The sequence below is a fragment of the Drosophila grimshawi genome, unplaced genomic scaffold (genome assembly GCF_018153295.1).
Source record: "Drosophila grimshawi isolate 15287-2541.00 unplaced genomic scaffold, ASM1815329v1 contig_1369, whole genome shotgun sequence".
Taxonomy (NCBI): domain Eukaryota; kingdom Metazoa; phylum Arthropoda; class Insecta; order Diptera; family Drosophilidae; genus Drosophila; species Drosophila grimshawi.
Window position 1 is genome coordinate 5,233,990 of NW_025062891.1, and position 566,148 is coordinate 5,800,137.

General features: G+C 39.8%; 57 protein-coding genes and 3 long non-coding RNA genes across 91 annotated transcripts; 28 read left to right on the forward strand and 32 right to left on the reverse strand.

Annotated features, from left to right (window-relative positions):
- Nucleotides 1–5,218: 5,218 nt before the first annotated feature.
- On the reverse strand, nt 5,219–43,159 carry LOC6561153 (myosin-9). 6 transcript variants are annotated; one of them, XM_043216470.1, is made up of 22 exons: nt 42,964–43,159; nt 40,466–40,582; nt 40,202–40,375; nt 39,557–39,813; nt 39,230–39,476; nt 39,116–39,171; nt 18,185–18,274; nt 17,869–18,114; nt 17,264–17,752; nt 16,838–16,870; nt 15,984–16,022; nt 15,078–15,194; nt 14,022–14,042; nt 11,994–12,176; nt 11,545–11,865; nt 10,477–10,665; nt 8,427–10,175; nt 8,102–8,341; nt 6,655–7,097; nt 6,260–6,394; nt 6,132–6,195; nt 5,219–6,062 (listed from the first exon to the last, which is right to left on the reverse strand). In XM_043216470.1, exons 1-22 carry the CDS (start codon nt 43,094–43,096, stop codon nt 6,027–6,029), a joined length of 5,379 nt encoding a protein of 1,792 aa, XP_043072405.1. In that variant the 5' UTR covers nt 43,097–43,159; the 3' UTR covers nt 5,219–6,026. The 6 variants fall into 6 exon arrangements, with proteins under 6 accessions (XP_043072405.1, XP_032590497.1, XP_032590499.1 ...); XM_032734606.1 differs by lacking the exons at nt 14,022–14,042; nt 16,838–16,870 and adding an exon at nt 22,197–23,672; XM_032734608.1 differs by lacking the exons at nt 14,022–14,042; nt 15,984–16,022 and having other exon boundaries at nt 17,869–18,105.
- A 23-nt stretch (nt 43,160–43,182) lies between these two features.
- LOC116805010 lies at nt 43,183–49,032 on the reverse strand. The gene is made up of 3 exons (XR_004364978.1): nt 49,011–49,032; nt 47,000–47,521; nt 43,183–43,414 (listed from the first exon to the last, which is right to left on the reverse strand). It is a non-coding gene; the product is annotated as an uncharacterized LOC116805010 (long non-coding RNA).
- Nucleotides 49,033–50,436: 1,404 nt separating this feature from the next.
- Nucleotides 50,437–61,946, reverse strand: LOC6560865 (protein Wnt-2). Of its 3 annotated transcripts, none has more exons than XM_001987478.3 (5): nt 60,621–61,946; nt 51,627–51,844; nt 51,305–51,570; nt 50,973–51,160; nt 50,437–50,876 (listed from the first exon to the last, which is right to left on the reverse strand). In XM_001987478.3, exons 1-5 carry the CDS (start codon nt 60,674–60,676, stop codon nt 50,567–50,569), a joined length of 1,038 nt encoding a protein of 345 aa, XP_001987514.1. In that variant the 5' UTR covers nt 60,677–61,946; the 3' UTR covers nt 50,437–50,566. The 3 variants fall into 3 exon arrangements, with proteins under 3 accessions (XP_001987514.1, XP_032591108.1, XP_043070261.1); XM_032735217.2 differs by having other exon boundaries at nt 51,627–51,839; nt 60,621–60,682; XM_043214326.1 differs by lacking the exon at nt 60,621–61,946 and adding an exon at nt 59,219–59,235 and having other exon boundaries at nt 51,627–51,839.
- Nucleotides 61,947–66,151: 4,205 nt separating this feature from the next.
- On the reverse strand, nt 66,152–118,279 carry LOC6560866 (calmodulin-binding transcription activator 1). The gene is made up of 22 exons (XM_043216409.1): nt 117,948–118,279; nt 114,100–114,767; nt 113,217–113,718; nt 82,621–82,712; nt 78,539–78,606; nt 78,264–78,399; nt 76,753–76,824; nt 76,523–76,667; nt 76,407–76,462; nt 75,964–76,206; nt 74,733–75,905; nt 74,296–74,632; nt 73,535–74,232; nt 72,807–73,399; nt 72,383–72,496; nt 72,207–72,316; nt 71,974–72,093; nt 70,815–70,882; nt 69,961–70,742; nt 69,811–69,885; nt 69,405–69,521; nt 66,152–69,338 (listed from the first exon to the last, which is right to left on the reverse strand). Exons 1-22 carry the CDS (start codon nt 117,979–117,981, stop codon nt 69,287–69,289), a joined length of 6,255 nt encoding a protein of 2,084 aa, XP_043072344.1. The 5' UTR covers nt 117,982–118,279; the 3' UTR covers nt 66,152–69,286.
- A 3,847-nt stretch (nt 118,280–122,126) lies between these two features.
- LOC6561093 (PTB domain-containing adapter protein ced-6) lies at nt 122,127–129,060 on the forward strand. 2 transcript variants are annotated; one of them, XM_043214300.1, is made up of 7 exons: nt 122,127–122,430; nt 126,321–126,717; nt 126,804–127,252; nt 127,344–127,570; nt 127,650–128,102; nt 128,173–128,300; nt 128,371–129,011. In XM_043214300.1, exons 2-7 carry the CDS (start codon nt 126,427–126,429, stop codon nt 128,425–128,427), a joined length of 1,605 nt encoding a protein of 534 aa, XP_043070235.1. In that variant the 5' UTR covers nt 122,127–122,430; nt 126,321–126,426; the 3' UTR covers nt 128,428–129,011. The 2 variants fall into 2 exon arrangements, with proteins under 2 accessions (XP_043070235.1, XP_043070234.1); XM_043214299.1 differs by lacking the exon at nt 122,127–122,430 and adding an exon at nt 123,149–123,319 and having other exon boundaries at nt 128,371–129,060.
- Nucleotides 129,061–129,085: 25 nt separating this feature from the next.
- On the reverse strand, nt 129,086–138,518 carry LOC6561094 (pyruvate dehydrogenase (acetyl-transferring) kinase, mitochondrial). 2 transcript variants are annotated; one of them, XM_032734676.1, is made up of 6 exons: nt 137,599–138,518; nt 132,294–132,501; nt 132,026–132,216; nt 131,112–131,683; nt 130,948–131,046; nt 129,086–129,459 (listed from the first exon to the last, which is right to left on the reverse strand). In XM_032734676.1, the coding sequence occupies exons 1-6, from the start codon at nt 137,720–137,722 to the stop codon at nt 129,394–129,396; spliced, it is 1,260 nt and encodes a 419-aa protein (XP_032590567.1). In that variant the 5' UTR covers nt 137,723–138,518; the 3' UTR covers nt 129,086–129,393. The 2 variants fall into 2 exon arrangements, with proteins under 2 accessions (XP_032590567.1, XP_001987522.2); XM_001987486.2 differs by lacking the exon at nt 129,086–129,459 and adding an exon at nt 129,712–129,864 and having other exon boundaries at nt 137,599–138,517.
- LOC116805020 lies at nt 133,494–134,517 on the forward strand. The gene is made up of 3 exons (XR_004364981.2): nt 133,494–133,922; nt 134,117–134,234; nt 134,292–134,517. It is a non-coding gene; the product is annotated as an uncharacterized LOC116805020 (long non-coding RNA).
- Nucleotides 138,519–139,849: 1,331 nt separating the features above from the next.
- Nucleotides 139,850–143,420, reverse strand: LOC6561095 (ubiquitin carboxyl-terminal hydrolase 38). Its single transcript, XM_001987487.3, has 4 exons — nt 141,884–143,420; nt 141,485–141,792; nt 140,585–141,416; nt 139,850–140,527 (listed from the first exon to the last, which is right to left on the reverse strand). The coding sequence occupies exons 1-4, from the start codon at nt 142,700–142,702 to the stop codon at nt 139,973–139,975; spliced, it is 2,514 nt and encodes an 837-aa protein (XP_001987523.1). The 5' UTR covers nt 142,703–143,420; the 3' UTR covers nt 139,850–139,972.
- Nucleotides 143,421–143,671: 251 nt separating this feature from the next.
- LOC6559328 (transmembrane protein 18) lies at nt 143,672–144,544 on the forward strand. The gene is made up of 4 exons (XM_001987488.2): nt 143,672–143,788; nt 143,842–143,959; nt 144,024–144,172; nt 144,240–144,544. The coding sequence occupies exons 1-4, from the start codon at nt 143,729–143,731 to the stop codon at nt 144,369–144,371; spliced, it is 459 nt and encodes a 152-aa protein (XP_001987524.1). The 5' UTR covers nt 143,672–143,728; the 3' UTR covers nt 144,372–144,544.
- Nucleotides 144,545–144,724: 180 nt separating this feature from the next.
- LOC6559329 (dystrobrevin beta) lies at nt 144,725–165,634 on the forward strand. 7 transcript variants are annotated; one of them, XM_001987489.3, is made up of 10 exons: nt 144,725–145,313; nt 159,103–159,469; nt 159,532–159,617; nt 159,679–160,475; nt 160,749–161,430; nt 162,409–162,516; nt 163,030–163,080; nt 163,423–163,728; nt 164,923–164,966; nt 165,328–165,634. In XM_001987489.3, the coding sequence occupies exons 2-10, from the start codon at nt 159,132–159,134 to the stop codon at nt 165,391–165,393; spliced, it is 2,478 nt and encodes an 825-aa protein (XP_001987525.3). In that variant the 5' UTR covers nt 144,725–145,313; nt 159,103–159,131; the 3' UTR covers nt 165,394–165,634. The 7 variants fall into 7 exon arrangements, 6 of the variants coding, with proteins under 6 accessions (XP_001987525.3, XP_032590048.2, XP_032590050.2 ...); XM_032734157.2 differs by having other exon boundaries at nt 144,725–144,936; XR_004364956.2 differs by lacking the exon at nt 165,328–165,634 and having other exon boundaries at nt 163,423–163,846.
- A 1,113-nt stretch (nt 165,635–166,747) lies between these two features.
- Nucleotides 166,748–183,403, forward strand: LOC6559330 (lachesin). Its single transcript, XM_032734409.2, has 2 exons — nt 166,748–167,750; nt 182,065–183,403. The coding sequence occupies exons 1-2, from the start codon at nt 167,210–167,212 to the stop codon at nt 182,610–182,612; spliced, it is 1,089 nt and encodes a 362-aa protein (XP_032590300.1). The 5' UTR covers nt 166,748–167,209; the 3' UTR covers nt 182,613–183,403.
- Nucleotides 183,404–183,482: 79 nt separating this feature from the next.
- Nucleotides 183,483–186,005, reverse strand: LOC6561181 (augmin complex subunit dgt5). 2 transcript variants are annotated; one of them, XM_001987492.2, is made up of 5 exons: nt 185,813–186,005; nt 185,459–185,736; nt 184,151–185,393; nt 183,900–184,087; nt 183,483–183,835 (listed from the first exon to the last, which is right to left on the reverse strand). In XM_001987492.2, the coding sequence occupies exons 1-5, from the start codon at nt 185,905–185,907 to the stop codon at nt 183,573–183,575; spliced, it is 2,067 nt and encodes a 688-aa protein (XP_001987528.1). In that variant the 5' UTR covers nt 185,908–186,005; the 3' UTR covers nt 183,483–183,572. The 2 variants fall into 2 exon arrangements, with proteins under 2 accessions (XP_001987528.1, XP_032590299.1); XM_032734408.1 differs by having other exon boundaries at nt 183,900–185,393; nt 185,813–186,002.
- A 153-nt stretch (nt 186,006–186,158) lies between these two features.
- On the reverse strand, nt 186,159–186,859 carry LOC6561182. The gene is made up of 3 exons (XM_001987493.1): nt 186,755–186,859; nt 186,571–186,693; nt 186,159–186,503 (listed from the first exon to the last, which is right to left on the reverse strand). The coding sequence occupies exons 1-3, from the start codon at nt 186,857–186,859 to the stop codon at nt 186,159–186,161; spliced, it is 573 nt and encodes a 190-aa protein (XP_001987529.1).
- Nucleotides 186,860–187,393: 534 nt separating this feature from the next.
- Nucleotides 187,394–189,761, forward strand: LOC6561183 (CWF19-like protein 1 homolog). Its single transcript, XM_001987494.3, has 8 exons — nt 187,394–187,510; nt 187,572–187,738; nt 187,797–188,119; nt 188,189–188,506; nt 188,565–188,673; nt 188,734–189,062; nt 189,124–189,281; nt 189,338–189,761. The coding sequence occupies exons 1-8, from the start codon at nt 187,491–187,493 to the stop codon at nt 189,480–189,482; spliced, it is 1,569 nt and encodes a 522-aa protein (XP_001987530.1). The 5' UTR covers nt 187,394–187,490; the 3' UTR covers nt 189,483–189,761.
- On the reverse strand, nt 189,501–191,635 carry LOC6559968 (farnesyl pyrophosphate synthase). The gene is made up of 6 exons (XM_001987495.2): nt 191,211–191,635; nt 190,893–190,987; nt 190,579–190,790; nt 190,155–190,516; nt 189,864–190,090; nt 189,501–189,795 (listed from the first exon to the last, which is right to left on the reverse strand). Exons 1-6 carry the CDS (start codon nt 191,372–191,374, stop codon nt 189,614–189,616), a joined length of 1,242 nt encoding a protein of 413 aa, XP_001987531.1. The 5' UTR covers nt 191,375–191,635; the 3' UTR covers nt 189,501–189,613.
- Nucleotides 191,612–193,793, forward strand: LOC6559969 (probable serine/threonine-protein kinase dyrk1). Its single transcript, XM_001987496.2, has 2 exons — nt 191,612–191,989; nt 192,049–193,793. Exons 1-2 carry the CDS (start codon nt 191,830–191,832, stop codon nt 193,425–193,427), a joined length of 1,539 nt encoding a protein of 512 aa, XP_001987532.2. The 5' UTR covers nt 191,612–191,829; the 3' UTR covers nt 193,428–193,793.
- LOC6559970 (mucin-5AC) lies at nt 193,748–199,543 on the reverse strand. Its single transcript, XM_043214281.1, is given in 11 exon segments — nt 193,748–194,011; nt 194,086–196,289; nt 196,419–196,551; nt 196,705–196,959; nt 196,962–197,145; nt 197,194–197,759; nt 197,924–197,952; nt 197,985–198,440; nt 198,502–198,872; nt 198,929–199,042; nt 199,111–199,543. Coding segments are annotated over 11 exon segments (4,713 nt in total). The 5' UTR covers nt 199,378–199,543; the 3' UTR covers nt 193,748–193,877.
- Nucleotides 199,544–200,789: 1,246 nt separating this feature from the next.
- Nucleotides 200,790–209,836, reverse strand: LOC6560477. Its single transcript, XM_043216469.1, has 22 exons — nt 209,788–209,836; nt 209,385–209,732; nt 209,229–209,323; nt 208,611–208,797; nt 208,404–208,536; nt 208,204–208,346; nt 207,673–207,859; nt 207,125–207,237; nt 206,740–207,021; nt 206,497–206,679; nt 205,700–206,380; nt 204,598–205,069; nt 204,297–204,490; nt 204,044–204,222; nt 203,831–203,970; nt 203,515–203,751; nt 203,057–203,456; nt 202,654–202,823; nt 202,348–202,590; nt 202,095–202,220; nt 202,002–202,033; nt 200,790–201,138 (listed from the first exon to the last, which is right to left on the reverse strand). The coding sequence occupies exons 1-22, from the start codon at nt 209,825–209,827 to the stop codon at nt 201,122–201,124; spliced, it is 4,602 nt and encodes a 1,533-aa protein (XP_043072404.1). The 5' UTR covers nt 209,828–209,836; the 3' UTR covers nt 200,790–201,121.
- On the forward strand, nt 201,356–201,708 carry LOC116805018. The gene is made up of 2 exons (XM_032734673.1): nt 201,356–201,434; nt 201,505–201,708. The coding sequence occupies exons 1-2, from the start codon at nt 201,380–201,382 to the stop codon at nt 201,636–201,638; spliced, it is 189 nt and encodes a 62-aa protein (XP_032590564.1). The 5' UTR covers nt 201,356–201,379; the 3' UTR covers nt 201,639–201,708.
- Nucleotides 209,837–212,953: 3,117 nt separating the features above from the next.
- On the reverse strand, nt 212,954–214,670 carry LOC6560478 (odorant receptor 47b). Its single transcript, XM_001987499.1, has 6 exons — nt 214,543–214,670; nt 214,309–214,477; nt 213,541–214,082; nt 213,285–213,489; nt 213,073–213,231; nt 212,954–213,004 (listed from the first exon to the last, which is right to left on the reverse strand). Exons 1-6 carry the CDS (start codon nt 214,668–214,670, stop codon nt 212,954–212,956), a joined length of 1,254 nt encoding a protein of 417 aa, XP_001987535.1.
- A 9,107-nt stretch (nt 214,671–223,777) lies between these two features.
- Nucleotides 223,778–231,097, forward strand: LOC6559757. The gene is given in 10 exon segments (XM_032734720.2): nt 223,778–224,105; nt 224,367–224,453; nt 224,531–224,734; nt 225,845–225,955; nt 226,020–226,256; nt 226,318–226,398; nt 226,628–227,115; nt 227,180–227,440; nt 227,649–230,588; nt 230,591–231,097. Coding segments are annotated over 10 exon segments (5,058 nt in total). The 3' UTR covers nt 230,912–231,097.
- Nucleotides 231,098–232,236: 1,139 nt separating this feature from the next.
- On the forward strand, nt 232,237–233,207 carry LOC6560401. Its single transcript, XM_001987502.2, has 2 exons — nt 232,237–232,998; nt 233,058–233,207. The coding sequence occupies exons 1-2, from the start codon at nt 232,351–232,353 to the stop codon at nt 233,172–233,174; spliced, it is 765 nt and encodes a 254-aa protein (XP_001987538.2). The 5' UTR covers nt 232,237–232,350; the 3' UTR covers nt 233,175–233,207.
- A 4,982-nt stretch (nt 233,208–238,189) lies between these two features.
- On the forward strand, nt 238,190–241,534 carry LOC6560402 (transient receptor potential cation channel protein painless). Its single transcript, XM_001987503.3, has 3 exons — nt 238,190–238,435; nt 238,499–240,502; nt 240,706–241,534. The coding sequence occupies exons 1-3, from the start codon at nt 238,217–238,219 to the stop codon at nt 241,246–241,248; spliced, it is 2,766 nt and encodes a 921-aa protein (XP_001987539.1). The 5' UTR covers nt 238,190–238,216; the 3' UTR covers nt 241,249–241,534.
- Nucleotides 241,535–242,594: 1,060 nt separating this feature from the next.
- Nucleotides 242,595–277,788, reverse strand: LOC6560404 (sodium channel protein 60E). 2 transcript variants are annotated; one of them, XM_032734080.1, is made up of 27 exons: nt 275,084–275,705; nt 264,323–264,531; nt 261,104–261,312; nt 260,628–261,038; nt 260,353–260,572; nt 260,153–260,287; nt 259,333–260,086; nt 259,050–259,264; nt 258,810–258,980; nt 258,548–258,741; nt 258,379–258,481; nt 258,174–258,302; nt 256,685–256,909; nt 254,398–256,622; nt 253,790–254,117; nt 253,620–253,720; nt 252,816–252,990; nt 252,414–252,710; nt 251,951–252,105; nt 251,010–251,143; nt 250,043–250,712; nt 249,592–249,951; nt 249,389–249,497; nt 249,143–249,324; nt 248,759–248,859; nt 246,454–246,678; nt 242,595–246,377 (listed from the first exon to the last, which is right to left on the reverse strand). In XM_032734080.1, exons 1-27 carry the CDS (start codon nt 275,124–275,126, stop codon nt 245,812–245,814), a joined length of 8,646 nt encoding a protein of 2,881 aa, XP_032589971.1. In that variant the 5' UTR covers nt 275,127–275,705; the 3' UTR covers nt 242,595–245,811. The 2 variants fall into 2 exon arrangements, with proteins under 2 accessions (XP_032589971.1, XP_032589970.1); XM_032734079.1 differs by lacking the exons at nt 242,595–246,377; nt 246,454–246,678; nt 248,759–248,859; ... (16 more) ...; nt 259,050–259,264; nt 259,333–260,086 and adding an exon at nt 277,774–277,788 and having other exon boundaries at nt 260,106–260,287.
- LOC6560078 (mitochondrial thiamine pyrophosphate carrier) lies at nt 261,577–265,944 on the forward strand. The gene is made up of 4 exons (XM_001987506.2): nt 261,577–261,655; nt 261,767–261,858; nt 261,944–262,474; nt 264,830–265,944. The coding sequence occupies exon 4, from the start codon at nt 264,830–264,832 to the stop codon at nt 265,820–265,822; it is 993 nt and encodes a 330-aa protein (XP_001987542.1). The 5' UTR covers nt 261,577–261,655; nt 261,767–261,858; nt 261,944–262,474; the 3' UTR covers nt 265,823–265,944.
- LOC6560079 (glycine-rich cell wall structural protein) lies at nt 266,843–268,294 on the reverse strand (the record flags this gene model as incomplete). The annotated part of the gene is given in 2 exon segments (XM_043214258.1): nt 266,843–267,777; nt 267,883–268,294. Coding segments are annotated over 2 exon segments (1,347 nt in total), but the record flags the coding sequence as incomplete, so codon positions are not given.
- A 2,510-nt stretch (nt 277,789–280,298) lies between the features above and the next one.
- LOC6559713 (angiotensin-converting enzyme) lies at nt 280,299–283,164 on the forward strand. Its single transcript, XM_001987509.2, has 6 exons — nt 280,299–281,180; nt 281,389–281,680; nt 281,742–282,308; nt 282,394–282,534; nt 282,594–282,766; nt 282,840–283,164. Exons 1-6 carry the CDS (start codon nt 280,469–280,471, stop codon nt 282,854–282,856), a joined length of 1,902 nt encoding a protein of 633 aa, XP_001987545.1. The 5' UTR covers nt 280,299–280,468; the 3' UTR covers nt 282,857–283,164.
- On the reverse strand, nt 283,146–291,641 carry LOC6559715 (sodium/potassium-transporting ATPase subunit beta-1-interacting protein). Of its 4 annotated transcripts, none has more exons than XM_032734086.2 (7): nt 290,265–290,765; nt 289,992–290,129; nt 289,819–289,899; nt 289,403–289,594; nt 289,251–289,311; nt 288,507–288,561; nt 284,697–284,783 (listed from the first exon to the last, which is right to left on the reverse strand). In XM_032734086.2, the coding sequence occupies exons 1-7, from the start codon at nt 290,322–290,324 to the stop codon at nt 284,771–284,773; spliced, it is 600 nt and encodes a 199-aa protein (XP_032589977.1). In that variant the 5' UTR covers nt 290,325–290,765; the 3' UTR covers nt 284,697–284,770. The 4 variants fall into 4 exon arrangements, with proteins under 4 accessions (XP_032589974.1, XP_032589975.1, XP_032589977.1 ...); XM_032734082.1 differs by lacking the exon at nt 284,697–284,783 and adding an exon at nt 291,463–291,641 and having other exon boundaries at nt 285,773–288,561; XM_032734083.2 differs by lacking the exon at nt 288,507–288,561 and having other exon boundaries at nt 283,146–284,783.
- Nucleotides 291,642–291,726: 85 nt separating this feature from the next.
- LOC6560683 (inhibitor of Bruton tyrosine kinase) lies at nt 291,727–297,001 on the forward strand. Its single transcript, XM_032734081.2, has 8 exons — nt 291,727–292,301; nt 292,442–293,015; nt 293,075–293,202; nt 293,261–293,404; nt 293,463–294,061; nt 294,116–294,239; nt 294,298–294,979; nt 295,198–297,001. The coding sequence occupies exons 1-8, from the start codon at nt 291,871–291,873 to the stop codon at nt 296,107–296,109; spliced, it is 3,594 nt and encodes a 1,197-aa protein (XP_032589972.1). The 5' UTR covers nt 291,727–291,870; the 3' UTR covers nt 296,110–297,001.
- On the reverse strand, nt 296,839–304,427 carry LOC6560684 (NADPH oxidase 5). Its single transcript, XM_001987513.3, has 14 exons — nt 303,584–304,427; nt 302,658–302,752; nt 301,494–301,608; nt 301,336–301,433; nt 301,020–301,140; nt 300,804–300,954; nt 300,539–300,749; nt 300,251–300,477; nt 298,627–299,899; nt 298,139–298,499; nt 297,875–298,045; nt 297,475–297,791; nt 297,318–297,414; nt 296,839–297,256 (listed from the first exon to the last, which is right to left on the reverse strand). Exons 1-14 carry the CDS (start codon nt 304,190–304,192, stop codon nt 297,059–297,061), a joined length of 4,044 nt encoding a protein of 1,347 aa, XP_001987549.2. The 5' UTR covers nt 304,193–304,427; the 3' UTR covers nt 296,839–297,058.
- Nucleotides 304,428–321,653: 17,226 nt separating this feature from the next.
- LOC6560170 (autophagy-related protein 9A) lies at nt 321,654–325,417 on the reverse strand. Its single transcript, XM_001987516.2, has 2 exons — nt 323,573–325,417; nt 321,654–322,897 (listed from the first exon to the last, which is right to left on the reverse strand). The coding sequence occupies exons 1-2, from the start codon at nt 325,245–325,247 to the stop codon at nt 321,900–321,902; spliced, it is 2,673 nt and encodes an 890-aa protein (XP_001987552.1). The 5' UTR covers nt 325,248–325,417; the 3' UTR covers nt 321,654–321,899.
- Nucleotides 325,418–325,692: 275 nt separating this feature from the next.
- LOC6560171 (heterogeneous nuclear ribonucleoprotein K) lies at nt 325,693–348,765 on the forward strand. Of its 4 annotated transcripts, none has more exons than XM_001987517.2 (9): nt 325,693–325,905; nt 335,835–335,938; nt 336,352–336,408; nt 338,114–338,157; nt 339,207–339,279; nt 339,376–339,471; nt 346,365–347,339; nt 347,415–347,584; nt 348,347–348,765. In XM_001987517.2, the coding sequence occupies exons 2-9, from the start codon at nt 335,840–335,842 to the stop codon at nt 348,375–348,377; spliced, it is 1,545 nt and encodes a 514-aa protein (XP_001987553.2). In that variant the 5' UTR covers nt 325,693–325,905; nt 335,835–335,839; the 3' UTR covers nt 348,378–348,765. The 4 variants fall into 4 exon arrangements, with proteins under 4 accessions (XP_001987553.2, XP_032590184.1, XP_032590183.1 ...); XM_032734293.2 differs by having other exon boundaries at nt 325,776–325,905; nt 347,415–347,608; nt 348,347–348,669; XM_032734292.1 differs by lacking the exon at nt 325,693–325,905 and adding an exon at nt 333,102–333,161.
- Nucleotides 348,766–352,159: 3,394 nt separating this feature from the next.
- On the reverse strand, nt 352,160–365,919 carry LOC6560229 (hillarin). The gene is made up of 9 exons (XM_001987520.3): nt 365,861–365,919; nt 360,160–360,650; nt 358,701–358,842; nt 358,419–358,615; nt 353,857–354,851; nt 353,259–353,745; nt 353,086–353,199; nt 352,867–353,030; nt 352,160–352,790 (listed from the first exon to the last, which is right to left on the reverse strand). Exons 2-9 carry the CDS (start codon nt 360,346–360,348, stop codon nt 352,613–352,615), a joined length of 2,466 nt encoding a protein of 821 aa, XP_001987556.1. The 5' UTR covers nt 360,349–360,650; nt 365,861–365,919; the 3' UTR covers nt 352,160–352,612.
- Nucleotides 365,920–366,175: 256 nt separating this feature from the next.
- Nucleotides 366,176–368,619, forward strand: LOC6560230 (DDB1- and CUL4-associated factor 11). Its single transcript, XM_001987521.3, has 7 exons — nt 366,176–366,504; nt 366,570–366,837; nt 367,092–367,238; nt 367,295–367,834; nt 368,000–368,155; nt 368,215–368,321; nt 368,391–368,619. Exons 1-7 carry the CDS (start codon nt 366,325–366,327, stop codon nt 368,529–368,531), a joined length of 1,539 nt encoding a protein of 512 aa, XP_001987557.1. The 5' UTR covers nt 366,176–366,324; the 3' UTR covers nt 368,532–368,619.
- Nucleotides 368,620–368,971: 352 nt separating this feature from the next.
- On the reverse strand, nt 368,972–371,049 carry LOC6560493 (PIN2/TERF1-interacting telomerase inhibitor 1). Of its 2 annotated transcripts, XM_032734356.2 has the most exons (3): nt 370,827–371,049; nt 369,458–370,761; nt 368,972–369,303 (listed from the first exon to the last, which is right to left on the reverse strand). In XM_032734356.2, the coding sequence occupies exons 1-3, from the start codon at nt 370,897–370,899 to the stop codon at nt 369,286–369,288; spliced, it is 1,395 nt and encodes a 464-aa protein (XP_032590247.1). In that variant the 5' UTR covers nt 370,900–371,049; the 3' UTR covers nt 368,972–369,285. The 2 variants fall into 2 exon arrangements, with proteins under 2 accessions (XP_032590247.1, XP_001987558.1); XM_001987522.3 differs by having other exon boundaries at nt 368,972–370,761.
- Nucleotides 371,050–371,339: 290 nt separating this feature from the next.
- LOC6560494 (WASH complex subunit 2) lies at nt 371,340–376,474 on the forward strand. Its single transcript, XM_032734472.2, has 4 exons — nt 371,340–371,484; nt 371,558–371,752; nt 371,812–371,954; nt 372,009–376,474. Exons 1-4 carry the CDS (start codon nt 371,383–371,385, stop codon nt 376,363–376,365), a joined length of 4,797 nt encoding a protein of 1,598 aa, XP_032590363.1. The 5' UTR covers nt 371,340–371,382; the 3' UTR covers nt 376,366–376,474.
- Nucleotides 376,475–376,627: 153 nt separating this feature from the next.
- On the reverse strand, nt 376,628–384,106 carry LOC6560495. Of its 2 annotated transcripts, none has more exons than XM_001987524.2 (5): nt 383,964–384,106; nt 383,184–383,237; nt 379,514–379,678; nt 378,326–378,565; nt 376,628–378,269 (listed from the first exon to the last, which is right to left on the reverse strand). In XM_001987524.2, exons 3-5 carry the CDS (start codon nt 379,574–379,576, stop codon nt 377,175–377,177), a joined length of 1,398 nt encoding a protein of 465 aa, XP_001987560.2. In that variant the 5' UTR covers nt 379,577–379,678; nt 383,184–383,237; nt 383,964–384,106; the 3' UTR covers nt 376,628–377,174. The 2 variants fall into 2 exon arrangements, with proteins under 2 accessions (XP_001987560.2, XP_032590364.1); XM_032734473.1 differs by having other exon boundaries at nt 376,670–378,269; nt 379,514–379,964.
- Nucleotides 384,107–385,200: 1,094 nt separating this feature from the next.
- Nucleotides 385,201–392,359, reverse strand: LOC6559226 (protein rigor mortis). Its single transcript, XM_001987525.3, has 9 exons — nt 390,806–392,359; nt 390,432–390,747; nt 390,122–390,284; nt 389,899–390,052; nt 386,685–387,604; nt 386,454–386,619; nt 386,242–386,392; nt 385,926–386,183; nt 385,201–385,864 (listed from the first exon to the last, which is right to left on the reverse strand). Exons 1-9 carry the CDS (start codon nt 392,259–392,261, stop codon nt 385,669–385,671), a joined length of 3,780 nt encoding a protein of 1,259 aa, XP_001987561.2. The 5' UTR covers nt 392,262–392,359; the 3' UTR covers nt 385,201–385,668.
- LOC6559227 (cilia- and flagella-associated protein 206) lies at nt 387,924–389,952 on the forward strand. The gene is given in 4 exon segments (XM_001987526.3): nt 387,924–388,658; nt 388,726–389,075; nt 389,137–389,664; nt 389,666–389,952. Coding segments are annotated over 4 exon segments (1,737 nt in total). The 5' UTR covers nt 387,924–388,015; the 3' UTR covers nt 389,882–389,952.
- A 125-nt stretch (nt 392,360–392,484) lies between the features above and the next one.
- Nucleotides 392,485–393,196, forward strand: LOC6559228 (transcription factor MafG). Its single transcript, XM_001987527.3, has 2 exons — nt 392,485–392,627; nt 392,695–393,196. The coding sequence occupies exons 1-2, from the start codon at nt 392,595–392,597 to the stop codon at nt 393,058–393,060; spliced, it is 399 nt and encodes a 132-aa protein (XP_001987563.1). The 5' UTR covers nt 392,485–392,594; the 3' UTR covers nt 393,061–393,196.
- A 112-nt stretch (nt 393,197–393,308) lies between these two features.
- LOC6560266 (mitochondrial inner membrane protease subunit 2) lies at nt 393,309–394,435 on the forward strand. Its single transcript, XM_001987528.3, has 2 exons — nt 393,309–393,542; nt 393,606–394,435. The coding sequence occupies exons 1-2, from the start codon at nt 393,449–393,451 to the stop codon at nt 394,019–394,021; spliced, it is 510 nt and encodes a 169-aa protein (XP_001987564.1). The 5' UTR covers nt 393,309–393,448; the 3' UTR covers nt 394,022–394,435.
- A 111-nt stretch (nt 394,436–394,546) lies between these two features.
- LOC6560267 (yrdC domain-containing protein, mitochondrial) lies at nt 394,547–395,299 on the reverse strand. The gene has a single exon (XM_043216449.1). It carries the CDS (start codon nt 395,297–395,299, stop codon nt 394,547–394,549), a length of 753 nt encoding a protein of 250 aa, XP_043072384.1.
- A 4-nt stretch (nt 395,300–395,303) lies between these two features.
- On the reverse strand, nt 395,304–395,743 carry LOC6560268 (DNA-directed RNA polymerase III subunit RPC10). The gene is made up of 2 exons (XM_001987530.3): nt 395,577–395,743; nt 395,304–395,489 (listed from the first exon to the last, which is right to left on the reverse strand). Exons 1-2 carry the CDS (start codon nt 395,715–395,717, stop codon nt 395,304–395,306), a joined length of 327 nt encoding a protein of 108 aa, XP_001987566.1. The 5' UTR covers nt 395,718–395,743.
- An 86-nt stretch (nt 395,744–395,829) lies between these two features.
- Nucleotides 395,830–397,739, forward strand: LOC6560269 (DNA methyltransferase 1-associated protein 1). The gene is made up of 4 exons (XM_001987531.2): nt 395,830–396,025; nt 396,088–396,477; nt 396,674–397,275; nt 397,336–397,739. Exons 1-4 carry the CDS (start codon nt 395,925–395,927, stop codon nt 397,554–397,556), a joined length of 1,314 nt encoding a protein of 437 aa, XP_001987567.1. The 5' UTR covers nt 395,830–395,924; the 3' UTR covers nt 397,557–397,739.
- Nucleotides 397,740–398,254: 515 nt separating this feature from the next.
- On the forward strand, nt 398,255–423,088 carry LOC6560608 (leucine-rich repeat transmembrane protein FLRT2). Its single transcript, XM_032734623.2, has 6 exons — nt 398,255–399,239; nt 418,834–419,242; nt 419,987–421,177; nt 421,241–421,387; nt 421,450–421,535; nt 421,597–423,088. The coding sequence occupies exons 1-6, from the start codon at nt 399,223–399,225 to the stop codon at nt 422,198–422,200; spliced, it is 2,454 nt and encodes an 817-aa protein (XP_032590514.1). The 5' UTR covers nt 398,255–399,222; the 3' UTR covers nt 422,201–423,088.
- On the reverse strand, nt 412,573–415,923 carry LOC6560606 (lysozyme). Its single transcript, XM_001987532.3, has 4 exons — nt 415,584–415,923; nt 413,840–414,007; nt 413,625–413,777; nt 412,573–413,568 (listed from the first exon to the last, which is right to left on the reverse strand). The coding sequence occupies exons 2-4, from the start codon at nt 414,003–414,005 to the stop codon at nt 413,378–413,380; spliced, it is 510 nt and encodes a 169-aa protein (XP_001987568.1). The 5' UTR covers nt 414,006–414,007; nt 415,584–415,923; the 3' UTR covers nt 412,573–413,377.
- LOC116805013 lies at nt 416,177–416,629 on the forward strand. Of its 2 annotated transcripts, none has more exons than XR_006246925.1 (3): nt 416,177–416,266; nt 416,332–416,396; nt 416,456–416,629. It is a non-coding gene; the product is annotated as an uncharacterized LOC116805013 (long non-coding RNA). The 2 variants fall into 2 exon arrangements; XR_004364979.1 differs by having other exon boundaries at nt 416,350–416,396.
- Nucleotides 416,584–417,520, reverse strand: LOC6560607 (lysozyme). The gene is made up of 4 exons (XM_001987533.2): nt 417,262–417,520; nt 417,109–417,197; nt 416,977–417,040; nt 416,584–416,916 (listed from the first exon to the last, which is right to left on the reverse strand). Exons 1-4 carry the CDS (start codon nt 417,428–417,430, stop codon nt 416,783–416,785), a joined length of 456 nt encoding a protein of 151 aa, XP_001987569.2. The 5' UTR covers nt 417,431–417,520; the 3' UTR covers nt 416,584–416,782.
- Nucleotides 423,089–424,044: 956 nt separating the features above from the next.
- On the forward strand, nt 424,045–424,796 carry LOC6560543. The gene is made up of 2 exons (XM_001987535.3): nt 424,045–424,529; nt 424,582–424,796. The coding sequence occupies exons 1-2, from the start codon at nt 424,181–424,183 to the stop codon at nt 424,674–424,676; spliced, it is 444 nt and encodes a 147-aa protein (XP_001987571.1). The 5' UTR covers nt 424,045–424,180; the 3' UTR covers nt 424,677–424,796.
- Nucleotides 424,797–424,812: 16 nt separating this feature from the next.
- On the reverse strand, nt 424,813–430,376 carry LOC6560544 (protein fem-1 homolog B). The gene is made up of 6 exons (XM_032734476.2): nt 429,962–430,376; nt 427,202–427,484; nt 426,403–427,145; nt 425,928–426,343; nt 425,640–425,866; nt 424,813–425,572 (listed from the first exon to the last, which is right to left on the reverse strand). The coding sequence occupies exons 1-6, from the start codon at nt 430,223–430,225 to the stop codon at nt 425,409–425,411; spliced, it is 2,097 nt and encodes a 698-aa protein (XP_032590367.1). The 5' UTR covers nt 430,226–430,376; the 3' UTR covers nt 424,813–425,408.
- On the reverse strand, nt 428,191–429,012 carry LOC116804995 (protein fem-1 homolog B-like). The gene is made up of 2 exons (XM_032734477.1): nt 428,535–429,012; nt 428,191–428,458 (listed from the first exon to the last, which is right to left on the reverse strand). Exons 1-2 carry the CDS (start codon nt 428,552–428,554, stop codon nt 428,281–428,283), a joined length of 198 nt encoding a protein of 65 aa, XP_032590368.1. The 5' UTR covers nt 428,555–429,012; the 3' UTR covers nt 428,191–428,280.
- A 164-nt stretch (nt 430,377–430,540) lies between the features above and the next one.
- On the reverse strand, nt 430,541–434,159 carry LOC6560545 (maternal protein exuperantia). Of its 3 annotated transcripts, none has more exons than XM_032734591.2 (4): nt 434,069–434,150; nt 433,197–433,355; nt 432,959–433,111; nt 430,541–432,874 (listed from the first exon to the last, which is right to left on the reverse strand). In XM_032734591.2, the coding sequence occupies exons 2-4, from the start codon at nt 433,338–433,340 to the stop codon at nt 431,747–431,749; spliced, it is 1,425 nt and encodes a 474-aa protein (XP_032590482.2). In that variant the 5' UTR covers nt 433,341–433,355; nt 434,069–434,150; the 3' UTR covers nt 430,541–431,746. The 3 variants fall into 3 exon arrangements, with proteins under 3 accessions (XP_032590482.2, XP_032590481.2, XP_001987573.2); XM_032734590.2 differs by having other exon boundaries at nt 431,501–432,874; nt 433,688–434,159; XM_001987537.3 differs by lacking the exon at nt 434,069–434,150 and adding an exon at nt 433,444–433,629 and having other exon boundaries at nt 431,580–432,874.
- A 416-nt stretch (nt 434,160–434,575) lies between these two features.
- Nucleotides 434,576–435,930, forward strand: LOC6561087 (MIP18 family protein galla-1). The gene is made up of 4 exons (XM_001987538.2): nt 434,576–435,187; nt 435,260–435,372; nt 435,431–435,581; nt 435,648–435,930. The coding sequence occupies exons 1-4, from the start codon at nt 434,980–434,982 to the stop codon at nt 435,743–435,745; spliced, it is 570 nt and encodes a 189-aa protein (XP_001987574.1). The 5' UTR covers nt 434,576–434,979; the 3' UTR covers nt 435,746–435,930.
- Nucleotides 435,931–452,374: 16,444 nt separating this feature from the next.
- LOC6561088 (putative gustatory receptor 57a) lies at nt 452,375–453,804 on the reverse strand. The gene is made up of 2 exons (XM_001987539.1): nt 452,641–453,804; nt 452,375–452,491 (listed from the first exon to the last, which is right to left on the reverse strand). Exons 1-2 carry the CDS (start codon nt 453,802–453,804, stop codon nt 452,375–452,377), a joined length of 1,281 nt encoding a protein of 426 aa, XP_001987575.1.
- A 7,346-nt stretch (nt 453,805–461,150) lies between these two features.
- On the reverse strand, nt 461,151–462,349 carry LOC122322375. The gene is made up of 3 exons (XM_043214282.1): nt 462,019–462,349; nt 461,500–461,949; nt 461,151–461,410 (listed from the first exon to the last, which is right to left on the reverse strand). The coding sequence occupies exons 1-3, from the start codon at nt 462,347–462,349 to the stop codon at nt 461,151–461,153; spliced, it is 1,041 nt and encodes a 346-aa protein (XP_043070217.1).
- Nucleotides 462,350–472,218: 9,869 nt separating this feature from the next.
- LOC6571641 lies at nt 472,219–475,662 on the reverse strand. The gene is made up of 4 exons (XM_043214283.1): nt 475,585–475,662; nt 472,711–472,884; nt 472,477–472,650; nt 472,219–472,419 (listed from the first exon to the last, which is right to left on the reverse strand). Exons 1-4 carry the CDS (start codon nt 475,660–475,662, stop codon nt 472,219–472,221), a joined length of 627 nt encoding a protein of 208 aa, XP_043070218.1.
- A 6,160-nt stretch (nt 475,663–481,822) lies between these two features.
- Nucleotides 481,823–540,455, reverse strand: LOC6560104 (E3 ubiquitin-protein ligase MARCHF4). 3 transcript variants are annotated; one of them, XM_043214325.1, is made up of 6 exons: nt 539,762–540,455; nt 539,008–539,142; nt 538,078–538,297; nt 537,959–538,020; nt 537,432–537,901; nt 481,823–481,841 (listed from the first exon to the last, which is right to left on the reverse strand). In XM_043214325.1, exons 1-5 carry the CDS (start codon nt 540,310–540,312, stop codon nt 537,439–537,441), a joined length of 1,431 nt encoding a protein of 476 aa, XP_043070260.1. In that variant the 5' UTR covers nt 540,313–540,455; the 3' UTR covers nt 481,823–481,841; nt 537,432–537,438. The 3 variants fall into 3 exon arrangements, with proteins under 3 accessions (XP_043070260.1, XP_032591078.1, XP_032591077.1); XM_032735187.1 differs by lacking the exon at nt 481,823–481,841 and adding an exon at nt 536,348–536,870; XM_032735186.2 differs by lacking the exon at nt 481,823–481,841 and having other exon boundaries at nt 537,303–537,901.
- LOC6560102 (zwei Ig domain protein zig-8) lies at nt 494,836–557,909 on the forward strand. Of its 2 annotated transcripts, none has more exons than XM_032735189.2 (8): nt 494,836–495,193; nt 535,757–535,923; nt 545,172–545,249; nt 545,330–545,462; nt 554,866–554,988; nt 555,132–555,228; nt 556,216–556,313; nt 557,391–557,909. In XM_032735189.2, exons 1-8 carry the CDS (start codon nt 495,031–495,033, stop codon nt 557,705–557,707), a joined length of 1,176 nt encoding a protein of 391 aa, XP_032591080.1. In that variant the 5' UTR covers nt 494,836–495,030; the 3' UTR covers nt 557,708–557,909. The 2 variants fall into 2 exon arrangements, with proteins under 2 accessions (XP_032591080.1, XP_001987578.2); XM_001987542.3 differs by having other exon boundaries at nt 554,869–554,988.
- Nucleotides 557,910–560,975: 3,066 nt separating this feature from the next.
- On the forward strand, nt 560,976–561,999 carry LOC6560105. The gene is made up of 2 exons (XM_001987545.3): nt 560,976–561,045; nt 561,107–561,999. The coding sequence occupies exons 1-2, from the start codon at nt 560,976–560,978 to the stop codon at nt 561,997–561,999; spliced, it is 963 nt and encodes a 320-aa protein (XP_001987581.3).
- A 1,134-nt stretch (nt 562,000–563,133) lies between these two features.
- On the forward strand, nt 563,134–563,976 carry LOC122322376. Its single transcript, XM_043214286.1, has 2 exons — nt 563,134–563,191; nt 563,252–563,976. The coding sequence occupies exons 1-2, from the start codon at nt 563,134–563,136 to the stop codon at nt 563,974–563,976; spliced, it is 783 nt and encodes a 260-aa protein (XP_043070221.1).
- Nucleotides 563,977–566,148: the final 2,172 nt, after the last annotated feature.

Here is a 566,148-nt window from a genome sequence, read left to right on the forward strand (position 1 = left end):
GATGGCGACGACGATGGCGACAGCAGCACATGCGCCTAGCGAAGAGGAGCTTTTGCTGCTTTTGCTGGCGAAGCTTGCTGCAAAGCTGGGGAGGTAATCCAATTGTAGCTGTCAAGTAATAACTAACTGTATATACACATATACGTATGTACGCAGTCAGCAGTATGTTATATACATATGTTTTTGTACATACATATGTGTTAACAGTAAATGCTACATGTGACCCCTGCAAAGACATACAAATGTATATGTATGATTACATCATTTTATATACAATATATATAAATATATATATATACATATGTGTGTGTGTATGTGGGTGGATGACTTTTAATATTTTATGGGGCAGCTGGCACTGCGATTCCATTTCCATTTGCCATGACTACCGCTGCTGCTATCTCTTCTTCTTTCTTCGTTCAATTTGTTGGCTCATTAAAGATAGGATTCTGGTTGGTATTCAGCTGAAAAATATATGCCAGACGCGTAATGAATGTTTGCTTTATTTATCTGATTCGAGTTAAGCTGATTGCATTTCCATTTCATTTTGGCATTTGTGCAAGTTCATTTTTGGTAGGTCTGTTTTGTTATTATTTGCTTATATATTCTGTTTATTCTGGCGCTTGATTGGAAATTAAAGAGGCACTGCTTGTTACTGTTATAACAGAAACTGCTTGTAAACTGCAAGCAGTTGCTCTGCACAGCGCGTTATGTTAACGCACTTTCACTTAACAGCAGTAGTAGCTATCGCGTTGCGTGAAGCTGGCTGCGATTTCGAGTTACATCCTAACAGCTACTGTTAAAATTCAAGTTGCCAGTCTTTTTGTTGTTGTGGTAAATCCCCCAATTGTAAAAACACGCAATTGCATATTATTTGAAATATATTTTATTGGTAGGCAGTTTTGAAGAACATTTGTAATGACATTTATATATAATGAACATGTTTCAAATAATCGTTTCATTTCATACCATTTCATTTCTCGATTTTAATATTCTTCTATGTATGTATATAATAAATTTATTTATTTTGTTATTCTTTATCTTGTCTTTTTTTGTATCAATTTTTATTTTTAATATTTTTTGTTTTTGTTTTTAGTTTGCTGCGGTTGCGTTCTTGTTGCTCTTGTTGTTGTTGTTGTTTTTGTTTGTTTAATGCATATACCTTGTAAACTTATTTAGTTCATGTATGTATATATTATATATGTGTATATATATTGTATATACATATATATATATATATATATATATATATATATATGTATATATATATATATGTATGTATGCGTGTGTATATATAATGGCTTAACTATATATATATATATATATATATATGTATAAGTATTTTATTTTATACTTTATTTATCAATAATCAATATCGTAGATCACCAAACTTGTTAAAAAAATGTTTACACGAATTTTTTATTTTTCCTCTGATTTTGGTTTTTCTTTTTTGTATTTTTTCTCATAGTATTTTTTGCTGCTTTCTCTTGACGCTTCTCTCTAAGTAAGTTTGAATGCTGTTCTTGTTGTTGTTGTTTCTGTTGTTGTTTTTGCTGCTCTTTAATCGCTTTTCGCATTTTCGTATTTTCTCGGCCTACGTTTTTCTGATTCTGACTCGATTTTCAAATGTTTTTTCTTTCTTGTTAATTTGCGCTTTTTTCTATACGTGTTTTAGTTTTGAATACATATCTAGGCTTGGATGTATATCGTGTATGTATGTATGTATATTCATCTATCGTATGTATATGTTTAGGTATATGTATTTGCTATGAATAGTCTACATATGTACATTAAAGTACACACGATGCGGTTATTATGATTTATATTTCCGTTCTCGGCACCAATAAAAATCAAAATCAAAAATAAATCGAAATAAATCAAATTTGTTTTTCTATATTAAATTCATTATGGATCTTAATGTAAAAACTACATTAATCAATTTTGTTAGTGTGTGTGTGTGTGCCTATAATATTGAGTTTACAATTTGCTAATTACATATTAGAATTGCTAGTTTTTTTGTTGTTTTTTTTCTTTCTTTTTTTCTTTTTTGTTGTATAGAAAAATTTGAAGCAGCTTTTTGTTATTATTTTGTATTAATTGTACGAGTTTTACGATTTAGTTTGTAATTTGGGTACACGACGGCGGGGATAATATGATTAAAGTGTTTTTATTTATTTATTTATTAATTTATTTATTATATATATTTACTTTTAAGTTAAGTTTACATCATATACGTATATGTGTGTGTATATAGACAATGTATCGTTAGTTGTTGTTGTTGTTGTTTTTGTTGTTTAGTTCAAACTATCTAGGCTAATAATAAGTTGATCATACTTTAAAGGCAAGTGTTTTTGTTGTTTACGTTTTTCATATCTATAACTCGGAGAGAGTGAATCGAATCTTGAATACCTGTCCACAGAAAGAGAAAGATACAGTTACAGATATATAATTATAGATATAGTTATAGATATATAGGTATAGAGAATAGATGTAATCTGTTATCTTTCATTTACATATGATATATATACATATATCATTTAGTTTGGTGCTATATCATTTGCTAAACCCGATATGTTGGCTTTCAACAAATCTTATTGTTAAGTTTACTATTTCAATATATATATATATATATATATTTGAATGTGGGTGTGGTGTTGTTGTTTGTTTGTTTGTTTTTGGTTTTGTTTTTCTCAGTGTAGCTTGTGTGAGTGTCTCTGTGTGGGTGTCTGTCAAATATTGTCAAAGTTGTGTATACGCAGTTTGAGAGCGACTGTGATGTGTCCCAACGATTTTTTGTTTGTTTTTGATTTGTCGTTAATTGCTTGATCTTAAACTTTGTTGCTGTTTGTTGTTTGTGTTCATAAATATTAATGCAAGTATCGATGATAAGTATATATATATATATATGTATATATAGTGAGTATATTAATGTTTCATATATAATACAGCTTCTGTTATATGCTTACTTTTAACTTTAGATGTAATTGTAAAACTATTATGTGACTTTCAACTATTTACACTTCCAGCTGGAGCTGTTTTTGGGTGCTGCCAACCTGTTGCAATGTTGAAAAATGTATTTACTTGACTTGTAACTCATATATATGTATATATATATATATATTTAAAGTACTTATACATTTAAATAGCCTTGTGAGGCTCTTATAATTAAGTACGTGCTTGCCAATGAATACATTGCAGTCTGGCGCTGTTTTGGGGCTGCCAACCTGTTGCAATGTTGAAAAATGTATTTACTTTACTTTGAACTCAAATACTTTTAACGCAATATCTATTTTATATATATATATATGTGTGTGTGTGTGTATGTGTGTATGTACACATTGCTGGCTTGAAACAGCTCTGGGGCTGCCAGCCTGGGGCAATGTTGCCGTTTTCCAATTTGTACACTTGACATGCAACTCAAATTTTCTGCGCTTTTTACCCGTCGTTCCTGGTTTAGGAACTTTTTGGGGGCCCTTAGTTATGTACACAAGGCGATCGCTTATCGAATGCGTCAATTCGATAGCGCTGCCAATCTATCGATATATTTATGCTTGTAACTAGATTTAAGTAACGTAACGTGAGTATTATGATCATTTAAGTACTTCTGCTCGTTATCTAACTTGACTGACTGGCGGAGACTATTTGAGTATTTCGCTAGGTAAATTTATCGATAACGATAACGACGAAAACTATTGTTGGTTGATGGAATAAATCAATTGTGTTAGCTTTGCTTTTAAAACTAAGATTTTACAAAATATGTTATCGACTTATCGATATCGTGTTTGTTTGTTGTATGCGTTATCACATAAAAATCTATTATTCTTGGTTTTATCGACTTGCCGAATGTGTGTTATCGAATCGAATATCAATACGAATTCTCGTCATGTCAGTGATATATTTTTAGTTGTATGATATGATTGTTTGTTAATTCTGAATGTCATGAGCTTGTGAAACAGAACAACAACAGGGGTATTCCATTATGGATCAAGGATCAAAACTAACTCGCTAATTGCAGTAGCAGCAGTAAACAAAGCGGAACTATCTCAAATGTTATCGTATTAATTCCAATTGAAGGCAATATATATATATATAGACATAATTTAATTACTTGTAATTGTTTTTATTGGTTTTCTCGCATAATAATAAATGAACATAGTTAGTTAGTTTGCAACTTTCACTATTCTTGGAAACATTGGCAGTGATGATAATTTGTTAGTTGTTTTAGTTGATCAACGAAGGTTGTGACAAAAAACAATTTGAATTTGTTTAAACAAAGCTAAATAAATTAATTCGCTAGACCTTCTATATATGCTATAAATATGCTATTAATATTAATGTAAATATATATATATATATATATATATTTATATGCTAGTATGGATGTATGTATGTATGTATTTATGTATATGTGTACGATAACAATAACACCATTTGTAAACAAAGCAAAAATGTTGACAGTGAACACTATATATATATATAAATATATATATATAGGGGCTAAAGTACGATCTCGAGTCTCACCTCAAAGCTCATTCACAGCAAGAGAGTTAAGCAAAAGAAGAGTTTAGAGTGTGTTTCAGTATAAATTTATCTAGGTTTGTTGTTGTTGTGGTTAGGGAATATGCTTGGTAGATGCAATATATTTATGTATATTTAACTAATTAAAATAGAGCTCCAATTTGCGTATTTATTTATGAATTCGAATTATATTTTTTTGTAGTATATTTTGTTCATTTATAGTTATTTGTTGTTGTGTTTATTCTTTGGTACACGGCTAAAGGCTACGCAATATGGAATTTACTCGTAATGCTCATACAATATAGCTACAATATACATATACATATATATATATATATATTCTGATTTATACTTTATGTCTGCTGTATGTCAATGGGATATATAAATTATTGCTCTACTTGGTTATTTGTATCTCGTATTCATATCGTACGACTACGATAAATAGATGCTTCAATGCTCTATGTACAGTGTGTGTTGGTGTGTGTGAATTATGTGATTCAATTTTGGATGTTTGTATGTGTGTGATTTTGCATTTGTTCAGTTTTAATTAACTATAACAGAGGCTAGCATATCGATAACTACATATATATATGTATAAGTACTATATATATATATATATATAAATATACGTTGCGCCTAACAATTTATATGTCGTATTTATGTATATTTAATAATAATTATTATTATTTATTTATTTGTTCATTTTGCTTTTGTTTCCTTCTTATTTTGTTTTGTTTTGGTTTTGTGAATCACATTCGCGCCTTATGCAAAACTAATGATTTGGGTTTATCTTTGCAGACATCTGTGCCGAGAGAAACTTCAACTCAATCTGGGTTCACACACACACAAATGCCCGACTCTCAACTTTAAAGAATTTGAATAATTATAAAAGTATTTAATTACATGTGATACTTGACAAAAGGTGTTTGTGTGTGTGAGCTCAGTTTGAGTACAAATCAGAGGGCTGTGCTGGGTAGAAAGCTTAGTCTACTTTCAGGTCGAAAATTGACAAAAAGATCAAGTTCAACAGACAGCGAGACAGCAAATAGATAGATAGAGAGAAAGGTTGAGAAAAAGAAAGTGTGTGAGAGGGTTAGAAATCGAGACAGAGATTATTTGTGGGCTGTTAAAGGTCTACATTGAGTTAAGTTTAATTTTATGTTCGAGTTTGAAAGAGAGAGAGAGAGTTACAAAGTACGCGTTACGATCTGACTGACATTTACATAAATGCATCCATAATTTGAGTATAGCGGCAACCTAATTACAATACAATAAATATCAAATAATTTGCTTGCATTTTACATATGTCATTTACAAATGTGTGTGTGTGTGAGTGTGTCTGTGTGGTACATAGTAGTAGAAGAAATACTGCATAGTCGGTATCGGTATCGGTAATCGGTAGTATACAAAATAGTAGACAGTGCTGTTCTTTGTTGTTATTTGTTGTGTTAGGTTTGTGAATACTTGTTGTACTAACAAGTATTTGTACACACAATTCAGTGGCTCTCTGTTTAGAAAAAGCTCTTCAAGAAGCCAGCGGGCCCAGCCTGCAAAATAAAGTTCCGATTAATTTGCATCGATAACACAAAATTGAGACTGTTAAAAACTGCACTTACGTCCTGCTGCTGCTGTTGTTGTGTTTGTGCTTGTTTGACTTTGGCTTGAGCGATCTTTAAGGCTCTGCGAAGCGTAGAAAATGCAATTAGTAATCGTATATTTAATTAGTTAAGCTATTGTCACTCACTGTTGCAAATCCATAATGGTCTTTTCTTTGGCGTTCTGCTCCTCCTGTGACATTTGTACCAATTGCAGCAGTCGCTCCGTTTCAGTTGCCGCCTTCTTGTGCTCCTCTTTTGTGTTTTGCAGTTCCTTCACACAGCTGCAAATAGAATTGACACATGTTAACAGTAAGTTAGAAACAGAGAGAAAGAGAGCTTTTATTTACATTACACTAACATATTGTGTTATGTTAATATGACATATCGTTGATTGATATATTATACTCATTACACAGTGTTATGTGCATGTTAATTTTAACAACAGCAGTTGTGTTCTTGTTAAATTTTTATCAAAAAACATTTGTTTTATGTGCAGTTTAGCTACAGGAGCCGTTTCTTTCTTGAAATCAGTTCAACTTACGCTTCGAGCTGCCGTTGCGTGTCCATCAGCTTCTTGTTTAGCTCGCCGGCGGCCGCCGCACCGCCCCCTTGTGTTTGCAATGACTTTTCCAATTGATCCATTTGCTCCTTACGCTTGCGCAGCTGCACATCGAATTCGGACATTTTCTTCTCCTTGTCCTCGATGTCCTTGCGCTTCGCTTCGATCTGCTTGCGCTGCTCATCGATGATCTTGCGTTCGCTTTCAGTGGCCTTCGCCTGGTTATCGATCTGCTTGCGCACCTCCTCCAGCTGCTTCTGCTGCTGCTCCAGCTGCTGGCGCTGCACATCTGTTGCCGCCGCCCCCGCGCTGCCCGCCTGCTGCAGCTGTTGCATTTGCTGCTGCAGCGTTTGGATTTGCTGTTGCAGCTGTTGCACTTGCTGCTGCGCTGTCTGCAATTGCTTCGCCTGCTCCTGATTGGACATCTGCAAAATGATGATATTAATTAATATAAGTGTTAAGAGTATCAATTTTAGATAACTTTGATTAGCTTTTGGTTGAAAATTAGTAAATAGAATATAATGGTTTTGCGTAATTGTTTCTAACAGGCAGAAGGAAGCATCTCCTACCAAATAAAGTATATATATTCTTCGAATTTGGAGAATGCCTCGCGCAGATCAAGTTTGTTTTACTTTATCGATAACTGCCCGGTTCTGGAATATCGATACATTTCGTTTTCCAGTATCAAAAAAGCATGATCTTTAAAGGCAGAGGCATCGAATATATAATATGCTTATGTATATTATTGATCAGTTAAACAAATTTCATCAAGATCAAATAAGAAATACCCAAGTTATTGATCTCATTTCTATCAGCAGGCGCAAGTATTTCCTGTATACGTATGTGCGAGCGTAAGAGACGGCGTGAGAAAGAGATGGCATGGTTACCAAATCAGCGCGAACACAAATATGTTTGTGTGTATTCTGTAGAGACCCGTTACCTACAATTTTGTATACGTATTATGTACACATGTGTGATGTATGTTGTGTGTATTTTAGCAGTCTACTAGTGACTGTAAAATAACAGCTGTAACTTAATTGTGCTTAACATATAATATCGATGTCGATCGATATCATTTGTGTAATCACCAGCTTGAAGCAGAACAGCTCGATCGTTATGATTAAAGGAAAGTGGGACATCTAGATTAAGACAGCATTCAAATTGAACAAGTTAGAATGCTCTAGTGGAGACAGAGCAACCGCAATATATTCTGAATTCAGGCTTGCAGTAGTTTGCAAAATATGAAAATACAAATGTTTTGAATTGATATAGTTTCTGAGATAGACCCGGTTATTAATGCTGATCAAAATTAAATGTACTTGATGTATTCGGATATATGTACTTCCTTCTGCCTGTTATAGACATTTGCACAACTTAATTACACGCTTTTTCCCATCGGACTGTCTGAGACTGGTTTGCTTTTGCTTACCTGACTCTTCTCCAGCTCCTGGACGAGGAGCTCTAGCTGCTGCTGGAAGCGATCACGTTCCGTGCAGGCCGCTTGCAGCTCAACCTTGACCTTTTCAAGCTCCTTGGCGTCGACGCCGCTGGTGGCGCTGGCAGCTGCCGTCTGTTGCTGTTGTTGCGCCGCCTGCTGCTGCTGCTGTGTCATCTGCTGCTGCATTTTCTGCATCTGGGCATGCTGATCCTTGATGTGTTGGTCCATCAGCTGAAGCAGACAGAGAGAGAGAGAGAGAGAGACGGTAGCTTTTAAGTTTGCAGTTCGAAATGGATTTTTGGTTTGCTTGACTAACCTGTATGCGTTTGTGCATCTCCTGGGCGGCCTTGTCGGCCATGTCGGCGCGATTCTTCTCTTGCTCGATGACCTTGCGCCACTGTTCGATCTCCTCGCGCGTGGCGCCCGCGGCGCCTGCTGCAGCGGCTGCCTGCTGTTGCTGTGGTCCTGCTGCCGCCAGAGCGCGCTCCGACTCCTGCAGCTTCTGTTGCAGCACCTGGATCTCCTTCTGCATGGCCTGCAGTTCGGCGGGTGCGGCGGGCGCAACGGGCTGGCCGTTGCGCAGCTTGCGATTCTCCTCGCGTGTCTTTTGCAATTCCTGTTCGGCATTCTGCAGCTCCTTCTGGAAGTTCATGAGTATCTCCTGACTCTTCTCCAGTTGAAGCACCAGCTGCTCGCGCTCCATGGCCAGCTGTTTGACATCGCTCTCCAGTTTTTGGACGTGCTTCTCCAGCTGCGGATGGGCGCCGCCCGCGGCGCCACTGCGTCCGGCTTGCGTTCGCAGCGATTCCTTCTCCGACTCGGACTTCTCGAGACGATCGTGCAGACGGCCCAGCTCGGCGCCCATGCGCTCGAATTCGATGCGCGCAGACTCGGTGTTCTCCTGCTGTTTGGCCAAATGCATTTGTGCCTTCTCCAGTTCCTTGGCCAAGCGACCGGCCTCCAGTTCGGTAGCATCGCGCGACTGCAGCGCCTTCTCGAGGCGATCACGCAGCCGATCGATCTCCTGTCGCTCGCCCGCCGAGATCGACATCGAGGCGGACGAGCGCACCGGTTCGCCGGGGCTCACCGAGGACTGTTGCAGGCGCAAACGATCGACCTCCTTCAGCAGTTTCTCGTGCTTGTCGCGCGCCTTCTCCCGCTCGATGTGGGCACGCTCCAGTTCGCTCCGTTGCTTGTCCTGATTGGCCAGCAGTTTGGCCACCTCGCCCTTCGACAGCTCCAGCTGTAGACTCGTCTCGTGCAGCTTCGACTCCATGTTCTGTATCTCGTTCTCGATCTTCTCGTATTTATCCTTGTACTTCTCAAACGATTCCGACTCGTACTGCGACTTGCCGCGTATCGTCTCCAGCTCCATCAGTGTCTTGTCCAGCTTCTCACGCAGCCGTTCGTTCTCCTCCTTCAATCGGCGCGTCTCACGCCCGAACGTATCCGTATCCTGCAGCTTGCGCAGCTCCACTTGGTTCTTTTCGTAACGCTCGCGCATCTTCTCCAGCTCGACGGCATAGTGGGCGGCCTCGTCCTTCGCAGCCTCCACACTGGCGGCTGCCTTCGTTTGTGCCGCATGTGCACGCTCCAGTTCGTAGGTGACGCGCTCCAGCTCCGACTGGAGGTGCTCCTTCTCACCCTGGGAGCGACGGATGTCCGTCTGTATCTTATCGAAGCGATCCCGATTGTGCTCCAGTTCACTGCGCGCATTATCCTCGCACTCCTTGGCTCGACTGAGCTGCAGGGCAGCCCGATCGCAGGCCTCCTGCAGCCGTGTGCTCTCATCCTGCAGCTTGCGCAGATCTTCACGCGCCTTCGTGGCGGCCAAGCCGGAACGTTCCGCCTCCACCTCGAGACGGGCCCGATCCGCTTCAGCAGTATCGCAACGGCATTGCAAGCGATAGATCTCGTTTTGGGCACGATCGTACTTCTCCAGCATCTTCTCGAACTCCTTGTTGGAGGTGTCCTTCTCATCGATCAGCTTCTGACTGGCATACAGTGCCTTGTCCAGCTTCTCCTTGAGTATCTCCACCTCGGTAACGGCATCATCGCGCTCCATCTGCAAGTAGAGCAAAAGCAAGCGACTAAGTATAGCAGTGGGTTCTAATCGGATCTGATGGGATTCTTAATAAGGGCCAAGCAGTGTTTTTTTTTTAAATGAAGCTACAAATTTACAAACAGCCAATTTCACTGGTAGTTTTCAGTTTCACATGCTATGTTTTTGTTTTTTTTTTTTTTTTGGATTAGACGATTAGTATATGTATGCCTTATAATAGAAGTATATGGTTTTATTGCCAATTGAGTATGTGTGTGTTGAAATACCTCTCTTTTAGTGGTTCTCAGTTGGGTTGGGAAATTACCTGCAGTTTCTGCTGTATGGCATGCGATTTCTCGTAACGCTCCTTGAGCACTTCCAGATCGGTTTGCATCGCCTCCCGATCTCGTGCGGCCTTCATTAGGAGCGTCTGTGAGGATTCCGATCGCTCCTTGAGCGTTTCCAGTTCATCGGAGAACTGATCCCTCTCCTTCTGTATGCGCGCTAGCTGCGTCTGTTTGTTGTGAATGTATTCGCGAGTGTATTCATATATATCACATATAGCACATAGTTGAAAGATAGATACGTATATAGATGCGAATATGGGGTATGCATAGGAAGTATGTGTACGATATTTATATATATATGGATATATATATGTTGTTATATTGGTATATGCATGTTTATATATGATATGAGACACAGCAATCGGCTTAAGTATATAGAATAGTATTGAGTATTGAGAGTGGTCGCTCTGAACCCGATTGAAATTTGTGGTTCGGTTTAATAATGGGAAAAGGTAGCGACAATAGATTCGATCATTATCTTGTTAAAAATAAAAAGTCACAACAATTGCGCAAAAATAGCCAATCATTTGTCGAAAATAGAAAGAAGCACAAAAATTCAAATAATTTGACTATTGTTTTTGAAATTCAATATTTTAAAGTGTTTTTTTGAAAACATAAATATTCATTCATAGAAAATTGGTATTATAATTTCTTTTCCAAAAATAAAGAATGAAATTTAAAAAGCTTTTCGATTAGAGGCCAAAAATGATAGATAGAAAATAAAGAATTGATCTTTGGGATATTTTGAGTTTCAGAGCAACCACTGATAGTAAGTGGCACGTGTGTGTGTGTGTGTGTGTAGTTATGTACAGTTGAGAAAGGCTTTGTTTTAGGTTAGTGTTTGGGGTTGGGGGTTAGTCACAACACATTACAGTTACATTGCACAGACATCGATTGGGGTACAGGTTGCACAAGGCTCTACGCGTGTTGCATGGCTCGGCGTGTGTTTCTATGCATGTGTGTCTGTGTCTGTGTGTGTTTGTCTGTGTGTTTGTCTGTGTGTGATGGCACCTTGAATGTGTTGAGTGGCAACGATTACCGCATACCTGCGTCTTCTCGAGCTTTTCGCGTATGCGATCCGTGTCCAGGGTGAGAGTTTCACGCTCCTTCTGCATGCGCGCCGCCTGGCCGAGGGCCTTGTCCAGCTGCGATTGCAGATTATCGTAGTCGTAGGTGAGCTTCTCCTTTTCGAGGACGAGTCGTCGGTTCTCGGTGCCGGCCTTGTCTAGTTTATCCTGCAGATGATCGACCTCGTTCTGCGCCTTATCCAGCGAATTTTGCAGCTTCTCGTGCTGCAGCTGCGCCTTGCCCAACGTTGCCTGGGTGCGCTCCATCTCCTCCTTGATCTTCTCCACCTCGGAGAATGCCTGCGGCACAGATACCAACCGGGTGTGAGTGAATTGGAAGGATGGTTGTGGGGTATAGAGGGGGGAGGGAGGTGCTAGTGGGTAGTGCGCAGGGGTTGGGGAGGAATAACAGATTTTGTTGTGCCTACCCGATCGCGATCGGCGTGTATGCGCGAGACGCCGCTCTGGGCCTTCTCCAGCTCCTGGCGCAGACTCTCCTGCTCACCCTGGGCGTTCTCCAGCTTCGCCTTCAGTCGATACACTTCGCCCTGGCTCTTTTCCAGCTTCTCCTGCAGGGCGGCGCCCTCTTCGCGTGCCCTTTCCGCGTCCGACTGCGGTTTTTCGGTTTTGGCGTTATCGTTATCGAGTTGTTAATTGTTGTTGTTGTTGTAGTTGTTAGGGGGGGTAAATTGGATGTGGATACGGATATTATTTACAGGCACGCATGATGTGGATGGTCTCTTAAATGAATGACTGACTGAATGGCTGGCTGACTGACTGACTGATTGACTGATTGACTGACTGATTGTCAGACACAATACATAAATAGGTAAAACAACAAGTACGAGTACTTATAATAATAATTACGATAACGATAACGATTGCGATAACGATTGCGATAACGATTACGATAAACAACTTCTAGAGCGAGCGATATTTATGCTGCGAATGTTGAGCACAAAGCGAATTGACAATGGACTGTGGGTGACACTTGATAAACGACAAGGACAAAGAGACAAAGACAAAGGCAGAGAAAGAGAGATAGAGAGAGAGAGAGAGAGAGAGAGAGCGAAAGAGCAGGCAATGAGGCTGAGCAAACTGACAGCGATAGGTGGCGCTCGGGTGCAAAATGAGACAAAGACAAAGTATGTGTGAAGGAATAAGGCTACGAGTATTAAGGCAAACGTAAGACAGACTTTAAGGCAAACGTAAGTGTGTTTGTGTGTGTGAGTGCGTGTATGTGTGTGCGAGCACGTGGGTATATGGGTGTGTGAGTGTATGGGTTGAAGAAATTAACAGCTTAAGTAAATCAAGCGCAAGTCTTGCAACTTTCCAGCAGAGTTCTCTGAAAACAGTTGCCAAAGTCACGTTGCAAAATTGGCTTCACGTCTTGCCTGAGTTGTTGTGTACGTGTTTGTGTGTGTCTGTGTGTGTGTGTGTGTGTGTGTGTGTGTGTCTGTGTGTGTGTGTGTGTGTGGGCGTGTGTGGGAGAGGCTGTGTGTGGTCCCCTAGGAAAAAGTTTTTGAGTAATTCCTTGTGTACTTTGTACTTAAAACTGTCTTTTATTCACACTGGATTTGGAAATGTAAAGTTTTGAGCTCTTAAATGGCTTGGTGATAAGGTAAGGTTTTTTTAGACAACATTATTCCCTTTTACACATATATTTATAAAGTAAATATTAAGTTTCGATTGGCTGCTTGTGTCTACACGTAAAGAAAGAGCTACTTCAATGCTGTTGAATTCATCCACTTTGATAGTTTATGTCTTGAGTTCGTCACTTCTTTATGAGGAGAGTAGAGAAACTTTTGTTGTCCTTGGAATATTGCGAGAAGCACACTTAATTTAAGTCGCCCTTTGTGGGATTGCTCATCAATTATTGTTCAATTATATACAAGAAGACCTAATCCCAAAACGTCCTATTAAATGTTGTTGTTGTCGTTGATAAAAAACGGCTGCTTCTTCGTCAAAGTTAATTTGTTTGGTTATGTGTGGCTTTCGGATGGTAATTTTGTTCATTTTGTTCATTTTGGGCCTCGACAACACACACAAAACTCATGCAGGAGTCACACATAGATGTTCGGAATCCACACGATGATTGATGGATTTAGATGGACTCAAAGCAATTCTGTACAAGGACAATGGTTGAACAAATGCTTAAATATATATATTTATATATGTATGTATGTATGTATATGTATGTATTATGTATATAAGTTTATGTAGGTTAGTTAGTATGTTAGGCAATGCAAGTTACGAATAGTATTATTGTACAGTAAGTAAAACACATGACATTTATGTAGTAGATGGCAGCTAATTTGATTTGTTTTTGTTTTGTATGGAATGTTTCCAATGTTGTTGTTTTTCATTTTGGTTCCAAAAATGTTTTAGTTGCTGTATCTTGTTACTAAAAACTTGTACGAGTATCATTTGTTTTTTGTTTATAAGCATTTACTCACAAAACGTTCTTTAGTTTCGCCCTATAGAAAATGAATGTAAGCACAACGATTTAGATAGAGTTTAGGTTTTAGTATACACAAAATATTTATAGGTAGTTTAGTAATTGTTTTTTTTTTTTGTTTTTACTTTTACGTTACAGCTAAGAGTTATGTGAAAAAAAGCAGTAAAACCTTTTAGCGCAAGTCAACAGTTTTTTATAATTTTAGAACAGGCGATAAGAAGTTGTTCTAGCTTTTTCACCAATTTGAAATGAGTAAATAACCCAAAAGCAGTTTGGAATTTTTAAACTAAATTTCTGAATTTTACATTAATAAGTAAATTACTTCTTTTTGTTATACATTAGTTTCCATCTTTTAATAATAATATTTATTTAGTTGAGGTCTGATATTAAAAGTGCAAAAGAAGGAGTTTAAAGTAAGATCTTTAATTAATAATTTATTTGTTAATTTTGGCGAATACTCGTTGTAATTTATATACGCTTAAAAGTGATTTGATTTGCAGGTGCAAAATGTTTGGCTGTGTGTGTGTCTGTGTGTGTGTGTCTGTGTGTGTTGGTTGTTGCTCTTGATGTTGAGATGCCATTAAGAAGACAGCTGAATGTGTTTCATACAGAAATGTACAGATTAGAATGTGTTCTGTTGTTGTTGTGGAAAGTATATAGAGTACAGAAAGAGTATTCATTCATGGATTGAGACCAATGCGTAGTAGTTGTAGTAGTTAGAACGAGTTGTTGTTGTTGTTATTGTTGTTGTTGTTGTTGTTGTAGCACACGCACACAGAGATAGATATGAAATTTGACTTGCATATTTTGCGAGAGCGATTTGAGATTTGATTTACGCATAGATTACTAATTAATAGAGCACACAGAGAGATACACGAGTCACGAGAGAGATGCTCGTATGCATAGATACATAATATGTATAGGTTATATGCACAGAATACGAATATGTAATTTATATATATATAGTATTGTATATTTTATAATTATATATTTATATATATATAATATATGTATGCATCGAATATGGGCTTAATGATGATTGTAATAACTGTACCTGTGTCACTCGCAGCTCAGCCTGTGTGCGCCTCAACTCGGCAGCGGCCTTATCGGCTCGCTCCTGGGCCCGATCCAGCTCCTGGGACGTGGTCATTGTGGTGCGTCCAAACGTTGTCTTTGATGGGTGCGAGACGCAAAACGAATCAATTAGTATTTAGTTATAATGGCATACAGATAATATTTATGTTAGAAACGGTTAGAAACAGCTACAGAGTTAGAAACAATTAAGCATAGCATAAACATTTCAAACAATTTCAAAACATTGGCAAATATGGTCCAGCAGGAAAGCAATCGAATGGCATACGATGCGTATACGTATTGTGTGTAAGCCATACATATATGGCTTATATTCAATTTATACTTAATATGTAGCAGTGTAGCATTGTGTTTCGATAATGAACATGAGTTTTGACTTGGGATTTCGTATCAAGCTTCAAGTTTATGTAGGAATTGATAGTCGGTGCATTTAACGCTTTAAACATTTGTTTTGTGTTCACCATTGTATCTGCTCTATAAACATGTGTGTGTGTGTGTGTGTGTGTTTCTGTGTGTAAGTGTGTATTAAGCAAAACTAACAAATGCAATTCTTATAATTCAAGGCCTTATAAAATTACATTCTTCTACTCAACGCAGCACTTATAAACTGTGCAGTATTCAAGTGTTGCAAAATTAACGCAATTTTTAATAATATTATTATTATTATTATTATTATGAGCCTGATTTAAAGCCTAACCAAGCGTTAGATAAGTGAATTTATAGACTTTTTAAATCGAGCATTGGCTTTAACGTTTCGATTAATATTGGACTATTGGTGTGCTATCGATTATCTTTTTATTTTTTTTTGTTTTGAGCACTAGTTCTACATTGTGGCCTTGTGGCCAGCCAAGGCTTGTGGCCAACTTACCGATATTTTGCCCGTTTCGAACATTAACTTTTGTACGTTCTGTAAAGTACGATACGATATGCATGTTCAGCAACAATTAAACAATTCAGACATAGACATTTGCATGAGGCAGGCATACTTAATTAACGGCGATGATAATTGTAACCGCTTCAATTATTATGCATATCAATTTGTAAACGTATGTAAGTGGACAAGATTAAATCAAAACCTCGACTACTTGCTAATTTCACAAATCGTGTATTTATGCACAGGTTGTCAGGATGTGTGTGTCTGTGTGTGCGAGAGAGAGTGTGTGTGTGCTGACCAGACTAAGAATGTGTGTGCACAGTGCTAGCGGGGAGCTGGTGTTGGTGGCAACAGTGGCTGACTAATGTGTTATGCAAATGGGCAAATGGGCCCCAAAAGTTTCTGTTGTTTCCGTTATTAAACAATTGAAGTGTTAACATGCTAGCATATAAATATTTAACGAGTGTTGAGTATTCATTCACTATTCCAATTGCAGGAATACTTGTGGCATTAAATACTTTGTGAGTAGTAAAAAATGATTTGTAAAATGATTTTTAAATTTCTCACATTTAAACTGATTTTCAAAATCAATAAATAATATTATCTGGCTCTTCAGAAACTTTTAGGTTTGCGCCTTGCATAGATTTGATCTTTCAACTGAAACTTAAACAAATGAAACCTGCTGGCTCTAGATGCAAAATGCTTACAGGTAACTAAAGTGTGCTTTGCTACAGGATGTGTTTACAAATGGGTACTACGAGAAACGAGCACAACTTAGGCACTACGAGTAGGTACTTAGAGGTAGTTAGGTTTATAGGTATTTAGGTAGGTTTTGGCGGTAGGCTTACTTTGTGTAGTGTGGTCTGTTCTTCTAGCTGCATCTAGTTGTTGGTTAATGTATCGATTATTTATATATAGTAGAGTGATAAAGTTGTTGTTGTTGTTGTTGGGATGCGAGATGTTGTTGTTACATAGTAGTAGTAGTAGTAGTAGTAGTAGTTGTTGTAGTTGTAAGTGTACATGTAAATATATATAGCACACATAGAGGCATATATGTAGTAATTGTTATAATACTGGGTTAAATTATCGCTATCGTTATCGATAACCAATATGTTTGAATAATAATTTGGTTTCATAAATATATATATATATATATATGTACACTGCACACAGAGGAACACGATTTAACATATATGATATAGTATGTAATGGTTTATGGTTTGTGGATAATAGCGCTAGGCTGATCCGGGGAACCGGTTCTAATGCACGAGTACCTGCGAACGTTCCAGATCGTGTTTCAGCCGCTCATTCTCCAGCTCGAGGCGTGCGATGCGCTGCTTCGTGGACTCCCAGTCGGCGCTGCTGCGGCCCATCTCGCAGGTGGCCTTCTCCAGCTCCGCCTTCGATTTGCCCAGTTCGCTCTGCGATGCCTCCAGCTTGATTTCGAGTCGCTCGCGCTCATTCACCGCCCGCTCCAGGCGCGTCTGCAGCTTCTCAATATCGCTCTCGGCGGCACGCAGTTTCATTTTATAGTCGGCCACCTCTCGCTCGTGCAGATCGCGCTCCTCCTGCTTCTCGTGCTCGGCTCGATCGCGTTGCTCGCGCAACTGCGCCATTTGCTTCTCCTTGTCGCCGATGGCCTCCTCGAGGCTGGTGAGAGCACCCTCTGAGCTGCTGTGATGGGCCTGCATGGCGGAGAGTCTGGCCCTGGCCATGTCCACCTGGTTGTCTTTCTCCTTCAGCAGGTCCTCGAGGTTCTCAATCTGTGAAGTTGTTGTTTGTTGTTTGTTGTGTATGGTGTGTGGTGTGTGTATTTGTTTATGTATATTTTATGAGTATGATTTAATTCTTTCATTTATCATCTCATCTGCTCTCTGACCTTGCGCTGCAGCACACTAATTTTGCGATCCTTGATGTCCATGTGATCCTTGAGCTCGGTGAGTTCGCTGGTCAGCCGATTGCGCTCCTGCACCGTGTGTAGTGTGCCCTGGGTCTTCTTCTCGATGAGGCGATTCTTCTCCTCGAGGCGGGCGCGCATCTCCTCGACATCCGTCTGCAGCATATTGTAGTGCTCCTCTTTGGCACATAGCGACTCCTTGAGCACCGCTATGTGCCGCTGATAGTCCTAACGAAAGTTATATTTTACTGTGCATGGGGACAATTGAACAATTTGGATTCGCAACTGCGCCAATTACCTGATGCTGCTCCTCTAGCGTTTTCATTTTGGCCGCCATCGCCAATATCTCTTGATCCCTTCTTTGTATTTCAAGACGGAATTCGTCCAACTGGATTTGGTCGTTTCGTTGGTGGAGTATTTATTCGTTTCGGTTTTTGTTTTTTTTTTTTTTTTTGTGGGGTAAAGGATAAGATACAAGACATACCATGATTTTAAAATTGCATCACAACTGCAAAGCAAACACAGCTGCCTTGCCTACAATTAAGTTCTTTCTTATTTTTTTTTGGTTTTTTTCTTTGCTTTTTTTTTTGTATTTTTTAGTAGTTTCTTTTTTTTAAGTGTGTAATAGTTTCTCTTGGTGCAAAATTGCGGCGCAATTGTGTACAAATGTGGGTGGTTGTGGGTGGCTTACATGTCGTATATGTATGTATGAGCGAGAGTTGTGGGGGGGCGTTGTGGGCATGTGGGCGTGGCGAGCAAATATGAGAGATAGAGAGTATGTAGAATATATATATATAGTATGTAACTGCAAAAGTCGTTGCCCCCTTTGCAGAACCGAGGGTCAACTGTGTGTTAAAAGTAGTGTTTGCTGTGTGTGTGTGCGTGTGTGTGTGTGTGCGTGTGTGTGTGTGAGTGTGTGAGTGTTTCTTAAAGGGTTAGAGAGGGTGGAGGGGCGCTTATGAGCTGTTAACACTGTTAAAACTGTTAACCTGATGCTAGACGTTGGGCATAGCTTATCCATTCGGTTGTCGCATGTTAAAGTTTTTATTGTTTGCTTTCGAAAATTTCATTTATAATGCTTAAGATTTAGGTTAAGTTTAACAGAATTCGATTCGAGTTCGATCTCAAGAATTAGTTTTGAATTAAGTCTGAGAAGTAATCTTAATTAAGTTTACAAATACAAATCAGTGTATAAATATATGTATATATATACACATTTATACATATACATATATATATATATATATATGTGTATATTATATATCGCTGGAGTAGTAATTAATTAGGTATATCATAATATAAGTACAATATAATTATATTGTTTATGCATGTATACGTATAATAAGTATAAATATTTCAAGTATTCAAGATCATCATGACTCATCATTTTTATATAATAATAAGTATAATATAAGTATAAGTATAAGTATAACTGTATAAGTAAATGCCTTCTTATTGATGTACTCACTGCTCATAAAGAAGAAACAAGAACCCAAGTCGAAAGTCGAAAGTCGAAGTCAGGGAAAGTGAAAGTGAAAGTGAAAGTAGGGTGAACTATCTATCTATATAGATAAGTATAGCTAAGTATCTGTTGTAACATGATTCTCTACGTATATGCGAATGTTTGTTTGTATGTTGTTGGATGTATGTAAGTATGTCCTTTACACAGACAGCAACTGCTGCACATAAATGCTTTCAATTGGCTAGTGTTAAGCTTATTATCCATTCTTATGACTAGAGAGAGACCGATACGATAATATACGAAATCAAAATACAAAAATCTTTTATCGAAAAATCAAGTTAGGATCATTTAAAGTTTCCTATTGAACACAACGCAAGTTTTATTGCTCATGCGGGGCCATAAAAAACGTATTGTATACGATTGCCCCTCACCTAAGCACACACGCACACACCCCCATCGAACTAGTTCCAGTGTGTGTGTGTGTGTGTGTGTGCACAACTACAATTGGTATGCTATACTAAATAGTTTACTATATATGACAAATTAGAGTAACTCCATGTTTTTGATTTCACTACGTACTAAGCTATAACAAACTGGGGGTTTTCTTTTCTTTTACTTTCTTTGAGAAAAACGATGTATTCGAAAAAGGTCGAAAAAGTAGTTAATGTGTTTCTTTTCTTTTTTGTTTTTTTTGTTTTCTTTTTTTGTAACGCAATTTTAAGCCGAACAATTTGCACACTACAATAAAGGTAACCATTTTTGGTTGAAGACGAATCAAGTTTGTAATAAAAAGCACCAAGATACATGTATGTATGTATGTATTGGTAAATATATATGTATATATATATATTTATATTAAGTATATAGATGTATAAGTAAATATAAACGTTCAGTTGGAACACTAAGTAGTAGGTATGAATATAAGAACTTTAGTACATGGTACAATACATAATACATTTTTGTATAATATTCGCATAGACACATTTTGAATGCTTCTTCGTTTCTGTTTCTGTTTCTGTTTCTGTTTCGATTTTTTGCTTTTCGATTCCAAATACAATTTAAAACTGCAACCAAACTGTTGTGTTAGACACATTGCCAGATGTTATATATATAGTATGTATATATATATAGTCCAGTTTTCAAGACATTTCCATTTTACACTTTCAATTTCCGCTACTGTTTCGTTTTACTTTTGCTACCCGTCTCTGGATTTAGCATATATATAAATTTCATCTTCACATATAATTGACCTTCATTGCTAATCACACGCTATTACTTAGTGGGCTATACGAGTACATATATATGTATTTAGCTGGAAGAGTCCGTAGACCGCCAAACCAAGTACAAAAATGAACCGAATCAAGATGGCGACTGCTCTTGTGATTAAAGTAATTGAAACACAATCTATTATGCAAATGCTTAGATGGTTAGTAAGTAGTAGTTTGGAGTCTAGGTTAGTTAGGTAATTTGCTAGTTAGGTAAGGTAGTTAGTAGGTTGGGTATAGAGGTCCTTGCTTAGGCTTGGCTAAATTGGAATTAGGGGACGAGGGTATTGTAGGGTCTCACTATGCAAAGTATTCGCTTATACATACTTTACTGATAAGTAGGTAATGCATTACAGTACATGTATTTAGGTAGTTTAAGTATTTTCTGTTCTTCAAATAGAGAGTTGCACTAACAATTTGTTTTTTTGTTTTTGTTTTTGGTTTTTTGTTCTTTTGCTTTTGTTCTATATAAGTATAAGACTAAGTATGAATACGAGTACGAGTACTTTATAGGTTTTGATTTAATAATAACTTTAAGCTTCATTCTCATTTTCGTTTATCATTGTTGTACCTCTCGCATAACTTAACATTTACGAGTCTTGGGTGTAACAAATAAAGTAAAGTAAATTTTCTCATTTTCATTACATTTTTATCTCCTCATCTTGTTGTTTTTTGTTTTATTTATTTTATTTTTTTTGTATAACTATATTGTATAAATGGTTTACATTTATGAGTAAATATCATTTAGTTTCACTTGTTTTCTTGTTGTTATTTACAGTCTTTTACTTTTGAGAGTCAAGAGCAAAGTGGTTCAAATTTCAAACGAATACTTTTTCATTTCTATACAGTTCTTTTACAATTTCTTTCTCTGAAAAGTTGCCCTGAGTGGTATGCAAAATAACCACAAAATATATACTTAGAATAGAAAGAAAATACCAACAAGCAAAAATGATAACTAAATACAAAACTTGTACAGCTCTTGAAATTTGTATGTATTATTTTAAATCCTTGTTCTCGCTACTTTAAAATGGCACATTAAACAATAGTTCTTCTTCTTCTTCTTCTTTTTGTTCTTGATTTTTCCTTATATACTTTGACTTAAGCTACTTCTAATGCATATATCCCATATATTAATTAAAAACTATAATATATGGTATATCGGTTGTGTAATACTTGGTGTTTGTTTTTCATTATTTCTGTTATTTCGAGAACCGCACACTGCAAATGTCGTTGGCTTATTTGATTTGACCTAGACAAAGTTTGTTTGGTATGATTAGGGATATTGGGAGAGGGTTAAAAGCGTAAAATGCATCAATTGGGGCTATGCGATTTTGAGTACATTCGCGTATTTAATTGATTTGGATCATTTGGCTATCAAATGATTGAATTGAAAAGTTTCAGATTCGATTTTGATGGGCATGTTTATAGTTTATAGTTGGTTGTTTTTGCTGAATGTGGCTGTTGTATCGAGTAGTATCGAGTATTAGTTTCGAGTAGTAGTATCGAGTAGTAGTATCGAGTAGTAGTAGTAGTAGTATCTAGGAATCTAGGGATAGCGTGTCTACGTCAAATTTAAAACTTACTTGTCGCTTATGCTCTTGCGGCAGTTTCGGATAATCTAAGTCTAGTTTCGAGTATGGCAAATGGTGGTGATGGTGTTGTTGTAGTTGTTGTTGTAGTTGTTGTTGTTGTTGCTGCTGCTGCTGATGATGCGTTAGCGAGTGCGTGTGCGGATATGATGAGGCATGCAGGCCGCCCGGCAGATGATGATGATGCGTATTGGAATGCGAATGCGAATGATGCAACGCTGGATGCGTTGAGTGATGATGATGATGATGATGCAGCGGATCGTAACCAACGCCGACATCACGAGCGCTGCTCGCCAGCGTCCCCCCAAATGGGCCGCTCGTATTTGCCAACGCTGCAAGCGGATGGGTTTGCAGATGGTTCTGGTGCTGATGCACATGATATTGATACTGCGGGTTCATCTGCTGCTGCACCGAGGCCTGTATATGCGAATGGGGATGCTGTTGCTGCTGCTGTTGCTGTTGCGTACCGGCGAACTGTTGATGCAGATTGTACGCCAGCGCCGAGCTGGCCGGCGGTGGCAGCGAATGCTGCTGATAGTACTGCGAAATGGCGGGATTGGAGGCATGCAGTGAGTGTGACATGAGCTGACGCTGCTGCGCCGCCGGCAGACCCAAGCCCAAGCCCAGACCGGACCCCAAACTGGGACCGATGCCCAGGCCGAGGCCCAGGCCATAGCCGGCGGCGTTGGCAGTGGTTAGATCGCTTTGATAGGGATTCGCGTAGCCCGTCGCGCCGTACTTGCAGCTGGCTGGATAGCCGGCAGCGAGGTTCGTTACGGAGTAGGCGGGGCGCAGACGCGCAGCCGCCGCAGCGGCACTTTGGGCGGCCGTCAGCTGCGTCGGCTGCGGCTGGAAGTACATATTGGGCTGGGATGAGAAGCTCGTCGACATTTGCAGCAGGTTATCGTTCAAATATGGTGGCGATGTATCGCCACCGTGCAGCGTCGGATAACTGGAGACCACGCGGCCGGACAGCGGTGTCGTCACTGTCTGCGTCTGCATCAGCGGCTGGCCCAGCTGCCTGGCCTGGTGACTCAGATTGAGTATCTGCGATGAGCGCGATATCGATTTGTGCGCCTCGTTCAACAGATTCACAATGTTCGTGGAGCTCGTCTGCTGCAGCGGCGGCGCCGGATAACCGTATACATCATTGTACATTGTCGCCGATGGCAGTCCGGCAATGCTGTATCGCCTACGCCGTATGGGCGATGTCTGTCCGTAGATCTGTGCTGCCGCAGCGGCGGCGGCGGCGGCGGCGGCACTCGACGTCGGATCGTATAAATACCCTGTCGAACTTGAGGGGCCGTATAGCTCATAGGCCTGGCCATAGCCCAAACCGGTGCAGCTAAGTGGTGCACCGTATCCGCCAATTCCTCCACCGATTCCACCTCCGATTCCGGGGCCGTAATATTGTCCAATGATATCTGGCAGTGGTGGGCTTCCGCTGGCACCCGTGAAGTTATTGTACATCTGAAATGGGCGATTTCAAATTGGTTGTTGTTTGTTGTTGTGGTTTGTTTCTAACTGTAACTGTAACTTTTTTTGTGTTTCTTTTTTTTTATGTTGTTCTTTCGAGTTATTTAGATATGTTTTCTGTTGTTGTTGTTGTTGTTTTTATATATATTTATATTTATTTTGTATTATTATTTAGATTTATACTCATTTTTTTGTTGTTGCTGTTTTCTTTTTGGTGTGAATTTTTTGGGTATTGTTTTTGTAAATTGTTACGTGGATTTGTTTCTGCGTTGTCCTTCTTACACACAAGTTGTATTAAATCATAAGTTGGCTACAATTTAGGCACGTTTTATATATAGTATATCTAAGTTTATTATACTTATATGATTTTTGTTTTTGTATATTATGTTAACAACAAGTTATTCTTCTGCACATTTTGTATATTTTTCAACAATTAACCAAAGCGATTTTTGCCCGAACACTTACGGACTATTTTGGCCCCATATTTGTACGTAAAAATTTGTTTTCATTTCATTTCATTTTTCTGACTTTTGTTGTTTTTCTACAAGTTTTGTTTGCTCAATTTTGTTACTTAATTCAAAAAATGTTCAACACTTTTGTTTCTTTGCGCTTAATTTACAATAAGGTTTTGTAATAAAATTAATTTCTCTTTTTCTTTTTTCTTTTTCAGTTTCAGTTTGTCTTCTTTTGTTTTTTTTTTAATAAATTGTGAACTCTCTTTAATTGTAGTTTAGCTTTGCTTAATTTCTTAAGAAATTTTTTCTTTCGTTAGTTAATATTTATTATTATGTTTTTTCTTTTTTCTTTTTTTGGCAAGCTGCACCTAAAAGTTCAACAAGGGGTGTATTGAAAGAGAGGGAGAGACAGACAGAGAGAGAGAGAGAGAGAGAGAGAGAGAAAGAGAGAGAGCGAGGGAGAGAGAGAGCGTGTGGAGGTCGGGCAGTGTTGTTGGGCAGGCGGTGGACGGGCGGTTTTGCAACATGAAATGTGTGTCACTTTAAGAGAGCCATGCGGCTGGGGTCACTTCAGTATGTGTGGGTGTGTGGGTGTGTGTGTGTGTGTGTGGTTGTGTGGATGTGTGTGGGTAGGTGTAGGTGTGTGTAGCACGCTCACGTGCATTACGCCCATTACTTCGGGCTAGTGGGCATGTGTGTTTGTGTGTGTGTGTGTGTGTGAATTCCTTAATGTGTGTGTGAGTCTTGTGGTCGCTGTTGATTTGATTTTGGGTTAGTTAGTTAGTGGATATTGCGTATACGACATGTGTGGCGAGGCATACAAATGCACTTGGATTCTGATTTCGTTTTGTATCGGTATTTTGGTACTTATGTATTTTTGGTATATCGTTGTATTTGGTATTTGGTATTTGGTATTTGCTTGTACGCAGGAAAGAAACATAAATTACTTATAACAATATATAGTTCAGATGCATTACAGAAATAACGTGCAAAAGTATATTGTAAACAATTAATTGTTTCTGTATATTTTTGGTATTTTTGTGTCTTATGTTTTTTTATGTGAAAACAAACAAAATATATATATATATATATGTATATATATATCATATATTATTGAGTAATTGAGTAGAGTTTTTAGACAGACAGTGAGTGTAACAAAGACAGACAGAGTTAGAGAGAGAGAGAGAGAGAGAGAGATAGAGATATAGAGATATATATAGAAGATAGACAGCAATAGATAGTGGCAGGTAGAGAGTATGTGAAAGAGAGGGAGATTGAGAGAGTTTAGTATTTTGATTGAATTTGAGCGCAAGTTGGTTTATTGCGGCTGACTTTCAAATGGAATGCCGGAACTTGTATTTGTTGGTGTTGTTGTGGTTGGCTATGTATGCGTGTGGTTGTGTGAGTGTGCTACAACCCAACGAGTGGTGTACTTTTGTGGGTGTGATGTGTGTGGGTTTTGTTTTGTGTGTGTGACTTGTTGTTTGCTTGGTCTGCGTTAGTTTTAAATTTCAAAATTCAATTTGGAGTTCAATTTGGATTGCAATGCAGTTGATATTCGCGTTCTTGAACAGTTATTTACAAAACCAAAAAGTAATATATTTTAACGTAAGTAGCTGCAACAGGCGGCCAGTCAGTATTTTGGTGGGTGGGGGTAGTAGTTATCACAATGGATAAACAATTGTTTATTGTTTTGAGGGTAGTTAAAATTTAGATGGTTCGTCTGTTGTTGTTGTTGATGATGTAGCTGTAGTTGTAGTTGTAGTTATAGTTGTTGTTGTGCTCGTGTTGGGGCACAGTTTTGGTAAGCAAAGTAACTCAATAAAAACAACATATTTTGGATAGATGTTATACATAAATATATATACATATATATATATTTAAATATATATATGCTGGTTACATATATAGTAATAGAGCGACAGAGAGATAGAGAGAATTGTATATATTAATATATATGTATATATTTTTAATATATATATATAGATAGATAGGTACGTATTGTAAGTATATACACGTCATAATTGTTTTATCATTTTATCGTCAATGAGATTTGTCAGTAGTTTCCTTGCCTACATTTTGTTTTTTTTTTCTGTTTCTGTTTTTGATTTAACTTTTTCTTTCTTTTTCTTTTTTAGAGCCCGTCTAGCTTTTGACTTTTTTGTTTTGATATTTTTGCAGTACTCAGATTTTGGTTTTTTTCTTTTTTATTGGTGCGAAAATATTACAAAAGCATATTGTAAATAGTTGCATACGGTTTAAATTTTTTTGGTTGGTTTTAAAATTTGTTTGGTTTATAACCTTTTTGGTCATTTGCATATTCTATTGTTTTGCTTCGTTTTGTGTTTGCTTTTAGAACAACAACAAAATATGATTTATAGATGTTATGTAATTGAAAATGATCAATTCTGGAAACAAATACAAGTATCTCGCTTTTAAAATCGTTTGCATTTAAACGTTTAAAGTGTTCTTATTGTTTTTTTTTTAGTATTTCTTTTTTTGTTGTATTCGGTTTCTTTTACTTTTGCATATAAAAAAGCCAATTATTGGAGCCATTACAATCGATAAGTTTCGTGAAAAAATCTGCATCTTTTGGCAATAAAATGACAAAAGAATTATTCTTGTATGCTAAAATAAATCACAGTTCACTAATAGTTTATTAATTGCTTTAAATAATTTTAAAATTTTTGTTTTAGTTTATCTTTTTTTAATATATTTTTTTGTTCTTGTTTTGTTTTGGTTGTCATTGTTTAGATTGCTTTGTGTTTGTGTTTAAAGTTTAAGTATATATATATTACTTTTTGATTATGTAACGGCAAGAATAAAATGTTAAATTCAAACAGCGTTCCGTACAATGCTAATAAAAAATTCAAAAGATTTAAAAAGTGTAAGAACAAAATATAGCACTAAGTAATAGTAATTGAATTCAGGTGAAAGAAAAGGTGCTAGGAGTAAACTAAAAACAGCAACAGATCTCTTAAGCGATTGACAAGGAAACTAATTTACGAAAACTTTTCACCTAACTAGCAAATTCAATTTGTTGTCTGGTTTTTTAACAATGAAATTAAGATTTAGTACACTGAAACCTCTATCCTGTCCATCAAGATATGGTTGAAGAATTTGAGTTTGAAATATAATCATCGTAGTCAGATATGCTTTTGATATAACCCAAAACTTTCTATAGTTAACACTCTTCTAAATATATTGTAATTAAAAACTCAAGTTAAGGAAGATATTCTAAAATGTTGTTGACTAAGACAGTCAGATTGTTATTAAATTGGAAAGCTTGTGATTTACGTCTACATAGTATCATTAATACTATAATATAAAGAGATGGACTTTGAATTTGAATGATTCTTAACTAGTTTCTTATCAAGACGAAAGTACTGCAAAAAAGTATGCTTTTTATTATGTGTTTTGAAAATTTATGTTTGGAAATAGATAATAATAAATATCAAAAATGAATAGAGAAAGTTTGAAACTTTGGGACTTACTTTAAATTGAAATCGAAATCGAAATACAAAGTCTATAATTAAAGTAAAAAATAGTAGCTTGAAACGTGGAATATCAAATTGCTTCAGTTGAAAATATAAAGAACTGCTGCTTTTCAGTTATTTGTGACATATAAAAGGAATTATTTTAGGAAAATAACATACGAAAAAGGTATGAAAAACATTTAATTTAAAACGCACGACAATAAACACCAACATTTAAGAAAAATCTTGATAAGATATATATAGTTGTAATAAAAGCACGTTTAAAGTATAAATTTAGAAATTATGCCAACCCACATATAGCAAAAGAGTCAGCGAAAGGCAGATAGAGAGAGCAAACGCAATAGAGTAAGAGAGAGGGAGAGACAGAGAGAGAGAGAGAGAGAGGGAGAGAGAGACAGAGGGAGAGGGAGAGAGAAATACAGATAACTAGGAGAGAGAGAGAAAGAGAGTAGGTGAGCACGTAAAGTGACTCGCAGTACTCTTCAAATAATGCCAAGAACTTTGGCCCAAACACAAACTCACACACACAAACACACACACACACACACATACCCAGAGCGAAATAAAAAAACGGCTCACACATACACACACACACTCTCATGCTCGCAGAGAGAAATGTGGCCCGAAATAACAACATTTTGGTTACAAGGTTATTACGTATTCGCCATGTGTGTGTGTGTGTCTGTGTGTGTGTGTGTGTGCTTAACTGTTAGTGTTTTCTTGTGGGTGTTTGTGCGTGTGTATATGTGTGTGTGAGAACACAATAACGACGACTTTTTGTTGGGGGATGTTGGATGGGGAGGCAGGAGATGCGATACACTCTGCGGCGAGACAAGGGGGCGGCTGCAGAACACAAATGAAATGAAACACAAAGACAAAGAAACCAAAATGAGAAAAAAAAACGTAAAAGAAAAAGGAAAAGGCAAATCTTAAAGTTAAAGAACAAGAAAAAAGAAAACACGAATAGCAGAAGCCGAAGGCAGCGGTAAACAGAATAAGAAAATGTGCCCAACAATAAGTGTGTTAAGTGCAAAAGTACACATGTAGCACAGTGTATATGTCTATCAGTGTGTGTGTGTGTGTGTGTGTGTGTATCTGTGTGTGTTCCGTTTGCTATTTTCGTTGGCTGCGTGTTTCGCTGAAATCATAAAATTAAAAATAAACAAATAAAAAGCTATTGTAAAACACGCAGTCAAACCAAGGCACAAAGCACAAGCAGAGCTTCAAGCTCATGAGGCTGTTTCTTTTATGACTTGAATGGAACGTTGACTGGCAGGCTACCCCACCTCCCCACCTCCCCACCTCCGTCCTCGTATCAACACGGTTTGCTAGGGGGGCGGCGTTACCACGCCCACATCATATTGGCAAGTGAAATGTGGATTTTAGATTAGAGTTGTGGGCCTTTTGTTCACCCTCTCTCCCACATCCCCTTTTATGTTGGCCTGCTGGCAGTTGCATTTCTGCGTTCCTTTGAATTATGACAAATCATCAAGTTTCGAGTGTGTGGGTACAAGGCTAGACTGACAGATCTGGCCCTTCACTCCCTCCTACTTGTCACTCCTCACTTGTCATCATTGCATTTCCGTCGCACTAGTCTCATTTCATGCACGTGCAGTTGCAGCTATATCTATCTCTCTCTCTCTCTCTCTCTCTCTCTCTCTCTCCCTCCCTCTCTATCTGGTGGGACAAAAATGTATTTCAAGTGACGTTCATGAAGTGCAGAGCAGTTCGGTGCGTTGGCATTCACCCCCACTTTTCGCTTTTGATATACCCTGTAATTTACTTTTGCTAAAATTGTGAATAAGCTCTCTTTCAGTTTGACTATGGTTTCGGTCTTTGTAAATAATAAATAGGGGGAAAAGTCTATGTACGAAATTACACTTTAATTTCTAGAATTAATTATATTTAATTGGCAACATGTTAGACTTGAAGATTTACTTTTAATACATTTTATTTAAGCATCAAGTTGTATTTTTAATTAAGAAATTCCTCGCAAATTGGACAGCTTTTTTATGAGCCTGAGTACAGAGATTATCCCTCATTAGAAGCAAACGAAGTATCTGTGTGTGTGGCATACTCATTTGGAGCTCATTTGATATACACACACACACATGCACACACGCACACACATTGTGATACTTTCAGTTTTGTATCTGTCTGCATTTAGAACAATTGCGGCACGCGTTGGGGGCTTTTCTGCTAATGAGCGGACGGATGGACGGATGGATACGTCACGGACACGAACAGAACACGAACAAACTTGCATTGTGCACTGTGCGCTGTGCATGTCTGCACGTTTCTCATTTTGAATAGACTGTCCCTCAGTGAGTGTGTGTGTGTGTGTGTATTAATTTGTTTTGTATGTGTGTGTGCCTGCTGAGCTTGCACTTGAGCTCATTCGCTTATACGTTCTTCATTCGTTCATTCTTTCAGCCCTGATGCCAAATTTCACTAATTACGCATGGTGACCTTTAAAAAGCACACACTTCGACACCCACACAACTACACATATACCATATATACCCACCCAACCACCCAACCACCCACATACCCACAAATGTAATCTACCACTCGATTAGCATAAAAGTATGCTATGCTATTTTTGTTTGTTCCCGCAAATTGAAATCCAATTTACCCCTAAAAGAAAATGCTCAGACATTTATGTGTGTGTTTGTTGGGCGTGTTTGTGTTTTTTATGTGTCGTCTGGCCAAGACATTAACTTTATTGCACATGCAACGTGCGAACTGCGCTGAGCTGCACCCTTAAAACTATAATTTAGCTGCAGCTGCAACTGATTTTCTGTTTTATTTGTTGTATACTGCTTCTGTACTCCATTACGAAAGGGTTGCAAAGAGATTTAATGAAATAGTTCAGCGTTGCGATGGTGATTTTATACCAAGCTGGAAGCCCTATAAAATACTGATAAAATATATAACTCGCAAGGTTCCTTGTTCAGGAAGAATCAGAGTTGAATTTTGAAACTGCCCTCAAGAGTCATATATAAGTTCTTGATCCAAATTTTGCTGTATATATCAAATGAATGTTATGCACTTTAGGACTGTCTAAAGGGTATCTTTTAGTCAAACACATTTTTTTAGAATAATGGTAATTCCCAGCCCATTCGTCTTCTCTTTCTTTCTCTGTCTCTCACTCGGTCTCTCCTCCGTTCTTTTGAATATATTATGCAGGCGTCGCTGCTCCTTTTTTTGATTGAGGGGCAATTTGCAAAGGCAAAAGAGTTAGGGTTGTGGTATGTATATGTAAATGGGGTATATGGGGCCAAGTTGTAGTTGTTGTTGTTGTGTTTGTTTGTCTGTCTGAGACATTTGTAGTTGCCATTGTTGATTGACTATTAAATGTGTGCAGCGATTGCGATTGCGAGTGCGTTTGACATTTGATTTGAAGTTTTTTAAATTGATGAAATGACAATCCAACTTGATGATGATGCGCTCGATGTGTGTATAATTGTGTGTGTGACATTTTGTTGTTAGTTGCTGTTTGTTGATGATGAGTTGGTTTGATGGATTTGATGGCTGATTGAGTGACTGAAGTGATTGTTGCCAGCTTGCTGCTGTTGCTGTTGATCTTGCTTAGTTGTTGCTTGCTTGTTGTTGTTGTTGTTGTTTTTGCTGCTGCCATTTACAGTACCTTATAGTAGACATAGGCATTGTCCATAGGTTTGTGACTGTGCTCTGTGCCGCTGCTAAATGCCTGAAGTTGCTGTTGTTGTTTTTGTTGCTGCTGCCGTTGCTGCGATTGCTGCTGTTGCTGCTGTTGCTGCTGCTGCTGCTGCTGCTGCTATGCAAATTTGCTGCAGCTGCAGTTCGTTGTACTGAGGTCGGCCTTTCCGCTTTCAGCGGCTGTGGGGCCTTATTGCTATTTATGTAATTTGAGTTGGGCTCTAAGTTGTGCTGCGCAGGTGTGAGTCTAGCTGCACGTGCGTCTGTGTGTGTGTGTGTGTGTGTGTATGTCTGCCCGTAGCTGTCTGTCTGTCTGTCTGTCTGTCTGTCTCTCTCTGTGTGTGTTTGTCGCTTTATAATGTAATACAATAATAAACCGCTGGCAGCGACTTTGTTTCCTGCTTCTTAGCGCTCGTCTGCTTAATGTGAAGCACACGCACACAAGCGCATACAGCTAGCGAATACCAACACCCGCACACACACACACTGGAGTGCTTTGTGTGCTGTGTATGTATATGTATGTGTATAGATATTATAAAAACACAGCCCAAGACGCTGAAAAAATTCTGCTGCTTCTGCGGCTGTCTTGCTTATTGTTGTTGTTGTTGTTGTTGTTAATTCGTTTGTTCGTTGTTTTGTTATTGTTATTGTTGTTGTTGCTGTTGCTGTTGCTAGTTAATGCTGCTCCTGCTGCTGTCGCAGATTTTTGGTTGCCGCTGCTGCTGCTGCTGCTGCTGCTGCTGCTGCTTAAACAAAATTATTGATTTTTGCTACGACTGCTGCTGGTGCGCTCCTGCAGGGTTTAGCTTTTTTTTTATATATTGTGAAGTGCAATTCTTTTGCACCACTTTCATTCAACTTATTTTGAAATATATATGAGAATATATTTCTTTTGGCTTTAATTTGTTGTTTAGTTCACTCACACTCACACCAAACCACTGAATATACAGGCTAAAGGCACAAATTGAAATGCTTTATATCCTTTTGAAGGATTTTCTTGCTTTCTTTTTCTTTTTTTTTTTTTTTTTTGCTCAATGATTTTGTGGCACACACGCGTTCGCGCCACGTTCCGCTGGCATTTGCTGCAGCTTCGATCGTTAACTAACTAAATATCTCTTGCACTTATTTACAATACATATTTATTTGAAATACTTAATGTATATTATTTTGCTCATTTAATTGGCAGATTTTGGTGTATTTTTTTTTTGTTTTTTTTTTGTGAGACAGTTTTTTTTTTGCCACAGATTGAGTTCTCGTTGCGTACGCGTCGCGCTTTTTGGGGGCACTCGGTCCGTGGCTCGTGTCTCGTTAGCTGAAACGTTGCGTATACAACTGTTTGCGCCAGCAAAGCTTTTGCGCCCACGAGGCCAGACCATTGAGACAGTTTGGCAGCAGCAGCCGACACTCCACGCCACGCGACCCTCTCCGTCTCGCTACGCTTGAGCGCAAAGCCTCGGCTCAGCTTCGGTTTAGCTCAAAAAGCGTCATGTGGTTTCCGACAGGCGGTGCATTCAGCAATCGGCACACTCGGCATTTTATCATTCGGCTCTCGGCTCTCGGCACTCAGTTCTCGGCTCACTTTGCCATTTGGCAGCTGCACGCGAAAGCTTTACAACTTTGGCTCGGTTTCTAAGTAGCGCAGGCCCAAAAGCTTTTACGTTTTACGCTCAAAAGCTTCGACTCGTTTTGCGTTTGCTTTTGCGTTTATTGATTGGCGCCTTTGCTCGTGAGCTAACTTCGTGAGTATTGCGTCTCGTGTCTTCCGCTAGCTGCGTGTTTGGCCACGAATTAGCTAAACACCGAAAGAATAGAAAACTTTTGAGATTTACTCGTTGTCCCTGCAGTGGCTGCTGCTTATGTTTGCTCTGCTGTGCATTTGATGTGCGCAGCGCTTGCGTCTGACATGAATACAGCTTTTGCAGCACCAGCAGCAGCAGCAGCTGTTTTGTGCAACTGACGCCTCAAAGTTTCTGTTGCCGTTGCAAATGAAAGTGCAAGTGATTCTGCCTTTCTTCTCCTTTGTACCTATTAGTCCTTGCAAACACGTACCACATCGAATATTTTCTATGGGGTTTGTGTCGCTCTAAAGTAGGTAATTCTATTTATACTGCAGCAAAGTGCAGGTCATTTCATTTTTAATAAGTTTGACAGTAATATGGGACATACAAAGATGAACTGAGATATTCTTAATTTGAAACCGCATAAGAAATTCAGCAAGGATTGTACCAAATACGAAACCTAAAGATTTTAATTAATGCCTAACTATTTAATTTATGATGTTCTTTTACAAATGTGTTGCTCATTTGTATTTTCTATTCACAAGGCTGATTTTTAAGATTCTTATATACTTATATATAAAATATGTATGATGTATAAAATGAATATTCCTTAAAGCTCCCTAGCAACTATTTGATATTATCATTATCATTATCATTATATGAATGTCTCTAGTTTTATAATTAAATTATCTTGTTTAAAGTGAACATTTTAGTCAAGAAAGTCAGCTGATATTCGATAGTAGTTGTCATAATGTTCCTAATGTTAAAGTGCTCAAACAAACGTTCACTTTATCTTCCTCGTTCCAGTTTAGGATATTAGCTTAGTGTGCATGTGTGTTTGTTTGTTTGTTTGTTTGTGTGTGTGTGAGAGTGTGTTTGCGTTAGGCAAAGCGATGGCACAGAAAACATAACCGCAATCAGTAGGACAACATCAGGACGACTGCAGAGAAAGCCGCGCAGTTGTAGGCTGAATGGGGGCGAATGTTTGTGTTTGTTCATATAAAATTGAAATGCAATTGCATTGAAATCGATAAATCAATTCAAGCTGACATTTCAAGAGAGAGAAAATGACCGCTGAAGTGGGATACAGGATGCAGGATAGGATGGTTATGGCTGCTGTTTCCTGTTCTTGTTATTGTCCTTCTCGCCATTTCTCTCTCTCTGCCTCTCGCTCGCTCGCTCTCTCTCTCTCTCTGTCTGGCAACAGTCCTTGTCTTTCTCCTTCCATCTCGCTAGCTCTGTGTGTTCCTATCTGTATAATTTTGTGTGGCACTGTGCCAGCTTGTGAGCTGCTGCTGCATTGCTAAAAGAGGGCTCCAGTTCTGAGTTCTGAGTTCAGAGTTCAGTGCTTACTGCGCATTTCCTTTTCCGGCTTAATTGTTTTCATTTCATTTCATTTCTATGCTAATTAAACGCTTTTAAAAGAGCAAGCGCACTTTCTAATTGCATTTCGCCCGCGACACGGTTTTATAAACTTGTTCACTTGTTCTGTACTCAAAGAAAAATGGGTGGCTTGCATTGTACACAGTTTATTACATATTTATAAATAAATAAGCTATATCTAGAATTGTCGATTCGAGTCTTCAGAAATGTATTTCTTAAATTTAAAATTTATTATTGCAACCATTTTTGGTTTCAGAGCGATTTTCAAAATTCAAGGGCATAATTTTTTTTAAGTGTGTTTTTTTGACAGCAACATGAATTTTGCGGCAAGCCGCGTAATTATTTTATGCCCTCGGCCAAATACAAAATGAACACCCGCCGCCCACGAGCCCGCCCCCTAGGACACTGCCACAATATATCAAGAGTTGAGCCTGGCTAGTATTTCATGTATAATAACGAGCAGCAGCCGCAGTAACATCCTACACACACACACACACACACACTCACACACACACACACATGCCCCACCTATACACACACTCCCCGCACACCCATGCCCATTATTATTTATGCGTATGCATGGGCTTATCCTTGTGCTCTTCACACAAACTCACACACACACACACACACACGCTTACCCACTCCGGCGGGCGTTTGCTTTTACATGCTAATTAAAATTCAGGCATTGGCGCCGTTTTGCATAGCTTGGTAATTTGCTTGGCCAGGGCCAAAACAGCATGAATATTTGAATGTAACTGCCATTCATCGACAGTTCAAGCCAACGTGCAACTATGCCAAATGAATGGTCGGGTGGCTCAGGTGGTTTCGATGGCCTAAAAGCACTGGCTTTGGCTAATGTTTCAGTGTAGTTGGCTAGTGTTCAGCTAAAGGGGGTTAAGGCGCAAACTACTTTGGCTAGCTGAGAAACTGGCAAGAAAAGTGTGCGACAAAACTCACCCTCACCCCCTGCTCCTCCTGAGCGTATTTCTTGATTTCACGCTCCAAATCAAGCTGTTGGTAAGAAAGTGAAAAAATGTTCAGATGTTTTGTCAACCAGACGAGTCTCTTATGTGATGCCCAACACCCAATGCCAGAGGGCAAATGTATGCCACAGACGAGGCGGCGCCAGATAAATGCCCATAAATGATGTTAATATAAAATGTAGAAGCGCCAACACATACACAGAGAAGACAAGATATGCGTAAGCAAAAGTTATATAAGGCCTGGCAAATGGAACCAGCCTTGGCCACAAGTCTAGCCCTGGTAGCTACTACATACATATGAGCAAGATGACTCAATAGATGTGATATGGAGACAAAAAGATGTCATGTATACTAAAGTTAAGCAATTGAACTAGAAAACTTTGAAGAACAGCATACGATTGAGCAAATACATACAGGCAAATATACGACTAAATGGGAATATTAAATCTGGGCTGCGCTTAAAAGTATGCAATGCATTTTTATTTTGATTTAATATGACGAATAATTGGATTTAAGCACAAGCTATTAAATTAATGGGAGAATAATGATTTTAAATATAGTTTAAAAACAAGGTAAATTAAAGACAAGTCTGAATTGATATTCATTTTTGATGTACATTATGGCAAAATATAAAAATAACTCGCCGTATTAAATGAAATGCATTTGTGGATGATTGGTATGAATGAGCTGCTTTTCCATTACCGAAGCTGAATCGATAGAAAGTCATTAAGCAGCACCTGTTCTAGTTTACTTAGCTTTTCAAGTTGTTCACACTTGATCAAATGGAAAACAATGCCATTTTCATTAAAGTCCTGACAACCTTGATTAACTTTTAGGGGCAAGTTTTAACAAAGGCAACAACAACAATGACTATTGAGCTGTGTGCATTGTATACGGACTATAAATTACAGTGACAAAGGTTTTTGCAGCGTGAAAAGGCCAAAAACAACATGCGCACTTATAGGAAATGCAATTGGAATCGAAACAAGAACTGACCTCGACCCAGCAAAATTGCGAGCCGCTGATTGTTCGCCTTTTCAAGCCTATTCGCCGAACGCGGCGTATACGCAATGCGATGGCGAACTTTTTAATTGCTCGCCCACTCTCGCAAAAATCCGTAAAATCTGTTTTTTATTTTCTCTTTAGTTACTCTGTTATTGCTATGAGTATGAGTATATATATGAGCATATATAGCACGTATTTTTTGCTATAACTAACACAGTATTACTTATGAGATTCACTTTTAAAGAAGGCCAACATTTAAAGCTAAATTTACCAAATTTGATATAAGCTGAGGACTAATATATTTCTTTGTGAATGTGACCTGTATTGTTAATTTATCGGCAAAATCTGTATAACTGCTACAATACTACAGGAGAATAAATTTATTTTCTTTCATTCAACTAGCAGGGTATTTTACTGTCAGACTTTTCGAATTCTTACAATATTCCTGCCATTTGCTGTTGCTTTTACTTGCCACATTTTGAAATGACGATTTTTAATTACTGCTGTTTGTGTTTATGCCGCTTGTTTGTATTGTCTCACAGCACGAGTGACAAATTCATTACTTACAAACCCAAACGCCTCCCCAAGGCGTGGCCGACATTCAATAGCTCTTGGCATCAGCAGTATATTGTGTGCAAAAATATCCAATTGCGACAGTCGAACACTATTCAGTAAGTCAAGCATTCAAGCATTCAGTTGATGCGTGAATAAAATGTGAATAAATTGCCAAGTGGGCAGCTGTCCAAAAGCTGAATGGAAAGGATCAGTCGGAAGCTAAAAATGGAGTTGCCTTAAATAAGTAGCCTATCGTGGTATCAAGGTTATTTATGTCCAGAAATCCCACAGCGCCCAGCACATAGCGCCTGTCCCTCTCCTCCTCCTCCGGTCTCTCTCTCTCTCTCTCTGTTTCTCTGGTTCTCAGCGTGTTGTGTGACTTTTTTTTCTACACTTGCAGAAAGTATTTTAATTTGATCATGAAATGAGTAACGCCATAAAGTATAAATATTCTTTATCCGGAATTATAGCTCACATTATCAGGAGAAATTATAAATTTTGGGGTACTAAATCAGATAGCTGTATTTAAATAGATGGATTTAAATATGTTCAGGGTAATTCTGGTGTGCAAGGGTATATAATATTCGGCGTGTCAAGGATAGCTGTTATATCTGTTTTCCTTTTTGTTTTTGTGTTTTTGTTTTTTTGTTTTGCTGTTCGGTCCGACGCCTTTGTTGACATGCTAGAGCCTGTTGGTTGGCCTGGGGTCGCAGCAACTGGGCTTAACACATGATATTATGTATACGCATTTTATCTATGGGCTGTCATACGAATAATTATAGAGTATAGTTACATAGTATATGTAAATATGTATGTGTATGTGTGTGTGTGTGTATTAGTAATAAGCAGCTGCCCTCTTTGCTGTCCTTGGGGATAGATGAGTCAGTGCTTTGTCAACTCCCTGGCAATTTTTAGTAGATTTCCCCCGGGGGGTGCCAACAGCTTGTGCTTTTTTGTTTTTTTTTTGTTTTTTTGTTTATGTGTGTGTATGTGTGTCAATAAGTATGAATTATGATGCAAATAGAATGCATTTTCCTTGTTGTATAAGAGCTAGCAATAAAGCACTACAAAGATAGACATGAAACAGGGTCAACGGGTTGGGGGCTCAAAACAATGCCGAACTGTCTACAAAATGTACGAAATGGATGCAACAAATTGAATTTTATTGCTTGCCCCATATCGAGAGAGATTGCAACTGATGAAATGACTAACAATAAGTGACTGTAACAATGACTGTCTGTGTCTGTGTGTGTGTGTGTGTGTGTGTGTATCTGTATGTGTTTAAAGAGCTCTTATAGCTGACTCATTTGCAATACGTTCACATATATATATATATATATTGTTTTTATTTGGGGGCGAACACAATGAAAAACGTTTCAAATTAATTAAACAACAACAAGTACAACAAGCAAAACATATCAAGCGTGTCTGTGAGTGTATATTTGTTTGTGTGTGTGTGTGTGTGTGTGTGTGTGTATATAGAACTTAAAATCGAACACTACGAACCAACTGCAAACGCTAGATCTTAAGTTGAAAGTTGAAATTTGTAGTTAACGTTCTTAACTGGCAGTTAGTTCAAAGCAAAACGAAGCAAATTTATGCGAATTTTTGGATGCTAGGCACTACATTCGAGTATTTTTACGAGTATTATTGGATGTATGTATGTGTGTTTAGTATTTGTTGAATATTACTGGTAGTATATGTGAAACAACAAAAAAATTCAACGTTAAGCACTTTGCACTTTGCGTTTTGCAGTCGCAAAAGTTGTTAAAAAGAAATGAGAATTCAAAAATAAATAGTTTACAGAGTAGTCATTTTTTTCTTTTCTTTCTTTTTTTTTTTTTTTTTGGTAGTTAACGTTCTTGTTGGTTTTTGTTTTTGAGTTTGGGGCAGAGAGGCATTTATTGTTGTTATTCCGCCTCTCTGCCCGTGTACGAAATCATTGTCACTAGAGCATTGTTTGCCGCAAAAATAACAAAAAAAAGTAGACAGAGAGTCGTCTTCTTTTTTTTTTTTGCAGGGGGCCGCCTGTTTTTTATATTTTTATCTTTTTTTTTTTTTGTAGCGGCACAAGGATATATTGTGGGGAAAAGGACTTACCTGTTTTTGTGCCATCGCCTGCATTTGCTGGAACATTTGGCGCTCCTCCTCTTTGCCTGTAACAAATCGCAATTTGATGCCACTGGAAGAGATAGCAACTATTGGAGAACTTACCCATGCCCTTGGCCTGGAGCATCTCCAGCAGCTTCTTGATGCTCTCGTCGCGTGCGATAAGCGTCTGCTTTTGGGTCTCGACGCGACACTCGAGATCCTTTATGGTCTCACGCAAAATGCTTATCTCGCGCTGCAGATGATCGTTCTCCGCATAGATCGCCTCCATTTGCTGCTGCATCTCCAGGTTCGGCTGCCGCATGCGGAGACGCAGCTCTTCTTCCAGCTGGCGCACGAGCATTGCTTGTTTCTAAATTAAAGAAAAAATGAGATGAAAAAATAACAATTATCAATTGTAGTGGTACAAAGAGTTAACACTTTTCTGCTTACCTGATTTTCGGTGCTGAGCAACTTGAGTTGATCATTGATCAGACTGTATTTGGCGCTCTCCTCTTTGCGCAGCGCTCGCTCCTTCTTCAGCTCCGGCGACCAGAACGTCTTGATGCTGTGCATCGAGCTGCCCAACTTTTGATTCGTCAGCTCCAATTCCCGCTTCAGATTGCCGAGCTCACGCTGCAAATCCGTATTCTGATGCTGCAAATCACCAAGATAGGCACGGTCCGACGTAGGCATGCCCGTATTGTAACCTAAAAGTAATTTTACAAAATTATTATTCAACTCTGCTTGATCTATACAATGTTAACTATTTTATTTATTTATTTTTATTTATATTTACTTTAATTTATAGATCTATCTTTAATACAAATATTTTATTTGCTAGCAGAACCCATTTCTTAAATTATATTTTTATGTCTATTATCCCTGCAGCAAATATCTAGAATTCAACTAGAAAATTTCAGAAACTAAACACAATAGTTTATTCTATCATAATTTTGCTTAATGTTTATATTAATATTTAAATTAAAAGGTTTTTTTTTAAATATATAGGCTTTGTTAAAGTGCTTCAGATCTATACATTTGAACTTTAGGTAATATCGAGTTAATAATTATTTGAAAGTAGGGACATTTATTTACCTCCTAGCGCATTGGGACTTTGTCGCGCTGAACGGCCGTAAAGTTCATCCTCTAGGTAAAGGCCTCTCTCCAGGGATCTGTCCCGGGAGCGATCACGTGGCTCTCGTATGGGAATAAATTCGCGATCATGCGGATCCACCAATCCACCGCGATCGAGCGACTGATAGCGGGTTCCTGCGAAAATTTGATTATAAAAAATGAAGAACCACATTAAATGCAGGCAGAATATTGTGTAGAGTGTATAGCTGAATTGCTGATTATTACTTGGATAGTCCATGGCATGTGACATCGGTGGTCTGCTGGCGCTGCGGCTGCGATGGTGTCCCGCACCGGCGGGACTTGTTGGCTCATCCATGTCGCGGTAGTATGGACTGCCCATTGCTGAAATTCACATAGAATTCATGACGATGATCAAATGAGGATGACGGGTTTTGGTTTCGGTTTCGAGTGTGTGTATGTGTGTGTGTGTGTGTGTATGTGTGTGTGTGTATATGTGTGAGAATGTGAGTATGTATGTGGTCAAATAATCAAATAAAAATATTGAAATCAAGAACTGGAACTAGTTTTGGGTTGAAGGTGGAAACTAGTGCAGTGAAAGGATTTAGATCGTTGTAATCACTTTCTTATTGCGCTAATGCTAGTTTGTGGCTTCATACTGAATTATGCAGTTACTAGTTATACATAATATATATAATGATTAACGGAACGCTTGGGTTAGTAGAAAACGAACGCAAAAACTCAACAGCAACGTAAAATGTTTGTCGTGTTTCCTTTACAAGTAGCTCGCAGCTCGCAGTTCGCAGCTCATAAAAAATGGCTCATAAAATAGCTTCATTGTTAACTCCCCCATCTATGCCCCCTGCTGCAGGGGATGCCGCCTTCTCGCTGCAGTAGCAGCAGTAGCGTTGTGTGATTTGTGCATCGGACGTGTGCCATAAACTATACTCAAATTTTGACAGCACGAGCATATTTTCACGTATCCCGCCGAGCCACACGAAACCTAATTTGTAGCTCTTTGGCGGTTCCATATCCTTCGGCATCAGTTCTGCCAATTTTGGCTGTTTTTTTATTCCTGTATAAGCTGATAATAGAGTGAATTCTAAGGCTTCTTTGCGTGTATACTTAGATGAAGTCTAATTTTTATTTTAGACACTACTCTTCAAAATTTGATGAAACAGGTTTCAACTACTTCATTAAGTCTTCGTTGCAAATAATTAATAATTTTGCTTTAAATCAACTTTTTGGCTTGTGTTTGCAAATTGGTTGTTACTATTAATGTACACCAGCAGTATCTGAAGATATATACATTTTATACATTTCTTTTCATTAATAAAAGTATTTTTTAACATTTTTTTCTTCTACAACTTACAAACTTTACTATTAGTATTTTCTTTTAATTTTGTTGTCGTTTCAGGACTTCTTTTACAAACTCACTTTATCTGCACTAATAGTTTAAGTTAGGGAGCTACACAAGTTCACTTTAAGGAGCTGTATATTTGCCAACTCTATGGTTATTCTTGAACTGTATCAAAATGCCTGGGTCCAACTGTGAGGGTAATAATAAACGCAATTTTTGCAGCTGAATAACGTGGGCAGCTAATTAGATGGGTGCGAGTTAAATACATTTTCTAGTTGCTCAAATTATGGTCAGTTTGCGTATGTGCTCAGTTAAGCACTTGTTTTCATTTAATTTATGGCCTGGACAAAGTTCTTGGATGAATGGGAATTGGATAAAGTGAATGTTTGCTAACCATAATTGTAATCCAGTTTGAGGCTTTGATTTTCTGTTACGCTTCAGCAGGAACTAAATTGGTTTTGCTGCAACAACTCAAGGCGGTTGCTGGCTGCGAATTCAACTACAAGCCATTCTCCCTAGCCAAGTTAATGCAATTTACAAGTTATATGTTGCTGCTGCTGCTGCCGGTTTATTTCATAAATAATTCGATTGAAAAGTTTGCAAAGTTCAGTATGCATATGCGATTTGATTTTAATAATGCATTTAAAAGCGCATCGATTTACATTTTATGCGGCCGTGTCAAAATGTTTAGGTTTGTATTAGTGTATGTGATTTGTTGTTGTTGTTGTTGTTTCGTTAAAAGAAAATGAAAATTTTTACAGATTTTGCAGATGAGTTAAGCCAAACGAAAAATGTACCATGCGCATGCGTGTGATGTTAGACAGAAATTATAGATTTTAGTATAAAATTTTGCATTAGTTTTAATTCAACTACAATAGCACAACTAAAAGCATTTCATGAAATTTAATTTTACAAATTAAAAGTATTCAATTTTGGAGCAATTCACAAATCAAGATAAAACTGTACAAGTTCTTGTCGAAATATCTTAAGCCAATATCCGTGCGATGCATACATAAATCAGTTTTTATGCATGCAGCAGGGTTTTTAAGTGGAAATTTTGATAACAGTTAAAATAGTAGGAAATTTTTCTAAACTTGCCAATTGTAAAAAGTTAATTAATAATCGAAAAATAGAGATTATTTTTTTTTTTTTTTATTATTTTTTGCACAAACGTGAGCAGCGGTGAATTTTAGTTTTGTTGTTATTACTTTTTGTTGCGTATCTTTTGAATACGCAACATTTTGGAATTTTGTGCTCTCGGCTACGTTTGTGCTTGGATATAGCTTGCTTCGTTCCTTTTCGAAAGCTGTTTTAGTTAAAGCAACTAACTGTAAACAGTAACTACATTTTTTTAAAATTTTTATTAATTTTTTTTTGTTTTTTTTTTTTGGTATTTTTTGTTCACCTAGTGGACTTCCGCGTGCGCCGTAATCCCGTGATGGTGAGCGATCGACTTGTGGCAATTCCTGGAGTCGACGCACGCGACCAGGACTGCGCACACCAGAGCTATTCACTGGATTATAATCGTCACGTGACATAATCCGCGGCTGATCCGCGGCATGCACCCACGAGCTCTAGTTGTTGCTGTTGTTGGTTGGAGTTGCTTGTTGTTGTTGTTGTTGCTGCAGTTGTTGTTATTGCTGTTGCTGTTGTTGTTGTTGTTGTTTGCTCTTTGTCCTATTTAAATGCGACGTTTGATAGGTTTATCTTTGGTTTATGCTCTATATAAGTGATATGCTCGGTTTTGATTGGCTTTATTATTTGTGTTTGGTTCTAGTAGTATTATTCGAGTTAAATTCTTTTTTCAATTGCTTTCTTTTAGACACGTGGCATGTGAGCTCGCTGCATCTATGTATCTGCAAGTGTAAGAAGTGAGAAGAGAACAGACATGGTACAAAATAAACAAAACACACACAAAACAGACGTAAATCTTACGATTATACCAAACATACATATTAACATATTACGCATACGCCCCTCTTGGCACAGACTCGACTGCCTTTAAGCAGAGCATTTAACCGTTTTGCATTTAAATTAGACTACGTCAACCAGCATATCCTTAACCTTTTTACCTAGATCTCTGCTCAGCCATAAGCGCATAAGCAAATACTAAGCGGTAGGTTGAGAGAAAAAATGACGAGAGCATTGCATTATGGCAGCTCTCGCTCTCTATGCAAATTTCCTTCCTATTTAGACAAAGCAAATCGCATGCAAATTGCCACTCCAGCAAGTCGCTGCCAAGAGAAGTCGCACTCAGTTGAATACACTCACACACACACAAGCGGGAAGATATTCTCATGAATATCAACGAGGGTGGTATCAGTAGCCAGACAGACAACGATTGGCTTATTGAAATCAAAATAACAATATTTAGCAGACAGGAAATGGCTTATTGAAATCAATATAATATTATGCATTTTTAAATTATGCTGTCTCTTTATACCAGCCAATTGAGGTTGCGTGAATAAAGTTTTGGGTTATGCAGAAAAATCAATAGTGGATAAACTATAAAATCAAAGAAGCACAGAGATAATGAACTCCATAACTAATGCAGATTAAGTTAAGCAGCGTGATATAATTACAACTCTAATAACTAAAAATAATAATAATCAATTCTACCTGTGGACAACTATATAACTAGACTTTTATATAGTCAAATTTTATATTTTATTGTAGAAATAACTTATTCTCTTTATACTAAGTGACGAGTAAATAAGGGAAAAGTCAAGCATTAGTTATAATATACATATTTAAATTGATGTAAAAAAGTTATTAAATTAAGTATTATAAAACCAATTGTATAGCGAAGTAGGTAAAACTAATCAAGAGTCAATGCAATAATTGACAACGATTTAATCAAACATACACAAAGCTAAAGCTGATTGTGTTTTGGAGCAGCTATAACCTTTTGCGTATGACGTAAAAGCAAAGAGATCCTATCCTTAAATTAGTCATGATTAGAAGCGGTTTCTACATTAGTTTAGTTTTAGTTTACTACTTACTCAATAACAATCCCGACTATTTCTAAATTCAATCCAACTTTAATTCCTTAAAACTACCCTCGTTTGCCATAGCCAATTTCTATCACGTGAAGTTAAGACAAGTCTCACGCTTTTCTATTTTTTTCTAACCAGGTAGGCAGCCACGGAGGGGCTTAAAAGTAAAGCAGGAAAACTGAATGCACCGATTTATGAATGGATAAGGCCAGATCTGAAAGGAAAGCGTCAGAGCAGAAGAATAACGAAAGGGCATAGACGGGTGTGGGCACAACAGAAGCAAAGGGCTGACAGGCGGCTAAATAAAACCTAAACGAATCAGCAGACCGGAAGACCATTCAAATGTTTACTGCATGCCTGAGCAAGTGCAGTGTTTGTGTGAGTTTGTGTGTGCTCATGTGTGTGTGTGTGTGTGTATGTGTCACTTGAGTGCCTATTTACGTGACAGCAACAACAAACGGGGCTTGCAGTACATATTGGTCAAATTTGCAGCAGCCACAAGAGACAGATGCAATCAAGATGAGGTCAGGAGTGCATCAGGCTTTGGTCGTAAGCAATCTCACTGGCCAGGATTCGATTACATCGCCAGATCAAGAAAAAAAAAAACACTTAAGGTTCAGCACTTTACTATGCAAACAAAGCAGGCACACACATACACGCACACACACAGAAAATACTCCTCGAAACTACTTATCTATGCAGGCAGCTCACTTTTTATCTTCTTTTTTTCACTGCATATTTTCAGGCGAGCTTCCGGTTTGACACTTTTGCAACGACATTTGATGACGAAATCGTGTACAATTGTTGTCTGCGTTTAGTGCTCGCGGCTAACTGCCCGCCACTCGTTTGCCGTTATCAGCACTATGGGTTATCTCACAAGCGCCCTAGCCCCGCTGCCACCCTCTCCCTGCAGTCCGCTGTCAAATAAACATGTTGAATTGTGGGTGGCGCCCATCTGCTGCTCGTTCGCCAATTCACCACACGCAGTTTGCGCAGCTGCGGCGCTCAGCAAAAGAGACACACACACTCACACACACGCTCGCACACACGCTCGCACACACTCTCAGACACTCTCTCTAATACACACATACTAATGTGACGATTCAACAATAGCGTCATCGTAAAGCGTTTGCCGCATTTTGTTTTTGCTGTTGGGCGTTGGGACGCTTTGGCGGCGTTTCATTTTTTTTTTTTCTTCTTTTCTTGCGGTCTTGCATATAGCCAGAGACCTATGCTGCGAGACATACTCGCACACACACCAGCACGCATACACACGCAAGGCGAGCGTGTAAAATAAGGTTAAAATTTGAAATCAATAAAAATTATTCCACTCGTCTAAAATTAGAACAAGACTGAGACACGTCAAATGTCGTCAAGAAACTGAAAATGAAACTGGCTATGAAAACTGAACTGTAACTGAAGCTAAAACCAAAGCAATGCCGGCACAATCCTTTCCAAAAATCCCCCCTTTCCCTCCAAAGCCCCCTCTTCCATCAGAATAAAAACAAACACCGCTGCATGGCACGCAAAGGGGTGATGGGAGTGAAGGGTAAGGAAAGGGTAAGAAAAGGGGTTAGGGGGCGTTGTGGCAGAAATACTTGTTATATTCACTGATCCACTGTCAATGCGCTGTCTGTATGTATACCCGCATGACAAATCATGCGAGCTGCCTATTTGACAGGGGGCGTATTTCTGCTCAAATAGAAGTACGATTTTTTGGGGGCTCTGTGCAATTGGCAGAGCATTTCGTGTGCAGCCCAGTTTAATTATAAACTTTTAAAAGCCATTTAAACGTGAAAGACATGTCTGAAAAGCAATTTAATTTGAAAGACAAGTCGATGGTCTGGCTATAATTATATATCGACTTAAAATAAGTGCATACCTCGCTTCTGATATATGAGAATTTGCGAGAGTTCAAATCAAGCATGAAACACAACATAAGACCTATTCGAACTAATGGGGCGTATGGGTAATAAATAATATAACTATGGTCTATATATTTACTTAACTCTATATTGATTACTTAAGCTAATCACAACATTGTTTTTTTTTTTGTATTTATTTTTAGCTCAAACCAAAATTGAATCGAAATTAATGCTAAAAATTGGCATATAAAAGAGAGAGGAAGAATAAGTAGTATTAATAAATGCACAATACACATACATACATACATACGAGTTAGTCATACAAGCATAAATAGTTGAATACTTAGTTGGTTTTTGTTTGTCGAGGGGTTTATTTTAGGATTACTCAAGATATACGCAGGAAATCAATATAGCTTACAATGCATATAAATTTGTGTGTGCATGTGTGTGCGTGCGTATAGCTCCTTTGGAGTGTGTGTGTGTGTGTGTGTGTGTCTTGTGAAAACTGCATTAGCCTCAGTAGATAGTATAAGCATATAAAGAGTATATAGTATATAGGATAGATTGTAGATGTGCTCACCCGCTTTGCTTAGACGATGAATTTTGAATGGGTTTTATGTTGAGCGCTGCGTATGAAATTTGTATTCTATATGTTTGTGATATATGCAGATGCCCTGGCTCCAGTTCCAGCTCCAGCTGCAGCTCCCAATTCCAGCAGTTGCAGCACCTTCTGCAGTTGCCTAGCTCAACAATTTGTTGCAATCACAAAATTTTGATTGCTCTTCTTCTACACACAGACACACAACACGGCGGCTACATTGCCTGGCATGAATGTAATTGTGTGTGTGTGTGCATTTGTGGGTGTGTGTGAGTTGGGGGCGTGTGAATATCTGCTGTTATAGTTCCTCTTCTTCGTCTTGTTGTTGTAGTTGTTGCTTTTAGGTGGCTCTACGTGCATTTCCGTTGCCGTTGCCGCTGCTGCTTTTCAATTTGTTATTTTTTTTTTGTAACTTTCTGTTTCTTAACTTTTTTTTGTTGACCAATTGCTTTTTATTGGTAGCCGCTAGCTAGTTTAATGCTTTTTTTTTATGTATGTACATGGCTGTAAAGCGAATCAATGAAAACACAAAAACACCGCACATTAGTTAAACTGTTGAACTGTTTTTTCTTTTTTAGCTTGTCTCAAGTTAATTAAGGCACATTCTCATTTTTTTTTTATCATCTTTTTGTTGTTGCTCGAGTGCTGCGTGCTCAACGAGTGATTTATAAGGGCTGTGTGGGCGGCGAGAGAGTTCGAAGTTTGAGTAGGTAGCACTCTTCCCGAACTCGCTCATTTTATCGCCTGCTCCAGTGCTTTTACGAGAAGCCACTGACACACATTTCGACGCACGAAGCGACATACACACGCACACACACACACACACACACAGAGAAAAGCAAAGCTAAGAGAGTGGGAAAGAGAGAGAGTGGCGGCGTGAAGTCAGCGCTTCAACGTTGGAGTTGCCGGAGTGGGAGCTACGTACAACGTAATCGAAACGTAACGGACTCAACGACAGAGCGAACCGAACCGAACCGAAACGAGACGAGACGAGAGTAGAACCGAAGCGAACTACGACCGAGCGAACCACTAACGAAGCTAACGACATAAGGGCTGCCCCCAAACCCAAACCCAAACCCCAGCTCCAACCCAACACCTCCCACTACACCCCACATACAACATTATGTTACACCCCCGAGCCCTAACCCTAACCATGCCTTCTAAGCGTCTCCAGGCTGCACTACATGTGTGAGTGAGTGTGTGTGTGTGTGTGTGTGTCTCTCTACTGTTATACAGCTTATAGCTTTTCGAAACTTAATGTATGCGTGCTTCTATCTCTGTGTGTGTTCGTGTGTATCTCACACGCTTTTATATGTAGGTTGAAGCAATTTATAATAATTTTTTCATCAATCGATATGCTGCGTTTAGTTTGCGCCCGCTTCTGACTACTTTAGTTCCAGTTACTCATACGTTATTCATGATTAATCATTTGATTCATTTCAACACTCATAAACTGTCATTCCTATTCAGTTTTTCCTTTGCCATTCTTCTGTCGTTTTTTCCTCTTTTCTTTTTTTTAGCAAGAGGCGCGAGCACATTTTGCAGGAAATCACTTTTCTGTATCCAGGGAGCAGTCGCGGCCTAAGGCACAATTGCTGCTACACACGCATACACTCACACACACACTTCACATACACACACATTATTTTTCCAACTTTTTTGCACTGCTTTTTTGATTCTGACTTGTTTGCAACTTTTAATTTATTTTATTAAACACATTTTGCACACACAGAACATCACTCAGGTATTAGCCCAGCACTTGTATTTAGCCTTTTTTTTTCCACTGCCAGGCAATTGAGTTGGCCTTTTTATTTGTGCTACGTCTCGGTCGCTGCTGCTGTTTTAGTTACTGAAACAGCAGTAGCAGTTAAAAGACTCTTTTACGGATACATATACTCAGTGTGCGTATGCATATGACTCTTTGTGGATGTGTATGTGTGTGTGTGTGCGTGTGTGTATGAATCTGTGTGTGTTTGTGTGTGTATAATCTAACCCAAAAAATTGTTGTGCGGCAGCTGTGGGGCCCGTTTTTGGCAACGCCGTTGTCCAACTAACTACCCTCAAAGAACTGAGCGCCGTTCGTCTGTGCCAGTCGCTGTTATAGTCGCCATAGCTATTGTCAAAATCATAGTCGTAGTCCGTACTCCCCAAAAAACGCTGTGTGGTGAACTTCGTACCACTCAGAACAGAACAGAACAGAACAGAATAGAACTATAGTGAAGAGCGCGCACTCGGCGCTTCCTGATTGCAATCAATGAATTTTCATCGCGCTCGCGCAGTTTTGCTTGCCATCTCTCATTCCTCCATATTCTCTCTCTCTCTCTCTCTCTCTCTCGCTCCCATTCTTTCTCTGGCTCTGAAATTGTATTTGGCTTTGCGTTTTGTATTGTGCGGCTAAATACAAATTCCAATAGCAAAATATGAAATATGCGCAGACATTCCTTTACAACTAGTGCCCGCCACAATTCGCCAGCCACACGTAACGTTTTAGCTGCTTACGTTACGTAGTTTGTATACGTTTGGTTTATTTCTTTGCTTTCGCCTGTCAATGCCGCTTTGATTTCTTTGCCCGCCCTAAAAGTATGCTATAGTTTATTTTAGTTCGTTGGAACCATGTCTTTCAAAGAAGTAATGATTTACCATTAGTTAAAAATAATTAGTTAAGCATAGAGCTATCTGTCTGTTTTTTAATCAATATTACTTCAGTTGTTATCTGTCTCGAATAGATTCATAATTTATTTATAACAGCTCTCTATTTATTTTATTTTATAAGTTCATTCAACCGATTTCGCACATGGCAGTAAGTTTGTCAAGCCATTTGAAAATGTTTCAACGATTTATTGGTTTTAAATGTAAAACTTGGCGAAGTAGGCATCCAACACAATTCAAATATTCGTTATGTTTAGCAGAATACAATTTACGAATACGAAGGAATTTTATCATTAATATAATAAAATTAAAAGATTTGAATGATGCGTTTTACTCGTGCGAGATATAAAAAACATTTTTGAGTTAACAAGGACTATCAATTGCCAGTCAGTAGCCTTGAATACCGCATGAAATGTTGCAAGATTTTGTGATTTTGACTCGATTTCTCTTGCCCAACTTTCGGTTCTTAGATGACCCCATAATTCTTGAATGCTGTTCTATAGAGTTAGCTGTTGCGATTCGAACGCACCATTTTCTTCGAAAATCGAAAAGTACTTGCCCTGGGAAGAGGCAGTTTTCCCCATCAATTCAGGCTCCAAAAAGTATGCCACATTTTTGACATGGTGCAAGTTAACCAATGCAGCAACCCGACGAGTGCCGCTGGTGCGTGCACTTGATATCTTAAACAGCAACCTGACAAGAAGACGTTCGGTAAAAGAAAAGAAAAGTAGTTTTTGGTACACGAAGTGTTTGTATATTTGTAACTCGATTTGTGTTTTCTTATACAACTTGTGTGAGTGTGTGTATGTAATACATTAAATTTCGCCAAATACTAGGATAACTAGGAGCTAAATTAAGTAATACTAGCAACATTCATAGCATGGTCGGGCTGTGATCCAGCTATTTACAGGTAAACTCCTCGTAGCTCTCGTCACACATCTCGCACTCCACCTGGCAGCACCAGTGGAATTGGCAGCGGCACTGCCGACTGCGTCTTATGTGCTGTGTGTTGTGTCCACGTCCACAGCACAGCAGATCACAGCTCTGGGGGCCGTGGCCGCTGCGACTGCAGGGACGACCCCCGGTGCCCAAAGTTCCTGTCTGAATACTGCGCTCACAATAGTTGGGCGATGCCTCCAGAAAGACCAGCTCCAGCCGCTTGGGCCACACCAGCGCCGGTTTCTGCGCAGCAGCCATAATATGCTTCTTTCTGCAATGATAGCAACAAAATTAATAATTTTAGAGCTTCATTTTGGGAAGGAGAGAGATAGAGAAAGTGACAGAAAAAGAGAAAGAGAGAACTCACCTGCTTAATACTAATCTCAGTCCACGTTTGCCTCTAACGGCTTGAACAGTTTTGGCTTTGTGATATTTCTGCATCAGCTTTTCACCGACCAGCCGAAATGGTGGCAGGCTCTTCCAGCACGTCTTCATCACACACGAACCGCTCACCCCGTGACATTTGCAGTCCGTGCGGAGCAGCTTCTTCACCAACTATAAAATAAGAAATAAACTCAAAATTAGCTTGTCGTAGTTTATATTAATACAATGATTTGCCCTGACTGTCATATGGTTTTTTATTTGAAGTTATTGATTATTATTATTGTTCTGATCTGTAGACTTATTACCCATACGTACCGTTCGCCCCACGCGATTATTGTGCAGATTCATGAGCGTACGCGAGTCCCGCTCCAGCTCCCGCGCATCCATGAACTTTCTCGTATATCGCATGCCGAACTCCACATCCGCCGAGCAGCCGCCCCACTTCCAGGGCTCCGGCGGCGAAGTCTTGTGTCGCACATCGCAGCCGCACATCGAGATGTTGCCACGTGCACAGGCAGCGGTCACCGCATAGGCAGCTCCAGCACTGGCTATTGCATAGGTGTAAGCGGCCTCCCTAGAAGCTGAACAAGGCGTGAATGATTATTGCTGCTTCTACTCCTCAACTCCTCCTTCTTACCTATGGGTATGACATGGGCAAATACATTGCGTTGCCACACCTCGGAGCAGTTCCAGCGATGCCCCCGAAACTGATGCTGACACTCGTGTGCACCCAGTTGTTGACCCTCACCCAAAGCGATCAATGCATCGGGCATCTCGCTGCAGAGTTGCCGCTGCGCCTGCGTTAGACCTGGGATTCGGCCACAGAGCATGGCGGACGTAAAGCTGGATACTAATCTGACGAGAAATCAGATCGTTAATTCTCATATAAATATCATAATGTATACTAATGTCAAATAAATGTGTTTTAAGTGAATTTAAATAACGTTAATGGTTAGGCTTAACGGGCTTTGCAATTCTTTCAGTCAACTAAGATTGAAACTATTATTTGCTTGACGATTCAGTAAAATGCATTTGATGCATAAAATTTGGGGACTTTCATATCTTCTCTATCTTTTGAGGACTCTATATCTATTTTATTCCCAAACTCTGTTGGCCTATATTAAAAGATACTAACGTGGATATCCTGCTCAATATACGAGTAAACTAGAACTTTCTTAAAATTAGTAAATGTATTTCAAAACAAAAATGCTAGTTTCAAAAGGAGAATCGGGAATTCCTTTCGAATATAGCAAATATTTTTGATCACAAAAACTTGACATTTTCATTAAATTTTCACCTCTTACTTTGTTTGTCATACAAACACTAAACGCTGACCACCAGCGATAGTGCAACAGCAAGAGCGACGACTGCAGCAGCAACAACTCCATCGCATTGGGTAAACAATAAATTAAATATGGCAAGAAATATGCATAAGCAAATGTGGATCGATCGATGGCTGAGAAATCGTGCTCGGTGCTCAATAAAATGCCGCCAGCGATCAATTCATTTCCATTTCATTTGCCGCCTTTGCCATTGCCATGGAAAAACAGGCAACAACAACAACAACAATAACAACAGCATCAACATGAACAAATAAACAAACAGCCAACCAAGCACCGAACAACTGGCCACGAGTCAGCATTTAGCGGCTAACAGTTCCAGCCGGCCAGCCAATGAATGGACCGATGGAAAAGCAAAATGTGCCGCATTCAAGCCAAGATTAATGCGTTCAGCGTTCAGCGTTCAACTCAATTCAAGCTGATTGTTGTTGTTGCGCGATTGGGGCAGGTGAGTGAGTGGCGGGCATTTGGGGGGCGTAGACAGTTTTACTGTCAGCTTTAGTCAAAATAATGCCGCAAGCTGTATTATTAGCCATAATTATATGCATCTCACCGCCTAATAATGGAGAAGCTTAGCTCAGCTTGGAATGTCTAATCAAGGCTTTAAATTTGTGAGCCCCTTTGCCAGTTGGGCTCAAAAGATGCTGACTTAATTGACGAAGTGCACGCTAATGCCATATAGCAAACTAGTTAACAGCTAATAACTAACAGCTTAAGTCAAATTGGATTAATCGAGTCATGAAAATTACTTGCAAATTGCCGGCTATGCAAAAAATTGGAAACTCTGAAATACCTTTCACAAACCAAAACAAACACAACTTGTAATTTTTAGCTGTTAAGCGATTTTTTAGCTGTGGGATTATTTTGTATTTATGACATGTACTTTTAATTACATTTTTATATTGGCAACGTTACCAATTCTGTTGGCTACATCGCTTTCAATGGCTACTGCAATATTGTCTCGACTTTGTATGAAGTCATTTTCGAGCATATTAAGTATTTATATTGTGTTAATAACAATATTGTTGAAACAGTTTTAATACAATGTTATTATTCAGAGACAATAATTGGTTTTATTATTGCATTTTCTTGATCCGAAGTTTGCATAACTATTTCATTGGATTCTTTTGACTTTATTTTCTCAAATTAAGCAAGTCACAAACGGTAATCACTCAAAAATCGTAGGAAGACTATTGTAAATGGAATTTGTAGCTCGTGTAGCCACGTCCCACACACACACACACACACACATCTATTTAGAAAATAACATTCCAGTGGATGCAATAACGAGCAATTGTCTACCTGTCGATTGGCACCAACAACAAAACCAATCAAACAGCTGCGCAGGCGCCAAAAAAAAAGAAGAAAGAAAAAAAAGAGATATGAAACATGACCAACATGGTCAGCTCCATATTGAAGCTGGAGAGGTCTGAGACATACAGCTGTGCTACATCCTCGGGCCAAATGCCGATTGTTAATTCCATGCCAACTGGTTGTCAATAGCTGCACTGCAATCGTTTTGGCCCCGTTGCTTTCGCCGTATGTTTTTCTCTCTCTTGTCTGCTGTGCGAGTTCGCTTACAACGCATTTTTAATTGGGCCAATTAAATCAATTTACAAAAATTACACTGCTTACAGAAGGCAGGAACACACGCGAGGGGAGGAGAGAGAGAGAGAGACTCTGTGATCATGTCCTCGGGCGGCTGCACAAATTAACCCTTCAACTGGACAACAACAGCAACTGGAAACGACCATCGACAACCGACGATCGTTTTCATTTCAACAATCTTTGTTATTGTTGCTGTTGCTGTTCATGACTTGTCGTACATGCTGTTAACATGCTGCCGAGCCCCAAGTCCAAAATTGGTAGTAAACTAATAATTAGGCTCGTTTAACAGGCACGACCACGCCAGGATGCGATCGAAGCAGCAGCAGCAGCAGCAGCAGCAAAAACAATGGCCATTGGCTTGCAATGCTTCAGCAACCACCAGCCAGCAACCACCAAACCACCAGCCAACCTTCAACTTTAACTTTGTTAAACTCCGTTGATCGATCTGTCAGCAGCGCATCCGTTCAGTCCGTTTGTCAGTCAGTCAGTCAATAGCTTTTCGTGCGTTCGCATACCGTGACCGTCATGCCCACCTCAATAACAACAACAACAACTTGAACAACAACAAAGGGCAGCAATCTCTCTCTTTTCATCGCGGCCTTTTGTTTTTTAAAGCTTTAGTTGCTGCCTCAGTTTTGTTCAACAAAATGGCTATACCCTGGCAAAAGGGTATTATAATTTTGTCATGAAATGTATATCCCGATCCATTGAATTTTCATTCCTGATCAGCACCACTGGCCGTGTCGATATGTCATGGCTTTAAAACTTCTGCTAGCTTTAAGACTTCTGCTAGTTAGTTTTAAAGCTATATTTTTATATATATCCTATAGCTATATTATTTCCTGCAGGCAATAAATATGTCGGAACTTTTATATAAACCTGGCATGACTGTCGGACAAAGGATAAATACTTCTCATGTAGTGATGAGTGAAAGCTATTCACAATCTGAAATTTGATCAAAACTAAACGGATTTCTATGTAGTTATCCTGACCTGTCTTACTAGAGGTTCGAGAATATTCAAATATTCTTTGAGCAGCCGTTCTCCTGTCTGCAAGTGTATATAATCTTCGGCGTGTGAATCAAACTTTTTATTTTCTTGCTTTTTATTCGTGCTTTATTTAATTTGTCGCTGCCACTTAGAGTGCGCTGTTGCCCCATTGCCTGTTGCATGTCAACGTCGACAATTTCATCATCAACTCATCCCATTGCAAAACCATCCCATGGCATATCCATTCTCAGCACCACTTCATACGCAGCGTCAACAGTCCAAGTCACGTGTACTTGATTTGTGCTTTGTTCCTGCTCCGCTTTTTAGAGATGCCATACCCTCTGTCCCCCGTTCGTTCTCATTCCGCTGTTGTTCCTGCAGGCCAAGCTCTTTAATCTGTAGCTCTAGATCAAAGCGTAGGGTTTGCGTTTGGGTCTCGCCTTCATTTCGTGACCCTTTCTTGTTTTGTTTTGCTGCAACCGCGGCTTAGATTCTGATTCCCAGCTAAACGTGTGATGCGTGAGAGAGCAAGGACCTGTCATGAACTGGATATCACTGATTTTCGCCAGGGTTGCCAACATAATTAAAAATATATTTCCGCTCCAATAGATATGCGACTGTTTGGAAATCAGCAACTCAATTAAAGACTTACAATGCCAACAGATCGTATGTATTGATAATGTTTAGAAATCCAACAACTGCCAAAATCGCATTTATTAATATTCAAAATGCTGCTAAAATTAGCTCTGACATTTTTATTAAATACTATAAATCACCGAATGATGTCAATTCTGTTTGCCTCACGAGTTTTTGGCAAATAACTTGTTTGAAATATTTGCAAACAAATAAATAAATCTTCAATCATGCCAAATATACAAAGTAAAACTACAAAATTTCTATTACATATGCGTTATAGTTATCAAGAAAATGTAACTAGATCAGATCCTGTTTTCCCGTAAATTATTTCCGCCTCTGCAAAAACGATCATTTTTATTGTTTTTTTTTTTTTTTTTTTAATTTTATTTGTTCATTGATGGCATTTAACTGATCGAAACTAGTTTTGCTGACAATTTTATGTTGTGGTCTGTCCATTTTGGACAGTCGAACAAATTGCGTCTGCCATCGATGGGCATATTGGCTAATCATTGAAATGGGGCGCAAATCAAAAATGTGATTTGCTGCCTTCAGCTAACCGAATTGGCGGCCGACTATCATTAAAAATGGATTAGGCCAGTCGCATAATTTAACCGCATGCGCAGGCAACGCCAATTAGCAACACGCGGCAGGCAGCAACAAGAACAACAACAACAACAACAACAAGACCAACTGATGCTGGAGCTGTAGCTGAAGCTGACTCGGGAGCCTGACCACTTATATCTCGTCCAAAGCATAAACATAAATGCTTAAGCGCACTGCGAGTCAATAATAACCCAAAAACAGCAGCAGCAGCAACAGCAGCAGCAGCAGCAACTATAACAACCAACACTCTTAATGCGCACTTCGGAGGCTCATAAAAATATGACTTTAATATTTTCACGCGCAGGCGTTGCAGACCAGACAAAACTTGAGCCAATGCGCAAACGCGTAACTGGGCCCAAGTCGAGCTATGCTCAGACCTGGGGCCAAGTCCAGACTGATCCCAAAAGGGCAGTCATAAATACACTTCGAGAAATTAAACAATAGCAAACTAACTTGAGACTTCAATAAAAACTAGTCTCAAGGACAATTGCTTAAAAATAAATTAATTAAATTTATCTGAAGCAGCTATTTTATTTATTTTAATTCTAAAGTAACACATAATATCAAGAAATATTATTATTATCAATTATTATTATTATATTAAGCAATCGCTAAAACTGAGTCAGCTTTTGTGTTAAATGAAAGTCATATTTACAAATGTGTATAATCATTAATCAAATGCGTTAGTCAACCAAAAAATAACAAAGAAAGTTAAGCTTAGAATCTGCTTTCGAGAATTAATAATAAAATATTCCACATTTCACGAATACTCTGAATCAATTCCTTTATGTATCTTGTATCTTGATAGCCTAATTTCTTATTAATTTTTATTTTATTTTTTTCTAGTATCTTGCAAACTTTTGATAGCCTATTTGTTTTTTTAGCATGTACATATTTAGTATCTAGGCCCAAGCGACCCACCGCTGTGCCAATTACCTTGGAATGAAGGCGGCGGCATTGGGCTTTAAGCCTTTTGTCTCTCGTAGCTACTTGCTGGACTTCGGCTCAAAGCTTCAAAGGGGGACTTCAAAATATGGGTGCAGTGAGGAGCTGTGTAACTGGCTGCATCTAGATCTCTAGCAATATCTGTATCTGTAGCTGCTGCTGCTGCTGTTGCTGCTGCTGTTGGTAATTACATGGCTCGCTGACATGTTCATGGCGCTCTGCCTGCCGGCTGCAAATTTACGAGTGTGGAGCCAAAATAAAGCGCCAATTGGAGGCGGAAGCCACAGAGTCACATTAATCCAAACAATGCAACTGAGCTGGCTGTGTAGCTCGCTGGATTTGTCTTTGGCTCAGTTTGAAAGTTTTTTGTGGCCAAGCTGCATTGTCCAGCTGCATGTAAAGTGGGCGGCGCCGGAGGAGCCGCCACGCACCATACGAATGCCCAGTCCGGAGTACAAAATACCCAAAACACAAAACTGAAAACCCATAAAAGCTGTTCAACATGCCATCAATAAAACAAGAAAGAATCCCCCAAGTGCAAATGCACGACTGCAAGTTACCCTATTCTTAGTCAACTGATTCTCTAATAAATTGCTTGTTTATTAACCGATTTATAATTGGCTTGAGGGCTGTAAGGCAATGCTATTTTCTAAATGTTGTAATTGGGAGAAGTATTCGAAATAAATAAATATTGTTGATGTCCCTATTTTCTAATGAACTCAAACATATTACAGACAGAAATCTATATTTCTATCGCGTATCAACATTTCAAATTTCAGCTCGAAAGCTCCTATAATCTGTGAGTTTATTAAACTAGGACATAGACTCGACTACAACTGATTTTCCTGATTCAAATATATATATTTTATGGGGTCTGCTTCTTATATGCTTTTGCATACTTTCAATATGCCCTATCTACCTATCTAAATGTTAGTGAGTATTAGTACGTAAGGAAGAAAACAACAGCCACAGAATACCAGAGAGCCTGGCACTCTGGCAATGGCCAAGAAAAATGTCGCTGCCACGCGACAGACAAATGGCGAGGCAATCACAACAGCAACAACAAATACAACAATAAAGCGCGCTGCTCGGCCAAAATCGCGGCAACAAAACGGACGTCGTAATTGAGCCGCGAAAGACGTATGCCTGTAGCCAGTCCTAGGCTGGCCAACTAACTGGTAACAGGTAAAAGCCCAAACGGATCGTTCGTCATGGGCAATTGGCAATTGCAGGCAGAGTCAGTGTCAGAGCCACAACAACTGGCCAAGAGTCATTTGGCCAGCTGGCTTGCCAGACAAACAGATCAAGCGCAGATTGTTTTGTTTGTGCTCGAGTCGATCACTCATCCAAAGTACAAAACCAACCGCCAAGCACCACCACCACCACCAACCACCACCAACCATCGCCGCCAACGGCTCCCGCACAGCATTGGCTTTAACTGTGTTTGTAGTTGAGCTTGTGACTGTTGGCTTTGACTTCGACTTTGGCTGGCAACAGGAACCACTCTAAAGGCCATTTTTGGGCTTGTAACTGCAGCGACTTACGACGATCTTGATCACAATTTAAGCGTTTGTCTGCACGTTGCAAGCTCATGAGTTGCAATTGTTCCAATGCATGTAACGAGCAAGTTTCCACCACTCTCTATATCTCATTGTATCTCTGCCTCTGCTGCACTCTAAAAAAAAATCCTATGTGCCCCTCAAAAGCGCAATGCAATTGTTGCAACTGAGTTTCGTTTGTCGACAAAATACATATTTCTTAGCTTTAAAAACAATGTATTTCAGGGATTTTCACGAAGAACTTTTTATCTTGAAGATTTATTTTGAGTTTAGGAATTAAATATAAAATGTTGGCTTTCAAAAATATATATTATTTGCAAAAGCTAAAGCAAAACACATAATTTGCCGATTTAGAAAATATTTCTGTATGCCAGGACATCTTTCTAAATTTTTTTCTTAGTGTGCAATAACAAGATGCCATTTGAGGTGCTTTAAAATTGCAGTAACCCCAATTACAAGCGTTGTAGCTGCGTTTCTGGGTTAAGACCCTTTTTTGGGCACAGATGTGTGAGAAGCAACCTGTGAAGTGGTCAAAAGCCTGCTTCATACCTGTTGTTGTTGTGGCTGTTGTTGTTGTTGTTAGAGTTGTTGTGTTGCTCTTGATGCGCATTGTTGTTAATCTGGCCGCCATGGCGGCGGCGTAGCTGCCCACAAGACCAGCCCACTGAAGCAGCAGCAGGCAGCGCGTATCTTGAAGATACTTGCAACTGACTGCGCCAAGGCAATTAGATAGCAGCCGAAACACACACAGCTAGCCAGGCACGTTGATGAGTTTATGGCAAAAATTGATTTCCAGTTGTCGTTCGTGGTTGCTGTTGTTGTTGTTGCTGCTGCTGCTCCCGTTGCTCCTTTAGCCAGCTTTGATTGGCAAACTGTGTTTTGACTTGGAAAATGGCATTCGTTATGTGGCAGTCAACTGCAGCATCGTTCGTCTCTCAGTCTCTCTGTCTCTCTGTCTGTCTGTCTGTCTGTCTGTCATTCTGCTAGTCTGTCTGTCTGTCAGTTGGTTTTACTTGCTGCTGCCGTCATTTAATTGCCCATTTTAATGAGATTTCTTTTTTTTTTTTTTAGCGTTTTTCCCGCTCTCGGTTTATTTGTGTGTGTGTGTGTGTGTGTGTGTGTGTGTGTACGTGCTATTTTTTTTTTCCTTTTTTGCGACGCCTGCTCTCAACTAGAATCGACGATCTCAGCTACGATTTGGGCGTATTGTGTTTGGGCGTCTGCTGATAACTATTTACATACAACTCATTTTCACAGTTGCCGCGATGAAAATCAGCGATTGTGGCGATCTTAACTGTTGAGACAACACTGAGAGGAAACAGTTGTCAACTTGTGCGAGATCTTGTATTGATAAAACACAACGAGAAAGCTATTTATCTGTGCATGTATCTTACAACGAAATGATTTATACACTGCACTATTTGACGAGTATTGCAGGTGTCTTTGTATATCATTTATAGTTTATTTAGATAGCAAACATGCTGCTTCTACTAAATCAGTGAAATAAAATACAAAACTTAAATTATGTTTTTGAATTATTCAAATTCAATTCAATTAAATAATAATTAAATATGACATGATATAAATACAAAATGGTAATTAAGACTTGCCCAAATCTTGATATTCAACTTGAAGTATAGTTTATAAATAAATATAAAATAAAATAATAAATAATATAAAATATAATATAATAATTCAACACCATCTACTGTGTCTGTACAACTTTTCGCCACTTGTCCACCGTTGAACCATGTTTAGAAAAAGTTGTCACGTCATTAAGAACCAAATCTAAGCAATATTTGAATAGAACGTTTCTATTTAGCATTCGGACAAAACGATTGATCTTATATTATTCATACAAGCATATTAGGTAGTTCGGCCAAGATTAATTTGAATAATGAAGAGAAGAATAAGGTGATTTGTGGATGACCTTTTTTGTCTGGTACTTTACCTTATTTCCATAATCCAGAGTAAATATATTAAGAGTTTATTGTGTATTTTCCACATGACTACGTCGTAAGAGAAAACGCAAGGCACTCACAACACACAAACACTAAGGCAAACACAAATGCGAACAGTTCGACGAGTATCATCATATTCTCTTCACACTAAATGTGCGCATTCGAAACTTCACAACTGCCCATAGGAAATTTGTCGAGCTTTGCACAATTACAGCATGCATTTTGTTATTATTGTTGTTTCTCTTGTTTTGTTAAGATTGTGGAGTTATGAGCCTGGACGCGTTTTTTTTATTATTATTTTTGTTTATATGCACAGATATTTAGTGACAAATCGCTGCCATTTGATACTGCAGCTTATTTTGATTATTAATGAGCCAAACGCGCAGACGATAGCATTAAATAGAAACCCGACTGAGATGTGAATGGAGATCGCGACAGAGTCCAAATAAGAAATGTGTTGCCGAAATACTTTATGTGTATTGGTTCATATGCTAATTAACACCTTCTGGCAGTAGTTTTAAATTAAGTCATCGCTAGCGAGCGCGAAGATGGAATCGAGCTCGGGGCTAACACTGTTAAGACATGCCAGCTCGTTCATCACTGGTTGCGTTTCATTCATGCAAATAACTCAGCCTCAACGTCAGCTTGACTCCGACTTCAACAGCATCATTCATCAGCCACTAAATCGCCGCACCACACGCACCACACTGACCGCGAATCACGCAAAGAAGCAGCCACACGACTGCCTTCCACACGGGTCCGCCGATCTGCTGTCCGACTGTCCGGCTGTCCGACTACACGACTTTTTAATTTATGATAAAGCGCCTCCGACTGTCACAACGAAATTGCGGCAATAACCATAAACGGCACAGCAGGTGAAAACTACCAAAAAAAAAAAAAAAAGCAAGAAGAGAAGAAATACTCAGCTGAATGCCGAGTCTGTGAATCCCATTGTGAGTCTTGCGAGTGTTTGAATGTTGTATGTTAATTCACAGCGCGATAAAGATGCGTTCGCTGTGCAGGAAGCATCCGTCGGCATCCAACATACGATCGCCTGAAAGCTTAGACGACAACCGCTTATGCTGCTGCTGCTGCTGCTGCTGCTGCTGCCCGGGTGCCAAGATTAACATAAATGCGGCTCATTAGTGACACAATTAAAGACCCGAGCCGCCAAATGCAAAGGTTTCCGCGGCACGACACGACACGAAACTTCACGACACGAAGGCGATGTTTTTGTTCTTTTGGTTCGGGTTTTAGTTTGGACTCGGTTTGTTATTGTGGACCCGGGTCAACCGCTTGACGCGAATGTCGTATAAGAACTGGCAAACTGCCAGTTGAACGAAATTCAAACAAACTATTCAATCAGCTGGTGCAGCGAACATGTTTGAGCTAAGTTCGAGGAAGCTGAGGGTGAACAAGGGTTACACAAAGAGTTGCTTAATAGCCAGTGAATAGCCATATTATATGAGGAGTGGGAACATTTTTAACTACTTCTCAGTTTGGCCTTTCTGAAAAACTGAGCATTTTATAACAATCTTGTTTGGTTAATAATATTATTAAAATTAAAATCTGTTGAACATGGCGAATATTAAGAAAATCGATTAAAATTCACTATTGAAAATAGGTCATTCTGAAGGAACTATGTATATTCATTTAAAACTGTCAAATTGTGTTTACAAACAAGTCAATTTATTCCACAAATACTTTTATTTCTTGCCTTAAATCTTTTTAAATAAATATGTATATATTCCAATAGCAATTTATTCATATACATTTATTAAATTTTCATCAGATAGTCTAGTATTATCCTTAAAGTATATTTAATGACATTGTAAAATGCAAAACACATTCACTGAAAACATTCGAATCTCGCTATTATTAATGCTTTATACCACATCGTAACCTACAAACCAGTTTTACTACCATTTAGCCATAACATTTCGCCCTGCCCTCGTTATGTTCGCTGGTTGGCTTGCAACATGTTGGAGGCGCTCGCTGATCAACGGCTATGCAAAGATCCTTGCACGTGACTGCGGCAACTGGAATGAATACAACAAGAGTGGCGTCTGGGGTCGTCATTCAAGCCATTAAAGCCCATTATTGCGGATGATAATGGCTTGGGAAAGCTTTCCTCAAATTGTGACGGCAATCAAATCAATTATTTATCGATGCGGGTAAAAGTCGTGTTAACGGCCCCTCATCGCCAGTGGGTTAATGTCAAGAATTCGTTAGCTGGACTCCTTAGCATTTATCAAATAAGCAACAGGTGATTTGTCAGCGCAGCTCAAAATACAGAAACACACACACACACACACACACACACACGCACAAATCATGTTCATCACTGTGTATTTACAAGTGTTTTTTCACGCTGCTGTTTTTTTCTTTTATCTTTTTCATTTTTTTCTCACAAATTTACAACTTGTTTAAGTTTGCAACAACAACTGCGATTTGCAGCTTACTATTTTACAAATAATTTTTGTATTTTTCGATGATGTTGTTATTGCTGTTTTGTTTTTTTTTAGCAGTTTGTTTAAAGTGATTTATTGTCGGTTATTTACAGCCTGTTGGCCAGTTGTGAAATTTGTTTCAACTGGCTAACTTTGCGCTTCTGCCACGCCACCGCCATTTGTGGTAGTCGCTCAGCCAGTCACAAAACAGCTTGACACATGCTGCCAGAGGGGTGGCAAGGTGATACAGATGGGAGTGGGTGGTAGGGGTATGCAGTATGTTCGATCCGGTGCAGTTTCAGCTGTCTCCTGTGGGCCAACTCTAATGCATTTCTTGGATACGTGTCGCTTTAATTGATTTACTATTTATGCAAATTTTTGTGCAGCACACATGCAGCAGCGTTGTTTATTTCAATGTTCAAGTTTAGCATGGCTTTAGTCCCAAACACAGAGACTTAAGTTATTTACGAGTATTGATGATGTTTTAAGTAACGTAAGTAACCAACGTTGCAATGGCTTATTAAATGCAATTACGTTAATTTACAACAATTTTGTTGAAGCGTTGACAGACAATAACACAGTTCATAACTCAGCAAATCAGCAAATCACAAGCAACAACTACAACAACATGCACAGGTGTTTGTCATGCCATTAAATGCCCATTGTTTGGCATCGAGTGCTATACTTAGTTTTGATTGTGAGCACCTCTCGATTTTAGATTGGCAAACGTGACTCATCTCTGACGTTAACTGCAATTTGGTTCCGAGAAAGATGAGCCCGTCGACAATAGTTATTGGTACCGACGGTACCTTGCCCCGGCTTATGGCTAAGTTGTAAAGCTCTCTATCAAATGGCCAATAATTGTTGCCATTCTTTGAGTATTACCAAGATTTACGGCTCATTGTCGTGACAGCTGTGCCGTTTTTGCGAGTTTTGATATACACTGCGTGAAAAAAGAGTGATAAAGTTGTAAGCAAATTTTACTTAACAGATTTAAGGAGAAATCTAAATTATAAAAAAATATATATATAAATAAATATATATATAATGGTGTTATTTCTCTGTCAATCTATGGATGGTTCGAAGATTCATAAATACACAATGTTTCCATATTCAATTTAATATTTTAAATCTCTTAAAAGAAGCTAAAAATAAAAGAAGCATTGAATAAAAATAAATGAATTTAAGGTATTTATATACACATAATTACTTGTGGCTTAAACATATACAGGGTATATTCTAGCAGAAGACGAGTATAGAACATTGCTGGCTTGGCCCCCTATTGAGCTAGACTTCCAATCAAAGTTGATCTTATGACCCACATACCAGAGGTGTCTATAAAGTACTGACCATAGACTTTATTATTTGCTAAGATTGTCAAAGTAAAGACATTTAATTGCTTAATCACAATTTCATGCAATGGCGTCAGACTTTATGACAGCCAATCGATTCTAGATTACTAACACCAACTTATAGCTATGAAATTGCGACAATAACTTTTTTACTGCTAAAATTCAGCTGAATTGGTATAACTCAATATCCAAATTAAACAAATATATGCATTGCTTAACTAAATATTAAATTGATCAGAAAATGATCACTCTGAATGTCTTCTTAGTTGTAGCTTAACTCTTTTGATTAACGAATAGCATTAAATCACTCCAAATACATAGTGAAAAATGTATAGAACCAGCAGGTGGAACCATTTAATTAATAGTGTGCACACAGCACAGAAGGTTAACTACGGTAAGAGTGCCACTTGCAACTTGGCCAGACGCATAAAAACCAAAACCGTGAAACAAAATGAAAATTACTCAAAATTTCCAGCTAATAAACCAATCTGTCAAGAGCCAAACAAAAACCAAAATAAGTAGTGGGCGTAATTAAATCTATTTACTTTGTTTATATATTTTGAAGTATTATTATTATTGTTGGGGCTGCTGTTGTTATTTTTTAGCGGGAACAGTAACGGGAATCAGAATAGCAACGCTTGGTTTCACATTTCCCCACGGCGCTTCCGTTGCGCCACTGAAGCGGTCCAACCTGAGTCTGCCGCTGGGCCGGATTGCCCACGTAACGATGACAGATCACATCACTTTAGGATTAGAGTTGAGCGCAAGTCGTGCCTACAGTCGTGACACGAACTGGCAACAGATAATGAGAAGTGATCACCTTAAAAGAAACATGATTTCTTGCATCAGACAGTTACGTATCTGATTCGCTCATTATGAATTAAATAACTATTTTCACAACGGTGGAAATGCATATTTGAATTCGTGCCTTCATTCAAATTGTGCTCGAATACCCATCTCTAAAACAGAATGACTGCATCAAATCGCATTTGTCATAGAAGGCATTTGATACGTTATTTGCTTTGGGAATTTGGGCTAAACTGCGATTGCCCATACAACAGGTGTAAACTGATCTGGCAAAACAGACAGGAAGGCTTTGGGCCATTAATAATAACAACAACAGCATCCAATTACATTTGCAAAGGTCGGCAATATATTAACAAGGCATTGCAAATGGCATTTTGCATTGAGTTCGTAATTAGGAAAAAATGCATCCAACAGATACAAAAACTCGAACGAAACAGGCTAATCGACAGACAATGCTCAAGTGTTAATTGAGTCCAAAACAAAAAAAAAAAAAAAAAAAAATATAAAAAAAAACAGAAGAGGGAAAGGAAAATGTTTGCAGCTGCAACGCAGGTAAAATACATATTATTACAGGGCGTTCGCTCTTATCAGCGCCACATGTTGCATCTTAGGCGCTGACTTTCTCCCAGAGATAGAAGTAAAGCAGAGAGAAAAGAGAAATAGGGTTAAGTAAAGGTTATAGCTTAATTGATAATTGATGGCGCCAGCTCTTTGTCGGCTGCAGACAAATTGATTACTCCTAATTAGTTTGTTAAGTTCTCAACGCAACAGAGTATCTCGGGTCGGCTCTCAAGGGTACTGTTGTAGGTGTGACAGGATGCAACTTATCACACATGACGTTGTTAATGGAGGATAGTTAATGGTTACGTCTCACTGGAGGAGTCATTGAAGTAGACAATGCGTTCAGTTCAACTAAAGTGTTGAATTAAACTTTATTGAATGTAATTACAATTTTACATAAACTGGAAAGTCGTTTTACAATATGTATATTAGCATATAGTACATATGCATATAGCGTTTATATATAATACGTTTTATCATTGTTAATAACGTTAATCATCCTTTACTTGTTGTATAATTATAAATTTAGATTTATGTATGTTCATGTTGAATAATTCATAATAAGGTAGGTATGTATGTATATATTATTTAAAAAGTTTTTACGCTATATGTGACATAAAAGTTGAGTTAACAGTTTCATCTTGTTCTTCTTCTTACATTTTCAAAAATTTGCATTGCATTCTACAAAGTCGGGTGCAAAATTCATACAATTAAACAACATAATTAGTTGGTGTTTCAATTAGAAATTTGTTTTCCTTTTAGATCTGGGACTTATGAGAGTTGTTATAACACTTTCGGATTTGCGAATAGCACTCTGAAAGTTCTTAGGACATAGTCTATCTATATAAATGGGGGATTCTCCAATTATAAAACAGATATGTGAATACCAATTATCAGCATGTCGTACATTAGCTAGAATAGATTGTAAGTATCAAATTTTATCGAATATCAACAATTGGTGTTGTTTTTAGTTTTATAGAGTGTTTATAGTCATACTTAAAACATTTGGAAAAAGTGGATTCTATAAAACTAGCAAGGGCATTAATGTAATATCCATCCCATTAATGGATAAGTTTTAAATATTTTGCGTTTACTTACAAACATTTCTATGTACGTTAGTTATTTTTCATTTATGATAGCATAATAGTCTGGTTTTTTAATTAAAAATTAAATGGTTTATTAGATTTAAGTTTTAGTGCCAATTGGCTTAAGGTACTTTAAGTTTTTCCTTGCCTTTTGGCATTTTTTTGTTGTTTTTTTCTTTTTGTTAGATTTATTTATTTTGTTAGCTCGAGCTTAAACACACTCAGGTTTGTTGACTCCCTAGCCACGCCCACTTTTTGTGTGATATTGCCAAAGACTGTAGTTTAGTGTAGAGTGTGTGTGAGTGTGTCTGTGTGTAGTAGTTGTAATATTATTAAGTATATATGTGCAAATATTGCAAATCTTTTTACATTCCGGCGACGTAACAAGTAACAAAAGAGCTTTGCATAAATGGTTTACGCGTTGCTCTCAAATTGATTGCAATCTTTATAAGTCATTAAGTAGAGAAATCTTTTTAGTCTTCATTTCAGATTAGTTTCGATTTATACATAAGTACATAAGTAGTTAAGTTATATCCAAAGAAATGCAATTGAAGTTAAGAGTAGGTGCAAATGAAGTTTAGACATAGTTAAATAGTTAACAATTTTTTCATAGATCTAGAAATGGCTTTCGTTAGCCCACAACAACTGTGCCTATGCCCAATTTAGGGTTCATTCGAACTCATACATATTCCGTACATAGTATATAGATTAACTCACAGCCCAATGCAACGAGTTATTTGCATATGCCTAACAATAGCAAGAAATTGAAATACATTTAATTTCAGTGTATTTGTATTTGTTTTTAGTGTCTGTAAGTTTTTGTGTACGTATCAATTCTTATGTATTTGTATAGATATAAATGACAAGAATTATTCCATTTTGGTGTCTGAGGCATGCTGGAGGTATGTCTATATAAATTGTATGTACTTGTATGCCAAGGTTCCAATATTTCTATAAGTATATTTGGGGCATTATTCATTCACTCAAGTAGTTCTGTTTATACAATATCTGCCAGTTGTTGTCTACTTAAACTTCAACGCTTCGTTTAAAATGTGGCTTATTATTTGGTATAAATTGTATATATAATTTTATTTTTAGTATATTTATTTCTTTTATGTTATGAAAGCTAACAATGTGGACGGACAAAAATAATTTACAAAAATTCTTGTATTGTTACATTTAGTTGGAAAATCGAAAATATCGTTTTCTGCTCTTGCTTAATCTTAGCTTCTACAATATATATATATTTATTTATTTTTTATTTTTGGGTCAGTTGAAAGTTGAACAATTGTTAAATATAGTTAGATTTATAGATTCATTTTTTTTTTGTTTTTCAATTTTTGCTGCAGTAACATGGCGAGCATAATGTTTTCATTTTTGTTATAATCATTAACTATGTTTGTTGCTAGACTAAACAGTCACATCAATTTTAAGACTTGGCTTTAAGTACCCGCGTTAAGCAAATCAGCATAGAATTTTAGTACATGCTTAAAGAGTATACATAAAAAAATCAACTAGAAATGTTTTTAACATGATATACATATGTATTATTCGCTGCTGCGGCTTGCTCCGATTTTAGAAATCAATAACAACATTGGACTTTCGAGCTGAGCTTTGAGTAAAGCGCAGACAATATATAATACTACAACTATGATAAAATCGAGAATTAATGCTTTAGATTTTACAGGCTGTCGGGGGCTGTTTTATAAACAAGCTTAGTACGCAGAGCTGAATCAAAAAACGTGGCATTTTAATATAATACAGTAAAATAGACTAGTTTCTGGAGTTTAGAATTAGAGCTAATTATATACAAATGTAACTACTATTTACTATATAGGGCATACACTTATGCATAATATTGATTTATATTAGATATACATTAGTATTTATCATACACTACATTTTTCACTACACTTGGAGTTAAAAAGTTTTCGAAGGCTTCGTTAATAAGTTCTTTTGAGTTTACAAATGGAAAAGTAGAGCTCTCTCTCGCGAAGATATACATACATACATATATTATATTATATGTATTTAAAAACGCACTAAACCTAAAATGCGCTTCGTTTACAAAGTTTGCCGCATTTCAAAATTAATTTTGTTTCGTAGATAGTACGTACATAAATATAAGTACTACACATTTGTTAAAATTCGTTATGCAAATGAATAAAAGTGCAGATCTTGCTACTACATATTTGTATACATATATATAAGTATATATAATATTAGGAGTAAGAAACGAAAGTTCGACTACAAGAGGTGCTGCGTGTCTTAATAAACAATTATGAAAGTAGAAAGTTTCACTCAGTTGTTAAAGCTATTAATAAATTCTTATTGAACATAGTTTTTTCTTTCTTCTTGTGATATTCTTATGATTAAAATTCACTCAGTTTGCAAGTTGCGCTCATTGATTGGGTTGCATGTGTTGCAGATTGTTGTTATTGTTGTTGTTGTTGCTGCAATGGGTAACAATTAATATATTAGTAATACTTTTATATATGGGTATAGTCAGACATATGCACCTATTCTCACTATGGCATATTGACATTTCCTGCTGCCCTTGAAACTGCAAGTTTTGAAGGTATTCCGCCCTGCGTTGGTGCACCAGCTTCTCTTTTTCGGCTCGCTCTCTCTGTAGTCTGTGTGATGAAGAGTGAAAAGCACGAATTAGTATTTGATTTTGGTTAACTATCCAACAGAGAAACTCTGTTTAAGTTGAACTATAACTAGCTAAAACTATACCATCGTTAAATGTAAATCAGAGATATTTATGCAAATCAACAATACTCCGATGTGATCTTACCAAAGTCGTCAAGTTGCTATCCCAAATGCTAGCGTGCAAAATCAGTTGACAGTTACAATTTGAAGTTCAGATATGACTATACAATCTAATGACTAAAACTAAGTATTTTGAATGCTAGCACTTACTTGATGCGTGATTGTCTCATGAACTGTTGTATTTTTCTGGCAGCCTGATTTTGTGTCGACTGAGAATATGTACGCCTGTGAATAGAAATGTGTATAATATTTAATATGAGTTATACATGAAAATGTATATAAATCCATTTCTGTACTTACTTTAAGGGACCCGAGGGACTCGTCTCCTTGGGCGTGCTAGGCTGTGAGCTGAGCTCCTGCTGTTGCTGCTGATCCTGCTTGTAGTGATCGTAGAAACTTGAGAGGCACTGCGAATTGCTGCTAACGCTGCCATGCTCGCTACCCGTGCCCATGCCACTGTTAGTGTGCTGGGACTTCTTGAAGCGCTTGTTGCGCCGATACGATCGATAGCCATGCTGGATAACCAGCGCCGCATTGGTCATCTGTCTGTAATAGGCGTACTGTTTGTAACGACGATAGTAGTTCTGTATAACAATTGCTGCGGTGCGCTCCTTGTTCTGTTCCTCCATCTTCTGGCGACCTTTGTAGGAGCGATATGCTTTCTGTATGCACTTGGCTGCCTCGTACAGCTCCCGCTGCTCCGTATCCGTAAGCGTTAGTTTGGAGAAATCCGCCTCGAAGGGATATTGCGATATGCTGGAGGCATGCAGAAACTCCGTCAGCTGTTTGGTTGACGGCGGCGGACTGGGTGAGCTAACCGATGGATCTGTGCCCAGTATGGAATAGCTAGCTGGCGACTGCAATGGTCCGGAACTGGCCGGACTTAGACTGGAGCAAGGTGTGCTGACATCGTGATAGCGATAGCTATGATCGTGAAAATCAAAACTGAAATCACTGTCGAAATGCGTATTCGGCAGCGAATCGAGTAGCGGATCCATAAAGCTATCAGTCAGTGCCGAAGACTCCGAGGTCAGCGGTTCCGTCAGTGGACTGCCAAGCACCATCATCTCATCCGCTTCATTCTGTGGGCAAAAAAAATAATTAGAAAATAAATAAGTTGAGCATTATAATGAGATATTTGTATTAGCCATCACCTTGATGCGTTCCGGCATCGCTGCTATAATGTGTTCCGCTAGTGTTAGGACCTTTGCATCTGAATCCCCTGAAATAAGACCACACAAATGAAAGTTGCTAAACAAAATTGATGCGTTCATTTACAGATCAAAAATCTACAAATTTTTTATCTGTGCTTTTTTATTATTATTATTTTTAATTATATATAATACACATCGACAAGCACTTCAGTTTGTTAATTTTATGAGGGCAGCCCAGTAAGTAGTCAATGCAAATGTTATTTGTAAAGAGTTATTTAAAACACCACAGATGCAGTGTAACGAATTAATTACATAGAAATAATTAATTAATTAATATAATTATTTGTAGCAATATGATTAAGATATCTAAAATTGAAGCACCTTATTCTGTTAATAAAAAAAAAAGCGAAAACTTTTGACCATATTTTGATGGCTGATACTTTTCTCTGTGAAATAGTAAGCTCTTTACTTATTCAAGCTGCCCCCGATTTTGAATGGTGTTAGTTAGTTGTTATGTTAGTTTCGTGGACCGAAAAACTTTATATTTACAGAATGAGCACATTTTGAACATATTTACATTGTAGTTAGTGACTTTTAGTGTGTGTGTGTGTGTGTGTACATCGATAAAAACTCACATTTATGGTTAGTTCTAATCAAACATATAGATATTCTGAACAAGTATACAGTTATATATATATGTGTGGCACACATATTTAAACCAGACCATAACCTTGTTCACATGAATATGAATACACTAGGTATATTCATAATTATGCTCATACGCACACATTCATAGCAAACAGCAATCAACATCAAAAATGAACATTTACATAGATTATTTTTAGATATTATGACGTTTACAACAGTCGAGCGGAGCCTGAAACCCCAGATACGTGAGTTGTGTGTAGATAACATTATAGTACAAGTACAAGTATATATATATATATATATATATAGTATATATATGCAACAACAAAATTAGCAACAGCAACGAACAACATTGAGAGACAGAGAGATAGAGAGCCATAGTTGATATATGGTAGCTATACACAAATGCATATTAAATTTGATGTCACCCGTTTTAGCGGGTTACGAATACGATTACGAGATTACGATAATAGGTTAGCATAGATTTTTTGGTTTGATAGGCCTCACTGACCTACGACGGCATCGTTGAGCTCATTGTTTAGGGTTGCGTCGGTCACGCTCGTCGAATTCTCATCATCGCAATCGATGTCTTTGTCGTGTATGGGACTCGACTCGCCCGTGGATACCTCGCCTGGTGTGTACAACAATTTAGCGAGAGGTCGTTTGTTTTAGCATATGTATATCGCACACAATAATTGATATGGCTAAAAAAAACAATTAGCGCATGCATTATCCAACACTTACACAATGCAAAATCCATCTTGCGCAGCGGCGACAACAATCCCGAGCAGTTGGTCAACGAGTCCAGTGGAGAGTCCACACCCAGAGCATAGTTGTCATGCGGCTCAAAGTTGCTGCAACCCAAGTGAGATAAGATTGGCTCAGATGTGTGCATATCGCGGAGTGATTGCAAAACTTACCCATGCAGTCGTGCCAGCGGTTTGCCAGATTTGCTCCGCATGTCCATGTTAATGCCACTGTCAATAGAGGAACGCTTCGAGTAGCGGCTGCTGTTATTGGGCGGACTTTGATTGCTGCATTTATAACGAGAAATACGATAGGTTAATAGTTGTTCGAATATGTAGTGAATGTCCAATAAAACAAGATAAATTTTATGGAAGAAGTAAAACACGGTTTATACGACATTCTCTTAAAAACACTGCAGTTGATTTTTTTGTCCGAATTTTAACAATATATTATTTAAATATTAAGTTGCTCTTGTTGTAATATAAACAGACGAATGCATATGTATTTCTATAAATTCGAGCACATTCTGCAATTTTATAATAAGTGTAGAACAACTCCACTCAAATATATACAAATGCTATATTCTCATTAACACACCTATGCATTGCCACGGGTCGCAGAAAGACTCCATCATGCCTGCGCTGCAGCTCCAGTTCGTAGACGCTGTAGGCGGACTCCTCTGTTGTTGACTCAATGCCCAGATTCATGGAGAGATTAGTTAGACCGCCACGCGGCTGGGGCTTGCGACAGCGCTCCTTCTCCAAGCGGCACAGCTGCTGAAGCAGCAGCTTGTGTCCCTTCAAGCTGGCCAGATCGAGGGGCGTGTGCTGTGCCTGCGTCTTGATCTTCAGAGCATTGTGATTCCACTTGTACAGCAGTAATGTGCATTCCAAGTGGCCACGCACACAGGCCCAGGCGAGCGGCGTAAAGCCGTGCACATCCTGACTGAGCGCATCCAGCTCCGTTTCGAGTATGATATGTGGATTCTCGGCGCGCCAATTGAGCATTGCGCCCACCAGCTTCGCATAGCCCAAAGCGGCGGCCAAATGCAAGAGTGTCATGCCACGCAAACCAACACTCCAATTGGCCGCAGTACTGGGTGTGCTCCAGGCGTGCTTCATTAACCGGTGGCAGTAAACCACCAACTTCTCCTCAAAGTTCGGCTCCAGATACAACGATGTGTGATCGGCCTGCAAAAGAAAAAGGTCATTCGAGTTTGCAATTGAGCCAAGAAAACCGAATTTACAGTGCATCATTTGAGATCTCTCAACTTGAGATCTGTTGACTGATGTCTTGGCTACATTATGTCTCAAAATCAAACTTACCGTTAGCTCATTCTCCACTTTGAGCTGCAGTTTCTCATCGATGGTGGAGAGTCGATTGAGCAGTGTGAACTTGTACAGGCAGTCATTGGAGCTGCTGGCATCGAAGGGTGCATCCGCGAGCAGCGATAGCTTGTACTCGAACATGGCCGAGTTGGAGACCAAAAAACCGCCACAGGCCACCTGCAATGTTACCAGACCCGCCTCATGGGCGGGACAATAGCATCGCAATACGCCCTCCTGCACCAGAACCGTGGGCACGGGCTGTGCATCAAAGAGCACCGTATAGCAACCACCATCACTGGTCCAGGGACCCGCGACAAGCACCTTAACACCGCCCTCGGTATACGACCACTCCGGACTGAAGTCACAGATGTTGAGCAGCTTGCGCTGCGTCTGCGTCTGCGACTGTTGCAGCTGCGATTGCGCGGCTGCTCCTAGATAAGAGGAACTGTGTACCAGATTTTGCTCCTGCTGCAGCGCTGTGTTGTTCAGCGCCTGTTTATCATCTAGATCAAGTTCTGGAAACTCCACCAGCATATCAAAGGCATCCAAATTGGCAAAGACATCAGCTGTATCCTCATCTTCACCCTCTGTCTCCTCCACACTATGCGGTTGCTGTTGGTGCGTGACAATTGTTTCGTTGTTGTTGCTGATGTTAACTGCTGTTGTTGGTGCTGTCGTTGTTACTACTGTTGTTGCTGTTGCCACTACATTGTTATTGTTATTGTTGCTGTTGTTGTTGTTGTTGTTGTTGTTGTTGCTGTTGTTGAACGGCATGTTTGCTATAAGCGTGCGTTGTATATCCTCGTGTGAGAGATCGAGCGTCTCATTGAAGAAGCTCATGGATTCAGCTTGGGGTTGTTCATCGTCGTTGTTGCTGCTGCTGCTGCTAATGGGATTGTTGTTGTTGGCGCCAAAGCTGCTACTCTCGTCGCTGGCGCTAATTTGGCTACTGTTATCACTGGAAGCACTGTAGTTTGCACAACCATTGAGAATTTGGGCCTTATCCGTGCCCTGATTGTTGACGCTGTTGTTGTTGTTGTAGTTGCTTGACGCCTGCTGCTGCTGCTGTTGCTCGCTGCTGCTGCCCAACTCCAGCTGTAAAATAGAAATTTAATCAACATAAATAGCATAAGTGCAGCCGACTTGCGGTTGAACCGCAAAAGTCATAAACACCAACTCCAAACTCAAAACTTACCTCAGCAAGCGAATTGGCGCTCATTAAATTATCACAAGTTGCTGCTGCTGCTGCTGCTGTTGTTGTTGTTGTTGCTGTTGTCGTTGTAATTTGTTGCTGCTGATTGCCATCGATAATCGACTGTAAGGAACTCGAGGTGGATGATGTTGCCGACATGGAAGGAGTGTTGCCAGCGGAAGACGTTGCTGTTGCCGATGTGAGCTGATTGCTGTTGTTGTTGTTGTTATTTTTACTGCCCCCGCTGCTGTGATGCTCAGGTGACATGCACATGGCCTCAACTGGGGGTTGGCTGCTGCTGCTGTTGCTGCTGCTGCCGGGGGTAGCTGTCTGTTGCAATTTATAATAATGTTGTTGTTGTTGTTGTTGTTGCTGCTGACTGTTGCTGCTTGTATTCGAATGCTGCTGTTGATTGTATATAAAGTTATTGCTGTTGCTGTTGCTGTTGTTGTTGTGCACATTATTATTAACGACATTTAATTCGTTGTTTGTGTGAGCGCCAACGACTGCTGCTGTTGTTGTTGTTACTGCTGCTGTTAATGGCTTATTGCTGCTGTTGTGGCTTATTTTGTTGCCATTTGTGGTCAACTGCTGCTGTTGCTGCTGGCTTTGATTTTCAATTAGTTCCGTATCCATGATATTTGAGGCAGTTGCTGCTGCTACTACTGCTGCTGTTGTTGCCGCCTCCCTAGTTGTTGCTGTAATTGTTGTATTTGCAATTTGAAGTCGATGATTTAAATGTGCTGGATTGTTGCTGCTGTTGTTGTTGTTACTATGTGGATTATGACTCTGATTGCTCTGATTGTGACTGGCCACAAAACGCTGCAAATTCAAGTGCTGTTGCTGTTGCTGCTGTTGATATTGTTGTTGTTGCTGCTGCTGCTGCTGTTGCTGCTGTTGTTGTTGTTGCTGCTGCTGCTGCTGTTGCTGTATTATTAGATTACTTCTTGTGGCCAGCATTTGGTTGGCACCACGATATTGCTGCTGATAGTTGCCATCACTGTGATTGGCCTGCTGTTGTTGTTGTTGTTGTTGCTGCTGCTGCGGAATGATTTGAAATTTGATCGCCGACTCCTGCGGCAACTGCTGCGTGGCATTGTGAAACTGCGCATGCGGATTGTCCAAATGCAAAGTAGCCTCACGCTGCCTGTGACGCTCCGACCACCGCGAATAAAGCTGCAAGTGGAAGCTGATTGACTACGGCTTCAATCAATCGAATCGTGTCTAAACTCACCTTGCTGGCCACGACCACATTGGGCGTACCATTGGCGGTGCTGTATGCATCATTGGGCCGCTTCTCCGACACGGATTTGAGTATGCCGCCCGTGCGTCGCATGACGGGATGCGTGCAGGTTTTGCCATCGGCACACGTTACATCTCCGCAGCCACAATCGAGCTGCTTGACTAGAGCCGCCTGACGCGACAGACGCTGCTTCTCCATCAGCTGGCAAACAATCGACTCCACTGTCTCGGCTGTCTGCAGGGTACAAATTTAAAGTACATTTGTAATTGCTAAAAAAGTTATCCTAACTGGTAGAAGTAGCTTTGGTCGCTCCAAGATTTACTTATCTACTAAGCTGTTAGCTGTTATAATCTTTGATTTTATGCTGTATCTGAAGCTGCTACTGTCAGCTTGCACTTGTTCTTTAATTTATATATTAGAAATGTTATACTCACTGATATTTCTATGTCATTGCCCGAGTCGGAATCCTCATCCGAATTAACCGTGGATACTGCGCCCAATAGAAACAATTATTTATAGACATACTCATAAAAGATGTATTAATACTCACGCATAGGTTTCAGTTGGCTAACCAGCTCCTCCTTGGTCCACTCCTTCTTATCGCCCCAGAGCGTTATGCTGGGCGCTATGACGGCCATTTTATTATCATCCGGATAAGGCACATTCAAATAATGCACCAAAACAATGTCCGGATTCTGTTATTTTTTTTTTTTTTTGGGGTAAAGTGTTTGTAACTAAATAGCTGAAAGCGTAACTCCCCCCTTCGAACCCCACACATACCTGCAGTAGCCAGTAGCATCTGCGATGAAATGTGGGCAATATGGCCGAGTGTACATAACAACCATAGATGCACTGTGGAGCAATTCGAGAATCAATTTAGCAAAAAAAAAAAAAGAGAAAAAAAAGAATCACACAAACAAGAGCATAAAAAATATATTGTTCTAGTTTTAGCTATATCAGGCTACACGCAGCGCCTTCATTTAATCGGAAGGCATAAAAACGACGCAGCTCAAATTAAATTACCAATCGCCCACGCTAGGGGGCGCCAGCACTGTAGAGTAGGGGGCACAACAAACAAACAAAAAGCAAACAAAAAATAAAAAATAAAAACTAAAGACAAAACTTGTCCCGAAGGGCAAGTGCCAAAAATCGAACCCTTTTTCCCCACTTGTGAGTTATACAACAGCTTCTTCTTTGACTTATGCTTCTATTTTAGCTGTTTTTATTGTTGTTGTTTTTTTGCTGCGCATTTCTTTCGCTGGTGGCGCTGATAAATTTTGTTGGCCGCCGTCTTTGGGCGATATGCCGCTGACTTTTTCAACGTTGAAGTGTTCAGCGTTTATAAATATTAGTTATCGTGTAAGGAGAGACATACGGCCAGAGGGACAGAGATACGAACAGACGGAAAGGAAACCCCTGCTGTGTGTTTGCCAAGTGCATAAATCTCGGAGTAGCTACTTGTCTTCTGAAAAATACTCGTAAACGACAAAAAAAAATAAAAGGGAATGCAAGCAGCGGTATTAAAATAAAAATTAAAACAAAAATGCACAAGCGGAAAGCACAAAAAAAATTGGCGTGAAATTGCCAACTGCTTTTGTGTTTCTTTTTTTTTTTTTTTTAGTATGCCTCAGGAACAGCCAAGAAAGGGAGAATGCGGAGAGGCTACTGTACTTACACACACTTCAGTCAGACATTATAAATACGTTTAACCCTTGGCAGAGCTTATTTCATTAGCAGACAAACAAACACCCAACGCAGACAAAAAAAAATAAAAAATTTAGCTACTGTATATTTCCGGCGGAAAATCATAACTCACAATACCCTAAAAAAAAAAAAACAAAATAAAATAAGTGTGCTTAGCAACCCCCAACAAAAAGGCAGTTAAACTTAAGCTTCGACTTCCGTGTATTTGTTTTTATCTTGTTCTCCTCCAACTGGCCTTTGGTCAGAAGGCCAGCTAAGGCAGTCGCCTAATTGACTAATTGCCCAGCAGGCGTCAACGAAAATACAACATGTTTTCACTCGAAAGTCTTTGAAGTTTATAAATATTCTTTCTTGGCTGCAAGCTTGGTCAAAGTTTGGTAAATTTAATATGGCTTACCATTTTGGACGATCTTTTTACTCTAGATTCATTTTGCATTTTGCAATTGGCAATATTAATTATTTGGTATTTGAACAGTTTATAATTATTTACAGTTATTTAATTATTTTAAAACTCTCAAACTTTAATTTTGAAACGCAGAACTATCCTTTGCCCTTACCTTAAAGAAATACCCGGCCTAAAAGCTTACCTCAGTGCCTTGTACTTTAAGTTTCATGTGATCCTCACGGGTCGTCTTCCCATCCTTGCGCTTCTTCCAGCAGTAGCCATCGCGTCGATAGCGTACCTTCTTGCGTGAGTAGAGCAGCAGGGAGCCGCTCTTCGGTCTGATAGGAGAGCGGAGAGAGTTGGTCGGATAAGAGAGAGAGAGAGAGAGAGAGTGAGAGTGAGAATTGTGGTTAGAATATTATGGTTATTGCGTTGCATGCAAATGTGGTGCTCCAGACAGTCGGTCGAGTGACTCACCTTGTTTTGACTTCTTTTGATTGCCATTCACTATGCTTATCAAAGCTGATAAGAATCGCAGCGATTTCCTGAAATTTCAGAAGAAAAAAAAACCATACAAATATTTGATTAAAACTAAATGAAATATGTGTAGCCACAATATTTATATGTACTCAAAGAAAGGGTATTAAAATATTGTAACAGCTTAATGATTAGGTACATTTATGAGTATATTATATTAAATGTCAATTGTAGTTGAATTCGATAAATATATATATTGTCGCAATTCTTGACTATCGTTTAATGAATAATGTTTTCCTTTTGTGCTTATTCTGCTGCAAGCTGCTCTCTAATTTAATCATTCTTTTTGAAGCTACTTTGTAACCCTCTTTATAAACGATTCATAGGCCTCTTCTTTGATCGATTAACCATTTTTAATCAGCAGCTGTTATCAGTAGCTGTACTCAGTTGCTGTAATTTTTAATCAGTAGTAAATACACACTATTTAGAAGCGACAGCTGTTTATTTTGCTAGAGTATTAAGCAATCGTATTTTTTTAGACAATACACGAGAAGCATCTCTTATTTGTGATTCAACTGTTTAATCTGCGAGCGTCCTTCAGTTTGTCTAATCAGCAAGTCACGTGTGTTTACTAATTTTCAAGAAACAATAGCTGCCACAATAACAACAGCCGTTAACCAAGTCAACTGAACGTGCTAACAATTTCCGAGTTGCTGGCAAATTTGCTGGCCAAGGCACTCGCGGCATTTCCTGCACTGGACCCACCGGGTTCCAGTAAAACTTTTCTGCTGCTACTTTTTTTTTGCGCATAAAACAAAGGAAAACATTTTAGAAATTTCATTTGACCGCAGCAGCGGTAGCAGGAAGCGCCAGGAAGTGCCTGGAAGCAGCTGGGCACAGGAGTTTGACCACAATTTACAGGTGTCGCCAGTTGACACCTGGTCAGAAGAACAGTGTGTGTGTGTGTATGTGTGTGTGGCGGTGTGCAAGTCTGCAGTATGTGAGCATACTTGAATTGCGTATGCTTGATAAACAGTCAAAAAGGCGAGTTAATATGAATGTAGATATGAGTGAGAAGAGAGGAAGAGAAAACGACAGAGATAGAGAACATCTGTGCGTGGAGACACTACTGGTAGATAGGGAATATGGGAAGCTTTCTATGAATATAGTCAGCATTCAAATGCATATCACACACAACCAAGCTAAGCTAAGAGGGAAGAACACTGCTGGGTGCCCATTTGGCATTTCATTGCATGTTTTGCCGATAAAGTTATCAATTTGTTTTGCCAGCCTTGACGTTGCATGAATAATGTAAAGTGAGCGAAAACAACATCACACACACTCACACACACACACACACATCGAACACAACATTCATTCACATTCATTCTCAAACTACGTATGGGACAGGACCAACCAACAACCATTCATCTGTGCCGTCAACAACTGGCAGCGGAGCAGCACAGCTGGCGACGCCCAAAGGGCCAACAAAGTCCACAGTCGATGTATATATACATATATATATATATATATAGACCATAGCCCAATTGACGATGTGCAGCAACAATTTCATATGTCAGAAATCGCAACATTTGCGAGTGTCATAAAAATTGTATGCACACACACAGATATTCTGGAGATAGAGTTTGAAGGATGTTCAAACTGAAGTCTGAAGTGGGCTGAAATCAGAGGCGCGTGTTTGTCAAGTGGCAAACGTTTGCATTTTTTGTTGTTGCCCAAATTGCCTTTGACTTTGGCATTTGCCTTGGGTTTGGCTTTTGCTTTGCTTATTTATGCATGCCCCCCAAGCAGTCTCTCTTATTCTTCTTTCTTTTTTCATATGATGAATTCTAGGCACATACGTAGTTCGAGTAGCTGCGCGAATGGTGCATTAAATATTTATGCGCAGCTCAGCGCATTTGGCCATCCAGTGCCCCTGCTCTTGCAACACTTTCTCTCGGCTATGATTTATGCGTGTGGCACACAAAACAATTAGAGTTGCACAAGCGAAGCGACAATTTACAAGTTTTATTAGCAACAATGGGGCCCGGCCCACAACTGCTGCGGCTCATTATCAATTTAACCTTTTGATTTTTAAGCTGCAACGTTTTTAACCACACTTTCGCCATACAATATATATGTGTATGTATTTGGCCAGGACTTGCTGCTTGAATTATTTTGCCATTGCTTTATGGGATTTTGTGTGTGTGTGTTTTTTTTTTTTTGGGCATCCAGTCTCGGCGACTGCCGCCAAATTAAAACTGTGTGGTTAAAGCCAAGCGGCCATTTAACGGTCAGCAACGGTTACTGAACAATCCCTCCCTCCAATCTCCTCACCCCTCTTATTTTACTGTCATCCTGTAAGCAGACTAAAATAAGCGTGCGTAATTTTATTTATGCCCCGTACACGGTTACATTTTGTAATTTTTGCATGCTGATGCAGTGTCCGTTCAGTGGAGTTTGGTGGTTGGGTGGTTTTGGCTATAGCAGCCATTGGCCGTAACCTCTCCCCCCTCCCCCCACCCGTTTCCCTCTCACGGTTTTTACTTGCGAAACTTTATATTAATAAACTGTGGCACGGGTTGCTTTATACTCTGATTACATGCCAGCAGATGCTTATATAATGAGAACAAGAGGCATACTACTTATATACCCTCTAGCTGGACCATATGCCTCACGGAACTTTTCGAGTTTTATTAAAAATGATTTAGTATTGAATATTAAATATTCATTGTTATTGTCGTTGGCATCCTTTTAATATCTATAATTCAATTCTTCATATTTTGAAATGCAATTGGAAAGTAAAGTAATATTATATATTTTATCAAATCACAAAAAAATAAACGCCTGGCAAGTAAACTAAATTTTATGAATTCTACTTTACTCTTGCGACAAATGTTGGCAATTCTTTCATGTTAAGAAGTTGAAATAATTTCTAAATATTATTTTTTTAAGTAATATTATTTTTTTTATCAATTCATACAAATTCAAAGCAGCAAAATTCAAATTCTTTATTATCCTCCTCATGTCAAATAACTTATATATTTTATCGAAAATATGTATTTTAAAAAAGTATCTAAAAGTATTTATTTTAATGAAATGTTTTAGTAGTATATTTTTTGATAATTTAAGCGATATTCAGAATGTTCATATGCATTTGAAAAAGTTGATCAGAAAACGTTTTCAATTTATTATAAACAATAAGAAGAGTTGTAAGTGCATTTCAGCTTCGCTCATAGCTTCCTCTGGTATTCACTGTAAATTTTTTGCTTGCTTTTAATTTAGTCAGCTTGTCGGGCGAGTGTGTAAAATGCCGCTTACAGAATGCTGCTTCCCTTCCATTCCCACCACCCCCTCCCCATTCACTCACTCACTTACCCTCTTATTGCCCCAGCTTCTGTTGCAAAAAACTTTACAACTGTCCAAATGAATATTTGCGGTTGCGTTTAATTCACAAGTAAAACAGCAGCAACAAACAGTCGCGTTTGGCCCAAAAGGCATTTGCCATGTTGTTGCTTTTGTTGTTATTGTTGTTATTGTTGTCGTTTGCTTTTTTAAGCGCAAAAGTTTTATTGTAAACACAAAGCTGAACTTTGGCTTTGTCGCGTACGTGCGCCGGCCATGTCCTTTAACCCCGCGAATCCTGGCAAGACTACAATTTCTATTTGTATTTGTATTTGAATTTGTATTATAGTTTTGTGTCGCATAAAAAAAGCCGTCGGACGAGTCGCGACCATCCCTAATAAACCAAGCAGCTATCTGGTTGGCAGCCCGCCGTCTTATTAATCTGTATAAAAAAAAAAGTTAAAAGAGTAGAAGGAAGTGACTCCTTGAAGCTGTCAAAGTGTCCAGCCCACGACTGGCAGGCTCATCCGCCTGTCAAGCGTAAATCGCTGTCGCTAACCCCTGACCTATGACCCGATCGCCCCTTTTTAAGTTACATTTCTTTCTAGCTTTCATTTTCGACATTTTTATGTGCAATCAAATGCAAATCGAGACAGCAAACGGCAAACAACACATAAATATCTATCTATATATATATATATGTATTTAGGTTGGTTATATGTATATGTAAAACTGACCTCATTTGTATTCCAACGATGGCGTTGCGATGGGAAACTGTCGGCTCTTGGCAGGCTCTCCAAATTGTCGGGCAGTTTGATAGGTTCGCCATCTGGAAAAAAGAAACGCAAAATGCAACGAAAGTGTAAGTACAAGAGTGGATCGCAATCCTGTTGCATAATGTAAATTGCACATTTATTTTGCATACAGCCCAAGTTCTAAGACCGAGCTCGAGCACCCCCTTTTAAGCTGCCGCTGGCCAACAGGTGCGGCTAAATGCGACAAAAATGTAAATCGGCGCTGAGGCATGATTTATAGAATTTAAATGTCATCTTAATAACGCTTCAGGACTCAGCGCAAGTCAACTCAACTCGACTCGACTCGACTCGAGTCGGCAATCATTTATCACTCGACAACTTTTGGCATATGTCTTCGTCCGCTGTTGCTATTGCCACGAAAAAATGCATTCCGGCCAAATGCGTGTTGTCCGTGGAGAATCCCCATTCTCAAGCCCAGTCCTAAACTTTGCTAGTCATTGAATAATTACGCGCACTTAATGACGCTTGCAACTTGAACGACAACAAAGAAAACCATCGAACTTTTGCATTTGGCTTATTAAAATGCCACGCAACTATAAAAATAACATGTTAATATGCTAAAGTTGAAACTGATGAACTAAAAGTACCCTCTGCTTACTTAGATAAATATAAATGGTTAATTTGTATTATTGTATTATTTGTATTATTGTCTTATTATGCATAAAGCATGATAACAAAATCTTTTGAAATCAATTGGTATTTATTTTTGATCCAACTCTGCACTTAATCAACTAGAATTTACTCTATAAAATTATGTCAATCGAATTTTACTCCCTTTGGCGTATTTTTATTTCCCTATATACAATTTACTCACACGATTTCAATCGCAGTCTAGTTTCAACCTGTATAAAAACCGTGCTAAAAGTTGCACGTTCCATTCTACTTATCTATATCGTGGATTACAGGGTATATTCGGCATAAAGAACAACTGTTTTGTTGTTACTCTTACAAATGGGCTATTCGAAATAAACTAGCGGCCCAAGTGTAATTTAGCAAAAATGTATAATAAAGCGTCACACAAGGCAGAAGCAGAGAGGGAGAGACAGATCTGTCGCCGCGACAGGCACTCGTAGAACTAAACGAATATATCAAAAGCCGATATATAGCTGGTAAGTACAAAATAGTAGCACATACATATAGAATGCACTCTCAAGGGCCATAAAAAAACGTATTGTACAATTTATATAAAGTGCTCAACGGTTTGCCCACAGCCGCGTAACCGAAAAGTGTTGCCAAATTGCAAATGGCACAAGAGACGGGGTAGCGAGTAAGGGGGTAGAGGGGTTATGGCGTTGCACACAAACAGACAGTGCGTGGGGCCCTTAAATTGAGGTGGCTGCCACCGCCTCATGTTGTTGTTGTTGTTGTTGTTGTTGTTGTTGATGATGATGATGATGATGATGTAGTTTGCCCCAGGCGAATGTGTCGTCAATGTAGTCCTAGACGTAGTTCAAGTTGTTGTCGTTCGCGTTCTTTATGGCCTTTTTATATATATGTGTGTATGTGTAAGCCGCACGTTGGCAGCACACACAATAACAGTCAACACACACACACACACACACACACGCAAATAGACACACCAATTGGTATATAGTTTGTAATTGATGGCGATATTTTTAGTTTGATAGCACACTCAAGTTTTATTGCTCAACTAATTTGTCATGGCAGTCGCCTTGAGTTTGGCTTTAAAATCCCCCAAAAGCGATAATTGTCGACAATAAGTATATATCACAGTGATCACTCGAAAATGAAAGCCTCTGAAAATGCATTAGATACTTTGAATATAATATTTTTTTCTATTTTTTTAAGCATTCCTGTAATCTATACCCATTAGATGCCGTCCAACATTTTTTAATTATATGTCAGTTATTTGCAAATTGGAATAAATTGCAATCTTAAAGATTGAACGTTATCATTTCCGAGTTAACACTGTATAGATGTGTACATATCTATGTATGCATAGTAAGGTGTATATATATATATATATATATATATATATATATATAAATGACGAAACAATCAAGGGCCCGTCTCTGGCAATTTTATTATGCAGTCGACTGCCATTGTTGTGGGAAAAATGTCAAAAAATGTGTGCAGCAACAAGAAAAACAACAACGAGAGCAGAGTCGAGAAGAAAAACTCTGTTTGATTAATACAAATAAAAAGTTTTTAACTGCGCTTTGCATATTTCATGGCACACGCTCAAAAACTGACGGCGACAGCGACAGCGACGTCACATAATAGACTGCCCAGGGGCGCTCAGGTCTAGGAAGGGGTCGAGTCTGTGTCGAATCAGTGCCAAAAAAAAAGTAGATTCATATATATATATATATATGTATATATGCGAGAGAGGTTCAGTTAAACTCAGGTGCCATCGGTTGTATGAGGTGGTCCCAGGCACGTCATGTCGACGTCGACGTCAACGTAAGGACTCACCGCTGCTCACCGAGTCCTGCAAGTATACGAGTATATTTTTTTTGGTAGTATTTCACGCCGTGCAGTTCTCATAATTTTCGAGACCTTTTGCTTAATTGTGACAAATGCGCTTTGGCACAAAAATTTGCACAAGACTCGCATAATTTGTGCGCTTTAAGAGAGTTGGCCCCCAGGGCAAGGGTGAGAGCTGTTGACCAGGTAAACGGAGGAAGTGAGGGCAAGTGGGTGGGTTTGTGGTAGCATTGACAGGGCAAATAGCACAAAAGAGTTGACATAAATAATAAATTTTCGTTTTACGATTTCGCGTTACGCGACGCAGGTTGAGCTGCCAATTTGTGGCTGCCAAATTGTGGCTAATAAATATCTGACAGGCAGGCCTAAAAAAAAAGCAAGCAATGTAGGGGAGACGGCAGTGGGTAGCTGTGGGCGCGAGGTCAGGGTTTTCGAGTTGCACAAAGAAAAATTGTTTGCACTTTGTGGCGACGCGGCCCAAAAGTCAGCGAGTGTGAAATTACTTTTGTTTAGGCCCTGTCACAGGACGCTTTCTCCAGCAGCACTTGCACAATTAAAAGCCATTAAAAGCCAACAAACTGTCTGCGAAACAGTCAAATAACAAAAGCTGTGACTGTGTTGCACTTATATATATATATATATATCTGTTAACAAACTGTCTGAGGGAGACAATAGAAAATGGTTGGAAAACTTCAAAATCAACAACCAACCGTAGAAATAACTATATTTATACATGTATTAACTTCTCAACAAGCAATACAATCTAAGCACGCACCTCTGTCAGCCTCAAAACAGTTTAGTTTATGACGTCTTGGCCACATGCTTTCAACTAACTAAGCCAACAAAAAAGTAAAAACAGCTCATGGACTAGACTGTCCGAATTTTGAGGGGATTTTGAGATAGAATGCATGACGTCGCGAATGTAGCGAAAGCAAAGCGCCAATAAATAAATAAAAAATGATAAGTAAAAGACGTCATGGTTTTTTTTATTTAACGATAACGAAGAAATGAGGAGCAGTGATAATTTTAGGGGGGGATTTTGTAATATTACTTTCTGATGAGCAACAGTTGCTCAAATAAAGTTAATTATTATTTATTTAACCACTTTAAAAATAGAATAGATAAAACAAAAAAGAAACCAAGTAATGATACTTTTCTAAAAAAAAATATTATTGTGTCTCGTTTGAGATAATCTCAACTGTGGTAATCAGCAAAACTTTTGCAATAATATCGCTTAAAAATAGAAGCAAGAATGCTCTACTTAATTGTGCTAGAGCGAAAGACTGTACACATATAGATTATCAAAAAATTTGAATGATTTTCAATCGATCGCTATGGAATTAGATAACGAGATGAGCCTGAAAATTGAAAATTGCCTGAATTGAACTGCTCTTTTTGATTATAAAATCTGTTTTGCCTCATATACACAAAATACTATATTTATGAAAATATTCGGCAGCTTTTCTACCAGGGTATACGTATATATATAGAATATTCTTCCGCACCAGCACAGCACGAGTCGCAAAAAAAGCACGCATCGCACTTTGGGTTATCTTGAGCAGTACAAAGTAAACTTCTCTATAAATTTATTACAACTACTTATGACAGATGTACGGCGCATGATTTATATAATGCAAACACACGCACACACACAGCCAGACACACTCACACACACACACATAAGTTTATATAGAAATGGAAAGAGACGCCGCGTTGCGGCTGATAAAAATCATGTAGCGTTTATGTCAGTTGTGATTTGGCTGTTAGTTTTTGGCCAAAACGAGAAGTAAAGTTGGTCGACAGCAGATTGTTTTTGATTGCATTACAAGGAACCATTTCTCAGCTGGGAGTTTTGCATATTGTGGGGCAGAAACAGCAATTAAAAGACACATAACAACAAATAAGCGTGTCAGCAACTAAGCGAAACAATAATTAGTAATAGCAACCACAACAGCAACAACAACAATCACAGAGGATATGCTATGCAATTTTGTAAAAATATTGTGCAACGCCATTTGGCCAGAAGGGCAGTGGAATGGAATGCAAGGAACAGCACGAGTCACACCAAAGGGCAGGCCAACAGCGACGATTAACATAAAAATGTGCAACAAAACAAGAAAGTCGACTCCGTCTCGGAACGTCTCGAAAAGTCATAAAAGTGCTATTAATGAATTTCTAACCGAAATGCCATAGAACAAAAGCAATGGGCCAAAACAAAAGCCGCTCAAATGTAATAAATTATTCACATTTATGACGACTAACGGGGCCGCCTCAACGAGCAGCAGCAGCGGCAGCAGCAGCAGCATTGTCAACGCGGCGTATGAGCAACGTGCAACGTGCAAGACACAGCCCCCACGTAGGACCCATTCTAGTCAAAAGTCCCCCGCTCGTCTTCTCCAACTTCTTGTCTACGGAGCCCAATGCAATTACGTGCGCATTTCATTTGTTTTTCGCTTTCCTTTTTGACATCCTTTGCGTTGTAAATCAGTGCAAAAATTCACATTTGCTAAATGATTTTCGAAAAAGAAAAAAGGAACAGTTCTCTTTGATAAAGGGGTTGAATAATATATACCCTGCAACATATATGTGCCGTAAGTCTCCTTGTTTGAGAGTTTCCAAAATATAGAAATTACTGAATCGACAATGATCACAACCAAACTGAAAGATTTATTATTAACAATTAAAGTGTCGAAAATTAATCAAATTTGAATTCTTGTTGAAACTGGTTACAAAAATACAAATGGTAACATTTTTATTTCGCAGATGTCTATTTTACTGTAATATATATAGCCGTCTTATAGAAACTTGTACTGGGTATAATAAATACAAATAAAAATTCATCTAGCCCAAAACTCTTGGCATATGCTATAAAAATTGTAATGCACTTTGCAAACTTTTGCTACACTTTTGCTCCTTAGTCAGACAGTCAGTCTTGTCAGCTCACATATGCTTTCTCTGCTACGGGTTTGGGGGTTTTTGCTTTCTGGATACGGTCAGTTGGGTGGGGAAGGGGTTGGGTGTGTGGCCTGCAAATTATATTAATATGCAGTCGCTGAATTTCAGAGGCGTGCCGTTCCCTCTATGCCACACACAAACATGCCATTTTTTCTGTTTTATATTTGTTACCCATTTATTCTTCTTCTTTTTTGGGCACCTTTGCACGTGAATTTGTCTTTTTTTTTCTACCGGCCGCAGGCTGCCTTTGTATTTATTTAAAATACATATTTTTTTCATAGTTTTTCCATATATCTCTTTTTTTTTTATTAATATTTTTTTTTGTGTGCCTGGCGGTTTAGCTGTGAAAGCAGTAATTTATTTTAATGCTAGTATTTATCAAGTACTCATAAATATGTAGCGAATATTTGCCCGGCAGGCACATACAAATAACGCCTGCTTATTTGCGTTTTTACATAAATTGTAAATTAAACATTTAAAGTGCCATGAAATTAGCGCACCGAAAAACACATGGAACTAACCTGCCGAAACGGTTCTCTATTAAAAATACATAAAAACCCAAATTGCGCTGCACGAAAGCAAATTAATCTAAATGCCCGAAAACTAATAAGTATAAAAAGAGCCTCATTGTAACCGACTGTGAAATATCCGTGTTATTCGATAACCGGCAATCTTATATTGGCTAATAAATATTATTTATTATTAAAAACTTATGCACAGAATTGTTAACAGCCAAGAACAATTCTGATGAAGTATGTACCTATTTTACATTTTTTGAATGATTTCATAAACCTGACATTTAAAGACTTTTTTATTCTCATTCATGGCACACAATGAAGTTCTTTTTTCGACACGATATAGCAATCATAATCTAGAAATAAATAAATATCTACTAAATATAAAATATATCAAAATCTTTATTAACTTTTCAAAGCTTGAATGACAAAGTATAACCCATAACAATGATATACCCCTTTCAGGCATATTGACTACGGGTATTAAAACTAATATTTATCTAACAAAATTAATATGGTTGTAAGCTAATAAAGACAGGGACAGAATTTGGAAACGAGGCTGAGAATGGGATGTGGATATTGGGAAGCTGGATTGCCAATGGGACGGGGATAACATACTAAAAATTGTTCGTCTAACCGACAAGCGACAAATGTAGCACAATTTTCGGTCCATAGCAGGGCCGATAAGCCAAATAAATAACGCAGCAGGCAGCCGGAGGCGTATACTGGCCATGCAACAAAAATGATGGCCAATACTCTTGCATATATATGTGTGTGTGTGTGTGTGTGTGTGGTTGCAATGTGACCAACGTTTAGAAGCGCATTGTTCAATAAATCTATTTGCGTGCGAGCTAATCGAAACACCTGGCCCAAACGTAGCCCAATCCGTGCACAGATCTGGGGGGCCTGTTTCCTGTTTGCTGGCAACAAATTGCCTATAGACAACAACATATTAATCCAAATTAGCATCAAAGTGATTTAATTGCTTGGAATTTTGCGTCGGCAAACACTTTTCGACTTTTGCAGCAGCAAAGCGTTGCAAGCAAAAGGACACACGGAAGGACATGTGTCCTGTGGACTTTTTGGCTGCCTCTATCTGGCAGCTTGCATGCCATAGGTTGGCTTGTAAACATGCCAGGCCTAGGCCTTGCATTTTGTCACCATTTGCCCATCGATCAGGCTAAACAACAACAGGCAGGCAGGCAGGCAGGCAGGCAAGTAGGCAGTGAGGCGCAAGCTCAACTCCAGCGCCTGCTTTAAGGACTTTAAAACTTTGCTGAAAACACTTTGGCTATAAATTGCCAACGCTTAAAGCCCCTCACGATTTATGTAGCTTTTAGTAATATGAGCAAATATATTACGTGCCACGTAAACAACAGGCAACAGAGAGAGAGAGAGAGAGAGAGAGAGAGAGAGAGAGGATGTCAGCGCACCGGATCAGTCAGGACATAAACCGGATAGGCAACATATTTGTGCCGCTTGAACTAATTGAATTGCCGCTGGCGATTGGAAATTAATAGGTGCACATCAAAAACCAACCGCCCACAGCTGTCCCCAGGCAATAACTGAGCCGAAATTAAAGGCTAAAACACACACACTCATATGGATATATATAAGCACTCACAGTTACTCATAAAAAAAAGCAAGGGTAAGCTGTAAACCCAAACTCGAGTCCAATTCAAAGTGTAGCCAACTGTGTGGCGCTCATGGGCAATATTTATTGAGTACGTGATCTTTGACAAATCCGGTTCGTATGTGGAGCGTTTTGAATTTTTTATTGCACACGTTGGTCAGCCTCTCTTTCTACACCAACCCTCCTCCCGTTCCCTTAACTCTCGCGAGTCCTTCTGGCAGCTGGCAACCGACTCGTTGGCATGCAAAAGGCGGCCAGCAAAGTGCCTTATTAAAATTTTGTCAACTTGCGACTTTTGCAGCACACTTTCTTTCACTTCTTTTACTTCTTTTGATTTTTTTATTACTTTTTCACACTTTGCGTGGACTTGAGATTTGGAGTTTTGGCCAGCAGAGTTTGGTCCCCTGACATTGTGGCTTATACATTTATAAAATGATACAGTTTCTAGAAAATATCCTTTGCATACACATCTCCATTAGTATCGAGAACTGAGTGCCCAGTGAGACATGTTTAACGCGCTCAAATCGTATTGTAGCTTTAAGAACAAAATTTATTTAAAAGAACACCAGAAAAATTGTGTGGTTTTTAGAAATAATTACTATAAAATTAGTAATGATTGTTTCCATTTTTCAGAAATATATAGTTCTTAATAATAGAAACTATTTTCAGAAATGTAAACACATATTTTTTGAAAATTTCCTAAAATAGTCATGATATTAATTCTCTTCACTGCAATGGTCAAGTTTAGAGTTTATAATATAACTAATATTTTCGCATATATGAAATCTAAAAAAAAACAAATGCTTTAATTATGACAAACAAAAAGCTAATATTAAATTTCGACGTCCACAAATAAAAAAATATCCTTGAAATGAGAAATATTTTTTATAAATTTCAGAAAAAATACCCTGGAATTGTAGAAAGAAAGACTGGGATTTTTAGAAAGACACAAACTTCTATTAGAAATTTACATTGTCAATAATAAGGAGAGTTACCCTTGGAGCATTTGATATTCCTATTTTTATTATTATAAAAGGTGTATACTACTTTGTTCCACACATATTCCAACCTAGTCAAAAGACTTGTCTTGGTGCTTAGCACAAAAAGTTTATTGTATACATATAATAATCATATTCCAACAAATTAAGTTCCTTAAACAGGCAAATAGTTAATGCTTTACACGTTGGAGATGGCTTATCAAGTCTGTTGTGGCTGAAAATGTTTTACACGCTTTTGTGGCCTTTCGAGTGCGAGTAGCGAATGACAGCATTGAGGTCGTAACGGGCCCAGAGAGCGAGGAAAAGGGGCCGGGGTGGGATGTAGAGAAGAAGGCCTTGCGGGCAGTAGTAGTCACAACAATGGCATGCCAAAGACAATAAAATTGACTGGCACAACAAACAGCAACAGTGGCAACCAAAGACAACTAAACATTCACACACACATTGCACACTTGTTGGTTTTTCATTGACGCACTTTGGTTGCAAAATTTTAGCGTGCCCAAGTGACAAAGCGTCGATTGGCGAAGTGGTTGGGGGAGACAAGATTCAAGGGGCGTGGTGTGCAAAGTAGTATTAAAAGGGGTTGTGTGAGGATATAGGGTGGGTTGGGGCTGGCAAAAAAAGTATGCTACAAAACGCGCATAATGAAGCTGCTCATAAACGAGAAATGACTTTGTTATGGCTGCTGCTATTGTTGTTGTTGCTTTTATATGCCCTTAAGGAGGGTATTATAATTTTGTGATGATATGTGTAACGCCTTGTGTACTCATAGGGAATACATATTCTTTATTATCATCAAAATTCGAGAGAAGATACACTAAATAACGTTCGAAAGATATAACCCAACCAAAATAACCAGACTTAGAATTAGAAACAGCAAACAATAATTTGATATAGTTCCGATTGAAACAATCAGTCAGTTTTTTAAAGTCTACAAATTTGATGTTGGCAAACTGAACCCAAGATCTATAAGTGTATGTAAACTTCGGTGTTATTATTGCCGTTACTATTTGCAGTTGCTGTTGTTGTTGTTGTCGTCGTAAGCGTTGCTCAGCCGCATGAAATGTTAACTTACACCTACACAGGCAAACAGAGTCAAGTATTGTCATTGTCATTGTTGCATAATAAAAAACACTTAAAATGCCGTTAAGTTAAAATAATAAAGTTAAGCCACCTTCTACTCTAACACAGGAGGCAACAACGAAATCTAAATGTGACAATGGCCGCAATGGGAGCTTCTCGTTGCTCGTTGCTGGTGGCAGGGGTACGGGGCACGCAAAAAACCATTGCACAATTGCTGACATATTTAAATGTGCAACACAAAAGACAAGGAAGGCATAAATGAGACGGGGGCGTACAGTGGGCATGGCACGGCACACACACACACACACAAACTAAACGTAACAGTGAAACAAATGGCGTACGTAATGTGTCCTAAAATAAAAAAGAAGCAAAAAAAACGAAGCAAATGTTGGGCATATTTTGCATTGTTAGTGACATAAAATCGCGCACAACAGCAACAACAACAACAACACAAACACACACGCACTCTATAACACACACATGGACACATGGACACATCTACAAACACCTGAGCCTTTGGTTTTTGTGTCTTTGGAGCCCTTTTGTTTTCAATTGTTTGGTAGTTTAGGTTTTAGGCTCGCACTCGTTAAAGGATACTCTGGGGTGTACATATGTATGTGTGTGTGAATGCATGTCCTTTTGTCTACAAAACAACAATAAGCGCACAAACTGGCGACGCTCCGCACGCGTTTTGTGGAATGGCGTGCGAATTATTGCACCAGGAAGATATGAAATAAAATTTAATGAAATGTTTATAAAATGAAAATGAGTTGCATACAACACACGACAACACAACTGAGGAGGGCGGAAAGAAGAGACCCAGTATAAAGTTAAAGCTTTAATACACCTTAAATGTATCGGTTCGATAAAGTAAAATTTAGTTTGTTTAGTTTTTTCCACTTAACATTCTTTCAGTTTACACTTAAAAGTTGAAATAAGTTTGGATTTTGTGGTAATTTTAATTGGTGTATGTTTCTGTGCAAAATACACAGATTGCAACTGGTAGAAAACCAAAATGATACTTTTCACAACACTTTTAGTAAATCAAATGATTTATACAATACAAAAAATAAGCAGTTGCTTGCTTTTCTCATATCGATAGATATTTAACTATCAGTCAAGTGAAGTGAGGCAAATGGACATTTTAAAAATGGAATTGTACTCAAATAAACAGACAACATCGAAACATACATCGAAACGGTTAAAAACAGCTATTAAACATAGACAAACATGCGAATTGGTTAAATGCAAATGCTGAGTACAAACTTTATTGGTGTAGTTGGCCGCCCATAAAAACAGCCACGCCCATGCATACTTACTGACACTAAGCGGCAAGAGAGCGCTCTGCAGATGACTAAAGATCTGCCGATGATGATGATGGCTGTGATGGCCCAAGCCATTGAAGTACAGGTGGTTCTGGTGCAGCGACAGCTGCTGGTGGTGATGATGATGATGGTGGTGGTGGTGCAGCGCGGGCGTTAAACCTAAATGTTGTTGCTGCTGCTGCTGCTGTTGTTGATGCTGTTGGTGTTGGTGTTGGTGTTGCTGTAGATGATGTGGCAGCAATTGCTGCTGCTGCTGATGATGCTGCTGCTGTTGATGTTGCTGTTGCTGATGCTGATGCTGTGCGTGTTGCTGATGCAACAAATGCTGTTGTTGCTGTTGATGTTGCTGGTGTGTGGTTTGCAGCTGCAACTGTTGCTGCTGCTGTTGCATATGTTGCTGTCCATACGCAGCTGTTGTTGCTACCGTCGGCTGCACCACTCCACCTGCTGCTGCTGCTGCTGCTGCTGCAGTTGCTGGCGTTGGTAGTGCAACTGCAACTGCAGCTGTTGCTGCTGCCGCTGCTGCTGTTGCTGCGGTTGCGGCTGCTGCTGTTGCCGTGGCCGTTGCCGTGGCTAGAATGTGATGATGCGTGGTTGATGAGCGATGCTGGCTTTGTACTGTATTTAAGCTGTGTATTGAGGCGTGCACCGCCGACTGATAGATAATACCATTATTCGACATCGCCGTCATTGACTGATGATGAGCATATGCTGCCATTGTTGCAGCCGGATGCCCACTGCTGCTGCTGCTGCTGCTGCTGATGCTGCTGGGCTGCACGGCGGCAGCTGTTGTTGCCGACACGGGCGCCAGCGGCAGCGCACGATAACCGGCCATATGTTTATATAGATATAAATCTATATATATTTAGATCACTCGATTTAAGATATTTCTAAGTTCTTCACTTTCTGGGTTCACTTTTATTGTTTTCAGCGTCGGGCGCGTCTTAACGGCTTGCAGTTTGTGCTTTAACTAAGGTCCGCGCTTGCTTAGCTAGTAATTGCTACAAGTTCAAATCTTTGGCGACAATAACGAATTTAAATATATATTTTCTCATATTTTAAGTGGTATAGCATCGTAGATTTTAGGCTTAGTCGGACAGTTGATAATGTCACTCCACGCCCGCTGATAAGGCCTTATCCGTGTGTTATCTTGACGCACGAGTCAAAATTTGAAATTTCTTTGCAGCAACTGTTTTCACAACAAGTCTAGATATTTTGCTGTAGGAACTCTTTGCTTGCTGCTCGATTTACACACTTAATTTCAACATTTATGAACTGGGAAACTGAGCAGGCGTTTTGGCCTTATCTAAATTTATAAATATTTGCCTTACATGAATGCTTGACAAATTGAATTCGGCCTTGAACTGTAGTTCAATTCACAATTCGTTGCATGAGTTTTTGAGTTGAAATTCGTCTCAAACTGTAACTATTTACACATCTGTAAGACTGTCAACTGGCATGTGATAAAAGTGCCTGAAGATTAAGTCTAATCTTGAAGGATCTCTTAATTTACACCGAATATAGTTGTAAGAACTTTTTAACTTTATATTGTAGACTTTAAGCGTACAATGTAAAATTAAAAGTTAACAGACATTTGAATTGAGATTTGTACAAATTTCAATGTGATTAAAATAAGTATATTGCAAATTAACAATTTCTTTTAAAAATAAACAGCAAATATTTGAATTCAAATCTCGTTCAGGTATAATTTTTATCACATTTTACACGAATCATTTTTATCACATTTTGCAGGTATCACTTTTATCACATCCTATTATTATCCCCTGAACAGTTGACTTAAATTAAACTCAATTAAGAGCACTTATTCTGAAAACATTAAATAATTTTGGGATTGAAAAGTTCGTAGCACATAAATATTAAACATCCGTAATTATCTGTCGAAAACATTGATCACACTTCACTTTACACAGTAATTTGTGAAGTAATGTTCGTAATTATTAATTTTATAAATCTACTTAATTAGTGGCTGATTAGCTGATTTAACAATTTCTGATTCGCAATAGTGGATATAAATCTAAATTTGATTGGCTTGTTTACAGTAAACGCTTAAACATTGTTTTAAAAACGAACATCAATATAAACATTTATATTTTAAGCATGAACAAAACACATAGAAATCGATACCAAACATTTCAGACATTTAGAATGAGTAAACATGAGATAAGAAAAACCAATTTTCTCAATTCTTAGTTGAGAACTCAAATATTACTAGACACTTAAACACAGTAAATGTTAAATAGATAGTTCAGTTTTATATGATTTAAAGTCTATATTAAACACCGATAACAACACCAATATATATGTATATAAATAAACAAGATTACGAATGACAACAGCAATTTGATTATATCTAATAAAAGGAACAACATGAAGTTTGGAAACGGAGTGTGATTTAAGAAAATAGGCAGAAAACACCAATTACAGTGGACAATATTGACACAACATTGACATTTATTTGAAATAAGAGGTGGAATGTTAAATGTAAATAATAAACAGCGCAGTTAACACACAAGGTAAACAAATTACATAAACAAACGAGAAATGGCAAGTGAAGGAACCTTGTTGCTGCGAATGAGGAACAAGCCGTTGCCAGAGGCGGAGCCTGAGCCTGAGCCAAAAATGGAGACGGCAACGGAAACGAGGACCGCTGTACAACGGTTAAAGTTGCGCAAGCAGCTGTCGATGCTCTTGTTGTTATTGACAATAATAAATATTGGCATATTGCTGGCAGTTGTTGACAGGCGCTCGTAAGCGCCACGTAAAACAACACGTAAGACGTAACGTAAAACGGCAATAACGACGACACTCTCGACTACGTCCGACACGTTTGCCCAAGGTCTGAAAACTGAAGCACAGACAACACAGCAGGCAGGCAGCGTCCTTGTCGTCCTTGTCGGCTTTCAAATTAACTTCGGCACGAGACACGAGCTCGCGCTCGGTTTGACGCTGTGTGCATTCAGCCAGGATTCGTCGGTTTAGCTGGCAACAGCGAGCAGCGTGTGCGAGCGAGAAGCTGCCGGGCAACGAGTGCAGCATGAGGTGGCAGAGATGATGAATGTAGTCGTGTGTGCGTGTGTGTGTGTGTGTGTGAATGTGTAAGTGTTTCACAGTAAGTTCTGGCATTAGGCAGTCAACGGCTCGTATACGTTATGCTTCTGGCTTTGGCGCCTGCCACAATTAGCCTAATTCCGTCTTAATGCCCGGGCACTGTGTGTGGGTTGGTCGACAGCACCTACACACACACACACGCACACACACATACTCACCACCCACCCACACTTACACACGCTTGAAGCAAAACATTTCTATTGCACAACAAAAACTGTGACAGCAGTTAGGGGTTGTTCCGGCCGTTAGAGGAACCGTAGTCAAAGGACCTGCGCACTCAGAGCCGTACAAAACGGACGCGCGCCTAGAAGAGTGGATCCTACCCCAAAAAAATAAAATGTTGAAGGAAAAACAACAACGAATGCAACGCTATGTGGCGCACGTGGCACAGTGCACAGCTATGCGCGGCATTTAACCAACAGGCCAACTAATGGAGGTGCAGGTTCAAGTGCCTGCTGCCACCTTGTGGACACTTCTGAACGGACCACTCAGCAGTTTACCCAGCTGGAATTTTTAATCAAATGCACGCGAGCGACGCCAACGCGCAAATATGTGAACGCACATATTGTCAATAGATAATTACATATATATATATATATATATATATATATATATATGATGCAGTTTAACACACATTTTAATAAAATACATATATAATATATAATAACTAATAGCAGAATATTTTGGTCTAGTGCATTGCAAAAGTAATCTTTGGTCCGCAATTGCGTTGTGTGAGCTACTTTCAGCCTAAACAAATTGAAAATTGGCCAACGATTATACAACTATTGACATAATGACCCAATAACAAATTATATAAATATTATAGCATATACTGGGAAAAGAAACAAAGAAAAATCAAACCTTTATAAATAATATAGTCTATAATAATAATTATAAATAATGATGATGAAAAATTATGTTTTCAATATGTATATTTTCGGTTTTGACGGAGAGATCGAAAAGTTTCATTTTCAATTTCGTTACCAGCACAGTCAATTTTAGTTTATATAATTGCATGCAGTGAAAAACAAGTTAATGACCCATTATATTTACCATGCTCAGTAGCAAGTTTTTAAATTGATCATTAGTACTATGTAATATTTAACATTTTCAGTCGTATTCACAACACCCTTAGTCGCAGGCGCAAATTCCAAAACTTTTTTACACTCAAAATATAAATAAAGTTTCTTTTAGCTATGATCGTATCTAAATGATGTTCAAATACAGATATGAAAAACATGTATTAATCTCATCTGCATATATCCACTATAGTATGTCTGGAATAATCAACAAGATATGCATATCTTATGTTTAAATGTATATACCCTTTACTAAATGTGCTATGGTCATAGGCGAGTAAGCATATACTAATTGAAATTAGTTCATACATCAATGAACAGGTTATTATTTAATACATAAATGGAAAATAATTATATTAAATTAGCTTTTGTACAGCTACATAAGAATGATCAATTTGTAAAGCGCACACAGTTTAGTTAAAGAAGCGAACAGTGGCATTTAAAAAAAAATGCTTAAGTTGATGTTGTGGACGAGTGTCCTGATTTGCCTGGTAAGCGCCGGACTTGAAAAATCTAAAGAAAACTGACTTAAATCTTTGACAGGTGGCAGGGAAATTCAAAAGCCTGAATTGCCACAGTTACGATCAACAGTTAACCAACTTTAGCAAGTGCAAAATCAAGGCCATAAGTCGTACCAGAAATTCTATGGATATTACACTGGATATCCTAAGGACTATTACACCTTATCCAATTGTAATTATTTTTAGCAAAAAAAATAATATTCGCCATTTAAGATTAAATTCTTTCAAGGTAAAAATAGCATTCTTCAAGCGTGCTAACGGATGGCGACCCTTTCTTTATGACTTCAGCATAGACTTCTGTAAATTCTTGGAGAACCCTCACCATATCATTGCAAGACTTGCATTCCAGTTTTTAAAGCCCTACACCAATGTAAATCATAGTTGTCCTTATGATGTAAGGCAAATGGTATACTTCCATAAAAGTAACAATATATACTTTTGATTCAAATTTTCAGGCCGGCACCTCGATAATTGTGAAGAATTTCGAGTTAAATGTGGATGCATTCCGCTCTCGTTTTCCCATTGAGAATGGCGAATATGCGATCAGCGTGTCCTTTTTCGTTAAGAACAAGGTAAAGATATCGATAAATGGCTCTATTAATCATTTTAACTACAAAGAGACGTAAGCAAAAATTCTAAAAAAAAATCTGCCTATAGACAGCCCGCGAAATTCGATTAAAGGCACTTGATGTTTTCATTATAAAATTGAAAATAAAGTTTAAAAAATTTGTTTTTGTCCAGAAAAGCTACCTGTTTTAAATACACGTCAAATAAAAAAGGAATTAAATTTGTAGCATTAACATAACATTTTTTATTATTTTTTTTTGTTTAAAGTGAGGTTAAGGTGCTAATAAAATTAATATAATATGTATAATTGACATGGAAATATCAACTTAATAATAGAAATGTATTTATAACTAACAAAAAATCGATTTCACATCGATTCAACAACTTTTTAGAGCTCAGATAATGAGATTTTTGACTGTTCCTTAACGGGAGCCTTCGTAGCTGTCTCAAACTGTCGAGTACCAACATAAACTCGACGGAACAGGTGTCGCCATATGTTCTATGTGGCCCCTCTAAATGCAGCCCAGATCATGAGTGAAGCACTTCTTTAAATAATGCCAGTAATACTTTAAGCCATTTAAACCGTCGAAATTAAATTGTGGTATTAAAAAATACTACATTTTGCCACTGCTGGGTCCAGGACATGTATTCTCTTGCAAAATTTAATCTGCCTTTGGGGTGCGCCTTCGTTAATACAGGCTTTGACCACATTTTCTTCCAAACCAATCGATCATTACCTGATCAAATTTGTCAGCCGTAAGATTGCAGATTTTTGCCTATGGGATAATTTTTCGATGTTGGTTTATTAGCATTGTTTATTGTACTTTCCTTTTAATTTTAATACATTATCAATTGCTGATGCAGATCTACGTAATTTAATTGATTTTTGCCGGTTGCTCATTCCAGTATTCTTGTAAGCCAGAATCTTGGTTATTTCGTCAGGTGAGAAAAGTTTGTTGCGTAAAACATTAAATAAATATGTATACTTTATTATCCTATTCACATCTATTATCCTATTCCATATAACGCACTACTTTCTTTTCCAAAAGCTTTAAAGTGACTGCCTTTATTCGAATTTCGCACCCAAACTAGCCATAAAAATGGAAAACCCAAAAATCTTCGAAACAATTAACGGAACTTGCATTCCAATGCATCATTGCTACAGTTCTTAGCACCACAAACACAAGTGCCTTAATCGAATTTCGCGGAGTGTACATATGGCTGTTGTTTACATTTTGATATTCGTAAAGTAGATTATATATCAAATATAATCAAAGAGCAATTCTAAATCAATTGTGACTTTTTAGTAACTCTTAAGAGCTATAATAATAATAATTATCAAATTCGCAGACTTAACAATTGAGTCGTGCAGTTTCATTTTTATACCCTTGTATTATCATTTTGTAGTGAACTTTGTAACGCTTTTAAGATTTCAGTGTCAAAATAGTTCCAAAAACTGTTTTACACTTAAATTTAAATACATTTACATTTAACAGTGTATAATCTCATATGCGTTTATTGAAATAGCATGTTTGGAATATTCAACTCGACGATTGCAAGCTAACAGAAGAAAACATTGTCAACTATAAAATTACGCCACTTCAACGAATATTCGAATGGTTGTAGTCGAATCGAATGAATGACTTAAAGTTTTATACAATTTAGTTGTAGAAGCAAACAATAACGCTGGCTGTGGATAAATATTCTGTTTGCGTGCTGTAAAAAAACTAGCGAAAATACTTGACAATTGTTGAAAATATGTAAAAGATCAATACAACATTCCGATTACTAATGTTAATAACAGAAAATATCGATACTCCGCTCGATACCTTAACTTAAGAATACATTGAATAAAAGTTCTGCTTAGTCTAACCACCAAACCTAGTGCATCACTTTTTGCCGCTTTAAAAACCCAACACTAATTCTGTTGAAATAATTATACATTTTTCAATAAACTAAAATTACTCGTAATTTAGCTCATACGAGCTGCTACAATAATAATAGCAATTATAGTGTTATAATAAAGATACAGTTTTTAATTCAAAATTCAGTTAAAATAGATTCAGTTTAAATATCATAATGCAAACGACACTAAAATAGTTCAGCTCACTTTATTAAATTGCACAGGAATTAGGCCAATCCATTATAAACTCAATACATCAAAGACATTAATTAGTTAAAATGTTGTAATAATCTCTTCTTCGATTATTGAGTAATTAATATACAATTGCAAAGAGTTTTAAGACATTTTCTGTATCTGATAGCTATCTGATAATCTTTGTAAATGCCTAATTTTTTAATGAGTTCATGCATCAACCTACCGATTATTATTTAATATACAAATTCAAAATAATGATGTTAAATTGACATCTATATAAGACTGTTCCATTAGTAAAACATATACTCGAACAGTTTTATTGCAAAAAAATGTTTTGGCTGATTTTGGGGATAAGTTTCCCGTTTTTACTGGCAAGTGCCTGATGTGAATAAAACTGGATAAAACTAACTTACATCCTTGACATATGGCAAGGAAATCCAAAATCCTGAATTGCCAGAGTTTCGATCAACAGAAAAGCAAGTGCAAAATCAAGGCTTTAAGACAAACAAGAAACTCAGTCGATGTTACCCTGGATTTATATTTATATTTACAGATATTGAAATGAAATATTTTTTGAACCAAAAACAAAATTGGTAGTCTCCATTTATTATAACATTATTTGCAGATGAGCGTGTCATTCTTAAGGCGTGCCTGGATGGTTGCCCTTTCCCTATGACTTCATCGTTGACTTCTGTAAATTCATGTAAATACCTTTCCATGTCGTTGGAAAAATCGTGCTCGAATAAATAAGACCCTAGTCCAATCTAAACCTCTCGTGTCCCTATATAATATAATATAATATAAGGTATCTTAACATGAATGTCCATATTTAATTTTAATGCAAAATTTCAGGCCTTCATTTTCAAAAATTTGGATTTATTGTTAATGAATTTTGCTCTCGGTTTCCAATTGAGAATGGCGAATATTTAATAAGCGGTGCTTTTCTTTTCAAAAACAAGCTAAAGTTTTCTATGAATTCATTCATTTATTATTTCAGCTATAAGGAGAATTAATCCAAAATATTTTAAAGTTGTTGTTTTTGTACTTATTTCTGTAAAATAAATTATATATTCACTTTTGCAAATAATCCCTTAAAAAATACAAAATATGCATATCTTGTGTTTTAATGTTTATACCCTTTACTAAATGCGCTATGGTCATAGGCGAGTAAGCATATACTAATTGAAATTAGTTCATACATCAATGAACAGATTATTATTTAATATATAAATGGAAAATAATTATATTAAATTAGCTTTTGTACAGCTACATAAGAATGATCAATTTGTAAAGCGCACACAGTTTAGTTAAAGAAGCGAACAGTGGCATTTTAAAAAAAAATGCTTAAGTTGATGTTGTGGACGAGTGTCCTGTTTTGCCTGGTAAGCGCCGGACTTGAAAAATCTAAAGAAAACTGACTTAAATCTTTGACAGGTGGCAGGGAAATTCAAAAGCCTGAATTGCCACAGTTACGATCAACAGTTAACCAACTTTAGCAAGTGCAAAATCAAGGCCATAAGTCGTACCAGAAATTCTATGGATATTACACTGGATATCCTAAGGACTATTACACCTTATCCAATTGTAATTATTTTTAGCAAAAAATTAACATTCGCCATTTAAGATTAAATTCTTTCAAGGCAAAAATGGCATTTTTCAAGCGTGCTAACGGATGGCGACCCTTTCTTTATGACTTCAGCGTAGACATCTGTAAATTCTTGGAGAACCCTCAACATATCATTGCAAGACTTGCATTCGAGATTATAAAGCCCTACACCAATGTAAATCATAGTTGTCCCTATCATGTAAGACAAATGGTATACTTCCATAAAAGTAACAATATATACTTTTGATTCAAATTTTCAGGCCGGCACCTCGATAATTGTGAAGAATTTCGAGTTTAATGTGGATGCATTCCGCTCTCGTTTTCCCATTGAGAATGGCGAATATGCGATCAGCGTGTCCTTTTTCGTTAAGAACAAGCTAAAGGTTTCGGTAAATGGCTCTATTAATCATTTTAACTACAAAGAGACGTAAGCCATAATTCGATTAAAGGCACTTGATGTTTTCATTATAAAATTAAAAATAAAGTTAAAAAAATTTGTTTTTGTCCAGAAAAGCTACCTGTTTTAAATACACGTCAAATAAAAAAGGAATTAAATTTGTAGCATTAACATAACATTTTTTATTAATTTTTTTTTGTTTAAAGTGAGGTTAAGGTGCTAATAAAATTAATATAATATGTAGAATTGACATGGAAATATCAACTTAATAATAGAAATGTATTTATAACTAACAAAAAATCGATTTCACATCGATTCAACAACTTTTTAGAGCTCAGATAATGAGATTTTTGACTGTTCCTTAACGGGAGCCTTCGTAGCTGTCTCAAACTGTCGAGTACCAACATAAACTCGACGGAACAGGTGTCGCCATATGTTCTATGTGGCCCCTCTAAATGCAGCCCAGATCAGGAGTGAAGCACTTATTTAAATCATGCCAGTAATACTTTAAGCCATTTAAACCGTCGAAATTAAATTGTGGTATTAAAAAATACTACATTTTGCCACTGCTGGGTCCAGGACATGTATTCTCTTGCAAAATTTAATCTGCCTTTGGGGTGCGTCTTCGTTAATACAGGCTTTGACCACATTTTCTTCCAAACCAATCGATCATTACCTGATCAAATTTGTCAGCCGTAAGATTGCAGATTTTTGCCTATGGGATAATTTTTCGATGTTGGTTTATTAGCATTGTTTATTGTACTTTCCTTTTAATTTTAATACATTATCAATTGCTGATGCAGATCTACGTAATTTAATTGATTTTTGCCGGTTGCTCATTCCAGTATTCTTGTAAGCCAGAATCTTGGTTATTTCGTCAGGTGAGAAAAGTTTGTTGCGTAAAACATTAAATAAATATGTATACTTTATTATCCTATTCACATCTATTATCCTATTCCATATAACGCACTACTTTCTTTTCCAAAAGCTTTAAAGTGACTGCCTTTATTCGAATTTCGCACCCAAACTAGCCATAAAAATGGAAAACCCAAAAATCTTCGAAACAATTAACGGAACTTGCATTCCAATGCATCATTGCTACAGTTCTTAGCACCACAAACACAAGTGCCTTTAATCGAATTTCGCGGAGTGTACATATGGCTGTTGTTTACATTTTGATATTCGTAAAGTAGATTATATATGAAATATAATCAAAGAGCAATTCTAAATCAATTGTGACTTTTTAGTAACTCTTAAGAGCTATAATAATAATAATTATCAAATTCGCAGACTTAACAATTGAGTCGTGCAGTTTCATTTTTATACCCTTGTATTATCATTTTGTAGTGAACTTTGTAACGCTTTTAAGATTTCAGTGTCAAAATAGTTCCAAAAACTGTTTTACACTTAAATTTAAATACATTTACATTTAACAGTGTATAATCTCATATGCGTTTATGGAAAGTAGCATGTTTGGAATATTCAACTCGACGATTGCAAGCTAACAGAAGAAAACATTGTCAACTATAAAATTACGCCACTTCAACGAATATTCGAATGGTTGTAGTCGAATCGAATGAATGACTTAAAGTTTCATACAATTTAGTTGTAGAAGCAAACAATAACGCTGGCTGTGGATAAATATTCTGTTTGCGTGCTGTAAAAAAACTAGCGAAAATACTTGACAATTGTTGAAAATATGTAAAAGATCAATACAACATTCCGATTACTAATGTTAATAACAGAAAATATCGATACTGCGCTCGATACCTTAACTTAAGAATACATTGAATAAAAGTTCTGCTTAGTCTAACCACCAAACCTAGTGCATCACTTTTTGCCGCTTTAAAAACCCAACACTAATTCTGTTGAAATAATTATACATTTTTCAATAAACTAAAATTACTCGTAATTTAGCTCATACGAGCTGCTACAATAATAATAGCAATTATAGTGTTATAATAAAGATACAGTTTTTAATTCAAAATTCAGTTAAAATAGATTCAGTTTAAATATCATAATGCAAACGACACTAAAATAGTTCAGCTCACTTTATTAAATTGCACAGGAATTAGGCCAATCCATTATAAACTCAATACATCAAAGACATTAATTAGTTAAAATGTTGTAATAATCTCTTCTTCGATTATTGAGTAATTAATATACAATTGCAAAGAGTTTTAAGACATTTTCTGTATCTGATAGCTATCTGATAATCTTTGTAAATGCCTAATTTTTTAATGAGTTCATGCATCAACCTACCGATTATTATTTAATATACAAATTCAAAATAATGATGTTAAATTGACATCTATATAAGACTGTTCCATTAGTAAAACATATACTCGAACAGTTTTATTGCAAAAAAATGTTTTGGCTGATTTTGGGGATAAGTTTCCCGTTTTTACTGGCAAGTGCCTGATGTGAATAAAACTGGATAAAACTAACTTACATCCTTGACATATGGCAAGGAAATCCAAAATCCTGAATTGCCAGAGTTTCGATCAACAGAAAAGGCAAGTGCAAAATCAAGGCTTTAAGTCGTACAAGAAACTCAGTCGATGTTACCCTGGATTTATATTTATATTTACAGATCTTGAAATGAAATATTTTTTGAACCAAAAACAAAATTGGTAGTCTCCATTTATTATAACATTATTTGCAGATGAGCGTGTCATTCTTAAGGCGTGCCTGGATGGTTGCCCTTTCCCTATGACTTCATCGTTGACTTCTGTAAATTCATGTAAATACCTTTCCATGTCGTTGGAAAAATCGTGCTCGAATAAATAAGACCCTAGTCCAATCTAAACCTCTCGTGTCCCTACAATATAAGGTATCTTAACATGAATGTCCATATTTAATTTTAATGCAAAATTTCAGGCCTTCATTTTAAAAAATTTGGATTTATTGTTAATGAATTTTGCTCTCGGTTTCCAATTGAGAATGGCGAATATTTAATAAGCGGTGCTTTTCTTTTCAAAAACAAGCTAAAGTTTTCTATGAATTCAACTATAAGGAGAATTAATCCAAAATATTTTAAAGTTGTTGTTTTTGTACTTATTTCTGTAAAATAAATTATATATTCACTTTTGCAAATAATCCCTTAAAAAATACAAAATATGCATATCTTGTGTTTTAATGTTTATACCCTTTACTAAATGCGCTATGGTCATAGGCGAGTAAGCATATACTAATTGAAATTAGTTCATACATCAATGAACAGATTATTATTTAATATATAAATGGAAAATAATTATATTAAATTAGCTTTTGTACAGCTACATAAGAATGATCAATTTGTAAAGCGCACACAGTTTAGTTAAAGAAGCGAACAGTGGCATTTAAAAAAAAAATGCTTAAGTTGATGTTGTGGACGAGTGTCCTGTTTTGCCTGGTAAGCGCCGGACTTGAAAAATCTAAAGAAAACTGACTTAAATCTTTGACAGGTGGCAGGGAAATTCAAAAGCCTGAATTGCCACAGTTACGATCAACAGTTAACCAACTTTAGCAAGTGCAAAATCAAGGCCATAAGTCGTACCAGAAATTCTATCGATATTACACTGGATATCCTAAGGACTATTACACCTTATCCAATTGTAATTATTTTTAGCAAAAAATTAACATTCGCCATTTAAGATTAAATTCTTTCAAGGCAAAAATGGCATTTTTCAAGCGTGCTAACGGATGGCGACCCTTTCTTTATGACTTCAGCGTAGACATCTGTAAATTCTTGGAGAACCCTCAACATATCATTGCAAGACTTGCATTCGAGATTGTAAAGCCCTACACCAATGTAAATCATAGTTGTCCCTATCATGTAAGACAAATGGTATACTTCCATAAAAGTAACAATATATACTTTTGATTCAAATTTTCAGGCCGGCACCTCGATAATTGTGAAGAATTTCGAGTTTAATGTGGATGCATTCCGCTCTCGTTTTCCCATTGAGAATGGCGAATATGCGGTCAGCGTTTCCTTTGTCGTTCAGAACAAGGTAAAGATATCGATAAATGGCTCTATTAATCATTTTAACTACAAAGAGACGTAAGCAAAAATTCTAAAAATCTGCCTATAGACAGCCAGCGAAATTCGATTAAAGGCACTTGATGTTTTCATTATAAAATTGAAAATAAAGTTAAAAAAATTTGTTTTTGTCCAGAAAAGCTACCTGTTTTAAATACACGTCAAATAAAAAAGGAATTAAATTTGTAGCATTAACATAACATTTTTTATTATTTGTTTTTGTTTAAAGTGAGGTTAAGGTGCTAATAAAATTAATATAATATGTATAATTGACATGGAAATATCAACTTAATAATAGAAATGTATTTATAACTAACAAAAAATCGATTTGACATCGATTCAACAACTTTTTAGAACTCAGATAATTAGATTTTTGACTGTTCCTTAACGGGAGCCTTCGTAGATGTCTCAAACTGTCGAGTACCAACTTAAACTCGACGGAACAGGTGTCGCCATATGTTCTATGTGGAATTCAGCTCGGGTGATCTTCCTGGCCTCTATAAAAGCTTAAAATTCTTATCCCGAAACCACCCACGACAGACTCACGGCATATCTATTCTTGCTGGAATAAGGCATTTGGGTCTGTTTGATGCTCCATAAAGTTCACTAAAACTTCGTCTAACAGGTTTATATAACCTTCCGAGCTTATACGGCCTGAAATTTTACAAATCGGGGTCCTCTTTTGATGACTGAATGCAGCCCAGATCAGGAGTGAAGCACTTCTTTATATCATGCCAGTAATACTTTAAGCCATTTAAACCATCCAAATTAAATTGTTTCTCATTAAAACAATCAATTGATTTAAATTCTCAGGTAGGCACCTCAGTAATTGTGAAGAATATGGAGTTAAATGGTGAATAATTCTGCACTACTTTTCCCACTGAGAAAGGCACTTATTAGTTATTAATAACCAGCTAATGTTTTCGTTAAATGGATCCATTTGTAATTACAACTATAAAGAGACTTGGGGAAATGGGTAAATGGGTTACTAATTCTGTTGAAATAATTATACATTTTTCAATAAACTAAAATTACTCTTAATTTCGCTCATACGAGCTGCTATAATAATAATAGCAATTATAGTGCTATAATAACGATACAGTTCATTTAATTATAAATGGCTATTTCAGCCATTAATTTAAGGTTCTAAATAAGTATTTGTAATGATGAATGAATTGAAAAAATAAATACCATTACTTAACCAAATTTGCCTGTTTAGATTAATGAGTTTGTAAGTATTTTCTCATAAATTCGCAGAAGAAAAAACATTGCAATAAATAGTGATAAAATGGTAGAATATATAAATGAATTTTGAACAAAATGTTTATTAAATTGCATAGGAATTAGGCCAATCCATTATAAACTCAATCCGTCAAAGACATTAATTAGTTAAAATGTTGTAATAATCTCTTCTTCGACAATTGCAAACAGTTTTAAGACATTTTCTGTAGCTATCTGATAATCTTTGTAAATGCCTAATTTTTGAATGAGTTCATGCATCAACCTACCGATTATTCTTTAATATATAAATGCAAAATAATGATGTTAAATTGACATCTATATAAGACTGTTCCATTAGTAAAACATATACTCGAACAGTTTTATTGCAAAAAAATGTTTTGGCTGATTTTGGGGATAAGTTTCCCGTTTTTACTGGCAAGTGCCTGATGTGAATAAAACTGGATAAAACTAACTTACATCCTTGACATATGGCAAGGAAATCCAAAATCCTGAATTGCCAGAGTTTCGATCAAGAGAAGAGGCAATTGCAAAATCAAGGCTTTAAGACGAACAAGAAACTCAGTCGATGTTACCCTGTATTTATATTTATATTTATATTTACAGATCTTTAAATGTAATATTTTTTAAACCAAAAACAAAATTGGTAGTCTCCATGGTATCCAACTTAACGCCAAAAGAAAATCATCAGATTCATTAATTTGTTAGTTTGGCGCATTTTTTGCATATCGTTTGTTTCACATAGAATCGCTTTGTGTGAAAACTCATTTGTTCTAAATTACGTTGTGCAACATTTTGAGTGGGAGAGGGGCGTGGAGCGAGGGGCGGTGGAGTAAATACAAATCAGGGCACTGCAAATATGGCCACACGTAAAAGTATGCAACAAAAAGTTGCAAATTCTAATTAAAACAAAGAACTTTGCGACACAATATTACCAAAAATGATGTGCAGCAAAAAGAAGCAGTGCAAATAGATCAACGATAGGCAGTGGGCAGTGGGTGTGTGGGCGTGTGGGCGACAGTGAGTCAATTAGGTACAGTGTTATCTAATTAGACGCCTACAACAGGGCAATCTACTAGCTCTTTGTGAAGTTATCTATGTGTGAGCGCGACTATCTCTGTGTGCATGCGTGTGTGTGTGTGAGTGTGTGTGTTCTAGTGTGTGTGTGAGTGTGTGTGTGAAGTGGTGCCAGGCGCCAGCCCATCATATTTTGCAATTCAACTCGCAAAAAAACAGAACAGAGCAAACTAACAAGAGATAGAAGCTTCTTGTTTGCCATTTTCTTTTTGCCTTTTGCAACACTGGGCGCGCGCTCAAGTTTCAGAACAACAACGGAAATGCAAAAGTTTTCTTTTCTTTTTTTTATTATTGCACAACGGCCGAAAAACAAAGCGCAAAAGTTTTCTCCAGTTGTTGTTTTTTCATTTTTATTTCTCATGGCAATTATGTGCTCGAAAAAAGCACACCAAAATAATGATAATGAAGGCAGCCAAAAGGATTTGTGAAGAAAAGTAAAATAAAAAAAATAATACCCAACTGCTAAAAAAAAAGTTTAGCAATTTTTTTGCAAACTCACATGACGGCGCATGCATGCGAATTGCAAAAGTATCTCACAGATACTCTCTGGTCGACTCCAACTCGACGTCGTGTTGTCGAGCTTGTGGGGGTCGTGTTGGTTCCTGTGCCTATGCCTTTGCCCTTGTTTGTTGGTAATTTGTTTAATTTGCTTACCTTCAACTAAAAACAATAAAAAAAACATTGAATGCCCGAAATGCTGCTGTTGAATTCTCACTACGAAGTACCCTGCTAATCTTTGCTAATTATAATAAATAACCTTAGGCATAAAATGTGAAATCACTTTGTTCGCGTTAAGGGTTAATAATTCAGCGGTTATCGACATTATTTAACTAGTACATTAATAGCAAATTATACAAATTAATAATTCTAATAATTAAGTTAATAATTCTATTGTCACTAATTAAATCACTGAACAAAAAATATATATAAAAAATACAAGGTCTATTTTTGGAAGAAAATCAATCTAAATGAACGTAAAAAATCAGTAAAAATAAATATATTCTTGTGTGTGTATCTATTATTGTAATAAAGTCAATCTAAATTTCACTAGTTGCAGTAGATCATTGAAAAAAAAGCTAATTCTATAATTCAAGCATATACCCGTTTTTGGATAGCTTTTTAGTGCAGGTATCAAAAGAAATAGAAATACAAGACCGATGAATATTTGGGTGCTTTTTGAAGGTTGACGAGCACCCGGCACCTTTTAGCTAATGGCTGTGCTGGCTATGATAAAGCGGCCAGAAAAAGAGAAGGAAAACAGACAACAACAAACTTGGCATAAACTAAACTACAACTAAATTAAAATATTTATAATTTTAGCCAAAGTTTTATCAATAAAATGCAAGCATGCACAGACGCCTTGTGGGGCAGGTGTGTGCATTTGTTAGCTGCAAGTCAGATAAGTATCTTTCGGATGTCTGCATTAAAAAGCTCAGATACATGCTGTTTGCATTTGTGTGTCTGTGTGAGAGTGTAGGTGAGAGCGACTCAATAAGTAGCCGCCAGCAATTGAAACATCAGCAATACTCGAGTTGGCAATATGAGGCGACAGCTCGCTCGACAATTTTGGCCACTTGACGCCCACACAGAGAGGACAAAGCAATCGTTTTGGCCATAACTTAAATCTGGCTTAAAAATCACTTAACACCAACTCTTGCTGGAACACTCAGAAAAATAATCGCCTTTCATTTTAGAATATCACTCATTCTTTTGGCGGCAAGAGTAACTCAACTTATTATTTAGAAATTATATTTTTTCCTTGCTTAATTTCAGTGTATTTTTTTTTTAAATTTGATGTATGCTTAATTTCCAGTGTGTGTTTTATATGTGCTCTTAGAAAAGCTTTTTGGTTACTCAAATTATTAATAAACATTAGTATTTTGAGATTTCAGATACACAAACATTTTAAATAGCTTATCCAAAATTCACTTAAAATATTTAGAAACGTTAGAAACTATTTCTAAAAACCAGAAACATTTTCAAGGTTTTTTCGGTTTTTCTGTGTGTACTATTCCCCCAAAAGGTTTCGGCCTGTCAGCACTAAAAGAAAAAAAAAAGAGCAAAAAACAAAGGCGCAAAAGGAAGACGCTGCTGCCTCTGTGTATCAAGTGCAATAATCAACATCTCAGACAACCAGACAGGCAGACTGACAGACGTGTCGTATACACACACACACACATAACTCTAGCTAGAATTGTCGCACATTTTATCTACAACAAGAACAACAATAATAATTCAAACATTTTCTGTAGACATCAGCAAATTCTCATGAGCTGACTGCTGCCTCGAGGCGTTCTCTGGAAACGTGCGATTTATTTTAACTCAAGCTGCCACTTGGCTAATCGAAGCGACAATCTTCAATCTCGCAAAAATCTTAAATATTGGTTTTTAAGGAAGATAAGCAGTGGAAGACTAGACTAACAGTAATACTGATAAATGTAGTTCAGTAAATATGGAATAATGCAATGCAAAAATAATAATAATCAAGTGATCATGTGGCAAGTTCAAATCGTAGACGAGATAAACAAATAAATAAATACCCAAAAGAATGAGGAGTAAAAGGAGCTATCCAATGTATTTATATTAAACATTGCACAGGAGAACCGTGTTCATATTGATTCCTATAATTTCAATAAACAATTTATTTTAAATATCAATTTTTATTACTCAAATAAATTGGCAGCCGACAAAGAAACATTTCAACAAATTTCAATACTTGTGTTAAAACTTAAAAAGAGTGAGAGAGAGTGGGAGAGAGAGAGAGAGTGAGAGAGAGCGAGCACTTAAAAAACTTTACTTGAACCATTCAATTGGATCAAATATGATGTTGAGAATCTTAAGCACTTAACGCCTAGCTGAACTAATTTGCTCTCGTTACAGGTTGCCCACAATCATTGGAATGGATTGGCTGAGGAATTCAGGCGCTGGGCGGATAACTTGTAACTTGCAACAGCGCTCACTAATGAACACTGAGAGCAGTAGACAACAAAAAGAGAAAAAGAAGCAAACCAAACCATTTTTCCTTTGTTTGCAACAAGCAACTCAAAAACAAAACAAGGAGCTGTCCAATTGAGCCACAACTTTGACCCCAGAGACCCCCGCAACAATAGCAGAAGAAAAGCACAAAATGAATAAAATTGATGAAATAAGAGGTTCCCTAGACATTCCTATAGCTTACACACTGTTGGCATAAAATGTGGACTTTTTGCAGTCATTGAAACAGCAAATAATATTTTAGATCAAAATTTTTTGGATAACAAGTGATCCTTTGATGTATCTGAAATACATATTATTAAATGAATCCAAATGAATTGAAGTGTATGTAAATGCTTAAAAGTATATGCCCACTGTCTGCTCTTGCGTACAGGGTATATAACAAATGCTGGCTAGTGTGAAAATCAATGAGCCTCCACGTTCACAGCTGGACAAATGCCGCCAGCTAGAGACTCCGGAGAGAAAGAGAGATAGAGATATAGAGAGACAGAGAGAGAGAGAGAGAGGAGCGAAAGGAAGAGCCAACAGCGCCTGGGGCCAAGTTTATTCGCATTTAATTGAATAATTGTTAGGCGGATCACGTACGAAGATGAGCTCGCCAAAAAGCAGAGCAAATCAGCACGCTTTAAAATAAGCATGCCACAAAGTAGGCAACAATTGTTAACTGTGAACAAAATTGAACAGTTTGCCAAGGCTAAAACAATGAAACAGCGTTCGGAGACTGCGTCAGTTGTAGAAGACCTGTAGAAACCTGTTCAGGTTGCAGATTTATGCGATGCATCTCAAATGCAAACCTGACAACGTATTCCATTGTGCAAGTTCAAACTTACCGTTCCCCAGTGGCACATTCGTCGCTTGCGGCTGCTCGATGGACAGTTTATTTGTTGCTGCTACAGCTGCTGATGCTGCTGCTGCTGCTGCTGTTGTTGTTGCTGCTGTCACCTGCTTGTTGACGCTCTTGCTCAGTCTCAAAATAGTTGTGGCAGCGGCTGCTGTTGTCGTTGTTGTTGCTGCCGCAGCTGCGACTGTTGCCGCGGGCGCCTTTAGCTTTTGCAGAGCGGCTGCCACCGCCTTGGGCGCCTTTGAGCTGCGCGTTACGCTCAAAACATGCGGCTGCTGAGCAACCACATTGCTCTTATTGTTGCTGCTGCTGCTATTATTGTTATTATTGCTGCTGCTGGCTGCAGTTGTTGTAGCTGCCGCAGCAGCTGTTGCTGTAGTCGAGTTTCGTATGACCAGAATAGATTGCGATTTCTCCAGTCGCTTGAGCGTCTGCAGCACAAATGGCGACTTGCTGTCGCAGTTGCTCTCCGAGCTGAGGCTGCGCGAGGCCTGCAAGCAAAGCGAGAATTGTGAGTAAAGTTGGTAAACAAATCCTAGGTAAGAACAAACATTGAATATCCTTGCAGATCGCCATACGAATCTGATCTTAACTGAATTTTAGTACTAGTTACTATTTCAATTATAATTTAAATCAATTCTTTATTGGACTGTTGCTTAAATCTAATAAGCATAATAAAAGAGGAAGACTGATTAATTGATTTGTTTGTTAGTCTAGCTAAGAGATCCTTTAAAGGTTTTTAATACAACAACTTAGCTTTCCTTTAAGATGGCTACTATACGATATAAATTTGATTAATTTTGATCATTCTTACAAATCTCATCTCTGTCGCTCTGCAAGGAATATGCGATCATAAATATATTAATTCTTACATGCTTTAGCATAAAAGGACGCTCGACAAGCTTGGCATTGTTGTTGGTGCTATTGTTGTTGTTGCTGCTGCTATTAACCTGAGCCTTGAGGACGCTTTCCAGCTGTGTGGCATTGATGGGCGTTTGCAGCAGAATCGTATTCGAATCCTTGCCACTGCTGGAGACTATGGAGATGCTGCCACCAGAGTTACCACTGCTGCTGATGCTATTATTGCTGCTGTTGTTGTTATTAGTTGTTGTTGTTGTTGTTTGGACTATTGTCTTGCGTGCCACAGTTGTTGTTGTGGGCAGCTGATTGAGCGTTAGGGCCGTCGCCTTATTCTGCTGCTGCTCGCTGAGCAGGCTGAGAATGTCCTGTTTGTTCTGTATGATGATCTGGCCATTCTCGTTGCGTGTGCCCCGCAGCAATATAATGCTGTTGCTGTTGCTGCTACTGTTATTATTATTATTGTTGTTGCTGATGGTGTTAAGGAGCTTATGTTGTTGTTGTTGTTGTTGCATGGCCTCGATCTTAAGTTTGGCAGCACGTAAACTGGTTGTTGTTGCTTGTGTTGTCGTTGCTTTAGTTGCTGTTGTTGCTGACGTATCGGCCTCATTGCAATGGCTAAGCTTGCCGCTGCTCTGCGCTTTGACCAGGCTAATACGGCTCAGGCCATTCTTTGTATGGTCTGCAAACAGAATAGAGTGGAACAGAATAGAAGGGGGGTTAGTATTATTACTAGTATCATCATCAAAGCTGTTTGCCAAGTTTCGCATAACTCAACGCCCCAAAATGGAAGCTCTTTTGTGTATGCAAAAGATGCAAAAGATACGACAGATGCCAAGCTAAACAGCATCAGATTTATGGCTAAAAGAGGAACTGGTCCAGCAAGCTGGAGCTGGGTGCTGCCAGCTGAACAGTGTTGCTCATTTGGCGGGAAAAACTTATAAGTTGTCTGAATCAAAAATAATAAATATAAAATGCCATTCATGCGAAAAGTGCACTTCTCTATTTATGAATTTAATGTATTTAAAAGCAGAGAGAATCAAGGATTATAAAATTTAAATTAAAGCCAACACTTCAAGCATAAATTACTTGGTTACAGTTTTTATAAATTTAAAAGTAATTATATATTTAAAAATCAATTTAATGCTGATTCCCAAACAATTTAATTTAAGACCTCCATAAACTGATCAACTTAATAATCAATTTAATTTTTAAATCAAGACTTTAGCTTTTTAACAGCATTCTAGAATATCTGGGAGACATATAGTGCTATAGATTTATAGATTTAAAAACAAAATTTATGTTTCATATATATATATGATATATCTAGAAACTGACTTACTAAAACTCGATTACATTTTAATTAACTGATCAACATAAGCGTTTCTATTTTGAAAAGCCGTCGAGTGTTTTAGCTGTAAAAAGTGGACAGCACTGTTGCTGTTAGCTGCAACATACTGTTGTATTAGATATTGATAGCGTTTGGGGCGCAACAAATATGACAAGCTGATGGGGCGACCCATTGTTGTGTGTTGGTTGTGTTCATATTGCAAGATGATCAGTTGAGCGTCACATTACGTATACGCGATGTGTGGCGTGGTCATTGGCTTAGACGGCCATTTTACTGGCCAAAACAACCAAAGGGGAAAGGGAGAAGGCAGCGAGAGAGAGAGAGAGGAAAGAGAGGGGCAGGCAGTGAGGCATTCAGGCTGTCCAGCCGCTAAATCAAGCGAAAGACGACATGTTTATGGCTCACACACACAGACGCGTACACAGGACTACTTAGCGGCTGGACACACACTGAAAGAACGCAATAAAAGTGCAACAAACAAACAGAGCGACGACAGCAGCAGCGTGGAATGGGTTAAGGTTTAAGGGTTTCAGCAAGGGGGAAGCCTCTACTCTAAAGTGTCAGGCTTGCATGCGTTGCCAAATATAGACTCCAAGGCTGAAGGCGACACGAAACAAAAATGAGCGCCGGAAACATTTAAACGTAGCTAAACACTTGTACACCACTATGAACATATACCCCTTTCTCTGCACCCCCCCCCCCCCCCCAGCCAATGCCCTGCCCCCCTGCCTTAAGTTGTCTTCTGCCGCTGCTGCCCAACCAACTTGGACGCCCTCAAGCCAGCTGTGTTTTTGTGCACTGTGTGTTTGTTTTGAAAACGTGCGGGTCATAATTAGCTGCTGGCCCCGTCTGTGTGACCATGCATGGATACACACACACACACACACACATGTATGTGTGTGTAAGTGTGTGTAGGAAAAGGTCGCCAAGCAAAAGAATCGGACAGCGGGCCTGGAGAGCCAGAGTCAGAGTCAGAGTCAGATCCAGAGAGCTGAGCCAGCGACCATTCATTCGGGGCGCACATACTTCATTGTAATGTATGGCAGGACACAGGACCTAACGCAGGACTCAGGCCTAGCACAACAACAGCAAGAGCTAAGTAACAACAACCACAACAACAACAACAACAATAGTGTGCTTGCAATGTTCGCGTAACACATAAAACACTTTTGCAAGAAAGGGCTTGTGGGGGTTTGAGGGGAGGAGGCCGGTTGTTGGGGCAACGGTTGCTGAAGCTTCGCATATTTTTGCGCTCGTCGCGGCTTTTGATGTGTGCACAGTGGGACGAGAGTCGGTTGGCAGCGTGCGAAAAATCAAGTCAGACAGACAAAAAGGCATTTAACAAATAATAATAAAATACTCAAATTCAAAGCATATTTTCACTTTCTGCATGGAAACTGTGCTTATTTCATATGAAAGTATAAATATATAATATTTATATAAACTTGCAAGGATAGCCATAATAATAAAAATTAGCTTGAATTGCATCTTTTAATTCTTTTTGTGGAATTTACTATAATGGAACTTAGTACGATAAAAATGTTCCATATTAGTGAAGTTTTTTATAATATATTTTATAGCATGTATAAAATGTACTACAAGAAATGTTCTATTTTAGTAAAATGTACCTAAATCTTTGCTGAATAATTTTACAACGCTCAAAATAATAAATATTAAAGATGCAAAAAATAAGAAAGCTTCATTTTCATAATATAACAAAGTCGATAGTCTAAGGCTTTAAATATAGTCACAAAAACACAAAGGAATAAACGAATATTCCATTTAAAATTTAGTAGAACTTTTCATTTTTAATTTGAAAAATAATTTGAATAAAATTTGCTTTATATGCATAATTTCAGAAAAGTTTTAGAAATTTAAATTAGAAGTAAGTTTCAGTGTCCATTTAAGTTTTCCATTAGCAAATGTAGCATGTAAAATTGCAATTGTATTTGACGCCTGGTTTCAGCTAGTTGCAACCACTGTGCGTGCAAACGCACGTGGCATGAAGCATGACAGGGTGAAAGAGACACGGGGTAAGAGGAGGTTAGAGGGTAGAGGGCAGAGGCAGGCAACACAGCTATGCAACACGACAAATTGCAAGTCTATTGAAATTTTATTAGAAACATAAATCAAAAGCAGGCCAAAAGAGAAGAGTTCTTCTTTTGTTTCATTTATAAGCCATGACACTTAATAAATATGCAACAACGAATGGAGCAAATAGATGAGAGCGCACAGATAATGCCAAAATAAATCGCAGCATGCTCCAAAAGAAACCGCATCGCAAATGTGTCCTTGAGTTGAGGTAAAACAAAACAAAACAGAAACAGAGAAACACAAACAAAAGCAACAGAAACAGAAACAAGTGGAAAAGAAAAAGTCTAATTGGAAAAACCAATAAGACAACGCTAATCGAAGAAGTGCACTTATCACAACAGATAACAGCAAAACTCATCGATAATTATGTTATGTACACACACACACACACGCACACACATATGGAGTTTTACTTACTTTGGTGTGGATTTCGATTCAGATTCAGATTCATGACCAGCGACAGCAACAACTACGGCTACTTCTACGATGAGCGGGAGCGGGAAAAGCAATTTGTTTGGCCCGTTTTCCATGCCCCCTAAAAACCCCCCTTCTCAGCAGCGAACGAACTTTTCTTTTGTTGTTGTTGTTGGTTGTTGGTTGTAGGTGTTGTTGTTGCTGTTGCTGCTGTTGTTGTTGGCTACTCTTAAAATAAACACCTGGTGGGCAGCGCACCTGCAGTCGACTGCATCTGCATCGTTGCGCATTAACTTAACTGTTCTCTGTTAAATGCCATTTTCACACACAAATAGCACAACATCTATATGTATGTGTGTATTTTTGTATGTATTTGCACACACACACTCATATATGTATATATATATATATCGCTATTTACATATGTATGTACATATGTTGGCAGCACAAGCAGCAGCAGCAGCAGCAAAATTCTCGATATCCAGCAGCACAGGAAAAAAGGTAAACAAAAAAACTAATTTGCACAGCGCCCGTTTGCGTCTGACGCGCATCCGTTACGCACTCGATTTGTTGTAGTTTCGCGTAGGCGTTAAATGCTATACAAAATTCCGTGTAAATATAAATAATTTCAATTATAAATATTTTTAAGACGGTCGACAGAATGCGGTGGCCGGGCGATATGTGCACAACTGTCTATCGAAATGTTGAAGTGTCGATTGTGGTCCAACAACAGTGATGCTCCTCACTGCTGTTGAAGGCTCAACAGCTGTTGAGCGGAGACTATAACCACTATAGAGTAGCCACATTGCTAAAAAAATAACATGTCAAACGCCAATTTTTGGTCAATGTTGCCACTACACTATAGAACGCGCGCAAATTTGGATTTGAAAAGCTATAGTTTCATTTACAATGTTTTCAATGACCTTGTCCCAGACTGTTATTTTGCAAGCGCTGCAATTCATGAGACCATAAAGAAAACCGATCTGCTTATCGTGACACCAAAAACAACAAAAACCTTCAATAAATATTTTTTCCTTTTAAACAAAACTTTCGCTGTTTCCCCTTGCCACCCCCTTCCTCTTTCTCCTCTCTCTCTCTCTCTCTCTGTCTCTCTCTCTCTCTTTCTCGCTCTCTCTCTCTGCCTCTCGACGGGAAGTCTCACACTATCTCAGCCAACGGCCGACGAAGCGAATACAGAATAATTGCCTCGCTGCTGTGCCAGTCGGTGCCATAGCGCCAACAACTACAACTACAATTATAGCGACAACAACAATAACAACAATATGACAAAACACTTATCTGTGTTGTCGCTACTACAACTGTTGATTGTTGTTGCTGCTGCTGTTGTTGTTGTTGTTGCTGCTGTTGTTAGGCTTGTTATTTTATTGTCGCGTTTGTTGCACATTGAAAATAATATACAAAATAATTGAATTACTCAAACTCTCTGTTGTGTGTGTGTGTGTGTGTGTTTGGGGGCGTTCAGTGCTGATAAGCGTCAAAGTCAGAATAAAGCCAGATCATTTAGTTAACCCGATAAGCAGCTAAGCTTCATTTCATTTGCATTAATTCTAAATATTGCTTAGCACAGCTCTCTAAACAGGGTGTTCCCAGTTTACGGCGATAAGCAGCACTCAAAGCCGTCAATCAAAGAAGCGTGAAATGAAAACGTGACTTGAGCTGCGCTTTAACATCGTCACGTATGTAAATTATGCTGTTAGCGTCGCCGTCGCTGCCGACGTCTCTGTCGCTGTCGGCAGCGTCCCGCACCCAGGCTTAAATAAAAATTGAAAAAAAAATGTGTTTTTTTTAGCGAAGATTGTGCTCAACTCACAAAATACCAGCACGTTTTCGAAAAAGCCAGTTTTTTTTGCGTTCAGTCTGCCATTTGATAAGTGCACAAAAATGCATTTAAAATAACATTTTGTTCGACGACGATGATGACATTTAATGCATGCAACAGAAAACAAACCGCCCATTTATTTATTTGTTTTTGTTTTCGGTTAATTGGGCCTTTGAACTCGAGCAGAAAACGATGATAATAAAATCAGGCACGACGACATCAACGCAATAACAACAAAAACTTGATTTAAAACAAGGCCCCCCTTGGCAGCAGTCAACGCCCCCAAATAAGGCGGCGACGGCGACCATATCGATAACAGGCAATAAAAAAGCGTAAATCATGTGCAATAACAAAATTAAAAGCCAATATTCTTTATAATTTGCATGTACTGCGAAAAAAGGTCCCGCTTCTATGCATCACAGATTGGTTGGGGGAGGGGGTGTATGATATGACAACAGCACGCCAATAAAAACTAAAAACGCCCCAGCAATTGCCTGAGTTGCCCTATGAACGAAGCGATCGAGCGCAAAACCCTCAATGAAAACCAAAAGCGCAGAGAAAAAAATTAGCTCCAAATATAGTTGTTGTTGTGGTTGGCAAAGAAAATGGCAAAGGCAGCAACGAAGCCTCTAACTGTAAATGGTCAATATTGCAGTTGTTGTTGGTTGCTGAGCGGGAGAGTAATGCATGCAGAGAGAGAGAGAGTGTGAGAGAGAGAGAGCGCGTAAAAATCACAGGTAGCTGCAATACCGGGATAACAGTGCAAGCCTTGGACACTCACACACACACATACAGACGCATACAGGTACATGTTTAGCCGGTTTCGGGGAGCATCAACACACTTGGCCTGTCGATGCAATGCTGCAAAACAGCAGTAGTCAAAATGTGGCAAAAATTAAAGGAAAATACTCAACAAAAATGTGCGCATTGCATTTAACTTGAGCACTACCAACAACAACAGCAAATAACAAAGACAAAGACAACATGGCTAACGTTCAACAATAATTAAATCTTCGTATGTACACACTTACATATGTATGTATATACAATCATACAAACACATACACACATACATATGCATTAGTATGTACATTGTACATTATACGCCTGACTTAGGAAACCAGTTTTATTGCAATTCAACCAACCAAACACAAAAACCCAAGAAATTACGTATCACAAATCTACATACATACATACATTTGTACATACATATGTAAGGCTATTTGTACATATGTTGCATGTATTTTTCGCCGCTATTGCTTTGCTCTTCTGCCCTCTCCACAACAACAGCGACAACAACAACAATTTTGTCTTTGAGTCGGGTCTTTGTTTTTACACAAGCAAAGCTTACCAACACAAACACGCTTACACACACATATATATATAAATATATATATGTATGTATAAGTCTGCATACAAAGGTATTTTTTATGTTTGCCAACTCTAGTTGCAAAAGTTGAACGAATCTTGGTTATTAGTTGATTCTGTATGCAATGGTAAACAGTCTAACAAATTGTGCACAAAACAATTCCAGTCGAAATGTAAAACAATTGAAAAGCAACAGGTAAAACTTAAATACATACACACACGCACACAGGCACAGAATTGAGCGCTTACTCATTCCAATGTTTGCTTGCTTCAACCACAAAAGAGAAAACTACGCTTAATCTCCTATATCTGATACGGTCGGGCATTTTGTTATATTGTGACTTGTGCACAACGATATAGTAAACGTTTTTCAATGAACCCACATATTTTCATAATATTAATTGACAATAAATAACCTTAAATATAATAAATGAAAAAATAATCTACTTGTTAAAAATCAAGCTTACTTCCCACTCAAAGCAATATCATCTCAGTTGCAGCGCACACCGAGTGTCTGCTAAGTCGAGTGCACAATTCCTAAACGAACAATAACTAGTTTTACGTCTGTATCATACGAACCAGGGACGTTGTAAAATATTTTTCGCTCATTAGCTTTTCCGCCTGCTTGGCACAGAGTTGCTCTCATGGAAATTGGCCACTCTCAAAATGCTCACAAAATGCAGTGAGAGATTTAAGCAGAGAGCAGAGTGTGCATCCCTGGCAGGTGCAAAATGAAACGGCCTCATAACTTTTTGGTCAACGCAACGGCAGCTCGAGCGTCAGTCTCTTGCGCGTGATCGGTAAAAACAATTCGGCGGACCGTGAAGGTGGTGAGGATATTCCATCGTCAGTGTCGATGTGATTGTTGTTGTTGCTGCTGCGGCTGCTGTTATCTTGCTTGTTGTAAATTTGCGCAGTACATTTAAAAAAAAACGCCACACAAACAAACCAAAAAAAAAGTCCGCATAATACAGAAAGAGAGCGATAGAGAGCCAGACAGGAGGAGATAGAGATAGAGAGAGCGCGCGCGAAAAGAAAAAAATAATAAAGTAAACGGTTGTTGTTTTTGTGTTTTTGTATTTTGTACCAGCCGCAGCATCCCGCCATTGTTGCTGATTTTGTTATAGTTGTTGTTACTGTTGTTGTTGTATTTGCATCGCGTGTAACTGTAAAACTGTGCCGCCATCGTCGTCGTCGTCGTAGTCTCCAGCTGTGCACCCTCGCCCGCATCGCGTCGCATCGCATCAATTGCACTAATTTCTTCAATCAGCGCACAAGGCAAGATTCACTCACATTTTTAACGAGTAAAACTAGCGAAAATTGTTTAACAAGTGAATAGTATGTGTGTGTATTAGTATTAAGTAAATATGTATGTAAATTTGGCCCATTGTCCAAATTTAGATTCTAAATCCGGAATTGACTCGAAATAAATCGCTTGACGAGATTGCTCCTTGTGAGCGGTTGTTTTTTTTTCCCTCTTGCTATTTATTTTTCTTTTTTTGCGCCTTCATCATCTGCAAGAAGAGCAAGTCATGTGGGCGATGATCGTTAAGAGAGAGTAAGATTAATAATGAAAAGTAATTGGTCGCTTAGCAAGAAAGAGAGAGAGGTGGAGAGAGAGCAGTCACGCGTGTTTAATTTGATATTAATGTGAGGTTTGACAAAGCTTTTCGCAGCAAACTAAAGTTTAATTACAACATGTGCATGTACATATGTATGTGTATGTGTGAGTATGTATGTATGTTTGAGCTGAGTGCTCTCGCACTTGCCAGAAGCGGCGGCGTCGTTGTCGCTGCTATTTGCTCTAATCTCGATTATCTCAGCGGCAGCGAGCGCGGCAATCTTAACAATTGTTTATTGTTTTCTCTCCTCCTCCACGCTCTCTCTATCTGTCTCTCTCTCTCTCTCGACTTTGCATGTGTGTGTAGAGCTGAACTGCAAGTGAATTAAACGAAACGACTTGAAAAAGTTGAAGCTTTGCTTTTTTGTTTAGTACGCAGCTGTCTCCCGACGTGTACGTTACGTATTGGCGCCGTGGCGCCGTAAAATAAAAAACAATAAATTAATACAACAAAATAGCGGTGAAAATCTTGTAACTAACTCTGTGCGGGACTCTGCAAAAAGTTTTGTTATTTGAGCATCGATTTAACGCCTTGATACACAAACGGTATGCGTGTTTTTGTGTGCTGCTCTCTGGAATGAGAGTGTGCAAATGAAAGCAAAAGTGCAAATGTAAAATTACAATATAATGGCCATTAAGTGTGTCAGTGTGTTTAATTATATTTAAATTGCTAGGCTCTCATTTTCTTCTTTTTTGTTGCTTAGCACGCACACACGCAAGCGCAGTACGCAGCAACTGCTAATTATGAAAGTTTTTATTGTTTTTTTGATTCGAATTTTGGGAGCCCTCGGGGCTGCTTATTTTGTTCGTGCGTTTATTTCATCGTTTGCTAGTATTGCACAAGCTTAAGCCTTTAATAAAACGTACATTTGTTTGCCAACAACATCGATTTGTTGTTGTTGTGCAAGCAAACACACCTCTGTGTGGCTCAACGCGCCCATTAGTGTTGTGACCATGATTGTCCCAAAAGAAAGTATGCTGCTCGCTGCACTGCTTATTGCTGAGAAGAAATCATAAATCAACGTTTACCAACACGCTGCTCTATGCATAAATAATAGCATGCCATATGTAAAAAAATAAAATAGGGGCAATACAAAATAGTTCGCAGGCAAATATTTCACAGTCAGTGGACACAGCTCGCTATTGAAGTACCGCAAGTAACTGTCTTCTTCTTCATCATCATCTTTGCTCTCCACATGCATATTCTCGTATTTTACAATTTTTACAACACTGCGTCGTCGTTGTCTAAGCACACGCATTCTGCATGCTAAACTGATCGTTGTTTTGTGGGTTGGTTGGGGCGTGGTGGAAGATAGGGAGGGGGAGGAAGGGAGATTGCGGCGAGCGTCAGTGACTTCCGCGACGTCGAGCTGTCGTCGTCGTCGTCGTCATCATCATTGCGGTTTTAGTCGGTTGACTTTGGCTTGTCGACATTATCGCTTTTGTTCGTCGCTGCTGTCAGCTGAGCTGAGAGCTGCTTATTTTTATTTATTTTATTTTATTTTGAATTTTTTGTTGTTTGATTGCGCAGCAGTGACGGGCGGCAAAATAATTGCGCACAATTGCCAAATACAGGGTGTTTCACTTTTCATTTCGTTTTGCCAAGCTGTGCTCTTTTTCAATTTTTGTCATAGTTGTTGTTGCTGTTACTGCTGTTATTTTCTGTTATTGTTGTTGTTGTCATCGCACGCCGCTTTTGGATAATTTGGCTTTCGCTTTTGTGCCATTATTGTTGTCGCTGCTGCTGCTGTTGCTGTTGCCTAATGCCCCAGCGCCAGCTCTCGTTGCCAGTCCCCAAATCGGTTCCAAAAATGAATCAAACTTATTTTGAGGCTTACAGTGTAAATTCGATATAGTAAACGGAACAGCAACAACAACAACCTGTTGAAGTTAACAAATCAAATAAACCGGTTCCCAGTTGAGTTATTTGCTTGCTTTTTAATTTAACTAAAACCAAATAAACAAATTCCAAATAAATGAGTTCATTCAAACTAAAACTAACAAAAACAAATAAATGGTTTAAATGAAATTTATGAACCAGAACCAAGCGATATCTTTGTGGTAATAAAAAATATATTTCTAGTCATTGCAGCGAGGCTCTACTGTAGTCTGTGTGTGTTCGCGTGAATTTGCACTTTAATAACAAAAGGAAAAAAATAGCACAGCTTCATTTATATTTTGCAAGATCTTTTCTTAATTATGAGACACACACTCAAACACACAGCACGAAATGTGAGAATTGCACGAGAATATCCCACAAAAGGTCCGCAGACTGACAGACAGACAGACAGACAGCCAGCCAAGGTGTGATTTTTATTAAGATCCGACTTGAGAGACTGTTTGTTCTACTTTTGTGTGAGTGCATATATGCATATATATCTATCTATCACATGGGTGTGTGTACTGTTTCTTTTTTCTTTTTTTTTGTGGATTGTTTCTGAGAAACTCGGGCTTATTGTCTTGGCTTTGTCTTTGGAGGTTACACTGTGACGACCAGCTGACTGTTGATTGTATCGTATACATAAATGTATACATGCAGATACAGTGCTCGCTCCTCAAAGATAACACAGGTTTTTCGTTTATAAACCAACTTTGAGTTTATGCAACAAAATAGTAAAGGAAATATGATTTTGTTTTATTTGGAAATTTATAAAAAGCAGCAGATTTGATTAGTATTTATTTATAGCGAGTGACTACTGTGGCGAGTAGATGTTGTTACTGCTTAACGCTTACTATTTACTGCTGGCCACTCGGCCAACTGGTTTGGCTGACACGACTGACGTTTGACGATTGTCGTTTGTCGTCTGTCGTCTGTGTGGATGCAGATGCACTGCACTGATGGGGATTGGCTTACCAGCTGAAAGGAATGCATTCAGATTCATTGCAAGCCGTTGTATAACAACGCTAATTAGCAGTATAATAGCAATACAGCAAAACATTGCCATCGTCTGGGGACAAGCGTCGGAATTTTGCAAATTAAGTTTCAGCTGACAAGGAAAAACCCCAACCAAGCACAGCCCGACATCGACACTATCGCTATTCACCCAGCGGCAAATTCATCATCAAAACAAGACGAATTGAATTGAAATACACAAACAAAAAACAAAAACAGAAATGAAGTAAAAGAAAACACTGCGCAAATAAAACTAGAAGATGCCCTGTAATCAGCGGCGAATTTTCGTAATTTAAATTTGTGTATTATGCTCAATTAAAAGCGTCTGTAAAGCGATATTTATCGATAAGCTGGGGAGTTATCGCGCATAGGATTACCTGTTTAAGATACATTTCAAAATGTAGCTTAGTAGATTTTTATAGTTTATATTCTGTCTTATATATATATTGGTTCAATTTCCGTTTTATTTTTAATGTTCATTTTCAACAAAGTCTCTTAAAATTTCATTCGCAATTCGTACTAGAATTATCGTAAAATAAGTAATATACCCCTCTACATTTAAGGGGTATAAAAACAAGTTGAAACAAAGTTCAATCCGAAAACGACCGAATCTTAAATGTAAAATCTCATATAATAATTTTTTTCAATTTACAGAATCCGCCCCCATCCCCTGCCGCACACACAAACAGACGGCCACCCACACACATACACACAAACACATACACACACACACACAGTTAGATATTGAAAAACTATAAAAATGCCTTATCAGCCAGCGGGCAATAGCAGCGGCGGCAGTAAAACGGCAAAAATGTCGCAGCTAAAGTTCTGGAACAAGCAGAACAACAACAAGCAGCAGGAGAAACAGCTGCAGCAGGACAGCAGCGGGGAGAGCATCATTGATGGCAGCACTGGCGGTGGCAGCAACGGTGGCAGCAACGGCGTCAGCGGAGGCGGTGGCAACTCAAAAAGCGAGTCGAAAAGCGGCAAACGCAACTGGCTGCATACGCCGGAGCAGCTGATCAACGGACACGCCGTCTATCTAGTCAAGGTGAGTTGAGCTCCCTCAGCTGTGACCGGCTGTGCTCAAGATACATTTAACATTTATACATTTAACTAACTTGTTGTTGTTGTTAGTTCTTTGGTAACCTGAGCGTGGACCAGCCCAAGGGCATTGAGGTGGTCAAGGATGCTATACGCAAGCTGCAGTTTGCCCAGCAAATGAAGAAGGCGGAGACGGGCACACAGGAGAAGTTCAAGAAACTGGAGATCACCATTAGCATCAAGGGTGTCGCCATTCAAGAGCCGCGCACACATAAAATCTTGCATCAGTTTCCGCTCTACAACATCTCATACTGTGCGGACGAGAAGGGTGTGAAAAAGTTCTTCAGCTTCATTGCCAAGACGGTCAAGTCCAAAGACAACACAATGGATACTAATGGCTACAGCAACAATAGCAGCAACACTAACGGCAACAATGGCACCTCAAAGCCAGAGGAGACGCACGAGTGTTTTGTATTCATTTCCAATAAGTTGGCCTCCGACATTACGTTGACCATTGGACAGGCTTTCGATTTGGCCTACAGGTGCGTGGTTTCGCATAATAAATATAGACTTATTGATATTTGTAGTTGACCTCGATTACTTATGCTGCCTTGCTTTGATCTTTTGCCACAGAAAATTCATGGACAGCAATGAGAAGACGAATTTAAACAAGGCGCAACAGCAGATTGAGCATCTGCAGCAAACGATTGCTGTCTATAGGGATCGCCTGCGTGAACTGTCCGCCAAATTGCCAAAGGCCGAGCTAGATGCCATGTTGTACAAGCTGGGCATCAAGGATATTGTCGAGGCGCCCATCCAGGAGCTCAATGGCAACGAAACGTTGAGCAACGGCAAGCTAGGTAAGCGTAAGCATAGCATAGCAGCATAAATATATATGTAAATTCCTACGTTCTAAAGCTTCAAATGTGCATTGAACAGATGAGGACAAGCTGCTGATTGATACCAATTCGACGACGGCCTCAACGCATTCGGCGTCGCCTAATTCGTTCTTGCCCATTGTGCCGCCACGGAGCAATCTGTCCAGCCAGATGAGCAGCAGCAGCAGCGGCGGCGGTGGTGGTGGTGGCAGCAAGAGCAATAGCCAGAAAATGGATGAGCTGCTGTTGAATTCGGATTCAGATAGCGATTTTGATCCACGAGCCGATGAGATACAGGATAATCTCAGCAATGGTCGCAATGCCATTAGCAATGATCTGTTTGGCTTTGAGCCATCGAAGAGTTTTGGCCAACAGCTCTTTTTCAACAACAACGATCACAAGCTGCAAAACAACAACAACAGCAGTCTGAGCAATAATAACAACAACAATAATAACAACATGAGCATCAATAGCAGCGGCTTCTCCAGCGAGCTAAACATAACGCCACCATTATGTAGGTTTATATTGTATAATATTGTTAACTTTATTATCATTGTTATCGGGTATTATCTGTACATTTTCAGTGGCGCCACCGCCAAAAATTGGGGCGCCACGTCGTAGCACCTCGGTGACCAACAGTGGCCTCAATGGCAACACGGACCTGTTTGGCTCCGATCCATTTGAAATGAATAATGGACCCAGCGTGTTCAAGGTGAGTGCTCCGATCACACATCCATTTATGTCTCTATATATATAATTTGTATATTCGTATATAATTTCAGAATCAGCTGAACATTGATGATTTCTCGTTGGAGAGCTTGGATCCGTTGCGGAAGTGAGGGCGGAAGGAGAGCTGGTGCTAATTACGCCATTTGCGCAACACGAAGAAGATGAAGAAGAGTTGTGTTACTATATATGAGAGTATACAGTTTGTATCTTAGCTTATTTCCGATATTTGCCTGCTGCTGCTGATGCTGCTAAATTCATGTTAAATTTTTGAGTTGAGTTTTGAGCTTGAATTATAAATATTGTATGTGTATGTGTATTATTGTTTATATAATTTTATATTGCATATTATGTATGATTATTAATTATGATTATTATATATTATATATTATCGAATCCAATGCACTTTGTTTAAACGAATCAATTGTTGCTGTAGTTAAATAGTTTAAATGAATGTCAATTGTCGAGCAAAACGTAAAAGGTAAAAACAAAAAAAAGAAATACGTCAGAAACGTCGTGATAATGTGCAAACGCTAAAAACCTAAATGTGAGAATTTTGTATAAAATAATTGTAAAGCTAAACGAATATTATAAATATATCTATATTCTTATATATACATATATATATATATGTGTATCCTTCTGTCTAAACATGTCTAAACCAAGCACACGCAATTAATTATTGTATAGCTCAGCAAAATGAACAATATTTATTATTATGTAAAATAAAATGTAGTGCCTAAAAATCGTTTCGATGTTGGACTTGTTTTTTTTTCTTATTTTGTATTATTTTCTGTTTCACTTTATTGCACAAAAACACGCTTATAAAATATGCAGGTGATTTTCAACTTGATATATAACAATAGTAAATTTCCTTTGCTTTTAACAACAATTAGAAACTTAACACGTTACTGCCATGAATACAATATCAAATACAAATCGTAGTCGTGTTGCTGCTGTATTTGGGAATGTTTGCCTATAACTAGTGATATATCATTTTTACTCTCTTTAGGTTGCACTTAAAACTATTGTTGCTGTTGTTCCTAGAAATCCTGAGTATCATTTTGAGTGCCGCACAGCTAATCCGAGTCGCTGTACCGCTTTGGCGTAGTTGCATTCAGCTGACGTGCATTCATGTCCGAGCTCTGGAATATGGAGACGTTTCAGTATTCCACAAAAACAAGCAAAGGTATTCGTGATGTGTGCTCTGGTTTTAACCGAAACCAACATGAACAAAATTAGGTTTTACAAAATCCTTTCAGTAGCCAGCCAACGCTTAGCTAAGAATGTGTTTGAGATGATATGATAAGAAACCAAATCACATGTTTCTTGTAATAATATCTTAATATATTATTTAAATAGATTCAAGACAAGCAATATCGGAAAAAATACCATCTTAAATAATATGGAATTAATATCAGCGACTTTGTCCAACTAAAGAATACGAACAGAAACCGACCATGATGGCGAAGATGATTATTTGTGTGATTGGAACAGTCTTATAAGTTCTTTAAAAACCCATAAATATAACGCCAACGATTGGAAAAATTCTGAAAGAAAGCATAAATAAGTCAAGATAATTAAGAGAGTAAAGATAATTAAGTAAATCAAAAACATTGCTTGGGATTTCAAAAGGGAAGGATTGTTTTCGTTTTTTTTTTTGGTTAGCCGTAAAATATGCTATATTTAAGATGGCTTAGTCTGGGGAACCAAGAAGGAATACAAACGTTCCAAGACACGATAACTTGTTATTTTCAAAAACAAGAAATAGTTGAGAGAAGTTTGAGTATAACATGGGGTGCAAATGAAACATTATCTTACTGTGTGCTAAGGGACATATTAGGCTAAATCCGATTAAATCCATTGTTAAATACTTTCAACTTTTTGGGGAACATGGAAAATGAGCAAAATATGAAAACTGTGTGTGTTGTTTTTGTGCGTGTTTGTTTGTATAGAAATTTCAACAGTTTATTTGCTTAAAACTTCAGTTGAACTTAAAAAACATATATGTTTATTTATAGTAGTTATATGTATATGTATCTATGTAAATATTGTGTGCTTGATAATAAACCAATATATAACTTAAAACTAATTCACATTTAATTACGTAACCTAATTTCGCAATTATTTCAAGACTTGTATTTTTTATGTGGGTGCATCATCTATATAGATTAATCGCAATAAATATATGTATATAATTAAGACTTTATCGTGTCTATAACAGCTTAAATTAAATTATGAAAAATAAACCCCAGAGAACAACTCTGACCAAGGCCTACAAAATTCCCATTAATCGCATATGTACAGATTTTTGGAATGTCAACTGATAAATGACAACAAGAATTCAACAAACTGCAAACTATGCCAAATGTGTGGAGAAGCAACAAATGCACAAATAACATACAAATAAAACTGAATAGATATTAAATATTATTAATTAAACGCTTTGGATTCAATGCGGGATCTATGGAGCTGGATCTGGAGTTATCTCTGGCTTGTGGGGTAGACTGGGGTTTCATGAATGGTTGATTGGTTGATCGGTTAGTGAAAGGAAGGGGGTTGCAGGCACACTCAGCCAGGCCAATTTATTGGCTAACAGCGCTCGTCTTCTTCGGCTTCTTGATGTATTTTACCTGATTCGACCAGTCACCCGTAGGCACTGTTGCGCGATAGAACTTTGAGCTCGTCTTGTTGAAGATGGGCAACAGCTCGTTGGCCTCATCCGAAAGCGCCTGCAACACAATGGAGAACCAGTAAGCACAAAATGAATTTGATATTGAAGACATTGAGAGTTTACCTTCAGGTAGACGATGGCATCGGTGCCGAAGCCTTCGCAGGAGAGCAGCACGATATCGCCGTGGAAATAGCGTGCATAGAGCCTTGAGATGGGCAGGCCATAGCCGTAGCCGGCCAGTGGTGCTGTGTGCAGATCCGACTTGGATGGCTGCGGTGCTGTGCTGTACATATACTTGAACAGCTGATCAGACTGAGAGCGTGGAATGCCGCCGCCCTGATCGGAGATCTTCACACAAATATCCTCCTTGCCCCGAGAAATGGCCACCTTCAACGGCGGCAAAGTATCACAGTTGTTACGAGTGTGATGCTCAACAACGGCTCGCATCGAGTTCTTAAATAGCTCAAACAGCATATAGTACAAATGCGACGGCACATAAACGGTGTTTATGGGCAACGGCTCGTCCGTGATGCTGTACTGCTGTATTTCCAGTTCGGGACTCGCCAAATAGTATTGATCACAGAGGAAGCGAGCATTCTCGTACGCATCGCGCACCACATCCGACAGATCACAGCAGGGATCCAAGCAGCCAATGTGCCGGCCCAGCGAATGCGGACTCGAGCCAAACAGCAGCGCTGCGGAAAGTGTTGAAAATACATAATTAATTATATGTTTCAATGAATAAATAACTTATTTCAAAATGGGCATATTTAAAGCTTAAATTCTTTACTTTTTCAAAGAAACAGTTGCACGCTTATTGAATTTTTTTTTTAACCGGATTCAGACTTGAATTTTTGTACAAAAACTGTTAAGCTGTTTAACTGTTTGAACATCAAATATCATTGTTTGTAGTTTTAAAAGTGATAATTACAAATTTCAATAAGCGAAATTTGTTGTTAATAGATGTTTTTAAATTAGTTATTTTGACGACATCTCGCTAAAGCTATGCCACATTTAATTATAAATCAAAAACTCACTATGCTGATTGATTAGCATACGAATGCTGATACGTGACATATAGAGGCGATCGAGAAAATATTGTATGGAACTCTCTGTCGGCGCATCGACATTGCCGCCCTCGTTCTCCTTCATCTCGATGACGCCCTGGGCCATCGTTTGCACAACATCATTGTGACGATTCCTAATGAGATCCAAGTTGTGCACAAATCTGCAAAAAAAAGGATGAGAAACCGATGGTTAGATAAACGTCAGGCATTGAGTGGATATGTCATATTTTGTTCACACTTTTGCAGGTTGTCATGAGTGGGTTCGATCTTCTCGTACTCCAGCACATCCTCGAAGCTCTTCACATACCAGGAGCTCACCTCGCTCACGGAACGCGTGTGCAGCAGATTATCGGGCAGCAATGCGATCTCCTTCATGATATTCGCCAGACGCACGGGCAGCTCCTTTCGCAGAAATATATACGATTTTTTCTCGCATGCATTTTGTCCTGCAATCGCAAAAAAGAGAGAAAGAGAGAGCCGCATTATTAACGTATGATTACATTAGCCAATCAATGACGAGATCTTGTCATATTTACAAAAAGCGACGCAGTTGCGTTGAGCATGCACTCAGTAAATGGGTCAGTTCTATTTGAACAAAAAGTTCATGATTACAAAATGCAAGCAAATGAAATTGAATCTCAATTTATAATTTTGTGAGGTTTGCATGTCAAACTGGCTTTTGTTTTGCTGCTCACATAAGTAATTAAACTTTTGTAAACAAGCTCGGTTCAAGAAACCAACCAGAATGTAATGCGATTTAGTCAACAAATTTGAACAAAGCCTCAAAAACTTTGCTCTTTTCACTTAATTTTTAGTTCGTTTGCTGATTACCAACCATTTCGTAACAAAAACAAAACATTGATGGAAAGCAGAATCGGGCGATTGGAACTGAAAGACTGATAAGCACAACGAACTCGACGGCCAGTCAAAAATTAATTAATCATGTATATACAGACATATATACATATTTACATACTAATTTTTAGCATTGCCCTTGAATTGGACAACGCCATCTGTTGTCAAAGTTCGCAAATAAGAGACACGCCTCTTTTTTTGTTTGTTTGATTGCCTTGGAGGAATTACTGATAAACTGCGAACCAGCGGCTTTGATAACAGACAACGAACAACGAGTGTCAAAAACATTTACAAAAGTTACCCGCAATTTCGACTTCAAGACGAAAACAAACCATAAATGCGTCTGCATAAATGTATAAAAGTTAGTTATAAAACGATAGCTTTGTCGGCCATTTTGCTGATGAGGCAATTGTAACGAATTCCGAAAACAAAACAGAATCAATAAAACGCGCAATAAAAACACAAGCGAGCAGCATAAAGCACAACAAAAGTTGCGCTCAAACAGGTTCCACTCACGAACCAAAATCATAACAAGCGACGACGTCAGCACTAGAATTTGCGAGAAACCGCCGGCTGTTTGTAGGGGGACGGTCACACTACACACATACACACACACATATACACATACCCACGCACGTTTGTGAGAGTGATAAGGGGAGTGAAAGAGCGATCAACAAAAGACACACGCGCGACGTCTTGGCACCGCCCCTCGCCCACCCGCTCATTCTAAAAGAGCCGCCAGCAGCTGACCTCAAAATAGACCTGTATTCACGGTTTGCTGTAGCCTTCCGCTTCTGCTGCTTGTTTACCGATGAGTCTGCACGAGTTTCTGTGTACGCGTTTTTTGTTGCTGTTTGCAATAAATATTTGGTGTGATTTGATCGGACGGTGTCTGGCACTTGTCAAGAACTTTGACGCATTGCTAGTGATAAGATGTGGACTCACTTTCGTTTACCTTGCAAATCGATAATCGTTTCTTAACACAGCAGCATTCAAATATATGGTGTGCACGGTAATTAAATTATTGAATTAGATATTAACAGGTGACAAGTGCGAGCACGTCACGAATTCAATTGAACATTTCTTCTCATTATCACCCACCAATTACTCAATTGTATTTGCTCTCATTATCCGTTTAGTCATTTAGCACTCTATTACTCAATCACTTTGCGGTCAGTGCTGACAAATGCAATCAATTATTTACAGCTGCACGCAATTTCTTAATACGCGGAGACAGCCCACACAAGCCCAAGGTCAGCAATAGTCACTCCTAGTCACTCCAAGTGAGACAGACAACTTAAGGGCGCACAGTGGAAGGAAATGCGTATGTTGTTATTGCAATTACTCGAGCACTATTCTATTTCAATAGCATTTACTTCAGGACAGGGCGTGACGTCACTACAGAAGGGCACACCCCCAGTTGACATCTTGGTCTATTGCATCAGCATTTTAGATATCCAATATTGAGCGACTCTCTCTCTCTCTCTCACAACATCTTTGCCTATACTTGACTCACATTTGCCATTGCCTTTCGTCGCTACCGCCGACAAACGTCAGAGACAAACATACATAAACATATGTATATGTATATACCGAAAGCAAAAGAATCAAACAAAAACAAATAACAACAACTGAATGATGGACTCTGAGTTGCTACTCAAAATAAAAATTTGCATGAAAAATAAAGCAAACGGATCGAATTCGCATATTAAACGAAAAAAAAAACTTAATATTTGACAAAAATAAAATAAAATAAAAAACAAGCTTCTAAGTTATATATGAAAAGCGAGCATAGAATGGTTTTGGTTGAACCATCATCCTAATATACCCAGCAGTCGGCAGGGGCAAAGTCTGCAGCGCGTGTGGCTGTCATTATAATCACGAGAATTGAGAAAACACGGGGGTGTTTTGAATGCTTCTTTTTATCTATTGCTTCGCTGTTTTGTGCTCTCCGTTTTTTGGGTTAAGTTCTGACGGCTTCACTTTGTTTTGTTTGTTTGTTTTTCATATTTTTGGCTGTCTTCAAACGTTGGACGGTTCCAAAGTACATGATTCCCTGGCTATCTATAGATATAATTAAGCATTGCGAATTTCCTCCGATGGTCAATACGCATAAAGCATGGGGTATATGTACTTATTGGAAACGTGAAAAATTTTCCATTTCAAAATACTCGTGTTGCTTGTTCTATATATAAAAATATCAACTTTTTGTCACAGTTATTTTTTAATTTTTGTTCTTGATAAATTTATACTATAAAATATTTTTTTGAGGCCCACGCAGCAATTGGCACATGATCAGCTATGGTTTGGTTTTGGGGTAGAGCAAGGGGAAGGGGGGCCCCTCATAATCAAAATAAACGCATGTGGATTTCAAGATATCATATACACTTAATATTGCACTGACATATTGTTTTTATTCGGGTTGTTCAGCTGATAGGGATAGTGATTAGGGACCACAAACAAAAGTAAATAATATAGTTGAATGTGGCGAAAGTTAAAGGTAATAATTAGCAGCTAGCTGAAGTGGGCCTCTTGTTATTGTAAAAATATGATAACGAAATATTAATTTTTCGCACATAACATACATATGTCTGCCATATAATACAATGGCATTGTGGGTGGTCCGATGTGAATTTTAGCGATGTTCGAGTTTTAGTACAGCTTCGTTGATATGATATATGTACATATATGTATATTTACAGCTGGGGAGGCATTTTCCATGAAAATACTTTCAAACACAACAAAGCCCAAGTACAGTTGGCACCAAAAGCAGCTCAAATCTTATCGCTCGCATCAAAGTTCAACTACTAACAAACATATACAGTATTGAATTTAGTAGAAAAGCCTTTACTAATTCTGTTTGCACATCATAAAGGCCAAAAACCAAAACAACAAAGATAATAAGAACAATGGATATATAAACTGGTAGTACTGAAGTACTATAGTTAAATGGTATAATGATAATAAGGTTGAATATGTTGAAGCCTGTTTCGTAATTTTAATTCTATTAATAAACACAAAACATGGCAGCCCTAGTCCCCGCCTTCCTCGGCTAATAAAACCTTGACTTGCCTCCCTTCGGCGTGTGTCGCTATATATAGCCCTTAATGGCACAGTTGTCTTCTCCTTTTCTAAATTTTGCTGGATCCTAGCCACTTGCTCCTCCCTCCTTCCCCACCACACTCCCTTCCAAGACAGTTGCTATTTGTGACATTGGTGAAGAGAGTTAACAACAGGCCTCTGCTGTTGAAATTGGTTTTATATATATAATCTGACTTAAATGGGGATATTCAATGTATGATTTATGGTTCCCTTATTTTTTTTTAAATCGTATGTAATCAATTCCTATGCAATTTCCTATATTTGTTGGGGATTTTTAATACATTTTTTCTTATTATGTTATCTTATGAATACATTTTCTTTTTTTTCTGTTATTTCTTTTGCACAACTGGGTTATATTAATTACTGATAAACAATATAATGCAATATATATATATATAGTATATGTATATTTTAGTACTGATTTGAAGGGGAATGCTTTTATTCTAGTATACATCATTTTATATCATATTGTTTTGCTTTACCAGAAAAATGTGTGATTGTCACGATAGTTAATTAAAACTGCGCAAATTAACTGCAAGTTATAGGGTATCACGTAGTGCACATTTTACATATTCTTGCGCTTTTGTTTTGGGGCATGTTAAGACGCAGGTTAAAACATTCTTATAAATATTAATGGAGACACACAGGTTTGTCTATATCAATATGTATGTGTATATAAAGCAGTTGTCTATTTAACTGACATTGAAGCGTCCTTGGGCAGCACGTGCCATTTGCCAGTTGCAACTGGTGGGCGGTCTGCGAAGAAGAGTGTGCAACCGGAAGGATGACGACTTGCAGCAAAAGTATAATATTTCATTGTCATTTATTGTTGACGGCCAATGAGAAATATGTTTGTTTGTTTAAACTTCCGGTTTTAATATATCTATGTATGAGTTTAGTTTCTCATTTAAAGCCGCATTGAAGCTTGCAATTGAGTTGGCTATTAAGCTTTTACTCGCTTATTCTCCCTCTCTCTCTCTTTCTCTCCCTCTCACTGTGTCACTCTGCATAATCAACAGTTTTGTGTTTTTTTTTGTTTGGCGGCGGCGACCCGGCTCGGACAGTAAAAATGCTTAATTGACAATTCAATGAAACTAAATTAGGTATGTACATTTTAGATAGCGGTGAATTTGCGCAGTACAGCTACACACACACATACACACACAAACCCATTCATATAAGCATAGAAGCTGCTAAGTCACGTATTAACATTATTGTAATCTCTTTGCTGTAAGCTTAACATACTCATATATTTTACATGTTGGACACATTAATAGATTCTCACACTGTTATCATGTTACGCAACACAAATACAGCAAAATCGTCGAGATCAATTAAATGATTTGCTAGCATTCACGAGTTTACGACACAAAGGCATCAAATGTTCTATGGTTATTGCATTGCGATTAAAACAATAACTAATTGTTCAAATTACGATAGTGACACAATGTTTATATATATATATATAGATATACATATTTTGGAGTACACTTATGGCTTTTGAGTGAGGGTTTTGGGAGGAGGAGGGGGAAGAGAGCGCCACCTATCGGAAACCGGCAAGGACATTTTTATTTTTAAATGCTTACCAAAGTCCATAAATTGTTTTATTGACAGCGGCGACGGATTGAAGCCTGAATAAAAGTCCAGCATTTTGGCCAGGTTCGACATGGACGACGAGATGGCCGAGAGACGCACGGGAAAAATACGCATTTTGAGTGTTTTTATTGTTACTTTGAATGCCGCTTGGGGGGTTTTACTTCAGTTGTTCTCGACCCACTGTGCGGTTAGCTGTTTATTTATCCAATCAGGTATATTTTATACGCTTCGGTTGGCTTAAGAGAGTAATATTTTTTTAGCGGTCGGTAGGCTCAGTGTCCTTCGCTCACCTTCAGCAGCCTAGGACGACGGCGCACATAACCCAACTTATTTTAATTGGGCAGCAGGACGTTGGCCTTTCTCTTTTTCTTGTTTTTAGTGAGCTTTTTATTTGTTCCGAACAGCTGGCAACGTCTGAAAGCAATTGTTGTTGTTGGTGTTGGCTTTTCAGTTCATATGCAGCACAATAAATCAATTGTGCTTTAAAAGGCTTTTAGCATTTAGGGTACAAATGTGTAGCAAAATATTTGTATTTATATAAATCGCAATTAGTTTTGTAGCTTTTGCTTTCTGTTAGCTGCTGCTTCTTGCTTCCTTGTTATTATTGTTCTTGTGGTATTTCTCGGCAGTTTCTGTGGATTTGTGTCGCTGATGCGCCATAAAAGCGTTTTTATTATGCAGTTGCAGGTGAATAACGCCCAATTGGAGTCCGGACTTGCCACACTATGCGACTGATTTGTGCGCCACGCGTTTCATAACAGCGTTAACTGAGCTATTTATTTACTTTCTTTACGTTCTAGATGATGTCGTTTTCGTCGTTGTTATTGCAGCGCTCTGCGTCGACTAACTCAGACGACAGCCCCGTATGGTCTCAATAGTATGCTCACCGAATCGAGAGACTGTTCGAGAGCACGGCGCGTATTGCTCATTTTATAGGCGCGCTCCAAAATTTGTTTGTGTGTGTGTGTATGGGCCTGATGTTCAGCTGGAGGCTTGTGTGGATAAGCTATTAATGTGTGACCATAGTTTGTCAAAGTGAAAAATGCTCTCGTTTCGATAGAAATATACCAACACTCTTGTTATCGGCTGGCCACCTCAATACTTAATTGCCAAATGAGCGTGACTGGCACATACTCTGTATTCATTTACTAAAATTCGTATTTACTAAACGATTAAGTAATAAATGCGTTAATGCGTGTGTTTTCATTTTTATTGATACCCTTATAAATGTAATAGATAAATATTCATAAGTTACAGCATATACAAATGTAATTTGAAATTATTCCAATTGAATTGCAATAATATTCAAGACCTTAACGCTTTTTTTTGATGCACAACGCTCGCTTATAATGCTTACAAGCATGAAGCGTTGCGTGCGAATCATTCCATAAAAAATTCGTATTACATAAAAGTAAATTTTGAAAATTCACAAAACAAATCATAAATCTCTGAATATTCCCATTCTTTACATGCTTTAAATATATATGTATATATACTATATAAACCAACTACAGATATTTAATTTGTTGCTGCTGCTGCTGATGCTCCGTTGCTATAAAGAAGTTTGTTAGACAAATTTACAAGCACACAATTTCAAACTCAAATCGAGCTGTGCGTAAATGATATATGTACTACATATACTACTGTAGATCTGAATATATGGTTCCTTGGAGGCCAGAATTGGAAGTTGGTTAGATGCCTGTTTGCTTTTGTTTTTTTTCTTTTTCTTTTCTTATTTTTGACCTGTTTCTGCCTTGATTTGGTTTTACTTATGTATGCATGTAGGACTAAGGAGTATCGTTAACATTTCTCTCTTTCTGGCTAATTTAAATGTTTTTCGTTTTCGTTTTTGTTTTTTCTTTAAATATGTATATATGTAGTATGATATATATAATATGTATATTTTAAGACTATAACTAAATTTGTGTTAACAAAAAACAATGCATAAAAATTATAACAAATTTGTAAATGGAAATACAATTTTAGTTTCTACTGTATGTATGTGTGTGTGTGTGAGCTGGTTTTTTTTTAAGGAACATGACAACAATATAGTGTAGGTGTGTGTGGGTATGTGTGTGAGTGCGATGTGAAGCTAGCAAAGAAATTGGAAAACGCTGCACAGATTTTACCATAGCATACATATATAAATGTGAATAATCTGTTATATACACACACATATATATATATATATATAACGTAAATATTCCTATTATGCATATATAAAACATATATATAAATATATATTTTTCGCTTAGCACACACATATAGTATAGTAATATACATATATATATATATATATGCATATATATATATGCTGATGTGGCGGTCTACCGATCTTCCAGCCACACACACTTACTCACAGGATCAGTAGACAAAACGATTCATGTTCATGGCCAGATCGGGGCCACCACAGCCGCCAGCTGGCGGCGGCGACTGGTCATCCTCGTCGTCGCCGTCGTAGCCGTTCCTTGTCATCGTCCCATTGCTGCTGACATTGTTGCGCTTGGCGTTGCGCTTGAACCGCTGCATCTTCAGCTCCTCGTTGTAGTCGCGATTATCCTGCTTGACATAGTCGCGCAACGTGCGCGGCAGCTCGTCGAGCGTCAGTGGTGGGATCAGCGGCACCGGCACCATCGGATGCATTGGTCCATCGGGCGCCGTTTCTGTCGATCGGCCGCACATCTGATAGAACAATATGTACGGAGTATTCGGCGAGGTGAGGCTGTGCATCTCCTGTGGCTTCGAGTTGGTCACCAGACTGTCATTGAATTTGAACCAATTCTTCGACTGATCCGCGGCAAACGTGAAATAATGACCTGAATCCATGCTGTAGCCGGCGTGCACCACACCCGCATATAGATCATAGTGCACCGTGCACGTCTCCTGCAGTGAGTCCGTGGAGCACACCTTGACGTTCACCTGGACAAATTTAAAGAGATTTATCAAATAAAATTCAATTGAATTGAATTCACTTACGCTCTCATCGTGGAACACCTTGTGCATGAGCTTGGTGCGAAAATGGTACTTCTGATCGTACTTGAACTGCTTCAGCGTGAGGATGAGATTGCGGGGCGCCTGGGTGATCCCGATGCGCCGCTCGGCATCGCAGAGTTTCTTGCAGCGCGGACAGAAGTACTGATTGTCGCCGTCGAGTTTCTCGGGCGAGCAGTAGTAATCGATTAGGTCTTGCACCGAGTAATTGGCTGCGCCACAGTCGTCCTTGTCATCCGGAAATGAGAGTTGCAGCTCCCGGAAGCTATCCTCGTTGCGACTCTCCCAGCCGCAGTTCAGGCATTTGTACGTCGTCGACAATTTGCCGGCGAACGTTTTATCGATGGTCGACGGCGGCTTCTTCTGCTGTGCATTGGTGGGCGTAGCTGTGGGCGTGGCTGGGCTGATAGCCCCGGGTGCATTTGGCCTCGAATTGTGCACGGCACAGATCTCATGATCGTTGCTATTGTAGGGTATTACGCCAGCGGCCACTATCTCATCCGTTAGGGAGGCAGCCGGTTCGCTGGCATCCTTCAACTCTTTGGCCTGGTGGCCTCCAACAACATCCGTGTCCATGTGCTGCAGATTGTGCGCCCCGCTATTGATCTCATGCTCATGCAACAGATCCAGCAAATAGCCTAGGAACTCCGAGCTGTCCTGCTGCAGTCCGGGCGTAAAGCCCGGCGGACGTGTCGCCTTCAACACACGCGACGGCGTCAGCTCGTAACGCATCGAATGATGCATCAACGCAATCTGCTGCTGCACCTTCAGCAGCAGCAACGAGCCGCTCTCAATCAGTAGAATCTGACGCACAAAACTGCAAATTACAAAATCCGTAGAAAATTAACATTTAATTGGAATTCGTTTGTTAATAGCGAGACTTACTCGCTGGTCATGGCCAGTGCTTGGAGCACACTGTTCATATAGCAGGTGTTGCCCAGATTGACCAGACCGACCCGGGCGTTGCGTGGCAGGGCATTCTCGAAGAGGGCACGGGCAAGGACGACACAGTTCTGCGACGGCTCGTACATTTGGAGGGCGGCCTTGATGGGCGCGTAGAGCTCATCGTTGTCGTAGAAGCGCATCATCAGCGCATTGGTCAGATCGACCATTTTTTGCAAATAGGACGATTCATCCATGCTATTCGATTGATTCTTCAAAGAGTTTATCACCGGCGGTATCTTTGGCAATATCTGAAAAGTTATTTAATATAGAATTTGAAGTGAGATGAATATGAATAGTTGTGGTTTGGAGGGGGTTCAAAGGAATCCTTTGCTCGCTCACCTTGTGGAATATCTCCGGCGCCTGATTGATGGTTGAGAGCATGTGAAAGACAACAGGCGCCACTTTGGGTCGCATTGCGGGTAAGATCATTGGCCAGAACAGCATCTCGATGTTGTCCAATGCAATCTCGTCGAGCAGCAGATATTTCTCCTGTTCGCGCAGTCCCTGCAACAGCGCCATTATCCACAGATTGAGATTCTGGCAAAAGTTGCAGAAACATATCCACTTGCAGAGCAAGCCCACCGTTTTGCGTATGCTGTCATCCTGCACATCCTGATCGAGCAGCGACTGCACCGCCTCAATGATCAGGTCCGGACTGAACAGCTGAAAGACAATCGCAACGGCACAGGAGGGCTCGTAGGCGGTTTCGGTGATCAGTTGGTAGACGATGCGCAGATAGAACATCAGATAGCTCTTCTTGTTGGGCATCGCCAGATAGTTGCCCACCTTGTTGATCTCCTCCTTGAAACGCTTCAGATCCTCGGGCTTGGTGCTCATCGGCATGCGCGCCAACTTGCAGATGACATGATGATAGATCACCAGCGTCGCCTGCTGCTCCTCCGGATTGATGATCTGCATGATCCGCAGCAGTGCCTTAATATCATGCTGTCTATCCGATGAATCGGAGCCGCCTGCTTTTGGCGATGCATCGCTCCCATTGGAGGCATCATTGGAACCGCCGCCTTTGTCTGAGATATTGTTGTTGCTGCCCGGCACGTTTGACGTTGATGTTGCTGTTGCAGGATCCGCTCCTGCTCCTCCTCCTCCGCCCGGTGCACCATCATTTTGCTGTTCGGTGTTGTTTTGCTTGACGGCCATTTCAAAGGCGGCTGCCGCTAATTGTTGCTTCTGTTGGTGTCGGCGTTGAAGTTGTTGTTTCTGTTGCCGCCAGCGACGGAGCAATTGTGATTTGTGCCTCTTGAGTGGGGGATGCGGTGGCTTGGAGTTGGCGCGGGCGCTGCGGCTGTTGCGTGACCTGCGGGAGCACTGGGTGCGCAGTCGCCGCGTGTCCTTGTGCCTGCTGCCGTTGCGAGTCGTCTTTACTGCTTTTGACCAACGCAGCAACTATTTATCTAAACAAACAACAACAACAATAATCAGCAGTAGCAGCAGCAGCAGCCATTCAACAATGCGCCCAGATCCAACCACCCAAATGAGAGGAGGACTCCGCTGGTCTCCACCAAATTGTTGAATTATTTGTTTTTTTTTTTGGTGGCACACACACTTCCCCACACGCACACACGCGAAGAAGCGAAGAAAAATACTGTGCGACGACGCTCGCTTTTGTTTTTAGCTCAATTTCCGTTTGTCACTGCCGACCTTCTTTTTCTCAATTATATATTTTGATTTGCTGTTGTCTCTGCTGTTTTTGACTTGCTCTCGCACACTGGGAGTACAATTAGATAGTTCTTTGTCTATGTTTACTATAATTTTGACTGTGTTTAACAAATTTATTGTGAGTTTTTCAGCTTTTCTGTTAATGTTGAGGCTACTGAGTCAGTGAAAGCAACGTAGACACGTTCAATCTGCATGATAGCGCAGCCAGGGCTGCCACACGAGAATTACACAAGTTAGGTCAGTGTGCCCCAATATGATGAGCATTGTTTACCACTGAAAATAAAAATCGTTGCATCACTCTGTCAATTCATCACAATATATCGCACATCAGCTGTGCTTTGCAAAATAATATCGATACATCGTTGCATCGATACATCGATGCTTTTGCACATTTATTGTTTACCTTTTTTGTGCGTGGCTGTTGTCGTAGTTTTTCACATAGCGGCAGCTTACTTTCCCAAATAAACACGTCAATAAGTATAAATTTTTTTTTTAAAGCGCCGTAAGATGCATCCAGGGCAGATTGATGTCAATGAAATTACGGGCTATTGGTCATTTCTTATGAGCGTAAGTGTGCAAAATGAATTACCATTATAAAATTTGCTGACCCATGTTTTCAGATCGATTGGAAGGATCCGTGGCTTATCGGATTAATATTGCTGCACGTGCTGACGACGAGTACGGCTCTGCTCACCCGTAACAATGCAAATTTCCAAGTTTTTCTCTTTCTCGTGCTCTGTGAGTATATGAAGTCCTTATATATTTGATAGTTACTTATTTGTGTCTCTCTTTTTGTAATCAGTGACTGTAGTTTATTTCTCGGAGAGCATCAATGAATATGCAGCTCTGAATTGGAAAACATTCTCCAAGCAGCAATATTTTGATAGCAACGGCCTGTTTATCTCGACGGTATTCTCCATTCCAATACTGCTCAACTGCATGCTACTGATCGTGAGTAAACAAATTATGGCTGGCGATATGTGTTTGTTAAATGCTTATAATATTTATAATTATGCAGGGTACTTGGCTGTACAACTCAACACAAATGATGGCCACGTTGAAGACAGCCCAGCTGCGGGAGAAGGTGCGCCAGCGCAATAGTGCGACAAGAACGCTCATAAGCACGGATACTCCTCTGAAGGAGGATTAGTCATAGGGAATTACTCAATTATTCAAGCAGGCGAAGCCATGTAGCGTGTATTTTGCATCAGGTGTATATTTGTTTGTATAACATGCCAAGTTCAATATTTTTTTGTCATAAAGTGTTGTCCCGCCCCCTAATTGTACTAATAAAACAGCTAGAGTAGCTATTTAAAATCAAAATTCTATTAATTTTGATAATAGATTTAAATTAAAGCCGTTGCCGGTGAATTGGTATTTTGCCAATTGCCTGGTATTTGGTATTTTTGGCGCATACGGTCTCACTTGCACGCTTGGCTTGCAGATATTTGAGTGCTTGCCATGCGCTGGTTACACTGGCCAGTCGGTGGTTGAAATTAGTCAAGTGCAGCAGCGGGCGACGTGTTTTTTACCGCTGCGTAAACAAAATTTTGTGATAAGATATATATCTAAGCGGACAGCTACCAAACAAAATAAAACGCGACTTAACTGTATGTGTGTATGCGAAACTACTGTACACGAGTGCAAGGCAGATCAACGAGGGCGGATTAAAACTCACACGCACTGCGCCCCAGCTTACGACGAAGCTGTGTTTTGTTAGTATATGTGCCCAAGTGTTTATGTGTGTGTGTGTATGTGTGTGTGTGAGTGAGTGTGCGTGCGTGCTTGCGGTTGTGTGTGTGTGTGTGCGTCTCGGGCAGCAAAACCAAGTCGAAGATAGCCCGAAAACAGAAGTTGTCTGTCTGTCAACATTTTTTACAAGGCCAAAGTCAGCAGTGCAAAAGGGCCGCAAGTGAAACATAAAAAATAAACAGGTGAAAAATATATAGAATACATTTAAGCACAGCTCAAAGAACAAGAAGAAGAAGAGGCGACCAACTTCAGAAGCAAAGGGCAAAATACCAACAGAAAATCTGGTCGCAAGTCGAAAGTGACGCATAAAAACCAGAACCAAATTATAATAATAAAAAAGGTAAACAACAAACACAACTAAACTGAAATCAGCAACAAAAAAAAGAAACCCAACCACAATTTTTGCGTTGATTTCTCGTAGTTTTCTTTAACGCCAAATGTTCATTCATAAAAACGCGACACGAAATGTGGCGACATAGCAGCTGGCACCCTTTACACCCCACACCCCCACCACAAACCCCGCCCAGCCCACAACCCCCTCGCGTCTTGTCTGTGGCACGCTTACACATTTTTGTGGTCGCTTTTTGCTATTTTTCTTCTTCTTTTTTTGTGCTCTTGTAAATCAAACCGAATGCAAATGATTTTAATTATTTACTGCCCCTGCTCCTGCTCCTGCACCTGCCACTGCAGTTGTTATTTATTTTCAAAGACATTCCGTAATTTAATGAGTTGTATTTGTTTCTATTTTGTTTTTGCGGTTTGTTTGGGGTTTAGTTTCGTATGTCATTGATTGTTTTAATTTGCAATTTTTGTTTGCCTTTGCGATCGATGGATTAGATCAGATCGCTCTCTAAATATGGCACAAGTCTCTATAGTATTAGACACACACATGTTTATATATATATATATATATATTTATTTATATATATGTGTGTATTTGTATGTAGTTCCAGTTGTTTTGCGTCTGCGTTTCTACCAATTGGCATGATATCATTGATGACCTTATAAGCAGATGCAATGCTGCTAAATCTTAAATGTATTTTACCGGAATTAACTTTTATTGTTTACCTATTCCAGGTTTTATTTATTTTTATTAAATCTAAAAGGTTCTCTTTAGGCGTTATATTCCAAAATCGAGATAAAATGTATTATTACTTTTATAAATGAATTAATCAAGAATATTATTATATATAATATGTTATTATATCAGAGCCTTAACACATCTATGATTGTGATGGATGGTTCGTTAAGAACATGCTCGAATATCCGAGCGCAATTAAGCCTATCCTAAAACATACTTATTTGTATTCTATATCTTATCTATTATTGAAATCTTGATAACATCCAATTAATGGCCTCAAATTGATGGCCCACTATTGAACTGTGCGCGCATTAAAGTCGCTGAAATGCCAAAAGCAAAGCAAGCCAAAGCAAAGCAAAATAAATAAATAAATACTTATGTGTATATAAAAAACAATCAAAATAACTCGGTGACATCATTTTGACTAATCGCCAATTTTAGCATTTGAAAAACGGCGGCTGCTGCTCACCGACGAACCGTAGGGAGTGTAAGGCGGGGGGGTATATGATGAGCGGAGGCGGGGGCGGGGGCGGGGTCGGGTGCTGCGACTGTGGCTGTGGTTGAACGTCTAATGGTTCTGGGTGCTACGCCCGCTAGTCGACGACACGGCTCGTCTCGTTTCTGGGGAAGCAGGTGCCCGGGGTCCGAAGCAGAAGCAGAAGCGAGCCCAAGCCGAGCTCAGCCGAAGCAGAGTCAAGCTGCCCACAAGCCGAGCTGCCCACGAGCCGAGGCGATCTATCTCTCTCTCTCTCTCTACCTTTCTCTCTCTCTGTCTTCCTCCCTGTTGGGGTCTGTAAGTACTTGAGTAATTGATAATAGAAAATTTCACTTTCAGCACGAAATTGTCTATGAATGATTTGCATTTTCAATGAATTACGACGAGTGCTTTAAGTGAATGACACGTTGATCTTGATTTCCATACAAAGTTTTAGCGTAGTCGATTACAAGTAGATGGATGACAAATCCAGCACCGAAACAATATATCAATGTAATAAGGAATGCTACAAAATTGCATTGAAATTGTGCAGTATTATGCAAAAAGTGAATACATAAATAATTTATATTGTGCTAAACTAAAAAGGTTTCTTGTAATCGAGATCATCTTTGGGGCGGGGCATAAAACAGCTTAAAAATAGCCACTGCGCGGGAGACACGTAAGTGGCCGGGAGGAGGGGGGGAAGGTACAAGCTTTACGCTTCACTAGCTGGCAGCAAACTCGTTAAGCCGCCTGTAATGGATTCGGAACGACGCTATACATGATTGACTCTCAGCATTCATCGTTCAACTTCAGAGCGGGAATCGGGAGGGGGCTGGTGGTTTGCGGTGGTCGGTAAATGCGATTACGGCATAAGCGATAAATTTTATTCCATTTTGCGTGTTGTTGTTGTTGTTGTTGTCTTTAAACTAATTAAAGCCATTCTCAATTGTGGCGCCCTCGCAGCAATGGATGCGACACCTACAGCATTGGAGGGAGCCTGCCGACAGCAACTCAAACACCCCTAACACAAAAGCGACTTCAAAGCAATTGTTGAATTACCCTCGTGGCCCCCAAAAGGGTTAATTGTCTGACCCTTCACCCCACTCTCTCTCTCTCTCACTCTCTCTCTCTCTGCCTCTCTCTTTGCTTTGGCGGCTTCTCTTTCGCTTTGCTTGTGGCTGAGAATGTTTTTCTTTTGATGAGATTTTTCCATTTTTCACCGCATAAATATTCTTTGTCTTGGGCTTCACGGACTCTTTGTTTTTTTGGGCACAATGCTTACAGCCAGCGTTTGTTTATGTTGCTATTGTTGTTGTTATTGCTGTTTCTATTGTTGTTGCCATTGTTGTTGTTATTGTTGTCGTGGGTGCGCTCCCAATTACCAAGTGTTTGTCTATCTCTTTCTGGCTACGGTGTGCGTTTGCTGCTTGTGCTTCAACATTTTCTATGTCACGCCTCATTTAGCTTTCCACAACAACTGAACTGAACTCAACTAACGTTAACTGCCTCCTCTGCCCCGTGCCCCGGGCCCCGTGCCCCTTGCCCCACTACCCCACTCTAAGCCACCGTGTCGCACCCCCTCGACGTGTCACACGAAATTGTATGTGGAGCATGTTCTCTTACCGTTTTGTTTTTTTTTACTTGCCTCTTGGCCAGATTTCAAAATGCACAATTTATTCGCCAGCTGTCACAGAATTAGCTCGGAGAAGAAGAGGTGGTAAGTTTGTGTTTCTGTTTCTGTTTCGGTTTCTGTTTCTGTTTCGGTTTCGGTTTCTGTTTCCGTTTTAGTCGCTTTATGTTGCTAAAGTGTAGTATCTGTGAACTAGATCAAAAGACTTTATTGCGGTCATCATGATTTCGTTCTATTTCGTATCAACTTCAATTAGTCTCAAACATGATGACAGTCGAGGGTGCTGCAACTTGAATGCTGCTGCAGCTGCAGCTGCAACCAAACTTGTCTAAAGATAAGGAAATATTCTAAGGGGGACTTACCCACACAAATTGCTGAAAAATATGCTGATTATAATAATATAATCCAATCATATTTTCATTTCATTTAATATTTACCATAAATATTGAATAATAATAACAAAATAAATTCAAGAATATATTTATTTGATTTTTTCAAATAATATTGCTTCGGCTTAAGCTAAATTAATTTCTGGCAGCAAATTTGTTATTCGCTTTGTGAATTTGATATGTGTGATGGGAAGATTTAAGAATGGATTTCAAATGAAAATCAAAATCGAAATCGAAATCGAACTACTTCAAATGATATTCATATAAAATGTCGATTCCGCAATAAGCACGCAACAACATCTGTTTAATGTGTTACACTGTTTAATGAGTTGATTACGAAGTGGAATTGCTTTGATATTTTCACAGATGTGATTACGTAAATACGCGCTTAAAATGTATATAAATGCGGTTTATTGCTCGCACAATAAACAATGCGTAAATGAGAATGAGAATGCATAAACAATTGGCCATAATCCGTGTTTATATATTGGCTTTGTCCGTTATCTTGTGAGGATGTGCGAAAATCCGTTCCACTTGCCAAACGTGCACGTAATTTAATTAAATGTATCTGAAAGATACAATTTGGGCTGGCGCAGTCAAATAGCCTTGCATTTAATGCATATTGATTTGCTTGACATGGTCAATAATGCCCCACAGACGCTGCTTATTGTTTATATATATGTATATATTATATGTGTATAATGTGTGTGACAGCCGCATTTTAAATCCCATTATGTATTTATGCAAAGCGAGCAGAACAGCAACGAAACGAAAACGAAACCAAACAAACAGACTTTGGTAATCAAATGTGCTGGTATTTTACTATTGGTATTTTTCTTTGGCAAACGTTCTATTTGTCAGCTTCTTCTTCTTCTTCTTCTTCTTCTTGTTCTTGTTCTGCTGCTGGCTGTTCTTTGCCATATTCTTATTGCCACATTGCCCGCTGTCGCAAGGTCTTCGCACCTTCGCAGCTTGCCACCACACCCACTCACACCTTTGCTTGACGCGCATTTCTTTTTCATCTGAAATATGGTCGTAACTCTCTAACAAATAGCGAATTGTATTTTTTGGTTACAAATTTAGGTAACCATAATTGTCAAAGCTGGCTTTATTAAACTTCAAAGCATTCAAAGTCTCTTTTTGCTTATGGCAAATGTGTCTTTGACCATATTGCAAAATCGCTTCAACTTTGTATCTAAGCTTCTCAGCGCTTATGCAATTTTCTTCTTCGTTTGTCTTGCCCAGTTGGCTAACGAAATAAGCTCCTTATCGGCTGCTGCTGCTGCTGCTGCTGCTGCTGCTGCTGCTGCTGCTGCAGATCGTTATCAACGCACCACTGATAATCGCGTTTATGGCACTTGACAAATACGAGCACACAAATTCCAAACTGCTCAACAAAAAAAAAAACCAAAAAAAGAAGAAAAAATATAGAAAAAAGAAAAATATTCTGTCTACTCACGGTTTGTGTTGGGGTGGGTTGGTTAGGTGCTCTGACTCTCCTAATGTATCGTCAAATTGGAAAAACTGCCCACGACCAGTGTCAAAATGTAAGAAAAATATTTGTCTTCCATGACGCAAGACACATTTGGGGTTTTGTGGTCGGGGAGGGGAATATGGGGCGCCGCCACTTGGCAATCCTCATCGCGTGGGCCGATGACGACGATGTGAATGCTGCGATTGCACTTCTCAACTTCATATATGTACTATTAATATATAAAAATACACATGTATGGCATATACGAGTATATATGTATATGCTATAGTTGTGCTTTGAGTTTTTTGCTCCACAAAAGTCAAAAACAATCAGACATTTATTTATATTGCAGCCCATCAAAACACACCATTCATTTTCCTCATTCAGTTGCCTTTATATATTGTTTTTTGTTATTTGTTTGTAGTGTTCATGTTCATGTTAAATGTTTTGGCTAGTTTGCCATATAGCTGTCAAGCGATTTCGACTTGTTTAAACAATTGACTTTCAGTTTACAGCGTTTTAGTTTTTTCCGGTTTTCGTTGTATAGAATTCCTAAATGTTTAAAGCAAAGGTGTTCAACTATTAAGTAAAGTATACCAATTCCTTATTGTTAAATTTAAATTTGAATATTTCTCTGGCTTTTATTTGCTGCATCATTCCTGTGTTGTCATCCAATTATTTCAGGCATTTTAAAAAAGATCTTGAATCATTAATTATGCGCCAAGATTTTTGTGCCCATGACTAATATATGACAAATCATAGATTTCTTGAGATTTTCTAGACGACTGATTGAAATTGTTGTTCTTCATATAATATTTACTAAAACTAATTGATGAAATTTGTAATCTGATGTCAACAACCAACAATCTGTGCGGTTTATCTTTATTATCTTTATTCGAGTATTACAAGACTATAACCTTGCATTGTTTTGATTCGAAAAATAGAAAAACAACACTTGAACTTTGTTTATTTGAAATGTCACGTAACACGCGTGTCAGCATCATGTAATAAATATAGGCGTGACTGAGTCCAAATGTTCAACAACAACAATAATATTTGCTAATTTTCAAAAACCAAATAATAAATTATTCTCAACTGTGCTAATTTTAAAATGCTGATCAATCGCATTGTTCTCGATGACAATTGTTAATCACTTGTTTTCCACGTTGTTGCTTAATAATTTGAAAAGTTGACACACCTTGTACCTCAGCTAGTATATATATTAGTATATTTAATAGTATATATATATATATTTATATATATAGGTTTGCACGTCACTCGTTTGGCATTTTTTGAGTGCATTCATTTGCCGACTTTTGCGCACAATATTTGCATAAGTTGAATAATTTGTAACTGAGCCCAGCTTAATACAATGTGGGCGTCGCACGAGTCGCTTGCAGCAGCAGCAGCAGCTGCAACAGCAGGTGTAAACCGTAAAATCATAACTCATTCGAGGCGACACTTTAACGAGAATCAATCAAATGCCACAACAAACTGTGCTTGTTTAAACACTTAATTTGTTTAAGCTTGTTTATGCCAAGAAGTGAACGGGCTGATATTGAATTTGCTCTATTCAAAATGATTACTTTCACCAATTGATGGCAATCAAGTAAAATTCATGAATAACTTGATAACTGCAAATATAATTAAAATATAAATTGAGTATCTAAATATAGGCAATAGTTTAAGAATGTAAGCTGATTTCTGAATCTATATCAATATTTATATTATTTTATTTAATTTTTTTTAAATGATTACCTTTTCAAAAAGTTATTTCTATATATATAACTATATCTATATCTATATCTATATCTATATCTATATCTATATCTATATCTATATCTATATCTATATCTATATCTATATCTATATCTATATCTATATCTATATCTATATCTATAACTATATCTACATCTATAACTATATCTACATCTATATCTATATCTATAACTATATCTATATCTATAACTATATCTATATATATATCTATATCTATATCTATTTCTATATCTATAACTATATCTATATCTTTATCTTTATCTATATCTATAACTATATCTACATCTATATCTACATCTATATCTATATCTATAGCGATATCCTTCCATAAGATTTATATGTGTATTTTGTCCAACATGTTCTCAGTCATTATTATTATATTCCCAGACTTAATTACTTTCTTATGAAAAGGAATGACAAGAACTGAAGAGAAAACATACCTTAATATTCCACGTTTTTTGCCATGTTTTGTTTTTTTTTTAGTTTTTTCTTTAGTTTGGTTGAAGTGTCAACCGACCCTCTAATGGAATGTGGCTGGTATATTTTATGCGTTGACAGAATTCCTGACACTGTCAAGTGGCGTTGCCTAGAAATACTTTGATATACAATACACATACACTTACATATTTCTTCTTTTTTTATTTTGTTGTTGCCTTTAAGGCCGTCGGTCCACTTCAGAACCACTCCGTTAATCCTTGGGCGCCCGTCTAATGGTGCTTTGTGGTGCAGCTGACGGAATGTGCATTTTCCATTATCCACCGTAGAGTTAACTTGTGCAGTAAGTAGCACGAAGCAACCCCAAGCAACCAAGCAACCAAGACCAACCTCAAACCCGACTGCTGCTCATTGCTGTCCGTCCTGGCGATGTTCCCATTTCTGTGCATAATTTCAACCACCCCGCCCACCTTTCTGTTACATACTCGTACTGCCTGCCGCCTCACGCCTCATGCCACCCACTTTGCACTTGATGACGTTGACGGAGGACGATGACGTGCTTTGGCATCTGTAACTGGCACAGAACTTCCTGCTTCCAGCTTCCCTTTCTTAACTTTTCGCTTTGTGATTACTATTCTGCGCTTGTTGATGTTTTCTGCTGTTGGCAAGTTTCTGCTGTTTCTGCTGCTGCTGCCGTTGTTGCTGTTGTTGTTCATGAACTAATTTCATAGTGGTTTGTCATAATTAAGTAATATAGGTGGCTCAGCCCTGCCCCAAACGTTCTGTTGCCCAATCAATTAGGCCATTTCTCAACCTGACTAGTGGAGCAGAATTTCCAATCTTCCGTACCAATACTAATCTCAACCAGACTCGCTTTTTCTTATGTTTTGTGCAGTTTTCAATTAACTCGTTGGCCATGCAAATGTGTGGCAAATGCAGTTTCCACAGATTTCGCTTTGCATATGAAATGCTATTTTCCTTCACTTTTGGCATAGCAATTTTCTTCTCTCTGTTTGTTTGTAGTTATTCGGACTTCTCTGCTTTCCATTTGCCATTTGTGGAACCAGCAGACCGAGACAAAAGGTTATTGTACCGCCTAGCGATTTTAGATTATCATTATTGCCTGACATGCAATGTTGTTGATTGTTGTTTCACGTTGCTGCTGCTGTTGGTTGCCAATACCCCTTGCATTGGAGCGTGCTGCTGAGCGTGTCCGCTAACAAATATGGCAGCCATATACTTTAAAGAAAGTCAGAGCATTAAGAGTTGTCTTTCTCTCTCTCTCTCCAGTTCCAAGAAACACCCATGTTGATCATACTTTTGCCCTTAGCCTCTACAGTCTGTTGACTTACTTCTTAAACAAGGTTTTCATGATATTAGAAAAAAGTTGAATTGGATAATTTAAATGATCTAGTTTACTGTTTTATTTTCTTGAGTACCATTTATTTATTTCTTTTGTTTTAATGTTGTTCAGTTGAATTAAAACGAAATAATCGAAAGAACTTCGTCTCAACCGACTCGAATCAGATCTGGAATGCAACATTTCTGAATTATGAGGCAGCCATCAGCACGCAAACTGCAGGCGATAGGGATGAACAGGACTTAGGGCTGTGGCAGCTAGTTTCAGTAATGTTGCCACCTTTTATTTTTACCATTTTTTTCCGCTGCGGCAAAAACTTTAACATCTTATGATGAAGGCTGCAAGTCCCAGGATTCCTGTTTGCTATGTGCGGCTCTTAAGGACGCTCTTGTGCCAGTCATTTTTCATCAGTGCGGTTGTAACTTTTTTCACTTACTTTGCTCTTTCTGTTCGCTTTGATGTAAATTGTGCATTAAACTAAAGTTGTGAAAATGGGCTAAAGTTCAGTTCACCTGGGCTTACTTATAAATGTGCGAACTAGTACAGAATAAGTGCGGAAAAGCCTTTCAACTATCTCCAAAACTATGTTGTTTGAAAGTCACGTGTGTCTTTCATTAGGGAATCGTGCCGTAAACTCAATGTACGCATTGCCTTCTGCCAAAGTACTCAACCTCCACTCTCTCTCTTTCTCTCTCTCTCTCTCTCTCTCTCTCTCTTTCTATCTCCATCTCTATCCCTCCCTCGGTGCCGCTGTCTCAGTTTAGTAACCTGACCCCGTTTGGAAAGATTAAATATGCTGTTGGCATTCGCTGATGGGCAAAGTTGAACATTTGGTTTAATCAAAGTTTTGTAACACATCGCGCAAAACTTTTGCGTTGGCCAAGTTTCCGTTTCTCAATGTGCTATATTTAAATATGAGCAAATATCGGAAAACTCGACTCATTTATTTATGATCGCTATAGTTTTTGCAGTGCGGTTGTCAAGCAACAAGCTTTCAACATTTGCTCCACGAATATATCAAGAGCCGAACTGAAACCAAAAGCAGCTGCGGAAACTGGCAAACCCGCTATAAGCGAACATTTCGCCATTGCAATTACAATATATATATATATATATATATATATATATATATATATATCTGTACATATATTTTTATTTTGCGAGCTCTTTTTTGGTGCCAGAAATCTCGGGATGACACAAATGCAAAGGGGCAAACAAGCGGTCAGCCTTGTGGGAGACCCCAAAACCCAATGCAACTCAACAACTTGCAGCAGACATTCAGCAACGAGATTTGCACAGTGGAGCAATGTGGAACCGCAACTGAACCGATTCTCCAAAACTATCCTTATTTTTGATAGTGCTTTAGCAAGTAGATTACATTTTGAAATACGTTTTTCAGTTGAAATTGGTCAATAAGATATATATATTCCTGATCGGAATGACTGGTCGAGTCGATATTGCCGTGATCCAGTTTCGGTTTCTATGCAAACTTGTCTCAGTTAAAGCTATTTTGACTTGACTTGGCCATTTGATGCAGGCAGCACATATATCTGATCCAACCGGATTGCATTACTATATCATAAAGCTGACTTTGGAACGATCGCTGGAAAGATGCGTGCTTGTATAACAAACTGTTTTTATTTTTATTAACAAGTGTTATTATTCTCTTAACATATAGCTTTCATAGGTACAATCGGTCGTTTTTTAGAATATTTACTACAATTTAGCTGACGTCATTTTGACTGCGATCTACAAGCGTATAAAATCTGCTGCGTGTCTTTTTTGTTCTTTATATTTTTGACACTGAAAGAGCCAATATCAACCACAGTCTGAGCTGGCCACTTGAAGTACACACACACACACAGAGAAGTGCTGAATGCCGTCGCTCTGGGCCCAGTTGGCGATGCGACCCCCGCTCGCTGGCTCCCTTTGCGTCTCCCCTCGCCTCGCCCCTCACAGTGTGCACCCTGCTGCAGACAGTGCGCAATGCGTCCTCGTTGCCAAACTCGAATTATTCAGGCAGGTCTCGTTGCATACTTTTGTGCGCAAATGTTTACACAGCCCGTCGCTGCTTTATTCGTCCTTCATTCAGTTTGGAATCCAAGATGCAGGCAGCTCTCTCTCTGTCTCTCTCTCTCTCTCTCTCTCTCCGTCTCTCTCCCTCTCCGTCGCTCCATCTCTTTTTCGCAACGCATGTGTGTGTTATGCTGTTTAGCTGGCCCACATCTGCCCGGTCAATCGGTATGTGCATATTTATTTCAATGTACAATGTGCAGCTACACAAATATATACACATGCTTGTATGTATATCCTGGGGCACGCTTGTCGCTTCAGTTTGTCCAGCAGGAGTAGCTTATGAGTCATAGCACAGCATCGTCATCGTCGTCCTCATCAGCGTTTGTCATTTGGGACTTCGACGTTTCGAAATTGAATTCAACATTGGACAGCCAGATTGGCTGGCTGGCTGGCTGGCTGGCATCGTGTCCCTGTAATGTGCCTATAATATTGTCTTCTGTCCTGTTCTGTCCGCAACTGTCCTGTCCTGGGCGGGGTCCACTGTCATCTCGTTTTGTGTGAGCTTCTGTCTGCTTCTGCCTGCCTCAGCTAAAATAAGTAGTCAGCCAGCATTTAAATGAATCCTGTTTTTAAATGTCCTCCAGTGTTCGTCCGCCTGCCGGATGCCATTTCCGCTGTGCCGCGCTTTTTATGCAGGACTCGGTTCTGTGTCCTGAATGCGTCATCACGTTCACAACGCTCATCTACAGCACATATGATGCTGATGGGCAATGCACTGTGGTGCGGAAACGACTTAAAACATGCCTCACCGAGATGATTTGCTATTTGAAATAACGAAAATATCACAGAAAGAGCAACGGTTGACAAAAATAGAATTTGGTCGATGTTGAGCTGCACTCTACCAAAGAGAAAAAACAGTTTTAGTTTTAGTAGAAATATAAAGAAAGTTGATTTCAGTTCTGATTCGCTTAGCTGTTATAATTCGATACGAGTTTTAAGTCAAGTTAGCCATGTTTGCTAATGGAAAGTAAGTTTCTTGAAACCACTCAAAAAACATTCATATATATATTTAATAGACAGTCAAAAGTCAACGTAAAGCAAAATGTAGCTATGAGCACGAAATAACTGTTATCGTTGGTTATCAAGCTGTCGACATCTAAATCTCGTAATAAATCTAAAAATGATAGGGGCACACATAACTGAAGAGTTTTGGAAAAAAAGTTGTTAAGAAAGAACTGGTCTCTTGACTGATCTATAAAGAATATATATATAAATAATATATGTATATATTTTAAGAAGATTTTAAAATGTTTTTATTTTAAGACGTTGCAAATGTCATGACAAATTTCAAATACTCTTCTAATGCATAAAATAGACTACATTTTTTGCAAGGTGGAATCAGTGTAAAATATGGCTAGGCAGCTGGGAAACATGAGTTATGCTGCACACACTCATTCATTCAGGATAATATCCTGCCACTCGGCCTGTGATGTGTGAATCAGAACAGCAACAAGAGCAAAAAACATTATAAATGGCTGACACTTTTAGCGACAAGGGCCTGCGACAACTGCACAAGTGCAGCTCCCAACAGGGCAGCAAAAGCAAATGAAAATAAGCAAGCAAAGTGTGGCCCGAGAGAATGATAAGGAGAGAAGGATATACAGAGAGAGGGGAAAAGTTTGTAAAGCAGCTCTTCTATACATTGGCCATTTTCCGAAACTCATTGCGATTCCTATTCTCGCATCCGTTTCGATTAATTGGTATTGCAAAGCGGATTACAAATGATTTCGAATTCAAGCGGTTTAATAAAATTGCTTATCAACGCGCATTGTTTTTACTTGCTTGTGTTTGGGTGGTGGCTACGACGGGAGTGGCGCGGGAACTGTTTTGGATTGCTCACTTGCACTTCCGGTGGCGGTGCTCAGGGAGATTGCCACGATTTGCGTCTGGGTTGCTCTGTGACTCTGTGCGTCGCCAGACAGACGCTGCTGGTGCCACTGCTGCCACTGCCACTGCTGCTGCTGCCTCGTGACAATGGAATATGTAATAAAAAACCAGAGAACCCATTGTTGGCGGGATGGCAGCAGACAGCAGCGGAACTAGGGAGCAAAATTGTAAGTCGAGCAAATGTTGGGGGAGTTGAAACCGAGAGCGTGTTCCCACCAGCACCGACAATCGTTGAGAAAATCTGCTGGATTGGTTAGAAGGCAGCTGCTCCTTTTGCCAATCGCTGTGGCTGTGGCTGTGTTTGCGGCTGAATGTTTATGGCAACAGAAAAAAAAAGAAAAAGAGAAGAAAAGCGAATGATGTTGTCGACAATGTCCTCGTTGTTGTCCTCCAGCTGATGACCCAGTTAGCTCTGCAAATGCCACTGCGAAGCAGAGAGCGACAGCGAGCGTGTTCGCTTTGTCATAAGCATTATTATTTATGCGTTAATTAAATATTCCGTATACACATGTTCGTAAGCACCCACAGCATGTTTACAGCGCACATATTAAGTTGTGGCAAGCGGCGTCAAACCTTGGGCCCCATAAAATCCATTACATGTTCGCTGAGTCTTCGCAGCCAGCATGGCCTATGTCGTCCCGCAGGAGTAGTTCATAAAATAATTCAATTTACGACGGCTCGTGGTTGATATTTATGCCTTCGATAATCATCTTTTAGGTCTAATCTATACTGATTAAGAAACGACGCAAATTCAACTGGAAGAAGCTATTAAAAGAACAAATTGACATCATGCAAATATTTGAGGAATTTGTTTATATTTAATCAAGATATACTAGAGAGCAAAAGCGATATGAAACAATATTGAATATAATCAACCAAATTGCCAATTACACTCCTCGCCACTTGAATAGGACAACCTCTGCACTCTTTGCAATTGCTCATAACTCATTTTTGGATGAAGGTATATCTGTTAAATTTGATTATATTATTCAAAATAATCTTAATAAGGTTCGAGGAAAAGCTTTAATTTAGTGGAAATAAGGATAAAAAAAAGCTAACAAGGACTATCTATTGTAGCCCCAAACTATCGAAAAAAGCCTCCATTTAACTATCGAATAAAACAGGAAAGTCTGCTGTTTTTGTTGGTCTTTGCTTATTCAATCTTTGTATCCTGTTAACATCCTTCTAGTTAAATTTACTCATTTACATATACATTAACTGAGGAAAAATTACATTTTTCCTGTACACTTCTGAAAATAGTGAACAAAAGTCATAAAATTTATAAACGATATTTCTTAGTCAAATATTTTGTTGGAAACCAATGCTTGCACTTGTCGAAACCCAATCGAAACGAGAACGTTGCCAGACCAGGCTCGTGTCTGAGGTGTCAATGAGTCACATCGAGATGTGCAATGTGAGCAACAACAAACTATTGTTGCTCTGCTGATTAGAGACATGCTGTGAAATGTGGGGGGGCGTTAACCAGTTGCAATGCTCAAATTATTGGTTGTTAACGTCTATGTTTGTAATCTATTTGCAGAGTTGAACTCGTTTTGCTGAGTATTTGGTATGATGGAGCTGGAGCCGCGTGTGGCCATATTGCAGGATCTGCGTCTACAGACCTTCGACTCGATACGCTTTGCTTCCTATCGCACCGCCTCCAAGTTGCGCTATATACAGAAGTCAACGAACTTGCATCTGGTCGACATTTGGAATGTGATCGAGGCGTTTCGCGAAAACGGCCTCAACACCCTCGAGCCGCAGAGCGATGTGAGCGTTGCTCGCCTGGAGACGCTCGTCTCCTCGCTCTATCACAATCTGAATAAGCGTTTGCCAACGGCCCAACAGGTGCCCGTGGACTCGAAGGCTGGTCTGTTGCTCAATTGGCTGCTGGCTGCTTATACCAGGTGATTTAGTCTTCGGATCAGATACAAATATTATAATAATACTTATCCAATTGAAATTACAGTGACAACTCTGGCAAGATACGCGTATTTTCCATTAAAGTGGCGTTGGCAACCATGTGCTCCGGCAAGCTGGTGGATAAACTCAGATGTGAGTGGAGTTATTCTTCGAGTTGAGTGGTTTTTGATAATAATTCCATGCTCTTTTTCAGATATCTTTTCACAGATTTCGGATGGCGCTGGTCAGCTGGTGGCGTGGAAGTTGGGAGAGTTTTTGCGTGAGGTATTAGCGCTGCCGGCGGCCGTTTATGAGTCGCCTACATTCCATTATAAGGAGGGGCTGGAGGAGGAGATCTTTCCGGCCGAGAATAAGGTCACCGTGAACGATTTCATGGCAACACTTATGTCCGAACCGGGACCATCGTGTCTCGTGTGGCTGCCGCTGTTGCATCGGCTGGCCACCGTTGAGACTATTGTGCATCCGACGATCTGTTCTGTTTGCCATAAGGAAAACTTTACTGGATTTCGTTATCGTTGTCAGCGCTGTCACGCCTACCAGTTGTGCCAGGAGTGCTTTTGGCATGGCAAGACATCGCTGAACCACCAAAACGATCACGAGGTCAAGGAGTACTCGAGCTACAAGTCCCCCAGCAAACAGATTGGTCACTCCTTGCGCAAGAGCTTCCGATGCGTGCCCGAAAAGACGACGCAAGTGTTGCCACGATTCCCCGACCAGCCCGAAAAGACTCTCAATCTGTCGCACATTGTGCCACCCTCGCCGTTGCCCTCGCACAACGGCTTCTCCGATCCGGCGCTGGCCCATCTCCACGGCCCCGGACCCGGGCCAGGTCATAGCGGCATCTTTGATCGCTCCAGCACACTGGATTCGCGTGCCACCGGTCGCAGCCTGGACACCACAATGTCCCGTGTGGCTGCCGCCTCGGCCAACGATGAAGAGCATCGGCTCATTGCCCGCTATGCCGCACGACTCGCCCAGGAGAATCGCGCTGTGAGTGAAATAAATTGAAAATATTCCCAATCAGCTCTTAAAATGAAAATCAAACTAAGAGGAAATATAGATAAAATATCAAAAAATGAATAATATTTATAAAAAAAAGAAGATAAATAGGAAGACATAAAATTGAAAAGTATTCTTTAAAAGTATTATTTTCTTTCGGTTTTATTTTAAGAAATATAATGGCTGCTCAGGTTTATTTATGATTTAAATTTGATGTCCACTAAAAATCTTATATTAATAATTTTGTTTTGCCCTTTTGCGAAGCCCTCCAATATGCCCAACGCGGAGAGCATCACGCCCATTGGCACGGACAATTCGCGGGCGCAGCGGGAGCTGATTGCGCAGCTGGAGTCCAAGAACAAGGAGATTATGCGTGAAATAGCGCGCCTGCGACGCCAGCAGGAGACTGAGCAGATGGCACCGGAGAATCCTGCGCTGATCAACGAGCTGCGCGCACTGCGGCAGCGCAAGGGCGAACTGGAGGGGCATCTGGGTGCGTTGCAGGACTCGCGACGGCAGTTGATGGAGCAGCTGGAGGGCCTGATGCGTATGCTCAAGAATCAGCAGACTGCCTCGCCGCGCTCCACGCCCAATTCCAGTCCACGCTCGGGCAAATCGCCGCCCATGCCAGGTGGAGCTGGTGGTGGTGGGGCTGGTGCTGGATGTGGTCCTGCTGGCGGGGGCGGTGGCGTTTTGGGCACCTCGCCGATGAGCGCACTGCATGCCCAGCAGTTGCAACAGTTGCAGCAGCATCCCATGCTGCGCTCCACACAGCAGCAACTGATGCAGGCACAACAACAACAACAACAACAGCAGCAGCAACAACAGCAGCAGTCTCAATCCTCGCCTGGTCTTGGCCATGGTCCATTTAGCCAGAGCCAGCTGGAGCAGCTCAATCAGATAAGCAGCGATATGCGCAGCGCCTTTGCCGCCAATGGAAGTGCAAGTGAGTATTGCCAGCATTTGGGGGTGTTCCCTCATTGGGGACGGGGCACGGGATCCGGGGTTATGTGAACATGTTGAACTCATTTAGGTTGGCTGCATTCAACACAAATTGGTTGTTAGCTTAGGTCTCTCTCTCTCTCTCTCTCTAATAATGTATTCTCCACTCTAATTATTTGGTGCAGAAGAAGAAAACTTAAAAACATTGTGCTCACTGTTACTCTCTCACTGCCACTGCCACTGCCACTGCCACGCAACCACTTTCACAAACACACCGACACACATATACACTGCAATTGACCACTGTCCACTTACCACTTGACCACCACACACTTCACAACGGAGGTGCTCGCGTGTCACGAACTCTCACTCGTGAGACAACTAAAGTTTACTTTGATACATACTATAACTAAGCCTAAAAGTATTCTAATAATTGTTACACTACACTTGGAAGAAGACTAGTCATTAAATTGCTACTGGCTTCATTTCATATATCAATTACATCAAATTCACAATGAAATGAAATAATGTATTGTATTCTGATGACCAGCACAAATTTGATGACTGGTCCGCATCTAATAATAATGATGTATTATGATGCATTTTAAGTAATTGGTTTATGAAAGTAAGCTAGTCATCAAATTGGTATTGGATTCATTTAATACAAATAATTGTTATTTGTCGTGATTAATTTTGTTGTGTCTTAATCTGATAAGTTTAATTAACAAAATACGAAAGACTAAATGTAAAATGATGAATTACTAGCAGATAAGAGTTCAATCCTTGACGTAATTTTTCCGGCAAGAGAATACTTTTGTGAACTTTTCAGGCTTACCAAATTCAAATCAAATCCAAAATTGTTTGTGCCTTGTGACTCGTGACACGCCTGCATCTGCTGTGCAGTTCACAGTGCGCGGTTCACCTTAAAGAAAACTGTCTCGCTTTATATATATGTATGTATGTATTCCATGTGGCTACACAGCCCCACCGCCCATGTGCAACGCTAATCCGACAGCCGATGCCGAACTGAACGAAACCGCCGACAACATAACGTCGGCCATTTCGACGATGGTCAGCGATCTGAATGCAGGTAAATCGCAGGTTTCTCGCGCAACCCAGCAACCCAGCAACCCCACTGAAACTACTGAACCTGTTCACACACCACCAACCACCCCTCGCTTTCGCTCTCCCCTGCTCTCGCTCGATGGGATGGCTCTGTAAGAGCGCAAACCAGGACAAACTTGTCAACTGATTCTGCTGACTTGTTGCTTGCAATATTACACATACACCGCATAGATATTTAGATGTTGCACCTGCAATTTGCACCTTTGTTTTGTGAAGGCTTTTAGAGCTATTCGTTTTTTATATATTGTTTTCTACTTTCATTTTGTTTTCCACAACTGGCACCCGATTAGTTGCAGATACTACCACGCTTCTAGAGCTAACGGCCACTTCCACTTTTGCACCCATTTATTAAATGGAATGTTTTCTCTCTCACTTTCTCTCTGTGAATATGCTTAACTGTGTTCGCGCTTTCTTTGCGTCTGTCTCTGTCTCTCTCGCTCGCGCTCTCTCTTTTTGCCTTGGGCTTGTGTTTTTGCAGGACAAGCAGCCAGCGGCTCCTTGGCGCAGGCACGTTTCATTATGCCATTGGGTAAGTCAATGTCGTCTCCGGCTCCGACTCCGACTCCGACCACGTCGTGTGCCCCGAAACCACCCCCACCACCACTCCCCGCCCTCAACAAGATATCTCCTTGTGTGTGCTCCACTGTCTTGTTCCTATTTTATTTTTGTATTGTTCACCAGAGAAAAATTTGGTTTTTTGTGTCTTTGTTTGTTTTTTTTTATAGATTATTTCCCAAATAGACGGCATAAGAGCAAATGCTGCAAATATTGAGTTGCTTATAATTTTAATCGTTTTTTGTATGCACCACCATCCAACCACGACCCACAATTAAATCTCAATCTCAATACAATTATGAACACTAAATCAAAGAGTATCGTCACATCGAGGGCCGCGAATCCGATTGCGATTGCGACTGTGATTGCAATTGTGACTGCGATTGCCAGGTGTACGAGGAGATCTTTCGCACCGATGAGGATCTTGAGTGCGAGGGTGGCGCCACTGCCGCTGTTCCCCTCAATGATGATGATTCTATGCTGCTTTCGCCGGTGCAATATGACTATAATTTTGGGCAGACCGACGAGCAGTCTCAGCTGAATCGCATACTCGCCTATCGCTACCATCCCGAACTCTTCATCGATGATGACGAGGCCGGTTTTCCGGCACTGCACGAGATCGGTGAGACAATCGATGAACTGCAGCTGATAATGCACGCTTACATTATGAAATATAGTTTGAATATATAAAAAAACAAATAACAAATACAAATACAGTTGTAGCTTAACGCGTTAATCAGGTAAAATATATATGCATATATATGTACTCTCTATCTCTATATAATTAACATGCCTCTCTTAGATCGTTCATCTCTCGAATGTTGTAGTTGCCAGTCAGTCCCATCATCAGCATTCACTTCAGGTCGATGATTCTCACTGTACACCAACAACTGCAATTAAGTTCTCTGTTTTATTGACATCCATCCCCATTCATGGTGATCCATTATCAAATGCAAATCTTTATCTAGTGGCGTAGCGGGGCATTTTTAATTGGGGTTTCTGGTTAGTAAATATGATATCCCCAAGTGGATCCGATTTGCAACATTTTTATTTTGTCTACATTTGTCAAATCTATAATCATTTTTCTTCTTTAGTCAATAGAAAAATGTGTGTTTTGTCAAATCTATCAGAAAAAAGTATTTATTATATCTTTGTTTATTAAATTAATGTATTCCTTTCGAATTACCAAAATAAAATTGTTTAAGCCACATAATTTTGCTTCTATGGAATATCATATATTTGAAAATTTATAATCAAAAATTTGCTCGTATATTCAAGGAAATTCTGATAACAATTTAAGGGATTTGAAAATTAATGAAATTAATAAATGGATTTTAATATCTCTTAATTGTGCTTATATGGAATATTTGAGAATTAGTTTCTTCAATTAAAGCTTAATCTCTTATATCTTTAAAAATGTATTATTTATATTCGAATTTGTATAATTTATAGTGCTTAGTGCCCATTAAAATGTCTCTCGGCTACGCCGCTGAATATTGCCTTGACTCTAGCCATATTTGATCAGCTTAAGGTGATTAGCTAGAATATTTAAATGAATTGGCTGCCTTTCCTGTTCACTGAATCGTCTCTCGTCTCTGTTCTCATTGATCATGTGGCACATTTCTGGGATAGACCACACTCGTTGTATCTAGTAGATATATGTATATCATCTCTTATAATCGTACCTGAGCATATTTAGACTGTTCATATGTTGGTTGCTCGCTTAAAGACAATAAACAAAAACAAAAGAGGATGTGCATTGTGTGGGATATGTCATAAATATAACTGATGCCTATGCATATTGATACAATTTCAGATTTCGATGAATCTCAATCATATAATCCCGAATGGAATGAAAAGGTAAAGGATTTCACAATGAAATCCTTCTACTTAACTACTTATTGATGTTATTATCGTTGTTGTTGTTTTTTTTCTTTCTACTTTTTGTATTTGTTGTCTCACATGCACACAATTTATAACCCAACGAAATATATAACAATACATACATATATTATGTAGCTTGTGTAGTGGTATCTTGAAATATATTTATATTTGCAATCTGTTTTATTTCCACTCTTTGATGTTGCATGCCACAAAGCGTAGAGTTTGGGTAGCTACTTAAATATGAATAATATTTATACTATATACGTACAAAATATATATATTCATTTTAAGTCGTTTTATACATTTTTTCTATTAATGAAATGACCTTATTTTGCAGGCAAATGCGAATAGCCAATGGCAGGAGCAGTTTGCACAATGGAGTCTTAATTCCCAGAATAACTAAATTGTGGATCTACGATATCTTTATATATATATTTATACATATATATATATATATAGTCTATAAAGATTGGATGAATGTGGATTGCACTCGCTTAGCTTTTTAATCTTAAAACTCATGTTGATTTAGAGCAATTTATTTATTGACTACTTTAGTCTACACTATCTTTAACATTATAATTTATTTCCTTGCGGTGAATACTTTGGCGGGCATAAATATATATATATACATCTATCTATATATATAAACTTATATACGTACATACATTTATTTATATGACAGCAATTGAAATCTATATTAAAAGCAAAAAAAAGAAAGACTTGCATTTGAAGTCGCAAATCTCTTGAATCTCTCATGTTAAAATCGCTCGTTTGAATTTTATTTTAAGATCGACGAATCGTAATTTGCAATTCGATTTCTTTTTGAAAAGCGCTTTATTGCACGATGAAGTTGTGCGACTATTTATTACATTTTTAACAAATTGAAAATCAAACACATAATACAAATACAAATATATATACATTTATGTACTTAGAACTAGCAACTTGTTGAAAACCTAAAATCAAATTCTAAATGCTGATTCCTGTCATTTTTTTCCCAGAGGCAGCAATACAATAAATATTAATACACGTTGATATACGATATTAATTATGAAAAGAAGAGAATGCAAATCTTTAGCCAAGAGCTACGTGAAATTGTGTAATATGAAAAGATGATTAAAACTAGAGAACTTTCCAAAGTTTCCACAATATTTTGGATATTGAACTTTATGTTATACATACAGCTGAGTTTCATTTTAGTATTTACATAAAGTTTTTAAAAAAGTTAGACGAGATCAAGGAATCCAATGTTAAAACTTAACTTGAAATAGTGTCATGCCGATACTATTTGCATAATTATATTATTAATATCAATTTATAATATGCATTCATAATAATGGTATACAATATAATCGTAATGCATACATAAAGCACAGAAAGATGGCGAAACAAAATCAGACATTTATAGAAACTATACATAATTAACCACTGAATAAAGGAGAATATTACAAAAAGAGAAAAGTAAATAAAAATACATTTTAAACAATTCTAAACCTGGAAAGTGTACTTTATTTAATGGCCAAATTTAAAATCAAAGCACGCGCTAAACACGCACTCGTTATCGATATATCGGTGTGGGCAAAGGTGCGTTAACAGTATTTCTAATTTTAGTTAACATTTGCAAGCTGGCAGCGCAGAATTGAGCAACAGCGTTCAGCCAATGATGCAAATTCGGATATATCGCTGCATTCTATCGATTACTGCGCTTAGGTATATCGTTTACGCAAGCGCCTGCTGCCGCGCGCAACATTCGAATCATTCGTGTCGCAACAGTGAGAGCGTGTAGACATCTCAAGTTCGTAACTCTTGTATTCACACATATTTATACCTATTAAACTGGGCTTTCACACACGCAGACACATACAGCAGTGAGAGAGCGCGCGCGCACATACCGAAAGTCAAGAAAACCAGCTTAGAGCGAGCTGACAAGTGTGTGTCTCGCAAACAGCATCCGCGCCGTCTCGTGCAACGGAAAGAGTCAAAGCTACCTGTATATTTGGTGTCTTCTCCGAAAGCAGCGAACGCAGAGCGCAAATAGCTCAGCCGCAGCTTTTCTTCGGCAGTTAAAAGTTTAACACTGAGCATTGCAGTCGCCGTTTCTCACGTCTCAACGTAGCATTTAATAGTAGGGTGTGGTGCCAAAAAATTATTTATTTTATATCTACAAAACACACACAAACGAACTCAAACGCACAAACTAGCAAAGAAGTTCGTTAAGAATGTGGCTAAAGATTAAGATTGATTTGTGGGCAGCGCTGCTGCTGCTGCTTGTTGCACTCGCCACGCACGCAGAGGCGCAACGGACGCCAACAATTTCGTATATAACACAGGAGCAGATCAAGGACATCGGCGGCACCGTTGAGTTCGACTGTTCGGTACAGTATGCCAAGGAGTACAATGTGCTCTTCCTCAAAACAGACTCGGATCCCGTCTTCCTCTCCACGGGCTCAACGCTTGTGATTAAAGACTCACGCTTCTCGCTGCGCTACGATCCCAATTCTTCCACGTACAAGCTACAGATCAAGGACATCCAAGAGACAGACGCGGGCACCTACACCTGCCAGGTGGTCATCTCCACGGTGCACAAAGTTAGCGCCAATGTGAAACTCTCTGTGCGTCGTCCACCCGTAATTTCCGATAATTCCACACAATCGATTGTGGCCAGTGAGGGCAGCGAGGTGCAGATGGAGTGCTATGCCAGCGGTTATCCAACACCGAGCATCACATGGCGTCGCGAAAACAATGCCATTCTGCCAACGGGTGAGTCTCTCTTTCTCTCTCTCTCTGTCTCTATATTCTAATTATTACACTATTCGGTGACCCGCCACGCCAAAGTCAAAGTTTGTGTTTGCTGCCGTTTAACATTAACATTTACATGATATGTCTGCCCGTCTGCTTTGGGGCGCTGTCCTCTCTCTTGCTCTCTTTCATTCTGTCTGTGTGTGTGTGACCGTGACTCACTCATGCGTCACTGTTGGCGTTTGTTTATTTGTTAGTTGTATACCTGTTTTTATTTATTACTTTGTTGCTTTGCGTGTTTTGCATATTCTCACCATTTCCACCTGTTCTTAGCTACCGTTTTGGCTATTTATCTTTTTAAAAAAAATTCTCACAATGAAAGCGCACTTTTGTTTTAAGTACTAAATTGTAGAGCTTTGGGCGTTAAGCTTGGCTCAGCGTGCTTCTACTCTCACCCACACATAGACAGAGACCCACATACACACACACACAAACACACATACACATATGTATGCATGAAGCTCGTTAGCGCAAGCTCTTTGGAGCTTCTTCTTTTCGTTGTGTTCATTTTGGGCGCTGCACTTTGTTGTTGTTGTTGTTGTCGTTGTTCGATTGCTTTCTATGGAAAAGTCCATCAAGTTGTACGTTTATTGCTTTTGTTCTGTGAAATGCTAATAAAAATAATTTGTAACTCAGGTACTGTCTTGCAACAACAAGGTCAATACTAATCCCGTACAGGTGTTTGTATTCTACCTGTTCGAAGCACCTTGCGTGCAATAAACGCGGCTTAGCAGCGAAGCCATAATTGATTTTTAAGTCTAGCCGCGAGTTTAACAAGATTGCACCGTCATTTGCAGCAGCACACATCCAAAAACAATTAGCCTCAGTAATCTGAGTACCGAATACCAGGAAAAATGCATGTGTAAACTATACGGCTATATTAAGTACTCGACAGTTATGTGCAAGTAATTATGATTTTTCGACTTAGGTAAAGATAAGCAGTTGGGTAGAGGCTAATTGCTTGGTGTGTACCGTAGCCTGGTTTATAGTAATACTACATTTTTTGTGGCTTACTATTACTTTAATTGAGCTTACTGTTAAAATGAGACAACCTAGTACAAGTCCTAAAGAATAATTTCTCAGTTTATCTCGATGAAACTTGGTATTAAATCATATTTTTGATGCAAAAAGTATATTGTTACAGTTGCCCCTTCATTTCACTTAATTGTATATTGTATAAAGATCGTTTCAAGATTGACCAACTTTTTATTAGCTCAGGATGTCTTGACGAAGCTCGGAAAAAGTCGTCTAATTAATAATTCTTCGAAATGTTTTGTCAACTGTTTTTTCTTCTACTTATTTATTTCCATTAAGATGACTTTCTTAAGTTTAATTTTTAACTTTTGCACTTTTATCTTAGAATTGAAAAAAGTTGATCTGCTCTGTAAAGAAAATATTTTCTTACTTATTTTAGGAACATTTTCCCTGTTTGGAATTCAAGCTAAAGACACATCTTGTCTAATGCCTTAATTGAAAAGTTCTATCTCAAATCTAAAATGAAAGAAATGTGAAAAATTGTGTTTGTCTTGGACACACCCTGGGCATGAAACCGTCTTTCAATCATTTGTCCGATCAACTTGTGCAATCTTTAATTAGTTTGGCCTTGATTTGCCTTATTTGTGGGCATTCATTGTTGGTGCCAGCAAATGACGCTATCGGCTTGGGTGTGTGCCGGGCCAAGATTGCTCCCTTTGCCGGGTACGGCACTTGAAATTGAAAGCTACTTATGGCCTGGGATTGTGTTTGCGTTGGGGTTTGTGTTTGGGTTTTGGGTCGGGGTTTGGTTCTGGGCATAGCTATAAAATAAAGCACAATAACTTGGACACGCTTGAGGGAGTTACTTCAATGTCAGCCGTGGCTTAACTTTGCTTGCAAAATGTGGTGTGTGTGTTTGTGTACAATATATACAATAAATCAAAGGTAAATCGGTAGAGATTTTCGCTTGGTTTAAACCATGTTTGCTTTCACCTTTGCAACAGCGCCGCCCTTCGTTCTGTGCGGCGTTTCACACGCTTTCGAACGCAATAATTTAAAGCGCTTGGGCAAACAGAAAGATGCTTTGAAATGCGCCAACGAGCCGAGCCGGGCCGCGTCCTGCAGGAGCAGGAGGTGGCAAGGGAGGCTGCACAGGCAGAGAGTCGTGCACTAGAGATGCTTTTATGCAGCCAGAATTCGCATTCGAGGCATTCGAGGCATTCGACAACTTCAGCACGCGCAATTGCTTCCGCAACTTGAAAACGTTCCACGTAACCGTTTGATGGTTCTGCAACAGTGCTAGCACTTCTGATAGGGGTAGGGGTAGTGCTAAGACTAAGGGTATGGGAGGGCAAACTGGCGTATAGCGAGACAAGGAGGCGTTACTGTGTATATCAGACACGGTCAAAGGCTCTTGGGCGCGTACAGTGCATCTAAAACAGAGTAAACAACGAGGAAAACCATAACATATTGCACTGCTTCACATTGACTTTGATATACCCTATGATTATGTCGATGTTCTTATTCAATTATTGTCATAAAACTGTTAATGCATTATTTACAAACCGTTTTTTCGACTCAAAATATATAAAAATACTATATGGCTTTAGCCAAGTCTCCATTTGTTATACCCCACTTTCATACATTCCCAACGGTTACAGGGTATCGAAAACAACAACAACAACAACAACAATAATGCGGCCATGTCGAATGCGCTGATCCCCTGAGTGCATATAATTTGTATTTTGATAGCCGGCAAATACAATAGCATAATATATACAATACAATATACAAAATATATATAAATTACAAGCCAAAAAGGTAAAAAAACATGCCACGAAACAAACAAAAGCACCGCTCTAAGTTCGCTGCCTCCCCTTGCCTATCCGTTGGCGTGTCCTGTTTTGTACAAATGCAAACAAACCCAGAAGGAAAGCAAGCATCCTGCACCGTTTCTAAGCAACCCTAGCCCAGGATTGCGATTGGGCTACGCCTTAGCCGCGAGCGCAAAAAACCAAGCGGAATGAAAAATGAAAAACCAAAAAAAAAAAAAACGAACGAAAAACAAAACAAAACAAAACGGACTCGCACACATAAACAAACACAGTAGGAACCCCTAATCAGGCGCTTCCGTTGCCGGTTTTTAGCCAAGTGAAGAGAAGCGTAGAGGGGAGGAGAGAAGAGGGGAGCAGGAGGGTTGGACTGGGCTGGGCCGGGCTGGGCATGCGTTCGTTTTTGGCTCGATCTTTGACTCGAGCTGTCCAAGGGTCCACATTGTGTGTGTTGCCATGCAAATCAATTGGGTTCGGTTCGAGGCATTCGGTTCTTAATAACGTTTCATTGAGTCCAAGCGTAAACAGCTCAGAATGAAACATGCACCTGGCGTTGTCTGCCGCTCCCTTCTCCCTTCCCGCTTCCCCCTTGACCCCCAAACATCACCTTTGCTTAGCCATGCAAAAATGCATTGGCAAAATGATTTATGCAACAATTGCGTTTGCCATAATAATACTCACCTTGGCCCAACTCGAGAGTCACGTGAGGCCGTCGCCGATTTGCGTATTCTGTGTGGGGCCCTAGTTTTGTTTTGCTTTGTTTTTTTTTGCTTTTGCCAAAATAAAAAACCCAAAACAAGTAAAGTAAACAAACAAACAAACGTTGGCCATTCAATTTGCAACGCGAGCAATTTGGATTTTAATTCTGGCATCATTTCAAACGATGCCAGATGTCGCCAGTGGATTTTGGACACAAGCGAGGGCTGCTCGAGCAGTATTGCTCACAGAATAGTCATAGATTTTTCCACTTCAAGCATTTCATTAACTAATTTAACGAGATCTTCTTTTTAAAATTTATTCAAAACTCAACTAAATCACAACTTTATAAAATCCACTTTTATTTTTATTAAAAATGTTATTAAAAATGGGTGAAAAGTGTATAAAAACATGTGCAAATATGTATAACAGTAAGAAGTATACATGCCGGACCCCATAAGACATATATACATACTTGATCAGGATTAATGAATTTAATTAAACGGATCTCAGAGACTAAAGCGATTTTAAATTTAGAAGATTACTCATATGCAGAGAATATATATGTAAATGAGAATATTGTTTTACGCTTCGGCAGAGTTAGTACAGATATTGAATCCCTATTTTGCCTTTGTTCTCCCCAGTAAAATTTTTCAAATTGCCCTTGGCCTGCCATTTGTTATGATGTCTGAAAGGCAGGAAGCATCTGCGATCTGCGATCTGCAATCAGCGATCAGCGATCTGCAAGCTGTGATCAGCGGCACCATGAAACACACACACACACACACATATATATATATATATATATACAAACATACGCACACATATCTAAATAAATAAGTACGCGTATCGAAAAGAGCGCACAACACATCCGACTGTTTAGATCCTAATCCAGCGATAAGATCAAAACATGCGCTTGAATCAACATTTGTAGCCGTAGCCAATTGACATTAATTGGACAATAATGCACAAATGATCAAGATCTGAATTTGAGATATGTGTAAACTATACATACATATGTATATGTATATGTATGTTTAAGGTCGTATGTCACATAAATCTTAGCCCCTCTTGTTCTTGTAGTTGTTAAACTCGAACAGACCCTTCTTGGGCGTTGATCCCATTAGAAGGCTGCTCCACTTGAGCGTGAAAACGTTTATGCAAATTAGAAGAACTCAAGAGCGTGTCGAGTACTCCAATTGCGTAATCAAATACCAAATATAAATGCAATTTAGTAACATTCAATTGCCAGTTTCGAACTACATAGCTGCCAAGGGTGAAATATGCTAAATTTTGTACATTTTATGAAATTTACGCTTAAACATTTCGATGCGCAATTGATGCGCCACTCGAGATCTCAACGGGACGTGGCCAACCAATTTGATTGTTGTCGCTGTTCCCAAAATATTTAATGAAAAATTGCAAGCTTGCTTCTTAGGCCTGGCACTGCCTACGGCCTCAAAACATCACCCGGGCAATTGGATTTTGCATATTGGGTGGATGGATGGGCCACTCAAAGGACGACTGTCCAAATATTTGCAAGTAATTAAGTTTTTGCACACATGGAATTACACTCAGAGAGTGAAATAGGGAGAGAGGCACTAAGAGGGGAGGAGTGGGAGAGGAAGAGGAAGAGAGTTTTGTATGTTTTATTATTGCAAATGCAAGCATAATTCCTGTAACCCCAACCAACCCCCTCTTTAACCAGAGGAAATAAATACAACAATGTTGCATTGTGTGTGTCTGTGTCTGTGTGTGTGTGTGTGTGTGTTTGCCTTGTGTGTGTGTGTGTGTGTGTGTGTTTTATGCATTATGGCGCGCTGTTCTAGTTGCAGACTTGAAAGAAAAACCAAGAAACAAGTAACAACCACAATAACAAAAACAACAACAAAATGATGACGTACCGCAAAAACTTGTTTATGAATGTTGGTTGCTGGGGCAACGACCACATCACAAAGCGGCCAGCAAACTGCCAACTGCCAACTGGCAACTGCCAACTAGCAACTAGGGATTGGGAACTTGCAACCGGCAGAAGGGTTTGACCGCTCTACCTTCTGTGCTAACTTGTTAGTTAATTGCTTGTGCTTATATATATATAACGTATAAATATTGCCTAGCCTAGTCCCTGTTACATTGCTAATAGGATTTGGGTTGAGCAACCACGAATTTCCTGTGTCCAAGCTGAAACTGGCAACTTTGAGGCATAAATTCATTTTCCGAAAATTAAATAAATAAATAAATAAAATCTTCTTAACTTCAATAAAGCCTCTCAGAAGTTATTATGTATTTTCTCCAAACCTTGTTAAAAAGTTATCCCAAGCGAAAATATATTAAAAGTACAAGACCGTTGATAAGATTTAAATCCATAAAATCAATTGAAAGTAAAAAAATATATTTATTTGTAAAAATAATGTGCATCCAAATCATTGTTTGAAATAACATAACTTAAACAATAATAGAAAGCTGAAGGAGAGAAGTTTAAAGTATCGTTCTTTCATCAACTTTGTAAGGAATAATTCATTAAATAAAATACCTGGTGAGAGTTCCTTTTAAATGAATAATATGCTATTACTATTTAAAGTACGATTTTAGTTACGTCCCTTGAGTTGAGAGTATGTTGCGTGTTAACAAAAATACACTCAAACTTTTCTCAAAATAATAAAGGGTTTTAATGTATCACAAATTTTGGTTAGCACTCACTGATATTTGATATTGGCGCCATTTTGTTTGCCCTGGCGCTGGATTTATGCGTTTTTTTTTGTTTCGGAAACCTTTTGCCGCAGCTAAAGTAAAGTAAACCGTCGGCTTAGAATGCTATAAATGTGATTTTATGTGGATCTGCGGATCGCTCTGTCGGCCTCTGGTGTATTGTGCAATGCGCTTATCACACCAAATTCACGTATTCCCAGCAATTTCATTATTTACTTAGCACTTTCGGCGTCGTGTTGCATGTCACAGACCGGCTTTTTAATCCTTATCACAATGGGCACGGGAACTTTATTTCTATTTGTGTTTATTTTTAGGATTTCAACATATTTGTTTAGGCAAACGCACACACATACACACACACAGACACTCCCTGTCGGCTTTACGAGCGAAGGATATTTTTTGTGTTGGTTGTTGTTGTTTGGTATAATTGCCATTTTAATAGCTGTTACTTGAGATTTTGTTCGCTATTTATTATCGAGTGATACATTACTTTGGTCACTTTCAGGGTACAGTACTATGCCACAGAAAGTGCGGCGACATCGCCATAAATTCAATTAGACGACATTTTCCAAAAAAGATATTTAAAGTACAAAAAAAAAAAAAAAAAGGAGATGAAAAATACAAAACTCAATTGAGCCAGGCCTTTTGTAATGGCTGTGGCTGTGGCTGTTGAAATTCTACTGATTGTGTGCCTGTGTGCATAGTTGAGAGCACAATCCAATAAATGGCATACCAACCGGGTAGCTATAATGTGCTCTACTCGAAGAAATCACTTTTCAAAAGTCAACAACAAAGTCTGTCGCTTCACCAAGCAATCGCAAGTGCGGGTGGAGGCAACAAGAATTCCGACTGTGGCGGTGGTTGCAAGTCTCGCTAGCGTCCGGAGGGTGTCTCGTTGTGGGTTGCGGTTGCCACTACCTCCTCTCCCGTACTGCTGCTGCTGTTGTTGTTGCTGTTGTTGCTGTTGAAGGCTGATGCGTTTGCCACCAAAGTGGGTGCATTCACATGTCTCAAGAGCTTGTTATATGCTCGATATGTGTGTGCAGCAGCAGCAGCAGCAGCAAGATGACTCCTCATAATGTTGATGTTGCCTCATGAGTTTCGGGTGACAAAACAGGAAGAGGCGACAAATTTGCACAGGCATGCAATTTTTAATAAGTACAACAGAGCGAAAGAGATAGAGGATGTTGCTGCAATGAGAAGAACACAGACTTGGCGGCAGCTGCTTGGATGTCATCACTTGTCAGGTGGTTGCCGAGCACAACAAGCCAAATGCTGACTTCTACGAAAGATATACATACGAACACATACACAAGCTGTTCAGCTGGGCAACCTCAAGTAACTTGACTTGCAGAACAGCTGTGCAGCTGAGAATTGGTTCCAATAAGGTTCAAGCACTGCTAAACAAATACAGATGGAAATGAAGTAAATGGCTTCGATGGTCGATCAAGTTGAATAGCTAAAACTTGTTAAAAATAATGATATGCTTCAAATATCCAAAATCAGAAAAGCGCAAACCAAAATCATCTAACTCGATTTCTAGAGAAGTTAGACTTGTAATTGTGAAAACTGTTCAGTACATGGCTTAATTAGACTATAATAAAATCATGCAGCTCTTTAGATTTAAGCTTGGAGTGTTAAAATGGAGTTTCCCAGCCCAAGTAACTCAAATTTTTATAGAGATAGAAACCCGAAGCAGAGGGTAACTATGAAAGAAAGCAAAAGCATATTGCAGAAATTTTGCAGCTCGATTTCTCAAAGGCGCATTTCTAACAAATGAAAATATAGTCCAGCACATTATATATTTGTGAACAAAACTGCCAAAACATCGCGTGAAAAATTCTCAAAAAATCAGTGTATATCAAAAGGGTAGATTGAAAAGTGAAAATTGCATTTGAGGCAAACAGCCTTTGCACAGTTTTTAATTGGATTTTTGCCAGCTCTTTTGGCCACAAGAGTCGGCAAAAAAGAATTAGAATGATACAGAGACCGATACCGATACCGAGAAAGAGACAGAGTTAAAAAAGAGACATGACCTAAGCTGGCTGTGGAATTGGCGCGGGGTTGGGTCCTGGGTTCTGGGTTCTGCGTTCTGGAAGTGTGCAGTGGGCGCAAATAATATGGAACGTCATTAAAAGCGCACCCGTGTTTTGCCAGAGCACGACGACGTTTTGATTATGATGAGTCACACGTGGTTGTTTCAGTTGTTGTTGTTGCTGTTGTCGTGGTGCATTAACATTCATAATTTCCACATGACAACGTTTCATGTCATAGAATCATAGAACCGAATCCCTCCCTGTTTGAATGTGTTGACAGTTGAAGAGTCGGTGGATGCCGTTGCGCTCTTTATTGTGTTTTCATACCCTGTAATAAAAAACGCATGAAAAATGTATTACAAAGAGCAAATTTGTGTATTTTTGAGCTGGAGAACGAAAGAAAAGATTTTCATAAAGGCATTTATAATTAGGTATAGTAAATCCAACTTGGATTCATTTCACGATTTAAATCATTTTATTTAGTTTTTTCTTCTTTTATATATTATATTTGATAAAGGCATTTCTAATTTAGTGTGTAAACTCTCGTTTAGTAAATCCAATTTTACTCTAACTCTTCATCAAAGAAAACAGTTTTTGTTTTTAAAAATCCCTTCATTTTTGGGGTATCCTCAAGTCGAGCACTTTCGACTAGCGCACTCTTTGTTTTCTTGTGCATTTCTTGAGCGCCTCGCCTCGCCTCGCCAACGGTAACGGTAACTTCATTTGGCTTAACGGTTTTGTTTGCACTGCCAAAAAAATAGACTTGCAGGAAATTGAAAGAGAAAAACAAATATGGCTGCAGGCAGCAACTGAGGTGGGGTGGCATTAGTTGATGTGGTGCGAGCTGTGCAGTTTTGGGCACTACAGACAGTCTGTTTTTTTTTTTTGTTTTTTTTTGGCACGTTTTCGCCGTCTGCTGTCTGTCCGCCTGGCCGTCGACGCCGTCAATTTGAATTCCCCGTCGGTTGGCTCTGATTGGTGCGTGTGGCGTTTTGCATGCCATTTAATTTCCATATACGTAACGGCCGTAACGGTGGTTGTTACAGCTCAAAATGGCGGCATCTAATCGCTGTAGTTTCGCATAAAAAACATATTTGTTATTTAAGTGCAACCCTTCAATTTTCCCAGCAACAACTTGTCACAAATTTTCCAAGTCAGCGCGCACACCAAAAAAATAAATAAAAAAAAAAAAACAAATAAAAAAAATGAGCAGACACATTTAAACAAAAATAAACGATAAACAAAAAAAAAAGTGGAAAGTGGTTTTTGGCTTGGCAGGGGTTAGGGGTAGTGTCAGCGGCAGGGGTAGGGGTAGGGGTAGCTCATAAAATATGGCTCAAAAAACTCAACAGCTTGAACTGACTGAACGCTGGCTGTAATTCACTCAAGCGTCTGCGTAGCGATGCGCTGCACCAGGTGAACCCGGCGTGAACCTGCCTGAAAAATGAAAAAGAAACCGTTGACGGCTTTTCAGTTTCAGTTATAACCTTTACACGCTCCGCTCCCCCCTCAACTACACTGCGATTGCAGTGTATGCATTTCCTCTGAGTCGGCATGTTTTTGTGAGTGCTACAAAAGAGGCCTTGTTACATTTCGCATCCTTTTTTTGTTTTTTTGAGATCCAGGTATTACCTGCTGCTCTTGCACTTGCTGCTTTTACCTGCGATAAGGTCTCTTGTCTTGGTTTCTGCTGCTTTTCCTTCTTCTTCTTCTTCTTCTTCTTCTTTTTACTTCTCACCTTGCCCTTGCACTTTGCACAATTTTCCATTTCTACGCTCGACGTCTTCGCTGCTGCTGCCGCTGCTGCCTTTAACTGACAATTTATCTCCGACTGTTTGCCTAAGGGAGGTCGTCTTTGTTGCTGTTGTTGCTGTTGTTGTTGTTGTTGGCACAGACAGGTTCTTTAGCTTGGCTTAAACAAATGCTCGGCTGTCGGATTTTTCATTACCAACACCAAGTCTACCTTTCTGTTTTCCTTTCATTAGTTGGCTGCCGTTGCAATCCACATACACACATCCAAACACAGACAAAAACACACACACACACACATAAGCAAACAACCATATTGAGTGTGTTTCAGATTGTCATGCTCCTCCCTGGAGCAAAGTGTTTTTAATTCTCTCATTAGTAACTGAAATTACAACGCACCATTTAGACCATTGGCTGAGAAGAGACTCTGCCCGAGAGTGAATGCATCATTTCCGGCTCTGGCCTTTGCAGTTGCACACACACACACACATATATATATATATATATAAATAAATATATATTTGAAAATATATGTAGCTCTATTTGTATCTTTACTCTCTGGCTGTATCATTTCCATAGCCCGCTGCATGCGGGCACTCAACATTTACTCGTTAATTGATGTTGGCTTGGTGTCGGCTCGGTTTCAACGCATCAACAGCAGCAGCATTTTCTCAATTTGTCATATTAAAAACGTGTTATTAGAGCAATCAGTCGGAAGACTGTAGAGTCTATATTGAAAGAATAACAGGTAGTTCCTTACATACTGATTACTAAGAGTGTCAAAATGAGAGAGGAATTTATTTAAACATACTGTATGAACTGGATGTGCCTTGCTTATAGTCTACTCTCAAGTGATCTTCAAAGTATTTCCGCTTTTTCAGTCTTTAATCTGGTTTTGGGTTTGATAAACTATCTGAAATATAAATTATGATGATCGAAGAGTCAGTATGAGTCAGTATAGGGTTAATTCGTTACTCGAGTTGGGATGATATATGATCTAAATCTTTTCTTGGCATCAAAGAGCTGGAAATAATTAAAGGCTATATTATTCGGTTAGTCAAGGCGCAATCTAAAGCAATACGCAAACTTCTTGAGTTATTTATAAGTACTTCTGCCTTGTTATGTAATTAATTACGATCTTCAGTTCTAATTAGTACAGTCGCAGATTCGATTAGGCTCGCAAGCCAAGGGGTAACTTGAAATTCTTGAAGGGATGAAATATGAACTGCAATTGTAATTAGTACAGTCAAAGAGTCGAAAACATCCTTTTGCCTGCTTTTCCGGATGATTTATGATCTGAAATTGAATGCCGCATTACTCCTAATTAACGTCACTTCACTGTGTTGTGGCAACAACAATGCATTTACATTCGTATCGATCGTATACATGCCACACAGGCACATTCATCCTACATCTACGAGTTGCACTCAGTTGTTGTTCTTGTTCTTGATTTTTTTTCGTACAGTTTCTAACGCTTAATGAATTTAACCCAAAATGTCAAAATGCGAACTCACATCTTATGCATAATGCCCGACTTTAATTACAAACATGCCCCCAAAATGAGTTGAGGCAATAACAATTCAGTAAGCAATTCTTCTACTCCCATCTCTCTCTCTCGCTCCCCTTGTTCTTTGAGACAGAAGAAAGCGATGACTCTTGTGTGTAGATCGCAGACTCGAAACTCGCGTTGCATATGATTTAATAAGCAATTAAACAGTTTTTCTTGGCTTCTTCTTTTTTTGTTTTTGCCAGTCTGCCACGCCCCAATTAAGCAGAAATGAACTTTTTGCAACTTTGACTAGATTACTCAGTGACTTACTGGCAAACCGCTTAACTAACGGTTAAAATGTGTGTTCAACCTGACCTGCATATCATTTCATGCAACAGCAAACAATAAAATTTAACACTTTGCTTTGACTCAACCATTTGTCATCGGGGAATGGAAGTGGCAGTGGAAATGGTTAATAGGGAATGGGCACATTTGTTATGGCAGCTGCGTGTAGTATTTCAACCTGAACCTAAACGTGAGTCGGAGCCTCGACATGTCACGCTGCTGCACTTGGTACGCTTCCAGTGACACGTTCCTCAACGTTATATGCCATTTGGTTTGCTTCTCGTATACCCTATACCCTGTAAGCATTAGAAATGAGTCACAGTTTGCTAAGTAATGGCAAGCAGTCAGAGAGAAGTCCAGTCTATCGAGACATGTCCATCCATCTATTTCTCAATTTTGGTATGCATATATTTCATATCAGTAACCATATTTAAAAAGATGCATATTCGATGTATCCCAAAAACTTACTTAAATTAAGCAGTGAGAGCAAAAATATTTATTGTTGCCTTAGGCAGAAGAAGATGCAGTGTCCAAGGGGTTACGCAGGTGGGAGCAGGGAGACAGGGGGAAAGCTGTTCACGCCCTTGGGAGTATTCCGGGGAAAAATATCTTAAGCTCGGCTCAAGCCGACAATTCTTGAATTCATGCAAGAATCATGATTGATAAAAGAGCTTTAGGCGCAGCAGGGGGCTTAATAGATCTAACTAGGTAGCAGTGCATGAACCACCCAAAATTATCAATAAGGAATGCATACTTGGGTAGCATATGGGTTACATATGTTTACAGGGCATGTGCTAGTTGAGCACTCTTGGGCCTAGGCTTTCTGTGCATGTTTTTACTCATAGTTGGTCAACGTGATTCACTGCTGGCTAATTAAACAAAAGCCGGACAGAAGCGTGAGCTGTTGTTGTTATTGTTATTGTTGCTGTTGTTGATGTTGCTGTTGATTGTCTCAGTTGGATTGCCCAATATTCAAAATGAATTTGTTGCATTTGCCACGCTGCTGCCCGCATCATATCTAAAGTATTTCAATTGAATTTATAGCTGAGCTAAGCAATTCAATTGTTATTTAACCCTCTCCTTTTGCAGCTCATCACTCTGGCTATATCTGTCTCTCTCCTTCTCGCTGCCTGTCAATTCAATTTTAATCAAATGCGTTTCTTCGATTCCCTTGCGCAATTAATTTGAAATGTTTCAGCCGAATGAGCAAAAGTCCATAAACCCTACATGCATTCCCTCCCCTCCCCTGCCATGGCCACCTCCCACTCGCCTTGCTCCCTCGTTCAGTTGAGTTTCGCCCGCATTTTGCATGGCGTCTATAAAGCATATAGCCAAGCATATTCCTGCCAACAAATACATATTTATATGCATTTACGGTCAACGCTCCTCGAGCTCAGCTTTTAGTTGCATAGCTGCTTTTCAACTGTAGTTTGTGTCAATTGTTTAGGCTTGAATTGTTTTTGGCAAATGTTTGAAGAGCCACAGATGCCATGTTGCACACACACACACACACAGACACAGACACACAGCCAGCGAGGCTGGGGATGGGGAGGTGTGGCATTTGTACAGGTATCACGGAGCACATTGCACTCGTTTCAACTTCCGGTTATGAACTGAATGCTTGCCACGGCTGCCGAGAGAGTGCACCTTTTGCATTCACATTCCCATTCGCATTCGTATTCGCATTCCCATTCACGTTTACGCTTCAGTTGCCTGATGCAATACCCCTACCCAACACAACACCCTACCCGGCAGCTTCTGCTTATTTCCCAGTTGAAAAATAAGTAAATCTACTCTAGTCGAGAGTATGCGACATGGGTATACCCTGTAGCCACAATTAACAGCCATTTGTATTTAACCTAAAATAAAACCAAAAAAATGATTGCTTAGATAACTTTGTGTTTATTGTAAGGCCTTAGACCGATATTTAAATGTCATAAATTAGATTCCTGCAAGGTGTGAAAGTAAATATGCGTAGAACACCAGGTTTATGTAGGTCTTCAAGACAATATCAATATTTATCGATGAGAAGTTATAGGTAAAATCAACGAGTTGCTTGTGAAATGGAGGTGATATGCTTCCGTTTGCCTGTTACATGATTTTGATCTTCCACATGCCAACCTGCTTAGCCAATGTTAATGACTACAGGGTATAATTAGTTGCAAAAAAAAAGGTGGCTGTTGTAAATGGTTTGGCTGCTTGTTAGAGGTCATTAACGTGGCCATTGTTATAGAGACGGCACTCGACGCCGCAACTGAAAGGTCACCCACAACCAAAGTGTATAAATGTAAACGGATGTCTCATTAAAATCCGCTTGCGAGTGCACAAGCACAAAAGGCGTAGCGTTTAAATTGCATTGTTGAATTGATACTGGCTGGACGCACTTGAACACCCTTTATTAATGCGCATCTCTTCCCTGTTTGCTTCTCTCATCTATTTTGCAGACAGCGCCACGTATGTGGGAAATATACTGCGCATCAAGTCGGTGAAGAAGGAGGATCGTGGCACGTACTACTGTGTGGCGGACAATGGTGTCAGCAAAGGGGATCGTCGCAACATCAATGTTGAGGTGGAGTTTGCGCCGGTTATAACTGTGCCCCGTCCACGTCTCGGCCAGGCGCTGCAATACGACATGGATCTGGAGTGCCACATTGAGGCATATCCGCCACCAGCGATCGTATGGACCAAGGATGACATCCAGCTGGCCAACAATCAACATTATACCGTATCGCATTTTGCCACCGCCGATGAGTATACCGATTCGACGCTGCGCGTGATTACCATTGAGAAGCGTCAGTATGGCGACTATGTGTGCAAGGCAACCAATCGCTTTGGCGATGCCGAGGCGCGCGTCAATCTCTTCGAGACGATCATACCCGTCTGCCCGCCGGCCTGTGGACAGGCGTACTATGGCGGCGCCGAGCATATTGCTGCCTCGGCATCATCGCTTGCTCTGCTATACATTTTGTTAACGCTACTTTACTCCAGATAAGCCAAAACGAGTAGCCAACCACGCAACCACGCAACCACCACCCACCATGATCCACATCAAATCCATCAGCTCTCGAATATAGTAAACACAACACACACATATACATTTATCAAGTATATAGCTATCGATAAAAGATATCATCTGTAGAGACATTCTCCTTTCGAAATGTGTCGCAAATTCTACATATTCTTCAAGCCAACACAGCATATTTTAATTTTGTTGTATTTACTTTTCCCCTTTCTACTTACTCCTATATACTCCCAAGCTATAAGACGTCCAACCTTATGTATTAAGTTAAGTATACTAAGTTTAAAATGAGCTCACGAACGAATCACAGCGCCTCTTAATCTAATTTAGTACGAGCCTCTAACCCAAATACCGACTCAATTCAAATCCCGTCCGTTATCTATGTTTTTTTCTGTATATTTTTTAAATATCTTTATAAGGTAATGACTCGATATATATATATATATATATTCTCGATATAGAAACACTCACAAACATCACAAAAGAAAAAGAAGCCAACGCAACGCTGTCAAAAATCCATTCCGCTTACATCATGATTATGGGGATATTTTATGTTTATTAAATAAATAATAAAGTATTTTCGTGCTGCAATGTAATTAAGTTGATATATCTGATCAATTCGATTACAATTCGAGATACAATTACAAAGATACAATTACGAACGAATAGAAGCAACAACAACAAATTTCAAACGTTGTGCACATCATTAGCTCTTAAGCTCAATTCGAAATAAACAAAATACTTTTGAATAACAATTGATACCCATTTGTATGTGGGTGTAAATACATAAACGCTGCGACTTTTGTAATAAAAAAAAATTAAGTAAAATAAAGAAAAAATATGTAAAAAGACAAAAAGTTACACTTCATTTTAAAATACAGTTTACAGGAAAACAATGACGTTATTATTATTACTGCTTGTTTAGAACCTATTTTACGCCTTAATCGATCCGCCGGCTGTGGCGATGCGATAATACAGATTAAACTCCGATTCGTAGACGGCAAAGTTGGCATTGTTAAACAATTTTGTGGGCGGCACATATTTGCGAAGCGGATTCTCAGTAATGAAACGAAAGATGCGCTTGAGCCGCTGCAATTGATGTTGCGTCTTGGTGCCCAATGCCTCAATGTTGTGCAGTATCTGAATGATTTCCTCGTGTTGTCGCCGTGCCTTTAGCTTCAAATCGTGCGGATCAACTGTGGGGTGCAGTCGGAAATGAAACAAAAATGTCCACAGGGTCAGAGCCGGCTTTGAGCTTACCAATTAACGGCTCCAAATTCAATTTCAAATCAGTCGTGTGTGCGGCAATTGCCGACGCCCACAAAATTCGTTTACGTACTTCCTGCAGGGCGCCATGGGGTGTTAGCAGATAGCCCGGCGCCAGTTGCATAGTGGATGCCAGCTCCTGCGACTCTACGATAAGCGGATTGGCTGACAGCAAAAAGGCACTAGATACAAACATAACTATAGATACCAGATGCATATAGAAAGCCAAAAAAAAATAGGCATACCATTCACGCGGCATGCAGTAGAACTTTTCGAACGAGACTTCGGCAAATGTGTTCAGCTCCATGAGATGACAGGGATGTGTGTAGCCTGTGCCAGTTGACATCACAGCGGTGGAGTTGAGGCCACTGGGCATTAGTGTTGTATTGTCGAAACTGCGACGCATTACGGTGTCATTGAGGCTGGGATCAATGTCCAGCTTGGTGCTTGAAAGAACGCTGTCATTCGCCGGATTGAAGCTCTCCATTCCCAAAAACGACATATTGCCGACCTTCAGTTTGGTACTGCGCAAATGCGATTTGGCATTCTGATGCTGTGACGTAGCCTGCATTTCGTCCAGCATATTTTTCAGCATATTCTTGGAATAGAGAATTTTCTCTTTGATTTGCGACAACTGTAGCATATCGTGCTGTATGCGATTAACGGACGTGTTTATTTCACTGTACATCTGCTTAATGGAACCCAATAGTAACTCATGTTGTTCGAGGTGCTTGGCACCCGCTTCCTGCTCCACGCGCAGCTGCTCAATCTGTTCGGCGAGAAAATCATTGCGTGCTTGATTAAAATTGTGCTTATTATACTGCATCATGAAGTCGGAGACGATCTCTTCGATATTGTTGCTGTCGTCCGCGTCGGTACAATTATTGTAATTGAAGTTGCCTACACTCTTCAGCAGATCGTCCACAAAGCTGTCATAGATCGAGGCGAAACGCTCTTCTTGCTGCGACACCTCGTCTCGGGCGCTTACATACTTGGACACCAGACCCAATAGATCGCCCCTGGTCTTCAACAGCTTAACTTCGAAGGCACTCATTGGGGGTTTAGAGAGCGCCACACTATTTGTTGCATCCAGCGTAGGTGTTCTTTTATTCAGCTGCATAACATGCTGCAGTTGCTCCTCTTTGGTCTTTAGAATGGCATTGAAGAGCAGCACATTGGGCGTATTGGCAAATGTTTGGCGCATTTGCGACCACAGACGCTGTTTGGCCTCGGCCAGCTGATGGGTGTTGTTGCCTTCTGCATTGCAGATGTTGTAAAAGTTTTCCAGCTCCTTTTGAGCCTGCTCCATGGCCAGTTTCTCGCTGAAATTCTTCCTATTCAGACTGACGGGCTTTGCGGCTAGGATTTGAGCCTTGTTTTCCAGCTCCTGCTCGTACGTTTTGTTAAGGGAGTCCAATTTTAGTTGGAGCACATGGGTTCGTGATTGGTGTAATTGCTTTTTGTGCTTTGCGCTGATTATTTGAATATCTGGGATTTAAAGAGTGGGGCATATTAGATGTTGAACAAATCTGATATGCATTTAGTGCTCTTACTTTTCGACTTTATGGTTGCGGCCAAGTTATCAAACTCCTTCTTGGCCTCGGACAGGCCCAGTTCTGCCTGCTCCTTTTCCTTCTTCAGTTCCAGCATTTTCAAATGGATCTGCATTGGGCGAGGCAGAAAACTGCGTTGACATACAGCCAACACTTTATCCTTGTGCAGCGTCACCTGTGCAATGAGTAGATTCTCGCGCACCTCCTGCACATGCTGGCGCGGATGGAGGCGCGACTGGAGTTGCACAAACAGAGGCAGCTGGCGCGACTTAAATATGCTAAAAAAAAATAACAAATACAATCGAAAGCCGCTTGTGGTTGACATTTGAGGGGAGGCTTTTTGCAGCAACATACGATTTGAGTGCGTCCTCGTTGGGCAGATCGCTGGGCGAGCAACATAGGCCGGTCGCCCAGGCGCGAAATTCGTCTATCTGTCCTCCAAAAGCCATAAATCTGACTTTATTACAACAATTAAGAAGTATTTAAAATGACGCGGCCGCGCACAGTCAAAGTTACGCACGCACACTCATACAAGTCAGCCAATGACAGATAGTGCTGTTGCAGGTCAGGGCTGCACTGCTGTTATCGATAACGCACGTTTCGATTAATAAAATGTAAAAACTTTATTATGTACACACTTAAAACGGTTAGTGCTTTTTGAAAAGTAACTTGTGAACTTAAAACAATTAAACAACAACAGTTAAGCACCCAAACCGCATTGCGTGACATAAGTCTTGGCCAGCTCACACTCGGCACTTTGAGTCCAACGATCCGCTGGACAATTCTTGAAGTATTCCATGAAGGTGCAGCCGAGTACAATAGCCGCAAAAGGACTGCACTTGGGTTGCTGCGGATTTAGTTGCTGAATTGCCGCTAATCTGCGCTGAGACTGCGGCTCACATTTAGCAAACGCAGATGTCATCGCTTCCACATATGCCGAGTCATTCGAGAATTTCATGGCTAAGTCTTTACGTATGACATCCAAGTTGAGAGTTGTCGGGTGCTGTTTGTATTGTGCGGTGGTTAGAATGCACTCAGCCACGCACTGACAATGATATCTTATTAGTAGGGATATATATATGAATAAATAGTAAAGAGTATTAAATACTCACAGTAGCCGCATCTAAGGAAGGTGGTGCAACATTTGGCTGCCCGTTTGCTGTTCTCATTATTCGCTCAGCACATTTCTCAGCGTTTTGATCTCGACCACCATCCCGGCAACAAAGTGAAGGATCCTTTTTTATATTTCAACTTGTAATAGAAAGTTTTTTTTTTAAATGTTAATTGTTTACTTACCACAAGCTGTGGAGGTCTTTGACAGTCAATTGTCTGGCCAATAACAAATGGGCTAAATACAAATCCTAACAGAAGAAAAGCTACTAAATTGTGACTAGTCGCCATGCTGTATGCGTCTTGCTGATGTGGTCCAAGTAAACTGATAATATGGCTTGGACAAACAAACGTTTTTATATGCCCCATTCAGTAGTATATGATTGAAAAGACTAAAAGTCAGCTAGTTAATAGCGCCAGCCACGCAGAACAAATAACTTCGCCAGGTTCATTGTTGCAATCGGATGCTATTTTGGGCCAATGTCAAATCTAATACTATATTTTGGAGCGTTGACATCAAAAAAAATATTATGTTTTATTAAACACATATCTGTTTTCAATTCTAACAGAATTTATCACTTGGTCAATTAAACAGTAATTTATGAGGCACTACAATTACCCCGGTCAAATGGTTTAGTGAATTTTATGAGATTCATGTGGTTCATGTTTTCAAGGTGACAATTGGAAAATACCTGCACATGTTAATGATTTACCCAATTAGCTTAAGCTAAACTCCAAAGAATTAAGTGCCAATTCCTAATCACACACACACTCTGTTTACATCCTGCACTTAACAGAACTCTTTACATTTTCGAATGATGCGCGTTGTTATGGTTCTGTTCGCAGTTAACAGAGTTTGTCGCTGCAAATTAAACAGCTGTTTTCGCCGCGGTCTTCATATCAAAAAGAAGCAGACAATTTAATGGACGCCACTGCGAAAATGTAGATAACTATAAACAAAACGTTTACATTTAATTAATGAGGCGCTTCAATTCAATTGCAGATTGGTTGTGGGTGATGTGCGCGGTCGTTTCAAGCAACTGTTTAGCAGAGTAGAGCAAGTCAACAAGAAAGCGGGACCATTTGAAATTCTGTGCTGTGTCGGCGACTTTTTTGGCGCGGATAAGCAAAACGAAGAACTTATTGCATATAAAAATGGATTCAAGCATAGTAAGCACTAATTAATTTATTTAAGCGTTTCGTTAACATAAATACTTGTGTTACACAGTTACTGTACCCACGTACATACTGGGACCCAACAAGGAGGAGGACAAGAAGTTCTTCGCGAATTTGGTGGAGGGAGAAGTCTGCACAAATCTAACGTATCTGGGCAAGCGTGGTGTTTATACGCTGACCAGCGGTGTCAAAATTGCCTATTTGAGTGGCATAGAAGCAGCTGGAAGTGTTGGCGGGGAGCACGAGTTTACCAAAGCCGATGTGCAGGCCGTGCGCAATTCCTGTCTGGTCTCGAAGAATTGTGCCACAGACTACCGAGGAGTGGATGTGTTGTTAACTTCCCAATGGCCCTACGCTCTGCTGGAGAAAGAGAACGTAAGAGGCCACTATAAATTATAGTTTACTGATTCTTCAAATACTTATTATCATTATTTCTCTATATAGGAAAAAGCTTCCAAATTAATATCGTTCCTTTGCCGCGAGATTAAGCCGCGTTATCATTTCTGTGCCATCAATGGCACCTACTTCGAGTGTCCACCGTTTCGCATACCCAAAGATGAGACCACTCAGTTTGAGCTGTGCACACGATTTATATCGCTGGCAGATGTTGGCAATCTTGAAAAGTCAAAATACATTTATGCGCTTAGTCTGAAGCCAGTGGATAAGGCGCGTCTGCTGGATCTAGTGCAAAAGACAACAAATGAAATACCCTGCCCTTTTATCGGCCTAGATATGGGTGGTACCTTCAGCAAGAATGAGACGGTAAAATGGCTACAAATAACGAATTTTATAATTGATAACAGTCTCCTTTACTTTATAGTCTGAAAGCCGACAGTACTTTTTTGACATGGATTCCAGCGGCAATCGCAAAAGGCGCGGTGACGGCAGAAATCAAGATAAGCGGCCCAGAATAATGCAGATTGATCAGGGTTAGCTTTATAAATGGACTTCTTTGATCTTTGATAAATATTTATGATGTTCTGTTTCAGACGATTGTTGGTTCTGCTTATCGTCGCCTAAGGTGGAAAAGCATCTCATTATCGCGATAGGAGAGCGATTTTATATGGCATTGGCAAAGGGACCCATTAATAGCCACCATGTCCTAATATTATCCACAAAGCACATGCCTTGCACAGCTCAATTGAGTACGGAAGAATGGGAGGAGCTAGACAAATTTAAAGCGGCATTGAAGAAGCTCTTCAAGACACTGGGACAAGTTGTGTGCTTTACCGAGCGTCATTATAAGTCTCCTCACCTTACTATAGATGTTATGGCTTTTGAGGAAGGCTACTCTTGGAAGATAAAACACAGTTTTGAGGTAAGCTTGATGTTTATTTTATGTATATACCATTTTACATTTGCATATCAATTGATTGTAGGACAAAGCCGAAGAGTTTAACTTGGAATTTGAGACGGTTCCCGTTTTAACTTCACCGCAAATGCTGCCAGAAATGGGTCCATACTTTGTAGCCGAGTTGCCCGACGAAAGCACATTAATAACGCGACAAATGAAACATTTTCCGCTGCACTTTGCAAGGTGAGTTGCAGGATTTTCCGATTTGAACTTTTTATAACATTTTATTATGTTTCCAGAGATGTATTTTGTTCCGAAAACTTGTTAAATTGCGATGAGAAAGTAAACTGGAAGGATTGTCTGCTCGAGAGGGACGAAGAAGTTGCCAATGTGGAAGAATTTCGAAAGATTTTTGCACCCTTCGACTTTACAGATGATGATTGATTAAAAGAAAACCAGCGCTTTCAGCACAGTACAAAATTTCTATTATTGTTTTCGAACACACCAAAACATGCACACAATCTGGCTTAGAACTAGTCTACAATATGTTAGTAGTAAATGAAAATTTGTTAAATTTACGAGTCCCGTTGATAGATTTTGTTAAGTATTTGCAAAAAGGTCTGATGTGGCACACCACGAGATGTTTGCTGTATGTGCGTTTTGATCATATTATACGATTCCTCCTCAAAAATGGCATATGTCGAGGGCAGGCTGAGTTCTTTATACAGCTCCTTAACTCGCTCCACTTTAAGCGGATCTATAACAATAATTAACAAATAATAGTATTAAAATCCGTTGTACACCTGAATGAAGGCTGGCACTTACCAGTTTGTCCATAGCAATCTATCATAATTTGCTTTTGCTCAGCATTGGCACGCTGCATGGCAACCACAGCGAGCCAAGAGCACTTGTTGTCCTGTATATCAGTGCCGATTTTGCCAGTTACCTCGGGATTGCCGAAGCAATCGAGGAAGTCGTCTTGAACCTGGAAAAAGTTACCCATTTCAAGCAGTATGGTCTTGGACTGTCTAAATGCCTCGGGATCTTTGTACCTGTAAAAGAATAAAGAGTTTGTATTATTTAACTTTCGAAAGAATTTTAACCACAATTTTTTACCCGGCTAAATGCATTGCAATGGCAAAGGGCAGGTAAAAGGAGTAGTAGGCAGTTTTATTTTCCACAATTGCCTTGTAGTTGTCCATGCTGAACTCCGAAACGCTTTTGTTTGAATTGAGTAAGTCCAGCGACTGCCCACAGGTTGTTATGTATGTTATCTCGTGGAAGAGTTCCATGAGCGCAACATAACAATCCAAATGACTAAAGTGCTGCTTGAGTATGGCGTACATGGCATTCTCAATCATTAGGGCATCATTAATGGCATTCAGGCCCACATTTTCTACCATGTGCCAGCACTTTTGACCGCGTCGTGTAGTGCTGTTGTCCATAACATCGTCCGATATAATAAAGAAACTCTGGAGCTGCAACAAGAGAAAGTCGTAAGCTATTGTTCTCATACAAATGGGATTAGTTTGAATCTCACCATTTCCACACACCAGCCCAAATACTGGGCTAGTTTAATGTTCTCCGGTGTGAGTTGGTCAGCTGGCACCAGATTCTTATAGGTGAGCACCGTTAAGATGCCGCGATTCTTCTTGCCACGCGGAACATTGTATTGCAAGACCTGGGCAAACCATTTAGCGGCATCCCTGCAATTGTATGCTTTTGTTGCGTTTGTCAGGTCGCGCACCACGTCTAAAAATATCGACAATAAATATATATATATGCGTTCAGTTTAGTATTATCATGCTAATTAAAAAAAAAACAAAAACAAAGAAATCACAGGTCGCAGCTCACCAGGAAAAACAGCCATAAAGTCGCGGCTTTCATCTTTTGAAACTGTGACGCGAGCAGCAATTGGCACCGAATGATTTTGTAGTGTAGATAATGTTCTAAAACGAAATAAAAGAAGAAAAAAAAAACAACAAACAATGAAATGAAATGACATGAGAATCTGTGTTGCAGTAGCAACAGCTGTTTGTGTGGCCTACGTGACCGCAGACTTTCTCATCCATTGCCCCACACCAACCCACCCCACCCTTGGAGAGTTAAGCTAAAATAGTAATGTAAACACAAGCAAGTTTTGATATTCGAATAAAACAGGTAATTACAAACCTGGTTGTCTTTTTTAGTTTCTGCTCATTGACTATCTCTGTCGGCAGGCCGCCAATTGTGTCTACAGATTTTACCTCGTCGCTCGTCGAAATCAAGCGACGCACAACGGCGGAACGTTGGAGAACTCGCTGCCGCGGCAGCAATTTCTGTGCTAGCTTGAACATGTTCACCAGCTAAACTAATATTTATTATGTTTATTTATTTTCCGTTATTCAATCAAAAGCAATAATTATCAAAATATCACAATTTCATTTACAAGCTCTCGTTACATTCAGCGCACATTTATTCAGTCATTTCTGGTTACACTTTAAAATTTCATAAAAAAACAGTCTGTTAGTGTCGATTTCTTTTAAAAAATGTTTAGTTATTGCGCACTTGACACCAATAACTTCTTGTCGAAAGTCCAAAGAATTTGGACGACTGGCAGTGTGACCGCCGATTTGGTTATAAATAACCAAAAATTCATTTTTTAAAAATACCAACAAAAATTGCCTAAAAATACAAGCAACGATAGCAGGCGATAGTTGCGATAGTAACTCAACACTGCTCTCACCGCTAATCGCCGAAACTACTGGAGCAAACAACAAGAAGAAAATTCGTGATTTTTTTCACGTAATTTATGTGCAACATGATGGATGAGCAACTAATTGATGAAGTAGCTCAGCATGGCGTGATCTTCAATCGCCAGAAGTATTATCTAAACGGCAGCGCCAGCGGAGGCAAGTACGAAACCAAGGACGAGGCCTGGCAGCTCATTGCGCTCAAGCTGCGCACAGACGGTAAGCTTTCCACTTACTAATTGAGAAGCTGGACAACAATGATGTGCTTTCCTTTACAGTGGAAACGTGTAAGAAGCGCTGGAAATATTTACGCGAGCGCTATGTGTCACAGCGCAAACAGGGTGATCCGCCTGTCTACGAGCACCTCTCCCGTCCGTATTTGGAGAAAATGAAATTCTTGGACCAACATATACAGCCGCGCAAGTCCTACCGCAATGTGCCAAACTTCTTGACCTCGCCGCAGTCGGCAAACAGCTCCAATTACAGCGAGTACAATGTGGACTCCAAGTCGAATAGCTCGCATAAGAATATGTCACATTTCGCTGTTACTGCCCCCAATCATCATTACCATCAGCATCAGCAGCCGCCGGGAGATCAACAGCACACTATGAATGCATTGAGCACCGCTGCTGCCTCAGCGCTGGAGAATGTTAATGGTCAGGTCAAGATTGAGGCAGAGATATTTCAAAATTTCGCTGCGGCAGTGGCGTCGCAGCAGCTCCAGCACATCTCCCAGTCACAAATGCAGCAGCAACAGGCGGCGGCAGTGGCCGCGGTTATAGCCGACTCATCGCAGGGCTACCAGGAACCGTATCGCGACAATCAGGTGGTAAACGGTGCTCAGAATAGTGCCGGCAGCACCGGCGGCCTTACTTCAACGTCTTCCTCAATGAAATCGCCGCTATCATCGCCACTGCCAGGCCTCGGTGCGCCAGAAGAGCTGTCGACGCCAACAACGGGCCAACAGGCACCGACCGTACATTCCTCATCCAGTGTAGCGATGACTGCCAGCAATTTACAGGTGCCGACGCACGCATATAATAATCATAAGAGCAGCGACGATTTACATTCCTCGACGTCAAGCAACTATCACACGAAGAAACCACGTGTCCAACTCAACTCAAATGGCCATGCCCAACATTCAAGCAATGGCGGTAGTTTATCAAATCCAAATGGCCATTTTGGTCAGGATAGCGATGATGACTCTGATGACAATAGCAACGATTTAATGGAGGCACAAACAATGCTACAGCATGATAATCACTTCAATAATTCGATCAATATGCAGCGCAACGCAACAAATGGCAGCATCGCCAATAACAACAGCACTAACAATAACAATAATCAGCAACAGCAGCAGCAGCAACAACAGCAACAGCACCAACAACAACAGCAGCAGCAACAACCACATCCAAACATGTTTCCATCAAATACGGACTTCCTTTTTCAGCTCTATCAGCAGCTGCCGCAACAGGCAGGCACTTCGCATGCTTCCAACTTTGGAAAATTCCAAACGCCACCAAATCCTCCCAGCATACAGCGTTCATCAGAGCATTTACTGGGCGAACTGGTCACCACTGAGCTCCTGAAGATGAACAAGGATCGGCGAAAAAACGTTCAGAAACGAATATTGGAAATACTCTTTTTTGACGATTAGCACGATCGTTTAGTATTACAAGAGTACTTTGTGCATAATTGTATATATACATATTAATTTATAATTATTCATTATATTTAATAACTAGTTTTAAGTTGCGCGCTTTAATCGTGTTTATTTTTTTGTTTGGCTGAAATCCCACCATAGCATTTGTAAAGTTGTTTGTTTCACACTTTCCATATGTGCTAGTCATATACAATATATTGATTAACTTTTTAATTTGATATTAAGTTAAAATATTTTAAAGGGATTTGTGAGTAATGCTAAGGTAATCGTATACCTAGTATGCCTAATGTTTTACAGAGACAAACAACCAGTTGTAATTTATTTATAATGTTTATTAAAGTGTACACGATTACATATATACCTTATACGCACATTGTTAGTGTTTAATGTGTAGTTAATGTTGTATAGCCATGTTAAGAGCCGCTTCGGGCAACTATAATTTACTTATGTTATCGTCTGGAAACCAGCGGTGTCGCTGAGCTGAAGTGGCTTCCACCATAAATCTATACTGTGATGGGTTTTAGGGTTGGGCGTATCACAACCTGTTGTACAATTCGACTTAGAATTATCAGCTGGGTCTGCAAAACGTGTGTTATATATTATGTTGGAGAATTCTGTTTGGTTATCTGATTATATTGTTATATTATCTTACCATATTTGTGATCGTGGTCTTCATTGCAGGATCTTGGACAGAAGACGACCTTCACATCGATGGGCTCATAGACCTTCAGTATGAGCTTAGGCACCTTCTCTGTCGTGTAGTCGACTGTGGTATGCTCTAATAATAATGAACGATTCGCATGAGTCACTGGGGGGGCTTGAATTGGTGCTAGGTGTATGGTTTGTTGTTGTGATTCCAGCAGCCACGTCCTTCTGTTCACCGTGAGGATCTCTTGGCGTATGGCTGCTGGGGTTACCTGTGTTGTTTTTGCTGTTGTTGTTCTTGTTGTTGTCGTTGTTGTTTTTGGTTTAACAGTGCTGTTGTGATGCTGCAGTGGCTTCTGCTTCTGTTGTTCTTTGTTCTGTTTTTCTTTAAGTGTATTTATTGTGCGTATTTGTCTAAGTGTTGTTTTGGTGACTGGCTCGCTTTTTGATTTATGCTTTGATCCCCCGCTAACCTCATTGCCAGATTGGGTGAGAAATTGAGGTATGGGCAGAGCTGGGATGTCAGTCTTTAATGCAAGGCTTTCAATTACTTGATTCATGTTGGTTTCGCTCGTTAACTCATTGCCGACATGGGAGACAAATCTGCTTACATTCGGACTCTTGACTTGGCTTGCCTTCAGTAAAGTTAGGCTTTGTGATGGGTGTGTCGAGTGCCGTTTAGCTGTTGCCCCAACGCCACCTTTCGGTGACCTAAGTGTTTCCTGATTAATAGTCGCTTCTGTGCCTAAGCTCTCCGCATCGTTTACATAGTCGTAATCTTCATCATCATAATATTCCGAATTGTTGCTACCGTCTGCAATTGAACTGGCGGTCGTTGTGGTCTGCGCCGTGCTGCTCACCACTCTTGTAATGGGGGCCAAGGTTGTGCTTCTTGCCATTAGCTCTGTGGCCTTTTTGACCAGCGCCATTCTAGTCAGCTTCTGTCGCAGCAGGTTGATTAATAATCCCCTCGAGTCTTTAGTTTGTGAGCTGGCAATTTCATTAGCAGCAACGGGCACAAATGCGACATCCTTGGAGTTGATTATTAAGTTGGTAGTCGTGGTTTTTGGCGTTGAGGTAGTTGTTGTCCTCAGCTTCTGCTTTAGCAGATTAATTAACTCGTTTTTGTGCTTGCTTAGATCTTTAGCTGTGGTGGTTTCTTCAACAACGTGCTCATTATTCACATTAGCGGAATCTTTGAAGTTACCATTTAAGCTGGGTGTCACTGAAATGGGCGCCAATGTACTGCTTGGCAAGATTAGTTTCTGCTTAAGCAGATTGATAAGCGAGTTTTTCTGCGCACTAATATCCGGAATAGTAATTGACTCTTCATCTGAAGCGGGCTCATCATTGGCATAATCGGAATCCGTATAATTATCGGAGTAATCCGAATCGCTGGTCGTATTTTTGTTGGAGATTGTTGCATTCACTACAGCCGCCACAGGCACGCTGGAGCTGGTCTCTAAAAGATCCTTAAGATTGGCAGTGACATGTTCCACATTTATTGCACTCTGAACTGATCTGATTGTTGTTGTGGAATCATTTAGTGACATTTTTGTTGTTGTGCTAATCGTTGAGTTTTCAACTGATACGCTGGCATTTTTGAGCTTATCATTATTATCATCAATAACATTATCTAGCTCATCGGTATCATACTCGCTATCGTAGTATTCAGATTCTTGAGAGTCTTCAGTAGCATTTTGTGACTTGGAAACTATTTCTTTATCTGTATGCTCAAGCGTATTATTTGATGCCAACTGCCTGATGGACTGACGCAGGGATTCCGCTATAAATGTCTTCGATTTTGCCAGATTGTGCTTGGCCATTTCGGCAAAGGTTACTCTTGGAGCAGGCGCTTCTGTTGTGGATATTACCTTGAATAGCTTTTGTAATATTTGCGTCGCTGCCAACGTGGACATTGTCGAGGGTTTCTGGAGCGGATTAGCTGTTGTCAATTTTACTGTTGAGCTATCGATAAGCGCTTCCTGGTCCGCATCCGGAGCGGGCTCATCGTTCACGTAGTCGAGACTATTCTCGCTGGAAGCTAAACTTTGGGACAGTGGCAAGGATGCTGGATCACTTGTCATTGTCGAGGGTTTCTGGAGCGGATTAGCTGTTGTCAATTTTACTGTTGAGCTATCGATAAGCGCTTCCTGGTGCGCACCCGGAGCGGACTCATCGTTCACGTAGTCGAGACTATTCTCGCTGGAACAGTTTGGGACAGTGGCAGGATCTGGATACTTGTATTGTCAGGGTTTCTGGGTGGATTAGTGTTGTAATTTTACTGTTGAGCTATCGATAAGCGCTTCCTGGTCCCATCCTTAGTCTTTCTCGCTGGAAACTAAACTTTGGGACAGTGGCAAGGATTCTGGATCACTTTCCCTGAACAAATGGTTTCCAATCAATGTGTTTGTGGCAAATTGTGAATCGGGTTCTGTGTGCTTATTGTTGGTGATGCTGTTGAGCTGTTGTTCTTTTGTTGTTGTTGTTGTTGTGGTATGCATGGGACTAGTGTGTTTGTATCTGTAAGGCAGGTGGTTGGGTGTGGTTGAGTGTTAAATATGGTGTAAGCAGTTGGAAAGTACTACAAGTATTTTATATCTATTTTATGATTCAAAGGACTTACCTTCTCTACCGCAAGGTAGTACTTTTGTGGTGTTGTTCTGACCAGGGGCTGTGGTTGTGGTTGCCATTGTTGTTGTTAGCTGGGTCGTACTTCCTGTCGTTGAAGTGGGAGTTGTTGTTGTCGTTGGAGTGGGAGTGGTAGTGGCTACTGAAGTTGTAGTGGGAGTTGTTGGTTTCGGTGTTGTTGTTGTTGTCGGTGCGAAGATTTTTTGAGCTATTGTTGTCGGAGTCTTTGTTGTTGGGGTTGTTGTCTTGCCGTTGATGTTGGAATTGTTGTCGGGGTAGTTGTTGGTGTACTTGTTGGCAGATTAGTTGAAGCTCTTAAAGTTGTTGTCCGAGTAGTCGTTGGTTTTGGAGTTGTTGTTATTATCTGAGTTGTTGTGGGCTCTGATGCTGTGGTTGTAGTCATTGGTCTCGAAGTTGCTGCTGTTGTACTTGTTGTTGTACTCGGTTTACTTGTTGTTGTTGGCTTCGGTGCAGTTGTTGTGACTGTTGTTGTTGTCGGTGTAGTTGTTGGGCCTGGAGTTGTTCTTGTTGTCGTTGTCGTTGGCTTGGAAGTTGGTGTTGACCTGGCTGTAGTTATTGTAGTTGTTGTTGTTGTGGGCGCTGTAGTGATAATTGTTGTCGTTGGTGTTTGCTGTGTAGGTGTTGTCGTTGTTGTTGGCTTGGGAGTTGTTGGCGTCGTTGGCCTGGGCGTTGTGGTCGTTGTGGTTTTTTTTGGCTTTGTAGTTTTTGTTGGCTTGGGAGATGTTTTTGGCTTGGGAGTTGTTGTAGGCTTGGGAGTTGTTGTTGGCTTGGGGGTTGTTGTTGGCTTGGGAGTTGTTGTAGGCTTGGGAGTTGTTGTAGGCTTGGGAGTTGTTGTTGGCTTGGGAGTTGTTGTTGGCTTGGGAGTTGTTGTTGTTGGTGTTCTTGTCCTGGGCGTTGTTGTCGTTGTGGATGATGCTAACTTGGGAATTGTTGTCGGCTTGGGAGTTGTTGTCGTTTTGGTTGTAGTTGGCTTTGGAGTTATTGGTGTTGTTGTCGTGGGCGTCGTTCTCGTAGTAGTACTAGTGGTAGCTGTTCGCTTAGGAGTGGTTGTCTTTGACGATTGTTGTTGTCAGCTTCGTAGTCGTCGTCGTTGCGATTGTCGATCGCTTGGGAGTTGTTGTCGTAGAGGTTGTTGCTGCCTCAGTTGTTTTTGTGACAGGGGGTGGTATTCAACTAATCTTCATTAATCGAACTCCAGAAGAGCTTTCTACTGGTGTAGGATCTTCGGTTCAAATTGTGGTCGAATCGGCGTACTTTAAGTACTTATATTTCTGAGTATAGGGTTCGGTTGTTGGTTTGCCTGTTGTCGGTAAGATGACTATTTTAACAGACGATTCTTGTTCTGGATTTGCTTCAACAAGGCTGCGTGTTGCTGGGTCTTCATTGTTCTGATTGTAATTGTTATAGAGGGGATACGTTGGGTAATATGGATATGATGGATAGCTAGGATATTTGTATGTTGTCGTAAGTGGGGGCGCAACTGTTGTTGCGGGCGTTGTGGGTAGTATTACAATATTGACGCTGCCCTCTGGTTGCTCTTGCTTCTTGTCCACGGTCTCTGTGTCGAACTGTGCTTCGGAGACATATGGATAATACGGAGCCACTGGAGCATAGGTCATACCGGAAATTCGCAAATAAGCACCACAATCAACTTCATGGTGTGGCCGACAGACTTTACGACCCTGATCATAGCTTGTGTTGGCAGGACATCTACAGATGCGCAATATAAACAGTTGAGTTATAGTATGATTTTTCTTTATATACTACTTACTTGAAGCGCGTCTGCAAATAGTTTCCACTGGACTGCAGCTTGCAGGTGTAGTACAAGGTGCAATCATTAGGTGATCTGAAGGACCCTTCATCTGTGCACTCTGGAAACTTAAGCTCACAATTCTCGGGTACGTAGCTGCCGCTGTCGGAGATTTCCGTCGAAGGACATTCATCGCCAGGAATACATTTGCTCTCGATCGGGGAGAATATGGTGCCAGTGGGACAACCGTACAGACAAGGCATCAGATCCTTGTCACACTTATAGTAGATCCTGCAATCGTGGTGGTAGGGAAAGCGGCCTTCCTTATGGCAAATAGGTGGATAATCAGGACGAACGCGTTGCACGCAATGTCCGCTCCTTGGGTTAAATTTCTGTGAATGAATCGTGTAAGTATTCCATATGGAACCAAGCTTTGAATTTTGCTTACTTCCAGATTGGGACACTTGCTAAAGATCACACAGTTCGGCCGACAAACATAATAATATTCCTGCTGATCCGGGTGCGGTTTGATGCCCACGTAATTCCTAGAGCAGCGATTATTCTTTGAAAAGGAAATAACTTATCAAGTTTGAGAACAATTAAATGTTTTTTTTTTTTATATAAACCTACATAGTCCACAGCAACAGGGTCACCACCTCCAGGTAGTGGCCTACGAACGCCATACGAGCTATCGAAGTAACTTCCCGGTGGACTATAGATGAAAGGTCGTTGCTTGTAGCTATATGGTATATAGGGTGCTGGTGCAGGGTAGGGCTGTACGTAGTATGGATTGGGTAGATGAGTTGGGGGAAGACCACCACTATAACCATGTGGCACTTGTAGGGAACGCGCGTTTACCGCCACCATAATGGCCAGCAGCCAGATGCAGTTCGTCATGTTAAAGCCCCACTTAAAAATCACTCAAATAACAAATATATATTGTAATATATGTATATTGAATTTCAACACTGAATTTGATTTGTTTTCACTTTATATAGACGTGCATTGGTCAATCACTATGCTTGGCTATTCCGATGCCCAGTTTGCGGACGTCCTTTTGTTGCGACCGCGCTCGCGTTTCGTTTCTAACTTGTGGCTTGGAGTGGGGCTCGCTGCGCTTAAATGCACTAAGCGATTCAACAATGTTGCATAACTGAAATGCCAATTGTGCTGATGCGTGATTTATGTACGTCTAAGAAATGAAGTAGTTGCCGCAGTCGCACTTGCAGTCGCTACGACGCTGCTAAAATATAAACAAAAACAATAACCGCTGAAAAAATATCTCTGCCAACCACGTGCTCCACAAGACCGGAAGAGAAGCCGTAAGAAGCTACTGCATGATGGCCCAGAGCAAGATGGCAATAAGCGCTCTCAGCCAGCTTCCGTTGCAGCCACACTTGATGACGCTCTCATCGTTTTGATCATGAGTAATTTTTGTTTTAGTTGTGGACGTGATCGATGCGGTTGTTCTGTTGCAGATGCCGGAACAAGAATCGTTCAATGATTAAGCCAAATGCTTCCATGCAGCCAGATAAAAAACCCATATGGACTGATAAAAAAAACTGCATGCCTTGGTAGGTAAAATGCCAGCTGGTAAGGCTGTGCAAGAAATCTATATAATTGATATGGCTATTAGCCAATAAACTTAGTATTATTGATTGGGTAGCAAACTAAAAACCATTCATTTAACTGCATCTTGTAAGTGTCATTGACGATCGCTAAACAGTTCTTAGTAATTGTTTATTTTAGTTTTTAATATTTACACGTAGGCGAGAATTACGCATAGAAATATTTCGAGCTTGATGTGTTTTAACACGTTCACAGTTTTTGGCTAAAAGCGGCACGAATTTTCGGCTAGACGCAGAAAAACCATGTTGATTTTGGTCATAATAACGAATATATATACATATATTATTTAAATCACAAAAAAGGGCTCTTACATAAACCTTTGAGCATAACTTGAAGCAGTCACGTTCCCTTTATTCTGAGTTTCCTCAAGTTACAATCTTTCTTCTACTCTGCAAACGTCAAAATTGCAATACGTTGAATGCCCTAAGCTTTTTAAAATATAAATAAGAAAAATAATAATCTTTTTATTACACAAACAAAAATAGGTTTAAGAACAGAATTGGATTTTAAAAATTTCAGATCTCCCGCAATCATCTAAACATATCAACTTTAAGTCAAAAAAGTGTTGAAGTTTTGTATGGATAAATTTGATTTTTATTGCATTTAACATATATCTTAGTTGTATGGAAATATTTGTGTTTGACATTTTGCATATGTTTTGCTATGTATTTTTGTTTGCTTCATTATGCTGTTAATATTAATAGATTTGTTCGATTTTAAGGCTTACTTCTAATTGATATCAATATAGGTATTGAGCCTCAAACATATTTATGCCAGAGGTAACTGAATGCAGGTGCAGGACCTTAAGCAAATTAACGGGCGCATATTGCTGGCCCTACGTATAAGTATATATCCATATGTTAACCAGATTGTTCCGATGTATCCATCTTTATTGGGCTGGCTTTGTTGAATAGTACGCTTTGGGTATTTACAACTAATCACAAGAAGACGAGCAAATTTCCTTGTGCATATGCTTAGACCTCTTGATTATCTTCGGATTCTGCCACCATGGTCAGACTTCGCAGCGATCTATGTTAAGAGAATAAAAAGAGAAAAACATGCAAGAACATTAATCTAATATACCCAACAATTCGGGGCAATCTAATTTGGATGTATGTAAGTCGGATCATGCTCGTTTCGTGATCAATGAGCGGTCTTATTTAGTGGACTGATAAGCCTTATCAACAACACATGCCACAGCTCACAGCTGGAACGGAACCTGAGACGCTCCTCAGTCTGTGGCTGTCTGTTGAAAGCTGTGCATATCAACATGAAATACTTGCGTATCGCTGTTTTGTTAATCTGGTTAGCACAAGTTTGTGCATGTAAGTCATACAGATTAAGAGTCATACATTAATATTGATTAAATTGTGCTTTCATTTATTTTTGGCTAAGTTGCGGATAAGATCCCGACTTTTGAAGGCGTTTGCCAGCTCGAGGGCGATTGGTGCACAACTAGGTGTCAAATAGCAGGCGGACGTGATGGCATTTGCAATAAAGTGCATCTCTGCACTTGCAGGCCTCTATAATATCAGAATATCAAAGCAAATCTTAAATGTACCATTAAATGTAAAATAAAGTAATGTGCGGAAATCACAATCGGTATATTTTACTGCAGTCTTCTGATGTTCAAAACTTTTGAATATTAAATATAGCACTTATTTATTTGCACTTATTTATAATCATTAAGTTTTTAATTCTTAAAAAAATGTATCTTGTTAAAATGAGTTGTTTTCGAATGAGAAATAAAGTAACCCAAATGTCTTTTGATTTTTACTCGAGTGGTGTATATGTTATTCGTTGCTTTTAAGGCGTCGTTGCTTTTTTAGATGATAATTATAGATATGTTAACACAAATATAGTTCAATTAAAGGAAGTTTCGAAATATTTACAATTGCGAACGATTCTTATGGCCTTGGGATTCCTGGGGATTGCATAACCGAATATAAAGATTATAATTACAATAAAGTAATTAAGCTATTTACCTGGAGCGCTCAAACAAAGATGGATCAGTGTAGATGGGCTCACTTGGATCCTCAAACTGGTGATTGGTGTTGCCGCTCGAGCGAATGGGATTTATGACCGGCAGCTGGCACATGCGTGCCAGATTGCTGCAAAGAGTTAAAAGAAGGGAGAACACGTGAGAGATAGGAACAGAGAGAGAGAGAGAGAGAAATGAAGACAGTCTTTAAATAAGTGGACTGGTTTAGATCAAGTGGGCAACAGATATCTGCTTACCCTGTGGCAAAAGTCTTGTGTAATGAGCCGCCAAACATGGACATGTTGGTGCGAAAAGCGTTTGAGGCGCGATTTGATGTACTCTGATTGGTACCTCCACCACCACCAACAGTTCCATTGGGCATGTGACCGATTTCGGTGAAGCGCTCGTGGGTGCGTATCGAGGAGTGCGAGCGTCCCAACGAATGTATGGGCGAGTTGCGATCGACTAAACGATTCTTCGATATGGACTTCCAGTAGCGTCTACAAAGTGGAATTTCGATTGAGCCACCTTTGATATGCATGCTAATCAGCTCATTAGCTCACCTGTATCCCATTCCGGCAACTAGCGTTATGCTAAAGAGCAAGATCATTAGCAGTATTATAGCTGTGATCAAGCCATGATATTCGGCCGGCGTCATGCAAACTGTTTCCACAGGTGCAACTAGTTTGCGTGGATACGATTCCTTTTCAATTTCCTCTCGCGTCTCAAAAACCTAGAAGAAGTCAATATCTTAGTTAAAATCAAAACATTAAGATATCGGACGCTGCAGCTTAACAATTTAATTTGTTAGCTTAACAATTCTCCATCAACTTATAGCCTTGAGTTATAAGCAGATAGACGTTTTCAATAGGCAGACAGACAACGTTCTCACTTATTGCATTTTGGCCAACTTTAGTCTAACACATATATTATAGTTATAAGCTTAAGTAACTGCTTCTCACGCACCTCAATCATTTCGCGGACTTGCTCTGGCTCTTCAGATTCCTTGGGCTTGTCGATTTCTTCTGTGGCATTGAACTGTGCACCACCCAGTGTAGCACTGACTGTGGTGCTATTCACCACAGTAATCTCCTCAGTGTCCAGTGGATTTACGGTTTCAAGTGCTTGTGGCTCTGGTATTTCGCTTAGATCCAAGCTACGTCGTTTGCGGCCAAAGGAGGGCTCCTGCCGACCTGCAGGACCCGGACAATAGGCTGGCTGGCATCCCTCCCTGCAGGAGCGCACAGTTGCCTCAAACACTAAGAAATTAGACTCAGGTATTTTGAAGGCATTGAAGCGTGCCTCCAAGGTGTCGCCATCGCGTAGCTTGTCTAGCTCTGGGAATACGTAAGGATCGACAGGGCAGCTAAATAGGGACATTAGTCAAGAGAGAGAATTGAGCTGGAATATATAAATATATGTACCCAAAACGATCTATGAGCTGTATGCTGCGTCCAGAGTAGGGATCTCTGGCCACCACATTGGTGGCAAAAATGTCTGTTACATGATTATAGCCATCCTGTGCCTCCAGGCGGAATGTCAACGGATCGCCAACAGCAATTGTAGTTGTGGGTCTGCCCTGATAAAGAATACTCAAGCGCACCTTGGAGCTAAGCGTGTTCTCTGCCGGCAAATACTCGATGGGTATGGGACTGCCCGAGCTATTTAAAAACAAAAACAAAAAGAAATCAAACTTTAGCAATCAGCAGATAACGATGACAATCAATTTAATTCGCTTACCCCGCGCCAATGTAGCCAGAACTGACTACCGCCTCGCCGGGGCCTCGAAAGATGCAAGTGAGATTGTAACGCTTATCGCGACTCGTTTGTACGTTGTCCGAAAACTGCACCACCACAATATTAGTTAGCGTGTCGCCGTACTGTAAGATAAGATCAGATGGTCGACAATGTGATCAATGTGATCGCAGTTGCATTTGCCGTTTAGTTGCTTACGCGCTGTGTGCCACAGTCCGGATAACCCTGGGGTCCGCTTATCCTCAGTACATTGACTGTGCCCCCATTGCCGCGGAAGAAGCAGCGATCGTAGAAGCCATATGTGTAGATGCGTCCGAGAAAGCCCTCAGGTGTGCGAATGGTAAATTCCATGCCTTCCTCATTGCACGTCTGCGTAACTGCAAATTTTTTGCAATTAGTCAACGTCCAATTGAGAACGCCAGAGGCTGTTTGTATTGAGATAAGTGTTTACCATCCATGCACTCGCCATCGCTGCGTCCAATGCTGCGCTCATAGAAGTCATAGTTGGAGGCATCAAATGTGCCCGGATCGTGTATGTCCAACTCTCGCGAATCTCTGTCGCTCAGCTCACAGTTGGGCGACTCACGGTCCCCACGTTCTCGATCACGATCGCGGTCCCGGTCATCGTAGCTGGAGGCGGTATCTCTGCCAAATTGAATGTGCAATTGCAATTTTGTTGTAGCCACACCTGCACCCAGCACTTATCGCTTAGCTTAGCGCATCAGCTTATATTTGCTTATACATATACAAACCTGTAGTTAAAGCTACGGCACACAAAGTCCCGACTCTCGATGCATTCCCGTTCGCACTGTATCAGACTTGGGACAATCAACGCGCGTCTTACGAAATTACGGCGCATTTTGTGTCTGGCTGCAATCTGCTTGAAGTTGTCACTTTCCTCGCAACGTGTGATGGGTGGTCGAGGCGGTCCAGCGCCTGCAACACCAACTCCTATATGAGCACCACCACCACCACCGCCACCGCCACCGTACGGGGTGGGTGGATGTGAATGGCCCAATCCGGGTAGGGGTAACGGACGATCATCTAAGCTGCCACCTCCACCGCCGTAGGGCCGATTAAAGGGCGTGTCATAGCGTCCATATGAGCCACCGGGTCGCCGACTCGGCGGACTATCGTACTCTCGATCGTAATGTCCCGGTGCAAAACGATCGCCATAGCGCTCCTCATAATCATAGTCATAGTAGGACGGCGGACGATCTAATCCTAATTAATGAAAATTATTAATATTCATTTATTTAGTATTAAATGCAATCCTAAAATTATTCTGCTGATCACGTTGCCTCTTAGATCGAGGTACTTAAAGTATGCAACTAATTCAAATATACTGCAGTAAAATATAAAAGCTTTGCTAATGAAAATAATTCACTTTTGAATGCAGAAATAAAAGCTTTCACTGCAGCTTCTGGTAAATATCTGGAAGTGCTCTTTTGAACTTGAACAGCAGCTAATCAGTAAGCTTTACGTATATTATATATCTATACTGATCGAATGCGACTGGTAAGCAATTTGAAATTTGTATAACTTTCCAAAACTGAAATATATTGAAAGTCATAAGAAATAAATTATAGTATTTTTATCATTTATACTCAAGCTCAATTTTCTTTATTAAAACTCTGCAATATTATTAAAAAATAAGGATTTAGCACCTATTAATTGCATATCTTCTTATGTATCTCACATCTGGGGACGATCAGCAATATGAAACCAATGTCCTATATTGCAAAACTTTCTTACGGCAGATGAATCATATTCTTTAGCTGATAATCACATTGAATGGTAGTCGTATTAGACTTTTAGTTGATTATATGGTGTGTGTGTGTGTGTGCTACTTACCGGGGCGTCTGCCAATATCACTGGGACCGAGGCGATTACCGTATTTGTAGATGTCAATGGGATACCGATCACTACCTACCGGAAACCGATTCGGGGTCGAGGCATACTTGGTGGCGCTGCCAGTAGGCGCCAGTGGAGCGGGTGGATATCGTTTGGCCGAATCCGGTTCAGGACGTCTCGCACTGTGTACAATATCATCATAGCGTCCGGGCGGGGCACGTGAGTCGGGTGCATAGGGATAGCGCGGCCCATCCATGGAGGAGGGGCGATAGCGCCTGTCCGGGAATATGCTGTCGGGCGCATCACGGCCAGTATAACCACCCACAGGATCACGGCTAGGAGGATAGCGTGGCGGATAACGACTGTTATAGCGATTGTCACCGTAACGGCCGCCACCGCCATATCCGTAGGGTCTATAGGGCACATCGTCGTCGCTGGGAAAGGGTCGAGTGTGGGGCAGATCGCTGGGCAATGTATTATCATTGATGGCCGGATAAGGCAATGGGCGATAAGGCAACCGATCACGGTCACGATCACGATCTCGGTCACGATCACGGTCACGATCTGGATCCCGTTCCCTATCCGGATAGCGTCTGTCTCCATAACGATCGGGTGGATAGCGTTCGGGGTAGCGCTCACGATCTCGATCTCTCTCACCACCTGCACCCACAGGATACCGATCTAAGAGGTTATCGTGATGCGTTAGGGTTAGTCAATTAGTTGTCAGTATCGAGCAGTGATTTCAAATGGCGGGTGATATTAATTGTTTTTAATGGGGCACGAGATTGTCAACTTACCATAGTCTTCTGGATAGCGATCATAGGGTCGACCATATCCCATGCCATCGCTGCCACCAGGACCAGGGCCAGGATAACGAGAGCCGCCACCAGCATAGCGATCAGGTGGATAACGATCACGATCACGATCACGATCCCTATCACGCTCACGATCACGATCACGATCGCCATTCGGGTAGCGATCTGTTATATATTGAAAATAGTAAAAAAAAATATATAAATGAACTAATCTAAATTAATTACCATATTCGTTGGCAGCAAAGTCCGGATAGCGATCGTATGGCCTATTGTAATCAATACCATCGCCAGGAGGCAACCTATTGCCACTTGTACCACCATGAGCGCCAATGCCAGAGTTGGAACCGCCCATATTAGAACCACCAGTTGACCCCGGACGATCATAGCGATCGTCTTGCTTGTTAGGCTGTCTCCAGTTGCTGCCAGACTGATCACTAGGTCGCTTGCCATCGCTCCCACCATGGCCTCCATGGCTTGTATCGCCATCGGCGCCGCCCACAACGTTTACTGCAAGACAGCAGCCAATGAGCCGAGAAAGACAGTGAGTGTGGAGTAGATGGAAAGACTACCAACTACTTTATTATCACCCGCAGTTATTGCCGCCACTTACACATTAGATTCTCGTAGTAATCATAATCAGCATCGTAGATAATGCGCATGCCATCCTTTTGATTGTACCGACTGAGGCGACAAGTACGAAAGCGATCGCTATAAACCGCAGACCTGCAATTTGTTGCACGATTCGTAAAACACAGCACAATACAAAGCAGAACAGATCAAAACAGATCAGAGTGGGTTGGCACAAAAACGAAACCAAAAAGGAACAGTTACCTTCGGGTTGACGAAGTCTAGATACCCTTGCAGACAGTACAACTAGCCATTTCAAATATTTAAGTTTTCAACCAATTGTTTCTAAGTCAGCTACTAAATATTCTAAGCTTTTTGTAATTGAAGTATTTTTCCAAAGTGATTGAAGCAAAATTAATGCTTTTCCGACTAATGCTAATAAAAAACAATTAAAAGTTTTGACAGGCAGGCAGACAATCACTTTCAAGAATATGCCTACAATTATTGCCCAACTCCTTACAATATTATTGTACTCTCTGCAAGGGTATGGAGACAAACAATAAAAACAAGAAATAAAAGTGTAGAACGCACCTGCACTGGAAGCTCGTCTGGCGCAGGCACTCGTCCAGGCACTCGCTGAGAGAACGTCCCGTGATTTCTGAGTGAAACTCACCGCCTAATCGTGAGTTGCGGTAACGCTGGAATGCTGTATCTGGCCGACGGCCACTTGAAAAGAGGTGCGAGGTAACAGAGTTATCTGGATAATCGTTGGCTCGTTCTGCAACGGGAATACAGCAAACAGAAAATGGCATAACATAGATGTAGTGGAAATGGCAGAAGCAACCGTTGCAAGATGCAAGATGCACGTTGCACTTTGCACACACATTTATAGCAATCTCTATGTCGTTATGTCGAGCAGTCTCAGTCTCAGTCTCAGTCTCACTGTCCTCCTCTTCAGTGGTTGAGTGGTCAGCGTTTAATGGCGCACTTAACGCGCTGTCTGCCTCTGTTGCTTGGCTCATCGAGTCTGTGCTGGTCTAGTCTAGTCCACGTCTGTCCAAGTCTGTCCACGTCTGGATGCACTGCAATTGAGGTAGACGCTAACTTGCAGTAGCCACTTACGATTATCGAGGCATACTAGATCATAAAAATGATGTGTCGGACTCGAGCTGATGCTAATGTCATCCTTCTGCGAAATAGAATCCTCCTCCGAGAGTATGCACTGTTTGCTTTGATCATCAAACTCCACCGAACGGCAAAAGTATCTGTAATGTTTGCGATTAGACCAAAGTACCGATCAAAATATAATCATTGATGTTTACTTTTCGGCACGCAAGCACATCGTCTGGCACTCCTCTAGCGTCATATTATTAAAGATGTCCACTTCAAAGGGGCCGCCCAGGCGCTTGTTCTCCTCCTTGACAAAGACAGCAAGACCATCGCAGCGTCTTTCAGCTGTGGATCGGAGAATAGAGAACATTTTATTAGAGCTGCTAGTCATTTTTGAGCTTGGTTGCTTTATAGCTTGCCGTTTAAGCACGTATTCTCAAGATAATCAGAATTGGGGTCGTCCTCCATGAGTTCTGGATGCGTGCGTCGAGTAAATCGGCTCAGTGTACAGGAGCGCATGGTGGAATCAAAGTTAGCAGATCGGCATACAAATGAGAACTCGTTCAGACATTTGTCCTCACAGTCCGAGCGATTGGCGGCGGTTATCTGAATAGGCAATTAAGCAATTCAAATATTATGAAGTATAGTTATATCTAATTAAGCATCTCTAAAATTGTTTAGTTTTTCAATTATGAGCGCATTAAGGTTTAACCTGTGCATGCTATTTGAAAGCCTTCATATAAAAAATGGTGTTCTCAATCACTTGCAACATCTATGATTGATTTATCAAATTAGTGTCATAAGAATCTGTATACATATACAAACTTGAGAAGATATTAGAAATGAAATTTTTAGAAATCTCTGACTAACTTCAACTACGTTTGTTAACAGCACAGAAATTTCTCCTTCTGCTAGTTAAGTGCTATCGCTCATCTTTATTATACGCACTTGCAACAGAGTAGTGTAATATCTACAAGGCAATCACAGTAGATTCTGAGCATGGGCAATTACTTCTCTATATCCCACACCTCACTCACCTCCTTGATGTCGCTGATGGGCAACTTGAGTTTCTTGCGCGGATGCCTCTCAAATACATAACGTCGACTGGGACACTCCCGCTCCGGGCGGCTAGCTGCAGTTAAAAGAGTAATTTAGGTGGCTGTTCGAGATGGTGTCAACACCCACACACTCACATGTCAGACAGATCTCGTTAAAATGAACGCTATTGGGCACCAGCATCAAACTGCCAATACCCTCAGGTCCGGCCTGCTCCGAGGTCAGATAACACAGTGACTCCTCGTATTCAGAGGTGCCCCCGAACGAGGTGATCCGGCTACCCGGCTGAAAGTCGAAGCTTGTGCAAGTGCGTACTAGATTATTAGTGCCGGTGCGATCGCGCAGGCACAGATCCTGACACTTCTCCAGCACTCGGAATGGTGGTGCCGTATCCCGGACCACATCGTCGTCGTAACCCTGCAATTGCTGATTGGGTAGGCGTTCATAGAGCACGCGTCCCAGTCCATTCTTACAGGTAGTTTGGGCTGCGGAACGCACTTTTAGACGGGTCGGCCAATTTCAGGCAATTTGTGGACTTACCATCACTCTGGCTAAAGCTGAGACTGGCCAACGTGGCCATTAATATTAATGGTATTATGCGCAATTCCATATTGTCGCTCTGATGTTACTCTCTGAAGTGTTTGAAAATTTAGCGCCGCATTATTAGCACCGAATTTGGATTTTTCAATCGCGTGTTCTATAGTTCTGTAGTTTTAACAGGTAATGAGAATGTGTGTGTGATTATCGGACATGATCAAATTAGTTTGTAGGCTAACAAAATTACAAGTACTACAAGTATGAAAAAATGTAAGCGACCTCAATAGTGACAAAATTTCACTACTCCCACACGGCCGGCCCCTTCCATGCTGCACAATTGAAGTGGTGGATAGAAAAACCAAACACATGAATAGTTAAATATTTCTGCGTCCAGCACCACAATGTGCACAATGCGTAACGCCAAATTGGATCATTAAACGAAAAGCCAACAATGCTACGTGTAGCTTTGCTCATATCGATCCACAACTCCGGATGTTGCTTCCGGCTTATTGTCCGACTCGGCTATTTATGCTTAGAATAAGCACAATACAAATCGAGGCTTTTTTTTTGGAAAGGAAAAGCCACTAAGCTGTCGCATTGACCTCAAAGGCTTCGTGTGGCTATACCATGGAATTTTTTCAATGGTGAAATTATATTTCAAATAACATTTATTCTGTAGATTTCTAAAATTATGCGGACCTCCCAATCTTCAAGGACTCATAATTACGATCCGTAATTTATTTAGATTAAATTTGGATACCCAATCCGAAGCCTACAAATTTTAAAATTGTAATAAAGATAAAGTATTAAAATCGATCCAGACTAAACAATGAAACAAACAATTATTAGTTCCTATCTTCGATCCAAAATAATTAGGAAAACTATAAATGGCCTATCTAAGAAGAAGATCAGAGCATCGCTTATGCTTAACATGTTATTTTATGCACTAAAACAAATATTTTTTTTCATTTTCGATACGATTAGAGTCAAGGGCGTATGCAGAGGTGTCTGCCCCACCCTTAGTTTACATAGACGCATACGGTCGGCTTATGAAAAATTACAGTTCGGCCCCCTTAACAAAAAGATGGGTAAGCCCTTGATTAGAGTCCTTGATAACAAATATATATTTAGCGCACATCTCTATACTTTAATATTGGTTTTAATCTGGATCCATATTTTAACATTAATATTCCTGCTATGGTAAATCACGCAAGTCCTTTATTTATTTATAATTTTTTAACGATTTAATGTTCACACAGAAATACCACTGGCTTTTGTTTACCTTGATATAAATAGGTATTTGAAGGATCTTTTAAATGTATTTAAGTATAAAACTGATTGAAAGTTCAACTTTTTATGCAGAATTCATAAAACACTAAGCACTCAATCAGAGGATCGATTAATGTCGCAGACTGTTTAACTCCGGGACCGAAACCCGACCGATCGTTAGAATAATTTGCGACAAACTGAATGCGTTGCTGGCCAGCAGACATCAAAAAACTCTGACACTCTTGACGCTCTGGGCTGTGGCTGCAATTGGATCGGTACATTACCCCATTACGATTACCATTAGCGGGGGCAGCAGTGCCAATCATGGCAGCAAAACTCCATGGCAACAATGGGTCTGAAAGAGGAATTAATTAGATGTGGAGACAACAACAAGCACAACAACAGCAGCAATAACAACATATCAAAGCGAACATAAAGTTCTAAATACGTGAATTTCAATTCAAATGTTAATCAGTGCGGCGGGCAGAGCACAAAACTCCATCAGCCCAAAGTTGACAATAGCTACAACCTCTCTCACACACACGCACACACACACACACACTCATAAAACGCTTGGGTGTGTTAAGCATGGGGGTTGAGAGTTGTGTGTACAGGTGTGAGTGCGTATATGCGACGGTTCTGCCTCGATACGGCCCCCGTTCTGGCCCAATGTGCATGGAACATTGAACGCTAACCATAATGACACCTGTGGGCGTAGCATTCACTCGAATACAGATTCAAATTCATGGACAGTCTGAAAAAATGTATGTATAAATATAGGTTCAACTACTTTTCCCAGCTGTGAAGGGCAACTGCGATAGGTCCATGTCTGCCCAAGAGCTTAAACTAAACGATCGCCGCTCCCGTGCCGCATTGTGTTGCAAATCCATGACAGAAACGCAAATGCAACTGCAACTGAATCTAAATGTGAATGTGAATGTGAATGCGCTTCACGACTGAATAAGTTCGAGGCTGGCTCCAATTCAAAGAATCACCAACTGCGGTCATCAACAATTCCAGAATATATTTTAAATGGTATACTCTTTGCAGCTAGCACCTGTCAGTTGGGTGTGTGATGCGTATGTGGTTGTGGGCGCGGTTGCACTTTAATAAGGTAGGGCGTGGAGCATGGGCTCTCAGCAATAAATTAGTTAATATCAGAGCTGGTAGTTTGAGTTCGGGATTATCATCACTATATTGGGAGCTTTAATTATGAATTGCTTATACTTATACTTAGTACAAAAATATATTCTATAATTGTAGATTATTTATTAAGATGTGAAAAGTTAAGTGGATTTCTTACAGTCATAAAATTCATTATTATTTTCATTTGTTTCAGCATTCTTGGAGATTATAGATCTAAAACTGATTAAAATTGATTATTTATCCTCTCTACTTACCCCAACTTATTTCATATTTGCAGATACCTCAATCAGTTGTCAAAATATTCATAAGCACTTGGCAGCTTTCCTCCTGGCAATAAATCGGTTTCTAGCTTCCTGCACTTTCTTTAATATTCGTAGATACAAAAATCTATTGATTAAAACTTGTTTTCACGTTTTCTCTAGCTCTCTTGGCACAGATAACAAGTTGTTTGACTTGTTTTTTGCTTCTCATTTTAGCTAAAGTGTCTGTCAAGGATTTAATGGAGATGTTCAGCATTTGCCATGATGACTTGACAATGTAACCACCTCGCAATTGTTTGAGTGAATAGCAACTTATACATCTTGCCAGCAGCATAAGAAAACAAAATACAGTTTAATGTTTGGTTAAATTCAATTTATGTTGATTGTAATAAACTTGACTAGGTGCAAGAGGATTATATTAGTATCCACAACTGTTTGGATATTTCTACAAGCTATTTATTATGAATTATAGATTAGTTTATATAATTAAAAACCTACATTGCCTCGCGCAGCACAGCCAGCATTCGATAGCACTGCTGTAGTATCTGTAGAGTAGAACAAAAATTCCTGCCTACTCAAGGGCTTTTCAGATGAAACAGAATTATTGTCTTACGATTGAGTAGGTGGCCATGGTGAATGGGGGAAACGGTTTTGCCGCATAGATGAGTGGTTTTTGGGAACGCATAATCATGAACAGAATGATACGCTGTATACCGATGGACTTTGTGTGCCAGTCGTTGAGTTCAAAAGCAGCCTGAGCTACATTCACGGACTGCAAAATATTATGTCTAAGCAATTGTCAAAATGAAGGGAAGATAACCAAACCTGACTGTAGACCAAGGTACCAACTACACACCAGTAGGAGAGCTGTATAAAGGTGATGAACATTAAGAGCACAAATTTGGCGGCTACCTTGGGGTTGTCAGCGGCAGCCATGGTCTCAAACATGGATATCGATATCAGGGCAAAGCTGGCAATCATCTGGGTAATAAAAGTGCCATGAAAAACGCGACTGTTATTCTGAATAGTGCTGTAAGAACGATTAATACATATTTATTATTAAAGACTTATTGATACTCACTGTATAATATGCTGATGGAACTGAATAATCTTGCAAAGCTGCTCATGAAAATGGGTATCGCTCAGTTGCAATTTTCCCAATTTCTTCATCTCAATGCAGAGTATCTTCAGATTTAGAGCCGTGTGCATAAAGGTGTGACTGCCGAAAAGATCGATGTGACAAATCGCCATCAAATTGAACTGCCCTGTGGCAGTCTGCCAGATATAGGTGAGGGCATGCATATAAGGATGCTGGTCAGGGTGCTGCCAGCCAAAGGGCATCACAGCATGGTACGGTAGCTCCCTATCAGAAATTAAAGGGTGCATGCAGATGGCCACATTGAAGAAGCACAAATAAACCGTAAACTGAATAATCATGACCAACTCAACCAGATAACAGATGCGCTGCCATCGCAGAATCTCCTTATTCTCATCATTATCGGCTTTTCCAAGGCTGTGATCTGCTTTGAAGATCTTCTCATAGTACTGGAAATCCTCAATAACATCATCGATTTCGTTGGCGCGAAAATGGATGTAATAGAGCTTCGTTGTAATGAGGGTTATCTATAGATATATACAGAGCTCAAACCTTTTAAAAAATGTAGCTCCATTTAAATTAATTGAAATAAAAAATAAAATAAATTACATATAAAGATCTACAAAAATTAAAAAAGAAAATCTTATTATAAGACTTACAAATAACAAATAATCAATTTTAGTGCGAAATTCTCCAATGCATTCAAGAACAAAATAATTTTCTAATATGTTTGATATATGTGTTGAAACTAACCCCAATCATGAAAACAATATCATCACCCATATCGATGACATTCGTGGATTTGGGTATTGCACACGTAACCGATAGCAGAAATAGACTTGAGTTGGCTAACACGAATAGGCTGCAGAACTTGTACATTGGATTGGCCAACAGGCAGCGATTTGGATAGAGGCAGATCACACTGAACAGAAACGCTGTGAATTAGTTTTGGCCAAGAATCAGCAACGTTCTATACACCACACATACACCATAAATGCTCGATTGTAAAACAAGCCGAGACGTTGCTGTTGCTTTTTGTGGCGCAGCACCGATCGAAACTCAGCAAAGAAGCCGCGCAGCAGGCGCAGATATGACTGAAAATCGCCGTTGGCCATCGGATAACTGTGTATAACGATAACGACCCACTGGCTGTGAACTCTGTAGCTAGCTCTGATAGCTCGTCCAACGCGCATTGGCCTTATATATGTGCCAATTGATTGGCCATGCAGGATTCCAATTACAATATTTACGATTCAGCTGTAACGTTTAGCAAACTAGACCTATGATTATCATTAGTAAATCGCTAGCAGCTGCTAACATGTGCCGCAAATTGCAATCAGCACTGGCTGCAAGAAATATAATCACAGGGATATTCTAGTGGGGATATATAAAGCTGCAGGTAATTGACTACACCCACCTTAATAATAATATGAAAAGATAATAAGAACGTGGCACTTAAAATTATTCTATTCAGCATAAAGTGAGCCATGAAAAGATTTACTTTATTACACTCTACCTTTAAAAATTGTGTATAATACAAAAAAAAATCATTAACTATTCATTTGAGTAGTGTAAAAATGATTATAAGTTATTTCAGTATTTAAAATGATAATAATTTAGGAAATATGCCCTTGAAATTCAGTATAATTTATTTATTTTCAACTTTGAGAAACACTCAATAAAACAAAACAGAAGACTCTGATTCTCTTTGGGGAACAGAGTGTAATAATGATAATTGCAGCTATCGATTGATTACTCACTAACGGGGCAGTAATATATGTGTAAGTATTTGTATTTCAGGTTACATTCATTATTATATATTTAATAGGAGGTAGTTAGTATTAAAGTAATTTATATATTATATATGATATATTATGTATGATACGATTGTACGCATATTTGTGCCTTTCGTGGCGTGCAATGAACCCGCTGAATGAATAGATTTGCTGGATCGTCATTTTCGCGTGACTCAATGCACCCATTAGATCATCAGCATCATTAACTGACAATGAAAAAATGTCAACGAAATTCATGTTAAATTTTTATTTATTCACAATTTTTGAAGCGTATAGCAAAACATTATCATCTAGTCTGATATTCTGTGGGCAAAAGACCAAAAAGAGTTCAATCAACCTCCAGCTCTTACGAGCGTGTAAACTCGTAAATTTCTTCACTTCCGGTGCGACTATCGAGCTTCTTCATTTTGATTACATAAACAACAAATTGGTTTACTCTTTGCATTATATTAGGCTAACGTCTTAATTTGTTAATCATGAATCCTGAATGGGGGAAAAAACCAGCTTGGTAATTTTTTAATTATGCTTTTCAGGCAATGTGAAGATTGTCGCGTGCCATGTTTTAAATACAGGTTCTTAAACAACTTGCAGGCGTCTAACGGCGCTTAGATACCCAACAAAACAGCCATTATATATTCCGTTCATGTGCTGATGTTACCAAGGTGTTGCCGCTCAAATTCAGCCTTGCTGAATTAGCCATAAATGACGCCCCGTAACACGAGTCACAATCGATGGCTGTTGACTTCTCAGCACCGTGGGGCCTAATAGTTGGTTTTATTTAATATTGAACAAGCCTAACAATATAATGGCTGCATAATGGCGCAAACATTACATCAAATTGATATCAATTTGAACAACAATATATGCACAAGTGCAAAGCACATCGTTAGCCTTGCGGCAACAACAACAGTAAAAATTGTTGCAGCTTTGTTTTGCGTTTTGCGGCTACCCGCAGAGTCAAAGCCGTCGCATTGAACTCTTCACTGAGCTGCAAGCCAGATTCAAACACACACACACACACACTAACACGCACACACAAACGCACAGAAAGACTAGCAAAGAAAAACTAAATACCATCACATAGGTGGATATACTGGCCATGCATCTGTTTCGATGGCCAATAACAGTATAGACCAGTTCCGAGTTGGCAAAGCGCCGTTTGATGCTCTAATTTATACAGCATACTGATGAGTTGACCGCTCTGCCAGCGAATTGTTCTCAGTTTCTCAGTTCTCAGTTATCCAAAGGCGTCTTCTCGGCACTGCCACCACGAAAAAAATGTGGCAACAACAACAAACGGTTGTTTCGAGATCGAGAAGTTTAGCAACGGCTTCGGCTTTAGCTGCCACTTGACCAGATCTCTCGCAATAAACACAGAAATGGAAATATTTGTAGCGGTTAGCGTTTAATTGAAATGCATTTGGCTTGTTTGCTGTCAATCACGTGACATTTGAACAGGCAACAGGCAACAGGCCACAGCAGCAGCAACAGGCAGCAAGGAATCCACCACCATATTCCCAGCTCAGCCCAATGATTGTTGGTAATAAAATCGTTATTTTCGGCAACTCTTGCTCCTGCCACTATAACATGCCGTTATGGTTACACACGTCGGTAGTGGGTTTTTATGGTCGCTTTTTATATCCCAAAGTCCATGGGGTGTCTGGCTACCACCTTCGATGTTTATTGCCCATTCATCAGCGATTTTTATTGTGATCAGATAATTAACTTAGATAACTGCATTAAATTCTTCTGTATTCCTCTTATCGAATTTTCCATTTATTGAAACAAGAAATTGTCATAGAAGAAACTTCTTACAGTTTTAACGATAATAAACAAATTGCTTGTGGTCGAGAATTACGATAATTACTAGAGTTTGCTTTAAAGCAGGAAGCACATTCTGTCGATGGGATGGAAAACGCTACTCATTGCTATAAAGTTTTTATGCAATACACTTAAAATAATGCAAACATTTACTTTAACCCAATTCAATTCCTTTTTTAGTGACAATTACAAATGTATAACTTTCATATCATAATATTTAATTAATTAGATAACCGATTTAAATGTCTAGATGCACTCATTCTAGCCTAGCAACTCCCCCATGACACAATTGTCATGTACTTTCCGCCTAGTACCGTTATATGGACCCCATGCCGATCATCGCAATGCGCAAAGTATAAAGCGGATTTTCATGTTTATTGCAGCGGCACATGGGGCAATTGATAATAAGTACGCGACCGCAAAAGAACATGGTACCAAACAAAAATAAAGCATCAAAAAAATAATACCGAACTAATGCAAACATTTTTCAAGCGTTATTTATGAATACAGCTACAGTTGCAGCAAGATGCGAGTTGTAAGTTGCAAGTTGCAAGTTGCAAGTTGCAACTTTGCTTAGGCACGCCAACAAGCCGCAATAAGACCAATACCAATAAAAGCAACAACAGCAACAAGTGAATCAATAACAAGGCTAGCTGGCTAGCTGGGCGGCTGGTTGGCCGGCTGGCTACAGGGAGCAGACATGAACTGGTTTACGCTGCGACGACATCCACGGATCAGACAGCCACCGCGGCTAGCCGAGACGTGTGTCCAAAAGTTTGCATAAGTTAGCCGGGACTGGGGCCGAGTCGGGACAGGCCTGGCCTGGACCTGAGCTGCTGGTTTTTTTTGTTACTTCATTTTTACCCATTACCATGTGCCCAATTGTAAAATTTGTTTGGGTAGCATAAAGTTGTGCAATTGTTTGCAGTTGGTGACAACTCCTATCCGTATAGGTGTATCTATTTTACATTAGATTTATTAATAAGATAATCATCGATCATAGCTTGTATTAAACTAATGATATTAATACATATTTATAAGTAACAAGAAATAATGCATAAGGTTTTAGTTACAGGGCATCTTCTAGTCGTTCACTCTTGACCAAAAAGTGCTTATTTGTTTTATTTTCTTATTTCGCAGTTCAAGATTTATGGTAGATGTTGGCAGCCAATATGCGAGGGGTAATTGTGTATGTTGTAGTAAGCATGTGATGCAGCAAGAACCCAGGTCTGATGCGCAAACACAAAAATTTATGCCGAATCGATCGATAAGCCAGTTGTGGCAGTTAAAGCCAACCGGGAGGCAACTGCGTTTCGATTAAGTAGATCCGAATCGGGCATCCGTTACAAATACGTTTGTGTACACAGACACAATAAGAAATGCAAATGCAGTTGAAGGCAGCAGCCGTAATAAAACCCAAAAACCGACAATCTGCTCTTACTAGGTCATAAAAATCGAAGACGCCTTTAGAACCGAGTTGGGATCAGAAATGACCACATTATAACTGCAACGGGATGATAGTCGCTACAATAACAAACTTTCTAAATAACACAAAAAAAAAAAGGCAGCCACAAAGAAGAAATAAGAAAAAAATAAGCAAACTGTAAATGCAGCCGTTAATAGTTATAGTATGAATTTATAGCGGTGTCGCCAACTAAAGCATAATTATTGCCTGGCCCCAACTCGGAATGGGAATGGAAACTGAAACACAGATGCGAGCTGTGAGCTGCTAGCTGCGAGTTGCAAGTTGCGAGACGTCGTGCGTTGCAAGATCCAAGATTTGAGGCATTTGAGACTTGCAGTCAAAGGATTTTTTTATTTTTCTACTTAACTGTATTTAATTAAAACCAGTTTGTGTAATTGTTTTTGGTTCGTCGCTGCAAGTGGCACGCTGAACGCCTTATATGCCATAACTCGCTTATGTCAAGCACATTGTGCGTGTAATTTGAACAGGGTACTTTGTAAACTCATAACTCATGATTGAGTATGACTACTGGTACCAGGTTAGGCCTCTTATCAGAGTAGTTGTTGTTTCTTGGTAAAAGTTGTGCACCAAAGCTTTCACTTGTTCTAGTTAATTTCGAAGATACACTCGACTGTGACTAAAATGAGTAAATTGTTAAAAATTATGCTGAACAAATGACAAATGATGCTCTGGCTTTAAGTCAAGCTATCGCTTATCAAATTGGAACAAATCCAACTGGCGGCGGTCTTTTTTTATCTTTGTAGCTCCAGCACAATGAGCTGTAAATTTGCAACTTGTGGCACGTGCAGACTGGCGGAACTCGCTTCTTTCTTCTCCCCTCTCTCTCTCTGTCTCTCTCTCTCTCTGTCTCTCTCTCTCTCTCTGTACATCTCGGAGATCCGTTAGTCGCCAAAACACGCGATGACAATGCCATTACATTTACACCCAGCTAAATCGAACGGGACTGCAGCAACACCTTAATCGTCATCATCAACATCATCATGAGGTTTATTCGGATTGCACGCACACGCTGCGTATGCTTGATGTGACTCTTCTACAGCCGCATTGCATAGACACCAAGTTAATTAGTGCGCTTAAAGAGCTCACATTCACACATAAACATTTCTTATACAATTTGTCAAAACAACAAACTTATACTTTCGAGATATAAGAGCGTAAAGTGAGCACCGAACAAAAAAAAAAAAACAAAAAAAAAAATCAAAACTTAAGCCAGCCAACCAATTGAAAAAAGAAACAAAAAGAAAAACTCGTTTAAGAGCAGCGCGTAGCTGCAAAGTTTTCGCCGACTTCCTCAGCAGCGGCTAGGCAGCGCCTCAGTGGGAGCCGCAGTCGCTTCGTTGACGGCGACCTTGATAGACGTGCCAGCGGCTGCTATCTGGGTAAAATCTAGAAAGAAAAGTGCCAAGGAAAAAAAAAATACAAAAAGTCACTTCACGCAGCTTTCTTTGCAGCGTATCAAATCAAATCATAACTTCGAAAAGTGGATGCAAAAAAATGTTATTGTTTTTGGCGTGTTTGTGTCTGGCACGAAAGTGTTTCAAAAATCTACAAGAAATATGTGGAAAATATGTGTGAATACCAAGTGCAGTCAATAAAACAACCTACTTAGGCACAACAGCTGCTTAAAAGTGTGAGTGTGTATGCAATTCGTCTGTGCAACTAAAAAAGAAAATCCAAAACCAAAACAAAAGTCACAAAAGTCACAAAAAACAAGCGAAATAAAATAAATGCAAAAAATCCAACACTTCAACTAGTTCTACCGTTAACAGCAATTCTTCAGAATTCTCTGCAACTCTCGAGGTGTTAATTTATTCATTGGCCGGAACCCCAACAAGCTGTGAGTAAAATTTGCATCTCCATTGCCCCCAACAAAAGAACAGTTATCATTGAATTGCAGAAGATTGAATACAATAATAAGGTTCTCTGATTTCGTACCACACATAGATGTTAGACGACAGTTTACAATTTTATCTCTAGAATAGCTCAACGAATAGGGAGTCAGTTTACTTTTATAATTTTCTTTTCAATGATTTTCAATAAAATTAATATATTTTAAACAAATATCTTAATTATTTGTTTCGTAGACTCAATCATAAATTTAGGTGCAACTGATACTTTTTTTTTTTATACTTTTAAAAGACTGGACCAAAGAAAGGTTGAAAATTGTTAATCTATATTATTTTCTATTTCCGTTTCCATTTTGTTTTTGTTTTTTTTTGCTTTTTTTTTTGTGAGCTGCCCTTGCTGTGCATTTGAATGAAATTAAGCTTATCAGACCATTGAGTTTAGGTCACTGGGCAGGCACTACGAATAGATCAAAATCTTTTGAGGTGAAAGTAATTTGCCGAAAAAGTGGCAAGACACGAAACAAAAACATACCCAAAGCCCAAACTCAAGCCGAGAGCAACAGCAATGGTCAATGGTGACCAGTCGAGTGGAGCTTGAGCTGGAGCTGAAGTTGTAGCTCGCGTTCAGTGCACTGTCGTAATTTGGTTTTAACAACTATTTGAAAAACCGTTGGCCAGCCCTATCAGGCGCTGGCTTAAGAGCAATAGCAATAGCAATATCAAAAGCATGAGCAGAAGCATAAGTACACATTAAAGCACATTAAGGCGGCGAGCAAATGATGCGCTCCTCTGGCTACACAATGGACCAGCGGCGCCGCAAAAAATGTTGAATAAATTTCAAATTTGTTATTATGTTTGCTCTCAGAAGGGGAGCTGAATCTCTAGAGCTGTAGATCTATAGAGCTCGAGCTACTCCTATAGCTGGCGTGTGTGTTCTAAGTGTTAAAAGTACGCCGAGTGTGACGTCGACTGCTGCATTCGGAAGTGTAGCGACTGCAGTCTATATAGTCAGACAATGGCCAATAGCAATAACAACAACACAAACAACAACAGCAACAGCAACATCAACAGCATGCAGTTGCATCTGAGCTGCATCTGCGTGCTTCTGGCCAGGTTACAATGCGTTGTGGCACATACATACATACATATATGTATATATACAATAAACATAAATTTATGCGCAGACTTAGAACAATGTGCGCATATACTAGCTATCGCCATATCGTGTTGCCTAATAATTAATGAGCGAGCATGCAGCTACGTACGTATGTGCATACATATATACATACATACATACACACATATATATATACAGCATATTGCTGCTGCTCACAGACAATTTATGCAGCTCCATGCTGCTGTCGGTCTATCAGGCGCGCAAAGTTCAATTACCTGTTAATTGAGTTTAGACGAATACAAAAAAGTCAAGACCCAGCAAAGTCAGCAAAACAATTCCCAGCAAACTGTAGCAGTAGCATTAACATCATCAAAATCACATCAGTCAACTTTTTGCCTCATCTTGCAGCTGCAGCTAAAACAAAATGTACAAAAATAAATACATATATCGAAATCAGGTCATTGTTGTCATTAAATTGTTTCAAAATGTACCACATTGGGCCATAGGAGACAGATATACACACAAATCAAATCGTCGACAAATACTTATTGTTAATCTTAAATGCCAGCTAACTGTACAATCAGTTTGGTGAATGCTTAACGTATGCTTGTGTTGACTGCTCAATCAAAATCAAAAGACTGTGGCAACGAACCTTTTTTTTTCGGCTTGGAGAAAAATTTTACTTTCAAATTAGGCCGCAAACTGTTGCTTTTATCGCTTTCTTCTCATTCTCGCGCTGGACATAATGATTGTTTCCACTTAGCTGTTGTTGTTATTCTTTTGAATAGCGACCAAAACTATAAAGCTTAAGTGTAACTAACAGTTATGAGTCCCCAATATGATTCTATGTTTCTGTTGTTTGCGTGAAATATTTATGCAAATTATGGTCAAGCAGCTAAAGTGCAACTGTTTACCGGTAAATACTATGTATGTTTTAAGCTGTGTGTAGCTGTGTGTATCTGTGTGTGGATGTAGATTAAGCAGAGCTTTACTGCAAGCGTATATTGTAACGGTACCAACCCCGTCCATATGCCCACATACTCACACACGCAGTATGTTCCCAGGCGACGCACTTGCTGTACAACTCCACCACCGAACCACCCAAGCACCACGGCAACATTCGCCGCTGGTGCTGCATAATTCTAGTTAGAGCCAAGTGTGTTTATAAATATACATTTGCTGGCAGAACGAGTTTTAATTGCAACATTTGTTTAAATGTTGTCCGTTAGTTGCCGCTGCCAAACGACAACTGCAACTAGAAACAAACAACTGGCATACGGCAACAAAACCAACAACAACAACAACGACAACGCCACCAACAACCACTTTGATGCCGCTCCATTTACAAAAATGGACTCCAGCAATTTTTGCCTCATTACCGCCGCTTAAAGAATGTCACCTAAAGCTGCTTATGTATTCGTATGTGTCTTCTTTTGTTTTTGTTTTTGTTTGTGTTTTTGTTTGTGTTTGTGTAGACAATCACAGTTAGTGGGGAAATCGTTGCGTATTTGTTTCAATACCCTTCACTTATATAGTTTGAGTAAAAATGGGTATTATGAAGTTGTGCAAATTGATGTAAGTAGCATCAACAATCGACTTGATTTAGAATTCGCAGATTTCAGAAATCTTGTGACAGTAAGAGATCTGAATTTTGAATTCAAATGTATGTATTTCAGTCTGTTGATAACTAATTTAGACAGACATTGACAAATATTATTTTGCTAACTCCAAAAACTAATGGCTAAAAGTCTCACACTTAGTTATTGATCACTTTGCACAAGCTTCATTAGTTGTACTAGAATGGTCGAATGTTAGATATAAATAAATAAATAAAAATGCACAGATAAATATGAATTTTTATATATACAGGGTATCTCTCAAAAGTGGACTATTGCATACTGATTTCTTCTTTTTTGCGATTGCTTCTTATTTTCGAGTTGTTGCGTTTTGGATTTGTTTTAATTAGTGGCGCGTTTCTCTTGCCAGCAGAAAATCGCACAACTTACTTATGGCTAAAATGTGCTTGTTTGTTTGTTCGCTTAAACAGAGATTTAACAACAATATCCAGACCAGCAACAATAAAGATAAGACGAAGAGGCAGAAGAGCAGTCGTTGCAGCGACGTTCCATGCATTAGCAATGTGGCGCTTGCTAAGATGTGGCACACCAACGTTGGCTATTCCTTATCCCTGCTGCTACAGCTGTTGCTGCTCGAGTGCTGCTGCTGGAGCTGCAAGACGTCACCTCCATCATCGACGCCCACTGCAGCCGCCCGGGTCATTGGCGCCACCTCCTTGGCAGCCACCCGGGCCGCTGTCTTTGCTGCCACACAGAACAAAATGCGACGCAGCGACAGCAACAATCAGAGAAATCAACTAGACGATTTAATGCCAGCAAATTTACTGTTAGAGGATCTGCAGCAGTCTAACGGACAGCTAATCAATCTGACAAGGCATCACAATGGCGATATCTTCTATACAAACGGTGAGTATCCAATACGGCCAAATCCACAACAAAATCCAAAAGCTTAAGCTGTGTGGCATGTTTACCAGCTCCGATGACAGAAGCATTAAGTGCTCCTATGGCCATCTCATTAGCCCCCAACTCAGGCTAAGTCAGAGTAGCTGGCCAAGCCAGTTTTGTTAGCCTTGGCGCGTTCTATTTTCATGGGCTTACATCAATCAGCTACAGTTCCTTGCTTCCACCTTATTTGATTTTACAGTTTCTCTTTCTATTTGCGCTTAGGTCTTGGCGGCGCTTGCAATGCGGACACCTGCATTGGCCTCTCCAGCGGCACAGCGGCGATGGTGCGTCCGGGAGGGGACTCCAACGGTAAAGACTGCTCGGATAATATGGAAATTTTTGTTTGTCAGTCTCGCACTCAACGTTCATTTATAATCTTTGCTTAGCAGCTGATGGGATGGGTCAGGCCTCGGCCTCAGCCTCAGCCTCTCTGGAGTTACTCACGCGCCGCATGAAGCTGCAACAAAGAGCCAAAGAGCAGGGTCAATCCGTGGGCATGGCTCAAGAGGATGAGGGTTGCAGCTGTCGCTGTTTGCCATATTTGCGCGCCTATCGCGAAGATTTGGGCATATGCGTGGATGACATTCACGGTAAGTTGTATATAGTAAGTAGTAAGTAGTAAATAGTAAATAGTAAGTAATGAGTGGCTGCAGTCGACAGCGGAAGCATTTGCCTACAGTGTCCCGGAATAATTAGTCAGCTTGCGATTCGGTGCAAATTGTGTTTGCTCCATTTCCACATGGCATCTTAGCTCTGGGAACTTTTCCCACATGTGAGAGCCTCTCTGGCATTGTTTTAGCCATGTCTCTGGTGGATCCTATACAAAATCACAATGGTTGCTCAACTATTTTTTTTTTTTTTTATTGCGAAAAGAAATGCTGTAATAATAACAAAATTGTGCAGGGCTGGCGCTCAAATTGCAGAATGAAAACGAAACGTGACGCAAATAATGCGACAACAAAAGAAACAAGATACACCAAACACTCAACACTCGCAAGCCGAAACTTATATGCTCTGCTAATGCGAGAAATTGGCTAAAGTGTATTCTGTGTCGCAGTTGTTTAGTTATTCGATGTATTATTATTGTTGTTATAATTTTTAATCTCTTACAATTACCAGAACCAGCATTAACTTACAATAGTTTTTTATATAAAAAATTCAACAATTGAGGTATATAATTTATATATTCTATACCTTATTGTTTCTTGCCATGTAACAAAGTGCTGTGATATTCGGTGAGGGTATAAATAAACACAAACATAACAACAAACCGTTGTCGCCATAACTTCGGGTAGTATGGCAAAAATGTACTATTATTGAACAAATCATTTGGGTTGCCAGCACTTTTATGAAAGGAAAAATGTCTGGGGCCAACTTTCGCTGCCAGCTGGTATAATAACAACAAATAGCAACAACAATAATAACAATAACAATAAAAATTAAAATCCAGCAGACACAATCAAAACTGAAAGTAAGATCGATTCGAAAAACAATAATAGTTGGAGCACACAAAGGAAGATTTTGATAAATTGATAAGCGCCTCGATCGAATGTCGAATATTGATGTTATCACAGTTGCAACACAAGCACTACTATTGCAAATGGCTATAACTATTTCTAGTTTTTGTTGTTTGAGCATCACACTTTCTCATTGAGGGCAACGCGTGTTGTTTTTTTGGTTTTTGTTTTTGTGTCTTACAGAATGCTCTCTCTCACCATTTGTCAGTGGCTCATCGTCGGAGAAAATTCCGTTTGTGTTTTTGCCACTGCGCGGCCAAATCATTTACCCCAGCAGAGAAATCAGTTTTCCCAGTAAGTAACTACCCCTCCCCTCATTAGCATACGCGGATATATATCTTACATATGTTTTGTGTAGATATACACACACCAGTGTGTGCGGTTACAGGTGCCCAGTATCTGGGCTCCAACGGCTGGTCGGATCTGCGTAACCCCATTGACACCGACTACCCGTTTCGCATGTTCCGCGACGAGGGGCGCAGCTTTTTGCAGTGGCTCGGCGAAGCTGAGCTGCGCCAGAAGATGCAGGGACGTCTCATTGTGGTGCATCTTGTCTGTCGCGACATGACAGTCGCCCTTAATGCCAGTCGGAAGGGTGAGTCTACACAGAAACATTTAAATGCTGTTTGCCATAATTCACAATATCATTCTAAAAGATCACCTGATGCCGCCCAAAAATGTGCACTCGCCCTGCGTTGCCTTCCGTGTCAATGGCAGCCCCGTGAAATACTCACACAGTAAGTCGAACCTATGGCTGATAACCTCTTTGCACACAATTCATATTATGGTTAATAAATTTCCAATTTCAAAATATTAACCGAATGTCCATCTTTTAATAAATAGTTTTTACACATTTTGTAGAATAGAAATAATCATAATATTTTGTTATGGCATACCCAATGTCAGCAAGAGTATTAAATAGAACTTCTGCCCGGCTGACACTAACACCAATCTCATTTTCTTTAGATGTGCCGGAAGTATATTTTCAGCCGGCCAATTCGACAACTCTCGCCTCCATTTCAGATGGGATGAGTATGCGAGAGTATGTGGTGATTGGCATCTGCAGTCTGCTGCTGGGTCTCATTTATGTGGCCTCCGTGTTCCTTTATCTGTATATGAAGAAGCGCAAAAATCGTGGTCGTCACAATTCACGTCATTCACTGGACAATGTCGGCAATGAGATCAACTATCCGAAAAACGATCAAGTCACTTACGGAGCACCCTTCAGTCGCGTGGGCAGCATCTACTCGGCAAACAGCTTGGGGGGCCTGGGTGGTGGAAATGAGGCTGGGACACGGGCGAGTATGGCCAGTTTAAAGGATGATCTGGGCATTGTGAAGAACAATCCGTTGCTGCAGCATTTTCCACAGTTGGGTGAACGAGAACACATCTCCGGATTTTCCAGCGATATATCCAATTCAAATTCAGAATGCGAGATGGAGGAGAAGATCAAGGTGAGTGGTTGTTCCTATACATACGGGATTTTCTAGACAGCATGATTTGGTTTTACATCTGCAGACATCCGTTTCGGTTCTGGTGCATCCACAGCTGAGCATGGCCAACAAATCACCCAAGCCGGGTCACAGCGCCACCGAGAGCAACTCCCTGGAGTCCGATGATTTTCGCCAAGACAACGAGTGCCTGCCTGCCGAGAATGTCGCTGTCATCGAGGAATTGATGAGCGAGGAGAAACTGGAGAATCTGCGTGCCATGGTTAATAGCAATGTGCGCAAGAAGCTCTACTTTAATCCGGCTTATTTTGAGCCTCATCTGCTGGCGGTAAGTAAATCTTTAAATATACAAAAAAAATAAAAGAAAAAAGCCAGTCCGAGTTTTATTTTGTACTTAAAAGTATTAATATATTTCGTTATTATAGATTACTTACATAGAAACTATAATTTTTTTTTTCCAATATTCATAATATTTTGATTGAATTCTATTCTAAAATGTTACTCACAATTGATGCCATTCTTTTACCAATGCTTAGGAGCCGCCGCAAGCTGCCATTGAGTTCCTGCAAAAGATACGTGAGGTCATTGCCATTGCCAAGTATAAAATGGCCGCCAAGCGCTATCAGCCATCGCTGAACATAATACACGAGGAGGCCAGCTTGGAGTCTAACTCCTCGAGGTTCAATGTGCCGCTGCAGCAGAATCTGCAGGCCAAGAGCATGGGCGACAAGCGCAACAGCATCGAACAGTGGCTCCAAAGCGTACCCAACTCGGAGTCGAGCCAAAAGACAACGGCATCCAAAAAAACTAATAGTTCTCCGACTAAAGGATCACTGCGCAGGGAAATCTCAGCACCCAAAGAACGTCCGCCCCCGCCGCCGCAGCAAAGATCGAACCATGAAGAGGAAACCAAGGAGGAAACGCTGGAGGAACAGCAGCTGCAGCGGACTGGAAAATCAAGTCCGGAGTCTATGATCGTCAAGCCCAGATCTCCTTCCTACGACAGCTACTCGGCCTTCTCTGCCAATATTTATGGGTTTGCAGAGACTGGTGGGGAGATCTACAATAATCCTAAATTTATGCTGGCCGACTCACCGGCCGGCTCCATTCATAGCTCTTCCAGTCGCTGTAAGTCTCTACACAAGCGCGGCGATGTCCTGGATCAGTTTGCAGCTGCCAATTCCACGCCCACCTCCCTCAACTCTTTCGATCGCCAGCATTACAATATGCTGCGAAATATGAAACCAACGGAGATTATCTATGATTCCTTGAAACGCGAGTATGCAGCTCATATACCCACTCCAGACTACGACAGCACCATTGAAAAGAAGATCAAGGAGATTTACAGCAGCACCCAGAGCAGTATTCCCTCAGTGCCCACGCCGGACTACAGCTCATTGAGTCGCAAGTCACTCAAACAGTTTCAGCCCGATTCACCCATCTATAGACGAAAATCTCCACAGTATCTGATTGTGGACTACGAGACGGATAGCTTGGAGCGGTTAGAGCCCAGTAAGCGCAAGAGTTCGCATTCATCCAGTTCGCCATCATCGGATGTGAGCTCACAGCTAAGTCCCAGTCTGAGCACAGCTCTACCACTGGAGGAGGAGATGGAGATTAGTCACACCGTCTATGATCGCTTGAATGGATTTCGCAAGGAAGGCGATCTGAAGAAGCGTCTATCCGGCAAGCACGGACAGGGACAGAGCCAGGCGCAGCGTCACAAGGAGGTCGCTGCAAGGATAAAATACGATACTCCATTCCGCGGTAGCATGACTATCGAAGTGGAGCATGAGCCACCCTCCGATATGGAGCGCACCGATAGTGATCAATTCGAGCCGGACACCCTTGATCGCAAGCCCAAGAAGCAGAGCTTCTGTGACATCAATGCCTGGGATAATCATGGCCGCCAGAGCAGTAGCGAGCAATATGTGGATTCTGATTACAACCAGATGAATTCGTTGCCTGATCTCAGTCGACAGCTGTGTTCCGCGGAGCAGGGTCCTCATGGCAGTAAGCCGCGCACTGCTTCATTTATTCTACGCTCCAGCAACTCCTTTCGGAATCTGCGGGAAATGTATGAATCCCCTCTAGCTATCCAGGAGAACTTTAAGAGTGAGCCGCAGCAGCGCCAGCTCACCAAGGAGGAGGAGGGACGCATTCTTACGCTGGAGGCAAAGCACTCGCGGCGTCAGCGTGGATTGCAAGCATCCCCCACCCTTTCCATGATAGAGCAGGGCAGACCTAGTAGTGCCAGTGCTGTCAACAAAACCACCATTACCATATCCTCACCGAAACCTGCAGACAAGCATCAGCTCAAAACTGGGGAAGCCCATGGGGCCTATGGTCAGAGGAAGCCTTCCTCGCCACAACGCCCCAAAGCAAATCAACACTTCTGTGCTCCACTGGTGCATAATAAACGTCCGTTGCCCCCTCCGCCTCCCTCGCCAGCCACAGTCACGAACCACGATGAGGATGCCTACAGTCTTCATAGTGAGATTACTGAGCTAACGGGCGTTTCCGATACCATAGATAACTCCTGCAACAATACCATGTCCAGCGTTATTTCAACTCTCACAGAGCAGTCGAAGCACATAAGGGAGCAGAAGACGACGCAACTGGATGTTGACTACGAGGGACTCTATGGCAAGAAGATTAACAGTCTGCGCAATGATTACAGCTTGAACAAGTATCTCAATCGGCGCAAGTCGCAGAAACACGAGCGAGATAACAACAATGAGAATGAGCCGGAGCATGAGCTGAAGGATGCCACAGACCTGGAGCACAGCAGCAACAACAACAACAGCAACAACAATAATAACAATGCAAAGAATCTTAAGGATGTGGATCTTAATCAGTTTGACGCGATCTCAATAAGTTCTCGCTCAAATCGGAGCAGCGGCCATCTATCGGAGCGCACCAAGGAGATGTATCGCAATGCAGGTGTTCCCGTTGGGATTGCCTATCCGCAGCGTGCTGCAAACAGTGCGAATCAAACTGGCAACGCCACTCAAGTCAACGTCCAAACCGTTTATCGCTGTGAGATTGAGCCGGCACAGCTGACGGCTGGCATGCAGATCGCAATTGGACTAAAGGATCGGGCCAAGAAGGCCAAGGATCTGAAGAATGCGTGGCGAAAGTTTGTTACGATGGCCGCCAATAAGTTCAGTCCCAGCCAGAGTCCGGCGCCCACCTATGGCTCCAAAACCTCTGCTGGGTTTCTGGAGGACGATGGCATTGCCTCCATCATTGAGGATGCGGCCGCACCGCCTGGCACTGCGGTACAGCCGGGTAATCAGAATTACTACGAGCAGCGCTTTGGGCAGCTGGACAGTGGGTATATGAGCACCGACTCCACGGAGCTCTACAAGCGCAACGTCTACGATCGGTACAACTTCAAGATGATGAGCGGACGTGGCCCAATCATACGTGTGGACACCATCGAGGACAATGAGGAGGAGAACGGAAATTCGAGTCGCTTGAGCTAGACGCCTCTCGCTTTGAGGACCTCGAGCACATGGTATCGCCGGGCAGCAGAGCAGTGGTCAATGCTGGCGAGGATTTGAGTGATGCCGAGTCGGATAAGACGCTAACGCATTCCCAATCCAATGAGCTAAATGGCGTGCGTGGGAGTAGCACCACCATGTCTTCGTACTCATCGGAGGATGAGCAGAGACGTGGACACAGCACCTGCGGCGGCTCATCGGATGAGGAGACGAACGCGGAGGATATGTGGGAATCGGGTGCGGAGAGCATTGAAACACACTCGGTGCTCTATAAAATGATACGCAAAAGTTAGTTATTATAAAGGGTTGTGCAATATTTAAAACAAGACGACGAAAGACTTTCAATTAGCTTAGGTGCCTTCGGGTGCAAACCTGAAGCAACCAGGTGCAATAATATTACTTTTCTTGCCAAACCATAAGGTGCAATTTTTACTTAACCATAAGTATAATCCATAAGAATACATATATGTTTAAGTACATACACTCAATAAGCGAGTGCACATCAGTGCAGTTTTCCCCTAACAATACAATGAATACTCCATAGATAAAACAGCTTTTAGTTTATATATAAATCTAGCTTACATCGTATCACTTAGTTATCAGATGCGAATTGTGATAAATATTATCAGTCCTTGGGCCGGAAATGTGCAATCAATTATGTTTTAGTCTCAGAATAAGTTATGTTTATGGTTATTATTAATAAATAAGTTAATTTTAATGTATAATTAATTCCAAGTTTTAATAAAGAATGTATATATTTTCCATAAAAATCAAGTTAAAAAAGGTGGGAGAAAATGTAAAACAAATGTAGAAATTAACACGACAACGAATATTTATTAATTGCTTTCCTAAGAAATACATAACTGGTTTTATTAATGAGACTGAAAAATTATACTGAACGAAGTAAAGTGTTTCTGCATGTTTTTCAAGGACGGAAAGATGCAGGGTCAACCCTATAAATAAAAGTCTGATTTCGCCGATAATAGTCGACAATCTGTTATTTATATTTCACTTCCGCAATATCTTTCGTTAGCTAAAAAGTTGAATAGCTTGAAATAAGTTAAATGAAAAAGGCAATCAATTTTTTAACTTGCCGTCGATGTATGAAATTTATTTGTATGCCCTGAACCCATTGAGAATGAGTAACAGCGTATAATGGTTTTGTGCAAATCTATGTAACAAGCAAAAGGGAGCATCTCTGACCACATTAAGTATATATGTATATTCTTAATCACGATCAACAGCTGAGTCGATATAGCCATGGCCCTCCGTCTGTATGAAATGGATTAGAAGTTCTGGTATACAATAGGCAGAACAAGTTTGCTTATTTTTGGCGATAGCTGCATCCGCTTCTGTAATATCGATACATTCGATTTCCGATAGCAATACTGGCAACAGTTTAAAAAGCAGTGGTTATTAAATAATATATAATAATATACATATATAAATTTCATCAAAATCGTATAACAAACGCCCCAGTTCAGTCCAAACAGAGCACGCTTTGAAAACAATGCCTTTGGTCAGCATTCTCTCAAACGACTCAACTACAGAAAACTGATAAGCAACAGAGACTACTAATACATACAAGATGTATTAGTATTGAGAGAAATATGTGTATAGACTTTCGTGTCGGAGTGTGAGAATCGCAGACACTCAGCATAATTTATTTCAACTCAGCCGTCAGTCAGTAAGCAGTCAGACGAGCGTGAGAGCGTTTGAAGAAATTGTAGAAATGTCAAAGGTTTTGCTCGTAGTTTGTTTTGCACTGTGCAGCGTTTCGCTTGTGGCAACCAGAAGGATGAGGACGTCAGTAGCTCCTCGGGTCACATATTCACCGGAGCTGTTGCAAGATCTGCGCGAATTTATCAATCTAATACCAAGCATCAAAATCGACGAGCTGATCGCAGAGTATATGATTATTGATTCTGGCTTCCGGAAGGCGATCAAATTTCTACGCAGTTCCGAATTTAAAAGGCTGCAACAACACGCCGAGTCGCTGCCCGAGGTAATTGAGGTTATAAACTTTGTGCATCTGAACGATACGAGTATCAGATCGAGGATGCGATTCGATGTGCGACTCAGACAACAACTAATCACACACACATTCAAAAGCTATGGATATGAGTTTATAGATGTGCCAGCTGGTAATAGTATAAGCGAGGGCATGATCGTAGTGCTGCTACCTCTAGCCCCCCATGAAGTCGAGCCGCCTCTCAATTTGGACAGTTTTATTAGTTTCACCCGGGAGCTGCTGAGCCAACTGCCGCGGGATCGTTTCGTCGAACTGATCAATGAGAAGCGCAAAGGCAGCCGCATCTTTCCCAAATTCTACGAGGCAATTCGCAGTGATGAGTTCAAACCGCTCTTAGATAAGTCGATGGTAAGGCTTCACTAAATTCTCCCTTATTTAGATAACTTTACAAATAATTGCTTTTGCAGAAATCGCCGAATGTACAAAATATTATAAATACGTTGGGTAATCATGCCATCGATGCTCAGAGTCTGAAAGAAATTGCATTAGAAGTCATCTCTTGGGGCCCGACTATACAAAATTGAATAAATATACGAATGAATTGCAAATTGTACTTATTAAATATATTATTCATACTATATATTACAAGTATACGTTTTTTATATATAATTTTACATAATTAATTTTGAACAGATATACAATAAACTTGCATTAAAATTAGCTCAAATTTTCATTACCAAGATTTATGCAATTACTGTGTCCAGAGCCGAACAATATTCTGAAATAGTAAATTGCATGCGATATATTTTCGGATTGGATTTTAATTGCTTGGAATTTCCACTTTTTATAGCAGACTTTTGAGCTCGTTCAGAACAAATCGACATATGCTGAAGTCTAAAGCATACTTTTATATGCCTTGGATTAATATGATGGAAATTCAAAGCTTGTTTTTGGGGCCCAACGGCTGTTGGGTATTGCGACTGCTCGTCGTCTGATCAGTTGGTCTTTGGTTATTTCGGACTGCAGTTGTCTGCCGCGGAAAAATTTAGTGAGTTACGATGTTAAATAAATAAGTGATCGCCATTTTGTTATGCTTGCCTTAAGAGGGTTTTTTTTGCGCTTTTCAAAACTGACTAAATTTTCGAAAATATTACGTATTTAATTAAAAACTATGATTCATAGTATGCAAATTAAGTGATTTATCTTAAAACATCGATGAGTGTTGGCGTGGAGAGATTTAAACGAATGGCAGTTAAAGTGAATCATGCTTGTAATGCAGATATAATGAATATGAGCAAAACCGCAGTTGCAAAGATCAGCACTTACGACCCACACAGCAATGAATACATCAATGAAATATAAAAAACAATAACAAGGAGGGTTGTTATAAAAAAACACGTTTTAAAACGTCAATCGCCAAGGTTGAAAAAAACTGCAGAAAACGGCGCCCCCAGCTAAATGCAAAAATAATAATAATAAAAAAAAACCTCCTTTGTTTTATGACGTTTGCCAAATAATTAAGAAATTAATGACAAATGATTAGAAGAGAATGCGTTTTTTTTTATTTATATAAAATCTGTGCTGGAATTCGTGACATCATCAGCAAAAGTTTTCTAAAATCTACAATTCACTTCAAAATTTGGCTTGGTTAGTGGGCAGACACGACCACTTGTTGCTGCCTTAAAAGGCTGAAAGCCTCTGGCTTCAGATTCAGACAAAAAAAAGACACGAATTTCATTAATTTAATTTAAACAACTTTACCTACATTTATATGTATGTATGTTTGTAATATCTGTGCAGTGCCTGCAGTCATATTTTAGAGTCGATTATCGCTTAGCTATCATTTGCATGAACTTATGGCACAAACATGTGTACATAGAATTTCCGTTAGGGTCAATTATGAGTACATACGTATCCATATTTGCATATGTTTATTACTCTATTAGCTTCACAATCAAATAATATGTTCTTTAGGCAATACCTGGTAATATACTCGTCCCCCGTTTCCCCTCACACAATTTCTACAAATGCCTGAGCTTGCTGCCTCTTTTTACTGACTGTTTATTTGCATTTGTCTTTCGCCTTTTGGCTCCGCCCCGATTAGTTTTATTTCACTATATTCTGCTCAAAACACACAAAGACGTAGGCAGTCGGTCAGGCAGATTGTGGAGAGGGATTATTATTCATATGCTTTTGTCTATCTATAAGCGCGAAGCTTCCTTTGTTTGTCATCGAGACCTCAACTGATTGGCTGCTCTGTTCGTGTAGGAATTTATCTGCTGTATTTGATTGAAACACTCCATATAATTAATTGGGAGCTGACGAGAGAGGAAGAGTTTGCTTAACTCATCGAGAATCTTTCTCTCTGCCTCTCTTTCTGCCAGTGTGTGCTTAATTTAATTATTTCAAATTATTGAATGTGCTGGGCACTGACTCGGTTATTTGTACTACTCGCCCCATTACCCCTACTCACCCCTTGGACAGCTTTAGCCTACACATTCTCTTTTGTTATTGTGTTTGAAAATGTTTTTGTTGTTGCTCTTCATGTAGGCCAGCCAATTGTTTATGAAGTGCACATACCCCCAGTATATAGGCAATGTATCCACTTTAGTAAAACATGTATATATGTAAGTGAGTGTATCTGTATCTGTATCTGTATCTGTATCTATATCTGTATTGTGTTTCCTCATATAAACATTTGTGCTTTTTCTTGTGTTGAAATGATATTTGGCGGATGCCACAAAAAGTCAGTTTGGCATGAAGTCATGCTTAGTCGGCGCAGCCGCAGAGCCATCCACATCCATCTTAATTATGACGTTTTTTATGATGACACTTTCAGAGATGCTAAAAAAAAGGAAAATTAAATGTACGGCAACTGTAATATTTGAGTAATTTGTTTTGTTTATTAACATGAGATGTAGCTAAATGCGTGCTTGTTCAAATTAAGTAGCAAGATCTCGAAGAAATACTGTTTATAATTTCACTGGAATTTTCTAGTTTATAGACTCCTTTGCTTATTGTTCTACATTCTTAATATTAAAAGTAAACAAGAAAGCTTGCAATTGCCGTCAGTGCATTAAAATGACTATAAATTAAGTAAACAAAGAACGCAGTTGCCAATAAACTGGCTGAACACAAACAAATTGGATCGCTTTGCTATCGCGTGTGTGTATATAGTGTGGGTTTATAGCACATATGTATATCGCCCCATCTCCAGCTCCCAGCTCAAATATCCAGCTATCACGATGCCCGAAATTTCTGTCACGCCTCTCAGACAACTCGTCACGTATTCGAAACCCAAACCAAAAAATGCTGACAAACATTAAGTTTTTATGCGATCCGTGCAATAAACTTGTCATGGAACTGAGCTGTGGCAAAGTTGCGCAAAACTTCCTCGAAGTATAGTAATTATTTCTTTTCTTATTTTTTTTTGTTTTTTCTGGCATTGCTTGCAGAGATCTGCAAAGAAAACTCGATGAACGGGTTTGGCAAGCTGTTCCATATGCAATTCCCGTTTCCTCTCAAACTGCGGATATTGCACTTTAAATACTGAGCTAAGATTTGAATGTGAATTCCAAAAAACTTGCAAGACATGCACTTTTCCTTTCTATATCTTGACTTTTTTTTAAAGCTGACCAATTACTTCATTCCACTGTTTGTATGCCAAACAATGAATTCGTTTGTCAACTGACAGCTTTAATAGGCTTTGTAAACACAAGTTAAAGTAAATACTGGTAATGTTTCTGTTGACAAGTAAATACACACAAAGAACCAGTCAACAAAATTCTGTGTACCTTTAGCCAATTAACAAAGGTGATGCTGCAAATTATGCTTATCCATAATCGGAGGGGTCAACGTTTACAATAAATAATTTGTAAAAGCTATCAAATGACGGCAGCTACTTATTAGTTATTCGCTGATTACTTATTGATACGCAAAGTATTTCCCATTTAATTCCCAGCGGACATTCTCGTTTTTGATGGTATTTAAAATATACATAAGATTAAAACACAGCAGCTGGGCGATATTCAAATTAGCCCAAGTCGTTGGCGTGATTAGCCGATTTCTCACACATTTTAAGTATCAAAACAGACAGGCTATATATTCGTCTATACATACATATATTGTCGATCGGAGCCAGACTCTGAGAATACGCACAAAAGAAGCCGCCTTGAAATTTACGAATGCCGCCAAATGAATCTCCAAAGAAAAGCCCCAGGCGCAAAAAATCGCAGCACATTGAAAGCGTAAAGCGTAACAAATTGATTGCTAATTGATATTGATATGTCGATTATTTTATGATTATTCTTTATGATCATTAAATCTGATAGCAAACTCTAAAAGCTGACCAAGTCAGCTGCGAAACTGGACGCGATCACAAGGTTAGGCCACTCCCACTCACACACCACATCACTTCAGTTGAAGCACCACTTGAATGTGACTCAATTGTTATAATTTAATAACTAATTACATGGGGTCGTGTACCACAAAAACCACTTAAGAGCGCTTTCTTTAATTACCACAGCGCAGATTGAACAACCCAATTGTACATTTATATATATAGATGTATATGAATGTATATATAAATATATTCTCTTGTATTTGAATTTGTGTACATACCAATTAGGGAAACCCGTAAGGCAGCTTTCGGCAGAGAGACTGCCCAGCTGTCCGACTGCCAGCTGCTGATTTTGACCAAAACGGTCAACGCATCAACACTTGGCCCATAGCCACTGCCACAGTGCTTGTGAAAATCAACGTACCGTGAAGCGTTTGTCAATTGTCTATGAGTGTGGATCAGAAGGCGAAACTTTGGTTCGTTTCAAGGTTCCGGTCCCTCATCTCTCTCGTACTCAACTAAGCAAATATTATGCTGGACAAAACCAAACCTCTGCTTTATATTACGTCTTAAACTGAATGCGGGCTTCTTCATTGTCATGCCATTCTTTGCGCTTTTCAAACACAATCGTTGTGCATGGCTCTTATATATATTCATTTTATATACTTTAATCTCAAGCTCAGTATGTAGTAAACATTAATAATTGGCAGTTATTTTTAGCTTTAACTTTATCAACTACTTTTTCTTATGTTCATCTTTTGACACCATATCTTTGTGCGCTTTAAATGTATTCTGCAAAAATTCACTATTAGCTGCCGTTCCTTGGCTTCAATTTTCTCACATCTGGATGATCTGATTTTCAAGAGTAATGGTTTGACCTCTATTTTAATACTGCAATTAAATTTGAAAAAATGTTTTTATATACAAATTATACTCCACAAATGTATATTTGAGCATCTGTTCTATGTTCACAGCCATAACTTTGCCTAGCAATATCATAAAATTAGCAGTAGCAGCTTTCCAATTAGAAGACGCCATATGCTTTAAGCGTATTGTTAGCGTAAATGGCTTCGACCCAATCATTTATTTAACATAATCTCTATACTATTAACAAATTTGCATATATATGCATATATAAACAGGTCAGGCAAAGCAGCCAGCTTTACAAATTCAACATCTGCCATAAGTCTGTTAGGGTTTTTGATAGTTCAACTTTATCCTTTTAATCTTATGGCTTAACTTGTTTATTTAACAGTTAACAAATCGTCTGCACAATTAACAGACAAGATGGATTTTAACGGATGCGGCTTTAGTGATCCGCAGGCGCAGCTGAGCGCAGCGCTTGCCAAACGCAACATACGTGAGTTCCAGGAGGCGCTCGAGATGGGTGCACAGCCCAATCTGCAGGACGAGCGACACACGAGCATCTTCGAGAAGGCGCTGTCAACCGCAGGCTGTGCGGACTTTGTGGAGGCCTGCTTGGTGCACGGCTGCAATATTAATCACGTGAGTAGCACTGACTGATCCATCCAGTTTGAAGTTGGCATTTTAATCAACGCTGTCTTGCAGATAAATCCCAAGCATAACAAGGCTGCTATTAGCTACGCTACCGACTCCAGGGATCCCAGCAATCTGGCGGTGCTACTGCGTCGACCAGGCGTCCAGGTGGATCGCAAATATGGGCAGCTGACGCCACTCAACTCGCTGGCCAAAAATGTGACTGCAGATAACGTGGATCAAGTGCGTGCCTGCATGCAGTTATTGTTGGACTACGGTGCCTCCCCCAATGCCATCGATCAGGGAGAGCGGACGCCGCTGCACCATGTGCTGCAGAGCAACAAAATAAAGGCCGCCAAGCAGGAGCTGGTTTTGCTTTTCCTGGCGCATCCACATCTGGACATCGATACTTATCGCAACGGACAGGTGCGACAGCTGCTCCAACAGCAATATCCAGATCTTCAGCTGCCACCGCAGCGGGAGTGCAGCGCAGATGGGGAGATCGACTGCGATCGTCTCCTGCGCCAGCTACGCGATGGCGATGAATCCCAGTTCGAGCAGCTGTTCGCTGAACACCAGCTAAATATAAGCGACAAGGATAACCAGCGCAATGTCAAACAGGAGCAGTATCTGCCACTGCTGCTGGAGTCCATCAAGCGCGGCAAGCATCGCGCTTTTGATGCAATCCTCAGCTCAGGCATCAACATCAACCGGAGCACACCCAGCGAACAAACTGTTCCCGCCGAATTGGCCATCATTTGGGGCAATTGGCGTGCTCTGGAGAAACTGCTGAAGCATCCGGAGCTAAAGCTGACTCCACGCTCTTCGCTACTGAATACAGTGATCAGCAGATTGGAGGAACCGCCGCTGGATGACTTCTGTGATCATCAGCGCTGCTTTGAGCTGCTGCTCGGCAGCGAAATAATTGACATCAACGAGGTGGATGCCAGCGGACAAGTGCCGCTTTACTATGCCGTCAAATATCGCAATACGAAAGCGGTCCAGACGCTCCTACGCCATGGTGCCTACATTGGTAGTCGAAGCCAGTTCGATGAGCTGGCCATACAGGACATGTCGCCAGAACTGCTCGAAAAGCACTTTGACTCCTGCATCACGACCAATGCACAGAAGGCCGGTGTCCAGAACTTTGAGATCATAATCAACTATATGAATTTGATGCGTCAACAGCGACCAGGACAACAATCTGGCAAGATGCGTACGTCCCAGCAGTTGCACGATGAAATGACTCCGATTGCCCATATGGCCAAGACGAAGGAATTGCGACATCTGCTGCAGCATCCACTGATCTCTAGCTTTTTGTTCTTGAAATGGCATCGCCTCTCTGTCATTTTCTACATTAACTTCCTGCTGTACACATTTTTCACCGCCTCCATCATCAGCCACACGCTTCTAAAGTTCCACGAGAGCGAGCACACGGCTCTCACGGCTCTAACTGGACTGTTCACTTGGATTGGCATTGTCTATCTAATCATAAGGGAGAGTATACAGTTTTGCATGGCCCCACTCTCCCACTTCTGGTCGCTCACGAATCTCATGGAGGTAGCACTCATCTTGCTATCCATATTAACTCGGATCGAGTCCAACTATGATAAGGAGACACAACGCATATTGGCCGTGTTTACCATACTGCTGGTAGCCTTGGAGTTCTGCCTGCTTGTTGGCTCCCTGCCGGTCCTTTCAATATCGACGCACATGCTCATGCTGCGCGCTGTCTCCAGCAGCTTCATCAAGAGCTTTGGCCTCTATTCGATCTTTGTGCTCACCTTCAGCTTGTGCTTTTACATACTCTTTGGTAAGCCACAGGATCAGCAACAGCAGGAAGCAAACAGCACGACAACCCAAGAGAAAAAAGAAGAAGATGGAGATGACTTCAATAGCTTCTCAAAGCCCGTGGAGGCTTTGATCAAGACCATCGTGATGCTGACGGGCGAGTTCGACGCCGGTGACATTAAGTTCGACAGCTTCTCCACCTATTTCATCTTTCTGCTCTTTGTCTTCTTCATGACCATTGTGCTCTTCAATCTGCTCAACGGTCTGGCTGTGTCCGATACGCAGGTAAGCTTCAAGCTCCATTTAATAACTATCTTAAGGTATTTTTGAAAAGTAGATTTTAAAATATATCTCGTAAATTTAAAATATTTTCTGTAAACCAGAAAAATATTTTCTTTTTGTCGATTAGATACATTTTCGGTCGTCTTTTTTTTTTAAATATTGTTGAAAATTCCAACTTATATGATGTAATACTCTTTTTCCTGCAGGCTATCAAAGCTCAGGCGGAGCTGAATGGTGCCATCTGCCGCACCAATACTCTGATGAGATACGAGCAGGTCCTTACGGGTCGACATGGACGCACTGGATTTATTGTGAACAGCCAACCATTCCGCACCATTTGCCAGCGCCTGATGAACATCTATCCGAACTACATGTCTGTGCCACAGATATCCATATTGCCCAATGATGGCAACAAGGTGCTTATACCGATGTCCGATGCCTTCGAATTGAAAGACTTAAGCAATGACAAGAACAAGGCCAGCTTTCAGCCATTGGCCACAAATGCAGCACTGGAGCAGCAGAAGAAGCTGCTCGATCCACCGTTAAAGCTGCTGCCCTGCTGCTGCTCCGTACTCACCGGCAAGTGTTCTCAGATCGACAATCGAACTGTCAAACTGGCACTATCCGTTCTCGATCAGAAATCCAATGCGGAGCAGAAGCGTCAACGCGAACAAATCACCGAGAGAAGATTGGAGAATATCGAACAGAAACTGGAACACTTGCTGAACTTGCTACAAGAGCGCAACTAACTAAAATGTGTAGTAGAGAAGTACCAGTATTTATATATTTAGTTAGATCTATGCATTTATTCCTAGCTATTTGTAACGAGTCCTGTTTCGTCCTTATGTTTCCCATGATCGAGACTGATCTACATTATTATTATTTTGTAGTCAGAAATTGTTTTATTAACATACGAATATATAAATATAATTAAGTTTAACAAAAACCCTTAAGAGTTATTAACTGAATGGAAATAATCACTATTATAATAGGTACGATCTTTTCAATATACTATATACAATTGAAACTAAAACTGAAAACAATTTGTTTGCTTTAATTATTAATGTATTCATTTTTCATTTCCATTTATCGCCCAATGTTCAACAAGTTCTCTGGTTCTTAATTTATATACATTTACATATATATATATATGTGTATATATATATATACATATGTATACTATAATATACATCTTTTTTACGCATGTGCACAGTGGTCACTGCTATCCAAAAGTGTTTGCAATACATAATTTCAATGTTCAGTTTAAAATTGGTTTTTGACATCAGTTAATAAATTTTGACTTTTGATAAGTATACGTATAAGTATTTAGTATAAGTATAATGGTTATATAATATTTAGACAGTAAATATTGTATAAACGAATATCATTACTGTACCATTTGTACCCGAGTAAATATTTTTTATTGCAAATGTTAGATTTATGTTTTCTTATTTTTTTCGTTTTGTGTTCCTTTTTCTGTTTGATTTGATATGATTCGGTTCAATATGACACAATATACATATATTTATATATATATATATATTATATATATTATCATCAATGATTTTTAACTGGGAGCTCTGCCAATTGTAGGCCATCTAATACACAAGCTTATATATAATTAGATTGGCTATGAGCGGATCGGATCAAATCAAATCAATTTCATGGCCTAACAACTTGCTGAGAGTTTTAGAAAATGCCTAACGGCTAACAAGGCCAATTAAATCAAACGAGCGATGATCAAAATTAATGTTATACAAAATTGCGATAATAATGTGCTAATAATGAAGTTTCCAAAAGAGAGATCGAAATTAACAAATATTTGTTGATTGTGCCATTGATTTGTCTTTGATCCGTTGCAATTTGAGCGCAGCTATGACTATAATAATATAATTTGAAGCTATGCATCTATTAAGGTAAATATTTGATTATAGTTTAGTTAGGACGACGACTAAAAACGCATTTCTAATATCAAAAAACTGTTCGCTTTACAATTTTTGTAACTGCAAATCAAAATAATTGACATTGTTTTCAGAGCATATTAAACAATTTGTATGCTTTGCCCATTTCTTCTTATTTATTATAATTATAAATATTTGTTTGTCGGTTTCATTTTATATATTTTGTTTTTAATTATGTTTGATATATGAAACGTTAACTTTATTGAACCTCAACGCGTAAATATTCAACAAATAAAATCGTGTATTCTGTAAGGCATACCTAATCAAACCAGCTGTACTGTACAGATCTGTACTATAACTATACATATTTATTTAGGTATTCAATGTATATATTTTGCATTTGCATTTGTATTTGTATTTCTTATTAGACCCGGTTCGGTCCGCTGCACTGCGGTGCTGTGAGCTATGTTAAATGCATAGGACTGTATTATTATATTTGTTCTTTTTCTGTTACATGTGTCAGTTTCTGTTGCATTTTGGTACATCGTTCGATTTGTTTTTTATTTTATTTATTTTCTTCTTTTTTTTGTTGGTACTAGTAGGAAATTTTGCTAGGTTCTGTAGTTAAGCGATCGCATTTTAGTTGGGTGGCCTTTTATGTAGGGGTTTTTTTTATTTCATTTGTTATTATTTGTTGGGTTTTCAAGCTATGGCCCCTGGCACAGGTTGCGTTTATAATTAATATATGCCTCATTCGAATTATTGTCGTTATACTCTATGACTAAATAAAATGTTGTGTTATTTTAATATAGAAGTGATAATAATGCCTTCGTTATGCATCCTAATCAAATAATTTTACATTTCTTTTGCAAGCGATTATTATTAAAGACATAATTAAAAATTAAAGCTTCTTTAAATTTCCTTTACGTTCTTTCGCTTTCGGCTTAGCTCCATTGATGCTTTCTTTTGTTATGATATTGCTATCCGTTCATTATGTACAAATCGAGTATGAGTTCTATTGTAAATCCTACGTTATAGTACAATATATAGTATATGTAAGTATGCATGTATAATAATCCTTGCAAATGTTTTATGCCTATGTACCAATTATAAATATCACTTAATTGACGAGTGTTTGGTTTCTGTCTGCTGTATTCAATATTCATTTGTTTTTCGCTTATTTTTCACTTATTTGTATTACATTTTATTCATTTAGCAAATTGTTAACAATTCTAATTAAAAGTTATGTTCTTAAGATGATCCTTCTTCTTGTTGTTGTTGTTGTTGTGTAAAAATTGCAGTTAAAATCACAAGTGTGTACATTTTGTTGTTTTTGTTTTGGTTTTGGTTTTTGTTTGTTTTGGTTTTTGTTTTTTTGGTTTTTGTTTTTGGATAAAAAGAATTAGTTGGTACCATAATTTCAATTTACTATCAATCGCCTTCTGATTGTCTGTTGTTAAGTTAGAAAGTTGAGTCGAAGTGTGTAAAGTGTAAAAATGTGTGCGTTGCACGGACTGCTGCGGAGGAAGGGGTGTTATCGGTTATATCGGTTAAGTTGTTCGATGTTAAAACTTAATATATGATTGCATGCAGTTAAGTTAACACAATCAATTTTTCACAGAATTATTTCAAATAAGTTTCTTAGAAACTTGGCCAGAGCCTAAAATAGAATACAAATGTAATAAGTATATTTTTAATATCATATAAGTAAGTTTAAGTATATATGTATATCAATGTTTGTGGAAGCTTGTATAGAAGAGCATTGATGCAATTTTGATTTCACATTAGTTAGACTAAATAAAAACATTGTATGCCTATGTCTGGTAAGTATTCGATTTAGCAATAAGTTCGTATAATAAAAGTTCTCACTGGTACACAATGCACATTGCTTAGGTAGGACTTCGGTTCAACTGTCTGTTTGTTGGTACGTAAGTAGGTATTATAGAGTAATTATTAAGAGACAAGTGTTCCTGTTTATATATGTATTTTCTATGTATTGAGTGTGTAAGTATGTAGTATAAATAAATACCCGATTGGGCCTTAGCTATTAAATGATTTAAATTGATATCAATTGCTTATTTTGTTTTTGCTTGGAATGTTTAAATCACTTGACATTTTTGGTTTGGCTTTAATTGTTGAGTTTTTCTTCTTAAATTTGAATCTTGATTTGAGAAATGATGAGAGTAGGAGCAAGTATTGAAATCTACTGTTTAATACGTCTCTTTTGTACTTAATGCACTTGTTCTGTACGGCTATCATATATAATCTAGCATGTAAATGTAATAGTATTTTCGTAATTAAATATATCGAACGTAAAACAAAATTGGGAACACTTCTTTCTCATAAATATTTCAATTAATTTGCTCTAACTAATTTAATATATATTTTGGATGTTGTATGAGTAGGTATGTATGTATGTATATAATTAGCTTTCTTTAGTTTAAAATACTTCCTTTGGCATATGTACAAAATATATAGTTGTCCATATATATTGCATTGAAGAAAACAAACTCTATAATTATCATCTACGTCGCGATTGTTAGTTACAATTATGTAATGCATGTATATATCTATGTTTGTAAGTATGTATGTATCATCGTATTGTATTGTATAATTTAAAACAACCTTCAAAATATCTTCAAAATCGTTCGATATAGCTCTACTTGACTGACTGACTGATTGACTGACTGACTTAGCGTAAAACCAACCGTTTAGTTAGTATCTATTTATACATTACTACATCGTATATATAAATCAATTTAATATTAATTTTATCGGTATTGTTAAAGTTACTGTTAATGTTACTGTTAATGTTAATGTTAATGTTAATGCTAATGTTAGTGTATTCATTCCTTTTGTTTTGATTTGATTTGAGTATTACAACGTGTACGTACTGTACGATTTAATGCACGTTTTGTTAACACAGAGTTTATATTGATTTCGTAAACTAAATTAAACTAAACTAAACTAAACTAGGACTAACACTAACACTAACACTAAGACTAGTCTAGACTTAGCTGGACGCACAGCGCACTGTTGCCAAGACACATATATTTATATGTGTGTCCATATATGTATATAGAATGATGTAAACATTGGATAGTTCCGTTTAAGTATCGTATAAAGCGACTAGTATTTATGTATATATAATTAATCGACTATAATAACAAAGGGGAACCGATCGCCCCATGCCTAGGTCTAAGCAATTACAAGTACTCGTAAAAATGCACATGAAAATTGCTCTCAGACTGGAGATTGTCAACTTGGACGCTGCTTGGCGGCACCAGTTGACTGGCTAGCAGATGAGGTGCTGCTGCTGCTGCTTCTGTTGCTGCATCTACTCGTAGTGCTGCTGCTGCTGCTGCTACTAGTTGAGTGCTGCTCCTCATCTGTTCCCATATTGACTGAAGGTCATCTCTGCTGCTCATCGATTGCAGCAGCAGCAGCAGCGGCAGAAGTAGCTTCTGACAGCGATTGCGGCAGCTCTTCAATTGGGACTATGTCATTTGTATTATCAAGATTAGACTCCTCGGGATTGTAGTCGTAGAACACTTGCGATGTATCGCCCTGCACATTAACATCGATGGGCGCATCCACATCGACGGTCGTCGGTGCATAGGCAGCATTTGGAAAGCCGCTGTCAGTGCTGAAATCGCCTCTTGGCGGCTCCTTTGGGCTATCGACCATTATCTGCACCGTGGGCAAGAGACAGCTGTCCATGGCGATTTCAGATGAGCTCGAACTGATGCGTATTTGAGGTGGTCTCTGCTTATCCATGCCATTGCCGTTTGTCGAACTATGAACGGGCGAAGATGGACTAGACTCGTCCTCATCCTTGTACTCCTCGCTCTCCCGATGCACCAGGACATGCACCAGAGTCGCATTGTCCGGTCGTAGGCCGAGTGCATGTACATGCGGATGCGTTTGCTGATCCGGTGATGGCTTCGTCACAATCACCTCCGGTGCCGGGCCCTCCGCTGCAAGCGTTTAAAAAAGGCAAACATTTTAGGGAATTTGTTCCATGGGAGATGGTTAAATACGATTTACACATACAGACAAAAGCGTTCTTGTTAACTCTTAAAGCGCTTTGTGCTGACAAACCTCTTTCTAGGGGCGGTTTTTTGCGAATAAAACTAGAGGCGCGCTTACGCGTTGGAGTTGGTGCCACCTGTTGTTGGTGTTGCGCTTGCTTGTCACTTTCAACGTTGGTGGCGCTAGCAGAGACGGAGGCAGAGGCGGAGGTGGAGGTTGAGGTTGTTGTGTTGGTGTTCATTGCAGCTGTTAGTGGGTGAAATGCACGCATTAGTGTCAAACGGTCGTGATTAGCTCAAAATTACGAAGGTCGTGTGAAAAAGGTTAAAGATCACAGGTTATAGATAGGGGTAAGAAAGTAGTCTGTAAGTAGTAGTCAATTACCAGTTAGTAAGTAAACTGTCAGTAGTCAGCAAGTAGAGAGTAAACCATAAATAACTAGCAATTAATAAAGTGATAAATAGTAGGTAGTAAGCAATAAGTAAGTAAGTAGTATTAAGTTCGTGGTATGTAGTCAGTAAGTAGCAAGTTAAAAGTAAGTAGTAAGAAATAAGCAAGTATTCAATAAATCCTCACTAAGTCCAGTAATCAGTCAGTTATAGTTAACAGTTAAATATCAGGTAAAGAGTGATTAGTAAATGGTAGTAGTAGTAGTAGTAGGTATTAGTAAAGAGTAGTAGAGTATTAGTAAATAGTAAGTACACAAAGAGTATGTCATGAAGTAAACGATTAATAATAAATTGCGTGTGTCTGTACATCGATGATTATTGATTGGCAAAAGCAACGTTTGATGTGCGATTATTGTATCACAATGATAAAAACTGAGTTAGAGATCGAGAGATTGAGAACGATATATATATATATACATATATATATATATTGAGAGTGAGAGAGAGACAGAGAGTTAAAAGCCACATGAGAATAATGATATATGTACATATACATACATATATTGATATACATATATACTTGGTACTTGTTTTTATGTATGTGAGTATAGAATATATTAATAGATAATTGTTGGTGCGATCTATGGTGGTGTTGGCTATGTACAAGATTATATACATAAACACATACATATTGATATTGATATTGATATTGATTGATAGTGAGATATTGATTGAGTGGATTGAGGCTGTGATTTAGGCACTTGTCAATAATTACTTTTTCTATGTACTGAAGGTGAGGTTAAGCTGTCATCGACAGCATCCTGATGACGCAAAAAGAAATTATAAAAGCTTCGGCGACGACTTGCTCTAGGCGCTTCCACAAATATGCTACCGCTAATGATAGTAATAGAAATAATAATAATCGAAAAAACACATACATAAATTTTTATTGATGTTCATTCGTAATAGAAACTGTAGAATGTTAGATAATTAAGACAGATAATAGATACAGATACTTTTTGTTATCAATTTTCTGTACGGTTAATATTAGCTCTGCAATTTTTTGACGAAATTACGGATTCAAGTTGTCATAGAACTGTACAAAAAAGCTGCAATTTAATAAAGCTGTACATTGTTATAATACAGGTATGTAAGTGTAAGTAGGTACGATTATTGATTATATTATGTAGAGGAGTTCCCCGAGATTTTGCATATTTTTTCTTTTTTTTTCATTTTTGACTTTTGGCAGCGATATTCAAAGAGCTGTACTTTTAAGATCGCTGTTCAGATAGATACCGAATTTCGGGGCTAGGTGTACTTTTGAAGGCATAGGATAGAGTTGTATGGTAATGCTACGGAAACTATAAAAGATATAATGATAATCGTGATAGATCGCAAAGGGCAGGCAGCGGCTAAGCAACTTAGAAGATAATCAACTAAAATTACGCATTCGGTGATTAACGAGTTTTTGTTTCAGAGATAGTCAATGTTTTGATTTTTTGTTATTTTTTTTTTGTTTTTTTCGGATAGAGCACTACTTACAAATGATAATTTCATAATCTCATTTTACTGAATACGTTTTTAGAACTGCAAATAGGTTGTAGTTGTTGTTTAGAGTAGAGTTACAATAGAGCATTTGTAGCAAATGAGACTTTTTTATTTGTAATACTGATTTAGATATTGGTTTGGATTTGCTTTGCTGAATGAGGAGCGATATAGATGTTGAAATTAGTTATAAGTCGACTTGTACGTATATTGGGTAGTTTTAAATATAAATATATTATAAATATATATATATATATTGAGTAAATATGAGTGATCTGGTGGCGGCGAGTTATTGAAGAGAACTAAAAACAAAGTTGAGAGATTGCTATTTGTAACTGTAGTAATTGTTGTTGTTTGGTTGTTTAGCTAACTGGTATGAGCATTGCCTTTACCTAAGTAATTCAAGCCACTAGGCTGGGAGCCACTTCTTAAAACGGCTGTGACCATTTCTGCGAGCAAGGACTCATAGTTTAGGGAGATACAAGAGGATATGCTAAAAATAGGGCTCAAGTTTCATATATTGTGGAACACAAAATACGTTAGATTTTTATCAATGTTGCTGTTTTTGCTGTTTGCTGTTTTGCTGTTTGCTGTTTTACTGTTGCTGTTCATGATTGTGAAAGCCTTTCGTCTAAAAATTGCATTTCGAATCACGTATATGATATATATACATATATATATATATATACACATATACATATAGATATATATGTGTCTGCATGTGTGTTTTTCTGTGTGTGTACGTGTGTCTGAGTGTAAAGCACAAGATTAACTACCGTTTGCCCATTTCGTCGCTCTGCTGCTTGATATCCCTGACCACATCATCGGCGCCAGAGACAAGCATTAGCGGAAGATTTAACCAGGGCCCGGCCAGCTCGCTGAGATCGGAGGCATCGGAGGCGCGTGAAGATTTCCGCGAGGAGGCGCGACTGGAGCAGGCAGTGCCTCGACGGCTCACCTGTGTCGGACAGTACACGTGGAATCAAATGGAATTCTCTGTTTGCTACAATTCTTTTACTCACCTGCAGATGGAAGAAATTGAGTGCGGAGAGTTTCGACTGCCAGCCGCCGGGACTAGAATGCTGCGTTGCACTGTCGCCGGAATTGGAGCGTTCTTTTTCCTGCTTGCGTCTGTGAAATAGCAATGAAATCATTTTAATAAATTAAATTGAATTTAGATTGAGATTGAGATAAAATGTTTTTGATAGGGTGCTGTTGTTAGTACCGCAAATAGTCCTTCCAACCGGTCTGTATGGTCTTGGCCGCCTTTTCCTGGCGCTTCCAGATCCGCGTCGACGAAACAATTTCCAATTCTTTGCGCGTTGGAAACTGTTTCTTGAACTTGACATCCATTTGTTCCTGCAACTGTTTGAAGTTATCGGTCTCCTCGACATGACCTAGCACGTGCTTAACTAGCGCGTGCAAAATGTCAAGACAGTGTATTTTATTGCCCTTAGAGATGGGCAGATTAAATGACACTAACGCGACATTATTGGGCTTCGAGATGCCCAATGGTGGATCGAGAGAGGCAATAAAATCGGACAGTTGCGAGAAGTGTATAAACTGGGTGGCATGTGGATCATATCTGCAACGAAATCAATTAAACATCAAGTTAAACCATTCGCACTATTCAATTCGATTCTCGTTCTTTATCGGGGCTTTCGCTAAGAACCTACTTGGACCAACGTATGTAAAACATTTCCAAATCATCTTCAACAATGCCAATCTCCTCCTCCTGGTGCGCCTGATTAAAGTTCTCCAGGATGATGGCAATGTACATGTTAATCACAATCATATAACTGATTATAATGAAGCTCGTAAAGTAGGTGATCGCCAGCAGCGGATGGCCGCAATCGCCGTTCGCCTGACGATTGAAGAACGGATCACAATCCGGCGGTTGTATCATCAGCGATTCCAGCACATCGTTCCAGCCTGCCGACGTCATCAGACGAAACAGCAGCTGCATACTGCGCCCAAACGTCTGAAAGTTTACCATGTCATCAAGTGCGCCCTGTAGCTTAACATGCCCAAAGAGCGACATGCCCAGTATCGCATAGATGAATGTAATCAGACCGAGCAGGGCGCCAATGTTAAATAGCGCTGGCAGCGAGACGACCAAGGCAAAAAGCAGCTTGCGTATGCCCTTGGCTGCTTTGATGAGCCGCAGGATGCGTCCAATGCGAAAGACACGCACCACACGCAGCAGCGTCGGACTTATGGGCAAATCGATCATTATGTCCTCCATAAGTATGCCAAAGATGGAGGCCAGCACCAGCAGGAAGTCAAAGACATTCCACGGTACCGTGAAGTAATGATAGCGCAGTCCCACAATCTTTACAATGGCCTCTGTGAAAATATATCAAATTAGTAAATGTACTCTAAGATCGAGCAGCTATTCTCGGCAAGCCGAAAATGATATACCCTTGCAGATCGAAACTCAACTGGTCCCAACTCATCTGGTTTGTGTCCAGGAGTTCGGCATATAAACAAACAGACAGGCGGACATGGCTTCATTTACTCATTCATTTCTGTTGAGCAGGAATACATATATTTTTTGGGGTCGCTAATATCTCATTCATTTCAAAGCTAAAATACTTTCTGCATGGGTATTACAAGATTGTGGATAAATTCAAATTTACTTACCGAGTCCAAAGACAGTGGTGAAAAATGCATTGCTTACTTCCAGTATAAAAAATACGGCATGCGGCTGATCGTAGTGCTCAATGCCCATGGTAAGCATATTTAGAAAAATCAGTACAAATATCGCAATTTCGAATCTGCATAGTATGATCGATGGCGATTCGTATACATGGTGGAGTTAATGGCAGACACAAACACCAAAGTATATGAAATTATAAACGGATATTGGTTAAGAAAGGAATAAAGACACTAACTTCGTGCGTGCCGAAGTGCAGATGCTGCTCAAAACTATGGCTACAAATTTATTAATATACTATGTATAATATATATGTATGTATATTTGAGTAGCATACAGTAAAACTAAAGCTAGTTTATATACATGCTTAAAATATATTTAATTAGTTACACAAATATTAATCCACCCCATTTATCTAAACTTAATCTGTAGCTAATTAGTTTTCTTTATAGAGCATGCCCACACTTGGGAAGTGCGTTGGATAATAAGAATTGATATGCATTAGATTTTAGATTAGAAATTTAGATATGTATATATTCATAATGGGTGCTCTAAAACATCTAAGAACATCGGATTGGAAAAGTTGGAAAATTGCATTGCTGACGGCGTTTGTGCAACTTCTTTCCGTTGTTAAAGAAGTAGCCAACAAATCAGCCTTCGAAATATCATCAAATGCAGAGAATGTGAAGTGTTCAAATGAATTTTATCACCAAATCAAAAATGTTACAATAGTAGTGGTAGTAGTAGTAGTAGTAGAGTTAGAGTAGTTAGAGATGTCTGTGTGCCTAACCAGAGAGTATTATAATAGTAGTATGTTAAAGGACTAACAGTAAGTAAGTAAGTATATAATTAAAACTATATATAATTATACATAGAAGTATATAGTTAAGCAATTTGCTGATTTTGCAGAAGCGTTTCGTTTGTTTACCTTCTCGAATTGGATAAATCATAAAACATAGCTAAAAAATGATTTATAGGTCGCTTAATAACTTTCTGTGGTTTCTTTCGTCCCAATTTTTTCATAGCGGTGTAATAATGTTTTTGAGATTCGGTGAGAAACATTTCCAACACTCCTCCTTCATACTATAAAAGTGATGAGAATAGAATGAACATTTATTTATATATACAAATACATACAATACACTTAAGTAGATAATAGGAGGAAAATGAACCAGAACATATAGCACACAATACACACTATGTTTATGTAACATCGATAACAAAATAACAACAACACAATTTGGATAGGGGATATTGCCCTGTACAGTTTTTGGTGAGGTGTCCAATGGGGTTGTTGGGATTAGGTTTTCAGGAGTTGCGTTATATACAAATACGTATTGTGAATTTGAACCTGTATGGTATGGTCTGTCGGCTTAGGCCAACTTTCTTACCTTCTTCTTGAGCATATTGAAATTATCAATGATAACTCCAATGAATAGATTGAGTGTAAAGAACGATCCGCACACAATAAATATAACAAAATAAATATACGCATATAAATTGGCCTCCCGCTGCGGCTGGAGATCAACGCCACGGGCATCCACAGCATCCGCCATCACCTCCATCCAGCCCTCAAAGGTGGCCACTTGGAGCAGCGCCAGATAGCCCATGCCCACATGATCGAAGGTGATCTTCGAGTTGATCCACGTGTAGTTCTGCTCAATGCAATCCCATTTATCGTTTACTTCCTGTAAAATTAACAAAACGTATATTAATTCAAGTCAAATTGAGAGGTTTCTAATAGAGATGCTATTTTTCTTTCTTTTTTTTTATGGTTTTCTTGGCATACTTACAGTAATTGGCAGCAACTCGCCCAATTCATTGATGCATTTGAAAAATTTACCACCAAAGAATTGCACACCCATTATTGAGAAAATCAACCAAAAAACTAAACAAACCAAAAGCACATTGAAAATTGATGGTATTGCATACATGAGAGCATTTACTACAATCCGCATTCCTTGCCACCTGGAATAGAAATGTAACATGAAATGCTAATATTTACGGGATGGGCATTTTGAAAAAATAAAAACTACAAAACGATTAGCCGATTATTATTTGGATTGTGCGAACATTGATTATTGATATATAAGTTTCGTTTCTCGTCTGCTATAATTACTACACTTTTTATATATATACATATATATTTATATAATTGAAGATAACTGCTTATTTACAACGATTAAATGGATAGGTAAGAAGTAAGTAACTATATATGTATATAGAGTACTATGTACACAAGTTGAGGACATGGCGATGCAATATGGACACAAATAGATTTCTATTCGAAATTCATAAAGAAGACGAGATTGTATTAAACACTGCACAGCTCTGGCAACGCAAATGCCAATTTGTTGTTTTTCTTCTTTTTTTTTTGTTTTTGTTGTTGTTGTTTTTTGTTTCATGTTTGTTAAAGAAATAAGATAAATGCATGTAAGAAAGTTGAGACCTACGTAGATAGGGTTTACTTCATTAGTTGAATTAGACACTGCAGTAGTTAAGCATTAGATAGAACTCTCACAAGGCAAGCAGTAGTAGTAGTAGTAGTAGTAGTAGTTGGTGCACCCTAATATACACATCCAGGTCGGCTAACTTACCTAGAGATGGCTCTCAACGGACGCAATGCTCGCAGGGTGCGCAATGAGCGCAAGACCTTCAGATTCTCATTCTCCTCAATAAGCAGCGAGAAAACAGAGACCTAAACGCATCATAAACAAATAAAACACGTATTTATCTGTATCTCTGATAAACGATATGCAGTACTTACAAACACTATGATAAAATCGAGTATGGTCCAAAAGCTGGTGAAATATTTGGAGAAGCCCAACGCCAGCCATTTGAGTACCATTTCAACGACAAAGATCAGGCAGAAGGAGAAGTTGGTCCAGTAGAGCACACGCTTGAGCGTCTTATTGCTATCCAAGTAGATATCCTCGAAACAGAGCGTAATACTCGACGCAAAGATCAGCACTAGCACAAACCACTCAAAGGCTGGAGTATCGACAACCGCCAAGACAGCCGTCCTTACGCGCGTCCAGTGCTTGGCACTCGGCGTGTCCATGCAGGACATGAACCAAGGACATCGAAAATAGAAACTGAAATAATCATGCAAATGTTATGTTTTTAACGCATATTCAACAAGTGTTATTCTTTGCGTTTTAACTAAGTATAATATAATTTAATTTATTTAATTCCAACCTACTTATTCAAATATCGACTTCAGGCTCAAATCAAACAAGTTGTATTTCAAATATATCATTAAAACGTTTCATCGATTTTTTATGAAAATGAGAAAAACTGATAGGTTTGACTTGAATATAATATTTTCACAGAGCAAAGCAGTGATATTTATATATATTTTTCGTAATTACTTACTGCTCGTAGCACTTCTGTGGGAAGCAATCGTCCGGCACTTTTGGCGGCTTTGCCTCGCCGTAGCTCGGAAAAGTCATGGGATCATTGTAGGCACCCTGCGAGTTACGTCTCCCACCGACAGTGAGATCGTCTACGTAGGAAACCAGACAATGCCATGGTTTTTCGGTCAGTCGTGAAAACGCCGACGGCTTTGTTGTTGCATTTGTTGCTGTTGCTGTTGCATTGGCTGTCGGGTCAGTCTTGTCGCTGGCGCGATCATGATGGCCATTGGACAGGGACCGATTGCCGGCATGCCCCAAAGCCAGGACCGAGCTATTATCGGCGACGCCCGAACTGTGCGATTCGGTGCGTGCCGATTGAAAGGAAGCGGCTTTGTCTAGTGTCGATTGTGGATGCTCGGCGCGGCGCTTGGCCGACGCCGCGCCCACAGCCGTTGGGTGCATTGTTTGTTGGGTGGTCTGTATGCTAGTGGCATGATAATGCTGCTGATGCTCCGTTAGGGCAGCCAGCGGCGGTGTTGCCTTTAGCGATGAAATTTGCGCCAGTGTTGGTGGCTCAATGCTCGATTTGAGGGATGTCGGCGGTGTGGCCGGCACACCCATTACCATTGGATGGTGGCCAGCATCGCGGCACAACTGTTTCTGTATGAGCAGATTCTCATACGAATTGGTGCTCTTCAATGAGAGGCTGTCCATGCGCAGCTTGTCATTGTTGAGAAACTTGCGCGGCATCTTCTCTGACTCGATGCGCAGCGTCGATATCGGCTTATCCTCCTCGGGCAGCTCCTCGACGCGCTCGATCAGCGAGAGTCGCTTGAAGCGATCGAATTGCACGCTAAACGGATCGTGTTTGCGACGCATAAACGGTGATTGGTTGCCACCAGTGGCACTGGTGGTCGCTGCAACGGCAAGCGCTTCCATGGCGGCGAAGGGTGCGTGGATTTGATCACAGATTTTGCGTATTTCATTCGATATGCTAAAGTCCTCGTCGATCTTGCGCTGCTTCTCCAAGCTGCGACGCTTCAGCTTGACGGACTGACGCTGGGCGGCGGCGCTGACGGATTGCGAGCGTCGCGGCACACTGGACAGATCGTAGCTATCGTAGGGATTCAGTGGATGCACAACCTCATCGGCCGTTGTGCGCTCCGAGGCGCCTGTAATGATAGCAATGTGATCCATGATAGCTTTGGTCGCCTCATCGGCAGCGGGTGAGGGTTCCGAAAGCGTTGAGATTTTCCGCTCCAGTGAGCTAGTAGAGCGCTTAATCTCCTCCAGCTCCTTTTCGAAACTCTGTATGATATTGTCAAATTCGGAGTGCTCCATCAGGGGCTCGCTCTCCTGCTGCCCAATACCATGGCTGGAGTGGCTGCCGCTGTGCCGCGAATCGAGCGTTTGCATTATGGAATTGGAAATGTAGCTGAGATTCGATTTGATGCTGCTCGTCGTTGGCTTCTTCTCCCGGCGCGCCATGCCCAGCAGCTCCTCGTCCTCTTGCAGAAACTGAAACAGCTCTTTCTGATCGCAATTGAGCAGCTCCTCGCGCAGATTCGCCTGCTGTGATAGCAGCTCATCCTGCTCCAAGGATATGGAGTTCAGTGAAAGCCCGCTCGAATGTCGCCGCATGGCACTCTCCTCGGACTTGAGGCTGCGCGAGGGGAGAAGCGAACGCTGTGACTGTCCACTGGACTGCGACAGGCGATCCAGGGATTTACGATAGCTGGGCGAGCGTGTTAACAAAGACTTTTGGTACTTGAGATATGCCTCGTCGGTGTCCTGCAGCGAATCGCCACGCGCAAAGGACCCACTGCGCTGATCCGGCGCATAAGCATACGGATCCGTATCCGTCGAGTTGTACTGGCCCAGCAGTCGCAGCTCGATCGACTCCGTGTAGGTGGCCTCATCCCGTGAGTCATTCTGCTGAGTGCCCACGCCAGACGAGATCTGATGCTGCAATCGGCTGCTGCGCTCCGTCGGCCCCAAAGGCGACAGATTGTTCTCACAGCCATTGTTCTCTATGCTCGAGGCAGTCAGCATGGCGCACTCGTATGTGGGCGGCAGACAGTCGGACGATGGCTGTTGCTGCTGCATCTGCTGCTGCTGCTGTTGCTCGGATGCCGGCTCTGACGACTCATCGTACTCCAGGCCATCGACTATGGTGTGGAGGCCATCGCTGAGCGGAATTTGAAAGCCGAAATCGGAACCGGAAACTGGGCGGTTCATAGATTCCTGTAAATTATCATCGCATTAAGTTGAGTTGATGGTTGTGTTAAGTTAAGTTAAGCACTCACCTGATAGCTTAATCTATGGAACTTTGTTTCCGCCAGCAAGTTGGGCTTATCCAATTCCCTGGCCGCCACACTGGTCGCATGCGCCTGCTGCGCCTCGAGCACAATTTGCTGAAACTTTTCCGCATATTTGCGCTCCTTCCGATCCTTGCGCTCCTGCCGCTTCTTCCGTATCAAATCACGCACCCTTTCTATGCTGCGTGCCAGCTTTGACTCCTCGCCCACCTCCTACATAAAAAAAGACTTCAAATTAGCGAAACGATTGCAAAGGTTTGGTCTTGAAAAAAACTAAAGAATTTGCTACTAATTATTTTATTCTTCTTTTGTTTTTGGGCTTTTTTTTAAGTTTACACACATATTTAATCGGTTATCCAATGCAATATACAATCTAACAGCAAAAAGCTAAACACTTAGAAACACAAAATATTGCAATATTTTACAGATATAGTGTTAATAATTGGTATACATTTGAGGTATTATATACACAGGGCTTTTTAAATTTTTATTTAGATTAGGTTTTTTTTCGGAAACAAAAATAATAAAGCAAACGATTAGTTAAAACATTTTTAAAGGTTGAGCTTGGAAAAATTACCTTTTTCTTGAAAATCTGTTTAACGGTATTTTTTTGTATTTAAATATTGGTATTTGTCGGGGTTATATTTAGTTTTTTTTTGTTTTTGGTATTTTTAAGTGTATTTTGTTGTGTGTGTTTTAAGTAGTTAAAAGGTTAAACGCATTGTGCAAAGTTGACGAACAGAAGTATTTGGTTAATTCAAGTAGATATAGTGCAAACAGATAGATTATCACATAAATATCAAGACTTAGACACTGAGACTTAAACAGGGTTGTAAGAAATGCATAAAAGACATACGTTAAATAAATACCACAATGAAAATACAAAATTTCGACAGGGCCGAAATTTAGCAACTGGCATAAAACGATCTTTAAATATCTGAGCGCAGTATTTAAAAATAAATTAATTGGTTAACAATTACAATAATAGTTTAGATGTTGTTTTTTTTTTTGTGTATGCAAATTTAGGCAGTTAATTTAATAAATTATGTGTACTTTGTGTATGTTACACCTTTTTTGTAGAAAAGTGCTTTACATTTCTTTTTGTGTATGATTCAATTGTTTTCAATTCTTATGCTGATGTGTTTGTTGTGTGTGTGAGTTCAATATTTAAGGCTAGGAATATATAGATACGCGTTTACACCCAAAAACACGCATACAAGTGCAATGCAAATTCGTCTAAACACCATATAGAGTATATGCTAAATTGTATAAATATGTTGTTCGTAAACAATTTATGATTTGGATTTTTAAGACAAGCAATGCTTGTCCTCGAGGACTTTGAAGTTTTAGTTTGGCTTTGTTTAAGTGGTTTAACATTGATGCTTGCACACACATACACATTTACGGATAGACAAAGATACATTCACGTAACGATTGTGATCAAAATATTTGCAACTGGAAAACGCATCGGACTTGCCTCTTTCTTTGACTTGAGCTCCTCGGAATTGAAACTGTTGAGCAACAGGGCCAAGAACAAGTTTAAAACCATGAAATTTCCCATTACCAAGGTGGGCAGAAATATGGCAAAGCATGTCGATGCGCCTTGCTGCAAAATGAATTAATTAACATATAAGTATTTGGTATTTGGTATTTAGGTGTGATAAATACAAATTGTCATTTACCTCTTCTTCGGCACGCATGCAATCCCAGAGGGGTTCAATCCATTCGCCACACAATATGCGAAAAATCATCATGAATGAGTGAAAGAAATCATTGAAATTCCATCTGCACAAAGAAATTATTATCAATCACAATCACGAATAAACTGATTATATTTAGGAGGTTGCTTGCCTTGGCACTGGATCTGGATCGAACTTTTCGGGCGTGTAGTCCTTGGAGAACAATTGCATGCCGATCACAGCGAATATGTAAATGACTATGACGAGGATCAACGTGAGGTTGCCGAGCGCACCAATTGTCGATATTATGATGCTCAACAGCACCTTCATCGTCGTCCAAGACTGTGCCAGCTTCAAAACACGCAACTACAAATGGCAAGCGAGACAAATGAGAAACTGCATAGCTGATAGCGAAAATAAAGTCAAAGACTGACCAAGCGCAGACCGCGCAGCACGCTAAGGCCATCGACAAGCTCAAAGATGATGTCCAGCAGGCTGGCAGTGACAATAATCAGATCAAATATGTTCCAGCCGCACAGAAAGAAGTCCTTCGACAGCGCCATCAGTTTGACAATGCACTCGAACGTGAAAATGGACGTAAAGACCTAAAATGAGCAAATTATATAAAATAATTGAATAATACATTTCAGCTGTTAATGAAGCTTGTCGCCCACCTTGTTGCCCACATCGAGAGCATTGCGAAAGCTCTCGCTCATGCCGTGATGCTCCATGGCCAGAAACGCAGTGTTCAGCACAATGCACAGCGTTATGGCCAGCTCGAAGAGTGGGTCGCGCACCACCTTATAAAGACAGTTCTGGAACTGCAGCCAGCTCTCATAATCCGCACAGCAGTGCACGCAGCGATCACAATTACGATCGGGCAGATCATCTGCGAATAGAGACATTTATATACGTATACATATGTACAGCAGTTGGTTATTATATGTATGTGTTTACCAATGACGACGACCTCCGAGGAGAACTCCTGATGCAGCGCATAGACATTGTGGTTCTTGATGCGCGCTATATTCCCATTGCATTTGATGAGGCGAACTTCGCGCGGTGACAAGGCCAGCTCCACAGTTGAGACATGGCCCATTTCATTGCCGGTGTCCTGTTCCTCGTGATCATCGACAACGCCCGAATCATCCTGCGAGGACTCACGATTGACGCCGCCACTTGAATTGGAGCTCGTCTGACGGCTGCTCGTTATGAGCTGACCCTTGTAGTCCGAGGGATACAGCATATTGGGATTCTTCACATTACCCTCCTTGAAGCTGATGCGTGTCTTTTGCTGCTGTTCCTGCTGCTGCTGCTCCGACGTAGCCGCCTCCGCCGCCGCTGCCGTTTCGGATTTGATGAGTTGCTTCTGCTGCTGTTGCTGCTCCATTTGCTTCTGCGCTTGCAGGGCCAGCGCCGAGGGACGATCTGTGTTGCTGTGTCGCGGACTTGGATTGGGGCTGGGCGTGCCCGACGGGGATTTAGCGTTATCGTGATCGTTGCCATTGCTGCCATTGGTACTGGTGTTGTCCTTGCCACCTTTGGTCTTTTTTCGTCGTGTCTTCTTCTTGCTGTAGGAGGCGAGGAGCACACCCTTGCGTGAATCAATCTTCTTCTTGTTGTTCTTATTCAGCATTTTCACGTTCAACACGGACGGATCAAAGCTGAACGTGGAATCATCCCGATGATCCAACAGATCCTTTTTACGCTCCTAAAACAACACGTATTGCAGTTAAAAACGAGAACTGCGATTGACCAATTATTGAGTGGTACTCGCCTCATTTGTTATTTCCGCCTCCTCCTCGTAGCTGAGCGCGACGACAGCCAACATTAGGTTAATTAAGTAGAATGAGCCAAAAAACACAACCACAGTAAAAAATGAAACACTCATTGGACCACAAGTAGCGAGCACCTATCAAAATGAAGTAAGATTACTATAATTTGTAAATATAGATATTTAATTGAGTTTAGGCTCACCATATTGTATACGTTCTCCCAGTAGTCGAGCGTAATCAGTTGGAATGTTGTCAGCATGGACCACATGAAGTTGTCGAAGTTCGTGTAGCCATGATTGGGATTCTCGCCAACGCAGATGCACACAAAACCGAACGGACAATGGCGTGCACCAGTCAAATTGCCACAGAGCATTGGCATCTCATCCTCGTCATACAGCCAGTTGTCCGTATCGTTGACCCAACTGAAACATGCGAAAGTTGTACAAACAGAACTATCTATATTCTCTTGTGGCTTACATTTGCCAATCCAGATGCGATATGTTGGTCCAATCGGCGGGCACATTCCGCACGCACTTGTTGCGCAGCTCGCCCATGTAAACCTGCAGCGCGAACAAGGCAAAGACCATCAGGCAGAAGATGGTCAGGGTCATGACCTCGGCCAGTTGGCGAAACGAGTGCAGCAATGCATTGATAATCGTCTTCAGGCCGGGCATAATGGAAACAGTTTTTAATGCGCGCAACACTCGAAATGTGCGCAAGCCGGCCAAATTGCCGACCTCCATGCCAATTGTCGCATATCCACTAGTTATCACCACGAAGTCCAGCCAATTCCACGGATTGCGCAGATACGTGTACTTGTTGAGCAAAAAGCCTTTGGCAATGATTTTTATAACCATTTCGATTGAGTAAATGGCCAGGAAGATATATCTGAAATATAAATAAATACATGCATATACATATAATTAGAAATATGAATATAATTTGAGACTTACTCAGCTTCCTCCACTGTTTCGGTCATGGCTAGGAAAATGCAATTGAATAGAATTGTTGCCATGACGCAGTAATCGAAGAATTGATTCGTTGCAATGTAGACACAAACGCGTCGCCATGGACTCCATGGATGGAAGAGGAAGAGGCTCTGGGTGCCCGTGAAGCGATGTATGTAATTCTTGCGGAATCGCTTTGACACCACACAGAAAGTCTGCAAAATAAGAGTTATCAAACATTTTCAGCTTCTTTGAATCAAATTTTGGCGCCGACTTAGGGTTGATTTCAGTGTAATCGTCGACTTAACAGAATAGCAACAGGTTAACATGAGCATTGATAGCTTAAGAACCAGAGTTGCTTATTAACAGCATTGCTCCCCACTTTGCAGAATTGCTCCGCATTTAACATTGCTACTCGATGCCAAATCGCTGTCTGACTTATCGATACTTTGGAAATGTCAAAACCAGCCACGCGAAGCTGCCAGCTAAACTTCCGTTTGCCCATCGTTCTTTCGTTCTCTGACCGTCTTCGAAAACAGAAGAAAAATGAGAGCTAAGGTAAAAATACTTTCCCACTACCACATCCGTTGCAAAAAAAAATGAAAAGTGTTTTAAATATTTAATAAGCAATTGATTGTAATACGAGTGTATGTTTTTGTGTAATTACAGTGGCGTAAGAAGCGTATGCGTAGGTTGAAGCGTAAGCGCAGGAAGATGCGTGCAAGGTCCAAGTAATCGCATCGCCATTGCCCATTTTCGTGGTAAGTACTCCGCCAGCGGAGCCCCAGCAGCAAACGAGTGCTATCGATCGATACTAATACTGCGTTTTTTCTCTTGCTGCCGCAGGAACCCCTATTGACGTACAAAAATTGAATGCCGACTGGGCAACTCGAAGCCCGAAAGTAATTTGCAAAATGTGTTTTCGAAACCAGAAAATAAATGTGCTTTACAACAAATTCACTTTGAAATTTCCATTTGAAAATACTTAAATAAATTGCTGGTTTACAATTGTTCCACAAAAAAAAACATAAACCTGTGTTAAATTACCAAAACGGACAGTAAAAAGAAAGGAAAAAACGAAAGAAAAAATATTCAAGCGTGCTTTTTCTCAACATAACCCCACTCACTCATGAGTGTGACCCGTGCTTGCTGTTGTGCATGCCTGCGTCTGAGCAGAATCGGAGTTGCCGCAACTGCAAACGGAAGTATTAGTGTGCCCAGGCCACTATGTGTATTTGATTTGATTTATTTAGACAGATTGTCAGCATTTCTGCGGAAGTACTTGTCGTGTTAAGTGGGTATCCACCTCCCCCGCCCGCTCACAGAAACTGCAACTCTTTTTGAGTTTGGAAATAGAATAAGCGGAAAACCACTGCTGTGAGTATATCTATCGATGTGAGAGGTGGTCAGTTAATTAGGCAAATTGTACAATCTGCTGGGAGTTGGACCTATTGATTTGCTGGCAGAGGCGAAGGCGATCCCCAAGTGGCTGGTTGTGGTTCATTAGCACTGTGATTTCTGCAATGCACCCACCCTCGTTAAGCTTGACAAAGGATAAATGACAGCCTGTCCAAACCCCTCTTCGCCCACAAGGTCGTTTGTTACACATAAATGTCGTTCAGCCGAGTAAGCAGAAATTTTAATGTAACAAGCACAAATTACAATTGGGTGGCAGTTTTGGCCATTTCCCTCCCCTCCTTTTCCCCTGCACTCTTTATACGCTGTGTGTGTGTGCTTTGTAAATTTGCATGTGCTTTTGCGGTCCACTATGCATGTGTATTGGTGTGCTTGTGTGTGTTTGAGTTAAACACGAGAGCTTAAGAAAAAGCGAGTGTATTTTAAGTGGGCAAAATGAAAAATTGTGTTAGCTCTTGTAACGATGTAGAAATGGAAATTTCAGTTTTGCATTTAGAGAACATTTTGGCAAACATGCGGCCGTCTTATCTCGAGTCTGTGACAACATGCTGCTGCTGCTGCTGATGTCGTTGTAGTGGTAGTTGTCGCCACAGATGTTTGCACTTCTGGGCCGGCTTAAAGTATGTGCCATTAAATGCCATTAAGCACTTTGATTTTCCGTTGCCAGAGCTTGCTTTGCCCACATTTGTCACACGCACACACACACACACACACAAACGACCGCACACGTACACACAAATTGTATGTTTGATGGCGTTGCCATGCATGCGTGCGTGCAAATGTCTGGCAACATTTCGTTACATTTACGGCAGCCCTGATACTATGGCGTGGCTTGTCCATTTGAATGCACGTTTACCGTTGGCAGCTCGACCCAACTCAAACTCTGACCGAAAGTTAACTGAAAATATTTGGCCACGGCATATAAGCGTATGAGTATTATGAGTGTGAGTGTGTTCTGTATGTATGTATTGTTATTCTGGCCGCCAAGTCTTGAGTAAACTTGCATGTTCGTCTATAATTTGTCCAGCTCTGGCTGCTGCAGCAGCAGCAGCGCCACCCAACGGCGATGGGTGGCAGTAGTTTATTTAAGGCGACCGTCGCTACACGTAAATACTCTTGTCACATTGCTTTGCCTTTTCGGTCCTTTTCCAACGGCAAACGCTGCATGACCCATTTCCCTGCCGCAATGTATTTAATTTGTCCGTATGTGTGTGTGTGTGTGTACATGTACAGTTATACTAGTTGTATTTGTGTTTGTAGTTAGTGTCACTCTTTTTGTGGCTCTGCTAAATTTACTCTCACTTTTCTCTGATATCCGTGCCGCATTTGGCCTGTCAAGTGGTGGACAAAGAGGTCTCTTCTAACTTTTCGCATTTCCATTAACCTCAGCTTTGGCATCAAAAGTGCATTCATTTTCATTAAGTCGTTGCATTTGCACTTGCGACAACAACAACAACAACAGCAGCAACAATCGACGTCAGCGCGAGCAGCGCGTTCCATTTCCGCCTGTGCCACTTGCTGCACACTCTGAATGGGTTTGGTTTTCGGAGTGGGGAGTGACGAGAGTGGGGAGGAGTGGGGCGTGTTTTAAACTGGCACACACAAAACACTCTGTGTGACTTATTAATTAAAACGAATGGAAATGGAAAAATGGCAATGGGCCAAATGCAGCATTTTGCTGCTGTTATTGTTGTTGTTTGTTTGTTTGCTTTTGTCGCTTAAGCTGTGCAATTGAGTTGCCACGCTAATATGCATATGAATGGTAGATGGGTGGCTATTTTTTTGTCTTGGGGTGGTTGCATTGCTTACCTCTTCGTATATAAAGGTGTCAATCTCCTCAAGCGGCTTGCCGTACATGTCCTCCGGAAAAGGCTCAAATTTACGGGGCAAGACGTCGCCATCCTCCACGGAGGCCTTGGTGCGCGGATGAAAGCCATATTCGCGCACCAACTGAATATGCCGATTTTCGTGTTTGACCTGCGACTTTTGCGTGTAGGCAACGACTTGGTGTTTGGCAACTGAAAGCGAGCGACAAAAGGATAATGGTAAAGGTTAACTAACATGTCCAGTACAGGGTTAAAATTAATTGTTGGTTCATTTAGCCTCGAAAATAGTGCTAACTTTAATATATTGCTGACCTACATTTTCTTTTTCCATTTGCTATTTTTAGCAACAATTAGAGACAGCATAGATATTTTTGAGTGAATTCATTTTAAATTGCAATTATAGATCGCTTTCACAGATGTCCACACATAACTCTTCACTAGTTATTTGAGTAAGATAATTTTAAATTGAAATCATAAATCATTTTCATAGATGTCCTCGCATAACTCGCCACTTGTACAAATGCTGCAGGCATTGGGAGGTGGAATTTCTGGGGGAATGACGCGTTTCTTGACGCATCCGTTCGATGTGCTGAAGATACGATTTCAATTGCAGGTGGAGCCGTTAGAAAAGAGATCAATCATTTCCAAATATAGTGGCATGCTGGACGCCTTCTCCGTCATATATCGCGAGGAGGGGCTACGCGGCATTTGGAAGGGTCACATATCCGCTCAGACAATGAGCATCACCTATGCTCTGGTCCAGTTCTGGTCATATGAGCAGTTGCGCCGCGCTGCCTCCCAGTACTCCTTCTTCCAGAGGCATCCGAATTTTAGCTACTTCATGTGCGGCGGAATGGCCGGTTGCATTGGCACCTTGGCGGCTCATCCGTTCGATGTGGTGCGCACCCGGGTGGTGGCCGCCGATCCGGGCAGTGATGCGGGCAAGCTGAGTGCGTTGTCGGGCGTGAAGAACGTGTTTCAGCGTGAGGGTTTGCGTGGCGTCTCGAGCGGCCTGATGCTGACCCTGCTACAGATATATCCGTTGGTGGGGGCCAATTTTGTTTTCTACAAGTTCTTCAATCATATGGAAGGCAAGCTGATCGGCCAATACCACCACGATCCGCATCCGCAGCATTTGATACCGGGCGCCCTGCTCTTCTTCAATGCTGCCGTCTCCGGCGTTCTCGCGAAAATAATCGTCTATCCGCTGGACCTAATCAAAAAGCGCTCGATGCTGAGTCACTTTGAGGCTGACCGTAAAACATTCGGTGTTAATCCCAGTTGCAACACGATAATGTTCTGCATTCGGAATACGATTGAGAGGGAGGGCGTTATGGGTTTATATAAGGGAATGGTGCCCACACTCTACAAGTCTGGCACTATGTCCGCCTTCTACTTCACCATATACGATTACTTCAACCACTATATCACCATACCCATTCATGAGAGAGAAGTGGAACGTGAGAGGAACCGATCGAAATAAGTTTTACTATTTCAAATATTAAATATTAACAGACAAACGGATTTTACAACAGACACAAACATTTTGTAATTGCTTAAACTTCCCATCAGATTAAAGAAAAGAATTTATCGAAAGCGCATTTTTCATACACTGAAGCCAACATATTTCTGGATTTCTGAAATCATTTTATACATCTCGACTTATGGCAAAGTGAATGTTTCCAAAGACTTGTTTACGATTGTAAGAAACATAAGCTTTTTCGCTTTTCTTTAATTTTCTGTCAAGATTAAAGTCTTATATGGAAAGTTGAAATTCCACACGGCTTAATTAATTAACATAAGCACGTCCAAGATTTGAACTTAATAGAAATTGAGAACAGTTTTAGCTAGTTTCTACTAGTTTTAAACTTTCCACATAGTTCCACAATTCCTTTTAGTTTCTAAGATATAAGCTTTTATTAATTATATGCACAACAACATGCCAATCTAAATTTAGCTTTTGATTTCTTTGAAATGTTTTGGAATGTAAAAGTGATTATCGCATAATATGGCATCAGCGACGGTATCTTGATTCGCTCTTGACCGTCATTGCGTCATTGCGTCACTGTGATGAGGCACAGTCAACTCTTACGGCATCTTCGCTGGCCACTCTCCGCTGGCCACTTTCACCCCAAACTGGCTGACATAATACGTGGACCACGAGTTGTGCCCGTATAAAACAAATAACAAATTGCTCTTACAAATTATTACACTATATACTTTATTTTGTACACATGGACGACACATGACATTGGGAAAATTAGCCATTCCCTTTCTTTTGGAGGAGTGGGCGATTATATAAATAAGAAATATACATGTGAAGATGCAGCTGGATGCAGTTGGCGATGATGCTCCGGGTTGCAACTGTGCTTTTGGATGAGGCTGCCAACTGCTCAATGTTGAATGTTGAATGTGAACGAATCATAACTTATATTATATCCAAATGGGACATGAACATGAACGTAGACTAGATGACCAATCGCCAACATGCTGGCTAGTGGTCTTAAGACCAGCTGGAACTAGCGGGCGGTGCGTAACTGTAGCCGCCACCACCACCGCCACCGCCGCTGGAGCCATGGGAGCCACCGCTAACAGCAATGGCCAAACTGGCAGCATCATGTCCACCGCCGCTGCTGTAGCCACCACCGCCGCCGCTACTGTATCCACCACCACCGCTGCTGTAGCTGCCACCACTGCTGTAGCTGCTACCGCTGCTGTAGCTGGAGTAGTCTGAGCTGCCGCCACCGCTCGCAGGTGCAGCATAGCTGCTATAGCCACCACTGCCTGACCCATGCGAGGACGACGAGGTAACCACGGCGGCCAAATGACCATCGTCATGACCACCACCAAAGCCGCCGCCGCCGCCACTGTAACCACCTCCTCCACCACTGCCGCTGTAGCCACCTCCTCCACCACCGCCGCTGTAGCCACCATAGCCGCTGCCGCCGGAGCTAGCTGCAATGGCTGCAATGTGAGCCACACCGGAGTCATGTCCACCACCGCCGCCACCGCTATAGCCACCACCGCCGCCGCTATAACCACCATGTCCACCACCGCCGCTGTAGCCACCATGCGAGGACGAATCTGAACTAGCTGCAATGGCTGCAATGTGAGCCAGACCACCGTCATGTCCACCGCCGCCGCCGCCGCCGTATCCACCTCCTCCACCACCGCCGCTATAACCACCGTGCGAGGAGGAATCTGATGCTGCAATGGCCGCAATATGAGCCAGACCACCGTCATGGCCACCGCCGCCGCCGCCGCCGTATCCACCTCCTCCACCACCGCCGCTATAACCACCGTGCGAGGACGAATCTGAGCTAGCTGCAATTGCTGCAATATGAGCCAGACCACCGTCATGTCCACCGCCGCCGCCGCCGCTGTATCCACCATGTCCACCACCGCCGCCATAACCACCGTGCGAGGAGGAATCTGATGCTGCAATGGCCGCAATATGAGCCAGACCAGCGTCGCCACCACCGTGGCCATGTCCACCGCCATGTCCGCCGCCATATCCACCGCCATGTCCACCGCCATGTCCGCCTCCGGCTGCTGATGCAATCACTGCAATCTGGGCTTCATCGTGACCATGTCCGCCAGCGCTATAGCCGCCTCCATGGCCGCCTCCATGGCCGCCTCCATGGCCGCCACCACCACCGCCGCCGCCTCCATGGCCATGGTGGTCTTCAGTAATGATAGCAAAGGTGCTCACATGTCCACCACCACCGCCGCCGCCTCCATAACCGCCGCCGCCACCATGACCACCTCCATGTATTTCATAGCCGGAGAAGTCACCGCCACCGCCGCCGCCGCCATGGCCATGGCCATGATCGCCACCACCACCACCGCCTTCGGGCAGGTGTATGCGAATGTGTACGTGCTCCCGGCCAAAGGTGGGCTTGCCCCAGATCGGGGTGCTGGCGAGCAGTAGAATGCTCAGCTACACAAAAGGAGAAGAGACCCGTTAAACACTGGAAGCACTGCACCACCGCATCAACCACAGCATCAACCACAAGCACTCACTGTTAAAAACGCCGCCATAACGCTTCGGTGTTGAACTGGAACTCAGCTGTTTAGGGTTCGATACAGGCACTGATCCGTCGTCTGCTGGGACAACGACAAACTGTAAATGATTCGGCAAACTGCGCCACGGCGCGTTTTATACACGAAACCAAATGCGAACCACCGCCATTGAGCCACCGAATTGAGCTTGGCCTCTCGTTATGTAAGTGGTGCGCCGTCGTCTCACAGCAAGTGCAAGAGATTATCTTCCAATGAGCGACGCCACTGGGAGTCTGCAGCAGCCACAGACAACAACGACGACGACGAAGTCAGCAGCCCATTGAAGGCCGACTTGTCTTGCTTTTCGCTTTCGTTACATTTCGTTTTCATTTTCGTTATGAGCGAGCACCTTGCACTTTGGGTATATTGCTTATAGCACATTATATATGACATATAATTTAATACAACCATATAAAGTTCATAGCTTTTAATCAATCTCTCAAGTCGAAACTTTACTTTACGAAACTAGTTCCATGTTTTTTTTTCATTTTATTAAAATTCAAAGGTAAATTTCCTGTTTTAAAAAAGTTGTTCAGTTTCTTTATATATTTAACTAACTATGGGTGTTTCTAAGTTCTACTATACTACAACTATCTATACTTTATATCGTTATAACATACATAATAACAATCTGTTCAAATTGTAGTTATTGTATAAACAACTCTATAGCTTTATAGAGAGCCAATTCCGATCATAAGAATTGAAAAAAAACCCTAACAAAACTCTAGTTATTATGAATATGTATACGACTAATGCTATTGTAATTAATCAGTAATTATCGATAAAAATAAGCGTTTAAAAATTGAGCATTAATAAAAGAAAACAGAAGAGTTTTCAGTAAATTGGAGCAGGCCTGAATGTTTACATATGACACATGTATTATGATAGCAAACTCATTAAAATCCCATATTCTTTAAGTTATATATTTCTGGGCAGAGTGTTTAATCTTCGGAATATTAAAGTCAACATCTTTCTTGTTTTCGTTTTCAGTCGGAGAGTGTTGACCTTTCGCACTAGACGCGACCGTCGAGCGCCCTTTTGCAAAACTTGTCGGAGATCGAGATCGAGATCGAAATAGTTGCAGCTCTTCCGCTCTTTTTGTTTGCTGGTGGTGGTGGTGGTGGTGGTGGCTTTGACTGTGCTCCACTTTCATCGTTTAGAGAAAATCTGGTTGTTGCTGGGCTCGAGGTATAAAATTTGAAATTTGAAATTTCAAATTTTTAAATCGAAAATCAAATTAATATGCATTTTGACCAGTTTGCCTAGGGCCGCACCCGCCAGCTCCCCACACTGGCCGCCAAGCCCTGTCTGCCTGTCTGCCCGTCCGCCCAGTTCCCGTTATTTATTGTTGTTAGTTGCTGCTGACGTTAGCCGTTATTTTGATTGTGTTTACGTTTATGCTTATGGTAATAATGCTGCTGATATGAACTTCCTATTGGCAATTCCTTTTGCCTCTTAATCATTGTTACTGTTGTTGTTGTTGTTGTTGTTGTTGTTACACTTGATGTCGATGTCGATTTTGTTGGTGTTGTTGCTGTTGCGAGCCTTATACAATAACAATATCGACAGCAACATCGTCAACGACTGCTGCTGCTGCTGCTGCTGCTGCTGCTGCCACTTGCATAACGACACAACTTGCTTGTTATATTGGAGAGATGGTATTGCTGTGGGCATATTGGCCAAACCCTTTTGCTTACGGGTTTTTGAGTTTCGGGTTTTTGGCTTACTCGTTGTTAACCCATTAACATCATTATACAAATTGTCTGCTCAAAATTAATTAAGCTGTCAACATTCAGCATTTTCCATGTTGCATATCAAAATTAGTTGAATCGCGCTAATTTCCAATTGGTTTTCAACTGACAGTGACATTATTGTGTGTCAGTATGTTAAAAGATTGAGTCCATATAACAAATATTCCTCACGTTAATAAGCCAATATATAATTAGATGAATATATATCTCAATGGGTATATTTCATTTTATAAATAGAGCTTAGAATATTTTTGCAATTATTTATTGTCAACTGTTTGATTGCCTTTTTTTGTTGCCTTCGCAGTTCTTTTCTTCCTAGCTTATCAAATCTTATGTATAAATTGTATTTGATTGCCAAGTCTTTTATATAGAGAGATAAGAGAGTGTGAAAAAGATAACGAAATTATTAATCTTTCGCTGTTTTGCACATTGGAGTTTTATTTCAGCGCCTTATAGAAAACAATTTTAAGAGAGCAACATTTTGATATTCCTTTTCGCATTTCCAGAAATAAAAATGATAAATGAACAACAAAATAAAAAGGTAATTATATTTGAAATTACCGCCAATCTTATATATATATATATTGGATTGTCATAGTTTAGTTGTATCATCAAGCAAACGACTATTTAAATATGCTGCTATATAACAACTAATTGGTTGTCGTTGGGTTAAGACTTGCCACGGACTGCCGCAGCAGCAACCACTGCTGTGGCAGTAGCAACAACATCATGACCAACAAAAACGACTAAAAAAAATGGGGGAAAAATATCACATCACGCTCTGATGCAGCGTTGGCGAAATTGCTGCGAGTGAGTTTTTGTTGATTTGTCCGCTCATCTGGTCGCATTCTTACATCAGACATCCAAGAGGAGGTCATGGCCAGCGCCCGCATCCATCTTTGGCCACTGAATCCTCTATATAGAGACGAATGTATATAAATAACTGCATATACTTGCTAGCTGTATTTGTGTTTGGTCCTGTCCATTGTTATGCTTTCGCTGCTGATTAGCAGTGGGGCTCTCATTAGCTCACTCACTCATCCATTCACTCACTCACTCACTCACTGTAGGGCGTCAATTTTCATTAACTGTTACCGATTTTTCATTACTCAGTTGGGGGACATGTAACAATGCAAATTAGTTGATCAACATTCCATTGTTACTATTGGCTGGTGTTAGGTGTTGGGCAAGTGTAACTGATCAGATTCCAACATATTGCCAAATTAATTAATATACATCCATTTTTGGCTCACCCAAAAATGTAAACAAAAGACCTATAAAATACCATGACAACATCCAAATCGTATGAAAATCATCATCAAACCACTGCTTATATAAAGACTACTTCAACAGCAGCAGCAGCAGCAGCAGCAACAGCAACTTCAGCAACAACAACACCACCAACAACAATAGAAACAGCAGCAATGAGGGCAGCTGTTACAAATATAATAAGAGTGGAAAGTTTTGAATGCCGCACCGTTGCCATAAGTACCCTGACATAACTTCTATATATATATTTAAATTTGTTATGGAAATATGATAAGTTAAGTCATGTATTACAATGAATATACCAACATATCTTTAAATAGTAAAGTATATTCCAAAAGAGAGAGAGAGAGAGAGATGATTCAAAAGCGAGAAACACAATTCAATACAATTATATAATAATTATTGCTGATATGGGAAAACTATGCAAATATATTTTTTACTACTCTAATTCTGTTTGAAACATATTAGAAAAGAGTAAGAAAAACTGAGCAAACCATTCGCGATTATTTAGGAATTTAAATGGAACATGATCAAATAAAAATAAGGCCAATTTTCTTCATGATTACTGAGAAGCAATACAAAGCAAACAATAATACAAAATGTGTTAGTATTATAATAAATTATTCAGTGAATGAATAAAATATATGTATGCGTATGTGGGTGAGAGGTACTTCCCCGACATGAATTGTAAATGGAATTGAACACACATACACAATATATAACAAAGCGTTTTATTGATGCGTTACAAACACGATTTGAGAGCTGAAATGCCTGAAATTGATGAAGTAAAGCTGGTAACGATGATTAGGTAAAAACAGATACAAAATGTATTTTAAATACAAAATACAATACGCTGTATAAGCAAGTAAATCTTGTGCCTTTTAAAAGTCATTAACTATCAGTGAAAATCAAGTTCGTATGTAACACTTGATGAAGATTAACGGGCAATGCCAGCAAAGAGAGTGGGAGCAATTTGTAGAGAAAGAGAGCCAGCCAGCCTGGCTGCAGAGGGCTACAATGTTGATGATGATGATGAAGATGGGCAACCGGTTGACGGTCGCACATTAACATTAAATGCAACCGACGCACATCTTCCCTGTATTGCATAATATGCCCCAGCAGCAACATCATGTTCAACTCCAACTAAGTTCAGGGGAAACCTGCTTGCAACATCTTCGGCAGATGCGCCAACAAGTTAATGCGGAAGCAACATGATTCTCAAAGCGCCATCAGCAGCAACAAATGAAAAAAGGAAATTACACACAGACACACATACACAGAGCCTCACATATTCGTTGTAAAAAGGAGAGAGACAAAAAAAAAAAAAGGAAAAGGAAAAAACCCATGCCAGCTTGTATTTTCCGAAAGCATGCCAAAAAACCAGTCGGAGTTGCATTCATATTAAAGTTGCTTGCAGCTGCGCAGACCTTTGTTCACAAGTTCAATGGTGACTGGGAACTGTGACTATGACTACAAAGACATAACTAAAATTGTGTATGTGTGTGTGTGTGTGTGTGGTGTGGCATAATTGTTGGGGAGTGCAGCGGCACTTTCTTTCTGTTGAGCCGCTTCCTGGCCAAAGGCAAATTGAATTTGTCGCCAAAAAAAAAGAGAAAAACAGCAAAAGAGTTAAAATTAAATGCATATGAAAAGTGAAACGAAATTAAAATAGAATGCAGTCCAAGGTAAAACTGAAGCTGCAGTTGCCACCGAAACTGAAAAGAAAACCAAAAAAAAAAAGAGGCGAAAAATAAAAAAACACACACACACACACAGACATATAAATACACACAAAGTTTGCTCTACATATTTAATTAGTTTCCGTTTCCGTTCATATTTATAATCCGTTGTCGCAGTCGCGTTGTCTTTTGGCCCACGCGCTGCGCTTTGGGCCTTGTGCATTGTTTCGAGTCACAACTGCACAGAGCTCTCTGTGCAGCGTTAAGGCCAACAATTGGCCCAACTGGCAACCCCCCCAGTCACGCCCTTGCCCCCCTGCGCCTTGTGCCACATACCCTGCATATTGCGTTTGCTCGAACAGTTGCGTAACTTATGGTCTGTGATTAGAAAAGGCAGAGATGGAGACTGAGATATATGCTGAGTTGGCAGCTCGCTCCCAAAGCGATTGCGTTTTTAGTTAATCATTTATTTAAACAGCCTCCAGTCCTGCTGCTCCTTAAGTGTACTCGTTTCGTTACTTTATCTGTGAGTGTGTGTGTGTGTGTGGGTGTGGGAGTGTGTGGCATATTTGATTCAAGTTCGAGTCAAATTTTATTGAGCTGCACACACAAATGAGCAATGGCTATTTAATTATGCTGATGATCCAAGCAGCTCGAGCAACACGCGCCGAAGCCGGAGACGGAGCCGGAGACGGAGCCGGAGCCGGAGCTGAAACAGAAGTCGAAAGAACACGCATACGCAACACCAAAGCTAACCATAAATACTCGCCCACATCATGCAGATGCCTCCCATGTCTGCCTTTTGGCATGCTTTCTGCCCAATACCAATCCCTGCCCAGCTTTTAGCCTTGCGTGTTGTTATACTCTGTGCCCGATGGGATGTGGGGTATATTTAGCTTGGCTTCGTATTTGGCCATGTCAGATAAAGTGTTGAGATTTGTTTGCCACGCCCATCTTTACTATAAGCATTACTACCCATACAAATCACAAAAATATTTGAATATCCAATGGAGTTTATTTTGTTTTGTTTTCAATTCAATTTACTTAAATCTATTTATCCTTTAAAATTAGGTTACACAAAATTATACATTATTCTACTAAATTTTAAATTAGAAGTCTAGCCAAATAATTTGTATTTCACAAAAGCTGTTGTTCATTCCACTTGCAGTCACAATTTTGATTTATCAAATGTGATTTATTGATTGAGAGATTTGTAACAAATTATGTAATTTCAAATTGTTTTTGCTAGGCCTGTTTTCAATCGTCAAACCGCCCAAAATAATATCTCAAGCAGATTTTTAAATTACAAAATATATATTTTGTGCGTTTATTGATGACTTCTCAAGTATTGTGATAAAAATTAATGAAAACCGATTCGCAAATATTTGTAACTGTATTAGTACGTTTTTTAGGGGAACATAATTAATAACGGTAATTTACTACATAGCCATAAATCGCTTGTGCGGCGTATTCTGAGGAGGTTAGTGTTAAGTGAAATACTTAAATTTTGATGGATGCAAATTAGCGTTGGCTAAAATAAAGTGATTGCTTCGCGTTAAGTTGGTGTGAAAGAATGGGCTCGTTTAACTACGGATTGGTTGATTTTGTTTCTTTTTTATTATTTTTCTGAGACAGTGTAGCACAAAGTCGTTAGAATTTTGATTGCAACATTCTTGGCTTGTTTGCCTTTGTGCCACTTGCTGGGTGTCAGAGGCACGCTCTCAGCTTGGGCTTATTTCGTATGTATGGCCCAGACCCAGCGCAGATTTGATGGCACACCAATCCCAATCGCGCTGCCCCCCACTGCCCGCACTCGCACTCCCATTCCGACACTGACATCCACGACCCTCACCCTCAGCACTCCCTCACTCACCAAGCAAGCAATCTGCTCCATACTCGATATTTATGGGTTTTTTGGCCGGCCAAGAAACCTTGGTGGCCTTTAGCCATAGATTGCATAGCTTAGCACCTTTATACACTCACCTTTATCATCATTCTGCGCTGCTAGCGTTTGATCATCACTCATCTTGACTGATTGTCCTCGTTTATCTCCTTGTTGCTTTTGTTGCTCTTGTTGCTCTTGTTGCTGTTGCTGTTGTTGTTGTTGATGTTGTTGTTGCCCTTGTTCGCTCTTATCGCAGCTGCATCTCTTGCTTGCTTTCCCTTTGCTGCCTCTCTATCTCTTTCTCTCTCTATCTCTTTCTCTCTCTGTCTCTCTGTCTGTCTTGATGTGTTGCTCTGTCTCTTTTACACACACTTTTGGCTACTCTTTGTTGTACTCGGCTCACACATTGGGATCGTCGCATTTAGCGTTAATATTGTCGCCATTGTTAACATTTCGCATTGCTCTCGCATTTGTTGTGCTTATCACGTTCGGCATTGGCATGATGCTGCCGTTTTTATCCCGTTGGTTCTAAAGCTATGCAAATCTGACGAGTATGACAGTTTCCAATAATGGGGCATCGCCTCTTTTCTTTCACTGCTTCGGCCCCCCTTCACCAAACTAACAAATCGCTTTTGTTCGCTTGCTTTTTACTGCTTTGTTGCTTTGCGTTGCGTTGATTATTGTTGCCGCCTTACATTTTGTGCTTTGTGTTTGGGTCTTCTGCAAAATTGGGGAAAAAAGACAGCTTATTAGTTTTATGCTCAGTTACGTATATAAATATGTTGGGAAAATTGTATGGAGAATGGATGCATAACAAAACGGACGAAAATTAATTTATCCTCAATACATTCTTTGCAGAATGGTTCGAGAACGTTTAGCAAATTAAGTTTCTCGATTTAATTTATTTTCTTTCATTGTTTGAAATAGTGTAATGAATGTTCAACTTTGCAAAGACAATTTCTCTAAAAATATGAATCGCCTTTATTAATAAATTATGGCCTTTCCACACTGAGCATAAACTTTATTTTTTTGTCCATAAGGCAAATGACATTATTGAGAACATTGATTATTATCTCATTTCCCTAAATCATTAATTAATATTATTAATAGCTTTCTTATAAGCTGTTTCTAATCACTTTTTTAACAGTGAATTTTCATAAGCCATTAAATTGATTGATTAATTCCACATTCATTAATTAATTGCAGAGCTTCACGTTTCTCGCCAATTAAAATTACCACATACACTCGAGTGGCTGCTCTTAAGTAAAGGATTTCAAATGATTTAATGGAGCAAACTAGTTGTTGGCTGGTATATGGATAAGTGTAGAAAATATCAGGCCAATTTAGCAGAGCATGATTTAGGCAGTCATTAAGCGGAAATTGGTAAACGCTAATGCAGTGCTTAAGACACCTACACTTAAACGTGGCTTATGTGGCGGCTTGTACGTAATGCGAGCGCATTAAGTTTACGTAACGTATACGTAATGTGCGTAACGGAAAAGATAAACACACGGCAAGCCGGAAAATGTGCACACACTTTAAGACTTAAAGCTTAACAAAGATAAAGTTAATTAACATTAACGCACACAGACACACACACACGCACAGAAAGTGAGAAAAATACACACACAGACACAAGCAAAAGTAAGTTACAAGAATTGATAAATGGCATAGAGCAAAGAGCAAAGGAAGAGCTGCCGAAGGAGGCGACGCTTGGATGCTGCTCAGTTTGCTGAGCTTTTGTGTTGTGTTTGTTGGTATTTGTATTGGTGTTGTAGTTGTGGTTGTTGTTGTTGTTGTTGCTGTTGCTGTGGGTAAGTTGTGGCAGGCAGGTAGGCCTGCTTCCTGTTGTGTTTTACAAACTTCTTGACACCGCTGACGCTGGCGAAATGGAAAACGTTAGATGAAGTGCCATAAAATATTCAATATCAAGTTTGCCACTGCTCACCTCTCGCATAGTGCAAGGCAGGCAGGCAGGCAGGCAGCCAACTGCCGTGTCGGAAGCCACACACTGTGATTGAAAGGGGGTAGGGGGAGTAAGCAGGTGGAGCGCTGGGCATGGCAGAGTCCATATTCTTGATGAGCAACAATGCAGTCATAAAGGCGGGCCGGCCAAAGAGAGATGTGTATGTGTGTGTGTGTGTGTGTGTGTGTGTGTATGTGTGCTTTGTTATTTGCAATAAGAGAAACGGGCAAAGGGCAGCCGAAAGTGGCCGAAATCAGTAAGCAGAAGAAAACCAGCTTGCGCTAAGCACACAAATCGTCAAAATATTTTTATTACAACAATGAGAGCAGAAGGACATTAACAAAGCGTATTTTTATTATGAATCTGTTGTTGTATTATTATATTTTTTTTTTAACTTTCTTGGGCGTGACCTCAGGGAGTTGGCAAGTTGGGAGTTGGGCGCTTTAAAGCGTAGCGGAAGCTGCTGACTGCGCCTTGAGTTATGCTACACGTTTTATTTTTATTTTTTACTTTCTTCATTTTCTTTCGAATGGCACACGAACGTTGCCTTGTGCGGTGCTCTAGTTAAGTGCACAACATCAAGCGCTAATTTATGGGCCGAAAACCAACGCCGCAAGCCGCAAACCGCAATGGGCAAAACGACCACAAAACCCCTTACCCAACCCAATCCCACCCAAGCCCAACACACCATACCACATGGTTCACATTCAAGCTGTCGTGTCACTAATGAAAACACGAAAACACACACACACATACACATATATATATATACACATACATATAACTACAAAGCGCAACGGATTGAAATGTTCGATGATTTACCTTTATAAATTGCTAATTGCTTTTTATTGTAGTTACTGCTGCTGCTGCTGCTGCGGCTGCTGCGGCTGCTCTTACTGTTACTGTTACTATTTTCTTTATGTAATCGTAACGCACAGGATATGCACACACATACAAACACACACGCGTGCGAATCTATGCTTGTAAGTGTGTGTGTATGTGTGTGTGTGTGTGTGTGTATTTACATTTCAATTTGCCCAATGCACTAGTTTCTATTTATATACGCATTCGCCTGCATTCGATTGTTGCAATTGCAGTTCATTTTGTTTGATTCATTTTCTTTGTCGCTTCCTTCTTTTACTTTGCAGTGAAACTGCGGCGACTTCAATTGCCCGCAGCTGGGCACACTTTTGTTGTTGTTATTATTATGATTATTATTATAATTATTATTACTGCTGTTGCTTTTGTTGCTGCTGTTGTACTTGTTAGTGTTGTTATTCTATTTTGTATATATGTATATATTTAACATTAATTACATTTTTATTTTAGTCGCAATCGCCGTCTCGCGACTCTATGCAACAACGTTGGCAAAACGGAATCAGCAGCGGCGGAGCAGGACCAGGTAAGAGCAACAAAAAAAGCGCTGGCACGCACATTGTTTGACACACATACACACACGCACACACACACGCGAAACAAACGGGCGAAAGCGACGACAGCGACAGCGACAGCGACGACGACGACGACGACAGCGGTGCACGCACACACCTTAAGCTGAGAAGTGTTATTACAATTTACTGTTGATTTCTTTTTGCTTTTGTGCGAGGCAAACGCGCTCGCGGAAACGAGAGAGCACGAGCACAGGCGTCACAGTTGCCAATGTGTATGTGTGTGTGTGTGAGTGAGTGTGTGTGTGTGAGTGAGTGTGCGGGTATGTGCTAGTTGTGTTGGTATTGTACATGTGCGAAAGCGTGCGAAAGAGCGCGAAAATGTAGGTTAGTTTCCGTTTTATCCTGCTTTACAACAACAACAACAACAATATGCACATTTCACTCTATTTTTGGGCGCAGAACACTTTTTCGCTGCTTGCACTTCTAAATCTCTGTTTCTCAGACTGCTAAAACGTGTGCGTGTGTGTGTGTGTGTGGCTCTGTTTCTCAGTCTCAGTGTCCGTCTCTATGTGTGTGTCAGTGAGCTGTCTTTTCTTTTTTTGTTGTGTTTTTGTTGTCTTTTTTGCTTTGTTTTTCTTTTTTTTTTGTACTATTATATTTGTTTTTTTGTATTTGTGTCTTGTTCTACGGACGCGTGCATTTGCATGGCGACTGCTCGGTTCTAAGGTTCGTTGGTGACTGACTCTGGGCAAACGGGTTTTCCTTTCCGTTTGACGTAATCTGCAGAGCAGTCGAGCAGTCGAGCAGAAGCGCACACACAAATCCCTAAATTTCCCCCTATTGCGCACATGCCAGGACGACTCTCGCTCACTCTCTCTCTCACTTTCTCTCTCTCTCGCTTAGGTCCTCTCGTCCATGCTGTGGCGTGGCGTGGCGTGTGCCATGTGCGTGTCGCAACGCAGCGACCCACAGTCTGTTTTGGCCAAAATGTCAAAAGCAACGACCGCAGGCCAATACAAATCGTGGCAAGGACTCTCAACTCTCAGCTCTCGACTAACTCTCGGCGTCGATTTGGCACAGTTTCTCCTGCCGGCATAAACAAATGCGCTGCTGGTCATGACAAATTTCCCGATATTATTTGGACAGTGCTGTCGTTACTGCTGTTGCTGTTGCTGCTGCTGCACCGCAGGCCGCAGGCCGCTGTCTAAAAATGTCAAAATTATTAAGCCCAAATATGGGCCAACTGGCTAACAAAAGAATTGAAGCTGTGTCGCCTTTCGCTGCACTTTTCCCATCCAAATCTAAATCCAAGTTTACTGCCTGCCGTATACGTAATATTAGCAACTAACACTTTCAGCTGCGTCTACCACATGGCGTATGCGTCATATTATTGCCTTCATTGCATACGGCCACGACCTTCAACATTTAGGATCACACCTATGCACCATCAATTAAGTAAAGTAATTCCATTTTTTTCTTTTAAATAATAAAAAATAAATATTATATATATAGTATATTTGTTGGATCGAGTCCGACACTGAGACACTATCAAGGCAAGCGCGATTTACTCTTCCCTCGAGTTTTTTATGCTCAAAAGTGATAAGAACGATTAGTAAATATTTGTTCAAAGATGGGTAGTATAAAAAGTAATTATTAAAATAAACCAAACGATTATACATATAATCAAATATATTTAAAATTAAAGAATAAAAAAAGCTGCTAAATATTGAGAACGTGTTCGTCTTCAATAAATATTCGAGTAATAAAATTTTAAACAATTATATTCAATAAATAAATCTAGATGTAAGTCACAAGTAGACTTTAAAAGAAACCCTTATAGAGTCTATAAGCTTAACCAAGCCAATGTAGGTTTATTAATTGGGTATACTCAATAAACTGCCCACCCAGACCCATAAACAATACTCATATAGGAGATCAAGTCGAATCTGGCGCTCAGTGCGCGGTAAGAGCTCTCCAAGCTCAGAGCTCTGGAGGCAAAGACAAAGTAAAATAATAAAAAATAAATAAAACTACAGCGCACTTGGGATTTAGGCGATAAGCCTCAACTTATCGGCATCAGCAGCACACAACGGAAACCAAGTTGACGCAATTCCCATTTCTTAACCATGCTGATGCGTTCTGTGCTCGTCGTGTTGCTGCTCCTGGCTGCAACGGTGTGCTGTGTGCCGACCTCTGCACCCAGTTCGAATCACTCCGCCAGCTATGAAGAGTCGACGCTGCGTATTCTTGATGTGGCCACGCAGCGGATGCGCACCATTTGGAATATGAGCAAGAGCATCTTTCTGCAGCTCACCTCGAAGGGCAAATCGCCATTGGGTGGCCAGGCGCCCAGCAAGCACGAGGTCGAAATGGAGACTTACAGGCTCGTCTATGAGCTGGCTGCAAATCTGAGCGTGGTGCCTGTGGAGCAACTGCGTGATCCGGTATTACGTCGGCGAGTGCAGCGACTGGCCAAGCTGCAGTTGCAGGGACTTCGACCCGAGGCCTATGAGCAGGCCAAGGATCTGCTGCGTGACATGCAGAATTACATTAGCGGCTCACTTGTGTGCACCAGCGACGACTGCTCCGCCCGCCGTCCGTTGGCCATGTATCCGCAGATCTATCAGCGGAATATGCGCAGCAAGCGCTACGAGGAACTCAAACTCAATTGGTACAGCTGGCGCAGTGCCATCAATGAGAAAAACCATGCCAAGAATACGTTCATCGACTATGTCCGCCTGCTGCGTATCGCAGCCACCTACAATGGCCATGTGACGCCCTCGCGCACCTGGTATCTCAACTACGACACCGAGAACTTCCAGGCGGAGATGGAGGAGGGTAAATATCTGCATAAGAACATATGTTTGTATATATAACTATATGTGCGGCGTGCAGCATTTTTGGGAGTAGTTTTCTTTCATGAAAATCCGCCCAATAAGGAATAAGAGTAGGGACTGAAATATATACCCTTATCTACATTTATTTACATATACATACATTTCTTATCCATATGTATCCTCTATCCTTATCATCTACACACCCTTAGTTATCTGGGAGATAATGCCGCTATATCGGGAGATGCATGCATTTTTAAGGCACTCGGCCATTCTGGCGTATCCCAAGGCGAATTTTAAGGATGATGGCGCCATATCGGCACCCGTTATGGATCAGATGCTGTCGCAGGCGTGGTACCCGCATCAGATCTTTCAGACACCGTATCCCAAGGATCAGTTGCCCTCGGTGCATAATCGACTGGAGCAGGTGTTGGTCACGCCCGTTAAAATCAACAAGAAGGCCGCCGAGTTCTTTGAGTCCCTGGGCTTGAATCACATGTCCGAGTAAGTGCCCGCCCCGAGCTGAAATTACACTTTCGTTTATTATTCCACTTAAAATTGCCAGCAACTTTTATGAGCGCTATTCGCGCCGCATGAACGACGATGAGGGCAGTGCGGATTGTAAGTCGCAGGTGTATTATTTTCCACCGGACGTGGCACTGCGTTATTGTCCCAAGCTGGACTATAAGAAGATGATGCAGATACACGGCATCATGGCGGAGCTGCAGTACAACATCTACAAACGAGAGCTGCCCTTCGGCCTGGACACAGAACCGTGTCCCGGCTTTGGCGCTGCCCTCGGCGAGACAGCTGTCCTGGCCTCCGGCACACCGCGTCACCTACACAAATTGAAAATCCTGATCAATGATAGTCTTACGGAACCGCAGTTGCTCAATCGACTTTTCCGCATGGGCGTCCACACGCTGTTGGCTGTGCCGCAGTATTTCATCAACGACAAGTTCCTCGTGGATGTCATGGACGGACGCATCGGTGTGCAGGACTACAATTGCGCCTTCTGGCGCCTGCAGGACAAGTATGCTGGAGTCCAGCCGCCCATCTGGCGCTCTGCCAAGGACTTTGACGTCGACTATAAATTCTATCGCGGCATGCAACCAGACAAGTCCAATACCAGGTGGGTCATCCAATTGACTAATATCTTTTACTCGTATAATATCCTGCACTAACTAAAAATTCCTGCATATTTTTTTATTTTTCAGAAAATTCATTTCGGAAATTTTGGGCTTTCAATTTTATCGGTCGTTCTGCCTGGCCAGTGGCCAATATAAACCCGGGAATCCCAGCTATCCGCTGCACAACTGCGACTTTCATGACAGCAAGGAGGCGGGCACGCTGCTCCGGTAAGATTACCCCCTCCAGATCCCATGAGTATCGTAATATTTACAAAGTAATCCTCCAGTGATATGATGAAATTGGGCGCCACGAAGCACTGGCGCGATATTATGCAGATAGGAACGGGCGAGCGGAAGCTGAGCGGACGTGGCATCTTGGAATACTTTGCACCGCTCTTCACCTGGCTAAAGGAGCGCAACATGCAACTGGACATCGAGCCCGGCTGGGATGCAGATGATCGTAAGTAGAACTGGCATAGCTCAAAACACTGCTTTTAATGGCATATATCTCTTGATCCCTTTTCTATGCCTAGTGTGTCGCAAGGAATAGCAGCAGGACTAAATTAAATACTATAACTATAACTACTACAATATACTTAAATGTTTATCAATGCTACAACTACAACCATAAACTTTATAATTTTCAATTATTATTAAATCTCTTATATAAAGGGTGTCTCTGCTATATTTATTTACTTTTCGGATTATATACTAACCTATTTTGAGGTAGGAAATTGTGTAAATGATACTCAGTTGGTAAGCTTCTTACCTCTTAAATAAATATAAGCTGAAATCGAATCGGAAATTTGATCAAATTACTTTAGAGTAATGCTGACAAATACATACAAAAGAATCGTTTATTTGTTGTTTATATACAAAGGCACTTTGGTAAAACGACAGAAACTTACAGACTAGTTTAGCTTTACGTTAAATACATATAGATATAAGATATAAGTAAACAGTTATGATATATATGGTTGACGCGATGTTGTTGTGCTTGCTTGTTGCACAAGTCTGCAAATGATATAGTATAGTATAGTATAGTTATATGTATACAGTTATCTATGCATATAAACAAGTTGTATAAATATTGTCAGAGGCGAGAGTGTTTGCTTGATTCGAGAACTGATCGAGATCATAGATGCAATTTGCAATTGATAATTTACGATGGATGTGATACGGTGTGATAAGTACTTATAAGTTATTGGTACGCTGCGGGGCAACCACACTGGTCTTTCACATGGTCGTCTCCGAGTCGGGTGGCGTGTGATAGTTGAGATTGTAGGCGGGCGGCCCGTTATTGAGAAAAGCCATCGAGCGTATGCTCTCCCGTGAGGCGGTGCGCTTTGAGAACGACATATGACCATGCGACTGGGCACTGACATAGCTGGGCGCCGGTTCCGGCACAGGTGGTGGCAGATATTGTTGCTGCTGCTGCTGTTGATGGATGGGATGCTGCTGGTAGAGCGGCGGTGTGCAGGGCGGCTGCGGCGGACTGGCGCTGGCACCGCTCAAGCCCGCAAACACATTCTCCGTGGTGTTGTACGCTGTGGAGAGCGGTCGCGAGCCATGGAAATTTGAGTAGCTGGAACGCACCGAGGGCGGCCGATTGTTGTAGAGCTCATCGCTGGCATGGCCCACATCGTTCAGCTGTGTCGTGGAGTGCTGATAGCTGGGATTGTAGTGGCCACCACCACCGCCGCCAGCAGAATTTTGCAGACCCACAAGCGGCGCTGGCGGTGGCGGCGGCAACGGTGGAGATGCTTGTTCCTCCATATTGCCAGCAGCGAACAGCATTCCCTGCCCATTGGTATTGTAGTAGATGGGATCCAGCGGAATGTTCTTGCGATAGCTGTGATAATAATGACTGTTGCTCTTGCCCAGGCTGCCCAGCTGCCCGGCCACATTGTTGCTGTTGTTGACAATGTCATCGTTTAGCGATTGCAAATTGGTTGCGGTAAGTGGACGCTTCTCCTGGCGATGAAAAGAGCCCAACTGCGGCTGTTGATACTGTTGCTGGTGGAGTTGTTGCTGCTGTTGTTGTTGTTGCTGATGATGCAGTTGCAGCTGTTGCTGCTGATCCAGCAGCTTTGTAACCGGATTCTGGTGATATTTGCGCCGCGAACTGCGTGTACTGCTACGCACATAGCTGCCGCTGCTGCTGTCAGCAGCGTGTCCACCAGCACCGCCATGCTTTGAGCGCAGCGTATTACTGGAGCCGTGATGGGAACGTCGAGTGCTGCTGCTGCCGCCGCTTGATTGCCGCCCATGGGAGCCGCGTGCCATCACCGAGCGCCGCTTGACGCGACGCGGCGTCATCGGTTTGGGACTCAGCTCGCCGCCGTCCTGGTCGTGTGGATCGTGGTCGCCGTAGCCCAGCATGACATCGCCACGGTGTCGAATGGTGTCGCTGCTGGCGCCAAACTCGATGGAGTAGAGCGACTGGCGATGCTTGGACTGCTTGTTAATGTGCTTCACTGCAGAGATTACAGAACAGAGAGCGTGTCAATAAAGAGTGGATAAGACGGGCAGAAAGCTAGCTAAAATACGAACAAAACTAAACAGGTGGCAGCAGTTACCTGGGCGTTGGGTTAGAGATTTGGTGTGTGATACAATATATTTTTGGAAGGCGGTTAAATGCAAAACAGGATTAGCTACAAAAAGACGTTGTTGGTTAGCAGAGGGAGAGGGAGAGAGAGAGAGAGAGAGAGAGATACAGACACATTGCCAAGTTTTGCTACATGAAACCAGTTAACCAGATTTAGGACGATAAGGCAATACGACGCAAGTTAAAGGCCAAACATTTGTGTAAATGAACATTTATTGGGAAACGCTTGAATTTTTGTTGGGTGTTTTTTTTTTCTTCATTTTTTTGTTGCTAAAATTGGCACGCAATCAGCTCGTATGTAAATACATATATGTATCTATGTATATATTTACTCTAGCTAAGTAGTACTCTAGATCGTTTCTGCCTGTGTGTGTGTGCTCGCACATAACTAATTACTAATTAGCGAATTTGTTGTTGTAAAGCTTAACTCTATACTTAACAATTGATATATATTTATAAGTATATATATATATATTTATATATATATATGTGTGTATATATATAACGAATGTCGCAACATTTTTGATAACTACGCGTTTATTTATTTATGGTATGCTATTTAGATATTTTCTTTCTCATTTATCAAAAAAAAAAACAACAAAAGGCAACTATATTCAGTTAGTAGTTCCTTGGAGAAGCTATGGCAGCAGTTGCTCCTTCGCCTTCTTTTACTCCTCCTCCTCCTCCAGTTTCAAAAAGGCATTTTGGTTGCATTGGCGTTTTTTTTTTCTTTCATCGTTTGACCTTGAAACGTTTTCGGCATTTTGTTTGCAGTTTCTACAATTTTGAATTCGCTTTTCTTTTTGATTTTTTTCGATAAAGTTTTGTGACATTTTTATGTGTGTGTGTTTTCTTTCATTTATCGTTATGTAGTATCACAGTTTAACATAAAATTATGAAGGCATTGGACTTTCCGCTTCGCGTAACGCTTCTCTTCTCTTCCTCCACTCATCATTTTGTTTTTCGTTAGTTTTTTTCGTTTCTTTTGTAACATTTTTCTATCACATTTCATGTTTTTAAATTAGCCATTATGGAAAGTCTCACATGTGTGTGTGTATATATGTGTAAATGTATATATGTGTGTGTGTGTGTCACATAATTTATAATTTTGTTAATGGCTTTCAAGGCATCCGAATTAAAGCTTTATCTTAAATCTAGTTTTCACATCAAGAGCAAGCTAACAGAATACAGAGAAATCATATATTTCTCTTACTACATTCAGTTATTTCTGGTTTTCATAAGGAATTCGGAAAATATTGCAAATTTTCAATTAGAAAATGTTTACCCACAGCGGATAATAAAAAATTATATTATAAACAAGTCTGTTTCACTTCTTTTTTGTTTGTAAATTTGCAATATTTTTTGTGTGATTTCTGTCAAATGTTCTTGTCACATTTGTTAATTGTTTCCTTGGTAACTGGAATTCCTACTAGTAAAATTAATTAGTTTCTTTCTCGTGGTTCATTTTTGAGCTTTAAAAGGTTCGCTTGGAATTGGGAACAATTACTATTGCTCACCTTCACCTTGAGACACTTTTCGATTTGTCACGCTCAAAGTGTTCCCATCGCGTTTCCCTAATTTCCATCTCGTTAACCACAACGGAGATGTATTTAACGTTCAATAAAAATATATATATATAAAAAAAACAAACAAACTCTGTTAGCCACAACAAAAACGACAACACATACTAAAATGTGAAATACGATACGTTATACGTTAGTATGGACAACACAAGGGACACAAGCGGCAAAACGCCCAGCACCTGCAGGAGAAATATACATATATAGAGAGAGAGACAGAGAGTAAGAGAGAGAGAGAGAGAGAGAAGTGAGAGATATATAAAGACACTTTATAATATATAGCATGTATATTAGAGGAGCTGGACATACTTGAGTCAGGGAGAGCGAGTGTGGGATAGAGAGACTGGAAGAGCTTCAGCTTCGGCAGCGTCTGTCTGGCAATAAATAAGATCGAAGAGAGAGGTGGAGAGAGTGAGAGAGAGAGAGAGAGAAAGAGGGGCAACAGCAGCTGCCTGCCTATAAGTCTATAAGATTTTGGTCAATAATCAGAGAGGAATGCAGTGATGAGGATCATCTGAGCTTAGGCCTGTGCGCCCACAATCGAGTTGCAGAAGGAGCGTGGACGAGCCTTGCGTCCACTGCGCCGATTGACATGCGGCGCCGACTGTTGCTCCTCCAGCTGATCGTCGCTGTGCGTGCGGACCATATAGCCGGGCGGAGTGTCGCGTATCTGATCGCAGAAGTTGGCCTGCGCCGGATGGGGACGTGGACGACGCTGATTGCGTCGCACCATCGGCGAGCCGGGCACATGCTGTGTGGGCATCGCATATTTCTCGGCAATCTCTGGCGAGAGATCTGGATAGGGCGCTTGGCCCAGTCGGGGCTGGAATATATGTGGACGGGGCGCCGGCGGCGGCGGTGGCGACAACGCCAGCGTCTCCTGCTCCGCCATGCAGCTGTGTATGGGCACAGTGGGAATTGGAATCTGAGTGGGGCGTGGCAGTTGCTTGAAACCGCGCAGCGGCTTGGGCGAATAGCCCGAAATCAATGGAAGTGGCTGAGGCGATGGCTCGTAGGCATAGCGATTATTGTTGTTGGGACTAGACTGGATTTGATCTTGGTAGGAATTGAAGGCAATGTGCGGTATCGGTGGCCCCACATTGTTATTCTCACCGCCCACAAAGAGGCTGTTTGGTGTGGGACTCTGGAATGGCACATAGGTGACACCGGTATCGCCATTGGGCGATAGATTCTGCAGCGAGAAGCAGTCCTCATCCTCCTCGAGATTGCGCGAGAGGCGCGCCAAAGCCACCTGAGTGTACTTAATATCCGGCACAGATTTGGGAGTCTTGGGCTTATGATGGATGCGGGCAAAATGACCGCTGGCTGCACTGCTGGTGTCGCCACCATGGAAAATGCTATAGTTGCTGTTGCTCAACGATGTCGCCAGCTGCGGATTCGAGTTCTGCAGCGAGGCATACGAAAGCGAGGGCGTTGACAGCTGAGCGCTTTGGGGCGACAGAGATGTGGACATGGGACTGACTGAGTTTAGGGCATGTGCCTTGGACTGATAGAGACGTTTGCCCTTCTGGCTGTGGTTGCTCTCAATGTGGTTGGATGGTTGCGTTTGCTGCTGCTGCTGTTGCTGCTGCTTGCGACTCAGCGACTTGAGCCGGCTTAGGCTGCTGCTGCTGCCGCTGTTGCAACTGGCCTGCTGCTGCTCGGTGGCGGCGTTTGTGCCACTTGTGTGGGTTAAATGTGGTTGTTGGTATGCGTTATGGTTATTTGCTGTGTCTGGCTGAGGCTGTGGCTGATGAACATTATTAAGTGTATTATTGTAGCTGTTGCAATTGCTGTTGTTGTTGTTGTGGCTGTTGTAGTTGCTGTTGTTGTTGCTCGTTTTGTGTCGGTGTTGATGATGATAGAATTGCAGTGAGTTTTGTTGTTGTTGCTGTTGCTGCTGATGATGCTGCAGCTGCTGCTGCTGCAGTTGCTGCTGCAGTTGCAGTTGCTTATTAGATTGCATTGTGGCGCTTGCGGATGTTGTTGGTATACTTGTATAGCTCACGTACATTGGATGGACAACGGTGTGCTGTGGACTCTTCGCGTCGCCGTTCATGAAATCGACTGTAAACCAGAAATTGATTAAGATGCTTTAACATTATAATATAGTACATATCGTTATAACAATATTATTATTATTATCAGCGATTAAAACGTTCATTATAAGCATTTACACAATACAATACAATACAATACAATATCTTTCTTTCTTTTTGTTTCTTGCTTGTTGTTGCTGCAGTTGTTGTTATGACATAAATAATAACATGGATTACGTTGACGAGCATATATGTATGTAGTATATGTAATGATATGTGATATATGTGTGTGTGGCATATGGTTGAACACAGTGTTTTATAAACATTTCTTTCGCATTCCGGGCAAGTCGGTGGACATAACAAAGCATCGAAAATCATATTACATGACACTTTTTTTTTTGTGTAACAATAAATAATATAAATTAAAAATATATATATAAACAAGACATTCGTTGCGTTCACAAACATTCGGCACAATTTTGTTGATCTTACTGATTTTAACTTAGGAAACGAATTGAGAATTATTCCAATAAAAATATGTACATATAGATGTTAAGGTTGAGTTTATAAATTATAAGAATTATACGAACTACATGTGTTAAATAGCATTTACCCATTAGTGTTTGGTGATTAGATACATATTTATATATATATATATATGTATGTGTGTATATATGTGTGTGCTATATATTTAGAGAGTGTATTCGAGTAACTTACATCTGTCGTCCTCATCGAGAAATATACAGCTGATCAGAATCGCACCAAGTATGCCCAGCAGCTACATAAATTTGTTCATGCAATAGTAGAGTAAGAGTGAAGCACACAATTTATAACAATTCGGAGCACTTAAAATTGATTAATATGCTCACCGCCAGCGCGCACTGTACGCCCGAGTGGATGACCTCAACGAGCGTATAGTCCAATAGGCAATCCTCCACAAGTTCTGGACGCAGTGGCCGATATGGATCGTCTGAGGTTATGTTATAGGTGGGCTTACAGCCATAACCGTTTGCCTCGAACCACGACACGCTGCCCGTGCCCATGTTAAGCAAATCGCTATCCTGTTGGGCAATAAAAGTGTTAAAATAGTATATTAAAATATATAATAAACAATCTAACCCATTTCCAATTCGAAAATCAAAATTTACCTAATTGAAATTAACAACTTGATTTTCGAACAATCTGTATTTAAGAATGTTTAAATATAAATTTCTGAAAAATCTACGTTTTCGGGAAGTTGTAAATTGTGCATTTGGACTTAAGTGACCCCAATTACGCTGCTTACCCTATCCAGGCTGCCGACATTCAAATAGAAGCATATCAGAAACGCATTCCAGCCAATCCAAACGAAGTTCCATAGTAAATACTGACCAAACAAAGAAAATTTGGGTTATCGTTCAAGCGTTATCGCGGCGGATGGTGTTGTAGTGGAGGGTTTTTTTTTTTTTGGGTACTTACTGTTATGATGTATTTGATTCTAAAATGATATGCGCCATAGAATCCAAATATTATAAACAGTATTTGAAAGAAGTTGACCAATATGGGCGCCCACATGTATCCGAGAAAGTCGAATACCTGGCGTTCGATAATCGTTATCTATATAGCATTGAAATCGAACAGATATCACGCATTGTTTGCATGCATGTATACCAAACAGATAAATAATAAATATAAAAGAGATTAGTGTTTTTGTAAATAGGGTCACAACACCACCACTCACACAATACTCACCATTTGCAGGAAGCATGTTGACAACAAAAAGTGTCGCCGTGTACACGAGCACGAGCCCATCACAACATAATTATTCCATTCAGAAAATTGTGCCAAAGATTATGTGTGTGTGCGTCTGTTTATGTATGTGTGTGCTGCAGCGCAAAAAGCTGCATTGGTTTAGTTCTTCACTCTAGTTTCGTACTTTCTTTATCTCTCTCTCTCTTTTTTTCAAATTGATCGCATTGCGTTTTAGAGGCTTTCTTTATGTATGCGCTTTATCTGGTGTTTCGCTTATCCTACTCGTTTTTCTATTGGTATTTCCGGGGATGCGTTCTCGGGTTCTGTTTCTGTTTCGGCTTCTGCTTCAACTTCAACCTGCTCTGCCACTTGTTCTCTTTCGCACCTTAGAATCGTATGTTAAAAGGGAGACGAAGAAATGTAATGCAATGCAGCTGCAACGAGGACTTCACTTGAGCTGTTTGGCTGGCGTTGCTCGTAGCAAAACCTGATCTGTGTGAACTAAAAGTAAATAAAAAGAAATTAAAACGAAATGAGCAGCAGCGTAGCTACTGAGAGAAACTTCGCTCACACACACACACACATACTGTCAGCATAGTAGCTACATTTGTACGTGTGTATTTGTAGCTATGTAAACAAGTATTACGTGCACTCGAACTCAACGCGAACTATTCGACTGCTCGCTCTCTCGCTCTTTCTAAGTGTCTATGTGGATGTACATGAATTGTTTTAAACAATTCTCGACTTCTCAAGTGCCGTGCCCAGAGGTCAAGTAATTAATTAATTAATAAAGATGAGCAAACTGCACTAGCACACAGCACTAACAGCAGTTGCTTTATGTGTATGTGTGTGTGTATTTTATAATTTGTACTTTTGCATACTAATTCAATTGTGAGTCCGTTAATCAAATTAATGCCTATGACAATATACAATTAATATTTATATATCAACAACAACGGCATGACGCGTTCCTCTTGAGGCTTATGACTCAATATCCATGGATTTCCGCTTGAACCACAATCACCACACACACACACACACATGTGCACACTTATTTCTATCGTCTGTGAATCAGTTATGTTGCACTGCAGCCACTTTCATATTTAGAGTTTATAATTTGTATTGGTACATTTACATTTACATTTACATAATATTTCACTGCTGGTTATTTTATCAATAAATTAACACCCTTTCTTACGTAGCAAGTGCGCGGATCTTCTATACGCGGTGCACGCAACAACTACTACTACAAGTGGAGTGTAGTGTGACCGCATGCGGCATGCTCGAAAATACCAGTAATGCCAGTAACGAGTATGTTTCAGTAGCTTATCACGGCACAGGTTGGATCGCAGTTCTTGCAATTTCGCAATTTTGTGCAAATAAGAATTGCAACTAATGATGGATTATGTTTTCCTTAATATTTAATTTTCTTTAGTTAGAAGCATTGCATAGGGGCAAGCACTTGGTTTATTTTGAAACTAGCTCTGGTTGCATACAAAGTATCGATACTTTGTTGGCGCATCATCACAAAAACAATTGCTGCAATAACAACAATAATCCACGTGAAAAGGACAAACTTCAGGCGATATTTATAAATTATCTCCGCATGTCAGCTCTAAAAAACCAGGATTATGACTGCACCGCCAAGTGCCGTCGTCGCCAGCACGGCAATTGCATTACTGCGGCGCTCACAAAACGTTCTATTGACGATCAACACTTGGCGGCTTTCGTTGCAAAATCGTGTGCCAATTTTAGCAATATTCATGATTATCTGGGTCGCTCCGCCGTCCACATGAGCGCATCTGTCGCCCGCTATAAAATACTCGAATGGCTCTTGAACCACGGCGCCAACGTCAACGAGCGCGACTACGAATCGGGCAGCAGTCCGTTGCACCGGGCTCTGTATTATGGCTGCATTGATTGTGCCGTGCTATTGTTGCGCTATGGCGCCAGCCTGGAGCTGCTGGATGAGGACACCCGCTGTCCGTTGCAGGCCATTTGCAGGAAGTGTGACCTGGATCCCAGCTCTGACTCGCAGTGAGTAACTAATTATAAAAAATGTAATATTGTCGAAATTTCCAAGGGTGAACTTTTTATACAATTTTGTTTTATAATGAGCCGACTACTGTAATCCTCGTTAATAAGTTCCTAATCCCGTTCACCTCTTACTCCTACAGAAATGAGACACTCGTTTGGGGCTCGAATAAGAATTATAATCTGGGCATTGGCAATGAACAGAATACGAATGCACCGCAGGCGGTGGATTTCTTTCGCAAGTCGAATATTTGGATCGAGCACGTTGCCCTGGGCGCCTATCACAGTCTCTTCTGCGACAAGAAGGGCCACCTGTATGCCGTGGGACATGGCAAGGGCGGTCGGCTCGGTATCGGTGTGGAGAACAGTCTGCCGGCACCGAAGCGCGTGAAGGTGCCACTGAAGCAATCTGATGAGCGCATCATCTGCATCAGTGTGTCTCGGCAGCATTCGCTGGTCCTCACCAATCGCTCGCTCGTCTTTGCCTGCGGCGTCAACGACAATCAGCAGCTGGGCGTACGGGATGCGGGCGAGCAGTTGACCACTTTCAAGGAAGTGGTCTCGTTGCGCGACAAGAACGCCACTGGTCTGCTGCGGGTGATTGCCTGCGATCAGCACTCCATTGCCTACAGCTCCAAATGCATTTATGTGTGGGGTGCCAATCAGGGACAGTTTGGCATCAGCGCCAATACCAAGACAATTGTGTCACCCACACAGGCAAGTTAAATTTCCAATCGATAACTTTCCAGTTCGACTAAAGTCGCCATTTGTTACAGATGAAGCTGGCGGAGCGCACACACATCCGCTTTGTGGAGGCCAACAATGCAGCCACCGTGGTCTATACCGAAGAGAAGCTCATACTGCTCTTCTACGCGGACAGGCCCCGAACCATAAAGACGCCCAAGTGAGTTGGGCATAGATCTGTGTGTGTGTAATCCCAAATCAATTTACCTATCGTGCAGCTATGAGGATCTCAAGAGCATTGCGGTGATGGGCGGCAATCTGAAGAACTCTGCAAAAGGCTCGGCAGCTGCTCTCAAACTAATGATGCTAACCGAAACAAATGTGGTATTTCTCTGGTACGAGAATACACAGCAGTTCTACAGGCAAGCAGAAAATTGTTAACTACTAGATTTTGTCACTTATTATTCTCATCTGCTGCAGATGCAACTTTGCGCCCATACGCATGCCGGAGATCAAGCGCATCCTCTACAAATGCAACCAGGTGCTGGTGCTCTCCATGGATGGCTGCGTCTATCGCGGCAAGTGCAATCAGCTGGCGTTGCCAGCTGGAGGTGCGCAGGATAAGCCCAAGGCCAACGTGGACATCTGGCAGAATAACGATCAAAATCGCACCGAAATCTCGCGAGAGCATTACGTACGCATCGATCTGCAGCGTGTGCCCAATATTGATCGAGCCGTGGACATTGTTTGCGATGAGAGCTTCGCTTCGTTTGCCGTGCTCCAGGAGTCGCACATGAAGTACTTTCGTAAGCCAACACTGCCGCGCAGGGAGCACAGTTTTAAGAAACTCTACCACGACACCAGCGACGCGGACGCCGTGCACGATATAATCTTCCATGTGGATGGCGAGATCTTTGCGGCGCACAAGTTTATCATCTTCAATCGGGCAGCCGGACTGCGCGAACTAGTGCGCCTTTATCTAGACAAAGATATCTATCTGAATTTTGAGAATTTGACGGGAAAAATGTTTGAGCTGGTCCTCAAGCACATCTACACCAACTACTGGCCCACAGAGGATGGTAAGTAGTTTCTGAGTTGTACCTTCTATCTCTTCTGTAATCTTCTTCCATCAGATATCGATTGCATGCAGCAAAGTCTCGGTCCCAAGAATCCCCAGAAGCGTAGTCGCGTCTGCGAAATGTTTCACACACACCTGCAAAAGTTTCAGCTGCACGATCTGGCCAAATATGTGCAAAAGTGAGTTCCCATTGGCATTTTATCTAAACTTTATCTATTTAAATAACTCATATTGCAGCTATATCACCGAACAACAGTTGCCACTGCCTGGAAGACAACGATTTAATCGACTGCATCGCTCGGACTATCCTGAACTCTGCGATGTGCGCATCGTTTGCGAGGATGGTGAAGTGCTGGAGGCGCACAAATGCATTTTGGTGGCGCGTCTCGAATACTTTGAGATGATGTTCATGCACTCCTGGGCCGAGCGCACCACCGTCACTTTTGACGGAGTGCCAGCTGAGTATATGGAGCCAGTGCTCGATTATCTGTATAGCCTGGACACGGAGGCATTTTGCAAACAAAACTATACGGAAACGTTCCTGTACAATATGATTACGCTATGCGATCAATATTTTATTGAGTCGCTGCAGAACGTATGTGAATCCTTAATACTGGACAAGATTAGCATACGCAAATGCGGCGAGATGCTCGACTTTGCTGTCATGTACAACTGCAAGCTGTTGCAGCAGGGCTGCCTGGATTTCATTTGCCAGAATCTGGCGCGTGTGCTCAGCTATCGCAGCATCGAGCAGTGTGAAGCGGGCACCTTAAAGCACCTTAATGAGCATTATAGAAAGATGTTTCAATCGGTGTTTGATTACCGACAGATAACGCCCTTCTCCGAGGCCATTGAGGATGAGCTCTTGTTCAGCTTTGTCGACGGCTGCGAAGTCGATTTGGATTATCGCATGGGCGCGGTTGGTTAATCTAATCTATTTCTACTTCTATATATATATGTATATAATTATATAGTGATTGCTCGGCTTAGAACTTTTTTAATGTTTTGAATCTACAATCAATTTTTATACTATTTTCTTATCTATCTAAATGATCCTTTTATCGAGCAATCATCCTAACATTTTTATAAACGTATATTTATATAGCATTTATAATTTATATTTTGTCTTACTTATAGGATGCCAAGCTAAAGGAGGCTGCCAAGCACAAGCAAAAGGAGCTGCACAATAAGCAGGATGCACGGCATTATGAGCAGCAGGCAATATCGAGCATGATGCGTTCGATAAGCATTAGCGAACCATCAGTTGATCCGGCAACTGCTGCTCAGGGCAGTTCGCCAAATGAGGCTAAGAACTGGTCGCGAGTCGTCGATAAAAAGGAGCAGAAGCGCAAGCTAGCCGAGACGGCATTAAAAGTTAACAATGTGCTCAAACAGGAGGAGCAGCCATCCCCAGAGCTAAACGTGCTGTCGCCACGCTCTTTTACAGAGCGTACTCCCATTAAGGAGACAACGCCACCACTGCCACCAACCAGTCCCACCGAGTGCAGCACACCACTAAGCAAAAGCTACAATTTAGATTTAAGCAATCTTGTGCCACAGTCACAGAAGCTCTCGCAGAAGCAGCGCAAACGTCTCTCCTCCGAGTCGCATAGTTGGCGCGCCAATAACTCCGCACCCTTGGAGTTGAACAGCACGCCCCTGGTAGTGCCCAATGCTTGGGGCGTGACAGCCCACAGTTCGCCCACAACATATGCGGAGCCTTTTAGCTCACCGCCTGCCACCGGCAGCATCTCGGACCCCACCTCTTTTGCCAATATGATGCGTGGACAAACGCAGGCACAGGCGACGACAGCCATTAGCGCCGATCAGGCCAACAGTTTCTCCAAGATCCTGGCCGATGAGCGGCGTCAACGCGAGTCCTACGAGCGAATGCGCAACAAGTCGCTGGTGCACACCCAAATCGAGGAGACGGCCATTGCGGAGCTGCGCGAATTCTACAACGTGGACAACATTGACGACGAGACAGTCACCATTGAGCGCAAGTCGAGGCCAAGCAATATGAACTTTAGCACCTGGTTAAAGCATTGAGATTACGTGAAACCAATTCTTGCTATTACATTTATTTATGTCCGTCTGTCTCTGTGTGTGTGTGTGTGTGTGTGTATGTGTGTTTCTGTGTGTGAGAGTGTGTTAGCGTTTGTAACTTATGTCAATATCAAAATAAGGACGTGACGTAGCCAGGCGCTTAGAAATCGCATCAGATGTAAAACTCGGAGCCACCTGCAAAGGTGCATTAAGAATTCAAAATTCATGACTGGAAATAAATAATAATATTGATTGGACGGCACATAAGCGAGAACATAACATCAGCATCCTGTTCTTTGCAGAGGCTAACAGTAATAATAATAATAAGTCGGACTTGCCCGTTCAAGATGCCTATATCAAAAAAATATGCTGCTATATGAAAAACTGTTTCTGAAATAATCTTGATCAAATTCACAGAGGCTTGACAAAATCGGACTACTTTATCATTTAGCTGTTTTATAACCGATCGATTAAAATTCGAGTTTTGCATGAAGAAAACATATATCAAGATATCTTAATATTGGTTGGTAAAAGGTCTACTTTGGTCGACTTTATATTTTACAGCTGCCATAGGATTAAGTTAAAAGTTTTTAGATTTATGTCTGCAAGAACATTTAGAATAAAACACACTAGTTTTTTCTATGCTAAACCTTAGAAAGCATTCAGTTGTCTTTACCCACATCACATCACATGAGGCACATTAATAGCCAGTTGTACGAAACCAGAACCACAGATATAGTAACAATTTTTATTATAATGCATATACGTATTGATATTTACAAGCTTGGCGACACACGCATAGCAGATGAGGCAACAAAACACATGACGAATAAATAGAAATCGAAAACTTAATTAAATAAAAGAAACCCAAAACCTATTTGATTGACATGAATGAGAGGACTTTAGATGGATACAAATATATAGTATGAGAATGAGCATGAGAATGGCTAACTCAAAAGCACTCCTTACGAAAGGCGAATCCATACTGATCGCACTTGACCCGCAGCGTCTTGGCCAGCTGCGGTGGTCCACAATAGAAGACGGTCACCTTGCCCTTCTGCTGTGCCTGCAGCTGCTTGAAGACCTTGTCCCAGTTTGGTCTACCCGCATTGGTGCGGGTCTTCAGGCCAGTGATTAGATCACGTTTGCCCTGTTGGAAACAATGGATATATTCCGCGGATTCTTAACTAGTCTGTGAATGCTTTCATTACCTTCTCGTGCAGCAGATCCAGCGCCAATTGGAGACCCACTGCCTTCATATCGGTGCGCTGCAGTGCGCTTGTAATGTACATGTGCATGTCCAGAAAACTGCATAAGGAGGAAACAGAATCCATTAGTTGGGCTCAGATATTTTGTGCTTCAACTTACCGCTCCATGGCGCCGCCCAGTTCCGCCTGCTCGATCTCGAGCTGTGAAAGCAGATTGACAAACCACTCAAAGGAGCGCTGATCACGATTGATCCAGAAAAAGTCCACCTTGCGCAGATTCATCACAGACTTGGGTATCTCGCTGGACCACTCGAACTGGCACCGCGGGCAGCTGTGCCTTGCCTTCCAATACCGATGCATGATCGACTGCAATATGGAGGCAAAGGGCGTCACCCCAATCCCAGTGCCAATGAGCACCGCATGCTGAGCGCCAAAGATGTGGCTCGATGGTGCACCATATGGACCATCGATGAAGATCTGTACACAAAGATTTCATTAGTCTGGATTGTTAGTTGGGATCGGGAAGGAGAACTTTGTATGTGTGTTGGTGTAACCCTGACCTCCATGACGCCCGCATCGAGTGTGACCTTGCTACTGCTGTTAGTTGTGGAGCTGCCACCGCCACCGCCGCCGCCCGTGCCCCGATTTGTTAGGGATGTGGACAACGTGCGCAGAAATGTGGGACGACGCAATCGTGACTTTCTGCTGCCCGTGCCCGTGTGTGCATTATCCTTGGAGAACAATGTATTAGGAGGATTTGGATTAGACTTAGACTTCAACTTAAGTTAAGTTAAGGTTAGTTCATTAGTTTCTAAGTGCTATACCTCCAGCGGCTTATCATCTGTGGTCACACTGAGACGTGTCAGCTGCAACCGGTCTGCTCCACTCTCCGCGCGGGCCAGACGCCCCTGCTCCACAGCGCTGACTTCATAGGCGCCACCGTTGCTCTCCGACCCCGTCGTCCCCGGCGCCGCCGTCGTCGTCAGCAGTTGCGACTCGCTCAGCTCCAAGCTGGGCGTTTTGAAGGCAATAATGGTTGGCTTGTTGCGCATATAGCGAAAACTCTGCGCCAGCGATTTGTTCTGCGGACTTAGATAGGCCAAGCCAACGCTGCTGTTCCGAGCACGACGCATCCGTTTCTCATCAAAGGCGCGTTCCGACTCGGAGCGACCCAAAGCGCGAAGACTACAAAGAAAACAGAGAATGAATAAAATCTAAATAAATTTGTAATTATCTATTGCTGCTGCTGCTGCTCAATACCAATATTAATATCTGCTTACTTTATCAACTTATTTCACACAGAAATACTTACGCCTTGAGACGACTGCGCTTCTTGCTCTTCATGCTGATGTCCGGCAGCGAGATGCTCTTCTCCAGCGGCCTCTGTGTGGCTCCAAGCCTTAAGATGTCGCGCTCGTTATCCGCCATAAAAGCGCCATTGGCCATGCCCATGGGCTGGCGACTGAGCTTGCTCTTCGGCTCGACGGCCTCCTTGCGGGAGAAGGTGCGCTGCAGCGTTTTCTTAATGCTGCGGATGCGATTCACGCCCGTCGTCGATGTGGGCGCATCCGTGTTGGCAGTCGCCACCAGTTTGCGATGATGTCGCGGAGGTCGTTCCGGTGGCGCCTGTTCGCTTGGGCTGGTCATGTTGCGTGCCAGGAAGTCTGTTTGGGGCGTCGTCTCGACCGTTGGCGGGAGACGGGTCATCTCGGCCAGCGCCGGATTGCGTGCCTCATTCAACAGCATAAAACTGGGCGTTGGAATGGCATGCATGTGCTGATTCACGTCGCCCTTGTGCAGCTTCTGCTGCTCACGCTCAAAGTATCGATATAGTCGATTCGTCCATTCGCCCACGGTGCGTATGTGGAGCCACATGTAATCCTCCTGCTCTGGTGCCGAGCTGATGGTGAATGGATGCCACTCGTAGTTGGCTATCGCTGGTATGTTCACAAAAACATAGTCGCCGGGACGAAAGTTAAAGTTAAAGGGTCGCTTGATCACCAGATGGATGACCTTGGAGGGCAGCAGCAGGCCGGAGCTAATATACGTCTTGCCGTGTTCACCGCGCATCCAAACGAAGCGCAGAACACGCTCCACAATGTACACCAGTCCCGGCAACATGAACCACTTCCAGAAGTTGGGCCCGTGGAACAGTGTGAGTATCCAGAAGGGCACATAGAGCAGATGTGTCCAGTAGAAGACCTCGAAGCTGCCCTTGCGCCGCACAAACGGTTGCGAGCAGATAAACATGACCATCAAAATGGCTAGAAGAGCAACTCCCGTGGGATTCGCACAGCCCGGTATCAGTCCAAACAAACCCGGCCGATCCGTCAGTAGCCACTCTCCAATGGTGAAGTGTCCTGCATTGATCTTCGGATCGTTGATCACAATTATCGAAAAGTTAAAAAGATGCATGATCGTGTGAACCAAACTAAATACGGAAATGGTGATGCCCGTCAGCTTGTGCAGATAGACATGATGATCCAGGGGCAGAAAGGAGGATAAGCCTCTCGAGCGTAAATAAGTCAGTGAGTGACGAAGCATCAACACCAGCACCCATGCACAATTAAAGTTCAGACATTGTCCTGAAATTAGAAAGAAGAAAGGAGAAGTTTTTACAAGATTTTGCATGGATTTTTTTAACTTACTTTTAGATGTTTATTTAAATTTCATTTTTATTTCAATATATTGATTAAAGTTAAGTTAAATGGAAGCTGGATGTAGTAAAAAAATATATTTTTAGGAATATTTTCGAAGCTATTAAAAATATAGTTTTAAGATGATTTGAAATAGTTCGAAAATCTTAAGGAAAACTTGTAATGGACTTATTTGTGGAATTTTTACACACTGCTTGATGATAACAGCAGAATTGTTATTTAAATGTTAATTTAAATTTAAATATTTAAATGTTGCAGAGGCATTCGTTAAGTACTCACCGCAGGCTCTGGCAATAATCACAAAGCCATTGCTGGCGCGATATTGTATGGCACGGGAGATGAAGAGGCACAGATTGACGGCAATGTAGAAGAACAGATATGTGACAAAGACCTGGTTGTTCTTCATGTAGGCCAGCGTCAGCTGGTGAGGTATAGTGTTCCACAGTCTCGACTTTTTGTGGCTTGCCGATGGCTCCTCCGAAATGGGCACCAACCAGCGATCAATGCTGTGTAAGTAAAACTATTAAGGGCATTCCAATATAAAATAACCTTTTAACGATCACCTACGTAATGCTTAAATTCTCGAGCAGACCGCCGTGTTTGTGCAGCTGATTCTTGAGGGCTTCATAGGTGATCTCGCCGCTGTTGTGTGGATCGGCATCCTCGAACATTGCGCTGGTTAGATCCTCAATCTGATCCTCGGAGAACTCCATGCCGTTCTCCTTAATGCAATGATATATCACATCGTGCAGCTCCTTGTGCTGTATAAGACCATCCCCTGGGGAATACGGATTAAATTAGTAAAGGATATTCTGGAGGGATGAGGACGCACCATCAATATCGTAGACCTTGAACAGAAAACGTATCTTATCATCAGCCGATTGTCCTGAGAACTGATGTATGGCATCGATAAACTCCTGCAGCGATATTGAGCCAGAATTATCCTTGTCGAATATTTGAAATACACGCTCCGTAAAGAAAGGCTGCCAAGTGATAAAGAAATTACAAAATATATTTTGTTGGCAATTGAATTGATTAGATGTCCTACATTCTTGGAGGTCACAATTTTTTGGAACTCCTCGCGTCGTATCTCCTGCTCGTTGCCCACAGTGTTGCGGAATAGCTGCTCCAAGCGAGCCAGGGAGCTCTTGTCAAAGCCCGTGCGAGGTCTGCAATTTAAAATAAAGATTATTGTGTAAACTAAGGCTCGAGATTGGAATGTTGTTGCTCTAAAATCTGAAACTTATCAAAGTCGGATGATATTTTGATATACATTTAAAAGGCTCTTGAATTTAAGAACTCTAACTCTTATAACACCTAATATCTGTGCAAATATATAGCGAATAGGAAAAGTTGAAACTTACCTAGAGTTGGTTAGATGCGATATAAATTCCATGACCTGATTCGTTGAGATTAGATTGGTGCCATCGATGTCAATTAAACGATAAAGCTTATCCAAAATCTGCGAATAGCTTGATATATAACTCAATAGCCCCTTAGAAAATTGGGCTTTGTTACTTACGCCTCGCGTATGCCAGATATCGCGGAAATTCTTAAAGCTCACTTGGCTCTTCTCGCCACAGATGACATAGGCCACCGATTCGATTTGCTCGGCAAAATCCATTTGGCGATCGTCGCTGCAGCAAAAATAAAAGGTTGAAGCCAAGAAAAAGAAAAGACCAAGAGCTAAGAGTATTAACATTACGATTGCCATTACCGGTAACAAGCACCACAATGCACCACCAGTCGTGGTAAGCACTGCTCCAGCTTCAGCTTCAGCAACAGTTACAACTACAGCTGCAGCTGCAGCTCCAGCCTCCCGCGCCCGACACGCTATATTTGTATTTGAATGACTTCATTACGACAGGCGGCCAGTGACAGTCGCTGCCAGAGTGTCGGGCCAGCGGGCAGAGGGGCATGCAGACTATGTTAGCTGTTGTATATGTTAACATACAACACAGATAGCATCACCATTTGGCGATGGCATCGCCGTTGGCGTGCAAAGTGCAGCGCTGGCATTCGCTGCTTGGTAGCCGCACAACTGGCGCAGCAGGAATGCCACAGAGCCTGGAACAGGGCACTGCTAACGGGGTGTGCGTGCTTGTGGTGTGTGTGTGTGTGCTGTGAGTGTTTGCTGTGTGTGTGTGAAACAGGGAGAGAGTGCGAACTTGGGATCGGTTTGGAGACTGAGACAGCTTTTTTACTGGCAGCGGGCTAATTGTTTTGGCACCGCTTTAAAAAGGCAAATGAAGAGACGGCAAAAAAAACGAGAGCAAAAAAAAGCTGAAGCTTCATAAATGTACGTGTAAATACAGTGGTTACTCGTTATAAGCAACCCATTTTTTAGAAATATTACAAATAATTAATCAGGAAATGAAAATAAGAATTATGCCTCAAAATATAAATGAAATCATTGTGAAGAAAGAAGAAGAAAAATATTCTTTCAAAATTTAAATTTAAAATAATTGCTTAGTTAAAATAAAGTGTTTTTTGTTCAAGGGAGTTAAAATAATAAAAAAATATGTTTAAAAACTGTTTTTATTTTATTGTAATTGCGAATGTAATAAAAAATGTTTAAAAACAATAAGTAATTAAAAAATTACAAGTAACAAAAATACGATATAACTTTCACCGAGTTCCCATTTTCGAGTGTCTACTGTACATACAATGTCTATCCTTTACTTACGTGAGTCGCCCCTTAAGATGTTCGATCCAGCGATCTTGCAACAAGTATCCATTTCTCTCAAGATCGAAGAGCTGAAAAAGTTTCTGCTGAAATTCCTGTAATTAAATGAACAAGTTTTAAAGAAATACAATTTATATGTGCGCCAATTAATTTATTACTACACTGATCAGTACAACCAGTGTTTATTTAAACATTTGTTTACAATACGCTAAACACAGCTGGGAGATTTATACGCAGCAGTGGGATGAGAGAACAACAACAACAACAACAACAATAACAACATCAACATCAACAAAAACAACAAAATTATCAAAGCTGATTAATTCCCGTTTGGTGTTAGACAATCTGCAATTTTTTTTCATGCATTAATTAAATGCTTATTAATATCTTAATGACATTCAATCTCACGATATTGTCTGCACATAGAAGCATCTATTTGTTGTTTGCCTCTTTATCTTTGTTGTTTGCATTGGTCTCAGTCGACGAACTGGCAGATGGGATCGGACGAGATAGGTACTGCCCAGCCCGATGAAAAATGTGCATATTTAATGGATGAGCATGTTAGCTTGGGCCAGCGACTGGTTGGACAGCTTTCTTGGTGCCCGTAAACAAAAACGATATTCAAAGCTCAACGCAAAACCGATCGAGACAGTGAAAGAGTGAAAGAGAGGGAGAGCACCACAAAAACAACAAACAGTATAAATCAAAAAACCAAAAAATAAAAATAAAAATAAAAAAAACCAGTTTATTATTTTGGCATCAGGTAAAGGACCACAAAATATGTAGCACAAGGTCATATATAGGTTGCGGTCATTGGAGAGTTTCATTCCCGATGACAGTCTCGGTTCACGTTGTATACTTAAGTTCATTTGTTATTTCGTATTTTTGGCAATTAATGCAGCTGCTGCATTGTAATCTTCTCCTACCTCGTCTAGAAATAGCTTGCGAAATGCCTCACGTGTGTGTTTCCCCTCACCGAAGCGGGCACTGCATTCAGATATCAATAGCCAGCGCTGTTTCTCCCGTCGCGCCTCCAGCTCCATGGAGCTGCAGTTTTTATCTAAATTAAGCTTGTATCGCTCCATGTACAAATTCGATTGCGGCGGCTCATATGGCACTTCCTGCTTGCCGTAACCAACGTCACTTGGTTCAGCTATCAGAATGCTCGGTGAGGTGGCGACCGTGCTCAGCGTATGTTGCGACTCCAGCTGCACAAAGGATTCATTATCCAGATCAAGCACAGCGGCAGGTGGCAGCTGCTCGATAATTGGTGCTTCCTCCGTGGCATAGTTGCGTGCACCGTGCAAACGCTCCAGATATTGAACGGCCTGATGGAGCACTTGACTGACGCCGCTCGGCTCCGTTTGGACGACGCTAATGCTGGCGCTGCTGCTGCTTCTGCTGCTGCTGCTGGGTAGCTCGTCGGAGAAGGAAACCTTTTTGGGTGAGCGCGAGGGTGTTACGGGTATTTCCAGTGATTTGCTGGAGGACACAGAGCCACGATGATTGTCTTGCGCATGCGAATCGTTATCCATTTTGATTTTGGCGCCAAGCACTCACAGACTGGCAGACACAGAGACAGGCACAATTATTGACACATTTTCCCAATCGTTGCACTTTATCGACTTATCGATATACGATTTAGCGTTTTACCGTTGGCTTTTGGCGAATGCAACGAACAGAACAGAACAGAACGTTAACCGTTAACAGCAGGGCACACAGAGGAACGACGCGGCGAACAAGCGAACGGCGAACGGCGAACAATCGAACGGCGAACAGCGGACAGCGAACTAAGGCAACACCAATCGGACGCAGCAACGAGCAGCAACTGAAAGCGAAAGCCCGCAACACGAATCGCAGCCCCCCAATGCGACGCGACGTGCGGCGGCCCTCGGCTCGGCTTCGCACTGTTTTTGCTGTTGTTGTTGCTGTTGCTGTGGATGTTGTTGTGGGGATCTGGCTTGGAACGCGTTTTGGCTGAGTTTTCGACGTGCTAAAATCGCTTTAATTTTGAAGAATTTGAATTAGTAGCCAGAATGGAATCTTAAAGGCTGTCATAAATAAATGTACTCAAATACACCAACGGCCATATCATTTTCAGGCATATTTCGATCCGTGGGCAGATCTGGACTTTTTGTGATTCAGCAAGTCACAGTCTGCTCGCTGCTCGATAGATATTCTAATTTGTGTGATTCATGCGTCGCTTTGTGTATTTTATTTGATAAGGTGCAGGTAATTCGAGTCTGTCTGTCTGTCTGTTGTTCTTATTATTGTACTCTTCAGGTGCAGAGCAGCGCTTTCTGTACGTCTTCAATTTTTTAATTTCAATGCCCGTGTTGTGTAATAATTAAACTTGTATTTGTGCCGAACGTGTCTCTTTCCGAATTCTGCTCTGACTGCATTTGTAGCACATTTTCACGAAATGCTTGGATCTCTATCAAATTGTACTTTATTTTTTTGCTACTGCTCTTTGTTTGACTCTTGTCTATGTGGTACAACAGTATTGTACACACATTGGTCTTATGCAGGGCCAATGCCAGCGGGTCGAGACGTTGGCCAGGAAATGACTGGCTGGCTTGCTGACTGGCTGACCGTTGTTATTGCCGTTGTTTTCGGTCTTATCAAACGCACAAAGCTCACTTCAAGCCAATCAATCCACTGACAGCTAACATTAAAATAGTGTTAAATAGTTCATTTGCCCAAGCTTGGGCCAAACTCAATCTCAATCAAGGCCAAAACATCAGATCATACACCTTTATATCAGCTACCATTCACAACTATTTTTGGTTTTTTTTTAGATACTTTTAACAATGTTTCAGCATTGTTTTTTTAATTTTTTGTATCGAGTCATTGAACTTGAATCTCGATTGCAGTGCCTTGAATAAACGTGGAGTAGAAGCCAAAAATGTAGTCTCAGTTTCACTTTTAGCCAAAGGGCAAACAGAAAAAGATTTGTGGACCAATTTATGGTGGCTATACCCAGTTATTGTTTCTCCGCTGCATAGGGTATATAGCATTTCCACGTCAGCCAATTCAACACATATTAAGCACACAGATATTGTATAATGAGAAACAGAAAGATCTTCATCCGAAAACGTAATTAGAATTGTACAATCTTGAAAGCCATAATCAATTATTACTTACTTTGCATGCTCATTTGGATCTTATTGAGGAACTGGGAAAATAATAGGGAACTGATATCATCAAACATCTCTTTGTGGCGCTGTTATCAATTGGAATGTAAATTAAATTTATACAGATAACGGTGTGATTTTACATCTGTTAGCATGTTTAAATTGTTGATAACTGTATCAGGTGTTTAATCAAGACTTGGCTAGGTTCAACAATGAAGAAACTTCACTTGAAAGAAATTAATTTAGGCTTTAATAAGCCATGCTAATTTCATATTTCAGGGAAATATTATAACTTTTGGTTTAATTTTGGAATAAAACAGTTTAAATATTTCTTCAGAATTTAGTGGCAATAAGTAAACAATTTATTTGTTTCATACTACAAATTACGTGGGGCATTGCATAGTTGAGCTGTTTACGTCAATAATGATTATTATTTATTTACCCTAATAATTATACGGTGCCTCTACACAAACAGTGGCCAATATGATATGTTGATTAATGTGAGCCATTGGCCTTTGCCTCGGTCACTGGTCGCCACAATCTGCGAATTGTACTAGTGCATATATATGTATTTATTTGTATATATATATATATATATATATAAATATATATTTATGTAGTAGCTACCGCTTACTTTTTGTAACCGCCACAAAATGGCGGCGTTGGAATTGAGCATGGGCCCAGATTCAAATTCAAGATCGTGTCAGCAGTTAAGCCTGTCCCGAACACCAGTTGCTGTTTGGCGTTTAATAATCCGCTTGCTGAATGTGTAAGCCTCTCTATCTAAAGCTTTTCATCAGCAGCTGCATCCGCTCTCTGTTGTGCTCTCTATTTCTCTCCCCTCTCTCTCTCTCTCTCTCTCTCTGTCTCTTTCCCTCTGTCAGCTTATGCGTTTCACGCATTTATGGCCATTGTTGTTAATTGCTGAAATTGGCATTCCCGCGCACAGCGGGCGCTGCACTGCAGCAAGTCACATTGTCGGCCCCCAGGGGAGCTGTGTCCCAAAGCTGAAGAGCTGCTGCCACTGCTACTGCTGCACTGCTGCACAGCTGCGGCAGACGGCAGGCATCAGGCATCAGGCGGCGTAGGCAGTCTGTAATTGAGCTCCGGCGCTGACGCTGCAATTGACACCGCAGCGACCAATTACAGAGCACCTGGAATTGTTTTGCCAGCTACACACACACACACAAACACACAGGATTATACAGTGTTGGCTCCCTTGAGCGGACTTTATTATTTTTGCTGCCTGAGAAAAATGTTGAAGGAATCAAAAATGATGCTGAACTTTGTCCAAATCTAAAGTCTGAAAGAGTCCTTTTCCCTCTTTTAGTATTTATAATATATATTTTATATTTTTAGAATACATGTATAATTTTTTAAATCGAACAATATATTTGGTCGCTCAAGAAATAATTTTATTTTTGTATTTTGTTCGCTTCGGGTCAAAAGAGCATCCTCTTAATTAACTTAATTTTCTGTGGAAAAGTAAATAATCAAAGTGGTACTATAAAAAATTAATCAACTATAGAAGACTATAATTAACCAAGAATGCTGTGCATTAGTTGTGTTTTCACTGTATATACATAAATACATTATTATTCAAGGTATCTCGGTATCTACCGGGTGGTCCAGTGTCTTGACACAGATAGCACTCGACTCTAACTGCTTTGGCATGCAGATTGATTTGCTCGCCAAGTTAAGAAACGATTTTCCAAATGGCCCGAGCTGAGTGTGCTGAGTGCGCAGTGTCATCAATTTAAATTAAGTTCGAGACTTTATCATCGCCACATGCCTGGCACTGGCAGACTTGCCACAATCGTTGCCGTCATCATTATCCAAAACATGTCATTAGACGGCGGCGGCAACGACGACGACGACGACGACGATGACGATGACGATGACGACGACGTCGACGACGACAACGACGACTATTTTCCAGAATCCTGTTCTGACACTGCTATCAACCAACATTCGCATTCCAAGCGAGCAGCGACGCCGACTGCGACGCTGCGTGCGGCGCAGCGGAAATTGGCTCAAAGGCGCTTAGCCGCGCAGCAACAACGGCAACAAGACTCAGACTCTGCGCAGACGCAGACGCGCTAACATCGCCTTCAACGTTGTCGTTGTCGTTGTCATCATCCAAGTTGTAGTTGTTGTTGTTGTTGTTGTCGTCGTCGCCTAATAAAGCAGCCGCGCGGATTGCAACGCTAATTAAAATAATTGAAATTTCTCACGGGAAACGGCTGGCAACGCAGCTGGCAAGTGTCGCGATAGCGCGCAGGGCATCCACAGGAACCGAACTGAACCAAATCGAACCGAACCGAACCGAATCGAACTGTTCGTTCATCTCATACATCCCATTCGCTAACCATATCCGTTGCGAGTGCGGCTAATTGCAAATTGATCTCAACGCAATGCAGTGCAATGCAGCAGCTAATGCAACAACATGGACATGTCCAACAATCGAATTGACAGCCAGGCTAGTCAGGCCGGGCCAACATTACTTGATGGACATTAACATGGATCATAGCGTCGGCGGCGACGGTGACGGTGATGGTGACGGCGACGGCGACGGCAACGGCATCTCCGCATCTCAGCATTAAGCAAGTTGGCATAAATGCATAAATTTCATTAGCTGCCAGCGGCGGGTATAAATTTTGATACATAGACAGTTCTTGGGCAAAGCGCACTTGGTGCTCTCAGAGTCTGGTCCTGGTGTTGGCACTTAAATTAAATGTCAGCTTTAGTTGGCTGCGTAAATAATTCAATATTTTGTAGGTGCTGCTAAAGTGATGCCATGCTTAAAAGCTGGCCCAAAAAAAAAAAAAAGCCGAAAAACAGAAAAAGACAAGACAGGAAATGTGGCCAACAAAATGTGCGGCTGCAACATGGACGCAGATCTAAGCAACAGATAACGAACCAAAAAAACTAACGGACATTTGTATATGTGTGTCTATGGTCATTCAGAGATTTACTTCAGGCGCATTTATTCACGATATTCACGCACTCGTAAAGTTGTCGAAAATGATTTGCAGATCAAGATTTGTGCGCACAATTTATGTGATAACAAAACTCCAAAAGCTTTGCCCCAACAACGGCAACGGCAACAAAAACAAAAACAACGACAACAACAACAACTGCTTTAAGACCCACTTCTAGGCCCAATTAGTGAGGCGCTTCTATTTGAAATGCAAACAATTATTAGTGCCTCCATGTAGCGCTAATAATGACGCCTTTAAATGTGCAATAACAATTTTTGAGGCGCGCAAAAAGTGCATACTCTAGATCTCTATATACTACAGATCTATATAGATATATATATATATATATATACATATATATATGCTATGTGTGTGTGTGTGGTTGTGTGCGTGTGCAAGTGCCGCCCATTGGCTATCTGGTTAACCAGCTTCAGCTTCAACTGCAACAGCAGCTGCACAAAAAGTCACCTCAATGAGCTACGTGAACTGTTTACAGATTCTGCCTGTTTAGTGGCAGGCGTGTGGATCAGACTTCGCCCAGCTAGAGAGCCTGCTGTAGGAGTATCCAATGTATGTAATTATATTGAACAACAAAAAAGATTTCTCATTGGGCTTACAGAATGCCAAATACCCTTGCAGCCAATTAAAGTTAACGAATTGAGATCAGCCTGATTTTCCCTAATGGTTGTGAGTAGAGCAATGCAAAATATTTATTGATATTCATACTTATATCAAGCTTAAATATATCCACTAGATATGCCAACAATTGAGTTTGTCTTTGTTTGTTTGTTCACCTTCGTCAAGATTAATATAAAGCTTTATGCTATAGTGAAACGATTTATATATTTATTTTGTATGCAAAAACAAAAAACTGGTTCTTAAAAGAAATCTATTTTGCATCGATCGTAAAGACGGATAAATGTTGTGAATAGATTATTTACTCTAGTTGTGTCTAACTAAATTCCTACTTCAAATATAACTAGCATAGAAAAATAGACTGTCTTCTGGTAAGTCGAACAATATGCTTCGTCTCTGTCTTTTCGATTTAGAGTTCTTTGCATCAATTTTCCAAATGGGTTAAGAATATAAAAAAGATAATTGGCTCACCATAGTGATTGCCATATTAAACATACGCACCGTTGACAACAGCCATTAATTCCAAGCCGTGTAGCTATGCGCACTCGTGCTAAGATTATAGCTGCAACAGAAGAGGATTTAGGCAGGGATTGAACTGGCTCAAACTATAATTAAGTAGAATATTTGACGACAGAGCTGGGCGAATGTTCAATTCATGAAGAAGACGAGAAAATATCATGTTAATATAAATGCAAAGACTTACCGATTTGAATTCTAGAAGGCCATTAGCTGATCCAATACACTCTCTACAATTAAACAGCCTTAGTAAGACAGTTATTGCTCATCTCCTGGACTTTCGAGCCACCTATCCAATTGTCCAATGAGCAGTTGCTAGAAATTTGAAGCTTGACTTTTACTCTAATCCTCGGGATGCCTGAACACGAGTTATGCAGAGCAGATGCCGAAAAGAGGTGAACAAAGTGGCACAAAGTGCCAATCATGTCCCAAGTCGTTCAGTGGGAAGGGGTTTCTTCCGCTCTGCCGGCAACCGCCCCAACCTATCCTAACCTTCTCATTCCCACAGTTGGCATTCAACTCCTTTCCAACTGTGGCATACATTTCTTTCATTGTGTTGCTTTCCACTTAGTCCCTTATAGCAAATAGCGACACATCTTTGGGGCATGTGGCAGAATATTAAAAATTGCTTCGTGGGAAGCGCAAGTTGTGGCAATTGAGAAAGTTTCTTTGGACTTCTAGAATTCATAGCTTGGTAATAATGGTGGAAATAACATTTTAGCCTTTAGGCTAATTCCATATTTAGATTTGTTACAAATTTACAAACACTGCATTTAATTACAGAAGAACGGTTTTTATTTAATTACTAATTGTAACCAAGTAATTCACTTTGAAATTGTTGAAAATATGTAAAAGATCAATACAACATTCCGATTACTAATGTTAATAACAGAAGATATCGATACTGCGCTCGATACCTTTACTAAGAATACGTTGACTAAATTCTTCTTAGTCTAACCGCCAAACCTAGTGCATCACTTTTTGCCGCTTTAAAAACCCAACAGAAATGATTCATCATAATTAAACGAAATATATTTTTTCTAAATGAGACATTTGACTTGTTGCAGGCTTAATGCTTAATTTATTCTGTTCTTAAATTTGATTTATTTATAAATTATACAAATATGCGCTTTTAAATAATTTGCAATGCTTGGCACTGTTCTTGAAACCGCCTTCTTTTGAACGTTATTCGAATGATTAATCATTTTGGAGCAGTTGTCGCTGCTGATTAAAAATTGGGTGCACAGCGCGATACTTTGGCCAAATGAAGCCCTTGGGAACGGTAGCAGTAGTAGCAGTTGCCACCATGGAAATCGACCGAATTGAAATGCATGGACATGTACAGGGGACCGCCCAGACGACAGCTGAAACAAAGTGTGTGTCAGTTGGAGTCAGGTGCAGTCATAAAGCTTCGGGACCATGATCGGTGGCTGGCACAGAGGCCTGACGCTGACACCTCGATCAGTCAGCTGAGTGGCAACTGGCAACTGGCAACTGGTAACTGGTGAACGGGCAACGGAAATTTCGGGATTGGGTATGCTGAAGTAGGTGGATTTGTGGGCTGCCCAGCGTCAGCTTAATGAGTTTCTAGCATTAATAAAAAAGGCACCCAAGGAGCAAGGGGCCAGAGTATAGGCATAAAGTAGGAGTCGCAGTTGCCACAGTTTCCACACATACACACACACACGCACACACACACACACACACGCACACGCAGAAAGACGAATAAAAAAATGCAATTGGATTAGATTAGACGTGGCCCAGCTGTCGTGACAGGTTGGAACTGAGCGGCGGGCACGAAGCGAGCGAATGAGAATTTATGGCCAATGCCGTGCAAGCCAGAGGCTGGTTCAGCCTGGTCGGAATTGTTGTTGGCTGATCAACCTGGTGCGTGCATTGGACGCAATATTTTATAATGACTTCATTACAACAACGGCCAAAGCGGCAACAACAACAGCAACAGCAGCAACAACAACAACATTAGCTTGGGGCAAAACTCTCGCAAAATTGCAATAAAAACGCTGAGTTTATTTTGATTTTCTTTTGGCCAAATTTGGCTGCTTTGATTCGTCGCATAATTGCCAATTACCGTTACCAAATGGTAGTGGGCGCGTTTGCAGTGCCTGCTGGGAGTACGACTATATATCTCGCATATAATTGCCAAATGATATTTGTGCCTATGGCACGCAAACCCTGCGGGTTGTCCCCCTCCCAGCCAAAATTTACAAATATTCTGTTTTTTTATTTTTTTTATAGTCTGTTTTGTAACTGGGAATATATATTTGTGTATAGCTGCGTCAATCATTTGATGTATAGTTTCCATCGATTGAGTCAATCAAATCTACTTATATATCATTCAGAGAGAAAAGCAACCTAACTTCAAGATTATATTATATGTATCATATTATTATATATTTCTTCTCATTATCATTCTGGTTTTGATGAATGTCGGAATTTGCTTCTAGAATGGAGATTTGGGAATAGAGATTTGTATTATTTTCGGGCTCCAGATTAGAGCGCACTGCTGAAGTAGCCAACTTTGAATGCAGATTACATGTCACCTGCTCCAAAGGTCGGATATAAATTATACTCATAATTAGCAAAATACCAAACTTTGCAGTCGTAGACTTAAAATCACTAACAACATAATAAAGAAGGCACGTTTCGACTCGTTACTTGACACAGAGTATTACGCAATCGGTTACGTGTGACTTACGAGCTTGTGGTCTACAGTTATGAGAAAGGATTGCTTGCCCAGCTGGGCTTGGAGTGTCTTGATGTGTGCTTTGCCAGCATCCTAATCTTAAGCCACGAATCCAAGGTCTGCGGGGGCAGTTGCACGCATTGGTTGCGGCTTGTGGCATAGCTTTTGGCTTTTGGCTATGGGCATGTCAGCCATTTATTGATTGCTTTAATAGGCGCAGCCGTTCACTTTGCACGCCTCACTCAGCCTTAGCCTCAGCCTAAGTGAATGTGCCCCAAACACACATACACACACACACGCACACAACCAGAGGTTTATGCACACATTCACAGCAGTTTCCTGCACGCACATTTGCATTTTATTTAAATGCTATGTGTATAGTAAAATTAGCGTCTAATTGGAGTTTACACGCTGCATTTTTTATGTGCAAATAAATTGTGGCAATAGAGCCTGTAGGCATGCGGCAACCCCGCCCTCCCCCTAATCTCCTCAGTTGTGTTGTTGGCTACCCCTTTGGCAGGTTTGAGCAGTTTGTAGTTTGCCATTTGCCGAATTTGTCAGCGTTTGTCAAAAACGAGTCTGGCATTTTGTGATTGCGATTACGCGACTTAAACATACAAAATAAAAAGCAAAAATCAAAACTCAAATCAAATACAACAACAAGTGTGCTCGCTCAGCCATTCACTACGCATTCACAAACACACACACACATACACACACACACGTACTGGCACACACACTCGCACACACAGCAGCTTCAATTTAGCTGCCTCACTCACTCGCTTCGGGGGCCAACTTTGCGTATGCGTGATTTTATTTTGATTCTCGTTTTTGGTATTTTTTTTTCTTCCAATTTTATAATTGTACATTACAACCACAACACACACACACACACACGCACAGTGGCATACACACGCACAGGTGTCAGTTGACAGAGTGGGCGTGTTTATTAGAGGCAGTTGCTGTCGCAAAAACCGCTTCAAAATGGCGTCCATATAAAAGCCAAATGCTGCTGCGAAATTAACGACAAGTTGCGCGTTTTTGCGAGCCGATGAAAAACGTTTACGAATGCTGCTCGCAAATAAAATTGTGCGAAGATGGATGTTGATAGATACTCTTAGTTAGAGTAATGATTAGAAGAGTGCCGGCATACAACTGCAAAACAAATTGAGATAGATACATTTGGAAATAGTAAAAAAATCTATTCAACTGGATCTCAAAGATCTCGTTTTTGCTGTGATTATCTCTTTTTATATTTTTGTGTATCGTGTTTGCCAGAAGTATCCGAAATGCACATCCAAAAAAGGCGAAACTCTGCTCAAATGCCAAAGTGAATACTTTTATTTTTTCCGCTTTTCTGTCTTTAAGGTAATAGTTTTTCTGTCCTTCAGCTTGACTTATTGCTTAAGCAAGATTGAAAAGAGACTTATCGGAATAATTATTAATTATCTGTTAAAAACAGTCTTTAGCTAAAACACGGCAGCATCCATTCCTGGGTTTTCACAACCTGATTAAATATTTTGATTTAATCACTCAACGACTATGTCATTTACAAACCTCATCCATCAATGATTGCAATTACCTATTTCAATTGGTATAGATTTTAATAGAATTTTTCTGCTGAGTGTCTCTCGACTCTAAAGCAAAAAAGGCAACAGGTTTTGTATGTCCAAACACAACTCTTTCCATGACTGCAAAACATTTTCTGACAATATAAACTTTCCATAATAATAGCCTATAATTAACTGGCATTCATCAAAAACATAATATTTAAAGAATTTTCCTTTTTAGTGCTTCTCGACGCTGAAATAATCTTCTAACTGTATCTGCAAGTGAGTTGAACAAGTGCTTAGATTTTATGGGATTTGGGATCGGGTTTTCAGTTGCTAGATGTTGCTAGGATGCTGCCAACAGCTGGTGATAATCCCCTAGCTCAAGTTCTCCGCTGCTCAGGTGCGTCGTCAGCATTTGGGATTCTGTTAGATCTCTTGTTGAACATGTGCTTATGGCCGCCTCTGCCTGACTGGTCGACTTGGTGACTTTGGCTGCCACTGGTGGCATCGTATTACCTGCACTGACAAGCGACTGGCTACCAGGCCGAAATCGGATACTGCATTTGCTGCTGGCGCTCTTGTAGAGCAGCTGCTCCACTATATTACACAGTACTCCAGTTGCGGCAGCACTCGAGTTTTGCGGCAGCCCACTTGCATTTTTCTGCCTCATTTATTTTTTTCAATTAATTTCACATTTGCATTTTCATATTTATTTCGTTGATGCTTTTTGCCGCCTGTCACTCGCAGCTATGTAACGTCATCTCCAACATGACAGGCGTTGCTAATCCCCACCTACCCGAGTTGGGGCTGGGGCTTCAAGGAGGAGCAGCTGCAGCTAAGTACCAGTCACTTGCTACCTGCAACAATCTGCACTCTTCAGTCGATTGCTGCCCCTCGTCGCAGCGCAAAATTATTAACGCCATTAACGGCAATAGAAATATTTGTGTTTGCCACACAGCCAAATACATGGCCGCCCCGCGGGCCTCTTAAACAAGTTGCAGTTACCTCTCGACCAACGAGAAGAAAAAAACAAGTAATAAAGAACATTGCAGTTGCCCGTAAACGACTGTGCAATACTCTGTTAGCAGCTTAAAAACGGCACAGTTCTGATCGAAAAGTGTCGTATTTATTATAACATTATGCCTCTAGAACTGTGGCTAGTTGACAAGGAATTTTCGCATGATTTAAGAAAGATTATTAATAATTTCTATTTCTTAAGACTGTGCGCAATTTTGAGTTTATTCTAATTTATAACCGATCTCCTTTTAAATGTTAAAAGTCGATCATTGTAACTAAAATATAAGTATAAGTATATAGGCTGTAAGAAAATAGAATGACCTGATCGGAATGACATGATGAGTATCGGAAAAATCTTGTAAAATTGTCTGAAAAGATACATTTAATTTAATTTTATTTAAATTAATTGCAAGTTTTGAACTTCTCGCTCAAATAGATAATACAAAAGTGGATAATCTTTTCCGTTTTGTGGATGTCAGAGTATAATTACAAGTCATGGCAACAAGCGACTGCGGCAACTGCGGCAACTACGGCAACTGCGACTGTGCCCCACAAATGTGACTAATGGTATTTTTTAAATGCAGCCTCAGCTAGACAGCATCCATATCAGGGGATGGAAAGGGAGGTTGGCAGAAGTGGGGTGGAGGTTGCAGTGGGCAAGTCCTCCTTTGCAGTTCTATAATGCTTTATAGGCAACAATTTTTAACGCCTAACCCAGGCTGGAGCACAGGCACTGGCAGAGGCTCAGGCAGAGGCTCAGACAGAGGCACAGGCAGATCCCCTTTTGCTTATCGACTCCGGCTACAGGTACAACTCCGATGTGCGTGCTGCGTTTCTGCAGCGTCATTAATTTTGCCATGAATTGACAAAAACATCATAAACTACTTGTTGAACAGAAAATCCACTTCAGGCGACAGCGCTGCCCACGCGCCAACCGCTGGCGACGACGTCGACGCAGACGACGATGCGATTGCCGCCCGGCAGGCTCATGTTAACTCTGCTAGAAACCCACTTGCCCACCCTACCTCCCATCCCGTCGCCATCTTACTGACTGCATCTGGTTCTGGGCGCGGCGGCCTCATAAATATGTCTAGCATTTTTACCGTTGCAATCGCACGAGATCACTTGACCTACAGGGCGCATACATTGCGCAAATTGATGGCCATCACTAGATCAGAGTATAGAGTACCCCATATTCAACTGTATGGAGTCATGTCAACTGCCCCTGTCTCTGGCTAGTAAATTCTCCAGTTTATCTGCATATCAATTACAAGCAACATGTTGACAACAACAGCAAAAAAAAAAGCGAGGCTCATTCACATTAAATGCGAGCATCCTGTTCTCAATTACAATCTCAAAGGGAAATTTATTTTCCACTTAAATGGGTGTGGAATAAAATAAAGATTTACATTTTCAACTTATACATTTGCAATCTTAAAAGCTGCAGTGAGTTCCATTTTAGTCAAATGGGAGCAGAGAAAAAAGTAAAGGAATGCAAAGTTTATTTATCTTAAGGAAATAATAAATTGGAATAGAATATTAAATTTAGTTTGTTAGAGAATTTTTGATTGACCTTTATGTTATGATTAATAATGTTAGTTCTACTGAAGAAATACAGAATTCTGATTCAATATGAGGACTTTAATGGGCTTTGCTGGTTTCGTTTCTGAAATATAAAATATTCAACCTTGGCAAGTACTTCATGGAATGTTCCTACAGAAAATATATATGCAAAAAAGAGTGTTAAATATATCTTTAGTGCAATTTGACTGACTGTTAAGAAAACATTACTTTTTTCCAGCAATCGGCAATTTATTGAGAATATTTAAGGGAATATATATCCATATTTAAATGATGATAAGCATATTTTAGAAAGTAATCATGTAGCTCTGTAGAAACTAAAGTAAGTTGCTAACAAGTTGATAATTTGTGAGGGCTCAAAAATCAGAAGAACCTATTTTGTAATATATATAATTCATTGGCTGTATTCTTTTTAATACCTAATAACCATTATTGACATCTGATGCACTTTACTTAAAAGCCTGCACTTTAGTGAAATTCCTTGCTTGCAATCTGGCTCTTAAGAAGTTGACCCAAACGAATCAGTTAAATTGACCCACGCTGCCAATTAAGTTAATGGCCGTGTAAGAGATTTTAAGCAGCAAACATTTACAAACAGGCGACAGCAATTGGATGTTTAATGAATTGACCAGGCCAGCAGCAGCAGACGGGGAAGCATCTTTTGGCTCCGTTGCTCCGTTCTCTGGCTGTCCACTACAAAACGAGTAGCAAAGTTGCTGCCAAAGGTAAATCGAAGCCCGAGATTAATAGCGATAAGCTATTGATTAGCAATGCAGCCACTGCCATTAAGAGAGAGGAAGAGATTGGGAGAGTGGGATAATAGGAGAGATGCAGAGTGGTGGGGTGGTGGAGTGGTGGAGTGGGAGAGTGGGAGAGTGGAACGAGGCAGCAAACAGTTAAGTAAAAAATTGTAGAAGATCCACTCTAGATGTTATCACCCAACAGCCAAGGGGACAGGTGCTGGGAATAGGAATGGGAATGGAAATTTGCTGGTTAGGTGTTACATGCATGCGATCTGAAGATAATTTAAGCGAATCTCTTGCCGGATGCCCGTTGGGGTCTGATGTCTTGGCACTGGGTTTGGGTTTCGGTTTGGAATTGCGATTGTGTTTGTGTTTGAGCCAGTATAAAATCTAGCTCTCTGGCTGGATTGGAAAATTAAGCGCACGCTGGCAATTTGCATAAAAGCAGTTTAATGTTTAAATGTTTTATTGAATCGACGCTCGATTACAACCCGAGTGGTATCAGGGGGAATGGGGAAATGGGGCAATGGGAAAATCGGGTCTAGCTGCCGTTTCTAATTTGCAATGCAAATGCAGCCAGAAACGATCTGAGCGCACTGGGAGCAGGAGGAGATATTCTGGTATCTGCAACGGATCGGGAAGCGGCTCCAATTTGACTAAACTATCTCAACGCATATGAGAGGCCTATTTGTTGCGGCTGTGTGGCAAGAACGGGTTTTTTAATTATAAGAAATATATGACAAACCAAAAAAATAAAAAATATGAACTGCTCCAGTTGTGAGTGAGAGACTAAAATATACCCTGTACACAGACTTCAGATTCGTAGTGATTTTTCACACAAAGAATAATTTTGTGTTTTTTTGTTATGCTTCAAAGAGTTTTGAGGTGCGATTTGACTATTTAAATACTTGAACAATATATTCAGAAAACTATAGCCATTAAATATTATCGGCTAAATCGATTTAGTGCTAATCCAAAAAATATGAAGTCATAAATATTTTCTGCTGCATAATGATATGATCTTCACAACTTAATGATACCCTATGGAATAAATTTGTATGATAATAGGGTATATAAAAATAATCTCTGTCGATAGCTTATCAAGTGGCGTACGTGGCTAAAAGAGGCCAACGGTCTGTGTGCCAAATGAGCCCAGGCAAAAGAGTGACAGTCGGCACGTTGCACGTTTCGCGTTGCAGGTTGCACGTTGCACGTTCGCTGATCAGTTGTCAATCAAATGCGACGCAGATGCTTCACACTCGACAAGGAGACCTGCAGATCTTCGAGCACTGTGTGACTATCATCATTAGTCGCTGCCAGCTGCCTGGCCTCGCCTGGCCTGGCCTGGCCTGGCCTGGACATACAGACACGTTTGAAACGCGCCGATGTGCCCCAACTGAGGATAGCTACTCTAATTGCAGAATGGCAGCTGCTGCCGCTGCAATAGATCTGGATATGGGGCTACTCTATGACTCCTAGTGGCGACTGTCAGCATTGGGTAAAGTGACGCCTGATCTTGAACTGGTTAACCAACCACGCGGTGGGTCCCGGCTGTCAATACGTTCTCTATCTATATATACAGAAGTATATGTATATATATATATATCTATTTGTATATATAGATGTATGCAAGGCGTCCCCTTTCCAATTCTCGACAACTCTTTTGGGCCCTGCTGTGCATATCGATCATATGATCTCTGGGCCATAGCCACATGCAGTGTCATTACTCGTTGTGAATTTGTTTCTTGACTTTTGGCAGCCGGCAGCATTCGGTGTCAGTGTGTCCAATTGCCGCAGGAAATCATAAATTAAAACCGATTGTTTGACAAGGTTCGTGCAAATCGTGGTACAGTCGAACTTCTCCAAGCAGTCACAAACAAAAAAAAAATGCGTAAACAAATGGAAAAAATCGAGCAAATTAACATTATCTACATAGTCGCCGCAGTCGACGGGTTCGGATTACTATGCCAATATACCTGCTAGACTCCAAATCAGAGAACAACTATTATTATTAAATAATTATGCGAAACTGTTTCGTCATAAGTTGGGCTGAATGCAATAATTCATTAAGAACTATTGAGTTAAACTGGAATATAAAATTAAGCTTAATTGGAAATTGGGCATTTATTATAAATTTAATAAGTATTGTAATGATCATTAACAGTAAATTATTTTTATTCAAGAACGAATCGAAAAATGATTTCCTTTGTGAACAACAAATACTTTAACCAAAACCAAAACAAAAAACAAAAAAACACCAAATTCATTCAACGTTGAACGAGCTAAAAATTCGATTTGTGAATTAAGCGAGGCAAATTTTTGGTTTGAGTTATGCAAACAAAATTGCAGAGAATTTTTGAACGCAATACGCAATTACGACTCAATTTGGATTGAATTTGTGTGTGTTGAGAAGTTTGATTTAGAGAAGTTCGACTGTACTATAACCATTTTGGCGACAGACGCGCTTTTCAACTGCATCTGGCATTTATGGCATTTATGGAAGGCAAAAGCCGTTCACATTTGGCCAGAACCAGCAAACGGAGTCTCGACTCTTGAGTCCACAGTGGAGTGTCGTCATGTACCTAGGCCCAATGCCGGATCGGATAACATGACTGGCTACATGAGCGCTACAATTAGTACAACATGCAACTACGCTGGTAACTGGAGTCTGTCTCCCTCTGCTCTGCTCCGCTCTATCATTTTTTTTTTTTGCTGCGTGGCAGATGGCTTTCAGATAGCGCCCCAAAACGGGCATCTCTAACAAATGGCCGCTAGTTAATGTTTAGCAATGGAACCCAAAAGTGGCGTGCAGCGTAAAAATGAGACAACGTGTTCTGTTTCGCCGGGCTCCGTCCTCAGCTCGAACTCCAACTCAATCTCACACGACACGCTCATAATTCATAAGCTAACCATTTCCCATTCCCCATTGAGATTGCATGCGTTTGCTGCACTGCAGCTGGGAGCTAATAACTGGAGATGCATAAATGCACGCACCTGGCACCTGGCCGCCAACCTGGCAACGGGCAACGGGCAACTGGCGACTGGCAACTGTAGCTCGGCTACTTTTTCTGCGGCATCTCAGCAACTCTTGCATATACCATCAACACCCATCGCCAAATGGCGCTCGTGTGTGGCCATTGACACACGAGGCGCTGCCGCACAGCTGGATGTGCCGACTCCAATCACGCCCCCCTCCCCACCCCTCAGGCTGCACCCTCTCTGCCCACTCTTCGAAAACTGGCACAACTTAGTGGTGTGCCTAAAATGCCTGGGAATGGAGGCCTGAAGATTGATGAACAAATAAATCATCCGACACTAAAAAACCTATAAATTTCGTACTTACAAATATTCTTGGTGACTTTTTAAAACAGCTTATAAATGGATCGTCTGCAGCCCGAGTGTTGTATAAATAAATAAATAAATTGGGCAGTAATTGAGAAAAGAAAAAATAAATCATCTAAAACTATAAATACTTTTTACACAGCTTGAAATATTTTGATGCACTTTGATTGCAGTATTCGATGGAAACATGTCTTAAGCTCAGCTGTCGGCAGACAGATGATGATTGATGGAGGATTTATAGGCTCAAATTGAGGAAGAGATCTAACTTGGTTGCACGAAGCCCCCAATATTAACCAATCCTTTTCTGTTTTATAATCATATATAGTAATTCATAATTAGTCCATATAATAATTGATCCTAGATTTTTGCTGAAGGCAGTACATATTTCGGAGATGACCGGATCGGGTCACTATATCAAATAGCTGGCATAGACACAATCGGAAAGAAAGAACAGAAAAATCAAGACTGTCTTAGGCAAATATTCATAATTAAAATAATTTTCAAACTTCCAACCAGAATTCGGTCAACAAGGATATGAAATGGCTAAGAAACATTTTAATTATTGTGTTAATGCTTAGTAATATAATAGAAGATATTTCATTTGTGTTCTCATCATTTCCTCTTACTTTCCTTAGCACTCTTTGTGAACTCCCTTTCTACATCTCTTACTGCTCCTTTCCTTTAATGAGCTGCCATTTATGAAATACTCTTCTGTCTTGAAGATCTTATGGCCATGTGCATTGCTTGGGGCATTACAAACTACACAATGCGAGATGCGAAAAAAGTTGATTCGTTGACGCAGTTGATTTATTGCTTTTCGTATTAGATATAGCTAGATATAACTAGACATCGTCGTCTGATTCACACAAACACACACTTTACAACTTAAAAACTAATAGCAGAGTTGTAGTTAATATGTAAATAATTTGTTGTTTTTCTTCTTCATCATCTACTTGTTTTTCTTCTTCTTGTTGTTGTTGTTTTTGTTTTTGTTGTCCTTAAGCTCTAGGATTATTAGATCCAAACGGGTCGCTGCTATGAACGTATGTTGCCCAGCAGCGGCGTGCTCTCGGCAGCCTTTGAGGTAATCACGGTATGGCGCGACCCAGACATCGATCCAGATCCAGAACCAGTTCCAGATCCAGTTCCAGACCCCATTCTAGATCCAGCGGGGTCATGTGGGCGTGGCGGCCTATTGCTCGGACCGGGCAGCTCCTCGGCCTCATCGATGCGCGACTGGCGCGCCATTCGCTTCTGCTGGCTCAGCTCGTGCAGGTAGAGGGCACTAAGGCACATATCGGCGACGGTGACGCCAATCGGATTCTTGGCGAGACGCGGCTCCACCCCATACAGACTATAGAGCAGTGTGTCCGCTGGCCCCTCAATACGACCCTCGGCCTTGCTGAGGCGCAGTCGGCGCATGCTGTCCGCCGGACCCATGCTGCTGGACATGCGCCGAAAGCTGGTGCTGCTCATCGGCTCGCCCAGATTCTGCTGCAGCATATGCCGGAAATCGCTGCCGACGCCAGCAGCGGCACCAGAGACATCTGGATTGCCGCTACGACTTGCTGCCATCGATTGGGAGAGCTGCAGCTGCTCGGGACTCAGTTCGGCGGCGAGCACCGAATTGGCAATGGAGCAATACTCCTCGCCAATGTTGCCGAATGAGATCAGGCTGTGCGTGAGCGGATTGTCGCGTGCAGCCGCCTGTGGCGCGGTCTTCGCCTTGACCAGCTCATCGATGGCATGCTCTCGTATGCCCTTGATGAACTGTGAAGCCTCCTTTGGCATCTGCCACTCGGGATTATTAAGCGTGAAACGCACCAGCGACATTTCCGTCTTGCCGCCAACCATGCTCTGCTGCGTCTGCTGATATCCTGGCTGCTGCTGCTGCTGCTGCTGAGGCTGTTGCTCGGGTATCAAGCCTGGCACATCCATGAAGCCACTATTGGTGATCTGCCAGTCCGGATTGCCATGTTTGCGCACATCCATTTGGGCAAAGGAGCACACATTGCCAACGCCACGCACAGATACTAAAATAAAACAAATTTTCAATTAATATTTCTCCTTCTGAATTAATTAATTAATTAATTATGATGAAAATGATTAAAATAAATAGGAAAAAATTAATTTATAACTTCATTTTAAAGTCTCTATTATCTTATTACTTTATTTAATGAATTAAACTGACGATTTTAAAATGGTGTTGAATGGATGAAGTGCTTAAAAGCAGAAGAAACAAAAATTAACTTATTTTAAAAACTATTATTTGAATTTCAATAAAGAATTACTTGGATTTCTTGAGTTATGATGAAAGTCTTTAAAAACAGGAGAGAAACTTAAGAAAAATTTAGATTTTATACTAAATTATAAATCAGATGATTTATACTACGAAATACAATAATTTAATTGAAACAAAAGCAAATCTTAAAAACAATTATATTCGATTCAATCAAAAGTGGCTCTAATAATCTGTGAACAATTTTTATGTACAACAATTATTGAAAAGAGGAAACAATTTGAGAAAACTTGACTAAAATCAGAATATCAATTTTATAGAATAATATATAATTTAATACTATAATTTAAGGGAAGCAAAAGGAAATGCTTAAAACAATAATTTTAGATGCAATCTAATAATATGTGAATGATCTTTGATTCTAAGGAAAATGTCAATTCGAGATTATAATTCTAGATTCGTAACTTACCAGTGAAGCTGCGGAAGAACTTGACAATCTCCATGGCCTTGGGCCGGAAGACAAAGATGAGCACAAAGGGTGTGACAAAGGGGCTAAAGATCTCGCTGAGCAAATAGCCCGCCTTGAATTGGAAGAAATTGCCGAACTCGTTGCGGACATGGGCGGTGTGCGCCTGTTGCTTCCACTCTGTCGGCAGATAGTGGACGTGGGCAAGAATGGCGGTCATTAGTTGCTCGGGACACCAAATGAGGTTCTCGTCGGGGATGAGGGTGCGACAGATGACGCCGATAACGGTCAGCACCGCAATGATGGTCAGCACATGCTCCACTTGGAAGACATGCTCGTCATAGATGCCAAATGCCAGGATTAGGAGCAGTACACCACCACTGACGAACAGGAAATTGCGGGCAATTACCGCCGCCAGCGGTGAGGAGAAGGAACTCAGATAGCGATCCGCATACTCGTAGGCACGATTCAGTCGGGCATCTAGCTCGTGGTCGAGCTCATTGAAATGGCGCAAATAGAGACGTCCATAGTTGGACCAGGTGCGCAGCCCCAAGGCACTTGGCTCCTTGCGCAAAATGTTCGCGTAGGAGAAACTAAAGTAGATCAGCTGCCACAGAAAGATGACTGGCGCCAGCAGCAGATTCACCAGTGCCACGCCCAATATCAGCTTGGACAGGCGCTGGGCGAGTTCCGTTTGATTGCTGCGCACGGCGAACTCGTCGCGCAGCTGCCAATTGTTCTGGAACGGTGAGCCCGGTCCCCGAAAGAGTATGAAATCAATGTTGAACAACATGCCACGGCTGAGGGAGACGACCTCGCCAATCAGGGGCAGATGGAAGCGCACTGGGAGCAGCTGTTTGTTCATGAGAGCCACGAGATAGTTCTTGAAGCGGAGCACCCGATGGTAGATGTCCAGTTCGGTGAGCAGCTCCTTGTCAATGCACATATGCTGCTCCGCCTGCACTTTCCTTGTCCGCTGCTGGACATCGTGCCAGGTGATGTTGTCCAGATCGCTGTCCTCGATGCGCAACGCCTGATTGTAGAAGCGCCTAATGTCCGCATACTGTGTAATGTGATAGATCATCTTCAGCAGACGTATGCCCAAATAGATGGCCGCCAAGAAGATGATCAGGTAGGTGAAGATGCCGAAACTTTTGATGCATTCGCCCCGAGGGATAATCACATCGCTGATCGTTGTTTTCGTTCGATTCGAATTGTGCTCCGGCGACACATTGCCAAAGAGCACATCGTGCCGGATGCAGTGCGTCACAAAGGTGAGCAGCCAGACAACAAACCCAAATTCCAGCACCTGAAACACCTCGTCCAAAACGATGACGCGAAATCCATGCTTCTGCTGATAGTTGTACATGCGGGAGAAGAACGAATCGAGATCCTCGATGTGATTCCAGCGATGCGATTCCTTGCCCATCTCCGGCACAATGTGGATCATCATGTCCCGTGGCGTGTCCTCGTTCTCGTGCTCCAGCACCAAGTGCTCCTCGTCATGGCCAACAACATCATCATTTAAATGCGCAGCAGCTGTAAATAATTTTGCGTCGTCCGATTTTGTTATTGTTGTTTTCGCTGCTGTTGTTGTTGTTGCTGGTGTTTGTGCGTCGCGAAATGGATTCGCAGTCTCCTCGGCGAGGGAGCGATAGTTGATATTTGGGCTTGCCATGACGCAGCAGGCCCCAAGGTCAAGTGTTTGCTTATTTTTATATCACTGTGCTGTGCTCCAAGTATATCGAGTATATAGGTATTAATGAATATTTCGTCTTCTTTGTTGTTTAATTTGGCTACTGTTAGAATAACGCGTTTCATATAGAAATGTGCTAAACGACACCTAATCACCATTAATTGGTCACTCTGCGCTCTCAACAGCTGCTCACTCGTTGCTCGTAAAAACACCTGATGCAAGCGAGCAACGCTCAAGTGTTGCATACTTTTGAGCACGCCAAATAATAATCGAGTTTTTGCAGCGCTTGGGAGTATGCAACATTATCTAGGATTTCGTTATATGTGGAGTCGCTTCGTTCAATGTGGAGCAAATATGTTATTGAGCAGTGGCATGCCAACTTGCTAGTTTAGCACTGTTAACGATTTCAGTAATTGGCAGCTTATCGATAGTCGACCACCACCAGTTTGTACAAAAAATGCAAAAATAAGTACTCGAAAGACGTACAGTCATTTTAACTCTCGGTTATTAATTGCTCGTGTTTTGTGTGATTGTATATAGATAATTTGGTGAAATTTATCACCCAGACTATTTGGTAGCTGTTAAGATAGTGTTTGCAAAACGACAGAGCCAAAGCGTCAAACGAGGGAAGCGAGTGAGGGTAAGTTGGAAAGCGACGCGCGATGGATAGAGAAAAAAAGGGAAAGAAAAAAACAATCAACCATAACGAACTTGTGACAAAGAAATTGCAATAACACAATTTTCGCATTACATTTGCAGTGCGTGTGTGTGTGTGTGCGTGTGCGTATTATATTGCCAATATTCGTCGCTGTGTGAATTTTGTATATTGGCTTTTCACTGCGCTCGCTCCAAGTTTCTTTGCAGGCACATTGCCAATTGCAGCCCTTGTGTTGTCTGTTCCCAGTGTTTCTTGCTTCTTGTTGGCTTTCCCATTCAGACACACACACGCATACACTTACAACCACCATGCCAAAAAGTGCTTGGAACAAAAATTCTAAAGCGTCGGTTTTGCTTCGTATTTTTGGTTCCGTTACATGCCCTCTCGCTCGCACTCACGTGTCGCAGCCAATCTGGCGCGCACCGGCTTCTTTCCGCGTTTAGTAATTACTGTTGTTGTTGTTGTTGCTGTTTTTGTTGTCTCTCTGCTCTTTTAGTCTGTTTTGGTTTCTTCTTTCCCCCGCGCCTTTTAGCCGCCCTACAACAACCGCTTCACAGCTAGCGCGTGTGCCGGCACACACACACATGCACGCAGTGAGATGTGAAAAACTTCATTATAGTGTAATTTAGTTTTGTTGATGTCGGCTTTGTTGTTAAAAAATCAAGATAAAATAAAAACAAAATGTTTACCCGAAATAGTAACTCCCACGCTTGGCTAAGCCACAACAACGCCGAGTTCAACGTGCTCCGACAAATATGGCAAAAACGACAAACAACAGTCTAACCTATATTTTATGCATACTATTTGCCGTTATTTGTGCAGCATCAGTAGAAGTGCTGTCAACTACATCACTTAAGAGAATGAAATGAAAAGTAGAAAAGTAGAAAATCATTAAATTTCAATTCCCAACACTTGACTTGCTGTGAACTGTTATCTGAACCTTTGAAAGTATTCCTCTTATGCACCTGCACTTTACATAGAAAACTTGATAGTCAGTAATTAAAGTTTTAATGGTATTCATATGTCAATCATAATAAAATTCAACAAAATTAGTTTCCACAGTAGATTGCATCACATTTTTTCCACAAATAATTCCAATTTACGAAAGTTGTTCTAATTCTCAAATAATTATAATATAGAAAACTCTCTTGACCGTAAATAAAATGATTTAGCATTCTTTAAAAGCAGTCAAGACAAACATCGTCTGAAGCAAAAACAAAAAAAATTTTGGTTGCCTGAGAACTTGTTGGCCTTAAAATGTTTCCAGTTAATAAAAAAGCCCATTGTAATCGCCAGCAAAACCACATTGTGCCGAGTATGATGAATTCCTCACACAGAGCAAACAAGACGAATGAGTTTGACACCTTTTTGAAGACGCTTCGTTGCCATCTTGGCTTATTGGAATTTTGCTTAAAGCTGCCAACCAACCAAGCTACAGCAGAGCTGGTAACGAACTCTTCAACAAAATTGACTTTTGCTTTTGTTCCTGCAAATTCCAGTTTAGCGCTCACTTTTATTTACCAAGTTTGGTGATGTGGAGGGGCGGGGCTTTTTGGGATGCTAAAGCTTCGACATTGCTAATTTGTATAGCGTGTTTAGTTGTTGATTTTCGGCATGTGTATGTGACTGTGTGTGTGAGTGTGTGCGTGTTTGTGTACGTGTGTGTTTGTGTTCCTTTTGCATTTTTTGGCAATGAGGCAATCTACGCCAAGTGCACAAAACACTTAGATGCTCTCTCTCTCTCTCTCTCTCTCTCTCTGTTTTATATACCATATCTCCAAATCTCTATTTGTGGCTCTCTCGTTCATTCTCCCGTGTTCTTTCTGTCTATAGGCCGCTTGCTTTTGTGTGTGTTTGTCGCGTTCATTGACATTGAGCGGAATCTTTTTGTTGCTGTTTTCTTGCTAATCAATTTGTATTTTATTGGCCGAATAGATTTTTTTGTTTGCATGAGAATAATGTGATTCACTTGTAATTTTCTTCTATTATTTGAGATTTTTACTGTTGCTATTCGTTCTTGTTGTTAACACATATAAATTGAAAACATGTCGAAAATGTATTTGTTGTTGTACTTTTCAGTCAACAAGTCGAATAAAAACACGTTTCAAATTCGTTGACCAAAAAATATGTTAAGCAACAAAAAGTTGATTCGATTTTTGATTAAATTGAATTTCTCTTATGGGGGTGTTTGTTTTCGGCCTATTTACTCATAACATACAGCCAGCCTACAACCGAAATGACAAGCCTTTTTATTCTTTCTTGCTTGCTATTTGCTGGTCTTTAGTTGACTTTATACAAAAGTTTGGCTTATTTATTCATGATGTTTGTGCAGGCCATATCATGGAATATTCATGCACTTTTTCCAACTGCTGCAAATGCAATCAGCTTAACTTATTTTGTATTTCTGTTGTGTTTTTGTTATTCTTTTTTTACCATTTGGCAAACTAGCAGCAACAACATTACTCTCAGCTCCCTCTCTGCCTAAATGCCGAGTTTCGTTTCCTGATTTCCCCATAGGCCCAACAACTGCACACTGAATCTGTCAGTGGCTCACATTTGTGTATATCAACTTATGCATAACTATGTGAAAACGAAAATATATAAATATAAACATTTTGAAAATATCATATGTGGCCCGCATTTGCAAGTCTTGAATGCTATGTGTGTTTCAAATGCGGGTCAATTGTTGTGGCAAACAGCCTCACTGGAAAGCTCATCTGCGGAGATTGATTTGCTAATGTGACGTCACGACAACTCTTAACAATCGTTAATTTCCTTTCTCGTTTTGTGTGCTACTTATTATCATCATTCCTCTTTTCGCTTAGCTCTGCTCCGTCAGCCACCCCCTGCAAAACATGTTTCGTTCAAGTATTTTGATAGCTTTTGTCTTATTGAATGGCACCAAGCAAGCAGTATTTATGCTATCGTTGTTGTTGTTGTTGTGGTTGTTGTCGTTATATGCTAATGCTCAAATGTTGAAAACACGTTTCCAGTAGACAGGCGAAGCCTTGAGCTGCCTTGCAGCGTTTCTTGTTTTCCCATGACACCCGTATTGTTGCAAACCTCTATGGAAATATATGTTTGCGTTTATTAAACAACAATCATCGCCAACGTCATCTTCTTCACTTTGTCACTTGCAATGACTCGACACACAAGCAAATTTGTGTGCGAAAATCTTTTTATGAGCAATTGCAATTACACTCGCCCAAAAATATATGTAAACATATTTCTTTAATTAATGGCAGTTTGTCTTGCGGCCTTTTATTTTATGCTGGGAATGTAAAAGATAGTTTACATAACAAAAACAATTTGTAGCCATAATTCATTCACGAGCGTTCCCCGAGAGATGTTAGTTTACCTATTCAATTTGTAAATCCGGTGTGTTGAGTGAAAGTATAAAAAAGGCAAATATTCTGAAAAGCCTCTAGGCACGAACAGAATTTGCAAGTCTGATTAGCCAGTTTTGTAAATAGCGACCTATAAATTCTTTTGTGCCCTCTTTTTGAGCGAAGAGCTCTTCATTGAGTAAAACAAGATGGACACGCGGAAGAGAATTGCGGATTTATGGAATTTATCCATAAATATTACCTATCAATAGATTTCTAGTCTGTTTCAAAATTCTCTTTGAATCTATGTCACACTAAAGAGAACTTTGGTTACATTCAGAAGTTTCATATCTGCTGTGCTTCTTCATAACGAATTTCATCTTCTAAATTTATGTTTTAATAAGTATTTACCTATTATTTATTTAATTTACTGTAGTCAAAAAGGTTTAAAAAAATAATAATTTTAAAGGGAGTAATTAAAATTACAATTGAAATTAAAGAATAATAAAATTAAGGTTTTCAATTGTTAGCTAAGCAGTTTCTGCATCTAAAATTAGGCGCTGGGTTAATGATTTGTCACGATTATGATAAGGATCTGAGGCATTAAATTGCTTCCAATCGTTATTGATTTTTAGTTTAATAATATTTACCAATTATATTATGTTAATAATTAAGAGAATACAGAATTCGACTCGCAAAAATCTTTTCTGAATTAATCCAAAACAAAAAATGGCTTAGCATTTTATGTTAGCTAATTGTTCATTTAGTTTTAATCAGCTTAGTACGCAGCGAGATGCAGTAGCCATCGAATGGATCTAAATTGGATATAAATTTATAGCTGATTTCTAATGCTTGTGTATTGCTTTTTGCTCCTTTGCAGTTAGATGTGGAGGAGTTGCTCGTGGTGGTGGCTGGGGGATGGGGACAACTAGTTTTCAATCGAAGCCTCTTAATAATTCAAATCGAATGCTTAACGGAGCACAGCCAAAACGGACAAACACAGACAAGACACTGGACGAAAGTTTTACTGTACCTCAAACACGGGCGGGGGCAGCACACGCCATAAGGACATTAGTTATTAGCGCAGGGACCTCGCGGTAGGTAGGGTGGGTGGTCAGGGGGTCGTAGGGGTGGTTAGACACGCGATGACCAAACTGGTCGCCACCATTGTGGGTTCGCTAAGCATGCTGACATGTCCATAAGAGCCTTGAAGTGCGAAAGACATAGACATTGAGAGAGAAAGAGAGAGAGAGAGAGAGAGAGAGGGGGAGAATCAGACTAGAGAGGGGCTATCTACTATGGTTTTTATTTTTTCCAACCTTCCCTCCTAAAAGTTGGACGATGAGAATTGTCAATTGTGGGCATTTCCGCCCACCGCACCCCCCTCGTCTCAGCCACAGTCTCTGTCGTATTGTTGTTGCGTGGCGGACGCTTTGAACATGGCGTCCATTAGCTGTTTTTCCGCTAAATTATAGAGTGGCTGGTGAACGCATATGCCCCGCTACAGCCGCAGCAACAGCTATGGACAGCGTCCAATTAAGTTGGCTGGGGGCACACATGTAGGTGAGGAGAGTGGAGGGGACTGACACGGCAACGGTAAAAAAGTTTGCTCCAGCTTTTGTCCTGCATAAAATAAGCATGCTCTGAGCGAGCACATAACCGTTTCCTGCTGAGTCCCATTGCCCGTTGTTCGTTTTGCTCGTCTCGTCTCGCCTGCTGCCCACAGCCACTGGCTCGTACATTTTTTTGGTCAGCATACACACAGACACCTGTGCGTGTGTACATGTGTTTGTGTGTGTGTATGTTGTATGCGGGCACATGAAAAAATGTTGCCAACTTCCCACCCTGCTCTTATGTTAACTTATTTTTCTTTATACCCTGTACTCATTAAAATTGTTATAATAGGTATTACGAAGAGGGACATAATTGGCCCCACATTCTTAATTCAGATCTCGGGAAGTATATTTGAGAAGAGGCCAATTATATTTATTTGTTTCTACAACTCACATTAACAACATCATATCGATTAACATCGATGTTCTAATGGCATTTTATAAAGATGTGAGAAGTATATTGGGTTCATTTGAATTTTGGTGGAATACAGAGAAACTCAGAGTCGGACACTCTACTAAAACACGTTTTTTTTAATGTTTAGTGTGTAAGTGTGTGTGACTTAGGGGTTGTGGGCGTTGTCTTGCTTGTCTTGGTTAGGCGCGTGTGCGATGTCAAAAGCTATTTGAACAGGATGTTGATGCGTGAGTCCTGGTGTGCGTGTGGGTTCGTGTGTATGGGTGTGTGTGTGTGCGACAATCAAATGATTTTCACATAATTGCTACCTGTCATTTATGTCACATTCAGGCCACTTGCTTAGCTCTATCAATTGTTAAACTTCCGCTAACTCCACTCACCCCCATTAAGCCATGCCTAACCGTGGGAAATATTTGATTAAGAAGCTGCGGTTGCTTCAATCAATATGCTACTAAGGGCGGATGGGATGGGGGATGGTGCTGCTGCTACAGTTACTCTGTGGCTTTGCTTTGCGTCAAAGCAATTAACCCTTTTTGAAAGTATCGGGGCCAACGGCTGTTGAAACTCTCAGTGCTTAATTAAAAATGCGGCCACTCCCGCTGGCAAATGTCCTTTAGATTGTTTGTTGCAAGTGGTGCATCAAAAGGCACTTCAAAGTCGTTACTTCAATATCACCCAAATGGGCTACAAATTGCCCTAATTACATGAATAATGCACAAAGTCGCGTCCTTATGACAATTTTCGCAAGGTATATGTCTATATTCGTATATATGATATATCATAATGACTGCTGATGGCCGGCCACGTCAGCCTCCTTCTCTGTAATGATACTTACCACCCAGCAGAATTGCAATTTGTTGCATTTCCCAAGCATTTATCCTCAAATTAAAACTCCTCTTTCTACCCCCACTTCGATATTCAATACTTAAACGTTTGCTGTCTTGGACAGCGCATTTAAAAAATGCATAATGTGAAAATATCAGCTGAAGAGTCACATAGATCTAAAATTCATATAGCTGCAGTTTTTCCCATACCCTCTTAAAAGGTAGTTCAGTTATTAGTCTATATTGCGGTGGCACTTTGGTTTCATTAGGTGGCCCCAAAGCCAATTACTATATAAGAGCCAATATGTAATTTGTCTATATATGCCACATACACATATATATATATATATATATATATAAATATATACATTTATATTTATACATAATATCATAGGGCTGTCCTTATTCAACACCCCCATATACATATGTGTAGGTCTATCAATCATAGATATAGCAATGCACTTTTGACCAACTGCTGTCCTGTACATACCTTCATATATATCTGGTATGCTTTCTCGCTTTTGTCGTAGCTGTCTGTCTGTCTTACTTATCTGTTAGTATAGGGTCGGTTAGTTTCTAGTTTCTAGCTTTAGTGTTATGGCCAGCGCAGTCAGGGACAATTAGTGGCGTTGCTTAGCATCGGGAATCCATAACTGAACAATATTTCCCCTTTTTTTTTAGGTATTGTCATTTGAACATTTGTACGATTTCTATTGGTCAGCGATTTCCGTTTCCGTAGCTATCCATATCCGATCTTTGGTTCTGATTGGTCAGCAGCCTTTTTGGCTGGTGTCGAAGATTTGCCTATAAATAACTCGATTACTGGAAATTATTTTCATTAGTTTTCCAACCGCACTTGCTACAGGACAGCACCTGCTGCTACTTCTCTCAACTGGTCCCCATCCACCGTCTAAATTCTTATCATCAGACGTTATGTAACTAGTGTGGAAAAATTAAAAATCTTAGTGATGAAAAGAATGTGAATACACCAATTGGCTGTAAATTTGTTCAACAATTATTGTGAAATTGCGAAACTGTGATATTGTCTGAAGAGAAAAAGGTAATTTACAAAAGATATATTACTGAAAAACTTTGGAATATTTCTTTAATTTATCATGTGACATAATCAAAATCGTCGAACTTTCTTCTGCTTAATTACAAATTTTATGCAATTGAATATTGGAAATGATTTAGTTAATTTATTTGCCCAAATAAATGTTCCAACACTCTTGCCTTAGAAACAATCTGATAGTTTATGAATATTACATAGCTTAAAATAAAATATAATAGTAAAAGATAACATAGTTATCTCGGCAGAAATTGATCATAATTTAATATAGATTCTCAATAGGTCTCCTTCCACTAAGACGATAGACTCTTGGATACATGGACCCATTCAATATGTTTAATATATTCTAAACACAACTGTACATTTACTTATTAGAATTGTTATAATGGTTATAGTCAAGTTGTCTATATGTGTGTTGAAAGCAGAGGCAGACAGATCTCTGAAACTAGATTAGTTCGACAGCTGAAGCTTAGGGAAATTAGACCAAGTGTATTTATTTATTTCGAGAACACAACTGTACATATACCTTGATAAGCAAATGAAGCCTTTTTTAGCTTATAGCTAGAACAAATAATATTTGTTTTTGAGTTACTACTCGAGTGAGCAGCAGCAGTAAGTGTTGAGAGCTGGGTTTACGGTCTGCTGCGCACACTGCCTGCAGCAGTTAGCCAACTGGTCAATAAGTACACACAAGACCTGTTCAGATAAGACGACAAGAGCGGCTGTTCAAGGTGCTGGGCTGGTAACCCTTTGGTGAGCAAGCTGTGCTGCCCACATGCTAGCACTTGTAATGCGATTGGATATGGAAACGTACATCATATGTACGTATGACTGTAATTGCTGTTTGACTCATTTGTGGAGGAGAGCTTAGCGGCTCAACTGCGAGCAAAGCCCATTTAAGAGACAGCTGCTGTTTACCTTTGTATCGGACATATTTTTGACAACTTAACAGCTCGGACAATTGATGTTTTGACATCTGAGCCGAGAGTTGTGCGCACTTCAGCTAGAAAGGGAAACAAGACCAAAAACCGAAAATAAAAAACGACAACAAACAAAACACAAGCAACACACACCTCATCTGTGGGAATGTGGGCGGCATTCAATAAAGCCTCTCAATTGTTGTTGCACTCGCCAAATGCTCAGATTTTGAGTCAGCTATATAAACGTTACATCTACATCTACATATATACACATTTATTCATATATATATATATAGTTGTGTATGTACTTGCATATAGGGCAGTTATTTGGCAGCATTTCATAAATTATGAAATTGAAAATTGTTATATTTTGTTAATGCATTTGCTTGTGCTCGCTCTGTTGTCTAAATTGCATTAAATTGTGCATACATAATATAGACACTGATATATATGATGTATGTGATACATATGAAATATGTATATCATATATATAGAACATCGTCTGAGCGTTGGCAGACTGGCATTTCCGCTTGAACAGCTTTACGTTGGGCATAGGGCGTTGCAGCTAAATATTAGATATACTCATATAGCTAGCTAGTTAAATATATCGATTGTTACAGTAGATGCATCAAAACACAGTTTCTCAGGTGCCTTGACGAACGCCTTTTGTTAAAACGGTGGCAGCTGCACGATTCCGAAACACCAACACAGTCTTAAAAACAGTCAGTCAGTCAGACAGTCGGCAAATCATTCCAACTTCAATGAATTCGATGTGAGGCAAATTGAATTGTTGTTTAATTGCGCTTGGCAAACTCAAATTCCAACCCACAATGCGCTGCCATTTGGCACATTGTATTTATATAAATCAACAACGCCGAGGGTATAACAGCTAATTCTTCGGGTTTGTCACATGCAAGCTCAGGCTGCAGTGTGACTTGCAAATTGCTACGATACAGTGTTGTTAAACAATAAACAGAATTCTAGAATCTTCTTTTGAAATGTCTAATTCATTTTTAGTATTGACAAACTATATATCGAAAATACATGCCTGCATTTAATATCGACATTTGTAATACCAAATGATTTGCAAATGTATTTTCATTGTACGAAAGTTTGTCGTACAGTTCGTTTCTCTGCTGAGCTAAAAAAAAAAAGTATCAAATAAGTTTTTTTTGTGAAAAAATAAAAATATTTCGAAAGTGTGTTTTCAAAAAATAGAAAATGTAACATTTTTATTCAACCAATTCTTGTTCACGAGCAAAAATAAGTGTACACTGTAAAATAAATATTGAAATATTCAAGAGTAAAAAAAAGTGTTATTTACCTAAATTAATATAAGAAGGCAATTTGAATTCAAGAACAAGATCAAAAGGAAGTGCATGCTCACGTTATGTAAGTGGGAGAAATGTCTGTAAAAGTGCGTTGAAGTCACGTACACTTTAAAGTATGTTCTTGTGCCGTCACAAAGACATTCACATTTACATATGTAGGCAAGTATATTGCAGAGTAAAAGGTAGTTACTCTGTATAATAAAGTCAAAATAGAGCATCAAGCTGTCGGCGACAGCGTAAGCAGTATTTGTACGTTGAACTTTTCAGACTTGTTGATTTAACCAAGCGTCCGTCGGTTCAGTTGATTTTGAACTGGCGCACTCGGCGTATGTGTAATCTGGTGCAAACATATTCCAGTTTCAAGAGTTGACTGATTAAAACGCGTGTCTGCCTTATGCTCTTGCCATTTGCAGAGAGAATGAAAATGAAGCGCGAGAGCAATGACGGCGATGGACCACAGGACCAGAAGCGCAACAGACGGAACGAGGACATGGTCCGTATACTAATACCGAGCAGTGTAAGTATGCCCACAAAATCATCACCCAGCCGACGGGTTCACAGTAAAAATCTAATTAAAATTTTGAGAATCGCACAGAAAGAAGTAATTTCTAAATATGACAAACAAAAATTCCTACAATTTAAAACACTAACCCAAATTTAACAATCCCAAAAAAAAGTTTTTATTATTTAATATTTTTATATTGAAAAAAGTATTTCTAAATAGTATAAATGCAAACGAAGGCATCCGAATCGAGTCGTTGGAAATTTATTCAAATTAAATGTAATTAATCAAATTAAATTAAATTAATATGAAACGGAGTATATATTTTTTTTATATCTAAGTGCGAATTTATTTTTTTTTTGTTGAGTGTACGCAAATTGCAACTAAATCGTGAGCAGAGCTTAATATGATTTTTGTTTCGATTGCAGATTGCTGGCGCTGTCATCGGCAAGGGAGGCCAACACATACAGAAGATGCGCACTCAGGTACTATAAAACCAGATTAACTATTAATTATTTTAAACACTCGACAACAATCATCAAAAAAGAAAGAGTATCGAAAACATTTGAAGCGTCTAGTATTATTTATTAACCATTTATTTCTGTGCTCGCTTGCGCCAAGACAAAAAGCAACCGAAAAGCAAACTCCAAACTTCTGTCTTTATTTTGTGTGTCGCTCCTATTCACTGACTCTTTCACACACTCTCTTATTGGCTTTGTATATATAATATATATATATATATATTTCCAATGCCAACTCCAAATTCAAGTCTCTTATGCCGTTCTGGACCCGCAATTGCAGCTCCCGTCTTTTATTCTCAGCTCCCCTTCAGCGTGTTATTATTACCACCAAGCAATTAATGATCTGTTTAATAACAAGCTCTCAACCTAAACGACACGCTTCTAACTAACTCTCACTCTCTACCTCTATGTGTCTCGCTCTCTCTCTCTCTCTCTCTCTCTCTCGGCTAACAGACACTTTTGCCTCTATCACTTTCTCTCTCGATCTAAACGTCTCTCGCCTCTGACCAATTCTCTAAGTTTTGAAATCAAATATAATATTTAGGCGCTTTATTTACCGACAATGAACAAGAAAATTGCCACTTTTTTTGTTGTATAATATTAAAAAAAAAAAAAACCAACAATTTACACGCTTTTAACCTTTTTAACTAAATGAACAATTTTCTCTCTCTCTCTCTCTCTTCTTCCACTTCTTACGTACGACCCATATGTAACCAAAAAAAAAAAAAAAAAAAAAACGATACGAAACGACACGAAAAACCAAATATATCGAATCTTGTAAACCGACCAAAATAATCAACCAAATCGATCAATCGATTGACCGACCGACCACCTGACCGCCCGCACCACTTGGTCTGGTCTACTCTGGTCTGTCCCGCACACAATGGCGTCTCCTCCCCCTGCCGGGTCTGGGTCTGGGTCTCGCTTCGTCACCTGCCACTGCTCTGAAATCTGAATCTTTGAAACTGGCCCGATGAAACCACTGCCAATTATGAATCGAAATGTGTCGATATCGCAAACGATTCTTTAATCTTACATCTAAATACCAAAATCAAAAACCGATGTCGAACGATGCACCAAAAATCAAACAATCGCCCGCCCGTCTGAACGCCCTCGTGTCGCAAAAAATATGCCATATATATATATATATATATATATATATATATATAATATGCATAAAACCTGTATAATTCTCAACATACATATATGTACATATATATATATATATATATAATGAATTGTATATAATTCCGTGCTGGGCCCACCATCGTGTCCCTCCCATTGTTGTGCGTTGCTGCGCGTGGTTGTGCCTGCTGTGTGTGCGTGCGTGTGTTTTTGTGTGTCTCTCTCTCTCTCTCTCTCTCTCGCTCTCTCTCTTCTTCCTCCCTGCTCAAACAACAACTGCAAACTGCAACAACAACAATGCAAAATAATATAATATATATACATATACATATATACATATACATATATATATATATATATATGTAAAACCAAAAAATAAAAAACATACCTATGGCAAACCAATCAACCAAACGATATCGAAAATCGTCCATGCGCCCAACTGAACAAATCGTACGCCCGCCCGCCCGACCGACCGCCCGCCCGCTCAATCGCCCGCCCGATCCGCCCGTCTGTTGTCCACAACCATCAAATGTGTAACGAGCAGTATAAAGCCACTGTGTCTGTGGACGATTCCCAAGGCCCCGAACGGTAAACCACATCAAAATCTAAAACTATACCAAATATTTCATCTTGTTTAAGCTTACCAAATATCTCTTCTTACAGTGAAACAAACCATATTAGCCTTAGTAGCATATAGCCTTAGTGTTAGGTCTGTTAGTTAACCTTATCATTTATATATTCATTTTTCCATAGTTCCTAGAAATACATACATGTATATTCCTTTCAAAATCAACAAGAACACACACTTGTACCTGCTGGACGCGTGTCTCTCAATCGCTCGCTCGCTCGTTCTCTATCTCTCTCTCTCTCTCTCTCTCTCTCTCTCTCTCTCTTTCGGTATCTCTCTTTTTTTCTCTCGCTCTGTATTTGTTGTTTTTGTATGTGCTAGAGTCCTTACCGAATGTGTTTGTTTGAAGGTGTGACGTCTTATACATGTCTTGTGCATATATATTTAACGAAATCCATTACCTACTCCCAGACAGCGTCTCTTTCGTTTTCGATCTATATTTATTCTACAAATATATATTAATATTTGCTACTAATCGTTGCACCGCCAAAAACCAAACAAAAAACCAATGCACGGCATTAACATCATTCGTACATACTAAAAGCAAAAAATAAAAACCAGCACTGGCTCAAGCTCCATTCCCAAAAAAGGAAAAACTAACCGCAACCAATCCGAAAAGAACCCAATAAATTACATAGGAAATATTTAGATATCTTATTTTGCCCTTAAATATTCTCCTCCTGCCCGCCCGCCCAGCAAGCGTCTTGTGTGTCCTTCAATGTGTGTGGTATGTGGGTTACAACAACAAGTATAACAACAATGAGTCCATGTCGTTAATCTCAGACTATCTCGTAAATCTCTCTCCATAATTTGTGTCCTATCTATCTATATAATGTCTAGTTCTTAACTATATTTTAAAATTCAGGCCTAGCGCTTAAGTTAAACTTATGAATGTATTTTTTGTGTATTATTAATATATTTCTATGCATACATTTCTCCCCTCCTTCTCTCTCTTTCTCTCTGTTCCTTTGTCGCTTTATCTATCGAAAATCTCAATGAACACCAACAGCACCATACAAATATCGGCGGATATCGACTCCACGCTGGAGATCATCACCGAAATGCTAAAATATTTTGAAGAGGTGAGTGTAATTTGAACTTCAATTGAGTTTTTATATTGTATGTAATACATAAATTGTTTATCTTATTTTTATGTGTTTTTTTTTTTTTTTTTGCAGCGCGATGATGAATTCGATGTGCGCTTGTTAATCCATCAGAGCTTGGCCGGTTGTGTCATTGGCAAGGGTGGCCAAAAGATCAAAGAGATACGCGATGTGAGTACAATGTTAATCAACTATCCACATCCATATAATTATGTGGCCGGGGGGGGGGAAACATGTCCTGCACTAGCTAGCCATGCATATCGGCCAATTGTTATGCAACTAATTGCCATAGAGCACTACGGGTGTACAGTTTAATGGCTAATTACAGTCAGTTTGGCTGCGTTTTCGATTGCTGCTTCAGCAGACACGTTAAGTGGCTACTCGCTCGGGCCACAACTCCACAATTCGCAGGCAGGCAGGCAGGCAATCGATAGCCACTACTAGTCATATTATCCATATGTATGTGCGTGTGTGTGGAGTTACAGTTAGTTGTCAACAGCAGCGGCTCTCGGTTGACTACACAGACACACACACTTGAGTGCACAGGATCTGCGTCTGGCTAAAGCGACATTTTTCTGTCAGAACTCTCTCATAACGCAATTGTCGCCATCAACGTCACGTTCAATTGCAGGCAGCCAGGCAACGCTTGGTGTGTCTGAATGTATGTATGTGTCACATGTCAAGCGATTTTCAGTTGCACAATTGTGCTACAGCACACAGACTTATATAAGTTGCGCTTGGTCAGGCAAAGAAATCAATTAGAAGTTTTGCCTCATTTTCTCTACTATCTCTACTATTTTCATTAAATGTGTTTGCCTTGTCTCTCTCATTAATTGATAATGAGTAGTTGCTGTCAAGTGGCTGCATTTTAATTGGAATATCTTTGTTTTGACGTGCTGTCTTCACTCTCTGCCAGCCCCCCGGCAATGTGTGTGTGTGTGTGTGTTTGTGCGCACACAGTTACTACTGACTCACACATCCTTACATATATACATACAAATACAAGTATCCCATCCGTTCCTTTTTCTGTCCCACAAAAGGTGCGCGTGAATTTATTATTGCATACTTTCAAGCGCATGCAAAAAATGTCTGCCAGTCGTATTCGCTTTGTGTGCTGCCTGCTCCCGTTTCCTCAAGCTGCTTATCCGTAGCTATATACCCTGTAAAGTATATTCATCTTTAGCTGGTCTGATGCTAAAGTCTTAGCTGGCCATGCGATTGCAAGAGCGGGCTTTTAGCAGTTGTCGATAGAAACGTTCTCTTTGATACTTGTGTGAAACACTTCTATGCTATATAGAAGAAACCATAATTTTTACATACAAATATATATTTTTTGCTTTTACCTTTAACAATTTTGTTATATTCGGATTCAATACGTTCGCTGAAAATTGTCTTATTTATAAAACATAAAATATCCAAACATAAGTTGCAGCCATTTAGAGAGTAAACCTTCATTTTGCTTCTCGCTGTTTGAGTGCTCCATGGAGGTCAACAAGTCCAAGACAACAAAAGGACACATCCAGCTTTAGCGTACTGCGTCTTGGTCCCTTTGCAGTAACTGAAAACGTTACGTTTACTTATTTATTTTCATTCACATTTTATTATGTCTCTTTTAGCATTTCTTTCCTTGCATTTGCTGCAAATTGTTTGTAGTTGTCGTAGTCATAGTTATAGTTATAGTCCTCACCCGCTTTGCAGCATCCTTCAGCCGGGCTCTGCTTTGTCGCGCATATCTGGCACATCCTGGTGGCATCCTTGCAGCTGCCGTCGCCCATAGTTAACTGTCTGTGTCTCTGTGTCTGTTGTCAGCGCAGATGATCATCACCAGTGGAGGAGCAACAGCAACAGCAGCAGCAGAAGGCATTGTCTCACAGCCACAGCATGTGTTTTATTTCTGTTTGTCGGCACATGAATATATATTGTGTCTCTTGGAATGGGTAGTCTTGTCTCGTCCCTATTTCATTGTCTTCGGCCCAACTGGCCCGGCAAGCAGCTGTTTTCATTCCTTTCAAAAGGTATTTGCGTCTTGCCTCTCTTGTCCTTCTTATCCTTCTGTCTTACCTTGCTCTTACCTTATTTCGCTTGCTTCGCGTTTCTTGTTTTCCTTCTATTTTTTGTGGCTGCCTGTTTGCGTGTTTCTGGTGCTCATTTTGACTTTATGTTTTTGGCTTTCACAGCCGGTTATTCAGTTTTTCGTGTTTTTCGTATGCCCGTGCAAAAAGGTTAAACAGAATTTGCCTTGAAGCGTAAAAGGATACGAGCGCATCTAATATCGCATATGTAGTTTGGACATTGTTGCCACCCAGTTTTCACAAAGCCTTTTATTAGCCTGGCTTAATATAGCAATAAAGATCTTTATGAAATTCTAGAGTAAGAAATTAGCTAATTTGATGTTTGAAGATAAAAGGTTTGAATTTTAACTTGATTTTTAACTACAAATTGTGCTTGGCTAGATTCCAGTTCAGCTCTTTTGAAGTTACGATATTGCAACCTATTTTATATTAGTTTATGAGTATTTTAATGCTCGTTTAGTGAGCAGCATTTGCGAGTTTTCTTGGAACTCATACCTCAATTTTTACGCGTCCTGCTTCACTGCTTGTCACATTTTTGGTTTAGCGCCAAATTTGTCACTTCCAGCCGTCGCATTTGTCTCAACATATCTATGTGTGCCTAAAAATACATACATATATCCAAAGGAATATATCCATTTTGTAGACAGGGGAACAGCGGTCTCGTCATTTCTCCTCAAGCTGTTGCCCATTAAATTTTGTCCTGTGCCACATCTGATGAGTTTTGCTGCTGCTGCTGCAGCGGCGGTGGCGGCGTCGGCGACGTTGGCATCTGCCAGCCGCTAATAATGAGCAGCAGCTGCTGCTGCTCATCTGATCCATCCACTAAATCCTAATGTCTATATGCCCGCAACGAGCATTGCGCATTCTGAATTGAGCAGCGTGCCAATGGCTTTTGTTCGCCTCTCCCCTTGTCCCGGAGGCGGCTGTTTGCCTGCGGCTTACAATTGTTGCTGCGCTTAGGTATCGGTTGTTGTTCCTGTTGCTGTGGCAGCCTGATGGCAGCACTTAATGAATGTCTAACAGGTGCTACAAGCACACACACAACACACACACACATACGCGCACATCGGCAGCTGAGACTTGCACAACAACTTCTTAAGCATTGGCATCTGTTCGTTGGCATTTACTTACAAGCTGCTCAAATTGTTGCTCTACTTCTTGTTACGGGTGTGCAGAGCATATTATAATTATATATTGAAGAGGAACTTTATATATTTAATAACCGATTCAATATACCTAGCAGATAGTCCAGGTATGCGTTTGTTAAAAGTTATGTGACATTTGTCATAAATATATTGGTTAAATCTCTTGCGAAACATTTTTTGTTCACAAAACTTAAAAAGAACTTGCACATTAATAATAGTTACTTAATTATATGTAACGTATGCAATAGTTGGGTTGACAAGCAAACCAGTTTTTTATTGCTTTTTTGTTGTATTCGTTTATGCCAATTCAACTTGATCTCCGCTGTCTCTTTGATCAATTGATTAATATGTTTATGAAACTTATTTTGTGACACACACACATACCAGCTGCCGTTGACAGCTCCCTTACTCATCCTCCGCGTGCTCCTCTTGCTCCTCTTGCTCCTTTTGCTCTAGTTGTCGCGTTTTGCCTCTTCTCAATATCCGGTTTAATGTTCACTTCTCGCTTGTTTGTGGCATCAACTTAAATGTTGTTACGCTGCTTCCGCTTTGTTTCAAGTGTTGCCTGCCAGCCTGCCAGCCAGCCAGCCCAGCCTGACAGCTCATTTCTGCTGCTGTGCTGTGTTGCCTTGGGGCCAAAAGTTTTATAATTGCATATGCTCTTTGATTTTAAGGATGCTCACAGACTGGTGTGTGTGTGCGAGTGTGTGTAAGTGACTGGGTAAAAAAAGTGCTGGTAAAAACTCAATTACAGGCAATCTTCCTTGCATTAAAAGAGTATTATTTGTGCCACAGCCTCTGTGGCACAAGTGATGCTGCAATCTAATGCCGCTGCTTTAAGGATATAAGAGCAGCTCTTCAAGGAGCACCAATAGCAGCAGCAGCAGCAGCTGCCTTTGCATAGTTTTGCATATTGTGCGAGTGTGCGTGTGTGTGTAGAAAAAGCCGCTTAGAATTTTTGCGTAGCAAAGTCAACAACGTAAAGAGGAATCAAAGTAGCTAAAGAACCAGATGCAAGACGGAATGTATAAAAATTAATAATTAGATGGCAGCAATGATTACGTTTCATTTGAAATGGCTACATCTATATCGCGGTGTGTGTGTGTGTGTGTGTGCCTATTTAATTGCTGCAAAGGTCCTGCGCATGCGCTAACACACACACACAACACACAGGGAGAGTAACAAAAAAAAAAAAAGAAAATGTGAGCAAAAGAAGCTGAATAATACACCGGTTTCCTTCAGCAGCTGCGCCTCAACAACAACAGCAGCAGCAGCAGCCTCTGTTGCTGTGTTATCCTCAATGGCTGACTGCCTGCGTATCCTTTCGAGTCGTCTGACTGACTGACGGACTGCCCGACTGCCTACAGTCGCCAACAACAACAAACACAAATAACTACAAGGCAAGGCGCGCACATGCTGACTGCTGCTGCTGCTGCCTCTGCTGCTGTCCTCTGCTCTGCTATCCTCTCTCTGCTCTCAGTTGTTGTTGTTATTTTTTTGTGTTCTCTCTGCTCTCCTCGCTGCTGTCGGCTGGCTGCGTCTTCTCCTTACATGGCAACTGGCATTCGTTGAACCCAATTAGTTCGACATTGGCGCTGGTCGTGAACGGTTATACGTGCTGCGCTCCTGCCGCTTCTGCGTCAGAGTTGCTCCTGTTTTCAGGCGCATAAACAATTTTAAAACCAAACAGTTATTCAAGTGACTCGAAACTGTATGTGTATATATACATATATAAACTGAATATATATATATATATATATATATATATATACATAAGATAAACAAAAAGTGAAAAGGTACAACCAAAAAATAAAAAACGCCATCAACTAACTGAAATGCTAAAAACATTAATATATAGTGTAATTTTTGCTTGTGTGTGCGATGCTTGTTCTGACATGACATACACACACAAATACACACACACACATAAGTATATCACCTCGCACACATACATACAAGTTTTTTTTGCTGCTGGTGCTGCTTCTGCTGCTGCTCGCATTAACAGTTTTGTATTTTATTTGTGCGACCACCAAAAAGAATGCTACACTTTTGTATACAGATATGTAAATGTATATGTGTCACAGTCTCGCGCGCACACCCTCTCACACACACACACACACACACAAACATACACACACAAACTGCTGCGAGCCTTATGCTTGTTGTTGTGCTTTAAATTAAATAATAAATTCAATGAGTGTCCAGTCCACTCGCTGCCTTTTGATGTTTTATATTGTGACATAAAAGCTGAATCCCCCCGTCCACCTCCCCCGCACTCCTCTCTCAGCGGAGACAAGCTATAAGTGTGTATGTGTGTGTGACTCAACATTTTTGCGCCTGCCATTCATAAGGCACAACGTGGGGCGCCCCGAGCACTTCAGCTACAGCAGCTAACATTTTATTTTTTTGGTGTGTCGCCATTGTTGTCTGGGGGTCGCACGCAACGAGTTGTGTGTCGCCAAGGGAGAGAGTGCTTAGCGTGGAGGGAGGGGGCAAGTGGGAGCAGCGGTGCTCGAGTGTTAGCAGCATGACGCAGCCCTTGGTCATTTACAAACACAAACACACACACACGCACACTCACACACACACACACGCTTTCAGTACAGATACAGATACAGTTAAGCGGAGGGTAGCACGCAATTTGCTTGTGGCTGAGCATTTTAGGCTGTTGGAAATGATGCAATCATCAGACCAGTCATTCAGTCAGTCAGTTAGTTAGCCTAGCAGGCATGCCGCAGGACACACACAGAGAAAACGTGCAGCTGTGCGACGAAGGGAGACTCGAGGGGGAAATTTTGTGCAGGAGGTAAACGGAAGCAGGCTCCAATGCACGTAGGCACCAAAATCTGAGTGTTTGTGTTTGTGTCTCCCCTCACTTGAGGCATGCATTCCTAAGTGGCTATCGAATTTCACATTTACACTTCCGCTGCAGACGATGACAACGCATTTAGAGTGAAGACGGCGACGGGGCCCAACTTCCGGTACAGGACTCTGCTTTATATGCACAATTGGGAGCAGCAATAGCAGCAGCTGCTCAAAAACTGTGCCGCCAGGCAGGTAGAGAAGAAGTGCCTGCATCCTGTCAGTGGCAGCGTTTTCAATGCACACAGCGCAGCTGAATAGGATCATCATCATCATCACCATCATGATTATGAAAAGGTTGCTGTCGAGTCTCTTTTGATAGGGTCGTGTCATAAGCCGTCGCTTGCTATGCGTTTGGCTGGGTCAGTGCCATGGCCAAAATTGATTTAAACTGTTGGGATAAAGGATAAAGCAGCAGCTGCTTTTGACCAACCACCGACGGCCTCTGTCAGCCAGCCAGCCAGCCAGCCAGCCTGCCTGCCATTTTAGCTGCTTGAGTAACCATGACAGTTGACTGTGGGCCTTGGCCTGTGGCCTTTGAACTGGTGGTGTTTTGACCGTTTGTGTGCTTTGTGATTCCCAGAAATGTAATAAACAACAAGTGAAGTGCAAAGGAATTCAACCGAAAATAATCGCATATTATTCGCTAGGAAATTATAACGCCTCGTTTCGTGGAATAATTATAATATTCTCTGAAACAGTTGAAAATTTATTAATTGAAATGTGAAATCCTGAAAAGATTTCTATAGAAAATAATAATAATAAAAACAATAATAAAAAACACTTGAAGGCATAACATGGTCTCTGCGCTGTTTAACATAAGTTTTCACATCAGATATTTCGTATTAACTATTTAAAAAACGCTTTAAAGGGTAAAATTTGGGTTTTCTTATAGATTTATTTAACTTTTTCAACGAGTCTTTATTTACAATTTGAATTGCTTGACTTAAATATCTAATCCATAAATATCTCAATTTCTTTGCAGCGCATTGGCTGTCGGTTCTTGAAGGTCTTCTCAAATGTGGCGCCGCAGAGCACAGATCGCGTGGTGCAGACGGTTGGCAAGCAGACGCAGGTCATCGATGCTGTGCGTGAGGTGATTACGCTGACCAGGGACACGCCCATCAAGGGGCCCATACACAACTATGATCCGATGAACTTCGATCGAGTCTATGCGGATGAGTATGGCGGCTATGGCACCGGCACCGGCAGCACCCGTCCCAGCCAGCGTGGCAACAGTCGCGGCAATGGCGGCGGCGGCAGCGGAGGAGGAGGCGGCGGCGGTGGTGCTGGTGGTGGAGGCGGCGGCGGCGGCGGAGGTGGTGGTGGGTTTGGAGGCGGCGGCAATGGTGGTCGTGGCAATGATCGTTTTGGTGGCGGTCGCGGAGGTGGCGGTGGCGCAGGTGGTGGTGCCACCGGCCTCGGTGGCATGGGCGGACCACGCGACAATCCCTTCATTAATCCATGGGCCAATGGCGGTGGTGGCGACGGAGACGGCTTCGGCGTTGGCAATAATGGCGGCGGTTTCGGTGGCAGCAACTTTGGTGGCGGTGGCCCATTCGGTGGTGGCAACTTTGGCAATAATGGCTTCGGCGGTGGCCCCAACGATTTTGGAGGCGGTAACCAGCTTGGCGGTGGCGGCGGCACCAGCAATCTGCCCAGTCTGGGGAACTTTGGACAGAGCCAAGGCAGCAACAGCGGCGGTGCTGGCTTCGGAGCCGGCAACAACAGTTTGGGCAATGGTCTGGGCGCTGGATTTGGTGCCGGCAACAATAGCCTGGGCAACGGTCTCGGCTCAGTGAACAATGGCGGCGTTGGTGGACTAGGTGCTAACAATGGTTCCGGCGGCTTCAATGCCGGTGGCGGCAACAGCGGTTCAAATAATAGCACGAACGCGTCATCCAACATACCCCAGGGTCATGATCCCAACAACAGCACACAAGTCACCATTCCCAAGGATGTGAGTAAAAGCTGAATAGATGATTAGAAGATGGTTATTCATTTGGTTTTCCCCTCTTCTATTCCAATCTTGTAGCTGGCTGGCGCCATCATTGGCAAAGGCGGCGGCCGCATTCGTCGCATTCGAAACGAGTCGAGTGCGTATATAACCATTGATGAGCCTCTGCCCGGTTCGAATGACCGAATCATCACCATCTCGGGCACACCCAAGCAAATACAAATGGCCCAGTATCTGCTGCAACAGAGGTTGGTGTCGCAAACAGACTAAAAGTATGCACAAATCTCCTTTCATATGACTTACAAAAAAAAAACCATCCCTCATTAAACTAAACACACAACTTAACCCAAAAGTGCAAATCGTTTAGCGTATCTGTCGCATGTCAAATCAAATCAAACTTTTCTGCAAATCATCATCAATCAATCAATGCCTGAAACTAACTATCGGTTTAAATGCATTCCGTATGGAAGACTAGTGATTTTGTTGTTTGGTCTTTGTTAATAACAATAAATCCCTTGTCTCCTAACGGCGCGCATTGTGCTCTTCATTATTTCTTAACGGTGGTGCCACTAACAACAATGATAACAACAGCTCTACAACATTGGAAATACTCTTGTACTAAACTCGTGTCTCGGTTCATTCAACATCCCACGTCCTACCACTCTCATTCTCCCAATCCCTCCTCCATCAACGCGTTTATCCATCATTTTAGTTTACTCCCATATTATTGTACAGATTGCATGCTCGGAAATTCAATTTGAGAACTTGTGCATCTAAAGGGATCTTGTCTATAGAAATTCATGAAAATTTAAATACACAAAATTTGTATCTTTAAAAAAAAAAAAAAAAGAACGTACATTTTAATTCCAATATTCGATTCATTTTACGAGCGACTTCTGTATTATGTTTTTATTTTTGATTTATGACTGACTCTCTGCTGCTCAGTGTAGACAACTAAATTAATTATGCCTGTGCATAAACGCTTTTTCCACTTCCCTTCTACTTTGCAGTGTGCACGAGAATGGCAGACGAAACATTTGAGTGGGCAGCAGTGACAACAACAACCACCAACAAATAGATGGAGAAGCTGGAGCAAAAGAAGAGCCATCGATGTGCTAAGCTGCCTTCACAATTAACTTTAAAATTTACTAAACAAGAAAACAAAAAGAAACAACTAAAAAGCAAAAGCAACTGATTATGAGTCCCCCAATATATAGAACGTAATAATATAATATTTCTTGTGTAAGTTTAAGTAAATTCTACCTTTAAAAATGCCCCAGCTACATACATATATATTAAAATTGTGGCCCTTTTCACCCCCACAGCCCCCTCCCCTCCCCCACCAGCCTGTCAAAAAACTACATATATATTTACATGAATAAGGAGCATGAACAAATAAAGTATAAATAAACACGGAATTTATCTCGTTTCCGGTCTGGTCCGAACTATGTGAGATGATTCGGACCGGGGGCCTAGCTGGGGCCACCGGACGGGTCGCAGGTTGCGGATGGCGAACGGCCTGCCCCACCCCCACCAACCCCATCATGTGGGCGCGGGGAAGGTTAGCTGCGCTGCTAAGATGCAGCCCCGGACAGCCAGCGGATAAGGAGGCTGCCTGCCAACCGCCTTATTGACCAGGCGCTTGTGGGGCCGCCTGCAAAAGCATAGTCCCACACACGCACACGCACATCCACCACAACACATATTCCACATCTCACTCCGGGCCGGACTAAGGTGTTATTCGGACCGTGCCGAGAGTCGGCCAGGCTGAAGGCCCGGATCAACAAATAGTTCAGTCGCGAACGGTGAACTCAGGCAAGTGGCGACCGCCTGTTGTAAATAGCCTTACCCGGGCATGGCGGATCTCTGCCCGGGCGGACTTTTATATTTCTCCGCAACTCGTGGGAATCGAAATGAATATCAGAAACTTTAAACCAAACAACATAAACAAATCAAATGAAAACCAAATACCAATGAATGTCCTCGGCAATGCTGGACAATTTAATACAATGAGGAATATGCCCCCAATTAGCAACGATTTTACAGGGCAACCTCCGAATGCGCAAAAGTGGGGCTCAATGCCGCGATTCCCTCAGAAGCAGCGCCAGTTGAAAAACCAACCCATGTTCCTTCGAGATCAGGGTCGAGGCATGCTAAATGGGGCCCCGCGACCATTGCTTCAAACCCCGAATAATTGCTTGCTGATGCCGATTGGAGAGCCGCTCTTTAATCAAGGTCCGTTCAATCGTGGTGGATTGGGAGCAGGACCAACAGCACAGTCGGATGTAGAACCGTTCAAAGGCAGTCCGGATAGAGGATCGAGATTGCAATTGAATCGCAGCCCGGTTAAGGGACCGGGCTTTCAATTCAATTGCAGCCCGAATAGAGAACCGGGCTTTCACTTAAATCACAGCCCGCAGAGAGGTTGGGGATTCCCGTTGAATAACAGCCCGGAGAGAGGTCGAGGATTCCAGTTGAATAATAGCCTGGAGACAACGCCGAACCTCCTGCCAGGTCCGCCGAATCGTAGCCCGAATAGAGGACCGGGCTTGCAGTTCAATCGCAGCCCGGAAATGGGTCGCGAATTCCAGTTAAATCTCAGCCTCGAGAGATCGACGGGCCAACTGCATGGGCCACCGAGTCGCAGCCCTGAACGACCGCTCGACTTCTATCGGTGTCAACTTAGTCGCAGTCCAGAGAGAGGGTCTCGAGGTCGTCGTAGTCGTAGTCGTAGTCGTAGCCGTAGCCCATTGAATCCATCCAGACCGAATATCCTGGGGCGAGACTCGCGTCGAGGCTCACCACCGTACAGGCGAGGTCCAAGCCCTGGACCTCGACCTGGCATTGGCTCATGGCGCCTAAGCGGCTCACGCATGAAGTGGTATACACGCTATAGAAAGAAGGGCTTTTCTCACGATGAAGCCCTCTGCATGGCCAAAGAGCCCACTCAACCAGCTGCTAGTTACAAACTAGCACTAGAAGCACCGATGCGCGAGCCAATGCCATCCAGGGATAATCCCGATGATGATGAATTTATCCAAAACAATGAACCTTTGGCGCCCATGAATGAAGGTGAAAGAATTGGGGATCGAAACGAGCTGACGGTATGCCTTGTGCCAGTAGGATATCCAAATGAGAGCCTCACCCATCAAGATAAATTGGATCTTCAGGAGGCCATTCTCCACGAGGTGGTAATGGCGGGCCCACAGACTGCCGCTCCTTTGCGCTTCTCAAACATCAGTTTCAAGCCGGGTTTCTTGAAGGTGAACTGCGCCAACCAGGTCGCCGCAGACTGGCTACTTCAAACCGGGTCGCGCCTTTACTCATACAATGGGCGACCCGTTGAGGCTAAGTTGGGCAGTGTAAAAGCTCCTGGACAGAAGATTTTTATTAGCATTTTCTTGCCATGCAGCGCTGGCAAATCTGACGAATTTCTTCTCAGCTTGCTTAAGTCTCAGAATCAATATAACACCAACCTGTGGAAGCTGGCCTCGCGCAAAGATCATGGCGGCGGCGCTGTGCTAGTCCTTGGCATTGATAAGGAAAGTGCCGCCGACATAGCCGCTAATGATCATTCAATCTTCTACCGATATGGCACAGTTCCTGTGCGGGGCTTAAGGCGAGATGGCAAAAAGCCACCACCGAAGCCTTTAGCCAATCGTGTGCCAAGGAATCCCATCAGTGTCAATTCATCGTCTCCGATCTCCAAACGTGGCCGAAGGAATAGCCCCAGCGCCAAGCCATCGTCTCCGATTTCCAAACGTGGCCGAAGGAATACCCCCAGTGCCAAGTCATCGTCACCGATGTCCAAACGTGACCGAAGGAATACCCCCAGTGCCAAGTCATCGTCACCGATGTCCAAACGTGGCCCAAAAAATACACCAAGTGCCAAGCCATCAACTTTAATCTCTAAACGTGGCTCAAAACATACCCCGACTGCCAAGCACTCGACTCCAATCGCGTCTCGGAGCCCAGAAAAAACTGCCAGTGCTAAGCGATCGACTCCAATCGCGTCTCGTAGCCCGGAAAAAACTCCTGTTGTTAAACCATCGACTTCTAGGGCGGAAGAAAAACCACAGGCCAGCTTCATACCAAAGATAGAACCTGAAGAAAATCCTCAAGTTTCACCTATCTGCATTGACCTCGCTACAGACGAGGAAGACCATTAATTACCCGAACCCTGAAACTTTTTATGATATTTAAATTGGGTGGATGAATTGCGCGGAATCGACACCTCTTTAGCAGCATTTACGAATAGCAGCATTTACTTTCATCCGATACCCAATGCCTAATAAATTCGTTTCAGAATTCCGATAAAATAATTCTTTTAATTATATTAAATTATAGTAGTTTATCGAAGGTTCTTGAAAAGTAACTAGATTTGATGTGTTACTTTTTGGACGATTTATAAGAACAATAAATGCAACTTCAATGGTAAATTGGGTTAAAACTCATTAATTAGCCAATTAAAAGCCTACTTTTTGGCGGCAAATAAAATCAGTGGTAAGCAGTTCGAAACAACCTTTAAGAATTAAAGCATACTTTTAGGAGGAGAACCTACTATATCAAATGCTTTTTTGCATCATTGTTCAATTGACGAAATCCTGAAAATATATGCAAATCGATAGACCTATCTCTAGTCAACAGGAATGTGTATATCTTGATATCCTCTCTGAAAACTAGAATTAAATTGCATATTTTCAACGAGCACCGTGCGCTAGGCTCGCAAGGAGCACCCTCTTGTTGATTTACGTTACCGTAGTGTTAAATTACAGGTGATTGTCATAAAAAAAAATTGGACACCTAGTCCAAAACTAGATTTAATGTAATATAAGCTTGTGTATTAGAGACATACGTTTCATTCATAATAAATTATTAGGCATTAATAATAAGTACAACACGTATTTAAAATTGGATCTTTCAGGTATTACTAGGCATATTTAAGGACTAATGATTAGAGTCTAGAGTATTTACATGTTTCAATTCGATGCGATAATAGCTGCCAATTTGTTAACATAAGATTATATATGTATATAAAGATATATATATATGATGAAGCCAGAAGCCTGTGTGGATTAACAAATGATTGAGCATGATATATATATATATAGATATATATATATATGTAAGTGGGTGCTTTTCAAGGGCATACCCCTTAGCACCTGCACATATTTATGTATGTTTTAGTATCTGCTTATCATCTAGACTATCAATTAATATTGCATTTTGTTTGCCAACAAATTCATAACACACGCAGATTCAAGTGGCAGCTGAGCTCAATTGCGTTTGGACGAGTTGATTAAATATTTACAGCAGTGCGTCAGCAAATGCTTCTCGCCAGATGATGGGGAGGAATTATTATTGTTATTGTTGTTATTGTGATGATGATGATGCTGCGGCGCACCCAGCTCTCGCGTATATATATCCAAACCATACTGACCCTCCTCCGGAAAACTGCAAAGGGGAAAGAAGATTAAACAATATGCGAAATGCGAGATGCAATATCGGAAGCCATCGCTCGGACACTCACTTAATGATGAACGTGACAATGTCATCTAGTGTGCTGTGTGTAACATATTTGGCGAGCTTCTTCTCCTCGATTCCGTTCTTGTGTAGCGTGGCCATAAAGTCTGTCAACGGTCGCGACATGCGGAACTGTAGATCCAAGCTACGCCCGGCGAATATCAATGGATCCTGCAAGCGGGAGAGAATTAAGAGCTGGAATTGATTTAATCTGAAGCCAACCCACCTGATGTGTTATGGGTATGAGTCCAAACAAACGCGTGGCCTTGGTGGGACCCCATTCACCGCTGGCGCAGTCCGGCAGCGGCACCATTACCGTCTGCAGTTCCTCGCAGCAGATCTAAAAGCAAGTCAAGAGTTAAGAGTGGAATAAAATTGGATTTGAGGTTTGAGGCTCACCTTAAACTTGCAAACGGACTTGAACTTCATGGGCTCGCCCGTGAGATACTCTTGTGGAGTGACCGCATTGGCGAATATGTCCAGAAGGAAGGCACCCGAGCAGGGTGCATGGACGCGGAACGCAACAATATTGCCAATCACCGACTGCATGACGAAGCGTTTTAAGGAGACACCATCGTAAGACAGTTCCTCCTCGCTGTCGTAAAACTTGAGGTTATAGTGGAATATCAGGCAGCTCTGCATGTCCGTTGGCATCGCAATGCGCACCGTCGCAGCGCCCGTATCATCCGTAAAGACCACGGCGCCATAGCCCTCATCCGCAAAGTGGAGTCCATAGCGAAAGAATAGCGAGCGCACAAAGGGCAGATTCTCAAATTCACGCAACGTGATGGGACGCTTCAGCAGCTGCCACTCCTCCTGCAGCGGATAGAACTCGTAGATGAACTCACGCGGATCGGTGAGAAAGTAATGATCATCATACTCATACCTAGAAATATTCATAGGGATTAGGGGCGTTGTAGGTAAATGATAATTGAAATGCTTTCTGAACTACGAATTCATTGATGAGGTTACAAGAAATGCTCTCTGCTGGACTTACCGCAGGCTGTCGTTCTTGCCGCGTCCCTGTTTGGGCGCCTCCTTGGCGTTGACAAGATGACGTGCACCCCAATTGCACTGAACGAAGCGCCAGGCACCTGCCACGTAAACGGCATTCCAGGAGTTGCGGAAACGCGAGTCCTGGAATTTGACGCCCGGCTGGTAGCCGGCGCTCTTCGAATAGCCCTTGATGACGACACAGTGGAGACCTGCATAGCTGCACAGGCGCTTGAAGAGAACGTGATAGCTCTCCGTGCCGTATTTGATGCCACGCAGGAGTCCCATGGGCGTGTCGCCGCGCAGATCATCGTCGAAGTGCATGGCATTCAAATTCTTGACCGTGATCCAGCGGAAAATGGTGCGCGCCTTCTCGATATCGGTGGTACAGCGACCCACCAGCTGGCGCACCAGATCGGTGAAGGTCTTCTGATCCTCCTGCGCCACCGAGATGGCAATGCGATCGACATCCTCGAACTCAATGGGATCCGTGTAGATTTGAAACTTGCTAACCGCCGGCGGTGCAGGCACTGGAGCATTCAATGGATACTCAACGGGCACTGCGCCCTCACTGAACTCATCGTCCAGAAAGATGCTCTCGCTCTGCATGTACTCGGAACGACGGGCGCTGATCAACTCCAGCATCTCGCTGGACTGGCGATCCACAAGTGCAGCCGTCTCGTAGCGTTCGTGCTCGAGCATTTTCCGTGTAATGCTCTCCTTTTTCTTGCTGCGCCGCAGCGTCATGTTCTTCTCGAGGTCCTCCTTCTGCTGCTCGTGGCGCAGCGTGAGGACGTTTGCCTCGTCCCGATTGCGACGCGATGTGGCTAGCTCCTTTTCGAACTTGTGCGTTAACCGCTGCAGTTCGCGCTCCCATTCATCTTGGAACTCGTTCTGTATTTTGCGATCCTCCTCCTCGCGTTTGCGCGCAAACTTCCGATACAGATCATCCTCCTCCTTGCGGTGCTTCATCTCAAGGTGGGCCTGCTCCTCGCGAGCCTGTAACAAGCAGTCAGAAAAAACAATAGATGAAATATAGCAGCAGAAAAGAGAAATCGCTCAAATTTGTATCGGTGTTTTATAGTTGTATTTAACTTTGTTGCAGTTGCATTTTCGTTGCGGCTTTTGCAATGCTTGGCTTGTTAACTTGGCTAATTATAATGCCACGCTTCAGCTGCGATGCTTGGTAAAATATCTGACATTATCTGCAGTCGAAAACCATCCGCACTCCTCTGCTCTATCCCACACCCTAGCCACAGACTCATCCTCAGCCCCAGCCCAAAACCCCTCCCCAAATTATGCTGTGGTCACGCATTGCGTTCGCCTCCCGATAAGTGGAACCGCTAGCCTATGGAACCGGTAGCCTTATGGAATCTTTGCGAATCTTTGAGATGCGCACTGAATTTTCAAGCAGCCGATGCGTTTTTACAAATTATTTGCTAGTGATTTCTATAAGCCAAAAAGATATATCTGTTCAAGAATCGATTTATTCGTCTCATAATCAATGGATTATTTTATAGTAGTTGCTCGCGAAGTGGGACATCCAGATATTGAAATCGTTCTTGAGCAATATATTTTTAAAGAATATTATTAAATCATATTGAAAATGCATAATTTGTATTACTTAATTTTAATTTGTACTTAAAATTCTCATTTTGAATTGTTTATATTTACATTTTTTACTTTAAATTAAAATTTGTATTTTTTAAAGATTACTATTTTTAATCCAAGTAAATAAATAAACATTAACTATTAAAAAAAACTCGCTCTTACTCAAGAATCACCCTTGGATATTTTACATAATTGGCTAGTGTCTCCTCGCAATTAGCCAATTCTGTTGTTGCTTGCTTCAAACCGCATAATATTCAATTAGTTGGCTTTTGTTCATAATTACAGTGGAGTGCAGTTGCATGCTGCATTCCACTTCCATGGCCATATGTCTGGCAAATAATACGGTATTAAACAAATTAGATGTGGTCCGCTTTAATTAATGCTTCCGCATGGGAATTTCGAAGCATTTAGCGCCACACACACACACACACACACGCACGCACGCAATATACATTAATAGCTACGACATATAGACAATAACAATATGCAATTAAAACCAAAATTCAATGTCAAGTTCAAAACAATAACTTTAAAACAAAAACCAACAAATATATATGCGTGAAAAAGAGTAATAACCAGCAGCAGCAGCAGTAGCAACAATAACAATAAATGGTTCATAGCACCGTTGACAATGGACAATGGACACAACAAATTGCGTGAGCGGCTTAGAGCGGCAAAAAATCAAAATTGAGAGCAACAACGGTTATGGCGCCCACGGTGACAAAAGCAACAACAAAAGCAACAAGAATAACAGCAGCGACCGAAAAAATTACCAAAATGAAATCGAAAGTCCAACCAAAAGCGTCGAAATTAATTATTGCGCAAGCTGCTTATACAAAACCAAAAGCCAAACCAAATTGTACAAATACAAATATGTATGAACAATTTCACATGCATATCAACTGTAAATTTGGCCACAGACGCATTCCAACAACAAAAGTGCGCAAAAAGCTCAGAGCTAGGCGGCATGAGGAAGTGTTTGCGATAATATAACAACAATTATATGGTGCGCTTAAAAAGCGCGTGCATTGCATAAGGGCCAATGAAAGAGCCAGACAGACAGAGAGAGAGAGAGAGAGAGAGAGAGCGCGAGAGAGAGAGAGAGAGAGAGAGCGTAAAAGAGAGTGCAAAAGAATGACGCTGCCAACTGCGCTGCGGCCACCGTGTCGCTGTCAGCTGAATGATGAAGCAAATTCGAGGCGTCGCAACGTTGCCGTTACTTTCACTCTGGTGCGCATAATTTGGATTTAGCAAACAGTGCAGCGTCGACGGCGACGGCGACGGCGACTTTGACGTTAACGTTAACGTCGCTATGGTGCAGCCGGAAAAACAAGTGACGGCGACGCACACAGATATCCGTATATGGAAATCTATGCTGCCGAGCACAGACAGATAGCCGCACACTGCTGGCCAAAATATTGAGTGCGCTGTGCTAAACCTGATTCAAATGAACTTGCAGAGTGTCTGTTGTTGGTTTTTTTTTCGCTGGTAATTGTGGCTGCTTGTGGTTGTTTTTATTGTTATTGGTGGGTGTGTGTAAGTGTGTGCGTGGCAGTTGTAAACATGCAAAATTTTTAATGATTGCATGCATGCAATTTTTCACATATTTTCTATTAGACGACGAGACGGCGTTTTTTCTTGTTATGTGTGTGTGTGAGTGTTTTTTGTGGCTTTTGCGGTGTAGCAACAACAATGCTATCAAACACCTGTTCGAAATTTGTTAAATTGAGCGTTGCAGTAATATGCGGCTGCCACTACTGCTGTTAGGAGTTGTTGCTGCTGCTCACTCGCGTGTGGCATTCTCGAAAGTGAAAGAAAAACTGTTTGGTGCCATACAACATACTAGCACCAGCAAGCGAACAGATCAAACACACACACACACGCGCGTAAAAGCCAACAAGAAATGAAAGATAACTTGTGCGATTTTAATTTCGTTTTTTTGAAATCGGATTTTACGTAAAATGCGATTATAATGCTTTCACCGTCATGCAGATTAGCCAGATTTGCAGCGTCAAGAAATTACAAGTGGCAAGTCATGCGGCAGAGATCTGCTACAGATACATAAATACATACATATATGCACATAGATATCCAACTGACTGCTGCCTGCACTCGCCGATAAATGGTGCAGATAGCTATAAATTGTAATCGAGATGCCGCATAACTTGGCGCTAGTTGCTGCATTTAAATGCACTTTGCACAAATAAAATGCATTTTAATATTCGATGGAGAAAACAGAAAAACCAACGGAAAATCGACTACTTAATAGCCGGACTCTCCTGGCCAGTTCAATTTTATATCCGGCAAATCGAATCATTTGTTGTAGATGGTTTCAATATATATGTATTCAGATATTACTAAACCTTTATGCTGCTTTTAATTGCTGTATTTTCTAACTTATTTTTATCTTGGCTATTCTTAGTTGCTCAAGTGGCCCATCAAAACAAAAGACTTAGGCAAGAAACTTGACTGCACAAGTGCAAATAGCACACTAGCCTACATAATCATGACTTTGCCTGCCATTGCATTAATTAAATACCCCCCAACTCAACTAGCTACTCGAATCGGATCAACGCAAGGCGGACATAACAAGCGTAGATGGAGACGGAGACGGAGATGGCGATGGCGATGGAGACGGAGACGAAGAAGGCAAAACGGCGACTGACGGAGCATTGCACAACCGTTTGTTTACAAGACACAACTGGGTAAAGTCTACCACTAGCTGTGCATGCCTCAGTGTGTGTGTGTGTGTGTGAGTGTTTGCCAACCCGCTATAAACGACTGTAACAATGATTGCTGGCCAGCAGCAGCAGCAACAGCGAGCGAGCGAGCAGTTAAATTTCATTAGATGTTCTGCACTAAATAATTTCTTAATTTGCGGCCACTTGTCAGTCAGTTAGAATATAGATGTATATAAGGAGGGGAAGAGGGAGGCTTTTTAAATCGCAGACTTACCAGGTAGAAATCAATTGGCTTCTCGCGCGCCTTATTGTAAGCCTTTTGGATTTCAGTTTGCTTGAGCGCATGTGCAATATGCAAAGCGCTCGCATCGAAGCGTCCATATTTGTAGTTGGAATCGTTTTGGGATGGCGAGCTCACCTCCTCCCGGCCCCCATAGCCATTGGGCGTTGATTGGCGTGAGCCCAAGCCACCTGCAGTGCACATACACACGCTCACATTGTTTAATATTGTTAGCAAGAGATGGATACAGCCAGTTTAGGCATCTGACATACTCACCATCGATCTCGGTGCGGGTGCCGCGTATTTGCTCGTTCACAAATTTGTTGGTCCGCGGCGCGTTCAAGGCCTGACGTATGCCCACCGATGTCTGGTCCAGATGGCCGGGTCCGCTCTTTGGTACATGTGAACTGCAATAGACCTGCAATTGAGCCAGCCACAAACAAACAGACATTACACATCAAAACCTACGATACAATAATCAACAAAGAGAAAAAAGCAAAGCCCAAGCCATTATCATGATGAAATGTTGCCTTTGTCGTAAGACCTGCTTGCAATTAGATTGTATATTGAAGATTGCTTTGGGGCAGCTGATTTGTACAGATAGATTAGCCAGAAATGTTTATTACGCATATTGTTAAATAATCTTTGCGTTAAATCTCGCTTTGGTTACGCATAGGTTTAGAGAAATCTCTATAAAAGGTAGTATTTTATTTTTGTAATGATCTGATGATGTGACCATATAAAGCAATTGGGCTAATGCCCCAAAATGGGCTTAATAATTTAGAGTTCAGGCGTAAAAATTGGGAGCTGAATTCATAAATCAAATTGGGCTTAAATAAATCAGGAAACCAGGGTACTTTTCTTTAAATATCCTAACATTTATTCTGACGTAGTAATATGCATATAAAGACTTTAAATTTATATACGAAATCAAACTGTATAATGTGAGATTTGATTTTGAAAAAGTAACCAAGGACATATTGCTCAAAATGGTCTAAGGGCAGTTCCAATTTCAAGTATCTCAAATCAAATGGGACTCAAATTAAATGAGAAATAATTAGAAAAATGTGTGCTCGAGTTGTAAATCTATGTATGCATATCTATTGATGAAATGAGCATGTTAAAAGCTTGGCAATATTGCCCAAAATGGTCGAACGGCAGATAAAATATCAAGTATTAATTTCGTCATCTGATTTATGGATTCATTTTGTAAATGCCGGTTTGAAAATTATTAATTATTGACTTAAATAGACAAGTCGTATGTGAGGTAATTTTACAAGTAAATCATTGAATTAACACAAATAGCAGCAAGTTTTAAAGTTAATTCTAGATTTGAGTTTTCTTTGGCTCAAAGTCATTTTCTTAATGCAGTCATTGTAATACATTCTTATCATATATTCTTGCGTATCTTAAAACTGTATACTTTATAAACTGTCAGACGAACGTTACGTTTATTGGCCCAGTACGATTTTCAAGCAACCGCTTCACCTACTCACAGCAGGTGGCCGCCTGTCAAGCTGTGTATATAAATATTAAGATATATATTTATATAGCTATAGCTGTGTACGTATGCGACCATGTGATAGACCGCAGTGACACACATTTGGCTAAGTGCAACAACAAAGTTATTTATTATTATGCATGCACGTTGTTGTATGCAAAAAGTGGCAGCTGTGCAAATATTTTATGTTGTTGTTGCACGTTTGTCGCCTAAGTCTTTCGTTGTACACCTCACCTCTTTGTCGTCCTGCTTGTGTTGATTGTTGAAATATGTCTTCAGCGTCAGCTTGGTGCCGCAATGTACGCACTTAAAGCAACCGGAATGAAAGAATGTGAAATCCTTGAGCGGCCCCACGCGATCCACCTGATAGACGGTCTCGCTGCAGCGCAGGCAAGTTGACTCGTAGAAATTTGGGCGATACATAGCTGCTGATCTTGTTGCTTTTGTTGATACTGCTTTTGCGGTTGCCACTGATTTCCGGTTATCGTCGGTTTGTTTTTACTTTTATTTCTAATTTCACTTATCAATTTATATTCTGTTTCGATTGTCTGTCGTTTTTCTGGTGCAGCACGTTTATCGGGTTCTACTTGTTAATGGCGTCGTCGTTGTCGTCGTCGTCGTCGTTGTGGTCGTGACACTTTCGGTTTACTATCTTAATTTATTGGCCAGCCAAATTGTGCGCCATGTTCCACATCAGCTGCTGCTGCGGTCGCTGCTGCCAGAAGCTGCCAAAAAAAATCAAATATAAAATATTTAAAATAAGTCAAAAATGCCAAAGAAAAAGAAAAGAAAAAAGGTTTTAATTTAGTTGGCATAGTTTAATTACACTCTGTTTTCGATGCATGATTTATTTTTAATTAGCTGATTTGCAGCTGATTTTTATTTGGAAGATATATATTTGTGTTTGTGAGTTCCAAAATAGATTCTTTAATGACAACAATATAATACCCTAAGGAAGTGTATAAAAATGCCAAACAAAACAAATAAAATAAACAATACGTGAAGAAGAATCAACAATAGAGCCGATTTGGAAAAGTCGCTTGTGTGGGCATTTGAATTTCCTTTTACTATGCGAGGGTTAACGCATTCTCTAAAATTGGTCATATCAATAGCCAACAGCAACAGCAGCGAACACAAAAAGCTACGACAACTGATCACATCATGTGGCGACCAATACCAAAACTGGCCAAAACAGCCGCGAAAAAGCAAAATCCAAAGTCAAAGTCAAAGCCAAAGCCAAAGTTGCTTTATTTTTAGTTTTGTGTGCAGGCGGCATTGGCTGAAAAACTTTCATTTTTGTTAGCACCACTGTGAAAATATAATTAATGAATTTTAATCAAATGGAGACACACTGGACAACAGACGCAGCAGCATCAGCCGCAACAGCAGCACCAGCAGCACCAGCGGCAGCTCGTAAATGCCGTCCCACTAAATCTGGCTGACTAATGTGAAGGGTCTCTGATGACAACGACTGCGACGGTGGCAGCGACGGCATTGCCATTGACCTCGCCGCAGCAACTTGCCACAAACGTGCAACAATTGAACTTGTTGCTGTTGCTGTTGTTGCAAACGTGCAACTGCAAAATGGCAAAGCGCGCGCCTGGTACCAGTTGCAGAAGGAGGCCGTCGCCATTGAATTTAATTTTTCTTTCCATTTGATTAATTGCTGTGATTGTTGTTGCTGCTTTTTGCACATTTTCCACAATTAAATCAGAGATGGCAACCATAAAACACAGACACACACACACATACATAAAGAGCATGTAATATTAATTGATTGTTGTTGCCGTTGTTGCATTTCTGCTTGCACTTGCCGCATTTGGCCAAAATTAAAACTAATGCGGTTTTGTTGTCGAGCTTTGCTTTCTTTTCAAGTTTAATGAACGTTAAGCAATTGTTAGAAAGGGGGGAACAGCTGTGTCCAGGGGGTATGTGGGGAGGGGTGTTTGCACTATTACTGTTGCCTGTTGTCTTTTTATGATTAGCACGATTGCGGCATCATTGAGCCGCATTGAAGGTTGCTGGCCGCGCTGCGGCTGCCGCCGATTGCATGCCACTTGCCTTGCCTTGCCTCGCATGTTAAATGAAAATGCAGGCAACGTTTTGTAACACCAAATTATTTTGATTGCCTGTAAATTATGTTCAAGTTCCGCTTTGAGGTTTTGCTCTCGATCGAGCGTACCAAATGCGAATGTCTCGAATGGAGGAAGCTGAGCGCAGTTATTCAACTATGATTTGCATTTCAATTGTTTTTCCATTTTACTTTTGGGGTTTCAACAATGAGTCTTGAAGCTATTTTCAAAAACGCCCAAAAATTACGAGTCTGGGAAAATTAATTTTATTTCTTTTGAGTGTTTTAGACAATTAATTGAACAATTTTTGTACAAAACAGCCTTTATTGAATATTTTTTCCATTTGAACTACGCTTTCGAACAAAGAAAAAAAATTCAAGCAATTGAAAACTTAATTGACTCGCTAGACCCTGTTCCCACATTTATATATATATTTTGTTAATGTTTTTCTATACCCCTTATTTGCAGGCAAGCAACTTATATAAAACCAAGATGAAAAAGATTTGTTCATTATCTCTTGATAAACATACATAACACAATCAGGTTCTCTCTTCGAAGATTTACTTGTAATTTGCAACTTTGATCAAAGACTTCCACTAATGAATTCATATTTGACATGGGCTTCTAAACACTGTTTATATTTTCAGATTAGAGTTTCTAGACAACACTTAGCTTGCTTTCACGATTTGTAATCAAATGTGCAATCAAATTGATATATCTAGAGGTATTAATTCTCCACCAGAAACAGCTCAAATTTGTCCTAATGCATTTATTTGCCTTCGGAAAATGTTGATTAAATTCGACTTATCATTTAAAGTGAGCTCCAAAAATGTGTTCAACTTATTAACTGACACCTTTCTGCATTCCAAACAGCTCTCATCACAGCACAGCTAAGTAAATTCTGTCAATGGGCTGTCCATAAAGCGATTGATAGGCTCAAGCTGAGTAAATTGATTTGGCGCCGCTGACGGCCCACACAAACAATCAAACGACATTTGCGAGCCATGAATGAAACGCCCACAAAAGAGCACATCAGCGAACAAACAGACGGAGGTGGGGAGAATATATAAATGCCAGATCTGTGATGCGATCACGCAATGCGAGTGATTGAATGGTCTAATTAGACGCTGCTTTTGACATAATTAGCGTGTAATGATAATTGTAATGACAAAACTTTGACTTGGACAACTGCTTACAAATCATAAGTTTGGTCGCTGCGACAAAACGCCCTGTTGCGATATGTGTTGTGGGGCTTACATCATAGTCACGATTTTCTACAATTGTATCCATGAGCAGCGGAGTGTGACTAAGAAGTGTTTCAGGCGCTCTTCCTATACGTATTCCCTATCGCTATCGCATTGCCATTTCGAAACACACAAAGGAAGTGGTGGGTGGAAAGGGGAGATGGGGACTTTATGTGCTTAGGCAGCGTAGAATTTCGCACATGCCAAGCATAAAAGTTGTCTCATGTGTCACTTGATTTTCTAGCTGTTTTCCATTTCAATGCATTTGAATAATAGTATACGAAAAATGTCTAGCAACAAATTACAAGGCCACTTGGCAATCTACAATTTTTTTTAACTTTATGACACCAATAACTATATTAACTGCGATAACAATATCTTTTCAAAATCTGAAACTTGGGAAAACAAAATATGAATGATTGCTTTATTTATTAGCAAAACATGCATTTTCAATTATTAAGAAGCTTACAATTTGCATAAACATATATTCATTGTTCATTTAGACAATGATAAATTGTAAGCGGAAATTTAGAAAATGTGCCAATTAGATTTTTAAACAAATTTAATATACGAAGGTCATCAAAAACCGGAATATTACAGAAGAAATATATTCAATGGAAATGTATATATTTATTTTTTTAAATATTACGTAATGCCGATACTAAAAGTTCTCAAAGACATGAAAATAAACTCAGTCGTACTATCAAAAAACACTAAATAGTTGAATGGCGAGGTTGGAAATTATGGTATTAATTTCTGAATAATTTCAGGCTCGAAGATGGTGCTACAGAAAATTTCTGTCAGGGCATACAGAAAAGACTTGAATAAAGAAAACGAAAGTCGCTGTATCAAAACAAATTCAAATAGATTAATATAAAAGTGAGACATTTGCATAAAGAGCGTCTTGAGTTTATGGTTTATCAATTTAGCTGCCTGGCAGCTTTGGTGGCAAGTTCGTTGCTTAAGTCTTCTGTTTGCCTATGAAAAACTCTATTGTTGGCCAATAACAAAAAAACAACAATGACATTCAATATTAATAACAGTAAAAGAAGCATTGCAGCAGCGACAACAACGTTAATAAATTGAACAATTTAATGAGCTTGTATTGGCATAATTACCGCTGTTAATCACAATGCAAACAGTCAGGAAAGGGGAGGAGGGGCAACATCACAATAACAAAACAATAGTAAAATAAAACACAGCGTGCTTATATCTATAACTGGTTTCCAGTCATTAGGAATGAAACAATCATACATATTTAAGTAAAATGCAAATGATTGCGTCACTTTCGGCCGCTGCACGGGTAAAGGCAAAAAAGATAAAAACGAAAATAGAAAAAACACATTTAAATTGCGCGCTTACGAAACGAAATGAATAGCATTAAAAATAAAAGGAGAAAAAAGATAACGGTGACTGCCGATTGGGATCTTTTGTGGCAAATGAAATGCGCAAATATGAATGTGGAATGTGGAAAGTGGGCGCCAATCTTGTTAATGGATTCAGCAAATGCCAAATAAGTTTGCCTCTTGAGTACCTTTTTTTAACTAGTGCTAATTGCAAGTGCACTAAATCCAAACTGTTAATTGAAAGTTATCCGCAGAAGGCAACCCACAATGCGGGAGAACTGTCAAAATTGTCTGTGAGTAAAGTAACAAACTAACCAACACTAAAACACAGTGCGCACTAAATTACACAGACAACTCTTATTATTTACGAACAAAACAGACAAAAGGGAAATAAAAACACAAATATGCAGCAGCAGCAATGAGAGCAGGTGCCTTCTAGCTCTACTTCTCTCTCTATCTCTCTCTCACTCGCACTCTTGCTCTGCCTGTGTGTGGTTGTGTGTGTGTGTAGATGCGACGTCAGCAGCGCACGCTTGCAATCTTTCACTTTTTTGTGTGTGTCTCCGTTGGTGCGCTCTACTTTTTGTAAATTATTTCTCGTCTCTTTGCATTACTTTTATTATTATTATTTTTGCCTTGATTATACACAAGCGATATACATACATATGTACTTATATATGTACTTATACATGGCTGGAAAGCAAGTTGCATTCAGTTAGATGATTGTTTTTAGTCGTTATGCACTTTTTGCGGCCCTTCTTTCATCTACTCCACATTTGACATACTTTGTATTTCAGCATTTCAATTGTTTTCTGTTATTCTTGATTTTGGTTTTGTGTTTGGTTTTTTTTTTGCTTCGTGATTCGTGTGTGTGTGTTGTTTTCTACGCAGCTAAACAACTTTCTTCTCATGCGTTTTGAGGGGCGCGCGTTGTGCAAAAGTATTTATGATAAATTTCACATACACATACTCATACGTACACATATGCACACTATACGGCATAAGCATAAGCTGGGTATAGAAACAAAACTCGCCACTAACAAAACTCATACACACACACATACACACAGTTGAGTGAACATAAAAGTTTGCCTCTTAACACAACGCAGATTCTTTATGTTTTATTAAATTTTTGGCATTTTTGTCATATTTTTTACGAATGCGTATGTGCGTGTGAGCGCGTGTATGTGTGTTTGTGTATGCAAACAAACAGCACAACTGGATAACTAACACAAATGTGAGTTATAAACGGGTATGTAACAAATTTCATTACCAAACACACACATACATATACACATAACAAGTGCAATACGAAAGAAACCGACCACTGCGCACGCTATTTCGTTGACGATCGCCGTGAAACTGATTCGAGCTTTGAGACATATGTAAGCTCAAAGCCTCTCATAGAGCTTTGAGTCAAAGCATATCTGTTAACTAACAGACAGGGTGCAAATATCTAAAATAAAATAATCTGAAACATTGTTTAAATGATTTAAACGAAAATTGTCAAAAATATTCCAGCAGAAAGCGAAAAATTAATTTAATTCAAAAAACAACTAATCAGAACGGTCACAATATTTAGTGTTGCAAAAAGCATTTACACCTGCCATAGCCAGTCAGTACTATCGTTAAAAGACCAGCTGACTGCACTTATCGTCGTGCCGCCACAATTTATCGCCAGATCTAACAAACAACAATTGGACTAAATTGCATTTTTAGTTTGGCTTTCACAGTAGAATGGGAAATTCTTTGGGCTTCCTAAGTGACAACGATGACCCATTTGAGTTACCCGTTGATGAATTTGGCTACAATGTTATCAATTTTACGGTCAACGCCATGGACTTGCAATTGCGTCCCCCAAATAACCATCCAAGCAGTCTCCCAGTTTGTGAAAAACCAAATGTAGACCAATTTCAAGTAAGCCCGAAACTAACAAAGCCCCATTTGATTACAGTGATGATTCAGCCAAAACAAATTTTCAGACCACAGATATGTACAAAGAAGTTCAAGCGCGCAGCAGTCTGCTCAGCAAGCCAACAGAAAAGCGCTTCAATCTAATGCACGCGCTGCTGCAGCGCGAAAATGGAATCGCCTCACCTGGCAGCGGTTCCTTCTCCCCGAATCAGCAGCGCTACATCTCAAATATGTATATACCAAATCACAGGTCGATGCGACTGATGTCGCTGGACGCAAAAATCTATGTTACCAAGTTCAACAAGAGTGGGAGCAAACTCTTAACAGCTTGCCAAGGTCAATCTTTGTTTAAAACAATCTTACGACACATGTACAGTGGTCATTTGCTATTTATGATTTCCGGAAATTTTCTAATGTTTTAAAAATCATATTATGTGTGTGTAGAATTTGTCGGAATATCTTTTGAGAGTTCTGTTTTCAGAGTTAATGATAATTAAAATTATATTTTGGTTACTTGCCTTTATTGTTTACGAATGACCACTGTACATGAAGTTGTCTTGAATTTAAGTAATACGTAGTTTGTCTTGCAGATGGCTTTGTACGTATATACGATGGGTCAAAGGGCACCTATCATCTGCTGAACCGCATGAATGCTCGCGACGTTCAGTGGTGCATCATGGACGCTGATTTCAGTCCGAATGGCCAGCATTTTGCCTACTCCACCTGGTCGCGTTCATGTAAGTCAAAATATATGTAATAATATTAAAAATTAAAAAAATTATCCCTTTTACAGTTTATATAATGCCAGTTAATGGTTCTGAGGATGACTGTCAGTGGATTGATGTGAACGAGACATCCAGCAGTCGAGCTGGAATTTTTTCGCTGCGCTTCTCGCCAACAGGTGATAAAATTATTGGTGGCAGCAGCAATGCCAGCGTCATTGTTGGCGATGTCCAGACGCGCGTTACCCAAATCCTGCGCACACATCGCATACCCGTAACGGACGTAAACGCTGTGTGCTATGTGAACCACAATGATCCGAATGTGATAATCGCAGGCTGTGATGATGGCCTGCTGAAGGTGTACGACTTGCGTACATCCTTCCGCGGCCGTAACCCGTCCAAGTCTGTCCTCTCGTTTATTGGACACTTCGATGGCATTACATACATTGATTCGCGCAACGACGGCTACCATGTCCTCACCAATTCCAAGGACCAAAGCATTAAAATCTGGGATATGCGCCAGCCCAGCGGTCAGCGGAACCGTAGCGACCGCCAACATCACTTAACGATGACCAATTGGGATTATCGCTGGGATCGTGTGCCACGTGAATGTAAGCAAAAGTTTATTATATTTGTTGGGCTCTTTATGAACGTCAAGTGGATTGTGACAAATACATTAAAGATACATGGAACGCACACCATATTTATTTCTTATCTTTCTTATCTCTGATTTAAATCCATCGGTGTGAAACTTTTGCTTATTGTTTTGTTTTCAGTTTACAATCCACACAAGGCGCTTGATGGTGATAGCAGCATAATGACTTATCGCGGTCATCGCGTTAGTAAAACGCTTCAGCGAGCCAAATTCTCACCCATGGAGCAGACTGGACAGCGTTTCATTTACACGGGCTGTGCAACGGGGCGAATTATTAGTGAGTTTCTGTCTCTCAGAATTGTTGCATTCTTTAACCAAATATTTGACATATTGCAGTTTATGACGTGCTAACGGGCAAAATTCGAGAGGCTATTGAAGGGCACAAGCAAGTCATTCGCGACTTGGACTGGCATCCAGTGCGCTCAGAAATTGTGTCCAGTTCGGTAAGAGACACAATAAGCAACTGTTTTTAAATGACATGATGATCTGATTAATATATTTATTATTTTTAGTGGGATACGCATGTGCATCTGAACAACTACAATCGGAATTTTGCCACACAGGCGCAGAAGCGTCGTAGAAGCCACACGCAGGACAACAAACCGTTGAGACGCTCGCGTCGATTGGCCAATCGAAATGTGACTCCAGATTAGAGTTTATTTATTTTGGTATAGCGTTGCCGGTTGATATTGCTTACTGTATATAGGTTACGTTAATCTTAACTTTTAAATTTACATATACAATAATATCCAGCTTGTAAGGCTTTGCAAAGTAATCAATATACTAAGTGACACGATATCCACCAACGCTATAAACCAAAACAATACTTGAAACATACATCAGTCCCTCTTGGTTCTTTGAACAAGACTGAAGACATATGGCACAGAACATAGCTGTGGCAGCAGCTCCTAAGATCAAGAATCCAATTAACGTCAACAATCCAACAACAAAGAAAAACACACATAAATCAAATCAACTTTATGTCGGCGCATATAGTATATATATATATAGAGCTGGTTCTTTTTATTGTGTTATTGTTACACATTAAAATGGAAACTATGTACAAAACTAATATAAACTCTACGTTTAAGAAATCAGGTGAATTAAAATTCTGATTGCTTTAATAATTTGAATTTCTTATTGTTTGTGTTATTTTATTTATTTTTTTTTGTTTGGTTCCCTAAATTCCCGCAAAGGCTTTGATTCTTTTTATTTTTTTTATATCCTTGATGTTAAGTCTCCGATGTCTGGTTTTAAAGGATCGCGTGTATTTAGACTGTGCACCTTCCCAAAGATCAGTAATACGCTGCGCATCGTCCTTCGCCTCCACAATATTCAGTTTAATGTTATCGTCGAACGTATATCCAGTTATCTGAGCCAGCGATGAGTTCTTGAAGGCGTTCATGTTTAGTATGTGGAATTTTTCTGCACAAAATGAAGAGATTTTGAATTCATTGAATGAGTCATGTTTCTTAATAAGTTGTTCCATTGTAAAGAATTTGTGTGCTTCTGCGTCCGCTTCTGTTGCTGAATCATTATCATCGCCGGAGCACACAATATCAGCATTGTTGGCACTTACTTCGGACTTGTGCTCCTTCGACTTCTTTTTTTTCTTCTCTTTTGCGATCAGCTGATCGGATTGTTCTCCTTTTGCTGTGGGTTGATCCTCTTGCGCTAGGTCCTCCACATCATTCAATGACTGTTCAACTGTTTTCTTAGATTTCTTTTTCGTTTTGGGCGCAGTTTCCTCTCTTACTTCTGGTTGTATTGTTGGCTCTTCTTTGTCTCCTGTTCTACTTTTTTTATTTTTCTTTTTAGGCGACTCAGTCTCTGCTGTCGTTTCAGGTATTGTCTCCTCTATTTTCTTTGACTTTTTCTTCTTTTTAGGCTCAGCATTCGTTGGGTCTGGTGTCGCTATCAGAACTTCTGCCTTCTCTTGTCTGTCCTTCTTTTTCTTTTTGCGCTTGGGAGGATTGTTTTCGTCTGTTTCGATCGTTCCTTTCTCCAGCTCCGCTTCATCTTCGTCCGCTGCACGTTTTGTTTTCTTATTCTTCGCTTTTCTTGTAACGGTTTCTACGGGTAGCTCACTTTCCGCCTGTTCCTCCTCCTGTTTTTTGTCCTTCTTTTTCTTCTTTTTTTTAGGTGGCTCATCATCTTTGCTTCCGCTTGCAGTCACAGCTTCCGTTTTATCTTCAGCTTCATTTAACAAGGGACTCGTTTCAGTAACTTTAGAGGCTGAACCATTTGAGAGCCTATTTTTCATAGCCTCCATTTTCTGCTTGAAGTAATCATTCACGGAGAGACCAGTGATCACAGTCTGCACTCCGGAAAAGTTCGGGTTCACCGGTTTCTCTTCTTCTTCGGGCTGTTCGGCTGGGATAACTTCAACGGATGCTGCGTTATCCTCGCTTACTTTTTTACCGAATATGTTGGCCAGATCCTTTTCGCTGTATTGCGACAGATCTTTGCCACGCGTAAACTTTTTGTAGTGCACACGAGCTTTACTGTACTTGGACTTCTCCTCCAGCGATACCCCGCTGATCTTCTCCTTAAGCGTTTTTGGTTTGACCTCCTCATCAGCAGCTGCTGACTTGAAGCCAAATCCCATGGGTCGCCTTTCCTCTTCGGATGCGGATGCATCGTCATTCTCCGGATTTGCAATCTCACCATTGGTGTCGCCTCCATTTAGTGCCTTCAGCAGCCCGTTGAAGCCCTCCTCGTGCTCGGTCCATTGATCATCGCGCATTTCGTAGCCCAATCCTTCGGCGTCGTTCTTGAAACGCACACGCACAAATTCCTGCGAGCCATCCTCTTTCGCGCCCAGGCCCCGGCCCTTGGACCAGCCCATCTTCTCGAGCATTTTTGTGCCGAAACGAGTGTCATCTGCAAGTTAAATGCACAAATATATTGAAATAGTTGTTTAATTTTTTTTATTCCTCTTTACACACCTTCGTAGAGCGCCTTGCCGCGCGGACACAAATTGTAGCGTTTGCGACGGCGCGGTTCTGCGAGCATTGCCATTTTTCGTGTAAAATGCTGTAGTTGCCACGGCTTATGCGTTTAAGTTAACTAACTTTTATATATTTAGTAATAAATAAAACAATTATTTTTTTGTTAAATACAAACGCTGCAAACGCCAAACACGTGTAGAATGCCAGAGACCGTGAGGGTGAAGAAAACAGCTGTTACCTGAAGCACGAATGAGTACACGACATTTGTCTATCGGCTGTATCGTGTGTGAGCCATTGGCTTGATGTAACTGAATAGCAGAGATTGTGTTTATTTATTGCTCTTTTAGCAGTTTTTAGTTTAAAATGTCAATTTAATTAATTGAAGTTTATTAATAATTATGAATAATGAGATTAATTCTGTATCGTATGATGTATGGCTGCCGTAACGTGTGTGGGCCCAAATGGTGTTGTGCCTGACAGCTGCTGCAGCGGCAATTCTCTTTTGTTTACAAAGTATTTTTGCAAAATTGAGGCGTTATTAATTGAAGGGAAAATGGATATAAACGCTGAAGTGGCTGACATTGTCGCACAAGCGTCGGAATGGAATTTCGCTGGAGATTGCGCGCTGCTGGAGCTGATGAAACGCATCTCTCAGGTGGGATGTGAAATATGCATGATAATTGAGCAATTTTCACCATACTCATAATGTGTATTTTTTTTTTTTTTAGAATCTGCACGAAAGCGGCGAACGCACCAGCCACAAATTAAAGGAATTCGAAACGAATGTGAGGCGCGTTGATATTGCGTTAGATAATGCGACCAACAGTCTCCGTTCGCTGCAATTTGGGCAGCAGTTCGTCGAGTATCGCGTGGAGGAAGTGGACGACGATGATTTTGTCATGCCCGAGGAACAGAATAAGAAGGTATGAAGAAAGATCCAAATGGTTGGAATTGCATATTCTAATAATACAGAGAATTTCAGCCAGAGCTTCCGGTGAAGAGTTCCCAGGAAATGGCCAACGAATTTCTGCAAAACAATTTGAGGATGTTTAGAAAGAACTTTGAACCGGTGACCATTGAATTACCTGACTCGGATGACGAAGACGATGGTGCTGTGAATACCACGTATGTATTGCAATTGTGATCTGCAAATCATTTTCAAGTTTGGATTACTTGCAGCACTGTTTTTCGGGCTAAGAATCCCTACGATAGCATACCTTTGCCCTACATAATTGGCTCCAAACAGTGGCAGGAGCATAAGTATGCCGGACTCTATGACAGCGCCGAGAACAGCGAGGATGAGCATCCCGAGCAGTTCTCCTCGAGTTCTTCGGATGAGCTGGAAACGGCTACGACTGCAGCAGCTGCTGCTTCTGCTCCAAAGCCTACTCCCAGAAGTCAGCCAGTGGAAATGCAGCAATCGGATTCCTCCTCGTTGGCCTCTCTGCCCCAGGAGCCAATTTCAAGGCCTGCAGCACAGCCTATTGCGGCACCAGCCGCTCGCAGCCAGGCGCAACCGCGTCCAATTATCAGCAGTCAAAGGAATCCACACGAGAGCGATCTCTTTCAGGCACTGCGTGCTTCACCACCCAGCGACGATCCGCCATCCACCTCCTCCTCGCTGAACTCATCGCCAGCCATATCGCACAGGCATCTAACGGCGCATGGTTTACCCCGTGTGGATCACTCGCTCAGTTCGAGCAGCAGCAGCGCCAGCAAACCACATCCTGTGGGCAGACAATCGCCACCAAAACTATTTGATGAACCAATAACAGTAGCTGCGCCAATTGAAGTGCCTATTAGCCAGGAGAGTGAAATAAAACCAGCCGCTGCACCCAGTCAAATTAAACGCAAGCCTGTAAATCTCTTCAATGATGATGAATTCGATTCGTTTATGTCTGAAATTGTGGACAAGGTAAAATCTAAGTCTACCAACAGCCCAGCGACACCAGCCACTGTTGTCCACGCGAAGGAGCCACCTAAAGCAAAACCGGCCCCTGAACAAGTCAAACCTATCGCACCTGCCCAGACGGCACCAAAGGAGACACCATTGCGTAATCATAATCTCTTCGACGAGAGTCCACCGCTGACACCCACCCTAAGAGAACAGCCCAAAGTTGCAGCCATGACTGCTAAAAAGATGCCCACCTCGCTTTTCGATGACAATCTGGATGATGATGTAGATGACTTCCTCAGTGCTTTTACGCCAAAGGCAAAGCCACAGCAGCAAGCTCCTAAAATCTCCCTATTTGATGATGATGATGATGATTTGGATATCGATGATATATTTGCCAAGAAGATGCCGTCAAACCCACTGGCCAGCAAAATGGTTGCAAAGACTTCGCTGTTCGATGATGACGATGATGATAATGCCAATGATATATTCAGTTCAACCTCAAAGCCTACTTCTCAGTCATCTAAGCTGAAACAGGAGCGGGAACAAACGCAGCCACAGCCAGTTGCTGAGCCACCAAATATTCAGCGAAAAAGTCTCTTCGATGATATTGGCGATGATGATTTGTTTGGCACCCCCAAGTCAACCAAGCAGCTATTCGTTGGAGCTATTCAAGAGGAGCGGGACAAAGAGAATAAGCTTAAGCAGCAGGAACAAGATATTTCAGACAGACCAAAGAAAATCGAAGGCGTAATAAAGACAGCTAAGCTCGAGGAACAAAATGTTAAGGATCTGCCCAAATCGTTGGATACTAAGAATCAGGTTTCAAAAGATATGCAAGCAGCAAAAGTAGCAGATTTGAAGACACCCGACCCAAAGTCAAAAGCCGATCTATTTAGTGACGATTTTAGTGATGAGGAAGCCATTAAAGGATTCTCTGAAGATCATCTCAAAACGCTTGAGGCAGCAAAGGATTTGCCTAATCCGGCAAAGGAAATCAAAGTAGCTGAATTGAAGACACCAAAACCAAATCTATTTAGTGACGATTTTAGTGATGAGGAAGCCGTTGAAGGATTCGCTAGAGATCAGCTCAAAAAGCCTAAGATACCAAAGGATTTGAATGATCCGACAAAGGAAATTAAAGGGGCGGAATTGAAGACACCAAAAGCAGATATATTTAGTGACAATTTCAGTGATGAGGAAGCAATTAAAAGCTCCTCGCTCAAAAATGCAGATGAAGCCAAAGTAACAAATAAAATTACAAAACCAATAGTTGATTTAGCTGCGATTAAAACAACTGAGAAGGAGGAGAATGGCAAACTACCTGCTCAGTTGGAGCCAACGAACAAAAAGGAAACTGATGATGCCGAGGATGCAGCAGAGGAAGTGGAGCAGCAGCATGAGAGGGCTTTAATAATGGATGATTTATTCGATAACCTAAAGCACAGCTCAGCAATAGAAGAACATGACGAGGATCCCATCATCAGCCTGGTGGCAGATGTAAGCAATAATAAATCGAAAACAGAAATCGGAACTCCAAAGACACCACCAGCCGAGGACATTGCAGCCGCACAGCAAATCATGCAGAACTACTCGAGCCTTTTCTCGGATGAGCCGCCCGACGATAGCGAGTTCTTTCAGTCTCTTGGCACCAGCAGCCTGAGCAGTTTGAGCGCCTCAAAAATGTTTGATAGCGCTCAGGATTTCTTCGAGCCCAACTTGCCAGACTTGCCGCAAAGTGGCTCAAAGGCAACGCCAGCAGCTGCGACGTCGTTGGAGCAATCCAACAAGGATTATGGTGGCATGCATCTATTTAGCGATGTGCCGCCAGAGGATGATGATGATCAGAATGAAGGATTAGCTACCGCTGTGGCTCCTCTCAGTGTGGAGTCAGTTGGTGCATCCACAAAGCGCATACACACCATCTTCTATGATGACTTCAGTGAGACGGCTCGTGCTGGCGCCAGCCATCAGATCATTGATGAGCCGCCACCTATCGATATTGTGGATAAGAGTGCATCTGAGCCGCTCAAGCTTCCTTCACCCATTAAAAAACTGCAAATGCCCAATATAAATATCAATGTCAAAGCGCTCCTGCCTGGCGGAGGCGCTTTGCCAAAGCTTCCCAAGAAGCAAGCAAATACTCCAGCTTCAGCAGTAGCACCAGCAACAGAACCACCCCCAGCCCACCAAGCTGGCAAGTCCAGCTCGAGCGAGACGGATAGCATTCTTCAGTGTATTAGTAAAACCCGCGTGCGTGGTCCAGCTCATCGGCGTCCCTCGACTCGACGGGCGCGACAGGAGAACTATGCCAAGACACTGTTAAAGGAGCAACCGGATGACGCAGCTCCAATAGCTGCTGCAGCAGACACTTCCAGCATTGCACGCAAGACAGCACAGCTGCCCAGCTTTGAGAGTGATGATAATAATGAAGTTGCTGCAGATGCTGCTTTGGTTAAACCACTCCAGCAAGCAGCTGCTCATTCCGAGGAAACTCACCAATTAACAAACTCAGCCAAGTCCTCATCATTTCTCGACAGCGATTCGGATGATGATGCGCTCTTTGGCAAAGGAGTGCAGAGAAAATCTGCTGCAGTGTCTTCAGGTTTGCCAGCAGCTGTTTCAACTCTATTGCCCACACAGCCACCGGAAGATGACTTAAAGCCCCTTGCCAAGAAGGAACAAACTAGCAGTTCCCTCTTGAAACCAGCTGCAGCTGCTTTGGCCAGCCAACAGATACCAAAGGATGACTTCAAGGTGCCTTCATTTTTGGACAGCGATGAGGATGATCAAAGGAGTTACGGCTTTAGCCCACCAAGTGGATCACCGTCGCCATTAGTGTCCACAACAAGAACAAATACCGGGCCCCCTAAATCGTATGTTTCATTTTTGGATAACAACGGTGACGATGACAACTTCTTATTTAGTTCAGCATCAGTTGCGCCAGCGAAGCCATCAGCAGCTGAACCACAGATCAAGAAAGTTGCATTAAAGCAAGACAAATTGGCGTCTTCATTTTTTAATAGCGATGATGATGATGATGATGCACTCTTTAAGCCGGCACAAAAAGCGAAAGCAGTTTCTAATTTGCCAGTCAAGAAACCTCTCGAAAAGGAAATCAAATCCACAGCTGCTTCCATTTCTTTAAACAAACAGCAACCGGCAGAGCTGGTGACCAAGTCTAAGCCAAAGGCTGTTAAGCCCAACAGCAGCAAATTGTTTGATGACAGCGATGATGATGATGATCTATTTGGCAGCGCCTCTCTTCCCATAACTAAAACCAATCCCAAACATACTCCGATTCCTGCAGCTGATCCTGTTCCAGCTGCTTTCATAAGCCAAACTTCTGTCTTTAGCAGCAGCAGCAGCGAGGAGGAGAAGCTGCCCAAATCCTTGAGCAACAAGTCAAGGCTGCCGACTAAACCAAGTAAAAGTCTCTTCAGCGATGATGACGATGACGATGATCTGTTTGGTGGTGGAGCTGGCGTTAAGCGAGGTGCTGTTGTCAGTAAGGCCAAGATCGTTAAATCGGCTCCACGCAACGTGACCAAAAAGGTGCCCAGCAAGATAACGGCCACGCCCTTGCCGGCAAGTGCAGGGAATGCTTCCGATAATCCGCTGGCTGATCTATTGGATCCGTGAGTGACTTTTAGTTAATATTAAAAATATTTGAATAGAATACTACAAGTATATATGTATTTACAATTATCGATTTGTTAGATATAATTAAACACAACTTTACAGAAATCAATTTCAATATCCGTTAATATCAAATACAGAGTTGTCCTTTTTAATCGCTAATCCAAGGTATTTCAGTACTGAGGCGATTTTACACACATAATTACTTAAGTAATTAGAAAAAACAAGCGATAACTGCTAGAGTAATTAAAAGTTATAGCAAATGTATTTGCAAGTGTTTTATTAATTACAATTGTAATTACTGCACCTGAAATTAATTGTGTAAGGAAATGATTACTTTACAGTTCAGTAATTTTGTTATCTGACCATTAAGTAATTCGAAATTTCAGGCAGTAATTATAAATTTCGGGCAGTAATTACTTAATTATTCAATGAGTACAAGTTTTAATTACATAATATAATTAAATAATAATATATTCTGGTATTACAAAGTGTTTCCTCAGAAGATAATGTTAATTGGAATCGTAAACTAAATCGTTGTCGTTGTGAAAGGGAAGTTCGTAGGCGATATCTAGAATTTTTAACATCTATAACTAAAGCTAATCTACAAGCTGTGCGGCTTCCTCAATTTGTAACTTTACGAACTGAAACTGAGTTAGTTTTGTGGCTCTTTGGTCGTTATTCCGAGGAATGTCAATGTGGTAGTCGAGCGTTCTACAGCTAATGAGTATGTGAATGCATATACATATATATGCACTATATATAGAGTTATGACTGGGCGCTTAATCTAAAGTCGGTGCGAATGATCCGCTCTACAGTGCCACGTCGCGGTACTTGCGATAGTCATCGGACTCATTGCCCAGCGACAACTTACTGTTGGCTGTGATGTAAGGATTGGCATAGTTGGCGTATCCAAATCCGCCGTAGTACTGCATCTGCTGTTGGGAGCCACGTCGCTGCAGCGGTTGCGCCAGCACCGTGCAGCTACCCTGGGAACTGCAGGCGGAGGGACGACGATAGAGATTCGCAACAGCAGCCGCCTGCTGATGCTGGAGGGGGTTGTTGAGGAGCATGGCGAGATAGTATTGCTGCTGTTGCGTATAATTCTGCAGCAGATTGTTGCCATAGGCAGCCAGGTCATTCTGCACCTTATTGACTCCATCCAGATTCTCCAGTGATATGCAGTTGCGCGAGAGCTTCTGCGGCGGCCCGTGCTTGTGTCCACGTTGCAGCTGCTGCTGTTGCTGCTGCTGATGGTGACGCAGCTGGGCGGGTGGTGGAGTTAGCTGCTTGGGCTCAATGGAACAGTAGATCGGATCGTTGCTAGTGCTGCCTATTAGCGATGGCGGCGACGGCCTATGCGAATCCTGCAGATTGTTCTTCAGATCATCAATGGTGATGTTAAAATACTTGGCATTCTTGTCCTCCGTGTCCAACACATGCCTTGGATTATACATGCCCGGCAGCGTGCAGCGCAGATCCATCAGTGACTGGGCGCGATGACCACTCGATCGCTGGCCCGGAGCAACTGAGCTAAACTGTTGCGCCAGTGCCGGAGCAAACATGCTGGCATTGAACTCATTCTGTGAGCCAAACAACTGGCCGCCCGCATTATTGAGTCCATTGCCCAGGGGCATCTTTGTCTCGTCGCACAACTGATAGCCGGCATTCTCGAAGCCATTTAGCCGCTGGCTGGAGCGACGAGAATCTGCTTTCGTCATGGGCACACTGGGTGCAGGAGTTTGCAACGAAAGTCGTGTGGCCAATCCCTGCAGTTGATTAAGCACCTGCCTCTCGCGACGCCACTTGATGCCCGTGGGTATGACACAGATCAACGCCAGGCAGTTAATAATCAGTCGAATCAAGTAGGATGTCAGCTCCGTCAATCCATGTACCGATTGCAAACCCTGCAGAGGCCATAAGGATTAGCCAAGGCTTTACCTAAATCTGTTTTTGTACTTACCCAGTGCTGGGTGGTCATGAGCATTACTAGCACCAGTTCTGGTATGGACAGCAGTCCTATAACAGCCGACCAGGCAAACAGTGGCCAGCACAGACCACTGACCAGGCCATGGATTAAGATGGTGCTGGCCACAAACATCACAAAGTAGAGAGTGCACAGCGTATAGGCAGCAATGGGCAGCTCTCCATGCGCCTCAAGCAACCAAGAGACCTCACACGAGAAAGCGCCCAAATACACTATCTATGTGGACCAGGCGAGAAAATTGAGTGCAAAACAAAAGAAAAAGACATTAATCATGAATCATTGATGGGATATCTTAATTAGTACTAAAAGTTATTCAGAAAAGAAATTTATTATTAAGAGATACTGTTTCAAAAACGACTTTATATTATCATATGGTGATATGAAGCTAAGATGGTTCTTTCAGAAAGTTGAAAATCTGAATAATTCTAAATTAATGGATTTGTCTACATATATTCTATCGATAGTTCCTATTTATTCTAGTCATCTGACACTGAGATTCTTAAGTAAACATAAGAGTTGTATAAGTAAGAATTCAATTTTTAAGTGAGCTATTGTAGCTATGAGACATATTACTCAAACTAATAATAGCTAATAAGTAATAATACTGATTTAGAATGTTGGCATATAATTTGTGCTGTCGCAAATGGTAGATTTACAGCGTTAATTCCCTCTTGAAAACATTAACAAAGTCTCAACAAGCCTATAGAAAGCGAAAGCAGAAATCAAACAAAACGGAAACCGAAATTTAGCTGTTGTTGCTGCAACCGTTGAAGATGCAGTTGGAAATAGAGCTAATGTTGATGTTGAAGATGTTGTTGGAGCAGAGGCTGTGCACAAAAGCAAAGACACTTTAGCTCCGCAGTCATCCATCAATCAATTAATGAGCGCTTGTTGCTGCTGTTCGTGTGTCAGTCAGTCTGTCAAGAGCAACAGCAGCACAAAAAGCTGAAATTTTTATGTTTTGTGCGAAACGATTTCATTTCATTTCATTTTCACTTAAGTGGCGCAAAAAGTGGCCGGGGTGTTATCATAACGGTACACACAACAGCAGAATTATAATGATGGGGTACATGACTAAATATATGTATGTGTGTGTGTGAGTGTGTGTGTGTGTGAGTGTGTGTGTGTGTGAGCAAGTGTAAATCACGATATTGGTTTACTTACCAGCAAGAGGCCCGCCGCCACACAGCAAATAATGAATAGATTCGCCTTTATAAAGCGCTCCATGATGCGTTCGTTCCAAAAGTTTTGTATGCTGTTCCCGTTCCCGTTGCCCGTCGGCCGTTTCGGCTTCTTGAACGAGGACGGTGAATGCGTTTCACTGGCCTTCTGATAATTCATTATTGCGATTTTGTTGTTGGTGGTTTGAACGAAAAGAAAATAAGCGTTAAAGCCGCCGTTTGGTTGGGGTTTTTTTCTTTTTTTTTGGCCAGCCGGCCTTGGCTTGCAACTGGAGCCGGTCAGTGGTGCGAGGCGATGACAAGCTAGTTCTAGTTCTACTTAGTTCTTTGATGCTTCAATGTTTCAATGAGTTTCGAGGCGCTCGAATGCGAAAGCGTTAAGCGGCCTAATTGTTGCTTGTCATGGTTTTGGTTTACTTTAGTTGCCGTTGCCCCTGAAATGGAAATGAAGATGCTATAGCTAAGCCGATGAGTGTGAATGTATGTTAGAATGTGTGAGAGTGTAAGTGTGTGAGTGTGTATGTGTGAGTGCCTAAAAGCCATCTTGACAAAAGACTTAGGCAAAGAACTAGTTTCGCGGCCAGCTAACGGCATGTGCTGAGAGACAGACAGATGCAGAGATTGTGCTATTGACCAGCTGCGGGAGAGATTTTCACTTTTCGATCACACTGATCACTCGATTCGAACTAACGAAAAATTCTTGTTTAGCTATTGTATTTAACCATATAACCAAAATAGGTTTTTCATTTTATTTGCTTTGATTTTAAAATTTATGCATATAATATTTTATGCATTTATTATTATATTAAAAAATGTATCCAATACCAACAACATTTAGAATTAACATTAGCCTTAAAAATCGTATTAAATTTTATTTCAGAAAGACATACGTTTCTATGCAATTTATAATACATTTTTATATAGCACATAAATAATTTTATATTTGATATATTATATTTTACTATTTATAATTGCATTAGATGATAGATTGAACTCATTAGACTGTCGAAAAATCTCTTCTTAATTTCGAAATACAATTAATTGACATATTTCCAAAAACTCAAATGACATTATAAATATTTAATACCTCTTCTAATACCTTAACAATGCGAAATTGTTTAATTTATAATTTATCTCAGCGCCAGTTAGCAAGTTCGTTGCCTAAGTCTTTTGTTCTGCCTCCGCTTGCAGCCAACTAACCAGCTACTGCTCGCAAGTAAACAATTTGCTACTTATATCACGAAGTCGTGTGCAGAAGGTAAATAATTTCATCAATTATAGTCAAGCGCTAAACGTTCAGACAGACAGACAGACGCACACGTCCACACACACACTCACAGATAGACTTAAGCAGTCAATCATATAAGCGAACGCCAACGTCAGTTAGCGGCTTAGTCAGTCATTTGGTAATCTTTGTATAATAGTCAAGCGACTGCCTCTCTTCAGAACTGGAGCCTCACTCAATGCCGTCGACAGGTGCGCCATAAGCGATCTTCGTCATTATCATCAACCTGAGCTTGAAGGTGCGTGCTCCCCGCGTGGGCGACTCCAGCTGGGTGCGTTTTGCCATTGCCATAAGTCGTAAGCCAAAAGCCATAATGTTATTGGCCGGATATGCGCACGCCTAAATGTGGCCAGGTCACCGCCCCTATGCCCCATTGAGATTCCGCTGGCGTTGTATGCCGCTTTTTCAATTTTCCTGTGCCACCGCTTTCTTTGGCTGGCAAAGAATTGCAATCGTTTCTCACTTGAGTGCCTCCCCCTTTCGTTAATTCTGTCTGGCTATGCAAATATTGTGAGCAATTCACCAGTTGTCCGGTTCTGACAGATTTTGGCAGCCATTGAAACTGGTTTAAACGGCGAGTTACTCGCAATATGTCTATTCTTAGCAACAGCTACAGTCACAAGTTGTTATCGTTGAGAGCTTTGCGTATTACTTGAAAATGTGTTAAGTGAACAACATCGAGATATTCAACAAACATTAAATGGATGCCATTATCTCGCTGCACTTTAAATACCGTAACTATTAATTTAATACAATTTGTTGGATGGTAAGTCATTAATTTTGTAAAGTTGGAAGCAAAAGATATTTTTAATAAATATCTACTATTTTTAAAATGTTATGTTTTTCAGCCGAAAATATTTATTAAATACTGAACTTTTAATTCAATTATCCATTTACATAAATATAAATAAACAAATAATAATAATAAATAATAAAACAAATATCTGAATATTTTTTTTAACATTTTTTTTTAAATACTGAACTTTGATTTCAATAATCAATTCCTTATTGTTTGTTGATTGATGAGTTTCGTTGAGATTCTATTTGTAAGTGACAAGACTGACTGGCTAGAATATTTAAGCCAACGCTATATTTAAATTAACAGGTCTTAGCTATAGATTTTAGGCATACCCATTGACAATAAAAATTTAATATTTTATTAATATGCAAAAGTTATAAAATGAAATGGTTTTCCTAAAAATATCAAGTAGAGTTAGTGATAGTATTTTTTATAATATTTAACAGAGATTTCATGCTGGATGGCTTTTGGTAAATTGTGTTTATTTTTTATTCGTTAGATGAAAGCATCCGTAAGCTAAATGTGAATTCAAGCTGCATTCTTACTGATGCGTCAACTAATAGTCACGGCATTTGTGCTGGAATTATAAATAGCTTATGTACATATATTCATTTATTGAATTCACGTAATAATGGTATAATGCACATCACTTATGACGCTTTAATTGATCGATCATTTGACTTATATGACAACTATACTAAGTAAATATCCGGGTCGGTATGTGCAATAGTTCAATATATATTATATTATATATTATATAAATGTATGTATTTGTTGGCACATTCTGTTCAATTGTTTTTGGATTAGAAAGCTTTTCAAAAACCTGCCCAACATTGCAATCCAGTCATAATGACCCCTTTGCAAGACTGAGTATGTAAGCTATAATAAAATTCAAAATCGCGCCCTTGACTGCCGCGCCTTTGCTGCTGCTTTCAGCAGTTTAACTTTTTTGTGTATTATGTTTACGGAGTATCTGTAACACTAGTCGACGTTGGATGGGGATTACAAAATTATGTAGATTCCGCTTAATTTGCTGTGAAAAGCTGCGCTCAACATATTTCGAAACAACAACAATTTGCATTGTATTTTATTCGCCAACTCTGTCTCTGTCGCACTGTGCATGTGTTTATGGAATTATATATTAATTTTATTATTATTATGTATGACGGGCGTGGAGATTGTTATACACACATGCATGTGTATATATAATTGTTAATAGTTGCAGTTGTTTGTGACTGTCGACGAGTCGGAGAGTTCAATAGCATCAACAATAACAAATAAATGTAGCATTAATAATGATACAAATGGCATGATAGGTGCATATGCATGAATAAACAACAATGCAATGCGAGCAGATGTTTAACTATTATGCAAATCTTAATGACTTACATGTCGAAAGCATAGAAAGGAAAAGGAATTCAATTGTGAGTGCGTTGCCGTTAAATGCGTTTCAAAATGCAATAAATATTTGTGTTTGTGTGTGTGTGTGTGTGTCTATGTATGTGTGATTAGTATTGTTGATTTCGATTTGATGTTGTATGCATGCAGTTCGTTTTTTGATGGGCTTACCTTTCACTTTATTGCAGCGCGATGTTAGCATTAATCCGTCGTAAGTTACAGCCGCTAAAGAAATACAAATATGAGGGAGAAACAGAAACACGAATTGTAGAAATTATCGCTCAAGCAAGAAATGATTTCACATGCGCCACAGGCCTCAGCCTCAGATCCACTCCCATCAGCAACGCTGCGGGTACAACTACGCAAAAAGCAACAGCAGCAGCAACAACAACAACAAACAAAAACAGCAATAATAAAAAAAAACATCAGCAACACACAAAAAATTGTTCAGCGTTGAGTCATGCAGTGGGGAGAAGTTGTCGTCGTCGTCGTCGTCGTTGTCTCCACTGTTTGTTTTTGCTATTGGTGTTGCTGTTGTTGTTGCCGCTGCTGCTGTCATATGCAAATGCGTGCTGGCAAAAAATCCAACATCAATATGTGACATATGTGTGCCAGGAAATTGGCAGCGGAAAAACGTAGCAGTTGCAGCTGCAACCAAAAACAAGAACAAACACAGAGCAAAAAGCCGCGCACTTGCTCTAGCACTTTTGCTTTGAGTTAAATAAGTATTTCTTCCTCTTTCTACTCCATTCCATTCTATTCACTTGAGCAAAAGCGAAACGCACTTCAGCATAATTATAATTGAATTGCGGCTTAATTGTACAACGGTCTGAACGCACAGCTCTGGGTCAAGTCTGCGAGTGGATGAGAGACGTGAGAACAGCTTTAACATGCGTAGCGTTGATAATACAGATAGGTATTGTATAAATACGCACACACACACACACTTACACACGCACACTCTCGCAGGGAAACCGTAACGTGCACGGCTAATGGTAACGGTTAAACAAACGCGCGCGCGCTTCCAAACAGTTAAAAGTGAAAATCAAATGACTCTGGCAACGAACGCGACTCCGAAAACACTTTTGTAGCTCTTAACGCGTCAGCTGAGCTCAGCGGCTGCCCAACAACTGAAAAGTGCCTCGGCATTGCCCGTTTGGCTCTGCCTCTGGCTCTGATTGTGGCCGACTCTCAGCTGCGTTGCGGCGCAGCGACGACGTCGAGACGTCGACGTCCGTCGTTGCTTATTGAAATAAATATTTATACTCATTAAAACTGGATTAGCGAGTGGGTGTAATAAAGAATAAATGTTAACTGCAACGGAATACAAATAAAAATAAGATGTGTTGACACTTGCCAATAATTTAAAAAAAAGCAGCGAAAATTAATTTTGTGCTCTGTGCACTAATCATAAACTAAGTGGGAAAGCTGTTAATTATCAATTCTCATATGAAATGAATTTATGGTGTGGAAGGGTATTGTTTAGTCGAGCACTCTGGACTAATGCATGCTCAGTTGTTATACGTTTGTCGAGGATGTTATAATATTATAAATTTTGAGCTTTCTATAATCCATTGAAAATCTGTTTCTGATTACAGTAAAACCATAATTTGCAAAATATTGTTATTCGATTCGTTAGAAATATACGTTGCTGATCTGCAGTAGAAAATGCATCAAGGTTTCTTTAAGTAACACAAAAGTTGTCTTAGACGAAGATTACGATTATCGATTATGATATCTACGACTAGTAAGGGTACAGTTACATGGGTACAGGGTATCTCCTTGCCTAGCTTTCTCGACCAAAACAACTCTTTGTTGTAATTTGTCTGCGTCTCGTTGCGCAGCAAGTTCACTCGCATTGGCCCTGCTGCGACTGCGCGTTGCTGCCTCAGCCGGCATTGCTGCTGCCGCTGTCGCTTCGAACCTTAGTTCAAGCAATTAAATAAACTTAATTTCTGACTGACGTTGACTGTCGGATAGGCCGGCCGCGCTGCATTTGCATAATTTGATTGTCTGACAAAACCAAAACAATACTCGTTAAGCTGTTTTTGTGCTGTGCGGCGTCTCTCTGTCTTTGGCCTCTGGCTAACGGGACCGTATTTGTTTAAAGCAACAAATGGGCCGCGGTGTCTGTAAACTTTTGGTTAAGGTTGAAGTTGTTCTAATTAAAAAACAAAAAAATCTTAAAAAGGTTGTATTTTTTTCATTTAATGTATATGAATGTGTATTCTTCTTTGTGTTTGATTTCTACTAGCTAAATGTGCCTTGGACATTGTATAAATTCATGTAACGTTTTCTTTCCGAAAGTCAAACGGTTTACAAGCGATTGAATATCATAATTGATGAAAAGTTATCTTCAGCATTATTCAATTTAATAGTAACTTAAGCTATTGTGCTCTTGTATGTTTTGTTCTTGTTCTTCTATGTTTTTTTTTAATGACATATTTTTAATGTGATAATTTTCTTAATGTTTTTTTGGTGTAAATCAAGTGTTGAACTTAAAATAAAACTCGTTTTTAATGTTAGGAAGCTGCCCGTTTGGGGTTTTCTACATTCGATCGAGAAGCTCATTTGATTCATGTGTATTTTTTTGTTGATTTCATCTAACTTAATCTATGTTTAAACAGACATCTGTATTTTGGCAGTTGTGAGTATTTTAGGCCGCCGTTTCAGCGTTCTTTTCGCCGCCATTCTCCGCTGCTTCGGCTGTCTCCTGGCATCCGTCATCAAACAGTGGTCCCAGCTGTCCTATGCGCTTGATCTGCTCCATGAGATCTGCAATTTCCGGAGTACAGTTGCGGAATTTGCGCAGATACGTATAACCACGCAACATCTCATTGTCGAGCACACAACTGCAAGGCATTAAAAAATTCGCATTAAACTTGGTTTCTCATTAATTGTAAGCAAAATTACATTAGGGCTGCCGCAGCAAAGTTGCCCGTTTTTTCGAGCTGTTCCAGCCATTTGTTGATAATGGTTTTAATCACCGGATCCGTGGCGGGCAAATGAATACGTGCATTTGCCAATGCCTCCCTGAAATACTCATGCTTCAACAACAAATCGATGGCCTCGGTCTGCATATCAATGGCCGTCAAATAGGTTGCTGCATGCAAAATATATCCTTGCTCTTCCATTTGTTGGGCGTACGCCTTGCAGCACTTCTGCCAGAAACTGCACAGTAGGAGTATAGTTAGCTGATAGTCTTGGACAGCGATTAATCTATACTCACACAAAGGACACTGAGGGCGCCACAGATACATGCCACTCGTTAAGCGTTTTGTTGTCAATGTGCTGCTGCAGTTCGTCGCGCACCTTAAAAGTGGATACAGCCAGGCAGAGTGGCGCAATGTCCTTGTTATTGGAATGCTTGAGATTGGTAACTAAAAATATAAGGCTGTTGATTAAAAACTGTTTATCGAATTGTTAAAGCATAAAACCTACGCTCGGTGGCAATCAAGTCCTTGGCCATAACCTTGGTGCTAAATAGTTTGGACATAAGCACGGCCTTATCTATTTTAGCCGCGTCCTCGGTGAGCACAATGGCCAACTTCTGCAGCGCGCTTTTGTTAAGCTCCTTTTGTGTTAGGCACAAACAAGTGCGGCTATGCTGTAAGCAAGAGTTTAATATTATAAGCATCTAGAGCACGCAGAGCTAAACAGTTTCCCGCTTACAGCCAAAAAGTTGTCGAGCTTTGGCTGCGACTTCAGTTCCTTGCACTTGCTGCACTCCACTGCTGAGTTGATATTGGTGCTCTTTGTCTCCAGGCTGAGCGCGCCTAGCATGGACTCAATGGGTGGCTGTTGCTCGCTCGGCTCAGCTGTATGCTCACTGATACATGCTGGCTGTTCCATGGCAACAGCGGCAGCCGCAGCAGCAACCGCAGTAGCAGCCGCAGTAGCAGCAACTGCTTGGTTTGCCTTGCGTTTGTCACGACGCTGTCGCTTCTTTTGTGCCGCGTTTAGCACTGGCATATGGGGCTGCGTGAGAGACTTGCTGGCCCATTTGACCTTAAGCAGCGCATCCATTTTGGAGCATATATTCTGTTCATTATGCGCCAACGCGTCCTTGATGCTAATCAGTTCGAGGGACAGTGTTTTGCCGCTGCACATAACAATGCTCTCATCGGAGGGCAGAAACAGGCCACACCACATGGGACAGTGATAGGTGATGGTCAATGGCGGTTGCTCCGGCTGTTTGGTGCTCCACAGGCACACCTTGCCCTCGATGTGAAAGCTGAGCAGGAGATGCGACTGTATATTGCTCCACTTCACCGAAGTTATCGATGCCTTCGGATCGCTGGCCGTGAACGTATGCAGCTTGATCCAGCCACGTTGCTGCGCCTGAAACTCCATTACGTGCAGCAGCTTCTCATGGCCCACAACGGCAAACTGATTGGTCTCCAGAGGATTGAATGCAATGTCTGTGATATAACGCGAAATCAGCGCCGTCTGCTTTAAGCTTGTAAAACCCAACGCCTTGCTATCGGTGCGCTCGTACAGCTGCAGGAAGCCATCCTCCGTGCCGACGAAGAGAAAGGTTCCACGCACATACAGATAACTGGGACGTTCGATGTACCGCAGCAGTTGGGCATCTGTCAAGCGGAAGAGCAAGCGAGAGAGATTAAATGGATGAATAAGGCAAATGCAATTATGGTTTGAGACTGGCGATTTCAACATAGATATGGATTGCAAGCTGGCAACAACAGACAGGCGATTTCGATAGTCATTTGATTCTGACCAAGAATCCAAATATATAATTTTCAATTTACGCAAGATATAATTTTTAACAGCGTGTTTGCCTATAGGGTATCTTCTATTAGAGCATATTCTCCTTAAGCATTACCTGACATACCAGTTACCAGTGGCAACTTGTCATTTAAAATAACAAACAATCTCTGTGCGACACACACACTAAACAGTTCAAATTCCGTTCGATTTATGTTTTACTGTGAGTGGCATACAAATTAAACGTTAAACGGATACTCAAATATTGAGAGAAGAACATGTCGCATCCGCAACACAAGTTTCTCGACGAGATTACCCAGCGTATTCTGGCGCAGCTGAAAGAACGCGACATTGACGAGGATGTGAAGTTTATGAAGTTTGTGGTGCATCTGATGGTGCGAGACATGCGACGGGGATTGCTTCAGACAGATCTGAATAAGCCGAGTGCGTGCAACATTGCAGCATTCATCGACGACATTGTGAGCGGGTACCTGGATAAAACTGACACAACGATGGCCAATATGCGCATGTCCTGGATCGTAAAGATGGGCCACGGCATACAGCTGAGTTATGTGCGCGAACAGTACGAGCAGCAGTTCCAGCAACAGCTCAAGCTGCTCATCGCTGACATTCTGCAGTATCCGGAGAGTTGCAGTAAGCTGCAACTAGATCAGCTGTTTGCCAAAATGCAGGTCTTCATTGTGGCCACCAATCATTTAGGCTGTCCCCGGAATCATGTGCTGCTCAAGCTGACCGCCATGGCGCTGAATAGCGTCATCGGGCGCAGTGATCTGCAGAACTATGTGCTCAAGAAGAAATATCATCGACAGGAGTACCTGCAGCGACTGGCTGACACTGTGGCGGGCATTGTCATCTACAACAACGACGGACCCGATGGCGATCGCGAAAATGTGCGCTATGGTAAGCTGGCAATTACTGCTGACCTTGTATTATATATACCCTACCTATATCCAACAACTGCCCGTAGTGATTGGTGATCTGGAAATGGCGCAGAGCAACACAAACGCCGGCTTTAATGCGGCATTGGAGCGACTGAAGAACTTGTGTGACAGATGCCAAACGGCAGTTAGCGATCAATTGCAATTCAATTGCAAGGAGACACAGCTTCTGTATCGCGTGCCGCTGGAGCAGCTGCACCGCATCAATCAGTTTACTGTCACATTCTACATGCTGCAGCGCTGCCTGACCGCGCTGAAGCGCAGCTATGAGCACACGGCATATCTGGTTAGCGTGGAGACGGGTCGCTATGAGTGCGTCGTGGCCAAGATCAACGATACGCTGAGCATGCGCACCTCCATCCAGTCGGAATTGATCTTTGTAAGCACTCGAGAATTGGGCAAAACTGAAAGATTGTAATATTTGTGTTCTCTTCCCGCAGCCGCACTTTGTATACCTTTCCAAGGTGTGGAGCAATCTGAATCACTACTTCAATCACATTGTTGAGTTGAATAAGCTGCGCGAGCAGTTGGAACAGCAGGTCACAAAGGAGATGGCGCATCGTGCCAAGGATACCATAACGCAGATACAAGATTTGGCTAAGCGACGAAAGGATTGGTTCGAGTGCAGCTTCTTTGAGCGCATGGATGCCCTCAAGAAATACCAAACCGATGGCAATTTCTGCAGTCTGGCCAAAGCGGACATCAAAGAATTTTGCGGCCTGACGCTGGCCGTGACAAACGGACTGCTGCTGCCGGCAAAAGTGCAGCGTAAACTGTGCATGAATGTGGACATTAAATTTGGATTTCAGGACGAGACATATGCGCGCATTGGCGAGTTGTGGTTCGAGCGGTTCATAACGGCCCTGAGGCAGGCCATCTTCAACAGTGCCAATCTGGCCTTACTTTTCAAACTGGATGATGCACTGATTGAAAAGGAATTACAGCCGGTGCCCGTGGAGCCGCCAAAGACAAACGACTTTCAATGGACAGACCGAGATGGTGGTTACCAACGATCTCTCACCGTCCAATTGGATTAACGTGACGTGGAATGCTTGGGACTATCATCGGGAGACCATACACCTGGCCGAGATACGCAAGCGTCAAACGCACGATGCCCAGACCAAGGTTACCTATGGCCAGCGGAATGCCCAGAATCAGACCTATAACACAAGACAACACCTGTGAGTGTTGGTGCAACTTGCCTTTCTGGGGCTGCGTCAGGTCGTAGATGGCCAGCACGCGATTCACAATGCAGAAGATGTAGTTCGCCTGCCACATCAGCGAGTAGATCTCCTTTTTCTGCACCGGACGAAACGTAGTCTTCACCCGCATGCGTTCCACATCCAGAACGCCCACCTGCACAAATAAATATGTTTGTAATTCATTCGATTCGATTCTCGTAATAAAATCTCAGTTAAAACCTACAATGCCGTCGTAGGTGCCATAGGCGAGCTGCAGGCAGTCGGGACTCCAGGCCAGCGAGTAAACGACGCTATTCACGTGGATGCTGTCAATGGGTATGCAGCGTGACGACAGCTTGGATATGTCGAACAGCGCCAAGCGTTTGTCCGAGCAACCCAATGCGATTCTGCGGGAATGGATTAATTAATTATATTATTATATATATAAAATAAGCAACATTCTGTAAAAACTTTTGAAACGACTTCAAGTCAATTAGAATGTTTTTAGCGCGGTCAGTCTATCAATAATATGTGTTAACATATTATTTACTCACTTGTTCATATCATCCGGGCATTCGGCAATTGCCCGCACACCAAATGCCAGACAGCCATAGGTGGCGCTTAGCTGGCCGCTTAGCGGATTCAGAATTCCCACCTGTCGATTCCGCATGGTCAGCCATATTTGTGGGAGATCAGCGCATTTGACGGCGCATGTGGCAATCTCCTGACTCGCACTCCTGTGCAGCTGATCCTTTTGAATTTTATACCGATGCGATTTCGAATCGTATTCAAACGACCAGAAGAACAACTGTTGGCGATTCTGGGACACAATGGTCTGATCATTTAGCCAATGCACTTCTCTGGATTTACCTGAAATTGAGAATGCCCTTAAGATTTTTTTAATTACTCAGCCTGGTATTTCACTTGCCTGTTACATTGATTTTGCTATAGTTCTTGGCGCAGTGTTCGCCCGTTAGCGTATTCCAGACCGTGATGACATCGTTGTCATTGATGGACACCAATAGAATGTCAGGTCTTGCGCGCGTCTCAGTGGAAATCAAACTGAGCGCATCCATGCTGGCTTCCTTGGTCAGCTTGGAGCCCGGCTTAGGATTGGGCCTATTCTGAGTTTGTAGCTTTGGCGATTCGGGTGCATCATGCACCTCGGCCTGGTGATAGATGTGATGGAGAACCTCCCGTTTGGGCTTTGGCGGCTCGCCATCCACAAGGACGGCATCATCACTGGAGTAGCTGAACTGTATGACCTCCAGACTGCCCTCACTAGAGCCGCTCACCAGGGTGCCACTGCCTTTCTCCGACTTGTTGCTGCTGTCGCTGCGTGGAGGATGTGTGCCCGTTTTCTGACAGTCCTGCAGAGTGACCTCTACTTGCGGAATGTCGGGCGGAGCCATTAGTTCAGCCTTCATGCGCTCACAGGCCTCCACGTAGTCAATGGCCATATTGTCCGTGGGTCTCTCCAGGCCAACAAAATCACCGCAGTCATCGGAGGATTTGCTGATCAGAGGCGGACGTACGTTCGCAGGCGCACCGAACTCCGACTCCAGATGATCAAAGTTATAGATATCAAAGGGATCATCCGACTCAGCAACTTGGGCGTTTAATGGAGCTTTAGAGGATGCGGGTGCATCAGCTGGACTACGGCGCCACTGTTCAGTTACAGGCTTGGCTGTTTTATCCATGGCTGCATCCTCGCTGCTAAAGGACATCTCGCGCCAGGCCAGGCCGGAAATGCGCACATTCTGGCCATGTGCATTCAACTTGTGCACGATGCACATCTTGCGCAGATCACAAATCAGAACGGCGCCCGCCATTGTCCCCAGCGCGAACAGATGCTCATCGAAGGGCGAGCACCGGAGTACGCTGAGCTGATGGTTTCGTGGCGATAGAAATGTGGGGCGCCGACAGTAGCTGTTGGAGGCGACGCAGTAGATGACCAAATCGCTGGCATCTATCGACAGTATATTGCCATTGGCTACGTAGCCCATGAGCACATTTATCAGTGGATACATGCGCACATCGCGCGCCTCGTGCTGATGCTGATGCGCCTTATGGCCGATGATCGCCTCGCCCAGGGCACAGTCCCAAACCTGAACGCTTAGATCCTCGGCGACGATGGCAAAGTGCCGATTTGATAATGCATCGGTTTTGGCCCATAGTGGGCTAACATCGAGTGCACTTATTGTTATGCGAGTCGACATGGTTTTTACTTCTGCCGCTTCCTGTTCGTTGGCGGGCGGTGCCGATATATAATTGATGCATTTGAAGCCGGTGTAGAGCAGGCCGCCGTCGGGTGTTGCGACTGAAAGCGGCGTTTGAATGCAGCCCGGTGTGGGGACATTGTTGTAAATTACTGGCGTATTCATAGCGCGGTTCAACTTAGTCGGCAGCAGCAGCAAAAGAAAATGGATTCTGATCTGGCATCCGCTGCCGTTGAATTCTTCTTCTCTTGCGCTTATCCTTTACAGCACTTGTTATCAGCGTGACCGAACGCGGTATTTTTAAATCTTTAAGGAGATGCCATACTTTAGTATTTATTTGCAGTATTTTGTGTAATTTATTGTTTGCCAATGTTGGTCACACTGTTTTGTAGTACTTGTTTTCACTGCGAATGGTAATACGCAAAAACATACACAAATTGCGAATTTGTTATTATAAAACTATTTTGTGAACAGTTCAAAGCCTTTATGTAATAAGCTATGGACTCCAAGCGTGAGAGAAAGTCTTCTCTGGTAGGTAGAACTTCAAATTCTACACATACGAGTTATTCGCAATACTTCTATTGTTTTTTTTTGTTAGGCTCCACTTTCGCCATGTCCGATTCCAGATATTACGGACGATGAGCTCGTAACGATTTCCGTGCGGGATCTCAATCGAACGCTGAAGATGCGTGGACTAAACCGGGACGAGATTGTGCGAATGAAGCAGAGGCGTCGAACGCTCAAAAATCGTGGCTATGCAGCCAGTTGTCGAATCAAGCGCATTGAACAGAAAGACGAACTGGAGACGAAAAAATCATATGAATGGACTGAGCTGGAGCAGATGCACGAGGATAACGAGCAAATCCGCCTGGATGTGGGCAACTGGAAGAACAAATACAAGGCACTGCTGCAGTTTGCCATCCAAAACGATATACCCATTCCGAGCGAACTGGAGGGCTGCTGAGAGCACCATGGACACGATCACATTCCAGTTCCAGTTGAAAATGAAATCAAAAACACCTGTAACCATAGTACAATAGCTGGAATTTGATTTGTAATAACTACTCAATTTTACCTTTTAATAAACAATTGTATACGAAGACACCCTGTTTTTGTTTTATTGTTACGTGTGAACGGCAACGCATTCGTGTGAATGTCAAAATGGTTCGAGAACAGCTGTCTAAGTACTTGTGAGTTATTTGTTATGTATTAATTCCAAAAGCTCAACCAAAACCTATTTCATATGTATGTATGCAACTAAATGTGCTAGCTGTGGTGAATTATTTGTAACTAATTCGATAAGGGAAAGGAACTCAAGCATTGCCAGAAAATAGACACTAAGCCATGCCGTCATGGCATTTCGTCGCTTTGGTAAATCCTTGCTCTACGGTTTGCCACTGGGCATCACGTTTCTCGACTGTGTCGGCTATGTGGCCAGAGTTGACGGTAGCTATACTTCTACAACCATACGGAGTAGTATACTGTATTAAGTATGTTTGCGCTCTGCAGGTACTTCGATGCAACCCGCTTTGAATCCAATTGCAGATGAGCGCGACTATGTGTTTCTGTTGCGTTGGGGCTTACACAGCAGCGCCGTTGAACGGGGTGATATTATATCGTTAACTTCGCCCAAGGATCCAGCGCAGAAGATCATCAAGAGGGTTGTTGGCATGCAAGGCGACGTAGTCTCCACGCTCGGTTACAAGCACGAGATTGTCCGCGTCCCCGATGGCCACTGTTGGGTGGAGGGAGATCATACGGGACACTCCTTGGACAGCAACACTTTCGGCCCTGTGGCCCTCGGTCTGATGTCTGCGCGAGCAGTCGCTATAGTTTGGCCACCCGAGCGTTGGAGACTGCTTAAGAATGAGCTGCCACGACGACGTCGACCCGTCCAGGTGGCAAAGACCAGTTACTACAACTAGCCTAAAGACTGAGTCCCGAGTGCGGTTGTTTGATTCCCCCATTGCAGTAGTCATCTCACTGTTTGTACATATATATGTATATATATATATATATTTTTTAATTATCTATATTGTGTTCATGGGTGCGTCGCTACTTTCCCATCAAGCAAAAGTCATATTCAAAATTGAAAATTGACCGTAAAAATAAAATAAAGTGGAAATTGGAATTTGCTTGAATATAAATTTTAAGAACATTTGTAATGGCGCCAAAAGTACCCGCGTCATGTATACGTATGTAGAATATAGTAAAATTATAGTAAAGGAGGTAAATTAGATAATCGGAATAATTTTCGGGTTCTTTCATTTCAGATTTTCATCTTTTGTTTCTTAAATCGTTTGAATATAAATTGTTTGAGAACAATGACTTCAATCAAAAGAAATTATTTAATTTAAAATAAAGTCAATACATTTTTATTTTTGTTTAGACAAATATCAATCCGAATTATTCGTAAATTAGAAAAAGTTCCAATTATTAATGCTGTAAAACTAAATGGGCCCCAACTGGGATTTGGCAACATAACCGAATTCATGCAGTACCGCTAGCGTCTGTTTGAGTGCGACACCGGAACGCACTATGTCATAGCATCCGGGAGTGACCAGATCGATGACCGTGGAGGCAAGACGCCGCTCCTCGCTTAAACCAATGCGGCCGGCATCGAAGACGGCGCCTAGTTGTGGCCAGAGCGCCTGGAATTCGCTGATGTGCAGGCTGCTCGGCGCACTCGAGCGATTGGCGCTGGTCAGCGCCAGGGGCTGCTCATGCCACGTGCCGCACAGATCGCGCATGAATTTGAAGTCGGGTATGCGAATGCCAATGCGGGTGGTGCTGGGATTTAGAAAGCGATTGCTTAGCTGCGGCGTACGCTCGATTACAATGGTCAGTGGCCCCGGAAGCAAGCGAGTTAGCAGCTCGTCACTCAAGTGGCTGGCCTGACCATAGCGACGCAGTGCACCAATGGTGTTCACACAGATCGCGACCGGCTTGTGCGCGTCGCGTCCCTTGATCTCGTAGAGACGCTGTATGGCCTCCTCATTGTTGGCATCGCAGGCCAAGCCATAAACCGTATCTGTGGGCAGGGCAATCACCTTCCCCAGCTGCAGGCATTGCTCAGCCAGCTTCAGAGCGTTCAGCGCATCCACAGCATAGACTGGCGTGGAATGCGACTGCTCCTTCTGGTTTTTCATATTGCGGCAGCTGGACTTAGTGCGTCTCAGTAGCAGTGTTGTTAAATGGCGCATTTGACTAATCGCGCCAAGTGTTTCCGCACTGGTGATTGCAGCACTTGTAGAATGTGGTCATCGGCTCATCCGCTGAGCGTGTTTGGATCTGCATGAAGTAGGCACGCTTGTGTGAGCACGCTGGACACTCGGCGTCCGTTGAGTCCACGTTCTCCCAAGCAGCAATACCGCCGAGAACGTGATCCACCTCCTGCATATGGTTGTGTGAGTCGAGAATAACAATATGAGTAAAAAAATGCATAAGAATTGCATCAGTTTCTGTTTTAACAGGACATACCTTGAGTCGCGGAAAGGTTTTCGTTGTTATCTTGCGCTTGATCTTCGATATGAATGGGCACGTGTGGCACGTGAACCTGTGGCTGGAAGTGTCCTCTTCAATAATTAATATGTTGCCGCACGACGGACAGAAAAACAACATTGCGAAATGCGCGCACGTTTTGAGAACTACTCACTGCTAACTTAACATAACCGCTTCCTTTCATTAACAGAGTCAGCTCTCTGACTTAACAGAGTTATCGATATGACATTGGAAAACGTTATCCAACACTGCAAGAAAACCCTACACCAAAAAAGCGGATTCACGAAATATTTTGTTTTATTGTAAAATTTAAACAATTTAAACAATATGTCGGCAGATGTGCGTGATATTTTGGACATTGATCGTGCCAATACGCCCGAAATCACAAGGGACTCTTTTCTCGCCACAAAGAAACGGAATTTCGAACGGTAAGCATGGCCGGTGCTCCTCCAAATTTTTGGTTACTCTTTGAAGCATAATTTGATTGCAGCACCAAACATGCCTCACGGCGTCCAGAGGGTATGCACCGCGAGGTCTTTGCACTGCTCTACACGGACAAGAAAGATGCACCCCCGCTGCTGCCCACAGATACCGCATTGGGCATTGGCGCGGGCTACAAACAGAACAAAGCACGGCTGGGCATGAAAAAGGTGCGCAAATGGGAATGGGCACCATTTTCTAATCCGGCACGCAACGACGCCGCCGTCTTTCATCACTGGAAACGCATCACGGACGACTCCACGGACTATCCATTTGCCAAATTCAATAAGCAGCTGGAAATACCAAGCTACACAATGACCGAATATAACGCACACCTGCGCAACAACATACAGAACTGGAGCAAGGTGCAAACGGATCATCTTTTTGACCTGGCCAGGCGGTAAGCAGTGGACAATACTTACATATTACTATGTGCAACTTGAGATTTGCGAAAAGTTGTTGATTTTTGAGATGCATACACTTAATTTTTGGCAAATGTTAATTTTTTTTGCCATCTATAGAAATAGTTTGGAAATGTATTGCTGGTAGTAGGGAACTTTTAACTAAGAAACTCTTTCTTAATTATTCGCATACAGCTTTGACCTGCGTTTCATTGTGATGGCGGATCGCTGGAATCGCCAGCAGCATGGCATCAAAACCGTTGAGGAGCTTAAGGAGCGTTATTACGAAGTGATTTCACTGCTGTCCAAGTCAAAGAATCAAAATCAGAATCAGTCCAGCGAGAAGAAAACGTTTGTCTACGACGCCGAGCACGAGCGCCGGCGCAAAGAGCAGCTAGAGAAGCTCTTTAAGCGCACCATCCAACAGGTAGAGGAGGAGCAAATGCTGATCAATGAGATGAAGAAGATTGAGGCGCGTAAAAAGGAGCGTGAACGCAAAACACAAGATCTACAGAAACTAATCTCGCAGGCGGATCAACAGAACGAACACGCCGCCAGTACACCAAGCACACGTAAATACGAGAAGAAACTGCACAAGAAGAAGGTGCATCATCAGCCACGACCCTCAAAGGTGGACTCTGTGGTGAATGCCATCGAAATTGGCAGCAGCGGCATCAAGTTTGCCGATCTGCGCGGCTCTGGTGTATCGTTGCGCTCGCAAAAGATGAAATTGCCGGCGAATATAGGACAGCGCAAGGTGAAAGCGCTCGAGCAGGCCATACAGGAGTTCAAAGTTGGTAAGTAATTCAAGTTCCAAATTAAATTTGGCCACTATTACAATAATTGACTGCTTGCAGATCCCGGCCCACCGCCCACGGAGGACATATGCACATCGTTTAATGAGCTGCGTTCGGATATGGTGTTGCTGTGTGAATTGCGCACAGCTCTGTCCACGTGCATTTATGAGATGGAAAGCTTGAAGCATCAATATGAAGCTGCCTGTCCGGGCAAGACGCTGAACATACCGCCCTCGTTAGTGCCCATCAAGAGCGAGACGCTGGACAATAATGCAATTTAATGCAGTTAAATACGCGTCCGTTTCCATGGAATACAATACGCACGGCGTACTAATCATTGCGCTAACAGCCGTTGCAGTCGCAACCCGTTTTCCAATCTCTCTATATTTGTGCATGTGCGCTACTCCCAGTCTAGTTAGTTGATAGAATAAACGGAAAAAAAGAAAGAGAAAAAACAACAAGAAGAAAATTGTTTTGCGGCACAGATCATATGTGAAAATCAAATAGCCACCGGTCAACATGCAACACCCGTCGTCGAGTGTGAGAACTTTTTCCTCCTGTGACTGTGATTTATTTTTTATATTTATTGTGCACACAGCAGCGAGCGATTCTTGCCAGACGATCTTGGCCTTAGTTTTCAAAGTGAATTTGGGTTAGCTGGCTGGCTGGCCAAATATGGCTGGCATGCAATCGCAATCTTTGCAACGCTTGTGGAATTGTCTGCGCTGAAATGTACAATTCAATGCCTGACGGCTGGACTGCTGCTGTTTGTTGTTGTTGTTGTCTCTGCTGTTGCTGCTGCTGTTGCTGTTGCTGTTGCTGCCCACATAGCCGTTGGTCATTGTAAAGTCGCCTGAGTCAGCGCAGCAGAGACCAGTATTTGTGAATGAAAATGCACGAATCATTTGTGGCTCGGGGCGCGAGCTCGTTTCTTTTTGCCTGAGCGTAGGTTTTCTGTGTGCGTTTTTCGTCTCAGTCGAGTTTTTGTCGTCGGCGCGTTCAGTTGCTGCCAGCTGTTTAGCTCAGCGATCTCTCTCACAGTGCTGTTCTCTCTCTCTCTTTGTTTGTTCGTTTGCTGTGTGCCGCCTGCAACAGTTGTGTGTTATATGTAAATAAATGTGTGCAAAGTTCGTTGCTGCAGTCATTCGTTTCAAATGCAAGAGCCCATCATAAATAAATAAATAAATAAATAAACGTATAATGCATTTTGAAAGCAAATGCGAATGTTAATGTAAATTTTAACAATTCTGTACGAGCCGTCGGCAATTGACGTTAGTAGTGTATGCGCGTGTGTTTGTGTGTGTGTATATGTTAACTGAACGAAGCCATCCCTTAAGCATCCTGCAGGCAGGCAGATAGACACACAAAGGCATAACAAACATCAACAGCGACGTCGCATCCGTTTCCGGCTCATTGTATTGTGTTGTTGTTGCTGTTGCTGATATTCGTATTTGATCATTGTACTTGTGTTGTATTCAACGCTTTTTCTCCTTATGAATGAAATGTGCTGTGTGTGCTGGTGCGTCATGTCCATCTGCAACTCCGTCACCAGCGGTGTCAACTGAGAGCGCACTGCTATTGTTGTTCTTACCAACTAGACCCCGGCCGTGTGGCAGTGCACCGTAAAGATCTTTATCGCATTTTAAATAAGCGCTTACTTACGTTCTGGAGCAGAAACCGTTTCTCAGCTCGCAGGTAGACAAAAAAAAAAAAGAAAAAACACACACACATTCGGCCAAGTTAATGCCGCTTATTGTCTTTGCAACAATCTATAAACGTCGCTCGAGCTAACTGATAAATCGCTCGGGTTGTCGTCGTATATATTCTGCTGTTTAATTTTCGCACGCTGATAATTCGAACTTGAAACAGAGCGCAAATAAAGAGACAGTCATCCAAACAAATATAAATAGTATTTCAACAACACGCGCCCAACCGCACAACAACAGAATGTGGCCCAAACTAAGGTGAGTCTCACTTATTTTTAACGCCACTGAGCTAATTTTATGGCAAAACACTTTTATTTTATTTTTATTAATGTGTTTTTTGAACCGGTTGAATTTTGTGTTTTATTTTTGTTGTGGTACTTAAAACTGCCACATTTATATTTAAGTAGTTGAGAAATGTTGCCAATAAAATTGAAACGTTTCAATGAAAATGTTTATTCAACATTCAACAACATTGTTGTTTGGTATATTACTTATTTATGCATAAAATATTTATACAATGGGTATCAGACAACGCCCACCTGATCTACATGTCAAATGTGGCCATGTAGACTCAGATTGTATATATCAACTTGATCTGTATGGCTTACTTAAACTGATCGTTAGCCACACTGACTACCACGATGGTTAATCTTTGGTCATATACAATCGACACCTGTATGTGAAAAATGTTCTTAATTGCAAATTATTCCTTAATGATGCGTTATTCGATTAAGCCTTAAGGCTTAGAATTATGAGCTAATAGGCGGCTAGCGATCCACTGAAAGAGGCCTTCATAATTGGTGAATTAGTTGAATTTTGATTCAGACTATTGTTCGCTTGGGGCTCGCATATAGATTCTTTGGATATTTAGCTATTTGAATTTTTACAAAGAGCACTGTCTAGACTAATTGAAAAGCTTTAGAGTATAGTCGTGTATTATATATATATTTCTATTATATAATTTAAGCTTGGTCTTTAGCAAGTTGTCTCATTTGAATAAATGCTACTGTGTCCAAATTAATTCTCAGAGTGTCCAATTTAGTCTTCTCTATAGTCCAAGTTTCTATTTATATTGCTTTGATCATGTCAGTATATACTTGACGTTTAGCCAAACGTTATTAAACTACATTAATGAAATGAAATTGAAAAAAAAATTAAAATTATAATTATGTTTTGGTTTATATACTTGTCACACACACTCGAACTATATTTATCTATGTATATGTAAAGTCAAAAAGTGCGTTACGTCATAATGTCGTTGGGTCTCTTGATGCTGGTTGAGCTCATTAAACGTTGCTAACTTCGTTAGACAGCCGCACTTCCGTTGTGCGGCAATTATTGCGACTCCCTGCTGTCATTTAAAATCCAAAATGCGTTAAACTTTTCAAAAATTATGTATGTGTATGCATGTGTGTGCGTGTATATATATATATATTGAAGAAAATGAAAACCTAGACGAAAAAGAGTTAAATGTGATGTGATTGCTGCTGCCGTTGTTGTTATTGTTGCTGTTGACAGCTTGGACGGCTCCAAGCGGGCCCAGACAAGAAGTTTGTTCAACCTACGCAGCTCATTCATACACACACACACTCATACACACACACACACACACACATATACATATAGACTGTGCGGCAGTTATTCAGTTTAAGCGCAATTAGCGCTTTGTCGTTGTTTTCTTTTCTTTTCTTTCTTTCAACGCTTCGGTCTTGCTTTGCTTCGAAACCTCTCTGCTATGTTTTCTAATTTCGTATACATCATTCATAATTTTCACAGCATGCCCCCCGACATATAAACAAAGTTTTTATTTTCATTTCATTCCCAACGCCTACAACGTTTCCTTTTTGGATAACAAATAAAGAGATAGAGAGAGGGATAGAGGGAGGATGAAAAAAATGAAAAAATGTACATAATTAATGTTTATATAATTTTTTACTGCTTTACATGTGCTCATTAGCCGCTTGGTTTGCCTAGTCGTAGTTGTTGTTCTTTTGTGGAGAGCTTTGAGCTCTGAGCTCTGACAACTGGCAGCAAGTTCGTTGCCTAAGTCTTTTGTTTGGCCAGCTGTGGGCGTCATTTATAAGCCGTCATTTGCAGCAGCAACAGCAGCAGCAGCAGGAAAGTCTTCACCACAACTGTGTGTGCTACTTGTCGTGGTTATTGTCGCTGTTGTCAGTGCTGCTCCACAACAAGTTGCCAAATTTGGCAATGGGAGCTCAGCAGCAGCAAAAATAATGCTGCCCACTTGCGATATTGATAAGTGTGTCGCCATTGCGGCTAGTAGGCAATCAAATAAATAAATTGCTGCGAAATGTGCACATTAAGAACAACTAAGCCTCAACTTATTTTAGCACAAGCGTAAATTATTTAGTTTGTCATTTACTTTGCTAATGAAAAAGCATTTCTTGCAGTGGCAGCAGGGAGCACCGAATGCTACAAGCTAGAGCCATTCACTTAGCATACTCCTCCGCAGCAACCAATACTCGTACAGAGACAGGCGAACAACAACAGCAAACAGCATCTACAATTTCTTGACATACAAGTTAAGCGGCTGGCATTTTGTGTGTGGGTTTTTCGGTACTGATGTCGCTACGTGTGGGCTATGACTCTATATGTGTATCTGTACAGATGTATGTGTGTGTGTGGTATGACATGTTAGCCGAATTGTGAAGCAGCTTCATGCACAGTCGTACGACTCATACAATAGTTTTAATTTGTCCCATTTCAAATCTATTTCCGCAAAGTAACTTTATCTCAGCTCTCTCAATGCTAAACTGGACACATGAGGCACAAACACGCCCACATCATTGAATGCCGTTTAGAGCAAATTGATATTAAAATGCATACGAAATGCTCATATCAAGTTGCTTTCTTCAGCATTTTTATTTGATATCTTCGTGCGCTTAAATTTCATTCATGCTGACAGAGCCCAAATGGAAAACATGCTTTAGGCCGGGTAGATGGGAATATGTATACTTAAAGTATGTTTCGATCTTGTGTTGACTTTCGAAATGTCGCAATTAACAGCCGATTTAACATTATGCACGTGCGTTGGCGGCGCAGTCGTCGCGGGCGATGCGTGGGATGTGAACTTGGGTTGGTTTTCAATCAGTAAGCTACTCTACACGATCCCTGGGCTGAGTGATTTTGTCATATGGCTTGCGGTCAACACGAAGACAGTGGACTGAATAATGAAACAAATTACAAACCTATTTCATCCCTTTGAGCATGGATTATATTTATTTGTATCTGTTAAAAATCAAACAATTTATGGATTATATATATTGTTTATCTGCTTATCTGATTAAATTAATATTTTCCCATGTTTAATTATCATATATTGGTAATTATTTGATTTAATTTATATAATTTATTCAATTTTTTATTTAATGTTTTAGTTTAAAATAATTAAATATTATTTTTAAATTTATATCACTTAAATTCATTTTATATTTTGTATTTTTCTGTGTTGTGTTAATTCATATTTATTAAAGTGTATTTAGTTTTGAAAATCACTTGTCAATTCAACTTGTAACTATATCTGACTTTTACACATAATTTCTCCATAGTTCCACTGTGCTTAGTCTATATATTGATCTATATCTGTATGTGTAGCTGTATCTCATTCTGTTTGTGTTGGTATTTGTATTAGTAGCTCCGTCTGCTTTTTTGTTTCTAGTTTTAAATTACAGGTAATATTGTCAAGCGGCTGCAAATTAGTTTACAAACTTGTTTTTCATCTGGTATTAAAATGCGCTAAGCAAAAACGACAACAAAAGCACAACAACAAAATTGGTAAACATTATTTCGAGAGTGGGTTGAGAAACGGAAATGTGTGGGTGTCTTCTTGGTTTCTCATTTGAAGTTGCTGTTGCTAGCTGTTTTTGATTTTCAAGCTGTTTGTTGTTAGGCAAATTACTTTTTAATTGTACACACACATGCATAGACACACTTGTATGTATGTAGGGGGCTGCATATGAAGAAACCGCGGCACTTCAACAATTATAAATGCCTAGTAAGTGACAGCAATTGAAAGTTGAGTTTTTTGTTGGCCGTTGTTATTGTTAGCGCTGTTTGAATTGGCAACCAAATAATGCCATCCAATAATCTCGAACCAAATAAATGTTCAAATCCAAAAATGAATTATTTAAAATACACAAAATGAGATAAGCACAATACAACATATACAATCGAAGTAAATACAACAGCAGTTGGTTAATCCCGAAAGGTAAACAAACCATTTTTGAAATGACTTTAAGCCGGGATTTGTCTTCGGCGTCAACGCGCCCAAATCACTCATTTTATGGACTCTAGAACCTGCCCCGTTTCCGCTCAAGCAACCTCTACAATAACAACAACGGCAACAGTAGCGAGGGCCAGGGAGAGAGACCCAGCTTAGGCCGCTTACCTGCGTTTGGGCCTTGGCTAAAACTGAATTTTATTTAAATTAAATTGGTTGTATTTTTTTTAACTTCGTTCACTGTGGCTCCAATGCTGCAGCATTTTTGGCTTAAATGCATTTCATTTGGTTGTTGTGTATGGCCATTTGCATATGAATGCAGCCTGCGGCATTGGCAGCTACAACTAAAAGTAATTTGGCCTTAAATTTATGGCCACAGTCCGTAGGATACTCAAACTTCATTTAAGTTGCCTGTGGGCCAATTGAGTTGATGTTAACGTGAACGTTCAACTAATTAAAAACTGCACTCGTAAGTGGTGCAGCGTACTAGTTATAGCCGCTGCCCACGCGAGCCACTTGCCTAGAACTGCTCAAGCTTGTTGCTTGAGTCTTTCGTTTTGTCTTTTGCACAACCATTTCCAGCGTTGGCCCCAATTTTTCGTATTTTTTAATAGGCTTAACTTCTGACACATTTCTTAGCTGTTGCGCGTAATTGTTATTTTGACACTTGCTCAATGCCAAGAGAATAACAACCAAGCAAATGCCCAAAGTTCATTTGGTGGTTTGCCTGTTTAGCTACTGTTTGTTAGGGATCTGCGCTTTGTTGATCTTGATCACTGTGTGCGTGTAATTTAAGCGTTCCCTGAGAAAGGCTGACTGGTTGTGTGTGTGTGTGTGTGCTTTTATTTGTTTTACAAGGACAACATCCGCTTCCGTCTTAATACGCAGCCACACAGTGCGTCTGTGATTGCTCAGCGCACTTTTTTTTCACTCATTCACAGGAAAGGCCGTCTGTAAGGATAGGGGGCACAATCAAATCCCTTGACGGTTTCCTGCCCATTCGCAGCAAGCTCACATTCAAAACACCATCAGCAGCAGCAGCAGCTGCTGCTGCGGTGACTTTTGTTTGCTGCACGTTCGTTGTGTGGTTGCAGCTACTTAAACGCAGACATATGTGTGTCTCCCTCTCTCTCTCTCTATCTCTCTCTCTATTTTTCCTTTTATGTGCTTGTGTTTGCATTTGTGATGCGTGACATTTTGACCTTTGGCTGGCTTTGGCTTAGCCGCAACTTTTACTATTTCTTCACGCGCTGTGCAGCAATTTCATTTGCCACACATGCGCAAAACATAATAGAGAAACGCATCACAGTACTCGCAACTGAATTATGCATACGAATTTCAGCAACATACAGTGGCGTGCATCTCAATAGAGGTACCATCTAATATGCTGTTCTGGAAATTAGGAAAATTGAATAAGAGACTTGTGATGGATACAGGATATTATTTATATTAAAATACTAAAAGTTAATTGTATATCAAAAAGTCTTTTTATATAGTAGTATTTCTTCAATTGTTGAATAGTATTAACTTAGTATTCCTAAAAGAAAGGCGTTAAATTAAATATGTTGATATAATAAATGCTTGATCTTGTGTAATAAATTCTTCGGCTCAAAGTTCATCTATGTTTAAGGAAAGTGCCCAAAAAATGTATTCCATTGGTAGGTTATTCTACTATCGATCTTAACACATTAGTCTTGCTTGCAAGTTAAAATATATTTAGCAACTTCACAGTGACAATTTGTTATATATTTATATTAAAGAAGGCAGATGTTTCTATAGATGCGCGCACAGGTGTTGCATCGCCTGAGGTATATTTGTTTCGTTGCGCTTTCGAGCGTATTTCGTGGCTGATTTCGGCACACAACTTAAAAGTTTAGTCATGCGATAACAATGCACCAGCAGCAGCAGTAGCAACAACAAACACAACAACAACAACTACAACGACAATAACAACAACATTAGCATCAGGCGCACCAGCAGGTTGATATTGAGTTTTGACCGAACCAAAAATGGCACAGACCACAACAAAAAAAAATCCAAACAAAATCCACTGAAATGTCCAATTTAGCCTTTGGCCTTTTCAATTTGCGGCAACATGTTGCTGTCAATATTAGCAACATGTTGCCTAATAATTTGCCTGCTGCAGCTCATTTTTTGTACGGTTAGCAATTTGTATTTAGGCAATGTGCAATAAAACCACTGGTAAGCGAAGCTGACTTCTGTCATTCCACAGCAGCTGCAACAATTTGTTGCAAGTGACAAGTAAAAAGTGCCCGCAACTGTCGTTCTTAGTTAATAAAAACTGTGTGACTGACTATAAGCGCATACTCTTAGTTTAAAAAAGTGTTTTTATTTGCATATATTCTTAGCATTAACTATAAAGTGAGTGAAAACTATTCCTTTTTTGTTTACTTGTTTATTTTGATTTTAAATTAATCAGAAAGGTAAACAAAAAAATGCTTCGAAATATTTGCATATATTTTTAGCAATATAAAATTATAAATAAAACCTACAGCTATTTTCATGAATTAATGTTTTTATTTAAATATACATCACATTTTAAATTATTGAAATAAGTTTAAAAAAAATTGTGAAGAAATATTTGCACCTACTTTTGGCAATATTAAATTATTGAAAGGGTATGCATAGTTCGCTGCAATGTAAGTAGTGTACTTTCAATTTATTTCGACTTTGGCTTATTGCCACACCAAAGAAGGCGAGCTAACAAAAAACGCGTTTTTAATTGTTCGGTGGCTTATCGCATGTTTTTGGCCATTTTGGGAGCGCAAATATGTTAAAAAAAGAAACAAAAAACTAAAAAAAAAAAACAAATGTGTATTGTTGTGCCCATGTGTGAGTTTGTGTTTTACTTGCGTGCTGATTTGGCATTAAATTATGTGAAAATCCGTTTGCGAATTCGCGCACTTTTGGCCTGGCTAAGCAGCTGGAGACAGGCCAAAGATTGCAGCGATTATCGTCACCGTTTTTTTCTTCAATTTTCGTCCATTTTTTTGCTCATTGGCCGCCCGCCGAAACGCAGCATGCGGCCAACGCCTTTGTTGCTGCTTATTGCACTGTCAATTGCCAACAGGTTGCCATTTCATATATAGACATACATATATATAATCATCATATATTTATGATCACAGATGCCTCATTATCCAAGCGAAATGAACTCGTATACTATTTACAATGGTCACATCGGTCTGGGCCCAAATCTAAATCAGTTTTCTTAATGATAGCCATCTGAAATTTTGCCTCAAAGTCAGCTGCGCGCTTTGTGTGGTGTCGTACACACACACACACACACATACACACACACACACAGCTGCCATTCAGCATTTCAACATCATTATCATACGTATCTGTATCTGCACATCGCCAGCATCAACAGCACCGCATCAGCCTCAACATCAACAGCAACAGCAACCTCAAGAGCGTGTTTGCAACCAATAACAACAACAACAACAACAGCAGTAGCCTCGTCTTGTTCCACAGAAAGCGCTGCAATGCCGTTACCAACAACACACTTTGAGTCATTTGGCTGTGCGCGCTCGCCAAAAAGAGAAAAAGAGGTTTATTTCCGTTGACGTGCCTTAATTTCATCCAAGTTGTGTGGATTCATTTTTTGGGCTCTGGCTGCGGGCAGCACTGGAGCTGTAGTGCCAGGTCTTTGTGGATGGGTTTCACTCTGCTGCTAAAAGCGGCGCTATGATTGCGCCTACACAAACCGAGCTCTGCGTATGCTCTACGCGTGGAAAGGGTAGTTGGACTAACAGGTTGCTAATATAGAGTTAGTGATTAGTTAATCCTTTCGAGACCAACAATATAGCCACATGATACAACAGCAATTGCTATGTTTACTGTTTGTTTTATTTTACAGATTATATTAATATTAAAGAAATCCTAATTTTTTTTAAAAAGTTTTTAAAAACAAAAATTTAAAATTAAATTGTAAATAAAAAAATTAAAATGTTTCTAAAAAATTGTATGGATAAAATGAATAAGGATTCATCTGATTTCTACAAATAACTTTTAGAGTATATATCTATTATCATTTACCAGAAGAAGATTCATGATTGCTATTAGGCAATTAAGGGCCTTATAAAAAATAGTCTCAAGTATTCGAAATTGTGTGCTAGAAAAGAGTATTAAAAATGCGTTATGAATTGTATATTGTTGCTGACGTATTTAGTGTGTGGGAGACGCTTGTTGCGCAGAAGAATGTTAATGTAGAACTGCCAACGGATTGGTTTTTTTTTTAACTCTTTAGTGCGGATCTCTTGGGTCTGAGTTGCTGTGTTGCTGTTTGTGTTGGCTTTTGGCTTGATTAGCAAGCGAGTGCTAAAAACCAAACTGGTAAGGCTAACAAGTTGGTTGCCAATGCCGTCTAGACGCCTATGGCAAATGGATATGCGATTAGCACATGCCTGATTGGTACTAAGTCAGCAGGCAGGATCAAAAGGCAGAGATCATCAACGTGACTGCTGGCACTGGGGCTAGGTCTAGTCTAAGGTTAGCCTTATGATTTTGGTGTAGACCAAAATCAAATTGTTGTTGTCAATGCATTTTATGCATAATTAGCTAACCAGCGACAGTGACGACGACGACCACAGCAAGCTGACCAACAGCAGCGGAAATTAAACGCACTGAAACGTTTCGAACATTACGTTTTGGCCATGTTGTGTATGCTGTAGTTGTTGTTGTTGGCTGTTATGGCCAGTTAGCGTGACGACCAAAAAAGGGCGGAGCAGGAGACGGCAGCAGACCTGCATTTGAAATGTTTGCTGCCAGAGAGGATGTTGCTGTTGTGCCTTCTGATCAACTACGCAGCAATATCAACACTTTATTGCTGTTGTTGTTTTTGTTGCTGCTTTTTTTTTTGTTGTTGTTATTGTCTGTGATTTATTTTGACCACGTACATATGCAAAACGCATTCTAATGGAACAACAGCAACAGCAACAGCAGCAACAGCAACAGCAACAACAACCACTCTGCCTACGTTTGGCCATTGCGCATTGTAATTTGTAGTTACGCTCTGATTTTTGAGTTTCATTTGTAGATTCACCTGTTGCCGTAGATTGTACATTATAGTTATTGTTATTAATGCTATTGTTGTTGTTGCCGTTGCTATTGTTGTTGCCACTTGCACGCTTCCCTGAAGCCCTACGGCGCTTTGTAGAATGAACCGATTTTCATTGTTTGGCTTTTTGTTTTGCTTGCTGTCTGTTTGCCTGTTTGTCTGTGTGGGGCATCTAAAAACGGAAATGCCGCTTTTGTTGAACGGAAATGCAAATGATATTATGTGTAGACATTACCGGGAATTGTGCGAGAATTGCTTTTGGTTGGTTTTACATTACCCAAGCATACAGCACAGCTAGCCAGAGCCTATCAATTACAAAGTGAAGGCTCGTAAAAGTGACTTAAGGTACTATGGAGTACCTTGCAATTGAAAAGTATCTTTCAGTGTGTTGTTAAAGTAGTACATCCACAGAACCTTGCATTGTTCATTTGGCTCTGCCCATGCAAAGAGCATTTTTCTTACCTACAGCAAACTGAATTTCATTAGGCCAGCAACAAAAAAGCCGTAGGTTTCCCAACGCCCTTGCATCTAACAGGCAGCAATAGTTGACAACAGCAACAGCATGAGGCGTCTAGGAAGTGCAGATGCCCAAGCCCGATGTCGCCAGAGTTACGACTACAAACTCCATTTGCCGAGGCGTTCAGACGTTCAGCAACTAAAGACGCCCACTTGGTGAATATTTTGTTGTCGTTTTCTGGTTAGGCGTAGGAGTGGTGCCGGAGCTAACTGAATACGTGATAGAGTTACTGCTCCTATAAGAGAGCATAAATATGTGGCAAAGCAAGATATTAAACACAATTCGAGGGCGTTTTCTGTTAAGAAAGTGTTTAAATTTGACATTATCAATTATGAATATGCATTTTATGGAGGTATAAATATTTGTATATATGTCATTCTTTTAAAATATTTATATTAAAATATTGATATTTTAGTCAAGTTATCCGGTTTGAGTTGTCCTATGCTCAGTTTGATTAAAATCGCTTTATTTATTTGTTTTCGATAAAGAAATGTAGAACTACAGTACAGTTTCCAATATAATTTGGGGTTAGCTAAACTGCCGTCTGATATGCTACAATATTTGTAACATAAATTTGCACAGTTCAATTTGAACGGTTTCTTTCATTTTAAAAGTCTTTATCGGCTTTACACACAACTTAGTATTCGTGAAGCTCACGGAACTTAATGAATTAAAATACATACGAAAAAAACAATGTTTTTCTTACAAATTCGTAAGTTTAAAAATACTTAAAAGCTTGGAACAGCCTTTAACTTTCGATGTACATTAAATCTACTTTTAAATCGGAAATGTGGTGATGAACATTTTAGAAGTTGCATTTGAGTTTTTTGGCTTTATTTTCTTCTCTAGAACATTTTTTAAACAAAGGCAATATGTCATTTTGGCCGAAGCATTGCATTAACTTAGGTATTCGAAGAAATTTGATGAAATCTAGTGTAAGATAGTTTAGAGCGGAGGTGGAGCAATAAAAGCTTTCGATTCATTTTTCTGCGAATGTGGTCCGCTTCACCTGGGATATAAGAGCATATTTGACGTGGAAGTGAACTAGTTGTCGCATGAAAGTCGAACCGCTCACTTATCTTTCGCATTCAAAAAAGTTAAAAATTGTTCTAATTACCAATTAATTTGTTTATAAAATATAATAATAATAAGCCATCGTAAGTAATTTGAATATTGCCCTTTGACAAAACCTTTGCATGAGCTAAATAATATGTGCTGTTTTTTTAAAATAAAATTTATATTGTATATATATATAGTTGCCACGTTAATGGTTAATGTATTTACTATAAATTAATATAAAGTGATAGTGGTACATATTATTTAAAATTTCTGCAAAATAATACATTATTAATTTGAAAAATAACCCATGAGAACAGAATTAAAAATATAACGCCTCACATTCAATAAACAACTCCATGAGAAATTCAACATTTGGCTAAGAATGTCAACAGAATAGAAGTCTATGTATATTTTTCATGTATGTCTAGCTGGTTCAAAATATTTTGAAGAACACCTGGACACACTTTTAGTCATAACAGGAGAAACTTCTATATGTTGTCTGCCGAAGATTTAATGCCCTTGCCAAATCAAAATTTAGCTCTGTCTATCTACTTGAAAATAAGTTGGAGATATGCCAAATTTATATACCTGTTTATAGAGTATTTTATTATTGTTTAAAGTTTGCAATGCATTGAAGATGACATCTCCGAATGGCAACTCTAACCGATTCAATATAGGCATTTCCGAATGACTGAATTCAATATTTAAATATTGAGTTCACAGTAAAGCGTGAAATTAGAAATCCTATGAATAGAATTTGCTTAAAACTTACAAAAATAAAATAATATTTTAAAATCCGAGCAAAAATGTATGTCACCAGTTTATTATAGAAAGGTGTGTAATCTTCGTCGTGCCTAAGATAACCTCTCTTTCTTGTTTTTAGTAATTAGTAATTACTAACTTCTGAAAACGATAGAAATGAGCAACTATCACTATAGTGCGATCTGCAACCTTCATTCACATACTCCTGAGATGTTCATTCGATATATGTACAAGCATGTTCTTAAGCGTTGCATGTTGCGACAAAAAGTCTGAATACCGTCAATTGATACATACACATTTGGCTATTCAATTTGGTTATTTTATTGGGGTGCATGGCCTATCAAACATATTCGCAAACTGCATAATTTACTCTGTTTTCATGTTCCATTTGTTAGCACAGCAGCGTAAATTTGCATACAAAAAATATTGGCAAATTCAAAATCGCTATATAATGGACCAATGTTTCCACCATACGATATTCAGTCCAATTTACTGGCATCGAGATGAGAATTAAGAACGGCGGTCCTTGACTGTGTCATTGTGGCCGCTTGGCTTATAAGAAACAGTAAAGCCACATGAGCGGAGCTGCAACAAACTCGGCTGACGTAAGTTGCAGAACAACACTGGTGTCAATCGCCGCTCTTGTATCGATTGTACTGGCCGCTATTGTTGCGTCTGTTGTCGCTGATGCCGTTGCACCATGCGCTGTGGCACCACGGCAGCAGCGACGGCAAACGCAACAGCGGCGGCCCCTTCAAGCGATGCAACAGCGGCGACTAGCACTGATGCGGATACAACGCACGATTGTTCGCATGAGGACACGGAGGAGAAGGAGGATGGCCACTAGCCAGCTTATTTTGTTGCACAACTTGCTTATGCGGAGTTGCCTGCTTCTAATAAGTCAAATGGCCAAAATGGCACAGCCAAGGACCGCCCATATTAATTCTCACAAGAGGAGACTTACTGCGTGACGTGCTGCTTCCGCTGCAGGATGACATGTCACAATCACACACGCAGGAACAGGAACCGGCATAAAAGCAGAACCATCCGTGCTGCTAATAGAATAACGAATGGAAGGAACAGATTTTAAGCTTCAGCAATTACCTCCTGAAATAATTAAAATAAATTTGTATATTGCATTCCAAAAACATTATGGATTATCCTTTTTTTTTCTCAACTCAAGCCAAGAACGTTCCAATTAGGCGTGGTTAAGCTAGGGCGGTTTTCTGCATGATGGGAAGAGAAAAACTCACTTGAGACAAGTTTGACTCATTCACAATGAGACTGCATGGACTTCAACTCCTTCTGCTCTTTTCAGCGCAACTCTACGTCACTAAACTCGAAGCACCGTGTTACATCTTAAGTTTACATAGCCTGATGGTTATATCGAAGAGGTGCGATATATTTGCGAAGAAGGGACACCCAATAAATGTTAGTCGTCTCCTGCTTAGGACCGAACAATGACGGAGGACGTCTGCACCAATTTTGTTTCAATTAAAAAATGTACATCTCAGAGCCATTCAATGCTGTTGGGTTAGCTTAACTGCCGTGGAATATGTTACAATATTTAAAAGTTACTTTGCACACCTAAAATCATGCAACAAAATATTTTGAGAAGGCTTTATACATTTGCCCTGAAGTTTGCAACGCATTGAAGGAGACATCTCCGCAGATATATTCCTGATCAGTATCACTATCCGACTCGATATAAATATAAAATATATGTATGACTCTCAGTTCACAGGTTCCTCTGAACAAAACTCCCTCAGTTGTAATACTTTATGCTTTGTATATATCCTTATTTTTAGCTGAGAACCAACCTTATCGAATCATTATATCATATAGCTATCATAGCTGATGTAAATAATTGTTCTCGTATGAAAAAGTATTTTTCTTACCAAGATATACCAAGATACATAAACGCACGAAATAGGCACGAAATGTTATTATATTCGTCACATTTGGTCAAAAATTCATCATCATCGGATTAATATGTCCTATGGCTTTCAGGGGACCAATCGATATACCTCTAGTCATACATGTTATCGTACAAAAGGTAAAAAAAAAAACAAAATAATATACATAATCCGGACTAAAGCTTAGATGTCGGTATGTTAACTTTGATTTACAAGCGTAGGTCATTTTTAGAGTGCCAAAGCTATTCGTTCCTTCTGGTTTTAAATATGAATTCATATTATTAAACATTTCATAATGATATTGTATATTGTATTTTGCATATATATATGTAAATATGTTGCATTAATTAGTATTTTAAAATCGTTTCAAATATTTATATAAATAAAGTGAATATGATTTCTTTTTAATTTGATATTTTTATCAGATGCATAATCATATTTAAATATTGATGTTTGCTTTGGCAATATTGGTGTTGATTTCATTTAAACGTTTTTCAAAAATTTGTACATTTTTAAATGCTGTTTACTTTAATTCTTTCTACTTTGCATTTAGGACAGATGTTTTGATCGCAACCACGAAGCGTTTCCTGGTCACTTAAGCCAGTTGCTGGTCCACAAATGAATTTATATATGTGAATATATGTAACAATTTTCTTGTGGTTTCTTAATTGAAATTCCTAAAAATAATTCCGGAAATGAGGCCATAAGTAATTCTCATTATTGCCAATTAAGTAATATCGAAACTGCTTTTCAAAAGCTAAAGTTTAAGTAATTCCGCTAGGAAACTGTCCAGTCTTTACCAACTGCTTCTTTGTCCTGCTAATAGAAGGAATTGGGACTGGGACTACGAAGAGGCGAAAGCTTGCTGAGTTTGCAGCTGACATCTAAGTTGGGCAGATTCTGAGTATTGCGGCAAAAGCGATTCCAGCCCTTCCAATATTTAAAACCATCGCGTTGTTGTATGGTCTTTGCACAGGCAATATCATCCGAAATATCATCGTTAGACAGATCTAAATAATCACAAATTAATGGAGATCTAATAAGATTGCTTAATTTCTCAACCAACCTTCACACTTTATATTGCACAATCCTCCCCTGCGTCCCTCGGCACAATAGTCCTTGCTGTTGATTTGGAACAATCCATAGTTCTTGCTATTGTTCTCATTTCTAGTCACCTTATTGGTATCCAAAGAACTCTCATGCTCTACAAGGCAGATCCCTAAATTGTTGGGGCATTAGTTATCAACTCGATAAAATTGCATTTATGCATGTAAAACTTACAATTGGACATTAGCGTCTTTTGGAATCTATAGTTCTCCACCAGCACACGGGTCAGCTCGCAACGCATATACTGCTTGGACTCCACAAGTTCTCCACTCATCAATAGGAAGAGAGGCATCAGTAAAGCCAATATCCGAACATTTGGAGTTTTCAACTCAGGCGACATTTCTGACAAGAATCAATTGGTTTGAAATGGCGTATTTAAATATATACATATGCATTATGTACGTATTTGTTTGCATGTATTTAAATGTAGATGAAATTCATTCGTTCCACGAATGGGTGGTTGATAAGCACCGCGCCGAGTGCGACTAATTAAAAATGGGCATTCATTGTGTCTATACACGAATAGACAACAAGTTCAAAAGGGTAGCTAGGTGCATCCATACACACTATCGCAAAGGTTTTCGAGTCGCTTGGATACGAAAAATTCACACCTAACTTAAAATGTATACTTTTTATCTAGCTCTTCTTTCCATCTCCAAGCTATCTAATCTGCACATCTGATAGTACTTTTTTTAAGGCACAAAAATAGGTGTTGATATTGACACGTCTAGAAGAAAGACTTCTATGCCGTGGCTCTGACTAATTCACGTCAGACTCTCCCTTATACAAAATAACAAAAATATATTCTGTATTGTTATTGCTAAGATTATAGCGTATGCAAACATCTCTGTAGCTGAAGACAGGTATTCTTTTATTGTTTTTAATACACCTTTTTTTGGTCTCCAACCGTACAATATTCAGCTGACAGTCTGACAGTTTTAACTGGCATCTTTAAGTGCCTGCTTAATTAGCACTTTGAATACAAATAATAATAATAATTTAAGCCATTTTCAAATATATGTTTTTTGAATTCTATTTAAACTCTTTAGAACTGCTGCTAAGTAAACAATAGTTCAATGAAAGAAGAAACCTGTCAGTAACTTTTTTTGAGCTATTGGTCTTGAAGAGGAATTTTGTTGTGGAATTTTACTTGGAAAGATGTATGCTTGGATGACAACAAGAATATAAAGATCTTGTGAGAGCTCAGTAGGCAAAGGAAGTTTATATATTTCAATTTGTCACCCGATTAAATACACGCTTAAGCTGTTATTAATTCGCAACTATTTGACTTATGTTCTAAAAATAGCGGCTAATATCTGCTATAATTTATGACTATTTTATTAAACGATTGTTGAGTCAAATTGTATATTTTACTTGCCACCGAACTCTGAATTAAGTACTAAGAAATATGAAATAGAATTGTTGCAAAAATCACGTAGTCAAGGCTGTGATGATCACATAAATAGGAATTCAATATCAGTAAATATTCATTCCTGTTTAAAACTAGGCAGTATACGAAGAGCACAATTTCCAGACCTACCCTCATCATTCAAACTATCATTCATCTGATCAATTAATATCGACAGCATATAAATATTTTTTAAACACTGTAATTTACAAGAACACGTGTAAAAATGTAAATCACTATTATTATTCGCAGAACTGAAGGTCTAGTCACAAGTGCTCTTACTTGTGTTATTAATATTATTTGGATATTAATGTATATTAGTTAATATTCATAATGAAATAGTAAGAAAAAATTGTATTAAGCTGCCGGAATGGCTAAACATTCTTTATTTATTATTTCACAACATTTCCCAATTGTTCGCCAATGTTTTGCATACCAAATTTTTGGCAAAAAACGCTTGTATGGCTGTGCGCTGTTTTGACTGGATTACAAAGTAATTACAATGTTTACCTCTGTTAATTAACTGAACGCAATACAGCAGACAAAACGCGATTCGACGCGACAACAAAAACTAGTTTCAACACGATTGCGATACGAATACGAAACGAATACGAAAGCGAAACTGAGTGCGAGTGTGAGTGCGATTGTCTGAGCAGCAGCTGTGTCTTCTTTTGTATTCGAGTTGTGTCTCTGCTTTATTCAAGTAGTTAATTGTTTTCAATTTTTAGCGTGAGCTGGCGCTTCACATGTGCGGCACTGCTGGCCCCCACACTGATACTAAAAAATTCAAATGTTTAAATATTCTTACGTAGCGCTACTGCCCAAAGCAATCGCTCGGACTATAATGAAGCTCTGCTCTCGTCATATATGGGTTTTTATACTGGGAGAGAATAATTTGCGCTCTATCTCTGTACTTTATATATATTATATTTGTTGTTAGTGATTGGATTTAGTGATAAGCTATACCGTAATATTCTCTGTGGCATGCCCATAACGAGACACTCACTGAGCTTACTTGTCTTTGCATACAAAATCCAAATTGCCTTTCACTTATCAGCATGCATGTAAAATGTACTTTATCTGCATGTTTATTATGAATGCATATTTGCAAACAAGTTAACAATCTTTAGTAGGATCGTCTCGATTGCGATATATTCGGTTGCAAGTACGTTGGACAAACCTTCAGAATTTATGTAAGTTTTTTTGCGATGAAAAAATATCATATTTCTTTAAGATAATTAGTTGAATTTACTTAAAGAGATTACTGATGTTGCAGAAATATATTTTGTGTACTCATTCAGAGATGTCAACAGAAGTTTGCATGTAAGAATTCAGAACTTCAGCGTTTAGATTAAAAATATAACTTTTATTGATGTCCTAAGGCGGCAGATGGCTTGGCAACTGACTTGGAACCAAAAACATATGAACCCTACTTAAACGAATGGGAACTGCGCAATTATTTAATATAATATATAAGTTGCATAATTAACAGGTCAATCAAATATGTGTATGTACTTTTAATAGCAAAACTGATAATAAATTCTTGGAAAATGTAATCTGGAATACATTTATTAACAATGTATGTTTGTGTGTATGCATATGCGTAAGATTTACTGAATTGATAATGCGAGCGAGTCTTACAACTAACAGCTAACATATATGCCTAGGACTAAACAGCTAGCACTAAAGCATCAGCTCTGTAAGCCAAGTTAGCAACGCGACACATCGGGCAGCGTGCGCCCGCGACATTTGCTCATCCATCCTGGCCAGGCTTGGAAACCATGGCGATTGAAGATCTGCATGGCGCAGCGAGAGTCATCAGAGATTTCATCGTTCAGGAACTCTAAGGAGAGAGATGTGTTTTAACTATTTATTTGGCTTTACATAAATATATGTTGGCTACCTTCACATTTTATGTTGCATATGCCACCGCGGCGACCCTTGCGACACCAGTTCTTACTGTTAATCTGTTAATTGCCTGATAAGGTAAAGAAAGGGAACACAGCACACGCTTGCTAAGTATCGATGCACATACCTGAAAGAGTCCGTAGCTGACGCTTTGATTGGGCAGCTGCATTGACTTTGATGTACTGCGTCCGCTCTCCGATTCCACCAGACAGACCCCTGCGTGGGGAGGGGGAGCAGTCGTTAAGGCAAGATTCTCGCAAGAGGTAACTACATTACTTACAATTGGATAGATAGCTGCGCGGAAAGTCGTGACGCAACAGCTCCTTGGCCAGCTGGCAGCGTGTCAGCAGCTTGGACTGCGTCTCTGATAGCGATAGCAGCAGGATCAGGCTGAGGACAATCGCACTCGATGCTCTCAACTGCTCAGCCATTTGTTGTACGTGATGCATATGACAGGACTATTGACTGACTGACTGACCGACCGACTGACCGATTGACTGGATGGCTGATTGGTTGCCTGGACCACTTTAATCCTAAAGCGCTTCCGCAGCAACTGCCAAACTACGACTAAACACGCGTAGCTCCTGAATTCGGGGTTTTTAAAGCCTCGCACGCAAATTTCTTGTCTCTTCGCTTGCTAGAAAATCGCTCGTCACGCCACAGACGATTTGACATACATACGCTATATACATTTATATTTATCCGTTATATATATATACTCCGACATAATAATGATTATCTGCAGCATGCTAAAGATTGAATACCCTTGTGGTTAGTGCGACAATTTCGAATGCTGATCTAAAACATCTTGTTCCTGTTGAGCTAAATGTTTATTGAAAATGCAAACAAGGCTTTTTATATAAACAATATATTTAATATGTATTATTGTTATACTGTTAATAAATAATAATAATATGCCAATAAAAATCAGCTTAGTTTGAACAAAGATATGGTTGTAGAGTAGAGAAAATATGTTTTAAATATATACACAAATATATATTTAGACTAATCATATTGTTCAGATCAACAATAGTTGATTTAAATATAAACTATAATCATATTCAACCCAAACTACGATTAATTCGTACATCCAAAAACCTGTTCCAATTGTATTTGATATTAAAGTTATCTTTCTAAAAAGTATATACTTGTAAAAAGTATGTGTAGTCATACCTTAGACACAAGTAAATGCTTCAGAAAAATGCTGGATGTGCGAATAAATAGTGGGTTGGGTTGTATGCACCAATTTTCCTACAAAATTCAAGTACTTTCTGCTAGGGCATAACAAGAACATACATAAGTGACATGCATGCTCGTAGGTTCAATTAGTATGCTGGAGCAACGTCATAAGCAACATCAACAACAACAACAACAACAATAATACGATGTCAGAGAACATTTGTTATGGCGTTGCTTTCGCTTTCAGTTGCTATTGCCGTGGGTGAGCAGTGATGGTGTAAAAATTGGGAAATATCTATTCTGGCAATCGAATAACCTACTTGTCTATTTTTTTTTAGCTCTTTACAGAGTAAAAGATACAAAAGTATCTCACACTATAAATCGCAAGTCGTTGATTGTGTTAAGCGCTTAATTGGCAAATTGTCGTCTTGCACTTCAGTGCGAGTGCATCTGTAAATGTGTATTATACTATCTCTAGTTGTATCTGTATCTGAATCTGAATCTGATGCTATGTACATGTGTGTCAGAGTGTCAACGCTGCTTGACCTAAAAAACGCACAATTCAAATTCACTTGTGCCTTATGCAAATGCAATTCACACAAAAGTTTATCACTAAGCGTTTTATTTTTGTCAAAAAAGTTTCCATGAGTTCAACGTAATTTTTCCATTTCAGCTGCCTGCTGCTGGCTCTTTCACTGGTGGCGGCCAATCAGCTAAAGGACCTACTCGAGGACACCACCCCAAGGAGCACCACAGCGAGCACAACAACAAGCACTACAACAACAACAGCAGCAACCACAATAAGCGCCTATGTGATATCAGCTGCTGCTGTGCCCGCCTACAATGCAGCCACGACCATGTCCAAGCCCAAGTCCAAGTTGTCCAATGGCAAATATTTTAATAAGAGCGCACCCAAGAAGCGCAAGGCCGAGGAGGTCTCCTCCCTGCCCCTGCCCATCGATACGGATGGCCTGCTCGAGTGGAAGTGCCCCAACATTTCGGGTACTCGCAATGCGGAACTTGAATGCGGCTGCGATCTGCCACACACGCTACGTTGCAACATCGATTTGCATGGTCTTTTGGTGAGTTTTGGGTATGGGACTGGCAATGGGACATAGCTTTAAATGTACTTTAAAGGGTTGACATGAAACTGAGTAATCTTTAGTTTAAATATAGTTATTTAAGGATGGAGCACTTATAAACAGTATTTATATGGGTCGAAAATTAAGCAAGTTAAAGGAGACTACAGGGTTTCCTGCCTAAATGTGCAGTTCAGTTCTACAAACTTTTCGTTAAATTGGTTTACATTTTAGAAATTTAAATTCTTCTTTAAGTTGAAGCGTGCTTTAGATTAAGATTTATAAAAAAAAAACAATTCGGGCCTCTTAACAAAATTCGTTCCCCTTTACGAATAATTGTGTTTATTATAATTACCTCAGCTATAATATAATCATTATATTTGCCTTTTCCTAATACAAGCTGATTTACAAAAAATATAACTATTCTTCTGTATATAAATAGTCACTTCTGAGATAATTTCAGACAAATTTCATTCAATTATTTCAACAATCAATCATTTTTATCTTAAAAATAAGTTATTTTGCCTATTATTTTCTCACTAATAGACAGCTTAGATAGTTCCTATAGAATACTTTTAGTGATGTAGCACTTATTAGCACTTATTAGAACTAATCCATAATCAGGTTATTTCCATGAAATTTGAAAAGATTAACTCTTTATCTGCAGTTTAAGCTTATTTAACTTTCAACAACTTTAAGGCTTATTTTCGCTAGTTAAAATAATATTTATTTTTTAATTTTCAACAGTTATTGGCAGACAGATTGCGTAGCTCTCCATACTCCATCTCGCTGCTGGACTGCTCGCTGCGGAATGTCACCTTTCTGAGCGATGCAAAGATTTTTGATGGCATCTCGCTGCACGGCTTGGTCATCTCCTCGGGCGAGATCAAGCGCGTGCACAAGTCCGCTTTTCTGGGCATCAAGGGACCGTTGCAGGCGCTGGGTTTGCCTGGCAATGCGCTGTTGAGTGTGCCCTGGAATGCTCTGTCCACGCTGAGCTCGCTGGAGCGTTTGGATTTGGCGAATAACAAGATCAAGGCGCTGGGCACCTCTGACTTTGTGGCGTTGAATAATCTGGTGTATCTGGAGCTGAGCAACAATCAGATCTCGAGCATATCGCAGCGAACCTTTGGCAGTCTGCGAAAATTGGAGGTGCTCAAGCTGGGTGGTAACCGACTGGGTGACTACGCTCAGGGCCTGAAAGCGCTCAGTCTGTGCTTGAGCCTGCGGCAATTGGATCTTACAGCTAACAATTTGAATGGGCCGCTCAGCGAGCAGACGCTGCCAGGCTTGAGGAATCTTGAGAGCCTGAATCTCAATCGGAATATGATCAAGAGCATACAGAACAAGGCGTTGGCTAATTTCTCCCGGTTGGTGAGTCTCTCCCTGCGTCACAATCAGATCGATGTGCTGCAGGATCATGCCTTTTATGGCCTGGGCGCCCTCGACAGCCTCGATCTCAGCTACAATGGCATTGTGGCCATCTCCAGCGCATCGCTGCAGCATCTAACCCGCCTCACTGTGCTCGATTTGACGCACAACTTCCTGCGCGCCCTCACCTCGGATCTGATAGCACCGCTGCCTTCGTTGCGGGAGCTGCGTCTCGCCGGAAATGATATCTCCATTGTGGCCAGGAATGCCATGGATCGTGCCCAGGAGCTGCAAAGCCTGCAAATGCAGGATAATCCACTGTCCTGCGACTGCAGCATTCGACCCTTTGCCGAGTGGCTGCAGGTGTCCAAGCTGTCGTCCAGCCTGAGCGCATCCTGTGTGACGCCACCACGTCTGGAGGGTGCCCCCCTGCTGCAGGTGCCAGTGGAGACGCTCACCTGCGACATGGACAATGTGGAGAAGGATAATGCAAATATTATGGAGCACCTGGAAACGCTAGCGAAACCCAATCAGACCGCATCCCATGTCAAAGACTTGTCCGAGGAGGTGCGTTGTCCTGGCCAAAAACTAAATTCGATTGCATATTTATTTCATTTACTTTTTGATTAGATTATTCTTCATGAGCTACACTACTCGGCGGATTATGGCCTCATTCTGACCTGGCTGCTTAATCTCAGCAAAAAGGATTACATGTGCGATGCCATATTCGTCTATAAGGAGGAGAACATCAACGAAATACTCATTGATAACTCACCGGTGAGTGAAACTCTTGAAACTTGAAACTTAACTTTACCAAAACTCTTTTGCTTCCCCTACAGATCCATTGCGAGAGCAAGGTGGTCAATGGCCAGAACACTGTGAGTGTCATAGTGCCCGACAGCTCCTCACTGGACATCGGCGAAAGGTGTGTACTGTAACCATGTGTATATATCCAGCAGATACTTATGACTTTGTGCACTCCACAGCTATCGTTTCTGTTTGGTCATGGTGCAGGAGCAGAATCCCAAGGCTGATCTGAATATAGGCTGCTCGAACATAACGCAACTGCAGCTGAGCAGTCCTGGTGCGATGCCCGTGCCGCGGCAATATCAGCGTCGTCCTTACTACACGCCGCATGAGCTGGAGCCGGAACACGATACTGGCGAGGATTACCAGCTGAGCAAGCGACAATTCAGTAGCCAACAGCAGTTGCATCCAAACCAACAGGCGCCACCGAGGCTGCTGCACACCTATAATGTGATTGATTCACTCAATAAGAGCTTTCTGCCTGGCTTAGGTCTGGGCATACTGGTCACCTCGGTGGTTGTGCTGATTTGGGGCGCCACACGAATACGCCAGAATGTTGTCGTCAATAGGGGCGGTGAGGCAAGTCTCAGCAGCAACAGCAGCAGCATGCACCACACCAACATCAACAACAACAACAATAACAATAACAACGGCAGCGGCAACAGCAGGCCGGGTACTCCAACGGCAACCACTTGCTATGCTGCCTCAGATCACATAGCTCGGATGGCGGATGCAGAGAATGGGACGCGTTACCTCAAGCTGCAGGCAACGACGAGCCTGTGAATTAAACACAATCAACCAACCAATCAATTCAAACTTGTGATAGTACAAGCACTTGTACCCATATCTTTAGCTATATATATTTGCTTATAAGTATGAGCAGTAGTTAGGGTTCCTGCACTAATCCAAATACTTGGCCCAACACTAAACAAATTGTGCCATAAACTAACTGACAAAATGAACACTTAAAATTCAAATGGATTTACACAATTCCAAAGGAGCTTTCTTAGATATCCTTACAAGGAAATCCACGGCAGATTGTTTTATATAAATCGATCATTAAATAATATACTATAGATGACTGTTATTAAAGGGATTGCTTTTGTATTTACTCTCTGCTAATTTTATGAACTGAACTTCTGAATTTTAAATCTATATTGAAATATACTTTAAATATCTTTATTAAAAAATCCGTAGGAAATGGTTTATTAGAAATCTATCAATAAATGAAAATACTTAAATGAAAAAACTATTCATGACAATCATTAAGGGGATAACCCGCATTTTATTATAATTACTTAATTAATTCTACCGTCTACAAATGTTATGAACTGAACTTTTGAATATTAAATCAATAATTTTGTATCTATTATCTATTATCCGTTTCAATAGCTATACTACAATCTACTATCTATTCATTTGAATATACTCATTTTATCAGAATTTATAAAACGCCACTCAAAGAATACAATTTGTTAATAAATAGGTTTAATTATTTACGTCTACGTCGCATGTTAGCCCTTTTAGCACTAAGAAATTGTAAGTCATGACCCTAGGAATAAGGCTTTAATAATTTATTAACCATATACCAAGCACAAACAACAAATTGTAAGTAAGCAACAGCAACAAATAAATGTTGAAGCGATAATAAAACATACACAATGCATTCAACTTGAATTGTACTTAAGCTGATGTGGGTGGAGTGCATATTGAAAAAAGAGAAAAAAACCAGAATGTAAATGTATATTCGCCACGCCGAAGAAGAAATACCCTTACCGACCGTAGTCGAGTCGAAATCTAATAATTTACTCAACAATTTTTGAAAGCGAGCGTAATGGAATTTAAAATTTTATTTTTTGACCTTTGAAGTCTTCATTAAAAATGTTTGTTAACTTTAAAACTTGGGTGAATTCAGGTTCAGGTTCAATCGATTTGCCCACTCCCAAGTGGGCGTGGCAGACAAATACTAAGGCCTTGTCTAACTTTTACAGTGCAACGTAAAACTCAAACAAAAAAACCGGTCCCCCACTCACATAGAGTATAGACAATTGAAGCCTTATAGAAGGTCAGCGCGTCCATTTGGTATGCTATTTTTATATAATTTCTAAAGGGACACATAATTTTAAGTGGTCTATTAACATGACCCCTTTGTATGCATGTTATATGACGTCACAACACACGCAACTTTCGGCTAATTTAGACAATCAACTATGCAATGACCTCATAGTTGTGTTCCCAAAGGGTTTGTCGAAGCACGCTGATAAATTAGCATAAGGAAAAAACAGACAGCATAAAAAATAGGGGGAGTTGAGTGGGAATTAAAGACACGCCAGTCATGGTCTGTAGCTCATCCAGAAATCAAAGTTGGCGCTACTCAAATAGTGCAGCATTTCCATTAAACTGTGACCTCTTCTTGCCCGTGTTGTAGTTGCGGTCTATTTGTGTTGTGGTCATCGCTGATATGGCGACGCCATCGCCCTCATTTGCCAATGGCGGCAGGGTGTCCTCGCGCTGAATGTGTTTTATGTCAGTTTGCCGACAACAATGAGCACGACCAGAACGACGCTGGCCACTGGCAGGACGTGCTAGCATTTATCGATTTTCATTACAGACCCACAATTTATCTGTGTGTGCGTGTGTGCGTGTTAGCAAAAACTGCCCCATTTGTTAGCCACAACAGAAGCGTAGTTCTAGTCCGAAAACAGTGCCAGCTTCAGCTGGGCCGGACGTGGCCCGTGGGCCAATCCGCAAAACGGCTTGCAGATGAGCATGCTGGGATTTGTCTATTTGGTGCTCATAGTGGGCTGGATATTGATCGTGCTGTTTCTCAAATGCAAGAAATCGTTGTCAGCGCCATTTCGCTTTGGCGAGAATTACACGGATGCGATTGCGGAGAGGGGCGAGCGTCGTCCTTCGGTGAACGTGATCCAGTTGCAGAACGAGGATATTGAGCAGGAGGATCACTACATGAACAGTTTTCATCGACAGACGGATAATCTGCAGCGCTATTCGCATAGATCGACGCTCGAGGAGCGCACCATTGAGCGAACATATCCCACAGACGCGGTTATCAATCCCGCCTACACCCACGACGAGGACTATGTCATTAACGGTGAGTATTCGGCGCAACAATTAACCATTAATTGAAATTCTATTTTTTGTAGCACCTCCTCCATCGTATGAGGAGGTAATGCGTCAGCCGCAGGTTTATCCGCAGGTGCGGCACAATAACCATAAGATTAGCGATATAAACATCTGAGCTATACGACTGGTTCTAAGATACCATATATACATAATTATTGCCATCTTGTACATATGTAGTTTTGCTTGTCAGCTGTGATTTCTCAGATTTAAATACAACTATCCAGATTCAAATAATATTAACAAATTGGAAATTCAATTGCATATTTCATGTAGAGATTTATTTGTTGGGACAACGGGCAACCAAATCAATTCAATTGATTCCACAGATGCCGCAGCCCGCATTAGCAGTAACATTTAGAATTATACACATATAGAAAATGTACAAAATGATTTTACATATGATTACAAACAAACAATCAGTCAAGGTGTGTGCATGTGTGTGTGTTAAGTTGTAAATAAATAATTGGATGAAAGTGTGTGTGTGTGTGTGTCTGTGTGTAGTAAAAAGTAAACCGAGAAAACATATATAATAAAAAAACAAACAAAATCAGCATACAAATAGTGTATAACATGTGTGCATGTGTTCGTGTGCGCGTACTGTAAAAATATATATATATTTGTATATATATAAATGTTGGCATTTGGCTAAATTAAGTCACTAAATTCGATACACATTTACAATCAATCATATGCAGCAGGACATGTGCCATGGCTCAAAATATACACAGTTTTAATGACTTGAAGTTAAGTTGAGTTCCGTTTTTCTCTTTCTTTTTCTATTGGCCCTAATTATTAATATTAATTGTTTTTGGCCATTTTCTGGGTCACATATATTTATATATATTATTTATGTCAGCACTTTCTGCACGCTGTGCATCTGTATGAACGCCTCTAGCTGCTTGGGTATCAGATCTCTAAAGCTGATCTTGTTTGTGGCTATCGAGCGTGCTGCCAGGCATTTCAAACTGGTGTGCGCATTCTGATGTCCGTGCAGCACGTTGGCCAAGTTAGCTACAAGAAAAGTTCAAAAGTTTTTAAGTACAAATACATATATGTAATGATAATTATAGGAGCTTACCCTGCTTGCAGGCTACAGCTGCCGTTTGACCCGCTGCATTCACCGCATCCAAGTGAGCGCCCGCCTCCACAAATAGCTGCAAAATGCGCGTCATTTCGCCCTGGCGATCCTGTGTGCTATTGATCTTGGTAACCAGTATATGCAGCGGTGTATTCCTTGCAGCATCCACAGCAACAACAGAAGCGCCACAGTGCACCAGCACCAAAGCGGTCGCATAGCAGGGAAATCTAACAAAACACAATTAATTAGAGACGATTCCTTTCAAACTGTTTAAAAACACCGTCTCACTTGCACATTTCGTTTGTGTAGAACTCATCTACAGGCGTCACTCCGTTGACGGCTAGATGTAACAACGTTTGGCCATCCTGGAGGCGGGTATCGTGCTTGATGAACTTGCGCACTGTGAGGAACAGTTGCTGTATCTGCTCCTCATTGATCTCCTGATCCTTTCGGCGACGCGCCAGCTGAGTGACTATTTTAATTAAATACAACGCTGTGATGCAGTTTTGGTTGTTCTGATCTTGCAGCAAACTGGCGCAGGTATTTGGCTTATCATTCATCATTTTGAGCTTGTTATTCTCTATCTCCTGCTGGCACTTCTCCAACACGGGCAAAACATGATCCAACGTTAACCGGTGATTCTCGACGCGTAATATTTGCGCAAAGAGCTGAGCAAAACGTAGCAAATCTCGCTCCACGGACACCTGTGCAAATAGTTTAATCAGGGATTATTGGCAATCAGTTGTTTCTTCAGTTAACTCACATTGTTGCGCATGCGCAGATCGATGGCATAGTTCCACAGCACTTGGCACTGCTCGAACCGACCCTGATCCGCCATGACTGCGCCGCGATAAACTATGGCCTGCGGCAGCTCTGGATTATTTTTGCCCAGTACACGCTCCCGTATGGCCAGCGATTCCATGTGTATGGAGTGATGGTTCAACTTGATGGCATTCAGCTCGGGCAGATTTTCCGTTTCGAACCAGCTGTCGTAGGCGGGCACCGGCTGCTGCACCTTCTTGCGCACCACATGCCTCGCATCGCTGTAGCGCATTTCCATGGCACGCAGCAGATAGCTGTAGGCGCGATTCACATCGTATTTGATCTTATCGTTGGCATACGTGGCGCCCAGCAGCTCCAGTGCGGTGATCTGTTCCTCCTTGCTCATCAGGCCCGGACGCTGAATGAATGCCTCGACGACATCCTCGTGCAACCGTTCGGCAGCCTGCAGTGCCGGCGATATACCCGCCTCATTATTCTGCAACGTTGCGTCATGATCAAGCAGGGCCGTGACTACCTCCAAATGACCACTCTCGGCGGCATAGTGCAGCGCCGTTGCACCACACAGCGCCTGATCATTGGGATGGGAGCCGTTCTGCAGCAGCGTATTCACGACCAGATGATGACCCTTGTACGCGGCGATCATTAACGTGTTATTGTTAAACAAATTGGTTGCATTCACATCAGCGCCATGCTCGATCAGAAACTCCACAATGTCCAAGCGACCTGAAACCGAGATCCAAATTGAAATACAGTTGCGCTATTTACAATACAATACTCACCTTCATAGCAGGCGGCGCGCAGTGGAGATGATTGCGCCTTCGTGTTGTGATTTATCGCAGCGCCTGCCTGCACCAGCATCTTGACAATCTGCAGATGACCCATGCCAGCGGCTACCCACAGCGCTGTCGCCCCATACACGACAAGGCCATCAAAGATGACATTGCACTCCCTTTCCAGATCCACATCGTAGTGCGAGAGCAGCGTCTTCACAAACGTCACATTGCCCGACATTGCGGCCATGGTGAGCGGCGTCAGCGATTGGCCATCGGGCTGATCAAAGTTCTGTGGAAGGAGAGAGGACAATGATTATTGAGAAATAGTTTTCATTTTTTTATTAATTATATACATATGTATATATGTATGTTTATGTGCAGTATTTATTCTGATAGTTATACAGAAAAAATTGACATTGGCTGCAATGGTTGAAAATAATAAGAAGGATTCTAAATCGCTGAAGATTATTATTAAATTAATTCTTTGTATTCAGATTCATTAATTAGTTGATTGTTTCATTGATTGTTTGTTGTTATAATTAAACTTTGAAATATATCAAATATTTTATATAGATCTTATTGGAAATAGTTTCATTTGTTCAACTTTTACGTTTGTATTCAGCCCCTCGATTGCCACTATATTGGTTGTTCACTGTATTTTATTTTGTTTTTCTCGTTGTTTATATGTATGCTTTTGAGGTGCGTGCGCATCTTTTTCATCATTTCACAGTCAAGGCTGGCCGAAAATAGTGCGTTGAGCGCATTTACAGCATAAATTTGTTTTTTCTTTTTTTTGCTTTTGGTTTTTTTTTTTGGGAAAAACGTGCATTGAAAATTTGCCTGAAACTGTTTACACAGAGCCGATTCCCTTTGTTTGTAGTGCATTGGATTTCTTTTGGCACGACATATGTAAATATTACAACAAACTGCAAGCTCTTTGTCTTGTCTAGATATATATAAATATATATATGTTATGTATACGTATACATATGTACAAGAAAAGATCCAGGCGTATCCAAAGTCCAAGGCAAGCAGTAGACACTTTCAGGGGCTGACCCCTTAAACGCAGCTATTGCGTTTTGGCTTTAAATGGCTGCTGGCTGCTCAACAAAAATAGCAAGTGGGTCAAGAAACTGACAGACAGACCATTGTCGGAGACTCACCGCCGGATAGGTTATATAGTTGGTTAGCGGCAATGAGTCGCTAGCGCCGCGCCAGAAGCTCGCTCCTGGCCAGGCGGACTCGTACCAGCGTTTGCGTGTGCTGCAAAAAATGCGAGAAGGATTCCAGATTACTTTTGAAAGGATTCAGTTGTTGACTGAATATGCACGCTTTTTACCGATATAATTCCGCGTGCATTGCTCCTGGCTGGCTAGCAATAATAATAACGATTAACTGGAGCCGTGTGGCAAAGGACGCAGCTGCAGGCTCAATTCCTGCACGGCAGTCCCGAAAAATTCGATAAAACTTCGTGAGCTCAACGAACACACCACAAGTCCTGCGCCCAACCCCATGTTTGCATATGGCTCGCACATCTGGGGGTTGATATGGAAAAAGGACACAGTGTGCAACTCAGGCGAGGGTAACCAGCACAGCTGATGAAAGAGCGAAAGTCGGAGAGAGCAGCTTGCTCTCTCAGAGCGGGGGGTGGGGAGTTTGTTTACACCTTTGCCAGCTGTTCGTTCACATTCCATTCAAATACTCAGAAATTTGCTATTTAATATTGAGTGGGGAATCGATTACAGTGGAAAATAACTGTTACTTTTTTTTCTATTGCAGTGGCTGTTATGCAACATGCATGTTACGTAACCGTTGACATTTCCGAGAATAATAACATACATTATCTGTGGGTATCTCGGTTAATATGCCAACCAGCAATAATCTATAATATTCATTCAAATGTGTGATAAGCCAAATAAATAAAATGTGCAAAATAATAATATTCCTCTCGTCTTGGTCTTAAAATTAACAATAATTTAATATAAGATTCAGACAGATGCAATCAGTTGAAAATATATGTGTTAGCAAGGGTATTTCAACTTCGACAAGGTTATGGTTTGTTAGCAGCTAAGTCTTATTGTCTTTGTGGCATGCCACACTTTTCTACGCGTCTCATAAATAGGCAAATGATTAAACAACGCGCATTTCAGGAACAAAACTGCAAAAACTGAATGCTGGCATTGGGCCAAGTTCGTGTCCAGAAAGAGATCTCGCACATATGTGCGAATGAGTAATTAGTTAAAGATGGTGCTGACTGCGTCTGCAATCTCTAATTTGAGATGACTTGGCATATTTTGACCGTCATTTGAATACATTGAAAACATTGTAGTAAATATTGCCTATATCAAAATCGCCATATCAAAATTAATAGCGAAATTCACAAAGTTTACTGCAGCTGGCCGTATATGTATATAAATAATACGCAGTCATTATGTGTGGGTACAGTGATCACTCGTAAATAACAAATAGGTTGACAATGACAATTGGACAATAACAATTCATATGTTTGGTTGTGTCACTTATCGAGTGCTCACTGTATTATAGAGAGGTTTGCGCTCATTTTGGTCGCCCAGATGAGGCGATAAACAAAGAGCCGACAAGAAGCACAAGCAGCAATAGCAACAACAACTACAACAACAACAACACAATTCGATTTTACATATCAAAACAATACCTAAATATAGGTGGAAATTTCATTAATGACGCAGTTGAGTTAATTTCGTTCATTACGCAAAAAACGAATTACAAACAAACTTAACAACTTACCGTGTTGACCAAATGCGTTTGCACTTTCGTCGAGCTGATCGTGTTTAGGGCCTCAACGAATCTCATCATTTGGCTGCTGCGCGCTGCCAAATAGAGGGTGTTCAACTGGGAATAGGGGACACGGGGTTCGCCGGGGAAACGGGCGCGGAGATCTTCTTCGATCTCGACGAGCATTCCGTGCGCCATGTTGAAGTAGCCAAAATCGAGGGAATCGTCGTAGATCGATGTGTCCGCCGCACGCTCCTCATCCGGATCCACTTCCATATTTTCAAGCAGCAGCGCCAACTGACGCAGCGTGCAAAAGCTAAGTTGGCTGCTTATTTTTCCGAATTTGTTGATCACACGATGAGGAAAAAAGAGCACTTTTCTTATTTTTATTTTTAACACGAGCACACTTGTCCGCAACGAAAATGTTACTGTAAACTGTTATGGTGGATTAACAGCTTAACAGCTTAACATCCAACAGATACAGCTCTGGGTGCATGCACTGAGCAGAGCCTTAACAGAACAGCTGTCGCTTAACACAGATTGCCACCACCCTGTTGTTGCTGGTCAGTGTGACCACATTTTAAATGAAAATACGTTACGATTTCGTGTTTAATTTAATTTTTGAAAAACTTATACAAATATTTTGTGGTTGTGTTTGAAATACAGAATTATTTATGTAAATGGGGTAATGAGTGTACGAGTGTGTTCAGCTATCAGCTATAGTTTCTCCCCATCTCTCTTATTCGTAATTATTTTAAGATATTTGGGTGAATTACAATTGTTATTTTTTGACTTCAGCTAAGCTATAGTTTCTTTTCTTCTGCAAATTTACATGGTTTGTGATTGTTGCATGGTTTTAAGCGAGATTATTCTACATATATTTAACATTGGGTAACCTATATTCTTCTTTTCTGTGTATTTTCCCAAGGTATACCCAATGTTGTTCCAATCGAAGCGTTTTTTGGTTAATATTTTTCCAAGCGTTGTTGCACATGATTTGCTGGAAAACTATACCTGAACGCAACGATATTTTATGGCATATTTAATTACAGTCTTTTTAACGGCCGATTTCTTCCGCGTCGGAATTCCCATACAATATGCAGTTTTGGGTGAACGTGTTTCTTCGGCATTAGTAGTGGTTCAAGCAGTAGTAGCTCCATTAAATATTATTTATCATAATTGCGATTATTTTATCATACTTGATTTGCACAATTTTCTTGCAATTAGTTTTTTTTTTCTAGCGAATCGATTAAATTTCATATAGCCTGTATACATTTAACACGAGATTACTTGAATTTCCAATTGACTAAAATGTGCCATACAAAAAAAAAAAATACTGCAAATTTACGATAAATCTTGAAATTTTGACTATAAAATTTGTTTCAAATCTGTGGCGTTCTTTAAAAGGAAAATAGTTTTTTAAATGTTGTTCGATATTTGTCTGCCTCTTCTTTGCCTTTTTCCTTTTCCTTTTTTTTAAACCAAAGATTTTTTTGATTTGCTTTTTTGTGGCTGCAGAAATGGAAAATACAATTATAACAAATAATCAAGCATGATCTCAATGTTTGTTTTTATAAAAAATTCAATAAAATAATACAAAGCAAAGATTTGCAATTAATAAAAGTAAGCAACATAAATTCATACAAATTCATTCTAGAAAGCGCCAAGTTAAGCTATATATATTATATATATACTACTTTTTCTACTAAGCGGTTGGGGTTAAAATGCAAGTTTAAAAAGCAAATATCAAATGGCAAAATTCATTTACTTGACTGCGCCACCTTCCAGCTCCCCCCTCTAGTTGGTGGCCGCAATGGGTATCTGCTGTTGGGTGCCGGACACCGAAATGCCAGTCGAATCGGACTCGGTGATCTTCACCTCGCTGTTGTTGTTAAGGCTGGCACGCGAGTTGCGCTTGCGCTGTGGCCTACTGCCGTTCCTAAGGGATGATGGCGGTGTCTTTGTGGTTGAGTCGGGCACAGAGGACACACTTTGCGATTTGTCGCCACCGGCGCCGATCTCATCGCCAGCTCCAGACTTGTGTTTCAGCGAGTTGCGCTTATGGCGCCGACGAATGGTGCCCGGCTTGACGATCGGCTTGATCGTCGTCTTGTTGGGATCGAAGAAGCTGTCGAGCAGTCCGACCAGTTCACACTTATCCTCCGCCTTCAGGCTGTCAATGCCCTGGAGTGCGGCATGAAGTCCCTCGCTATGCTTATCGGTCCAAATATCCCTAAACGTGGTCAAATCGAAGCCGTTCTCGGCGAGCACAATGCGAAACTTGACAGCGCGCACGCGATGATAGAGCGTTGTCTTGAAATAGTGCAAGAAGACCGGACGGAACGAGTTCTGTCGCTCCAAATGGACATTCTGGGTGTCCAGCTCATCAACATCGGAGCTGATGGCCTCGGTGTATGGTTTGAGTGCATTAAATAGATTGCCTGAATCATCGGATGATTCGGGCACGCAGCTATCCATTAAATTGCTCAGCTTCAGCGCCACATTGAAGGCGAGCTTGGCACGAACGCTGGCACTGCCATCGAAATCACCTCGATCCCTCTGGAGTCGATTCTTTATAGCGCCATTGCTGCTGCTGCTGCTGATGCAATTACTATCTGGCTTGAGGGCATTCTCTTCCTTGGCTCTGGAGAGGAGCTTCGAGAGGCTGCGTAGACTGTGGTGCTTCGTGTCGGCCATCGAGGACTTGGCCAGCTTGAAGCTGTTCACAAACGACTTGACCGTCTTGCTGAATCTCTCGAGCATGCCATATTTAACCAGCGATTGCAGTATCATATATGGAATGAATTTACGCTCCTCATGATAGAGCAGAACAATGCCATTTGCATTGGGATTCTTTAATTTCAACTGATCCAGCCAGTCGAGGAAGTCCTTGAGCGCAGCAACTTCCGATTTCGATTTAATTATCTGCGAAATTAATTAAAATAAAATGGAAATAGCAAATGCATTCAGCAATTGGTAATTGAGAATTGAACAGTAAGCTGCACTCACCTTGTAGGTCTGCATCGACTTCAGCATACGGAAAAATCCGATCGAAATAACCCGAACTTGATGACGCTGGCGAGCAGCGGGGTTCAGATTCATATACGGCATAATGTACTGCTCAAAATGATCGGTTGGGGTGTAAGCAGCCAATTGAACAATCTGCCCCCATTAAAAAAAAGTGAGGTTAAACTTAGCAGCAAGAGTTCATTAAACCGGAAGAAAAAAACAAAAAGAAAATGCATACCTCATCAATTAGACGGCGCCCAGTTGTGTCAATGTCAACGGCAACCAGGATATAGTCACCTTTGGGTAGCTCATCTTTTATGGCCACGCCCGACACAGCCGTGGACTGATCCGCGGCAGCGAAATCCACTTTATTGGCAACCATTTTGCTATTTTGGACCTAAGAAAATATATTATAATATATTTATTATTTATAATATAATTAAATCAGAATTTATAATAAAAACTAAAACGAACACAAAGCTCACTTCGATTTATACCAGTAAAAAAAAAAAATTAAGAATATCTTCCAGAAGAAATTGTGACCCGCAAGGAACGAATATTGCAACTGAACTGCGAATGGCGGTCAACAATTTATGGGTTAAGCACTAAGCTAACGGAATAATTCCAGGACAGTTTTCGCTCAACGCCATTTTTTTTAACGAAATTTCTTTTGCACACGCGCACACATACACTCACACGAATGAACACATGCAAGTCATTTTCTCTCACCTTTTTTACACTTTCCGTTCGATTTTCGATTCGATGGTATTTTTCGCTTTTTACCAACTTTTTCCTTTCTTTTTCAAAAGGGTAAAAAGACGAGATTTGCCTCCGTGCGACGAGCGTTCACAAATAAGAAACAATTCGTAAGACTAACAAAAACGAAATGAGCCAAACCCTAATTGAATCAGGCTATGAGCAGGAATTTTGAAATCAAAGCCTACTACAAATAATTTTGTTTGCCAAGTACAATGGGATGCGCAGCCTACTTAGTGAACGCTTACTGACTGTGTCCAGACGATAGCTTTTGTCCTCCTTACATTTGTATGTTACTTAACGTTTAAATTGAAATCGATTAACTGAACTGAACTATCCGCAACTTCCACTTACACTTAACTGGTAGTCCACTGTAAAGATAATTGGTCGTGAGGCGAAAGAAACCGGCGCACCGATTACATGTGCAGCTTTCCTAAGCCCAAAGCGCACGAGCGAAGAGTGCGAACACTGATAAGCTCTACAGTGTTGACAAATGTACGACAGTATTGCGAATAATAAATAACACAACGAATGTGATTTGAAATTCTGAAATGTCGAATGAATTTTAGTGCAACTGTTTACTTAAAATACGATCACGAAAACCGTTGCGAAAAGCGATTAGAGCTAAAAGACTTACTCTGCCAGGGCTGCATAAAACTGTGTTGTACCGCATACATAGTAAAATCATCTTAAACATATGAAAAGTTAAATAAAGTAACTTTCAGCCATTTGAGCAATTTAGTTATTTAAACATTTTCATAAAGCGCGAGAGAGACACTTTGTTGTGACGTCACAGACTGACAAGAGAAATAATAGACATGCGCATTGAGTTACCTGGTGAAAGTAATGAAACATGAAAACTGCGTGTGCAGCCCTGCGGATATCAAAACAAAAAACAGCTGTTTATAAATGAACCGTTCATTCTGCTGCGTTGTAAATTTAATGAATATTGAAAAATACTTAATCAAAGCGTAAAATCAAAGTTCAATACAATACAGCAAACCACAGGAATATTATGCTGCATTGCACAAGCATACAAATAGAAAGTAGAACAACAGCAAGAACACCAACGCACCACAGACAAACGAGGAGCACAGTTCGACACAAATCGTAAAAGATAAAAAAAAAACACTGGCGCGATAAGAGCACCCCAATCAAACGTGCCAAACAGTAAACACCCATAAGCACACACACACACACACCCACACACACTCATACATACAGATACGTACGGGAATAATTAGAGCAGCAACAAAAGGCTAAATATGTTGTCTTACATTAAGCGCAAACTCTCTGAATCGGACAGCGGCGCGACAGGCAGCAATAGCAACAATAGCAACACAACAGCCGCTGAGCTGGTGCGGAAAACAAGCGAAATGTCATTGGATAATGGTATAATTGCATACGGGGAGGATGCATTGCTGCACGAGCTGGGCTATCGCAATGCCACCGACCTGCAAGAGACCATTTACGGTGAGAGTGTAATGCGTATTTTATTTAAAATCAATTATATAATTGACATTTATTATATGCTAATGCTGACAGATCTGTTGCGCACCATACGTGATCCGGAGAAGCCCTGCACTTTGGAGGATTTGAATGTCATATATGAGGATGGCATATTTGTAATGCCGCCAACACGCTCAAATGTTTCGGTGGTAAGACAGCAACGTTAATTGAACTCGGCACATAAATTGTAAATGGTCAAACTTTCAGGTGCGCATCGAATTCAATCCCACAGTGCCGCACTGCTCGCTGGCCACACTGATTGGTCTATGCATACGGATTAAGGTGGAGCGCGGCTTGCCTCACAACATCAAGCTGGACATTTACATAAAGAAGGGCGCACACCAAACTGAGGAGGAGAGTGAGTTGACTCTCCTGATGCATAAATGAATACCAATTTAAAAATATAATTTCAACTGTCTTCCAGTCAATAAACAAATTAATGACAAGGAACGCATTGCAGCCGCTATGGAGAACCCAAATCTGTGTGAGCTGGTCGAAAATTGCATTAAGGATGAGGAATAAAAGTCTTGCGCCCCTTCTAGTGTATATAATGGTTTAACTCAGCCTAGTTGTAAGTGTACCAAGTGCGTGTAGTCTCTGATGTACGATGTATCTAGTTAGTATTAAAGTTTTAAGATTTGTTAAATGTCGAATTTGTTAAGTAATACTTGGCAAGAAGAATAAGAATTGTGTAAACGTGGCGAACATCAAAAGTGTTTTTTTTTTTTATTGAGCGAATTATATTAATTAATATATCATACTCAAATACTAAATCAATACACTTGTGTTATTCATACATATGCTAGATTTATAGTGTAATTTTTAGTTGCCTTGATTTTGTGATAGTCTGTTGATAATGCGGCACGTAAAGCTTCACTATCTGTGTTACTAGTACAATGGAAAGAAGCCAAAAGTTGTTAATCAGTTAAGCAGCCTTACGAACCGTGTGCATACCATTATCTCTGTTGAATTTCGTGAATGAATTGGCAGCCATTTTGACACCCACTTCTTGACTATGGCAGCCATAACGTGACTAACAATGAGTTATCAGTGAATTCGATGATGTCGTTTGTTGACATTATATTTTGTTATGGCTTTTGCACTCTTCATATGCGTATTTGCAAATGTCAATTAGTAGCGATTTAAAGTATGTTCTCGTAATATCCAAGACAAGACTTGGCAATTTTCAGTGATAACATAAAAGAAAATGACGCGATTGCTCTTACGTACAATGGCAATGTTCCTTGTCGAGCAATTAAAACCAGATGCTGCTTGAACTTTCTGCAGTGCCAGCAGGAGATGTGGCCAATATTCTAGATATTGCGAGCACGAAAATAACGCAAAGCAGAAGCAGATGGGTAAGAAGGAAAAACAGTTGATAATAAAAGGCAAACGCTGGCAAAAGCATATTGCGAATATTACGCTAATTGGAGCCGGCAATCAAAGTGGACACCGTGTCTCAGGCACGTGTCGTCCCCAAGGGATATAGCACAAAAAAAAAAAAAAAATTTATAAAAAACTGCCGCCAGGAAAATGTCGTTTTGCCATCATCAACGTTGCTTGGGCCAAAGGCTGCGTGATAAAATTGTTAAGCTCCACCCACCAAATTGACCTTCACCTGTGTCCAATATCCGTTGAAAAGTCTCCGAAAGAAGGAACACTAGTTTAAGAATTTTAATTGAATGGTTACCTTGGGCACAAGCGATGCGACTTATGAAGTTATCATATCCCTAACTATATTATATATATATATATATATATATATAGTAAAATCTTTGCTCTGTCAAACGGCTGCAAGTAAGTTTTTTTCCAGAGAAAACTGGCTGCTGGCAGCGGGATAAAAGACGCTGCACTGATTGCGACCACTGCGACTTCCTTCCGATATGTAATGCTGTAAAATTGTGGGCCATTATTATGATTTCCGTGGTTGAATCTGCGCACAAATTGCACATGCACATATAGACACATGCAAAGCCGAAAAGCAGCACCATTGTACATTTACTTAAAAATTAACATTGGATTTCAGTCAGTGCTCATATTTCATTAAGCCACCTTCAGTGTGGTACATACTTTTTCGAGACAGTGTATTAACTACGGTTTACGGTTTGTCACGTTAAATAAATATTTATTTAAATATAAATAAATAGTTTTAATGATGTAATTACTGTACACTGAGCTTTCTGTTTCGAATCCCAGGAATCAAGTATTATTAAAATGGGATTATTTTCTTTCATATAATTTTTCATTATAATAATTTCTTTTCCTTAAAATATTTTAAAATCGAGTCATACTAATCAATATAATCTTGAATTTTTGAACTTTGAGAATATTTATTTATTATTTATTATTTGTGAAACATAACCATGCCTTTGCAGATTTCATTTGATTGTTAAAAGAAATATTTGTTTCTTAAGATATTTTAAATTAAACTCATACTTTTCAATAAAATGAATTATTTTCATATGGGAATATTTATTCAGAGCTTGTTTTCTGTACACGATTTAAAAAATAATCATGTCTTATATGGGATTATTTTAATATTAAATTAATATCTTTTTAAAGGCAATATTTATTTATATATTAGTCTATGCTCGTTTACGCTTTCCAAAGCAACTTCTGCTAATTTCGTGTAGGGTATTCAATAATCATATTATTCAGCTTGCTGTAGATATATCTCTCAACAGTTATTACCGGCCTTTTGCTGTCGCGTAGCTACTTACATGCACAACTCTGGTTGTTGTTTTTGGGTGTGCCCATCTGGCGCTTAAGACCGGAAGTAACACTTGATGGTGTTGTTGCTGACTTGCTTACGCTGCGTATGCGCATTATGCGAAACCAACGGAAAGTGGCGGACTGCAGCTGCTGCTGTCGTGGTGACCAGTGGATGACGGCCCCAAAAACTGTCCACAGCTGCCAAAAGGCAACAACAATAGGGACAACGACAACGACAACTTACGCATCAGCAAAAGTCGTGACCAGGACCAGCACCAGGACCCGAAGCCGAAACAGGAGCAGGAGCAGGAGCAGCCCTTTTATTGTTTGCACTGCACTTAATTTCTGTTGCACTCGGCTTGCCATTTATTTTGCACGTAAAATGTGCCAACGTTATGAAAGCAGACCCCAAGTTGAGTTTGGTTAAGGCAGATGGGCACGGGACAGGGATGGGGCTGGAGCTGGGGCTGGGGCTGAGCTGCCATGCGGAAGTGGTCGCGTGCATCGCATCCTGTCAGCAATTATGGCCCCAGAAGCAGGGCTAGCGGCAGTGGCGGCTACAACAATTACAGTTACAGCTGTTAACGTTGGCTAAGCTGTTGTTGTTGTCGCTGCTGCTGCAGTCAGCGCTGTGTTGTAAGCCATTTTAATTGCTTGTCTCTTTTTAATTTGCAGCTCTTTTGTTACTGTAGCCGTTGCATATACAGATGAATATATATATATATACAGTTTATAGATGTGTGTATGTGCTCCCGTTCTTTATTATTCATGCTCGTGTTTCCTGCACACACACACACACACGTACATTTACATATTTACACATATATACTTATGTAAGCGCACTTATGCAGATATCTGTGTGTTGACTGCGACTTTTCTTAACCTGACTTTTGCCCTGCTGACATTAAATTGGCCCTGCAACGCTGTGAGCAGGTCGGCGCTCTTTGGACCCGGTCTCCGTATCGTACCGGCGTTTAAGTGTTGCTGCCGCCCATTTGGTGCAGCTAACGAACTAATGTCGAATGCACATCAAGTGCCATTTGAGCTTCCGTCGCCAACCCCAACCCCATCCCCGTTAGCACTCATTGACCAGGACAAAACAAGAAGATGTTTGTTAGTGCAATTAACAAAGTAACGTTTGCTCCACAATGGCCTATGCTCTGAGTATGCAGTATGCACCGTGGATGGCAACCGCCTCTCTGTCTGGCTCTGTATGTGTGTGTGTGTGTGTGTGTGTGCATCCTTAGCTGCTAATCGATAATAAAACTGCAGCAAGCATTGCTTGCAAGCAAATAATTAAAACACAAACTTCAATGAAATTGCATACACAAACACATTGAGGATATTTGGGCAGAGTTCAGAGAGAGAACAATGTTGATTCAACATTTAAACGTCATGATCAATTAGGAAGGTCAGCACTTCCACTGAATTTACATTTGTGCTCGATTTAATGAGGACTTCTAAGTTGATTTACCATAACAAATTAAATCGAATAAGATTTTGCCTATGTTGTGAATGTAGTTTCTTTAATCTTGCATCTTTAAGTTACAACTAATAAAAAAGTAAATATTTGTCCTACTCTTGCATATACTAAATTATTTACGAGGTTAATAATCCCCTTATTTAGTATTAATAATTGTTGAAAACAGGCCCTAGTCAAATGAATACGGTAAATTTAACACTCTCTGCCATCATTTAAAATCGCAATTGAAATTCAAGGTGATAATCATTTTGTATCATTTTGACAGTTGCAGCTGCAGATTGACAATAAAATGCAAATATAATCAAAAATTGTACATACATTTAAATATTATATAATGATGGACTAACTTGCTTGCTCGGCTGCTAAATTGTTTAATTTAAATTCATGTAGAGAGAAAGTTGCGGGGAGTGGAGCGGAGACTGTGCTTCTATTTGGTTTTAATAATTGATTGTAGGGAAAGTGCAACCGACTGTTTGTGGGCGGTGTTCCGCAAAATGTGGCATTGTCTAAGTGCCGGCTAAATAAAATTATTTAAATATGCAAAACACTACTAAAACACGCATTATTGCGGCATTCTGGAAATTACTTATGCAACAATTCCGTATTATATAATAAACACAGCGAGAGCTCGACAACTTATTTACTACCCGAGCGAGTCCGGCCAGCGCTCAAAGTTCCGCGCCCAAATTCATTTTGCCTCTGATTTTGAGGGCACTCTGCCTTATATGAATACCCTTGCCAAAAGTTGTCGAACTGCACCATAAGTTTTGCCTTGGTCTTTGGAATATATTCATTGTGTTCTAAATATCAACTAAATTAAACAAATTAATAAATAAATTAAAGTTGTATAAATTTATCGCTCTATTTACTATATAAATAATAATAATGTATATAATATAATTAGAATGTTGTACTTTATGTAGAGTATATAGAGCATAGAATATCCTGCTACGCCATCGAAATAATTGTATTCATGCTATATATGTTTTTTTTTGTATCCACTGACCGCAGTCCAAATAAATTAAATCATGAAATAATAAACAGAATTAGGTGCAAATTGTTGTGTGCGGTTTTATTTTATTTCGTTTTGAGTTTTTCACGGCTGCTGCTGCTGCTATTCGCTGCTAGTGTTAAACCAATTTGTCGAGCTGCTCCCAATTTTGGACGAGCCAACAGAACAAATTTAAATGGCAAACTGTCAGAAACATTTAATTGCTGTTCCAATTGAAAGCAAAATTGTTGCAGAATTTTAATGGGTAATTGGAAACTTTAGTTCGAGTGCTTTTTCTGCATGCCTCGCAGATAATTATAAATTAATAATTAACTGCCAAAAACTATAGTAAAACATCATAAATAACTGACTGAAACAACACACACACACATATACACCCACACAGACAATTAACCAAATAAAGTTTAAAAAAATACAAATTTATAAACATCATGACTGACAAAAAACTAGGCTGTGCAGTAATCTACTTGGAAATGTATCTATGTATCTTTATCTGTATCTGTATCTGTTACACTTTGTGTTTGTGTGACTTGTCGTGCGTGTGACTGTCTATCTCTGTGTTTGTGTGTATGTGGGTGAAATTATTGTGGCATTTGTATGCCGCCATGTATATAAAAAGTATATAAGTTTGAGTAGGAGCAAGTATGTTGTTCAGCACACAAAAACTTTTATAATAATTTGCGCTACAAATTTGAAATTGTAATGCGGACTCATTAGAAAGTTTTTCATTCGAATTTGTTTCTGCTGCGGTTGCTGTGGCAGCTCCATGTGGATTATTTTCTGATTTCATGACTGCTTTATATTTCCTTCTTTTTTTTTTTTACTGTTCTGTTTTTATGCTCATTTCATGTACAATAAATTGCCTACCAAGTAAAAAGCTATCGTGTGCTCGTTGTTTGCTCAGACTCGCTTTTTGAACAGGAGAGGAGGTTTGAGGGGTCGCCTGCACTCTACTGAAAAGTTGGCCAACTTATGTAACATATTCAAATGCTGCGCGTGTATAGAGTATATTGAGACGTACTAGCTCAGGAGACGAGACGACTTTTTATAGCCTGACTTTTGGATTATTGCCATTCGGAGTATACTTATACTATTAGGACTATATATATGTCAAGTATAGCAATGAATTTGTTTGTGGCCTTGGCAAGCTCTCTATTTACTACGCTCATACATACCTTATTTTATTTTATTTTCCTTATCGATGTTGCGCTGTTCTCAAATGACAGGGCGAATACCTAATATGTGATTTTATATATATTATGTTTGTGAACTGACAACTTTTTGTGTCACACGCCTCGATCAAAGTGTGTTCGAAGCAGTCAACTGACAATCAATCATGCTCGGTCTACTCCTATAAATCCTATGAATGCAAATAGAGCAACTGGTTTTCTATCTGCTTTCAGCACATTTATGTTTATTAGTTTGTCTATATGTAATATTTATATTACAGCTAATACAATTTTAATTTGTGGAAATTACAGCACAAGCTTGTTGCACCCACCTTCAATTTACTTTCTGCTTTGGCCTTAGCTCTGGCTTTGTATGTGATTTGTGTGCAGAATGTGTGTGTGGAGTTTCGTGTTTGGACTATGTGAAAATTAATTACAGAGAGGCTCATTAGCATTTTCGTTGCTTGTTTGCTTTGGTTGGCGGCGAGACAAGGCTTCCTCATGTATGCGAAAATGCCGGCAACAAATTCCGTTAAATGCATCTGCAGCTGCAGTTGCAGCCACATCTCCTGTTTTTGTTGTAGCTGCTGCTGCCGTTGTGGCTGGTGTTGCTGTTTCTGCTGCTGATGTTGGTAATGCTGCAGGCAACCAGTGAACTACATCACTAAATCATAGCGGATCAAAGGCAACTTTGATTCGAGCACAAAATCTACTCATTCTGTGGGGTAATTGATATGTATTTGCTGTACTACACTCGAAAAAATGGCATGGGTTTTAAGGATCGCCTTTAAAGCTGTAAGTTTTTTTTCTTCTGATTTATGGAATTAATTTCTAAATATACTGAGAAAAAATTTATTTCAATTAATTTGTTATATTTTTTTTTAACAAAATTTATAAACTATGAATCTATAAACTATGAATTTCTAAACTATCTAAAATATTTGTTCATAAGAACTCTTAAATTCTTATGTTAAGTTCTTGCTACACAAATCCAAAGAAACAATCTGGAAATTATACATATTTTTATACGTTGCAGAAATATGTACCCATGAATTAAGCAAAGAAATTGATTTTTTTGTCACAGCACTTTAAATGGGAATATTTTGAATTGATTTTTATTTAAATTTTGTTTAGTTACTAAATTATTTGATGATATATGTCATCAGCTTTAACTAATCAATTTAAAAATGCAGTGTGTCCATTTGTTAAAACAGAAGTTTAACTTTAAAGCTGACAAGTGTTAGTTTAATATGTAACTTTTGAAAAGTATTCCAGAAATCCTTTAAATGTATTATTGCTATTGTTGCTATTTAATGCATTTTAATTTAACTGATTTTCAAATATAATAGTTTCTTTGCAACATATAAAACATATGATTTTAATATACTTTTATTGTCTGATACTTTTGTTGTTACAGCTAAAAATATAATACATGCAACTCCCCAACCTGCAATATGTTGAATCAACTCGAACTCAATTAGAGTGAGCACACAATTGCATCGGCATTAAAGTGTGGCTCAAATAAACAAATTGTTGCAAGTGCAGTGCAGTAAAAAAAATATAACAAAAATACAGCTCAAGAGCAAACATACAGCATTAAGTGGAAAACCAGACGGAGTATGAGTTTGTTGTGTGTGTGTGAGGGTACTTAAAAAGTGCGCATACTGCAGTTGTGATGAAAAATTAACAACTTTGTGTTGCGCCAGTTGTGTGGCATAAAAGTTGCCCTGCGAGGCGGCCACGGCGGAGTTTTAATATGAATTTGCTTGTGAGATTAAAGCAGGGCTCGAAAAGGACTCAGAAGTAAATGCAGAAGCTGCAGCAAACCAAATTGAGTTCTTGAACTTGTGCTCGTCGTTGTTGCTGTTTACAGACTGTTGTTGTTATGCAATTGAGTCGCTAAAATAGCACACATATACAAACAACACAAACACACGCACACACACACATACACACACACACACACACAAACACAGGCAACACACGTGCTACAGTCTCATGAATAATGCAATTAATGCACAAGGTTCAAGCAGGTGGAGCAGCTGAAGCAGCAGCTGCTTAATTACATCTGGCTGCTTGCTCCTTGCCTTTCACATTCTTGACACCTGAGAGCATTAAATAAAAATAGAGAGACCATATGCCACATCTGCATGCTGTATATATAAATAGTGTGGAAATAGTAGGGGGCTTGCACTTGCATGACAAATAACAAATGACAAATATATCTACAAATATTCGTCGCTTGTTGTTGGCTGTGATATTTGTCATGCTGCTAAACGGCAAAATATAAAACGAAAGCTGCCAACACACAGAGCACGCACAGCATCCGGCCGTAGCTGGGGCGGGTTTCGGCCCTGCACTGTTGCAACAGTAGCGGCAACAAGCGAACAAAAGGAAATGCCTGGAAAATTGCATTTTGAGTGTAAATATTAATTTCAGCAAGCATACAAGAGACAGCAAGGAGGCTCCAGCAGGCAGTCGACGGGCCTCTTTTTGTTGCACAATTGCTATTTGTGTCATGTAATTCAAACGTGCGGCAAACATTTGCTAAAATGCATTCCACAGTGACAAATGCATTCCATATCCTGCAGGAGGCCGCTCCAGCTCAACGGCACTTAACGTAATGGTCCACAGCACTGAACCTTGAGCTAGCTCCAACTTTCAACATGGTGCAGGGCTCTTCGTACCACCTCCGGCATCTGTCCAGTTCCTTTGGGCACTGCGCCCGCACACTTTTAGTGTGTAAATGAATTAAAATAAAAGCAACAATGTTGAGCAAGTCAAATGCAAAGCTTGACCAAATGTGCGGACATCCCTCACTCAACCACTCACTCACACTTACACACTTTCAATGGTGATAAAATAAAACAAACAGTACGAAATGAAATAATATAAAAATAGCTCAAGGCCTTGCTTAATGCAGCGCAGTTAAGCGATTTTCCCTCTGACCTACTGAAGATAAATATAGTACATGCACCTAAGCGAAAAACTATACAGTTTCTCTTACCCTTGTAGAGGGTATTTTAATTTAGTTGTTGACTTTGGAACACATTGAAGTAGACCTCCAACTACATAAAATATATAGATTCGCGATCATCATCACTAACTAACTTCATATAGCCATACTCAAATCCATACTAGTCAAAAGGTACGTTTTTTATGAAAAGATTTTTCATTTATCGAGATAACTTATCCGAGTTTAGATATTAAGTGTATTAATTTGCAAATAAGAAATAAATACAAAGCGTGTCTCTAATAAAATAAGTAATATACTATGTGCTAAATTTAACACACTTCATTTCTTTAGTATTTATATTTTTTATTTATTAATGATAACTAACAATATGAGGTTTATGTAGATGAAAAATTCTTGGTCCAAATATTCCAGCAAATATTTTATGAATAATATCGAAGTCTTAATTGATTTCAGTTGTTAAGTTTAATCAGCAACTAGAAAAATTAATTGATATTTAAAGTTACATGTCTAAAACTGTAAATGTCAAACTAACTAAATGAAATTATCATTATATTCGTAAGATTTCAATCTTAAGGAATAAATTTAGAAGTTTGCAATTTTTGTTGACTTGCCGGCTTAATTCAATTAAATTTGGCTTAAGACCGCACACAAGAATTACATGCATACAAGTACACAAGTACTTGTTACAATCTGTAGCTGTGAATGGGGCAAGTTCCATGTGCAACACAGATGTTGTACAAAACACTTTGCACATATTCACTTTCCAGCATTTTGGGCGCTATGTTGCGCATACGCAATGTATGCCAGCCGTTGTAGCATTAGCAAGGCACAATAACGGCAATAGCAACAACGACAACAACAACTGCAGCAACAAAAGCGTTGCACTCGTTAGATGCTGACGCAGAATGTTAGTTCACTTCAATTAAATGGATGCACACGCCGCGGGTCGACGACCATTATATGAACTTTGTATAAGTGGATTTCAGGGCGGAGAGCGCTCTGTCTATTAGTTTGTATGTGTGTATGTGTGTGTGTGTGTGTGTGTGTGTGTGTGTGTGTGTGTGTGCGTGTGTGTTAACGTTTGTTTCGTCACTCAATTTATCAAATGCTGGAACCGCGAAAGTTTCTTAGCGTGCTGCGTCTGCAGCTTGTTTCCCTTCATTTGGGCCACATTGCCAAATGCTGTACAAAAATTTAGCTGAGGTTCTTGTTGCTGTCTAGCAGCTCACAGTTTCCGTTTGTAATTCTATAACCGGGCCTGAGTTGGAAGCAGTGGCAGCGCTTTTGAAAGCGCTTGCAATTTCCGCATTGCCAAATTGTTTGCCAGAATCAAATTCAAATTACAAAGCAATTTCTGTTCGAAAATAGCTAAGCACACACACACACACACACACGCACACTTACATATATATCTGTTGCTGCTCCACTCCCACTCACTTCTTCTTCGTCTGCAGTCAGTCACCTAATTGGCGCAGACATCCTCCGGAAGTTAGCAGCAAGCTTAAAACATTGTCAAAATGTTTGCTTTAAATATGCTGTGCTCCTCGAAGTATGCAACGTTTTTTTATATTTGCATTTGTATGCCATTTATTACGCATACGCAATGTGGGTGGGTGGGCGGTAGCAGCAAAATGTACAACTGTTGGCGTCACGCCAATCGAATTAGCGTCATTGACTTGTCGTTCTCGCAGATCTCGCATCGCATTTAGTCCAAACTACGCGTGACAGACTGCAATTACAATCTGGTGTGTCCAGTTCGGACGCGACTTAATCCGTGAATTTGTGTGTGTCCATATACGTTGTTGTTCTTGTTGTTGTTATTGTTGTTGTTGTCGTTGCGTGCATTGCTGCTGAACGGGTTTGGTTTGGCTTCTGTTTCGACTCTGCATTTGGATTGTGGTCAAAATGCAAATATACTGTGTGCTGTTGAAAATGCAGTCAGCATGAAATAGATGAAAATCGCGTAATATATCAACGCTTTCAGCTGATGTAGCAGATTAGTAAAGTGCAGTGAAGTGTCGTAGTGAATAATATCCTGCGGATTGTCTTATATTTATTGTGCAAGGTTTGAAGAAGTATTGTCCACTTAATCAAAGGTTTTGTATATGATCGATAGACTTTAGAAAAATACAATCTAAAAGAATTGAAACAAATTCCGTAAAATACAATACAATACAATACATTTAACAAAATGCAAACAAATAATTAAGAAATATAATAATTTTCAATATTTAATTTGTAAATTTTGTCTTATAATTTAATTTATTGTAATTTAATTTTCAAATTCTTATAGAAATATGTGAATTTCTGTATATATTGGAAATGCCACTAAAACACATACTTTGAAGTGCCTACTGTGTTCATATACATATATATATATATATATATATGTATATGCTCTTTCGATATTGATTCATATGTTGTGTTTTCTACTAGGAGTACTACAATAAATATATGCCTTCAGCTTATTTTATGGGTTTGCCAAATAAGCCAAATGAATGCATTGCATTAGGATATTTATTTGGCTCCACAACTTTTGATTTAATGGGTGCGTTATGCATTCAAATGACACACGCAAAAAGTAACTTAAGCACACAGACACACACACACACACACGCATATACACAAAAATACTATATATAATCACAAGGCAGGCAAAGCTCTTGGCCAGAAGTTACCTTCACCTTTGCACTTTAGCCGTGCTCTTGATGCGTTCGTTTATTTTGCTTAAGCAGCTTGCACAAAATGCTTGTAATTTGCTTGTTTCTTTGCACTTGAATTAGATGAGCGCTCGCAAGCACACACACAGAGCATACACAGACATAATCACACACAGGTAAACAAGCATTTCGGTATACGTTGTGTTATTTTTGAGTTTTACCTTTGCACATTCGTGTCCTTGCAGCTGTGGCACTTGTCAAGTCGTTTGCTTGGACCGTGTAAACAATATGCGTATGAAAGAGACAGCCTAATAGCGAAAGAGAGAGAGAGAGAGAGAGAGAGAGAGAGAAAGAGAGAGAGTGCAGCAGCGGAGGCAGCAGGCAAGGCCCGGCCAACTAGTAAATGCATTAATGCCAAGACCCAGCTGCAGGTGCAACCTCAGCCTTATGCTCAGCCTGAGCTTAGCGCATCGTGTCAAAAGCGCTCAACTCGCAAATTTGCGCCCCATTACAAATACACATGCGTCTCGGTGTGTGTGTGTTTGTGTGTGCTTGTGTTTGTGTCGAGTGAAGTGAGGCTACAATGTTTACGCTATGACATGGCTAGAATGCTCAGCTTGGCGCCTGAAGTGTTTTTTGCTGCCGTTTTGATTGCACTACGCCTCAAGATCAGCACATTTTCCCAATTCTGCTCGGCACCTAACGTAAACCCCTCGGCTCGTTAAGTGTCATCAGGCAGACAGTGGGGGCTGCTTATGGCATTTGATGCTATTTTAAATGCATAAGCCACGTCTTTATTTTCCCTTGCATTTAAATAAATAAAGGACACGTTTGAGTGCCATTGCGACGCGAAGCAAAATGCGACATGTTGATTTTTAAACTGGCCATAAAAATGTTTATTGCACGGCCAACTGCGACGCTTTAGTGCAAAGTGCGTTGAGTGTCCTTTTCGGGCGTCTTGCCTCATTAGCAATTGAAGTTAAGTTTGGCCCTCTGGCATCAGTTTGGGCTCGTATCATGCAATTTTCATTTGCCAAATGCGTCGTTACGCATAAGCCCAGAGCGTCGGTTGTTGTATTGTGTTGCAGCTGAGAAACAACACAAATGTTGCTCGTCTATGGGTTAATGCATTTTTAATGCATCCAACACACTCTGAAGGCGTAAAATTGCATTGGAATTGCTTTAATTAAGTGGATTTGCATTCGAAATTGACACAAAATTTCCCAGCAGGCAACAACAATAGGAACACTTCACTGCCCAAAATGAAGGAGCCTGTTTGTGGAGTGAGTTTTAATTGATTGCTTCATAAATTATTCACATCAAAATGAGGCACACATGTGGTATCCTTAATTTCGAAAGTAACTCTAGCAGTAGCTAAAATAGGGACAACAAATAAAAAAACAGGAGCTTCTTCATATTTAAAGAGATTGAAAATCAAATATTTTACATACTTATTGCAATTATTTATTATTTACATTTACTGTCGATTCATTAAGCAATAAAGTAGTTATGCCGAAACCAGCTGGAATACATTTTATATTGTGCTAACATTTATTTATTATAACTGCAAATATGAAATCGTTGACAAAACACACAATAAAAATTTAGTTTTGATCAAGACAAGTGGTAAATATTTGCATAGAAATTTGTTTAAATATTTGCTTAATAATATGACATGCCAGTAATTTATATTCGTTTATTTGCATCTGAATTGGCTTTGTGCTTTGATAAACTTGCTCTCCAAAAGTCAAAAAGGACATGCACAAAAATATATATTACACCAGAGAGAATGGTTCATATGTAAATATGTGCTTTTTGTATAAGAGACTTGATAATTTGCAAGTGTCGTTGACAATCAGAAATGTTTCCTGTGTGCGCGTGTGTGCATCCTTGACACTTTAAGTGAAATATGCAAATAAAAGATGTGGAAATGTTACTGCTCTGATTGACTTGTCAATAAGCTAATTTAAATATTTGCGCAACTTGAAATGCTTGATGTGAATACATTGAACTAATTAGCTTAGTCATTTCATGATGATTTATGCTCAAAACCACTTGGATTTATAGACCTCAAAGTTGGCAATTAGCTGGCATATACGTTTGTATGTAAAATAATACACGACTCGCTCAGTCGCATAATTATAATGAAGCGTTTTGTCCGCTTCTGCTGATGCTTAACTTAACCTTAATTCCATGTTAGCTCGAGCTTTTTATTGCAGCGCTTAAACATTTCATTGTGCTCGCATTCCTTGTGCAGGTGCGACAAAAACTGCTTGCATCACGCATAAAAAATGCGCCGTCTGCTAATTAAGTTGCTACCAAAAATAAAAAAGAAGATATAGAATAGAATAGAATGGCGTATATGAAAGAAAATGGAGAGGAGCAAAGGAAAACTGAGTATAGACTGTGTGCAAACGCATTGTGTTGCAGTAACTTTTGTGCATAAAATACATAGAACAGATGCCGCTTCTCCTAGGATGCGGGCAGCATGTGTTGCTTACTGCTGCTATTGCTGGTCGCGAGTAGAGCTGGCAGCCCTGACCACATTTTAATTGGGCTAAGCACACGATCCACTCGCTGGGTTGCATGTGTGACATGCTATTAGTGAAACTTTTAAATGAGTTAGCTAAGTAAAGCGGGTAATGCTGTTATGAGTTTTTGGTTAGCCATTACAAAAGCTTGCCAGCTTTTACAGTTAGCACAGATTGTCACGTATATACACTACATGCACAGTTAATGGAATAATTCACAGAAATCCTTGATGTGTAGAAATAGCTCACAGGCGGATTAAGTCAAAGTGCTTGTGCCAACTTTTTTGTATTTGTCAACAAACTGTGCTTTGCCTAACATATGTAAGCAATCTTTAGTAGTGAACTTTCACTGGTGATATCAAAACAACTAAATTAAATTAAAATATATAAAACGACTGGCAATAACCTCGTTGGAGGCAAAAGAAAAAGTCCTCGAAGACTTCCTACAAACACTTCTTATTGTTTAATTGCAAGCACAAATCAAAGCAGTTTGTAGTTAATTTGATGGGTTAAGATATCAGTTCGATTTAATTTATTTTCAATGCCGTATAACTAACAATTTAATTAAGTATCGATTGGTTAATTAGTCGACTTAAAATGTTTTATATTTAAAGTACTTAACTGAAAGGATTAACCAAAGTATTATGTAGTCAATTTGTAAGGCCGGATGGGATAAGATTTCTGCTTGATTTTGAATACATTTAAATTTAATGCAATTTAACTAGCAACTTAAATAAATGAACCTAATTAATTTGTTGCCAATTTGCAAGGTCTAAGGGAAAAGATTTCCTGGATTTCCTAACAATTTAATTAAGTGCCTACAATTAGTCGATATAAAAGGTTCTGCCCATAACTGTTAAATAACTGACTCACTAGTAGTTTGACTATTTAGTAGTACATGTATCAAAATTATCGTCTAATTGATATGCTTTAAATTCGGCTATAAAATTGCAATTATCCTAACGCGATATTTAGTTTGTAAGCCCGTCGAAACTTTCTATTAATTGCGACATTTTATTTGTGTGTGTGGTAATTAAGGCATAAGTGCACGCAATTAACTTGCAATTAGGCTCATGCAATAATTTTTGATTATTTCTTGCGCTCTTTCTGTCTTTAAATGCCACAAAAACGCCTCAACACTGTAACGTGGCATGCAGCAATTATCGCAAATTATATTGCCCATATATGGTTGCATTATGCGTAGGCATCGACTGCCATACCGAATATAATGGAAAAACTCTGCATGACAGCGAAACAAAAGAATGCCAGGAACGAAAAAAATATTATTCAATTACGACAATGGCCATTGTGAATGTTGCAATGAGGCAGGATAGGCGTCTCTCTTATGCCAACGATGAGCATAAAATATGAGTTGCAATAAATACTTGAGGCTTATTTTGCTCCAGCTCATTCCCAATAAATAAATGCAATACAATAACAATCACAATCCAGCAGTCTGGTCTCATTTACAATATTCATTCAGAGTTGGCCAGCGGACCAATAATATTCATTTTTGAAGAGATCCCAATAATTGCGCACAGCGCATAACAAAACTCATTGAATCGCGACGGCTTTTGTCATTGGGATTTATACCACGCATCATAAATGAATGGTAGCTCCAATTATTAGGCTTATTCCATGAACAAATGTAAAATAATAATAGCAAGAGGATATTTCTATTAACAAAAACTGAAGCAATTGTCTCATTGATCAACATGTGTTTGGTATATGTTTTGCTCTTGGGATTGATTCAGATTTTTAAATCATTATGCGAACAACTATTTTTATTCTTCATTTAATATTTGATAAAATCTTTAATTTAGCCAACATTTTTAACCACATGTAATACTTATTATTATTATTGTTTTAATAATCAAAAATATTTATGAAATTTATATTTTCAAGCTTTAAGGTTTTCTGCTGCTGTAAACTTTATTGTAACAACAATCGAAAAGGCGTCCAGGAGCACTTGTTCCACAAATTGTATTTGCATTTTTTAAATTCCTCAATAAATATGTATATATTGCTTTGAACATTATGTTATAAGATTGCAACAGTTGAAGGAACTATATAAGAATCATATTCAATTGCACTTTGTTGCGAAAATTGTATAATATTTCTGAATAAAATCTTGTGAAAAGGAATACTTAAAAGTCAAGTACAATTTGAGAAAAGTGCAGTGGTCAGTAGTCGGTCGTGGGTGAGTGGGATGGTGACTTAGTGTGTGGTTGCCAGAATGCAAAATAAGTTGAGTATTATGAAGAACCCACTAAAGTCAGGACTGGCCGCATTGATAAAGCCTGATGTCGGGCTGCCTTCGCTCGTGGTTCGCTTAATTTGCATAAAATTCAAATAAAATAAACGACAAACATTATAATCATTAGCCCGTGACCGCCCCCTGGGTGCAGTCCTCAGTCTCAGCGAGCCAAGCAGCCAGGGTGGAGTAAGTTGTTGCCGTTGCCTGATTGCAATGGAGGGTGGCATCGTCCGCTGGGGCCGTTGACATATTTATGGAGTTTCTATGTTAACGAGCCGTAAATTAATTTAGCTAATGATATATGCAACAAAGCGGCCAGCACCCCAGCATCCCCACCAACCCGCTGTCCATTAAAAGCCTATCCAATCCTGCAATGCGACTTTCTGCTGCTCCACCTGCTCGCCCAACTTCTGTGTCATCGCAAACGAGATGAGCACCAGCAAATAATTACACACAATCGACGTATACTGAAAGTAAATAGAGATTTAATAGTTATATCAGAGATAATACAATCAAGATTGCTCTTACAAAAGCATAGCCTGATAAACGGATAGACGAATAGACATCCTTGTCGATTTTGTGATTATATACTGACCAAAAACGACTCTATGCTTACCAGAGTGATTATAGTTTTATTAAGCACAGTGCCCGTCCCGCTCGTAAATTCGATTTTAAACTGCAAACGCCAACGCATCATAGATTCCACCAGCTGCTTCATAGCTGGGCGTCCTGGAAACCAGTTGTCTAACTGCTCCAACAGCTGCAGACATTTGCGTCCCTCCTCCACGCTCTTGTTGCAGTAGACGGGACCGATGAGCATCTTGTAGAATGGCACCAGCATGCAGACGGACAGAGAAGCGAGTAACATGAAGCCCAAGTTGTCTTCACTATCGTTGCTGCTGCTGTTGTTGGTGTTGGTGCTAATGTTACTATTGCCAACGGATCGACCAAATATGATAAATAGCTCACAGGTGCTTAGGGTAAAGTCGTGTGCCATGGCAGACCATAAGCTGAGACTGTATACTTCATTGATCTTCTGGATGATGTAGTACAGCTCCTTGACCATATTCACCAAGGTACGCATTCGTCGCTCCATTAGCTGATCCTGGCCAAACTGCCTGTAGAGTAGCCGTGGCTTGAGAATCTTCTGCACTAATCGAAATCGTATGCTGAGCAGTTCAGCAAGTATCATGTGAGCATAACCCGTTAAGTGTGGTCCACCGGTGATGACCGTGTAGCACAGTGCTGCGGACACCATAAGCCCAAAATTATGACCCTTGGCGAGACATACCATCACCGTATTCACAGAAGCCAAATACAGAATGCTGACACTTGTGAGCACTATGATATTTTTTCGCATAAGCTTGGCATATCTGAGATTGACACCAAAATCGTCAATCAGCGACCTATCAATCGCCGCGAGCCGCTTGTAGATGCTTAAATGATTATGTGCACAGGCCTGAAGCGAGATCACTGTGATAATAAACACTAGCGTCGATATCACCACTTCTAGTCCTATTATACTCAGGACCAGTTTGTCCACTCGAAGCACTCGCTTTCGCAGCAGCTCATTCTGCAGCAGGGCATAGATGGCGCCGGATAGCCCAAGCACAGCCAGACAGGCACAGAACAGGGAGTAGATTCGAGTCCACTTGTTGATAAAGAAACGGCCACCATGCTCAAAGAAGCCATTACAGCAGACGATCGACAGCAGTCGGAATTTCAAACCAACGCACTCATACAGAGTTTCCGGCTCGGGAAAGTAATATAGAACAGCCATTATTTTTACGGACTGTTTGAAATCATCGTTGGTCACGCACTTTCAGTGCCTGAATACACATTGAAATCGAAAATTGTGGTAGTAAAACGGTTTGGCAACGATGACCAATATATAATCATGTAATTAACAACTAGTAAATGAGATATCTGGCAGATACACACCATGCTTCATTAGAAACAGCTCAAATATAATTTACTAGAAACCATTACCCGTCCATAGCCGGAGTCTTAATTAATCTATATATTCTGATGAAGAAGATATTATCGAATGTTCGTTTCGTGTAATGTCCAGCGTGTCCGTTTGTCTGCCCATCTACAAATTGTACATTATCTGAACTTACACATCTGAAACGTATATACGGACAGATGTTTCAGATCCAGCATTTAAATTATCAATGTGATTGATTGAGTAGCGGGTTTTGAATACACCCATAAATATATTTAGGCAATTATAAACACATCAGCACTGAGTGAACATTTTAATAGCTATGCCCACAATAGACGGGCCCAGAACCATTGCTGGATCCTAAACTCACTTTAAACATTATATATATATATATATATATATATATATATATATATATATATATATATATATATATATATATTGCATTCCGAAATAAATTTGTATCAACATTCGGCAAGCCGAAGGATTTATCGATAAAATAAAATTAATTTGATCTTGATCAACGCACAGACTGACATCGACACGGCTGTTGTTGCCGATTATGTGTATGTTGTTTCAGGATAATTGAATTGCAATATTTTTCTTGTTATAACAATGTTACTTAATATTTATTTATTTAATTATATGCTGAACATACGTTTAAGAAAACTGAAATAATTAGACTACAAATATTAAGTAATTTTTTTATCCGACTTTATTTGCTGGAATGATAATCTTTGTTAATAAGGAATTATAATCTTTGCTAATTGGAATTTCTGCAGTGATTATATTTAATTTATTTTTTTTGAAACAACAGGTTCCATAGCTTGAAAATAAAACTTGACCGTGCCAATGTGATCATTTGTGTTATTGATGTGTTCCCTAAATATGTTGGACCATAGATAGAAACCCAATGGGAACGGAGGTATAAGATGTGCATCAATATATAGGTTGCGGGCTAATAAGTGACCATCAACAGGGCAACTGTGATTAACGTTTGTAAATTGTTTTAAAATTGTATTAAATATAACGCCATATGCCATGAAATTTCGTTTTGAAATTGCATCGCATACGTTAAAGTTAACATCTATAAGAAACGGTTGATATTGATTGCTGTAGTCCTTCTTAGAGACTGTTATTCGCACCTGGAATAACTTTTTGATAAATACATATTATGCAGAGTTAATTCAACTTACTGATACATTACGTAGTGGTATTTTCAAATCGGTGTCAAGTTGAGCCACAGCCTTATTCCAATTAATTGCCTTAATATAGCAGGATGTGTTTACTAAATACTTCGGATTTGTCACGCATTCAATATTTGTCGTTTTGTATACTAAACTAAAACTGCAATTCTAAAAGACATCTGACTTAGTGTTTTTACTTATTGTGTTGAGAAAGAGGGAATTTTACCAGATGCGGGAGCAGCCAAAGGCAATGAAATACGAGTAATTTGAAGATCATGTTCAGAACTGAGCGACACTGAATACAAAGCTTTATAAATATGATATTCATTGGCTACAGCCAAAATGGTTAGTAACTATAATTAATTGCACCGACTGGACCATAACTGATGCTTCAAAAAACCTTTGACTATGTACAATATTGTAAATATGTTGGATAAAAATGGTAAAAATATTATTGATAATAAATTTTGATAATCTTGTTAATAATGAAGCCAATTATAAAGAGGAATTTGAACGCTCTGATTCCGAAGGTAGAAGAGTATATTTGTTTTGTGAAATGTCCGTCTGGTCGTTAATATGAATGGACACCCTTATAGCTAGACACTTGAAACTAGGAACAGATATCCGCAGCCACCTAAAATTCGTAAATAACTAAATCATCCGCAGTTTTTGAGCTAGAATCTTAAAAAATTTCGAGCCACTAACTCCGTTCAAAGATCGATAAACTTATCTTCACGGTCAATCCTGCAAATAAAACCATTATAGTGTATGTCGACACATTTTAAAAGCTAGAATTATAAAATATCAATCGTAAATTAATGGAAATATTATTTTTGGGCCACCCCTAAACGAGCCCCCAAATGATGCAAGAATCTATATCTACAGCAATTTTAGGGCTAGAAATTTAAAAATATTTCATGGGAAATTTGTCAATAAAATGATAATAATATATTTAACAGCAGATCTATGGGTATATCGTAGTAGAGTTTTAAAGACTGTAGCATACCTTCTTTCTTTTATAGTGCGCTTGCCCAAGTTAATGAAATTGTATGCCTATGATCATGCTTTGGTTTTTTTTTAATACCAAACCGAGCTTTTGCCGACGCCCTCTATGAGATATAGTACAATGTCGAACCCTTTTTGGTAAGTTGATTAGAAATTTTTCTGATCGCGGGCTCTTGAGTTTTTGTCTGCCGAAAAGTGTGGCCGTGCGAGTCCCATCGACGTTGTTTTTTTTTTTGGCTCGTGGATATAGAAAAGTTCCACGTGTAACGCGATGAACATCGTCCCTAACCCGGAATTTGTTTTCAATTGGACAAATAACATAAATTATTTCGTGGGGAAAATATATTCCAAACTGTTTCATCGGCATTAACCATTAGTGAAATCAGCTACAATGATTTTCCCGTTAAACGAAAAAAAAACTATGAACTTAAATAGCTGTAATAAATATATTATTTCTAAAATATTAAGTATAAGAATAAGACGTGACCAATTTAACTGCTGGAGAAAAAAATATATATGTTTTTGTCACGGAAGTGATCGGCTGATCAGCCGATTGCACAGCCAAGTGGAGTTTTCCATCGCCAACCGCCATCCTCTCGGGATCAAGCGATCCGGCATGTATGCATACAATCTGCACAACCTTAATCCATTTTTAATAGTGTGTTGAATTTTTTTTTATTATTATTTGTAATATAAAACAAAAACAAAATTTAATAATAACTAATTAAAAATTAAATTCATTAATTATTACAATTATCAAAGTCCATATAAAGTGAAATCAAAATATGAACCATATTGAATCTAATTGGTGCGAACAAATTATATTAAACCAAAAAAAAAAATAAGTGAAGAAACAAAAAATATTACAACACTCGCCGACATTAAAGTTGTTCTTTTAAATTTAATCCTAATCAATTTACCTCTCAAGCCTATCAGATGCCCCGCCTACAAAAGATCTTTTGGATATGGAGGATGTTCAAGTAAGTGCATCTGATCCCTAACTTTACTTTTCGTTTAAATTTTATTGTTGGTAAGCAGCAATAATACTTCGATGTTAAAGTGTGTTAAAATGTGAAAAAGTGTAAAATTACAAGTGCAAAACTCTCTCAATTTGGTGATGAGAAAGACATAATAAAGAAAAAAATAACTCATCTTTGATCGCCCTTACAATGGCGAAAGAATTTTGAGCGGGCTTTTTTGTTGTCAATCAAAATTAAACCACATCCCAAAAGTATGCTAACGCTTTAATATCGAAGTCGCTGCCGAAATATATGAATGAATAAACACAGAAATAGAAATGAAACATTCGAATACAAAAAAAATAAATATAAATAAATATATAAGGGAAATAAATATAAATAAATAAAATATAAATAATATAATAAATATATATTATTATTAATATTATGAAAAAAATAAAATAAAAATAATCATAATATTGAAGTAGTATATATATATAAGTAGATAAATAATAAATGAAATAAGAAAATAATTTACTAAATTAAATAAATGAATCATTTGGTTTTGCCCTAATACTCCTTATGTTCCGAGATATTTTTTTTTTTATTTCATTTTAATCTTTTTATTTTTCGATTTAAGTAAAAATTCAAATAAATTAAATTCGTAAATAAAATAAACTTGAATATGGGTTTGCAAGAAAGAAAAAAATTAAAATAGTGAGGACAAAAATGAATCGAAATTATATACCTACATTTTATTTCGTTCTGACCAAAAATAAATAAAGTTAAAAGGTCTAATTAGCTAAATATTATTGATAATAAGTTGGTAAAAATAATTCATATTAAAATCTATTGCACTTATTTTGTATTATAATAAACTAAATAATTTCTTTCATATTATTGTAATTTTTTGTGTTAAGTGCAACAAGCTCATTTAAAGTTATAATTTTCAAATAATGTACAATATAAAAATATTAGATGTTATAAAATGAAGATTAATCACCCGTAGACTAAAATTAAAATAAATGAATATCTGTTATTAGAATATGCTTAAAATGAATAATTAATTTTTTTTTTTGGGAGTCATGCAACGCACACTGAACAGAGGATGAAATAAGTAGTCGTTGCTTTAGGGATCATCAAATATTATTATGTTTAGGTGCCTGATGATCTAGGTAGGGTGGGCATCTGCTGTGGCAATTACATCAGCCCAGCTCAAACGACGAAAACCCAGGAGTGTCGCCTCCATATTATATTTATGAGATCGTTCCTATTCCCTTTTTCTCTCTTCCTCCTTCCCAGTAATTTGTTCGAAATATAACCGCATTTTAATTAGTATTATATACAGCGAGCAGTACCCGGACTAACTACCAATCATACAGCCGGAACAAGCGGGTGCATCACTCCTTGTAGGCTACATTAAAATCTGCTCGTCAAATACCAGGTTATATGCTGTTCCTTTAGCAAAGTCTCAAAATCCCAATGTAAATATTAACACAACGAAATTCCAGAAAAGTTTGTTACATAATATTTTATAACAATTTTCGTAAAGCTTATAATCTTTTCCCGTTAACAATAAGCACACAATACACTCAATTAACATGAGAGGGTAATGCATTATGCGTACTGTGAAATATGTAATTGCTTTTAAATTATGTTTTGATTATACAGAATAATCAGCGTAATGGTTGAATGAGCACTGTCAGTATTTGTTCATAAATTCTTGAAAAATGTAAACAACCACAATTATTTATATTTGTGAGCTTATTACATTGAACTCAGTAGTTGTACTAAAAATAGATTTACACAATAAAAGAGGTGCAAGTTATGTGTGCCAATCTCTTTTATATATAATGCTTGTAGGGTACATTGAATCTAAAAAATATATGTGGAACTTATAACACTTTCTGTTTTTCCTTGCTTCCTTAAAGTTCCTAAATTTCCTTAACTTGAAAATAATATTTTATGACTCCAGCCAATTTTGTTGGTCGATCGACGTAATTCTCAGTAACATTTACGACAAATAGATAGAAGCCTAACGGAAATGTTGGCAGCAAGTTCTCATCAAGGGAAATGTTGCGAGCAGATAGATGACCCTGTGAAATGTAAATATTTATTATGACGTCTTAAAAAATGTATACATGTTACCGTGACAGGGCAACTATGATTGAAATTTAATATTTTTAGTATTTTAAAAATTGTCACACATATTTACAGTGACATTGATCAGGAATGGGTGATATCGATTGGTATAGCTCTTCTTAAGGAGCTCAAGTCGAACCTGAAAAATCACTTGGATCATTCTACATAAATAGAATACGCATTGATTGTGCTTGCTTACCGATGTATTTGATAATGGGAAAATGAGATCACAGTCCATTTGGGCAACTGCTTTGTTCCAATTAACGGCCTTTAAGAAACAAGTCGCATTTTCAACATATGACGGATCGGGCAAACATTCAATGTTTGTTGTTTTATATACAACCATGGGATCACAGAACTGCAAAGGCAATATCTAATTACAAATAGTTATTTATAATAAAGTTGTATTTTACCACTTTCAAAATGTGCGAGAAGCACAAAACGACCACTAACTTTAAATTCATTGTTAAAACTGTGAATGTTTTGAGATATGCTTTAATATAAAAGATAGTTTTGTCTGTATTCTCCAGAAAATATCACTGCAGAAAATATCACTTATTTTAATAATAACCTGATTATTAATGTTGTAAAAATTTGACAAGTTTTTTCATCCAACTGTGCCGATTATTGATTGCCAACCTCAAAGTTAAAAATGAAATGTTCAACAAGAACAATTCGACAATAATTAATTTTAATAAAAATATTCACCTTATCGTATGCATCAGTTATATTTATGGGTATCACAATAGTTAATCCTTAAATATGTTTTAAATACGACTTCATATAGTCGTAATTATGTGAGGTGGTTTCAAGGTGCCTCTGCGAGGTACCAATTAGGACAGCTGTTGTTCGATGGTGCGGATTCGTTGATACGAACTAGGTATATATATTTTTTAAAGTAATTATATTTTATTTTAGTTTGTTTCCAACATTCTACAAGAAAGAACGTTGCAGTCGCATGTAGCCGACTGCGAACTACTCAGATATACTACCTGATAACAGGTGCCACAGAACAAGGTGGGTGTAGCCGAGAAATACCGACCTTTGAAGGAGGTTCCTAGACATCCATCATCCAAGATGGCAGCAAAGAAATGTTGGATGAGTTTCCTAGTAATGTTCCTACCAAGTTTGGTATTTTTGGGGACAGGAGTGTGCGGTAACTGTAGCTCTTAAATTGCGGTAGATATTGGCTTTTATTATTTTTGGAAGTGAGTGCGGGCGTGGTCCAAAATGTTTTTCAGTATTTTTAGAAGGTGTTACTAGCAATATATTTCTCAAATTTGGTGACCATATTTTTCAAATTGTGTGAGATATATGGTTTTATCGATTTACGCAATCAAGTGTATCCATATGGCGAGACGGGGTGGGCGTGGCCATCCAATTTTGTACTGATCTCTTAGGGGAGTTACCAGTAACAGTGTTTTCAAAATTTGATGACCCTAGCTTACAAATTGTGGACGATATGCGCATTTCAGGTTTATAGGGCCAAAGTTCCTGGTGGCGGTGGGTGTGGTCTAAAAATACATATGCCGATCTTTGAAGGAGGTGCATCCCCTGCGAAGTACGCAGACACAATAGCCATAGAGACCGCGCTGCCTTTGGTGTACACCAGTATGGGAACGCAGTCTCTAGTCAAGAATTCTGAAAGGATATTAAAGTTACTCGTTTTCCTTACCATGATGCAAACTCTGGGTGCTGGATCTCTCTGATCCCAGATTACCTTTGAGTCGGCTGTGAACAGGCTTTTAATGCCATTATTCACCCACGGCTCCTGTACCAGGGCCAGCCCAAGGTGTTTGTTGGTAAGCGTCCTTGCTGAGACCGCCGAGGCCCCCTTAGCTCGGTGGATGTTTACCTGAGCCAGCCCTGTGTTGATGCCCTCAGACATCTACTGCTGGAGGGGCTCCAGCTGACACGGTGATTGGGGCCTGGAGTTGCCGCCGTCACCGCTGCTCGTCATAACGACGTCAGCTACTGCTGCACCCTGCAGCTCCTCCTCTAGCTCTTGCGAGAACATGGGAATCCCCCCCTCCCCCAGCATCTCTTCTTTGCAGAGCGTAACGACCGCCAACTTCTCGTCATCTGCGAGGTCCTCCGATGAGTCGGTGGGCTGCGCAGTTCGACTACTCTGCTCTGGGGCGGGAGTATCTGCTGTGGTGTTGTTGCCCACATTGTGTCACTCTGCTTGCCCATTGGAGCAGGCTGGGGCTTAGCTCTAATCTTCTTTTTCAATCCACTTACGGGGATGGTCCTGTAACGGAAGAAAGCTTGGTGCCCCTTCTCGACAATGATATTTTTGGACAACTCATCTATCCCAATCACAAGGAGGGCGCCTCCACCCTCGCTCCTCCTGGAGATTACCTTCCAGGTGTCAGTCTCGATCCTGTTCTGGTTCCTCAGCAGAACCAACAGGGATTCGGTTGACCTATCCACACTCCTGGGGCAGAACAGCGTGATGCAGTGGGGCGCTGCGGTATTCAGCCAAACGGCTGAGGTCTCATCGGAGCACTCAATGACCAGGAATCCAACCGTGAAATGAATGCCCGCGAATGAGACCGCGACATCTCCACCAGACGCGTTGGCTTCGTCTATGATGGCCTCCTCCAACACAGATAAGTCTCTGAGATTGAGCATGGCCCATGGAAAATCCAAGGGCAACACGGCCACCTTAACCTTTTTTGCCATATCTGCATATGAGCTGGGCTTCGTGAAGTGCTTGGACGGAGGTCCAGACTTCCTGCCCCATTAGTGGTCACCTTTGCCGCTACTGAGCCGCGGGCATACCCTCTTGGGGGTGGCCACCGATGGTGTGAGATTGCTGCTGCGTCTCTTTGGAGGAGGCGCAGGTGCTGACACCTCTTCCCTGGGTTCTGTGGCCTTTTTCAGGGCTGCTTCCGGGGTGAGACCTTGCTGGCGGTACCGAAGATACCATTTGACCCTCGAACCGCAGGGATTCCTCCGGTTTGGGTCATCCAGCCCACCGGGTTGACCCCTCGGAGGCAGGAACTCTCCCTTCCTCTTGGGGGCTGAGCGCCTTGCCTCGCGGCGTTCGGTGCTGGGCCGTGGTGGTCTGAGTGTTCCAGCCATCGCTCTCCCATGCCTCAAAGCCGGAGTCTCTTGTGCCTGCGGCACTCTCTGCTGGTGCTGGAGCAGCACGGTGTGGAGGGTGGTCTACCACACGAGAAGGTCTTCCCCCGTCTAGGGCTTGACCCTTTAAATGTCTTGCGACAAACTCCGCAGGGAGATCCTGCGGCACTTTTGTAATCTTGGAATTTTTCATGTATTCCCACGAGCTGCGGAGAAGTATGTGTCCGCCCGGGCCGAGATCCGCATTACCCTGGTAAGGCTAAATTAGAACACGTGATCGCCATTTGCCTGAGCCCACCGTTCACGACAGGGCTAGTTTTTCGTCCGGGCCCCCAGCCAAGCTGACTCTCGGCACGGATCGAATAACGCCTTAGTCCGGCCCGGAGTGAGATGTGGGTATAGGATGGGGTAGGTAGAAATGTGGGGAGATAAGGGTTGTGTGAGGCTACTTTAGAAGGCGGCAACACAAGCGCCTTGTCGGTACGATTGACATTATCGCACCCGCTGTTTGTCCGGGACTGCTTATTTACGAAGAATCTCGTATAATTCGCAGCTAACCCAACCGGGGGTAGGCCATTCGCTATCTGCAACCCGCGACCCGCCTGGTGGCCTCAGCTCAGCCTCATCCGAACCATTCCACAAGTTCTTTAGATCAGAACATGCTTTTGAGAAAACTGAAATAATTAGACTACAAATATTAGGTAATTTTTTTTCCGACTTTATTTGCTGGAATGATAATCTTTGTTAATAAGGATTGTTATTGGAATTTCTGCAGTGATTATATTTAATTTCTTTTTTTTTTTGAAACAACAGGTTCCATAGCTTGAAAATAAAACTTGACCGTGCCAATGTGTTCAATTGTGTTATTGATGTGTTCCCTAAATATGTTGGACCATAGATAGAAACCCAATGGGAACGGAGGTATAAGATGTGCATCAATATATACGTTGCGGGCTAATAAGTGACCATCAACAGGGCAACTGTGATTAACGTTTGTAAATTGTTTTAAAATTGTATTAAATATAACGCCATATGCCATGAAATTTCGTTTTGAAATTGCATCGCATACGTTAAAGTTAACATCTATAAGAAACGGTTGATATTGATTGCTGTAGTCCTTCTTAAAGGCTGTTGTTCGCAACTGGAATAACTTTTTGATAAATACATATTATGCTGAGTTAATTCAACTTACTGATACATTACGTAGTGGTCTTTTCAAATCGGTGTCAAGTTGAGCCACAGCCTTATTCCAATTAATTGCCTTAATATAGCAGGATGTGTTTACTAAATACTTCGGATTTGTCACGCATTCAATATTTGTCGTTTTGTATACTAAACTAAAACTGCAATTCTAAAAGACATCTGACTTAGTGTTTTTACTTATTGTGTTGAGAAAGAGGGAATTTTACCAGATGCGGGAGCAGCCAAAGGCAATGAAATACGAGTAATTTGAAGATCATGTTCAGAACTGAGCGACACTGAATACAAAGCTTTATAAATATGATATTCATTGGCTACAGCCAAAATAGTTAGTAACTATAATTAATTGCACCGACTGGACCATAACTGATGCTTCAAAAAACCTTTGACTATGTACAATATTGTAAATATGTTGAATAAAAATGGTAAAAATATTATTGATAATAAATGTTGATAATCTTGTTAATAATGAAGCCAATTATAAAGTGGAATTTGAACGCTCTGATTCCGAAGGTAGAAGAGTATACTTGTTTTGTGAAATGTCCGTCTGGTCGTTAATATGAATGGACACCCTTATAGCTAGACACTTGAAACTAGGAACAGATATCCGCAGCCGCCTAAAATTCGTAAATAACTAAATCATCCACAGTTTTTGAGCTAGAATCTTAAAAAATTTCGAGCCACTAACTCTGTTCAAAGATCGATAAACTTATCGTCAAGGTCAATCCTGCAAATAAAACCATTATAGTGTATGTCGACACATTTTAAAAGCTAGAATTATAAAATATCAATCGTAAATTAATGGAAATATTATTTTTGGGCCACCCCTAAACGAGCCCCCAAATGATGCAAGAATCTATATCTACAGCAATTTCCGAGCTAGACATATAAACATTTTTAGGGCGAAATTTGTCAATAAAATGATAACAGTATATTTAACAGCAGAGCTATGGGTATATCGTAGTAGAGCTCTAAAGACTGTGGCATACCTTCTTTCTTTTTTTTTTTTATTTAAGAAGAGAAGTTGGCCAAACAAATCTATCATATCTGTATGGCTATACTATTCTTTTATTATAATGGTATCTCGAATATCATACATATTTATAGCGTTTAATTTATATTTTTGTTTTAGTGTTCTTTTATCCATAGCTTGAAGAAGTTTGAAGGTTTTCGCTGGATCCTTCAGCAAAGTTCTCAAAATCCCAATGCAAATATTACCACAACGAAATTCAAGTTTATTTGAGTAATTGCTTCATATAACAACTCTGTAAAGATTATTCCATAATATTTTATAACAATTCTCGTAAAGATTATAATCTTTTCCCGTTAACAATAAGCACACAATACACTCAAGTACCAAGAGAGTGTAATGCATTATGCGTACTGTGAAATATGAGCTGAGCTATCATTTATGTTAAGCATCCCGTATTGTAATTGCTTTTAAACTAGGTTTCGATTATACTGAATAATCAGCGTAATGGTTGAATGAGCACTGTCAGTATTTGTTCATAGTTGTACTAAAAATAGATTTACACAATAAAAGAGGTGCAAGTTATGTGTTCCAATCTCTTTTATATATAATGCTTGTAGGGTACATTGAATCTAAAAAATATATGTGGAACTTATAGCACTTTGGGGCGTCAGCTGTATTTAGGCAGTGGATCCCTTTTCTTTCTTGCTTCCATTTCCTTAACTTGAAAATAATATTTTATGACTCCAGCCAATTTTGTTGGTCGATCGACGTAATTCTCAGTAACATTTACGACAAATAGATAGAAGCCTAACGGAAATATTGGGAACAAGTTCTCATCAAGGGAAATGTTGCGAGCAGATAGATGACCCTGTGAAATGTAAATATTTATTATGACGTCTTAAAAAATGTATACATGTTACCGTGACAGGGCAACTATGATTGAAATTTGAGTATTTCTTGAGTATTTTCCCAAAAATCGTTCCGTAGGTTATGAAATTTCTCTTCGCTATCAAGTCACACATATTTACAGTGACATTGATCAGGAATGGGTGATATCGATTGGTATAGCTCTTCTTAAGGAGCTCAAGTCGAACCTGGAAGATCACTTGGATGATTCTACTTAAATAGGGTACGCATTGATTGTGCTAGCTTACCGATGTATTTGATAATGGGAAAATGAGATCACAGTCCATTTGGGCAACTGCTTTGTTCCAATTAACGGCCTTTACGAAACAAGTCGCATTTTCAACATATGACGGATCGGGCAAACATTCAATGTTTGTTGTTTTATATACAACCATGGGATCACAGAACTGCAAAGACAATATCTAATAACAAATAGTTATCTATAATAAAGTTCTTATTTTACCACTTTCAAAATGTGCGAGAAGCACAAAACGACCACTAACTTTAAATTCATTGTTAAAACTGTGAATGTTTTTAGATTTGCTTTAATATAAATGATAGTTTTGTCTGTATTCTGCAGAAAATATCAGTTAATTGTAATTTAATGAGGTTTTAATAATAACCTGATTATTAATGTTGTAAAACTTTGACGAGTTTTTGAATCCAACTGTTCCGATTATTGATTGCCAACATTAACGTTCAACATGAAATGTTCAACAAGAACAATTCGACAATAATTAATTTTAATAAAAATGTTTACCTTATCGTATGCATCAGTTATATCTATGGGTATCACAATAGTTAATCCTTAAATATGATCTAAATACGACTTCATTTAGTCGTAATTATACGAGGTGGTTTCAAGGTGCCTCTGCGAGGTACCAATTAGGACAGCTGTTGTTCGATGGTGGGGATTCGTTGATACGAACTAGGTATATATATATTTTTTAAAGTAATTATATTTTATTTTAGTTTGTTTCCACTCTTCTACAAGAAAGAACGTTGCAGTCGCACGTAACCTTTGAAGGAGGTTGCTAGAAATCTGTCCTCCAAGTTGCAAGCAAAGAAATGTTGGAGGAGTTTCCTATTAATCTTCCTACCAAATTAAGTATTTTTGGGGACAGGAAAGTTCTTTGAAGGAGGTACAATCTTTCTTCCAAGTTTGGTAACTGTAGCTCTTAAAATTGCAGGAGATATTGGCCTTTTTTATTATTGTTTACTTGGGGAAGCGTCCGTGGGCGAGGCACTCCAATTTGAACATTGTTTTTACCAGTATATTTTAGAAGGTTCAAGTTACTAGCAATATGGGTGGTGTACAAAGTTGTGTTCGTACAGGTGGATAGACAGCATGATGGGCTTTGCACAAAACCAATATATTATGATACCTTCGATATCAGAGAACAAATTAGAAGCGATTTATATTAAAAACTGATATTATTTGTCTCAAAACATCATAATGGTATACGAGAGCTCATACTCCAAATTTGAAGTCCTATCTATTATAGTCTCTTAATTCTTATCAAAAATATATACCTAATGGGGTCTGAGATGATTCCTTCCGACTTACATACCTTTTTTTTTTTTTTTTTTTTTTTGTTAAATTTATATTTTTAACATTTTTATATGTTTTATTTTTTTTTTTAAATTTTTTTTTTTAAAAAAAAAAAAAAAAATACCTTATGCTACAGCTTCTGAATATTACCACAACTAAATCGTTAAATACTTAATGTGAGTTCTGAAAAGTTTATAATGTTTTTTTTTTCCAAAAAAAAAAAAAAAAAAAAAAAAAAAAAAAAAAAGCGGAAGGAGTATTGTGCAATATTAGAATTGACTGGTGTCGATATACCCAATTCTAATTTTCAAAATCTATTTTAAATGAATAATGGTAATAGTTTTTTTTTAGACGTAACTGTATGTTACTATGAAATGGAAACACTTAACCACATTATTTTTTGTGAGCTCATGCACATCAAAAATCGGATACAAATGGACTTATAGGCCTTATTATATTTAACTCAAAAGTTATACTAAAATTGATTGATTGATGATGTTGGTATTTATGATATATAATGCATATAACAAAATTTATATCTAAGTTCCAACCCTTTGGTGTTTGTTGGGGTTCTTTTTTCTTTGCTTCCATTTCCTTAACTTGAAAATAATATTTGATGGCTCCAGCCATTTTTGTTGGTCGATCGACGTAATTCTCAATAACACTTATGATAATTAAATAGAAACCCAACGGAAATGTTGGCAACAAGTTTTCATCAATGTAAATGTTGCGCGCAAATATGTGACCCTAAACGAAAAATTTAAATATTTATTCTGACATCTTTAAAATATATAAAAATTTTACCGTAAATGGACAACTATGATTCACATTTGTGTACTTCTTGAGTATTTTCCAAAAAATGGTTCCGTAGGGTATGAAATTTCTCTTCGCTATCACGTCACACATATTTACAGTGACATTGATCAGGAATGGATTATATCGATTGGTATAGCTCTTCTTAAGGAGCTCAATCCGAACCTGGAAGATCACTTGGATGATTCTACATAAATAGGGTACGCATTGATTGTGCTTGCTTACCGATGTATTTGATAATGGGAAAATGAGATCACAGTCCATTTGGGCAACTGCTTTGTTCCAATTAACGGCCTTTAAGAAACAAGTCGCATTTTCAACATATGACGGATCGGGCAAACATTCAATGTTTGTTGTTTTATATACAACCATGGGATCACAGAACTGCAAAGGCAATATCTAATAACAAATAGTTATTTATAATAAAGTTGTCATTTTACCACTTTCAAAATGTGCGAGAAGCACAAAACGACCACTAACTTTAAATTCATTGTTAAAACTGTGAATGTTTTGAGATATGCTTTAATATAAATGATAGTTTGGTCTGTATTCTGCAGAAAATATCAGTTAATTGTAATTTAATGAGGTTTTAATAATAACCAGATTATTAATGTTGTAAAACTTTGACGAGTTTTTGAATCCAATTGTTCCGATTATTGATTGCCAACATCAACGTTCAACAAGAACAATTCGACAATAATTAATTTTAATAAAAATGTTTACCTTATCGTATGCATCAGTTATATTTATGGGTATCACAATAGTTAATCCTTAAATATGATCTAAATACGACTTCATTTAGTCGTAATTATACGAGGTGGTTTCAAGGTGCCTCTGCGAGGTACCAATTAGGACAGCTGTTGTTCGATGGTGGGGATTCGTTGATACGAACTAGGTATATATATATTTTTTAAAGTAATTATATTTTATTTTAGTTTGTTTCCACTCTTCTACAAGAAAGAACGTTGCAGTCGCACGTAACCTTTGAAGGAGGTTGCTAGAAATCTGTCCTCCAAGTTGCAAGCAAAGAAATGTTGGAGGAGTTTTCTAGTAATCTTCCTATCAAATTTAGTATTTTTGGGGACAGGTTCTTGGTAATCTTTCATCCAAGTTTGGTAACTGTAGCTCTTAAATTGCGGGAGATATTGGCTTTTATTGTTTTTGGGGAAGGGTGCGGGCGTGGTCCAAAATGTTTTTCAGTATTTTTAGAAGGTGTTACTAGCAATATGGGTGTCATATTTGGAAGCAAACTTAACTTGTGGGCATTGCACAAAACCAATATATTATGATACCTTCGGTATCAGAGAATACAAATGTTTTCCTGCGTAATTTGGAAAGTTTCCATCACGGACAGTAGATCAAATTAGAATAGATTTATATTCAAAACTGATATTATTTATCTCAAAACTTCATAATGGGATACGAGAGCTCATACTCCAAATTTGAAGTCCTATCTATTATAGTCTCTTAATTCTTATCAAAAATATATACCTAATGGGGTCTGAGATGATTCCTTCCGACTGTAACATACCTTTGCACAGCTTCATTATACTCTTTTTTTTTTATTTTAACTGAGTTCAGTGTATAGCGAGATTGGCTATTTTTGTTAACCCATAAATTTCAATATCTATTTAAAAAAACGACTGTATGTTATATGTGTTATATTTGTCCGATGTTGATCATTTTCTGCTGAAATGCTAGAATGTTTTTTGCCACCTATGTCAGCTGGTATTTTATTTAGAAATTATTTCTAAAAACAAGAAAGCTTTGTATATATTGTGGTAATTTACAAAAATTAGAGTAGATGGAGCCCAATGGAAATATTACCCCAACGAAATCAAAGTTCAAAACACTTAATGTGAATTCTCGAAAAGTTTATAATGTTTTTTCATTACTGTTGGAAATGGCGTGGATAAAAATGAAGAGTTAAACGCAGTTTCTAATTATGGATTATCTTTATTATGCGCGAGTGCGTCTTTATTTATTGAAGAATTGAGAGCAACTTTTTGAACTGAACTTAGGAAAAATACAACGCAGAAGGAAAGAAAGACAATTCATGTGTGATCAGATCTTCGATACTAATCGATATAGCGATACTTAAGTATTAATCGTTGCTGCGATATTCAAACATATTTCAACAATTACCAATAAACAGTACACAACACACTCAACAACCATGAGAGGGGAAGGAGTATTGTGCAATATTAGAATTGACTGGTGTCGATCATACCTAATTCTAATTGTTTTTAAATTAGTATTGGATTATACTGAATAATCGGCATAATAGTTGACCGAGCATTGTCGGTCATTCCTCGTCAGCGTAAGTGGATTTACTCTTGGAAAATGGAAACACTTAACCACATTATATTTTTGTGAGCTCATGCACATCAAAAATCGGATACAAATGAACTTATAGGCTTTATTATATTTAACTCAAAAGTTATACTAAAATTGATTGACTGATTGGTAGATGCAAATTAAGAGTTCCAACCCTTTTTTTTTTTCCTTCCATTTCCTTAACTTGAACATAATATTTGATGGTTCCAGCCATTTTTGTTGGTCGATCGACGTAATTCTCAATAACACTTATGATAATTAAATAGAAACCTAACGGAAATGTTGGCAACAAGTTCTCATCAATGTAAATGTTGCGCGCAAATATGTGACCCTAAACAAAAAATTTAAATATTTATTCTGACATCTTTAAAATATATAAAAATATTACCGTAAATGGACAACTATGATTCACATTTGTGTACTTCTTGAGTATTTTCCAAAAAATGGTTCCGTAGGGTATGAAATTTCTCTTCGCTATCACGTCACACATATTTACAGTGACATTGATCAGGAATGGATTATATCGATTGGTATAGCTCTTCTTAAGGAGCTCAAACCGAACCTGGAAGATCACTTGGATGATTCTACATAAATAGGGTACGCATTGATTGTGCTTGCTTACCGATGTATTTGATAATGGGAAAATGAGATCACAGTCCATTTGGGCAACTGCTTTGTTCCAATTAACGGCCTTTAAGAAACAAGTCGCATTTTCAACATATGACGGATCGGGCAAACATTCAATGTTTGTTGTTTTATATACAATCTTGGGATCACAGTACTGCAAAGGCAATATCTAATAACAAATAGTTATTTATAATAAAGTTATCATTTTACCACTTTCAAAATGTGCGAGAAGCACAAAACGACCACTAACTTTAAATTCATTGTTAAAACTGTGAAATGTTTTGAGATACGCTTTAATACAAAAGATAGTTTTGTCTGTATTCTGCACATAATCTCACTTAATTGTAATTTAATGAGGTTTTAATAATAACCTGGTTATTAGTGTTGCAAAAATCTTACCAGTTTATTAATCCAACTGTTCCGATTGTTGACTGCCAACATCAATGTTCAACATGAACAATTCGACAATAATTAATTTTAATAAAAATATTTACCTTATCGAATGCATCAGTTATATTTATGGGTATCCCAATAGTTAATCCTTAAATATGTTCTAAATACGACTTCATTTAGTCGTAATTATACGAGGTGGTTTCAAGGTGCCTCTGCGAGGTACCAATTAGGACAGCTGTTGTTCGATGGTGGGGATTCGTTGATACGAACTAGGTATATATATTTTTTAAAGTAAATATATTTTATTTTAGTTTGTATTTTAACTGGGTTCAGTGTATAGCGACTTTGGAAATTTTTGTTAAGCCATACATTTCAATATCTATTTAAAAAAACGACTGTGTGTTATATGTGTTATATTTGTCCGATGTTGATCATTTTCTGCAGAAATGCTAGAATGTTTTTGCCACCTATGTCAGCTGGTATTTTATTTAGAAATTATTTCTAAAAACGAGAAAGTTTGTATATATTGTGGTAATTTACAAAAATTAGAGTAGATTTTTTTCTGAGTGTATTATGCTAATGCCCAATGGAAATATTACCACAACGAAATCAAAGTTCAAAATACTTAATGTGAGTTCTCGAAAAGTTTATAATGTTTTTTCATTACCAATAAACAGTACACAACACACTCAACAACCATGAGAGGGGAAGGAGTATTGTGCAATATTAGAATTGACTGGTGTCGATCATACCTAATTCTAATTGTTTTTAAATTAGTATTGGATTATACTGAATAATCGGCATAATAGTTGACCGAGCATTGTCGGTCATTCCTCGTCAGCGTAAGTGGATTTACTCTTGGAAAATGGAAACACTTAACCACATTATATTTTTGTGAGCTCATGCACATCAAAAATGGGATACAAATGAACTTATAGGCCTTCTTATATTTAACTCAAAAGTTATACTAAAATTGATTGATTGATAGATGCAAATTAAGCGTTCCAATCTTTATGATATATAATGCATATAACAAAATTTATATCTAATTTATAACACTTTGGTGCTTCAGTTGTACCGAGGCAGTGGCTTCCTTCTTTTTTTTGCTTCCATTTCCTTTACTTGAAAATAATATTTGATGGCTCCAGCCAATTTTGGTGGTCGATCGACGTAATTCTCAAAAACACTTATGATCATTAAATAGAAGCCTAACGGAAATGTTGGGAACAAGTTCTCATCAAGGAAAAAGTTGCGTGCAAATATGTGACCCTAAACAAAAAATGTAAATATTTATTCTGACATCTTTAAAATATATAAAAATATTACCGTAAATGGACAACTATGATTCACATTTGTATAATTCTTGAGTATTTTCCAAAAAATGGTTCCGTAGGGTATGAAATTTCTCTTCGCTATCACGTCACACATATTTACAGTGACATTGATCAGGAATGGGTGATATCGATTGGTATAGCTCTTCTTAAGGAGCTCAACCCGAACCTGGAAGATCACTTGGATGATTCTACATAAATAGGGTACGCATTGATTGTGCTTGCTTACCGATATATTTGATAATGGCAAAATGAGATCACAGTCCATTTGGGCAACTGCTTTGTTCCAATTAACGGCCTTTACGAAACAAGTCGCATTTTCAGCATATGACGGATCGGGCAAACATTCAATGTTTGTTGTTTTATATACAATCTTGGGATCACAGTACTGCAAAGGCAATATCTAATAACAAATAGTTATTTATAATAAAGTTCTTATTTTACCACTTTCAAAATATGCGAGTAGCACAAAGCGACCACTAACTTAAAATGCATTTTTTAAACTGTGAATATGATGAGATATACTGTAATATAACACATAATATGACAATCATATTTTAATGAGGTTTTAATAACAAACTGATTATTAGTGTTTTGAATAAAACTGTTCCGATTGTTGATTGTCAACATCAAATTTTAAACAATATAAGGAAGATTGGTGTAGTCGAGTGAGCTCGACTACGATGCGCCCTGTTTAATATAAACTGATATGCTTCCTTCTTCGTTACATAAATTTGCACAGCATTAAACCCCTTTAATCTTTCAATTGGTTTTCAATTGGTTCAGGGTTCTAAGTACTTATAATAATTGAAGCAAGTGTGTATAAAGAAAAAAATAGTGCTAAAAAAGCATTAAAGTATGCATTATATTCGTACACTAACACAAAACAATAAAAATAAAAAAATACACCACCAGTTTATGAGAAGGTCTTTATCGGACTTATTTTGGGTGGGTGATTGTGCTGTTTGTCCCAGTTTGTCAAGAGTGAGAGAATGGGCGAATCTTATCTTGGTTGAAAAGAGACCTTGCATAAAGCGAATAAAATTTGCGTTTATTTTGAGCATTCATTTTTATGGTCATGGGTTCGTAAATAAAAAGAACTAATTGAACACCATATAAATCATACCGACGTTGTAAATATCGAATCGTCCTTGGTTTCCCCATCTCTTTTCCCTTTATCTAGTTTAATGCCCTTCCGTTTCCTATCAGTTTTATTTTAATTCCTGTAACGATTACCGATAGGCTGTCAATATTCCTGTGAATGAAAAAATAATACATACTTCCCAAAAACCTTTGCCCAATTTTCCCTAGCATTTTGATTAAACAATTAACGCGTCTGCTACAAGTGCCGGTCAACGTAATATTATATATATTTTATTATTAAATTTCATATTATTACAGATCTAAGCGAGAAATATATTATGCCGTTTTCAAGAATTGCGCGAAGCACACTATTGGAACTTGTCTTTCTAATATATTTATATTTATATTTTAAGCCTCATTGATGACGATTGTAGAGTAATGTATTTTAAATTATGATGAAATGATAATATACCACTTTGTTATTAAATATATATAATAATATATATAATTTATAATAATGATCTCACTTTTTTGCCAGAAATAAAAAGAACAAGTTTAACTATTTTAAATATATATGGTCTATATTTATACTTTAATAATAAGAAAATAAAGTTTACAAAATTAACCTCTGCACTCAATTTGCAATTATTTCACAAGAATAGTGAAATAAGTTTGTAAATACATCCGTACAGTGTCTCAGACCTTATTTCGACTAGTGTCTAGCAAAAATTTGTTGGATTTGTTAGATCCGATAGCACAGTTTCACAGCGTTTATAAATAAGATAACGATATTCTACAGGAATCAGAGTTTTTATTTGTGTAACGACGCGACTTATTCAGCAGTCTAAAACGGAGTCTATTGCTATTGTGAAATTCATATTTGAGTACGTACGAATGAAGGAACAATGTAAAACTTAAGATAAACTAAATATTAGTTGCCAGATTGTTAGATCAATATTGCATATAATAGGGTCACATTTGCAACACTAATTATACATTATTTTACAAAAATTCCAAAGACCGATGGCAGGTGCATATATTCACCACAAAAATAAATATATGACCCCAATAAAATGGGGGTTCGCCACCTGCTAGGTCGGGCTATGTAAAAAAGTACCTTAATTTATGGTCAAAGCTTATTTCGAACAGTTGCATTATGGACATATGGGTGTATATGTTTTCGAGCACAAATGAAACTCCTGAAACTTTCTTCGGAAGCGTCTTTTGGTTTATTGTCATTTGGTTGAGTTCTGATTTTAGACTGACAGACTGTTCGATTGTGTTTTTAAATAAAGAAGGAGAGAAGCCACACAATGCTAACACTAGGCGTCTCAATGATTTGACCTCTGGAAGAGTGTCAAATTGGAAGACCACCAAAATATAGCCCGCTAAACGACGGCGGTCTGCTTATATATTTGAAAATTATTCTGAGTGCGACTACATTCTACAATTATTACCATAGCCTAAATTAAAAACGTGTCATCAAAACTTTTTTGGACTATTTTAAAAAATAAATCTTAAGTAATAAATAAAAAATTTTAAATTTTAATTAAGCCTCAATATTTAAATGCCATTATAATTATATCACAATATACTTACAGAGAATTCTCAATTTTGTAGTAGTAATTTGTAATTTGTAGTAATTATATTCAATTTTTTGTGAATTGTTTGGCCATTTTCAGAAATATATATTGCATAAAATTGCGTTTTGTTAACAAATCGCAAAACATTGAGGCTGACATCCACAAGGAACGGTTGATATTGGTTGCTGTAGTCTTTCTTGAATATCTGTAATCGAAACTGAAATATTTATTTATATTATATGCAAATATAATTTTTTGGGGTTTTATTGCAACAGTTAATAATATTATGAATATAATTATAATATAATGTAATTATTAATTTAACATCGTTTTATTGTGTTTCGCGTCAGCGTATTTATCTTTTTTTGAAAACAGCTCTCACCACCTATTCCGTCAAAGACCGAACTCTCTCTTCTTCCGAACTGAGACTACCTTACTCGCGTCTCTCGTTCTTCGCCGATCGTCTTCTTTAAGCAGATTCGCCGGATTGCAAATTCGCTCTCGTCGTTGTTCATTTTCTCGTCGTTGTTTATTTTCTAGTCGATATTTATCTTCTCGTTGTTATTATTTAGCGATCGTCGTTATCGTTGTTTACGTTCGTCGTAGTTGTTGGGATTGGTCTCAGAAGTCAAAAACCAACACTGATATATAAATATATATATAATATAAGAATATATGTATATAATGATTTACCAATAATATGATTTTAATGTTCTACTGGTTATAATTGCAATAGGCATAGTGCGAGATTGATTACTGGATTTTATCAATGTTCTGAAAAATTGAGTCGAGATAGTATTAAGTAAATAAATATTTCGACAACTCAAGTGATATCTTCCTTATACTGAGAGACGTGCTTTGCATCTTGTCTTTCTTCACTTATGTACCTCCTTCGGTTCACAGCTCTGAAATTATTTAACATTTATTCATACTAGCTAGCGAATTGTATGATTAACGTTTTTCCATTTTCTAGTTAAGCTATTAAAGGCACAGTATTAAATTTAGCTCTATGGTGCATGATTTATATATGGAGGGTAAATAGTTAGTCTGAGCCATGGCAGCAATAAGAAATATATATTTATCATTAAGCTATTGCGGATGCTTGAACTGAATATCTTTTATAATTCTGAGATGGAATGTTTTAAAATAAATTCATGCATTTTTAATTATTCACAATTTATACATTACAAAACATTTCAAAAACTAATAATTATTCTTGGAGTGCTTTCCAGAAATAGGATAAATCAATGATTATGAACTTTGAGCGCAAAAGACAAGAGCTGTTGTTTTTTTTTTGTTATTGTTGGCTTGTGGCTTAAATTAAACAGCGTAATCCGAGGGATTATAGCCACTGTCATCGGAGCTGGCGTTGTTCCAAGAATCGCTGATGATGCCCGAACGTTGACAAAGCCAAAGCGATGCCGACACGTGCCAACAGTGCCACTGCTACTGCCACGCCAATGCCGTAACGGTAAGTGTTTCCGTTAGCAGTAGGCAGAAAGTATTGTATAATTTACGGCTGGCCAAAAGCGGAAATATTGACATGGATACGCCAGTATGGCGTTGTCATTTTGTCAGTCTCTGGCGCCCACTCGCAGCATTGTTGTCTGCTTTAATTAATTAAACTTGATTAACGAAAATTTTATGATTGTCCACTGGCAACAGGAGGCAATCAATCAAAGCCTCGGCCGAGGAGCAAGGGGCGTGCCAGCCCCTGCCCCTTCGCGTTGGTGTGTTAATTATTTTGCATTAAATATTTATGAGTTTGGGCCCAATATAGCTGAATAAGAAAAAATAAATTGTTTGGAAAATTAATTAGGCATGCGATAAATGAACGTATGACAACAGCAGCAGTAGCAACAGCAACAATTGCGAAAAGAGTGGTTAATAAATTGCCGTTGCACATTTGGGTTCAACAGTTGACTGCACACAACATATTTTTTAAACAAACAACTGTTGACTTAATGGCTCGCTAACTCTCTAGATAAGCAGCGGAAACGATAGTAGTCATTCGTGCTCCAATCGAGAATGCCAGTCATGGATATACCCTGTAACACATCTGCAAATGAGAAAGAGTCAACAAACCACTCTAAATTAAAACCTTAACCCTGAGTAATGCTAGAATTTATAAAAACCCCTTTGAAGAAACTTTTTCCTTTCATTAGTGATAGGATTAATCTAATCTCTTGCGACTTCTACATATTGAGTCATTTTGTCGCTCAAGACTATTTATATAATTTATATTTATAAATTTATATTATTTGTCATTGCTTGTTGTACTCTTTTACATGACACAGGGTATAACAAATACAATCTCTGTTCTTTTCTGTTTATTTTTTCAGTCAAATTAAAAAAATGTGTTAATCCATTTGTACATTGTTTTATTTTTCAATTTCGTACATAGTTTTGTTTTATTTAAGTTTTTGTTATTTTTAGCTATATCATGAAAAAAATTACATGTAACATATGCACAATAATTGCAGACAAAATAACGCTAATTAAATACAATTATCAGGAAGTTTGTCACATTCATCAGAAAAAAAAATTCAATTTATTTTCAGCTGAGAGATACTGAAATCTGTTTGCAAGAAAACTATAAACATATGTTGCTGTAAAAGTTTTAAATAAACGGCATTCAAAACTTAATCGCATTTCAAATCATGCGAAAACCAATTATTATACAAAATTGCAATATTTGGTAATTGAAATGTAGATATAACCAGATTGATAACAAGCCGCTTTAGTCATATACGATATGGTATACAGGTAACAAAATAAAAATTACGACACGGAAAAACAGCATATTTGATAACGAATGGCTAATAGCTATAGCTCATAACTAAATGCTTTAAGTCGCATATATATTTAGTATAATTTGAGTTCTCGCTGCCTGTTGTCAAATAACTCAATGTCCAATTGTCAAGTGCTTCAACTTATTTGGAAGTGCTAATTCATTGGCTTTTGCCATGCCGAAACTAATTTAACAAATTTGCACATGTGACAGCTAACTAACTGGCTAACTGACAGGCTGACAATGAGACAGGCCGATGTACAGGCTGAGCTGACAGCGGAAACATTTTTTTCTCCTTGATTCAATTAGCGATAATTTAAAATGCCAGTATGAGAGCAAAAAGTAAAATAAAGTAAAGTAAAGGAAAAGAGGAAAATGCAACCCCAATTTTCTACATGACCCCCATCAAAAATAAAGCTGCTGCTGCTGTTGTTTTTGTTGTTGTTGTCGTGGCTTGAAGACAAGTGTTGATTTGACCTGATTTGGGTCTCAACTGCTGCTTGTTGTTGTTGCTTAGCTGTCACGTTAGCAAGCGTTTACTGATCCACGCGTGTCTAGAAACAAAAAGTCATTCCATGTCTATCGGGCGCCAAATCGAATCAAACTGTGCATTTGTTAGTGTGAACGACGCATAGCCAAAATTAACTTAATTTTTTTCATATATATAAACATATTTACCTAATATTATGAACTAACCAGGCAAATTTCGATGTTGATTTTAAATTTTACGTAGCGAAAGGACTATCAAATGAGGGCAGCCGCAGCTGGATTGTTTCTGCAGGTGACGTGATTTCCCGTTCGACGAATTTCTGAAAGTTGCGTACAAATTTGTCAATTTATCTTCAACCCACACTTCGACTGCTGCTTGCTGCTGCTGTTGGCATTGCCAATGTTAGACAGGTGCTGCTGCCTTCCGTTGGACAGATGTTTCTGCAGCTGACACTTCTGCTGAGGCTGCTCTAAAAGTCAACCCATGACTAAAACGCCTTACTTTTGAAAATTGGATCAGTTTTGACAAAGTTATGGGCACTGGAAAGCTTGGACCCATGTCCATTTAGTATTATTTGGCCTAGGATTTTCACTTGATTTTCAAATTCAAATCATGCTTCCAGATTTAAGTGCAGTCTTAATCTATAAGTCAATCATTATTTAAAACTAACCGGGCAATTTCACTTTCACTTTCAATTTCACTAAGAAGTTATGCAAAATAGTTGTGCACCATTTTCCCTCGCCCGGAAACTCAAATATTCAAATGCGCCCTCTTACTAATCACCCAAGTTCACTTGGAGAGCCTAGATTTAAATCATAAATCAGGCAGTTAGTCGGTTATTTGTATTGAAGATATATGTTGACAGAGGTATTTATTTTAGATTTCAGTTTAAGTGACAGCAACAATAACAAAGCAAATACATACGTAAGTTGTCGGCTCTCAGCTCATGTACTTTTTATTGAAGTTAAACTCTTGACTGCTGCTGGGAACTTAACGCTACAAATGAGATTATAATGCGTATTCGCACAGTAGGCACAGCGGGTTTGTCCGCATATTTTATCATCATCATCATCCCAAGCTTGCGCTCATAAGTGGCACACATACACATTTACACATAAGTACACAAACATACACAGAAAGATATATGCCTAAATGCACATTGACAAATGCTTGAGTTGCTTGCCAAACATGAAAACACATTTGTCTAGCCGCAGGCGGGCCCCTACTTAGTATGTCTTTGTGTGTGTGTGTGTGTGCGTGTGTGTGTGCGTGTGTGTTGCAAAGTGCAAGTGCGTTGCGTGTATTTTAAAGGCAACGGCGTCTGTGGCAGTATCAGTGACTGCTAATAGGGCAAACATTTGTACGCAATTGCCAACTGACTGCGTCTTAATGCCACACACGCAATTAAATTAAATAACACTATAATTAATTACAGTGCAGAAAGATGAGGCGCAAGGGGCAAAAAACAAAAAAAAAGCAACTAAATGAAGAAACATTTCGTTGGCTCCAGTCTCTCGGCTTGATTTGTTAGCAACATTCGGTGGCACGCACTTGGTGCGGCTCTAAGGTAGGTGTTAATGCTCGCCGTTGCCAACACCATTCATTATTAAAGGTTATATGTGTGTGTGTGTGTGTGTGTAGGTGTGTGGGTGTATGCCTGCGTGTGTATGTGCGAGCTTGTGGCAGTGCCACTGACCTGTTTGAAATAAAGAATGATTTATGTTGAAAAAGCTGGCCGCGCATGTTCGTTCCCACAATTAAACTTTGACCCCACAGTTGCTTGGTTTTCGTCTGCGTTTTCGATAACTGTTTCCTTTTTGGCAGTGCTTTTTATTTGCTATCTCAGCGCTACCCAAATAAAATGCTATTTATATACTAATGCTAAAAATATTTAAAACTATAAGACACAGTTAAGAAATTTAAGACCAATGAGAATGATATACTATAATATTCTATCTCTAGATTGACTTTCTGTATTCCATATTCCATGTTCTATATACTATATTCTTTATTATATTTGATTTCTATATTCTACATTCTATATTCTATATTATGTATTATATATTTTATATATTCTATATTCTATATTCTCTGTTGTGTTTTCTATATTCTATATTTTATATTCTGTATTCAATATTCTATATTATATATACTATATATTATATATTTTATATATTCTATATTCTATTCTATATTCTGTGTTCAATATTCTATATTTTATTATTAATATTAAATATTAAATATTAAATATTAAATATTAAATATTAAATATTAAATATTAAATATTAAATATTAAATAATAAATAATAAATATTAAATATTAAATATTTTAAATATTCTATTCTATATTCTGTGTTCTGTGTTTATTTCTATATTCTATATTTTATTTCTATATTCTACATTCTACATTCTACATCTGATATTCTATATTCAATATTCAATATCCTATATTATATATTATATACTATATATTCTATATTCTGTATTCCATTCTATATTCTCTATTCAATATTCTATATTCTATATTTTATATTCTATATTCTACATATTCTATATTCTATATTTTATTTCTATATTCTATATTATAAATTTGACAATTGAGAATCATATGTCATGGCTGTGTGGCAGGGTATTTAGTGCCAATAGAGACCCCTCGCTCAGACTATAAAGTTAGTTTAGTAATGTTGCTCATTAAGAAAATCAAGAGCTAAGCGCTGGGGTAAGTGCTCAGGTCTCGAAACTCTGGAGAAGTCGTAAAGTGCAACATAAATTAAAATATTATGATAAGAAGCTCTGCACAAAAGCCAACAAACCAATGACTCTTATGGCAATTTGGCAATAACTGCACAAATGGCTGCATTGATTGCCAATACACAATATATATATATATATATATTTGTATTTATATATATGCATAAATATATAAATAAACCAATATTAATATACATGGTCGACGCGTCGCTCGACCCCATCAAAACTTGAATGTTTCGGTTGTGAAAGCCTTGTTGATAAGTTTATCAGCAATGTTGAGATACTGAGTGCTCGTAATACCCGCAATATTCGTTATATCAAAAATTGCATGCATAAATGCGCTTAATGTTAACGAGTGGGTAACGAGCAGGAGTTACTGCTGCTACTTACTGCGACTGCTGATGTTGCTGCTGCTGCCACTTGCAGCATCCTTTGCACTGCTTATGGCCATGCCACCCATCTAAAGTGTTATCATCGCGCCTCTTTTATCTCTTGCTGGTGAAATATGCCCACGTCCGCTGTTGGACACCGCCCTTTCCGGCCACGACTCGAGATTGCATGCTCTTTTGGCCTGCTGCAGCATAAAAACCACTGTGGCATGCAACATAAAACCAGCAACAAACAACTGGCTGTAGATGATTGGCTTGAGACGAATAGATACCCTGTGGACAAGTGGAAAGTCAACAAATAATTTGTTCAATTTAATGTTACTTAAACGGTTGTTGGCTAATTAATTGACCCATTTTCGTTTCCCTGACACCTGGTGGAATGACAAGATCCGAAGCAAGTCCAACCGGATGCGTTAAACATAATTACATAATTAAATGTATAATCATATTCTTATTGAAAGCTCGTTAGGCATAGTTAACCAGATTCCAGATGGATTTATATTTTATTTTTTAATCATCGTCTAGCTCATGTATACACAGGTAGAAGAATATTCATTTAGCGTAATACACTCCTTTCTGATCACTTAATGACCACAGGGTATTTTAAGGTAAATGAGTATTCTTCTACTTGTGTATTGTTGCGCTTTTTTTCTCGAGTGCTTCGCGAAAACGTTGCACAGATGCTTTATTAAATCAGCGCCCAGATATAAAATACGATGGCCAGATAAAGAGCTGCTTTGTGAAAAGAATACAAAAAATAAGTGATTTAGGCAAATCGATCCTGGCATGCGACATTTTGCTGATATCTAAGAAGATATTTTTTAAAAGCAGCCAACTTATTTCGTAGCTAATGTATTTCAACTATTTCAATTTCGAATAACTCAGAAATGCATTTGAGTTTTGACTCTACTCTTAACCAGCAAAAATAGTTTAATTATAAATCATTTACAAATACTTTGTTTATCAAGTATAAATACATTTTTGTCTAATTATTCAATAAGAAAATAAATCAACATGCATTAACTTTGTGAACAGGAGCTGACAAATGATGAGCAAATATATTTTGCACAATCAAACCTTGCCTATTATGGACTTGCTGGAAGTATACATATTATTTATCTGAGTATCAGAGCTTGTACATTCATACAATATATGGTTGCCTGTTTTGCCCTTGCCTTAATGCATTTCAGAGCAAAAGGCACAAAGTGCGTCTCAATCAGGTTTGTTGCGCTCCGCAAATATTTGTATGTATTTTTTTTTATTCTGTTGCTCATTAAATATGAAGAAAAGCCGATTATGGCGCACGAGGCATGTGTCATGTGGCCATGCGACCAAGAAGACGACCAGATTCACGTCTACGACTCCCTGATAGACCCCCAGTCCACAGTCGACAGAAGAGCTGATTAATGAGCTGCAAATGATGCTGTTTGCTCGAACGATGCCAGTGTGCGTAAATCACAAACCATTGGGCGTGTGTCGTGTCGTGTCGTCGAGAGAGGGGTAGCATGGTGGTGAGGGGAGCGTGACATTTATGCCTGAGGCGCAGCATGCAACTTGCGAACAAAACTGCAAACATGTTGCTAATGGTGTTGTTGATGTTGATGCTGTTGTTGTTTTTGTTTCGGCTGTGGCTGTTGATGTGGCATTGAAGTGCGCAGACAACTTGGTATTCGTTGCGTTTCACTTGTTGCACCGCAGCTGTTGCACTTGTGTCTACAAACATATAGTTGCTGTGGGCGTTATAATATTGCCAGGAAATGTGTAACACATTGACGGAGACATCTTCGAACCCACAGAAAAAAACTATATGTCAAAAACCAAAATAGTGAAAACTTACGCATTTTCTAAAATGAAAAAATTTGGGATCCTCAAAGCATTTTTTAAATTTACTACTCCGTACCAACTCTGATGGGAAACTTTTTTGGTCTTGCTACTGCTCTTACTATATTAATTTCATTTTTCTGCTATTGAAAAGTTCGTAGCAGGAGCAATAGCAAAACAAAAAACTACTTTTCAATCACTGCCTCAAAATAAGACATACAATATTTAAAATGTGATTAAGAATAAAATATAATCACTGCCTCAAATTGAGATACACAATATTTAAAATATGATTAAAAATATAAACTAAGCAGACAACTAGCTTTAATTTTACCCATTTAATTTTGTTTAAAAATTTATTAGTGATGCTAAAAAACTATTCAAGACACCCAATATTAATTCCAGAAGGTCCTGAAAGGGCAAACTAAACTTAAAACTCTTTATTAAAATATTAGAATAAACCGACGTAAACATGTAGTTAAATAACAATAGATTCTTGTTTCAAGATTTTTGTATTATGGTTTTTTTGCCCATGGGCTTAATCGATCAATTTGCCTTGCAAGAGTGAGACAAAGATTACGTCGTGCCAGAGATAGCTGTTATTTCCCGACTGTTTGTATTTTTATGGAGCAGGGGTTGACACTTTGAGTGGGTCGCGAAACTTTGAAATATCCCGGCAATTGTCTGATATTGGACATTGGCTTAAAGCCATTTGCGTTATAAAAGCCGAAGCGCCTGACACAACTGCAAGCAAAACTTTTATGCAGCAGTTAACAGCTATTTCGAAACTTGTACGTGGCCAAATAAAAATGCAACGACGCCAATGGACGACATCAGAAAGGATGGAAAGGGGGACGTGGGGCGGAAAGGGCAACCCCTCAAAATGGGTTGTACAATATGTTGCTTGCCTCTAGACCCAGTTAAGAACTCGTGCATTTGTTTGGCCATGAAAGCGGCTTATGGTTTAATAACTACTTGCAACTGCAACAAAGCCAAATGTTAGCTTATAAGTAGCCAAAAAAAAAATAGTATATATGCCAACAAGAGGAAAATATTTGTATCCGTAGCGGAGACTGCGCGGACGGGGTATCTTTATGTTACATAATATACTTTTTGACATGGTTCGGTTCTTTTCCGCTCGTTGCCATCAGAAATATTAATTTTTGTTTGCCAAGCAAATAAGTGAAAGTGCAACTAGAGGAAGAAGGTTGCAGTCGAGAGTGATCAGCACTCAACATATTTTCATGAGCAAGTGTTCTACTTCTTAACTGAATCTAGTTGCTGTTTTGATGAGGTAAATAAACTTGACTTAATGTGATGGGTAGATCTATTCGGCTCCTAATATTTCCATATTATATAACATGACAACAAATATACAAGAATGTGTTTAAAATATATTTGCATAAAAGTTAAAAAATTATGAATAATCTATTGATGGTCTCCAGATAGAATTTGAAATTTGTTAAATGAAGGCTTAGTTTCTCGGCTTAATTATGGAAAGAAAAGAAAGTTGTAGGCAATATTCTCTTGCGGAATTTTGTTAATTGTAGGCTTATTAGCGAAACTCCTTGATGTGATTAATAGACTAGCAAATCTATACTCAAAAGCCAGCTGGCATTTAAATTATATATTCACTGATGAAGATGAACATGATGTTGTTGCTTAGTTTGTTGTAATGTGGCATCAGCAAAAGTGGAACTTGTCTAACGAAGCAAAATTGATGTATTAAGTTAGATTAGTTAGATCAGTTAGATTTCACCAATAGATTTGCTGCACTCTCAAAATCTGCACTTGTGGGTATTCCAAGAAATGATGAAATAACGACAAATGTCAGGGAAAGTGAAACAGAGAGTATCTTTAATAAAATGAAATAGCGCTTCAAATATAATACGACTTATGATAATGGCTATGATAATCTTTGTCTATCGAAAATGTGGGTCAGAAATAGATACAACAAAATACAGAAACAGACACAGACACATACAGATACAGGTATATTTACAGATACAGGTATAGATACAGATACAGGTATAGATACAGATACAGATACATACATAGATACAGATACACAGATACGGTTACACACAAAGATATACTAATTGGTATACTAATAATCATCTTAAACAATTCTGATGAAAAATGTTTCGTATTTTGTATTGACAGAGATTAGTTGAGACTTTGGGCCAAAACCGGTTTTCCGTTAATTGCTGGCCCATTTTGGCAGCATCGCCAGTCAAGGGTCAACGCAGGGTAAGCTCGTATGTTTTTGCATATGCAAAGCTGATTGGCTTTTATCAACTTTCTTTCGCTCGTTTTTGCGGCCATAAAAGTTGGACCGAGCCTCAAGCGGCGTTTAGTTAACTCGCGAGCGGTTTGTAGGAAAGAACATGAAATCGAAGTCAGCACTTTGGGCTCTTGCCCTAATCACACTGAGCACTCTCCTCAGCTCAGTTACAGGTGAGTTTTGACATGTCAACAACTTTAGCTAAAGCCTGGCCTAAATCCACACTCGATTGCAGCGGGTCGCTTGGCGCTGCGTCCACTGACGCCGCGGGAATTGGGTCGAGCCCTGGTCGAAGCCGGAGTGAATAAAGACGAGGAGTTCAAGCCAATGGGACGTGTCACGCCCGCTGCCTATGCTGGGCTGGGCGGATATACCTTGGGCTTAGCTAATGGAGTTGGCAGCGCCGTTCTCTTCGATATGTTGGTCTCCAATGAGACGGCTAACTATATCAACAACATGATCGCCAACATGAACGCCACGACAATTGATGGCGTTAATGGTGGCACAACGCAGGAAATCTGTTTCGGTGGTGGCGACTTGAGTGGGAATCTGGTCAAAGCGCGCAATGATATTAATTATGATAATGATATTGGCGATGATGATGATGATGCCGCTGATTTCGCGTATGATGATGATTTGGCTGATGGGGACGAGGAGGGACGTCAATATGATGATTACTACTACGATGATCCTGATACGGTCACCGGCGGTGGCGGCGGCGGCGGCAATGGAGTCACCTGCATTGTGGTTAACAGAGGACGAGCTCTCGTGCGCCGCAAACGCAGTCCAGTAAAAGAGATTAGCCCACCTGGAGAAACTCAATCAGACAGCAAGAAAAATTGAATTTGTATCCATATATTTTGATATAAGATTGCATCGCTATTTAAGATATAGCAAATATTTGTAAGACTTTATTTATATAATTTATTAATTATACTCCAACACTCAGAAGAAAATCGCAATTATATTTTGGAAAATCGCCCTGAAAACTTGAAAGTTTTTCTTGTTCTTATGCCATGTTCGTCTGACCAGCGCAGAAACTCTCTCAGTTTAATGTGAATCTTGATATGTATTTTATTTGTTTTACTGAAGATAGTACATAGGTTGTAGATGAGCGACTATGTCTATATCATATATCTCTCATAGGAACAATCGGTCGAAAAGTGAGTTTCTAGTGATAAATATGTCTATGCCTATCTCGATCAAGAAATAAGGTTATATTTAGGCACGCCGAAAGAATTCATCCCTTTTCCCCTAAATCTGTTGACATCAAAATGTGTGTTTGTGTGCCACAACATGTGGCATAGGCGCAGACATACATGCCACTTTTCTGATGCAATAACTACTAACCAATCGCCAATAAATCACAGGTTATTCAAATTAAATTATATCAATTTAGAAACTATGTAAAATGATTGCATCACAAATCATAATTTGTTTAATTATATTATTTATTTTATTTTATTTTATTTTATTGTTTAAATACTTTGAAACATACTTTTCAATAATTATATTTGATTTATAGCTGTCAAACTTTGTGAATATATTTGTAATAATTAATTACTTTGACCAAGTCTAGTAAATTTGAGTCGATGTTGAAGTGGGCGTGGATCCATTGCCTAATGGTTGCACGATGACATGTGAAATGTTGTTGAATACTAGGAAGCAAATCATTAAGCCAGAATGTGGCTAAAACCTTTTAAAGCCATCGGACACGGACCCGGAGCTTGATTGAATTTCTCGCCTGGCTGATTTCATCAAAACGAGCCCCAGGCAAAGGTAAAGGGGATTGGGAGTCGCTTGGGTGGCTGATTGTGTAAAAGGTTTTCGTCGAATGCATATGTCACCATTTGGAATGTCATGCGTAGACACTCTTGGACACACAAACACAAATTAATGCAAACAACCACGCAAACCACTTGCTCTACTGTAACACACACACACACACATACATATATATATATATATATATATATATATATATATATATATATATATATATATATCGGCTTATGTAAACATTGAAATGTCATTGCCGGCGCTTCAGTTCAGTGGCCGAGCCCATAAATCCTGGCCGCAATTTATTAACTTTAACACTAGCCAATGTCAACGCAGGCAGTTTGCTGCTCCTGTGGCATTCACCATCTCGTGTCCCTCATTTGATTTGCTATTGATTTTGATGCGAAATTTATGTGCCCGAAGGACCCCAGCCACTGACTCCCAGCAACTGTTGACTGCTGTCTCCTGCTGCCTATCTTGGTGTGTTGGCATTATGGCAACTATTATTAAGCATATTTCAGTTTGATTTCTATCAGGTTATGCTTTGGGCCTAAACTGAAGGTTAATACATTAGCGCTCATCTATTATATATGCTAATGCGTTAAAAGCTATTTTCTATTAACTCGTATTTGAGTCGGGTAATGTCTTAATTGTTTTTGTCTTACGCCTATACTATTTAGCGAGTAGATGCTTATTTACAATGAAAATAAATAATAATAAAATAAATTACTTTCTTTGACTTCCAACAAAATTGTATATATGAAAACAAGACTCCAACAACAACATTTTAGGTATGCTTCTACACCTACCCGTGACTCTTACTAAATATTTGGGTTATTTGAGACTTTAATATTTTTTTTAGGTATCAACTTTTTAGGGAAGACATAAAAATAAAATAAGATATTTTCCTTCCCCATTTAAATACAAAACTCCAACAACATTTTTGGACTGGTACTAGATATAAATATATCACAGTGCATATAAATTATGTATATGATCCTTTACAGTGTACCTCAGATGTTAAAAACATACAATAAACCAAAACTGAATATTTCTTGTAGCGTATCTAAATTAATTTTAAATTGGTCAAGCTGAAGAGACAAACTACGAAGTCATTAAGTCCAGCTCAAAGTTTTTATGCAGCCAACAAATTAAATAGCCAGAATAACTCACATGCTCTTCCTTCTATGTATGCGTGCGTGTGTGTGTGTGTGTGCAGTTGAAGAATCTCAGGCGCAATCCCAGCCAGAAGGAATGGAGCACAAGACTTGCAATCCTGGCGACAGGACTCTAGCCGGCAATGGGGCACTAAATGCGCTAAATTACAAACTAAATGCCGCAAGTGCCGCCCATGGGCATGGCTTGGATTACACAAATGAACGCCTTCGTGTTGGCCGGGTGAACTGTGTGGTAAGCGGGGATATGGGAGGGGAAAGCAGGCGGAAAGTGGCAAAGTGGCAAAGCCAAAAACTGTCGACAGTCGATGACATTTGAGCGATAAGAAAAACTGTTGTGTGGCTTTAGTGAAAGCTAGTCGTGGTCTGAATGGGGCAGGATGGCGGGGGAGGGGTGACTGCTGAAAGGGAAATGTTGTGGCAGTAGTTGTTTCTGCTGTTTGGGTATTAAGTATGCAACACACACACACACACACACAATGAATAGCAACTGCTGTTGTTGATTTTGTTTTTGTTTCGGTTTGTGGCCCTGAAATTTTTACAGTTATTTTTACAGCATTGAAAATTGTTTTAAATGTTAATGTTGCTTGTTGTTGCTGCTGTTTGCTGTTTGTTTGTTGCTCGCTGCCACTTGGCCACAATAAAAAGAGGCGTGTTCCGACGCCCCCTTTGCCACACGCACTTGGCACAAGAGACTGCGTGCTGCAAATCCCAAGGCAAACAAATAATTGAGACGCTTGTGCACACACCCAATACACACACACACACACACACACCAGTCAACACGCATACACACACACACACACACACAGATTGCAAAGCTGGTAAAGTGAGCGCACTTGTGTTAAATTATGCGGGTTTGGTTTTTATTGCATTTGCCGCTCATTTCCTTAGCTTTGCTTCAGCTTTTTTTTTCTTGTCCTGTTTTTGTTTTTTCTGCTTTGCATACCTTTTGATTTGAGGGTTATTTTAATTCAGTCAGCAAACGTGTGCGACAGTGAATGTTGTAGTATATTATTAAATACTTTACTGAACTGGCTGCAACTGACTTAGTTAATATAATCTGACTTGGCATCAATACACGAAAACTATCTGATTACCAAGGTATATAAAACAAAATTATATTTCGTACTCAAACACGTCTGCTCACTTTCCTTCACCTCTTCGGCTTTAAGTTGGTGATCGATTCTATGATACCGATCCCTATCGATAATATACATATGTTAGGTACATAGATGCATGTTAAATTACAGATGTTATCTTACAGTATTAGTTCTAGCAACATCATTTGTTTTGAGTTGAGTTATTGGTTGAAAATGAATTATAATTTTTTTTTTATTTAAGATATCTATAGATAATGTATCTTACTTGTCTAGAAATAAATCCTTTTTTTTTCCTTAATGATCTCCAATTATAGTCAGTAACATTAAATTAATTAGTAATTTGCAAAATGTTTTTTCCTCTTTCAAATTGGTTTTATGAATCAGTAATCAGACTTATTAAAGTTAAATAGTTGATAAGATTAATTAATTAATCTTTGGGTTCTGTAAATACCTACTGGCAAGGGTACTTAATCTTCGGTGTGGCAATATAGACGTTTTCCATTGCTTTTTGTTTGGTATTTGGCTTTTTGTCTTATGCGCTCGTTCATCTTGTGAAAGGTCGCTATGTGAAGACTGACCTTTGTGCCAGGTGCCAGTTGAGAATCTGTTGAGAAGAGTCGCCGAATAAGGCTCTGAATGTTCGCTTCTCATGCATTGTTTGCCAAATGACGAGAAGAATGTTGGGGGCTGCTCAGGATGTGAGATGGTGGAAGGGGAAGGGTAACCCACCAGTCCCTGCTTGGCATTTCAATTAATGGCCCTCTCGCTGGCAAAAAAAAAGAAAATATAAATATAAAATAAAATGCTCGAGCAACCCTCCAAGACAGCAGACAGGCATAAGGGTCATCACTTTCGCTGCTTTAATAACAGCCGATGGTGGGGGTGGAGGTGGGGGTAAGTGGGAGTAAGGGTGGGTGCTGGCTGCACTCTAATGAAGCCACAAGTCAACCCTTGGTGATTGGACTCGCTTTTGCTTTAGTCAACAATATCGCGCGATATGATTGCAATTCGTGTGACACGTGACCGCAACAAAATCTGGCTGCGAGGGGGTGTGAAGGTTGTCAATCGAAAATCGGATATCATAGTCTAGGGGGTGGCTAGAGAGCGGAGGGGGTGCCAAGAGAGCGGAGGGGGTGCCAAGAGAGCCGTGTTAATGGATATTTGATTTGTTTTGTGCGGCGCGTTCTCAAATTCAATTGTGCGCGTGCGATTCTGATTCGAATAATGATTGTGACAAATTTATGCGAATTGCTTCAAGACCAAGTAAACAGGCAAGTATATATGTATATATAAATATATACTCGTATTTATATATATATGTGCCAAACCAATACGTAATTGGGATCGAGTATCGATGGCAAGTTAAAGCAGCCGAATAATTCAATAAAACGAATCACGCAAACCGCCAAAAAAAAGGAAAAAAAGAAAAGAAAAGGAAAACAAACACAGACAGACAGATAGATAGAGAGAGAGAGAGAGAGAGAGAGAGAGAGAGAGAGAGAGAGAGAGGGGGAGAGCGAGGGGAGAGAGCAGGAGCAGATGGGCGGAGGGCAAAGGGGTCTGCGTCTTGGCCAGTTTCGTAGCCGCTGGCCCAGATTAAAAGCAACTGAAACTTTGCTACGCTGTCTTCGCTGTTGCTGTTGCTTTTGCTATTGTTATTGTTATTTGGTTGCCTTTGCTGTCTTGTGTTGCTTTTTTTTGTACAAATTGTTTCAATTAAAAAGTTTACGGCCCCGTTTTGCTTTGAGCAGCTAGGTGTTGCCTAAGAGTGGATTAGGTTGCTGGGTGGATTAGGGGGAGGTGCGTGTAATCGGCTTTGGACGTCGCTACGATTGACACGTGCCCCGACCACAAAAAAAAAAAAACAAAACGGGTCGCTAATTGTGGCCATAATAAGTGTACACTGGACAGCGTGAATGAGGCCTTAAGTCCAGGTCCAAGTCCATGTCTAAGACCAAAAACTTGTTAATTTGGGTTTGACTTTTTGGTTTTTATTTTGTTCACAGTTTTGTCCTTGGCTGCGGATTTATAAGTCCAAGAAACACGATTGCATAATGCACGCAACACACACACACACAAGCACACACAAAAACCACACAAACACACACACACACACATAATACATAATAAGGCTAATTGAGTATTGAAACAGCAAATTAATTGAATATAAGTGCAGTGCACACTTGCTAATGAGAATTTACACAAAATTGAGTACAAATAAGGGGAATATAAGGAAAAAGATTTGATTTCTTTAGTTATTTATTAATACAAACAAATTAAAAGTAACTTTGATTAAATTAAAAATACAACTAAAAATTCAACTTTATATTAAAAAAAAGAACAATTTTTAAAAATCCATTTAAAGCCAAATCGAACCAAAAATAAAAAATAGGTGGTTTAATTAATACATATTTATAAATTATAAAAATTATTAATGCAGGTAATTAAAATTAAAAAAAAACATAATTATATTTCTACCTATTTGTTTTTGTTTAATAAAAAAAAACATCCTTATCGTATTTTAAGTATTTAAAATTATTAATTATGCTTATATACTTTATTAATTAAAATTTAAAAATATAAATGATATATCTAATTCTTCATTTATTTCTGTTTATTATAAATACTCTATATCGCATTCAAAAATTCAAAAATGTTATTATATTTATATATTTATTTATTGATTTTTAGTGGAAAACCACTTTATCTAATTGTAAATATGAAAAAATACCAACTAAGGCAATTCAAATTTTGAAAAATTAGCATTACTTAAATGGAATTAAGATAGGGAATTACCAAATTTAAATTAATGTTATTTCAAATATGTGAGTATTGCTGACGATTACTAATAGACTCATCATCCAGTGTTGCTGAACAGGTAAATAAATACTTAAATATTCCAATTAGTATTTTTAAACTACATTTATTTATTAGCTCAATAGGCGCAATGAGTTGTTATGGAGTCAGTCCTACACTAAAATGAGTTGATTGTGCGTTAAACGCAGTGTTCACTGTAACGGAATAATAAAAGTAAAATGTGGCAACCTTATCGGGGCATCGTTGAAATACTTTGTGCCACTAATTAATTTAATTGATTGAAGCATTTCAACAGGCGATGCTTTCTCTCTATGTATGTGTGTGTGTGTGTGTGTGTGTGTGTGGTGCACTAATAATGTATATCAGCAGTGAACTGTATTATCTATTTGTTTACTCAAATGAAATTGACTTGTAATTAAAAACTATTGCAAATTGATTGAAAATCGACCTAGTCTCTCTGTGTGTTCCTTTGGCAGCGATAAAACCACAAAAAACTACAAGTCAAATAAAATAAAATAGCTGCAGCAACTAGGGCTAATTACAAGCATTAATTAACACTGCATTTTTTGTTTGTATCAAAGCCATTTTGTTCGTTGCTTTCGCTGGGCTATTTTCTCTTTGCTGTGCAGTATAAGAGTGGTTGTGCGCACTCTTATACGCGGCTACACTGACCTACGACATGACATTGTTATTTAGTTTACAGTTTACAGCGCTTCCTAATTGAGGCGGTCAGTTTTTCTACTAGCTGCTAATACAGCTAAAAAGACAATGAAAAACGAACGGAAATTAAACAGTAAATTTACAATAACTGTAATCCAACAAAAGAGAATTTTGAAGAGCTTAAGAGGTATGCATTGAATGAATGCAGAAGATTAATATTATTATATATAAATAATAATAATTATGTAAAGTTTGTTTTTTAAATTTTGAGGTTTTCTTACTGATATATATATATATATATATATATATATATATATATATATATATATATATTTTTAACACAGCACTTGTGATATAATTTTTAAATATTTCCACATATCAAACTAAAAAACATGCAACATCAACAACGACAACAACACAAAAAGCAACTTCGAGGCTTGTGCTCTTAAGTGCGAGTACAGCGAGTATTCAGAGAGCACTCCAAAGTTCGGCTGCAATTTCGTGCACTAATAGTTTTGAGGGGAACAACAACAAGAAGAACGCCACTCTTGGGCAGTTAAGAGAGCAAGTGGCGCGCTCTCTTCGAATCGTTGCGTCGTGTTTTTGCTGTGTGCCGATGCCGTGTGCTACTTCGGCATACACTTCGTGGGCGGCCAACGATTGGCGAGCTGCCTGGCGACGATTCACAGTCAGTTGAATCCTGTGACTCGAGTGCAAAGCACGCGTTTTTTGTGATTTATGTCTGCTGTGCGGGCTGTTTACCCCAAAAACAGAAGTGTTGCCAGACTGCCATCAGTAGGTGAACAGTGTTACGTGCTGCCTAATCGAATGGAGTCGGAGTCAGAGTCCCAATTTGGAGTGGCCTAATGGGCCCAAATCGTGCGTGTTAATGTCCCGTTAATGTCTGGTGATTAAGCTGCATTAAACACATGCATTAATAAGCCTACGTGTGTGGGTGTGTGTGTGTGTGTGCGTCTACGTGTGTGTGTGTGGGTGTGTGTCTGTGTGTAAGTGGCATTCCATCAATCCAACAACTGTCAAAACAAGCCAACACAAGACTGGAGAAGAACCCAAACCACAACAACTTGAGGCATAGTCTTGTTTACTTAAAAAAAGAAAAAACAAAAAAGAGAAAAAAGAACAAACTTGACTCCAGTCAAGTGAAAGTGCTAAGCCGCCAACGACAAGATAAATTACTTGGCGCACACTTTGCTATCTAAAACCAAATACAAATCAAAAGCGCAAATAACAAACGAAGACAACACTGTGTGTGTGTGTGTGTGTGTGTGTTAGTGCGTGCCGGTGTGGGTGTGTGTGCCTGTGTGTGTTTTGTGTCGAGCGTTGCATACTTTGAGGCGACTCCTGAAAGCGCACATGGCGTATGATTTATGCGGCTCTTGTTGTTCCGGGCAGCAACAAATTACAACAAATTACATTAAAAGCACAAAACAAAGAAATTGAATTTACAGCAATTTGACTAAACACAAAAAAATACAAAACAACAAAAAGTTTTGCACTCGCACACGAAACCAAAAAATAAAACGAAAAACAGCAAAAGAAAGTGCTCAAATCAGTGAGAAAGAAAAAAAAACAATGTGAAAAGCGCAGCAAAAAAAAGAAGAAGAAAATAATATAAATACAATTTAAAAAGATAGCAAACTCATTTTGTTATTGCTCCCGAGCGAACGCTTAGACGCGACCTGAGCCGAGCCACGCTGAGCTGGGCCTGTAATTTGACGAAAACGCAAACGTTAACAAGGCCAAAAAGACCGCAGCGAATTGCTAACAGCAAGCACTACAAAAACAGCGATCATAACAATAAAATGCGGATAACAAGGCCAACAACAACTATAACAACTACAGCAACAACTGCAACAACAACAACAACTACAACAATGTCGGCCAGCTGCAGAGCCAATTTCGGATTACTCAACTGGCTCATCAGTTGGCTGTTGGTGCTTTTGTTGCTGCTGCTGCTCGTGCAAGGTGAGTTTTTAATTAAATAATCCAATTTATTCTCATTTAATTTCTAATTAAATTTAATTTGTCTGCCCCTAAAATTCCAACCTCTCGCATCCCCCCTCCCCAACTAGCTAGGCGAGGCACGTCCTGGCGGCTTTAATTGCTGCCAGCTTTTTGTTTCGTCCCAGTCGCTTTGAATGTTCTCTTCTCTAATTTCCGGCAACGGCGCCGGCAATCGACAAAAAGGGGTCTGGGGAGGGGGAATTGGGAATGTTTCACAATTGAAATTCTTTAAATTTTGCTGTGCGGAATTTCAATTTTTGGAGACAAAAGTTTCGTTGGCATTGCGACCCACTTGTTTCTTTTTTTTTTGTTTTGTTGCTATTATTTTGCTATTTTGACGACTATGTCAATCCATTCGCGAGCTAATTGCGCTTGAATTGTTTAAAGCCGCAATCCACAGAAAAATAACATGCACGTTTGCTCATTTATGTGTGGCAAGGTCGCGCAAACCCAACCACGCAGCCACCAAACCACCCAACCACCCAACCACCCATTTACCCAGTCAAGTGTTGAATGCCAGCTAAACACTTGTAGCCCTAAGCACCTTCCCTTGTACCACCCCTTTCAGCCCTCTAGCCAACATCTGCATATGTTCAAGTGTGCGGCTGTGTGTGTGTGTGTATATGTGTGTGTGTGTGTGTGTGTGAGTGCTGTTTGTTGTCTGTCCCGCCAACTTTTCATACTCACACACACACACAGTCGCAGAACTAACTGAAAACTCGTACTTTCTGCAACACTGACACAAAATTTCATTTTCAATTCATGGTTCGCTTTCGGCGCTTGGCTCTGCAAAAAAAAAAATGTATAAAAAACGCGAGAGTTGGGAAAAGAAAAAAAGGACACACACATCCACACAAACATGGACACACAGCCACACACGATGACAAACTAACGAGCTGCAGGCGCACTCGTAAATGCAGTCGCTGCCTTGAAATCCGCAGTTCTTGTTGCAGTTGTTGTTGTTGTTATGCCTACACCCTTGGGGCAAAAAAAACATATGGGGTATATGTTATTGCTGTGGATTTTAATGACACTACATGAAATTAATTAGAAATTAGAAAATAAATACAAGAAAGTAATGTTGAGTCCTCGCTTGAAAATTAGTAATTTAAATATAATATAGAAATCAAAATAAAAACATTGAAACAAACAACTTAATCCACAGGCTTATAGATTTCATTATCTTTTCTTTATTTCCCCTCTTAATCTTGATCTCTACCTCTCTCCCTCCTTTCTTAGCGTTTTACTCTCATTTTCAGATATTACCAAGGCTACACAATTTTTGATCTGATTGGAAATTTTTTGCTTTATTTTATTTCACATTTTAATGGATAAATATTTATTATATCCTTTAATCATTACACATTAAAAAAAAAAAAGTAAACACAAATTCTTTTATATTACATTTACAAGTTATTAGTATAAATGTAACATATATAAAATAAAATTTTAATTTAATAACGTTTATTTTTACACCATGTATTTTTAGATTAAAAAATTGTAGACCCTACATTAACTAAAGAATAAATAATAAATCATTCTTTCACCGTACATAAACGTATTTTCTTTTATAAGCACTTATTTAGTTTTTAAAGTATTGTAAGTAAAATGTGGTCAGTTTCAGAGAATTCCTCACATATAATCTTTCAGGATTGGAACTTTGTATTCCTTTAGCCAGAGGTTGAAGTTACAGCATCTTCGTCTAGCCTGAAATCTTCTTACAAAGTATTTCAATTAGCTAATCTTATCTTAGTTATATTTATATTCGAAAAGCAGTTCAATCAGTTAATCTTCTTATAATTTCCGAAAAGAATTTCATTTAGGAAATCTTCCTTATTTTACTTATTTCGCATGGTTATTAAAAGTTTAAAATCAGAACTTTTGCCAACTGTTGGAATTTTGCTAAGTTCGTTTAAAATTGAATGTTGAAATGTTAAATTGAATGAATGAAAAATGTTAAATTGAGAACATTGAAAGTTGTTTTGCATATTTTAATAATAGTTTGGCATAAAGTTTTCTGATTTAGCAAAAAAAGCATTGAATTGAAGAATAACATTCATTCCGATGCATTTGTTTGTTGTTTTTGTTTTTTTGTTGTTGTCTGATTGTTTAAATAGCGCATTGTTTTCAAATAACATTAAATATAGATTAGGAAAAATGTCTGAAAGAATTCTTTTGTTTTTGTTAGGGTATGGTTGAATTTGGGGATGATTATTGGTGTTGAGGGTGGAATTTTTTATTGCCATTGTAGTTGCTGTTGATGCAGTTGACATATAAAACAGCTTATCTGTGGACTGTTTGTGAGTTTGCTGGAACCGCAGATGGAATCATTGTCAGTGCCTAAAAAGCAACCACACACAAACACACGCACACCTCTACACACACACACACACACACACACACACACACACACACCACACACACTCACACACGCACTGGAAAAGCATGTGTAATAAAATGTGATTCGCAAGCTGATGGGTGCCACGGGATGCCTATGACTGAACGCATTTCACCATCATCATCAACATCATCATCATTATCATCCTCATCAGCAAGATTTTCATTTATAAGTTGTAGTTTTATTCTCGTTTTTCGTTTGGGTTTCCATTTTGCCTTTGGCCGCATGGCACCGTGTTCTGTCTGCTTTGTAATTTCCAAATGAAATACTTTCCAAATGCAATTTGTCGCTGTAAATTGTTGCAACGTTTGCTGTTTTCCTTTTGCACCGCCCACCTCAACTCTCTTCACTTCCTTCATTTATCTATCCATCCATTTATATGTGTGTCTGTGTGAGTGACTGTATTTCATTTTACTAAAAGCTACTTGTCGCTTGCGAAATAAAAGGCAAATAGAAATTACTCGGCAGCTTAAGTCGTTCGTAATTGGAAAATACTCCAAGTGCGCAACGATGGCACTTGAGGCCACAAAATGGATAAACGTAAAAATGATCAAGAAACTTACATTCAAATATTATTTTATATACAATATTTGTATTGTGTTTGTTTATTGTGAGCATTGTTTGATAAGATAGGCTTTCAAATTAGTTTCATTCTTAACAAAGTTGACATATTTGGTAAAGAGTTTACAATGCATTTTTATTATACTCTGTCTGTCTGTCTGGCTGTCTATCTATATGCACTCGTGGGTCTCAGAGACTATCAGAGCTTGGGACTTTAAAGTTGGATACCAACAAAAGCCATCATTATAAAGTCAGACGCTTCTTACTGATAAACAACTGGATAATTTTCATTTTCAAAGTCAACATTCTTACTTGTTGACTTTAAGCTCTTTGACAATATTTGTTGATGACGGAGATCAGAATTTATACAGTTTGTGATGAAAATCAGCCACACAGCTAACTGATTTTATTTATTAAATATAAACTATGTCAATGTAAAAGCATCTTAATCTCTGGAAACTAACAGATTGACCATAAAGTTGAACCCAAATTAGACAATCACACTCTGATATTTTTCAGCATTAGTATTATCTTTAATATTTGTTGTGAAAGACAAATAACTGATTTTATTTACTGAATACATGGTATATGCTATGTTATGTACCATCTCCGTAGTATAAATGAATAATAAATGAATCATTTCTATGTTTTGATGGGTAACTACTTTTAATAGCCTTAAGTGTGCCTAAAAGTATTAATATAAGTGTTAGCCTTAGATCAACTTAAGATCAACAATATACAATTGACAATTGTTTTTATTTGGCAATTTTGTGTGCTCGTTTGCTGTTCAACTTAACAAATTAAGAATTAAGCCCGAAGGTCAGACAAGGCAAATAGCTGTGGCTCAATTAACAAAAGTACACAGATACATATACGTTCATCTACCCTACAAAACCTGTGAAAATAACACACATCAACTGTTAAATTGCAACAGATTCAGGTAAATGGGGAATGTGGCTGTTGCCTGCAACGTTGCTGTTGCTGTTGCCATTTTCATTTGGCGCTGACGTTGACTCATGTTGAATAAGTCAAAATGGCGCTGCACACACATGAAGGAACTCACACACACACACACCCACACACACACACACATACATGAAGGCATCTGTCCGGCGACTTGTTTGCAAATGAATCGCGAGAAGTGCAATTCAAAAGTATGTGGCACAAACACCGTATTCAAATATAAATAGTGGGGCACACAAATTCGGGAGCTGTGACAAACACGAAATTGCAAAGTCTGGCCATGAAATGTGCACAAACATTTGCACCGAATCACAGCCGAATGCAGTCGCGTTGACATTTCACATTTGCAAATGCACTGCGAAAAAAAAACAAGTGCAACAATCATAGATGAATGTATGTGCAAATGTGTACATACTCGTATATGTATGAGTGAGTGTAGCATTTGTATTTAATAAATAAATATAATTCAATAATGAATCCACAAAATTGACTCAATGCTTTTGTTATTTGCACATTCAAATATGTATATAAATATATATATATATATATATTCATGTAAATATATATATGTATTTGCACTTGTGGTTGTTTCTTTTCCATTTTTTTTGTATGTGTTTATTTAGTGTGCAAAATATGCGACGGATGTGGTAAATGTAAATTGCAGTTATTTGCACAGCTGTTCGACATTTAACGCAAACAAATTGTTGTTGTTCTTCTTTTCTTTATACCCTTAACCCGTTCAAAATTGTTAAAAAGGGCGTAATGATTTTATTTTAGCCGAGTAGATATTGCCAGAGACTATAAGAGCTAGAGACTTTGAAATTTGGAAAGTAAATTCTCGCATATCCCTTGGCAGATCATGTTTACTTCATTTTATTGATAACAGCTCAGATTAACATAACGATTTCCCCTTACCAATTTTAAATGCCGAGGATTTTAATCAATATAAGTAGATTGACATATTATTAATCAACTGGACAATATTCATCAACATCGAATAAGAAAATAAAAATAATGAAACATGCTTAAATTTGAGTGTGCAAAACTTTTAACATCAACAAAGCAACAAAGCTGGAATATATCAGCTGGGTTCAGGGTACATCGTAGTCGAGCTCACTCGTCTACTGCATTCTAGCCTTTTGTTGTTAAAATTGTGGTTGTTGTTATAGCCATTGTATATTTATGGCCAGTTCAATGTGGGCTCGTTGAAATAGTTTTGTAAATATTTCCATGTCCCTTGTCCACATGCCGTGATTTACTGCCAAAGGTCATTTAATGCACACGAAGCGCACTTTTGATTTCTGAATTAATAAAAATATCAAAGAATTTATCTGGAAAAAATACTACGAATATAAAAAAAAAACTATGATAAATTCACGTATCAATTCATTCCTGGTTAAATATCGGTTTATTCGTTCTTTAAATAACGAGACTTTTTGAGGCACAAGTATATAATTCATTGCTGGCTACTAAGTGTTGCTTAATTATGTATATTATTATTATTATTATATATAAATTCAAATGTTAATAACTCTCTGAAATGAAAACTAATCTTTTAAAATGTCATTGCAAGGCATTCAATTAAATCCGTCGATTTTAAAAGCACTTCAGAGCCAGGAGTAAAAAGCTTGCAAAAGTTTGTAAGCATTTTTTCTATAAGTCCATTAAGCGCGAATGCTTTTATATAAATATATATATATCTGAAAATTCAACAATTTCCGTTCAAATAAATAGTGCATCCTACAAATATATTTGCATATCAATTTTAATAATTTAAATAAACATATGTTGTTGTGGGCGCAGCATTTTAAAAAATCCATTTTTACCACAGTAGAATTATACTTGCATACGAAATGCACTTATCAAATTTAAATTTCAACAAATATTCAATTAATATCAATCATTTTATTTGTACAATAAATTTTGAACCTCAAAATACTCAGTATTAAGCTTAATCATATTGTTAAGTTCAAAGTGATGTTATAGTTATTGCCTCTGACTATTGTGGAGATATCCTTAGTCTTTGATAATAAAGCTCATAATTTTATAAGCACAAGTATATGACAGTAAGAAACCACAATTTATAGATGCATCTACATATAACTCTATAGTCTTTGCTATTAGTTACGAGCTTTAAAAGATTTGTATGCACTTCAAGCAAGGTTGCGCAGCCTGTTTCGACTAGGAGCAGAAAAACGAAGAAAACGCTATTGGTTTGAGTATGATGTTTAAGGAATCACTTGCGGGGGCCGCGTGAGGCGTTGATGGGTGTAGGCGCGAATTTGATGAAATGCGCACGGCAAACTTATGGTCCATGGCATTAGCCAGCAGAGAGGTGGCAGGGGCAGGCGTGGTTGGTATCAGACTGATGAATGGAGCGCGACGGCCGCTTGGACATGGACATGAACATGAACAGGCACATAGACATGAACATGAACATGGACATAGACATGGAGATGGACGTTGGGATGGACGTGAACTTGGACTAGGACACGCATGCCGAGGCACGCACAAAAATATCAGCGTCAAATCGATGAGTCTTCTCTTGCCGCAAAATATGCAAAGCGCAAAGCAAACGAAGACGGTAAAAGACGAGCAGTAGAATTATTGCCGACAGGCTACGGTTATTCACATCACTGTGTGTGCGAGTGTGTGTTTGTGTGTGTGACCGTTTTCAGTCCGTGTGTCATCTTTAAAAATGTCTTGTTGATTTAAGAGCCATATGCTAAACGAGCAGCAAAGCTGTAGTCGAAGCAGCTCGATTTCGAGATACCCTGCATCTAGCTGTTAAATATATGCCTGTCTTATTGCCAAATTTCAATTGAGTAGTTATGCTTTGGAAAATATCAAATATCAATTGGAAGGATATTCGGAAATCGATTTGTATCCCTTGTTATGCGAGCGGTATATATTAAACGTATATTCCAAAATACTTATATATATACTCTATGTGCTCTACGTTTCCTTCTGCCTGTTACATAAATTTGAACAAAATGATGATGCCCTCTAAACCCATTTTTAATGGGTTAAGGGCAGAGAAATGTGTACGACGTGCTCATTCAAGTAAAAACAAAAAGCAGGCTAATAGCAATAGTGGAGTAAACATCACAAACATACATACAGATTTATAGACTACTTTTCGCATAAAACTTGCAATTCTCTTAGCCAAAGAATTTATGAATTTTTCATTTTGCACAACAGAAGCTGGACGAAATGTATGGTGTCTTTAAGAAGACATAGAGTATATATTCAAAGTCAGGGTTTATTTAGTTATTTTCGAGAATTTTAGTGCTTATTGAGCTTTAAAAAAACATTTAAAAAACTTGCGTTTTGAATTCAACTGGAGGCAAGCACAATAAGGGTTTTTGTCCGTAAATTAATATTATGCGTTACTTCTGAAAATCATTGAAAAAAGTTTATCAGCAGCCGGGTAATATGCATATAAAGTATGTACCTAATATAGGCACAATGGGAGGAACATATATATGTATATGTAGACTTATTCGATCAGTGCCAACCCCAAAGCTACTTTGTTGTGTAGTCCTTTATGTAATTTTATTAATCTTGAAAAAATTTTCCGCCGCTTTATGACAAAAGTTGAGTTCGGATTAAACTTTTGCATACATTAAAAATACACTCTTTTTATTGAGCTGACGCTCATTGTGTGTCTGTGTGTCGTTGTACACGTGTGTGTGTGAGAGAATGTGTGTGAAGAAAAAAACAGCCGAAAGTGCTTAAAGTTTTGTTTTGTGCAGGAATGCCGCATGCTTCTGAGCTTTGCGTAACACTTATGGATTTGACATTTATATGGCAGTTGGGCTTTTGTACAAGACGCAATATGGAACACACACACACACACACATAGTCATTCATGACTGGAGATGTGTGTGTGTGTATGAGTGCATCTTATGTGTGGGTGTGCTATTTCTTTTCTATTTCAGCGGAGAGAACGTGCGGGCTTACAAGCACTGAGGAAATTGTTTTTCTTTTTGCTGTATATTTATTTGTACACACACAAGCACACGAGTTATATATGTGTTTTTTTTTTATTTTTATTTTTGTGTGTGTTGTTTGTTGTTTTTTTTTTTTTGTTTTAGGGGATTTGGCAGAATTTTTGTTATGCTCATCGCATTTCAGTCACGTAACCAAACGCTTGTTGTTGTTGTTGCTGTTGTGGCGCGTCTAGAGAATTTATGCATTTGATTTCAACTAATTTTCAACGGCATAAATATAATTAAATTCACGCACGTCTCAGCAAATTAGATGCCATCATAAATTGGGCTCATTGCGGCGCCAAGGGAGAGCTGTAGGCACCCCTCCCTCAACCCTTCTCGTTCCCCATGCGAAAACTTTGAAAAACATGAAGTGGACTATTAAAAAGCACTCTCGAATCGAGCATCTGCGGCTCACAGCTACAAATGTTTAAGCCTTTGCCAAAAAGCACACACTCATCTCACACACACACACACACACACACACACACTGATATGTCGTAAAACGATGTTCGCAGTCATTTCGCTGGGGATCGTAAGTAGTTAGAGCCAGGGAGGGCCAGACGATAAACCAGTTGCGCGGCTCTAAATCGTGTAGGCCTCAATGATTTTCCAGCAATACAAGCTCATTTTGGTTTTATTAACACACACACACACACACACACAGCAGCAACAAGACGTGTCAACAGCTTCCGTTGCATACCTTGAGGCGTGCCAGTAACCTATTTATGTACACACATACACACACACACACACACACACTCGCATAGATGAGAGGCTTTTGAGTTTGAGCCATTTGCTTGTCTTTTGCCTCAGCCGTTTTATTAAAAATTCCACACACACACATTGAGCGGCGCGGAGTGTGGAGCGAAGTGGAGATCGTTGCTTAAGCATGTTTAAGGCAGCCAACTACCAGGAAACAACAACACGAATACCAACTACAACAACAGCAACTCAAACAACAACAACAACAACGGCAACAGCCCGCCTTAGCAATTGTTGCTGCTGTTGCTGTTTTATTGCTTTGTCATTCCTACATATTTCACAGCAACACACACACACACATTGATACACACGAAGACGGCTTTTTCAAAGGCTTTGCTAGGGGCTCAGTTTTTGAGCCTTATCTACAAAAATGACTGCCGCATTGTTGTTTATATCCTGCATCCAAATGGGTCACAGGGTATCACTGTCATTTCTATGCAAATCTAGCCAAAATGGGTTTGATGGAATTTATCAACTAGCATAGAGTTGAAATACTTCTGCAGACATTTGATCTTTTTTTAAATATCTTTTGGCAATCGTCTAGGAAAATAAATATTAAAAAGTTGAAATAAAAACCTATTAATGACCTTGGAAAATAAATAAATCTTGTAAAATAAAGTTCAAAATAGATGATATTTAAATTTCTAAATTACAGACTTGAGAGCCAAATCTATAAAAAAGTAAACTAAATTTATAAAAATATTTCGAAACAAATTTAGTTAACAAACACTAACTTCGAATTCACATTGAATTTTCTATACACTGAATAATTCCTTACATTATGTTTAAAGCATTTTAAACATTTTTGTAAACTAATTTATGGTATGAATGTTACTATATACATGTAATATGAGCGCTTATTCCCTTTCTGTGAAACTTTCTTCCTAACAGACGCATTCAATAAAGTAGCTGCATTGATTTTGAGAATTGATTGAGACGTTCACTTTTTGGCATTGGGTTTTGGGTGTCATATTACACGTAACTCACACTAGCCTACAGGGTATGAGTTGTGTTGTTGATGTTATCGCTGCTGCCGGCGGAGTTGTCGACACGTTGTGTTGCCTAAAGGGCTGACGCATTTCTCATGCGCTCGCGCGTGTCATATTTATTTATTTCGCCAAGGGAAGATTGTAACACCGCCCATCCCTCAGACACGCACTCACATTGTATCTGTATATGTATGTGTATATGTGTGGCTTTCCATATCCTGCGTGTAGTCACCCACACAGTGGACTTTAGTCTGCTTTGATATGCAAAAACCGAGCATTGCTTAAATAAGCGACACGCTCAAATCAAAGCTATGTCGTGTTTTTTTCATTTAAGTCTTTCGATTTAGTCAATTTGTTATCAAAAACTGTTGCTAGTTCACAAGCACTCAACTCATTTATCATACGGAACGCTTTCAATTAACATTTATGGCCTCGTTTGACAGTTTTATGGCCACGTTTAACAATTATGGTCATTTTTTGTAGTCGCCGCTTGTCAGCGCTGCTCAAAAGAAACAATAAGAACTACAAATAAAAAAAGGAAACCTTGCTGTCCCACATTTGGTTCAATGAACTGCCATTGCTTTAATTTTGTGGTGCTCTGCCGTGTTAAAAAAATACATCTGAAGAGTAAACGGCGCCTGTGAAATTCAACAGCAACAACAGCAGATGCAGCAGCAGCAGCAGCAGCCGCAGCGAAAGCAGCATTGCCAAACGGTCGCTGTGCCTGGCATGCGGCCAACAACAATAAGAACAACAACCGCTGCAATTGGTTGGTGTGCAAGAACAGCAGAAAGCAATTAAACTTTGGCATTTTGTTTGCACGGAAAGCGATTAAAGTTGTTGCAACAGACAAAGATGCTGTCCGCAAATGTGTGGGTCTCTGTAACAGTAAGCAACAAACAATATATTTAATGTCAGCACTTTGCATGTCTTTTCCTGTCTGAGACTCAATTATGGCCAGGTTTCTTAACAGAACTTTGCAAAAGTTTATCGCCTCGGTGAAATGTGCGATAAGTTTACTGCGAGTTAAATGTAACGATTGAGCATCACTTGCGGCCAGTGTGACCCTTTATTGACACACAATCACAATCAGCCAAGATGCCTGGCAAAATGTCAGAAAATAGATTTCTACTAGATATTTGTCCCTTTTTCTTTTACCTATATACATTTAATTCCCAGTCGATTGTGATTTTTAGTCGTTCATCTGTAACTAGACATTAAAAATAAATTAAATAAAAAAATGGTCCAAGGCTCTTAATCTGCCATTTGAGTAGTGTAAACAAATGTTATGAACGGAAAATATTTAATTTAGCTGTCAAAAAGAAAGAATCGCGTCGACGCTTAGAAGCAGGCAACATTGTCTGGAAAATTTCGATACATTTTCCATGTGCGCTGAAAAGCAGGCAACACTTTGTGCACAAGGTTCTGGCAACTCAATACGGCAAACAAAATGTGATATCTCTGTTAAACGGTGTGTGTGTGTGTGTGTGTGTGTGTATGTACGTGTGTTTGTTGGTGTGTCTGTATTACGTGCTCACATCGATTGGACCAGGTCATCGTCATCGCCCATTGAAATTCATATTCATGGGTAACGCCGTTGGCAGCGACGTTTATTGAACTTTTTATGCGCTCACAAATTTACTTTTATGTTTGTCGCTGCTGCGACTGGTTTTGTTGTTATTGTATTTTGTTGTTGTATTTTGCTATAGGTTGTGGTTTCTATGTGTGCAATTTGTTCGTTTTTTGGTGCCACATCCCTGCCTCTACGGGAGTAATTAAGCCGCCTCAATGGCTGATCAAAATGGCAACGCGCACAGACATTTTGTTCACTTTAGCGCCCAGTTTTGTTAGAGTGTGCGGCCCAAGGGGCGCGGCGAGGAAATCGGAGCGGTGTCAAATGTTTGTTTTGGACGCTAACTTGTCGAGTTTTCCCATGAATATTAAGCGGCAGTTCTCATCTTCTTCTTCTACTTTTTTTCTTTTTGCCAGTTCTCTTGCAACACAGTTATGGGCTTGATAGGGGGCGGGGTATCTGTTATCTACACGCTCTGTGTTTTGACAGCGCTTTGAATTATCAAATAGCCAGTTGCGTGCGACGCTTCTTAATTAAGCCAAAATGTTTGTATTTTATTACTGTCTATGGGGCGTAATTAAAATTGACGCTCGCAGTCAGCTGGCCACAGACAAATATCGGTCAAGATATTGAAAGTGTCTGCGTCTTAATGCTTGCCTTTGCCTATTTTAAGTTAAAATTTGTATTTTATAGCCCCCGCAGCAACAGCTGCGGCCTGTTATACTCACTTTCTTACTATATATTTATATTATATAGCTGCTGGGATTGGCCACAGCTGCTGTTCAAATATTTGAGCTTGATTGCAGATTTTTTATGTTAATTACAGACGGGCTCAGGCCCGGCCACATTTATTTGCATCAAATAGTGCGATGTTAAAGCTTCTGGCTAGCAATTTAGCCAGCGGCTTTTCAATTTGATTGGCTCGCAAATTGCTTTTTTTTTTGTGTTTAGCTTAAAAGAGGCAATAAAATAGTACAGCAGGCAGGCAAGTCGAAGACACGAATCGATCATATTATATTTCGAGTTTATTGGAAGGACATCAAATTTAGAAATGGGGTATATTGAAATAAGTCATGTATCGTCGTGATAATAGATTTAATGAGTACCCTGTTTTAATATTTAATTGTGTGTTGCTGGGCTTAAAAATAAAGAAAATAATGTCATTTCCGATTTTCATTTTCTAAGAAAGCTGTAGTTCACATGAAATATTAAAGACTTCATTAAATGTTGTTCTTATATTGTTTTTAGACTCTCAGATACAGGGTATGCGGCAGTTGTTTAACACCTAATAAATGCAACAACCTCTATTTTTCCTGCTAGTTTGTAACGCAGAATTCAATTTAAATTGTAGACCATTTCATAGAAGCGTCAAATAGAATTAAGCGTAGGCCTTCAACGGCAGAAAGAATTGGAGCAAATAAATTACAGCATTAAATAAAGTTTGTCATTTAAATTGAAAAATAGGAGCGGACCAAAGGTCCATTTTGCAATGACCCTCTGTCCGCTGTTTAGCTATATCCCATGGGCAACGACCGGCCACCAGGGGCGTGTTGCTGCTGAAAAATTACGCAATTTTCAAATACAACACACACTTACAAATTGTGCACATATGTTAAATTTCACAGCCAGCAAATGAATTGTGTATGGCTGGGTGTGTCCTGTATAAGTTTTCTATATATTTTTTTTCTTGTTGCTCTTGTTGTAGTTAAGGCCGGTGGCGACGCCTACGTGTGGACATTTGGCCCAGTGGGGACTCAAACGCAATAAGCAGAGCTTTGCCAAAGCCGACAGAGTAGGCTCCTCCTATGCTCTTTGGCTCCTTCTTCCGCAACGGGGCCAACTTTGAGCGACAATCTAAAATAATTTGAGCAATGTCCTGTGTGCCGTCAGTGATGTGTGTGCCTATGTGTGCTTATCTGTGTGTGTGTGTCTTACATATGGCTTACACGTAATACTCAAGCAGTCGAAGCCAGAGGTCACTGACTGTCGCACGTGTCCTGGCGCAAAAAGCCCAAAAGACACAATTCCTAGCAGAGGCGAACGGCGCACCGAGCCATAACTTTTATTATTCATTGCTATTCGTAATTAAAAATTCTTCTTGTCATTTTGTTCGTACACTTTCGGCGCAAATGCAAACACACTAAGCCCGAAAAATCATTGTGCAAAATTCATGAGCTAATTGGCTAATTTGCCAAGAAGAGTTAAGCCCCTAAAGAAATCGCAGCTTAGCTGCAGCTGAAAATTACTGTAGTTTAAATTAAATCGTAAAATTAACATGAAAATTATAACTTTGCCGCCGACGAAGGATTTCGGGTGTGAAATCTTTAAACACGTTGCCGCAAACTTTTCTCCAATTGTTGTTGCTGCAAATTACATTGCTGACCCATTTTTTTTTTGTATTGTTTTGTTTTCCCAACCGTGTTGCACCACTGTATTGCGTATACGTAATGCGAGTTGAGTGTAGCTGCTGGAAAACTTTGCACTAAAATGCTGTTTGCTGCAATTGCTGCAATTACACGCCTGCCCGCCTGTACACTGAGTGCAAGTTAAAACCAGCTGAAATGTGCGACCATTTGTTTATACATATACCAACATATCAACACACAAAACACACAAACATTTATTTTGGAGAAAGGCAGAGAAAACTATGTATTTTTCTGCTGCTCAAGGATGCGAATGAACTGTATTTTAAAGGCCTTTGGGCAGCAGCATATTATAATTGCGTCAAAATGAAAAACCTCTCCAGAGAATATATAAAATACAGGCAAATATTTTATATTGCAAACAAGTTTCTTGTTTCAAAAGAGCATCAGAATGAGTAACTCTAATATTTGATTTTGCAAACTAGTTTCTTATCACAAAAGAAAAGCTGAATAAGTAAGAAAATATAACTCAATATTTATATGTAAAAGCAGAAATTTATTTGCAATCTGCCATATAAAATATGTTATTTCTTAGTCTCTTCTTCCTCTTTGGCAAGGGTATGTAATCTCCGCCGAGCCAAAGAACAGCTGCTCCTTCTGGGTGCAACCACCTCGACCATAACAGTCTTTTATCAGGTTAATAATTGTATGCCAGCTGGCAAACATGATGTGACTATTGCAGGTGCAGTTGAAGTTGCAGTTGCTACTTTGCATATGAAGCTCTTGTTGCTGTTGCGGTTGCAGTTGTGTTCGTGTCCTTCTCATGGTCGTCACCGTCATCGTCATCGTCATCGTCTTCGTCTTGTTGTGGTTGTAATTATTTTTAATTGTTTCTGTTGGCAGCCGCAGGCATGCTGCAGTTGCATTTTCCTGCAGCAAAAACCAGTAAGCAGTTAATAAGCTGCCTCATGGGCATGGCATTGTTGTTGTTGTGGCTGTTGCAGTTTGTTGTACGCCAGCAATTTGCTTGTGGCTTTATGGCTTTATGCATGTCACAGCCTTATACTGTTTATATTTTTTACTTTATAACAAATTTGGTCCCCAAAGTTTTGCCAATGTTGACAGCTTCATTTGTTTTTTTTTTTTAACTTTAACTTGAATGTTTGTGTGTGTTTTCTATGTGAGAAATTGTTTATTTAAGTGCATGTGCCATATAATGTTAGAACGGTTGCAAAGATCGTCAAGAACAAAATCTTAACTAACAAAAACAATTTCTTCATTAGTTTTTAGCCTCGCGCTCGCTGATTGTTAAAAGTTTTATGACAGTTGTGGCAACACTTTAGAGTCTTCGAGAGGAAGGTCAACGAAATGTTGGTCAAGGACATAAATATAAAGAAAAATCAATTATTTATGACACACCATGGCGTACATTATTTCAACTTTCATAACAAATCATAATTAAATGCTTTCCTTATTTAAATCTTTAATTCTTACAATATGTACTTACGGCATTGCTACCATAAATCCATATTAACTAAGTTCAGCATACATTAAATGCCTTAATCAGACTTACGGTAGTAAACCCTCCATCACTTAGCAAATATGTAATACATTAAACAATATTTATTTTTTTAGAAAACTTAAATAGACTCTCACCATCTCTCTTCAACTTCTCCTTCTGTTTCTGAAGTTGAAAATTATTCAATTAGTTTTATTTTAAATACAACTAACTTCCAACATTAAAAATTTTAATAAATTCACTTAACATTCCCACACAGAATTATATTTACACAGAAAATGACTGCAAATAAATTATGCCATATTAAAAAAAGACTTTTATACTTGAACAATTTAATCAGTTATTTTTATGTTATTGTAATTAATACTCGAAAAATGCAATCAATAATTTATGTTATTTATGTGAATTGTGGTTTATTGGGTGAAAAATTGAACCCAAATATTATAGTTTTTATTGCCAATAATTCTAAAAATAAATGTTGATAAAAAGCAGCGATAAAATCGGTAAATTATATGCTTGTTTTGTGTAGATTATAAAATTATGTGTATTTTAGTCACATATTATTTGTTATATGTATATATATCGATATATTACGTTTTACTTTTAATAATCTTAATGTCTTGAAGTTGACATTCCAATTTTATTTCAAGGACCTATGATTTAATAATAGCTTCTAAAGAAGTAAAGAAGTTTTGCATATTAAATATGAAACTCTGTCTGGATTGTCTATTAAGCTAAAAGCTCTTAAATTTGATATGCAGTGGACTCTCGATTAAATAATTTATCATGCGCCGACATAATTTGATTTCAATTTCATGCGAAAAGTTTGGCATTATGACTGAGCCAAAAAAAAAAAAATGAAAGAATATAAAAACACAAATACACAGAGTGAGCGACGAACCCAATATGAAAACGTTACCTAATCCCACGATAGCTTTTAGCTGCCACAACTCACTTAATACATTGCGGCTGGGTTAGCGCCCTGTTGACAGCCAAGCTGTCGGCCAAAAGAGCATTCAAAGAGAAAAAATGTGTGCGAAAAAAGTTTTGCATACATTTTGGTTCATTTTTTTTTTTTTTTTTTGCTGAGAGCATTATATATTAATGATACATTTGCTGACACTGTCTCGCAGTTGCCTGAAACTTAATGTGTTTTTGTCTTTTTGTTGGTGGTGCCACATTTGGTGTACGCTTTGCTTTGCTTTGCTTCTGGTTGGCGTTGCAGTGCCACATTTTATAATCCACAATGATTGATATATGCGCGCCAGCCTGCTGCCTGCTGCCTGCTGCCTTCTGTCTGCTGCCTGCCTGTCTATTTGCCACAAAGAACTCGACGACTTGCCACATTTATGTGTATGAGTGTGCACTCACTTGACGGGCAACAAAAGGATGCGCCTAAAAGCATGCAATGCGAAATATCGCCACAGTTAAAATGTCACAGTAAATTCATATTCATTCATTATGTTAAAATCCCCCGGAGGTTTCGCACTGGCAGCCAAAACAAAGCAGCAGAGGTGGCATAAAAAACTACACACACATACACATGGATAGATAACAAGGGGAAACATTGTAGTCATAGCCTAACCGACGGCATAATACTCTAATTAATAATCATTTTGACCATGCAGTTAATGGGTCCAATTCTGAGGTTCTATCTAAAAACTCCAAGCTCAGCAATCTACTTATTGATTTCCAGTGGGAGTCTTAAGTATATATTCCACACATACATTGCAAAAGAATAATATACTCTTTTCCCTATGGGAGCAGGGAATATAAAAACAGACACTCGCACATTTGTATAAAACGGACACATGTGTATAACGCTGATTGTCTGTGGCAGAGTCGAGCTACGAGTGCCGCATTCATTTTCATTAACCCGTTTTTAGGCTCACTTGCCACTTGCCACAATCTCTACTGCTGTTGGTGCTGCTGCTGGTGCTGCTGCTACCTGCTGCCCCATACCGCCACTCCAGCCTCTGTTTCTGCCGCTGATGTATCACTTGCCCAAATCTCTGGCGCTGTGGCAGCATTTTGTTGCTTTTGTTAGGCCCCAACTGTTTTTGTTCTATTTACCCCTTAGCAAATGTATGCATATATGAAAAGATACATACATGAATTGTATACAGTATATATATATATAGTGTACATGTATATATATATATGGCTCTATTGCTTTTGTTGTTGTGTGGTGTAACGGCAAGTGTGCCATGCGAAAATGAATTGTTTCGTGTTAAATTTTGCATAAATGCTTTGAGGCAAATGCCTATGAGTTTGTATTCTAATTAACCAACCCATATATGAAATAATATGGAACAACATTGTGCCCCAATATCATATTTCCAGTTTAAGCACGAGACAGCCTGACAGTGTATATTTTTTAAATTTAAGCCACTCCTTAATAATGCAAATGCAATGAAGCGTCAAGCAGATTATTTATGCGACAGCTTGCACAGCTCAATCAGCATATTCACGCAAGTGTGTGTTTCTGGGTGTGTGCGAGTGTGCGGAAATGTGTGTGCTGTTGGCTTCAGCAGACATATGTACATGTTTGCCGGGCAAAGTCAAACAAATGGCAAAATCACAGCCAATCAGTCAAAACATTTCTAAGGACATGTGAAGATATTATTATTAATTGAGTCAGCGTCGAGCTCGGAAGCAAGTAAAAAAGATGACTTCAATTTGCTTGAGGCAACTGCAAATTGAAGCTTAAATAAATAAGGCATAACGCAGCAAAAGTTGAGCGCTGCTAATTAACTTTTTGAAGTGGAGCACAAACATATTTCAAATGTCAATTGTTTTTCTCCTTCTTTTTTTTATTCTCCCTATTTTTGTGTGTGTGTGGCTGGTATTTTTGACTGGTTGGCTGCTGCGCAAACATGGCGTATACGTGATGTTGCAAAAGCAGCGTACATTTTTATAATATGCTAATAAACATATGGCATTTCATTAAATACATTATCATAAAAAACAAACCATATTAAGCGCGCAACCATTTCGCCTGCTTCAGGCCACCAGCTTTGCGTACAGCTCACACATACACACACACACACACACGTACAAATTTATGCACACAGATATATAATTTCATTAGCACTTTGGAGTTTAAAGAAAAAGTTTGTGAGCGAATTCTTTTGAAAAGTAAATACGCCAAAAGCAGAAGCAACCGAGAAACTCGTGGGATTTTAATCTGGCTTAATGCTGTTAACAGAACGCAAACAAGAAGCGAAAGCAAAAAAAAAAAAGAAAAAAGTAGTGCGACCCTTACAACAATAAGGTAGAACTTGAACAGTGTTTGCAAGTTGTAAATATTATCGGATTTATATACACATATCCCGCCAGCACACATTTATTCAAGCAAAACAAGTTCAGATCTTACCAAGAATTATTTGGCACCGCATAATATTATGCATGCGAATATCTTCCATCTGTTTGTATTATATTTCATTCTCTTTATAGTTTTATTTTATTAACCTGCATAGCGTATAAACTACTTCAGTGTATTTCCTAACGCCTCGCATGCCATTATGCAAATAATAAGCTCGAACCCGAACATGAACCTCATATAACAATGACACAAGAAACAACAACAGCAACAACAACACCAGGAAGAAGAAGAAGAAGCAGAAACAAGCGTTATAACAAAGGGGAAAATCCTGTCAGCGCCAGCTTTGAGCGGCATTTACAGTGGCAACAGTGGCAACAAAAACAAATAACAAGGTGTGTTGCGAGCATGGAATGCGAGGGGTGCGGCGTGGAAGCCCTTTTTTGCAATTGTCACTGTCATTGCTGCTGTTTAATGGCACACACACTTGCACGCAGCTACGTGCGCTATGTGCTTATAATCTGCACTTGCTACACACACACACACGCACACACACACCCTCTGATACAGCTGCAAGGAGAAGAAAAGGATTTATTTGGGCGCTTAACTTGGCTTAGCTGAAGGTCTTAAATGTAATTAGTATGCATGTTTGCATTTCGTTAGCGTACTGAGTACAGCGACCGCTTTTCACATTTTTGAACTTTTCATTATAAATCACGCGCTCATGCGTTTGCCACGCCCCCAATGTGGGCGCCTTCCTGCTTGAAAACGATTGCTGAAAAAATTCATTTAAATAAATTTTTAATTAAACCTTGTTAGCAGAACAGCAACCAGTAACAACAATATGATTTTAAAAAAATAATCTGCAGACACCAACGAATTTCTCACAAGAAGGAGGCGTGGCAATGGGCGATGGACGTGACATGTGCGTTGCGGTTGTTGTTGCTGCTGTTGTTGCTTCAGTTTCTTCTTCTTGTGCTTCAACTGCTATTTACTTTGACTGATGAAGACTTATGGGAGTCGCGGTTATTGCTGCGGTTGCCAAGGTGCACGACGAGCAAAAAGATGTCGCCGCCACTTGTGGCAAATTTGTTTCAAGTGCTCCTCGCCTGTCGCCTCCACTCTCGCCACCCGCTTCAGTCCCACATCTGGCAGCCAAACGACAACAGACCCACAAAACACATCCCACACCAAGCGTTACTATCGCAGCCACTTAGCGGGCGAAACCGCGACACTGACAAATTCTAAATAATTTAATTTTGTCTTTATTTGCACTCGATTATTTATGGCAAGTGGCAAATTTGCTTTAATTAAACCTCCAAATGCCTTGCCAAGAAATATGACTGCCAAGTGGATCTCTTAATAGTCTAAAAACAATCACATACCAACCGAACTGGAATAACCAAGCTAGCGAGATTGAAAAAATCTACCTCGAGCTCAAAGGAACAACTGAATGGTGAAATCGAGTGAGTGACTCTTAAGTACCCTGTTGTTGTTCTTTGAAGAAACTTATGTTGGTCAGTTAATGCTTAGTCTAGCAGAACCAACAGAAAGAAACTACCTTAATGGAAATATAAATCTATGGTTAGATATGCAACTTGGGAATACCAAAATACTACCCTAAACAGAAATCCATTATATTATTATATAATATTATACAACTAAACTCAATGAAAAATGCAAACAAAAATTCAATATACTTAGTGTATTGAATATGATATGCAAATATAATTTCGTATATTTATTTAACTTAATTTACTTTATTAATAAAATTACATTTTTGATATATTCCAATAAATTTGTTGTATTAAAATATGAGGATACATTGACAATTGATTCCGTAAATAAATTGCGTTGTTCATTCATTAAAGCCTCTTTTCGCAGTGTGTAAGGACTTGCAGACTTTATTAAAACAGAAATTTGCTTAAGGGGCATTTCGAAAAAGAGTATTTAAGAGTGTTCTCTCAAGCTTAAAGTACTGCCCGCAGGAACCGCATTTTCGTCAGTTCAGATATTTTTTTTTGCTGTTGTTTGCTGCAATTTGTGTATTTTGTTTGCCTTGTGTCTGTTTTTCTGCTGTTTTTGCTATTTACTTTGCGTCGCATTAATGAATCCGGTTTATTAATGTGGGCTCGTATTTCTTCACTTGATTATACATGTAATTTGCACCCTGTCAGGTTGTTTTTTTTTTTTGGTTCAGCACATCTTGCCGTTCTTTTTGTTGTTGTCTTTGGGTTACATTTCATGATTTCGTATTGTGTCTTGTCCGGCGCCTGTTTCTACTCTGTCTTGTGCCTCCTTCTGCCCTTCTCAGCCAGCACATACTGTAAACAAAAACTCATTTCCACGTTGCGGTCCGTGTTGCGACCAAGTGGACAACCAACAGCATTCTCATCAGCATCATCAGCCGGATCATCATCATCGTCATCATAAATTAACGACTGTCCCAATTAATGAATGGGCCACATTAATGAAATGCCAACAAGTAATGGAAATGTTTTGCAACTTTTCGCATGACGATGCCGAAAAATAAGTAGCGTAAGAAAATGCCAAATGAAATTGGGAAATTTAAAAATCAGCATTTTCTTGCTTGAGAACTTATCATTTGAAATTCATTTTGTTTCGCACATCAAAATTGTAGAAAAACAAATATTAAATAAAACAACATAATTTAGAAAATTTTTATTATTTTTAGTATTATTATGCTTTCATTTATTAAGCTGACCTTCTATGCCTTATAGCAGACTCATAAATTTGCTTACTAGCTAAAGAAGTATTTTGTATTGAGGCAATTTTTTACAATATTCAAATAAAAAATGATTCAATGTACACTTAATCATTTAAATTGTATCATGAAAGAGAAGCTGGAGCATAGGAAACTGACTAAATGTATTTAGCCACAGCAACTATGCCAGATAAATTCCTTCCGTTTGCCATAAAAATTGTAGTTTAAATGGCCTAAAGCAAAATCCCGCAAACAAGAGACAGCAAAAGAGAAAGAGAGAGAAAGAGGGAGAGAGAGAGAGAGATGGCGTGCACAAGAACAGAATATTTAGCTAGAAAGATAAGTAAATCATGCCAAAAATATACAAATAAAAATATATATATAACAGGATAACAGGGACATTCAAGAGCGATAAGGGCCAGGCCTTAAGATATTATTATGCAGTAGTAATATTGCATTAGTCATAAAGCACAGCTGCAGCAACAGCAGTCCAGAAGAAAATGCATCACTTAAATGCAAATGCAGACAGAAGCAGGTTAAAAGCCAGTTTGGGTGAGTAGTGGTTTGGGTTGTTATGCCCCAAATGCCTAAATGCATTTGGCTTGGCAACCAGCTACCATGAATTTTACTTTATGTAAAAACAAAGTAATTAGTTTTGATGTTCTACATACCACCCACCACCCCCTCATTACTCCTTGCTGCAGTTGCACCTGCTCGTATTTCGTTTGCCATCGTTCTGCTTTTCTTTAAGCAGGTAATTGCATGCAACGTTTTACACGCTTAAGTATTTTTAGGGCTTCGCAAAAAAGGTTTTTAATGATTTTTTTGCCGCTTCTTTTTTGCATTTAAGCACTGCTAAATGTGTATTTGCATGCAAAGTGTGATACTTTCAGCAGACCGTGAGAAAAGGAGAGAAGTCGAAATATATAATGCAACAAAAGTCTTGCAACAGGACCTTGATCGTGAGGAGCTCACTTGACTGTCCTTTTGTACTGTCTCCCTTTAACTTATGTCAATTTGCATAAATGCGCTCATAAAAGTGACAAATGGCAAATTGCAAATGACAAAAGGAACATTTCATGAACTAATGAGTAATTCGATAGCACCAAAGACATCAAATACAAATGAGAGAATAAAATACTCATGACTTCCACTGTGATTATTTGATTGGAAGTCAATAAATGTCAGCCCACACAGCAACACCATCTCTGCCTAGATACACTCCCAATAAATATTAGCTATAATGATACTGCAGTCTACAAAAGTTGAGCTTAGAAATACCCTGTATTCAATATGAAAACAAGAAAACTTGAATTGGAATCAAATGGGTCCACATAGTTAACATCTTGTTAAAGCACAAATCATTATCTTAATGTGTTTATAGGGCCTATTCTATCAGCTCGAATTGCAAATAAGTAATTTTAGATATTATTCGAAGACGTTTGTTAAATGTGTTCTTAATTATATTTACTTTGATCTTATGCAAAATTTAATTTTTGTGCATCAATTTTCATTTTAATAATTGCTTCAATCTCTTTCAAATTGATGAATACAAAAAATATTTTCAAATAAAATACAAATTATAAAAAATTAATAGTTAATAATAATAAGAAACGAACTTAAATTGTATTGTCTGTTTATGTATAGATTAGCATGTATATATTCTCCTATAAATAACAACATGGTCAAGAATCTTGATAGACCTAACCGTGCTTTGCACCCAGTTTGTATCTAATGCACTGGGTATAAAAAAGCAAACATTGTCACTTCACATTTCCGACTGTGTGTGTGTGTGTGTGTGGCTGTGTGTGTGTCGCATAGATAAACCGGATACTGTGCCTGCAGGCACTGGTCCTTGTGATGCGAATATTTTACATCCATTAACGGCAAACGGCCGCAAATGCGCCTCGACTCTAACACCCACACACACACGCACAAAAGCACACATAAAGAGTGAAGGGAAGAGCAGGAGAAAAGGATGGTTAGTCATTGTCTTTGGGGCATTTAACGGCGCTTTTATGGCGCGTCCTTTGTGACATGGATGCCAATGGCGGCGCGAGGTTTGACAACGCTGTCTTTTCGGCAGCCGCAGACCCGCTGCGCGCTCATTGCTGCGTCAGTCATTAAATTGTGAATGCGTCTGTTTGGCCAAAAGGATCGACGGCTGTGTCCTAATTGACAGGCGAGGCCACATCAGTCGCAGCAGCTGTGCGCAATGGGCGTGGCAGCGCATTGCGCGAACGCCTTAATTAGGTTATAAAAGTTTAATTATGTCGACAGCAATCAGCGCAAATCATTTGGAATTTATGTCAACTGCGATGTGTTAGCGCCTCAAAAAAAAAAAAAAATAAAAAAGAAGAAGAAGAATTATATACACATACACACACTCACACACAATTTAAATGGTCAATCAACTCCGACTCCGACTCCAGAGACGCGACTTGGTTCTGTTTTGTGGTTCTCTGTGTCCGCTGCGCATTAATGAAATATTTAATTCATGCAATATTCATGCAGAGCACTCGTAATGGTAAGACTTAATCTCCCTCTACCCCTCTCTCTCTCTCTCTCTCTCTCTCTCTCTCTCTCTACACTGTAATAAAAAATGACTATGGTTGACAAGTATTACAAATAGTAAAGTTAAAAGAGATATATATTATATTACTAGTAAACTACTTGATGTGCTCTCGCAGTGTACAAAAATATTTGGGCAAGGAATAGGCCACGTCAACGCTTTGGGCCAGCCTTGCGCTGCTTCTGCTGTTGTTGCTGCTGTTGCTGCAGCTTGTGTCCAGCCCGCTGCATATTGAAGTAATTTTCGTGCTGCTCTTGAGGGATGTATGCTGTCGAATTGAGTGATGAGTTGGGCTTGGAAAATTATTGACCCGATTGCACAGCCAAATGCGTTTTATTAAAGTTTACTCAGCTCGCATTTGCTCACATCTGTGTTTGCTTTTGGGTCTGACCAGGAGCTCAGCAAAGCGTAAAATCGATTTCGACTGCCTCAGCTTTTGCCACTAAATTGACGTCTTTGTGGATAGTCCTTAAATATGTACACTATATGTTTGTGTGTGTGTACATACAAATATATTTGTATGTATATATACATATATAGTCTGGCATATTTGCTAGTCAGACAAAAGCCGTGGGCATAAATTGGATGTGCGCCAAACTCATCAAAATGCAAAACAAAATGCGCAAAAGTAATTTGTATCTACATATAGATATTTATTTTCTATTATTGGCGCAAGATGCTGCGGTTTCTAGACAGCGACAACAACAACAATAAGTAAAATCAGCACTCGATATTAGTTGTTTATATATTCAAATAGGAAACATATATGTATATATTTATGTTGACATAAAAGTTGCCACTACTTGTGAAACATTGCCAAATGTTTTAATCAAAGTCGCTTTCATGTGGCAAATGTTGCAATTTTTGTGGCGGCCATTAATTGTTAACATAGTTGAGTGACAACAACAACAACAACAACAATTGGCAATAACAACAATAACGGCAGGCAACAGCCGTCGCGGCTGTCGGCATACATAATTAGTTATACTATTCAAATAATGCGCATACGTCATGTGGTCTCACATCAATTAGCGTTCACTGTTCACTTTGTGCGTGTGTGAGAATTGTTTTGGACTCCTGCTGTAGTAGTTATTGTTATATTTGATATTGTTGCGCTTTCAGGCTTACACACACAAATTTGTCATTACGCATATGCCGCAATGTCTAGTTTGATATAAATTTACTGTTCCGTTTGCGTTTCGCGGTTTTGACAGCACCGGTTTGTTGTTGACAAAATCGATGCTGTTGAAATTAATTGAAACACATTCGCATTCGATTAATTTCAATTTTCATTACTTAAGGGCTTATGTTCGTATGTATATATAATGTATTTGTACGTAGTTAATTAAATGGTCTTGCTTTTGGCGTTCCTTTAATCCGGCAGAGTTACTTATTATATTAATCAATTGAATCAATTGAAATGAATACTGTTTTGTCAAAATGTTACTTTGAGTGTCACCTTTACGTGAGTTTTGGCTTCCGTTTGAAAATCCGCTTTTATTTTACGCCCTGCACATCCGTTGACCCTTGTAAAATCTTGCATAAATGCTTTTGGAATATGTTGCACAATATGCACATTTATTTATAATTCAGATGCACTCAATTAGAGTTTATTATAAAATATGCATTGCTAATAATGGGGCTCATTTTATATATACATTATTAATGGCAACGCACAATATTTAAATTGATTTGCTCACAAAGAATGGCATTTTCATTATTTCATATTTACATATTTCATTTGTTAAAATAATAAAAAACATATAATATCATTCTGTCAATTCGGCAGTTGTTATTAATAAATATAAATAAATAAAAAAAAAGTTGGAAATATTTCTGCATGCTTTGAACTTTTAAGATATGAAATCTCGGCGTCTGACTGAATCAGGCAAATACAGTTCAGAGTTGCCCCTTTCACTTCATCCCCATATTGCAATCAATACATTTTGCCGAAATTGCTCCAACTGAAAAGGACTGATTTACGCCGTAGCTAAGGCAACACATTAGTGCTTTAAGGGAAACCAGCTAATAAGCTCTCAGATTTTGACTATGGGTCAATATACGTATGCATAAGATCCCACCTAATTGGTTCATAAAGGATATCAAAGAGAGCCCTGCAACACAAAGTATCGCTACTTTAATTGACGTTCAATCAAATAATTAATTTTAATTAAATACGTTATTTAGGCGAACGTTGCAAATTATATATTAAATATGACTGTGTATATTTAATATTAGAAAACATTCATTCATATTAAAGTAAATTATGCAATTGAAATATTAAAGAGTTGTTAATGTATTCAAATTGTCTAATAAATGTACACACATATTTATTTATATGTACATATAAATATTTATATATTTATTTAAATATAACAATTTTAAATTGCCATGTGTGTTTTTGTGTGCTTCTAGCACTTGGGGGAAAGCTTACGCAGTCAAAACGGAAATTCAAGAGTGGTTCGAAGTAAGACGTTCTCCTGCTGCTCGTCGGTTTGTCAGACATGTGCTCCAGGTTATTGTGGCTGGGGAGAGAAGTGGGGAGGGTGTGCAAAGGGAAAGTGTAAAGTAAAGAAACGTGTCTGAAAGTCACGCTGCGCGTGTTTGACAGCTGCTTGAAAGTTTGCCGCCCCAAATGGGCAAACAATGATCCGTTTGAGAGTACATAGTCAGGTATTGTCAGCTACTGTCTGTATCCCTCTCTCGAGCAAGCCCCATTTGAGAGTTAAGCGAGGCATGTGCTCTTAGTTTCGCCCTTCTTCAAGGCAACTAGTTAAATTAGTGGCTAAACAAAGGCAGGTGCTCAAATGGGTTGCAGTTGCTGCTGTTGCTGAGGTTGCTTCGCTTTTTGGTTGCCCAATAAGCCATAAGATGGGCGCATAAAGCCGTCCTGTACTTTAACTTGTGCTTGTATTTGTTTTGGCCGCAATGTCAGCTAATTTCCAGTGTGGCATTTCGAGGCATATTAGTCTGGATGCGTGGTAATGATGTGGAAAATTATGCAGAGTGCGCGCCCCCCATGCAAATTATGATTGTGTTGATTATGACGCATTAAAGCTAAACGATGTCCTTGTTATAGCTACGTAGCAGTAGCTGAAAGCCTATAGAGTCTACGAGTCTTTTGTTTCTGCGTAGCGAACCAGAAATTTGCATATTTCTATTGGAGACACGTCATCAGCAAAGGACTTAAAGTTGGCCTACGTCGAGAGGTGATGGCATTGGCATTGGGAGAGGGGTTGAGGTGGCTTGAAGCATAAAATTACAAAGCATTCTGAATGGCATACTTTCCGACAGTTTTATGAGTACGGCGACGAGATGCTAACACAAATATATAAAAAAAAAAAAACAGAAAATAAAAAAGGCAACAGCAAGCCAAATACTCGACCAGGCCAAAGTGAAGACATTAATGCGAGCAGCAAAGTAACCCAAAAATAAAGTAGAGAGTTGTCCAAAACAGTAGCAAGAAGCCAACCAACAAAAAACCAACAAAAAAAAAAACAACAAAAAAATACAATAGTAACAACGCCTCTCGACCGCCAAATACTCTGTTCCTTAATAACCAAACACCGATTGATATTGATTATGTGAGGAAGAAGTTGAATGTGTCGAAGAAAAATCAAGTTTAATGAGATTAGCTCTTGGGCGGTCAAAGCAACGAAAACCCATTAAATAACAACTAAGCTGAAAAATCATAAATCTTGATACAGAATGTACAACAACCAAAAATATGATAAACTAAAAGTCATCGTACAAAATCACTCGACTCCTGCTTCCTCGGTGAGCAGAGTGTTAAAGCCCACAACAACAAACAGAAAATTGTTGCCATTTTGGTGATGGGAGCGAAATGCTGGACAAGTGAAAAACCTACGTCGTTTTCCCTACAACAAATACCGTCATTTGCATGCATTGTCAGGCGCAGGTCGCACTTTGTTGCCCAGCAACAGGAGCAGGAGCAGGAGCAGGAGCACGAACAGGAGGAGAGTCTCGAGCGTGGGGTGAATGTGAAAAAGGTCAACTATTTGCCGCTAAATTGGCACAATACATGAGCAACAGCCGTAGCTGCGTAGGTGTTGATTTTTGTGACCGGACTATGAATAAGCCAACGCACAGACTGGACATATTCTGTTTCGCATACACATTTTCCGGCCAGATGCCAAACATATTTATTTCGCCAACTACCATAGAGATGTTTGTCGAGTTCATTGTATTGCCTAGTTAGGGTGCTATGTGTGTGTGTGTGTGTGTGTGTGTGTGTGTATTTGGGTGTGACAGTGAACAACAAAGCCACTCAATGCAAATTGGTGCTGGACATGAAAATAGAGAAGATCTTAAGGGGCCGCTGGATCTCCCATGGTGAACTGTTGCTCGCCTTGTTGACTTTGAAGCTGTGGCCTTTAGCCTGGACCCATTAATTCAAGAGGTTTTTAAGTAGACGCGTTTAAAGTGCCAGCTCATGCTGTGTTATTAAAGCCACAACATGACGCAGCACACACTTATAACACACAAACACCCACACTTTGTGAGAGCCAAATCAATTTTATTTATGAATTTGCGCTCGCGCTCTCGACGCTATCATTAAAAATGAAAATTATGGCCGGCATATCAGCATTAAATTGTTGCCCAACAAGCAATCAAATTCATAATCATAAAAAAGCGCAGCCCCACATATACGTTAATCTCATTTTCTCTGCAATTTATTTTATTTTACGGCAGTCATGCAGCAAAAAAATATATATGTATAAATATATACTACAACAGCAGCAACAACCAGAAATGTTCATGTCGCAGGCGGCGCTGCAAGAATTTCAATAAATGCCTTTGCCATTCATCATAATTTCGAATGTGGGGCGCAAGCCGGGTCTGGGGCAGAGTGGGCGTGTACTGTACAGTGGGCGTGGTCCGTGGTCTTATAACTGTTGTTTGTAAAGCGCTTAAGCATTCTCATTTAATGCAAGCACCAAGCAAATATTGTGAGATTGTGGCCAGATTGTACCTGATTATTATATGAACTGTGCAATAAAGAGCTCACTGAATATGCGGAAATTCATAAAACCAAACAAATATCGATCAATATTTGACAATTTAAAGATATATGGAGTATTATTTCAGGTTAATACACATATCTTTCCACCTGCTACAACTACTAATACTACTCCTCACCCTTTGCATATTCTCTCCAACCCTTCTAGTAGTAGTAGTAGTAAATGTAGGAAAGGGAATAGAAATAGAGAGACGAGAACAGAAAGAAACGCGAAGTGCTGACCATTATTAAACGACGAGCAGAAACTGAGAGCACAAAAAGAGAGAATTGTGGTGAGTTCTGTGCTCATTCGGTGCCAAGATCTCGCCAAAAACGCACGCAAATTACAATTACGCAACCAACTCATCAAAGTTGTAAAATTATATAATGTATAGTGAAGTGAATATGTTATTATTTAAGAAACCCCAGAATGATATTGATAAACAATTATAATAATAAACGTCGATTCTGATTTATTTACTGCTAGTGAATACCAGTGGCCCGCATAAATCAGAAGAAAAAATGTCCTTTCGTGATAATTGTCTTTTATCAATCATCAATTAATTGAATAAAAATAATGAAAAAAATTCCAATACTGTTCGTAAATCAAATTGAAATATTTTGGAAACAGAAATCATTAATATCAAATTTCTCTTCAATCATTTAAACAGCTAGCTCTTAAATTATGAAAAAGAAAAATTGCAAAATTCTACAAATGATGAGTATCATAAGCGCATCTGTCACACCCTCTTCTGCCTTATCGCCAGCACACATGCTTAACCTATAAAAATCTGTGATATAGGGCATGAAAATATTGTGGCATACTTTTCTACCCACAATTTAATGCAAATGACCACAGAGTAGCGTCAAAGTGCGTGCCAGAAAGGATAAGAAGGGGTAGGGGAGGCGGTGAGGCAGAGAGCATGTGTAGCAACCCTCTTAAATGAAAATAAAGTTGTTCAACCATGATTGGGTTTAAATTTTGTTGTTATTTGCACGCCAACTTGCAGTCAGAGTCAATTTGCAGTCACTCGACTGCAGTTGCACGTCCTTCGCCATAATACCTCAAGCCCCAACTCCTTTTGTAAGCCCCTTCAGCATCATGGCAGCTGTCACGCATATGTTGAGCAAGTGTAAATTCATTTTCACATACACACAATAAAGTACTAGAACAGTTGTTGAACACACAACAAGGCAGTGTGGTAAACGGATCTACTTGAGGCAACTACGTGCCCACAACTTGTGTAAATCTTTTGCGGTTACAGTAAAGACTTCGCTCCGTGCCTCTCTATCCCGTCTTCCTTTTGCATAAGTCGACGGCACGCGAGCTGCAGTTGCAGTTCCACAAGCTACGGGACTGGTTGAGTCCAAAAGAAAAGAAAATCTCAAGTTGCAAAAAATGTGAAAACGAAAACGAAAGCAAAAGGAAACTCTCTGCTCCCGCAAACTCATGTTTCCCGCAGAATATTTTACGTACTGATTACAGCAAACGAAGAAACTTTCGATGGTATTTGCATTTTGCGAATTATATGGCAACTCTTTTTATTTAAATCGTTCTCACCACCCCATCTCTCTCCTGCTTCCCTCTCTCTCTTTTCTTGTAAATTTTTTCTCGCCATGCATATTAAATGAGTTTTTTTTGCAGTTATATTAGCTGCAACTTGTTTATTTTGGCCATGCAGGCGAGTATGATTTGCAGACTCCTCTCGCCGCATTTGTTTCACAATTGTTGCGAAAGTTTTTATACGTTAATGTGCTCAACAACTTGGCTTTAAATAGCAGCTAATGAGCTGGCTGCTTGACCCAGCCAAGCCGTCTAGACGTGGCTTAGAAGGTCCACACATCCCAAATGGTTGCATTCAGCAAATACAATGTGCTTAAATCTCAGCACAAAAATAAAAATGATATAAAAATCACTCATACGCATTGTTGCCGCTAACCTAATTTGATGTCTGTTTGCGCCCAAGCGTCGCGACTTCGTTTCCTTCGCAAAACTGGAAGGCGTCGCCCGCTGCTCTTGTAGGGATAAGAATAGACAGCGAATGGCAATTGGTGGCGAGCTTATCGATCCTGGGCAGAGCTAATAAAATGTGCTAAATTATGACAGAACGGCAGATAGTGGTAGCTGGCGTCGGACAATCACAGCTATAGAAATTGACCAGAAACTCGCTCGCTCTGCAACTGGGGCCTGGAGCCTGGTCAAAAGGAATGAGGCCAAGTTGCTGGCGGCATTTTGTTAAATTAAATCAGAGCACTGTGTGCAAAAGCAGCCTGAAATGAGGCACATAATCATGAAAACAATGACAACAACAACTAAAACTAGCTTTGTTGATGCCATAAAAAAAAGACGAGAAAGAAGAGCCATCTTCGCCACACCAAAGATTACATACACTTGAAATGCTTATCTTTATATTTAATTATTAACATCAAAATTGGCTTAGGTATTGTTTTTATGGCATCCTTTTAAGGTTAGTTATTCTGGCAACGATTTTCCGAAAACTCATTTATTTTTTTATGTTACTTAAATATATTATTATTGTAAAAGTTTCATCATGAAAACTTTAAAGCAGGAAGACTAGCTTGTCTAGAAATATACCTTGTTTACTGATAATGCTAATCAAAACTACTATTCAAATATTCTCATATCTCGTTTGACGCGTTACACATTACGCTATTTAATTGTAATACCCACTGCAAGGGTATATAAAAAGGCCAACTGAAGAGCTGGCAAGCGTGGCTATAAACGCGACGCCCGAAAGTCTGCAGCAGTTTTTGCTCTTGCCTCAATATCGTTCGCATTGTCGCATGCTTTAACTTTTGGCATGTCACAAACACGCACACACACACACACACACACACACACACACACACGGATAGAGACAGTAGTAACTGTTACTGTGACCCAGCAAGTCGCTTTGTTTTGCGCTCTCTGTGAGAGCGGCCAAAGTTCAATGTCTGTTTGGCAATTTAAGTCGCCCTGCTTTGAGTGTTAGCAGCCCAACAACAATGGCAACTGTCGCAAACAATACAATAGCTCAACTGACATAAAACGAGCTGGAGGCGGGGGTGTTGCCTAACCCGCCCCAACAGTTTGCACATTTTTCAGATGAAGAGCCCAAATAAAATGCGACATGAACAACGCCCCATCCATCGTTCTTATATCGAATCACTATCGACTTTGACAACTTGTCTTTTGTGCATGTCATTTTTTGTTTGTTTCGCCTTTCCCTTTTTGCTCTCTTTGAAATCGTTTTTTTTTTTTTTTAAAGGCAAGCTTGAGTGTTCTAGTACTTGTCCAGTTTAATGTTGAGCCAAGGTCTCTGTATGATTGAAAATTTTCAAGTCGATTCGAAGTCTGTAGGAGCCGTATCTTAAGAAACATAATCAGTAACTGTCAGATAGACAACTGCCTGAGCTGCACCTGATTGCCACTTGCGCAGAATTTGAAATTCAATCAGAGCACAATTAGCCGCACTGAAACAAGCCACAACAGCAGCTCCAACAACAACATTGCCAGCTAAATAGAATTATGTGGTTGAGTTGTGCAATATCCGTGGTGGCGCATTTATCTCATGACATTCCAGGTAAATTAGGCTGTCCAGCTCCAGCGTGAGCGTACACAGAGCGAAAAGTGTGGCGTGGCTAAAACACTTAAAAATCCCGATAAATACCATTGATATGTAAAATTTGATTTACTTACATATTCATGTAAATAAAGGTCTCGCCATGATATTATGTGGCTTAATTTGGATTTCAAAAAAAGTTTCGGGCTGTTGGGTTGCCAACTTTTTATGTGTGTAGCGCAAAATTAATCATTAGTACAACTACATTGGCAGTTCAACATGATGTCGATGTCAGGAGCACAATCATCAATAAGCCAACAGTCACATGTCCTCGGGGCAGCTTCATGAGTTTTAGATATGGGAGTGAAGATTGGATTGACAATATATATATACATAAATGAGTAAAGCAGAAATGTAAAATTCAAAATATGCACTTTTAAAAATATCTTATACAAATTGTTTTTTTTTAGAGAGCAGAGTGCAATTCAAATAATTTTATAAAGTTGTCCTTGCAAAATATATGCGTAATAAAGATATATCCCTTGTCTATCTAGTCACAATCACATTTGCATTTGCCTGTTTCTCATCTCGCGGACAGTTCAACAAAATTTAAAATAAATAAAACCGATTTCTGACAAAAACCTAGTGAACTAAGAGAAGGATATGGCAAGGAACATGTGCAACCGCATATGAAATATTCAGATGTGATTTCTAGCATATTTATCAGGCGACTCTCGGTCTGTTTGTGTTCGTTATGCATGCGCCATGTGGTTCAATTATTGTGGCCTCGCTCGCACGCTTGTCCGGGCATAATTTATGGCTTGGCAAACGTCTACGTCGTAAATTAATTGTCGCGCCTAAGTGCGTCGAGCGGTTACAGAAGCTCAAGTCGTGTGAGTTGGGGGACAAGGCATCGACAAAGTGGAGTCAATCCGAATAGAAAATTGCTGGTTCAGACTGTTGACTTCGATTGTTAGGAAAGAGAGAGAGACAGAGGAGAGCGGAGGAAGATTTGGGATAGAAATGAAAAATTGATAAATACACGAGCAGGCAATTGGCAACAATTTGTCTACAATAAATGCCTGCCAATGAATATGTATAATGTATATATTTGCCACAAATTACGTATGCGCAGTGAAAGCAAACAATTAAATGCAATTATTCTGAAGTGTTTTCTGTATGAAGCTGGGTAGCCCGTAAAAAATAATTACAAATCACTGCCAGGTCATAAGGCCGAGCAAATTGTGCGAATTGCGAAATAATTAAAGAGTTACAGAAAGTGTCTTTAAGCCAAGTCTAAGTATTGCCCAAGAGGACCTTTAGCGGCAAATGTGAGGAAGAGAAAAATTATCGAATGTGAACTCGAACAAACAGGATTTCCGAATTTCGATTCATGCCCGTATTTAACTGAAGCACTTTGTGTGTCACACACAAACGCACCTACACACACACACACACACACACACACTCGATGCGTTTTGGGGTTAGTGTCGTCGTGCTGGGGAATTGCTGCTCTCAGCAAGAAATTCCATCTGAAATATCTCGCAAAGCTGCAACGCCAGCACTTTTGCCATTGTAGTGGTGTGGAATTTCAAGTGTGTGTGTACATACATACTTATGTGTGTGTGTGTGTGTGTGAGATAGAGTGCTTGGCATTATCAACACACTCGGCGCATGGACTTAACAATTTATTATAGACTGATGTTAAATAACACCTTTGGGTTTTTAATATTGAAAATACACGTTAATGTTCACTGCAACTTTTGTTAGGACAGCATCATCTCTGATTGTTATCATTTCGTTATCTGCTTAAATATTAAAATATTGTGAAGCCACAGAAAAGAGAAGAGAAGAGAAGAGAAGAGAAGAGAAGGGACCACATTAAAACGATTGTCGTTTATTTTCGATTTGTGTATTTCTGATTTGTGGATTTAGTTTAGAACGATCTTACAAATCTTGACAAGAATTTACGAGGCATATCCGTCAGTTGTCGCCATGGGCCCCATTCAGCAAGCGTTTATCTGATTTTGTTTCCGCTTCGAATTTTTTTGTGTGCCTCTTCAGTTGTTTTCTTTTTAACTTTCATTGCTCAACTCCTCCCCTCCCGATAACCATGCTTGCTGCTCGTTCGCGTCGTCATCGTTGACATGTGATGCTCATGCAAATGTGGCAGGCGTCCCGCGCCGAAAATACGAGTGCCGCGTATACGAATATGTGGCACATATATTATGCGACTGTCAACCACTCTGTGGCGGGGGCTGAGATTTAAATGAGAGTGCGTCTGTCGCTGGCGGAACATATTAAATATACTCTTGCAAAGGATATTTTAATTGCGTCACGAAATGTGTACCGCATTGAACGAGATAACTTACGAAGTATTCATTTCTTGATCAACTTTTTTGATATAATCAAGTCTACATAAGCTAATATTTCAGTTTTTTTACTTGGGTCAGCTGGATTGCGACATGAAGTCAGACTTCTAAGTAGCTCAGTAAGTGTTAATATAAGCGTATCAAATATTCGGCAAAGCAAAATAGCTCTTCTTTTTTTCATATAATCATTGAAATGAGACAGCATCGCGACACCGTTTTGCGCTTCTTTTGAAGCCAAGAGACGGGCTAGGAGTGAGAAGTAGCAGACAGAGCGGAACTTGGCTAAAGTCGCTGATGTGTTCGATTAGACAAGCAGGATCTGAGTCATGTCTTTCTTCTTTCATAGGAGCATAACGCATATTAGACAAGTATGAGCTGATGTATTTAAGTCTTCGTATATGGCGGCTTTCTCAAAAAATCATAAATTCCAAGCGCGGCACTAATAACATTAGCTCAATGGCAACTGCTATGCTCCAAATACTATTTCCCACAGCGCTGACTGATGCCAGGATATACTTAGCGACAGAGACAGAGAGATATAGCCATAGTCTGAGCCAGACATTGCGCCACTGGGCATGCTATAAAAATGGCGACGCATCAAAAAAGTTTTACATGCGACACACACACACACACACTACACATGCAAAGAGTCACACACACACACACACACATATATTATATATACGCGCACGTAAGTCTCTCTACGCACTTGAACTTATCGAATGAGTAAAGAGCAGCCACAACTTTAACTGCAGAGCCAAACAGGCGAGTAGAAAAATACTACTTCTCACTTTCTTTACTCTCTCTCTCTCTCTCTCTCTCTGTCTCTCTCTCTCACACACACGCTCAACTTGCCTAATGCACATTTACTGTAAATTAAGTGCAACTTAGCTATAACTCAACTCCAATAAGTTGTCTTGGCAGGGGCATACGCTGAGTGATATACAGAAAATCTGTATTCTCGCTTAGCGTTCTGTATATTTATGTTGGCGTGTGTTGAGAACAATATATCAATTGATAATGTGTCTGCGTGTCACGAAATCTAATTTATAATTAAGTGATTATGTTCAGTTTATTATGCAGCATGGAAAGATACAGCTGACGAAGTATATTATACTTAAAGTCAACGATTTTAAAGTCTTTGATTAGGTAATTTACAAATAATATAATATATATACTCAACTTAAATTAATAAATAGGAATAGTTGGAAGGGACTAGAGTCAGGCTAAAAACCTCATTTTATTTACCAAAATGGTAATATTAATTAAAATACTAAGAGAATAATAGATTACATCGACATAAAGCTGTGCCAGTTAGCTCAACTTAATTTGTATGCCTTTATATGTTTCAATGATACTACTAATAATAATAGTAATGTAGTCTTAATAAGGATAATCAGTAAAGGTCCTTGATTACGCGTTGTAAGTAATTTCTTACGTTGCCGTATATAAATACAAGTAAAAGCCGTAATTATAATTCAAAGCAACTGTCAGTTAAGCAGCGCGTATTAGTCTGCATACGAATATGCCTGTAATTATGGTATTTACATACATGCCAAAGGCAAACCAAGTAACCATGACACTTAACCTTCTGCTTATTTTTTGAATAGATTTCTTGAATAGATTTCAATCGGAGCATAACGAGAATGTTAGCCAGTGAACCAATTATTATCCGGTAAATTAGTTTTGTCACACATTAAGTATTGCAAATATTGATTGCCACAGAAGTCTGATGCAAATCTCAGTGGCAGTCATGCCTTCAGCTTGAACGATTTGCATGCCACAATCACCCACACATCAGCCACCTTTGAACGGTAAAGCGGAAACACTTTAGCCACATAATCGATAGTTGAACAAATTTAAAAGAGTGCAGTGGCAGCATCTTTATCCCTAGCCCCTCTCTCTCTCTCTCTCTCTGAGTTTATCTGCGTCTGCAACAGTCTAGACAATTTGTGGCAAGTCAAGATGCGCTGCAGCATTGAGTGCAGCTGTAGCGTCAATGTGTTGTCAGGCGCAACTTAACCTTAAGTGCCTGAGATCATGATATATCCAAGGCGTCTTAGCCAGGTCCTCGCTTGGCATACAGACTTGAAGTTCACATGCGCTCGAGCAAACAAAAACAAGCAGAAGTGCTGCAAAATAAGCTGCTCGATTAAATGATACCCTGTTTATTTAATAATAGCTACCCAGCTTCTCACTTTATTTTTAATTTAAACTATAAATTTCGTCAGTCAGTCAAACTATTGCCATAAACATAGATACATATCGAGTCAAGTTCCTGCTGAAGAGCGAATAACTAAAAGTTGAGATTTTGCTTCTAGTTACAGAGCATACACTAGTTACTTGGGCAGACACAGTGGCATAGTAAAAAGGGGGAGTTGGGTTTCGTGAACCTCGAGCAAGTATGATTGATTTTTAAGTATGTTTAGATAGATACTGATTGATGGACGCACAAAAGCTTTCAAAGCGTCTGCATAGATACACAAATTAAAAGCGCCCTCTTCAACTACGCCCCTGCGTGATTCCTTGGATGCCTCTGCCTTCAGTCTGCTGGTTGTAGCTTGTTTGCATGCAGCAATACGTGATATTTGTGGGTAGTTTACTCTTGTCACATAAGCGCGTATCACTAATCATTTGGTTTGTTTGGCCAGGACAAATGTTTGTATTCGATTTGCATAATCCAAGAGCAGAGCGCAATGCGTTTAACGCTCAATTAATGTGGGCATCAGAGTAGCCGAAATGGGACGTGAAACTATTTGAAAGATGCCAGATTCCAGTAGTTCGATGGCGTCATTTTCCATTCGATCTAATATAATAAGCGCACTTGAATCGTTCATAAATTTGCATGTGTTGTGTAAACTTCGTTATAATTTTCCAGCACATTTGCTAATTTGTCGAAAAGCCGCAGCTCAGCCGACTCTTATTGGCTATGCATCATTTCAATTTGTTGGCATTGCCGCTTGCTGTTCAATGTTTTTGATTAAACACGCTTAAGGCCAACGCCAAAGCCAAAGCCAAACCGAAATCTGACAACAGCAGCTGTTGTTGTTCTTGTTGCGTCCGTTGTGGGTGGTGGTGGCTGATCGATAGCAAAGTGGCCCAAACCAACAGAAGCGACAACTTGTGCCACGTTTTTCCAGCCAGCCACATCGTTAATTTGCTCAACATGAGCACGCAGCAAATTTTCCATGCATAAACTTAAAATTAGTGCCCAACACAGAGAGGCAGAGAGGCACAAACATTTTGCTGGGACTCATGCTCTGCTCTGGTCATAAATTTTATGCCCGCTGATAAACAATAAATTAAGTTCAGCTTTTGCAATAGCTCCGGCGAACAGGACACGTATCCTTGCCATTCTAGGAGTTTTCCACGCATTTCCACGCACGCATACGTGCAAAATTCCAAAGCTAATTTCGTTGGTTTCCATCCAGCCGGCTCTTGTGGGAGGGTCCAGGGCCGGGGACGGGACTGGGCACCCAGTTTTTGACATGGCGAATTTTAGCCAGGTCTACTTAAACATAACTTTGTCCGCCTACCTTCTACCCTGTTATGCAAATGCAAATGCTCTGGTGGTATGCCAGTTACTTTGCATAAGGTGTCCGTTTTGTTTACAATCATTTCCTTGATCATTACGCAAAATTGATTCGATCTGAGATAAATAGATATTTGTTATCGGCATGCTCTAAAATTGTTAGATGTTTACTAACAGACTTTAACAGGGTATCCCCAAGTTCAGCTTTACTGCTCCGCAGTACGCAATAAATCAAACTGCTAATTTGTGTGTGCTGAAAATGTGTCAAAAGTGTTTTCATTTGCAACACTATTCACAACAAATAGATACTACACTCCCTGGAGTCAGGCTCCTCTTCATAGATATGCCTAAATAAACTATAAGATATCAAACACCAAATTAAATATGCAAATTCGGTTTCAGTTTGCGCTTTCAGTTCTCTCGGCTCGATGCCCAGCTGAGCGCTTGTGCAGCGCAACGCAGCGCTGGAAATGGAAATGGATTTGGAAATAGCTTTCTTTTCTTTTATATGATTTCTCTTTTCCATTTTGTGTTGTCTTTAGAATTATCTACAATTTGGATACTTTGCATATTGCCAGAGCAACTGGAGCACGTACAGAAATGTTGCGCACATTAAATTTAACTTTGTGCTCGGATTCCGCCAGTAAATCGTTAAATTTGTTATGCCCGACCTCGTCACTGAATTTCCAGAAAGGGGCTGCATTCTGCGTCTTCTACGCATGTGGCAAAAGTTTTGCGTATGCTTTGCAGCTGACTTTTTTGCGTGTGTGGTTTTCCAAAAAGTTTTTCTTGTCAATTTGGTTGCGTGTGTCTTTTTTTGGGCGCGTGCGGAAAAGGAAATGTGCAACAGCAGCTCTTGGGGCGAGCAGTGAGCAGTGAGCGACAACGGCCAAAAAAAAAGAAACATAAATTGTAACATACTTTTTTGAGTGCGTTGTACATTTGACTCTTATTCACACCGCCGCCGCCTTGCCAGCTTCCCTGTCCTGCAATATAGTTCAAAGTTCGATAAACTGACTGGCTTCCTGCATCGTTGCCGTCATCATCGTCGGCATCGTCGGCATCGTCGGCATCGTCGACATCGTCGTCGTTGACTCATTCAATTATTCCTATTCCAGTTGGCTGCATGCGCTCTGCACGCTGATTTCGACAAACGCTTTGATGTGCAAAAGTTTGAGACTCTTTGCGTCTATCCGGCTGTCTCTCTGGCTGGCAGAGCTCGTATTGATGAACTTATTCTAGCAGTTCTCTGCTAAGTATAACAAGATTCCTTTCGGTCCGGCTCAGCGCTTATCTAACGTGTTCTGTCGGTTGACTTTTGTTGGGGGGTGTTCGCCCAATAAGTTTTGCCGCTGCACAAACATAGTTCAGAAGCCAACTGAGAGAAGTTTCCGCTTGCCATTTTCAGCTATTTGCTGGCCATTTTGGGCCAAGCTGTATTTGCTTTTGATTTCCTGCTATATAAGCTTTACTATTCTTCTCTTTCTTTTTTCTCTCCCGACCTCTCTACGGCAACCATATTAATTTTCAATTAAATCGCGTTTCATATTGCTTTCGCTGTGCGGTTTTGTTTGTTAATGCCGCATAAAATCCTAGCCTTGAGCTCAAAATGTCTGCCCAAAAAAACGAAAATATATTCGACGTACAAAGCACTTACCGACAAGCCGATACACTGCCACAACAAATACACACAACACCACGCACATCTCAATATGGCGGAGCAAACAGTTGGCGAGCAACAAACATGAAATGAAGCTAAATAAATCGGAATTTCCACTGAATCGTTAATAATCCACATGTTCGCAAAATCAGAAAGGGGGTAAGCTTTAGTTCTGCACAAAAGTGCTCCAATCGGTAGCAGCGTATCGGCGTTATATATACATATATATATATATATATATATGTATATATGCAAACTGTAGCATAAAGCAAAATGGAAGCGCAAACAATATACACAAAATGCAAAAAGCAAATGCTAAAAATAAAAAGGGGCGATATAATTGTTTGTTGAAGATTTTTGTGTTTTTCTGCTGAATTTTTATGAGAATTTTATTACTTTTCAGTTTTTGCGAGTGTTTTGGCCCCCCTACTCTTTCCCTTCCATTCTTTTCCCCTCTAATACACATATACATGTGGGAGACTGTACCACATTGTGGCCTGGAATTGAAAGGCCTTTTCCCCATACAATACGTATGCACAATGAAAATGAAAATAAATTTCCATTTGGCACAAGTTTTTTTATGCGCTCCAACAATTTCACACTCTCACGTCTCTCTCTCTCTCTCTCTTTTGTAGGATATAGCGCTGCGATAGCCCCAACGCCACCAACAACAACTACAACCACAATCTCACCCTCAAACATGCTGCCCTATTTTGACTTTGATGTGCCGCGCAACTTGACCGTCACTCTCGGCCAAACGGGCTTCCTACACTGCCGCGTGGAGCGATTGGGTGACAAGGATGTAAGTATTGTACTAGCCCAGAAATTCGAGTATGAGTGTATGTGTATGGACTTCCCTTAGTTTTGACCATAGCGACAAAACTTTAAACGTATAAGCATAAAAAGTGTATGGATTATACGTAGTCTTAAGCTATCTAGCTTAATATCTATACTTGGAGAAAAGGAGGACTACAAATGACAAATGTAAATTATCATGTCATTTATAATTAAAAATTATTTCTACAAACAAGAACAGCTTTCTAGTCTTCACGGCGATTTTCTAAGAATCGTGGCGATTTGTTTTCTCAGATGATGTTGGTTATTTATCAATAATGTTTTATAAAAGAAAATACTATTCTTAATTAATTTTTTGAATGCATGCTAAGAACGCATTAGATACTACAAAGCCTATTAAAATTAATTACGGGAACAAGCAAACAAAAAGCTCAGCCTAAAAAAATCTTTTATTACTGAGTACAATATTCTTAAGAGATTTAAGCTTATGAGTGAGTAACGTACAAAAAAGGCAAATTGGGCCTTAAGCTGCAAAAAGCGATGTGCTGGGCGCTACTTGACTTTGCTTTCAATTTGGGGTTTAGTTGACAAGCTCCTCAACCCCGTCCAAAAGAACAACGCTCAGAGAAACAAACGGGCAAATAGTGCATAGAGGATTTGGAGCGATTTAGGCTAGAAGATGCTCAATCATTTGGTCTGACGTGGTGTCCGCACAGTGATTGCCTAAGCATGTCCAGCCAGTCAGCGAGCTGGCCAACAGCAGCACAAAATTGATTGAAGGTCGCCGTGCTGTTAACCCTTTGCCAAATATACATGGCGCTAGCTGAACATCATTCAACAGAGAGGAGAAGGTCTACTTCCAATATGTCAACATCAGCCCACGCAGCGGAACACAGCTTCAGGCGGAACAAGTGGGCGAAATGGGCAGTGATGTTGAGCAGCAGTTCGGGCAGTCTGGAATTTATGATGGTGGATGTGGCTGAAATTAAATGCGCAGCACTAGGCACAAATTACTGCTTGATTACTGAGGCTGCAGTCGATGCGAAAAATGTGGACACAGCCAGGTTAGGTCTTGGTGGCGACACCGGCTGCCGTGTGGAGAGGAAAGTGAGGTAGCTAAGCGAAATGACTAATTTATGAGCCATCAATCACGTGACTAGCTATGCCATCAGCTCGTTTGACATGCGCATGCAGGCTCGTCCTTAAGGAGGACTACGCGCTATAAGGCTACGCTATCAGCTTTAATTTGCACCAGCTCATGCCGGAAGCGGAAGTTGTGCGCTGCCAAGAGAAAGAGAAGAAGTGAGAGGAAGCAGCCCAGTGCACAGCTAAATCTAGCAGTAAGTGGGTCGCACAAAAAAAAGGAAGTAGAGAAATTCGACTCGCTTAAGACAAGTTTGGCCGACGACTTCATTAAAAGCATTGAAAGTACATTAAACAAAATGGCACGCAAACATTGAAGCTGATAGCCTTGCCCTTGAGCTCTAATTACAAAACTGTCCACTTGTGTATTACCGACTACTTAGTTGTTGTTGGCATTGCCTCCCTTCTCCGCCGGCTCTGTCTCCTGCTGCATCTTCTTGTCGGACTCAGCGCTTGCGTCAGCATCATAGTTACACTTGGGACTGGTACTTGGATTGGAATACGGATTCTGATTCGGATTTGAGCTGCTGCTCAGCAGAGTCAATTCGTTGGCTGCATCTGTGCTGTTGTTGGCATTTACAGTCTGCAGTTTTGTTTCCGTCTCCATCAGCTTCTCTGCTGTGGGCGGCGCGGATCTGGTCAGCGAGACAGCGCTGGATGAAGGGGACAGATAGTGGGGCTGCACGGATGGGAGCCTCTCCACATCCAACTGATCGTGATGCGTAAACATGGAAGCTGTGGTCGAGGCCGTTTCTATCGTTAGCCGCTGTACGCGATTGGGATTCGGAAAGGGTCGGCGATTTTCCAATATGAGCTTAATATCACGTGCCGACTGCCACCAGCTGTCGAATTAAAATGTATCTAAAAGTATGATAAAGAGCTCAAGCAACGTGGCTTACCGATACCAGGGCGTTAGCTGCGACTTGATCAGCATATAGACATTGGCAAAGTAAACAGTAATCTGTGGAGTTGTATCATAGAGAAAAACATCACCTAAACTGGCATTCTTTCTACCCACCGTCATAAACAGGAAGAACAACATCCAGGACTTGGTCCACAGTTTGCTCAGGCCCCAGGACTGAGTGTGCATAGCATAGTACTGTATGCCCACCAGTAAGGTGCCAATGATCCCAAACGCCACCAGAGTCAGCAGCGAGAACATCTGGCAATCCTCCTGCAGGGCGCGCCGGCTCATTGCCCTGGAGTACCACATACGCAGCGATTGTAGGCAGGTGTAGCTAAGGAACAGCAGTGCAGCAAATAAGTAGTCTCTAATCGGGGAGTGCCAAACATAGCGATACCCTGCCACCATATCGAAAGTGGTTAATATACACAAAAGGAAACTGCTTCTGCTTTCTGCTAACTCCTTTAAATAGTCGTTTTTTAAAAATCGTTTGCATATTTTGTCAGGCAGCCAATTTCCTAGGAAAAAGGATGCCACTCAAATATGCTCACATATAAAAATTCCAAGCTTTGACGTAAACGAATTCAATTTTATGCGGGATAAGTTTCTCTAAATTTTATCATTTTTATAAATCTATATTTTTTTATAATACTAAATGGTGGTGAATAAGTAAATACTGGTCGCATTCGTGAGAAAATATTTATTAAATTCCAACTGACTGTTCTTTGAAGCTGCTTATATTACCTGTTTGGCTGGCTACAAAGCAGAAAGTGCAAAGTGTTGCTTGATTTGTAGCAATTAGTGAGGCGAGTGCTTAGCCCGAGATCACTGATTAAAAGTCGTAACACCTAACGCCTAATGTATATATCCTGACGGCTGTTAGCAGCCGAGATGATGATGATGATGAGCTTGCTGGCTGTCAAGTGACACGGTTGGCTCTTTGAGCTGCTGCCACTTGGATTGCCAGGAAGTCGAGTACATGGCCAGGATTGCCACACACTCATGCACATACACACACTCATGCACATAGACATTCACACTTACCGCAGCGTTTGCTCCGTGTTATAATGAAACTGGCACAGCTCACAGATCGTGCAGCGCGAGGTGCTAATCCAGCGCTCCAGGCAGTGCACGTGCACATATGTCAGCGAGCCCTTGCACAAACAGGGCGACACCAGTCTGCAAACATGAGGGGGAAACAAGAGGAGAGATGCCAACAATCAACAATAATAAAAGCGGGGATTAAATGTGCGGACAGATGAGTAAACAGTTCAACCAGCATCCGCAGCAAACAACGAGATTCTTTAACATCTATATAAATAGATGCAGTCGACTCTTTTTCATTTGAATACATTTTATATATAATATGTATATGTTTATATTTAAATTAATATTTAAATACAAAGATACACAGATAATAATGCCATTACGCTCATTTTATTAAAATGTCATGCAATTAATTTTGATCCGTTTTTAAATTTAAATGTTAATTGAGATACCCAGCAACAACAACGGGTATTTGCTATAGACAACAATTTAATTCCCTTATCTTACGATTTTTTTTTTTTTTTGATTGTTAATCAGCTCAGAAATCCACTTTTGTTATTTTAATTTATATAAATCTTTAGATAAAATTTTGTAAGTACAGCAAAGTGGGCACGACTATAAAAACATTTAATTTTACTGGGAATTTCGTAGTCGCTCAAATTTTGAATAGCCGCAACAACTCAATTGATTATTATCATGTGTATGCGCTAGATATAATTATAGATATATACATAAATATTTGTATACTTACTGTTCAGGATTATCAGCATTGTGGCAGATGCGACAGACGAGAGAGCCAATCGATGGCAACGACTCACTGGAATTCGCTTCCACGCAGTCCAGGTTCAGGTTGTTGCACTGAGTGCCGCTGTCCTCGCAGCGACTTAGCTTCGGTATGGTTTGATTGCTGCCAGTTGAGATTGCAGTAGAGATATTGGCCGCAGCCAGAGCTGCCTCGGTGCTAGCCAACACGTGACCGACGCTGTCGACATTTTGAGATAGAATCTGGAACTGCACATTGGGCTTGAGACCCAAAGAAATGGAACAGCCGGCCTTTTCGATTGGTTGGCTCTCGTCTTGCTTTATTGCTGCAGGCTGCGACTCCGTCGGTTCCTTGGAGCTAATGCATGTCTCGATTACAATTATGGAGGGGGGAGTCTCATCGGCGCTGCTATTTGACACAAGCTCATCAATATCCAACTGCAAAAAGGTATCCGGCTTCACTGAGTCCTTGCCACCAGTAGCGGAATCTGAAGTGTATGGAACCGTCTTTTCATCCGAACCAAATCGCTCGCTCTCCATTTTGTTCTGTTTGGGAATTCTTGATACCCATAAGACTATATCTAAGGAGGACGCTCCGTCTCTCGATCTTCCTCTATCGCTATCTCGCTTTGTATTAAATTGTGGTATTCAATTACTAAAATTTTAACACTTTTCTCTTGAAAAAAAAAAATATAATTCGATTACTGTATTCCATTCAAGGCAAGTATGCTTAACGACTAGTTCAGAGGCTGCTGTATTCTGGGTGGGTGTCGTGCCTGCCAATTTTCGTCATTACCCAGATCAAGTTTCTTCAAATGATGTCAAATCTATGAGGTGATAAATGATTTCATTTTTGACATTACATTGGGAAACTAATCCATTTATACTCCGGCAAGTTTCATCCAAAGAGGGGAAAACTTTATAATTGCTAAAAACTGCAGGTACAAATTGGAACAAAAAGCCATCGTTCTACTTTCGAGTTGTCCACCTTCATGAGCACCAATCAGTAAATCAGTTAGTTTTTGGAAGAGTCCACACAAAAAAGAAGAAATGGAAACAAACATTAATTGTAATTGACAGACTGGAACCGCGCGCTGCCACCCACCGCTACTGGTCATAAACTCAAATTGAAAGTGTAACAGTTACGGCAAATAACTTTGTCGCCGCCTGGCTTCCATTACCCCCTCAACTCATGTAACTTCCTCCAAACCACTTTATACCACTCCCATCCAACTGCTGCCTGGCACCCCTCTCAGCAGTGCATGGAGACGATCATGCGCTCCAAAGTTGTCGGCTTCTGCTCTCGGGTAATTTATTCCCGCGCTGTTAGTTCGTTAGGCTCCTCTGCCAGTGAGTGTGTGGGTGTTGGAGTATCGCTTGTCTGTGTGTCATTACCATACCAACTGCTGCTTGTGATTTTACCCCATTTTCTACGTGAGCCTTTGCTCGCGCTTGTTGTTTTTCGGTTTTATTTTTTTTCTTTTTGGGGCGCCGGAAGCTGCTTGAATCAGCTTGTTCAACTTGACTTCACAGGATTTCAGTCCGTGCGCTGTTGATTTATTGCGTCGGGCTCAAAGCCAACACAAAACATTCTCATAAGCGCGTTCCGCTCAACATCAACGACATGAGACCTATCCTCCGCAATTTGGTCGTGTAACAACAACACCAGTCAGTCTACAAAAGGAAAATGGACTGTAAAAAAGCAATTTCTATGTGTATATCAAAGAACAAAGTTTAGCCAGCGAACCCTTTTTAATGCCATGACCGCTATGCTTGTTACTGACGCGTTGTCCCAAAAATCGGTTAACAACTTCGTTTACAAACTGTGCGAAGAGTATAGAAAGTGGGAGAAAGTGAAAAGTTAAGCACTTCATTCGCGAAGCGCATTCATTATTTACTTGTCTAATAATTGCACTGCAATCAGAGCTAGCTGTTGCGTGTACTTAAGGAATGCACTTGAAGGCAATTAAATAATCGGCTGATGACCGTTTCATTAAGTTGTAGATGAAGTTCATTCGATTTTCGGGCAGGCCAATTTGTATATGGGAAAACAAGTAGCAGGCTAGCAACCAAGCAGTGAGCTCAATTTTCAGTGCTTCTGTAATTTTAATGAAATTTTCACTTCATTTCCGGCTCGGACAAAACAAGAGCGTTGGGTGCCGTCTGCCATAGCAACACACATACACGGAATAACATCAACAATGGTTGCTCTCAAGTTATCCTTGGAGCTTCGAGTTGTGTCCTAAGAACAAAGTCTAAAGTCGGCGTCTTGGTTAGAGACGCAGAAAATGCGTCAGCAAAGTTTTTAATGTATTTTCGCCAAGTTTGCAACATACACAAGCACAGTTACAGTAACACACAAACACAAACACACACACACACACGCACACACGGACATGTACACACTCAGAAACTTCGTTCATTTGGCAGTGCTATAAAATGACAAAAACAAGCAGCGCATCCAAAAAACTGGAACAGCCAAGCAAAACTTTTGCTCAAGCCGGGCAGCCCACAAAGTGTTAAATAATATAAAACTATGCTTGCGGTATTTATTTAAACCTAAAGACATTACGAAAATCATTCCCCAAGTATAAAAGTTTACCACCTGCATTCCGCTCCCTCCTCCACTCACTATGCTGTCTGTCTTGTTGTCCTTTTGACACGCTGGGGAATAACACGAGATCTGGTTGTGGTGGTAGCTTTTGCCTTGCTTGCTGCCTCACTGCTTGCCTGGCTGCAACATGTGGCAAAGCTTTGACAAATCTCTAAGCAACGCTGATTTGAACTAACTGATTTCCAAAAATACATACTCACATTTCTATGTAAATTGCGTGTCTAAAATCCTTTGCTGACGAGTTTGCAAACTTTTCCATTTTGCCTTAAATTAAATATTTACTTGCTTCGAGCACAACACATTGCGTGACTTAACTAATCTAAGTAAGCCATTATTTATAGTTTTCTGTCTGCTTGATAAAAAATTAATCAATTGTGCCAAAGATGTTAATGCTTTGATGCAGAACGCTTGTTTAACATTTTCTGCGACATTTTAAAATTCTATATATATATATATGCTCAACCATTCGTTATTCATTTTAATATCTGCATTATAGTTAGTATAGATTTATATATTTTCAGTTGAGCATTTTAATCCAATAATATTTATTTATATATTTTTACTTTATATATGAAATATGTATATTTATATGTTTATATTCTGGAGTAAGAATTCTCCTTCCTGAATTGCTGCTCAGTTCTCTGGCTTTGATTTGGTTAAATACCATTTCTTTTGTTGATATAAAAATGTAGTACAGTCTATAATATTAGGTCTCAATTTCGTGCTGCTTTCTCTATTAAAACACTGACCTCGCACAGTAATCACGGATAAATGATTTAGTTTCAAGTTCATTGGGGGGTTTGGCTGAGCTTTGCTTGAGCTGACCTTTTCGGGTTGCTGCGCTCGTTGCTTGAATCGTAGGCGTTTTATTGGAATTCGCAATGCATTGGCTTATTTGGAATTTCGTGGAATGCAGGATTGGAGTCGAGTCTATGATGAAAAACATAAAATTGCCGCATAAAACTTTTACAAGCAAATGAATTTTATTTTTACGTATTACGTGACCGTTTCCATTCGGTGCTTGTGCCATTTTCATGGCCAGCTTTTGTTGTGTGTTGACTTTAGCGTCAATCCAACGAATTTATTAGAATCGGCCTGGATCAGGACATTGGCCAGGCAATAGTTGTCGACCATTTGGCAAAAGCAAAGCAAAGGATTCGAAATGAAAGGATAGTAAATGATTGTTTATTTGTGCCATTTACCCGTACTTGATAGTTCCGCCAGTTTGACCAGTTTTATTGTCAATGGTTTTGCTGTTCGCACATGCTCCAATTCTATCTAAATGCCTAAAGTCCAAGCCATAATGTTTATTAATGCGAGCCAACTGAAGAAGAACTGGGCAAGTTTTTTAGCTGGTGCGACCACATATTTACATTTGCGTTGGCAGTCGCAAATATTGAAACTTTAATTGAGCGGAGATTTGTATATACATATATATTTGTATATATATACATTTCTCGGCATTGCAAAACTTCTAGCAGCAGCGTAATTAAAATTGAGCATCACAACAATAATAAGTGGGAGAGAGCGAAAGAACAAAACTAAGGTCATTAAATAAATTGAAAACAATGTGCCAAAAGGGCACAAAGGTCGAGCAGGGCGCACAAAAAGAAATCACAGCACAGAGATACAAAACCAGGGCTAATGGTTACCCCAAGGATCCAGGCAAGGCAAGGCAAGGCAAGGCAAGGCAAGGCAATCAAATGAAAATGTAATTCAAGCTCTAATAAAAATTGCCCAAATAGAGGCCAACAACAATGGGTCCTGGGTCTATCTCAGCGAAAGGCATTAGAAACAATTCGAGAACCGACAACAGAGCAGGACAGGCTGCGAAATGTCGCCAGCTTAAAGACTTTGCAATTGTCTGAGTTATTTATGTAGCTGGCGCCATCAAATTGTAGGTTTGAGCATCGATAAGAGCTACTTTCACTTCCAACTCTTTGCTTTCTGCGCTTTGTCAACGTTGCGTATACGCGACCCTTTTCACACTCATATGCGGATTTGACTGACTTTGCTTTTTCCACCTTTTACCCTTTACAAATGAATAAAAAAAAAGGTACCATGACATCAATATAAGCAAATATGTAAGTAACTGGCAGATGGAGCCATGAATTAAATACGCTTCGCTCAGTCCGCTCATATAGCCAACAACAATTGATAAATATTAATGTACGACCTTTGGTTTTTAAATATATTACATTTTAAGTGAATATTCTCAAGAATATTTTAAGAAGGCATCCCACACTCTATTAACAATGCATACAGAGCAAGAGCAGATTGTTTTGATAAAATTTCTATCGATTTTATCAGAAGTAAAAGTATAAATAAATGCTAGAGCTGTCTACAGGGTATCTCCAACACAATCACTCTCCATTACTTTTACTTTTACTTTCTTGATTCTTTTTTCTTTTTTCTTTTTTTGTTGATTAAATACGTAAAAGAAAAGCAAAATGCTAAAGATTAACAAACAAGCGCTCACACCAGGAGTAGAAGGAAAGAAGTATCAACATTTTGCCACACCCGAAAAAAATAGCAAAAAAGTAAACTTTGCGCTTTGTTTGTGCTGCAAGTGGCAAGTGGCAGTGTGGCAAGTGGCTGTGTGGCATGAAACGCTGGCAACACTGTTTACAACAAGCGGGCACACAAAGCGCCGTTAAACGCACTTGGGCAAAACTTTTAAGTGCGGAATTTGTAATTTTTCAACTTTACAGACACAAGAAAACCAACGAACTGAGCAACGTTTTTATGTCTCTCTCACTCATTCTGTCTCCCTTTCTCCTTGCAGGTCTCGTGGATACGCAAACGTGATCTGCATATACTGACAGCTGGCGGCACCACCTACACCTCCGATCAGCGTTTTCAGGTGAGCTCTTAGTGACAGTTATGAATTGGAGCGTTTACAATTCTATTTGATATTTGTTGTTGTTTGGTTTTGTTCATCAGGTATTACGACCAGATAACTCGGCCAATTGGACACTGCAAATTAAATATCCGCAGCCACGCGACTCCGGCGTCTACGAGTGCCAAATCAACACCGAGCCCAAAATGTCGCTCTCATACACATTCAATGTTGTGGGTGAGTATAATTCACGAGAATCGTCATGAATATTAATCCTGGCTATTGTAAACCTGTCTATGGTATCCTGTTTCTCAGTAGCTATTGAAAATGCTGAGAATGCTATTTTGGTTGTTGTTCTTATTTTTTTTTTTTGTGTAAGATGATGGTGAATTTTGTGTTGAAACAAAATAATGCTCAAGTTTTTGACATTGAAATTTGAATTCTTCCAAATTTAAAACTTCAAACAATTATACATTAATGGGCAGTACTTCTGAGAAGCCTTGTCTTGTGTAAATGTTTATGTTTCCGTCGAATTCAATTGGCATTCGTTACTTAAATATACAAATTTCAATGGAAAAAAGACGTACATATGGTGTTAATAAGGATTTGAGCAAAATTAAAATATTTTATTGGCATTGAATTATTGTGAGACCTGAAAAATAACTTTAAGAAGAAACTCATAACTTTTAAACTCAAGCCAGAACCAAATTCAAGCTATTTTCTGAACGGGTTTGAAGGCACTTGATGGCCACGAGTCGGTCCCAGGAATAGCATTAAAGAGCACAGGACACAAATGAGTGGCCATGTCGAAATGTGCACATTTGTTGCCTGGAAATTTACTTGGTGGCTCAGTCAATGCCATAGCCAACAAATATCGACAAGTCGTAATACGAAGCTGCCTGCTAATAGCCAATGCACAGCATAAAGAACTTTACCCTTTTGGCAATTATCATAACTCTGGGGGCCAAAACGACCCGACCACATCCAACAGTAGGCAAATTCACTGGCTAAAAACATTTGCCAAAAATCCAATGCCTTGTACATTTTACATTTTAAGGTCTGTTGCGGGTGGCAATGCTAAAAATTGGTCACAAAACCACTGAAGTGATTACTTTTATGAGGCAGTGTGCGTGCGTGTATGTATGAGTGGAGGCTTGTGCTTTTCAAAAATGGCAGCAGCATCCATACGGGAACAGTAGACACAGTTGCTGCTAAGTCCAATGTTTGCCTGCTGCATGCAGCTTTCATGAGCTTAAGGAAGTCATACAATATGCACATCACAAGTGTATGTGTGTGTGTAGGTGTAAGAGTGTTTAGTGTCCTTGTGTGTGTGTGTGGTGTGTGTGTACTGCAGGCAAGTGAATCGCACCGTGTGATTATAAATTTGGAAATTCGATTATGCAAAAATTGACTTACTTTAAAGTTAAGTTTTATTCTGAACCCTGTGTCCATTAAAACTTTTAAAAGTCGGGCGATCGAATCGGATAATCATTTCCTAAATTTCAATTTTGAACTTAGGGATTAAGTGAATAATTATTATGTTTTGTGTTTTGCTACAGATAAATGTCAGTCAGGATACCTGCTAGTCGGGCACTCTTGCATCATCTTTTCGTAGTTATTTCGCAACAAGATTGCGGCCATAATGCTGTAAACTATGGGGTTGTCTACTTTTGCCGTGTACATTTAAGAGTTTTCTTTGTCTCGCAAGTACCTTTAATTAGTGTTAGTTAACGCCTGAAAGGACAGGTGGAAAATGTGCTGAACGTTTTGCAACAATAGTTAAGTTTTTATAGCTTTAAGAAAAAAATTGACAACTCAACTGTGACCTAAGCTTAACTATTATATATAGCTATTATTTATAGCCATTTGAACGTGTGGATTATCTAGGTAATGTAACTTTTTATCTGGTCTGCAAGGGAGTGTGTGGGAGGTGTGGTGCTGCTATACAATTTTTATGCATTTTTTGTTCAGTGTATTTTTATCGTATATATTGCATTAGCAATGCATTTTTGCTAAAAGTTTCTGGTGCGGAAGAATGCCTTCAATGAGCTTATTTGATTTCTGATCTCCGCAACTATGGCACACACTAACGTGTGTGTGTGTGTGTGTATGTGTGTGTGTGTGTTTCTATGTTGTTTTAGCAAACTTAACTGAACCTGGCCACATGGTCAGCAACTTTGGTCAGATTAATATGCCTTGGTCAGCTTGAATGCTATGAATGTTTTAGTGTTCATCCAGACACACACACACACACACACACACACTCATACACACGCAATGTAAACAAGTTAACACGCATATGGGTGAAGAAGACAACTACTTGACAGACTGACAGAACAAACGTCAAGTCCGACATGCGCTGCATAAGCGCACACACAATGGTCATAAATATTACATTTGTGGAAATGCAAATGACTGCCAAACTCCAAGCTGCATAAGCCACGCGGTCTAGCCCTAGTAACGGTTCCAGCCCAACACTCCACGAATACCATTCCTTAGCTCATGTTCATACTCATTTGAATGCCCAAAAAGAAATGTGCATATAAAATATTCGACATGCCACTCAAGTGGAAAGCAGCAACCCAAATGTTGCCACAGTGGTGCAAAAGTGATGACCTGTTGGCCAATTGCGCCATGTGATATCCAAATGATTTCAAATGAATGCATACCAAGAACCATGATAACGAATAGTTAATTTCGTTGGACGTTCATTCAACTAGGGAAAATATCATATAAATATAAATATAAATAATATGGATTTGGGTATTTCTATAAATATCTTTTTTCTCAACGGTAATCGTAGTAAAAGTTCTTGATGGCACTTTCTGCAACTTTAAGTAAGACTTAACCTCCTTTCGCCTGACTGTCCCAATTGAACATGGGGATTACCTAACAAGCCAAAAATCAAAATTGATACACACTTTTTGTCAAATATACAATTTGGATAGAAAGCATATTCTCTATCGGAAATGAATTTTCTGTATATTGCACAGATTGCTTCAAAAGCTTGGGCATTAACATATTAATATTCTTCAGACACAATTTATTCTAAAGTAGATACCACTGTAGATAGACTACTGCTGTTGGCGCTATTGTCGTTGCACACATCTGATGTTATGCCAGACTTTTTTATGCGCTTATGCAAATACAAATTTTGCACTAAAAATTCCATAAATTTGTTTGTTGTTTTTTGCCACACTCTATTTTTTGTGTGTTAGTGAAATTATATTACAAAGCAAGTAGCGTCTCATGAAAAAAGAAAAAAATCGAAGCAGTCCCAAGATGGCCGAAACACCATAAACATCAGTCAAAATACTCGACCCCACTGATCCTGCAATACTTTGAATACTTTAATGCAATAGCAGTCGTTTCAATTGCTTAAATTACCAAGTTTATTACCCAGTCTCGACAAGGTGTCAAACTATGCAGGAAGTTGACTGCTCTCTCTCTGCTCAGGGCAGGAGAAATAAGGTGGATAAGTGGGCAGGGGAGGGTGGTGACTGTGAGTCGCTTGGGTAGATTTTAATTTGGAATTTAAGGAAAATTACCACGCTGCCTGCTGATAAAGAAGGCAAATTGTAAATGAAATTATGTACTTTGTGTGTGCGTCAAAACAGACGACAAGAATGGAGGCGAGGACCTTTCAAAAAGGTGTTGTTGATGCCGCTAAAAAATTTGTTTACCAGCGTGAAAGTAATCAAGCGTAACTATACAACAAAAAATGAAGAAAAATATCTGAAAAAATAAATTGCTGAAGCGCTGCTTGCCAAGACACAGACTATACAGCGTGTCAGGTGCTAGCTGGTAGGAGAGCGTGGAGACGCATGGATTTTAAGCAAAATGCTGGCAATTTAAATGCGTACCTCAACAGAAAATGAAGAAGATGTCTGTGAAGTTGGTTGGCAAATGGGTAGATTGCTAGATTGCTCTGTCCCAGGCGCCAGAAAGCATCGCTCAACAAGCCAAAGAGTCCCCTTCTCTCTACTCCTACCCATTTTGCTTTTGTTGACATTAGCAGCCAGCAAATTGTATGCAATCAAGCGCAAATAATTTCTGAGCCTTTGCAGCAGCCGAGTGAACATTCAAGTTGTGCGAGGCTTATTGCACAATATTGTTCATTTGAGGTAGTGCCGAAGCATACTCAAATACCACTTTTTTCTTCTGTAAGAAGGGAAAACAATGGAAAAAATCATAGAAATCTATATAATTTGCTCGCACAACTCGCACCTGAAAGAAAAGATAAAAACACAAACCGTGGAAGCATGCAAAAGAAAAATATTTTTCTCATTAAAGTTTCAAAATCTTTATTGAATGCTCTTTGTAATATTCTCGACTCACCAACTCTGTAAAATGTAACGCGATTTTCATGAAGAATACCCCTATTTGCATTTTGTTACGGTTATGTTTTTACTTCAAATTTGGATTTAAAAACAAGAATTTTTCACGGTAATTATACACTAATAACATTTTATACATGACCTACTTAACATTTTTTTCTTTTATTTATAATTTACCATAAGGGTTTAATGTCTTGACCATTAAACTCGAACATAACCTTATTATGAATAACCTTGTATTAAAGTGTTTAATACTCACTCATATAATGAGTTTATTTCTGTCAGTTGGTGAATTAGTGAATGTTGTTGCTTAAGTCCATCATAGTACTTGATAATAATTGTGCTTTGCTCGTCAAGTGGAATATACTGAGTACACATAAACCACTTTCATATATAAGCAATAATAATTGATAAACGGTAGTAAATAAAAGTTTTGAACACTTTATAATTCCATTGCTATTCGCTGCAATTTCTGTGCCAGAATATGTCTATAAATTGCGGTTTATAATGCAACAATAAGCTAGCAATTATTTGCATATTGAAAGATTAAATCGTTTGAAATACACTTGGGCACTCTGAGTTACGCCACTGAGTGACATTGTCTTGCAGCTTTATTATTGTTACTGCTGCTCGGGATTTTTGGGGGGACAACCGCTGACCTAATTCCATGGCAAATTGCCAACTTATAAACTTATTTCGCTCAGCAAAGAAAAAAGCAAGCATAACAAAGTGCATTATGCTATATACTAAAGCACGAGTTACCGCTGTGAAAATATTGTTGCTTAAGCGTGGGCTCAAACCAAATAGCAAACATAACTCGCGCTTGTAATAATAAAATGTTTTACTATTTCATTGTTTGTGGCAGGCCTCAAAACAGAAATGCGATTGGGAGGAGAAAATAAATAGAATTCTACTTCAGTGCGAATTCATGATAAATTACTGTGGAATATTATCAGCTCGTGGAGCTTATGATTAATGTCTCTCGAATTATTAATAATAATAATAAGCACGGGAACGAAATTGAAAATGGGGCGGAAGGGTGGCAGTGAACATGGCTATAACTATAGCTTAGCCTGTGTATCAGCGTATCAGCAACTGGGTGATGATGATGATGTTTTGGCATTTCACTTGGGCCATTGTTTAGGGTCCTCGTTGATGAGCACAGCCAAATTCTTAAGGATATTTCAATCAATTGTGTGTGTTGCGTATGTATGCGTATGCGTATGCGTGCGTGAGGCGACTGAGACGATGCTGCTCTTGACACTGACTTTTACAAATTGAATTTATTTATTTGATTTGACAATTAATTCCAAGCAATTTGCGTTTAAAGTTGTTCCTTAGCTCCCCCTAGCAAGATTGATAGCCAAGGGTCTCATTTAAGAAGAGCGTCAGGAGCTCGCTTTAAATTTGCTCGCGCTGAAAAACTGTTAAATTGTATGTCACTTAGCGCTGCGAAACGAGAACGAGGCAATAAATACTTGTATATGTTGTATATGTATGTTGTACATGTGTGCAAACATACATCAACATATGCGGCGCAATAAATTTTTACAACAGCAGCAGCCGCAGCGATGGACTCCTGCAAATATACAGCCCAACTAACGAATACCCTGCTTAAGCAATATGTGTCTGCAAACATAGCTCCAGAGTAGATATTAGATACCTTATTGTATTAGAAACTCTTCAATGCTGAAGCTATTGACAAGCTAAGTTATAGTCTGGCACACACACACACATGTCGCATAAAAACTAGCCAAGTCTACTAAAGATATCCTTAAAACAATTCCTACAACATATCCCAAGTAGCTTGCAAAGTTTTAACGACTCTAACGTGCGGCTGTCGAACTTTTTGCCTGATCCAGCTGACCTATATAAATGTTGGCTTTATACACCCATTTAACGTTAACTGCATAGGGCATAACAAGCTGCATTGTGGCGCCCTAAAAGTATGCCATGCGCAAAGTTCATTGCTCCAAATGTTTATGTTTATGGGCATAGGCTTATGCGCATTTTATGCGCGAAATCAAGAAAAATGAAAATGCATTTTCATGCCTGCTTTTTCTCCTTACTACAGCTATCCCAAGCCCTTCTCTCTGTCTGTCTGTCTCTCCGTCTGTCCATCTATCTGGCTCTTTGTCTGTCGCTCTGTCTGTTTGTCAGTGGCTGCACAAATTTCAAGTTATTCGGTGGTTCCACTGTCGACACTGTGTGTAAACAAGACTCAGCCGTCTGTTCTGTGTGTGTGTGTGTCTGTGTGTGTGTACCATAAGTTCTGTTTGCCCAGCTCACAGTAGTTGTTGCCAGCTGTCGGTGGTGTTATCGTTTTTTACTTGGCCCGTCGACTGTTTCTGGCTGTGCCTTGGCATGTGGCCAGAACCAACAACGGCTTCTCGGCCTGGATCAACTAATGAAAACTTCAAACAGCTGGGGCCTCATAAAAGAGGAATTGCGCTTAGCCGGCAAAGTTTGTGCTAAACGCTGGCCATGCGATCCATAATGCAGGTGTTCCCTGGCAGAAACCCAGATGCCAATTGCCGCAAACAGTTAATCTAATTATTGTTAAATAGCCAATTTGCCACGCTGCTGGGTGTGGCGCACGCCTCCAATTATATATATAGGTTTTTCTATTACAATCAGAGCAAATAGCTCGCATATATATACAAATATATATACCCATATATATATTTGCTGGCCAGTCGAAAGCAGTAGCAGTTCGCAGCAGCAGCTCACTGCTGACAGGAGGCAATGCAAGTTTCATGAGGTGAAAAAAAGTAAACTCGGCTAAAAACGGAAGCAAAGCAAAAAGCTAAGCACCAGCCGCATGCGGGCACAGCACAAAATACACACACACACGCGCAGCCAAACACAAACAGAGCTAACACCTGCTGGAAGGGGAACAGGGTATGGGGTGTGGGGAGAGGGGAGAGTGTTTTCTGTCAGCTGCATGTGTGGCCATAATTTTTGGCTTGCTTCTTTGTTTGCGCGCTTTGGGCGCCGTGTTGTAGCCAAGTCATAGACGGCTTGGCTTTGCCACCAGGTAACAACAACAGCAACGGAACCAGCTACAACAACAACTCATCGTCGCGCGGGTCCATAAAGCAGCCAGATAATCGCCTGGCATGTTCGAATTCCATTTGGGGTTTGTTTTTCCACTTTCGGCAGCGCCACTCTATTATTATGGAGCCTGGCATTTAATTTAGATTAACATTTCACACAGCTACACTTCGTTGTTCCCCCCAATCCCCACCGTCCCCGTTCCTTCAACTTAAATTGAAAACCAAGCTGTAACTGCTTTAAAGCGCCTTAGCAAATGTTTTTCTTTTTCTTTTTTTTTTTGTTTTTTTGCTCAATATTCAACGTGCTTTTTAAGTAAGCCCCACATCAAAGCGCATTACGAGCAGAGAAAAATGAAAATTGGCAGCGCGTGAGCTTTTACTTTATTTAAGCCAATTTGTTAGTTACAGTTTTTATGGTTTTACCAGAAGAGCATACGGATACTACAAGAGAAGTCATAAAATATTCCAAAGTTAGGAAATGACCTTGTCTTGCAATATTTCGTTTTTTCTTTAATCCAACGCAAAAAGTTTCATCAAAAATCGGATAGAGCACATAGTGGTTATTCCTTAAGCAACCCTCGCTTGGAATTTAATGACTCACATATACACTCGCACACCCGCACACCCGCACACACATGTTCGGTGCATTTTGAGCTCATGCAAATCGACGGCCCAAAAGTATGCAACGCTTTTTGCGTTACACATTTGCCAAATGGTTGCAAGTTGCCGCACGATTGAATAGCAGCCGAAGCGCGCAGACTGAACCGGAGGGGAGAGAAGAGCCGGAGTAAAGCAAAGGCAAGGCTTCGTCACGTCAATGGGGAAACAGTGAAAAGTACCAGCTGTACAGACGAGCATAGCATTCCAGTATTCCCCTTACAGTTGCAGTTTCGTCGGCAGCAATTTATTTACGCTGGGCTTTGCGGTTCTTCAGAGCCGAAGATGCAAGGCGCAAAAGCCACGTTGCAAAATTGCAATAGTTTGTGTGTGTGTGAGTGTGTGTTGTGTTGTGTTGTGTTGCCCATGTAGCTTTTGTGACTGCTGCCGTTGAAAGTGGAGCATACAAACATATGTATTTGCTGCTGTTGTTCTGATACTCTGCACCCATTAAATAGCAGTTCTGCAATATCATATTATATATATATACCAGATAGCAAATGTTAAGTATCGATGGTCGATAATGATTTCTGGTTGTAAGAGCTAGAGGTATAAAATTGATATTTACGTTCACAAAAACAATTAATAAATACAAATATTAAGCTGTTTGGATACCTGAAATTATTTCGTTAGAAATGATTTTGATATTGAGTCTAAGGACACACAAAAGACCCATATCCATTATTCAACTATTATTATTATTAGAGCTAGTTACAGAGTATCACCTCCCGAATAGTTGCGACTACAGTTGTTGTTGCTGCGTCACGACGAAGCGTGTTTCGTGTGTGCCACTTTCAGCATTGTGCGCTGTTAAGCATTTGCATTAGTGGCAATGAGGCAGCAAAAAGTTGTATTCCAGCGAGCAGCGCTCAACGGGACATATTACATTACATAAACTGTCAGCAGTTAGCTGGAAGTTCGCACTTAGACGTTAGTCATAAGCCAAAAAATCGCATTTGGCTCTCTGTCCGCAGCAATATTCTATCCCGTCTTCTTTTCCATTTCCAATTTTCGCGCGTTTTCAATTGAAAATCATTGACAGCGGCTGTAATAACAAAAGGCACTTCGCACTGCGTTGACACTTTGATTTCGCTGGCTGCAAATGAAAAGCGGCAAATTTTTAGACAATTCCCTCTGAGACACAAGCCAGAAAAAGAAGAATGAAGCTTGCCCTTAAGTTCAGGTATAAAGGAGGCGTATGTGCGTATGTGTGTGTGGTTGTTGAATGCGGTTTCTGTTGGCTTTTATAAAGCATAACAAAAGCTTATCGCCAGCATAATAGAGACACGCGTCTGTGTAATAAAGTAGGTAGGCATCCAGCTAGGGGGGGAATCTGTGATAAGGGGAGCAGATCTGTGCAGGCAGGCAGTCATTCAGCTGCTGCGTTATCATTAACATTATTATTATTATTATTATTATTATTATTATCATTACAAAAAAAGCGCTTTGTCCGCGTACGTTTGTATGTGTTGCCAACTTAAGTGACTTTTTGCTCTGCTTCTTTCTCCTTTTCTTTGTTTTCTCTCTGCCTCTCTCTCTCTCTCTCGATGTCTCTGTATTACTTTTAACATCCGCATTGCCGTTGTTAAGCAGAGCTCAAAGCGGAAATCTTCGGCCCCAGCGATCTGATGGTGAAAACGGGTAGCGACATTAACCTAACCTGCAAAATAATGCAGGGACCACACGAGCTGGGCAACATATTCTGGTACAAAGGTGCGTATGCTTAATGTCTCTTTCAGCTTGTCTACATTCCTTAAGAAGCGATTCGCTATCAAGCAATTTAAACAATTCAATTTGCAATTGCCATTCACATTCCGCGAGCTTCCTATTATATTTAAATACATCTGCACTTACAGGCAGCGAAATACTAGGTGGCAAGAACGAGAACGAAATCGACAGCTCCATGGCAAGGATACTCGTCGAGGATGATTGGTCGGATGGCCTAACTTCGAGGTATGTGCCACTCAGCAAACATTGACTATTTCAGTTATTTGCATTCACAAATGCCTCACACATAATTAAGTTGCGCAGGCTACCTGGTATATTTTGGGTATGTGAGGAACCAAGGAAGGATGCGGAGGAGCAGACAATGAGATATACTAAGATACCTTCTAGCAGTTTGTTAATTGTTCTGGAATTTACAATTTGAATATTAAAATATCTGAACTCAATTATTTTAGCTACATTTATTTTTAATTTATTCGTTCTGAATTCTAAAATGAATTATGTTATTGTTAAACAAGTTTTTAATAATGTAATCTTTTTATTTTGATTTAATCTTTTCTTTATTACAATTACAAGTCTTTTTCCCAACAATTTAAAAACTTTAAAGAAATCAGATTTCGAATAAAACTAATTTAATTAATCTTATTTCGAGCACTTTGCTTTTCGAAATAAATGCCACAAAGTTGCCAGTGTAATTAGTTAATGGATTTGCATTAAGCATTATCCAAGAAGGGTATTTTACAGTCTGTAAGTCTGCTCGGCACAATGACAGCAGTACTCACAATTGTTCACAGTTAGCCGAGTGTGACTTTTAATTTGCCTTAGTTACTGCTGCCACAGATACAGTTACAGTTACAGTTACATTTACAGTCACAGCTACGGAGTCGGGGAGTTATAGTAGTTGGCTTGAAAGGGAGTCGGATCCACATGTGCTCATTGTGCATTTATGCCGTTAACTAACGACACTAGCAGCTATAAAATGCAGATGCCACTAGCTGAGTGAGAGTCCTGCCCACTCCAGGATAAGGCATTTCCTAAAGTAGCAAGGCTTTTAATGTTGCTGCTACATAACTCTTGGCATTCATTTGATGGTAGTCTGTGCGACCGCCATTCCCTATACCCCATTCCCATCCAGCGTCTATCTTACTTTGTGCATTTCATTGCAGCTATTGCCATTCACTTTCAACTAACGCTCTTTCTTTGCCTGCTCCACAGATTAAAAATCAAGCGCGCCATGCCCGGCGACACCGGCAACTACACCTGTGTGCCCACTGTGGCAAAAACCTCCAGTGTCTATGTGCACGTAATTATTGGTGAGTATGCCAACTGCATTCATGTCTGTATGTGTGTAAGGCGTGTGTGTGTGTGTGTGTGTGTGTGTGTGGTTGACAGTTTTGCATGTTTATGACAGGAAGTTGCCTGTTAGCAGCGCGCATTGCAATTTGAGCATTTCAGCTGCGCTGAATGCCAAGTGCAGTCAATGTGTGTGTGTGTGTGACAGGGTAGATTCTCGCATACCTTGTTCCTTTTACAAAAAAGAGAATATTTTCAAGTATATATATATTCCAAATCTTACCATGTCCGTCTATCTACAAGTCCAATCTCAGAAACTACAAAATAGTTGAATAATTTACTTCATTTTAAACACAGATTATGGCATAATTAACTTTTTCGAAAAATTCTCCAGGCTCGATGTGGTTTCCAGGCAGCAACCACAGCTGTTATTTAAAAGTTTGTGTTTGTTTCTTGTTCGCTTGTGCATATTTGTTCTTAGTTAATATTCAAATGTAAAAATGTAAACAAATCTTTGTTGAGGCCATGAAAAGGGTATCTCCTGGTTGGACAGTATAGACGCAAGTGCTTGTTTTGACGTTGCCTTTGGTTAGCGCCTTAAAAGAAGTGCGGAAATTATTTCTTGTGAGCTAAAATGCCAATAATCGAGTCCGGCTCGAGCTGAAAGCCAACAACAACAACAAGAAAAGCTCAGCAGCAGCTTGTGTGCTCAAGTGTGCATATATAACAAGTTGTTGTTGCTGTTATTTGCTGATGTTTGCCTCTTTGTTGGCTGCTTGTTTGGCAAACAGGAAATGCGCACATGCAAACTGAAGGAATGTCGATATTATCTGGCCCAGATGCGCTAGTTGACGATGTTGATGTAAAGGGAGAGAGCCCAGATTTGCTCCAGGTGATTGAACCTACCCCTGCAAAGGCAATCGGATGCAAGCAGTTGACAAAAACTCTTTACAAAGGACTGAGCTTAATTGCATCCGCGTTGTGTTGTTGTTGCATTAACCTTTAGCTGCATTAACAATTAGCTAATGAACTGAGAATCAAACTAACGATTGGTAATTGTGCTTTGTTTTCTTTTTGTGTATCTTATTCTTTTGCAGGTGAGCACCCGGCGGCCATGCAGCACAACTCAAGCAGCAACAGCAACAGTTTCTACTGCGGCATTTGTTGCATGCTCCTCAGCATCGTTTCCTGTTGCCTGCAGCACTGGTATGTGTGTGCCGCTGCGCCGGCTTCAACAATGGCAGCGCTGCTGTTGCAGCCAACAAGACAAATGTCGTATGCAGCCAGTGAAGCAACAGCTGCAACAACTACATCCACATTGAGTGCCCGCCCCCGCAGCAGCAGCATCAGCATCAGCAGCAGCAACAGCAGCAGTCGCCTCAATCCGAACAATCGGGTGCAGTGCGTAAGATGAAGGAATGATTGAAGTTGAGATCAAGACGTTGATTAGGATCATAACGTTGATGAATGTGTTGAAGAAGCTTAGTTAAATTCAAGTGGATCGCATTGATTTCGTATTTATGATAAAATGCACTTAGTGAATAAAACTCTCTAGCTGTAAGCGATTTTGAGTAAGTTTAGCCAAGCATAACATACAAAACTCAATATTGACATAAACCATAAAAATTAATATTTATAAAAAATAATAAAAAAGGGTTACGAAAAAAAGAGCCAAAAATAGTGCATATATGGGAATATATTAACAATATATGCGTATAGTACTTAGCTAATGCTTAAGCAAACTGTAGAAATCTAAATGCACAGCGGATCACAAAAATAAGCAGACGAATTTTAAAACAAATTTCATAAATGTTCTTCAAATGTTTCCAAGCAAAGCCTACACTTCATAAGGGGCTCAATTTCCCCATCTATCAATCGTGAGATTTTTGTGATCATACTTGCGCATTTGTGTCCCTCACACACTTCACACATGCCAATAGCCAAACGATAAAAAAGAATAAACATTTTCATTATGAAATAAGACTTATTAGGCTATAAATATGCTTTATAATCAAGTTCAACTGTTATCAATCAGTCAATCAATCTATGCAGTCAAACATTTACACTTTCAACTGGCAGTTTCCACCGTTTTATAGCAATCAGCGTTTGCATACTTCTGTAGCTAACTGTATCACACTCAATTCGATTACAGCCACTGTGTACTCTATTGAAATTAATATGCATCAAATACATAATATTTGCTGTACATAAATGCTAATTAACTGCTTAGTCTCCACTACAACTACTAACCATATTCACAGTTGGTTTAAAGTGTGTGTATCTATTAAATTCTCATTTAATTTGCTCTTTTCAATCACGTCTTCGAATACAATTTTTAAACTACACACTCAACAAAGGAAAAGGCGGTAAGGGAACATAAGTTTATTCGGTGTACCGAAAATTCAATACCCTTGCAGACATAATAGCCACAAATATTAACTCTGATTTGACAGCTATGACAACTGGATCTTCAGCTGAATTTGCAAAGCTGCACAAAATTTAAATTTTTTTTTAATAATTGCAATTCGTATTTACACTTTTCGGAAACAACAAAATGAATTATCTCATTGGAAGATGATATACCAGTTCGATTACAATAATAAAAAAACACTGCATATTTATTCAGAATTTTAACTACTGTACGATATATCTGGTAAGTCCAATTGTTGCACATATATACTTTTATTTTGTGACTAAATTAACACAAGCCTTGCAAGGGTAATGTGAAAAAAATAAGTGAGAACGTTGCAGTCGGGAATAAACAACTTTGGAATATTCTAATACCACTGCAGCACCTGTTATAGCTGATAACAGGTGGCGAAGAAACTTTTTGCTGGGGTGGAGGTCGGTCGGCATTAATGATTTGGTAAGTCTAGCTCTAAAACTGTACGAGTTATAGGCTTGAGCGATTTTTTTGTGGCGGGACAGGGATGGAATGGCTATCAGTGAGGTGGGTGTTAAAAAAATGTTGCACTCATACGAACGAACGACGGACAGACATGGGGTAATGGGAATGAAATGGTAAATGGATATGATGGCATGTACATACAAGATACATATACAGACGTATATATACATATATATATATATATATATATGTATGATATAAACGGATATAAACGGAAATAATTAGTTTTGGCAGAGCATATTGAAATGCAGTTTATTAAAGTGCTTAACGGAAAACGAATGCGAATGGCAGAAAAAAGCGAGCATTGTAAATAAATTCATTAGTAGCGACTGTAGTTTTAATTAACACTTAAATATAATATGTACAACAGATAAAAACTAAACACAATTGAAATGTTAAAAAACCGTTTAATTTGTACAACTGAGGCACAATGGCAACCAAATTGGCAGCACAAAACCAAATAACACAATAAGACGACACCCAAATGAACAACAAATATTAAATAAATAAAAAAAAATTCGATAAAAAAATATTTATAAAAAACATTGAAATACATTTGAATAAACAAAATAAAATACAAACAGAAAATGCATACAACAAACAAGAAGGAAAATGTGTGTCTGTGTTGGTGTGTGTAATTAGATACTTAAGTAATTGCAACAACTTGTAAATAAACATAATTTTGCATTAATCGAACAGACGATAACTAATATTTATAAATATAAAACGCATACAGGTTTATAAGCGAAAAACACACACCAACACACCCAAAAACCCACGCACTCTCAACAAATGTGTAGCTTGATGTGTGTTAACTATAAGAACAGATAGTTTTGAGATCATTTGCAGTCAGCATCGCATACAATTAGGGATGTGTTTATGTAACTAAGTATTTATGCATAGGTATTCATATATACAGAAACACCCAGACAAAAACGCCTACCTAAAAAAACCACACATATAAACACACACTCAAACACACAGCAAGAGATTTAAACGAAATAAGAGTAATATAATTATGAGTTAGAAAAATTAATAAAATGTGTCTTTTATTTCAAACCTCAATGAATTATGCTAATAGTAAAATAGGTTGAAATATTTAAATCAAAACGGATGAAATCTACAACAAGAATGAATCGCGAAACCACCTTAACACAAGATGAACTGGCTGTTGTCATAAGACGAATACCTAATACCCTGAACGACAGTTAAATAACGTGGTAATCAAAAATTAATCATGTATCATAAATTTTAATGACAGCTTCAATTTATTTATTAATTCTATTTTAATCAATTACTTTTCATACTTTCTTTTTGCAGTTTTTAAATAGATATTATTCGAAGTGATCCAATACTTAGAACAGTATCTAAGTATTTCCGTATTCTGGCAGTTATAGTTAGAATAGCTCAGTCTGCATTATGCTAATTCGAATTAAGTCAATTTAGCCGGCTGAGAAATCGTTAAGCTATTTGAGTATTGTGGTTCAAGAACCAGTTCTATTCACGTAGTTCCCAACTATGTTTGGTTTTTAATGCGTTTGTTGACTTGGCCCCGAATGTGGGCCAATTGGACTAATTTATTGAAATGGGATGCCTTAAAATGCCGTTCTAGCCATCTTTCGCCAAAAATGAACAACTTGCAATATTTGACATATTTTTACCGTTAGTCTTAGCTAGAATGTATACGAAGACGAATGTATAAATAAGACCAACGCTGGTCATCAAGAACTTAGTATCTTTAGTTTTGTAAACGTTTTCGACAACTGTGCCCACGATGCAATCGATTCTGCTTAGATGCTTTGGCCTTTTATTGGTTTTGGGCAGCCTCAGCTGTGCCAAGGCGGGTGTGTACTTGCTTGTGAGCCAAACTTGAGCTCGAGCCTAAACGCAATGTCTCATTTGCAGCGCCACCTATGGAAAAGGAAGCAGCCGATCAGCTCAAAGTGGAGCAGCTAGTGCGTGTCTATCCCATCAGTGAGGAGGAGTATGAACGTCTGCTCAAACTCACCGATGGCAAGAATGCCATCTCTGAGGCTCGCTTAACCAGTGCCGGATTCAGTTCGGTTAGGAACTCTCTGGACTCTGGATGGCATTCGCTTCTGCGCATTATGGGCCTAACCACAACCAGTCGTTCGGTGCCCACAATCGACACTGAAGACCAGCCCTTATGTGTGATGAAGCGCAACATCTCCGATGATGCTGCCAATGGGGAGGACCCTGTTATCAATTGCGTTGTGGTGGTAAAGCCGGGTCTTGAACAAGATCCGATCAGTTCGACCACTCCCTACTTGGCTATCTATTGGGATCCTGAAACAAACACACCAATCGAGCAAACGGTGCCACAGCAGGAAATCCAGCCAGCAACTCAAGCGGCTGCCGAGGTCGATGTTCCTGTAGCGCAGGAGGAGCTAGAGATGACAACAACCTCACCAGTGATCTTGTTCACCCTTATCGGGAATAATGCAGAGTTCAAGCAGAAAACCTCTGCCGTTGGTCCCACCTTGCGCCAATATGGCTCACCATTTACACCACTTAGTGGAGGTGGTTATGGCAGTTCTTTTGGCGCCTATAGTCCCTATGGTCTACCATCCCAATTCGGCCAGCCGTTATACTATCCACAACCGCAATATGGCCAGCAGTTGTACTATCCACAACCGCAATATGGCCAGCAGTTATACTATCCACAACAGCATTATGGCCAGCAGTTATACTATCCACAACCATACTATGAAGAAAATGAGGAAGATAATGATGATGAAGACGAAGATGAAGATGAGTACGAAGAAGCAGACTACTAGATTAAATTTAAGTCATGATCATGTTTATTACGGCTAATGTAAATATAAAATAATAATTATAAAAAAGTACAAGATATAATATGTTGTTTGACTTTAATGAGAAATGTTATCTTAAATATGGGTTTAAGGTAAGCAAAAACTTATCAAAGATTATTGCTTTAATAATATATTATCAATATAAGGTAAATCGTACCTATAATACTATATAACAATAAAATCGTAAAAAAAATTACAATATTATATTATTATTGACAAATAGTGTTTTGAATACTAGAGCACGATCATTATACCCTTGCAATATTAAATTTCCGGGATTAAACATAACCGCGATATAACCATGATCGTTGGATTATTTCTATGCACACTAGTCATCCATATACAAAGCTACCTTAATGAAAGTTGACATAAATCACACAGTTGCCATAGGATCGATAGATCGAAAGATGAGTTTTTATATTCACCCCTTTCTATTTACCAAGATATTCGAATCAAACTTACCCAATATGCAAGTTATTATATTTCTAACGTATGGCAAAAAAAAAACTAAGAACATCGGACTACTATATAGTGTACCTCTTATTATAAATCGGTCGGTTTTATAAAGTAACTGTGGAATTTAGGTGAATACAGTTTGTCTGCAGAATGTAATCGTTGACGATCCAAAAATAACAGTTATTTTTTGTATTATTATACGTTTATTATCATGAAATCTGAAAGGCTTTCTGACTTTCAGAACTGATTTGATAAAATAAACTCAATTTGGACTCGCTCCTCTTACAAATAGGAACGCATTTCGCTGGTAGCCATTAAACCTCAAGCTCAAGCCATAAATAAATAACAATAATCGGGTTTTTTGCATGCTCAATTAAGGGCTTGCCTTTTCTTCACTGATTGAATTCTTAAACCGAACTGTGTCAAGCCCGTAAGTTATGTACATATCAAGCTCGAATAAATTTAAAATGTGACTTTAATGTCCTATTATTTTTGATTGGATGCGTGGCTCGGTGCGGATTTGAATGATAATGTCATCAAAATGTTCAGCAGCAGCCCGAAAATCTTTATAAACAGGCTAACTTGGCAGTCGTGGATCATTCTAGCTCAGCAATCGGCTGTTGCTGAACACGCAAGACTCAAATGAAGATCTTACAAATTGTCGCCGTGATTGTGCTCTCGGCTGTCGCGGCCAATGGAGGTAAGTCAAAGATAACTGTGATTGGATGATGATGATCCTCATAGCTGATCATATTTTTAGGAGGAGCGAAGCTGGTGCGCGTTCATTCGGTGACACCCGAGCAGTACAATGAGCTGGCCAAGCTAACCAACGGCGAGTCGCATGTGTCGGAATCGCGTGTGCTGCGCAGCTCGCTGAGCGACCTCATTCCCTCATTGTTCATAAGTGGCAACGGGCAAGGCTCCAACCATAATAATTATCCCTTGTGCGTAGTGTCGGCCGATGACAAAAAACGTAGGGAACGATCAAACGATTTCGACGTACAAGAATTTCTTGAAAATCTTGAGGAGAATAATAATGACAATAGCAACAACAACGGAGGTTCGGATAATCAGAAAGGCAGGAGGGACAGGAATCGTCCCGTTGTGAACTGCGTTGTGGTGGTCAAGGACAAGGACAAAGACAAGGACAAGGACAAGGACAAGGACAAAGACAAGGACCATGATCATCACCATCACCACCCTCCCTACCGTCCCCGCCCTCGTCCCGGTCACGGTCACGGTCACGGTCATGGTCATGGTCACGGTTATGGTCCCTTTCCCGGGTTTTACAGTCCATTCCCTCATCCAGGAGTGGCTCCTGCACCAGGTTTTGTTTGGATGTTGGATCCTGCTACCGGCTGGCATCAAATACCAGCACCGTCAGATTGCGACCCAGCAGAGGCCGCACCCCCCGTAGGTGCCGGAATATGCGTCTGCGTTCCATTTGCAGCGAATGGTGACTATTGCTATAGGATTCCTTCTTAAATGCTGTTAAATTGGTTTAAATATATCAATTTGCTACAAAGATGTGACATGAGAAATATTTGAATGCACACGAAAAAAGAAGACAAGTTGGTTTTATGAGTGCTGCTAATTATAATTTATTATATTATAAACTATAAAGTAAACAATAAATATAAAATGTTTCCTGCAAAAATAGATTTATTTCTATTAATTTAAGTAATGACAATTTGATTGATACAGTTAAACGACTTCTTCAAAGCAACTTTTTTCTCTCTTTGGTTGGTTCGGATATTCTAATTTAATTGGCAGTAACAAATTTGGATTCGAAATTTTAGTGAAATCGAAAGTGGTACATGACCTGTGAGCTTGCAAACAGAAGATGAAGAAAAGAAACTTGATCTAGACAACAACATCGGGCCAGGCAAGTAAATAAGTCACACTGCACTGTAGCTAACACACACACACATACACTTACCAATACCATCAGCAGCAAGGACAACGGACGCAACGCGAGTGAAAGAGAATAAATTAAAAAAAAAAAAACTCAAAAATAGCCGTGGGGCAGTTTTTCTAGCAGCAGTGAAAGTGGACTTGAATGACAGTGTGTAGATGTGTGTGTGTGTGTGTGTGTGCGTGTGTGTGTGCGTGTGTGTGTGCGTGTGTGTGTGCGTGTGTGTGTGCGAATGTGTATGCCTTGGGGGCGAATGTGTGCCGATTTGCTAGAATACGCCCGTTTTCTGTTAAGTGCAAGTGCATCGATGGCAATAGTCACACATGCAAGCAACCAGATAAGGAGTGAAAGAGAGAAAGAGAGAGAGAGAGAGAGAGAGAGAGAGAGAGAGAGAGAGAAGAGAGCTGGCGTGAGACAAGCGCTTTTGGCCTCGATGCGTTTTAGCTGCCCCTTTCACAACGACTACCTCCCCTGTCACCGTCTCCATGTACTGCAAAATAATTACTTTCATATCCAGCGGCAATTAAATTCATTTAGTTTGACACCAATTTTCAGCCAGCAACTACCGCAAGAGTAACAGTAACAACAACAATGAGCTAGAGTCAGCCCCCAACTGACACGCTATTAAGACATTCATTCATTCATTCATTCATTCGTTCATTCACTCATTCCACATTCAACGGGCCTCTGCGTTTGTCTGTTGAACCTACTAGAGGCACAGCCCCGTCACTAGCCCCTTCATCCGGCCAAGCAGCTCTCTAAACTATGTCAACTGTTAACTTTTTAGCCTCTGGTATTCTGCTTGTATGGTTTGAATATTTTTCAAGGACTCTACATAGTTTATCTACAAGCATACACGTATAGATGCAACATGTACATGTACACACACTTACACCCAAGTTGATCAGGCGTTGAACGCAAACAATTTGCCCAAAGTGCATCAAGTCTCTCACTGACTAAGTCCTATGTGATATTAAACTGATTCACAGGACTTGAGAGCCATCGATTAGCATGAGAAATCTGTAGATTCATTCATTATTATGCAATTCAATAAACAGCAACTGTGATTGTATCCAATAACTTTTTAGAGTTCAAGCACTAGCCAGATTTGGTACTTCCAAAGATAACCAGGTCGTACAATACATTGTGTTGGCATAATTATTAACTTTCTGCTTTTAACTCTAAAAATGTAAACATGCAAACAACAAATTCACATTCAATATTTGCAATAAATGTATATTAATTAACTAGTCATTAAATACAATTAATATACATTCAAAGATCATATAATATAATCAAAGTTGTCATTTACAATACCATTTTCCTTCGAACAAATTGAGCTTATTTTCTAGAATTAGCTTAATGCACATTAAGACTATTGCGTCATATCAAATTAACCCCAAAGGCATACATACATATGTATAGATACATATCGCAATTATATAAGTATATACGATGGAATCAAATCAATTTAACTGCATTCACACTTATCACGGAATATTCTTGATAAGCGTCAGATGTATTAAGGCACACGCCCACGAGTGTCATTTGGTTGAGGCGAAAAATTGATAAGTGCCTTGTGGTTGTTGCGGCCATTAACACACACACACACACACACACACACACACACACATACACACATACGGACTCACACTCACAGCCACACAATAAGAGATACAAGGAAGTATGAGGTGAAAAGACATTCACATACATAACGAGCGTATAACACGCGTCAATCAAAT

Coding starts and splice junctions, on each gene's coding strand:
- LOC6560493 (XM_001987522.3), bottom strand. CDS start 370,899: ATGGCAATGCTCGCAGAACCGCGCCGTCGCAAACGCTACAATTTGTGT. Junction 370,762..370,826: donor CGGCAAGGCGCTCTACGAAG/GTGTGTAAAGAG, acceptor TTTAACTTGCAG/ATGACACTCGTTTCGGCACA.
- LOC6560402 (XM_001987503.3), top strand. CDS start 238,217: ATGGATTTTAACGGATGCGGCTTTAGTGATCCGCAGGCGCAGCTGAGC. Junction 238,436..238,498: donor ACGGCTGCAATATTAATCAC/GTGAGTAGCACT, acceptor GCTGTCTTGCAG/ATAAATCCCAAGCATAACAA. Junction 240,503..240,705: donor TGGCTGTGTCCGATACGCAG/GTAAGCTTCAAG, acceptor TTTTTCCTGCAG/GCTATCAAAGCTCAGGCGGA.
- LOC6560105 (XM_001987545.3), top strand. CDS start 560,976: ATGCAATCGATTCTGCTTAGATGCTTTGGCCTTTTATTGGTTTTGGGC. Junction 561,046..561,106: donor CCTCAGCTGTGCCAAGGCGG/GTGTGTACTTGC, acceptor TCTCATTTGCAG/CGCCACCTATGGAAAAGGAA.
- LOC6559228 (XM_001987527.3), top strand. CDS start 392,595: ATGGACTCCAAGCGTGAGAGAAAGTCTTCTCTG. Junction 392,628..392,694: donor GTGAGAGAAAGTCTTCTCTG/GTAGGTAGAACT, acceptor TTTTTTTGTTAG/GCTCCACTTTCGCCATGTCC.
- LOC6560170 (XM_001987516.2), bottom strand. CDS start 325,247: ATGGCAAGCCCAAATATCAACTATCGCTCCCTCGCCGAGGAGACTGCG. Junction 322,898..323,572: donor GTTCTTCCGCAGCTTCACTG/GTAAGTTACGAA, acceptor GTTTTATTTTAG/TATCTGTGCGTGGCGTTGGC.
- LOC6560607 (XM_001987533.2), bottom strand. CDS start 417,430: ATGCATCACGTACAACAAATGGCTGAGCAGTTGAGAGCATCGAGTGCG. Junction 417,198..417,261: donor GCGCAGCTATCTATCCAATT/GTAAGTAATGTA, acceptor CTCCCCACGCAG/GGGTCTGTCTGGTGGAATCG. Junction 416,917..416,976: donor ATGCAACATAAAATGTGAAG/GTAGCCAACATA, acceptor CTCTCTCCTTAG/AGTTCCTGAACGATGAAATC.
- LOC6560401 (XM_001987502.2), top strand. CDS start 232,351: ATGTCAAAGGTTTTGCTCGTAGTTTGTTTTGCACTGTGCAGCGTTTCG. Junction 232,999..233,057: donor CGCTCTTAGATAAGTCGATG/GTAAGGCTTCAC, acceptor TTGCTTTTGCAG/AAATCGCCGAATGTACAAAA.
- LOC6560266 (XM_001987528.3), top strand. CDS start 393,449: ATGGCATTTCGTCGCTTTGGTAAATCCTTGCTCTACGGTTTGCCACTG. Junction 393,543..393,605: donor CTATGTGGCCAGAGTTGACG/GTAGCTATACTT, acceptor TGCGCTCTGCAG/GTACTTCGATGCAACCCGCT.
- LOC122322376 (XM_043214286.1), top strand. CDS start 563,134: ATGAAGATCTTACAAATTGTCGCCGTGATTGTGCTCTCGGCTGTCGCG. Junction 563,192..563,251: donor GGCTGTCGCGGCCAATGGAG/GTAAGTCAAAGA, acceptor TCATATTTTTAG/GAGGAGCGAAGCTGGTGCGC.
- LOC6560104 (XM_043214325.1), bottom strand. CDS start 540,312: ATGGAGAGCGAGCGATTTGGTTCGGATGAAAAGACGGTTCCATACACT. Junction 538,021..538,077: donor TGTTCTTCCTGTTTATGACG/GTGGGTAGAAAG, acceptor ACAACTCCACAG/ATTACTGTTTACTTTGCCAA. Junction 537,902..537,958: donor CAGCTAACGCCCTGGTATCG/GTAAGCCACGTT, acceptor TTAATTCGACAG/CTGGTGGCAGTCGGCACGTG.
- LOC6561182 (XM_001987493.1), bottom strand. CDS start 186,859: ATGGCGACTAGTCACAATTTAGTAGCTTTTCTTCTGTTAGGATTTGTA. Junction 186,694..186,754: donor AAAGACCTCCACAGCTTGTG/GTAAGTAAACAA, acceptor AATATAAAAAAG/GATCCTTCACTTTGTTGCCG. Junction 186,504..186,570: donor CTTCCTTAGATGCGGCTACT/GTGAGTATTTAA, acceptor TATCATTGTCAG/TGCGTGGCTGAGTGCATTCT.
- LOC6560404 (XM_032734080.1), bottom strand. CDS start 275,126: ATGAGTGATGATCAAACGCTAGCAGCGCAGAATGATGATAAAG. Junction 253,721..253,789: donor TCGATTTTATCATAGTGTTT/GTAAGTACTGCA, acceptor TGATGCGTTTAG/GTCTCTGTTTTCTCGCTGCT. Junction 249,325..249,388: donor TCAATTTCTTCCATCTGCAG/GTGAGTAAAAGA, acceptor TGTCCGACACAG/GTGAGCCGTCGAGGCACTGC.
- LOC6571641 (XM_043214283.1), bottom strand. CDS start 475,662: ATGAACAACGACGAGAGCGAATTTGCAATCCGGCGAATCTGCTTAAAG. Junction 472,885..475,584: donor GCGAAGAACGAGAGACGCGA/GTAAGGTAGTCT, acceptor ATTTGTTATTAG/ATATTGCCTTTGCAGTACTG. Junction 472,651..472,710: donor TGCCATTATCAAATATATCG/GTAAGCAAGCAC, acceptor GTGATCTTCCAG/GTTCGGGTTGAGCTCCTTAA.
- LOC6560267 (XM_043216449.1), bottom strand. CDS start 395,299: ATGCGCCATTTAACAACACTGCTACTGAGACGCACTAAGTCCAGCTGC.
- LOC122322375 (XM_043214282.1), bottom strand. CDS start 462,349: ATGGCTGGAACACTCAGACCACCACGGCCCAGCACCGAACGCCGCGAG. Junction 461,950..462,018: donor GCGGCTCAGTAGCGGCAAAG/GTGACCACTAAT, acceptor GCTCATATGCAG/ATATGGCAAAAAAGGTTAAG. Junction 461,411..461,499: donor TTACAGGACCATCCCCGTAA/GTGGATTGAAAA, acceptor ACACCACAGCAG/ATACTCCCGCCCCAGAGCAG.
- LOC6560229 (XM_001987520.3), bottom strand. CDS start 360,348: ATGTATCGCCCAAATTTCTACGAGTCAACTTGCCTGCGCTGCAGCGAG. Junction 358,616..358,700: donor CACCCGCACCGAGATCGATG/GTGAGTATGTCA, acceptor TGTGCACTGCAG/GTGGCTTGGGCTCACGCCAA. Junction 352,791..352,866: donor ATTGTCACGTTCATCATTAA/GTGAGTGTCCGA, acceptor TCCCCTTTGCAG/TTTTCCGGAGGAGGGTCAGT.
- LOC6559968 (XM_001987495.2), bottom strand. CDS start 191,374: ATGTTCAAGCTAGCACAGAAATTGCTGCCGCGGCAGCGAGTTCTCCAA. Junction 190,988..191,210: donor AAACTAAAAAAGACAACCAG/GTTTGTAATTAC, acceptor ATTTCGTTTTAG/AACATTATCTACACTACAAA. Junction 190,091..190,154: donor ATTGCAATGCATTTAGCCGG/GTAAAAAATTGT, acceptor ATTCTTTTACAG/GTACAAAGATCCCGAGGCAT.
- LOC6560865 (XM_001987478.3), bottom strand. CDS start 60,676: ATGTGGAAAATACACAATAAACTCTTAATATATTTACTCTGGATTATG. Junction 51,161..51,304: donor ATAATCGCGTGGGGCGAACG/GTACGTATGGGT, acceptor CTTATTTTATAG/TTGGTGAAGAAGCTGCTCCG. Junction 50,877..50,972: donor CTGAGATTAGTATTAAGCAG/GTGAGTTCTCTC, acceptor CTATCATTGCAG/AAAGAAGCATATTATGGCTG.
- LOC6560683 (XM_032734081.2), top strand. CDS start 291,871: ATGTCAGCTCTAAAAAACCAGGATTATGACTGCACCGCCAAGTGCCGT. Junction 292,302..292,441: donor GATCCCAGCTCTGACTCGCA/GTGAGTAACTAA, acceptor TTACTCCTACAG/AAATGAGACACTCGTTTGGG. Junction 294,240..294,297: donor CTGGCCAAATATGTGCAAAA/GTGAGTTCCCAT, acceptor CTCATATTGCAG/CTATATCACCGAACAACAGT.
- LOC6560478 (XM_001987499.1), bottom strand. CDS start 214,670: ATGGCCAACGGCGATTTTCAGTCATATCTGCGCCTGCTGCGCGGCTTC. Junction 214,083..214,308: donor ATATTGTTTTCATGATTGGG/GTTAGTTTCAAC, acceptor ATATATCTATAG/ATAACCCTCATTACAACGAA. Junction 213,005..213,072: donor CCATGGCCACCTACTCAATC/GTAAGACAATAA, acceptor TCTACTCTACAG/ATACTACAGCAGTGCTATCG.
- LOC6560684 (XM_001987513.3), bottom strand. CDS start 304,192: ATGGATAACGATTCGCATGCGCAAGACAATCATCGTGGCTCTGTGTCC. Junction 299,900..300,250: donor GATTATTGCCAGAGCCTGCG/GTGAGTACTTAA, acceptor TTCTAATTTCAG/GACAATGTCTGAACTTTAAT. Junction 297,792..297,874: donor TCGATGCGGGCGTCATGGAG/GTCAGGGTTACA, acceptor CTTTGTGTACAG/ATCTTCATCGATGGTCCATA.
- LOC6560866 (XM_043216409.1), bottom strand. CDS start 117,981: ATGAATCTGAATCTGAATCGAAATCCACACCAAA. Junction 74,633..74,732: donor GCGCCAATTCGCTTGCTGAG/GTAAGTTTTGAG, acceptor TCTATTTTACAG/CTGGAGTTGGGCAGCAGCAG. Junction 72,094..72,206: donor CAAGATGGATTTTGCATTGT/GTAAGTGTTGGA, acceptor TGTACACACCAG/GCGAGGTATCCACGGGCGAG.
- LOC6559329 (XM_001987489.3), top strand. CDS start 159,132: ATGATGGAGCTGGAGCCGCGTGTGGCCATATTGCAGGATCTGCGTCTA. Junction 159,470..159,531: donor CTGCTGGCTGCTTATACCAG/GTGATTTAGTCT, acceptor TTGAAATTACAG/TGACAACTCTGGCAAGATAC. Junction 164,967..165,327: donor ATCCCGAATGGAATGAAAAG/GTAAAGGATTTC, acceptor CTTATTTTGCAG/GCAAATGCGAATAGCCAATG.
- LOC6560230 (XM_001987521.3), top strand. CDS start 366,325: ATGGGAAATTCTTTGGGCTTCCTAAGTGACAACGATGACCCATTTGAG. Junction 366,505..366,569: donor CAAATGTAGACCAATTTCAA/GTAAGCCCGAAA, acceptor ACAAATTTTCAG/ACCACAGATATGTACAAAGA. Junction 367,239..367,294: donor CTCCACCTGGTCGCGTTCAT/GTAAGTCAAAAT, acceptor TCCCTTTTACAG/TTTATATAATGCCAGTTAAT.
- LOC6560102 (XM_032735189.2), top strand. CDS start 495,031: ATGCGGATAACAAGGCCAACAACAACTATAACAACTACAGCAACAACT. Junction 535,924..545,171: donor AGCGATTGGGTGACAAGGAT/GTAAGTATTGTA, acceptor TTCTCCTTGCAG/GTCTCGTGGATACGCAAACG. Junction 556,314..557,390: donor CTATGTGCACGTAATTATTG/GTGAGTATGCCA, acceptor ATTCTTTTGCAG/GTGAGCACCCGGCGGCCATG.
- LOC6560495 (XM_032734473.1), bottom strand. CDS start 379,690: ATGAATTATCAGAAGGCCAGTGAAACGCATTCACCGTCCTCGTTCAAG. Junction 378,566..379,513: donor TGGCGGCGGGCCTCTTGCTG/GTAAGTAAACCA, acceptor TGGTCCACATAG/ATAGTGTATTTGGGCGCTTT. Junction 378,270..378,325: donor TCATGACCACCCAGCACTGG/GTAAGTACAAAA, acceptor TGGCCTCTGCAG/GGTTTGCAATCGGTACATGG.
- LOC6560494 (XM_032734472.2), top strand. CDS start 371,383: ATGGATATAAACGCTGAAGTGGCTGACATTGTCGCACAAGCGTCGGAA. Junction 371,753..371,811: donor CCGAGGAACAGAATAAGAAG/GTATGAAGAAAG, acceptor AGAGAATTTCAG/CCAGAGCTTCCGGTGAAGAG. Junction 371,955..372,008: donor GATGGTGCTGTGAATACCAC/GTATGTATTGCA, acceptor GATTACTTGCAG/CACTGTTTTTCGGGCTAAGA.
- LOC6559713 (XM_001987509.2), top strand. CDS start 280,469: ATGCTGATGCGTTCTGTGCTCGTCGTGTTGCTGCTCCTGGCTGCAACG. Junction 281,181..281,388: donor CCAGGCGGAGATGGAGGAGG/GTAAATATCTGC, acceptor ACACACCCTTAG/TTATCTGGGAGATAATGCCG. Junction 281,681..281,741: donor GGCTTGAATCACATGTCCGA/GTAAGTGCCCGC, acceptor TAAAATTGCCAG/CAACTTTTATGAGCGCTATT.
- LOC116804995 (XM_032734477.1), bottom strand. CDS start 428,554: ATGCACGCGGAATTATATCG. Junction 428,459..428,534: donor ATGCACGCGGAATTATATCG/GTAAAAAGCGTG, acceptor CATTTTTTGCAG/CACACGCAAACGCTGGTACG.
- LOC6559330 (XM_032734409.2), top strand. CDS start 167,210: ATGTGGCTAAAGATTAAGATTGATTTGTGGGCAGCGCTGCTGCTGCTG. Junction 167,751..182,064: donor CAATGCCATTCTGCCAACGG/GTGAGTCTCTCT, acceptor TCTATTTTGCAG/ACAGCGCCACGTATGTGGGA.
- LOC6559969 (XM_001987496.2), top strand. CDS start 191,830: ATGTGCAACATGATGGATGAGCAACTAATTGATGAAGTAGCTCAGCAT. Junction 191,990..192,048: donor GCTCAAGCTGCGCACAGACG/GTAAGCTTTCCA, acceptor TTTCCTTTACAG/TGGAAACGTGTAAGAAGCGC.
- LOC6560545 (XM_032734591.2), bottom strand. CDS start 433,340: ATGGTTGCCAATAAAGTGGATTTCGCTGCCGCGGATCAGTCCACGGCT. Junction 433,112..433,196: donor GGCGCCGTCTAATTGATGAG/GTATGCATTTTC, acceptor TAATGGGGGCAG/ATTGTTCAATTGGCTGCTTA. Junction 432,875..432,958: donor AGTCGATGCAGACCTACAAG/GTGAGTGCAGCT, acceptor TTAATTTCGCAG/ATAATTAAATCGAAATCGGA.
- LOC6561087 (XM_001987538.2), top strand. CDS start 434,980: ATGTTGTCTTACATTAAGCGCAAACTCTCTGAATCGGACAGCGGCGCG. Junction 435,188..435,259: donor CCTGCAAGAGACCATTTACG/GTGAGAGTGTAA, acceptor TAATGCTGACAG/ATCTGTTGCGCACCATACGT. Junction 435,582..435,647: donor ACACCAAACTGAGGAGGAGA/GTGAGTTGACTC, acceptor ACTGTCTTCCAG/TCAATAAACAAATTAATGAC.
- LOC6561095 (XM_001987487.3), bottom strand. CDS start 142,702: ATGGCCGTCAAGCAAAACAACACCGAACAGCAAAATGATGGTGCACCG. Junction 141,793..141,883: donor CGCCGGAGATATTCCACAAG/GTGAGCGAGCAA, acceptor ATAACTTTTCAG/ATATTGCCAAAGATACCGCC. Junction 140,528..140,584: donor AGGTGTTCCACGATGAGAGC/GTAAGTGAATTC, acceptor AAATTTGTCCAG/GTGAACGTCAAGGTGTGCTC.
- LOC6560608 (XM_032734623.2), top strand. Junction 419,243..419,986: donor TCGATTTGCATGGTCTTTTG/GTGAGTTTTGGG, acceptor AATTTTCAACAG/TTATTGGCAGACAGATTGCG. Junction 421,388..421,449: donor TACTCATTGATAACTCACCG/GTGAGTGAAACT, acceptor CTTCCCCTACAG/ATCCATTGCGAGAGCAAGGT.
- LOC116805018 (XM_032734673.1), top strand. CDS start 201,380: ATGAAATACTTGCGTATCGCTGTTTTGTTAATCTGGTTAGCACAAGTT. Junction 201,435..201,504: donor GTTAGCACAAGTTTGTGCAT/GTAAGTCATACA, acceptor TTTTTGGCTAAG/TTGCGGATAAGATCCCGACT.
- LOC6560543 (XM_001987535.3), top strand. CDS start 424,181: ATGAGCATGCTGGGATTTGTCTATTTGGTGCTCATAGTGGGCTGGATA. Junction 424,530..424,581: donor CGAGGACTATGTCATTAACG/GTGAGTATTCGG, acceptor TATTTTTTGTAG/CACCTCCTCCATCGTATGAG.
- LOC6560544 (XM_032734476.2), bottom strand. CDS start 430,225: ATGGAAGTGGATCCGGATGAGGAGCGTGCGGCGGACACATCGATCTAC. Junction 427,146..427,201: donor GCGCGCCGCCTGCTATGAAG/GTGAGTATTGTA, acceptor TCTCGGTTTCAG/GTCGCTTGGACATTGTGGAG. Junction 426,344..426,402: donor ATCTGCGCATGCGCAACAAT/GTGAGTTAACTG, acceptor CTATTTGCACAG/GTGTCCGTGGAGCGAGATTT.
- LOC6561181 (XM_032734408.1), bottom strand. CDS start 185,907: ATGGCTTTTGGAGGACAGATAGACGAATTTCGCGCCTGGGCGACCGGC. Junction 185,737..185,812: donor AACGAGGACGCACTCAAATC/GTATGTTGCTGC, acceptor ATTTTTTTTTAG/CATATTTAAGTCGCGCCAGC. Junction 185,394..185,458: donor CGCAACCATAAAGTCGAAAA/GTAAGAGCACTA, acceptor TTTAAATCCCAG/ATATTCAAATAATCAGCGCA.
- LOC6561088 (XM_001987539.1), bottom strand. CDS start 453,804: ATGGCTGTTCTATATTACTTTCCCGAGCCGGAAACTCTGTATGAGTGC. Junction 452,492..452,640: donor ATAAAACTATAATCACTCTG/GTAAGCATAGAG, acceptor ATTTACTTTCAG/TATACGTCGATTGTGTGTAA.
- LOC6559226 (XM_001987525.3), bottom strand. CDS start 392,261: ATGAATACGCCAGTAATTTACAACAATGTCCCCACACCGGGCTGCATT. Junction 390,285..390,431: donor TGCCCGGATGATATGAACAA/GTGAGTAAATAA, acceptor CCATTCCCGCAG/AATCGCATTGGGTTGCTCGG. Junction 387,605..389,898: donor CCTGACGCAGCCCCAGAAAG/GCAAGTTGCACC, acceptor TCCGCTTGACAG/ATGCCCAACTGCTGCGGTAC.
- LOC6561153 (XM_032734606.1), bottom strand. CDS start 43,096: ATGTCACGTGACGATTATAATCCAGTGAATAGCTCTGGTGTGCGCAGT. Junction 11,866..11,993: donor TACACGCCGATCGCGATCGG/GTAGGCACAACA, acceptor TCTGTGCCGCAG/GCATTCTCCGAGGTGGAGAA. Junction 7,098..8,101: donor AGGAGCTGGAGAAGAGTCAG/GTAAGCAAAAGC, acceptor ATCATTTTGCAG/ATGTCCAATCAGGAGCAGGC.
- LOC6560269 (XM_001987531.2), top strand. CDS start 395,925: ATGTCGGCAGATGTGCGTGATATTTTGGACATTGATCGTGCCAATACG. Junction 396,026..396,087: donor AAGAAACGGAATTTCGAACG/GTAAGCATGGCC, acceptor ATTTGATTGCAG/CACCAAACATGCCTCACGGC. Junction 396,478..396,673: donor CTTTTTGACCTGGCCAGGCG/GTAAGCAGTGGA, acceptor ATTCGCATACAG/CTTTGACCTGCGTTTCATTG.
- LOC6560268 (XM_001987530.3), bottom strand. CDS start 395,717: ATGTTGTTTTTCTGTCCGTCGTGCGGCAACATATTAATTATTGAAGAG. Junction 395,490..395,576: donor AAACCTTTCCGCGACTCAAG/GTATGTCCTGTT, acceptor AACCATATGCAG/GAGGTGGATCACGTTCTCGG.
- LOC6560477 (XM_043216469.1), bottom strand. CDS start 209,827: ATGGCCACGTTGGCCAGTCTCAGCTTTAGCCAGAGTGATG. Junction 204,223..204,296: donor CGATGGCGAGTGCATGGATG/GTAAACACTTAT, acceptor AAAAATTTGCAG/TTACGCAGACGTGCAATGAG. Junction 202,034..202,094: donor TCTTTGTTTGAGCGCTCCAG/GTAAATAGCTTA, acceptor TGCAATCCCCAG/GAATCCCAAGGCCATAAGAA.
- LOC6560171 (XM_001987517.2), top strand. CDS start 335,840: ATGAAAATGAAGCGCGAGAGCAATGACGGCGATGGACCACAGGACCAG. Junction 336,409..338,113: donor TACAGAAGATGCGCACTCAG/GTACTATAAAAC, acceptor TGTAACGAGCAG/TATAAAGCCACTGTGTCTGT. Junction 347,585..348,346: donor CAGTATCTGCTGCAACAGAG/GTTGGTGTCGCA, acceptor TCTACTTTGCAG/TGTGCACGAGAATGGCAGAC.
- LOC6561093 (XM_043214300.1), top strand. CDS start 126,427: ATGCCTTATCAGCCAGCGGGCAATAGCAGCGGCGGCAGTAAAACGGCA. Junction 127,571..127,649: donor GTTGAGCAACGGCAAGCTAG/GTAAGCGTAAGC, acceptor TGCATTGAACAG/ATGAGGACAAGCTGCTGATT. Junction 128,103..128,172: donor AAACATAACGCCACCATTAT/GTAGGTTTATAT, acceptor GTACATTTTCAG/TGGCGCCACCGCCAAAAATT.
- LOC6559715 (XM_032734082.1), bottom strand. CDS start 290,324: ATGGGCTCGTGCTCGTGTACACGGCGACACTTTTTGTTGTCAACATGC. Junction 290,130..290,264: donor CAACATGCTTCCTGCAAATG/GTGAGTATTGTG, acceptor AATGCTATATAG/ATAACGATTATCGAACGCCA. Junction 288,562..289,250: donor TCTCGATGAGGACGACAGAT/GTAAGTTACTCG, acceptor TCTGGTTTACAG/TCGATTTCATGAACGGCGAC.
- LOC6561183 (XM_001987494.3), top strand. CDS start 187,491: ATGGACGCCACTGCGAAAAT. Junction 187,739..187,796: donor TAAAAATGGATTCAAGCATA/GTAAGCACTAAT, acceptor TGTGTTACACAG/TTACTGTACCCACGTACATA. Junction 189,063..189,123: donor AGATAAAACACAGTTTTGAG/GTAAGCTTGATG, acceptor AATTGATTGTAG/GACAAAGCCGAAGAGTTTAA.
- LOC6560078 (XM_001987506.2), top strand. CDS start 264,830: ATGTCCTCGCATAACTCGCCACTTGTACAAATGCTGCAGGCATTGGGA.
- LOC6561094 (XM_032734676.1), bottom strand. CDS start 137,722: ATGCGTATTTTTCCCGTGCGTCTCTCGGCCATCTCGTCGTCCATGTCG. Junction 132,502..137,598: donor AAAACAATTTATGGACTTTG/GTAAGCATTTAA, acceptor TTGCGATTGCAG/GACAAAATGCATGCGAGAAA. Junction 131,684..132,025: donor TATGCTAATCAATCAGCATA/GTGAGTTTTTGA, acceptor CACTTTCCGCAG/CGCTGCTGTTTGGCTCGAGT.
- LOC6559328 (XM_001987488.2), top strand. CDS start 143,729: ATGCATCCAGGGCAGATTGATGTCAATGAAATTACGGGCTATTGGTCA. Junction 143,789..143,841: donor ATTGGTCATTTCTTATGAGC/GTAAGTGTGCAA, acceptor CCATGTTTTCAG/ATCGATTGGAAGGATCCGTG. Junction 143,960..144,023: donor TTTTCTCTTTCTCGTGCTCT/GTGAGTATATGA, acceptor TTTTGTAATCAG/TGACTGTAGTTTATTTCTCG.
- LOC6560606 (XM_001987532.3), bottom strand. CDS start 414,005: ATGTCGCCTGAGTTGAAAACTCCAAATGTTCGGATATTGGCTTTACTG. Junction 413,778..413,839: donor AAAGACGCTAATGTCCAATT/GTAAGTTTTACA, acceptor CCAACAATTTAG/GGATCTGCCTTGTAGAGCAT. Junction 413,569..413,624: donor GTGCAATATAAAGTGTGAAG/GTTGGTTGAGAA, acceptor GTGATTATTTAG/ATCTGTCTAACGATGATATT.